The sequence below is a fragment of the Callospermophilus lateralis genome, chromosome 5 (genome assembly GCF_048772815.1).
Source record: "Callospermophilus lateralis isolate mCalLat2 chromosome 5, mCalLat2.hap1, whole genome shotgun sequence".
NCBI classification, from domain to species: domain Eukaryota; kingdom Metazoa; phylum Chordata; class Mammalia; order Rodentia; family Sciuridae; genus Callospermophilus; species Callospermophilus lateralis.
Window position 1 is genome coordinate 70,154,008 of NC_135309.1, and position 488,000 is coordinate 70,642,007.

Below are 488,000 nucleotides of genomic sequence, written 5' to 3' on the forward strand. Positions count from 1 at the left end.
GGACATTCTTTGAAACCTTGTAATAGCCATAGAGAGGAACTTAAATGGCCATCCCTAGGAGACTAGTTAATTAAACAATTTTATTCCCATGAGACACAGCTGCAATTCAATGTAGCCATTAAAAAGAATAAAGCAGGCAGGTTTCTATGTATGGATACAAGAAAATCCCTAAGAATGTTAATATGAAATAACTAAGATATGGAATCAGTCTGGTTGTTCACCAACAGATGAATGGATAAAGAAAATGTACACACACACACACACACACACACACACACACACACACGGGAATATTATTCAGCCATAAAGAAGAATAAAATCCTGTCTTCTGCAGCAAAGTGGATGGAACTGGAGGATACTATATTAAGTGAAATAAACCAGTCACAGGAAAACAAGTACTTCATTTTCTCACTTATATGTGGAAGCTGAAGAGTCAAATTGAAAGAAGACAAGATAACACAACAGACAGTAGTATGGCCATATGTAAAAAAGTGGATGTGTAACCGATGTGATTCTGCAATCTGTATACAGGGTAAAAATGGGAGTTCATAACCCACTTGAATCAAATGTATTAAATATGATATGTCAAGAACTATGTAATGTTTTGAACAACTAATAATAAAAATTTTTTTAAAAAAGAAAGAAGACAAGATATTACTAGGGATCATGAAAGGGCAGAGTATGGGCAGTAGGGAAAGCATGGTTAGTATACTCATCACACACTGTAGGCACTTATGGATATATCACACTGAACCCCACTAATATGTACAATTTATATGTACTAAATTTTTATTCTTTTTTAGAATACTAAAGTAAAAAAAAAAGAAGCAAGATGCAGAATAGCGTTTAGAGTGGGCTGAGCTTTATATAAAAATTAGCTTATACATACATGCCTGACTTTTGTGGGTGGATTTATCTCCTTCAAAATTTGAACACTGAAGTCTTTACTCCCATTCCCTCAGAATGTGAACTTATTTGAATATAGGGCCTGTGTAGAAATAATCATGTTAAAATGAACCTTCATCTAATAGAACTGGTGCCCTTCTGAAAGGGGGAATTTGAACACAGACACAGCACAAGGAAGAACTCCACATGGAAACGAAGGCAGAGGTCAAGGTGATGCTTCTACCAAGGAATGCCAATGATTGCTAACGACCAGGGGGAGAAGGCAAGGGACAGATTTACCCTCACAGCCCTCAGCCTGGATATCAGACTTCCAGCCTCCAGGTCTGTGAGACAATAAATTTCCATTGTTTAAGCCACCCAGTTTTTTGGCACTTATCATAGCAGCCTTAGCAAACTAATACAATCTCTTAGAAAGGGAAAGAAAGAAGAGAGAAAGAGAGAGAGAGAGAGAAAAGAAAAACATGGAATTTTCTTTATCCATTCATCTGTTGGTGAACAACCTGGCTGATTCCCCCCAACACACAAGTCTAGTGATATTGGTGACCTCTAGGGAGGGAAACTAGGAAACTGAGGTAGGAAAAAGAATTTTCACTCTATATTTTTGCTTACCTTTTAAATTTTATACTCTGTGTGCATTCTCTTCCTACTTCCCCTCATACTCCCAAATCAAATAATTAGAGAAGTGAATAAAAGTAGCTTTCTGGAAATTACTGCCCTTGCCCTGAAAACAGCCATGTCTTCCCAATCTGAACTTAGCTTATCAACATGCTTTAACGTCGGGTGCCACGTCTGAACTGTGAAGGCTTGTGGATGGGAGGGCCATGATGACCACGATTCTGAGGCCTCCACTGGATGGCAAAGCAAGCTCCTCAACCAGTTAGAATGTCTGCTAGGTGTGGGTCGGGCCAGGAGCTAGAGGTCTCTGTCAATCTTGACCTACCCCTTTATTGGCTCAGAGTGGAAGTTCCAGATTCATTTTGAGGTTTAGATGGCAGTATACAGGTAATATCCCCCTTCACTTAATAAGAACCCCGACTATTACAGTGCTCTGCTCCAGTCTGTGAGTCAGGCAGGTGGCTCCAAAACATGTGATACAATGACTCACTGCGTGTGAAGAAGTGCTTTTTCCTTTCTGGAGTAAATGGGCAGATGGATAGCCACTGTGTGAGTCATAGGCCTGAGGCCCAAATGGCTGTGCAGATGGAGAAAAATGAGATCCCGTGCAGGAGGCTCCTAGCTCATCAAACGGTGGGGGTCAGCCCCCTGCCTGGGCCGCACCTGCCAGGACATACATATTCCAAAGATGGTCTAAGTCCCTGTAGCAAAGGAGGCACAGAGAGTCGGCATGACTCTGGCTACCACCGGGACCTTGGCTACCTTTCAAAGAAGAAATGATCAGAAGCTTGGAACACAGTTCAATATGGAAGAAATTAGAACGAAGGCTGTTGAGCGCCAGGGTCAGTCTAACCGTGGCTTTAAATATCACAAAAACATGACCGGGTATGGCAATGACACCTCAGGTGTCAGTATTTTAAGTTATTGACAATAGTTTTTTCTTCAGCAAATCCTCTTTCTGAAGGATAATAGTGAAGACCAGCTCTCTCTATCTCTGAATTCATACGCAAGCAAATATCCCCAGCCAGAAAATCCAGAATAAGAATCTTTATGTCAGAGAAATCCCCTAGGAGATCTACTGAGGAGGCAGAAGAAGACAAAGAATATAAGAAAATAAGGGTGAGATAAAGGTGAATTCAAAGCCTTGAGTTCCATCTTTCATGGAATCAGCCTTCTAGTACTTAGGCAAGTGATGAAGCAGTAGCAAAGAACAGGACTTCCCTACAATGACACTCCAGGCCACTGCAGGTGAGCTGTACACACACCCTCCCAACTGCTCTCTCCTAAACACCCACCGTGTCCACTCCTGAGAGTACAGAAGTCAACGGGCAGAATCCCTCATCTTGAAAGTGTACAGTGTAAATATGAAAACAACCAACCACAGAAGGACTAACACGTGATCAAAACAAAGGCCTTGGAAACCTGCCTGGGAGGAGAGGGAGAACTCCTTTCCAGGGAAGGTGACTTCTGAGCTGAATTTGAAGGGTAGACAGGAATCTTCCAGATTAAACAAGGAGTCCAGACAGGAAAGACCTTGTTCAAAGGCCACTAGCAAATGAGTAAGGAGCGGCTGGGGAACCGGTGAGCAATCTGGTATGCTGGAGGGAGAGGTGCTCAGGGCATGATGAAACTGGAGAGGTGGTGGGGTAGTGCGTGGAACACAGGAGTCCACCCTCCACCCCTGAGTCATTTGGGAGCCAATGCTGCTTTGTCACGGTGGGAGAGTAATCATGCTTTAACGTAGAAAGTGAACCAGCAAGGGAGGGAGTTTGTGGCAGTAAGACTAGTTAGGAGGCTGCTGAGATTGTCCAGATGAGGGATCATAAAGCCCTGAACATCAAGGAGTAGGAAATCAGATCTGGTGGAGCACACCTGTACTACCAGCAATTCAGGAGGCTGAGGCAGGAGGATCTTAAATTCAAAGCCAGTCTTAGCAAATTAGTGAGGCCCTAAAGAACTTAGTAAAACCCTGTCTTAAAATTAAAAAAAAAAAAAAAAAAAAAAAGGTCTGGGGATGTGGCTCACTGGTTAAGCACCTCTGGGTTCAATCCCTGATACCAAAACCAAAAATCAGATCTGGGCGATTTAGAATTTGCCATGGCTAGGAATTCCTAACAGTAGAGGTGGGGGTGGGAGAGGCAGGTTTTGAGGTTTCTGTCTTGGCCTGTGATACTACCCAAGACAGGAGGAGGTGGACTTGTCATGAGATTTAGGACATGGCTGTGGGTCATCTAACTGGAGGTGTCCACTAGGCAGGCAGGAATGTGGGTGTGGAACTTGGGAGAGAGGACTCTGATGGCATGTTTTTCTTCTGACACATTCCTGTTACGCTTCCATTCCTGGGGTTTGGCTAAGGTCACCGTGGACAAATTGATGGGGGAAGTGCCTTCCTGAAATCCTAGGAGGAGGCTCACAGTCCCAACATTAAGGCTGTCTTCTTCCCTTGCTTCCATGTGGGGACCTGTGGTGCACAGCAAGAAGGCAAACTGAAAACACACGCCATGGCTCTGGGGCCTAGCATTCAAGTTCCATCTTCTGACACATATTTTCCAGGTGAACTTACCAGGCAGGATGAACTCCTGGAGAACCACAGAAGTCTCCCAGAGCCCCAGGGTGCAGCTGGCAAATGGGAAACTTGAGGAGGGAGAGGAAGGAAGAGGAGTCACTTCCCTTCCCCAGGAGTCAACTAGGAACTGGCATCAGGAGACAATTGACAATAAATGCAGTCAGTGATTTGCATCATCAAAATATAGGCTGGCCAGGGCAGGGAAAGGAAAGTGAAAGAGCTTACATGATAAGCTCTAGTAGGTTTGTTCTGATTCTACAAAATGTCACAGTATTATTACAATAACATAACCGTATACCTGAAGATTGTTTAGGATGCATGGACATCATTCCCATGAGTTTGATGCACTATTACAGTTGTTATCCCCATTTTATGGATGAGGAAAGCAGAGAACAGAGAGGTTAAAGAATCTGTCCCAAGTGGCCTACTGGCTGAATGGATATTCTGAGATTTGGAAGCAGTCTGGCAGACTCCAGAGATTGCCCATTTAACCACAAAGCCACAGGCTCATCAGCGCGTGTGTGTGGCTGATATATTTATTTGGCACTTTGTACTGCTAAAAGTACTTTCTTATATTTATGTTCTCCAAATTGACAGAAACAGGGCCAAGATTAAACCTTTATTCTGAAATGGCTGTTCATGGTATTCTCTGGACTGGAAGATAGACCTGATGTCTGGTACCCTGAAGCCCCTTCCAGGCATATGGGCCTAAGAAATAGCACAAAAGGGGACCCAGAAGGCACCTCCGACCAACATTTCCTACAGGATCCCTTGTTCCTGTAGGAAATTGCGAAGTATATTTCCTAAATACTTGCCCCCACATCCTTGGAGCCCAGGCCTGAGATCACAGCCATCTAGAGGAACTAAATCAAGATGAATGGTGGAGACTTACTTATATTTTGTTACTATAAAACCAAAAAATGCCTTCTGGTGAATCCTTATGGTGGTTTGGTACTTATTTTTTAGATGGCTTCTACACTTTTTAGAATAAACTCAGTTTTCTATTATAATCATTAATTAATATAACAACAGTAGCTCTCAGTCGTGCATTATGAAAGTCTCTAACTTAGTGAATTCCTGGACACCCCTTAACCAGACCCTCCAAAAGTTAGCAATGGATTACATTGGTTTCCTCTATTGTCTATCTCTAATTTTTCTTTCTTTTATAATGTAAGAGTAAGTTATAGACCTGATACCTCTTACCCTTAAATTGCAAAGTATATTTCCTAAATACTTGCCCCCAAATTCTGCTCCTCAAAATCACAATACAATTATCTAAAATTTGATATTAATGCTGATGTAATACAGTTATCTACTCTCTAAGCCTTACTCAGAAATCTTTTTGCCAATTGTCCTATAATAATTATCTTTTCTAGCTAAAGAAAATCCAAGATTATGCAATGCATTTTTTTGTCATGTGTCTGGATATACAGAACAGTTTCCAAATCTTTCTTGACATCTTTGATATGAACAGATGTTATTTTGTAGAATGCCTATTTGGTTTGTCTTTCTCATGGTAAGATTTAAGTTCTACATTTTTTTTTCAGGACTTTTTTCCATTTTTCTCAATGCCTCATAGGAGGGCATGCTATTAATTAGTCCCATTAAAAGTTAATGTTTAGCTGGGCATGTTGGTACACACCAATAATCCCAGCAACTCAGAGGGCAGAGGCAGGAGGATTGAAAGTTCAAGGCCAGTTCAGCAATAGTGAGACACTATCTCAAAGTAAAAATAAATAAATAAATAAAAAGGCTGGGGATGAAATGCACCCCTGGGTTCAATCCCCAGTACCCAAATAAATGAATGAATGAATAAATGAAATAAATTTATTCCTTTATTCAAAGGAATAAATAATTAAATAAATAAACACTGCCTAGCTGAGTGTGGTGATGTGTGCCCATAATCTCAGTAAACAGGGAGACGGAAGCAAGAGGAATGCTTGATCCCAGGAGTTCAAGGACAGACCGGGCAATATACAGAGACCTTGTCTCAAAAAACAAACAGCTGGGTGCAGTGGCACACGCCTGTAATCCCAGCAGCTCAGAAGGATGAGTCAGAGGATTCAAGTTCAAAGCCAGCCTCAGCAAAAGCGAGGTCCTAAGCAACTCCGTGAGACCCTGTTTCTAAATAGAATACAAAGTAGGGCTGGGAATATGGCTCAGTGATGGAGTGCCCCGGAGTTCAATCCCTGTACACAAAACAAACAACAAACAAACAAAAAAGTGTCCACTAGTTTTCATCACTGTAAAGTTACTGTTTTATCTTTTCTGATTAATAAGTAATAAGTATATTGTTAGGAGATTTTTTGAGACCATAAAATATCCCATGTGAATCATCCATTGATGATTCTTGACTGACTCAAACACCAGTATGATGTTTGCTGATGGTGATTTCTAATTGTCATTCCTTCTGCAGTTAGTAGTTGGCATTCAACTACTGTGTAAGGAAGAACTTTCTTATGAGACTTATTTACTTATGTATATCGGCATGGACTCATAAATTTTTTAATCAGTTTGCTAAATTCCTTACTATATTTATTTAAAATTATAATTAACATTATTCAGAATGTTTGCCAGGTGCTTTATGTAAATTATTTCATTTAATTCTCAAAACAATTCTGTGGTGGGGAAATCACAATTATTCCTCTTTTGCAGGCAAAGAATCTCTCTTAAGCTCAGAGAGATAAATTTTCATAGTATTTAATTTGGTCTCCAAACTTCTTGTGCCAAATGCTTGACATATATGTGTATGTATATATTTTTCCTCTTAATCCTTCTGATGTCCCTGTCAAATAGCAATTACCTCCTGTCCATCTCTGCCCCCATTATTTTAAGAGAAGAAAATAGGCTCAGGGAGGTTAAGTAGCCTGTCAACAAAGCTGTGATCAGAATTGGAAGACCTACTTGAAATCCTGGGATACTTTCCAGTCAAGCATGTTGCCCCTTTAAACATTTTTCATATTGCAAATGGGAAGAGGGGATACTTCGCATTTGTTTTTTTCACTTATTCAGTTCGATCCAGGACAGAGGAGGTGATAGGAGAAATAGTGGCTTTTTTACTGACAGCCTGTGTTTGTAATGGTTTCTGCTTTGGCCCAAAGCTGCCCCGACCCCAATCAACATGAAAGCTGGGAAGCTGTGGCAACTCAGTTCCTGCCAGAATCCCTTATGTTGTTGGAATAGTTTATGGCAAATGAGTTATTGAATATTTAATATCTTAAAGGGAGTGGGTTAATCTCAGTATTTAAAGGAAAAATTTTGTGTGGTCTTTCATCATATAGACACCCTCTCATTTATCACCTAGATCAACATGGACTTTTCTATTATTATGCATGTGTTAATCATGGTACAATGAAGAAACTTTTCATTCATAAATCTATGATCCAAGGAAAGTTGCTAATAACAGTGTAAAGAGAATCAGAATATTTTGATATTTATTCAAAAAGGAAATGAATGTGTGTTAAAGCATTAATTGTGTTGGGGCTTTAACTCCCCAGTGTCCTTAAAAGGAGTTTTGAGGATCACCAACCTAGCAGTCACTCCAGATATCCACTAAAAACACAGAATCAGGGGCATAATCTGACACCCACTGAATCCAAATCCTTTGGTTTTAACCAGCTTTCCCAGAGAACACTAAAGCTCAGGACAGCGATCCTGGGCATGCTGGGGCCTCTGACCCAGCTCAGTTCCTGTGGGCTCATGAGGATGTGGGCTTTACACCAGCAACGTCATCCTGCAGGCCTCTTGCCCTTTGCCTGGCCTCTTGCCCACAGCAGTCACCAGGGAAAGAGCAATTCCTAGGTCCCCAAGTGAAGCAGCCAGATCTGGAATGGTGAGCCATAGTTGCAATGGCCTTTGGGATGAGCCTCTGGTGGCTTCTGTCTCCCTCTACTCCAGCCTCCCTCCTGCAGGAAACAGCATCAGAGGGAACAAATGCATCATTACTCAAGTATTCTGATGTACAGGATCTGTACATATAGTTCTTGGAAGCTCTGAGCAAATTTCTGAGAAGTTTCTTTGAGGGAGGAGGGGAACCAAACTCCTTTCTGTAGGTCTAGCTAAGACCAGTGCAAATAAACACAAACCAGCTGTTGATTCAGAGGGAAAAGCAGCACCGGCTGCATGAGAAAGTTGACTTGTCTCCAAACCAGTTCTGTTGTGGAGTTAGTGACTTAGCTCCAAATTGGGTATTCAAGTCTCTTTCTAGTTCTGCCCTCCCACCTACACCCCTGCCCACCTTTTCTCACTTAGGTTGAAACCTTCTGGGCTGGAAATGGAACCAAGTTCAGATGCTACCTATCATTTTAGCTCCCAAGTTGACCAAGCAGTGGTGTGCTGGTAAGGGTTAACAATGGGCTCTCTTGGGGAATGGCTGATTTGCAGCATTTGGTGATTTCAGCTCTGTAAATAACTCCCACCCTAGATAAGTTCAAGCTATTGACAGTTGAACAAGCAGCTCACGAGATCCCTGTATATTTAAGAGTTGGCTCCAGGATGAGCTGACTCTGGCACACTGTGGATTGAAAAAATAAGTGTCATCAGTTTTAGCTTGTGCAGGGACAGGGCAGGCAGGTCCAGAATTATTCTGCAGTAAAGTGAGGAATGGGGCAGTGCTGGATGCTCAGGCAGGCCTCTGAGGAAATACCTGTCCCTGCTGCTCCAGATTTTCTGCCTTTGTCTCCTAGCATCTGAGAACAGCAACATGGTGAAGTGCTTGAGATTTTTCGTGGTGCTCAGGATCCCCAGGTTTGCCTTTCATGACACCATTCCAGGTATTACCAAAGGAAAGAATGTCAAGTGGGCAAAGAAAAGAAGAAGGTAGTCATTTTCACTTGGCTGTCTGCAACACCACTGCTGTTTGTGTGTGTTCAAACAGCAATGTGTAGCAGAGCAAGGTGACACACACCTGTAATCTCAGCTACTTGGGAGGCCAATGCAGGAAGATCATTAGTTCAAGGCCAGCCTGGGAAAGACCCTATCTTAAAACAAAATAAAAAGGTCTGGAGATGCAGCTCAGTGGTAGTGTACTTTGCCTAGCATGTGAGAAGCCCTCAACTCAGTCCTCAATATTGTGAGGGGGAAAAAGGAGCAAAGATAACGTGAATGACAAAAACAGACTAAGTTCTGTTAGTAGGAATTAGTGCTCCAACTCATGCAAGTTTCTAAACCCATCCTTCCCAACCCTGGCTGGAAAGGGAGGTAGGCACAAGATCCACTCACCACACTCTCTTCCCATATGATACCTCACAATGGGTGCCTAGTCTTGGAACTCCACAGGGTAAAACGCACAGAAGCTGGACATCCTGTATCCCAAAATGACCTTGAACCAATCATTTAGTTGCCAGAACCTCTTGTTTCCCCCACTGGGACCCATGATCCTTCAAAGAAGGGCTTTCCTGGTTGTAAGGAACAAAAGTCATTCAATTCACCCAGATACAAGGAAGTATTAAATTATAAGGACATAAAGATCATTTGGAGTTCTAAAGCAGGACACAAAGGATAACTGGCCTTGCCCACCAGTTGTTCTTTTTTTTTTTTTCTTTTCTGCAGTCCTGGAGACCTCATGCATGCTAGACAAATGGTCTACCATTGAGCTACATTCCGCAGACCTAAACAGGTCATTCTAGGAAAATTAGAATCTGTCCAAGATTGAGGCAGCTTTTCTCTCTTCAGTGATTCCATTTGGTCTTTTATTTCTGCACCAATCTCCTGTCTCTAAAGACAGGGCTCCTTAAACTCTGTCTTTAAACTTGTACCCAGCACAACATGGTCACCAGTCCTCGCTGCACATTAGGAAAGTTCCTGTCCCCATCTCTGTGGGTGGTTTCTCTGGGAGGTCAAATTTACAGGAGCAGAACATCTATCTGATTGATCTGTGACATGCGTTTCAAGCAGGCCACTTGAGTTTCAGGATATTCTGGCTGTCACCATGACACCTTTTGGCTTAGGTATCCGCCCATGTCTAGTCCTTTTGACCATGACCAGGGAAGCAAGTTGGGAGAAACAAATGACGTCTAGGTTGTCCTTTAATGGTTGATGGACAGAGCTCATACAGCCCCAAACACCTAACAGCCCTGGTTGGCTAAGAGCAGTGATGTCTATGAAACAATTTAACAAACATCTAGATACTGTCAACTCTTTGCAAGGTGGTGAAGAATTTCATATTGTAATACCATATTATTGATTTTGAGGATGGTGAACTTTGTAAAGCTCATTAATAAATGTCATTTAGTTTAACCCAAACAATCTTAGAAGGTAAGCACTTTTATGTCCCTCTCAAAAATTAGGAAAATAATACTCAGATAAGATAATGGATTGAGACCCAACGCCTGGGAGAGAGTAGAACCCTATTTAATGTCAGGTTTTCTGACTCTAAGACCAGTGTTCTGTCTTCCTCACAGAGGAACAGACAATCTAGTGGGAAGAAAACCATAGAAATCATGCCAATGCTTTATTTAGAATCCTCCCCTCCAAATGAGGATTTATTGGTCTGTGTATTGGGAAAGTTCAGGTGCATCTAGACCAACAACCAATGTAATTGTCTCTTTTAACATCCACTTGAGGCTGCCCCATTCTCAAGCAGGTGCCTCCATCAAGGGGACAAGATGACTGCCCACAGCCCTCATGGCTCCAAATCCAGCTGACAGAAAGTCTCTCTTTAATTATTTTAAAATAATTAAAAAGTGAATTCTCCTTGGACTTAATTAGGCCCTGTATCCATTTCTACATCAACCAGTCATTTCATCTGGGTGGAATCCATGATCTCTTAGGCCACCTCAGAGCCGCCTGGTCACCACTGGATCCAGGGTTGATGCCAGGCTGCACAAACCCATGGGACTGGAGGGCAGGCAAGGCATGTTTTCCCCTCAGGAAAACAAAGATGCTATTAAGAAGAAATGGGTGCTAAACAGGCCGAAACAACAAATTCCCTTGGAATGGAAGAAGTTAAGGGCCTTCCACCACAGGGACTTGAGTGGAAGATAGCATCTAGCACTTGGTTGAGGACACAATTGATGTCCAATAAATACTGAGCAAATGGAAAAGTGAACCTTTGTTCAGACCATGGTAGAATGGTAAGTAGTTGGTGCCTCCAAGACTAAGACCATATTGATAAAAAGCCTAAATCCCTGAATGCTATGATAAGGTGTTCACAATTCCTTCCTTCCATCCATCTTGTCTCTTTCCCTCTCTCTCACAGGAGGTTTCTAAACGTTTGTTATCAGGTGTCAACATTAAGACTTGGAGCAGGAAAAAAAAAAACAAACAAACCTTAGAAGTATTAAAGTGCTGTGCTTAAATGAAGTCCAATTGTGTGGGCCAGAAGCACCTTTCTTGCTTACAGGATTTCCTATAAGTTCTGGAACCCCATTCTTTATCTGGTAGTCCTTGAAATAAAACAGCTATTAGCACATCCTGGGGACAGAGCAGCAGGGGTATCTAGGCTGATTTGGTATACCCACTCCCTTTTGGGGCCTCCAACTATGCTGCCCCACCCAAGCTAAGATGAAGGTCTTAACGGGTGCCCCTGGAGTTTCTCAGATTCACATTCGTGGGATGGTTGAACAGGTTTGGGTGCGGTCCCTGGAGTGTGTGAACATCCTTCTGAGCTGAGGAGCACTTTATGCTACCCGATTCCATATCATGATTAGGCATGATTTATTGCCATTCTTTGTTACTACTGACTGGGAGGGGGGGTGCCCTTCATGAGCATTCCAGTCTCAACGCTAATGTACCTCTGGAGAGACCAAGTCATCAGGTGACGACTTGACTCAACTAGGGTTGGAAAAGCACAATTCCTTCCCATGCTTAGGAGATTCAGTCATGGTTTCTCCCCACTCAGAATGGAGAACAAATAGAATTTAAGAAATAAGCTTTGCCTGTGGAGTGAAGAAAGGCATGAGGACTTTTCTGTTGGTAAACTAATTCTAGTCTTGGTCAAACCAGGACAAGTTTTTTTCCCTTTTATATTGCAATAAAGTTTTAAAAATTTTTGATTGCTATCCGAAGTGACTTTTCTAACAGAGTCACTATTAAATTCTTAAAAAATAGTCCATATAAAGTAGGGGACCCTCACCCTGGACCTTCAAATAAAGACAAATGGCAGGCCTAGCTTAAGCTAAAAAGCCATTTGAGGGTGGGGACAATTGGCCATGCAATTCATTGCTGATATTAGGAATTCCCTTGCTGTGTCCTGTACACCTTGTCCCAGGACAAAGCCCCAGCTCTGTGAACTTAATTAGGCTCTGGATCCATTCTGAATCAACCAATCACTGTAGCTGAGTGAATCTGATCATCTCATAGGCCAGACCAGGGCCACATGGACACCATTGGATCTGGGTTTTATGCCAGGTCACACAAACCCTTGGGACCTGTGGCTTCCCAAAGGAACATGTTACCAGAAGAAGGGGTACCATATACCAAGCAGATAAAAACAACAGCTATCTTATTCCTTGGGGTGGGAGGAGTAAAGGAGGGCATCCAGCAGGTGTAACTTCTGAGCCCAGCCCTAGAGTACGAAGAGTGTGAGAGTTTAGAGCATAAGTTCTGGGTTCAGCTGGGGTTGAATCTCTGCTGTTGTTCATTAACTTGGTGACTTTGAACAAATTTCCCAATCTAATACTTGGCTTCCTCATCTGCAAAACAGAGTAACAACAGTACCTATTTCATAGGGTTGATTTAAGAATTATATGAGGTGATGGATATAAAGAAATTAATATGATTCCTATGGAATGGAAGTGCGTGCTGAGACCTAGCGCATTCTGTCATCTCAACATGCAGCAGTTTGACCCTTCAGGGGCTATGGCAGCCTGGTTGAAGATCTCTCTCTGGCGCCCATCTCTGCAGACATAAGATACTCCCTGCGTTCTACAGAATGCCTCCTATCATCTATTTTGAGTTCCCTGTTCTGTTCTCTAACTTCCATATTTCATTGTACTCAAGAAGGAGTTAAAATGCCACGAAAATTATCTATTTTTGAGCATGAGCAGATAGCGCAAGAAACTCTGCTTCTCCCACAAGAAGACACACGCTCATGGGATTTCCCTAGCAATGCCATAGAGCCTGAAGGTCTGTCCTGGGCAGATGGATCAGGGTGGGGAAAAGAACTGTATTCAAATTGTTAAGCTAAAAAAAAAAAAAATCACATTCCATGTTTCCAGCCAACAAAACATGGCTGGGTCCTCTGCAGGGGCTGTCTCTATGCCATGTGCTCAAGGATGCTGGGACTGGCCAACACTTGCTGCTGGAGTGTCCTTGGAGCTGCCCAGAGAACCAGGAGTCTACGCCAAGCTCAAGAATTGCGAACTACTCACCCAAGATGAGCAAGCAAAGGGATCCAAGGAGGAAAGAAGTTTTTAATATATATATATCCAGCTATTATTCCTACCTCAGCAAAACCAAATCTGAGAGTTTGCCAGAGGCTGTGCTTTCTGAAGGACTCTCTCCTAAGAAGGACAAAGTGTGACTGTTGGTATTGGTTACAGAGAGGGAGAAGCCAAATTAAAAATGAAAAAGAAAACTTCCACAATTATAAAAGAATCGTGTGATGCGATTGTGAGTATGCACTTACATAAAATCGTGTATATATCTATAAAGAAAAATGTAAATGAATTTTAAAGGGACATGTGGACTTTAGAAGCAGACAGATTCATGTGGGAATTTTGGATTTACCACCCCTTTGTAGCTAGTGTGATCTCCCTGACCCTCAGTTTTCTCGTCTATTCAAAGGCAGTAATTATAGCACTTCATTCATAATGTCCTGAGGAATCAGTGAGTGAATCCTAGGTACTGGGTACCCCATGAGAAAGCTAATATTGTCACAGAGAGAAAACAGAAGCTCAAAGGCCAAGGTGGGGGTGAATGAGGGTAAATAGTTTTCAATTTCCAGAAAGCCCTATCTTCTTATGTTCTGGTCATAGTGATATCACATTTCCCCTCCCTGCTTCATGCTTTGCTGTTCTTCTACTTGGGACACTTCTCCATTTGCCCAAGTGGCAAGCTTCTGTCTTTCAAGGTCCATCTTGAATGCACCTCTTCTGAGACGCTTTCTCTGGTTCTTTCTTCCCAGGTATATAGGATGTGGCTTCCATGGTGCCACCTGGCTGCCCCCACCACCACATCCTACTGGTGTGGCAATGCCACATGCATGACAAACACCTCTCCTTATATGCTGAGTTCCACAAGGACAGAGGTTGTGACCTACTCCTCTTGGTGTTAGCAGCTCCTGGTACACAATGGCTGGTCAGGGAGCAGTTGCTGAATGGAAGCATAAAAACAAAATGGAGGGCGTCTGCTCTAGAAGGATGATGACCACGTGTTCTCCAGTTGGAGGAATGAGAGCGGAAATGGACGCCGGCTGCAACATGGGAAACTTTAGCAGGACACAGAGAATTCTTAGTGAGAGTGCTAGATCCCAGACCATGTTCCCATGGGACAGCATGGAATTTCCTTGGTGGGTCCTTATAAAGGAGTGCTTTTAATGTTTGGGGTGATTCTGATGTGGTTTTTGCTTGAAGGCTGGCTTCCAGCTTGGTATGAGGTTCATAAAACAACCCATAAGTAACCCAGATGACAGTGAAGGGTCTTTTGGCTCTGGGTCAGCCTGTTCTCCCGATGATTTCCTGTGCTGAGCACTAGCCAAGGAAGCTGGGAAAGAATGTGGCTGTTTGTGTCTGAGTGGAGGGTGGGGAGTCCTGCTCCAACAGGCCTCAACCCCAGCCCTTGAGCACACAGTGTTTTGCCAAGGGTCACAGTTACATGGAGCTCAAGTACCCAAGTCTAATGATACTCCATTTCTTTCTTTCAACCATAACTGTAGAGTAATAGAGGAAGGAGGGCCGACAGTCTAGACCAGTGCTTTCCCACTTGACTTTATTACTTGTTTAGTGTACCCAGGTGCTATGTGGCACCTATGTGTCAGACCCTGCCTGGGTCTGGGTAGAGATGGATGAACAAGACCAGGTCTCTGTCCCTGCTAAGGGACAGATAGAATGTAAATTATATGTAGAAAATATTACAAAGGAAGCCAGGTGTGGTGGCACATGCCTGTAATCCCAGTGACTTGGGAGGCTGAGGCAGGAGGATTTCAAATTAGAGGCCAGTCTCAGCAATTTAACAAAACATTATTGCAATAAATAAATAAAGCAAAAAAGTCTGGGAATGTAGCTCAGTGACGCACCCCTAGGCTCAATCCCTAGTACCAAAAAGAGAAAAGAATAGAAAAAAAAAAGGATTATGAGGGAGAAAAATGGTAAACGAAAGATAGCCAGCCATTCCTTTATCTTACATCACAAAGGTGAGGCATTATGACCCCATTTTTTTTTCCAGAGAAAGATATTAAAAAAAAAAAAAGCAGAAAAACAGTTAATAAAGAAATGAAAATACTTCTAATAAACTACCTCCACAAAATGCAAAAAGGATGTGTGGCCACATATGTGTGTCAGAACATATCTGAGAACTTTAGGGTGGGCCCAAGACACGAGGATGTAGAGGGTGAAATGGGATTTGTTTCCTGAAGAGAGGACGTGAGAAAATTCAAGGCTACACTTGAATGTTTGCCAAAGCCTTGGAAGGTATAGTAGCTACCTGGGTTTGAGCTGACATGCTTCAGCCAGCCTCCAGGGTCAATCACACAAGAAACTGGATAGATACACAGACAGGCGTTGCCAAGTGCTGTGGAATATGGTGGGTCTTGGTTTTGATCTCTTTAAATGAAAGCCTTCCTGCTTTGGTCCACACCATCGGATGCTGGCTGGGTAGCATGGTTGGGTGGTCTGGGGATGCACCCTGGTGTGTGCTTGCCCCTCCTGAGGATAGCTATTGGAAGTCACCCATGCGAGGAGTCTCAGGGCCCTGAGCAATGAGCGCATGGTCAGAACCTCCCTTGGCTGCTGTGCAGGGGGAGGCAGCCAATACTGACTAGCTCAGCACAGTTAATTAGTTGCAGCTTAGCTTAGTGCTATTAAAAGGAGGGCAAGCCAATGACATTGACACATCGGGGTAGGAGAGATGTGTGGTATCTAAGTGGAGGTTGAGAAAGAACTGAGAAAAGAGGAAATTAGAGCCATGACATAATTCTCAAGAGCAAGCAGGTTTGGGGTCTGAGAAAAATCTATCTTCACACCCACTGTCTAACATTTACCTAATTTCAAGTGTCAATCAAGGCTCTTTCTAACCAGTGTGCTCTTATAAATAATCATGCAGCCAGAACTAACAAGTGAAAAATACCAAGTAAACCACAGGACGTGACAGTTTGATCTCTGCTCTGAGTGGCTGCTAAAAGCAAAACGAAAATGAAAATCTTTCGTGTTAGGAAGATGTGAGAATTGAAGTGACTGGGGAGTTCTGTTGGGAAGGCCAAGGCCAAGGTAAGATTCGCTTACCGTATTTCCTCCTCTCCACAACCATAGCAGATACATATGTGTGCTGTGCTCAGAGGGCCTCAGCTAGGTCCTGAAGGTCCCTACCCAGGCAGAAAGCTTCAGGTGCTGGGAGTTTTCCAGAGGAACCTGCAACCACGGAGGGCAGCACCGGAAGTAGTAGCCAAGGAGGACAACACACGCAGCTCAGGTGTAGCCACACCAACAGTCACCTCCTTAGACTCAGGCACAAGGGAGCCTCACATTTGTCCTCCTCCCCTAGGCAAGCAGCTACAGTCAGAAGCCTCACCTCAGTTCTCACAGCTCTGGCTTCCCCAGACTCCCTCCTTCAGAGATGTCAGTGAAGTGGCTCAGCTTGCAGCAGAAGCTGGGAGCTCATTATAAACCTGGTCCCAGGCTGCAGTGCAGGATGTTCCTGGAAGGCGTCTGAGGACTAAGACTCAGGAACATGGGCTAGCCTGCTTGTGTTGGGGCTTTTTGCCTATTCCATACGGTGTTCATGAAGTTCTGGAGAAGAGCAATTGATCAGAATAGTGAATTTAGAAAAAATAAAACAATGTGACCCTGGGAGACAAAGTCAGAAATGTAATGTGGGACATAAATTTTGGGGGCTTCATTGTGTAAAATGCCTGATTAGCCCATCTTCAAAGTGCACTAGCATCTGACCTCTTCCTAAATGGAAATAAAGCCTTCTCAGAGTCATTAAAAAAAATCAGTCCTCTGGTTGTCACCAATAACTGCAGGAGGCTTGGGGATGTGTGGCTCAGTGATAGAGCACTTGCTGGCCAGGTGTGAGGCCCTGGGTTGAATCCCCAGCACTGTAAAAACAAACACACACAAAAATAACTGCAGGAGCCTCGATTTAGGATCTTTGATTACGGTCTACATGTTCATTTGAAGAAATATTAAAATACTTTGAGCCAAAACTATCAGAAACTCAAGAAACAGACATATCACCAAATGGAAAAGTCATTTAATTCAAAAGTCATACTTCCACTCATTTCATAGGGATTGTCACATAACCAAGCAAATATAAGAAAGCCGAGTTTTAGAGGCTGCTTGACCGAAATTTTGTGTTTTTTATAGATACACGTATGACACCAAAGCACATTTTTAAAAAGCCTGAACCCAGTAAAATGTTTTTCTAATAATAGGGGAAAAGTTCTATCCTAGTCACAGATTACTTTTTAATTATGGAAAGTGATTCTATGCACCAGTCAATATTCAATACTGAAGTTTAAAACAGTGCATTCTTTTTTTTTAAAGAAAACATTAAAGTGCCATTTTATAAGTACTTTATTGATATTATATCACACAGAATTTTACAGTATACTCAGAGGTAATCTAAATTATGAATTAAACATGCAAATAGTTTCTTTCCCAAAATATGGACACACTGTCTTTTAGAGTGTTTTTGAACACTAGCCTAGCATTAGCTATTAAGCGTTTATGGAACTGATCTTTTTTCAACATGACTTTTAATAAGTTAAGAAGGAACATAGCTGCAGATAACACTACCTGATAAATATGAACACAGATTTTAAATGGCACTTAATTTACATCTTTGATCTTTTGCTAGGCAATCAACAGCCTCCTCATGTGGGTCTTTGTATGAGTCTGTATCTTTACACGTGTAGATATGTGCTACACACACACACACACACACACACACACACAAGCACATACATTTACACCTTAGAATCATCATATATATCTTTTCACAGATATAAGGTTGATCCTGGCATCTGAATAACCAAGAAAGCTGCTTATAAGTGTTCACTTGGACAACTTTGTACAAATGAATGGTATATAATGACAGAGACTGTCATAGCCTCAAGAGGGCTGTTCCAGGAACTCGGACATTTTGGTTATCAATACTCTGATTCTCACTAACTATGCTACTGTGAAGTTGGACACAATGGCTAACTGTTTTCCTTCCATGGGTCTAGGACTGAGCTGTCTTTGCTCTCTAAACCATTCCACATTGAAAGACATTTTCACATTATAATGTCCCACCAAGATTTTGTAAAAATATTAATTGTGAAATTTTTCTGTAGTTGTTTTTTCTCCCCATTAAAAACAATATTTTATCCCTCTAAAATAATCCAGAGTTTCTCACTACCCTACATCCAATTCTTTTTCTCTCAGGAACAGAGGTGCTTCCATGAGAGACTACATTTCAGCAAGGGCTGGCTCTGAATCACATCGGGATTCTCTATGTGGCCTCTCTGTCTGCTTTGGGAAGCTCTTCAGTTAGACAAGTACTGTAGGCGGCAAAAGGAAGAAAGCTAATTATTACTTGCTGGAGTATCTCAGGCATGCTGCAGGATTGTGCAAGGTTCCCTGCTCTGCACTGTTGTCATTTTGATGCTACAATTACGGAGAAGTGGTTCAGCACCCAGAAGATCAGTGTGACTGCCAAACACATTTGAGCACAAGAGACATTTTTTAAACACCAGCACAGGGTGTATGAGAGGGCACCTGGCTGACTTTAAAGAGATGTGGGGCAGGACTGTCACCATAATTGATTATTGTCAACTTTGTCAGAGGTGATAGATAACTCCCTAGACAGACACCTAGGACATTCCTTTGAAAGCCAGGCAGCTAAGAGGCTTTGGTTCCTTCAGTGCTGGCTACCTATTTGGGGAACATGGTTGCTCGTAAAACATTCAATAGCAAAGCAAACAATGGGTGTCATGGTGGACGTTGGTGCACCCAGGTGTCCCATTATATAAAACTCTGATCCAATCTTGCTTTTGGAAATAGTAGTCAGAGGACAAAATGCACCAATAAATGGTCATGAACTGACAACCTGGCTACCTGCAGCATACCTTCTGTTTGCCAGTCATCAATGAGGAATGTTTTTGGAGCCTCTGTAGTCAAGATAGAGCTTTTAGTGTGACAGGGATTACCATTTTGGGGGGCAAACTCAGTTGACAGACTTTCCTCTGAGGTATGGCGTGTTTATTTTGAAAAACTGCAGAGAATTTCATTAGTCTTGTGAAAGTCAGGATTTTGCCTGGGGGCAGGGATGTGATGCAAGTTATCCTCTCCTGGCATGGAATTGTTTCGCTGTGGGCTTCTGGGAGTGCCTGAAGGAGGAGTGAAAGGCTGAGCTTGATAACCCCCAAAGATTCAGGCTATGAATCATATAAAGGAAATTCAAGGCTCCTAGGAAAGCTTTGGGATCCTCAAGGATGATCTTCTACTCTGATACCAATTCATTTCTCTAATCTGCCTTAGAGTTCCCTGTTCAAGCAGAAAGAATTAGGGATGGGAGGCCTGGATAATGGAGAGAGTAAAATTCATTTTTTTTTTTGTTGTTGTTGTTCCAGGGGTTGAACCCAGGAGCATATAAGCACTGAGCCACTTCCCTAACCCTTTTTATGTTTTGTTTTGTTTTTAATTTTGAGTCAGGGTTTCATTAAGTTGCTTAGGGCCTCACTAAGTTGCTGAGTCTGGCCTTTAAACTTGAGATCCTTCTGCCTCAGCCTCCCAAGCCACTGGGATTACAGGAATATGCCACAGCACCCAGTTTAAAATTCATTTTTAATCTTCAAGTTCCTTCCTACTGGTTGGTTCATATTTTGGACAGTTTCTCCAGTTCTTCAGCTGATAGGGAAAGAAGCCTGGCTAAACAGAACAGCTGTCACAGGCCCAGAATGGCTTCATGGAAGCTGGGAAGTGTCTGCCTAAAAGATTCTGTTGGTAGAAGCTTCAAAACAGGGCTATCTCAGAGGGGAAGGACACACTTCCAAGTACTCAAGCTGGGGCCAAGTGGCTATATAGTGTGCTCCACTATATTACTTCTATTCCTTTACATGAAACTCCAGGTACTATGGGTCAGGTGACACATTAAAACATCAAATGCATCAAAAGCATTATCCTGGGCTCTTTAAATCTGGAAAGTACAATGATATGTAAATAAGCGTGCATGCCCCTCATCTCCCACCTTGTTCCCAAGCCCATAGGGAACAGGCTGGGCACACATTAGTATATTCCTTTTCTCTTTGGGTTTCAACAATAGCTTTCTTGAGTCCTGTCTGGGTCTTGTCCATGCTTAATTCTTCTTTGACTCAAGTGTTATGTCTCACTTGCTTCTGGGTGAGTTCCTAGATATCAGCTGTATAATCCTGGAGCTGATAAACTGAACAGTGAATCACAAACTCCGCTAGCTTCAAAGCCATCTTGAAAATTGTAATGACACAATCTACATACCTCTTGGGGTCTTTTTCTTATTTGGGGGTTGCAGGGAATCTAGAGGTAAAATAGAGCAGGAGAAAAGCGAAAGCAGTAGCACATCAGGAACTAAAGATCCCGAGAAGCTGGCTCTTTTGTTTTAACTTATAGACACAATTTACAAAGTGGAGTGTCCTCATGGATAAAGCCTTAGAAGATGCAGAGAGAAGTAAGGGGTAAACCAAGTGTCTCATCTCCTTCTCTCTTAACACCTTGGAGTACACCAAGAGATACACCTGAGAATGAAAAACCAGACAAATAAAAATGAAAACAAAACAAAACAACCCCCCCCCCAATAAAAAAACTTCATCCCTGGACCCACTTATTTGAATCCTGAGCTTTAGCTTACTGCTAAGTGGGCATTTTTGGAAAAATCTCATTGCCTGAAGATGCTCTTTCTATCTCCAAATCCCAGAATGCTCAAAAACACATGTAAAATAGAGAAGACCGAACCACTTCGATCTGCTGCACCCATCAACAGGAGCCGGCAGAAAGCAGGCACATGGGCATATCTTCTGCTGCCAGGCCAGAGGGGACAATGACCTTGACTCTTCTACCTTGCCTCCTTTCTCTCACTCTGAAACACACTTATTCAGCAATCACAGCCTAAATGTGAAGCAACTAGCTTAAAGAATATCAAATATAAAACTTTGCCATATAGTGTTTCAAATCACTCTATTTACAAGTTTATCTTAAAAAAAAAAAAGAAAGAAAAAGATACAGTAATTCAACACAATTCAAGTTTTCCTTTTCTTCATTAGAGGTCCCTAACAGAATTCCAGAAACAGGACACTCTGGAGCAATGCTGCCTTCCAAGGGACTCCTGGGGAGATTGACAGTTTATAGTTGTCCTTCTTGTAAGAAGATTCACACAGGGAAGATATGACAACTCTGTTCTTTGGAGGTCAAGTGAATTTGAAATGTCCAGGTGGAACTTTCCCATCCAAGACAAACTTCCACAAGACCCAGCCCTTTGAGTAGGAAATTCCCTTTCTTAGAAGGTATCCATTCCATCATCCATGCCCCCAACTCTGGTGTCTTCCTGAATTCCAGTGGCCTATGATATTTATCTCATTCCGTGAAAGCTTGAGAAATGATTCCCTTTTTCTGGGTGGCAGTGAATGTAGTAGATGTCCTTTTATCCTATAGACCATAGAGTCAGCCTGGGAAGCATCCCAGTGCTCAGCAGCCCAAAACACTGCAACAGAGTCAGAGGTGGGAATCCCCAAGGGCAGGGACTATTGACTAAGAGGGACCAAGTGAATGGGAGGACACAACTGAACCAGTCAGACGGTTACCCATTGGGAAGGAGGCATCTTACCCTCTAGAAAGCAAATACCAGTTCTATGAAGAACAGAAATATTAAGCCTATTTATAATCTCAAGATATTGCTAGAGGAGTTTTTTCCAAATATATCCTGATACCTCTGAAATTCATTAGAGAGGCAATAGTTCCTAGCTGCTATCCTGTCTGCCCCAAGTAGATGACCCTAATTCCTTGATCCTCTGCTCCAGGTGATTGGAAGACCATTCAAAAACCCAAAATGGGGAAGGGGGATTGTGTCATGCAAAGAGGTGTGTGTTATTTTTTTTTTTTGGTTTGGTTTTAGAGTAGGTTGGGTTTCCATGGTTACTAGGTGATGGCAGCCCTCAATGGCAGAGAAGTTTCCAGCTCAGGAGGGAGTGTGCATGCTCCTTTGCATAAGAGGAATGGACTGAATTTTGCTGATGATGGGCCAACGGTTGCTTTGGAGATGGTGAGAGATTGGATGTTATATAAACAGAGCTGTCACCCCTCTCCATCCTGCATGCAAACAGACAGACCCAGCTGTCTGCAGCACTGTGGGTTTTCAGAATTAGAGGCAGGACAGAAAGAGCAACTGTTGTAAACAAAAGCAAGGGACCCAGCCTGGACCTTGATGCCAGTATATTTTTTCTCTGTCAAACTTAGCTATGCTGTGTGCCCTTGGGGATTGTATATATCTTACTTCCTCCTTTAAAGGTTGGGGGTTTGAATGACTGTTGAAACAAAATCAGTGCTCCCTGTTTAGGGCACTCATGAAAAAATAGTTTGCAAGCCTTTCTCTTATCAAAATCAAATGGCCTCCTCTGTTGATTGCCTTCTGTTTCTTCCAGTATTGCCTCTCGTTAGCTGAGATGATTGTGGAAATGGGTGACGCGAGTTCCCAGAAACATTCATGTCGACAGGTAGCACTGGAGTTAGTCTTCCTGCTTTTCTCAGTGGCAAAATGAGAACTGGCCTATAACACTGGAATCAGCGGTTGTCATGGATACCATGTAAAGCTCAGCAGTTCTGCTGGGGCCCATGGTTAGAGAAACTCCACGTAGTTCTCAGGGATGAGGCCAGTCTTTCCATTCAGAGTCCCCTCCAACCAGCCAGGCTCCTGAGATGGATGGACTGTATGGGAAGGGGAGAGAGGGCGAGAAGAAATGACATTATACATAGCGCAAGTGCTGGATGTGTGTTGTGTGTGTGTCAAGAAGTTTGGGGACTAAGTGCAACCACTTGTTAGATTACATAATTCTGGGGCTCATTTAAACCAGAGGTTCTTAACCTTTCGTGGGATATCAGCCTTCTGCTGAAGGCTGTTCTGAACTTTTTTCCATAACAAAAAGTAAACGGACACAGGCATTAAAAATTTTTGCATGCAATTTTAGGGGTTTGAAGGGCTTTGTGAAGATCTTGTTCCAACTTAAGTGACAGATTTGTATTTTTTAGGTTAGAGGTTAACAGTTGGGTGCTCCATCCATGTATGTATCCATCCATCCATGTACCCACCTAGCTACTCAGTATCACCAAGTAGAGTGCTCATAAGGACTGCTAAGAACTAGTCTTTAATGACGTCTAGCTTTTAATCATGTATTTTATTTTCCTTCAAATCCTACCCTCTGCTTCTAATTTCCTTGCAAATTCTTTTTTTTTTTCTTTTCTTTTTTTCATTTTGCAGCCTTGGAGTGAGCTGTCCCTCCCACATCCTTACTTTTCTTTCCTCTGTAACTCTAGAAATTTCCCCCTTCCTATAAACAAGTCTGAAAGCTGTCCTCTTCTTCCTTCTACTGCCACTTCCCAAGTTTACTGATCCTTTGATTTTTTCAGTATCCAAAGAACACAGATCCATTTTTGTGACATCATAATTCATCTCCATGGAAACCACTGTGATATTACAAAGATGATAGAAAAATCCAGCTGAGTCTGCAAAGTAGTCAATAGCAGGAAGGAAGAAAGAAGGAGCTGTGGGACCAGGAGGTGGGAGGTGTCCTCATTTGTGAAGGGGGACATGCAGATCTCTGGGGCGTGGCAGGACATTTACTCTTAATGTATTAGGAAAACTCCAATTACATGAGATCGTTTGGAAAAAAATGAATTTCCCCCGTTCCCTTCCTGGGCTAATTAAGTAACTTCCTGAGCTTGTTTTAGAAAAGCATTTCCGCCCCAACACTACTATATAATTCTACTTTCAGTTTGTAGGGAAAGAAGCAAAAACAGAAACCAAAGGAAGCAAATGGGGAAGGAGCAAAAGGACAGGCCCTGAGGCTTAGAGAAGATCAATGTCAAATGCATACATGCTTCACATGCTTCCTTAGGAAAGCACAAGGTCACACGTCTATTCCTTGGCCTCCAAAATCCTGTACAGTTTCTTGCCCTAGGTTAATTTTTAAATTTTTTTTTTTTTAGTTGTAGATGAACACAATAACTTTATTTTGTTTGTTTATTTTTCCGTGGTACTACGGATCAAACCTAGTGCCTCACATTGCGAGGCAAGCGCTCTGCCCGTGAGCCACAACCCCAGCCCCTCACTAGGTTTTAAGAATAAAGCTGAAGTAAGCAAGGATACTTTACATCCATGGCAACCCACACAAGGAAGAGTCTGGAGAGAGTGCTACACGAGAACACACACAATTTAAAAGCCATCTGGCCTTTCTAGTCACCAAGGTCTCAGGCCACCCCTGAACAGCACCCAGATACCCCTGTCCTCAGCCCACCTGCCCAGCTGAAGCTGCCAATATCACTTCCAGTTCTGTACCTATGAAGTGGTGACAATGACATCTTTCCACTTCTTGTGTCAATTAGAGGAGATAATAAGGGTGAAGCACTGCCCAGGGCCAGGCACATCATAAATGCTTGGTAAGGTTAGTTGGGGAGGACCATGCATCACTTGTCTGGTCATGTGGACTAGCTGACTAGACACCCTAGTAAAACCTGGGTGAGGGCCTACTCTCCGTACCCACTAAGGCATCAGGAAACCTCAGAGGTTGAGAATCAAAATGAACAAGTCAAACCCATTCCCCAAAATGAAAGGCCTAGAAAGAAAAAAATAAACCAACTGAAAAAAATAAAAAACAACCAAAAGACCCCCCGCCCAGCTTCACGGCATAGCTCCTGGCTGAGCTGTTAATACACTGGGCACACCAAGTTCATCTCCTGTAGACATGTCGCCCTTCCTGGCCAGCTGTTCAAACAGCATAGGTACTGAGGTGGTAACATCTGCAAACACCAGAGACATATTTTGCAGATTAAGGGAAAAATCAGAGGAGACAAGGGAGGCCCTTCAAACTGGAGGCCAAGAGATATGTCATATGGCATGGCAGGGGATGCAGCAGGCCTTGGATCAGTCTGCTGATGCACAGGGTCTTCATGTAAGGGTTTATGAGACAGTAGTGGCCAATCATGTGAATCATCATCACATGCATGCTCACCAGATTCTTGGGCCCCACCAAATGAATTAAAGAAGAATCTCTAGATTCTTGGAGCCCAGGAATCTGTATTTTAATTGGTGCACAGAAGAGCTTTGACTTTTCTGTGCAAAAATGCCTATGTAATAAAGATGGAAATAAAAATTAAATTGCAAGTTTTTATTAACTGATGGAGGAGGGAGGCAGCCCCAGATGTCCTTTCTTCCAGACGTCTTCAGTTTTCTGTCATCACTCTAAGACTTAGCTGAAGCCCCAGCTTCATTAGAATCATGCAATCACTTCCACCTGCTCGCTCCCTCCTCCTGACTCCTAGAAGACTCATGGGACATCCCATGTAGTGTTTTGGGGATCCTATTAATAAACTGCTCCAATGTGAAGCTTTGATTCTCCACATAGTTTTTTAGTGCATTTTGGTTTGTGTTATAGCACTCCCTGACGTGACAACTTCAATAATTCCCCGTGCTTGGTGGAACACTTAGAAATGCTCACTATCAAGCAGTTGTGTGCTCAAAATTATAGATATATTGATTATCTTACCTTCACTGTCCTCACTTGTATTATTATCTTCATCCCTACTTTATAGATGAGAAAATAAGGCCCAGGCAGGTGAATTAATTTATACATGTTCTTAACGGTAGAAATAGAATTTGAACACAAACTGTCCGATTTCAGAGACCAAGCCCTTTATCCTATATCCCACCTCTATTCAACCAGGGAATGTGCTCCTTAAAGATCCGAATGACAACACATGTGTAGACATGTGTAGCTGTAGACCCTTTGCTGATAAGTGCTTCCACATCACCTGCTTTCATCTTCAGAGTGACTGTGGAGATGGTTCTGCTAGGATCCTCATTTTACCAATGAGAAACTGAGGCTCAGAAAGTTAAGTATCTTGTCCAAAATTACACAGCTGGTATCTGTGTAATTTTGGACAAGATACTTTGGACAATATATCTATATGATGGAAGTATATCAGAGCCCAGGACACCTGACCTGAGAGTCTATGGTCCTAACCTCTACTGCTTTGGCCTAGCTCAGTGCTCTGAATGTTGAAGATGTTCAGTGAGTGCTTGGTGGGCTGAACTGCACTGATTGATGCCCAGCACTCTGAATTGCACCAGTGTTCAATGTGCCATAGAAACACTAGAGGTGTTGATGCAGGCTGCCTGGGCGGCTCTCCAGCTCACCAAGCATATAATAAATATAAGGTGCTGCTGAAATGGGTGTGCTTCCTGCCTCCTACTCTCCCTCAGCCATGTCCTTGGCTATGCCCTATAACTCAAGTTGTATCCCCCTGCACCCACACTCAAGTTTCCTCCCTTCCTTAGCTCACTGTGGACTGGGGGCAAGTGTGTGACTAAGATCACTAATGTCCCTGGGGGAAGAAACCTTAACTGGAAGAGATATGGACTTCTGTGTGGTTGAAATACATTTATTCATTTAACAATTGCGCAACTAATGTGTGCCAGACACTATTCTTGTTGGTAGCATACAGAACAAGCAGACAAGAGTCTGCTCCCAGGGAGGGATAATCAATCAATAAACAAGCATATCATTTCAGATAGTGCTAAGAGGAGAGAGAGACTGGGATAGGGATCTGGGTAGGGAGAGAAGAGCTCAAAAGGCTAAAACCTGAATGATCCAAAAGAAATCAGCTAGGAGGTGGTAATGCAAGTACCAAGGTCCTCAGCTGTGCAAGAGTTTGGGGTCAGTTGAGAACAGTGGTCTGCATATTTTTCATAAAGAGCCTTATAATAAATACGTCTCTGGCAACTCTGCCACTGTAGTGTCACAGATAAATGTCAATTAAAAAAAAAACATGGATGGCTGTGTTTCACTAAAGTTTTATTTCTAAAAACAGGTGGAGGGCTGGATTTGACTGGCAGGGGAAATAGGGTTTGCCAACCCTATTTCAAAACATAAAGGTGACCCGTGAGGCTGTAGCATATCAAGTGAGGGAGAGAGGAGGTCAGAAGGGCAGGAGCTGGGCCACAGAGGGCCTCATAAATAATTCCCAGAGTAGGGGGAGGCTGCTGGGGTACTATATTCGGGGAATAACATGATGTAATTTCCATGTTTCAAAGACCATAGGCTGCTTCATAGAGAATGCTTTGCGGGGGAAAGAATGAAAGTGACCAGACCTGTTAGGTGGCTGGTGGACATGTCCAAGTGAGAAGTGGAGGTGACCCAGCCTTGGGTGTCGCAGTGAAGACAGTGAGGGATGCTGAAAGACCGCCTCCTCCACCTGCAGCCCTCCCAGAACCCCACTTCCTGGGCAGCTTAGAGGCTCCCTTGTGAGGATGCACTCCATCAGCATGCAGCACCTGGGACAACCCTGCCCAGTACCAGTCCTGTACCCAATGTACTGCCACCAAGGGCTCTAGCTCATCTCAGATCCTGATGAAAAGTATCCCAAGAAACCAATTTTAGTGACTGCCATGTGAATTTTCCAGGTATTGCTGATCACACTGCTTCCAGATGACTAATGTCATTGAGAACACGAGGTATTTCTCTTTCCAGTTACTGTGTGAGGTGCTCCTGATGAAATGCACAGTTTCCTAGTAGACTGGCAAAGGCTGACACTGGAGTTATTTCTGAGTACTGCATGTCCATCCCCCCACTGACCAAAGTCCAAGAGCTGACAAAGCAGCTGCTTGAGTCAGGGCAGGGGCCTGGAGTCCAAGGCTGAGATCAACCCTTATGAAACAATAGCCTTTTGCCTCCGTGTGCCCCTCCCTCTTCCTCCCCCTCCTCCTCCTCCTCTTTATTCCTGAAAATAAAAATATAAGAGGTACAACATACACACAGCACAGAGGAGCCCACGTGCCTTCTGAACCTGTCATTAGGAAACTCTCTCCTGATTGGTGTGATGATTTCATTTGACAGCTACAGAGCATCCAAGTTAAACAGCCCTTACCTAATACCTCCAGCAGTAAACCTATGAGAGGCAGAAAGGGAAAAAGACCCCTCTGTTGAACCCATCAATAGTTTTCTTTTCTCCTGTAATGCCTGATTTTTCATACAGAGGTGAAGGAATCTAATAAAAATAGGACCTAATAAAATATTATCAGCCAAACCAATCTAAAAAGTGGATTAACATTTCATCAGTTCCATCTTTGACTGCAGCTCAGTTAACACCAAGAGGTGTTTTCTTTCAGGTTTAATTTGGCACTGTTCTTCAGGGAATTAGAAAGGTCACTGGCATTGCTGGTTAAAAACAAACTAGGGTCAGTGAACTCTGCCATGACTCCTGGAGATCACAGAAAGGCTTGGGTAAGGCCCCGGACCCCTTCAACCCAACCTCTCTCCTGCTCTCATTTACCACCATGAGATTTATGATGATTACCAAGTTTGGGGTGGGTGTAGAGCACCCTGCTGGGAAGAAATGGAATTGGCAGTTAAAAATCACGTGAGTATCTTTTCTTGTCTTATTTTTTGGTTAACTATTTAAACTTCTTCAGAAGGAGACTTCACAGGAAAGGAGGCAGGAATATAAAATGACACAAGCTCCTTGTAAAACAATTTGGCACTTCCTTAGTTAAACAGAGTTAGTATGTGACCCAGGAATCCCACTGTTTGGTGTATCCCCAAGACCAGTGGAAACATACATCTTCAAAGAAACTTATAGCTGAATGTGGACATCAGTATTAGTAATAACAGCCCAAAGTGGGAACAAATGACATGTCCATCCACTGATAAATGTTTAAATAAAATGTGGTATAGATCCGAACAGGGGAACATTATTCAGCCACAAAAGGAATGAAGTTCTGACAGAGGCTTCATGGATCAACCTTGAAGTCATTATACAATGTGAAGAGAGCCAGTTACACTGTAAAATTCTATGTGTATGAAATATCCAGAGCAGCCAAATCTACTGGGACAGAAAGTAGATCAGTGGCTCCCTTGGGCTGGCTGGAGGAGGGCTGGCATGATTGTTAGGGGGTGTGGATATTTCCTGAGGGAGGGTGATGAAAATATCCTGGAATTAGATGATGGGTGTACAACTCTGAATACACTAAAAACCACTGAAAAGTAGATTTTAAATGGGTAAATCACAATGGTATATGGATATCTCAATAAAGGTATTTTAATAATGGAAAAAGAAGCCAGGCATGGTGGCATACGCCTGTAATCTCAGCAGCTCGGGAAGCTAAGGCCCTAAGCAACACAGTGAGATTCTGTCTCTAAATAAAATACAAAAAAGGCTGGGGATGTGACTCAGTGGTTAAGTGTCCCTGGGTTTAATCCCTGGTACCAAAAAAAAAAAAAAAAAGACCTCATTTGATCAAAGGAGTGACAACTTAACACATGCAAGCATATTTTGGTCCTCTGTGTGCCTGGGGTGAATAGCTGATAGGAATAAGATGGTCCCTTGCACACATGAGCAGGGAACTGGGACCTGGAGGATGGAAATTCAATTCCTGGTTCTCTTACAAATTTGGGGCTCTCTCACACCTTGCTTACCTTTGAGCAGAAGCCCCTCCCCTGCCAACAGTAGGGAACAGAAATCTGAGCAATGCAGCCCATTCTGGTTCATTGCAGAAATGGTCATGTTACAGCTGGGTCTATTAGGGGGATTCTCATGGATGATGTGCTCAGGGATTGCTTTCAGCAGACCCACTGTGATCTGCCAGTCTGCTGGGACCTGAACACATCAGCTGCTGACAGCAGAGGTGTCTGGGCTGGTTTTTGTACTCTGATTTGTAAAGTACCCAAGTGAAAGTTAACAATGGTTTAAGGATAGTGCTTTGAGGTCTGAGAAGCATAAAGGGAAACACAGGCTCAGCAGGCCAATCAGGCCACTCGCAGTTCTGGACTTAATCCTGCTTCTGCTGGCCCAGGTGGCCCAGGGTTGAGTGTGACCTGGGAATCACCCTCTCCCCCAAGTCTGTATTGCTTCCTATTCTGTCTATCCAAGACTGATTAACATCCCCACTAGGCAGATACATGGGTTGAGCACACAGGTGGTATCCCTTTGATGAAGTCAAGGGTTGGTCTCCAGGAACTCATCTTTGCTCCAGCTTGGAATGTAAGGCCCTTCCAGGTATAGCCAGGACCCATAGAGTTGAGGTGTAGCACCTACTGCCCAGTCAAAAGCCAGGCTTGGGCCATACTGGCTAAAAAGGAGACAGTCCTTGGAACTATGAAAAGATAGGGCCTTTTTGTGAAACAGAGAGAATGATGATGATAATGATGATGATCTCAATGATAAGATATTAAATGCTTAATATGTGTTAAGCTCTATTATGGTTTGAATCTTAAGTGTCTCCCAAAAGCCATATGTTAAAGTCTTGGTCCACAGTTGATGGTACTATTAGAAGGTGATGGAAACATTAGGTGGGACCTACTTGGAGGAAGTTGGTATGTGTGTGTGTGTGAGGTTTATTTTGTTTCTGCTCCTTCCCCCCCGCCTCTTTATCCCTCTCTCTTTCTGTTTCCTGGCTGCCATGAGGTGAGCAACTTTGCCCTACCATAACCCTTCCACCATGATATTCTGCTTCACCACAGGTTTACAACAATGGAACCTCAAACCATGAGCCAAAATTTATCTTTCCCCCTTTAAGTTGTTTTTCCTTAGGTATTTTGTCATAGCAATGGGCATCTGACTAATACAAGCACCATTTTAAACATATGATGTGCATTATCTCAATTTCCTCTCTCAGTACTCTATAAGGTAGGCAGTGCCATCTTTCTATTTTGCAGAAGGAAACTGGGGCATAGAGAGGTTAAGTCACTGCTTGAGGTCACAGAAGAGAAAGTGGTCAAGCTGGGACCTGTAGTACTGCTGGGCTTTAGAGTTCAGGTTCTCCAAGGCTACATGGTTACCTTGGCTGCCCTGTATTGCTGGCTCTCAGTCAGGTGGGAGGAGGTGGGATCTGGACCAATGCGGGCCACTTGCAAAGATGAATGGGTTGGGTAACAAAAATATCTATTCCTAAACCTTTACCCCTGCCCTACCTGAGGCCAGGGAGGCAGCCAAAGAAAAACATCCAATTTCTGAAACCAGGCAGCTGCCTTTGCTTCTTCCTTTGAGGGAAAAAGGACAGATGCCTTTGCCCAGAGATCCAGGAAGGCGAACCCTAAAGGAGAGCTTCACCTGGGGACAACTGAGCTGTCATAGGAACAAGGGCTTTTTCAATAGAATCCAGATTTTTCTCTTGGTAAATGATAAGTCTTTATGGCAAATTATGACATTAATTGTCACTTAAAATTATTTTTTAGGGAGAAAAACAAAATTAAAAGGCATAAGAAAATGGTGCCTGTTTTATGGGGGGCGGGGGGCTGTGCATCCATTTTCACAGCAGGATTCTGGAGTAGGACAGCTGGAAGCTTGCAGGGTGACAATTGTGAGATAGTTTATGTTCCTAAAAGTTAAAAAGAGGATAAACAGGAACCCAGTGAGCCTTACTGCCCCAGAGCTTACCACATGCCCTGCCATCTGGGGAGTATGTCTTGCCTGCTGGGGAGGGTAAACACAAGAGGAAGAAGGCACAGAGCAGTTGGTCTCAGCTTCCACCTGACCTTCGCACTAACTGACCTTCGCACTAATTGCAGCCCATTTCTGTTCTTCAGCATTTTTTTTTTTTTTTTTTTGGTGGAGGGGAGAGTACTGGGGATTGAACTCAGTACTCAGGGGCACTCAACCACTGAACTACATCCCCAATCCTATTTTGTATTTTATTTAGAGTCAGAGTCTCACTGAGTTGCTTAGCACCTCGCTGTTGCTGAGGCTGGCTTTGAATTCCCAATCTTCCTGCCTTGGCCTTCCTAGCTACTGGGATTACAGGTGTGTGCCACTGTGCCTGGCTTTCTTCAGCCTCTGTGTCTTACCCTTTGTCCAAACCTCAGACTTTTTTTTTCTTTTTGGTACTGGGAATTAAACTCAGGCATATTCTACCACTGAGTCCTTTTTATTATATTTTAAGACAAGGTCTGGCTAAGTTGCCCAGGCTGGCCTTGAACTTGCAGTCCTCCTGCCTCATCTGAGTAGCTGGGATTAAAGATGTGCACCACCACTTCCAGCTGCTCCTCCACCTAGACTCTAGAAGTTACTGCCAGGTACTGAGTTGAGTCCCTTGCAGGCAAAAATCTCATTTATGTTTATAACACCTCAAAGAATTGCTGATTACTTGCCTATTCTTGATCTTGTCTTCAGAGTCTTGTTTCTATTCTCTTATTTTGGTTTGGTCTTAACCACTCTATTGATATTTTCCCTAGGTAGGAATGCCAGTTATTCAGATGCTTCCCCCATATTTTTCCAAGGGGCTGAGAAACTCACCATTATCAAAGACCGTGCCTGCTATGAACGAGAGTTCCGAGTCGTGTTCAGCTTTGCAGGCATACAAGGCCTTTGCCTTCCGGAACGGTGTGCTGTGTGAAGACAAGAATTTATTTAACATTTTTTTTCCAAACCTCAGAAAGCCCCAGATATTTTCTCTCTTCTTCTTCCCTTTCCCTGAAGGCCACCTAGTCCTCACTTGTGGTAAGAGCCTGACAAGGCAGCCAGATGGCAAAACATGAGGTGGGACAGTTGCAAAGGTCACAGTAGAAAAATGAGAAATATTCAGAGTAAAGCCACAAGCTCTAAGAAACTACACTCCGTGAGGGGTCACCTTGTGCCACATTAAAACTTTACCTGGGCGTTATGGTTGCTGAACGTGGAAGGACAGACTGAGCCCCATTTCTGGAGCAGGAGTACCTTGTGGGGAGGGAGAGAGGGTCAGGAAGGAACTTTCAAGCTGCTCTGAAAACACTCCCGACACTCTTGAAATACTCAGCGAGTCAAGAAGGAGAAATTCCAGCAGAGCCAGGTCTCGGCTCCTGGCCATGGGCTGACATTACTTCTCCCAGATGTTCCTTATTTTCACTAGGCTAGGTCTTAGGCTAGGTCTTACAGGTGGGGCAGGATTCCAGAGCAGGAACCCTCAGGGTGGACAGGCAATGGAGAAGGTATATGTGAGCAGTCACACATATGTGTGCATGAACACACATGTGCACCAATGTGTGTGGGGGCGGGGCAGCAAGAAGGGCGAGGGGATGAGATTTTTTTTTTTTTGTCCTCATGTCCAGTAAGTGCTGGCAAACACTCTCACTGTGCATCAGAAACACCTGGGGAGCATTTAAAAATTGCAGATGTCTGGATTCTACTGACTTGCAGATTCAAACACCGCCATCAGAATTTTAAAAACAAAAAAACAAAAACAAAAAGTTGGTGGGTGTCACCCTCCCAGGGATTCTCATGCAATCAAGACCGAGAACCACAGTACCAGACCAGAGGTTGGCAGATTTTTTTCTTCAAAGAGCCATGCAGTAAATCTTTTAGGGTTTTTGGTCCTATGGTCTCTGTTGCAACTATTCAATGCTGCACTGCCACAAGAAAGCAGCCACAGATAACATTTAAATGAATCAGTGTGGATGTGTTCCAATAATACTTTATTGACAAAACACAGGCAGGGGGTCAATGTGACCTACCACAGGTCATAATGTACTAACCTGTGTTTTAGAGAATAGTTTGTAAATTCTATTCTCCTCTGTCAATTTTGCCTTTGCTGTCCAACTAGTTTCAAACAATCTATATAGACTTCTAAAGGATCAGAATGACAATCTGGCAAAAGTTGGCTCATTGGCCACCAATGATTCTCTTCCTCTATGTCATCTGAGGAGGTGCTCTTAAAGGCTCAGAGGCAGGAAAAAAGAGAAGAAGAAGAAGAAACAAAAGAGCAAGGAGGTTTTCTGAATTAGAAAATTATCTATAACTGACTAATAGAGAGCCTCCAGGAGCAGTGTGTACGATTTCTGGTGGCGGAGTGAGACTCAGCTGAGGAAGGGTCTGGCTTCGGGTAAGGTCAGGTAGAATCAGATGGGGCATGGTGTCTTGGTCATTCTGGAACTGTTATTTATTTATTTATTTATTTTTGGCATCACCAAGTTCAACTTTCCTCTATGAAACGAGAGTGACAGATGTATGGAAACCTAAACTAGGGCCAAACGTCTAGACCTTCCAGTCTTGGGTCCATGAAAACTGAAGACTTTTTAAGTGGTTTTAAGGAAAAACCACTTAAAAAGTCTGTGTACAATAGGGCGATCAGAATAAATGATATCCAGAATTTGTTGCCAGGGCAACAACAGTTTACTGCTGTTCCCTCTGGTGTTCTAATAGCTAAGAGATGATGGCCAGATGGGAAAAAACTGGGAAAGTGGGAGAAAATGAAGTGGGGCCATTGGGAATAGAGGAGAGAGCCTTTAGTATTCACCAATTCCCAGTGGAAAGTAGCTCTTCCTGTCTAATTATCATTGAAGAATAAAGTTCGGGACAAGGGCACATTCTTTGATTTAACTAAGCTAAGTCTGTGTGTTGGCTGGCTGGGGTTGAATATTCATGTGCAACTTTCCAGGGACAGAAAAATAAAGCCTATTTTTTTTAAGGGGGGGGTAACAGAGAGGAGGAGAAGTCAGCTGGCTGTGAAAACTGCTAAAACAGCCATAAACCATACTAACAGGTAAGTGGAGCTTGTCATGACATCAGAGGTGGAAGGAGAATCCAGGCCACAGGAGTCAAGGTCTTAGAGACCAGGTTTGGAAGCAGGATTACTGCCTCTTGTGGACAGAGCAGAGCAGGGCAAAGTTCAGGGGGATGGGGAAGGCAGGGTCCCTCTGACTGGATTTTTGTAGAAGTTATTTATTAACCTCATTAAGTAAAGGTAATAGGACAAAATAGGGGTAAGCCAGGGAAACCAGCTGGGGTATTTGGCAGATAGAAAGAACAGGGAATGGTCTCAGGTGCCTAAGGTTATGACTTAAAAAGACTAACTTTTCACTAATATTAGGTTTTAGGTATTGAATAATGAAAAGACAAGAAGATAGCACAATAAAAATAAAAACAAAGGACAGGAAAGGCCCTTTTTTTTTTCTCTCAAGAGAAGAGGTGACTAAACAGTCTTTGGGAGGGTCCTTTCCTCTGAGGCTTTTCCTCTATCACCTTAGGATGTGCAAAAGGAACAAAAAAGGGTGTGTGTGGGGGGGGGGGTAGGGATGCTAGAAGGGATGCCTTCATTTTTTATCTATCTATCTATCTATCTATCTATCTATCTATCTATTTATTTTTGCAGCGCTGGGGGTGGAACCCAGGGTTTTGTGTGCACTAGGCATGTGCTCTCCCACTGAGCTACTATCCTAGAAGGGGTGCTTTAGAAAGGAGTAATTCTTGTTCCCCAAGGGTAGGGTTGCCAGAAAAAATATAGGACACCTAGTTAAATCTGAATTTCAGGTAAACAATGAATTTTTTTGTATATGTGGGACATACATATGCTAAAAAATATTTGCTGTTTTTCTATGATTCAAATTTAACCAAGTATGCCATATTTTTATCTTATTTGCTAAATCTGGCAATCCTATCCAGGTGAAAGTCTTATCTTTTTAAAATTTTGTCAACCCAACAAGTTCCGGATCCCACAACTCCCTCTCAAAAGCCTTGAGGAGTTTGCTTTTCAAAGGGCACGTATTAAAACAGATCCTCTTGGCAGAAAGATTGTGTCTGTAGGCTTTGGCTCTGATTAAAAAAAAAATAAGTCCTTGCTACGCATCTTTGGTTCCTAATGTCGGCAGTGCACCCCAACGCTGGACACAAGACAGCCTGGGGTGGTTTCAGCTGCTCCCGTCACAGCACTGTTGAGCCCTCCACTGGGCCTTCAAGGGCATGAACAGGTTTAGATCCTTCTGCTAGTTTACTTTTAATTTTTGCCTTCTGAGCATGGCACGAGGCCAGGAAAGCACTCAGAGGAGTTTCCCTCAAATGCCCTTGCAAGCTTGCAGAAATGACAACCCACTCTATTGTACGCATTGCTGGGAGGTGGGGCCAGCTAGGCTGGCAGGTTGCAATGACTTGATCATTAAGGCACAATTTCCAGGGGCACATGTGCAAATGCAAGTTATGGGTATGGGACTGGGGGGGGGCGGGTCCTCAGGAGGCTGGTGGGTAAATGAAAGAAAAGGGGAATGTGAAGAGAATGTCCCTCCACACTCTTATGGCTTCATTCCCAGCTTGAACCAACAAGATCTAAAAAATGGTTTGAAGAGGAGTGAAGAAGCCATTTCTAGAGGAGACATTATGTAGAAGTTTATGGGGCTATTAATTCAGTATTTTGTTTGTTTGTTTGTTTTTTAAAGCTCTGCCCAGAGAAGGAAATCTGAAGCTTCATGTCTTGTAAGTAGATCTGGGGGAGGCCTCACTGAACCTGATTAATGGGTTTATGCCCCCACCTCTTGGCTACACACTGCAATAGCAATTAGGGGATTGTAGCCCTCTGCATTCCTCTGGTGGACTCTCTGTCCTCCAGTGTCCCCATCTGTGCTCACTTTGGCACACACATGTAGCTCAGTGAGGGCCAATTCCAAGCCCTTCTCAGCCTTGCCTATTTCAAAATGGCAGCTTCCTGAAGGGCTGTGGAAGAACATCATCCAAATGGTGCTATTCTAACAATGACCAAAGGGGACTCTACTGAATAACCATGACCCCAAACACACCAGATGAGCAGCCTATTGCCACTGTCCACAGCCAATCTGGAAATAGCTTGGGAGGTGGAAAGGAGTGAAAGGAAACACCCCCCCACCAAAAAAAAAAAAAAAAAAAAACTTGGAAAAGGAGTGGAGAGGTAGAGATATCTGACAAGCAACAGGGCCCCACAGCTCAGGGACACAAAAAAGTAAATACCAGTAAAGCAGACAGTACTATTTCTTTTCTTTTTTTTTTTTTTTTGGTAACTGATCCCATTATTTGAGGCCCTTCACTCATTCTGTCCAAGGGGGCAATATTTTATTTACTCTCTTTTGATGAAAATGAAAGAGCCACATTCTCCTAATGCTTGAGTCTCTCTGAAGAGTAAGTGAGCTGTCTCTGGTCACTTTAATGTAGTCCAGGTCCTCACGAGGCAATGAGTGATCTCACCTGCACAATCCATACCATCTCTGGTAGCCTGGGATGTAAATATCTCCCAAGCGTCCAGAAGTTATAGGATCTGAATTTTTACCTTATTTATTGGAGTGAGGAAAAAAGAATATGCTGAAATATCTACTTTTCCCATCATTCAAGACAAGTCTAAGTAGAAAGCTGTGCCATGCCTAGACAGGCCAGGCTCTAGGGTTGGCAGCTACACGGAAACTTGAAGTTGAGGCTACCCATGTGTTTGGAAAAAAGAGAGCTGGGCTGAAGGGCCAAACTCCTGAATTCTGCATTGGCTCCATTTAGTCAAGTGACTGTGTCCAAGGCACCTCTCTGTACCTAACTTTGCTTTTTTATAATAGGGTTCAGGCCATGTCTTGTCTCATTCTCACATGAGAATAGACTGAAATGATAGATTGAAAATGCCTGGAGAGGGATAGAGTAATGTATGTAGTTCTCTGTAAATAGCATGGGGTTTTCCTTTTTAAAAAGTTGAGAGTCAGCTTTATAAATTATTTAAGCCTCCCTGCTGGACCCAACCTTGGGAGAAAAAGATGGATGAGAAAATATGGCCAAAGCTAGAATGTTCATGATATTTATAATTCAGCCCTATATTTTGGTTATCTGAAAGCAGAGACTAAATTCAAAAAATACCCATCCTCGGGAACTACACAGCAGAGAGACCTGCATGATCTTTGTCAATTCTTTTCCTGTATTTGAAGAGCTTCTTTTCTACAAAGAGCTCAAATGCAAAGAATTGTGGCACGTAAGTGTGGAAGTCACCAAGGCAAGAGAAATTATAGCACAGCCCTTGGGGGGAGGAATTAGGTCAAGCCGCTCACCCTCAAAAAGAGGAGGTGCCTGTTCCCGCGAGTGCTCAGGATCATGACAGAGACAGAAGGCTGGGAGCCCAGATGGTTCCTGGAGTATATGAAGGGCAAGGAGGCATAAGCCCTGAGCAATTTAAAGAGAAACTGCTTCCTGTCTGTCTTTTATTCTGTTATATTATCTTTTGCCCCATGGATCTGGTCTCAGTGATGAGGTATCAGTGCTCATGGCCAGTGGCCCAACCCTACAAATAAATGTTGTCTGAGGCTACTGATAAAAATGAGAGAAGGCCAGCATGCACCTCAGCACTGTCCCCTTGTATGTTATCTTCTACCAAAGCAGAGAGCCAAAATGATTCATAGAGCCATCAAAAGAGGAGCTTATTCAGGAGGTGCCCTTTCCCCAAACTCTAGGCATCAGAGATTAATTCAACATGAGTTAAGGTTAGAAAGGGTGTGAAACATGTCATGCTGTTCATGCAAGTGGTCCCTTCTGGCTTTGGTCTCTTAGGATGGAACCACAGGAGAGTAGAGGAGGCCCCCATTGTCCCTGGCCAGCTTTGGATAAACGGGAACAGGTTGGTCATCATCCGTGGTTTTACCTGGAGTCTTCATGGACCGCTTCTTCTGGCCTGTCAAAAAGCAAGTGCAGGTTTGGATGGCAGGGAACAAAGTTGACGAGGAGGCTGAACACTGCATGAAGAGAGGACCAAGCCAATGAGAGAACAACGGCAGCAACAGAAAACCAAACAAACCCTGCAACAGACCTGACGGGGGATGAGTCGCTGGACGTGGATGAGGTGGGCATAGGGCTGGATGGCGCCGAGAACATGGGCCAAGATGGCGAGAGGGGTGAAGTTGGGCTTGGATTCGGGGGGCTGCAAGACAGAACAACCAGAAAACTCATCAGCACACACAGGGAAACCACAATGGGTGCATGGGAGGTTCATGGGAGGCCAAATGATGGGGCATTGGAGCAGAACACAGGAACACTAAAACCCAGGGACATGTGGTCAAGGTCAAGTCACATTTCTCCAGACCAGACCTTTGCATCTTCCAAGGAATTCCTGTTCTGTAATTCCTCGAAGCACAAACATGTCTCTTTGCCCAGCAGAACAAACTGCTTTCTAGGTGACAGGCACTTCTCCAATCATGTTCATGGTACCTCTGGCCATCAGTGGACAATGCCTGAAACCATATACCTGAGCTCCGCATCCTATCACCAGCCTTGTTCCCACACAGGGCTAGCTTAGCACCAGCCTCAGCTCCCACTCTTATGGGAATGTTTTAAACTTACGTCTCAACAGAAATGACCATTTTTTTTTTTTTTCTGGGCCACAAGGGCCAGAAAACAATTTCCTGTTTACATTTTTAACTGAATGGGCTATGTGTCATTAGAGATCCAAAGCACCGCATTAGAAACTCGATAGTGGATATGGACACACACCTCTTAGAAGGTGGTGTGCAAACACGTCTGCGTGCAGTTCCCTGGAGGTTTGCTCTCTAGACCAGCCGTTTCTCCTTTCGTGGATTCTGGGCATTTTGCTGCTTAAAGAAAAAGCCCCAGTGGTAAGGCAATTTGAAAAAGAAAAAAAGCCCTGAAACCTTAAATCTGTCCATTTTGTTCTTTGATGGGTGGTTGATCAAAGATTTGAAGAGGAAAGGTTGAAATTACTCATAAAATATGGTTTGTGGATTTTAATTGACCATACTAGCCCTTTGACTTATTTCCACAAATTATACAAACACTTGAAATCACCTTAAGTCCCAGATAGTGCAAACACCAAGGGCTGAGAAGACATGGAAACCAGCTGGCCGGAATGCCTGCAGCCCCTGAATCTCAGCTGACTGCTGGGCTGTTCAGACCAAGCACTTTATGGAGGTAAAAAAAAAAACCAAAAAACGACAGAAGTCTAATTCAAGGGGAGGAGACTTTCTAAGCAAGAACACATGTATGTTTTACTAAATGGGACTTCTCTAGGGTACACCAATTCAGAGGTGAGATTCGATAATGGCCCTAATTACCTATTGTTGTAACATAAACACCTTTGGAAACATACAGGAAAAATCTATTTCATAAGTTCATTAGATATCCTCAGATGAATCTGATGAAACATTCATTAACTGCCATTATGTGTATTATATTTCTAGAATACAAATTCCATAACAGCAGGGATTTTTCCCTTTTGCTTATCGTTGTATCTCAATGTCTAAAATAGTACATTACAGGTATTCAGTAACCATAATTCTTGGTACAGATGGGATAGGAAGCTGAATGTGTTTCCTACATATAAAAATCATTTTTTTAAAAAAAGATATAAAGACTTGTTAGTTGTCCTGTGGCAACCACTGACCAAAGGAACAGATTAGTCCAGGCCACTAATTATGAGTAAATTAGTGAATCTCATTTAACATGACCCCACAAGCCTGCAAACAGGCACTATTTAAATTACCATTTCACAAATGTGAAAACTTGGGCTAACATGAGGCTTGCCTCAGGACAGCCACCCTGTAAGTGACAAGGCTAAGGTTCAAATCCCAATCCCCAAGCTCAGGGCTCTTTTACCAGTGTACTGTCTCTGGGACAACTGGTCTTGCTGAGTGCCTCAAAGCTGTGCTGAGCTTCTTTACCGACCTAGTCATAGCATTAACAACTTTTTTTTTTTTTTAAACCACTGATTTCTGAATTTCCTGTACATGCTACCACATCTGCAAAGGAGCATGAGAATGCAGATTCAATAAGACTCCACACATTGTAAATTCCAACAAACTCCAGGATCCTGCCTCTAGTGTTCTGTCTGGTAGATTCATATAGCAAATGGAATTCATATAAGGGAAGAAATTCAATTCAGTGTATGATTCTTTAAATTTTTTTTTCTCAATCTAGCAAAGACTTGTCATTGAGTCCCTAGAATGATCATGACAATAAGTGGAATTTGCCAAGATCCTTGACTTCAAAGAGCTGAAAATATATCTGACAAGATGGGGCAAATTAAAAAAACAATCGTAATACAAGACAGCGAGATCCATGAGCTAAGGGATAAGTCGCTCTATTATTAGTGTAATACCTGTTCCCGCTCGACTCAGTCTAGTCCTGGAGCAGTGTTGCCTCACTTCCACTGTAGTCCTCAGCACAGTGTTGGCAAGAGAGGGCTCACTTTCTCAGTCCCCTCATTTGACCCTGCCCCACTAGATAATGTCCTAGGAGGCAAGGCCTGGCAATGACTACAGCCCAGGCACCCAAGTCTGACCAGGAATGATTTGGAGGTTTGAAAACAGCCCAGGCCTAGAGGCCTGGACTAATCTGTTCCTTTGGTCAGTGGTTGCCACAGGACAACTAACGAGTCTTTATATCTTTTTTTATAAAAATGATTTTTATATGTAGGAAACACATTCAGCTTCCTAACCCGTCTGTACCAAGAATTATGCCTTTGGCTAAAGGCAGAAGTGGGAACCTAGTCAAGAACACACGTGGGTTCTGAGTGTTTTCTCATATCATCATTATATATAAATGGTTCTTGGCCAGTAGGACAGGGCTGAAAGCATGGCGGGTGTGGCTGGAATGCAGGGTATGCGTAACTACTCTGAGTTAGTCGTCAATCCCCATGTCAATTGCCATAGTATCAACTGCTATTTTTAACAACTACCAGAACTTCATTTATTTGTGTTTTAGCCACAGCAATAACATTTATTTGCTATGAAATGACCACAATTTAAAAATTCATTACCGCTACATTTGAGTTAGTGTAAACAATAAAATGCACACTCCCTGGTACTTCTATTTTTAAAACACTAAAGGAATTATGACTTTTGTTTACTTGTACTTCACAGACATGTCATAAATGTCCCTATCAATAATACTAGTGCACATTTTATATACTACAATGATGCTCATACCAACAGGTGGCCTATCTACATAAAAATACTCCTCCAAGAGACACAGAGCATATAACATTTCAGTTTTGATGCAACTCAAACAACATATAAGTGGAATAAAAGAGGTACAGGGATGAGGATAATGGTCTAAGACTGTACATTGTTAAGTTTTCCCTTCACTACAGCAGTATCTGTCTATAATTTGCTTAAAAATGACAGACAGCAATTGACAAAAAACTCACTCCATAAAAATCCCAAACAAAACAGGCTAATAAAAAAATGTTCAATTTCATTCTTGGCTCTAAAACCTTCAGTATCGAATTCTCAACCTTTTTTCCCACTAATGAGGCCAAAGATATCAAGATTAAAGTTAATATAGGAGAAATAACTTTGTAACTACAGTTTTAGCAGATGACCTCTAAAACCCTCCCTAAAACCCTCAGTTCAGCCTGGTATTTTGGAGCTCAACACCCCAGCACCCTAAGTACTCCTGGGGTACTCCTGGGGTCATGCCAGGACCCGCATCAAAGCCAAACTATAGCAACAATGACAACAGCTTTAACTTTAGCATGGATGGAACATTTGCTGGTCTGGTTTGCATCCAACTGGAAGGCTTGCATCAGCTCCAGTTTGCTGGCCCACAGAGTCCCCAGAAGGAGTCAGACAGTCCCAGTCAGTTCCTCTGACATTCACTGGACAGTGAAAGAATAACGGTTAGGAAGATAAGGCTAAAAGCCTTGGCAGCATGCAGGGCTGTGGCCGATAGTTAAAGCACAGTGTGTAGCAATATCATCAGCTTGACACCCTTCTGTGGTGACTCATTTGAATGATGGAACGTCTGGTGTACCAGCCAGGGCATGCCTGCCATACTGTGGATGGGGCTGCCCAGGCAAGCTCCCAATTTGAAGATGAATATGGCAGACCCTCTCTGGTCTCCTCACCACAGTCATGGAGCTGATATAAGAAGAGTGCTCTTACTGGAGAGGTAAGCTGACCATTACAAAGAAAGATAATTTTTCTATATTCTGATAAATTGAAATTATAGTCAGCTTGGTAGGAATTGAAAAGTATGAAAAGGTAAGAAGAAAAATGATAAAGTTAATAGTGACAATAGTGTCCCCCTCACTTTTGGGGGGCATAATGCTACAGATGTAGTTAATAGCTGTTTTTTTTTAAATCATTTAATAAATAATAAAAATTTCCCATGTCATTAAATAGCATTTGATATTGCATTTTAAAATGGCTATAGACTATTGTACAGTACACTCTGATTTATGTAACCATTCACTCATTGTGTACATTCAGATCACTACCCCCCTTTAACTATTATAATCAGTGCTGCAATCATATCCTTGTAGAGGATCACTGTCTGTATCACCGATTGTTTCCTTAGCATAAATTCCTGGAAGTAAAATTAGTGGGTCAAAGGCTTGGAGCTGCTTTTAAGGGTCTTGATATATCCTGCAAATAGCTTTTCAAAAAAATCCTATCAAACTGCACTCCTACCAACACTGGGAATGCCTTCTCACTGTGACCCTACCAGCATTGAGCATTATCATTAAAACAAATAAATAAAAAATAAAAAAGAGAAAAGAAACCTAGACCAACTTTCTTTTCCCCTTAGTTTATGAAGGTTACATCGAATTCTTCTCTTTCCTGGCATTTTCAATGATGTACAATTGAATATAATTCCCTTCCTGTGTTCTGTTTCTACCTGGAAGCAATGTTTAATTTTCCAAAGGGCATTCTGCCAAGAAAGTAGTTTGGGAGGGAGACAAGTAGATGGACAGAGAAACAGACAAGCACAACCTGGAATGTCAGACACCTGGCCTGATGGTGTGTCTGCTCCCAGAGAAGCAGGGAGTGGTGGGTATGTAGCTCAATAGAGGAATCTCCAAGACAGGGCTAAGTAGGAGGAAGGAGGTACACAGGGAGGGGAAGAGTCTTGTGCCAGCATCACACTATGGAGAAGACATAAAATCAGCATTTACACCGCTTTGGGCAAGCAATGGCCCATCATCTGCTGTATGGGTTCCTGGTCACTTATTTCAGGCCTGGGCTGCAGATCCTGTCATTTCACTGGAACAGAGCTGACCTTAATGATCCACCTTCCTTCCTTCCTGATTAGACTGGGAATTGGGGATGATGCCATTATATCCAAGGGGAACTACTTTCAACTTCTCCCTCTGTTGCCATAATGAGAGAGAAGAAAACATTTCATGAAAAATCTTTGTATTTTTATCTGATCTATTCCTAGATCAGTGAATTCTTCCTTGAAAAACATCCCTTTATGTCTTGACTTCAGGTCTACATAAAAAGAAAAGGAAAGTCAAAACTTCAGCCATCAAAAAAGGGTCAAAAGGAATACTGATTAAATGAAGTAGTGGTAAGTCAGAGCAAATGATACAACAACGAATTTTTTACCTGTTGGGAATTTAAAAACATATCTTCCTTAATGTATGTCTACTCAAGCTTCTATAACAGAGAAGTCATATATACTTACCAACTTTCAGTTTGTGCTTTCCAATTTTATAAGTGGAAAAAAATCCACGTGCCTCAAGCTTCATTGTTCTGTGTTCTTTTCTGACAATTACTAAGTATGCACATGTGTTTACACAGATTCTTTCCCCTCATCTAATATAATTTAATATGCATTTTTATTCATACAAAGGCAGTTCTGTTTCTTATTTAATAATATTAACTGGTGAAATACCCTTAGGACTGTAACAATTGTAGGCAGTTGATTTTTAAAATACTTTAAAAATAATTTCGCTAAGGCAGGGGATGTAGCTCAGTAGTAAAGCACTTGCCTACCATGTGTGAGGCCCTGGGTTTGATCCCAAGCATGTCCTAAATAAATAAAATAAAGTTTGACTAATCTACAATGTAGTGGTTCTCTTTTCCAGCTTTTTAAAAACAATTCTGAAGTAAAAGTTTCAAATCAATTTTAAACTCAGATGATATGGGTGGGAATGGTGAGTAATTCCACAATTTAAACAAAATATGTAATCTTATAATAGGGCATCTGCTATCCTTAGGTTTCCCCCACTTGCTAATTTGATTCTTCTCACATAGCATAATACAGAAATACAAGGTAGAGAGAAAAGTTCTGGATTTGAAATAAAGATGTTTGGACAACAGTCCTGGTTCAATTGCTCTTTGTCTAGGGAAAAAAAACTCAAGGGAAAGGACCAGAAAGGTTAAATTGGCCCTAATGCCTCTACTGTGCGTGTGGCACACAAAACTTACTGAGCTTAGTATTATTTCCTATTGAACAAGGTTTGGCCTCTCAATGTTTTTCAATAACACACTCAGGTATATCAGAATTGGTTCCCAACAGAAAACATATTTATTCTCTTTCAACTACACAATTTCACAAGTTATGAAATTATTTGTAAAATAATGCTAAAGTACTTTGGGGGCACTACAAAATGTCTATATGATAGCATTTGCTATCTCCCAAGATTTGAATGGTTGATAATAAATCCTAATACCTCCCTACAAGGCACATTACTATCTTAAATTGAGCGCAGTTACAATTGTCATTCTGTATAAAATGAAGATACTGTGCTTGCAAAACCAAATTCACTCACTGTGACATAAAAATAAAAGGAAAGATACAGTGTTGGAGGATTGGATTGAATCTTTCACTGTTCTAAGATCTAACTGAACAGTCACCATTCTAATGCCAGAGGTGGGTAAATGTGATTCCTAAATAAAATCTGGAAGCATGAAGCTGTATCTTCTCTAGGGGGCTGAGAATGGAGAAATGGGGACACAGGCATTCACTTTTTATTTTATATTTGTTTACACTGTTTGGAAGTTTTTTCATAGACCTATTCATTTAATAAGGATAGTAGAAAGTGCTTTTCTAAAAACAGAGCTAGAATAATTAAATATGGAAAAAAAATGACCCAGGACTCCCTACCTCATACCACACAAATCAAATGACTTCCAAATGGATTACAGATCTAAATACCAAAGGCAAACAATAAAAATGGTAGAGGAAAACAATCAGGTACATGGGGGTAGGATTTATCCAGCAGAGCATAAAGAGGGCTAACTGTAAGGGAAAATACTGATATACTTGACTATATTAAAATATTAACATTTATTAAAAGACAATATTAAAAGAGTAAAAAAGTTAGTTTGTAACATGTAAATTAATAAAGGGCTCATAGCTAGACTATATAAAGAACTTCCACTGGTCAGTAAGAATATGACAAGCAAGTGGGATATGGGCAAGAAACTTGAACAGGGACATTAAAAGCGAAAACTCAAAAGAAATGGTACTCAATTCTTCTATAATGAAGGAAATGCAGATTAAAAGCACAATAAGATGATACTATATACCCACTAGAATGACTAAGTAACATCAAAATAGTGAAAATACCAGGTGATTATGGGGAGATAGAACACCTGAAACTCCTCTTTTGCGGGAGGAGGGGTATACGCTGCTACAACCATTTTGAAGAATAGAGTGGCATCATCTAGCAAAGGTGAGGATACCTTTTTCTATGACCCAGCGGCTCCATGCTCAGATCCACACCTAGAGGAATGTGCACACATGTCCCTGGAGGGGACAAGGTACAAGGATGTGTGGAGGAAAGGATTTGGAGAAGTAAAAACTGGAAACCCAAATGTCAGCAAAAAATAGAATGAAAAAAATAATTTTAGTATATTGCTACAATGGTGCCCTCTATTACAAAGAAAATGAAAGAACTCCAGGTATATGAATGACTCTTAAAATGGTTGAGCAAAAGAAGCCAGACTCAAAAAATAATAACATATTACTTTTAGGGGTACATACAGTCTATCCTCATGATTTTCAGATTCCTAACTTACAAATTCAATTATTCTTTAAAATGCCTCTGAACCCCCTACCCCCAAATAAACACTTGGGTGCTTTGAAGGTCATTTGAGGACATGAACGGAGCAGTGAAAAACTTGAGTCACCCAATATGCATGACTGAGGTCAAATGCAGCGAGGCTCTGCCTTCTGGTTCCAGTGTCCTTTTGAGGTCTATTTAGTGCCACATTTTTGTGCTCTTTTATTGGAGATTTTGTTTTGTTTGAAATGCCCGCCCCCTACCAGCCCACAGCTGAAGCCTATCTGGTCCTCTTTAGCCCAAGAAGGCTGTCATGTGCCTTGCAGAGAAAATACATGTTAGATAAGCTTCATTCAGGCAGGAGAGATAGCACTGCTGGTCTTGAGTACAACATTAATAAATCAACAATACCATTAAATAAGGTATCTTTAAACAGAAATATAGATACAATTGTATCATTTAAGTCGAGGATGATGATGTAGGGATAAGAGGCTTGTGGGAACCATCCCTTGTAGTTCCCCTAGGAGCCAAGATTGGGTATTGGCTAATTCCGTGTTTGCAGTGACTCTGCAGAACATAACTGTGGTGAATAGCAAGAATCAACTACATTTAGAGGTAAAAATATAAGTAAAAATAAGGAGTTGATGACTGTAAACATCAGATTAGTAATTACTGTGAGGAGGGAGAGGAGTGTGATAGGAGAGGAGAAAGCAAGAGATGGGCCACTGGTGAGATTGTACTTCTCCCCTGGGTGTTGGTCACTGGGGTGTTTGCTAAAGAATAATTAGTTAAGCATTATGTTTATAGCTCATGTACTTTTTTTACATGAAATATATTAAAAACTCATACTTTTGGACACTAAGGATATCAACATATTAACAGCATTCATTCTCTTAGTAATGAGAATAAAGATAACTTGTATTCTTTATACTTTTTTTTTCTTTTAAAAAGGTTTTATTATTTAGAGTAGTTTTTAGGTTTATAGCAAAATGGAGCAGAAACGATAGAGTGCCTACATACTTCCTGCCCCTACACATGCATACCCTTATACTTTAAAATGTTTTCCACAATTAATACATTTGTGACCCAAAATGAATAAGTGTTGTTACAAAAATAATCTCCCCAGCCCATTCAAAGTATTAACAGTACTCTCTAGAAGAAGGGTGTGTGTTAGGGGCAAAAGATACTTTAGACTTTGTTGCTCCAATCCATAGTTTAGGTTGCACAAGACAGTAGCTCCCAACTGATTCTGTTTCTCTGCTTTTTCAATCATATGAAATCAACAAATATTTACTGAGCACCTTTTATGTGCAATAACTAATTCTTATATTCCACCTTTCTCACTAAGGAATTATGTTGACTATTTTAACTTTTTTGAACTTTTTTTTTTAACTTCAGTAAAGTTATTATAGCAAATCAATGGTGCCCCACTCCCCCAATCCCTTCCACTGGGGTACAGGGAAGTCCAGGAGAACATCTTTGATGTCCTGCTTTGAGTAGGCTGGACAATATGTTAACTACACTGTCTGTGACCCCTTGGCCATCTGGCATACTTTTCTATACAGTCTACTTTCAGGGAATATTTCCTGTTTGGGCTAGGGGGAGGAAAAGGAGGGTAAAGGATTTCATAAGAATCTAAATGTCCAAGGCTGAAAACAAAAGAGAATCTAAAATTAGCATTGGTGGCCCAAGATACCTCAGCTTAGCAGTAACCCTGGGGAGAGGGGATTCCTCGAATAACAAGCCTAAAATATTTCATTACATTCAGAAGTCAGAGCAATATATAAAAAGCACTTCTGCCGAGGACAATGTCTAGGAGGGTTAAGTTAAATTCCTGCAAGCATACAAATCTAAGTCCGGATACCATGAAAGGCGTATGAGGCAGAGAGATAAGAAGAGACAAACTCTGGTGGAAAGGCCAACAGTCTCTGATTCCCTTTCTTTCTCCCAAGTGAATAGCTGACTTCCCTCTAATTCTGGTGTTTATCCAATAGTCTAAACATGTGGAAAATTGTTTCTGATCCTATTTCGACCTACTCAAGACTTCTTCTGCACTCTGTACATATCTTACGTGCCTGGCCCTGCTCCTCCAGTGTGACTGTACCCAAAACCCACTTTCTCCCCATCATCTTGCTTGGCCTCCACGGTGGCTGGCACAGGCTGCCAGGAAGGAACACAATCTCACCAGGCTTCAGGGCGATTCTTCACCCCTTGTTCCTTTGATTCTGAAGTGCTTACTGACTTGACTGGAAAACACTTTAAATGATTTTCCAGCAAGGTCACCCTTTCCACTGGAAAAAAGAGTTTTAACATCTGTGGATAAAAACAAACCCAAGGAAAATGATTTTTATATTCCCCTCTAGTTCATGTACTTCAAAACCAGTCCATCGAGAAGTCAATGAAAGCAAAGACAGCAAAAGACCATTAATTCTCATCTCACAAAATTAGGATTTCTGTTTGTTTCCAAACTTGAGGTAGATCCAAATTTACTCTAGAATCTTTTGAGATACTAAGCAAATTTACAGGGGAAACAAGAATTTTCATGTAAATGCTTAATGAAACCATTCCTGTTGATCATTTCAGATTGCAAATCTAATGATGTCACTGTCTACTTAAAACACTTGGGGGCTTCCCTGTTGATAGTAGAACACAGCCTCCTCACCTGGAATACTCCATGAATCTCAAGCCCACTTTATTTACCTTTTACCATTCTGACTATCCTATGGTACATTCTAAGAACATGAACCTCCTAAACACATAGCTCACTAAATATTTGAATGTTGTTGAATGGGTAGCATTTTGCTTTCTTAAACTTCCCATTACCTAATAAATGCAGCTGGGTAGAATGGAATATGCAGGTACAGTTTATTCTTTCTTCTCAGCTTTCCCACTCCTCTTCCTCTGGTTGGGTAAGTTCTTGTTCACCCCAGAATTGAATGATTCCATTTATGTGATGTTCTTAAAAAGACACTGGTGGGTCCAGTCTCCCATGGATTTTACAACAGGGATAGGCATGTGATCCAGTCTGGCCACAGTGACTGGTTCAAGGATGGACATGTAACTTAACATCATTCATTCATGGGGTCTAATACATAAATGATGTTCTTTCTTGATCTTATACCTAAATGTATTGGCTTAGGGGGACCAGAGATCTTTTTTCATATTACATAGCAAGCATATATATGCAAAATAAAGTTTTGAAAGAAGGGAAAATGACCCAAGCAAAAATAATAATTTGGGCTCCTGGATCCAATTGTGCTTAAGGATAGACCTATCCTGAGACCTTCTAAAACGTATGCTCAAAACTGCCATTTTTTCCCCAAGGAAAAAGCAAAGTAGGTTTCCCTCATTTGAAGGTCTCTCATGATAAGCCCCAATGCTCCTCTCGTAGTTGTCACATGTCTTCATTTCCCCAGGATTCTCTAGGTGGGCAAACTTTTTCTGAAGGGACCATGAAGTAACTAGTTAAAATTATAAACCAAGAGTCAAAATTGAGGTACTTTATATAACCATTTAAAATGTTAACTGCCTAACAGTGGAAAAACATTCTTATCTCACAAACCATAAATCCAATAAACAGACACCTGCCCAGATCAGGCACAAGGGCCTTAGTTCGCCACCTCCATTCTTGTCACACTGACACCAGTCGACCTGTGCTGTGGGCATACCTCAAGCTTTCCAATTTCCATGTTCCTGCAGTGCTGCTGTTCACACCTTTAGTATCTCCTCCCTGCCCCTCACCACAGCCCAGCCACCTATATTCCTATATTCCATCCAAAGGCTGTTTCAAATGCCACCTCCTTCCTGAGTCTTCTTTGATATCACAACGAGTTACATCTTTCTCCTTTGAAGCCTCAAGGACTATGATTTTCTTCCAGTCTTGACCCTACCTTGTACTGTCGTTATTTTACCCCTTTTCTATCTCTTATGCACTGTGAATATTTAATAAGCCTTTCTGGAAGGGACCATATTCAAAGGCTGTATTTAAAAAAAGAAAAAGACTCCACAGGATCAAAGTCAAAAGTTGAGGCAAAGGAAATATGAGTCCACCAGAAACCAAGGGCAAGACTGCTGGCAGCCAGGGAAGCCAGACTTCTGCATCAGAATCGCCTGACGTAAAACAGCACTGTTCTCACATGGCCTTGTCAGGACAGCTGCACAGACAGCCCCTGGTTTGTGCACCGAAGATGATTATGCTCAACAAATACGACCAGTGGGGAGTTCTGGACATTGTTTTGCTGTAGTAGGGAGGGAGACAGGTGTGCTGGATGAATTCCTATGTTCTAGCACTCAATTTCAGTCACTCATTGGCTTCCTTTTTCCTGATGAATGGGTAATATCGCCCACTCTCAGTCACACACACCTCAGTCTCAGGACTTCTGCCTTATCTGTGAGTCATCTATGTTGTTAAAATACAATGTTTTCTTAATATTTGTCTGTAAATTGATCACCTTAACAAAACGTAAACATCTACTTTAGTCCATTCTAAATAGTAAAAACTCATTGTTATTAAGATAAGGAAAAAAGTTCATCCATGCACCGTTTAAAATCATTATGGGTATCTCAGTGCCACAAGGCTCATATTTTGAAAATTTCTATTCTTGGCCATTAATACTTTTTTGTTGTTGTTTGTTTTGAAAAGTGTGGCATATATTTTCCCAAGGCCTGTTTAATTAGAGTTAAATTAACTATTAAAAAAGTTTCTCTTCACTCAGGCAAAGTATTTAGTCATTTCATATTTTTCCATTTTAATTTTGATATCATATGTCTCTATTATTCACTAATAAGGACAACAAAAATCAACATTGATGAAGGTGGGCACAGTGGACACACCTATAAATCCAGTGATTTGGGAGGTTGAGGGAGGAGAATCCCAAATTTGAGGTCTGACTTGGCAGATTTGGGAGTATAGCTCAGTGGCAAAGGGCCCCTGGGTTCAATTCCCAGTACCAAAAAGTAAAATAAAAAAAAATTAAAAATTATGGAAAACTTACTATTCCCAGAAGAGTTTAAAACAGGTTTGTTGAGGAACAATTTACATACCATGAAATTAACCCACATTAAGTGTACAAATTTTAGTACACTAATAAAATCCATCACCTGTATCTAGTTTTACAATGTTTTAAAAACTAGATATAGGTGATAACCTATAAAATTCCTTTTTTGAGGAGAAAAAAAAAGTCCCTTTGCCATTTACAGTTATCTCTTCCCTTGTTTCCCAGCCATGTGCAGCCACAGTCTAGCTCTGTTGATTTTTCTCTTTCTGGACATTTTACAAAAATGGAATCACATATTGTGTGTGTGTGTGTGTGTGTGTGTGTGTGTGTGTGTGTGTGTGTGTGTCTTGTTTCTTTCACTTAGGACAACAGTTTTGAGGTTTGCCCATGTTGTAGCATGTATAGTGGTTAATTCATGTTTATTACTAAATTCTATTCCATTCTATGGACGTCTGTTGTCTTTTGGGTAGTCAGAATTCTGCACAGATTGTGGATTCAAGTTCCTTATTAATGATAATATTTGTGAATGTATTTCTCTAGTCTGTAGCTTGTCTTTTCATTTTCTTAATGGTATCTTTTGAAGAGCTAAAGTTTTTAATTTTGGTCAAGTTCAATTCATTAATTTGTTTTTTTTTTCTTTTATGAAGTGTGTTATCATCATCATATGTAAGAAATCTTGACTTTACTTGAAGATTTACTTCTAGAAATTGTCTGGAAATGTCTTTATTTCAACTTCATTTTTGAAATATAGTTTTGTTGAATACAGAATCTCAATTCTCTATTTTTTTAAAAGGACTTTGAAAACCTGCCTCCCTCTGTTCCTGACATCAGGCACCTGCGGCTCAGGCAAACCTCAAGTGCCTTCCCCCTGCTGCATCCTTGATAATTCCTACTCTTACCCTCAATCTACTAGAGCCTCCTCATTTAATTGAGGAAGCACATGTTGGGAGACATAATACACACACACACACACACAAACACACACACACACACACACACACACACACATTAGAGGCTGTTTTTGAGTAAATATCCTCAAAAAGCCTCAGAAGTGGGTCCACTGGTGCCATCTGTTACAAGGGAAACGAGAAACCACCCGTCTGCCTGAACTCTGCTCTTGTCGAGTGTAATTACCTTCCTGGTGAAGGATTTGAATCATTACAGTAAATCCCTTATGCAGCACACATTGTATTAGGAAGGCATTCTGACCCGAAAAACCAGGGTTTTTGCTCTTTCTGTCCTCCAAAGATGTAGAAAACCTCAGCTATGAGAGCTAGAAGAGTGAACTGGGCCTCAGCCTTGTTTGCTGCTGAACAATAAATATTTGTTGGGCGCTCTTCACCCTGCTGCAGACTCTGGGAACTTAGCAAGAAACAAACCCCATGAGGCCTCTGTCCTCAGGCAGCTCACATTCAGCGACAGGGAGATGCAGCTTGGGAGAGCTCAGGCTGGTCCAGCAGAGCAAATATCAAAGCTTCTACATGCACTTTGGTTAGATTATCCTTGTAAGGTTTGTATTTTATGTACTTTCTGATGTGTGTAATATAACAATTATTAAGGTAGGTTTATATTTCACAAATAAGCAACTAGAAACAACAAACATATTGGAAGTATATATCCCCAACTATATTTTCTTTTAATATTTTTTCATCATGCATGTGATGAAAAAAGTTTAGGAAACATTTTGTGTGTGCCTGAGTATAAAACAGACAATAAACAAGTAAATAAGCAAATATGATCATTTTAGACAGAATTAAGAACTAAGAAAAAAATGAAAATCAGTTGGTGTAGAAGGAGATAGCTGGGTGGGAAGGGTGTATGGTGGGGAGATTTGGATTCCTTGAGAGGGTGACTTCTTTCTGGAATAACATCTGCACTGAGATCACAACAAAGTTTTCAATGAGGGTTCACTCTCTTAAAATGTCAGAATACCTTTTTATTTTAACTATTTAGTATTAAAAGAAAAGTAACCTCCATTTCCTCCTAAGCTCCCTCACAATCTCTTTTTGTTTAATCATAGAGCCTTTTCCCAGGACAGTGTACAAACTTAATGGAAAGGGTCCCATTTTGAAAGAAAGACCCATCAAAAGAAGATCAGTAATAAATGTTGGCCTGGTTGTAGCAGAATTCCCAGTAGTAGCTGGTAACAGCAAAACATATTTTTCTTACAAGAAATTGTTTCTTGGTAAAGCTGAAAAGTTTGGGGAAACAAATGCTTGCCTTTTCAATAATAGCTCTGTGTTCACTAAAAAAAAAAAAAAAAAAAAAAAATTAACATACACAAACACATATACATACACACTGCTTGTTTCTTCTTGAAAAAGATAAATTACACAAACAAACAAACAAACAGCCTAGAGACTTCTCTTCCTCTGGGTAAACTGCCACAGTTCTCTAGGGGACCCACCACAAGGTTGGATCTATAGTTATCACACTTCCTTATTTTAGGGCACCCTGACTTCACTACCTGAGGTACAACATTTCCCAAGTTCTACTCACTATTTTCAGTACATTTATGTCAATTCACTTACAAAGGTTTACCTGGCAAGAGAATTACAAGCCCTGAATTACAAACAGAATTCAGTCGATTCTGTTCTGAAATAATTAGCCTATATTTCCAAATATCTCCCCCTGAAACATGGGTGAGGACGAGCTTTCCATAGTGCCCCCCTCCACAACACGCCTCTATTAACCCCTCCTTCTTGCTGCTGCCCAGGGTTATTGTGACTAAATGGTAATCTGAATATACTTGACATCCTGTCATTCTCCCAGGAAACTACGGGAAGAAAAGGAGAATCCTTCCAAGTAAGAACATTACAAATCATAATTCAGCAAATTACAAAAGTGAAAGAAAATATTTTGTCCTTTTTTCAAAAGGCCTCACACTAGCAGGCAACTGAGTGAATCCAACAGGGTTGGGGCCTAAGGATCTATGATTTAAAAATGCGATTCCTTCCAGGCCTCGCATCTGAAGAGTAACTACAGATAAGAACCATTGGTCCTTGGTTTCTAGTGTTCCAAGTCAACTTGGAAATGAGTGGGAAATTCATTGCACAGGTACTTTATATGGTAGCAAAACACCTTTTTGGTTATTTTGTTCCTCTAAAAATTTTCATTTGTCTGCATGGATTTTATTATTGTTTTTGGCTCTTCAGAGATACAAAAGTTTCTTGTGTACTAAATTAATAAATATTCAATGTTAATCTGTGATTTGATCAAAAGAACTAAAGGAGTTAGTTCTGAGAAGAGAAGGACCTTGGCTGGGGTAGTTTGGCAAAACTTCCTGTAAAATGGGGTGCTCCTATTTTCCTTTTGGGGGTTTAAAATTAAGAGGACTTCAGCCTCCTTGTGGAATCAAGGTCAAGAGCAAAGTGGGTCCCTGCTGAGTCTGGGCTGGGTGCTTCTTCTTGTCACTGACTTGGTCCAACAATCTCGTGAGGGCTGTCCTGATTTTGCAGAGGGGAAAGCTGAAGGTTAGAAAAGTGAAGTAATCTCTAAGAGGCAAGAAGTGGCAGTGCTAGACTGAAGTCACACAGCTGGCCCCAGAGCCTGCTGCTCTCCTCCTGCCTCCCTGTTGCTGCTTCCACAGGGCTGACAGCTCCTGACAGTCTCTAGCACACTTACTGAACCAGCTTGGCGGACCCAAGGTACCTGCCTGCCCCATACACAGGGGACTTAGAGGGAATTTGCTTGAATTGCCCTAGAGCCTGTTGAAACAGGCAAAAATCCCAGTTCTATGAGCTCATAAATACACATTAAATAGAAAATAAAGAAAAATGGTTTGGAAGCTTCTCAATAGTTTGATGGGCTGTCTGTTTTCAGAGAACACCTGTCATATGTGATAAACAGACTTCTAACTGCAAACAATACCCTTAAGAGTAGTGAATTAACAGTAAAGAGCAGGAGTTGGGGTCAGATAGCCCTCAAATACTGGTTTGAATACTGGTTCTGCCACTTAGTCTCTGTGTCACCTGCGGCAATTTATTTAACTTCTATGTGCCTCGTTTTCCTCCCTTGCAAGATGGGCATTATTAATAATACCTACACCTCTAAGGACTGGTGAGAAATAAGAGATTTTATATACAATGTACTTAGTCCATTAAGGCTTGGCACACAGTATGTGTACTAGACGGCAGCTGTTAGGATTAGGATATGCTTGGCTGGTCCTGAAAAAATGGCTCTTCTGTTTTAGAATGAAAACTAGTTTTAAGGACATGGTACTTGGTGCTTGTACCATCCATAAATCCCGAGGCACTGATCCAAACAGAAGTGAAAATGAAGAGAGACTTGTACCATCTAAATCTAACAAAACAGAAAGAGAGGGCAAATGCCACATCTTGAATTCTGGATATTCACGGAACAATTATTAGCTCTCTTACTTAGCACAGTCCTGTCACCGAATCTGCACAGCAAAGCTCCCCCATGGAGAACGGACAGAGGCAAGTTCACAGGTGCTCAGGCTGTGTTACCAGTGGCAAATAGGCCCACGGGTATCCAATTACCTGTGCCCAAAGCTCAGAATTTCATGTCCAATTGGAGTTGTGGATACCAAGCTTTGGCTCACTTGTGAATCTTCCTTAAACCCCAGGGTCTTCTTTCAGGGCAGGCCAAGAAGAGCTGACTGTTTCTCTACTGGCTCCCTCAAAGAAGAGCTGATGGTGTCACTGAAGGGCCTGATGTGACAGCAAATGGGCTGGGAAGGCAGGGAGGGTGGCCATCACCCACCATCCACACTCAATTCTAGTGGAGACAGGGAAAAAAGCCTGGATTCCAGGGTGCTCCCGTGGACAGCTTCCTGAGAAGCCCCACATGGAAATGAAGTGGGGGACACAGTTGCAGGGTAATATAGCTGCCCCTGGGTATCTGATGGGGGATCAATTCCAGGACTCCCACCTAGACCAAATCTGCAAATAAATAGTCCCATGTATAAAATGTCACAGTATTTGCATATAACCTACCCGTACCCTCCTGTACGCTTTAAGTCACTTCTAGATTACATATAATACCTCGTGCAACATAAACACTAATTATACAGTTGTCATCATTCCTCAAACAATCAAAGTATAACAACCAAAGTCTGTATATGTTCAGTACAAACACAATTTTATTTTTAAAAATACTTTTTATTTTTAGTTTGCTATGGGTTAAGTGTCCCACAAGGGTTAATACGTTGAAATTTAATCCCCACTGTGAGGTATTAAGAGGGTGGAAACTTAATCTGACTATACTTTGGAAGGTGATTAGAATTAGCTAAGGTCATTAGGATGGAGATCTTATGATTAAAAACTCATACCTTTAAAAAAAAGAGGGAGCCAGGCGTGGTGGTACCCACCTGTGATCCCAGTGGCTCAGGAGTCTGAGACAGGAGAACTGCAAGTTCAAGGCCAGCCTCAGCAACTAAGCAAGGCCCTAAGCAACTTAAGGAGACCCTGTCTCAAAAAAAAAAAAAAAAAAAAAGTACAAAGAACTAAAGATGTGGCTCAGTGGTTAAACATCCCTGGGTTCAATCCCTAGTACTAAAATAAATAAATAAATAACATAAATAAGTGGGAGGGAGACAACCACACATGTGCTCCCTGTTTCTTGTGATATGATACCCTGAAACTCTCAGGGACTCACCTATTAGAAGGTTATCACCAGATATAGCCCCTTGACCTTGGATTTCTAGAAATATGAACCAAAATAAACCTATTTTTTTTTTTTAACAAAGTAACCTGCCCTGGGTATTTCATTATGGGAATTTATGCAAAATAAACTAGTACATTGTTGACAGAAACTGCACATGCAGAACCCACAGATATGCAGGGCCAACTGTACTTGCTTGAAGTGGGCTGCATCCAGAGATATTACCTGCTCTGAACAGCAGCAGCATACAGGTTTCATACAAATGCTGTGAGGAACAGTGTTTCTCACTCTTATAACATTCTGCATGGTGACTTTCATGGTTCCCATCACTAGGCTGGAAAAGGAAGGCTGTGCCGCATCCCAGGATATCAGGCCTCTGTAAACAGCTGAGTTTCTTGGCATGACAGTTGGGCCTCTGGAACAGCTTCCCTCCCTTCTTTCCCTTCTAAGCCACCAGTCTCTCAACATCTAACTTCCCCTCTCTCTGTCCTCACCTCTGCCAATAGGCTAACACTGGTTCCCTAAGCAGGGTGGTTCCTTCAGGACGACCAGCCTAGAGAAGGTCCAGTAAAGAACTTCCCATGGTACGTCCACAGTGTGGGATGGGCAAGCGCCACGGAGGCAGGTAGAGTGTGGCTGGGAACCTTCATTCTGCTCACTGGGCTGGTGACTTGTCTCATTTCCTTCCTTTGAGAGCCAGGAAAATGTTGCTCCAAGGTCATTTGTGAGGACTGGAGAAATCAATGTACACAAAGGGCTGGGCTCTGTCTGGAACATAGAAAGTGCCCCCAGACATAAAAGCAAGTATTGGCATTTAGTGAATTTGATAAAGTGGTAGAATTAGGGAAAGGAAGAAAAACTTTAGTATTTTGATAGCCATTCATATTTTTCTAAAGCAAAATTAACCAGGAAGGACTGTAGGGATCTGCTCAATTCAAATAGTCAAAGATAATTCATTTTCTTTCCTCTTCTTTTGTTTATGGCTTAAAATGGGGGAGAGGGTTGCTCCATAATATCTTTTTAATACAGAAATATATAAATAAATATTTACTTTTTAGTTGTAGTTGGATACAATATCTTTATTTTATTTTTATATAGTGCTGAGAATTGCCCAGGGCCTCGCACGTGCTAGGTGAGTATTCTACTGCTGAGCCACGATTCCAGTCTATATAAGAATTTTTGTAGTTGTAAATGGACAGAATGACTTTATTTTATTTGTTAATTTTTATGTAGTGCTGAAGATTGAACCCAGTGCCTCACTAGCTAGGCAATTGCTTTGCCACTGAGCTACAGCCCCAGCCCAGAAATATATTTTTTAATACAGAAAGAAAATTCATTATTTTTATTTCTATCTATAAGAGGAATTTAAGCTTAATGCAAAACAAACAAACAAACAAACAAACAAAAAAAAACCCTAAGAAACAATAATAGGCAGAAACCAAAACAACACCAGCCATCAATACACCTACTTTAGACACTACTGTGTACCCACTGGAGACTATTTTAGAACCTTCATGTTTGTGCACATATGCATCCATTATATTTCATTTTATACATTTAAATGCACCATAATTTGTTTGCTTTTTATTATGCTTTTTTTCCAGTAGTGATTTATTTTGAAACATCTCCATGTCAATAAACAGATATCAGCATCACAGTGTTCAATAATTGCACTGTCTAGTTCATAGCTGTGTGATAACTGCCAAAGCATCACCATTGTTGGACATTTATATTATTTTCTCTTGTTATTATAGATAATAAAAATTTTTTCACCTTTGTCTAGATCTCTGATCATCTCCTTACAATAAATAGCAGAAGGACAACGGTCAAGTCCAGGACAAGCCCATCATAAGGCTTTGACCTGTGATGCCACATTGCTCCTGAGAAGGGTCTTGATGATTTATACTCCTACCCATAGTGGGGCAGTTTGGTCTCAAACATGCTTCTTTACCCCTCCTTCCCCCCTTTTTCAGTTTCTTGGGTAAATTGGGTTTTATTGCTTCTGCCCCATGAACCAATCAAAACAGCTAAGGCAAAAATGGGAAAGATCCAGTCTAGGTTCAAGCCATCCCTCCAAAACAACTGGGCATTCTAAGAGGGGATTTTTTTGAACACTGTTTCAGAAACAAGGGGGTTGGTAAGAGATGGAGGGTAGGTTTGTTTTCCATTAGCCCCTTCTCCTGAATTGAGAATGACTGGCTTCCTCCAGTCCATCAATCAGCAAGTTGAGTCTGAACAATGAATTACAGCAAGGGAATGAAGGAGCTTATATAGAGAAGGGATCCACACGCTGAGCACACGCACACACACACAGGCACCCACTCTGCAACTCTAGCTGCAGGGTGCTGGACGTGTGCTGGCAGGTAAAACATCCTTTGACAACCTTCATGGAATCAAGGCGGAATGCTCCTTACTCATTTTGCTTTCTAAAGGGGAGAGAACAAGGAAAGCTATATTCAATTAGTCTGGGTTAGAGGCCTGAACATTTGTAATGAGTATTTTAGCAAGTTAAAAAGAGTCATTCTCTACCCTCAATGAGCAGGAAAGGCAGCTGGCATTTCAGAGTTGGCAAACCCCTCCTGAAAGATCAATGTTGTCTCTGTATTTGATAGACTGATCTGGTTCAAGGTTTATTTGTTGAAATAGATAATGTAATATTCAGTCTGTCAGCAGGCGCACACATACACTATTCTCTCTTAACCCCTTCCCCTCTGTGAAATTTCCAGAACATGAATCTCTTAACCCTCATTAGAGAGTTAGGGTTTCTAATCAAGAACAAAGAGACTTTTAAACCATGTGGACACCATGAGTATAGGAAGGGAGAAAGAAGAATTCATCCTCAAAAACTACAACTGTGCAAACTTTTACTGAAACTTAGGAAAATAAAGTCCTTCCCTAAGCTCTTCTATTCAACCCTCCACCCTGTAGGTCCTCTGCCTGCTTCAGAAGACAACAGGGAGAGGCTTGCTCTGAAGCCTGTGAGGATCAGGAGAATTGCTGTGGAGCCCCCAAGCTCACAATGGGATTTGGAGACCTACCCCGGACATTAAGGAGCTGGTGGAAGAAGCCATCCTCTGGTATGTCTTCGCCTAGATCAGGCCTAGATGGGAGGTAAGGAGTAGCCTCTGGGGGAACCCTGGGAGAACATCCACTGGTGAATGCAGCTGTTGCTTTCTGGACAACCCACAGTCTACGTGGGCAGGGAAGAGCTCGAGAAACAAGATGCATTGAGCCAATGCACGACAGCAAGCTGCTCCCGAGCAGATGATGGACTGAGGGAGAGTTTTGCAACTGCTCAGGATGGTGTAAACTCTTGCTTCGTTAGTGCCAAAGCCTAGGGCTTCGTGTCCTTCCCGAATAGGAGCTGAAAGGAGTTAACAACAAGTAGCAGTTGACATTTACTGAGGGCTGCTTTCAAGGCAGGTCACAGAAGCACACTGCTGTCTCTATCTCCTTCATTCCACAGCAAGCTCAGCAGGTAAGTCCTGTCATAATACAGATGAAGACACCATAATTCATGAATTTGGTGCGCTGGGAAAACACTAAAACCTTTCAGGACATCTTGCTCTGGGGCGATGCCAACCTAACTCCTTTTGCTCAGCTCCTCAAATACTTGGCAAAGCACTGTGTTTACACATCTTTTGAGAGGTTATATGCCACAAAGAACAGCCCAAATTTCCCTAAGGGCCTTATCTAGGAAAGGAAATTGTGTTTTTGTTGTTGTTGTTGTGTTACATGAGGCATAAGAAGAATAACTCTAAAACCAAATCAGTCAATTTGCTGTCAATGTGTTGGGTTCGGATGGAGTTGATCAAACCAAACATGGGGCTGTCACGGCTCTTACCAATTGATAGCACCAACTTTCCAAAGAACTATACTGTATAGGATCAGGAGGACTATGATTAACCAAAGATTATGCCCTCAAGAAATTGGTGTGCTGAGTGCAGTGGTGCATGCATGTAAGTTCTAGCAACTCGAAAGGCTGAGGCAGGAGGATTGCAAGTTCAAGGCCAGCCTCAGAAATGTAGTGAGACCCTACTTCAAAACAAAAAATAAAAAAAGGCTGGGGATGTAACTCAGTGGTAAGGCATCCCTGGGCTTAATCCCTAGTATGTAAGTATGTATGTGTAAATAAATAAATAAAAAAGAAAGGAAGGAAGGAAAGAAGAAAGAAAGACTGGGAATATAGCTCAGTGGTAAAGTGTTCCCAGGTTTAAATCTCAATAAAAATTTATTTAAAAAAATTGGTCTTTTTGACATAATTTATGGAGATGACTAATTATACAGGACCTAATTTTAAGAAAAGAGTGGTTAATTACATCATATGTAGGAAATTGCAGGCATTTGAACTATATAAAACTCAATTGCTATATGAATTATCTCCTAGGCCAATTACTTAAATACCTCAAATGTTTAGTAATAACCCAGATTCAAGAAATTGTTTAGAGCCCCCTGTGCCTTCCACTTGCATATAGAATAAAATGAGACATGATCTTGTAAATCTTCTGTATTAATGACAGGCTTTGGATAAATGAGTTCACAGCTTACTGACAAGCTGAGTTTTATTGTCTTTTAATAAAACAGATACACTTAACAGGTATTCATAAAGCATCAGAGCAAGGACCCTGATTCTGGCAATCCTGATACATGAGACAGGATGATCCTTACTCTCATGAGGCTCACAGTATCATGAGGAGAAACAGACAACAAGCAGGGAGGTGTATCACTAGGCAGGAACATCTCAGAGACAAAGCGCTATGACGAACATAAGGCAGGGTGATGTGGGAGACTGTGGTGGGTGGGGGTCAGAATGGGGAAGGCAGGACGGAGCATGTAAGAACCAGGAACAACCTCTGGAGACAGCTAAGACCCTGAAGTAAAAATGGATATGGTTTGTAAGGGGAGCAGAAAGAGCACAGGGACATAAGGAACAAGGGAGGCAGCCAGGCGAGGCTGAGTACGGGAGGCAGGGGCCAAGGGTCTAGGCCAGGAGGAGGACCTGAGATTTTATTCTACATGCAACTGGAAGCACAGGGGGCTCTAAACAATTTCCTGAACTTGGGGGTATTGCTAAACATTTGAGGTATTTACAGAATTAAAAAACAAAACAAAAACCCCAATTACAAAGATAATGCCATCTCTTAGGTTGGGGGTGGGGCAGAATTCCTTTTTTTTTGCAAAATGGACTGGCCAGAAATGCTTTCAGTGTATTTTATTTATTTATTCATTCATATACTTTTAAAAAATATTATCAATATGTTTCAGGAACTGTGTTTGACATTCAAAACAACTGAGAAGGGCATCTTTTGTCCACAGAGGATATGGGACAAATAACCAGGCAATGGCAATACACAATGTTTCCTAAATACACAGCTATTCTACCTAGTCTGGGGGTTGGGGATGCGGGGAACAAAGAGAGGGAATTGGGAAAGGCTTTCTGAAAGAAGTGATGTTTAATAACAGAGTTCCAGGAGATGAGAGGAAACAGGGCAATGTTGAGGAAGTGAAACAAGTTTAGTAGGGCCAAAGTAGAGCATTTAAACAAAGGCTACAGTGTCAAGCTGGGGTGGATCAACCAAGGCCTCAATTAATAAAAGGATTCTTGAGTTTACAGGATCAATGAGGGGCCATCAAAGACTTTTATGTTGAAGAGTGATGTGTTCAAGTTTGCACAGTAGAACAACCTTACAGGTTGCCCATAGAGAATGAGTGGGAGGGGCCAGTCAAGGATCAGGAAGAACAGACTGGCAAGACTTGGGTGAGGGGAGGGGCAGTCAGAATGGAGTCCAGTGGGCTGATGTGAGAGCAGCATAATCGATGGATCTTGAACACTGACACCAAGTTGGTGATGGAGAAAGGAAGTGGCCAGGTTTCCAAGCACCAGATAGAGCATGGCGGAATTAATGGAAACAGGAAGAACAGGGTGAAGAACAGGTGTGGGTGCAGAGGAGGAAGGGAAGTGTTCCTTTATGACGCTCAATTGGCATGGTGGCTTGGCAGACATTTGGATGTATGGGTCTAAAGAACAGGTAGAAGATCCAGGATAAAGATATCTTTGGCATATTGTTGGTAACTGGAACTATAGAAGGGATTGAGATCAACTGAAGAGTTAAGAAGAGGAATTAAAACTAGATTCCAAGAGAGAACAACTTTTAAAGGGAAGGGAGCCCTCAAAGGAGATAGAGAAACAGTAAACAACTCAGAAGAGTGTGGTGCTGCTAAAGATAAATCAAAGATAGTGTCAAATGTTGCCAGAAATCAAGAAAAGAACTGAGAGGGTCCATGGGGCTTGACTGGGAAGTCAGGGAGATCTTGGTGATGAGTGGTGTCAATGGACAGGGACAAATTCCAGATTGAGTGGAAAGAGAGGGAGATGGGATGGATTCCTATATTTAGTTTCCAGAGTAAGGATTAAAAAAAATAATCAGCATAGGACCTTCACTATAATAACAATAGAAAGGTGAATTTACTAACCATTTGAAATAACTCCAGATTTTTAAAAAATAGGAAACAAAAGGGCCATTTTGGAACAAATGATATTAGGCAAGAAAAGGCCCAAAAAAACCTTGGGATTTCTCCTCCTAAATACCTTCTGGAGTGGCCACCCAACAGCTTGGAGCCCCACACTCTGACTCCCTGGGAGTCAAGCCCCAGGTATAGGGAAGATGATTCAGTGGATTCTAGACTCCAACCACAGCTGCCGTGTCTGTTTTGATCTGCAAGAGCAGCATTCAGGAAAGGCAATCCCAGCCAGCAGTCCAGAATGACACAGTCAGCACATCCTGGGGGACCCAGGCTGATCTAAGGAGTTGATGTGGTTAACTGTCCACATCAGAGACCCCACATCTCTCTCTTTGTCATCTCTCATTCAGCCACCTAACTGTAGTCTGTGCCACCTTGATGACAGGAAAGGTATTAAGGTGAAGAAGAGTGGGACCCTGCCCCAGATTTAAAGCAGTTCAAAGTCCAGCACGGAAATCTGGCATCTGAATGGATGCCAATTGTATATTAAGTGTTGGGTTCAGTAGCCTGGAGTCATACAATGATTTTCAGGTCTGCTACTTATAAGCTGTATGTCCTTGGGCAAGTTAGATGAACTTTCTAAGCTTCAGTTTCCTTACCGGAAAAGCAGAGTCACTAACAGCCTCTCTTGGGGTAACTGAAACTGAATGTGCCCTCAGCTCAGTGTCTGGCACCAAAGGAGCCCCCAGTGAATGGCAGCAGCTGCTGTTATTAAGTACAGTGACAGAAATGAGTACTGGTATTGTGATAGTGCTGAAAAGAGCACCTAATGCAGTCAAGAGTGAGACGCTCAGGAAATGCACCCTGGAGGAGCTCTCAACAAATCCTAAAAGGAACAGGAGATATGAGCAAGGTAGGTAAGAGAGAAGACCCCAGGCAGAGAGAGCAGAAATGCCTCACTTTTCCATCTTCAGACAATGAACACGATGCTGCTTTTCTGGGTGTTGATACAAACAGAAAGAAAACTTGGAATCTGAAGATCCAGGTTCAAAGAGAAGCTTCCGGATTAAGACTGCCCCAAAGGCTTCAACAGGCTACTTCTACCGCCTCAGCCTCAGGGGCTCTCTTTCACAAAATATAGGAAATAGTTCCCTTGTACCCCTCATTTAATCCATATTTATCACATGCCTATGAATAACACCGTGAGGTTCTGGAGAAATAATAGTGAACAAGAAATGGACATGAGCTGGAGGCATTATTGCTTACTACAGGAATCAAGAGAAGAAAATGAGCAACTACGGTACAGAATGCCAAGCACTGCAGTTGAGGTTAATGTCAAAATTCAATGAAATACTCTGTATGGTGTGGTTCTGAAAACTGGAAAGCTGGAAAGCACTAAAATCCCCCGTACAGGTATTGAACCCAGGGGCACTTTACCAGTGAGCCACATCCACAACCCTTTTTACTTTTATTTAGAGACAGGGTCTCACTGAGTTGCTTAGTGCCTCACGGAGTTGTTGGGGTTAGCTTTGACTTGTGATCCTCCTTCCTTGGTCTCCTGAGTTGCTGGGTATAAGTACATTTTGTAGTATTATTATTATTCTTGACAACAGTACTAGCCAGATTCTAAATCTCCCAGGAACTTTTTTCCAACTTCTGGTCTGCTCATGGTACCTTATCTCCAAGGGAACTATGGGTCAATGCACATATCAAACACATGTACATACTTGCTATAGATATGACATCTGTGCCGGTTCCGTGTAGACTGGTGATCAACCACAAGAGTGTCTTGGCATTCAGTGAGGCCCCCTCTCATTGGGGAACATTTTGGTTGGTGATCTTTCACACATTTCATTAGTCCAAACTCTATAGGCTTATGATGTGGCCTGATTGCTGACTCTTCTATTCACCATGGACTACATAGCAAATGTAAGCCAAGTACTGTTCTGAGAAACCAGGGGTAAAGAGACACACAGATGACCCCAGGCTTGAAGATGTTCAGTTTAGTGAAAAAGATATCTGGGAATCAATATGATGAGATGATAAGATTCATGCTAACCTGTATAATAGTGAGTGATCGTATATAACCAAACTTGGATAGTCAAAGAGGGTACAAGTGAATTTACACCTGGCAACAGGCAAACCAAGATATATGTTCCCTAAATGCGACATAAAGGTCAAATGGGTTGCTTAAAGTATGACAGTTGAGTGCCAGAACCAAAGCATATTGATTCTGTAGCCTAGTCAGATGTCACTCACATCTTTGCTTTCTATGGATCTAGTTACAACCATTTTTATGGTTCCCTGCAATATGTAATTTTCTTTGCATATTGGATCCTAAAGGCATTTGTGGATTCTGGGATTATGAGCTGAAAACTGCATAAGGATGATAATCAGACACCTGAGCCCTTTATGGTAGAAATTTTCATTATAGTACTGAAAGTTAAGGTTTAGTGCCAAATGTAGATTTCTGCCTAATAGTCTACTACTAAGGTTAAACTCTCATCTACAGGAATGCCCTCCTCAGGCACCAAAATGAACTGTCTTTCCAAGTGCTTTTTAACATTAATGCTTAAAAGCTTTCACTAAGCCACCCTGGGGCTAAGCTAAATTAATTTCTCATTCTTAGACTGGCAGTATATATTCAGTGGTGAAAGGACTTCTACTTAATGCATCTGAACACAGAGGTGATGATGTTCCTGGTAGGATGCAAAAAACTCTTGGAAACATTCACATTACCATGCTTCGGAGTCACTGTCCTGCCTAGAGGGCTCACCTGCTAAACCCAGAGGTAATTTCCCACACAAAATGTACTTTCAAAGCAAAGTCCCATTGGATTAATTCCCACATCTAAGAAGTGTGCTTCTGGCCATAAACATGAAACTAGACTTGGCTGGTGAGTCTCTTTTCCATAGTCTACTACTGAGCATCAGATGTCTCACTACATAGGTGACGTGACTTTTAATTTTTTTTTTTTTTAAGGGACAAGAGCTTCCCTGACATACACCTCATAAAGACAATTCTGTTTTATTGTCACATGTCATATTACAGACAGGAACATAAGAGCTGAAGGCAAAAAGTCAAAGTTGGTTAAAAAAATTCCTCAGGCCAGTTGTCTCTCAAACCTAAAGCAAGAATCATAAAGAAACCCAAGCCTGTTTTGGAAAAAAACATAAAACAAGTATACCCTCTCCGATATAGCCAACAGTGTATGACAGTACAAAACCTCTGGGCCAGGGCTGAGGCTACTGATACCACTCTCTTACCTGCCAGGTGCTCAACCCCACCTGTAAAGGATGCTCACTGCAAATGCCTGCTGTTCTCTGCCTGTGAGCTTTAATTCTGGCTCATGCCCAAGGAAAACTAGCATTGCTGGAGATAAGAACCCAGATGCAAGTTTCAATCAATGTTGGAATAGACATTGGAAGATAAAGGCACCATCTTCCTTGCAGGTCTATTGGCAAAACTCATGTTTTGTATTGTCTTCCAAGAGTTTCTGTACTGCATTAAAACTGCAGATGCCTATAGAGGTAACTACTTCATAAAAAGGTTTATAGTCACACTTTTCTTTCTTATTTCCTTAAACCACTACCAGTGTTTGCTTGTAATCATCAGTGTCTCTGAAATCATCCAAATAAATTATTTGAATTCAAATTCATGTCTTGGGTTTGGCTGCAGAAAACTTCTTTGCTAGTTGCAAATTTAAATCTTTTTCTTTTATCCCATTAATTTCTAGGAGAATTTCTTGATTATTTATTTTCTTCTTCTTACTTTGGGATTAATCTAGTCTTCATTTCCTGGTTGCTTAAGAGGGAAGTTAACATAAGGGACTTGAAACCTTTTTTTTTTTTTAATGGGATTTGATGACTACTGACTACTGCATTGAGGGATTTCAAAATTTTTGAAATGTTTTGTTTTCGTTTTCATCCAATTTAAAAGATTTTTAATTCCTATTTTCATTTCTTCTAAAAATCATTTGTTATTAGAAAGTTATTTAATTATCAAATATTGGTGGATTTTTCAGAGATATTTTATGTTAATAATTTTTAATTTTCCTCCACCGTTGACTGAATATAGTTTAAATGATATGAATCCATTTGAATTCACTGAAACTTGTTTTATGGTCCACAAAATTGACTATCTGGGTAAATGTTTTACACACACTTGACAAAAATGTGTTTTCTTTTGTTGCTGGGTGGGAATGCTAAAAATGTCCATCAGATCAAGTTGGATGATTGTGTTATTCAAATCTCTTATATTTTTAGTAACTTACCTCTTTGTTATATCATTTTCTGAGAGAGATACATTGAAAACTCTGACTACAATTGGGTATTTGTTAAATTTTTCTGCAGTTCCATCAGCTTTCATTCATGACTGTCAAACTCCATTATTAAGTACATAAACAATTAAGATTGTTATGTCTTCTTGATGTATTTATCCCTTTCGTATTACCAGGTGATTTTCTTTATAACTGTAATATCAATATAGCCTTTCTCTGCTTAAGCTGAGGCATGGTAAACTATTTTTATCCTTTTACTTTTGTTTATTTTTCACATTAAACTTATATTTTGATTCTTTTACAAAAACAAACAACTACCAACCCTTCTAGGCCAGGTATTGAATTTTGAACCAAAAGAAATGGGCTGTTCATTGAGAATCAATTACATTTTCACATTTATTATTCTTCATAGAAGACATGTTTGTTTAACCTTTTCCAGTAAACACCCAAATTTGGGTAAAAAATTTAAACCCCCAACTTTTCTAAAAAATTTCTGAAGATATCTTACATACTTGCAAAAGAAAAAAACTGTGCTAAGTTGAGTTATGGTGGATAAACCTTTTGCCATGACAACAAACATATTTTTGTACTCTGGCATCAAAGAGTGCCACAGTCTGGTATCTGCAGGTACCCTAAGCATTTTATATATGCTTTCTATGAGCTACCTTTCAAGATGTTTACTAATCCTTAACTATATATAAAGTCTGCCAGCTGTAAGTCTGACTCTAGATACTTGGATTTTATGTTATAATAATTCCACATTTAATCACTTGTGAAACACCAAAAAGTTAACAGTTGGCCCTGTATCACCTAATCAGCCTTAAACAGGAGACAGAACTTTTGGGACTCCTTTTATGTAGGAAAAAATTCTTCTAAAGAGCAGGAGCAACAAGTATTCTGGGCACACAGGTTCTCTCTGGCATCCTTCTTGTAACTCCCTATCAAATTTGAAATGTAGTTAATTCACAGGTTTCCACTTAAGCTTGCTTATCTCTTATAATGGACTTGGACACATATCAAAGAACCTGCCCATGTGTACTTATCAGTCCCTGACAGGTATGAGGCTTAGGAATTCAATATAGGACTTTATTGCTCACTTGTTTAGAAAAAGATATAGTGCATCAGCCAGTATTTGGATGAAGGCTCCAATTACTTATGATTCCAGGTAATCCTATATTGCTGCAGGGTTGCCTGGTTTTAAACTACAGATTTAAAATACTCTTAGGATGGATAATTCACAACCATGGAATAGAGGTGCATATCTACAAATAAAATATATGAAGGAGAATGGAGAATGGAGACTTCTCTTTTGTTTGTTTTGGAGAATGGAGACTTCTCTTTAATTTTTTGTATGAATCTATTATTTTAAATGACTATTATATCAGCTTACAAAATTTCCAAATAGTAATGAAATGATATTAATATAATAGGGTAGATGGAGAAAATAAGTCTCCCTTCTCACTGACCCCATCTCTGGAAGTAACCATAATTAAAAGTTCCTTATATTTTCTTCTAGAAAGTGCATGAACATGTAAGCTTGTGGGTATGATTTCACATGTTCTCCTTTAAAGATAAAACAAATAGTTACAAGTTATTCTTGTTGTTCTGAACACTGTTTGTTTTTCCTTAACAATATTTCCTGGAGATTGCTCATATGAAAACTTGCTCCCCTGTTCATTTCAGTGGCTCTGTAACATTCCACTACTGAATAGGCCCCTACCAATGAACACACAGGTGGTTTCCTGTCTTGTTTATGAATAGCAAGAACTTGGAGATGATGAAATAGAAGAGGCACTCAACGAATACTGACATTTTGTCTTACCCACTGCCATCCTTCTTATAGAAATACTGGTGTCCAAGTAACACAGAGAGGCTCTTGGAAGAAATGGATGTTATCCTTCCTGCTACTTCCCACAGGAAGCTAAAGCCCCTCTCTAAAGCTGATGAGATTGGGTGCTGCCTTAAGCAGCAGCTGAATCTTGGGAAAAGGAGCTACTCAGCTTTGCCAGAACTAGACTCATCATGTTGGACAGACCAGACTCCATGGGTAGGCAGCCTCCACCAAAGCCAAGTTCTCTGCAAAGAGGTAAATTTCTTAGGTTTAAGGAAGCCAAGTGTGTGGTCCAGGTCCAGGCCATTCTCACACCACACAGCATGATTCAGCACTCTACTGCTATTGGGCTCTGACTTAGGACACACATACCCTTCAGACAAAAATATCCCCAAACAGTGAGATGGTGAAAATGTCTGGAAGTGGACTGCCTGGACTCTGGAAAGTTACTTAATCTTTCCAATGTTCAGCTTCCTATCTGTAAACTGAAGAGAATAACAGCAAACTCAGAGGGTAACTATGAGAACTAAGTAAAATAATGCATTTGTGAACTGCTAAGCAAATGTTTGAGTTTAGTAACGGCTAAGGAAATGTTAGCTATTATTAGTAATAAGCAACCCAAATCCACTCCCCCCATTTTTAAAGGGGAGCAATCTTGGCCCCATCTACAAATACCATCTGTATGAGTTCTGGTCTAGGGTCATCCTCCACTTTCCTGATTCTGCTCTCCATGCACCCCCCACTTCCTGCACATCCTGTAGAATGATTTAAATCTTCAGAGCACAGTGTTTTGGGCTTATTTTCCATTTTTCTGCAAAAGTCCCCCATCTTTAGATGCAAACTTTTTACTCACTTCCGAAGATGCAACTCAGAAGGCAAGGCTCAGTATCCTCCCTCTGGACCCCACTGCAATCTCAACCCATCTCCTTTTCAGCTGTCATGTTCCCCAAAGGGACCTGGGTGCAGGTCTTCACAAGCACCAAATATTAAATTAGCAGCACTGGAATGTGTTGGCATGCTGTAGGCGATGGTAACTGCTTGGTGAATTCAAATGAATCCCATGGAAACAAGGATTCCAGTCAGCATAATTTCCTCAATAAAGCATGATCTACGCCTCTGACATCTTCTTCCAATTAACAACACTGGTATCTGCATTTCTGTTTATACTCCTATAAACTTCAGTCCACAACCACCAGGTGTAGGTCCTGTGAACAGCAAGGCTGACAGACAGCATGAGACTTCCTCTAAGAGGGATCCTAGCTTCCAGCTATCATCCTGCAACCAGGCAGATCACCAGAAAACCACTTGCTTTCTCTGGGCACCACAGTAAAAGCACATTTAAATACTTCAGCGTAACAGAATACTGCATTAAATCAAAATCAGTAGGAGAAATAGCTATATATATGTAGAGCCTCATTTAGTTTTTGCATGAAACTGCCATCAAATACAATATTTATTGTGCTTTAAAATCATTAACATAGACTCTCATATGACAAATTAATATTACATCTTGCAACTCAGGATGAACTGGTATGATTGCTTTGACTAGTCAATGGAATTATACAGCCCCTCATGCTTTTCCCCCTTCTTTATTATGGCTGCTACACCTAGCAGTTGGACCGTTTTATGATGAATTAATTACTCTCTTCCTTTCTCGGCCTATATTAATCTGCTGTTGCTTTTCTTCTAAAGTTCTGCTCCACTGTTAGGTATTTTTTAAAAAGAGTTGACAACCCTCATGTTCCTGGATTTTGTTTGGTGATCAACAATGCTCAGAGGACAGGTGTCACCAGATACCTGGCACATGTCACCTAACTGTGCTCTCAACAGACAAATATACACATATAGAACTTGTCAGGACACAAAGACTTGAAATAACAAACAAATTCCTGTACTGAGTAAAGGCTTGCAAGTCTTGAAAAATGCTGCTCAACCGAGTCTTGGCTGGTATGAGGAGATGAGAGTCTTATGTGATGGTTGCTGGTACAGCTTTTGAGGTGGATAAGATACCCAGGCTGTAAAGCTATCATTTTAGTAAGTGTATTGAAACCAGCACCCAGGGGGACAATGATACCTGGGTTCCAAGAAAAAAAAAAGAAGGAAAGGCAAAAAAGTGAAGAGGAAGTCAATTCCCCAATCACCAGCCTAACATAAATGGGAAATGCAATGAGTAGACCCTGGGAGGGTGCCAAAGCCAAAGATAAATGCTGGGCTTGCAAACATCCTGCTGCCGCCTCTTCAATCTGGAGAGAAGTATTGTGACATCCAGATGGTCAGCTTTTGAGGGAAAGTTTTTACTTTTGTTTTCTAATGGCATAAATAGGCAAATGTAAGACAAATCTCATGAAGATGAAAACAGGCTGCTCACCCAAGACCACAGGGTTATGGAATGCTTCCGGAGGGCTGAGTACCTCCGGCAGCACACTAAGTGTCATGAGTGGGCTCTCTAAGGTTTGAGGCTTGGGAGAAATGAAGTATGCCACAAAACTGTGTCACTTCCACTCCTAGTGACAGAAGAAGATGCCAACTGATTCCTTGTACAGGATGGGCTGCGTCAGCATCATCTCTGTGTACCTGTCAATCTTCAGGATCTTCTGGGTGAGCCACACCTGGGACTACAAACCAAGCTATGAGGGACCAGTCCCCAGGACTGTGGGGATACTGGCTTGGGTTTATACAGGCCTCAGTTCAAATTCTGGTGATCTTGGGGAAGTCATTTTATCCCCCCAAAACTGGGTTTCCCTATCTGTAAAATGGGGCTGTTGATAGTGGTTGTTTACTACATTGGGTTTAGGGAGATTAGATAATGTATATGCAACCTCTAATCCAGTGCCTGGCAAGAGCAGATGATCAATAAACATCTAACCGACTATTCTTCCTCCCAGGAATGCACTTTCTTTTCTACTTTGTGCTTTCTGTCCTGTGTTATAGCTTATTCCAACTGTTTCTTGCTCTGCCCTCCCTCTCTTTTGCTCTTAAGCTCTGGCCAATGGACCTCTTTCCTTAGGTACTCATTCTCTGTTCCTGATTCTCCTTGTTCTTGTTAGCTCCCCAAACTCCCCCAGTGTTTGAACTTGAGTAATATCAGAGAGTTAGAAAAAGAGAGAACATGTCTAGGCTGCTTCAGTCTCTTTCTTTACACCCCCATATTCAGCAGCTTGCCATAACCCCACCACTGCCCATGGGAGCAACTGAGCTTAGTGGCTATGGGTTGAGGAATTCTGCACTCGGACCACCCAGACTGCCTGGGTTCAAATCCTAACCGGTTCTACCCTCCCATACCTTAAGTAACCTCTTGGTGCCTATTCTTTATGGAGAAATTGGGGATGACAACAGTATTGTTATAGTACCTCAGGGGCTGTGATGATGAAATAAATGCACATAAAGTACCTGGCACACTGGTCCTTACTAATGAATTTACCATCATCATCATCATCTGTCTATAGAGATGTGATTTCAATCTTTGAGAGCAAACTTTGTTCTTAGGGGTATTAACCAAGCACTGGAGGATCAAACTAAGATGGAATTTTCCACCTGGCAGAAGAATCAGTTCTTACTTATACTCAAAGGTTTTGGACAATGTGACCACAGGTTGGAGACTTTCCACACAGCTCATGAGCTGGCTTTTGGCTGGCCCACTGTCTCTGGCAGGTCACCAGAAGATGCCAACACCAGATGACTGCATCTCAGGAGTTCTCAGAGCTGCTGGGCCAGAAGATACACTGTTCTTTCACATGCATAGCTCTTACAGAAGAGACGGGGCCAATCCTTTTCAGATTCCTTTTCCTCTGGTTAATCAAATTCTAAGATGATCACGATGACTTCTTGCATTGCTGTCATTAAGACTAATGGGGCCAAATTCAGCTCACCGGTGGTTGCCATATGTTCTCTAATGATCCATAATGGGCACCAATAATGAAAGCCTTTTCTCAGAAATTTGTTTTTTAAATGAATTGACACTCTCTAGGGCTAAGTAAGAAGATGACATTGTCTTCATTAGAAAAAAAACTATAAAATATATTATTCTTGAAGGGGTCAGTAAAGTAGGAATAAAATAAATTAAGCAACAACCATTTGGACTCAAAAAAAAAAGATGGGGGTGACATTCTCAGAGAACATTTAAGGAACTACGGGTATGGGGGAGGCGGTATAGATCTGTGTCCTGGAGTATGAATTCATCAAATCCTTCGCTAGTTACTTTTAAGAAAGGCCAACTGTAGTGAACACCTGGGATATGGGCCCTCTCCTCTGAGGACTACCCCTTCTCCATTCTCAAAGTCCATAGGTCTGCATGTCAATCCTCTCAACTCCTCTCAGTCAAGATTGAACAAGAGTTGCAGGACTAGGCCAACAGAGTATATTCTCTCGAGGCCAGGGACCAGTTAAGGGATGGGGAAGTCTTCAAAGGAGTTGGGCCCAAATCATTGTTCAAACTGTTGGGAGGGACAGACTCTTTTTTTTTTTTCTGCTGGATTTGGACTTCTATGGAAGAAAAGACCATCTTACAATCAAAAGAAAAGGGCTTATCTAAGAGGAGAGTCAACATAAAGGAGGGCTGTGCTGAGAGATGGTGACAGCTGGGTCCCCATGGGAAGATCCAAGTCTCTGGATTCTTCCAGGTCTAAAATAGACATTCTTAAGTATATTTGTGAACCATTAAGTTCCATTTTACTCAAAGATATTTGAACTAGGTTCTCTGTTACTTGCAACCAAGAATTCTGATGGGTAAACTTGCAGGATAACACATAGGGTAGTGAATACTTTCCACACAGCTCATGAGCTGGCTTTTGGCTGGCCTACTGTTTCTGGCAGGCCACCAGAAGATGCCACCGCCAGATGACTGCATCTCAGGAGTTGTCAGAGCTGCTGGGCCAGAATATACATTGTCTGTACATTTCAAAGATGTCACATGGCGGGGAGTTTATAGTAATGCTCAGTTTTCAGAAGGACGGGAATAGCCAGACCTTGTCAGTAACAAGGAAGGCCTTGGAGAGTCCCCAGGCAAAGGCCCTGACAGTAACTTTAGTAGTGCATGGTGCTTCATGACTATATATCAGCCTACAGCTGAATGTCCAGAAGGCAGTTTCTATAGTTCATTTAAAGTGTGAGAAAAAGAATGGGTGTCACCAGTCCAAGTGAAAATAAACACCAATTTCCCTTCTGCAGGTTTAGCACAGTAAATGAAGGAGAAACATAGCAACTCTAAGGAGTAAAAATAAGTAGGATTTTTCTGTAAGGCTGTGTGTTCACTATTTATATGCTCTCCTTATTAATCCCACTACGAATCTGGCCTGTCTCAGTTGTCTTTGAGCCGTTCTCCCCTCTCAGAGTTCAGAGCGGGTCTCCTGGAGATACACTCCAACATAAACAGTCCTTGCTGAAAGCTGAAGGTATCAGAATGTGTCTGATGTGTTTGATTTGGGGTTGTAATATAAGAGAGAGAAATACAGCTTATTTTCAAATCTATCTGGTTGGCTTTTTAACAATATAAAACTCAAAGCAAAAAAGAATGTCACCGGACCTTGTATGACACTTAGAAATGGAAACAGGCCCTTTGTGGAAGAAAATGTGTGTATGTGTGGGGGGAGTTCCAGATGGTGAACCTATTTGACTGTGAAGCAAAACTGTGATGAAAATAGGGAACGTCTCAGGCAAGTCAATTACACAAGATAAATTGGTAGAAGATGTTCCATGGGGATCCAGCTAGCATGAAGTGCTGGAATGGGAAGAAAACATTACTAGGCTTCCCCAGCTTTAGCACCTAAAAGAAGTAAAAATCATTGACACAAGAAACCAAACAACTGTAATATTATAGATGAGAAGCATATGTTCTAACTTAACTATGAACAGCTCTCTGCATATGCCCTGTGTGTTCCTGCCTCTGAGCCTTTTGTCATTGTTCTCCACTGTCAAATTCCAATCTATCTTTCAAGATGAGATTACAACCAACCCAGCTCAAAGTCACCTCTCCTGTTTGGAAAAGTCTAGCAGCACGTAGCATTTAGATCTTTCAATCTTGTTTTTACAGTTATTTTATATTTCTGTTTTCTGTCATCATTAAGGGCACTCTCCTCAACTATTCATCTTTAATACACAGGCATAGTCTAGAGATACTGCAGGTTCAGCTCCAAACCATAGCAATAAAGCAAGTCCCATGAAATATTTGGTTTCCCAGTACATATAAAAATTATGTTTACACTACAGTCTATTAAGTATGCAATAGCATTATGTATAAAAAGAACAAATTTATATATTTTAATTAAAAATACTTTATTGCTAAAAAATGCTAATGATCAAAGCAGGGTTGTAACAAATTTCCAACTTGTAAAAAACACTGTATCTACAAAGTTCAATACAGTGAAGCTACAACAAAATGAACTATGCCTATGATGTGCTTGCATATTGAAGACATTCAGTGACAACTATTGAATGATTAAGAGAATAAAAAGTAAGAACTGGAATAAAGCACTTGCCTAGCGTAGGTAAGCTCCTGGGTTCAATCCCCAGCACCATGAAACAAACCTCATAGGGACACTCTGGTCACAGAAGACTCAAAACTCCCTGAACTAGAATAAGAAAAAGGGGTCACAGTTAAGCCTTCTACCTAGAGTTGCTCAGGCTATCTCTTGCCTGGATCTTTTTGCACTCTGGAAAGGCAGTAACTGAACTTGATCCATGTGGTAGGAACCATGGCTGTTGGCTGTGCTGGAGAGCAAGACAGATTCTTAAAACAGATTCTTTCTAATTCTTCAGTTAGAAATTATATATATACACACACACACACACACACATATATATATATATATGAAAACACTATGGTTGATATGTCTTGGTCCTCTGCTTATCCCATTTCCCATACTGTTACCATCTCTAGGTCATGAAGAATTGTGAATGCAAAATTAACATCAGTAAAGAACAAGGTTTTCTATCAAGTAATTCCACAAACAAAATTCAATTATTTAAGCACTCTGTTTTTATATCCAATGGAAATCAAAGATATTACACACATTTTTCTACATTCAAAACCTGAAAATATCAAATGTAATTTACTTTACTGAGGAATAAGGATTGTAAAAATCATGAACTGCCTTGTACTGTCATATAGTTGGAACCAAAGGAGCTGTTGGGTGTGAAGGGTAGCTTGTTCTTTATCTAGGCTTCTGCAATATCACAGTTTTTATTTCTTTTTAAAAAGTTACTCTGTACCTTGCCATTTCAGCAATTCACTTTCCACTCTGTGAATACAACTACCTCTTATAATATCAATGTTACTTTCAAAATACTGGATGTTGGAAACCCAGGAGCCAAGTTTGTTATAATTGTGTATGAAATAAGATAAACCCTGAACATGGCAACCTAAGAACCTGCTCCATCCTCACTTGCTGCTGAAGAACTAGGGACCACACACCATCTGCCCACAGTGATTAAACAATAGAATCTTCTGCCTCAAACTCTTTGGCAATGACCTAGTTCAGCAGACAATGGAGCTCAATCAGATTCATACTCAGGAATTGAGGCTGGGAAGCAATGAATTCAGAAGAAGCTGTCCTACGGAAAGTGAAGCTATGAGATAGCACAGAGGCCATAGGGGTCCTGACAATCCAAAGCTGGAAGAAAACAAGGCTATGAAGGAGAGAAGATGCATGGACACTATAGTGGGAAAGGTAGCCAGCGGGAACATCAAGAAGTAGTTGGTCTGCAAGATGGCTAACATACTAACTAGCTGAATGGTGGCAATATGGAGCCCAAAGTGCCACTCCACTTCCTTCTGGCTTGCCTTCCACCTGGGACTCTACCTCCCTGTACTTCCTGCTCTTCCTAGACCCTGACAGCCCTTAAAAGCCTTTTCCAGGTTCCTGGCCTGAGCTTCCTTCCCATACTCCCTCAGTCACCCTGAACTGAGTGTGTCCAACAGGACTAGAGACCTGGTAGAGTTGTGATTCTTTTGGCTACTCAGAGAGCTTTGGTACTCACTGCCAGGTATGTAACTTGGATCAGTCTAGATGCACTGGGGGAAGGGGGTTGTGTTATTCTCTATCTCAGATGGAACTGGATCCTGGAGGACAGCCTCCAATCTCACCCTGTGAAGTAGGACTCAGCACTTGACCCCATCCTTCAAATCTTCACTGTTAAAAGAGCAACTATGACTATAATTATGGTAGAAAACTTCTGCTAAGCATTTATTGCTAAAAGCTATACAAAGTGCTTTCCATGAACTATTTCATTTAGTCTTCACAATCACCTTATGAAGTAGATACTACTATTATTCCTAATGAACAGATGAGGTTTCTGGAGGTCATGTAACTTGTTCACTGTAAAACAGCTAATAAGCACTAGAGTTGGAATATGAACTCAAATAATTCCGTCTTCAGAGCCCAAGCTCACTGATTATTGAGGAAATGATTTTTCCTGAAAATATCATGAGATGCCATGGAGGGAGGTTTGCATTGCATACTGCAGGACAAATTCCATAAAATTTCCTTTAGATATTTCTGTTCCTCCAAAGTTTCTCTCCCACTGACAACATCTCCTCTCTTCTCCTTGTCTCCACCCAGCCACCAAAAATCTCAACCTGTATGCAAAACCAGAGCATGGCCCTTTGGAGTCCCAATTCCACCCCAGCTTTGTTTTCACAGACACACCATCCAATTTCACAACAGTGGCGTGGATCCAGGCCAACCCCAGGATGATGTGTAGGAAAGCAATCTGAAAAGGTTCAGGTCCTTTACATGGAAAGGGGGCCATCTACATAGGTGGCAAATGCAAAGTCAGCTCAGCAGAGCACAGATGGTGTTTTCTTACTTTGTTAATACTAATTCCTGTATTTCTATATGAATCAGGAGTGAAGCTAAGCATAAGGCCGTGGCAGCATACATAGGATTCTGCTTAAAATCTCACTGCTCGCCTGTGTTGGGGCCCAATGTGTTGATTACTATTCAGATTCTAGATGAGGGTCTTAGGTTTCTCTGAACATTTCTGCACAGAGATCTAATTCTTCACCAGGGGAGCCAAGTTCAGTGGGTTATATTATGAAGTTGCTTGTACAAGGCAAACCAAAAAACGAGGAAGGGAGTGGGAAGCTGGTTCTGATTTGAGTTCTAACAGGAGCCTTAGGTTGTGGCCAACAAAGAGAGCTCTCTACGTTCCAGTCAGAGCCAGCTGTGTTCAAAGTAGCAACTCGACTCTGATTTTATTAAGTCTCCATATTGCCACTTGAATTGGTATACAATTGAAAAGAATAAAATCCAGGAGCTGGCATTTCCAAACCTGGAAGAAGGGCCTGGAACAATCATCCAGGTATGCAAAGAAAAATACAGCAAGCAGAGACTCTTTCTTTGTAATGTTGAACCTGGGTGCTTGAATTTGGGGCAGAAGATTTAACTGATTCTGCTGGAATTTAAGACAGAACCTAATAACTGGCTGGTGAGAAAAGAAGGCATTTAATGTAGAATTTATTTATAGACAAAGAACTAGAAAAATGAGCTCTTAGCTCTATATTGAGATTTGACTATTTAACAAGGTACATGAAAAATATCTTGGCAAAACTCTCCCTGACCCATAGTGAGGTACAGCCTTTCTTCACTTATATTTTTCCTGGTTATACTGATTCAAGGTTTAAAGAATTACTAATTCTCAAACTTTCATTTTCCATATAAGATCAAAAAATAATCCTATAGGTATAAATTAAATTTCAATTTAACATTTTGGTATAGGGATTTATATAGAAAACTTACACTATCACTATTAGTATACTGCTAATTGGAAAAGAAAAAAGTACAAATAAGTCCTCAAAAAAAAATTCTGGAGGGGGTTAACTTTAAAATGTAATGTATTCAAATGATCAAGTTCTATCTTTTCATTCTTTTTTGGCATATTTTTTTTCTCTCTGCCTCATTTTTACAATCCAGATTTTTAGATTTTTGGCATCTGAGAGATTGGCACCATGGAGATCTCTCTGGGGGAAAAAATTCATTTGGTACATTATCTCATCTTTTCTAAGCCCAGTGCTTGACAAGTGGCAGAGCCTAAGTGGTAAAAAAGCCTCTTGGGAAACAGGAAAGAAAAAAGCTGGGTCCTAAAACTAGAACTCCTCCTCCCTAACTCACAGCAAACTGGATGAAGGAAGACAAAGAAAGTATAAGCTTCAAAGCAGATGCAGAAGAACGAGAGGAGTTATGGAAACCTTGTCCATACAAGGTACAATTGCAAAGATAATACATTCAACAGCAAATATTTGGGGTAAATGGTCAAGCCACTCACTCACTACTTAAAATCTATCTTGTATTGGCAGCAATGGTCTCCCATAAATGTAGATCTGATCTCTTCCATCTGAGCAGTAAGCAATTTGAGGATAGAATATAAGTTTGTTTCTTTCGTATTGGCTGGAATAGTGGCTTCAACAGTAAGTTTTCAATAAGTGCTTGCTAAATCCATTGGGAAAGGACTGTCAGATCTGGTGGATTCTAGATGCTGATTCTGGATGCCAATTCTGGATTCTACTGTGTGTGCATGGTGCAGTTAGGCTCAGCAGCAGATACTCAACTGTGGTGCCCTAATCCATGAGATGAAAATAAGCTTGCATCATATGGAGACTTAAGGGTAAAGAAGAGAGCAAGAGTGACTGCTAGGTGTTTGCTAATAATTAAATGCTTGCAGTGTTCTCTTGGGATAGTGTGGGCTCCAACTGCTGTCTGGGATGATTATGTTGGCCATATCAGTCACTAACATGTGGATCTTGTCTCTACTGGATTAGCATGTCCAGGATTCCCATGACTCCATTTCTTGATTCCTGATCTCCTGCCAGTTTATTTTCACTGTGACAATTGGACATTGTAAGTGCTGCCACAGGATGACTAAAGACATATTTCCTCTAATTCCACTTTCACACAAAGAGTCAAGAGAAGAATGGGAAAGAGGACATATGTATTTGGGGGTGGGGATGCTTTCTCCCCCAGAAGAAGCAGGGAGTCATATGGAGCTCCCACCATGAGCTGTACACCATAAAGCACAGTACACGGATGCTACAGGAGGAGGCAGGCGGCCCCTGAGACAGAGTGAAGCCAACACACTCACTCAAAGATAAGAAAGCTCTCCGTGCTTTGGATTTGCTAACTTTCACGCAGCACTCTTCAAGTCAAAGTGCAAGAGCTGGTGGGCTTTAACCATCTTTGTCAGAGATCTCCGACATCATAACAGATTCGTCGATTTCACCCTCCCACTCTAGTCTGGTGCAGCTAAAATTCTAGTCTGCAAGTTTCACCTACTTCAATCTTGCGAGTACAGTGCTGAACAAAATAGAAACTAGCTTTCTAATTTGCTCAAAAGTGAGGTGATTTCTATTCCATATCACCACCTTTGTCACTCAAAAACAAAATGGAAAACCTCTTTTTAGTAAGTAATCACAAACAGTATCACTTCTACCCTTATAATAGCAGCTGAAAGGATTATAAAGTTATTAAAATGTCCCTTTTTTCATTAGCACAAAGCAGGTGATCTTAGTCTCCTGAAGGTAGGGGATGGTGATGAATACAGGTGATTTAAGCAGTGTGTCTAAGGTTACCAGGGCAACTGCTGATTATTACTGAGGAACTCCAGTGCATCTCCATAAAGGTCAGGAGTGAAGGTTTTTCCATCATAAATTCTGCTTTAAAATGGAGCTTTTAAAGGAAATTGGGTAGACAGCAGATGGAGAATGACAGATGATCAGGGGAAATAACTATCTATAGCTCAAAGATAACTGAACTACTTAAATTTCACAATGTCTGTTGGGGGTTGTAGGAGGGGTTCAAGAGTAGCTGCTCAATGCTAAAATGTACTTTCTACTTCCCTAAGTCAGGACTTCCCAGTTTTAGTAAGAAATCTGAAATAGTCCAGAGGCTGACTGAAGTCACTCAGCTCTCTGAGAGCTCAACCAACTCCTTCAGATTTCCTCGGCTGTGCTATGAGTTACCACCTGGGGCCCCGGACAGGCCAGTATGGAGAGGAGTCATCTGGTCACTGAAGAAATGATTCAATGACCTTCAATTCATTTATGACACATCAAAAGCCAACACCTGCTTGGTAAAGAACTTGTTCTTTTGTCAAACAGTATCTCAGATTCCTAGCTATAGAGGATTTAAAACATTTATTCAATGTTAACAAAAAGAATCCTTTCTTATATCCATAGCTTTGCTTGTTGGTACCAGGGACTGAACCCAGGGGCACTTAACCACTGAGCCACATCCCTAACCCTTTTTTTGCATTTTACTGAGAGACAGGGTCTTACTGAGTTGCTAGGGCCTCACTAAATTGCTGAGGCTGGCTTTGAAATCATGATCCTTCTGCCTCAGCCTCCTGAACTGCTGGGACGATAGGCATTCGCCATAGCACCCATGTATAAGCCATAGTTTAAGAAAATGAATAAATGGTGATTTTGAAACCAAGCAAATCTATTTTTAATTACTCTTTTGAAAGAAAGCAGTCAATGTGTCACATGTAAACAATTCCCACATGAGAAAGAGGTAGTATGGAAATGAAAAGCCGGTATTCCTGCAGCAGACCCTTGCCCCATCTGCTTCCTCCAGAGGTTACCACACATTCACTCCCCTGGATCTTCTCAGATATTTTAGGCATGTTCACATACTTGTCTTTAGTCTATACCTCTGGATTCTTATATAAGTAGCATTACATAATATGAATGGTTTTCAAATCTAGCTGCATATCAAAATCACTTGGGAAGCTTAAAAAACATGCCAAAAAATTAGACCCTACCCCAGATCAATTAACTGAGGCTCTAGGGACAGAGTTTAGGTGGGATGGGATGGGCTGGGATGCTAATGGGAAGGCTGGCTTGAGTACTATAACTACACACTGCTTTGCACCTGTTTCCCACTTTATGTACCTTTGAAGGATACTGTATATTAGCACATAGAGAACTACCTCATTTCTCTGCTGTACTGGCCACTGTTCTAGCCTATAATTTCTTTAGGGAATCCTTTACTGATAATTACTGCTGCTGTTTCCACTGCAATTATGCTAGATATCATACTTGTTTCTCTAGATACATTCTCCCACCTACCTTCTTCTCTGGAAACAAAGTGTGGATGACATCAGTAGGGCTTCTGCACCCTCTGACTTTCAGTTAGCTAGTGGGGAGCTTTTGCAGATTAGCAGGAAAGGATGGAGAAGGCTTAGGATTTTACTCCCCTGCTTTGAGGACACCTCCACCTTGCTGTGATCCTTAACCAAAGGTCACTGCACCTTTCAAGTTGCTAACTTTATCCAACATTCTCCACCCTTAGATTCTGGTACCATTTTCTACTCGTGTTCCTTCAGTCTAAGGATGGCGAGACTGATTGGCAGCTACGAGACTTGGTGTAGTGTACTGTCTAATTGGACTCCCCTGCACCAATCCTCTTATAAATAAACCCTTCTTAATTATACTATTTTGATTATGCTGATGTTTCTTCCTAGGGTGCTAATCCATCATTCTTGGGTGGGCATTACTACCTTAATTTGTGAACAATATCATCACTTTTTTTCCCCCTGAAGACATGGCTTCTCCTGCATAGGGCAACTGGAGGTGACAGGGTAGTCCTGAAAGCAGCTATTATCCATTTTCTGAGCATTTTGTTATCAGCCAAGAAAGAGCCCCATCACCAACTATTTTTAATTTGTAAGAAATATTCAAAGGAGTATTGAAGTAATGTCTTGGTGAGAATCATACTGCCTCCTTGTGAAGGAAGTTGAGAGACCCTGGAAGAGAATTTGCTAGAGCAAATGCACTGAATGACTAGAAGCCCGAATTTCAGAATGACTTTTTTCAGAAACTGTTTTCCTTTTTGCCATAAAGGCACTCAAATTAACACAGAGTCATAGGCTGCAGAGGAATTCCAGAGGCTAAATTATTCCCTAGTGAAGACTCAGATTGCAATTAGTTTCCAGCATAATTAATGTAGTTCCAGTTGGCTCCACCCAAAGGAGAAACAATAGGGTAGGTGGCTTGACAAGGCTCCCCAGGGTAAACACTCAGTCTGTTGACTTCTTGCAAAGAGCTTGAAGTCTGTCTGGTAAGGGAGTGCTTCCACTGATTTCAGTGTATTTTACTCTTTGTAATTAATTCAGTTTTAGGTATTTCAATTCATTTTTAAGATCTCAATGTTTTGAATCTGGGTTGCTTTGAGTCACTTAGGGTCAAACAAGCAGAAATAAATATCGAGTGTCCATCTACTGCAACTGAAAGAAAGCAGCACTGGGGCCTTTGTCATTGCTGGGGACCTTAAAGTAAACAATTAGGTAACAAAAAAAAAAATAGTCATATGTTGTTTACTGACAGGGATACTGTACAAGTTTGGATGTGAGGTCTCCCCCAAAAGCTCATGTATGAGACAATGCAAAAAGGTTCAGAGGAGAAATGATTGATTGGGTTATGAGAGCTTTAACGCAATCAGTGAATTAATCGCCAGATGGGATTAATTGAGTGGTAACTGAAGGCAGGTGGGGTGTGGCTGGAGGAGGTGGGACATTGGGACATGCGTGGGTTAGGGGAGTGGAGTCAGTCTCTCTGCTTCCTGATCATCATATGAGCCACTTCCCTCTATCACACTCTTCTGCCATGATATCCTGCCTCACTTTTGAGTCCTAAGGAATGGAGCCTGCTGTTTGTGGATTGAGACCTCTGAAACTGACCCCCAAATAAACTTTTCCTCCTAAAATTGTTCTGATCAAATCTTTTAGTCACAACAGTGAAAAAATCTGACTAAAATAGATATTCTGAGAAATGCATTGTTAGATGATTCTGTCATTGCATGAATATCAGAGTGCAATTACACAAATTAAGACAGCTACAAGGTCACTAGGTGATATGATCTTATGGAACCACTGTCATATACACAGTCCATTGTTGTTGACTGAAATATTATTGTCTGGCACATGACTTACACTGGCAACCTATGTTCACTGACTGCTTACTCTGAACTAGGCCATGTATCAAGAAAGCATTATTTCATCCTTACCCTGAATACAACATTGAAGGTAGGTATTATTATTATCACTTCATAGAACTGATACTGTCATCAATTTCTCAGAAGACAAATGACTTGTCCAAGTTTATGCAGTTAGGAAATGGTATAGCCAACACTTGATCCCTCCAGGTAAGGGGTCCAACTCAGATCTTGCCTGATGATACCTCCTCCTATTTCCTGCATCAGTTTGGGAAACACTAACTTAAAAATGCCAAATTTTTAAATCAAGTGTCCATGTTGATCATATCCATCACTTTTAATATCATATACCCTTGAGAACTATTCTACTATCAATACCAGTGTCTTGATCTCATCCTGTTCACACCTAGTAGGTACTCAATACACGTAGTTGTTGGCTTGATCGATGCATCCACCCTCTTTAGATTTGTGACCAAGAGACATGCATTTGCAAAGCAGTTGGCTGGGCTTTTTGGGGGAGTCTGAAAGTGCAACACTGGTGAACTAATTGAGTTTCTCTGAAAAGCAAACCCCTGCTCAGCCATAGAAGTTATGATTGATCTCAAAGGCCAAGGGCAGGGCTCTGTGAAGGCCACTACAGTTACCACTACATGGACAGAGAGTGTCTGTGATGACCCAGGCTTGGCCCTAAGAGCTTTAGAATCAGGTCAATCCCAATTTAATTTTATTATTGCATTACTGGGATTTGAACCTGGGGGTACTTTACCACTAAGCTACATCCCCAGCCCTTTGTTTTAAGACTGGGTCTCACTAAGTTGCCGAGTCTGGCTTCAAACTTGAGATCCTGCTTGTCTCTACCTCCTGAGTAGCTGGGATTACAGGTGTCTGTCACTGTACCCAGCTTCAGTTTTATTCTTGTGGAAGTCTATCAGCCTAACGCTCTATGCCACTGTGCACTAGACTTCAGCACAGATCAGAATCACCTGCAGGGTTTGGTGAAACACAGCGTGCCAGGCCCCTGCTCAGGAGTTGCTGATGGAGTGGGCCAATGTAAAAATCTACATCTTACAAGTGTCAGGTGATTGCCCACGATGCTGATCCTGAACCACTACTTGAACTACTGCACTGAGCTCAGACAGTTCCTTGGAAGGACAGTGTAATAGACCAGAGAAAGGCTCTGAAGGATCTATGGCTTTCTAGATTCTTAATGCAGAGGGTTAAAAAACAAGATCCTGAGGCTGTATCCAACCTGGAATACTTCCCTAGCTAAGTAAGCATCTGCCTCTCGGATTCACTAAAAAGGTTTAAAAACCAGTACTTTAATGTAATTTTCATTTATTCAATTTAGAATGTGAATCCACCAGTAAGATCTTCCAGACTACATATACAGTGGGAGAAACAATTCCAAACTAATCCTACCTGAGAAAAATGGCACTTTAGAGCTCCTTGAAAGCCCCCTTACAGGCAAAGTACTGCTGACAGCCATGCCAAATCTTGAGCCCATTTCCTTCCCTAAAAAGTCTACCCAAAATTTTAGATTTAAAATGCTCAACACCTAGACACACATATACGGTGCCATAAGGCATTTGAGGGCAGATAAATTCAGAATGCTATTCATTCATTCATGCCTTTAATCAAACCTCAAGGCTTTGAATGTGTACTGTATGCCATGGCAAATTTGGGAATTGTTTCAGATTACTTAGTTACCTAATAAGTTTATAGAGAAAAAGGGAAAAAGTACAGGAAATGTGAAGGGAAATATTTTTCCATCTGTGATTTCCATGCTGTTGGAAAACAGGGATGTGTGTAGGCATTGTAACAGTACCTTCCCTGCCCTGTCCCAAGTTCCCCCTGAATGACAGGCTGTAGAGATTCAAGTACCACTGACAGCCCAGATGCTTGGGAAAGAAATCTTGCTGTGTCATGAAGCATGAAGGGTGCCTCAAGCAGTTTTTATATTAAAGAGAGAGGGATGGAGAGGGAGAGGGAAGCCGCTAATAACCAAACACATTTATCCAATAGAAGTCAGATGGATCACCCACCAGTAATCTCTATAACCACCCATGTGAATCCCAGCTAGGCTCCTGACTGGAGAGGGAGATATCATTTGGGGGAAAAAAAAACTGACATGAGGCCACTCAGAAAAGACGATGTGGCACACCAATAACGTTCTCCTAACACATCAAGGAAATGTTACTTGGGGAAGATATAACTGTGGCAGTCCCAGGAGCCTAAGGTGACAGAAGGATTATTTCAGGCATTTCCTAGAAACAACAGGGAAGAATTCGGCTAGAATCACCAGGGGGACTGTGAGCAGGAGCAAGAAAAGGCAAATGATTCCTGGAGAAAACCATTATGCTTTCAAGTTATTGCCCAAATTTGCAGGTGGAACTGTCTAAAGAGACCTTTTACATTTGCAGGTGGGTGAGAAGCAGACTCCTCAATCTAACAGGGAGATCCTCCCCCACAGAAAGCTAATCCAACCACACAGGAAAACTTCCTCTTTCAAATGCCTACATTTCAAAGAATGACAAATAAAGACAATTCTAGTAGAATAATAGTTGCCTGTCTAGGTTTAACTCCTTTGGCATATAATAGCAATGAGACAAAAAAAAAAAAAAAAAAAAAAATTACCTTTCTTTGTAAATAAATAAATAAATAAATAAAACCCATTAAGAATTGCTTGTTTAATGCACATTATTCATTTTGAGGTTCTTTTAGTCTCAACAAATAACAGCTATACACACAGCCCATCAGGTACCCCATGGAATTTGGAGGTTTCCATATTGTCCAGGAACAGGCATGTCTACCCCAGCTGGTCTTGGAACAAGGCAGGGCTCTCTCTACAATAGCAGATCCCCCGTGCATTGATAGCTCTAGCCCTGGACCAACAGAGAGCTCCAGTTTCAGATTAGATGTAGGGAGCTGTAGGGAAATGTGAAAGCAACAGTGGGGACATTTTTTCTGCAAAGGAAAAGTGTATACCAGGGCTGAGAGAAGAGAAAAAAAAGAAAAGAGTGTGTGTGGAGGGAGCTCTCTTGAGATAATATTTATAATAATTGCTGTAATTCAGAGTGCTAGACATGCAAATAAAATACAAAGGATGACCTCAATCTCCATGCCACCTTTCTGAGGGAACTGAAGTGGAGAGAGTTAAAGGAACTTTCTTCCTTCTCCTCCAAACCTCTATTTCCTTCACCCTGCATTAGTATTCTCCATAGAATTCCTCACCGACTAATACATTAGACACAGATTTTTCTCCTGTACCCACTAGAAAATAAAATCCATGGAAGCAGTGGGCATAGTAGCCCACATGTGTAATCCTGAGTAATTAGGAGGCTGAGGCAGAAGAACCACAAGTTCAAGGTCTGTCTCAGCTATCTAGGAGACCTGTCTCAAAATAAATAAATAGATAGATAGATGGGTAGGTGGGTATGTAGCTCAGTGGTAGAGTGTCTCTGGGTTTAATCCCCGGGACACACACACACACACACACACACACACACACTCCATAAAAACAGAACTCCCCCCCCCCCCACTTTTTTTTTTTTGCACTGAAGTTTGAACCTAGAAGTCTGGTGAATGCTAATACATGCACTCTATCACAGAACTACACTCTCAGTCCCTCTATGTTTCTTTTCAAATCACTGTACCTTCAGCACTCAAGTATAACACTGACTCATAGGTATTCAGTTTATAGTTGTTGAATGAATGTTGACTGAATAAGCGGAAGATAAGTAAAATTTTAGAGACATCTCTCTAGGCAAGTTTCCCCTACATTTCATCAGAGAGCAGCTGAATCAAACTGAGGAGTCAAGCAAACAACCCCGCCTGGAAGCAACCCTTGTTTATCCTTTGGATTCCACGGTCTGCTCTCTGTCCATTAAGATGGGAGAGGATGGTTGATTCTGGCGGAATATGCAAGCCTTTGGCATGTGCACATCTTTTAGGTCACCAGAAATAACTTGGAAGTGTGTGTGTGTGTGTGTGTGTGTGAGAGAGAGAGAGAGAGAGAAGAGGAAAGGATGAGGGAAAATCAGTTTTATTTATGAGACTACTGAGCAGTTAATTTTTAGAGGTGGGAACCACTTATGCAGGGAGATCTCAGAGGTGGGGCTCACCATTGGTGTAATCAGCCCTACCCTCCTAGACTTCTTCCAATCTTAACAAACCCCCTCATCCTCACCACAGTGGTATGAAGAAAGCATTTGCCTATGAGTTTCTAATCTAGGGAATTACTGCAATATATTATGTCCCTGGTGGGACGTCCCCTGACTTCTTTCTCAGTATTTATTTACTTCCTCTTTAAAAATCAAGATCTTCCAGGAAGGAGTTGGCACCATACCATTTCTACTGGTCCTTGTGGAAGGAGAGGGGGCTCTGTAAGCACTCACTGAACTGTCTCCTTTGTTGGAGGTGGGGCAGTCACATGTCTTCCACCCAGGGAGTAGGAGCTGGGTGTGTTCAGAGCCAAGGACTGATTCTACAGCCAGCCTGTGTTGGTGCCAGGATTCAAACCCAGGGTTTCCTGCTTTTCAGTCCAATGTTTGGACCATCTTTCTTGCTTGCCTCAGCCATTAGCTAGGAATTTTGTTTTGTTTCTTAATTTCTTAGAATCTCAGTTATGAGTCATTTTCTTTCAAAGAAGATTCCGAAAAGTGAAAGGCTAGTAGTGTCCACGTGGCACAGTGAGAGCTTTCCCCAGCTCTATCTCACCCAGACGGCCCAGCTCCATCCACAGGCAGTGGCCTGTGACTCCGAGGTCACAAAATCATAGGCCTGTGTTAGTTAACTATTGCTGCACATCAAACCGCCCCAAACTCAGTGGCCTAAAACAGCCACAATGTATTATCTAACATGAGTCTATGGGCGGCCTGGGCTGCTCTTCAGTGCGTCATGCCTGGAATAACTCATGTCACTTCGTTCAACTAACTGGTTGCCTGGGTATGGGGCTTGGCTGGGAGAGCTGGGCTTCTCTCTCCAGTGGTTGTACATTCTCACAGAGGCTAGGCTGGGCTTCTGTATGTGGTGGCTGGGCTCCAAGAGGATGAGAGAAGAAGGTGCAAGGCCTTGTGGCCAGGGCTGGGGAAGTCATATGGCATCACTTCTACCACATTCTATTGTTCAAAACAAGTCCCAGATTGAAGGCCAGCCTAGATACAAGGGCTTCAGTTCTTAATGAAAGGGGCAGAAAAGATTCTGGGCCATACTTAATCTATTGCATGTCAACAGGCAGAAGATCTCAAGGAGTAGAGCAGGCTAGTGTTGAGATTGGAGGAACCAAACAGCATCATCTCCAACCAAGTAACAACTGGGTTTGGTGTAGTACAATCTTCTACCTTTTCAAAAGAAGATGGAAATCTGAATTAAAAAAAAAAACATATTAGTGGACTTTATTTTTTTAAGGCAGTCTTAGGTTTACAGAAAAATTATTGCTAAATCTGTTTCTTCTCCCTCACTCCATATTTCCTCCCAATTATTAACATCTTGCATTAGCATGGAACATTTGTTACAACTGATGAACAAATATTAATATAATATTATTAACTAAAGTCCACAGTTCATATTAGGATTCACTCTTTGTATTCTATGAGTTTTATGGGTTTTGACAAATGAATGTCTGTATCTACTTTTATAGTACCATGTGGAATAGTTTCACAATGCTAAAAATGCCTTGTGCCCCAACATTCATGCCCTTTCCACTCTTTCTGAATCCCTGGCAACCACTGATCTTTTTACTGACTCCATAGTTTTTCATCATTCAGAAAGTCATATATTTGGCATCATACCTTTTTATAGTCTTTCCAGACAGGTTTCTTAGCAACATTCATTTAAGGTTCCTTCATGTTTTTTTTTTCATGCCTTGATAGTTCTTTTTAATATTGAATGTATTCCACTGTCTGAACATACCTCAGCTTATCCATTCATACTTACTAAAGAATATCTGGATTGCTACCAAATTTTGGGAGTTATAAATAAAGCTGTTGCTAAAAAAATCTACGTGGATGTTTGTGATATGGATATAAAAATTTTCAAATCATTTGATAAATACCAAGGAGCACAATTGCAAGATTGTATGGTACAAGTATGTTTAATTTTGTAAGAAACTGCCAAATTGTCTTTCAAAGTGACTCTACCAGTTTGCATTCCCACCAGTAATGAGCAAGAGTTCCTGTGGCTCCCTGTCCTCCCCAACACTGTGTGGTGTCAGTATTCTGGAAGTCTGACTATTCTAAAAGGTGTGTTGTAATGTTCACTTCTTGGTGATGTATGTTGTAGAGCATCTTTTCATATGCACATTTGTCACCTGAATGTCCTTGGTGAGGTGTCTGTTCAGATTTTCAACCATATTTTAATTATGTAGTTTGTTTACTTACTGTTGAGTTAATTAAAGAGTTCTTTGTATTTCTTGGATACTAGTCCTTTATCAGATATGAGTTTTGCAAATATTTTCTCCCCATCTGTGGTTTATCTTTTCATTATCTCACCAGTGTCTTTCACAGGGTAGAAGTTTTTGGTTTAAATGAAGGCCAACTTAACAATTTTTCTTTCACTAAAAAGTCATCATCACACCCAAGGCCATCTAGGTTTTCTCCTGTTATCTTCTAGAAGTTTAATAGCTTTGATCTTTCACATTTAAATCTATGATCCACTTGGAGTTGATTTTGGTGAAAGGTGTAAGGTCTTTATTCAGATTCATGTTTTTGCATGTGCGTGTCCAGTTGTTTCAGCAGGAAGTCTGGATTTTTTTATATTAAGTGTCCTAATTTTAAAGATCTGTTCAAGTGTTTGTTGTTGTTGTTTGCTGGTAGTGGCAGGGGTGCAACTACAATTCCCTTCCCCTAATACATGATTTTAGACTGTATTTATCCATCCTGGATCATCTCCACTCCCTCGTTCCCCTTTCCTGGAATGCTCCTTCACTTACCCATACATATCTTCCTTAATGTCCACCTCGCCTTCATCTTACTTTTCCCAATACTTTGACCTGATGCATATGCTCACAGATATTCAGTTAATATTAACCCTTTTTTTTTTTTTTGGTAGTGGGGATTGAGCCCCAGAGCATTCTACCTTTGAGCTACATTTTTTATTTTGAGACAGGATCTCACTAGTTTCTGAGGTTAGCCTCTAGTGATCTTCCTGCCTCAGCCTCCCAAAGAAGCTAGGATTACAGACATGCACCATTATGCCTGGTGACAGTGAACTCTACACATACTTAAAAGCTATAAAAGTCCCATCTCACGTTGTCATATGTCACTGCATTTTCTCCTTAGTCAAACTGTACACTCAGGAAGGAAAAGAATTGTTTTAGTCAGATTTTTAGCTGCTGAGACTGAAAGACCCATCCAGAGGAGGGTCTTTCAACTGTAGAGGACGAAAGTTTATTTGAAGGCTCATGGTTTCAAAGGTCTCAGTCCATTGACAACCAGGTCATTCCTCAGAGCTCAAGGTGAAGCTGAAGAGTGAAGGTGAAGCTCAAGGTGAAGGTGGAAGAGTATGGCAGAGGGAAGCAGCTCACATGGTGATCAGAAAGGAGTGAGAGACACTCTGCTCTCCAGATACAAAAAATATACCCCACAGCTAAGCTCCCAATGAACCACTTCCTCCAGCCACACCTCACCTGCCTCCAGCCACCACCCAGTTAATCCCATCAGGGCTCAATTCACTGATTAGGTTAATGCTATAACCCAGTCATTTCTCCTTCAAACCTTATTGCATTGTCTCACATGTGAGCTATTGGGGGACATCTCACATCCAAACCATAACAAGAAAAATTCTCCTTTTCTGGTTTCCCCTAGGAAGTTTAGTACAGATTTGGGCACAAAACAGATTTAGCAAGATTTGCTGATGATTTCAGACCAGCTGAACTTTGGTACTGGTTTATCAACTGTCCTTTGATTTTTAGGAATCTAGCTGAAAACCTGCCAAAGATTTGAACACAACAGCCTTGCCCTCCCTGGCCTGGGCAGAATGATGGCAACACTAATTCTGATGCCTGATTTAGCTTTAGGTTCACGCCAACAAGAGAACCTTAATCTCCATGGAGAGCTAGGAAAGGTTTACCAAAGAGAAAAAAATGTATTATTGGAGGCACCAAAGTACACTGAGTAACAAATGTTTCTTTCATGATGATTTTTACATGGCCATGATGATCGTCCAGTTCACTGTGAAAATGAATAAATGAAATAAAAAGAACAAACAGTTTCCTGGTGGCAGTTTCCTACCTTATACCTAAATAATCACCAAGCTAATAGCAGCCCTCTGTCTCTGCCTTTGTTTTATGGTTTCCATCTGCATCAAGTATTCTCATTCTGGGATCCCTGTAAACCTCTAACTGAACAACAGTGGAGGGAGTGAAGGGCTCCAGCTCTGGGTTCTTGGTTGGCTGTGACTGGGCCTGGTTACCCTGGCATAATGTGCTGACAGCCTCATCAGAATTAATTACTCAGGGGAAGTACCATGGCTTCCATTTGGCAGGAATGCCTAACTTCCATTCATGGTCCATCCAGGCAAATCCCAGGCAGATGGACCTTGGGTTTGAGGGATAGCTAGTGAACCTGTTTACTAAGCTCACAGGGGCTTTGGCATGGCACCCACTCAGGGACCAGGCAAATGCCAGCACCAGCACTGGCACTGCTACTACCTCAAGGAACAGCCTTCCCTGGCCTCAGGATGCACAGGGGGAGTCAGAAACTCATTCAGCTTGGGGACAGAAGTCTTGTTGGAAACACACCTACAGGTCTACCTCTAATCCTCTTTTAAATACAAACAAGTAGAACTATTTCTGAAATCACCCTCCCTTCCTGGGAAAGACTCCCAAATCTGCATTAGGCAGGGAATAGTCCACCTGGATGGTCTGAAGTTGGCTGAGTGATCTTCAGTATGTTATAAAACACAAACCACATGTAGATATCTTAAAATATTAAAAATCCCAAGGCTTCTCCTCTAGGACCTGTTTAAAAGATATATTCCCCCTTTCATTTAGCTGCCTAAACAACCTCTCAGTACACACTGTACTCAGTGGTGACTCAGGGGCCCTGAGTTACCAGCCGCTAAAAACAAAGATTAAAGACCATTAGTTGGTATTGGATGGCTAAAGTCAGAGGGTGTTAAGCAACCTGGGCAAGAAGTTCAACTTTGCTCATGCTGAGCAAGAAATAACTTTAGCCACTGCAAGGTACAGAAATGTAAACCAAATGGAGGAAAAGGAAGAAAAAAAAAAAAAAAAAGAAAGGGAAGAATATAGAATCTTCTTTAATTTTAGGAAATCAGGTATAGGAGAGCCTGAGAAAACATGCAGAAAGGCTGGGTGGGTTCCTCTGCAAGTTCATTCATAGAGAACCAGAAGAAACCCACTGCCCAGAAGATGGACAGATTCAATAATTTTAAGCTCTTGAGGCACTGGTCCACATCTTGGTGAACAGACACACTACCAAAAAAGGGCCAGGAATTAAACTTTCTGAATATCCATACAATGTAAAGCTGCCAACAACTAAAAGAAGACTGGATTTTTCTCAAAGATTTTACCTTACACGGTAGTTACCTATCTATTACATGTACTTTTTGAGGCCATTTTGGAGTCATTTTTCCTCCCAAACATTTATTTTCCCTTAGTCTGTTCTAAGGCAAAAAATCATTAGACCCATTTTGCAGATCTGTAAATATCTTAAAGAGATGGAACCTCTGGGTGCTGTCATGCAACCACAGCACTCCGAGGGTCAGGAGAAGATTGCTGACATAGTGGTGTCTCACCCGAGTGCTGATGTCTCTCCAAGTGAAACAACTGCCTGGAGACAATCCGTGGCTGAGCCTCAAGTTATTTTCACTAGAGAAAGGCAAAGTCAACTCTGTTTTTCTTGACTTTTATACAGCTGTAGCCTGAGAGTCCAGCTGTTCTGGTCATGGCCTCACATTCTTTCTGCAAAGGCTCTAGCTGACAAGATTTATAGGATGGTCTGAAGAAGCATGCTAAGCAATGCTGGATAAATTCACAGGGGAGAACTTTCTGGATCTAGTGGAATAGTTTCTGTGGGGGATTGGACAACCAGTCCCCACACTGCCTGTCTTGGCTGTAGTGCCTAAGACTCAAGATAAAGTCAAAAAAAAAAAAAAAAAAAAAAAAAAGGGCTCTTTCATAGTCTCTGGTGAAAGATCATAGTTATACTAAGGTTTGAGGATATGAAGACCCAAAGGCCAACTAGGGGCTCTTCCTTTTTGGAAGCGGGCACAGAGGTAGCACTGAACATTTCCAACATAGTCAGGGGAAGAAAAACTGAGACAACATGAATGAAACATACTTGGCTACTGATCTACAGAGCTACTACAGTCCCTGGATATTTATGATATAAGCAAATTTCATGCCCAGCAGCCAGCACAGGCAATAGCCATCACCAAAGCCATCTCAGCAGGACAGTAAGTCAAGTTCACCAAGGCCAAGAAGCAGTATGTTAAGAATAGTGACTCCCCTTTGAGATGATGATACTTTAAAAAAATCCAACAAACCAGCCAACCTCCAAGTTTAGGGAAAAGGTTTAAATCATGTTCATGGGACTATGGCCCAAAGTCAGGTGGGACCAGAGAGTAAATTCTGGCACAACGGCTGACTGGGGCCCTTGTGTAGCAAGTGGGTGGGCGTCATACTTACAGTGAGTTGGGCCGGGTGGGCTTGACCACATCCAGGTCTGGGTCACTGGAGTTCATGTTGGGCTGTAGGCTGCTGCTGGAATTAAGGACGCTGTTTGCATTTGATGAGACAGATTCCAAACTGGAGTTGATCATACTGTTCCTTTGTTCCTCTGCAGGGAAAAATGCCACAAGCCCCATGTTAATATTGTATAGGGACAGTCTATTTCTACATAAAACAAAAACTGAGATTCTTGAAGCTTAGAAAAAAGACATAGGAACAGGCTAAAATAAGAGTGAGAAGGAAAGAGTCAAAAGGAAATGGATGACATGAAAATTTGGAGCAAAATCCCTTCTTCATCTTAAAGGATATACCTTTAATATGAGCCAGGCTTTTTCCGTAAGAGTGGTCTTGCCATGGCACCTGAAACTGTGTCTTTTTTTGACTAGTGGGCCCCTTGCATCCAAATAGATGCCCTTGGCTTCTATGACACTTGCCTTTTATCTCACACTCTGGCCTTTACTATTAAACAGGCCATGTCCTACCTGCATTTTATAGCACCTCACTATAGAATATCTACTATTTGGCTACCAATTTCCTTATAACTCAGCCGGTCTAAATTCCTGACCCCACCCCAGACACATCCTTCTGGGTTGCCTCCAGTTTCACATATTTGATGTTTAACTGCAAGTTAATTCTTCTATATATAGGGCTGTAAGAGGCTGCGGCACTGCACTGTAGTCTGCCTACAACCAACAAAAACCCCAGTCCATGGTCCAAGCAGTCACAATCATGCTTGGAGAACAGGACCAACCCAGGAGAGAGGAAACCTGAACTCTCTTCAAGAACCCATCTCTGATGGTTATGTGGCCTCAGGCAATTTCCATTTGATTCAGATTCTTGATTAATGAATCTACAAAATGGGGAGAACAAGAATTGCCTTGCACAGCTCACGGAGCTATCACGAGGATCAAGTGGGATCATATGCAGGAATGTGTTCTGTAAACTTTAGAATACTGCTCAAAGAAAAGAACTTTCTGTTTCTTCTCATCTTTAAAAACTTGGAACCATGCATTGAAAAAAACATTTTGGAGCTGATGTAGCTAAATGACACAGGCACCATGGGTATAGCAAAATACAGATTTGGAATGTCATTCTCACCTGCAGACATTACAGATATACCATATGAAATCAACAGATGTTTCTGGCAATTATTTCACTTGTCAAGAAATAAATGTAGGGGACTGGGGTTGTGGCTCAATGGTAGAGCACTTGCTTAGCATGTGTGAGGCACAGGATTCAAGCCTCAGCACCACATAAAAAATAAATAAAATAAAGTTATTATTTAATCTACAATTAATTTTTTTAAAAAAGGAAGAAATGTGGACAAATTCTTAATTCTTACTGGGCCTTTCTGACATGAGTTAGATGTATACCATAACCCTAAAAGGACAGACTGGAATCACTCACATGGCAACTGACAGGTCAACATTGGAACTTGAATCTCTTTAAGCAATAAAGGGGGTAATGTCATAAGAAATGCTTTCCCCTTTGCAACAGTCATGTCATGTCTGTAAAAACAAATTATTCTTATATAATAATGTTAGAGTAGTCTTCACAAATCTCTCTCTCTCTTTGACCCCTCCCCCACCCCCACCAATATCCCTAGTATCTTGGCAAATTCTAAAAGCCCCAAAGAACAGACAAAAGATCCATGAGGTTACTGGGAGGTTCCTGAACTCTTAAGCAGATGTTGATGAAAGTATATTATTCAAGTGATTATTGCAATTTAGAATTATTCATAATTTAAGGGCTTAACTTTCAAACAGAAACAATCCAAAAGAAAGAGAATTTGTAAGTTAACATTGAGCAGGAAGGTTAATAGGGCCTGTAAACAGGAACTTGCTACTAGGAAGAGAAACAACTCTCAAATTACATAATTAGGGGATCATTGAGAAAATGGACACACCACCTACCAGCATGAATCAGTATAAATAAAGTAAAACTTTCCTTGCACAAAATACTTATTTTCAAGATTCCTGAAGAGTGAGAAGAGCTCAAGACCACCATGTAAAGAAGGGGAGTAAAGATGACATTCCTGTGACCTTCAACTGTAGACTTTTTCTGCTTCATACACCAGGAGAGGTGAATATTTTATTAATTTTAGTTTAAGAAGTGTGAGGGGCCAAGTTTGCATGACACAGTTGTTTGAATTCTTAGGAAGGAGAAGAGAATAAGTATAGCTCATGTTTCTCTTGTGATTATATTCACTTTGTTCATGAGAGAGTTATGATCCTACAAATCAAAAACAATATCATTCTAAAGTTATATTATTATTATTTTGGCAGTACTAGAGATGGAAACCAGAGGCACCTTACCATTGAGATACATTTCCAGATCCCCCAGCTTTTTTTCCCTAATTTTTATTTATTTTTTTTTAGTTGTAGATGGACATAATACCTTTATTTTATTTTTTATGTGGTGCTGAGGATTAAACCCAGTACCTCACATTTGCAAGGCCAGCACTCTACCACTGAGCCACAAGCCAAGCCCACCCAGCCTTTTTTTGAGACAGGATCTCACCAAGTTAAAAAGGCTGGCCTCAAACCTTTGATCCTTCTGCATCAGTCTCTCAATCAAGTTGCTGGGTTTAGAGTCCTGCACCACCATGCCTAGCCTTGATATTATGTAGTTGTTTTTTTTTTTTTTTTTTTAATGTTATCAGGTCATTTCCCCCCTCCCTATTATTCTACAAAAAAGGAATATCTGAGATGAAAACTTTCTCAAATTTCATTTATTCAATGAATATTTATTGAGAACCTATTGCATATCAAATAGGGTCCCCAGATAATAGATTTCTACCATAGTTTTAAATTTTTGTTTAGACTCATATTTATCAACTTGTACAAATCTGTCTATGTCTACCTTCCTCAGTAGACTATAAGAAACTTAACACAAAGCTTTAAAACCAAAATTGAAAACAACATTATATAAAGGTGTTTTGCTTTCTAGAATATCAGAATCCCAATTTTCATAAGGTATAATTCTAAAAACTGGATTTAGATAAGAGCTTTTAAGAACATGTCTATTGTGACAGTATTGCAGACTGGTGTCTCATGAGCTAATAGGGAAGTCTCCAGCAAACAGAGCACAGTATTTGTCTGAAATAAACCTGTTAAAGAAAGAAGATAGTATGGAGAATAAGAACTTGACCCACTATGGACTAGAAAAGTCAACAAAATAAAACAACTAATTCAACTTGAAGGTTTCTAGTATTTCATTTACTGGAGGATATAGGCATTCTTTTCTTAAAAAATGAATTCTTTTTGAGGTTCTAGTTTGATATGTATGTGTGTATGTATACAGATAGACAGAGACAGATAGGGCTCTTTCACAGATGTACAACCTATAACATAACAAAACAACAATAAAAGCAAAATATCATGAGAAGGAATTATTTGGTCAAGAAGAAAACACAAAAAATGCAACATAAAACTCCAGGGCTTTGCAGTCAAGACTGTCAAATATGCAGGCTAAGGGGAAGACCCTTTATTGGCATTCTTTGGACCACGTAACAAGGAAATCCAGAAATCCAGGACAACTACAGTGTTTTAGAGATAAGCCTCATTATCTGTGGTCTCATTGTAACTTTCAGATAGGAGATCTGAGCAGAAATATTGACGACCTTACTGAGGGTGAGTAGGAAGGTTCATTCCAGGGGAGTAGAGAGTAAAATCAAAAGCAAACAAAATGTTTCAGTGGTTATGGCAAATGATATCAAGACAAATTCTAATCTGGAATAAAATAAGGAATAAAGATAAAATGATTCAGTAATGTCCCTCAAAATAAGAGTTTTTTTTTTTTTTTTTTTTTTTCCTGTCTTGCAAGTAAATGAGTACCTGCTCCTAACAGAAATGCACAGGAAGAGGCAGCCTGGAAGACGTCTTTTTAAATAAAAATGAACTGAATCCTTCAAATAACGGAGCTGGACTTCCTTAAGTCACTGATGATTCAGTCCAACTCTAGTATCCTCAATCAGAAGGCATACAGAGGATTGATGGCAATTATGTTGTCGGAGGAAAAAAATTATAGGATGGTGGACTTCAAAGGAAAAACAACAACCAGTTATGAGTCAAATCAACAAGATCATAAGGAATCGTTTAAATGACAAAAGGAGAAAGAATGCCCACAATTTAGGAATGCTCCTGAAGTTTCCAGTCAGTAAGAATGTTTGCCTTTCTCAAAAGTGTTGGTCCACAAGAATTTTTTTTTTTTTTGTATTAGTTTCAGAAAAATAAGAGCCCAGAAACAAGGAAATAATGAAACAAAGCCCCAAACAATATATGTCAGTAATGTTCCTTTCATGCACATATATTATATGGACTGACAAACTGGATGTAAGCTTGGTCCATAAGGAGGCCTGCTACTCAAGGGCAGGCATGTGCTGTTTGGCCATACAGCATCCATTCAAATGACTGTGAGGTCATGGTTTACTATGTACTCCTGGTGCCTAGCCCATGTACCACATATACCAAAGCTCCATGAATGGTGTTGAGATACATAATGTGTGTAAAGGTATAATCTGCAATCACACTTTGTTCTATTGGAACAGAGGTTTGTGTGATTAAATTTTTCAGGTGCATCAGACAGGGACAACTGATGTCCTTAAAACCAATATACTGCTGACAGTGGGCAGCTTTTTCGATTTTTGTACAAATCAGGAGTGGAAAAACATGGGTATGTAACCAAATCACTGCAACTAAAAAAGGAAAGCTACAGAATAATTTTGGTGATATTGTACTTGCTCTGGGGGTTGCCATGGAAATCTGGAAGCTAAGCTACTTCACTTTCCATATTTACCAAGTGACTCCTGCTCACTCTAATGGCAACCCCATCACATACGGGAGGCAGGATCTGTGTTTATCACAGAACCCATAGACGACGCCAGGAAAGCACATACAGAGCCAAGCCAAACTCACGCATCTTGGCAGGCCTGAACACGTCTGGCCCACTGAATACGCAGAACTGGAGGGTAAATATGAAACACAGATCTTTGACGTCACTTTGGGGGAGGTTTCCCATTATGTGTGGAAGTCTGTAGGAATTCAGGCTAACATATCAGCTTTCCATGATGCCAGAGTCTTGAGGTCAAAAGGAGGGAAAAAGGACTATTCTTTCTAAGTAGCTCCTGATCTCACAAAACCAAAAGGAAGGAACTCTTCCTATATAATCAAATGAGGAGGGAGTTACCAGGCAGAAGGAAGTTTTGCAAAGAATCAGAGTTCTATACACACACACACACAAAAAAAAAAGAAAAAGAAAGAAAGAAAGAAAGGCACAGGCAAAATACCTAGAGGCTTTCTCGTGCTATGGCTGGGAGAGGTGTACTTTCTCTTGTTTGTTAAAGTTTTGCAATGAAGTCTGTAATGTATCATCTTGACAAGATAGGACGATAATAGCATGGCAGCTTAATGAATTTTGCAATAAAAAATGATGAGTGCACAGCAATTTCTCAGTTTACCATCTCTGGGAAACACCCAAGTACATGGGAAGCTTAGAAGCTGACTTTCTGAGGCAGTTTTTTTTTTTTCCCCTCCTATAGTTTTTGCTCCTGATAGTAGTGGGCATGCCAAGCCACAGTAAAATCTGAGGTGGTCTGATTTCATGCTGACTCAGTCTCAGTCTCTACGATAAAAAATAATCTTAAAAAGCAGTTTGGGTGATATGTTTGGTCATACAAAAACAGTTCAGGCAATGTTTTTTAAAAAAATATTAAAAAAAAAAGCTTGGGCAATGATGGATTCAACAATTTAATGGTAAGTGAAAAAATATGGCCAGTTACATTGTTTTGAGCATACACACAGTACCTGATATTAACCTTTTAACAGTTTGTCTTCAGTACAACATTTTGTCTCTGGTTTTGGTGCTGTGTGGACTGATGAATTCTTGCCCCATTGTACTCATAAGAACCTTTTTCTTTGCAAAGGGGAAACTGGATTTCATGAGAGAATGGGAAAAGCACTGTGGCTGGCCTGGGATTGAACTGGTTCACAGGAATGAGACGTGGAGGCACAATGGGAGGCCTGAACTACCCCCATTTCAGAAAAACCACAAGGTAGGAGTGAGCCTTAATGGCTGAGCAGGAAGTTGAATGATCAGTTGGACCGACACTCCACAACTCACAACTTGGCCCTCTTTTCCTACTCGACAACTTATTTTAAGTTGAGCTGCTTGCCCTTCAACTTAGGAGTGCCTGGTGTCTGAGGGAACCCATCTAGACTGCTTACTCTGCTCCTCTCTGGAAGAAACTATGTATTTATTTATTTTTATATCATGACTCATTGCAAAATGGCTTGAGATAGTAAATGGAAGGTACAATTAGGGAGTTTTGTTTTTAATAACTTAAAAAGAAGTTAATACATAATAAATGCACATTCTTCTTCAATTTAGAAAATACAGAAAAGCATACACATAAATAAATACCCTGTATGAGCTGCCCTCCAGCTATATTTATTTTGGCATATAAATGTCCAGCTGTTCTGCTCTATGTAGGAATACTGACATGCACACACATACACACACTTTTTTCTTTTAAGAAGGAAGGATCAGCCAGGCGTGGTGGCACACACCTGCAATCCCAGCGGCTTAGGAGGCTGAGGCAGGAGCATCGTGACTTCAAAGCCAGCCTCAGCAACAGCAATGTGCTAAGCAACTCAGTGAGAACCTGTCTCTAAGTAGAATACAAAATGGGGCTGTGGATGTGGCTCAGTGGTTGAGTGCCCTTGAGTCCAATTCCTCTCCCACCTCCCACCCTCCCCCAAAAAGAAGGATCATATCACACACAGGGAAAAAGGACATAATGCTGCCTTATGTGCTTCATTCATTTAGTGCTGATGCTCAAGATGTGAATCTTATTTAACTTATTTACTTTCTTACTGTGGTTCTGGAGGTTGAACCCAGGACTCCATGAATGTAACCACTGAGCTACGTGCCCAGGCCCTTCATGTGCTTTTTTCCACATAATGATCTACATTGAACTTTTTTCTTTCCATTAGTTTTCCACACATCATTTTTAATAGCTATATCAACTATGTGGTTTTCAATCACACACATAACCACACATAATTAAGCCAACAGCCACATTATACCTTCTGCAGCCCGTGTGACAATAGGAACCCATATGGACAAACATACTATCTGCCAAAGCAAACGGGTGTGTCCAGAACGCCCAGGATCTCCAGAGGCAACCTGAGAAATGGCACATGCTACAGCTTTGACTGCTCAGAGAAAGGCATAATGTAAGGCTTTGAGTAATATGAATTCCCATTTTCAACAAGGAAGACACACATGAGAAGTATGTAACCTGAATTCTCAATCTCTCACTAGGCCTGTCTGGGAGAGGGTCCAGGATGCATTAACTGAACTAAAAGAATTAATCAGAGCTATAATCCCAGCAGCTAGTTAACATGATCCATGTGAAACAATGGCCAGGAATCCGCTGCCACCTCCCCCACAACACTGTACAACATATCATAGGCTGCTGATGTAGTTGTACTCAAGCATCAAATGCACTCTCTCTGGAACCAGAGCAACTCAGCATCTCCCTCACTGTGGGCCTCTCCCTTGGAATCTGTAGGCTCCAGAAAGGGATTATTTCCTGAGTCAACTATAAGGTAAAACTATAGCCTGATGAAAATCATCGTAACTGTAGCTAGCTAACAGTTATTAGGTACGTATTATGCTTTAGGCTGAGTGTCAAATACTTTATATGCTCTGCCTCACTTAATAATAATTACCCTCTAGGGCAGCTATTATTAGTGATCTATTTAGAGATGAGAAAACGGAGGCTCAGAAAAGTAATGTCTTCCAGGTCTCAGAGCTGGTAGGTGATGGAGACAACAATTAAAAAAAAAAAAAAAACTCAGTATGACTATTGGGCCTCTGTTTTCAACTACCATTCCAGCAGCTTCAAAGCCCTGAGGGGAGTCAGAGATGATCTGGTAATGAATGACAGAATACAAGCAAACTTCACTGTCCCCACCTTGCTAAGCCAACAACAGTTAGCATTGGCACCACCAGGGTGCTTTTAAAAATACAGATGCCTGAGCTCTAGTCAAGATCTCCTAACTCAGAAGAGATGAAGCATCTATATTTTTAATAAGCTCCCTACAATCTAATGCACACTTAAGTCCAAGAATCACCATTCCAAGTAACTAATTTCAACCTCTTGTGTACATCCTAAAAATCTGGAACAAACTCAGACACAAATGTCACTCTGCAACCTTTTGGAAGAAATCAAAAGGTACAAGACCTTGTTGCTGGTTCATCCAATCTCTCTTGTCTACCTTCTACAGTTGTCCTTAAAAAGTGCAGCTTGGATGTCAGTACCTTTCACCTACATATACCAGCCCCATTTCTGCTAGATGATATATTTGTGTGGAAACTTGGAGATTAAATAGTAATCTCCTTTGCTACCATCCGTCTGGCAGCACAGTTGAAAAACCACGTTCCATCTGTTCAGAGGTGATCGCAAATGAGAGTGTCTTGGCCCAGGATATTAAAATCCACTACTGAACGCATAGTACTCTTTGCAGAGTCAGTGCTAGATTTGGAGGGGAGGCGGTCATGTGGCAGCAGTCTGCCAGTTTGCATATTAAGGAACCCATTTAATATGGTTTAACTGCCCCCATGGTAGCTCTGGAAGCAGGGACAGATGGTTTTTATTGCTTCTGTAACTCAGCCTAGCAAGGTTTTTTACTTCGGTGCCTCAAGAACTGACAGAGGCACCCTTCTGGAGATAAAAAGATCCAGTGATGGGATTGTTCCTGGGTAACAAATTCCTCCACTGCCATTGGCTGATTGTATGACCACTTACCTTCTCTAGCCTTAGTTTACTTGTCTATAAAGTATCAATGAGAACCTACCTAATGGGATTATCAATTGTGGGATAAGAAGAGATCATGATGGGCTTTAGGAGGCATTTGGCACATCAGATGAGCTATAATTATTTTTACTTTTATTGTTATTGAATGAGGCTCAAACCTAATTGGACCTCAGGGTCCTTTATCAAACGTGCCCATTCTATAGTAGCCCCCAGGTCCTAACAAGCTGACCCCCAACTTTATGAGAGTTTAACCTCCAGGTTCCTGAGTATAACTGGAACCATCTTCCTTTGGAAGTAGGTTGGGTTTGCACTTGGTCACAACAGCCCACTTTCACAGAGCCACATCACCTATGGAATTGTTCCATACATTCAAACTGGAAATCTGAATAATGGCTGGCTAACGGTGTACCTCTGAGGTAGGCTGAATAGAATTCTACTACTTCATTGCTAGTGATCTTGAGTACATTATTCATAAATATAAATAACTATAAATCCTACCGTAATAAATAAAATATAAATTGTATTTTCTTCCAACTAGAAAATATGGACATTTACCTGTGAAACAATTTTAAAGTTTAAATGATGGTGCTACATGCAGTGCCCAGAGTGAGAAACCACTTGACAAGTTATAGAGTCAGATATATTAAACATACAGAAACAGAAAACAATTACTAGGAGAAAATGTCTTCCAAGTTCATTTGGGGAAATTATTTTTCCACAGTTCTCTCCTCATTTTAGAGACAGCTACCCACTGCTATTTACAGAAAGGACTCTCCCCCATGCTCCTTCTGTTATATACTTCAGACTTCCTTTTAGTCCTTTGGGTCAGAATGGGACCCTCATTTTCTTTGGTATTTTTCTCAGAATCCTTTAAATAAAACATTCCTTGATCAGCTACAGACAACTCTGATATCTAGTCTCTCATCACTAAAACATTCAGTGGTTTCCTGATGATTTTCATGTTTTGCTATGATGTTTTCTAAACCATGCCATTTCCCACCATTCCTTTTCTCTTTTCCAAAGTTTCATCTCATGGGTACTCCCATTTCATTTCTAGCCCCATTTCTACCACACACCGCCTATGCCATGAGGAGTCACATGCTTTGTAACTGACCTAAATCTCTACCCAGCACAGAGCAGGAGAAACCATCTGGCTCCTCATTCTGGAAAGAGACCACTGTCATTTAAAGACAGCTTTACCTTTCGGGAAAAGGAAAAAGTCATCTGAGAAGACTCCACACTCATTCCCATAGGACAAAGAGGAAGAGTCATGGCAGGTGTCTGGGCACACAACTGGTCTACTGACGTGGAAGGATAAACTCCTCTGGGAAACAAGGACACCTCAGTGAGCATCAGCTATTATACCAAACGCTTCTGTGAGTCTGAAGTACAGGTACAAAGACAGAGGACTGCTTCTATCAAACTCCCAAGGTGATTTTCAGGAGTATCCTCTATGGGAAAGAGAAGGTAAATGACAATCTGAGGCAACAAGTGTTGGCACAGAATCAACTCAGAGAAAAGAATGGACTGCAACTTGTGCACAGAGTAGGCCACTGTGGAGAGGTGGGGAAGCTACAGTGAAGATGAACAGCTGGGACTTCTTCAAGAAAAGCACCGAAGTGGGCTACTCCAGAAGCCTCCACGCCGTTAAGCATCTCAATTGGAGACTGCAGAGGTGGCTGGCCAATGAACGCAGAGAGCATAATACTTTAGTGGTTCAGTGAGGAGAAAAAGGACCTGGACTCAAAAGATAAAGATAAAAGAAAAAGTAGCATGGACTCAATAACAGATATCAGGCAGACACATGTAAGAGGAAAGGAGATTTGGAACAGTATGGGATGGCGAGTCTGAAGGGAGAGAAGAGGTATGTGTGCATGTACTTATGCCTTTGTGTGAATGTGTGTCCACACAGTACAGTCGCTCCGACAGGGTATTTGCTCTGGGGCAAGAACATGAAGAAAGGTAAGGTCACATTAAACCTGCACAGGTGTCACAACAAACCCCACATGTACAACATAATACTGACACGAATGGTGAGTGTCCACAGCTACGTACAGAGCTTCTGACAATATCAGACCCGACTGTAGTCAAGTGCACAAAAGAAACTTGAGTTTGATTTAAATTAAGAGGATATATTGGAATCAGTCAAAATTAAGGTTTAGAAGTATGAATTTCAAACTAGGGGACCCATTCCACAGGTGGTACACTAGCAAATTCTAAGGTGGGATGTGGATGAACATTTTTTTTTCTTAATGGCTACATTTTATTTTAATGCAATAGAAAATAATACAGTGAGACCATTAAATTAATATTTTTAGAGATTTTACATATTGAGATTAGGCCACATAAAGAAATGCAATGCTTTAATCATTTTAATAAGTACCTGGAACAAACAGTAATCATGAGTTATGTGATTGTGGCCCTAATAGCGAACAGAGATTTATGTCAGTGATTGAAGTTTAGGAAGCACTGAGCTTGGTGTGTAAAGAAGCCTTAAAGTGAAGAACATCATTCTATAGGAACATGCATTTTTTTTCCTACAAATTACTTGCATAATCTTCACCTGTACTTTAACTCCAAAGAGTGCTTTCTTTAAAAAAATATTTATTTTTTTAGTTGTAGTTGGATACAATATCTTTATTTAACTTGTTTATTTTTATGTGGTGCTGAGGATTGAACCCAGGGCCTCACACATGCTAGGTGAGTGCTCTACCACTGAGCCACAACCTCAACCCTTCCAAAGAGTGCTTTTAATAAAGTTCTCTGCCTTTGTTGTCAACAAACTAGACAAAGGGAAGGTGAAGGGTGTGGAAACTTTGCAGTGCCCATCTCCTGTTGGTCTGACAGTGATGAGGACATTGCCACCCGGGAGGTGTGAGCCCTGAAGCTCAGGCCTCGTCTTCCCCATGCATGGACTCTCCCTCCTATGCTACAATGTTTGCCACATCAGCCCGGATATCACTCCAGTTTCCCAGAGAAAAAGGTGTGTTCAAAACAAACTATAAAACACACTCACATATTTATACTTATATATACTTTCTCATATGTATATACAGTCACAGACTTTTCAATTAAAATGTTTTTTTTTTTTCCTCTAAGAAAGACGGGAAGCAATGTTACCACCAACATCTGAGAACATGGAGAATGCAGCCCGTTTCTGGGGTTTGTTTCCTCGTGTTGAGAGGAAAGCTCTGTCATTTTCCTGTCTCCCATCAGCACTCGCGGACACAGCAGCTTGTTCTGGGGCTTAGGCAGGTCTGCTTTCACACATCCTCAACTTTCATCCTCTGCCTTATATGATAAAATTAATCTTGGACAAAGATCTAATTGATTTTCTCCTCATCTCTGTCCTTCCCGACATGCTCCAGAGTGTGCTTTAAGACCCATCCAAGGCTGCTTCTGTGCCAGTGTGACCACAAACCCAGCACTATCTTAAGCTTAGGGGAATTGACCAACACTGCCTGGCTTACGCCAATCTTTGCTGTATGTTGCTTTGTAGGAAACCTCAGGTGACCGTGGCTCTCCTGGAAACTTGAGAGGCACCGTACCCTGTAGCCTAATGCCTGGATTTTTCAGTTCACAGAGGTGAGATCAGTCCTGTTCCACAGTCTTCTTGTTATACACAGAGGGGCCAAGGCTATGTGCAAACCGTGGAAAGAATGAACCCAAACAGATGCTTAAGAGGAATGTGGGCTACTATTAGGAGGGAAGCTAGTGCCAGGATAGGGTCAAAGTCATCAGAGGGTACATATCCATGACCTAGAAATGCTTTTAGGAATTTATCTTAAGGGAATGATCATGAATATAAGTAGATTTACATAGAAGAATGATAATAGTAGCTTTACTTATTAAAACAAATATTTGCAAGAACCCAAATGGTGCTAAACATCAGGATGCAGCCTTCTTGTGGGATACTGTGACATCCTCAAATGCAGTGAGGGTAGGAGGCAGGGAAGATTTGCGTTCTGGACTTAAGATAAGGAAGGCTGTCACTTTTGAAATAAAGGGATTCAACAAAAAATCAACCCCCCCCCCAAAAAAAACCTAACCTTTTTTATGACAAAGAAAATGACAGATGTCAATCCAGATATGGAACCTTTCCTCTTCAAGGCAAAGCAGACACTGTCCTCTTTGTGCTTTTGCTGGACCTCACACAGATCAGCAGCAATAATTATAACAATAATACCACCAGGCCAGCTTTTACTGAGCACAGACCCTGCACCTGACACTGTTTGAAGCACTTTCATCTGCACAATGGCCCTATGATGCCCAGCAGAGCTTGAGGCCTCTACTCCTATTGTACCCCACGCGGCTCTCCTACTGCAACAGCTGAGACGAGACTGTCTCTGTTAGGGCCCGGTACCTGATCACCACCAAGAATGTAGAAACCCTGAGAAACCATTATTCCTCTTTTCCAGAAGTGAAGATAGAGACTCAGATGTTACCTGACCCGTCAGGTCACACAGAGCTGGTGGGGCAGCAGAGGTAGAACTCCCATGGGGGCCACCGGGGGTCACAGCAGGTCAAGCTTACCTCCTGGACATTCTACTGCCTCCCCTGATGCACATTTCTCTATGCTGACTTACCACTGTGTGCTCACTGGGCTATTTCCCTTACTCTGTTTTGAGCTGCTTAAAGACAAGGCCCCATTTTTTACATTCCCGCCTGTGGCAGGCATCATATAAATGACAGCTGCATGTACGAACCAGCCTTGGTATCTGCGTGTGATTAAACAATAACTAATAATGGTAGCAGCCATTCTCAGTTAATGATCCTTGCCCTGTTCCAGGCCTTGGGCCAGATGTTGAAATGCCTAATTCCACTTAATCCTACTTCTCTAAGGGGGCATTTCCATCCCTCTTATACAGGTGAGCAAACTGAGCCTGAGAGAGGTAAAAGGGTTGCCCTCGTGGAGATGCTGGCACAAGAACCAGTGCCTCCCTGCAGAGCTGGAGGCCTGCTCTCCCTCACTGCACAAACCTCTTATTACAGAAGCTGAAGGAAGATAGGGCAGTGTAAGGTCTAATACCTGATTCCTACAAAGAACTCAAAAATCCTGGAAGGAAAACACAATTTGATACATTTGTGGTAATAACACTGTGCTGTCTGGAACAAGGAGGACTTATTCTCCAATTAATTCATTAATAAGTTCCATGTATTTTAAAATGCCAACTCTACACCAGGCACAGAGTAGAGAAAGGGCAAGGAGAACCAGATCCCGCCCTCACAGAGGCACACTCTAGTATTCCACATGACTCCTTCTAATGAACATTCAATTACAAACTGAGAAAAGAAAAGAAAATCAATTCTATGGGAGCTGCTAAAATTAAAGGGGCCAAAGAGGCCACAGCTGACCTCCTACTGCAGGGAAAAGAAACTCAGGTGTTAGTCCACAGACCTGGAAAGAGAATCCTCAACAGCACCCCCTGCCTTTCATTCTTGGCAGTACTGCTTCCTGTCCTACCAGGATTACTCAGCAAATGGGACTTGATGGGCATTATGAAGCCCAGTCTTCAAGCACCCAAAAGGCCAGCAGCATACAGAGAGACCAGAGGTGTCCATCCCGAGCAGTGGGAGGCAGCATGGGATGTCCCTGAACACCACACTGTTCTAGAGCAGCAGGGACTCACGTTTCTCTGTCGATTGCATGGCATGGAAGAGTGTCAGGGGCCTCTCGCTGCAGGATGGGGGCTTGGAGTCACCACTCTTCTTCCTAGACAGGTGCAGCTGGGCATTGGTGAGTGGCACATCAGGTAGGGTGTTAAATATCTGCAAAGGAAGTTTCACAAAAAGGTTACACAATTCTGCAGATTAGGAAGAAAGCACAGGTCTGAATTGGTACAACTGAAAGTTTGATGGTGACTTAGACTCAGCAAGAAAAGATCAGAAAAGATCACAGGTGCATGCTCAGGACTCCACCGTGAACAGTTCTAAGAACATCAAACCCTTTCCTTCCAGAGCTGGCCCCAGAGTTTGGTAACCGTTCACTTCCACTTCTAACTCCTACCATACTTTTTATGAATCCTCTTATTGTTCTCTTCTCTGGGAGAAATAGGAAGCAGCTGAGATAAATATAAGCCACTGTCTGTTAACAGTACTTAAAGCTTTTTTAATCTTTGTCCAGAACCAACTAATCAAAATCCCTTTACCTTTTTCCATTGGTTTTATTCCCCAGTTCTTGATAACTGTTTTACAACTTTCTTAGACTATGAAAACTATATTTAAATAACATTCCAAGAACAACCCAAAGCAGGCTGGCCTCTCCCCTCCTCCTCAACTGCCCTCAATGGGAGCATCCTCTCAGCTCAGCAGCCCTGTTATCTGTGAGGCTGAGCGTCTTTTCCTTGCTTAAAAAATGTGTGTGTGTGTGTGTGTGTGTGTGTGTGTGTGTGTGTGTTTGCTTTTTTTACCCTGGAGGAAAGTGTGTGTATATGTGTATGTGTGTGTATATATACACACACATACACATATATATATATATATACTAAAGACAATTTGGAAAATGTAGAAAAGATTCAAGAAAAAAAAAAACTGAGCTTCTCCCAATTGTACTACTTGGAGGTAATCACAGTCAGCATTTGGGTTTTATTTCTTTATGAGCTTTTTTCTTTGGAGCTATTATCATCATCATCATCATCATCATCATCTATAGCTAAAAAAGTGAGAATAAAATGATAGACAATGAACTTAATTTCTTAAAAAAAGATAAAAGTAAATGAAGACAAAAATTATTGCAACTCTTACCTTTTTTTTTCTGCAGACAAAAGTATTCTAGAATTTACTAAATATAATAGCCATCACTTAGTCATGGTGCTACCATGACTACAGCAGCCGTCACTCACGGCAGGCTCCCTAGCTACCAGTCACTGCACTCTATGCATACACAGCTGGCTTAGTTCTCAGCAACATTCCATATGACAGCTAATGTCCCCAGCATTTCATAAGGAATTGAGGCACAGAGGGATTAAGTTGTTACAACTATAGATATAATTACAGATGATAACACAGGGCTTTTTTCCCCAGATTCCTTTTTAAATTCATATAATAATACTCATTCATCTAATCAGCAAAATTCTTTTGAGTATCTACTTTATACTAGGCACTCTGGGCATAACAGTGAATTAGACAAATATGTTCCCTGTGGTTAGAGACTTTGGTTTCTAGAACTATGATTTAGTAAGTATTTGCCACACCAGGCACTAGGTAAAGTGCTTTGCATGAATTCGCATTTAATACTACACACACTTTTCCATAATGGAGATTATATTCTTTACACAGCTTTGTATCCCACACATTTCAACTAACATTATATTGTAGCATTTCCTTTCATTAAAAAAGAATCTTCAGATTTGATTCTTGATGGTTACATAACCTCTTCACTAATTGAGATGTCCAAATTTATTGATCTATTCAATACCATCTCTTATTCTGAAATAAGTCTCCTTCTGGATTTTTTTTTCTTTATAATAGTCATGAGTCACAAGAGGTAAATGCTCCGTGCTTCACCTATGGGTGCCCTCAGACACCCCAGAAACTTTCTTTTGTGTGTGCATTTAAAAGCAAGATTCAAAAGCTGATATATAGAAAGCAAAGTCATAAGAATTATAACAATTTCGGCCCAAACAGCTGCTCTCCCTGAGTTGGCAGGTCCTTGGGCTCCAATGATACCAGCCAGCTGGTTAAGTCAGTCTTGCTCCCAAACACAGCTGTCTGAAGGCAGCATTATCCTATCTTCCCTAGGGGATTGAAAATTTGCAGCAAGACAAACTGAATCACTACACGGAGCTGAGATAAACTGGGGTGAGGGGTAAGAAGAGAAGAAGACTTAAAGCAAAAGCAGCAAGATACTCTTGCTTCCAGAGCAGTCGGAACCCCTAATAACAACTTGCCAACACTTCACATCTCCCATCTCTTTTTGAGTTTCTGCAATGGAAGACAAGGAAAAGACTATGGCTGTTGAGCTCTAGGACTACAATCTCTAAGAAGGTTTCTCCCCTCTTGACCTTGTTCACCAAACAATGGTGAGCCATGGCTGCTCTTAGGTGACATCCTAACTGTGCACCATTATCATCAGCATTTTAAAATGGCTCCTACACATGGCTGTGAGCACCTGCCAATCACTGTTCTAGGTGTTGCACACAACTCATCCCCAAGCTGAGGGTCAGCTCAATATAATAAGAAGAATGACTGTTTCAGTGAGGGATCTCCTGACCTTCCACCCAGTTAAGCAAGACAGGGACCAGAGCTGTAGTGGTCATCCATTCTGCAGGTTCTCTCCAGCTAATCTTCATACAGAAGCTGGTGCCCCCAAACCTACCAGAAAGGATTCAACAAATCATGGCATTTCTTGGTACCCTTCTGCCTCTGGCCTCAGGTACAGCACCTTCAGCAATCTCTAGCTAGGAGCATTTGAAAACTAATTCATGTAGGGCACAGTAGCATATGCCTGTAATCCCTGCAGCCTGGGAGGCTAAGGCAGGAGGATCAGAAGTTCAAAGCCAGTCTCAGCAATTCACTAAGGCCCTAAGTGAGATCCTGTCTCAAAATTAAAAATTTTTAAAAAGGATTCAATGCCTGGCACCCCCCCCCCCAAAAAAAAAAAAAAACTCTGAAAACTGATTCAGACTTAGTGATCTGCCTGGTTCTCATACCCACCCTCACCTTCTTTTCCTAATGAGTTACTGTAAATGAGATCTTCACCTAACTACAATGGAAACAAAGATAATGAATATTTTTAAAAATTTCATCTATCAATGAAGATGGGAGCATTTATACTCTTTCCTAAGAGTCATAGTAAATGTTGAAGAAACAAAGAAGAGTTAAGTTGTAAGAAATCACCATGGATTTAGACAGATGCATGAAAAATTGCTTTCAAAACAATTTTCCTACAGAGCACAGCAGGAAGAACATGGGGACACATGAGGGAGAATTTCACTCTGCTCAATGGCTGCTTTCTTTAAAAGAAAAGTTATTTGAGCATAACAGAATCAGCTCTAGGAGGGAATTTTCACCATGGGTGAGAGCTACAGTTCCAAAGGCTAGCTCTCTAGGTCTCACTGTGAGCCGGTGCACAGGCTTCTGAGAGTCCATGAGGCTCTTCTAAAGATCAGTTGCGGTGATGTGCAAGTGGGCACACTGCAACACATAAAGTGCCAGGCTGGGGCCTGTTATCCTCATCATATTACACACTGTCCAAGGTGCAAGGGCATCTTTGTAAATTAGATCAAGTTAAAACAAGTGACACAAATGTTCAATTAAAGAGTCTGGGAAATCGTTCCCCACATTGCTGCTTCTTGTTTAACTCTAAAACATGAACACAAGCAAGGTGATCTTCTGGCCACCAGCTAGCCAGGCCCAGGGTTTGCTCCTGTGTTAAAAAGTCCAAGTTGGAATTCTGAGGAGAACCTGAATTATTCATGTTTTGTTGGTTATTCCAATCCTATTTCATTTAGAAGAGTTAATTTCAAGATAATCAAATGAAGTTTTCTTCAGGCTGTCAAGAAGCATCTGTACAAGTGACCTGCTACAGTGGAAGAATGAGCTCATGTGATCTATGTGTGATGGATTTATGGAGCTTTACCATTTGGCTAGAACAATCTATTCATTTCACACAGACTTTCCAAATTAACACAAAATGGGGAGATTTATTCTGTGCCCCAAGTGTCTTGCTAATACTGACCAATTTACAAACTAATTCTGATTTAGTCGGGAATGCCTTGGAGATGAAAGTAAGAAGACTCTAAGCCTTCTGGAAGCTACTGGAGAATAAAATTATAAAATAAAAATATAACTCTAGGTAACTCTTCCATGTATCCCCAATTTCAAGCTTCCTATAAGTGGAATTAACATACCCCAAAACACCAAGCTACTGTTTTCCCTTCAACCACCTGGGCTGGGGTTAGGATTATTTTGGTCCCTGTGGTCACATAGCTGAGTCCTGGGTCTGCTAATTATTCCATAGGCAACCACAGAGCTACACTGTCCCTACTTACCATCACTGACATCAATGACATTGCCACAGCACCATTTAAAAGACAGGGAGAGAATTTAGAGAATTTATATAGGTGGAAGACAAACGTACTTTGGAACTAGGTGGACTGGTTCAAATCCAGGCTTTGCCACTTATTAGCTGTTTGATCTCAGTGAAGGTCTTTAATCTGTCTGAGCCTATTTTGCTGTGTAAATGGGGATCCAACATCTGCCTTGCAGAGCTCTTAAGAAGAAAATGCACATAAATACTACAACATCTGATAAAGAGGAGGCTGGAAGTAGTGTTAGTATAAACGACAGTAAAAATAACCAAAATTTGTTGAGTATAGCAGCTTACTATGCTAAATTGTTTACATGGATTATTTACTTGGATTATCTGACTTAATAACTCTAGAAGGGAGATATTATTTGTGCATTCTGTAGATGAGAAAAAAGATCCATGGAGATTAAACTCATTTGGCCAAGGTCACAGATAAGGAGTACAACTGGACAGGAAACTAGATATCTCTAGTATCTTAGTCACTTTTGGTCTTTATACCTATTATTAATTGGAGAGAGAACAAAATGGAAACAGCATAAGTTTGGGAATCTGACATATCTGATTGTAGTCATTTACCAGTCCTGTGACCTTGAGTAAATTATATAACTCTCAGACCTTCAGCCGCCCCATCTGTAAAATGCCTCAGGACTAAAGTGAGGACTGAACACCTAATAATTTGGCCCTCACTGTTCAAAAGGCATTATTTTATTCAATTAAAAAAAGGAGACATATAAAGAATAAGAAGGGAAATAATGAGATTCAAAATGAATTATTTGTAGTCGGGACACGAGGATTTAATTTATTAGCGTAAATTTAATTACTGCTCTTTGCAAAACATTGATCTTAACTGCCTACAGCAATGTCAGAATCTGCTGTTCTTTTTCCCTTGTGTGGTCTACAAAATTTGTTTCTCTGGTCCCCTCTGGCCTATCCTGATGTTACAGAGCATTGACACTTGTGGAATTTGTTCGACTGTGTCACATACACATTTTTACACCTTTTCCAATCCCATCTGTCAAGCGCTCCTGCAATTTAAAAGGATTAGGAGTCTCCCTGTAATGTATGCGCTGTACTCTTTGTCATGTGCTGTGATTTTTATGGGAGGAAAATTAGGTCATGATGAAGAGCTCCTGGTCTATAACTGCAAAGTAGCTTGGAGACAATAAATCATCAACAGAGGCCAGCAGATTACAATGCAAAACGGAAAAGGTGCATGTAAGAAAAGGGAAGGAGCATTTTCTTGTACATAAATACATCAGGGTCCCCTGTAATCTGGGGCTAGCTTGCTGGATATCAAGAGCATCTGCCCGAGGAATGGAGGGCTAGGGTTACTGAGCGCGGCTCGTGGCTCATGGTTCATGCCTCCTGACAGCACAGCATAGGCAGGAGAAGCCATAAACCCACATCTTTACATCGGAGAACCAGGCAAGCCTTGGCAGGGCTCATAGGCTGCAAGTGTGAAGGAGCCAAATTCAGAGGCTGTAACTGCAGAGAGGTTTTTTAAGGACAGCTGGAAGTCCTACGTCCTGTTGATATCAGCATTTTGGCAGAGGGATCAACAATTTGGAAAGCAGTTTGGGGAATTTTATTAAAAATCTCACAAAAGGAACCAAATACACTTGGTAACTGAGGGTATATATAGATGGCTGTGATTTTCCATATCTCTAGAAGATTCTACTTCCTGTTATCTTTGCTGAGAGAGAGGAAAAAACTTAAACACAACAACTAACTTCATCTCTATTCAAACAACATTCAAGTAGCTTCCCAGCCCGGCATGGTGGCTCATTCTTGTAATCCCAGTGACTAGGGAGGCTGAGGCAGGAGGATGGTGAGTTCAAAGCCAGCCTCAGCAACTTAGCAAGGCCCTAAACAACTTAGTGAGACCCTGACTCAAAGTCAAAATTAAAAGGGCCAGGGATGCGACTCAGTGGTTAAGCACCCCTGGGTTCAGTCCCTGGTACAAAAAACAAACAAACATACAAACCAAAAACCAAAACAAATAAAGTAGCTTCCCAATTCAATCACTCCTTTATCTGGGGCCTATTAAAAGGGAATATATGAGTTCAGATCCACAGACATTAACATTAACAAAGAGTATCTTATATAGCACTTGCCGCTAAAAGAAGAAAATGTTCTATGACAGAGCATTCCTGCCCAGCACACAAGTAAATCAAGCTTGCTTCTGAATCTAATAAGGACAGGATGAAAAAGAGTGCCAGGAACTATTTCAGTGCATCCAGGCACACCTTACTATTATTGTTTTATTAATTTTTCATATCAACAAGTATTAAATATTAAGGAAATGAAATCCAACTGCCAAATACCTAATGGTTGCCAAATCAATTACATATTGATGTACATTGTGTGTACAAAGTCCAACACTGGTCAATGGATGTCAATGCCACCAATATTTTCTTAAATGTAGATCAAGGCAGATTCATGAGCCCTTTTATGGGCCCTCCTTTTTGTTAAATACAGATCAAGGCAGTTTCTTGATATGGTTACTCTTCCTAGACACCCCAAAATTTCAGTCAATGGTAAGTAAACCTTCAAAAAACAATTAAAAGGAAAACCTTACAAGAAATTGCAGAATTTTTAGTTTGGGGATATCTTGGTCAATAACAATGTTTAATATTTTGTTTTGTTTTAAAATCTTAACTTAGAAGCATATAAATGTCCTCTACAACCCCAAGAATTTTCCTATTTTAACACTCATAGAAATGAGCTGTATGTTTGGGGAAAAGATTCTGCCCATACAGAAATGGCAACTTTAAATAACAGACTGTTGTCTTAAGGTAAGAATGGTAAGAGTCAAAATCTTTGCTCTTTGAGCTCTCAAGTCAAACTTGACTACAGGTAAAAACAGTCATACTCTCAAGTCTATTCTTCTTTAGAATGTCATATAATCCAAGCAGGGTCCAGGCTATAGTCTCATTGATGGGAAATGATGCTGAGTTAGTATGGTCAACTCCCTGGTTTCATTATTTAACAGGTGATTTTGATATCACAGTACAATTTGGGTCAGCTTCCAGGGATGTTTTTCTAAAGTACTGAAGTAACCATTTGTATGACTGGAAAACCTACTCTACTTGGAAACTCTGAGAGCTCCCAGTTTTCAGGAGTAAATTTAACCCTTTTTCGAAAGCTTTCCAAGACTCTTGATAAAGGGGCTGAATCCAGCCTCGTGACACCATCTGTCCCTACCTGCTAACATTCAGTCCACAGTCCTCTCATGAATACGTCATTTTAACATTTACAGTTTGATTAATGTTGTTCTCTTGGAAAGCTGATGCTCCTGTCTCCACTCTTCCGCTGCCTACAAAACTTCCATTTATCAGTCGGAGCCCAGTGCCAGCAGAATTAACTGATCTCTGCTCAGTGGTGCCATCATACTTTATTTATCTTACTTTAGCACACTGCATAATGGTTAGTTATGTCCTGATAAAATAGGAGTGCCTATCTTATTTATCTCTGGTCAACAGTCAATACCCAATACATGGTTACTGTAGTAAATAGAGATGAACAAGAGTGGATTTCTATAGCATGGATTCTAAAGTGGTCCTAAGTTCAATACTAGTTCTTCTCCTAAAAAGCTGCTGCTTAATTTCTCCATACTTCAGACTCAATGTCTAAGACAGAGCTGAAAATATTGACCTTATTTGAAAGTAAATGAGATGGTAAAGCGGCTTAGCACAATATCTTGTGTGCAATAAGTTGTAAGTGAAAGTTAGCTATTATTATCACAATTATTACTTCTAGATTACATTCATTAATAAGATCTACCAGCTTCAACTGAATAAATAAACTGGTATATATATATACCATGGGAAAAGAAAAATGACCATGAGCCCCCAAACAATACTATATCTTTTGGCTTTTTCCTTCCTACCTCTTTCCACATTGGGATATTTATTTCCTAAAACTGTGCAAACACTGCTCCTTCAGGGTCTGTTGGGGAAGGGGCAGAAAGAGCTCCTGGGCCACCTTGACAAGGTCAGTGTGTGTCCCCATGCTCTCTCTCCCAATAAGAGGAGTGCAGGAAACACCTCAGCAGGCCTCCCATCAAGGACACAGGTGGCTCTCTGGGGAAGAGGCTCAGCAAGGCTGTTTCCATGCACACAGGTACTATCTGCAGGGGATCTGGGTGTGCCAGGGACAACATAAAGGAGCTCATCTTCATTTTAAGCCTTGGGTTGAATGCCTTGCATTAACCCTTAGTAAATAAGACAGACAGGAGTAGGAAGAAAAAATCTTATGCCTTAGCCAGTTAGAACATAGAGGTCTTTTTCCTTCTGCTGAAAAAAATATGTCAGATTAAAGAAACTGAATTTTCTAGCCAGCAAGTATTCCATCTCTCTCTCCCTCTCCTTTTTAAATGTCAGTTTTAGAGACAAAAATGTCTTACACATTTTTGAGTTAGGGAAAGGTGAAGGGAGAGCTGGAGGCTGGGAGTGTTTGTCGTTATGAACTGAGATCCAGGTGGGCTTCACTCCAAATGTCTCAAGGGAGTGAGGAAACACCATGTGACTTCATGGAGGAAGAGTGTTCCAGATGATAGAACAGCAACCACAAAGGCCTTGAGGTAGGTGTGTGCCTGCCATGTGAAGAACAGCAAGGAGTCAAGGCAGCTTTGCTAATAGCGGGGGATAGCGGCCATGTAGCACTTACTGGCTGGTACACAAACTGACCTTCCTGAGTGAAACAGGAAACCACCGGATGGTTCTTAGCACAGAAAACTGAAAGGACTTAACATTTAAAAAATCTGGGATGGAAGTAAGGAAGAAAACTGGGAGGCTCTTTTAAGATTCAGACAAGAGATGGTGGTGGCCTTCATTAGTGTTACCACTGTAGGCAGTGAGGAGTGGTCTGACTCTAGTTTCATTGTGCATGATTAAGTCACCATTCTAGGCAAAGATTGTTTTAGAAAGAGGAACTTTTTCTTGGATTCCAGAGTTGTGGCTGCCAAATAGTGGCCAAGAAAACCCTGCACAAAATCTGGGATGCTTCATATAAAATTGCTATGTGTTAACATACTTCATAATATGGGGTGGAGGAAGGAGGAAATTTTTTTTTTTTTTTTTTTTTTTTGGTACGGAGGATTAAACCCAGGGGTACTCTACCACTGAGCTATATCCCAGCCCTTTTTATTTTTTTGAGGCAGGGTCTTGCTAAATTGCCAAGGCTGTCCTTGAACTTATGGTCCTTCTGCCTCAATCTCCTGAGTCACTGGGAGAAAATGTTCTTAAGGAAGACCAGAAATCTTAGTGCTCTAAAAGAAAAGACAGACTATACACATGTGCACGTGTGAGCATGCACACTATGAAAAAATGCACCATTTATAAAAAGAAAAGACAAACTATAGGTTTGTGTTTCATTTATAACACTAATAAAAAAGTTCAATATTTATAATATTAAAAAACTCATAAATTCCTAAGAAGACAACTAAGTAACAAATGGGCAAAGGATGTTTCCAAAGTGAGACTCATAATACTACCTCCTTCACTAGACTATTGTGAGGATAAAATGACTATACAAGTAAAGTGTTGGGCACAGTTCCTGGCACAGGATAAATGCTCAGTAAATGTGGTCCCCTGCCACCACCATGACCACCATGATTGTCACCTCAACTGGCATTGCCATCACCTCAATCAGTCCCCTCAGGATTAATATCACACCAAACTGCCACACTCAGCACCTTCACCACCATCAAGGCATAATAATCATCAGCAATGTAAACCTGAGTCGACTGTGAAGGTCAATATCCATGCAATTTCCTTCCAGAGTATGTTTCACTGCAAGTGACCAACTGTGTATTACCTTTTCATGGTTCTCTATCAGGATCTCGATGACAATGTTCTGAAACTTGATATCCATAATGGCTGCCACTGTTTCTTCCTGAGGCCGTAGCAAGGTGGGTCCAAACACCACCCCAAGGTTTGCCACTGTCATCAAATTCTGCTTGTGATTGTTAGCAACACTGGGAAGAAGAAGAAGAAAAGCAAAAATAAGAGAAATAATGAACTCAGAGATAGTAACCCCCCCCAACCCTTCCTGCCTGCCTCTGCATAGGCTCCTGGTCTGTAGGAGCCAGCACTTGGGACATGCTCAGATGCCATCAATCAAAAAAGAGACTTTTCTATTTGTATTTTCATCTATCAAAGTTCACAAATTTTCATTCAGCATCCAAACTATCTTGCTACTTCAAGATATGGCACTCCTTATGATTTCCATTTTGCCTAAAACAACCAACCAACAGAACAAAAAACCATCTACCAAATGTTGAACCTCTGCAAATCTGAATCTCTGTTCTGTGTGTTCAGGTAACTGCTAATCCCTTTTAGTGACAACTTATGTTCTTGGCTGCTGCTTAAACTACTGTGATCATTAGCATTTTCCCTAATGCAAATATAAAAATTCTTGACGGCTTTAATTCACTTGAAAACACAGACACAAAATAGGCCTAGTTTTTAAAATGGGCAGATCTGGCATTTAAAATCTCATCAGGAAATTCAGCATTGACTCAAAGTATTAAAGCCCTCATCAGATGAAACATGTGGCTCACATTAACAGAAACACGTGGCGTAAACAGAAATAAAAGTGCACTACAGTATATTCATGCACATGGCTATGTTTATTCTGTCCCTTCTACTCAAAATTTAATTCAGACTGCTGGCTGAAAAGGACACAGGGTTAGAAGTAGCAGGATCTGAGTAAATTGCTAAATACGCGTATGCATATGTTTGGATAAGCAACTACTCAAAACATATATCTGAACTCTGCATCTGGCTACCATGACCTAGCTTTAAAACATAATTGTTTGTTTGCTGGCCCTGGTATAAAGACACAAGTTTCCTACTGGCAACAAATAAGTTAAAAGTTCCCACCATTCAGTATGGTCAAGAAAATATGAGGAGCTCCCCTAAATCACCTGTTGGAAGAAGGAAGTTATTCATTACTAATTTGAATCCAGAGAGAAACTGGGCAGAGATGGGCAGTTTACACAGACCTACCTCCCTAGCATTTAGTGCTATTTATACTGAGCATTTCTTCACACAATTCTATAAATGCCTACCCTGTTTCTCTTGCATATTTCTATTTTGTAGGAGGAAAAGTGATTATACTACCTTCAATGTCAGTTTTAAAACTGAGCTTTTATTGAAATACATCAACCAATTTTATATGCAGATGTGAGTTTCTCCTGTAACTTTTTAAAGTGAAGAGTTAAATTTAACTTCCTCCTCTGAAAGGGGAGGGTGTGGTTAGGTCTATGGAACTTTAACTGTGGCACAGTCCAGTCAGAAAGAGAATGTGCTTTTTGAATGCTAAGCAACACCTGCAGCAGGGAGAGCTGCCCCAGGCATCGAGGTCTGCTTTGGTCCACACAAGGATGTTTTCTAAGCTTTTTCTTAGTTCCAGTGGAGTCTCCTGGGTTTACTTAGAGTTTTCCATTCTACCCAGAACTTTATCATGTTGCCAATCCGAAAAGAGTTAATCAGATGGTCAAGTTTGTACCTGGCAAGGAAGAGAGACTTTGGTCCTGTGCCTCTATCAATCATCAAGTATGTATATTTACAAGCTGCTTGTAACATCACTGCTTTCCACATTAGCTCCTAATGTGTGGGAAGGGAATTCTCTCTCCTTATACTTCCCCTCCCAAATGAGCTAAGTCATTAGGCTTATCCCTCTTTCCACAAAAGTCCCTTGTGCAAGTGAATCAACAAGCTATTTATGTATGAAGGCACTTTCAAATTGTAGACTATTCAATAGAAAAATACAGGGTTTGGATGATGAGTTTTTTACCCTAACTGGCCAGACTACAGCACCTCTTGGTCCAGCTTTACCTGCCAGACACCACCAGCTACTATCTGAAACCCAGCTCTGACTATTCCACTGCTGGCTGAAAAAGGACAGTGTCTTACACCTCTCCTGATTGGTGCAGATAACACAATGGCACAGCATGTGAAGTGTTTAGCAACACTTCTGTTGTCTGATAATAATTACAATAAACCTGTGGTGGGCCTCAGTTATTTATTTGTTTGTTTCTCAGAAGTGGGTTAAGCTAGGGCCTTGCCCAGTTAGGCAAGTGCTCTGCCACTGAGCTACGCCCAAGTCTGGAACTCTCAGCACACCTTCACCCAACTCGCTAAGCCTTCCTCTGCCACTTCCCAGCTCTAGGTCCCTGTGCAAATAACTCAGTTTACTAAAACCCTAAGCATTTGGTTCTTCCTCTTAGAAAAAAGAGGAGCTTGAGGTAAACAACACATCTACTTTGTGGAGTTGTGCAGATTAAAGTGATAGTACTTGGGAAATGCAGTAATGAGTGTAATAATTTATTTTCCATCTCTTTCCACTTTCATATCTCTCTGTCTTTGTCCATAACATTCTCTGCCTAGAATATTCTTACTCTTCTTTGCTTAGCAGACTGTTGATCTGCAACAGTTGAACTCTGCAGATCAAAGTTCAGCTCCAGTGCCCCCTTCCTTTCTGTTTTTCCCCCTGGTCCTGATATAGATAGACACGTCTGACTGTGCCTATGTTTATTAAATGGTGTTGGTATCTGTGCTACTGCCCAAGGACAGGAATTGTGGTAGTTCACTTGGTAGAACCAGCATTGAGCACCATGCTAGGCACAGGTGAGTCATAGTAAGCACTCACTGAGGTGCTAAAGGATGAGGGGAGGTTCTTTGTAGACATAAAACTATTATTCTCAGCCCAGCTACTTACTCATAAGCCTCAAATTATTATTGATGATTTTTGGGAAATGTATTTAAACTATGCCAACCTCCCTTTTCAAAGTCTCAAACTGTGTTCCACTTTTTAGATTTAATTAATGGGCAATAATTACTCTGATTTGTAGGCCCTGACGCCCAAAGGCATTTGGAAAAAAGTACAGTAATTCTGGATCAGCAACTCTGAATATAAATAGGCTTGGGGCTAACCAACAGAATTCATTTCCCTTTTAATGATCAATTTTCTTTTGTAACTTAAAAAAAAAAAAACATTGATTGAAGTGTTAGAAAACTTTTTTGGGGAAAATTTGCACTTTTCATTACTAACTACCATTATCTTTTGGCCCACTGAAGTAATAAATTGATCTGTCACTCGATTATTACAGATCACAACTTGGTACGGCTATGTTCATTACTCCAGAATAAATTATTAACAATTTGAGATCTCTATGTATCCTGGAGAGAAAGGCCTAGACCTCAGTCTCTGCTGGCACCAGTCATGCATTATAGCTTGACGGATTTACAGATGTGTGGGAAGCAGGCTGGCAGAGCGCTGGGAAGTCAGTCCAGCAGAGGCCACGGGACTCATTCATTAGCGAGGTCTATAAAACACCAAGTGCCTGCTTTCTGTGCTGGTAATTGAGCTGCCTGAGCTCTTCCTAGCATAGTTCAGAACATCATGTTGGATCTTGACTTGAAATCTGCACACAGATGTTTCTTGTGCATTATACATTGCACTGAATGAGCCTTTGACACATGCTCTCAGATTTCTGTGTCCACATGGATGGCTGTGCTATGGTGCCTTCTCCAAGCACTGTTAAGAGAAAACTGCCAATTTTGCAAGCTTTCTTGCAGGTTATAGGGAAAACGCTCCATGTGGGATTTTTCTTTTTTCTTTTTGGTACTTGGGATTGAACCCAAAGGTGCTTAATCACTGAGCCACATCCACAGCCCTTTAATTTTTTTTTTTTTTTTTTTTGAGACAGGGTCTCACCAAGTTGCTTAGAGCTTCACTTAGAGCTTCACTAAATTGCTGAAGCTGGCTTTGAACTTGTGATCCTCCTGCCTTGGCCTTTGGCCACATAAAGATGGTGGTTGGGGAAGGGAGAGTACTACAAGGGAAGTAGACAGTAGCCAACATTTTGGGGCCTGTAAAGAAAGATTTCCATGCTGTCATGGGATCTCGCCTGTCTTTCTCAAGTCTGAATGGGGCTCAGAACTCCATAAGCGCTAAGCAGTACTTTATAACCCAGACTGGTCCTGAGGGTCTCCAGTAATACATAAGCTTTTGAAATGTTCACAAATTGGTTTTAACTTGAGGCCTGTTGTGCCAAGATGAACAACATCAAAGCTGAGTCCCAGATCCTCTGGGCACAATGTGGTGACAGGTTAGCAGTGTCTTCATGGAGCAGATGGGTAGAATAATAGCCCATCACATTTCCCTGTCAACCCTTATATGTCTGCTTCAGCTTCCACTGTTAAATAATGATAACCTAGACTCATAGGATATTTTAGACTTCACAAAAAGCTCTTTTTAAATATATTTTTGATCTTTGTAACAATTCTAAAACAGCAGCTTTTGAACTTTCCAACAATGATTCAAAATAGGAAATAAGTTTCTCTCATGCAATATTTCATGAGTACATGATATATATATCTATATACACACACATACATATACATACATACACATATAAACAGACAGATACACAATGTATCAGAAACAAAAGTTTCAGAAACAGTAAGTGGAACATATTCTGTATTTGTATTCCTTTTTTACCCACTAAACAACCTATTTTCATACTATGAACTACAAATTGAAAAGTGATGTTGAAGGGGTAACAGTACGCAATATGGAAAATAAGAAAAAGAAGATAGTAGCACATGGTTGGAGCCTTGTGGAGAGCTGGATGGCAAGGCAAGTTTGGTGGCTGCTCTAAACCTGTTTCCTCACATGTAAAATTCAAGTGGTAATATCTACCACACAGAGCCGGAAGGCTGATAAAGCATGATGGTGTAAGGGAATCACCTCACATGAAATACTGGCTTAATAAGTGACAGATGTTATTGTTATGGTGGCAGTTAAGGTAGAGGTGATGGCAGCAGCAAATGCCAATTAAAGCTACACTGCTAGTTAGTGGTTTCATTTGATATCCTGTCCAGAAACCTCTAGTAGCTGCTTCTGCTCGGGGAGGTGGCCCCACCTCCTCCACCTATATTTCAAGGCCCTCTGGTACCCTACATATCTGTATTTTTTTTCTTTTTCATTATTTTTAAAATTACGAAATACTTCAAATCTATGGAACAGTTCAAAGCATCAGATACTTATTTTCTATCACTTCCCTCTAAGTTCCTCTGGTTGAGAGCTTCCTGTGAAACCACCTCATGTCTTGGCTTGCCTGGCACGTTCTCTCCTAACCAGCCAAAGCCTCCTGCTTGCAAAGCCAGCTCTGGGTACTACCCGGACCATTGGTGTACCACTGGCAGCCACATTGTACTCTCTCCTCTAAATGTGGTGGTCCGTCCCATCCCATGAGGCATATCTACACTGACTGCTCCCCTCTTCACCACTGCCTCAGGACTAGAGGCTAGGTCATGAAATTGGAGCACACCCTCTGCAGTACAAAGGTAGGTACCAGGGAGGCCCAAAGCTGACAATTCTGAAGGTGGGTGAGTGGGTGGGCACCCAAGCTACAGGAAACACCTCTTTCTCTACTACCAAGCTACTGAAACTCTACTTTTTTTGTGTGGTTAACCAGCTAAGCTTCCAGGGTTGTTAATCTGGTTCCTTTCATCAACTTCAAATCCACCCTTAGTATATAAAGAGGAATGGTAGGGAGAATCCCCACCCTCGCCGGCTGTGTTTTCTCCAAAGTCAGACCGCATGTGTACTGCCTGGATCCCACTGGCCTTGGTGAGGCAGGGCCAGTCTGGATGGTGTTGAGGAGGCCTCTGCCAAGAACGCCCACTCTGAGCCATAAACAGAGCTTTTCTGGACTGCCCCAGTGACTGGCACCAGAATGAGAGTATAAAATAAATTTCTCTGAGTACTGATGGTGTTCACACTCACCAACTATACTGAGCATCTTCCTGTGAATGGTTATCTAGTATCTCCTAACCTTCCTGACAAACCTTTCAGGCAGCTGCTATCAAGACCATTTTATAGGTGAGAGAACTGAAGCACTGGGAAGTTAAGTAATTTGCCTGAGATAGCACAGCTAAGGAAGGACAGAGCCAGGACGGGAACCACGCAGAGCCTATTCTCTTAACCATGGCTCTTAGCTGCTCCCACATGACCAAGGATTGGTGCAGCCTGGGTTAAAAGAGATCATCGCTTTCTTCAGAAAACTCCATCAAAAATGAATATGCAGAGCAGTTACATGCTACAGAACTGGGGGTGGGGCATGGTTATAATAGTGGGGAAAAAGGTTGCTGAGAGGAGAGGAGAGGAGAGGGATCATAGCATGCCTACGAGAGCAACACTGTACTAAACACCATTTCTTCTCTCTTCCTTTGGTGAAATATGGCTGCATGCTTAACAAAATTATGAAAATGATGAACTCTCCCTCAAATATGATGGCATACTATTTATAGCTGGCAGGCACCATCAGAAAGCTGCTTTCTAGGGGCTGGGGATGTGGCTCAAGCGGTAGTGCGCTCGCCTGGCATGCATGCGGCCCGGGTTCGAGCCTCAGCACCACATACAAACAAAGATGTTGTGTCCGTCAATAACTAAAAAATAAATATTAAAATTCTTTCTCTCTCTCTCTCCCTCTCTCCCTCTCTCTAAAAAAAAAAAAAAAAGAAAGCTGCTTTCTAATAATGAACAGTATCAGAGCAAGAGAGTAGAACAAATTAAAATAGAGCGGGAGGGAGAGCTGCCAAAATGGTTTCTATAACCCCAAAAAGACAAGGATGGTGGTACATGCCCTTACCCAGGCTGTCCTGCCTTCACCCAAGGGTGGCAGAACTCTGTGAGCAACGAGCAACATGTTTTGTGCTGCGGGTGAAATATATAAACTACATTCCAGATGGGTGAAACTAAGTGCAGAGATGCTGAGTATCGCCCAGAACTACTTACTCTCACTTTAACCCCTCTTAGAGAGGCCCTCTTGGTCCTTAAAATTCCTGAAGTCAGAGTGCACAGCCAATTCCACGGCCACTCTCTCTCCTCCAATTAAACAAAGAGTTTAAAATCCACCATAGGTTCTGGCTCTTTAGTTTTGAGTTGAAAACCTCATGTAGTATGATAGGTCTTCAAAAAATCAAACATTGAACTTATATAAGATCTGACAATTCCACTTCTGGGTATATACCAAAGAATTACATGTAGGGTCTTGAAATACCCATCTCCATGGCAGTGTATACCTAATAGATAAAATGGAGAAGCAATCTAATTATCTGAGGATGGATGAATGCTTAAGTAAAATGTTCTACCTAGGCAAAGGAAGATTAACCTTAAAGAAAAAAAAAAAGACATTCTGACATCTGCTACAACATAGATGAAACTTGAGGACATTATATTAAGTGAAATAAGCTAGTCAAAAAAAAAAAAAGACAAATACTACCTGTTTCCACTTAAAGGGGTAGAGAAGTCAAAAATCATAGAGTCAGCAGAGAGAATGGCAGTTGCCAGGGGCTGAGGGACAAGGGATATGGAAAGTGACTGTTTAATAGGTATGGACTCAGCTTTCAAAGATGTAAGTTTTGCATATGGAGAGGCTTGCACAATGACACAGGCATATTTAATAGCACTGAACTGTATGCTTAAAAATTATTAAGATGCTAAATTTTAAGTTATTTAATTTTATAACAAAAAATTGGTAAGAAAAGAAAATCCTTGGTATATTCTAAAAGGTTCTGCAATGATCCAGCTGATGTCTTAAGATCCTTTCCCAACATACTTCTCTTTGCTTTGCTCCTTGATCTAGGATCTAAAATTTTCTCTCATGCACTTTTTTTGTTTTTTGTGTGTGTATGTGGTGGTACTGGCAATTGAACCCAGGGTGCTCTTATCTTCAGGCTACATGCCCAGCCCTTTCTATCTTTAAATTTTGAGACAAGGTCTCAGTAAGTTGCTCAGACTGTCCTGGAACTTGTGGTCCTTCCTGCCTCAGCTGGGATTACAGGTGTGCATCACCGCTTTGGTGTCTTCCTTCCTAATGCTGATCCTCCCCACCTGGGAGGCCCCAGGCCTTCTTTTTTTCTACTTCACTTTCTCAGAGGGAATCTTTCTAGACACTAAACTCTGGGTCAGGTCTCTCACTGAAATTCGAATTCCTCAATTCTTCTTCCTAGCATTTACTGAAAGCTACATATGTGACTAGTCAAGGAATTGTCCTTTTCTGCCTCCCCCACTTACCAGAAGCTCCAGGTGGGCAGGGATGGCATAAATCTCCCTCCTGCTACATCCCAGTGCCTAGCACAGTTTGCCATCTCATTTGCTGAGGGAGGGGGTGTAGGAAAAAAAAAAAAACATGTAGATGCTCTAAGTGCGTCAAGGCTCAGCTGCACTAAATGCCTGGTTAAAACTTCCACATAACCTACTGGTATCTTAGAGCCTCTGCCAAGCTGGGGGACAAGGAGGGCAGGGTGTAACCAGAGCAGCCCACCCTGACAGCAAAGGCACATAACAATCCAGGTGTCTCTCCTTGGCCATACTAATCTGGAAGGTATGAAGGCCATAAAAGATTTACAGGGCATAATAATCATTATTATATGCATTACCTAATATGCATTATATAATGCAGCATAATGCTCACATTATTATGCTAGTCTTCTTCCAATTCATTTATTAAGCCTTCCAGGATACAGTCTCCTGTGTCTTCCTTTTTCTCTTCTCCATTTCTGAAATCCCTTTATTTTCTGCCTGCCTTTGATTATTACTGATTGTTATCATCAACTTTAGCTGAGTATTTACTGGGAGGCAGGCATACTCCTGGGAAATTTACTCCATCAATGAAGTCAGTTGATCTTTACAATATCCTTGTGAGGTAAGTTCCATTACTCCCCCACATAAAGAGGCTGAGGCCCAACAAATTCAGAAATTTGTCCAGGGTCATGTCCAGTAAGCAGTAGAGGTAGAACTGAAAGCCAAGCAGTCAAGAAGTCTGTCGTTTGATTTTAGTGCTACTGGCTCCCAAACACCCTGGTACAATGCAGAGTGAATGTGTGTGTGTGTGTATGTGTGTGTCTGTGTGTGTGTGTGTGTGTGTGTGTTAGAGAGAGAGAGAGAGACATACATTTAGTATGTATCTTGCCATTTAATCTCACTTGCTTCTTTTCTTCATGGCCCAACTTTAAAACAATCGTGGGATGAACGAAAACCTGATTATTTTTATTTTATTTGTTTATTTATTTTTTATGTGGTGCCTGGAATCGAACCCAGTGCCTCACACATTCTAGGCAAGCGCTCTACCACTAAGCCCCAGCCCCCTGATTATTCTTAAAAGAGTACTTTGAAAGCAAACAAGGATATTAGATTCATCTCTGTCTATCAACAGTATAAAATCCCTAAATTTTTCTATTGGTAATAATCTAATCTGGGTCATAGAAGTACTGGAATCCCTCTGGAATAAACCAGGTTTTATTAACAGTAAGAATTATACTTTTGTTGTAAGTAGCCTAGTAAGTTCGTCACAGAATTTGAGAGACCCAAAATAGGGCAACTTGAATTTTACTTGTTCTCCATGGCCTTGACTACCTGGTGTTTGGATTGTCTCACAGACAAGGAGGACACATTCCTTAGACCTAAGGTTAATTGATTTGCTTTCACCTTTCTGGATCTGGGTGGTTGTGTTTGTCAGCTTTTTGTTGTTGTGACAAGCACAACTTAGAGAAGGGAAAGTCTGTTTTAGCTCATGGTTCTGGAGGCTTAGTACATCCTCAGCTGAGTCCATTGCTCTGGGCCCAAGGTGAGGCAGAACACAATTATGGAAGGGCATACTGAAGGGAAGCTGCTCACTTTGTGGTGACTGGGAAGCAGAAAGACAGAAGGAGATGGGAAGGGCCCCTCAGGGAAGATGCACCCAACTCCTCTAGCCATGCCTCACCTGCCTACAATCACCACCCCAGTCAGTCCATTTAAACTAGGACGGACTGAGTAGGTTACAGCTCTCATAATCTAATAATTTCACCTCTGAACATTCCTGCATCAACACAGGAGCTTAGAGGGAACACCTCACATCTAAGCCATAAAAGAAGTCCAGTCTTCAGCCAGTAGCTGTGTTCTTGGGTCCAGTCCACAGGGCCCAAATGGGGAAGAGCAGAATTCATGTGGGAAGAGGCCTGCAGAGAAGCTGACTCAGGGAGCCCTTCTTCCTGGAAAATTACTTAACTATTTCAATTTATGTGACAATTGATTCTAAGACCCAATGTAATTAACATTTGCAAAGCATTTTATAACTTGTAAAAAGCTTTCACATTCATTATCATGGGTTTCCTGATTGGTTCTCACATCTAGAGAGAGATGGCAGAAGACACACAGAGGGGATACAATAGTTTACAGTGTATGACAACTGACCTATGACCTTTAAGCTAACACTGTTCAAAAAGGTGGTTCATGGAGGTGCTGCTTTAGGACCTTCCACCCAAAGAGGAAGGTACACGCTGACTCAGCACAGAGGTCCACAGAGTGTCAACTGTTCTTCAGTTATCAAATATTTCTGAGTTCTTGTTATGTGCTCGATTGCTTTCAGTGTTGGGGACACAGCAGTGAAGGAAAGAGCCTCCCCTAGGTTCCTTGCCCTATAGAAGGTTTCATTCTTTTGGGGTAGGACAAATAATAAGCAGATAAAATATATGATGCTCTGGTGAATCAGCAAGGAGGGAAAGGGGACAGGAAGTACCAGGGAAATGTTTGCAATAGGTGGTCAGGGAAGTCTCACGAAGAGGAGGCATGTAATGGAGGAGGTAAGAGGCAAGCCATGTGAACATCTGGGAAGAGAGCTTGGGGCGGGGGGTGTGCCTCATGGTGTGGCACTGGCAACACCAGAGGACATCAGTGTACCAGGAACAAAGTGAGCAAGGGGAAAGTGTCAGGAAAAGTCAGAGAGGTAATGAACTTGGGGGCAGCAAATCCTGGAGGGCTTTGCAGGCCACTGTAAGGGCTTTGTTTTTCACTGGGTGAGATGAAAAGCAATTAGAAAATTCTATCAGATGGGTAACATAATATTAGTCACCCCTCTCTGAAGACTCAGAAAGGCCTCAACTATTAAGACTTACATGCTCAAATTCCATGGATTGTTTATCTTTCAAAGAGAGAGAACTTCACAAACTACCATTAAACCCCGTGAGAGAATTTAAGACATTTACAGATCAGACGTGCACCATACATGTGCACGTTGTATCTGAGTAACTAAAATGTGTCAGGACTGTGCCTTTGTGCCTGTTTGTGCAGCTGCTCACTTTCCTCCTTGGTCATCCCACTGGGAATCCCAGAGAAGGAACAGAATGCTTGGCCAAACCTGAACTGGAGGCGTAGGGCAAATGACAGCCTCTAGGTGCTAGTTACCTGCTGCCAGCTAAGTCACCCAGGAAGAGCACCAGTAGTAAACATTTCAATGAAACCTTTATATATCCATTTGACTTGACCCCTGTACAATCTTTAATTAGTTAAAAGATACAGCAGTCTTCTGAAGCCAGATCTATCTAGTTCATTTTACAGATACAGGAACAGAAAAAGCAAAATCAAAGATGAAGGGATCTGCCTGGTCATGTGGTTTTGCTCCAACAAGAATGGAGGCCCTAGACTGAGCACTTGGAATATCTCACTTCCTGTGAAATGCAAACCTCATTTCTGCTTTATGGAAATGACCATAATCCTTTTTGGAGAGAAGATAGAGATTCAAATCTACAGATGGGATTATGGGCAATGTTACAGAGGGAGACTGACAGATTGATAGAAAGAGAAAGACACACTCACGCAGGCACCCACCCTAGGCAATCTAGCTCCTTTCATGGAGATCTTTCAAACGAGGGAAGTAATCCATCTGACTAGCATATTTTTGCAAAGGAGTGTGTTTTCACCCCAAAAAGGAAACAGAAAATTACATTCTTTGTCATGAGATTGCAACAAATTGAGAGGCTGAGATTGAAAAAGCTGAGTTTATTTCAAGGATCAATGTATCCAATGATTCAAATTTATCCTCATGTTTTATCACAATACTTCTGACTTACATGTGGATATTCAATTAATAGAGAAAAACAGTTATTTGCAGTGTCTGAAAAAGTTTTATGGGTCCTCATAGACATGAGCCAAGATATCACGGAAAAGTGCTGGAGTCATTTCATACCAAGAATTAAAGATGAAAAGCACCCCAGGTCTGTAACATGGATGAGGAATTACTAGAATGCTCTATCAATATTCTGGATGTTCATTTGTCTGATGCAAATGAATAGAATCCATTAAAAAGGACAACACAATCTTTATAGTTCATGAAAGTTAGAAAAAAAAGGCCGAGCACAGTGGCACGCACCTATAATCCCAGCAGCTTGGGAAGCTGAGGCAGGAAGATTGAGAGTTCAAAACCAGCCTCAGCAACGACAAGGTGCTAAGCAACTCAGGGAGACCCTGTCTCTAAATAAAATACAAAATCGGGCTGGGGATGTGGCTCAGTGGTAGAGTGCCCCTGAGTTCAATCCCGTATCCCCCTGCAGCTGCTCACTTGCAAAAAATTAAAAAGATAGGAAAAAAGTCTGAGCAAACTATACCTTAATACCTCCCCCTACTGCTGAAGCTCTGTGCCAACATCTCCTAGCCACTTGCTACACTCAATTGTTATCTCCTACAATTTCAACTTAAGTGCAAGCCTAAGGAAAACAACAGCTCCTCTTATTTGTTTATACATATAAAATTATTGTATTTATAGATAGTGGTGCATGTTAGAATAAGAGTGAACATTCAAACCCTTCTGTTATACTTATTGCCTTAATCACAAAAATAGATCCATCAGGGAAGGATGCCAAGAGAGTTCTTATATCAACAATGCAAAGCACAACTTAATTATCCTCGTTATAGGCAGCACAAAACTGGAAATTTAAGAATTGTTCCCTTGAAAGCAAATTTTAAGATAAAGTAGGAGCTAAAAGACTGAAGGTAAGACAACCAGAGGATCGCTAGGCAGAGAATACCACTTGGTGTCTGGGAACAGAAACACCAGCTGATTCAAAGAACAAAGCTGGATCTGGGTCCCTGATCCACCCAACATTCGAACTCTCAGCAAGTGTCATTCTCAAAGCTCAGATCAAACGGATACCTTTCAAAGGGGAAATCAAAGTGTTTAATGACAAAGTTCTAAAACGCTTCCAATTGTGCAGCATCAAAGCCCAACACCTCGCTGTTGTCATCTTGCTTTGCCTGGCTCACCAGGCAAGGTGGGTGAAGAAGGCCAAGCTGATGGCTGTGGAGGTGGGGAACAGAAGCACAATGCAAGTTGAAGCCATGCAATTGCACACAATTCCCAGGAGAAAAGCCACCAATAACCAACCTCAGCAGGCTAATCAGGGTATATACAAACCAGCTGAGATGAAAAAGCAATCAAGTCCTCAAGTAAACCCATTCCTTGTGGCCTAATGATCTGATCTCCACCTGCTGTTCCAACCTCAGGCCATGCCATCCCCCTTACTCACAATGCTTCCTGATCCTGGGTTTCTGTCAACACTTAAATGAATCAGGTGTGCTCATACCCCAAACTAACCAAACCTGTGAGGTGCCAAGAGGGCAGCAGTGAACCAGACGGACAAGATCCTTGCTTTCATTCCAACTGGGAACACAAACACATCAGTAAAAATATCGGACTGTGAATGTGGCACCAAGAAATAAAACAGCAGTGTGTGAAAACTATTGACAGGAGGACCAACATACATAGGCCAGGAAGGTGTCTCCAGGGAATAGACAGAGCTGAGCCCAGTTTTCTAGGGGTGCAGTCTACAAGTCTATAGCCTAGGACGGGACTGAAAATCACCCTCACAGTAATTTCTCTACAACCACAAACTTCAGTGATGTCTGCCTGAGACCTCTTTAAAATGAACTCCAACAAATTATATTTCAGGGGAGCTTACTTCCTTTTCCATAGGAATTCTGACGTCTGTGCCAACAGCTGCTGAGGACAACGGAAGCCCAGGAATCCTTGCCATCCCTGGGGTTTCCCATGCAATAAACACCCCGTAGTTTCTGGCTGATCCCTCTGCCCACCTCTGTAGTTTCCACCCTTTTGGGGAAGCAGCTCTTCCCCCCAAATGTGTCACTGATAGATCCCAATACTCAAGTCTTTCACACAAAAGGACACCTTTCAGACATTTACATTCAGGAAGGAAGCCACACCACAATCCTATTGATATGTACCAGCATTTGGTTGGGTTACATAAAAAGCTAAGTAGTCATTTAAAAAGGTGGGGGAAAAAAAAACCCAATAAAATAAAGAGTAAACCTTTAACAAGATTCCTTGGGTTTGGAAAACTTGAGGGGAAGAAACAAGGTCAGAATCCTCTGCTTTAGGAAAGGCTAAAACTCTGATAGAATATGTGATAGACTATCAGATAGAAATCCCTTATTATGCAAGGTGTGGAGGCACACCCCTGTAATTACAGTGACTTGGGAGGCTGAGGCAAGAGGATTCCACCAGGCCAGCTTCAGCTACTTAGTGAGGCCCTAAGCAACTTGGTGAGATTCTATCTCAAAATAAAAAAATAAAAAGGGTTGGGAATATGGCTCAGTGTAGAGTATCCCAGTACCAAAAAAGAAAGAGAAGAAATTCCCTATTGTATATGCAGATTGTTTCCAATGTTTTTATCATTTTCTGCAGTGAACATCTATATACAAAAACACTTGCACCTTTCTCTAGAATAAATTCACAGTTGTGGAATTTTTAGATGAAAGGATATAAATATCATTCCTACATATTACTAAATTGTCATCTAGGAGACCTGGATCAATTTACATTTTCACCTAGAATATTTTAATGTGCCTGTTCTCTGGACGTTTTCTTTTTTCTTTTTCACATTTTTTATTGGTGTTTTAGAGTTGTACATAATGATGGGATTTGTTGTTACATATTTGTACATGCACACAATATAACAACAGAACTCCCCAGCACTTCTCCCTTCCCTCCCTTTATCTTTTCTTGCACCAAAATAAGGAATTATTATTTTCAAAAGCAGTATACAACATTTTCAGTTGCATTTCTTTTATTAGTAATGATATTGAGCCTTTTCTAAATGTCTGTTGATCCAATGTCTTCTTTAAGAGTTCGGATTTAACAAGTAATCTGAGCAAAGTCAACCAAAAGAAGTAGGTAAATAAGAAGACTTATCAGGCAAGGATGCACCTTATCCCTACATTTTAAAAACCCCTCTACAACTACTGAAGTTTTCCTGTATTTTTAATCCATATATTGTTCATGAAAGTTAATGGGGAAAAAGAAGGGGAAAAAAAATTACTGCAATTTCAGATCCCTCTCTGTGAAGTTGGGCAATGGTGAACTTCCCTGCCTTAATAGCTGGCGTAGGGATACAATGGTGTCTACTGAGAACCACAGATTAAGCAGCCCAGAAGGGAAATGATAGCGATTTCTTCCTCAATTGATCTGTAAGCTTCATGTCAAGGACGTTTGCCTTGTTGATCACGGGTCTTGATAGATATTTGCTAGGTGTATTTCTAGCATGGTGGCCACGAGACTTGAAGGGATATGAGCTTCAGAAATTCAGCCCCACGGATTTCAATATATCCCACCAGGCCCCAACAGTGTTGTGGCTCTCGGGGGCATTACAGAAACATCTGTGGCTGCCACAGAGGGCAAAAGAGGCTCCTAGTACCGTCTCTCTGGTCTACTTCACAGGGATGTGGGGATGCTGTAAGGACAAGGCAAGGAAGGGAGGTGAAGAGAGTTCTGAAAATGATCAAGTGTTGCACAAAGTGGATAATGAGAGGAGAGGGGGAGAACCGATTTTAACAGAACAGTGAAGAGAAAGGACCGAGGAGCACAGCAAAGGTTATCAGTGAAGAAGGCCTGGGCAAGGAGGCAGGCTGTCTGCCCTGGTGTCCCATGAGCTGCACAGAGAGAGTCTCTGTCTCCCTGGAGCCCGGATGGCTGATATGACAGGCACAGGGGTGCGACCAGGCCACTTCTAATTGTGCAGCCGGCCTGGGTCCAGCAGGAAGCCAGTGATTAGCGGAAGGAAGCACTGTTGCTGAAGCTTTATTAGGATCAGCATTCTGAGCTGAGGGAGGAAAGAAAAAGAAATCCCTGTGGTGAGAACTTGTTCTGGGAAACAGTCAAAAAACAGCACTCGTTTTCTGCACACTTGGGGGCTGACATTGAGGCCTTTGGTACAGGTAAACCTCTGAAAGTGATTGAGGTGGCACTTCTAGAAGACCTGTCAGGAGAGATTTACACTTGAAATGCCCCATGGAGAAGATTGCAGCTATCAGGAGGGAGCCCCATGCCTGAGAGAGAGAAAGGGGAGAAGGGACGGTGGGATGGAGACTTACACCTGGGCTGAGCAGAGCAGCCTCACTGGATGGGCTCTCTATTAGGAATGGAAAGGGCCTCAGAGGACTGTTCCTGCACCTTATTTATGGTTCTGCTGTTCCGCAGTTCCCTGTGCCACTCAGAAACCAAGCCACTAGCATCCACCAGTCCATTATAACATCCAGTCTCCATCAGGAAAACGTAGCAATCACCATGAGAAATATGCCGGAGGGCACTGCCACTCCTGATTATTGTTCCACGCTCTCCAGACTCCAGTGCTCCCAGCACCACCAGAGCGCCCCAGGAAACTAGGACCTGTTGCCATGGCAGCTGCTTTCCCCCCTCTTAGGAAGGGCACACTCCAAGCCATTATGAAAATAAAAAGCTTTTATGTTGTGTGACCAACTCCCCTCCAGCTTCTCTGTCTTGTCCAGCTAAATTCTGGGTAGAACACACAGCAGAAATGGAAACGTGGGCATTTCCATGAAGCAATGACAAAAGTATTAATAAACCAGTTTCCAGACTGGGGGGGAGATAGGGTAGAAAATAACTGTTCAAAGTAACTGTGTGGGGAGTGGGAATCGGGGGAGGGGGAGAAGTAAAGTAATTAAAGAAAGACACTGTCTGAAGAACATTAGGTTCTGGCTGATGGCCACAGGACTTTAAGGGACATGAGCTCCTTCCACAAGTCCCAGGTCAAAATACTGTCTTGTCAGATGCTGAGGGAAGAAAAAAAGTCAGTAGTGGTGACAGCTGATAAGCAAGAGTACCCCCAAAGGACTGGGAAACCAACCCCTTTGATGAATAGAAATCAGAGGAAGGTCTGACTGAAGACCCAGGAAAGACACATTCTAAGGACCCCTTTCCTCAGGACAGACAGAAGAGTGATGTTCTGTCACAACTCTACCTCAAGAGATTTGCCAGTACCCAGCACTGCACGAACAAAAAATGAGAAAGAAATGTGAAATGATGCACCAGAATCAAAACAAATCTCTATATTTCCTTTATCTCTAAAAATGGGCAATCTTCCCGCCAGTACTCATTCTCATTCTCTCACCTCTCTTTTCTGATAATTCATGAGCAAGTTGTCCTGGCATATTGCTCATTCCCAAGGATTCTTCCAAAGTGAGGCCCAGCTTCAGACCTCTACTGAAGTCCAGAAAATGGAGATACATGTGTCTATTTTCACATGGAAAGGAGAGACAAAAGAGTGGCTTAGGAAAATCAAGTCCATGCCAAGGTTGAAGATGTTTCATTTCCTGCCCACAAAGCCAGCAGATTCCCTGAGGGGACCACCAAGCAGCAACTATTCTGGTTTTATGACCAAAACCTAAAACTGGAAGACAGAAGGCTAACTCCCCAAACTCAGACCACTGGAGATGATTAAGCCTAAAGTCAGAGGTGATAATAAGTGCAGGACATGATGTCCAGCTGCAAGTGCCACACCTAACGGCCATCAGTCTAAAGCGGCTTTCACAACAGAGGAGGTCAGAGAGGGAGACTCTGCACCATTCCATATGCTTGTGTTTCCAGGACTAGAGAGGCCAAGGGCCAGGCAGGCAAGAGAAGTTCACTCCCTACTGTGGGCCATGGCTGTTTGACTCTTACTATTTAAGCTGTTCTTTGGGATTTCCCTTTTGTCTACCATGTTCTGCACCTTCTCTAGGATGTATATTTGAGAAGGCTTAAGTTCAGTTCTCTTTTTGGAAGTGGCTGTGACTCTGAATTTGCTCTTTGACTCTCTCAATTTTAGAAAACTCTTAACTGTCACCTCTTGAAATGCTAATGCTACAGTTTGAGCATGGCTTGTGTCCCTCAAAGGTTCACTGGAATTAAAGCCTTGGCTTGACCCCCAGCATGGCACTATTGGAAAAGTGCTTTAAGAGGTCAGCTCCAGTGGAGACCCTTAGGTCATGGGGGGGCATGCCCTCAGAAGGGACAGTGGGACCCAGTCTCTCTTTCTCTCTCTCCTTCCTGTTTGAAATGTGACTGCTTGCTCCCCCCCGCCACTCCTGCCATGATATATCACTATCTGTGGCCCTCACCAGAGGCCAAACTAAGGGTCCAGATTGATCGTGGACTTTGGACCTCCCAAATCAAGTTAAATAAACTGACTTTAACTAGCCTGTGCCTGGTATTTCATTACAGTATAAAAAGAAAACTTAGACAATCATTTTTTCCCCCATTTTCTGGAGTCTCGCCTTCTAGAAGTCCCATGACCATATTTTGGACCTTCTCATTCTGTCTTCCCTGTCTCTTCAAATATTTCTATTTCATTATGTTTCTGGGCTACACTGTGACAATTTTACATCATCTGTCTTCCTGTCCACTAAGTCTTTCATCAGCTTTGTTTAGTCTGATATTTCATCAACCGAGTTTTAATTTCAATGATCATTTTTTCCTTTTTTTTTTTTTTTTGTGGTCCTGGGGACTGAATCCAGGCAAGCACTCTACCAACTGAGCTCTATCCCCAGCCCCTCAATAACTACTTTTTATTTCTATAAGTACCATGGGATTCTTTCACATCTACCTGTTCTTTGGGTTTTAATCCCTTCTTTGTATTTTTAATTATTTTAAATATAATTATCTGTGACCTGTGTGGAATTTTTCTAATATTACTCTATTATTTGAAGTACTTAGGTATGGATAATCCTGCACATTGCTTCCACTGACTCTAGCTGATAGCCGTATACTTCCTTGTATGTTCACAATTTTGAATTAATCTAAAGGGCAGCTTTACTTATAGAAGTCCCAGGCAACATAAGTTGAGTGTATATTCTTCAACTATCATTCAAGAAGTATCACTGAGTGATAACTGATACAATAAACTTGAATGTAGTTACTTTCTTTACAGATCCCAGCTGTGATAGAAACATAAATTCCCTACTGTGTCCCTGTGCTGAAAGTTAAGTTTTGTTTGTTATTTTTCCCTAGTCCTTCCTTTCAATGCTGGTGAAGCCTGTCAAGGATCCCTGAAGGAGCGGTTCTCAGTTCCAACTCCTGCTGCCCTCAAGCCATTCCTTCATCCCCACTTGGTTTTGGAACCCACAGTAACCAACACTGGCAACTACATGTTCCTCTACCCTGTCATCTGCCCAGGGTTGCTACATTCTCAGTTCAGGTCCTTATTTTACAGGGATATGATTTTCTTGGGCTGTATAACATTTGCTTGACTTATGCTAGTTACTATTAGGAGTCAGACTCTAAAAAGATGAACTTAATTTGAGTTACTATTGATATAGCTGCACATGATTTTTGTCTGGTAGACAGGCAAATAATTTCTGTCTAGGAGAAAACAATAAATTCAAAAGTTAAGGTTTTTAGTGTTCTATATGACATCAACCAGTTTTGCACAGAATGTAAGAGATCTTAGTTCAATGTTCTTTCTTTTATTGCTTACATAAACAAATCTGCTATCCTCTCTTGAACTAGCTTTATATTTATACTGATATATCCTAAATCTTTTTTTTGATATTTACTTTTTACTTGTAGTTGGACACAATACCTTTATTCCATTAATTCATTTTTATGAGGTGCTGAGGCTCGAACCCACGGCCCCACACGTGCTAGGTAAGCACTCTACCACTGAGCCACAACCCCAGCCCTTGATATATCCTAAATCTTTAAAATGAGTTTATCCTATACTTTTACAAAGAAACATTTTTAAAATGTTTTGACAATTATACTTTAACATTAACCCTATTTATTATGTGTCTGTCAAGTTTAAGGCAATGTTTTCTGTTCCTTATATATAATTCAAATCCAATCTTTATGCTCTTTTCTCTTCAAATATAATAGGCTGAACATTCTCTGACCATCATGTCCTCCCAGTGCTGCTCAAACAGCCAGGAGATGTTCTTTCCCTTTTCTGGATACAATGATCCAGAAATGTAGATTAAAATCACACTAGCTTTTGAGGGAAGATAACTTAAAATCAACTAAACCCCCAATTGATTATTCCCAAGAACTGGCTTTAAGTTAAATAAGAACACATAAAGAGAAAGATACCATCATTAAAAAAAATCCCCCAGTTTAATTAAAAATTTCCCTTATGCTATTGTAAAGTAACAGATCAGAAATCTTAGTTTGGAAGATACTGACTTAAAAAAATATCACATGAACCTAGGTGCAGACGTGCATGTCTATAACCACAGTGACTCAGGAGGCTGAGGCAGGAGGATTACAAGTTTGAGGCCAGCCTCAGCAACTTATCAAGGCCCCAAAGCAACTTAGTGAGATCCTGTCTCAAAATTAAAAAAGGGTTGGTTCACTGGTAAAGTACCTCTGGGTTCAGTGCCCAGTAGGAAAAACAAAATAAAAATACACACTAATTATGTCATCCAATGTAAAAATCAAGAAAAATATATATGTTCAGAATCTTGACATTTGAACTTATGGTCAACTATATCAAGTACACTTCTAGAACAAGAAGAATTTACAGAGAACCTAAAATAAGAATTCTAAGCTTTGAACTCCACATTATTTAATTAGACAAGTTCTCAAATAGACAGAAAATTAAGAAAGGGCTATTTTCAATAGTAAAAAAAAATGTATGGAACTCTGAGAACTTAGGAATCTGAATTTGAATTGCAATTTTTAAAAACCTGAAATTCTCTAGATTTTCACAATCTGTACAAAATATATTCCAATGAACGTCACAAGACAAAATATTTTAGAGATATTTGAATAAAAAATGTTAGGTCTTGGTAGTTGACCAAGGGGCAATTTTCAAGTTAGTTCTGCTTTGATAGAGTTTGTCAAGTTTCCAGGAACGTACAATAGAATCAGGCAAATGTGCTCTTATTTACTCCAGGGAAATGTCTTCTAATTCATACCCTGCAGCCAGGTATATGCCTCTTAGGAGGCAGCCAGAATGAGCATAAGGTTATTTGTTTTGTTTAACCAACAAGACTGTCGGTCCAGGCACTCCTGGGAGATCTCCAATACCCTTTCGGAGGCTCCAGGATAAGCAAAAATACTGCTGATGCAGGAATCTAGGCAGTGGCATCAAGTTGTACCCACAGCATTGTGTTCACTGTCACACAAGTAGAGGCTTAAAAAAAAAGTCTAGTTTTATTTTAAAATTCTCTTAATAAGCCAGCAAAATTATTCATTTTATTAAAACTTCATTTCATTGTGATACTCATAATGGCATGCAATTTAAAGCTTATGAATTGCTTAATTCTGGAATTTTCCATCTAATATTTTCAGACCATGTGAAGCAGCAGAACACATAACATGGAAAAGGGGAACTGCTTAGATTGAATGAGAAAGGAAATAGGATTTATTCAGTTATTTTCTATTGTTACATAGTAAATAGATTTACAGAAAGAGAGAATAATGCCATTTAATGAATTTACAAATAAATCCTTAGGCTTTTTTTTCAGTTTTAATTTCTAATACTGCAAAATAAATATTGATAGATGCAATCTCCGTACACAAAGGCTGTTAAAGGCTTCAATAATCTTTGAGTCTGAAGAGGTGCTGAGACCAAAAAGTTTTAAGAACACTGAACTAAGAATATAGTGCCTTGAACAGGGTTTATTTTGGGTGTAATGAAAATGTTTGGAATAGATAAAGGTGAAGGTTGCATAACACTACCAATGTGCTAAATGCCAGAGTACTGCATACTTTAAAATGATTAATTTATTGCACATGAATTTCACATCGATTAAAAAAAAGAATGTTCAAAGAAAAGGAAAATAACACAGTACCTTGAAAACCACAAGTCAAGTCCAACTGATCTGGCACAATCCTCTTTCCAGAACAAAGACTAAGAGATATGTGCTATCATGAGGTGTTTCATTCTCCTCCTAATTGAAGATTAGGTTCTTTGGGCTTCATATGAAATTTAAATATTCCAGGAGACCCTTTCCTTGAAAATAATGAAAACCATGACCAAATTTTTACAATTTGGGCTAAACCCAAGTTTTATGACCTCCATGGCATCTTGGACCAATATAATCAAACAATCTGTCACCAGCCAACATAAGGCATATTTACCTGCCCTTTCTATGTGTCATACTGTGAAAGGCCCTAAGAACCAAAGGGTGAATAAACATCACAGGTGGTCCCTGTACTCATCAGGCTTAAAACTTAGCAGAAAAGATAAATGTGAATCAGAAAAATGACAAATAAAAAAAAAATAAGCAGTTGTGAAAAGTGCATATGAAAGAAGGGTATTTAATATCAGAAGCATGGGAAACAGGAAACTGACTTAATTCAGGACCCAGGAAGGATTCCTTGAAGAAGGCTTGGACCAGCTTCACCTGAAAGCTTGTTAGATAAGCCAGACCTCAGGCTCCTTCCAGATTTACTAAAAAAATCTACATTTTCAGGAGCTTCCCAGGTGATCTGTGACTAGAAGCATTCACAGTTCTAAAGAATCCTATGGGTTCATTAAATAAGGGAGGAGTCTTCTGGCCCAGATAAGAGAGAAAAGCCTTGTAGTCCCGGACAAGTAGACATGTCCAAGAAAATCAAAGGAGGCCACTGTGGCTGGAATGGAGAGGGAACCAGGAGCACAGCGCCAAAGATTTTAGGGCCAGGGATGTACTAAATTTGGCCATGAGTAACCAGAGGGTGCGGAGGGACTCTAGTCCCCTGAACTTTACCAGGCGCGCCTTCCTGGCACTAAAATGCTTTCAAAACAAACACACAGTTAGATACTCATCCTTTTATAGTTGCTTCAGGGCAGATTCCTTTATTTCCAAGGAGAGAGTCAGCTCTTATAGCACAAGTGGTAACAACTCTGGTTCCTCACAATGTGAAACAAGGCAGGCTTGCAATATCTTAATGTGAGCATAAAAGAAATCATAATAGCTGGGTGTGGTGGTGCATGCCTGTTATCCCAGAGACTCAGGAGGCTGAGGCAGGAGGCTTGTAAGTTTAAGGCTAGCTTCAGCCACTCGTGAGACCCTCAGCAACTTAGCAAGACTCTGCCTCAAAATAAAAAATAAAAAATGGCTGAGGATGCAGCTCAGTGGTAAAGCACCCCTGCATTCAATCCCAAGTACCAAAAATATATGCAAATAAATAAAATAAAAAAGAAGGAAAAAAGAAATCATATTAATATCTTGATGTTTCACAGGGCCCTCACTGCCAGGGAGATCTGAACACTTATGGAGGGGCATGACTGCCCTCTGGATCCTGCATACATCTTAAAGCACAGTGTATCTGAGGACCCCGATAACACATATGGGTCACAATGCCAAGGATCCTGTTGAACACTCTATTTAGTGCTTGGGAAACTTATTGGAACATGACCCAGCAAGCTCGTAAAATTCAACAGACTGCATTGAGGCAGATGCACTAAATATATGATATCAATAAAGACACACACCCCCCACCAGTGAGAGAGCAGAATCATGATGTAGGCTCAGGGTGGACAACAGAGTGCATACTTGAAGCATCTCAGTGGCAGCCGAAAGTGGTAGGAAGGGCAGGAAACATCTTGAAAAATACAAGGAAGATTGGCTCAATCTCCAGCTAATAACCCTATTTCAGTAAGTGGTTCACTCTTAAGTCAACCTGATGCATAAGGAACCAGAGTTAAGATTTATAGCTCCTTGAGAGTGTAATCTCTTATTTTCTCATCACATTAGGGACCTAGGTGTGCTGGCCAAAGTTTCTTATACCACACATTAAAAGTTAAGATGGAGGCCCAAGTTTATTTCCCCCATAGTCAAAATTCTGGATAAGTGACCAACAGTGATTTGCGTCATTTGAGCAATGCCAGAAGGCACTGACTGCTTCCTAATTCTCAGAATTAGGCTCCATCCAGCTTTACAATTCTTTCTCCAGATACTCTGGAGAGATAAACGTTCTTCCAACAAAAATAAACTTCTTTGTCTATATAGGTTATAGAAGCTGTATACTGGCCAGCTCTTGCAACCCAAGATTAAAATGACATCAAGAATTCCATCTTTTGTTCTTTGTGATAATCACAGATGAGCCATCTATCAGCCTTAGGAGGTTAAGACTTTCCTTACACAACTGGGACAAGTACAGCCAAAGTTATTGACATTTTACAGGAAACCATTAAAAAAAAAAGTAAGATGATCTGAGCAACCAAGATGGATTCCAGTGAACTGAAATTCAGGGAATTCTTTTGGTTAGGGGGTCTGCTTCCACCCTTGTACCCACAAGCCATTTCAGGACTGGGAATTCTGAACTAACTTGTGGCATTCATTCAAATCCAGCCGAAGGGGCAAACACTTGGTTTAGTTGAACAAAAGCTTTGGAGCACTCTGTATATGCTGTCACCAAACTCCAAATCTGGGGCAAGGACAGCTTTATTCCTTTATAGTGTCCTTCAGGACACTATACTGCTCACCTCACACATTATCTTGAAGCCTCTGTCCCCTGTCCCCTCTTTACTCAACTAATTTCTACTAATCCTTTAGATAACCCACCTCTCTTGACCCCAAATTAGGGACCCAGTGCCCTGCCACCATTTGTAAAAACATCTGTTTACATGGGGCTTATCTCTCCTACTCTCTCCCACAAGATGGTCTGTGAAGCAGGCCAGGCTGAGTATCTTGGGACAAATGATATGACAAACATGGGCCTGCCATCAAGGAGCTTGCCCTATAACAGAGAGGAAGAAAACCAGTCAATCCAGTGTTTCAGAGACAAAGGCCACAGTATGCATAATGCAAGGCTTGGGGGAAACACACTGTACCATGTGGAAAGCCTTTGTGATAGAGATATTGGCTTGAGCAAAGGTAGGGATGGCTAAGTGGGCAACACAAGCAGCTGGTTATTTCTGAGGCAGCAGAATTTGGAGTAGAGTAGAGACAGGCAAGTCCTGAGAGGAAGCAGCATCTAGGTCTACTCAGTGCACCTATGTCTGTCACGTGGGAAAGGGCAGACTTCAGCTTTAAGTAGGGCAAGGGAGGGGCAGAGCTCCCTTTTGGTTAAAAACACACCTCCCTCCCCATCTGTAGAAAGTCAGGCCATAAACCTTTCCCTGCTCTCTTGCCAAATTTCCCATAAACACTCCATGTAGTCTGCTCAAGGCAACCAAAGGGAGTGCACAGCTTTTCCATGCATTCCTAATATATTTCTATGAGCCATCACAAATCAATCAGCCCAAGTTGATGAGAATCCAGAACTCATGGCAGGGCCCTGCCAGCCAAGTCTGTCTCATTCTCATTTCTTTTTCTCTTTTTCTACTTTAGTGGCATTTGATGGAAAATATTATTTTTTTTAATTTTTAAAAGGATTAAGTTTTAATGATGGGGATTATTGTGACCATGACTATGAACCTAAATTTCCCCCAAATTAATCTATTCCCCACAGCCAGGTCATTAACAGCAGCCTTTCTTACGCTGTCAAATTCCCATTCAATTAGAGTTTTCACTATAATTTGAATGTATCTGGATAGACTGGGCTGGTGGTAAACACAGAAAGGTCAATAAGATGGACAGCTAGACACTGCCAAGATAAATTTCAATCAAGTAGAGATGGAAAGAGCTAACACGTCTCATCTTACCTTGAAGAACAATATTTGCTGTAAAAATCATGCCTTGATCTTATCATATTCAATGACTTAAAACTGGTCCTCTGCCTATAAAGTATCTCAAGGCCTTCTTATCAGAGACATTAAATCCCAAGATATAAGATGGGATAAAGAGATACAGAATTGGAGATAAGAAGTAAGAGAGTAAGAAGTTTGAGAATTATAAAGGAGAGATTCTTCTCAACTCAAAAAATACTTACTGTGCACCTATGATGTGGCCAACAGACAAGCTGCTGGGGATATGCAGACAACTTGATCTCCTACCTCACAAGGGACATCAGAGTGGAGAGAAGGGGGAAAAGGGACACAGAGATAAATTTGACAAGAATAAAACTCACTGGACAAATTACTGGAATGTACACTTAAGGTAAAAGAAGCCAGAATTTTAGAACTATTTTAAATGGTAAACTAGCTTCCCAAGGAAGGTGGGTATTGGCCATAGTTTAGATCACTAATAATGTGCCCTAGGTCACATCTTGGTACAATGCAGTCCTAGGAGGGGGAAAAAAAATAGAAAAAAATTCTAGTTCTGGCTTCTCCCAGGACAATGAGGCTGCCTTCAACTGCTGTCTACGCTCTGCCCAGATTCTTAGGAACTGGAGCTTATAGGTACAGTCTAATAAAATGTACACTCCACAGTGATGACTGTTTATCTTAAGGAACATGATAAAATATTTAACTACCAAATAAGGAGAGAAAGATCAACCTTTCCCCTATATTTTTATACTCAAAAACTTGTAAAGCTCAGTTAAAAAAAAAGAAAAATAATTTTAATAACCACCGTGGGAAAAACATCACTTAGGCTTTTGTGATTTGAAATGGAATAATCTCGTTTTTGGAAATTCACCAGGAAATACAACATATTAGAAGAGGAGGTCTGTTTAAAGACCAGCTCCCATTGTCTTGGTTTCAGGGCTATAATTACATGCACATGTAGCTTCAGTACAGTGAGAAAAAAATAGGACTAGGAATTGGCTGAGAACAAGGGTTCAGGTAGTGAGGGTGTGGTTCAGTGGTAGTGCTCATGCTTAGCATCCACAAGGTCTTGGTTTCAATCCCTAGCACCTCCTTCCAAAAAAGAACACAGGTACAAATCCTGACTTTGAAATGGGGAACAGTATAACTTTGGGCAACTTATGTAATTCCTTGAATCTCAATGTTCTCCATAAATTAAAAACCCCAATATCTGCTTTTGGTGATTCTTGCAACAATAGAAGGCACTGGGTATCTAACGCACCTGCCACATACTAGGTCTTCAATAAATGCAAAATGATTTTATTATTGGATTCATTATGCTTCTCAGAAATTCTTGGGCATAAACAGTTATCCCTAATGATATTTTTTTTTGGGGGGGGGTATAGGGGATTGAACTCAGGGGCACTCAACCACTAAGCCACATCCCCAGCCCTTTTTTTGTATTTTATTTAGGGACAAGGTCTCTTTGAGTTGCTTAGTGCTTCGTTGTTGCTGAGGTTGACTTTGAACTCTTGTTCATCCTGCCTCAGCTTCCCAAGCTGATGGGATTATAGGCATGTGTCACAGTGCCTGGCATCCCTAATTATTTTTGAACAGGGAAAATACTAACAGGAACTTTTCTCTCTGGATGACAATAATAAAAATAGCTCCATATTCTTGAGACAGCAAAGAGAGAATGCTCAGTTCATTCACCCTGAAGGAACTCTCCTAACACTTTCAGGGTGGCAAGACTACTTTCTTGGGGATTGGAGTAAGTGTCAAGGCTGAAGCAATCAGGACATTAACAGCAAGCAGAGAGCCAGCAACAGATACCAACAGAAGTTATAAAAAGTAAAGAAGGACCCCAACATGTATAGCAGAGAGCACAGTATTTCACAATATCAAAAACTCCCAGAAAATACACAAGTTATTGGTGTAAAAGGTGCTGTTTTTGAACCCTTGCTCCATGCCAGACACTGGGCATGCACTTTGCACACATAAATTCAATCTTCACAGTGTGACCTTGACTTATTATGTTCTTATTATGAGGTCTTATTATGTTCTATTATGAGGTCTTATTATGCTCCCTACTTTATACACAAACAGCAGGTGGTTTACAGAAGGTCTCAAGTGATTTACAAAAGGTCTCCTCAGTTTCAAGGTTGATATATATATATATATATATATATATATATATATATATATATATATATATATATATATAAAAGCAATTATCTGTGTTGAGAGCTCATGACTGAACTCCTTCTGGTTTTCTTCACTCCTGAAACCCACCACCCCACTACCCCACCACCCCAATAAAACAGAACAACACCTCCCTTCTTCCCCATCGGCAAGCTGAGTCAAAAACCCAGGAGTAATCCTTGATTCCTCCAACATACCACATCTAGGCAATCAGTTAATCCCGTTGGCCCTGCCTTCAAAAATTAATCTCAACTTTGACTATTTCTCAGCATTTCCACCATTATCATCCTAGGCCAGGCCCCAATGTCCATCAACTGCCCTACTGGAATGGCTTCCCAGCTGATCTCCCCAACTCTGCTCTTGTCCCTAGTTGGCCCATTCAGCAGACAGCAACAGAGAATCCCCTTGAAAGACTCAACAATGACTAAGGTTAAAATAACACACATACACACACACACACACAAAAAAAAAAACAAGACAAACAAAAAACCCAGATCATATCACTCAACCCCTCAGCACCCTCCAATGGTTTTCCAACACAATTAGAATGAAATTCAAACTTCTTCCTTGGCTCCTAAAACCCTAACTGGTTTGGTTCCTGCTGAGCTCTCTCAACTCAACTTGTATCATATTGACCTTCCAATTATTCCATGAATAAGCCAAGCATGTTTCCATACCAGACAGATTCCTTGCTGTTGCTCTTCATGGGAGAACCTTCGGCTACCCTTCACATGGTTTGCTCTCTCACTTCATTCAGGTAGCATCTTTAAAGTTACCTCTGTGAAGAGGACTTCCCTGACCTCTTGCTCTAACACAATCCCTTGCCTACTCCCAACACTAACCACTTACTCTAACCCAGAACACTTAACATTCCCTGAAATGTTCTTTTTAAGACAGCCTATATTTTTATGCCATAGCTTTAAAAAAACACCATATTCATGAATCATAAATACAGAGTAAATGCATAATGAATACTTGTGAATTATCTTTCTCCTCAATTAAAATTTAAGCTTCAGAACTGTAAGGACTTTGTCTTGATCTTTGCGGTATCCCAGTTCCCAAAACGGCTTTTGCAAATGAGACATCCCATTCCTTGAAGAAGGAATAAGTGAAAGATCTAGCAACTCTACAAACACCAGGCTAACTCCCAACTTACAGGCAAAAAACAAACAAACAAACAATGAAAACAAAAAAACCCAATGAGCCATCTGAACTTGTTTCAGTATTTCAAGGTCTACCATTACCCAGAGATAGATCATGCTCCTGAGACTCTACTTTATATCATCTCCTTCCAGATGCCCTGGAGCTACATGATAGCAGGCTTGGTCTTTCAAAAGATGAGGTAATATGAGCCTGGGCTTTGGGTACCAGGAGAATTCTGCATCTTAGGTTCCCCTCAAGGCTTACAAAACTCTCACCAAACAAGATCACTTTCCTTGGGCACAGTGAGCCACTGGATCAATTTCTATAAATGCCTCCATGCTAAGGCTGTAGGGAAGAATCCAAAGACAAAATGAGTTTTCTGTGCACCCCAGTTGTATCCCAAGGAGCCACAGAGATGATGGAGACCCAAAAGGCACATATGTTTAAAAACACAATCATTTAATCCACTCTGACAGAGAGAAAGGTTTGTTTGGGGTTGACAATACAAGGCCGGCTGTAGTCAGTCTTGCAGACCCTGCAGGTGTTTTCAGTTAAATGTGATAATCAAATTAGTTACACAGCATGGCTCACTCCGAATGGCAAACCCTGCTTCCTGGGTGATCCCTATGACTTTCTCCCACACTAAGTGCAAAGAGCAAAGAGTCAGCCTGGTTGCAAAAGTTAAAGCAAAGGCTGCAAGCGAAGGTGTTTACAGATACTTCTGGAGGATAAAAACAGAGAAGTTGCAAGGTGGGAGGCCCCTGCTCTAGCAGTCTGCAAAACAGGACGTGCTTACCTCAAGGTACATGGGGATCAAGAAAATGGTTTCTTTCTGTAGGCCTACGCCATCTAACTTGTTCTGTTGTCCAACTAGATAGGTCCCTGATGCCCTCCCAGCCTTTGCTGTTTCCAAATTGACTTCCACTCAGATGTGTACATTTCTTAGTACAGGTTGAGTATCCTTCAGCTGAAATCTTTGGAATGTTAAGCTTCAAATTTCCAATTAGGGGAGATTTGTGGATATTTGTATGTACAAAATGAGACATCTTGGAGATGGGCCCCTAGGCTAAATATTAAATTATGTTTCACATACACCTTATACACAGAGCCTAAAGGTAATTTTATACCAATAAGATTGCATTTTGACTGTGACCTATCACATGAGGCCAGATGTGCAATTGCCATTTATGGTGTTATGCATGGCAGAAGGGTGGTGGCAGAGGACAACTTAGCTGCTCAGCTCATGGCAGCTGGAGAGCAGAGAATGAAAAAGGAAGGGGTGGACTGATATAGTATAGACCATGCTGCAATGACCTACCTACATCAGCCAGGCCCCACTAGCCTATAGTTACCACTCCATAGTCCATTCAAATTATTAATCCACCAAATGGATTAATCTACTGATGAGGTTACAGCTCTCATAATCTAATCATTCCACCCACCTCTGAACATTTCTGCACTGCCTAACACATGAGCTCTTTGGGGGACATTTTTAGATCCAAACCATAACAACTCCCAACAAAGGAGAGAAACTATTCTATGAATTGGTTATGCAAAAACCAACAAAAATATTAAACCTGTGATAAATTGATAACCTCTGAGTCTTTCCCAAAATTGTTCTTGCCCAATTCAGCTAGAAATTGCCTTTGAGTTTTGCATTCGCAGAGCCTGTACCGGAGATTATGTTCATGACTGCAAGACTGGTTCTTAGACACAAAAATGCCTTGCCTCCACAATCACCTGTTCCACCAGTCAGCCTTCAAAAAAGCACTTATGAACTCAAAGAGTGCAGATGCTAAGAAAGTCTCTAAAGTTGCTTTTCCAGTTCCTAAGCAAATCAAACCCACCTGTCCCTGTTTGTTTTTGCCCCAGTACTACATAGAGCCAGCTTTTACTTATTGATGTTAATGGTGTGTGTGGGGGGTGGGGGCGGGGGTTGTTCAATTATCCATGATAAGTAGCAACACAATCCTGCAAAGTTTTCTCTAAATCAAAATTCTGTATCTGATGCCCTTTCTTCCCAATGATTGCTAAAAAAATTAAAGATGTAGTCTGAAATAGCAAACTAAAGACAGACCGAAGAAAATAATATTCTAGCACTATCAACTGTCCATAGCTGAGGGAATGAGAGGAAGAAACCAAAGTCAAAATACTATCAAAAAGACCCAAATGGGAATTTAAACCCAGCCAAGGAGAGGATGTGGTGAGGCAAGAAAGATGCCTGTATGAAAATTCAGGGAGACTCTCACTCTCAAATTTGTTGCAGGTTACTCTCTCCTTGATTCTGCTCCTGTGTGTCTGTTTCTCTTGTTCACCTAGGTCCAGCCCTGCTAACCCATCACCTTGGAATCCAAACTGACTACATCTGTACTTCTTTCTTTCTTATTTTTTAGTGTTGAAGATGGAACCCAGGGCCTCATGCTTACTAGGTAAATGTTCTACCCTTGAGCTACACTCGCAGCCCTAAACTTCATTTTTATTGAGTTACTGTAACAGTGTTGGCTGAGTAACTCAGGAACCTAACCTCTGTTAAGATTTTTCTTTCTTCACTAGTTAGCCTGCTGGTTTTGTTTTCTTCCATCTTCCTGTCATTTGAAGATGGTACAATACAGTAGTTTTGGTTCACTTCAATGGTGGTAAAACATATGAGAAAGCAGGCAAAGACTGACTGCCTTGTGGACAACAGCAGAGGCCAGAGGCGATCAGGGGCTTAAGCACATTCCTGGAAAGCAGGGTTGGGAGACATGCTCAGCTTGCACCCAGGGAAACAGGAGCCCAGGCCCAACAATGGGAGTTCCCTCTCTCTTTATTGAGAGGCTACAGAGCAGCAAGTGGTTCTAATCTTCAAGCCCCCTAGGTGGTCCAGATGGCTACACACACTGAGTCAAGGAGACTCTTCTTTGACTGCACAGTTCACTTTTAGAAATTCCTCATCCTACCCAGAAATTTCAGACTAATCTACAGAGACTTCTACAAAGATACCAGCAGGGCCTCAGTATCTTTGCAAGCCAGAAAAGGTGGCACTGTATAGCCATGGTGACTGTTTAGACAGGAGCCCCATCATCTGCAATGGAGAGTTGTGTCTGCTGCTGCTGGACGCCCGGGGAACTAGGGCTTCTTTAGGGAGGCCTTTGGCAGAGGTTTAAGAGCCTCCACATTTTAGAATAAACAGGATCTGCTAAAGCTCCAGCAAGGACAACAAGAAGGTCAGGAGCCGAGGTGTTTCTATGTCAGATCTCTCTGGGTGGTTCAATACCAGCCCTGTGAATCAAATTCTATGAAGAGATTGGTCCCTTTGGTTCCTTGGTTCTTTTTCTTCCCTGATATTCTAGGCCTTCAGCCAAGCTGTTCTACTTCTTGGCTTGGAATGCATTCCACCCACCTCCACTCTAACCCCTGTAGCCTAGCTAACCTGCTTACATCTTTTACAATTCAAGTTAAATGGCAATTAACGACTCCTACATACTTCACGCATTCAAAGAGCTCAGAGCACTGCCTGGGAGAAAGGCAGTGCCCTCCCAAGTATTTTGTCTCTAAATCTAGCTGTCAGGCCAAAATGAAAAGTATGTTAGATATATAAACAGATTCAGTCATTGTGGAGAATAATTTGGCAATATCAAGAAAAACAGAAGCTGTGTACATCCTTGTAATTCCATTTCTAGGAATGTATCTTACCAAATCTCACACATGCACGGAGGGATGTTTACAAGGATGTTCACTATAGCATTGTCTGTAATGGCAGAAAAATGAAACAACTCTATGTGTTCGTCAGTGGGGAAAGGGATTAAATAATGTTGGCATACTTACACAGCATTTAAAGGAATGAGCTAGCAGTTATCTCAAAAAGATAAAATTGAGTGAAAAACACAAGCTGATAAAGCACACCCCTACACCATTAGTGGAAATTATGACATACATAAATATGAGATGTCCTCTGCTTGGACACACACACAAAATATCAATTTTAAAGTATCAAAACAGTTAAAAAGTCATGTTAATACTTTCCACTGGAAGGCAACAGGAATGACAGGAGGGTGAGGATACCAAAGAGGATTTCAATGTCAACATTAGGGGAGAGAGCAAATATGATAAATGTTAACTGTCATATAAATATTCAAATATGCACAAATGCATACATGAAAAATTAGAGAAAAACATACAAATATGTTTATACATGTGTATATAAATGTATCTCAAATTATTTTTTGTATATTTTGTCTTTTTTTTCCAAAATGAAAAGGAAAGGAATAGAAGAGGGAGGACAAGTTTTGAGACATCAGATGTATTCCTTCACACTGCATTGAGGAACTTTAAAAAGCTCTATGTCAGGGAGGATAGAGAAGGATGATAGGAAAAAGAAAACAGTTTGAAAAATACAGTCAGCAACTTAGTGAGGTTCTAAGTAACTGAGATGTTGTCTTAAAATTTAAAAAAAATAAATAAAAAGGGCTGGGGATGTGAACCCTGGGTTCAATCCCCGGTACCCCCCAAATAGATAAAAACAAAAATAAAGATAAAATTTAAAAATAAAATCAATAATAACTTTGAAGATGTATCTTTGGTCAACATTATCCATAGTAGTATGGCCCAGACTTCTGTATAAACAGAAATCATTTGGAAGCTTATAAATAACAGAGATCCTTGCTGTTCCTCTCACCCTCAACCCCCAATTACGATTCAGGAAATCTTGAATAGGCCCACTCTTCTTTCTATTTAAAAAGCAAACATCCCTAATATAGTAGTCTAGCTTTTGTTAAATGTATAGAGAAATATTTTTTAAAAACTCAAAGTAAGTTAAAATTGCAGTTTTAAACTAAAAATCTATTCTCTTGCTCATATATGGCTAGCCAATAGTGATTCTTCAAAGAAACATTTATATTTTGATGATAACAAATTAAAATCATCATATACAATGTTTACTTAAATAGCTCTGTAAAGTGTTGTCCTTGTTATAGAGCAATAATTTTTATGTACAATTGAAATCCTAAAGGCAGACGCATAAAAATTATGACAACTCTTATTCTAGGTAACAACTAAATAGAACAATTCTAGTGTTATAATTTAAATGATAACCTCTTAACTTCCTGCCTTCTCACACAGTCAGGCTCCTCTCCAGTTCCAACAACTGCACCCTACACTGGGCTGTGGTTTACCTTGGACATGCCCAGTCTCCTCTCTGGGCTGTGAGTTACTGCCTCCTAACAGGGAAGGTCTTGTGCTCATTGTGTCTGGCATCGTGCATCTGGCATGAGTAGGAAATCTAGTAGCTGTTGAATAAGTTAGCACATCTCAATGGGTCTTAGCTCTAAGACATCCAGTGAAAAAGAAGTCCCTAGCATAGGAGTTTGGGCAGACATATTCTCTCAAGGGTCAATGGTAAATATTTAGTCTTTTGCAACATTTTCACCTGCCATTGCAGCTGAGAGCAGTTTTGTTTCAATAAAGTTTTATGAACACCAAAATCTAATTTGAATTCTATGTAATTTTCATCTGCCATGAAATATTTCTCTTGTTTTTTTTTTCAATTACTTTGAAATGTAAAAAACAAAAACTTCATGGGTCATACAAAAACTAGTAGCAGGTCCCACTGCTCAGCAGATCTGGACCAAAAGGTAGATGAAAAAAGCACAGGATACCAGACAAACTAGGATATACTGAGAAGAAGAAAAAGAGAAAAGCAAGATCTAAGATGGATAAAAATCTTATAGACCCTCATAGTACCTGCAAATAAGATAAAAAGAAACAATGCAGAAACAAGCAGCAAGTCTCCTTATTCTTCTGTTTTTTTAAACCAGTTCTATATAAGGATGAAGCTCACATTTAATTATGGCTATGGAAGTCAGTAAAATAAATTGATTTAGTTACAAGAAATTAGTATTACTATTTAAAGTAAGAAACAATCAATCTAACAAAACCAAACACAAAAACTCTTTCAACTTATAAAGTTTTACCATTCCCAGTATTTTCATTCCTGGAGTCTGCTGCCCAGTCTCTGTGTGGGGATGCAAATGATCAGAGAAACAGACAAGACAGACCAAAGCAGACAAAAGGGATTTTGTCTCAGAATAACCAGGATTGACTGTCCTGTCCTGTCCCATCCAGACCTGCTGCATAACATCCTAAATGTCTCAGGGGTTCCAAGTTAGAGACTGCTCCTCTCATTAAAAATAATTATATCTTTTTAAATAGCACACATGGTTATTATATAAAAATTCAAAAATAAAGAAGCCAAGAGAAGAAAACCCAAAGTTTGGATATCAGTGGCTACCTTGTAGACTGTTTTCCTTGACTGCATTGTGTGTGTGTATACAGTTTTTTTAAAAAAATAAAAAAAGAATCCCTTTCATTTTGTAGATGAAGAGAGTGAAGGCCTTGTAAGCAAACTCAAGGCTGTGCATAAAATGAGTTTGTAAACATGCAGTATAAGAACTCTGCATGTTAGGCCAATGTTCTCCCCTGCAGCCCCCTGATAGAAATAAATAATTAGCAACTTGGCTAAGTCCATAGCAGGGCTAAAGAAATTAATACACGTTGAAATGAATGAGGATGCCAGACAGATGGTACCATGTCTTTATCTCACTTAACTCTGTCCAAGCCAGCTAAGTGAGAGGCTCCTGGTGATGGATGACACTGGAGAGCATAGTTTTCCATAGGCTGTCAAATCACAAAGAACATAGGGGTATGAGGAGGTCCCTTTAACAATCATTGGCATATAATGTAGACTTTTTGCTATGGAAAGTGCTTCACTTGGACTTTTATTTGTGTTATCTCTTAATATAAGGCACCATCCTGGGTCCTTTATGGACTAGTATCTTAGGAATTCAGTTTTGGATTGCCCCACCTGCTAAAGGGAGCATCTGAAGTGGCAGAAAGCATCAAGACATACAAGGGTGGCCTTAAGTTTCAGTTGAGTAAGATCAGACTTAACCATGAGTCAAATAATTTCTAATGTGCCTACTCATGTCAGGAATCACATTACATTAATGCCACGACAAGGAAAGGATAATCTATATTTTTTGCCACTGTTCTTTTCTTCATTAATCATCTGGCTAGGGCCAGGGAGAATGACACTGTAAGATAGGCTCTGACAGAGAAAGGGAGCCTCATAATTAGGTAGCATGTAAAGCAGTTTATGTGACAGTTCTAAGTAAGAAGGAAAGTATAGTTTTTAAAGTATCGAAATAACAATACAGAGGATGAGAAAATATGACTAGCCAGGTGGACTAAGAGGTATGGAAAATTCCCATTTTCCTGGTGACTTAAGGAAACATGTTTAATTATGCCCAGTTTTGTGGGACTGGTGAATCAAGCTAGCAACTTCACTCCAACAAACACCACTGCAAATGAATCTGGATCCAAGGCATATCCAAAGACATGCAGTGAGAGGAGTGAAGTACCAGCTCATGCAAAGACAGAATCGAGCATTCTGGGGAATGAAGCTGTGTAACCAGGTATTAGAGAAACATCTGAATGCTTATGTTTGCTGTGTTGTATTTGTTATTATTAAGGCCCTATCTTCTATAAGAAGCTTTCCTAAAATGAAGACTTCTGGGAGGAATTTTTTTTTTCTTTTTGGAAAAATAAACAAAAACAAGGAAGCTGTGGGTGTGGCTCAGGGGTAGATCCACTTGCATAGCCACATAATGGTGTATAATAAGTTTATCAGGAACATACAAGATCCCCCATAAAGTTAATATTTGTGCCAAAGCCTGAAGCTTCTAATGTGAAATAGGATTCTTTATGGCCAAAAACTGCCTTTAAGCAAACATGAATATTGTGAATACCTCTCTAGAATCCTTTGAATAATGGCATCCAATTTTTCCTTAGACAATTTCTAACTGGGTGCCTTTCTCCCATTACATAAGGTACTATCAAGAAAAGTTAAGTATTCCACCACTTCCTGGTATTACCCAAGAAAGGCCATGACAACTCTAAACTAGGAATGTTAACCTGCACTGGAGTCACATGAGGACCTAAGGGGTTGGAGCTGAGACACTGCAAAGGTAGAACATCATTAATTGCCTGGATAACTTCCGCTCTTTCATTCACTTATTGAACAAATAATTTCTGAGTGTTTCCTACTATGTAGTCTAGAAAGGGAAATGGGATTGGAAAAGTTCTTTTCTTTCTTTTTTTCTTTTCTTCTTTTTGTTTTCTTTTTCTTCAGTACTGGGGATTGAACTCCAGAGATGCTCAACAACTGAGCCACATCCCCAGTCCTTTTTTATATATTTTATTTAAAGACAGGGTCTCAGTTGAGTTGCTTAGTGCTTGCTAAATTGTTGAGGTTGGCTTTGAACTTGTAACCCTCCTGCCTTCGCCTCCTGAGCTGCTGGGATTACAGGCGTGGGCCACTGCCCCAGGCCTGGGAAAGGTTCTTTATAGTTCTTTTCTCTCTCTCTCTCTCTCTCTCTCTCTCTGGGAATGGGTACTGAGAATTGAACCCAGGAGCATTCTGTTACTGAGCTACATCCCTGGCCTTTTAATTTTTTTATTTTGAGACAAGGTCTCACTAAGTTGCGTAGGGCCTTGCTAAATTGCTGAGGCTGGCCTGGAATTTGAGATGCTCCTGCCTCATCCTCCTGAGTTACTGGGATTACAGGTGTGTATCACCACATCCAGCTGTTTTCTTGGTTTTTAAAGGATTGCAGAAATTACCTCATGTTTATCTGCTGGTGGAAAATAGTCAATAGAGATAGAAGAGTTAATTATATAGAGGGAAGACTCTATATAATAGGGGAAACTGCTGGAGCCAAATCCTATGGATGCAGATTTGGCTCTAGAGCCCCAGGAAGGTAGGCAGAGACCTTCCTACCTGCCTTCAGGTAGGAACACTACCTGTTCCTCTACCACAGAAGAAGGGTGGTAGAAACATAGGTATAAGTTTGTGGATATTGGTGGAAGTAGCTCATAGAAGTCCTCTTTCAATGGGAACAGAAGAGCAACAGAATGAGCAACAGAAGAGGCAATAGCTTAGGAAAATGCTGTAGGATGCCAGGCCCCAGGAGGATACTTGGGGTTACTTTGCAATATCTGAAGGTTCTACTTTCAATTATGTGATTGACCTAGAAACTTTCTGATAAATTTCCTTCTTTTAATTAGCCATGGTTAACATCTGTTGCTTACAACCAAAAACTAATATACCAACTCTTTTTTGAGGCCTACGGTAGGTATCTCATTTTCTCTCTGAAGGTCTGACTTTAATAAAATGATTTTATTCAACCCAATATTCTGCTCCATCAAGTGCAGAATATCTGGCAAAATACTATCACACCAATCATATTGGGCTCCTCTACAATTTAATGAATAGAATCCAGAAAAAAATGATTTACAGTTAATAATACCAAATTGGAAACACTAAATCAGGATGGTGAACTGCCTAAAGAAAAATATTCCTGTACATGTGAGAAAGCAGAAAGGACTGATAACCACAGTTCACACACCTAAACCTTTTTTTTTTTTTAAGAGAGAGAGAGAGAGAGAGAATTTTTTTAATATTCATTTTTTAGTTTTCGGTGGACACAACATCTTTGTTTGTTTGTGGTGCTGAGGATCGAACCCGGGCTGCACGCATGCTAGGTGAGCGCGCTACCGCTTGAGCCACATCCCCAACCCCTAAACCTTTCTTCAAGCCCTTTTATGAGTTAAACTGCAAAAGAGACAAAGTATCTAGCAAAACAGAATGATGTTGAATATATGCACAACCTTCCTTACAATGTAGATTGCTACTTCATTACAAATTTCAGTAACTCAGGAAGGAAATCCACATGAAGACCATATTCGTGGATAAACTGGGAGGCAGGGGCAGTTTTCACAGTGGATGGTAATGTTTAATCCAAGGATGCATCTGAGAGGACACAAAACTGAGACACACAGAAGGAAAGTCAGAGTCCCTCATGAAGAGAAGCATTTCAAAGATCACAAAGATGAGTGGAAATTTCCAGACCATGCAGACTAAGATAGGTCTTCATGATATAACGTGTTGTCCCCCTTCAGGAAATTAGGAGTTATTAAACTGCAGCAAAGACAGCTGCTTCTGAGATGAAATCAGCCTTGCAACACCAAGAAGCAGGAGGGTAAGGGGGAGGGGGAACACAAGGGGGTCAGGGAAGGGGAGGAAGAGCTGTATTCTGTGGAAGTCAGCCCCTCTCAGCTTACAGGTGCTCTGCTCCACCTGGCATTGAATCATGGTGAGCCCTGAATCCTCACAGAGAAGTGTGAGGCTTGGTATAAGGTGGGACCTGAAACCAGATATGAACAGCTGGCCCTGTGCTGGCTCATGTTTTGCTAGGAAGGGTGAGATGCTCAGCCCTTGAACCAAATGCACACAAACAGCCAAGAAAACAATAGCAAAACAAAAATAAATGGGGTGGGTGGAGAAAGGCAGAGAAAGGGGGGGGGGAGAGAGAGAGAAGGGGAGAGGGGGGAATCTTTCAAGCAGAAGGGAGCTCTGTGTGTGTGTGTGTGTGTGTGTGTGTGTGTGCGCGCGCGCGTGCGCACTGTTTTCAGCACACAGCCCTAAAGGTTTTTCTTAACTGTGAAGGAGCCCCATCCAGTCAGCCGGAATGGCTCCTTTTGGTTTAACTCTCAAACAAATTACTAAAGTTAACATTGACAGAGGAGTAGACTTCATGCTAGATACTATTCAAAGAAGAGTTTAATATGGATTTAATTTAATTGTCACAACTCTAAAAGGATAGGTCCTATTATTGCCTTACTTTAGGTTTCCCCTAAAGAAGAGACTGAAATATGTAAAGGCTTTCAGATACTACTTTATGAGGAGATTCTCAGGAGGAACGAGAGAAGATAGCTACCACCTTGTTCAAGAACTAACATTCAATCTCTTGGATCCATCTTCAAAGAGAGCCACTTCAGATCGCCAACTCCATCTCCCACTGGACAAAGGCTTTCCCCCTGGAACGCTTTAACATTCTTGGCTTCCAGGCTATAGGCGTATGGATGCCATCTATGTCATGCCTCTGAGGGTTGAGGGTAAGGGCTAAGAAGCATGGGGCACATGGTGTGGGCAGGATGCTACCAGCTATCAGGCTGCACAAACTGAGCTAGAGGACACAGAGAAATGGTCACTGCCGTGGTGACTACAATACAGATAGGAGAAGCAAGAGAAGCTGGTGAGTTAATTTAAAAGTTTCTAATACAATTGTTATCACCTCTGTGTTCAGATAAAGAAACTTGGGAATAGAGAAGTAATTCATGCAAATTTATAGGAGAAACAAGATGAAATCAGGCAGTCTGGCTGCAGAATGTTATCTCTTAACCACTGCTCTCAGCCTGGAAAGATGCATTTCAAGTACCTGGAAATCTGCCCTGCCACATTGGAGCCACAACTGTTGTGAAGAATTGGTGAAAAATCAGTCAGTGTAAGAAAATAAGTGTGGCTAATAATGCTCACTGCATAATGAAAAGGCAAGAAAGGACTCCAGTGTCTCAAAACAGAGACTGCTGACCCTGCTTCCCTGGCCAATGCGTGAGAGGAACATGGCCATGGTTTGCAAAGTGTTGGTAAAGTAGAAACTAAGGTATGGTCACATTTGTTGATACTCTTGCTCTTATAATACCCCTAAAATAAAAAGGGGTGGCAACTAAGAATGGAAAAGAGAGAATCCTCCTCTATGAATTTGAGAGGAAACTCCATGGGTGACTCTGGAGCTCAAAAAAGGAAGAAGCAAATCAGAAAACAGCAAAGTCATTGAAAAAATAAATCCAAACATTAAGTGGAACAACTCAAAACAAACTAGAGGCCCAAATCAAAGAAGCCCTAAGACTGTGGAGGATTAACAGCTTGAAGTCAGGCATTTCCCCTTGGAGAATGGGCGTTCCACAGGGTGGGAAAAATGTAGTTCCTTGAATTCAGAATTCTGTTGATTTTTTTTTAAGCAAAAAAATTTAAACTGAATTTGTATCTTTCTTTCTCCTAACCCTGAGGATGGAAAGCCACAGACCAGAGAAATTCTTATGCTGAAAGTAAGTGAAAGTCTGGCAGCTAGGCTAAATAAGGAGTGAGCTCTGATTTCTTCTTCTACATTTCCATTAATTTAAAGCGCTAAGTTGTCTGTTTGCTTTAAAATATGCGGTTGTCCTCTTTGCAGTGTCCCTTTAAATAGATTTTCCTTTGGCTCTGCCAAAAATAGCTGGAGAAGGTCCTTTGAGAATCCATTCTTAGTCTTTAAAAAAAAAAATACACTTTTTTTTCCCTGCCCTGTAAGCATAAATAGGCCTGGAAGCAGTATTTCCCGCTTCCTCCAGGGACCTCCAAGCTATCAAAAATAATAAGTCTTTCAGGAGAAAAAAAAAAAAAGAACCAAGTGAGGGAAGTAACTCTCCCAGCCCAATTCTGCTTGCTCATTTATGTGATCAGCAAATACTGGGCTCTTCTTTTGGGTGAAGCAGACAGGCTGGCTAGGGATTGAAAACCCTTTCATGATTACACATAGCCAAGCAGGAGGGATGCTAGAAGTGGGCCGGATGTAAGAAGTGGGCCAGGTGCAAGAGACAATCCCGACTGTGTGGAGCTAAGGCAAACTGGAGAAGGCACACCCCAGAAGACAGGCTCTGATTTCTACTCAGCTCCAGTCAACTGTCAGCATAGAGACTGGAATATTTCAAGTAAAAATTAACCCCTTTCAAAGTATTTGCTACTTGTTTAAAGTTTTAAAACAATAACGTGTGGGGCAATATCAGCAAAGATTATACACGTGAGCTGCTCCAGCTAGAGGTCTTCTAGGTAAAGAAAGAAAGATGGGAGAAAGACTGTCCATCCCTTGGGAGCTTCTAATGTAGTTCAAATAAGAGATGCACCTGGCAAAGTGTTCCACAGGTAGACAGTGGTACCTTTAAAAAGGGAGCAACAAGAGAGGCCATGGGAGCTAAGGTAAGCAAGAGGGCACTTGAACCAGGAATGGATCTCATAGGCAGAGGCATGTGAGCCAAAGCCTGAACAAGGTAGCCTTTGGCAGGCAGAAGCTGGGGAAGGGCCGTGGCAGAAAGAAGAAAATGAACTGCACAAAGGAAGAAGATGGAGCAGGAGAAGAGAATGTTGGAGAAATGGTCAAAAGAGTCTTCATGTTTCAACTCAACATATGTTCCTGAGCATCTACTGTGTGTCACACAGTAGGAACACAATGGTGATCCTGAGAGCCATAGGATAAGGCTGAAGATTTGGGAAAGTGCTGGGTTCAAACAATGTCGTAGGGCTATATCCAGGGCTTTATCTTAAAACCAGTAGGAAAAATGCCTTTGAAGTTTTAGTAAGCCAAGGAATCACATGTTGAGACCTGCCCATTTTCAAAGTTCCCTGGCAGCAGGGCTGACACTCTGTGGGCTGGAAGGGAGCCACAGCAACCAGGGAGGGGGCTTTGCAAGAAGTCTGGGAAAGACGTGGCAGCTCAGACTAGGTATTTAGTGAAGCACACAGAAAGAAGTGAAAGGATTCAAGAGAGAGATAAGGGTTCAAATCACTAGAACTATCCCTTCAGGGTGGAGTTGATGAGGGAGAAGACAAATGGGAATGGGAACAGAGAATGTGTCATGTGTCTCTATGAGGTCAGGCCACTCCCCAGTGGTCCAGCCATGCAATTCTGCACTAGCAACAGAAAGGTGTCCAGTGATTACTAGAGAACAAAGGTTTTCGAGCTAGCCTGTCTGGCTGAGGGATGGCGGCAAGAGGAGCTCACAGGAACTTTCCACCTTGGAAAGTCATCACCTCAAAAGTACTATTTGCTTTAAATGTGCTTTGTAAAGTCCTCAGCTATTTTGTTTGGCGTAGTGTTGATGGCTAAGAAATAACTAGCTCTTTTCATGTGTTCAACAGCTCATCACTATGTTAACTTTTATCTTTCTGACTTGCGATGGAAGAAGGAATACTGGAGTATCTATAAGATACGTGTTAATGCCAAGCTCTTTTTTTAAACAATCTCTCATTAAGTTGCCCAGTCTAGCCTGGAATTTGCAATCCTCTTGCCTCATCCTCCTGAGTCACTAGGACTAAAGGCATGCCCCACTGCACCCAACTACCCACCTCCTTTTATTCTGACCCTGAAATTAAAGGAATGCTTCTTAACTACCAGAGCCTGCCCATCCTCCTTGGTGTCAAAGAACTTCCATTGGCATTTGCACATGAACTCAATCCACTGTTTCTAGATCATTAAGGAAATATAAATACATTTTCTTAATTAGCAGGGATACCTGAAGAACTCAGACTTTAGTCATAGGAATGAAAAAAAAGGCCAACCCTCTAGATGCTCAATTTTGATAAGTTCTCACTTGTATACTGAGTGTTGGTCCCACAATGTTTTTTTTTTTTTTGTTTGTTTGTTTTGTTTTGTTTTTTCATGATTCTGGTGATCAATAAAATTCTGTTCTTTTTGGAAATTCACAGTATGTAACAGATGATCAAAATAAACATAGACAACTGGGTACTAAAAACACCAATAAGAAAAAGGAAAGACGCAGTGGAATTGAAGGCAGTTTTGCCTTCTTAATTCCTCTCTCTTACCTTCTACTATCAAACTCATAATTTAGTGCCTGTGTGTCCACACTGCAAATGTATTCATCTCTTCTCCCAAGTTGGCTGTGGGGTCCCACGAGTCTTGACTGAGTTAGCACACTATGCAAAGATCATTCACTAAACTTAATGCTCTTTCGTGGAGGTTATTTTATTAAGATTACTTGCAGCAGAGACTGTGGGCTTCCTAGTCGAAGCTCTGTTTTATTCCAGTATCCTTGCCTCCTATGAGTGGCTCAGGTAAACTTTCTTTGGTGTAAAATTATCAGGGAGGGCTGGGGATGTAGCTCAGTAGTAGAGCTTTTGTCTAAAATTATCATGGTGGGTCCTTTCTCCTTGCAGGTGATTGCTTTGGACCGATGAGATGTGATGGGAAGTCTACTGGAGAATATCTGGGAAAAGTATCCTCATAGCTTTTCAAGAGACTCAAAAGAAGAAATAATGCCTCCTCTGCTTCTCACCAGCCTTGGTATCAGAGGACACAATGATCCTAGGAGAAGCTGGCCATTACAATGAGACTGGCTGAGCAGGAACAAGGAAATACCCTGAGTCCAACTCTTGAACCAACTCTTGTGATTTTTTGTAGTGACACAGTAGATTCCTTTATTGTTGAAGGCATTTGGAATTGGATTTTCTGTTTCTTACACCCCAAGGCATCCCATATAATACAATGCCTCCTTGGAGAAGCAAGACAAGGCTCTGCTTCTCTCATAACACTTAGGCAACAAAGGAATAGTTGCTCCAAAAAAGGAAAGAAACTAAGATTTATTTCTCAGTAAGTGTTTTGGGAAAACTAGCTGTGAAAAGGTATTTTTAATAGTGATTCCTGATGAATGGGGAGTACTTTGAAATCATCCTGCAAGATGTAAACACTGTAATAAAGTTAGGATGAGCCACTATGAACAGTATGTGTGGGGATACACAACATACTTGGAGTCATCATAATATGTAAACATCAGGAAACTACCATGAAATTAGTCTTTATTACTCATCTATTCTTATTTCCTTCTACAATTATAAGATGGGGAATTTTTTCTCTCGTCACTGGTACCCACCTCCATGCCCACTTTATAAAAACACAGAATCTCACAATTGATTAGAAATTCAGAAAAACCAGGGTACAAATGATATAGAACAATTTTCACAAAGATACAAAGCTAGTTTGGGATGATTTTTTCACAATTAAAAATGCTTTATGCTATATGTATAATAAGAATTGTAATGCATTCCGCTGTCATATATAAATTAAAAAATGCTGTATGCATGATTTTCAAACAAAGACATTTCCTAAAAGCCCAATTTTATGCAAAGACAAATTGCAACATACTGGAAAATCAAAACAGGATTTTTTTTTTCTTTACTAATTCGATCATGACAAGAAAACCTTCTGAACTTGAAGGTTTAAGTTTCTTTTTTCTATCACTAATACCCTCCTTAATCCTAAGCCATATTCTATTTAGCACTATTTCTCTTATCTAGAATACCTTATATATGGCCCATTCTGTAGGCCAGTGGTTCTCAAAAATACTGTATAATAATTGCCTGGAAAATAAATCAGAAATAGATATTTATAGGTAGAGTCTGATTTAGTAGACTCAGAATGAGGCCCAGAAATGCCAACGTAAACAAGCACCCAAGGTGATTCTAACCATGCTCTGAGACACATGATTTCAGACTGTATACCAGATTCCAAGATCCAAATAGAAAAATAATCTAATTATCATAGTAGATTTAAACCGGAACGACAAAAATATGTTCAGGCCTGCCTATAATTTTTATGTTCTCTCTGAGGTCTGAAACAAGCCCAACACATCTGTGATTTAGATGCTCCTCGGTAATCATTTGCTTTAGAGATTTGGAGTTTTTATCCTTTCCCTCCAAGACTTTTTTCCCCTCTGAATGAATTTTTCCTCAGGATTAAAATGTAAATGTCTTAACTTTCCCTCAGAGCTAAAGGAAATCAATTTTGGAGAATGTTTCAAACAAGTACTTTTAAAAATACATAATACAGAATGTCTTGCCTTTGAACCAGAGGCCTGAGATGCATGAGGCAAACAGTAGGTAATGAGAGAAGTAAACACTGGGTTTTCCAGAAGTACTGGCCCTGAAACCAAAACTTAGGAAGGAAGCTGACCATTAAGTAAGTGACCCAGAGGAACAATAGCCCAGGCGGATCCTAGGGTAAATCTGAACCTGAGAAAACTGGAATTATATAAAAGCTTGTATCCCAAGTTAACTTTCCCTTCCTGCTGGATTTTAAAATAAGGACAGTACTGTAAATGAGAATTTAGTTTAAGTGGAACCTTAGAACTCCTGTGGGTGCCAAAGAATTTTCTGAGAACTAGATAAAACTCCTGAATTTACAGTGCTCACTTATGCCTATGGCCCTCCCCAAGGGCATTTTAAATCGGAGGTTCTACAGACCAAGAAACAGCATGGGGAGAAGTGGAGTCCAGTGAATTCCAACACCAGCTTGGACCAACTCACATTATGGCATGAGAGCTGTACTATACATAGATGTCTTCATGACTCAGTGAATAGAGAAATGTGATACAACCAAAGAAAATTCTCAAGTGTCAACAGTAAGGCACAAAGCTCTTATGGAGTAAGAAACTCCAGCAACCAAATTTATTTAAATTGGTTAGAAGGCAAAATGTCAGTTACATAGCTACAACTTGCATATTCCACTTGGCTTATGCTTTAGGTTGTGAACAAGAATAGACTGAATTTAAAGTGATTAGGGGAAGAAGGGATGGATAAAAAGGGAGAAATGAGCCACCCACCAGGAGATGAATAGGCTCAACTCTTCAAGATCTACCTTATGAGTTCTGTTTTGTTAATCTTTTTTTTCCTCCTTCTTTAAAGAGCCCTAACAATCCTCAGAGCAATTTACAAATGGGAAAAATTCAATACTGGCCCTGCAGGATCACCATTCACTCTTGGTTTCTTTCAGTCCAATTAGGCTCTTATTCTAATTGCACAGCTTGGAAAGACCCACTGTGATCAGCTGGCTGCTAACCAGTCTCCTCCAGCTCCTCCCAGCAGGCCTCAGGGCCTCCTTAAGCCTCAGTGGCCGTAAAGTGGTCATGAGCATCCCTGCATATAGTTAGCTGGAGTGTGTACCTGGAATCTCCTCTGCACGGCTTTCAGGTGTGCAAGGTTTTGTAACTAACATTGAAACCAGCTTTACATTTCAACAAATACCTGACTGAGTTATGTGGAATAGGCATCAAATAGTCATTTTAGAGCATCTGGAGCTGCTTTCTAAAGCCTAAGATTCTCATTATTTTAAACATATTTCATCGGGATTCTTTGACATTTGGGGAAGATTCTCTCTGGAAATTCCGATGTTCTTTGTTATGCTTCCTGTTTTTGAGCATACAATTCTGATATGGCATGGCAAGAAAAAAACTGATCTAGAAAATTCTTGACTCTACCCAGTTGCTTCTCACCAACTCACAGAACAATCATATTTTTCATAATACCTATGCAAATCTTTATGCTACATACACACTTTCTCTCCAAAGGGTAATCTAAAGTGTTTGATAGATACATGAAAACTAATCATCACAATCTCCTTCAGATGACTTACCCTTATCCCAAAGGATTGACTTAATGGTATGAACAAAGTGCTGTTAAGGGCCAAATTTATAACACATCAGTTCAGTAGAATTTAGGGGTTAATGATTCAGGTTAACTGTCACACACACATTTTTTTCTTTTGCTCCAGTTTGCAATCAAGAACATTCCATCAAAGTTGATGCAAGTTTAGAACATAACACACACATAGTGACTGACACAGCAAAGGAAGTCAGCAAGGCTATTCTGAAAAGGGCTAAGCAACAGTAAACACACAAAATTCAAACCATTTCAACAGTGTAAATATTCAGAGCAGGAAAATCAGGCCCTTGCTGAATGCTTTGATTATCTCAGAAGGCAAGTGAGCATTTGCCAGAAATAATTCCTTTATTCTCTATCCTTCTTCAAAGGCTTTAATACATATAACTTTAAAAATCAATAATCTTATAGATAAGCAGAGTCTTTTAGCTACACTCAACAAAGGAAGACACTAAGGGATAGGAGTTCAGGTTTGCCCAGGGGTGGTTAAGTGGCTTGATAATAACAGAGTCAGTTCTAGAATCCAGGCCTCTTGACTACAAATCCAAGTTCTATAAATCTACAACATATTTCTATTTGTCCTTGATCATCAAAAGAACATATAAGCCCTAAAAACTCTGTTTGGTGACCTGGTATCATAAGATGACACAATCTGGTTTGCCCTTGATCATCATGAGAGCAAACTCCCCCTGCAACTCTGCTTGGTGGCCTGTTAGCATTTGGTACTTCCCCAGGCTCCTTTGCAAAGGCCATCTGGCATTTGCTGCTGTTATCCACTGCAGTTAACATTTCACACATTTCTTTCCTAAGCCTCCAGCATACCTGATGCAATAGTGGGAGAGGGAAATATAAGCAGAACTGAGACCAGCTTTACTGCAAAGATAAGATCTTTCTGGGGTGAGAAAAGGGCCAGCAATCCGTCATAAACCTACTTTGCCAAGTGGTTCATGAGCAGCTGTAACATCTGCCGATTTTTCTCTGGGAGCCGATGAACAAGGCTGTGGATTTCAGAGACCCGAGTCTCCTGGTTCTCCAGTTCTGGGAATGAAAGAGGGAGGTAATATTTTATCAGTGTCACCACTAACTCACTTTACAAGACAAAACGAAGGAAAACCAAAGTTTGGGCATGAACAGGCTGAGGATTTCTCAACGATTTATGATCCTATCTTGCGTGCGTACTATATGATCAGCACAACTAGACCTAGAAGTCCTTTGAATGGTGCTTTCTGTAACAGGGTTCATCAAAATAATGACTGTCAAAGGATCCAAGCCAAAATGATGACGTGATGAAACAGAGCCAGTCAACTGCACACCCAGAGCAGGAATGAACTCAGGAGCAGCTGGCTCCCTAGAGGGCCGACTAAATTTCAAGGAAGGAAGGAACTTTATGCACTCGTAAAGTGACAAACAAATCTTACGTGAACAACATTGCAAGGTTCTCAAATATCAAAATAATGCGTTGAGACAGCATCACGGAAATCAAAGGAAAGGCCCATTTTCTCATGTTATGTACCACCTGGCAGAAGGAAAGCAATGGCAGAGAAATATTTAAATCCTTCTGTCACCCTATAACCTATATCATGGCTTGTCACATTCTCTTGGTTGAACTTGGTAAGTGGCTTCGTTTCTCGGGGAAATAGATTGCTAGTACTCATCACATCTATTTATAGGACTGATGTGAGGTTTAATTAGAGAAAGGTTGCTATGGTTTGGAATTTCTCTGAGAAAGAAATCACATAAACACCATTTTCACTCCCAGCTTTCTCCCTGCTTGAAGGGTACAACTATGAGTAGATAGGGCCACCAGAACATGAGGTTCTACTAAATTAGGCTCATAGTAGCTACCAGGGTAAACAAACCCCAGAGGCTGAAGGAAACAGGGGAGGTACAGACTATGGACACAATAATACTGGGAGGATTCATGCCAGATCTAAATCTGACAGAGAATCTGACTGCCCCTTACAGGAGGCCTATCCCACGTAGACAGATTCCAGTATACTCAGGGTAGCTTGCACTTAATCCCTATGTATTTTAATACCAATAATATGACGCTAGGGACCTGGATGATATAATTGAAGAATGAGCAGAAGCTGTACATAGAAGACATGATGGAAAGAGGGCTGTGAAGTTATATAAATGGTGCTGTATTCAGGGAAACACTTCCAGTGCTTAATTTAGGTAATGTGCAACATCTGATTCATTCTGTAAAATGCTACTCAAAGGATGGAAAAAACCCAAGAAGTTAGAACGCCAATAATCAAAACTAGAATGGCAAACTTGTTTTTCTCCTCTCTCTCTCCCCTTCCCACCACCTCCTTCCTCCCCAAGAAACCACCTCTGAAGCCTCGCTCCTCCACTGTAATTCAACAGTGCAGGCAGGTCCTTGGCAGTCTCAAGTTGGCTTCATTCTTATTCTTCAAGTCTCATGAGCGTGGATATGGCCACTTTACATGCAGAATACGATGGGTTAGATGATATTTATTTTGGGATATGACTATTCTTTAAAATAGAAATATCTATTCTCTTCCTCTTAAAACTGTGACAAAAAAGATGACTTACTTGCTGCTTTGATGAAACTTCTTTGAAACTGGTACATCATGAGTGGTCCTGGAAGCATTCTGGAATTAAAAATAATAAAAAAAAAAGGACAGACTATCAGCTTAATAATAAAAACCATATTCTCTCTCAACAACAACCCCAAAACTGCCAAACAATATTACATTTCTCAAAGACAACCATCACAGGGAAACAACAGCAACTCAATTTAGTTTTCTGATTGGAAGCGTCCTGAGATTTCACCTGAAATTCTCAGTCCCTTTCTTTTTTAAAGGAATGGCCGCAACTATGCTTCAGAGTCACAACTAGAAAAGTGCTAATGCAAAAGTCTAGCACAAACCAAGAGATTTCCTTTTCAATCAGTGACTCACCCATCAACAAGAGCACTTGAGGCTGTATCTCAGAAAAAAGCAACTAACTACATTTTCAATTACCTGTGCTTAAACTCTCAGCTTTCCAGCAGCTTGTTGTGACACTCAGTTCATCTGGTATCACCATGAAAGGTTTTCGCAGGTGTTTTGCTCCAGAGACCAGAGGGCTAGAACCCCTAACATTAGGCATAACACGAGTATATTTTACCTAGTGGGTATGAATTTGCTTAACTACAAACTTGAGTTTTTTCTGATAATACAGATGATAAATGCAACAGATGATATACATTGTTCTTGGCCCAGATTTTGTTTGTATTGGATTCTTTAATTCAACTCTCAGGCATCTCTTGCATTTCTTCTTATTCCTGATGTCAGTGCCCCAATAGCCAATAAAACCTACATTATCAATTCCTTTTCCATGGCCTTTGCTTTCCAGCCAAATGAATCTTCACAAAACTTGTACAAAGGCTTATATGAGTCATAATTACATTCTCTTCTCTGTTTAAGACTATATCCCACCTTCCTACAGTACAGAACTATAATATTCCTGTTCTTCAAGGGCAGCTTAAATTTTAGTTTGTTCATGAAACTGAAATGCAGGGAGTTAGTCAATAACCCAAGAAAGGTTAGCAAGTAGCAATACAATCATATATATTGATACAAGGAGAATAGTCCTTCCAGTAAGGCAATATGTCTAATCTAAGCAGATGCAGTCAAAAGGAGTTCCACTATGTTCTCATTTTTAAGGACCAATGTAAGCAATGTACATTGAACATTTGGTGGTGCACCAAAGTATCAATATTCACAGGGTACAGAATCACACATTCTCAACAGAATGTGATATATGATTTCTTTTCTTTTTTAAAAAATTAATTTGTAGTTGTATATGAACACAACATCTTTATTTTATTCATTTTTATGTGATGCTTAGGGCCTCATACCTACCTGCGAGGTAAGCACTCTACCACTGAGCCACAACCCCAGCCCATGATTTCTTTTTTGCTTAACAGATTATTTAGGGAAGACTGCATTGTAGGTTCTGTTCAAGTCTAATTATCTCAGTATATCTCAGTCAGAGCAAAGCTTCCTAAATCACTCATGGAACCATTGCACAATGACAACCCATCAACTATGGACGATTTACAATGGGTTTGACCAGCTGAACTAAATGCACCCACACAGAAGCTGTTTCCACATCTCAAACTCCCACCCAACAGCTCTCTGGAGACTGAAAATAAAACTGCTTTCTTCCTCACTGCACGATAACTAGCTGGCACTCTGCCCTGCTAATGGAAAGTCCCTACCTTAGGTAGGTCTTCAGAGCACTAGTGATTGTCTTGATCTCCCACTCAGCACAGATATCTGTTTCTGTCTCGGAAGCTGTTTTGGGGTCTACAAAATGAAGAAAAGACAAGGTGTAAAGCAGACCTCAAAATACAGATAATAAAAAAGCACACATATAAGCATTCAACCTTGTTAGTAAATGCAGAAATATATTAAAAAACAACAACACATACTTTTCGCCTATTTATATCAAGGAAATGTTTAAAAATCCAAGTATCTCTTGCTGGAAGAATGCAGTGAAACTGATCCTCTCATAAACTGCCAGAAGCCATAGAGATAAATGCAGCAGTTCTGAAAAAGGAATCTGGTAATAGGTCTCATCAAGAGTCTTAGAAATGTTTATACCCCTGAACCAGTAATCCCATTTCTCACAATATCTCCTCAGGAAATAAGATAAGGCATGAGAAAAGTCACATACCGCAGAAATGTTCCACATGCACTCTCTTCTTTGTAACAGTGGAAAAAGCAAGAGGAGGAAACAACCTAAATGTCTGATCATAGAGGGATGGTGTATGTCTCCCTAAAGGAGAGATGGTGTCATTTACATGATACTGAAGACCACGCAGCAACAGGGAAAATGCCTGAATTATGTAATGGCGAGTAAAAATAATTAAGATGTAAAAGTCTGTGAGAAAATCATAAGGATAAAGGCTGAAAGGAAATACTCAAATACTAAAATAGTGGTTGGGTTAAAGTGGTAGAGTTGTGGTTTTTATATTTTCTAAACTGTACATGATTTGATTCCATTTCTCTTCTATGTATTTTAAATTTCCATGAGCCCAGATGTGCAATGAGCACCTCCATAATTATATTGACTCCTGATAATTTGTTAGTCTCCTCTTATGTGGGTTTTAAACAAATGGATGCCTTTAAGTAAGTGGACTATAAAGGAAGGAGAGAGAGAATTCTTGTAGCCTTCCTAGGCAGCAGACAGGCAGATGAGATTAAGAGGCTGAGGTTGGGAGTATGAATTGTTTCACAAGTCAGCTGAGGCCCATCCTGTTGCTGGTGAGGGGGATCAGGCCACACCCAGACTTCAGGAGGGCAGAGGAGTCTTCCAGGGCATTGAAGGGGGACTCTGGCTTCCTCAGACCGACTTAAGGCCAGGATCTGTCCCCCAGCTCCCACATTCCCCTTCTTTCTGCAATGCCTCATTCTCAGTTGGGGAGCCACCCTTTCTTACTCCTTCCATCGGTGGGGAATAAGACCTTAGGACAGACTGATCAAAAGCATGTCACCTCCCTAGTGACTGGCTCAGGGATAACCAAGACCTAAGCCAGTTCGGTCACTGTAAACTTCAAGGACTTTTCTAGAAGATAGGCTGCTGTTTGCTGGGTTTGCACCTGAAAGCTTATATAACTGCCGGGTGCCACCATGTACAGCTTGAGAGTGACTCTAGGACACAAAGCCAGAGACAGAGAAACAAAGACAGTGGAGCTTGATGAAGCAGATTAGCGGTGCCTTTTTAATCTGGGAGCCAATAATTTTCCTTTTCCCTCCTAAGCTTGTCGCCTAGAAAAATCCTGAAGTTCATTGTGACTGGACTGGCCAATCTTGGAGCATCCTTGAACCAGTCACCAGCTCACCAGAGGTGACATGCCTTTAACTCCTCTGGCCCAAATATCATTCCCCACACCTGGAAGGAGTAAAGAAAGGAGGAATCCAGGTCTGGCTCCAGTTTGTTATAATCAAAAGATATTTGAATGATACACCACGTAGAGAGGGACAGCCACGGGATTGCCTCTTTCTCAACAGTCCCCAAGATGAACTCTGAGACTCCAACTTAGAAAGAGGTTTCTTCGGCAGGGCCAACTGCCTTTCAGTAGGGAAAGGAGAGTGAGTTATGGGTGGGCAGAACACACTTTCTATTTCCTGGGAAAGAACCCACTTTCATCCCAGAAGGAAGAAGCCAAATGCTCATGAATGGCCTCTAACTCCCAGGCAAGGCACAAACCCAACTGGAACCTACTGCTTAGCTTTGTTCCCTGAACACTTCCTTGAAGATGAAATAGAAAAGGGCCCCAGCTCATAAAATGTGTGTAGCTCCTATAGGCAGACCACCTCGCTGATGTTCACAGGTGACCCTGGGCAATAATGAAGTCTCTCTTTTCACATGAAACCAATAAGAACTTAAAAAGCATGATTTTACTTCTACAGCCACAGAGTGGTTAAGTTTCTTAAAAGGTTCCAATATATGATTTTCTTAATATCCAAACGCTGTACAGCTTTAATTCTTTGTCATCTCTCACTCCCCGAATAGTTTCTCCCTGCAGAAAAAACTTTGTTTAGAATGACCTTTTTCCCTTTCCATTCCCAAGACCCATGGAGAGCTGCCACCCGGCATGGTTTCTGGATGCAAGACAAAAGTTACTGTACATTTTTCTAAGGAACAATCCAACTTCGACCCAAGATGAGTGAACGTGAAACTAAACCAGCCACGGTTTGGCAGCTCTGGGAGTTAACTACTCCATGAACCACATTTAGAAAACTAATGATTAGCTTCCACTTACTGGGGCTCTGTAACCATAGGAATATTGTGTAACATTACAGGGAGGAGAGTCAAATTACAGTCCAGCTAAAGGGCTTTTTATAGCACCAATGAGGCAAGGCTTATAACTTGAGCACATCCATATTAATTCATTTAATATCCCAACTAAATTGCACACAGCCTCCCCAAGCTACTCCATTTCCAGAAAGTGCTGCCAATTTCCATACCTCGCTTCTGAGGCACTCATGACAGAACTCAGAATTTTCTGTAGAACTCAGAATCTTCTATTTCTCCCCACCATGTCACTTGACCATGGTAGAGCTTAGTAAAATAAACCTAAACTAGAGGAGAAGTCCAATATACAAAAAAGGATCGTGTGGGTCAAGTGGAATGTCTCACTCCTCTTTCTCCTATGACCATGTAAACTCTGAAAACTAGGAGACGGACTGAAAGCAGTGCTAATAAAGAGAGGTGGTCTTAGAAAGGTTACCCCAGACCAGTCCCAAGAACCATGCGGTCCTCTACTGTGCTGCTGACAAAGATACTGAACTTTGAACTCCTAAAATTTCATAATAACACATTATGATGTAAGGAAATTAAATGTCTTTTTTCTTTCAGGTTAACATATATATTTGGTAAAAAAAAGTTTCAATGAAAACAAATATATATTAAAAAGTAAGCCTTTTCTCTAGTACAGGCAACTGAAACTATCAGTTTTTCACGTACATATCCTAACAATCAATGCAAATGCCAGGTGCATATTGGAATACATCTACCTTTTTTAAAAAAAATATTTTTTTAGTTGCAGATAGACACATATCTTTATTTTATTTATTTATTTTTATGTGGTGCTAAGGATTGAACCCAGGGCCTCACGAGTGCATGGCAAGCACTCAACCACTGAGCTATAATCCCAACCCATACATCTACCTTTTTAAAAACACAAATGGCCTAGCAAGTAAAAGATCTTGGGTTCCATTCCCAGTATGGCAAAAAATAAATCAAAACTCAAATGGCAGCACACTATGCATGGAATTCTGGGTATTGCTATTTTCATTTGACAATCTCTTAGGAAACTATTCCATATTGGCACATAAATATATCTACTCTGCAGAACTTTACTGTGTAGATGTGACATCATTAATTTAATGTCTCCTTTTAATGGAAATTAAAATTGCTCTGTGGTTTTTACTATGATTAACAATAATATAAACTTCCATTTCCTTGTACCTCTTATTTGTAGAAATAATTCTTAAAGTATAATTTCTGAGTAAAAAATGTGCATTTTTTTTTTTTATTTTGAAAGATAACTGCTCCAGCTCCCCTTCGAAGTTAAAGTCTGAATGATTCCTTCCCTCAACTGGCTGAGATGAAAGTCTGTCACTGCACATTGCTATCAGGGTGAGGGAAGGAGTCATTCAAACTTAAACAGGACATTAATTAAAAAAAAAAAAAAGTAAACTAAATGGATTGAAGAGGGATTGTTGGGTGGAGGGAGCTGGGGTAGTGCTGGGGTCTAAATGAAATGGGTTGAGTTCCATGCTTTGGTCGTTATGCCAACATATATCATGGTGTTGTATCATAACTAAAAAGAATTTTTTAAAAATAAGTTATCTCATTGTTTAAATTCTCTCTCTCTCTCTCTCTTTTTTTTTTCCAGTGAGGAGAAAGTTTGCAAATCTTCTATGTATGGATGTGTTTTTAAAGTGTGGCTTATTGAGGTAAACTCATCCTTTTGTAAGTGTGCAGTTCCATGCTTTTTGATAAATGTGCATAGTCATGTAACTGCTATCATAATCAAGATATTTCCATCACCCCCAAAAAACTCCCAGTGCTCCATTATGCTTAATCCTCTCCCTCCCCCACCAACCTCTGGCAGCCACACATAGCATAATACTTTTGAAATCCATCCATGTTGTTACATGTACCAGTAGTTTAATCCTTTTATTACTGAGTATATTCAATGTTATGGATATGCCATAATTTGTTTATCCATTTGCTGATTGATGGACATTTGGGTTGTTTCCAATTATAGATGTTATGAGTAAAGTCACTGTAAATATTTGCACACAGGTTTTTGTATACTACATTTTCATCTTTTGGGTAAATACCATATCTAGGAGTGGGGCTAGGTAAAGTACTTAGGAGTAGGTCAGATGGTATGTTTAACTTTAGAAGAAATTAACAAATGGTCTTCCTAAAATGTTTGGATCATTTTGCATTTTTACCAGTAATAGAGAGCTTTGGTTGTTTCACGTTCTGTCAACACATGATATGGTCATTTTTTAATTTTAGCTATTCTAATAGGCATGCAGGGATATATAGCTTTTTTTTCAAATTTGTATTCCTTAATGACTAATGACATTGGTCATATTTTCATCCTTTTTCTTCCCTTTGTGAATTTTTTTTTAACATTTTATTGGTTGTAAATTTTTTTACTGAACAATTTATTCTCAAATCTTGTCTGGCATATGCCTGTAATCCCAGTGGCTCAGGAGGCTGAGGCAGGAGGATCCAGAGTTCCTCAGCAATTTAGCCAGAGCCTAACTAACTCAACAAGATCCTGTCTCTAAAAAAGGGCTGGGGATGTGGCCCAGTGGTTAAGTGCCCCTGGGTTCAATCTCTAGTACAAAAAAAAAAAAAAAAAAAAGAAAGAAAGAAAAAAGGCAGAGGGCTTGTTGTGTTATTGAGTTGCAAGAGGTTTTTTTAAATGTGTTCTGGATATAAATCACTTATCCTATATGTGTTTTGCAAATATTTTCTTCTGATCTGTAGCCTATCTTTTCTTTTTGTTTAACAATACCTTTTTAGGAGCAAAGTTTTTAATTTGTTATCTGTGTTGTTTTTAAGAAATCTTTTCTAAACTAAGTCACAAAGATTTTCTCCTATGTTTACTTCTAAATATTTTTAGCGTTAGTTCTTACAATTAGGAGGCAGGAAGATCCTTATATTTAGGAGGCATGAATGATCCATTTCAAGTTAATTCTTCGGTATAGTACCAGATAAGAGTTAAATTTCATTTTTTTTTTCAATTGTATTAGTACCATTTGGCAAAAAGATTTTCCTTTCCCTCATGAATTACCTTGACACCTTTACCAAAGATCCATTGGCCATATATGTATGGTTCTTATTTCTGGACTCTCATGTTTGCCTCATTGATTTAGAAGTCTATCCTTAGAAAATAGCATACTTTCCTACATTTAAAAGTGAGTTGTATTTTGTTTTCTGTGAATTGTCTTTTGCTAAAATCTTCTCCAGACTTCCACATTCTCTATTCCCATTACATCTTTGAGGAAAACACTTACATAAGTACACTATTCTCTGTACAAATGAGACTTCATTTATCCCGCATGTAAACCCTTCAAGCTTAGATGTAATATTTAGCAATTTGAGAAGCAAATGTGTTTACTCTATTTTCTGGCTATACATCTTGAAAGCCTTAGTCACTTCCCTAATCTAGTGCTTAAAGAATCCAAATCATCATTTATCTGTTCCCTTTGCTGGGGAGTAAAACTGGAAGTTTCTTCTTTTTTTCTCCTGCTTCCTTTCAACCAGTACTCAAAATATGGGGTTGTTTCCACTCATTACTGGCCAAGCCTTTAGGTCTCAGCTGGATCCCTTCAGAAAGAAATTCTTAATTAGTGGGAAATGAGGGGTACAGAAAAAAAGAAAGTAGACATTTGAGGTCCCAGAGGAGAAAGGAAGGATATAGTTCATGTTTATAGATAAGTGGATGAGGTGTGCTAACATAATCTGGCGATTTAAAGCACTACTACTTAATACCTTCCTTGTGTCCTCTAAAGCCCTAACCTTGTTTTACATATTGTCAAAACAGCTGGTTGCAGTGGCATGTACATGTAATCCCAGCAACTTGGGAGGCTAAGTAGGATGATCATGAGTTTGAGGCCAGCCTTAGCAACTCGGCAAAACCCTATTCCAAAAATTAAAACAAAACAAACAAAAACTCTGCCAATATGATAAAAATAAAGGGAAAAGGGACAATGTAAGATAAGAAAAAACGGCAACACTGATTTTGCATTCCTTCACTATAACAGTGAAATACTAACAAAGACACACACACAAAAAGGACAAGGAGTTTCAATAACACAGAAAATCAGACTTTTAGTCAACATTGTCCTGTCACCAGAAAAATACCTACCAGGTAAAGCTCAGATAAAGACCTGGGGAAAACCCACTTGGAAAACAGTGTGGTAGGCAAGAATCCTCCACCCACCCTCAAGCGTAGACCAAGCCACTTCTGGAGAAGATGTCACACTGCATTCACTGTCCCCTATCTCAGCAAACACACAGAAGGGGAACCTTCTTTCTGAAGTGGCCAAGATTATCATCTGAGCAGCAAAATTAGACTGGGGAACAGCAGAGGAAGAGTATCCATTTATATCAACGTAAGTGAATTCAGAATGGGGGGATGTGAGAGTGACAGGAAAAAACACAGGCTTTGGGTTCAACTGCTTTCCTCTAGGACCATAGCCAAATCGCACAACCAAGAGAACCCAGGTCCACACTATATGGAAGATAAAAACACCAGAAAGTTGGCCGGAACCATGTATATCAGCCCTCCAATTTCATATAAGAGAATGATTCTATATAGGTTGAGAAAATAGCCACAGAACAAGAATTTATCTAGAGTGATTTTAAAACAAAGATTTAGAAATTTTGCTGTGTTCAGGTTTGAGTACACAGAGATAAAAAAAAATCCAACACAATATTTTTAGCATAACATATGAGACCAATACACTCTGAAAAATAATTCAGAAAGCACCTGCTCTGAAATAGAAATGAAATTCAGAAAAATATGGATGCTGTGAAATAAGTCAAAGGAAAATAAGAAACATATCAAAATAATAAAGGTGATAGCTAAAAGGGTAAAAATCAAGGGAGCTAGATAAGTTAGTAAAGACAATGAAAACTGAATACAAAATTATGAACAGCAATAATAGTAATAAAAGGTAATAGGAGGAAAAAGACTGAGAGACTGAATTCCATAAAATTTAAAACATATATAACACAAAATAAAAACAAAGGCACTGTAAATAAAATTCAAGATTGTTATGGTTTCAATAGGAGGTGTCTACTCAAAAGCTCCTGTGTTAATGCAGGAATGTTTAGAGGTAAGGTGACTGATCAGGAGAGCTGAAAGCTCATCAATCATCCATCCCAGTTTGAATGACTGGTGGTCACTGCAAGTGGGTGGGCATGGCTTGTAAGGGTGCACCTTCCTATGCCCTCCATCCCTTCCTGGCTGTCATGAACTGAGCAGCTTTCCTCCACTATGTCCTTCTGCCATGACGGTCTGTCTCACCTTGGGCCCAGAGCAGTGAAGTCAGCCAACCATGGACTGAACCTCTGAAACCATGAGTCAAATAAACTTTTCCTTCTCTAAATTGTTCTTTTTGGATATTTTTGTCACAGCAATGAAAAGCTAACCAAAACAAATATAAATGAAAATATGAATAAAAATATTAACATAGTTTTCAGATCTAAAAAGATGTTTTAAACAAAAGATGCAGACAGAAAATAGAAAAATAAGCTAAGAATATAGGAAAATCACAAAAGAAGAAGTCAGCAATAAGCATGTGACAAATGTTCAGTTTCATCCAAAATTCCATAAATGCAAAGTTAAACAAAAAGGAAAGACATTTTTAAATGTCAATGATTTGTGTGCAAAAATGTAATACAAAGTATGTTGTAGGACATTCTCCTCACACTTTGCTGATAGTAAACATAGGATATCAATTAAGAGCCTTGAAACCATATACATACTCATTTCAAGATCTTAATATAAATCCTAAGGAAATAAATAGAGATGTGCATACAAATAAAAAATGATTAATAGTGAGCATTTATTATTTAACATGTCGAAGGCTTTGGACTCAAAACCCACAATGCATCTTTTCATTTCACCTTCACACTATATGAAGGAGGGGCTACCTTTAAAGGTGAGGAGAGAGAAGACTAGATTGATTTATATAATTTGTCTAAGGTCAAATGGATAAGTAGTGGAACTGCAACTTGTCTAACTCAAAAGTGCATGCTCTTAACCTCGGCTGTTCTGCCCCATGGGGATGTTCATCTGAGTGCTTTTCTAAAATGATGAAGAATTACAATCAGCTTATGTATAGAAGAATAGGGGACTGATTAACAAGTTATACCTACACAATATGTGCCTAAGAAAATCACACTCTAGAAGAACTTATATAACATGGGAATATGAAGAAAATCCATTAAAATGTTTGTAACAAAAAAAATGTTTGTAACATACACAGTGTGACCCATTTTGTCAAAACAGTAATATAGTATATTGATTATATTACTATATTGTCCCATAAAATACAATATTAAAAGTGGATGATATAAAATGATCTGATTTCACAGAATAAAATAGCTAGCAAAGATTGTGACTGGTTTGGTTTGCAGGACTCTTATTTTCTTTAAGCTTTTTATTTTCTTCAAACTTTCTACAATGAACCCTCTAAGTTTTAATTAAAAAAAACACAATTATTTAAAATAGAGAAAGGGAGAGTCACAGACATGCACAGAACAGGCACTTTCCAATGACTGAAGACCTTTGTTGTTAGGAAAAAGAGTAAGGGTTCTCCTGGAACCACACTGTATTTGCCATGAGAAATCCAACAAGCTTCCCTAAGGAGCCCTAACCAGTAAAACAGACATTCTCAAAGCACTGGCTCTTATATTCCTTTTCCAACCTACAGTCCCCTGGTGCTTTAAAAAATAAAATGTGATTAAAGTTAGGCTCTGGTTTTAATTCTAAGTCATTCTTTCAACAATCAAAACACGCTATTCAACTTTCGAGAGCCTCAGACAACAAATAAACCAAATCCTATACGGTGCCTCGCATGTAACAGGGCATCCAAAGAATATATAATAAAGGATGAGTGAACGAGAGGTTCCTAATACCAGCCAACTCAGGGAAAGGGTTTGGAGCCCAGGAGCCAATTTATTTTATACTCTTGCTTAGCCCAGACTTGTATCAGTACCAAGAACTGATGAAGACCTCATATGCACGAAAGAGAAGGGAGTCAGAGCTGTGTCTGGGGCGCTGCCTAACAGGTGCTTCTTTAATCACAAGATTCAGAATCAACTGGTAGGGAGAATCACAGATCCCTGTCTCAACACTAGGTTAGATCTTACTCTCTGGTCATCTCTCAGCTCTGGTTGGATCTCAGTCTGGATTCCAGTCTATTTGTAATGCCCTCCTGGCAGAGGCATCTAGCCCTGTGACTTTCAGCCTCTGGTTGTTACTTTGTCATGACATTTCTCAGATGTTCATGATTATTTTCTCTATCCCTAGGAAAACTGAAGAAGAAGAGAACAATACAAATATCTTGTCTGAGGGCCACCAAGCGAAGTTATAAAAACAAGCTCCTTTCAAAACCACTCTTGCACAGCATAACTGAGCTAAGGTGGTTCTTTTTTAGATTAGCAAAGTATTCTAAAATGTCATAGTTCTTTTCACTCGTGTCACCTTACATAATCATCTGTTGTCTCTGAAATCTTTCAGCCTTTTCTGCTCCCCTACATCCACTTGGTTACAAAATTGTTGATTCTCTCTCTCCAATCATTTTGAGCCTATCCTTTCATTCTTGACCTCAGACCAGCTATTTGGTTCAGCCCTCTCTGGGGTCAGCTCTGCCCAATCTATTGCAACTGTCTTTTTCCTCCACGTCTTTCCATGATCAAAGATATGTTCCACATTGGTGCTGGGTCATTCCCAAGATCTAGATTCTGGTCTTGTCATACCTGTGGGGGGCACACTTCTTTTATCTACCAGCACCCATTATTTTGGAATTATTTCCTACATCATTCTATCAGTAATCCTGCTCAGTCCACAGTGTTCCAAGCACTAACCCCTCCCTATCCCATCCCTTTACCCCCATTCTTCTAAATCCCCAGAGACAGGCACAAAATTCAGTCCATCTGCTGAGGACCACATGATTGGCCCCAAATTAAGAAATGAGTCATGTGAATGGCCTCATGCTGGCCAATCACTGTCCTCCCTGGGGCCTTCTGCCAAAACTGTCAAGAAATATACTTTCTTCTCAGCGCTGCAACTCTAAGAACAGTTGAGGCTGGACCTATCTGGATCACTCCCACAGAGAATAAAGTCAGTACCAAGACCAGCAGAGGTCACAGAAAATGAGAAGCTAAAAGAAAGAAAAGGGAAAGGCTCCTACCAAAGATGTCACTGGAGTCCTTAAACCCTGCCATGCTTTCGTCATCTTGGATTTACCAGCAATTTGGCAAATAAATGCCATTTTTCTTCTTAGAATCTATTTTAATTGCCTTCTTGACACTTTCATGTGCAAAAGATTCAAAATATATTTTTAGAACTTTCAATAGCTTATTTTATAAAACAAAAAAATCCCAAACTACTCAGCCCAATATTCAAGTTCTTCAATACAAAAACTACCTTAGCTTTTCGCATTAGCTGTCCTGTCCCAGCCTCAAGTAGTTCTTGCAGATGTTAAAATAATAACAATCATAGAATCCATACCCTCTGCTATTGTCACCAGGCACCCTGATTTCATTCCCCCATGCCACTGCTCAGAATAGTATTAGAATTATTTAGTATTGGAATTGATAGAATTGGAATTATTCTATTCTCTCCTTTACCATTCAGCCTTCTAGATCCTGCTCCTATTAAGTGCTAACATCCTAGTTTTGCATTATAACTTTCCCATGCATGCATATCTTGTCCCATAAGGACGCTGCATGAAACCAGTTCTTTCTAAAGCTTAATCTCTAGCACCTAAAAATCTGCTCCAGAAAGCAGACACTCTGCACAGAGGTTTGCAGCTCTGGGTCAGAAATGAAAGACTGAGGGTTGATACCTGTTAGACTCTTAATTCCTCCTTATATTAGATTTCTCAAAATCAGCCACATCACCATAGAACTCAACAATCACACTCCTATGCATTTATCCCAGAAGAACAAATTTGTGTTCGCATGGAGGCCTGTACACAAACATTAACAGCACCTTCATTCATAATACCTCAAACTGGGAACAACCCTGATGTCTTCCAACAGGTGACTGGCTAACCTGTGGTATATCCTCACAATGGAACACTATCAGTATAAAATAACAAACTATTGTTACATGCAACAATTTGAATAATCTTGAGGGAATTATAATGACTGAAAAAGAAAGCCAACCTCCCAAATAACCTATTACATAATCCCATTTATGTAACAATCTTGAAATGGCAAAATTAAAGAAATTAAGAAAAAAAACCCAACAGATTACTGGTTGCCAGAAGCTAGGGATGAGGAACAAAGTGGAAGTGAGGCAGACTGGCGTGGCCTGGAGTAGTGGGTACACCTGTAATCCAAGTTACTCAGGAGGCTGAAGCAGGAGGATCACAAGTTCCAGATCAACCTCAGCCATTTAGAAAAACTTTGTCTCAAAATAAACACAAAATTGTCCAGAGATGTAGGTTAGTGGTAAAGGGCCCTAGGTTCCATCCCCTATACCACACACACATAAAAAAGGCACCACAAAGGACCCTCATGGTGATGGAAATGCTCTGCATCTTGACTGTGTTAACATCAATATCCTAACTGGGATACTGAAAAAAAATTATAGGCTGTTATCATTGGAGAAAACTGAATAAAGGATATATAGAATCCCTCTGTGCCATTTCTTACAACTACCTATGGATCTACAATTATCTCAAAATAAAAACCCAATTAAAAAAAAATCTGGGCTGGGGCTGTAGCTCAGTGGCAGAGCACTTGCCTAGCACATGAGAGGCCCTGGGTTTGACCCTTAGCACCACATAAAAATAAATAAAATAAAGGAATTCTGTTCATCGACAACTACAAGAAAGAATTAAAAAAATAACAACTAACCATAACCATATCTCCAATCTGAATTGAAAAACAAGACACTCAGTGCTGGAAAAACTCACAGAAAATAACAATTCCAAACAGCAGATCTTATAGCAATACCATAGTGTTTTGACTTTAAGGGGTGAGTAGCTAGAGGTTTTTTTGGCCCGTACTAGAAAGGAGACTTCTTCACATTTGAAAGCCATTTTCAGGATTGAGGACGGCAAAAGAAATGACAAATACTAACATGAGACTTTCTTTGCCCAGAACACTGAGCTGGAACCCCGAGCGATAGTCCATCTTCACAAGTGCATGGCTGGGCTTCCGTGGAAAAGAATAACACCCACTGATCTGTGAAATTTGATCTGTTTGCCATTTAGATCCATGTGACTCACTGAGGCTGGCTGCACTCATGTCTAAAAATACAGGAAATCTGCAGCCTAAGCAAATTTGACTCAGGGGTTCATGGGTTTTGATTCAAATACTGCCCATTTGGAGACATGGTTTTATATTTATATCAGCCGTGGCAAAGAAGGTCCTGCTACTCAACTGACTGGGACTAAGTTGAAATCTAGAAGTGAAGAGGATCAGAAGATTTATCTGTGTATATACATTTTATCTGAGAGTTACATGACACCCTCAGTAATAGGAACATGAGCTCTTAGGTCCTCTGTGGGCTAGAAGGATGCCCTTCCTTGGGCATCGGGTATGTCCCACTAAATACCTGCCTCCAAAGAGAACAGAGGGAGTCATGAGCTATTAAAGATAGAGTTGGGTGTGGTGGTCACATGAGTGATCAAGCGCCACTTGGACTAGCAGCGGCTGAGTCTGAAGGGAGGGTGTGGTGCTTTAGATCGGGCACTTTTTATTTTGTCCACTCAGAACCTTTCCCGGTTGTGCCCACTGCCATGACAACTGGTGAATGGAGCAGCAGATTTCTGGGCATTGACTCTTGGGATATCCTGATTCCTTCCCCACCGTACTCAGGGACCTGATGACGTTTCAGAGTGCTGGACTTACCCATAAGAACGCTCAGCAACTTCTGCACTCTGGAGTTGACCCCCACAATTCGGTAGAGCCCTTGCTCATTGATCCCTGAGAAGAGAAAGAGTGACGATTTAATTAGAGGCATGTCAGAACACAAGTTAGGCCAACCTGGCCAAATGCTCTTCTTTCTCATTTTCTCAGTCCTTCTAAAAGCTGCTCTAATTAAAGTCCCCTGTCACTCAGCTCAGCTCTTAGCAAAGGAGTGGGATTTGGTACAGCTGTCTAGGATTTCACGGGTGTGCTGCACACTTCAGCCCTCGTGTTAGCTCAGTCATCGGAGGGGAAAGAAACTTTCCTCTTCTCTTGCCAAAGGCAACATCTGAGGAGTTTTTAAAAAGATGCAAAATGTGTTCTTTTAAAGATGTTATACTTAACTAATTTTTGAATTTAAAAAGTCAAAAGTGCCATGATAAAAAAAAAAATTCATACAATAGGAATGAGCAGGGGAAGGCAAGGAAGGAATGGGGCATAGGAGTAGGAAAGATGGTGGAATGCCATGGTAATCATTATCCTAAGTACATATAAGAATATATGAAGGATGTGACTACTTTGTGTACAAAAAATTGTGTTCTGTATGTGTAATATAAATTGTAGTGCATTCTGTTGTCATATATAGCAAATCAAAATTTAAAAAAATAAAAATAAAAAAATCAGCTCACAAAAAAATAGAAAATATTGGGGTATAAGGACATTTTTAATTTTATAGAATGTTATCCAAGATGGAGAAATTAGAAAATCCATTCATTTGTAATATAAATATTCTTCTATTTTCTTTTTTTTTAAATTGGTTGTTCAAAACATTACAAAGCTCATGACATATCATCTTTCATACATTTGACTCAAGTGGGTTGTAATATAAATATTCTTAATAAAGAAAAAGGAAGGTGACTTTCATCAAATCCAAGGAACTGTGCAGTTAGACTAGAAGGAGTTTACTTTCCAACACCTGAATGAAGAATCACAAACTACCCCACTGCAATACTTCTGTTCATTTCAATGTACGGATTAAATCGCCCACTGCACCATTTCCAAAATGAGGCCACTCAGACCAAGTGATTTGAAAAGATTTTTCTCCTTTTATCCGAGGCCCATCATACCAGACACTTTTCAAGTAACCAGTATCCTCCTTTGTATCTCATCCCACTGATGTCCATTCTCCAAACAAAATGAACTTCAAGTATATATCAGCTCATGTCACTTATTCTCTTAAAACTTTCCAGTGGGTTTCCATTGCGCACAGACCATAATCAAAACTCCTTTGGTGGCCTACAATGCCTTCACAACTGAACCCGCCCACCTCCCCCTGTACCCAAATTAACACATCAGCTACACTAATCTCAAAGCTTCACACAACTCATTTCCTCTATCTAGCTCACTCTTCTTCCAGATCTCTCCATCATTCAGTTCTCAGCTTAAATGCAAATTCTTCAATCTAATGCACCAATAGCCAACACTCCTGGTCATTTCCTTACTTTGTTTTCTTTATAGTAATTAACAATATTTGAAATTCTCTTTTTCCTGAAAAATAATGCCTATTTGGAGACAGCAGTTTTATGTGTATATAAATTCAGGAAAGGGCTGATTCTATAGCATCTTCAACAGACCTACCTAAAAGTGGAACTAATGAATAGAAGGAAATGATTGGGACTGATAGGATATCACAGCTGAAAAGAACCTGTAAAATCCATTTCAAAATCCTGCATTATTCATGAGCTAAAAGCTCTTGCTCAAAAACAAATGATGGGGCTGGGGTTGTAGCTCTGAGGTAGACCACTTGCCTAGCATGTATAGGGCACTGGGTTCAATCCTCAGTCCCACATATAAATAAATAAAGGCATTGTGTCCATCTACAACTAAAAATATTATAAAATAAAAATATTATAAAAATAACAGCAAAACAAAAATGATGGGTCTATGTTGCTCGATGGCAGAAAATGTATTCAGTAATGTGCCAGGCTTGCAGGCTTGAAAGGCCTCAAGTGACTATTTCTTTTATCCTTGTGTGTTCCTAGGACTTCACACAGTCCTGGCTCAAGTGGGTTGTAATTACTGATGAATCCCTGAGAGTAGGGGATGGCTTTTCATCTCTGGATCCCAGATATGTGTGTTTATAAATGCACCAAACTAGGGAAACACCCACTTTCTTCAGTTAGTTATACTAAAATGGCATTTAACTCACAGCATCCTTATTTCTACTTTGTGCTAAATGAAAACTTGTTTGGAACTTAAAAACATAATTCTCATTCTCATTTTAGAGACAGCAGGGGACAAGGAAGCAAAGGCTAAGAAGCCAAACCAACTTGTGACCCTTCTCTTCTACTACTTACTGTATATATTTTCTAGTTGTATATCAGATTAAAAAAAAAATTGTCCTCCTGAGATACAGTAGTTTTGCATTTATCACAGACTTAGTGAACAGTTTTATACGATTAGGTTTCCCTGTTGCTTCTGGATACTGAAAATAGACAAACAGGTGGCCCATCTTAGGTGAGTATATGAATCCACTCAGGGGAGGGTTACTTTGGATTCAAATTTGATTCCATTTACATGCTTCTACTTCTGTTAACCCTACTCCTCATTTAAATTTTTTTGTCCAAATGAAAAACAAGTTTGCACTTGTTTGGAAAACTACCCTAACAATATCAATTTGTTGGAAAATTATATTAACAATATAAATCTCAAAAATATTTATAGACTACAATTAAGGCCAAGAGACAAATCAAAGAAGAGAGTAAAAAACAGCAGAGAAAGTCACTGATAACACAATGACCCTGGGCAATAGGATATACCCTTGCCCTGCTAGACCCAGAATGGGCTCAGACTAGACAGCTGTTTTGTAACTTCCATTTTCACTTACTGTATATTAATTAAGAAATACTGGATTTCAGAAAATGTATTTTCACTACATTTTTAGTGATTCATATTTATGGCCCTGCTGTAAAAGACAGAATGTCTTTCAAACAAATACAAAGGACTAGTAGGTAGAGAGGCTGTACAATAAATAAAAGTCGCATCTCTAACAATAAGTCAAATCAAATCCTATAGAAAGATGGCTAATATCTTTTCTCAGAGCACAACAGATGGGTGTACTCAAAGCTCCACACTGCCAGAATGGAGGACTCTCATCTGTGGCAGTCTCTCAGGAGAGGATGGAGACTACAGGGGTGATCTAGCCTCCCTGATCTCAAGTGTCCTACTCTGGTGGACCCAGGAAAGGTGTGCGGCAGGGGCCTGATCCCTTCTCTGTACCTGATGGTCCTGGGAACTCACTCCCAAGATCAGAGGTCCTTAGCGTAGGGCCTACAGACATTCACTGGAAATAATTCAGAGACCTATGAATTAGGAAAATCGTTACATTTGTATTTTCACTAAGCTATAACTGACATTACACATTTCCTTCCATTATGAATGTGAAGTCACAGTAGCACTCAATACCTGCAACTTGGTCAGAAATCAGGTATTTTCATAACATATAACAATTGTTACAGACATCCTGAACTATCACTACTTTCAGATTATGGCAGTCATCAGAACTACTACTATAACTTGTGAAAAGAATGTCATTAACAAAGAAATGTATTTATAACCAAGTCACAACTATGTTTTTAAGTATTTTAGTAACTGAATTTCAGTAACTGATTTCTATAAGCCTATGTGTTTTATATACATTTAAAACATTCATCTGATCTGTCAAAATCGATGTCACAAAATGGGTTGAGAACCTCTGCCTCAGACCCAAGTAGCTTGTGGAAACACTGACACTGGCACTAGGAGAGTTAATGAGTCACTCAGGAAACAGCAGGTAGCAACCAGATGCGTGACCTTCCATGAGAACAATGCCATCTGTTAGACTACTTTACCTCTGGTTTCCACAGCATGGATGCATTTCCTGATTATGCTGAAGCCAATGCTGTCCAACTGTGCAGCTGAAAGAGCAAGAGAAGGGCAGTCAAGTTGTGGCCTTGCAAATCACCCTCAGGGTATGACCTGATCAAGCCACCATGAGTCAATCAAACACAGGGTGTGGCCAGGTGTGCTTTTAATTTTTCCCATAGAAATTATAAATACAAAATAAGCTGGTTGCCCTGGCAAACACCTGTAATCCAGGTGGCTAGGGAGGCTGAGGCAGGAGGATCACGAGTTCAAAGCCAGCCTCAGCAACAATAAGGCACTAAAGCAACTCAGTGAGATCCTGTCTGTAAATAAATACAAAATAGGGCTGGGGATGTGACTCAGTGGTTGAGAACCCCTGAGTTCAATCCTCAGTACTCCTCCAAAAAAATTAATAAATAAATATAAAATAATAGTAAAAATAACTGGTATCAATGGAGAATTTACCGTAGACCAGGTAAGTGTTAAATGCTTCGTATGCATTTTCTTATTTAGTTCTTAAGTAAGAGTAATCTACAACATTATCCTCAATTTATAGCTGAAAGAACTATAGCACAGAGTGATAGGCACCTTGAAACATGACTAACTTGCTTGCAGTCTCAAAAAGCAAAAATGAAGTGATCTTTAAATGGTGGGTAAGTACTTTACACCGCCTCTCTCATTTAACAAGACCTCCAGGATGATACTATCATTAGCCCCATATCACAGATGAAGAAACTGAGGCTTGGTAAAGACAAATATCTTGCCCGGTTAATATGTGGAGAATTGCTTCAGTGTCCATATCACCAAGTTGCCTTAAATGTGACACCAAGAAAGTATAATCCTGTTCAGGTGAGTAGGAAAAAGGGAAAAATGAAAAAAAATAATAATAATAGAGAAAATTAACACAGCCAGGAACAAAGAAGTTCACGAGGAAGAAGCCCTTGGGCAGCAGAGCCATCCCTCCACATGGCAAATCAGCAGGTGGTAGCAGGGTTCTCCACCTGCTTCAGCGCCACCAATGCCACTCAGAAAATAAATGATCCACATCAGCAAATTTTTCCAGAACAACAAACTGGTTTCTAACCTGGCACTGAAGAAGCTGGTAATCTACCAAAACTCATCCCCAGGCTTTGGTTACCCAGTGATAAAATGTACAAACTTTAAGAACGGGTTCATCTTTGACCTTACTGGGATATTAGCACAAGATATTCTATAGTTCGCTGCTCAAAGTGAAGAAAGAAGGGGTAGAGAATAGGAATAGGAATAGGATGGTGAGTATTAATAAAAGATTTGTGATCATCTATGGCAAGAAATAAACTAGTCATCCATGAGAACTAAGCAGAACCTGAACTCATCTTGGATCTTCTCCAAATGAAATCCTGCTCCAATTCTTAGTATATATGGATAAACTTAGATCTAACTAAGATTTTTAAAAATCTTTTTTTCCGGGCATGATGGTGCACACGTGAAATCCAAGCAATTCAGGAGGCTGAGGCAGGAGGATCTCACATTCAAGGTCAGCCTGGGCAACTTAGTAAAACCCTGGATTAAAATAAAAAATAAATATTAAGGAGTAAGGGGATGTAGCTCACTGGTAAAGGACCCCTGGGTTTAATCCCCAGTGTGGAAAAAAAAATTAATCACTGAGAATATCCAAATATCAAATGAAAAAGAAATGTTAATTTCCCTAAACTTCTCTTCCCAAAGTGAAACAGCTCCTGTAATTTCAGTCACATTTACTGCTAAGTGGTACTTATAAATACACTCAGCCTCTAGGATGAGTAAAGAACCAGAAGAAAGCAGGAAAATCATGTTCTTTTCCCCCTGAAAATTGCCTGCTATAAAAATTATTCTTCTTATTCCCTTAAGTAAGGAGCCTACTAACTCAATCCCTTGCTTTTTTTGTATGAACCAAGTATTTGCTCTGCAAATAGCGATATCTCAAGCTTTCTGACTGAAGGCTGCAAGCCAGACTGATACAATTCATCCAAGTGAAACTATTCACTCATACAACAGACATTTTTCAAACTTAGGGAAAACCTTTAATGCACAGATTAAACACCTGTTGGAATCTGGGGGTGAATTTTTTTTTTGTTTTGTTTTAAAATAGTGTTTATTAAGAATGACACTTAAGAACATCATGCTAAGTAAAATAAGCCAAACTCAGAAAGTCTAGGGTCATATTTTTTTCTCTCATATGTTTCATTTTGGGAAGAGAAGTTTGGAGAACTTTACATTTTTCCTTTTAGAGAAAGAATGTGTGTGCATGGTGGGGGGAGGGTGTCTCATGAAAACAGAAGGGAGGTGAGTAGAGGAGACCAAAGGGTGCACAAAGGAAGAGGAGCAAGGGGAGGTAGGGGGAGTGAAACTGACAGAATTCTGCTATGTGCACGCATGAGTACATAACAACAGACCCCACTAGTATGTACAATTAGAATTCACCAACGAAAAGTAAAATAAGTTTTCAGATATAATTCACATATCATAAAGTCCACCCATTTTAAGAGTATAGTTCAGCTATTTCTCATACTTACAAAGCTATGCATTCCTCACTACATTTTTGTCCCCCATAAGAATAAATAAATGTGAGCACAGACATCAACAGCCACCATTGCTGGCAATGACTAATCTACCTGGTTTCTCTACCTGGCTTTTCTACCTGCCTACTCTGTACACTCCACATAGATGGAATCATCAAATATGTGGTCTTTTTATACCTGGTTTCTTTCATTGAATGTTTTCAAGCTTATCCATGCTGCAGCAGCAGTGCTTCATTCCTTTAGAATTAATTCCATTGTAGCAGATACCACATTTTGTTCATCCATTCATCAAATGATAGACATTTGGGTTGTTTCCACTTTGGGGCTATTATAAATAATGGTGTTATGAATAACTGTATACAAGTCTGGGTGGACATGTATTTTCATTTCTCTTGTGTATACACTTATGAGTGGAATTGCTGGATCATAGGACTATGCTTTTCTCCTCCTTTTTGAAATGTCTTGATTTTTTATTGGTGCATTACAATTATACATAGTAGTGGGATTTATTACTACATATTTGTATATGCACAAGATATAAAAATATACTTTGGTCAATTCCATTCTCAGCACCTCCCCTTATCCCTCTTCTCCTCCCTCCCCATAGTCCCCTTTTGCTATTCTACTGGCCTATGTTTTTTATTGAAACTGTCAAATTGTCTTCTAAAGCAGTGCACCATTTTACATTCCTACCAGCATTGCAAGAGGGTTCCAATTTCTCCACATCCTTGCCAACATTTGTTATTGTCTTTTTTATTATAGCCATCCTAGTGGGTGTCAGAGTTATCTCCTTGTGGTTTTGATTTGCATTTCGCTGATGACTCATGTTGCTGGGCATCTTTTCATATGCAGGGGAGGATTTTCATTCCTTTATACAGTAGTCAGAATACAACTTACTGGAAAGTATTTGTCAGACAGGGAATTACTTTTTGTGCTTAAAGAGATTTCCAAAATGTTTATAACTGAGATTCAATAGTCCTTCAGTTCTTCTTTTGCAGAGTGGCTCAGAGAATCTTTTCACAGAGATGACAGTCAAAGAATTATGGAGAAATAACCGCCATCTTGCACTGTGCTCTAGGGAACGGCCAAAACTAGATTAGGTTTGTGAACTTGTTCTTATTCTAGGCTTTGGTGAGTTTTGTCCTAGACAAAGTCTACTTCCCTCCCCCATAAACTCTGATAAAAGGTTTGGACAATTAAAAAGAACTTGGCAACTGACAGAGAGGCTTCAGTGGTCAGAAGATGAGGCATCTTCCTAACTAGAGGAAAACCTAGACAGAATTGGACATAACCCTCTCGAGGCAAATCAGTCCTTGGGCTCTTTCTGTGGCACTGTGGGAAGTGAGATCCCTTTCTAATAGGTGATACTAGTGGACAAGAATAAAATGGTACCTTCCAAATATATCCAGGAAAAAAAATTAAAATTCCACCCACCTCCATTAATTATAATGACTTATTTTGGAAAATGGCAAAGCAAAAGCCCTGCACTCGATATCAGATAAATGTTCCTTCTTTGGCTTTTCTAATGTGAGAGTCTCTCCAATTTGCTATCATCAGCAAACTCCCTTTCCACAGACATTATACATAAAGACCTTACACTTTACACATGTAGAGCAATATTTATTAGAATATCCTAGTTTTCTAAGTTTAAATGTAGAGCATTTACAAATTACACATCCAAATGCTGTGGGCTCAAAGTAACTCTCTGTTAGACTTTAGTGTATTAGAGTTGTATATTGATGATAATTATTTATAGTTTTGTAAACAGATAAAAGTGTGTTAAAATGGAATTGACTTCAACAACAGTTGCCCTAACAAGGAACTCATGAAATACAGTTTAGCACTCATTGCTCTCAATCTCTAAACTGAATGTGGTACAAATTATGACATTGCCCATACTGTCCCAGCACCTTTCCATCTCTCTTTTTCTCTTTCTACCCCACCCCCACAGTGACTTTCCTGCTGACATCATGATAACTAATAGTTAACATCAGGTAACTAATAATTAACAACGGCTTTATTATTTAACATAGACCAAGTACCACTAATGTGACAGGGACAACAGTGCACACGAAACCAGATCATTAGTCCCGATCACTGATCTGTGGGTGCATAATCTGTTAATTGAGATCTCCTAGTCTGAAAAGTGAATTCCCACTAAAAGGTTTAGAACACTGTCACCACCAAGCAGTTTGCAAATGACAGAGAAAGTGGCCTGCCAGATGGAAGCGGCTGTCCTTAATCCCCTCAAGCAGGTGATTCAGCTTTTTCACTGAGCCAAGGCTCAGAAAAGGTCAGAGATTTATTTGCAATTTCTGTATCCTTATAATCTCCAGAAATAATCTCTCATTAAATATCTACTAGGCTTGCATTATTCCCTTAATTTGACTTGCGATGAGTTGCCTCAGGATCTGTGGATCCCAGACCTGACAGCCCCCACCTTGCAGTTAATTCTTGGACTGGCTTCTCTTTCCCCTTGGGCTCCAGTTCAGGTCTGCCCAGTTTTACACTCAGGCAGCCCAAACTGTTGTTTTATAATGAATGTTGGCAGAGTGCACACCAATAATAATAATAATAATAATAATAATAATAAAATAAAAAGACCCAGGGCTGACCAATGTACCTTCCTCTAATTTTCAATGGTTGACATTTTGACGTTTTGTTTCTCTCTCTCCTGTTAGAGGAAGGAAAGACATACTCATTTTTTCAAAACTCTGTGGAAAATGTGAGATTGACAGAGCGACAAGGGCATATTCAGTCCTTTGGAGAGTCTCAGGGCAGACCCCAGAAGTGGGAAGAGGATTCCTGCTAGTCGGTTTGGGTCTGGGTTAGCACACTAGGATATGAACTCCAAGAGGATGGAGCCCAGTGAAATCCAGAAATTTACTGTTTTCCTGCAAAGGACTAAAAAAACAACACATGGTAACATATAAATTCTTTTCTTGTTTAAGAGGAGGAGGATGGTGGGCCAGATGGAATGTCATGGGTTTTAGCATAACTGCCACTACTTTTCTATGACATCCAAAAAGGCACTGTCATGTTCTGTAGCTTTTGGTCCCTCATCTGAGATATGCTCCCTTGACTCTTTTTACCTTTAAAAAACATGAGGTATGGTGGTGATGGGGTGAGCAACACCCTTGGCACTGCCTTGGTGTGGCCCTCTTTCTTACCCTCCCCCTAACATATTATCATCAAAAAGTTTCTCACTTTTTCTCCTACTATCTCTCAATGTTGTCTAGCTCTCTCCATCACCATCACCACCTTCCTGAACCTGTCTCCATCATCTATTGCCAGGACAACTGCAGTGACTCCAAGCTAGTGTCTCCACACCTCTTCTGCTCCCCACTCTTTGTCCTCTACACTGGAGGCCCCACAATATTGGGGGGGCGGAAATCAGGATTTGGGCTATCTTCCTGAGAGCAGTAGGGTATGCCACTGAGACACCACAGGCAGGGAGGTAATGTGGTCCTGTCTCCTCAGCTTCCTGGGGGTCACACCCTCAGCTCTCAGCACCCTACCACACAGGTATTTTTTTCTGAGCATCCAATCGATAACACTTATCCTCCCACCTTTGCCCAGGCTGGGGATCTCCCCTGTCTCTTAGCCCACGCGACACAGATCTGTCCTCGAGTGTCTCTACCCCCAATTACCTACTCCAGCCTCTCCACCTAGGTTAATGCCTCTGTGAAGCCCTGTAGAGACAGCACCATGCAACTGTTTCAAAGTATACAGCACAATGACCAGTTTACTGTTATGTCTGTGTTTTGGTGAAAAAAAAAAATGTCTATTTATTAAACTAGAATATGTAATCATGAAGGCAAAGGCCCATGTCTCTCTCTCCTTATTTATTTCATTTCCTCCCATATCTCTTTCCCTGTGTATACATACTATAGTGCTAGGCATGAAGTGACAGTGCTAGGCATGAAGTGACAGTGTGTGTATGCATGACATTTTTCACTTTGAATCCACAGATAGGTAAATAATTGACGGAATGGTAGCGGGAGCTGCTGAGGGGCAGTGTGGCATGTCAACATGACCTTACAAATTTCAACTGACAGAACCCCTATGATAGTAGAAATATTATTTAAACTTCTGGTCCTTGGCTTTTTCATCTTTTGTGAGGATATAAAGGTTAAATAAAGAAATGAATGGCCCTGATCTAACCACTTCCTTCCTTCCTGTATCAATACAAAGAGATATACCTCCTCACAGGACAGCCCCAAGAATGAGTCGAGAAAGAAAAAATAAAACTTGGGCAGACCAAACCATGAAACAGAAGAGACAAAACCAACTTCAGGTTCTCTAGGACTCTTTTAGAAATTCTTTGCTTGTCCATCAAAACATCATCACTGGGCAGTCCGTGGCTTGAGCCTGGGGCTGACAGAGGAGTTCTTTATGCCATAATAACCAGGCCATGGAAATAGTCAAGCAGGCCTGAGAGTCCAGAAAGCACCCAGAAGACAAAGGCACTCTCCCCTAGAGCTCTGGGCTGCCCAACAGACCTCACTTCTCAGGTCCAAGGGCCTCTTTTCTGAAAATCATTGACCTGCTATGGCTCAACTCTAATCCTCAGTATTCAGAATACCAAGCTATTAGGCACAAAGTGGCCAAATCACTGATTTTGAATAGCATGGAACTTTCATAGTCTGTGAAAATAGCACTTAAAGGATGCACCCCAAAGTTGGCCTATATATGCACCCTGGGAATGCTAACCAAACTTTCAGAAATAAATCATTTTCCAAAGGAGAAGAGCTGATCTACTAAATTAATCTCAACATGCATTAGAAGGGACCACCACTTTCCTAAAGGTTATTTTTTCCCAGTCTGAAATTTTCTCCTCAGGAAATGTACTTGATGATTCCTTTAATTAAAAACAAATGATGAGGAGCTAGGGTTGTGGCTCAGTGGTAGAGTGTTCACCGAGCACCTGCAAAGGCCCTGGGTTCGATCCTCAGCACCACATAAAAATAACTAAATAAAATAAAAGGTACTGTGTTCAACTATAACCAAAAATAAAATGTAAAACAAACAAACAAACAAACAAAAAACAAATGGCAACAATAAATGTTCTGGAAGTCTGCAGATAAGTAAGAGGCCTGGGAGGTGAAGAAACTGCTGTCCCCCTTTTAATATGGATGGATACAGGATTGTTGGGAAGTGCTGTGAGCAGGCCACCATTTCATGGGCAGCTCCAGGCACAAGGTCTTACCACAGAAATTTACTCAGTTTCCCACTAGGATTTGCTCTTACGGTCTGGCCTGCTTCATTCATCTTGAATTTAATCAATTTTCACACCACTAAAAGCCATGAAGGAAAACACCCATACTGTATTGAATACGAAGACACCTGGATAATAGATTTCTAGTTGGCTCACACCTTCAGATAGAGAGCCAGAGGAGTTCATGCTCTTTCTCCTGATCGTGTGAAGTCCCAGGGTGGCCAGGGCTTCATGAGCTGTGGCCCCTGGAAAATATCTCCATGGTGGCTATTGTCAGAATCTTCCAGTGGGACCCAGGAAAGCTGGCAAATTGGTTCTCAATGATTCAAATGTAAATTCTCTGCTTTGTGAATTACTCATAATCAAGTTATTAATCCCAGAACAGTGCCCCAGGGATGCTCTTCCCCATCCTCCTCCACTGCCCACTATGTCTAGACTGTACACTGCTCCCTGGCTGGTCTATACTTAGAGGATACAAACTAATTTTAATATTTACTAAATCACATAGACAGAAATGGTGTGTAGCAGAAACAGAATGACAAAAGTTAGAAACACACAGACCTGGATTGAAATCCTATCTCTGCCACCTCTGGCTGGAAACAATCTCAGATAAGGTGCTTCATCTCTCTGAGACTCGCCTACCTCACCTGTGCAGTGGAGACAACTCACCGAGGTCTCATGAGGGTCCAATGAAAAGTGCAGCAACTGGGAGTTATTTGGTATTCAACAAATGTTTGTTTCTAGTATGATCAATATTAGGATGTTACTGCATCCTCATATTTGAGTCAAACTTTCTGGTGGATGAAATGGTTTTCATACCCAAGTACCTCTTATCCTAATGATAATCCCATGGTGTAATACTGCTACTGTTCTCACTAATAACTTCTTGCTGTGTTTTCACACTAATGAGTATAATGAGGGATAATACGTTACAGTTCACAAAATAAATTAATAAACTACAGCTTATTTGATTTTCCCAACATCTCTGCTAAGTTTTTATGAGGAAAGCCAGGCTCATGATATTAAGTGGTAACAACAGCAATGATAACAGTAGCTAACACTTACTGAGACAGACTACATGGCTCTGGGCTATGCACTTAAAACCTATCATCTTCTTCCCATCATCGTCATCATCTTCATTTTGTGGGCAGGAAACCTAGGCTCAGTCAGATTAAAGAACTTGATTATGGCATTAGTGAGCAGGGAAACCAGGATCGTACTCAGCTGAGCTGTGGAGTTTGTTCTCTTCTACTCTACTTTCTGCTGAAGTTCACATGATAGTCAGAAAGCGATTAGGGGCTGGGGATCAGGTTTTCCTGCCCCTTCTGTTCTAGTAGTTGTTCTCAACTCCAGGGGACAAGAGAAACAAGGGTGCACTTGTTGCCAAGTGGATTCTGGACCTTCTCCCAGAGATTATGCTTCAGTAGGTGTGAGAACCCACTTGGGAAAACACTGCAGAGACCACCAACCAACTCAAACTATTGTCACCAAAGACAAATACAAGTGACTGCTCATTGGCCAACTGTCAGTATCTGTACTCCCAGTGCCTCACTGGACACTAAGGATTCACTGGTGCATCTTTGTATGTGATGTTGGCTTGTGTCACTGGTATATGAGATGATTCCAAGTGGCTGACAAACATTTTTTAGTGGGTAGACACTTATTTTAGTGAACACTATAATAGCATGTTCTATTTCCTTTTTGAATAAAATAAGGTAAAAAGGATAAATTGATTTTAAAAAATAGTAAGTAAACAATAGTAAAGCTGATACATATATATTTAAAAACTCATCACGAAGGTGGTATATAAATAACACATTTGAGAGTGTACATCCTAATGTGTGTTGGGCCAGGCACTATATTCAACCTTGCTGAAAGGACAAGATGAGAAAAGACCATATTCTAGCAGCAAGATGTCCTTTTCCAATAAAACCATCCTTCTCTCATAGCCACAGCCACTGGCACTCCACATCCAGTTCATCAGCCAGTCCTGTCTCTGATATCTTCAAACCATCCAGAATCCAACCACTTCTCACCATATCCACAGCTGATGCCTTGACCCACGCCACCATCACCCTTTCCTGGACTCCTACAGTAGCCTCCCCTCTGGTTTCTTCTTCACTAGCTGCCAGAGGCATCTTTTAAAAACATCCATCAGCTTGGGCAAATCACCTGATCACAGTTCTCCAGTGCCTTCTTATGATGCTAAGAATACAATCTTATCTCCTATTTTCACCTAGTCAAATCCTAGCCTACTGTCCACTCTCCCAGGCCTCCTAGCATTCCCAGACTGGGCCTTCTAGTATTCCCAGAACACAAGTAGCTCATTTCCTCAGGGCCTTTGAACATGCTGGTCCTTCTGTCAGCAAAACTATTTGCCAACTTCTGATGTGCCTCCTGTTCTCCCTCTGTTCAAGTGCCTCCTCAAAGGTCACCCTTTAGAGAGGGCTTCCCTGCTCTAGCTGTGGAACCCAGCTACCTTTCCCCTGTGCCCTGTCTCTGCCCTCTTATTTCTTCAGTGCTTACTCTCACCTTTGTCTACTTACTATTGCTATCCATTTCTCTCAGTAGTACAAGCTCCATATTATACAATGTAGATGTATTGAAACATCATGGCACCCCATTAACATATATAATTTTTTTGTTTTTATGCATCAGTTAAAATAAATTTTAACTAAAAATTTAAAAATAGTCTAAGCTCCAAGAGAAGAGACATAATTTGTTCATTACTATATTTCAACAAATACTTCCTAAATAAAGGAACAAGTGCAATCTTTATTTTTATCATCCATATTTTTACCAGCTCATATGCTAGTAACCAATAGGTAAAAAGTCCAGATGCTCCAGAGCCTTAAGTGGTGAGCAGCTGGCTGAACATATTGGTGCCTTCTAGAGTTCAGGGCCCCTGCAGTGGAAAGCATGAGACAAATAGGATTGGCAGGGATCACATTCATCCTCTGACCTCCAAGCAAGAGTGCTGTTAATCAGAATGTTCTTTCCTAGCCTACTAGATACACAGGCATATATTTTCTTTTTCATGGTTTTTGGGGACAAACACACAGAAAAATAAACTGAAAGAAGCAAACAGTAAAGAAAATAAAACAGGCAGCAGGAATACAGAAGAAATCCCTGCCTGGCCTGGAATAAACCTACCAAATCCTTCCCTGGGTCAAGGGAGGCTCTGAGACAGCTGTAAGTGTCCCAATTCCCAGCAAGAGCCAGGCAGCCAAGGGGCAGTGCGTAGGTTCTTGCATAGCACAGGCTGAGGTCTGCATGTCTGCCTAGGATGGAGTGGGTGTTTCCCTCTTGGTTTCTGCATCTGCAGTCTCTCGGTCCACCTTAAAATTCCAAATCAAAATAGTAGTGAAAGAAAAGGGCTTAATGCACACTGCAGGAAGGCCAACCAGCTTAATCAGGACCATTCGTCTCCTGCACAGGGATCTGGACATCCTGAGAATGAATCATAGTCCAGTGGCCTCAATTCCTTTCTGCCTTGAGGCCTGGGTGGTTTTGTACTGATTTTTCAAACAAGAGATCACAGCTTTCTCTGTGAAGGTGGAAATGCTTCAAACAGAGAGCCAACTGTCTCTGCCTACCAACACCCCTTTACCTACCTCTTCTCCTACCTTCAAATGCCCTAGGAATGATTCAGACTATGTTTTTGGTCACAGTCAACTCTGAGGAATTAAATGGTAAGGGAAAGAGATGGTAGTTAGAATCTAAAGCCTAAGATTTAAACTCTTGCATCACCAGATACTGGCTGTCTGTGCTAGACATTCTCTGCCTCTCTGATCCTCCCTCCTGAACTTTCATGCAAGTATTGTGAAAACCGAGTAAGGACACACCTATTAAGGCACTCTGAGGAACTCTAAGGAGACTGTACAGTGCCATGCTTTTATAATAATAGCTTCCGGTTTGGATAATGGCGACGTTATTGACAATGATAACAGCATAGGACATTTAACGACTGTATGTATATAATACCAGGCACCACTGAGCAAAGGATATCCATTCTAATCTAATTTAATCTTTTCTTCAAACCAAGGATGTAGGTACCAAAGCTATCCCATCTTACAGATAAAGAAACTGAGGCCTGGAGAAATTATTTTCCCGAAGTTATACACTCCGTAAGTTGTGAAGCTGGGATTCCAATTCATGTCATATTCCAGAGTCAATTCTCTTATCCACTACACATCATCAACCCATCTGTAGGGAGTAATACTTTATAGCCAGCCACTATTAAACCTCACATGCATAAAATGTGTTGCACACTTTGAAAACTCTGATCAGGGTAGGATCACTCACTTGAGTGACCAAAAGTCTCCACTGAGAAGAAGCCTCAGGTTTCACATCTGTGAGTAGGACCAATAATACTACATAACTTATATATGGTTCTTAGGAGAATCAAATGACATACTGTAGGTTAAACACTGAGCATGCTGCTTAACACATAGCATGTGTTCAATAAATAAATGGACTATAACAACTGAAAACCTGCACTTGGTGGCCATGAAGGAAATCTTTCAGTCTCTGTTTCAATAACCTTTCACACTGGGGTTTAGGAGTTAAAGATGCAGCCAGGGACCTGCTCACTATAGCCAGGAGGTGGCTCACACCTGTCCAGGCTGCAGCCTGCTATCACAACACAGCCTGCATCATGAGGGAAAGAGGGATACTGGGACATGGCAAAGTCACACACTGGCCTGCATATGTCAGTCCAAAGCTGACTGAAAGAAAGACCAGATATGTTACATGTCTTTTAGGAGAAACAGAAACACTCTGCTTGTCCAGGAAATTCCAAGGAGCACCATAACCAGTCATATCTTTGGGGGATGAGGTCTCGCCACACAAAAAATAGCTAGGAACCCACGACCTAAAACCTCTGGGAAAAAAAGCTGTTCCTTCTCCTTCTTCTCTCTCTAGCCCCTGCGCCCATGTCAGGACCATTCTAAAGTGGGGGTATTACTGCTTAATTAAATATAATTCAAGCTCTCGTGGCCACAGCAATGTGTTGCACGTGAGCTCACTGAAAAGACAGGTACAGAGAGTCAGCTCCTGGGGGAGCTGGAATGACACCTCCTCACCTGACTGTGGCTCAGAAGACGACAATGACGGCCACGGAAACCTGCATGGCACAGGAGGGAGGGGAAAGAGGAAGAAAAGGGGCCAAGAAGGGCGCAGAGAGAGCTGGAAGTACAGCCGGCGAGCATGTGCTCCTATCAGCCCAGACCTGGCAGGCGGGGATGGAAAGCTGGAGGGGAAGGTGCGCTCAGCTGACGGCCTCGTGGGCCAGGGCACAGGAGGCCAGGTCGCCCTGCCCATCAAAGCCTTCCATCCGTCTCAGGTTTAAAAGGGGAAATGTTCTATTTATAAGCCACCCACCAGGGGAGACCTGGCAGCCTCAGGATGGCTCTGATCCCAAAGGGATCCTGGTTACCAGTATCTGCCTCCTCCTGCCTCTCAACTGTGGGTGTTCTGACAGCAAAAGGCCGAAGGTGACTGAATGCAAAAGGGAAAGAAATCCTCTATTCTGCCCTCTGCTGCTTTCATGAAACAGTGGACCTTTGGTAAAGAAGACGGAAGGCTTCAGAAACTTTTTAAAAACAGTGGCCCCTGGCATCCCGTAAAGGCCTTCCCTGTGATCTTCAAGAACAAATCTCCTTTTCTATTTGACACATCAAGGGAAGCTGAGGCACAGAGATGAAGGGAATCTACAATCAGAGGCATGACAATGGGCAAACAGAGCCAGGGTGGTGACACCCTGCCCCTCCCCTCTCCTGGTCCTCAGTCTTATCCTCATAAAACAAGATAAACCTTAACAAAACACCATCAGGGAGTTGGATCTGAGTGAGGTCCTGAAGAACAACAGTGTATGTGACAGTGGTAAACAACACAGAAGGTGGCTCTGTTCTATTACTGCATCCTGGGGATGGCAGGGAGTGGGCCATGTTATGGTTCTGACCCTGGGAAATTACAGCCATTGAAACCTGTGGCCCTGGCTCACCTGGCTGAGCACGAATGTCTGAGGAACCACCGATAGTTCTAATGAGGAGGCTCACTAAGAAGGAATATGGAATGCCCCTCAGCAGCAAAGAACCAGGGAGGCTGGCCCATGGGGCTGGCCGCGTATGACAGGACAGCAGAACAGAGCAGAGACTTCACGCATACCAAGACCAGCAGGGGAAAAAAGGATCTTGGCAAATGGACAGGCTCAGGTTTGGCCATCAGATCCCCACTTCTTGACTATGCTGCCTTGATCTCTTTAAGTCTGTTTGCTCATTTGTAAACTTGACCGTTCTTAGCAGCATTTTTGTAAATGGCAACCATTTATATACTAGTTCAAGGCTCAGAAGACCAAAGTGACAGTCACAGAAACCTATATGGCACGGGAGGGAGGGGAAAGAGGAAGAAAAGAGGCCAAGAAGGATGCAGGGAGAGCTGGAAGTACAGCTCTCAGTTTTTTAAAGCAGTAACCTTGTATTAAGCAAAGGGTTAACAAACTACAGGCCATGTGGCCAAATTCACCATGACCTTTTTTCCAAATAAAGTTCAACTGAACTGGGGCTGGGGTTGTAGAGCACTTGCCTAGCACTGAGAGGGTCTCAGTACCACGTAAAAATATGTAAAATAAAGGTATTGTGTCCATGTAAAACTAAATAAATAAATAAGTTCTACTGAATTTTCTACTAAAGTTCTATGCACACTCATCTCCAGAATCTGTGGCTGCTTTCACACTACAGTAGTGAAGCTGAATAGTCCCACAAAATGAAAATGTTTACCCTCTGGCCTATTATTGAAAAATCTGACCCCAATGCTAAGGTTTAGAAAGTCAAGAAGTTTGCAAATACTCATGCCCCCCAAATGCATATTTTTAAAAAATATAAATATAAATGGTAATTTTAAATGTTTGCATGGTACTAACACTGAGAGATGCAGTCACCAAGATTAAATGAGCTAACTCTCATACGTCACCAAAACCGAAAAATGGAGGAGTATCGACTGCCTCCCTCAGTCCCCTCCATGCTGCCTTCCAGGGCAACTCTGCCAATCCTGCAGCCTCCTTTCCAGGGGATGGTACTTTGTTGAGGGAGTAATTGGCAGAGCCAGATGATGAGAAGGATAAAAACCAGAGTAATGCTTGCATTAACTAACCAACATGCCAGACACTTTGCTGAGCTTTAATACTCACAATGAGTTTAAGACACAGGGGTATTAATATTCCTATTTTACAGAAAGGAAATGGACACTGAAAGAGGCCCAGCACTGCCCTGTGCTTCCACAGCCAGGATGTTAATCTCCAATGTGTGCATTGTACCCTCCATGGAAATACCTCTCTCCAGTCCACTCAGCTGAGCCCACCAAGAAGGGATCTGAAGTATGTTCAAAGCCTGATGTACAAGGATGCAAAGGCCAATCAATGTTAGTCAAAACAGCAAAAATCTGGAGAGGACACTGAAGTCCAATGACAGGAATAGTTCAATAAATCAGGGTATAATCCTATGACAAGAGTATTAAATGACCATTACAAATGATACTAATAAATATTACATGGGAAAATGCTTGTAAATTTTAAAAAACAGAATGGAAACAAGTATTTCTGGCATAATGCCAATTAAGTCAAAATAGATACCATCACTGGCAAAATACATATAAGACATCATTTTTAAAAAAAGGAAGAAGGCAGTTCAGTGTAGTAATGCATATCTGTAATCCCCGCTACTCAGAAGACTGAGGTAGGGGAATTGCAAGTTGGAGGCCAGCCGAGGTAACTGACAAGACCCTATCTCCAAATAAATTCTTTAAAAAAAAATTTAAAAGGCTGGGAATGTAGCTCAGTGCCAGAGTACTTGCTTGCCTAACTTGTGTGAGTCCCTGGGTGCAATATAAATGGCTACAGGGGGAAAAATGCAAGAAGGACTTATCTGTGACAGTGGTATTATAAATTATTTTTATTGAGTTTTTGAAAATTATTTTGCTGTAATTTCTTAATATTCTATGAGTTTATATTAATTTTATAGAAAGGGAAATACAACGTTTTTAAACCTGCTTAAGAGAAAGGTTCAGATTCAATGTCCACACCCCACAGAAAATCAGATCCTAATTCTGACTCTGTACAGAGCATTTTCTGTCTAATCATTGATTTTCCCCACCTCCAAGCGTGAATGATTAATTAGCAAACTCCAATGGGTTCTTCAGCATTATTCAGATACAAATTATTCTTATAAAGGCCCTCAATTGAATGTCACCTGGAGGCAATGATGGAATTAAGACTTAGGAGCAAAAAGTAAGTGTTATATTTCCTCCTTCTGGGGTGGGTAGGAAGTTCCCATATTTTAAGTCTTTCTGGCCTAGAGATGGAATCCCATTCTGTGCCCACTCTCCAATCCTCCACTCTGGGCATTCTGTCTGCAGCCTGCCGGAGGTGCTTCTGCAGATACAGGAATATGGTACACACCCATGCAAAATAACTGGTCCTCTGCCTATTGCCTTCCAGTGGCTTCAACCTCCACAGCACCTCATACACTCCTTAAAGGCAGAGACAGCTCTACAAGTTGTGAGTACCACTTGCCCTAAGAACTCCCAGAGGCATTCACTGAATTAAAAGCTATAGGAAGCCTGCACTCCCATAGTTGCATCTAGTAAAAGGTTCAGGTGGAAGCAAACAGGAAAATGTTAAACAAGAGTTGGAAGCAGAGTGAATTACTGCAATGCCATCTTGAAAGGTCAGAGAGTCAGTGCTGAGTGTCCTGGTGTGTGAGAGGCATGCCCGTAGCAAGAGGCCAGTGTGCCTTTGAATACAATCTGATTAACCTATGAATTTAAGTTAATTCCCGCATTAAGGAAAGCGGCACTATGAAGAACATATTAGAAGGCTGTGCCAAACTTCAGCCACCCAGAGAAGCAATGGGAAAAGTATTTCTGTAAACAAAACTAATCTTTTTAGAGGAAGTAGGCAGTGACATTTATTACTTAAAACTTTGAACTTGGAAAAAACCAACTCACTCTAAGAGCCTACCATTCCCTTAGTCTCCTGCACTAGACTGCTCTGTCCTCTCTGACAAGTCCTCAGATGGGGCTATGGGACACTGCAGCCTGGGCTAAGAACAGGCCACTTCCTACTTGTCCTGCTTCTGACCTGGGCTCATTTCTAAGGAGAATGGCAAATTCTTTGGGAAATAAGTCTCATAAATGCAGACAAAAGTAGGGCATGCAAGAAGACAGGCAGACTGCAGGAAACTAGCATTAACATAGCAAAGGGAGCCAGGAGTGTGGGGCAGGAGGGGGATTCTTGCCCAGTGCAGAGTCCTGCTCTTTGTAATAGTAAAGGAGACAAATCTAGATGACTGGATCAGTAACACTGGCGGCGATCACTTCCTCCTTAAGGAAACCTAAGGAGTAACAGCCATACTTCCTTCCTCTTTACTATGTGTATTCCCACTTTCCCCTTCCCTTTTCTACTAGGTAAGAGTTTGACCAAACAGAAAACTCAGTGTCATTGGTGCATATTCCTGACATTTTAAGATTAAACCCAGGGAAGGTTCTCTGTTGGCAGACGAACCTGCAATGAGCAGTCCATAAGACTGGCAAACACAGATTGGTTTTTGAATTTAATATTTAAGGATTAACTTAACCAAGAACATGTGACCTCTAGGCCAGAAACTAAAAGCCAAATAAAGGACACAGTGATCCAAACAAATGGAAACATATTCAATGTTCTTGTAGGAGATGACTTAGTATTATAAAGGTGTCAACTTCTCCACAAATTAATCTACATAACTCAATGCAATTCCATATGACCATTTCAATTTTTTTTTTTTGAGGAACTTACTAAACCTATTCTAGAAGGATAAAGGTCTACAAATAGTATCAACTCTAAAAAGGAGAGTAAAGGAAAGATACTTAAGCTACCAGATAGTAAGATTGGACTCAACATCATCATATTAAAACAGAGAAGTAGTACTGATCCAAACAAACAAATAAATAAATAATAAAATGAAATAAAATAAAATAAAGAGCCTAAAGGTAGAACTCAGCTATGCAAACTTCACATACAAGAAATCTGGTACCACCAATCAGTATATGTGTGTGGGGGGGTGGTATGAAAAGTTTAGTAGGTGATGGGAAAACGGACTCTTCAAATGGATAATAATAAAACTAAATCTACATGAAACATCACAAATGTTGGTGGATCCACATATCAGCTGGATTTGAAGCCGAGACGTGAAGACACCTTTAAAAAATGTAGGTGCATATTTTTGTAACATGAGTCAAAAAGGTCTTCTTCAAAATACAATTTAAAAATCATAAACCAGAAGGCAAATTTTTTCAAACATAGTTTGTAAATATAAAACCTATAGCCTTATAGTCAAGGAAGGACAGCACATGTAATAATATTAGACAGTTGATAAAATGGGAACAAAAATTAACAAGGAATTAATATCTACATATAAGGGACTTTGGGGCTGAGGTTGTAGCTCAGTGTTGTAGCTCAGGTTGTAGCTCACTTGCCTAGCATGTATGAGGCACTGAGTTTGATCCTTAGCACCACATAAAAATAAACAAATAAAGGCATTCTGTCCATCTACAACTATCAAAGGAATATTATTATTATTATTTTAAAAATTAAAAAATACAAGAGACTTTAAAATCAACAAGAGAAAAACAGCAACTGCTTTTATTGCTGTTGTTAGTTTTTTATTGTAGTTGCTGTGACCAAAATACGGGGCAAAAACAATATAGAGAAGGAAGAGTTTATTCTGGCTCATAGATTCAGAGGTCTCAATTCATAGATGGCTGACTCCATAGCTCTGGGCCCTAGGTGAAGCATGACAGAAGGGCAGAGTGGAGGAAAGCAGCTCAGGATATGGCAACTAGGAAAGTGAGAGAGCTCTGCTCACCTAGAACAAAATATGAACACCAAAGGTACACCTCCAGGAACCTACCTCCTCCAGACCCTATCTGCCTACATTAACCACCTAGTCACTTCATACCAGTGAATTAATCTAGTAGGTTAGGTTCTAACTCTCATAATCTAATCATTTCACCTCTGACAATCCTTGCGTTGTCTCACACATGAGCTTTTGGGGGACCCCTCATATCTAAACCATAAGAGAAACTTATATCAGAAAATGAGCAGGGGACATGTTTAGGCAATTAATAGAAGAGAAAACCCAGAGAACTAACGGGAATATGAATCAATTATCATCAATTATCAGAGAAATGCAAACTGAAACAACAATGAACTATGATTGTATATCTTGCAGACTAGCAAAAAAATTAGAAGGCTGACTAACAGTGAGAGCTGGCGGGAATGGAGACACTAGAGTACAGGGTGGAGGGACATGGGCAGTAGCTCTAGGAGCAACGAGAGCACTGAGACTAAGTCTCTGCACAGACCCACAACTTCACCAGCAATTCCCCTGGTGAGGACAACCCAAAGAAATCCTTATACAGGACACGTACAGCGGTGTTCCTTGTGGTGATGAGGAATTCGAGGTGTAAAGAGATGGAGTACATCTCTGCAAAAAGACATACACCCTGGAGTAGGCAGTCACCAGAAGCCACAGTCTAAAGGAGGTCAGTGAATACCTTCCCAACACAATGCTGACGGACAAAGATCAGACTGAGACACCACCATTTACAAAACTTAACACAGAGAAAGGCACACATTTTCCAAGAATGCATCTGAAGATGGTGGCTTATAGAAGAGAAAAGGAATATGAATAAGGAAAACAATTAAAAAGGAACAAATAAATAAGTAAAATAAAGTGACATGAAACAAAGAATGAATGAATCCAGGGCCCCGTGTCAATGATGTACCATGAATATATGACTATGGTTAACCCTCTACACCCGAGACCCGAAAGAACAGAGGGAAAGAGCACAGGAAAAAGGCTCTGTAGAGAAATTAGCATGTGTTTATCTGCAAACACCCTCCTCCTGGCAACCGGACCACTTCAAAAATACCAGCAGCTGACAAACATTACTTAAGGCCCTGTCTTATACCCACAGGCAAAGTATGCCCTGGGAGAAACTTCAAGATGAAAGCAACAGATTCCGAAGTGTCCCCAAGGGAGTTTTCCTTTGCTATTTGCTCCTTCAAAACATTCTGGCTCTGTGATAAAATGTTTGTATTCAAACTCCCTCCAAAACATTTTCTAGAAAACAGAATGCTAGACATCTGGGATTTAGATGCCAGACATTAGGAATTTGGTGGAATAGCCATGCCCTACTCTTCAATTCATAGCAAATTGACTTCTTACTTTTAAAAAAGTTTAGATTGTGGCACAAACAGAAAGAGGGTTGCAGAACAACCCTGGGCAATAGTGCTATTAAAACACTAAACACAATCAGGGAACACAATTTTATCAAAATTGTGACGAATGAGCTGTGGGTGAGCATGGGGTGAAATTGCAAATTACCACAATGAAGAGAGAGTGCAAGTACAAGGTCGGGGGAGAGGGAGGGAAAGTTGTTGCATGATGGGGAAGATGGGCCCTAATGCTGAAAAAGGTGAGGCAGCACCAACCCACAAGATCCTATTCTGGTTTTGTCATCCTGGAAATTGGTAAATAATAAAACCCTAGAAACATAAGTCCTACACCTAAACTACTCCTGAAAAAGCAGCCAGAATTTTTTACCCTGTCCTTATCTCTTCTGCTTGCAAGATGAAAGGGTAAACAAGCAACTAAACACCTGTGAGGGTCAATGGACACCCTGTCATCAGTCTGTGAATAACAGGGCAACAGAAGCAAAGTGTCACACAAGTGTCTATGTTTCCCAAAATGGAACTTTTGGTATTATTTTTTAGGAAGAATACCCTTGTTTCTAATAATAGAACCTTTGGAGTCAGGCAAAATTTTGATAAAATTGTGTTCCCTGAGCTTTCCAATCTCAATTTCCTCATCCTCAAAGAAGGTATCTTTCTCTCAGGGTATTACAGGAAGTTAATGTATGTAACACATCTCCAGGGCTTGACACACAGTAAATGCTCATTTAATGCTATGTTTTAATAGCTATTACTAAAAGTACAGGTTAACTAAAAATAATACATACTATAGAGAAATAGTTAACATAGAAAGTTTATGTCTCCCGATAGTCCAACCTCTACCCTGATTTAGTTTGAAAATGCATGTACTTCCAAACTTATTTCTATCGACTACCTATGTCAAATAATTTCTTTTACTATGTGCATTATTCCATTGCCTAATTTTTAAAAGTTCAATTAAAAATATAATGTGCGTACCACTTCTGCCAATATATCAAGACCTCCTTTGTTCTTTATAAAGGCTGCATACTACTCTATGGTTTATTTAACCCTCTGTAGGACATTTAGATTCTAATTCTTCCCTATTATTACTAGTGCTCCTGTGAACTTCTCTGCTGCACAAACATCTCTGCTTTTTTAGAACAAATTGTTGAGTCAAAAGAATAATCACTTTTAAAAGCTTTCCCAAACATATTACCAAAATGTATTATAGAAATGACAGTATGCATATAGGCCTGGCATACCCTTCAAGAGATTCTTTGCAATCTTTGGCACTTAAGCAGAGAGAAGCAAGTTCACAAAGTTAAAAGTTACAAGTAAGTGAATATCTGGCCAGAGGTCTCCATTCACATGCACCTCAACCGGCAGGCATCTGTGAGCTCTGCCCAGCACCATTCCATCCTGGTGGCTTCCTTAATTTCCCTCTGGGATACTATCCCACTCCCACTTCACGTACACTTGAAACTATCCATCAGGGTGTGCCCTTTTCTCTGGGTGGGCCCAAGCATGACCAACTTGCCTCTTTCCTGGGATTCTAAATTTTCACAAGAATGAGGCTGAAGTACAGTTCAGAGCTTTATCTTTCTGCAAATATGATGCAGAAGACCCTTTCCCATTGGTTTCCGGCTCCCAGGTCCCTAGAGCTGGTCTTTTTTCAAGGCTGTGTCTTCAGCTCTTTACCTCGCAGTGAGTGATGCTGCAGCCTTCTGTATTTCTTTACTGTTGAACTGCTATTTTTGCCTAAGTTAGCCAGAGTTGACCTCAGATGCTCCAAAACAAACCTACCCAATCCAGAAACGGGGATTCTTTGTTTCCTTGACTGTTTACTTAAAATTTTACCTTTGTTCAATTTTTGACGCAAAGGGAAAAAAAAAACACACATTTTTTTTTCCTGTCATAAAGACCTCTAATATATCAATATCAGTCATTCCCCATTACTTAGTATTTTATACTGTATAAAACTCCTGGTTTTATTTCAGAGAGAATGGAAGGAAGAAAACCTTCTTTCTATCCCATAATGACTTTTACTACCCACTCCCCTCTAAAGAAAGAAAAAAAGGGGGTGGGGGGGAAGACCATCTTTTCTCCATCTGGAAAGGCGCTGTTCTATTAATTTTCCTTACACTATTGAAATCCATGGTAGAGCCACCTTTGAATTTTTTTCCCCCCAAGCAGATTTTACAAAGCAAATCTGAAGCCGGGGGACAGGATTTCCTTTGAACTCTTGCAGCAACCTGGAAGGAATTTGTTTTTTCTCCTGTGCACCAAGGAGATAATCAGTCCAAACACTTTACCAGTAGGAGTTTCATTCTAATCCTAGCGCCTTTACAAGGTTACAGGTGCCCTTGGAAATCATAATTAGCCAGATTGCTCAGAGCCTGCAACAGGGAAAATGTGCGGTGCATTCTATAAATATGCCCAAGGGCACTCCATCAAAGAGGAACATATTATATTCACCATCTCAACTCTTTTCTCTCCAGGCCTTTGGGCAGATTAAGCAGAAGTCAAGGGCGACTTCGGCTTCCTCCAGCATATGGTTTTTGGGGTATGTGATATTAGCAGTGGAGCAGTGTTAAGAAGACGTAGGATTGAGTGACATAACATTCATGAGAACACTATGTCAAGTGTGAAGGGTTACTTAAATGCAAGGTGTCATTACAGTCTTACCAGTCAGGCTCAGTAAAGGGCCCTATGAAGTCAGTGATGTGGAAAGATCTCACAGGACACTCAGGAAATGAAGCTGACCCATCATGCCCACAGCACCTCCTGGTGGTTCATTCCTCACACAGCAGCAACTTTTCAAAGCCCACTCCCAGCCCAGGGGGCAGAAAATAACCCAAGCATCATACTTACTCCCTTCGCTCTGACTGTCTTTGTTGGAGTTGTAGACCTGGAAAAGAGGGGGAAAAAAAACTCACTTGTGTGCATTTTATACCCCTAAATGTTCACTTAGAAATCCATTACCTCCCCCCTTCTCCTACTATATACCATAAGATAGAAGGCAATTTCTGGCCCAAATACAAATCCTTTCAATAACCATCTACTTCCCAGTATGCACTTTAGCTTAAATGTGCATGAACTGGAGTCACCTGTAGAACTTTATTGTAAAAAAACAAAACAAAAAACCCTCATAACCCATCTTTTTAAAAAAATCGAGTAAACTTATTTGTACATATAATAATTTTAAGATTAGTTACAAGTCATTAAGCATTAACAATGCACCAGCCACATGCCAAGTAATTCACACAAATTATTACCTATAACCTACACAGTTCTTCTTTGTAGAGGGGTTATTATCACTGTTTTACAGTTGGAGAATCTGAGGCATATAAAGGTTAGTTAAGGTCCCACAGCTAATTAGTGGCAAAGGTACATTACAAACTGTTGAGTGTTAACACTGGGGAATGGAACCAGCCACTTTTTACTCTATATTCTTTTGTAAATTTCAATATTATAAGGAGAACATATGATAGCTATAATAAAAACCCTTAAATGATTTGTAGAAATCATAAAGTGGACCAATAGAGTAAGCAGAAAAGTGCTTCAATATAAAACAGACAATGACATGCTACAAGGGTCAGCAACCTTTTCTGTACAAGGCCAGATTATAAATATTTCCGGCTGAGAGGCAAGACACAAAATCAATATTATGTACATACTTATATAACAAGAAGGAAATTTTTACAAAATTTTTGACAAAATTCAAAATATAAGAATTGATATAACTTTTAAAATGCAAGTCTACTAATGAAAAGAATATAATTTTGGTTCATTTAGAGGAAGGGTAGTAGTTCACTTACTTGAGGTTCAAAGTTAGTATTCCCTATCATTAATAAATTGCAAAATGTCCATCTGTGAATACCATGCATGGCTCATGGGCTATATAAAAGCAAGGGATAGGTGGCTTGGTCTGTGGGTAAGAGGTGGCTTATCCCTGATATGCTCTCATTATTAAATAAGATGAATCTTCTGATTAAGAAAAATATAGGGCTGGGTTGTGGCTCAGTGGTAGAGTGCTTGCTCTGGGTTTGATCCTCAGCACTATATTAAACATAAAGAAATAAAGAAATAAAAGTAATAAGAAAAAAGAAATCCTAGTGCCAAATCCTTGTTTAATTAAGGTTTTATAGTATGGAAAGGCATAGGGTGAAACTTTTTGCCATAACTTAAAAGCATCTATCTATCCACCCCCATGTGTTTCTGATGGCCACTCTCAGCTGAAAACCACTTTAATCCCCAAAGAAACTGAACCATGCAACTCTGAAAAGAGAACCATTAAGCCCTCCCAAACTTTCAACAACTATGTAATTATTATGTTCAATTTCTTCAGAAGACTAAAGCTGCACTGCCACTTATGAAGGTCAGAAGGAGGAGGATAGAAAGAAGGGGTTTCTGGGCTGAAGGAGGATGGCCTGGTGGATAAACAGGAAGCAAGGCATGCACTGAAAAGTTTTAAAGACGAGGAGTCAAAAGACTTCGATTTGGCCTGCATCTTACCACTAGTTACTTCATTTGGCTGAACTTCAATTTCTCCACCTACAGAGTGAGGATGATGCTAGATATTCTGCCTATCTATCCCAGAGATGCCATAAACATCAAATAAGACTGTGGAATAGAAATATACCAAAACAGCACAAAACACATTCAAGTGCTTCAGGCTATGCAGTGGAATAAGACCTGCTTAGCCATCACAGAATTTGGGGGAAGAACAAAAATCACTACAAAATTCAGGTTGAAGCTGACAGGAAGGTTACGTTAATAACACTCTGTAACAGAGGGCACACAGTTGCCCATTCCCCTCAGCAGCATCTCCTTCATCTGCAATTCTTTTTAATATTTATTTTTTAGGTGTAGATGAACACAACACAATGCCTTTATTTTTATGTGGTGCTGAGATTGAACCCAGGTCCTGCCCGTGCTAGGCGAGCGCTCTACCGCTGAGCCACAATCCCAGCCCCATCATCTGCAAATCTGAAGAACTTGGACTAGACTATGGTTTTCAAGTGGTGTCCCAGAGCACCTGCACAGGGACTGCCACAGGGGCTGGGAGAGAAGCTAAGACGCCAGCAACCAAATGTCCCCTCCCTTTGCTGCTCTGGGTTTTACTCAAGGGGGTATCAAACAAGGGGATAGTGACTTTGAAAAGCTTGGATACCTCTTGAATGGTAACTCCTAAAGTTACTTGCAATTCATTTGTTTATGTGCATACATTGAAAACAAATTATTTATCGAGTGCCTATAATGGACAGGCAATGTTTTATATGCTGAGAATACAGAAGAACAAGACAGCTATGGTCTCTGCTCTTCAGGGAACATTTCCATTAGTGAAGAAAAAAAAATAAACAAATGCACAAAAATGATTTTTTCAAATAACTGTAAGTACAATAAAGATAAAGAAGGTGCTATGGGCCTGATATAGGGAAAAGCTTCTCTAAAGGAGTAATATTTGCATGAGACCTAAATGATAAGAAGAGATCTCTCTGGGAACATTTAGGGACCAGAGCCCAGAAGGTCCCTGAAATGGGAAAGGCATGGTCTTCTAGAGGGAGAAAGGCCAATATTATTGGGGATCAGTGCAAGGCAGAGAAGGACAAGTCAAAGGGGCAGCAAGCAGATCCTTACAGGGCCTTTTGACTGTGAGTGAAATAGGTAGCTAGGTCATAGCTAAGAGCAGTGACCTATGATGATTGCCATTAAATACCTAGGAAAGTTGGATAAGGGAAATGTAGGGGAAAAGACCATAATTTGGCAAGGATGTTTTTCGAGTCATCCTTGATCACTGTATTTCTTCCATTGAATTCAAACATTTTATGCCAGAGAAATTTGCTTCTATTTATAAACAGCAAAATCCACAAGGAATAGTAAAATGCAGGGCTTTTAGCCCTCCTTAATTAGGAGGTGAGTTCATGCCAAATTACTTTCCTTCAATGTTTCCTGGGTCTCAGGAGACCCTGCCTGGAACACCCAAGCATTCCCTGAATTGGGGAGGCATGATCAATGAGCCGAAGGCGCCAGAAACATGCGCTGCCCAATTCTCTGAGGCCATGTTATTAATCTCTGTCTGGTTTGGATAAATGAGCCAAAGAGAATGAGTTTTCAAACGAGGCTAACAAACCATACTTGCCAGGACTATGTGACTTCATAGTCCAAACAGGAAGGCCCAGGGTGGGGAGCAGCCTCTATCTCGGAGGCCAAGTGGTGGAAAGGTAAGAGCACCAAGCAGGAATGAACTTGTTTACTGAGCACTTACTAAGAGCCACACATGACAACATCTAATCCTTACAACACCATATGGATTAGGTCTAGTGTTGATCCTATTTTACAGATATGGAACCTGAGGCCAGAAAGCTTCCATAGTTTGTCCAACGACACAGAGCTGATGAGTGATATACTATTCTAGCTTGTCTCTACAGTGATGTCCCGGTCCACTTTGCTATTGTTATGGTTTGGATGTAACGTGTCCCCCAAAATCTCCTGTGTGAGATGATGCAAGAAGGATTAGAGAGGAAAAAGGATCAAATTATGCGAACCTTAACCCAATCAGTGGATTAATCTCCTGATGGGGATTAACTAAGAGGTAGGGTGTGGCTGGAGGAGGTGGATCATTGGAGGCATGCCTTTGGAGTATATGTTTTGTATCTGGCAAGTGGAGTCTCTCTTTCTTTCTGCTTTCTGATCATCATGTGAGCTGCTTCTCCCTGCCACAAATCTTCCACCATGATGTTCTTCCTTACCTCAAGCCCCAAGGAATGGAGCTGGCTGTCTGTGGACTAAGACCTCTGAAACCATGCGCCCTCAAATGAACTTTTTCTCTTCTAATTGTTCTTGTCAGGTCTTTTAGTCACAGCAGCAAAAAAAAAAAAAAAAAAAAAAGCTGAATAAAACACCTACCCAGGTAGTAGCAAATGAACATAACTACTAAGCCACTTCAGTGGGTGGTATTATGATTCTATGCTGGTAGAGACAAAGGTCATCCAATTCACCTGTTAGAAATGGTTTGCCTGCCCTGGGCAATCTTTCTTCTATAGATCTCACAGTTGCCTGCTAGCATGGGATTGAAGCTGGAAGTACAAAGCAATGTCCCTTAACAGAAGGTCTCTGTAGTTCTGTCTTATTAACAGTTATCTCAGATGAATATGTTTTCAGATATATGTTTCTTTTCTCTCAAGAGCTCTAGTGCCAGGATAGAACCTGAATCTCCAGGATCAACTCAACAGAATAAGGGTCACTTTAACAATGCTCTTAAGGAAGAACAAAGCAGAGAATGCATCCTCTCGACAACCCAGCCTAAGCTAAGTCTGTCTCTCCTGCTTAGCTTAAGTACCCCAGAATCTGGCCACACTGGAGCATCTTAGCTCTTTGGCTTTGTGTTCTCAGCGTAAGTAGACTAGTTGCTGCTGAATGCTGAACATGAAGATTAGTTAGGTACCATGTCAATGATTATGTTTCTCCTAGTATATGCTTCTAGAGAACAGAAATTTGATGTGTTTGCTCCCTTATCAGGGTCCATCTGTGAGTCATTAAGGAATAACTTCCATGCAGATAATTATTTAATACAAATGATGATGGCAAAAGTGCCGCTATGTGTCAGACACCATGCCAATCATTCTATGGCCCTCTTCATCAGTCCTAACACAACCTAATTTAATTATTCCAGTCACAGAGATGAGAAAACTGAGGCTTTTAGAGAAGTGAGGTCACTTGCCCAGGGTGAGGCTGCTGGAAAAGGGAAGAAACCAGACAGGAACTCCCAGAGTCTGTCTTCAGAGCCGAAGCACTTAACCACTAACCACATGATAAATAAGACATCGCGATGAAGAGGATGATAAAGGTGACGAGCTATCCTGGGCAGCTAGAGCAAGTGAGTCACTGGAAGAAATAACTTGCCCTGAGTCAGAAAGAAAATGAAACTGGGAATGGCCTTCAGATTCCAACTGAAGCATCCACAGCTAATCCAGGCAACCATCTGGCAGCTAACGCAACTCTCCATATTCTCTCTGAGCCAGAGTTCCATCCTGAAGATAAACACCAGGGCAAGAAAGCGGGTCTTTGATACAAATCACAGGGTACTGCAATTCTATGAGTCCTTACCCAGAAGCTACAATGGGAGTATAATTTAATAAATCAAAGGAGGGTGCAGAAAGCCTTCATATGCTTCCTCTGCACTCAGAGGTGATTTTGCAATAAATTCTGTTCACTGCTGAGCCAATTCAATTTACATGTCCCTAGAGAATTAAGAGAGAATACACAGAGTCATTTGGATTCCCAGAACTTTTCTACTGGTAACCTTTATTACCATTATCCAAGTCATACTGAGAAATCACAGAGAGGCACACTTTTTTTTTCAAGTGTAAATTAAAGGCATAAGTAAAACAATAATTAGACAAAACAATCTAACTTTACCCTTTGACACACAGCTGCATTAGCACATGGACGCATCACCCTCTGGATCAAAGTCTGCACAAATGAAGGTAGAGAAATGGGGTTACAGGTAAACTTATCTAAAACTGCTGTTCCAATCTAAACTAAACTGTTACCTGAAATCACCCCAAACTCTAGCATTACCTGAGGTCTCTTCCAAGAAGCCTAGGAGATAGAAGCCCCTCCTGCCTGATGGTTTCCCAGACATAAAAACATAGAGATGGAGAAACGTCAAACAGAGCTGCAGACCAACATCTTCAAATGCTGGACTGGACATTATCTTTTCCCCTCTCTGTGGCACAAAGGGTCCACATCACCAAAGCTTGCACTTCTGAACTGCCTATCAGTGATGACAGATTTGCAGTGACCTACTGCTTGGGCTCCAAGTCCACCTCTATCATTTATTGGCCATGTGTCTACATCACTTACCAACTCTAGACCTTGGTCTGGCTAACTATAAAAGGAGGATACTAATATACCCAACCTCTCAAGAGTTATGAGGATCAAATTGAGTAATAGATATAAAATATTTTACACCAGCACAGAGTGCAAATTCCGCAGCCCATGGACTCATCATCTATGAAGATGAACTTTTATCATGTCATCCTCCTTCCTTCTCGTCACATTTTTTGTTTAAAATAAACAAAACAAAAACCTCTCCTGGTGAGGGAAGGTTATCTCCTATGGGATCAATAGCTGAGAATGGGAATGTGATTCGAGGGGCCCAGTGGCACTGGTCTCATATGCATCCTAATAGATAGAGGAAGGAAAGGAAACAGTCTAAGGCCAATTAATTAGAACAAAGCAGCAATCAAAAATAAAAATAATCATCACCAACAACTACTTCTTCCCTACGTACTAAACATTTATATATACATTGTTGTCTCATCCTGAAGCCTGCTGGGATTAGCTTGGCCTCTATCTCACAGTATTATACAGATTCATTAACCTTCCAAAGGTCAAGGAGCCAGGGTTTGAATTGAGCAGAGAGCCCTCTAGACTAGAGCCTGCCCTCGACCACAACTTCATACAACTTCTCCACCCAACTCTGCTTTCCAGCGGAAAAATAGCTTGGTGGTTAACAAAGAACTCAAAAGAAGCTAAGCAGTAATTAGAATGGCAATAACGCAACCATTATGTAAGAACAAAATTTCCACCCAAATTAAACATAACCGTAATTCTGCAAACTTCCAATTAATACAAGTATGGCGGTAATCGAAAAACCACAACCAGCCTGAGACTTTTTAGGACACCCAGAAAGCACCCTTCTTAAAAACAATGAACACAGAGAGACCTGGAGGGTGCTGCTGAGGCCTGCGCAGCTGGCGGAACTCTCAGCACAGCAGCCCATCTGAACACCTGGCAAACAGGCTGAATTTAAAAAAAAAAAAAAAACAATAACAACAACAACAACAACAAAAAACCCTTTTAATAACACCCTTGAGAAGTTACTAGGAGGACACCCTGGGTCTGTGAGGTGCCACCCATAAAATCCAATAACAGACACGAAATTGAGAGAGTGGCTCTTTTCATGGGTGTGTTCACAGGCCACACTTGGAAAAGCTTTCCAGAAGGAACTGTTTGAATCTGAAGCACACAGGGATAAAATGAGTTTGAATGGCTTGAAATAAATAAGGATGTATTTCAACTTGGGGGGACAGAGCCTGGGAGTTAGGTGTTGGCTCCCCCTCCTCCCCACAGAGATGTGCTCCTCATTACCCAGGTCTGAGTGAGGAAATGTTCTCAGTGAGCAGAGCAGAGGTAAACAGCTGTTGCTGCCTGCCCACTTCCCAGCTGGCAGCACCCCTGGGGCTCTCCCCCCCACTGCGCACAGCGCTGCACTGCTTTCTTAGGGAGGCTCTCCCCAAAGCAAAGCCAATAAAAATGTATTTGATGGCACTTCCCAATACTCCATTCCTGAATAAGCATCAAGATCTTGCTCCGGCCCTGCAGGATTACATGTTAAGAGTGTTCAGTAACTGGCACACAGCAGGCCACTGGGAAAGTACTGACCCGAAGAGTAGGTTTGAGTAGAAGGAATAACACAGAAACCAAGATGAAAGAGAAAGGGGGAAGGGAGAGGGGTAGAAAGGCAGGCAGGAAGAAAGAACCTCCATGTTGGCGTTGATAAAGACAGCACACTGGACAGACAGAAAGCACAAGCCAGGTCCACCATTAGGTAACTATGTCCAACATCTGGCAAAATCTCTAGGAATCATCACCTTTTAGGAAAATCGAAATAAAGAATTCAGGTCTCATTGTGAGAAAATATAGAAAGGCTTTATCTTTTTTGGCTTATTTCCAGGATATCAAATCCCTCATGTAGCCATTGTTTTTCTAGGGCCTGCTGCACGTCGGCTCTACATCAGCACGTGACAACAACTGCTGTTGATAGTTTCAGCACCTATGGTGCCACTGGGGAGTTCTGCAAGGAGGGCTAAGAAAGGGGTTCCTGCACTTGATGGTTCCGAGTCTCCTCCCTTATGTAATCAGAGGCACCTGAGGACTCAGGCTGTCTCTGGCAAAAGGGCCCAGCAAAAGGTGGGAGTGCCTGGCTGTGCTCCTGAAGCCATTTACAAAGTCTTCAGACAGCCCCTGAAGCCTTCCTGAACCCCAAGACAACAGCATGCTGGTGAGTGAAAATGGCTGCTTGCTGTTGGACACAGTTAGGGCAGTGATGATGCACAGGAAGATAAACTTTGTCTTCCCTTAGTTCAAACACTGCCTGCTGCTTTGTACTATGGATATCAAAGACTTATCTCTTTATATCATTCCTCAGTAATTCGGGAGGAAGACAAAGTGCTCTGGATACCTGTGACGATTCTTACTGCTTGTTGGCTACGTCCCTCCTTATCTAGGGACATCACCCTCATTTTCCTAGGGGAATCATTCCCTCAAGTCCAGGTGGTTGGGGTGGGGCTGATCCCCATTCCTTCTTCAGGTGTGACTATGTGATCCAGGCTACACATTACTGTGCATGTGACTTGCTCCAGGCTAAACGGAGCTAACAATACTCACTTTTAACATTTTTTATCACAATTGCTGAAACCAAGGCCTTGCTGTGTTGCTAGGAGAACAGGACAAATGTCTGGAGCTTTAGTGACCAACTCTGTCACCACATAAGCAAAGCTTGAATAAAAAAGATCAAACAAAAGAAAGCAAAGCCATGATATGAGGGGAGACTGGGTTCCAATAGTACCATTTAAGTTGTTTTATCTAAATGTATCCGAACTTCATCCTGCTCTTTCCATAGTGAACCAAACATCCTTTTCATTTCTATTTTATAATTGTGCTTATGTGGCTTACAGCCGAGAGTTGTAACAAATTTAAAAAGTACATAAAGAAACACCTACTTGAGCTTTATAGGGAACCCTATACTAAAGGAGGAAAGGGCGCAACGAAGTAGAATGGGGGGAAATCTATACTCAGGCTGTTCTTGAGTTTTCCCTTCCTTCTACCTCACATACCCAGTCAGTTTCGAGTTTTATCAATTCCATGACTACTGTATATCTGGAACCTATTCCTCATCCCTGTTTCTTTCTCTATTGCCCTAGGTCAGATTTTCTTTGCCTTCTTACCTGGACCTTGATATTGACCTTCTCCTGGGTCTTGCTGTCCCCCAAACCCCCACCCCAATGCTCTCTCTCTCTTGTGCAAACACACTCTTGCTCTCTCTTTCTCTCCCTCCCCCTCCCAATCTGTCATAGGCCTTGTTCCTTCCTGCAAGATGCTTCCCTAAAGCCCAGCTTTGACTAGAGAAGAGAAGCCTTCCTGACATCACAAGAGGAGGGCCAGAGGGGGCAGAAGGGAAGGTGGGCAGGAACAAGGCACAATATAAACATGTAGAAAAATGTCACAGTGAAACCCATTAATTTGTGTAATTAAATGTGTTAATAATAATGACAGTCACAAAAGACATCATGATATAACTTTCAAATTATCAAAGGGCAACTCATTATTTAATCTCAATAGAGATGAAGGTCAGAATGGAGTCCCAGAAGGAAGACTCAAATGGCTATCAACGCTGACAGCTAAGAGCTCTTCACAGCCACAGCAGTAAGGCTGGCCCAGTGTCACCCTTACACACAGGACTAAGCTCCCTTTCATATGAAAAGCATTTCAGGATGATAAATTGGTTGCTTGGGGTTCATCATTGTTAGCCTGTCCTTTTCCCTGTACAGGCCGTGGATGGATTCTAGGATAGGGGAAGTGGATGAAGTGGCTTTGGAGACTGTATATTATGGCCTAGTTCAACCACTTCTGAGTTCTGTGCCCTTAGATAATCATTTCACATTCCTGAGCTGGTTAACTAGTGCTAAGTAACAATACCTAACTTATGAGGATATTGGGAGAATAGAATAGTTCTCACAGTGTCTGAAGGTACTAAAAAAATGTAATTTCCCTTTCCCCATTCCACAAAGATTTTCTAACTTCCTTGATGGCTATGGACCATAGTTTCTCCCTACTTTGACCTCTCATTTCTCTTAGAGTCTGAAGTTCTTAAAGAACTTAACACTTCTGAATACAATTTTTCATTCTTCACTATTTCTAGTCTCCAACCAAATCAATCCCTTGATGACAAAGTTGTCCTTACACTTCTTTGGGGAGATTTACATGGCAACTAACAGTTCTAAGCACATACTCAGTGTCCAAGAGGTCACTCCAAGAGGACAAGGGGCTCAGGACACAGGTGCCTATTCCTTCATCTGGGTCCTTCTCTGTGGGTCAGAATGACCTTGACGAGCAAATTATCCTTATGGCAATGCTTTTAGATTTTGAGTGCTGCTGGCACTTACTGCACTTCTCTGTGAGAAATCTCAAATTAGGCTGCTATAATTTCCAGAGGGGAGATGACACAGCTCCTCCTGGAGCATGCAGGTGGGAGGTTACACCCCGATGCTCAGGGAAGGGGAAGGCCATTTATTTTCACTTGTTTTCAGTCCTGCTGAATTAAGCATGAACAAAATGTTTCTGGGGTTACTAACACTGATTGTTGCGGGTGCTCCTCCTCCCCCCAGAGTTTGATTTTTGTGTTACATAAACACTGTTGTCATAGTTATAATTCAGGAAGCTTTGTTTTTTGACCTCGAGAAAAATTCAACCCCAAATCGGGGTAATGTTGACTCTCTCAACCACAACAGACCATCAGAGGGTAGGATCTGCCAAATTCCTTTAAGCTTCTAGAAGGAACTACTGTATTTTGGGTAACAAGCAAGCAACAAGAAGAGGAAATGCTGCAATGTTATGCAATTTCCTTGCATTTCATATTCAGAAATCCTGAAAACCCCTATAAGCAAGGTCTCTATCTTTCAACTGAAGATTAGAATCTCAGCCAATATAAACAAAAACTGCATGCAAAAAAGGAATTCTAAGTAATGTACAAAAAAAACCAACAATACTCCAGGAAAAATTTCAAGGCAGCAGATAGGACACAAGCTCACTCACTATCAAAAGCACACCAGTTAAGCAGATGGCATGTGAGCTGACGTGCATGTAGGATGTGGCCGGGTCACAATGTGAGGAGTCTTCTGGCTCTAACATTTCCTGGCTTCATGCTGATACAACATTAAAAAGTGGGTGTGTGAACCCACTAGTCCATCAGCGTGCTGTTTCCCTGAGGGTGATGGGGGACCACCTTCTGTCCCTCAGACAAAAAATCTTAAACAAAGAATGTCTTTATGTGTTCCCCTCTCTCTCCCCACATGTCCTTGGAATTCATTACATAGCTCCATGAGCAGAAGAGAGAAACTTGTTCTTTTGTACTTTGCAAACTGCAAATGAGAAACTCCTCAGGGCAGTACGCAGGGTCCTGAAGTACGAGCTTGTGAGGCTCATCAGCTGTCGGAGTATGGCCCTGCCTAGGAGAACCACAGCCAGAGCGTGAGTCATACCTGACACTGCTCCACTCCACTTCCAGTTCCTCCTTTTTCAGAGACTTAAGGCAAGTGGCGTTTATACCCTCTCCACTATGGAGGCCGAATGAAGTCAAAGGAACTCAAAGCACCTTCATGATCTCATTACCTCGGGATGCCCATCAAGAGTCACACACATTGGGAAAGGAAACTTCTTGTGATGGACACATAGGAGTGTAGGGGCTGCCACTTTGATATGTGACTCGAAGCTGAGTTTCCTACCTCAAATCTAGAAATAATCCTGATGCCAACCCCTGTACATGCAGCACAGGTTCTGAGAAGATTCACTCTTTCATTCTATTCTCTGAGCTGGTGACCTGCTCTGACCACACAGGGAATTGTAATGTTTTCCTACAACGCCCAAAGGGCACAATGGGTTTCCAAAATGGAACTGTAGAGTCTAAAACTCTTTGATTCTGTAGAAAAGTTTTTAGACTGAACTATTCCTCATCTCCACTCAGTTTAAAAGGAATGGACAGATACAGAATCCCCAGGACTTTGATTTCCCCACAATGATTGGGGTAGAAGGTGAGGTGGGATCACCAAGCCCTTGGAAATGAAAAGCTGTTCTTTGGCTACCCAGCATTCATTGATTCACTCTTCCTCTGCTCTCCTTCCATGGACACACCCTTCTCCATCACAGGCAGAAGTCACTCTACCTCTGAGTATAGACAGAACTATTTAGGATAGAACATCATATTCCTCAAACACACAGAAAAGACAAAGGCACTTACAGTGAATACTCTTATACTCAATACTTCCAATCTATAATCAACCATATTTTGCTATATTTGTCTTATATCATCATGTGTCACATACCTGTCCTTCCATCATCATCAATCCATCTTATTTTTCATTAAATTTAAAGTAAGTTGCAGACATCAGTACTGATCTAAACACTTAGTGTGTGCAGACCATCTACTAAAGCTCAATATTTGCCAATCTTTTTTTTTCATTGTAGATGGACACAATACTTTTCTTTCTTTATTTTTATGTGGTGCTGAGGATCAAACCCAATGCCTCACATGTTTTAGGTAAGCGCTCTACCACTGAGCCACAACCCCAGCCCTTTTGCCAATCTTTAAAGGTAAAATTTACATACAACGAAATTCACAATTCGCAAGTGTGCCAACAATGAACCATGAGAATTTCATCTACCCATGTAAGCGAAACCCCCATTTCAAGACAGAAATGTCTCCGTCACTCAGCTAGTTCTCCCAGGCCTCTTCCCATTTTGCCCCAACTGTCCCCACCAGCCCCTGCCCAGACAACCATTCTTCTGTTTTGTTTTGGTCCCATCATTAATATAAAAATGCATTCATACCTCAATACTCTTTTATGGCTACCTTGTGTCACTCAGCATAAAATTCTTGAGACTTATCCATGTTGTGGTGTGAATCAATGCTCTTGGTCCTTTTCTACTTGTGAGTAGTACTTTATTATTTGAATATATCATAGTTCTATCAATTCTCTTGTTCATGGACACGTATGCTGGTCCTGTCTTTGGCTATCATAAATAAAGCTGCTCCAAATGTTTTTGTACAAGTCTTTCTGAGGACATATGCTTTCATTTCTCTTGGTGAAGTAAAAATGATGAATCATAGGGCAAGGCTGTTTATTTGTTTGTCATTAAATAAGAAACTACCTAGCCTTTTCCCAAGGTGGCTGCACCATTTTATCCTCCCACCAACAACGAGTGGGAAATTCAGGTCCATGTACTCTCGGCATTTATTGTTCTCAATCTTAACTACAGCCTTGCTGGTGGTAGGTAGCAATGTCTCATGATTTTAGTCTGCATTTCTCTGAGGACTTTTTCATGCAATTTTTTTTTTTGGTACCGAGGATTGGAGTCAGGGGCACTCAACCACTGAGCCACATCCCCAGCCCTATTTTGTATTTTATTTAGAAACAGGGTCTTGCTGACTTGCTTAGTACCTCACTGTTGCTGAGCCTGGCTTTGAACTTGCAATCTTCCTGCCTCCGCCTCCTGAGCAGCTGGGAATTCAGGCATAAGCCACTGCACAGGGCTTTTCATGCACTTTTAAGGAATTCTTAATCTTCCTTCATGAGGTGCCTCTTCAAGTCTTTCACCCATCTTTTAATTAGGTTGTTCTATTTATTACTAAGTTTTATGAGCTCTCTGTACAAATCCAAATTATCTGCTTTGTCAAATATATGTTTTGCAATATTTTCTGCCATTCTGCGGCTTGCCAAATAACTTTCTTAATGGTGTTTGTTGGTTTGCTTTTGTTTTGGTTTTGATGCTGGAGATTGAACTCAAGGGCACTTTTCCACTGAGTTATAGCCCTGGTCCTTTTTATTTTTTATTTTTAAACAGGGTCTCACTAAGTTGCTGAGGTGAACCTCAAATTTGCAATTCTCCTGCCTTGGCCTGCCAAATTGCTGGGATTACAGGTGTGAGACACTGTGCCCAGATTAATGGTGGGTTAATTTTATATATATATATATTAGTTGTAGATGGATACAATACCTTTATTTATTTATTTATTTATTTATTTATTTTTAATGTGGTGCTGAGGATCAAACCCAGGGCCTCACACATGCTAGGCAAGTGCTGTACCACTGAACCACATAAAACTCTAGCCCCAATGGTATTTTTTGATAGGCACAAGTTTTTAATTTTAATAAAGCCAAATTATTTTTTGTAGACTGTTTTTGTACACACTGTTTTCAGTGTCCTGTGAATAAGCCTCAGATTGCAAAGATTTTGTCTTACTTTTTTTTTTTCTAGAGACTGTATAGTTTTGGCTTTCATTCTTATTTTATTTTTATTTTTATAATTCTCTTTGTTCCCCTAGTTTGTAAACATAATTTACAGGTACATTTGAGTTGCAGCCCAGATCTGAAACTCACAGGTTTAAAATACAAATTTAGGAATAAGTAGCATTAACTCATCTGATTCCCCTTCTCCTTCCTCTCTCACTTCCAGAAAGTTGTCTTATTATGGAATTGATTCACATAACCTTCAGAAGCCCTCATAATATTAACAAAATTGACATTTGCTTCCTAACCCTCAGCTCACAGGACAAGTGTGTAGGTGTGCTGACCATCACAAAGGCCTATATGAAACACTCAGGGCTAATCTTTCGGATCCTCAGCTGACTACATGGCCACCTACAAGCTATATCTGAGTGGGCAGGGAGTCCAAGAAGCTCACAAGCACAGGGCCCTTGACCAGTGAGTGAGTCACTGACTTCTTGTATGACCCTGATCAAGCCCTTCCCTCTCTCTGGGTCTTACGCATTGAAAGAGGGAACTAAGGGAAAATGCTGGGAATAATATTGGCCAAATTATATTATTATAGTGTGTGCGTGTACAGATATATAACAAACCTCGCAAATATAATGTACCAATAAAAAATGCAGAGAAGAAAAATAAAAGAGGGACCAGTTTTGAAATTCCAACTCCATCAGAGCCTATCATTTTTAATATTCCACCATCAAAAATGGACTCCTTCAGGTCCTGAAGGGCTTTCCATGCACTCGAGGAGTTTTACATAACACCGAGATTGTACGACTTCAATCTCCTCAGCAACAGCCACATTGGGATTTGCTGACAATTGGTTAGGAAAGAAGTCCCAAAATATATTTCAGAGGATCAGGGAAGAGGGCCTGGCCCGCAAAAGCAAGCAGGGCTGGGCTGGAAGGCTGCTGACACAAGATCAGTCAGCTTCCTGAGCACCAGCCGACCTGATGTTCCCATCAAACGCAACAAGTGCCTCCTCAAGCCTCTGTCACTTCTCGTCTAGAAAGAGCCACAGCACACTGTACACAGGGCCACCAAGTTCCAGTTACAAGCACAGCCAACAGCCAAAGCCCACTGGGAACAAGAAGCCCAGAGGGAGGACGGGAGAGATGGCACATCTTTCTCCTGATCTGAATTTGAAAAACATAGAAATCCAAAGGCTGCTTCTGGGTCCTTTCCTGTCATGTTCAATGTAGTTGGTTGGTTACCTGTGTCCTTTAAGTGTCCACTCTTCTGAATCTACTACTCAGCCCTGTCCCATGGGCTTCTCTGCCCCATGAAATCTTTTTTAAAGGAACACACACACACACACACACACACACACACACACGTAATGGAAATATAGTATGCAAATATAAAATATGTATTTGTTCCATAAAGCACTACAAACACTGAATTAGCAAATGCTAAATAACTGCTCTTAGGGGAAACAGGTTCCTATAAACCTCTGGCTATAATATTTTCATCGACTGACCAACACATAACCTTGTTTTATGTGTGGCACTGTTTAAAGACACCTGTTAAACACATGCTGTTGATTCATTAATGTTGCACTCACAGCCAACAGCATCTTCAAGTCTGAACGAAGCTCAAAGCTCATCTAACGTGTCTTCATATAATGTCATGGGCACTTCAAAGCTTCTTCTAATTAAGATCTCTAGAAAGCACTTTAGCTGTTAGGGAATCACTTAAAAATAAACAAACAAAAAAACACCAACAGAACATGCAAAATGCAAGAAATGTGGCACTCAGTAGATGGAGAAAAAGACATTTAATTACATCAGGAGAGCTGAAACAAGAAAGCAAAGCACAAGCTCCCTCCTTGGGAACATGCCCGTTGAAAGGATGACATTTTCACCACTCTACACATGTCCAATTGACTGTGAAAGTGCTTTGAGAGCTGACTTCAGTGTTACAAAGACATTTTAGTGAGTAGGGAAGTTCACAAGTGTGGAATCATGAATAATGAGGGTCAACTGTTGACACATATATATGTGACATGCATAATTTTTATATATTTTTTAATTTTTTAAAAAACTTAAATTTGTTTTACTTAGTTATACATGACAGTAGAATGCATTTTGACACACTGTACACAAATGGAGCACAATTTCTCATTTCTCTGGCTGAAACATCATGCAGAGTCACACCAGTAATGTAATCATACATGTATATAGGGTAATAATGTCTGTGTCATTCTACCATCCTTCCCATCCCCACAGCCCCACCCTTCCCCTCATTTCCCTCTGAGCAATCAATTCTTCCATGCCCACCCCCACTATGGATCAGCATCCATTTATCAGAGAAAACATTTAGCCTTTGGTTTTGGGGGATTGGCTTATTTCACTTAGCATGATATTCTCTAGTTCCATCCATTTACCTGCAAATGCCCTAATTTCATTCTTCTTTAAGGATGTGTAATATTCTATTGTGTATGTGAACCACATTTTCTTTATCCATTCATCTGTTAAAGGGCATCTAAGTTGGTCCCATAGTTTAGCTATTGTGAATTGAGCTGTTATAAACACTGATGTGGCTGCGTCATCATAGCATGATGATTTTAAGTCCTTTGGGTATAAACTGAGGAATGGGATAGCTAGGTCAAATGGTGGTTCCATTCCAAGTATTCTGAGGAATCTCTATGATTAATTCCCATAAATCAAATGTACTTTTATACATAAGCAATGAATCCATTGCAAGAGAAATTAGAAAAATCACCCCATTCATAATAGCCTCAAAAAATAAAATACTTGAGAATCAATCTGTTTTACAGAACACTAAAAAAAGAAATTGAAAAAGACCTTAGAAGATGGAAAGATCTCCCATGTTCTTGGATAGGCAGAATTAATAATGTCAAAATGCCATACTACCAAAACTGTTATACAGATTTAATGCAATTCCTATTAAAATCCCAATGACATTCTTCATAGAACTAGAAAAAGCAATCATGAAATTTAATTGAAAAATAAGAGACCCAAAATAGCTAAAGCAATCCTTAGCAAGAGTGAAGCAGGAGGCATCACAATACCAGAACTTAAACTATACTACAGAGCAATAGTTACAAAAATGACATGGTATTGGTACCAAAATAGACATGTAGACCAATGGTACAGAATAGAAGATACAGAGACTAACCCACATAAATATGGTTATCTCATACTAGACAAAGGCACCAAAAACATACATTGGAGAAAAGATAGCCTCTTCAACAAATGGTGTCGGCAAAACTGGAAATCCATATTCAGCAAAGTGAAATTAAACCTCTATCTCTCATCCTGCACAAAAATCAACTCAAAGAGGATCAAAGACTTAGGAACTAGAAAAGAGATCCTATGCCCAATAGAAGAAAAAGTAGGCCCAAATCTTCATCATGTCAGCTTAGGACCCGACTTTCTATAACATACATATATTTTATACATGCATAAATATATATAAACATAAACATGTATTTATGAAGCTCTTTGGAAAACAGCTGTGTGTGTGCACTTACACATTGCCCACAGCGGATTCTGTGCCACAACAGCAGAGACAAGAGGTTCCAGCAGAGCCTGTGTTAGGATGGTGTGTAGGAGCAACCTCGCGAGGCTCTGGGTGATTGTACCAGTGTACGCTCCCACCAGCACCTCAGGAGAGCCCCAGAGCCCACTCTCTAAATGCTCCCAGAGCTCCTTCCTTGGACCTCTCATTCCTCCCTCTCTCTTCTACACATAGACTTGGAAGTCTCACCCATCACCCCGACTTCAACAGGGGTCTCTATGCACATGATGCTCCACCTCTAACCCAGAACCCCAACCTCCCTCCAGGTGCCTCAGGAGCAGACCCCCATTTCCAACTGGTCACAGTCATCTTCAGCTGGGAATTTCCCTGCAGCTCAAACCCCACACCTGTTTCTCAGAGCACCACCAAGAAGAGCTTCTCGAGACAAGAGGAGGGGTGACCCCACCCAGCTACTGAACATGCGGCCAAATTCGCCCTTGTTTTCTTTGCCTCACAGCAAGGCTATTGAAAAGAAAGGAGGGAGTGGGGTGGGGGGGGTACTTAAAGCCACAGGACAACTGCTACTTTCTCCTTGTGACACTTCTGTTTACCTCAATGCCCCATCTATAAAAGGCAGAATGTGCCAATCAAGATAGTAGAACAACGGCAGAGAACTGCACCATGAGCAGTCCATAGTAAATACTCAGTTAATAATTGTCATCTCAACTCACAGCATCGCCTTTATCTCAGAAAAATGGACCTAAAATTTGAAGAACCCCATGTTTTCAATCTCACATCCAGTCAGGTGACAGCCACTGGATTCTGCTTTCAATATACTGATCATTTAGATCCCTTCCTCTGTGGTCCTAACACCCCATGTGGAATGTAGCCCCTCTTGTTTGTAATACTTTCACACTACTGTTTAAAACTTAAAAAAAAAAAAAAAAACTCCTTAAAGCATAATGTTCAAATTTCCCCCAACATGTCCGATCTTACTTCCCACCTTCCCCCCATAAGGCAACTACTGGCCATACCACGATTTCCTGTCTAAGAATCCTTGCTCCTATTTTCTTAACAAGAAAGCCCTTATCCCCTTCTGCCTAGGCAGATACCCTCTCACGTCCTACTTTCATGGGCCTCCTCTAGAAAGCTGCCTTCCACTCCCTCAGTCTAAAATCATCTCTTCTATTTCAAGAGCACTGTGTTCACACCTCACATTGATCCCTTCTACTCTAAAATCATAGCAAAGCAACAGATTTATCACGATAGGTCCCAGAGTGCCTGGAACATAGTAGGCATTTAATAAACATTAGCTGAACAACAGGAGAAACCCAAGACATTGACAATACTATAAATGCACATCCCAGAATCAGTTGACATTAACTTTACAAGGTGCCAAGCCAATCACCCAAAATGGTTATGTAATTAAAAATGAACTTAGGACTGAAAGAGCTCTTCAAATCTGGGAAGAGCAAATTGCCATCTGCCTACCAGCATTTTAAGTATTAAATTGCTCACTTATAGTTGTGCTCACACCAAGAAAGTTAAGCAGTCAGCATCAGGGCCAGACGCAGAATGCAATTTCCCCTCTCCCAGCAGTGTGTCAGCCCTGGAAAAAAACTGGGCATCTTACAGCAGGGCAGCTCATTTGGCTTCTGCAAAGGCAACTGACCTTCACCTCCTCCATGTGCTTAAAGAAAAGTAATTACTGCCTTCTTAAATCATCTGGAAGACTTATGATTATTCAATAATAGTGTTGAGATAACAATAATCATTTGAAGGAAAAAATCAGGGTAGATCTCTATATTATGTTTTGTTTTGTTTTTGTGGGGGTGAGGGGTACTGGGGATTGAAATCAGGGGCACTTGACCACTGAGACACATCCCTAGCCCTATTTTGTATTTTATTTGGAGACAGATTCTCATTTAGTTGCTTACTGCCTCACCATTGCCGAGGCTGGCTTTGAACTCACCATCCTCCTGCCTCAGCTTCCTGAGCTGCTGGGATTACAAGTGTGTGGCCACCGCACCTGGCTATATTATGTTTTAATGCTGAAATAAATCTCAGGTAAATATCTTAGAACGGGGATGCAGTCAAGCAAGGATAGAATGAAGAAAGTAGGGAACAGACTTCATAGGAAGTGCTCTTACAATCAGTAAGTGAAAGGCAAATACAATAAGAGAAAAAATATGGATAAAGGAAAACAGTTACTTGCAAAAGGACAAGTATTCAATAAACATGAAGAACACTCAAAGTCCATAGAAAATAAATAAATTTAAATTATCACAATGAAGATGCCTTTTTTTAAAAAAAAGATAAGGTTTGAGGTTTTTGTTTTGTTGGTTTTGTTTTGTTTTTGTACCAGGGATTGAACCCAAGGGCACTTAACCACTGAACTAGCCCTTTTTAATATTTTTATGTTGAGACAGGGTCTTACTAAGTTCCTGGGGCTGGCTTTGAACTTGTGATCCTCCTGCCTCAGCCTCTCGAGCTGCTGGGAAAGGATTGTTTAAAAACTGGTAATACCAAGTTTACATGTGGGCTAGGGAAAATGGACATTCCCATATGAGGGTCATCTAAGTGTAAACTGGCACAACCTTTATGGAGGAAAAGCTTCAAAAATGGATAGATTGTTCACCAAGCAAATCCACTTCCATGAACTCATGCTAAGGGAAAAATCATGGGTGGCAGAGGTTTCAGTGCCTGCAGAAGCTTCCTGTTCATTAAATGTAAAATGTTATGTATTAATATATTTTTCTGAGGAGAATGCCCACAATTAATATTATCAAAGGAGCTTCTAAGTCACTCAAGAACTTCTGATTAGCTGAGCACCTGTAATCTCAGTGACTCAAGAGGCTGAGGCAGGAGGACTGCAAGTTCAAGGCCAGCCTTGGCAACTTAGGGAGCCCCTCACTCAATATAAAAGGGACTAGGGATGTGCTCGGTGCTCAAGTACTCCCGGGTTCAAACACCAGGAAAAGCAAAATGAAAAAAAGAATTTCTGATTGTAGAATAAAACTTAGACATAAGGAGTGGCCAGTTTTGCCATTTTCTATACAATGTCCACTTCCCCCTTCTTCCTTAATAAGAGTCCCCCGATATGGTGGAGCAAAATGTCCTCAGCCGAAAACACTACACTTCTCATTGGTAGGAATATGATCTGGGGCTGGCAAGGAGGCATAGAGGATGTATATTGGGGTTTCTGTGAAACCTTGGCTTCCTTGACACACACAGCACTCCTTTCTCTTCTTCCTGCCTGAACCACAGATACAAGGCCAGGAGGAGCAGCAGCCATCTTGCAAACACAAGGTGATGAGGAAGACCAAAGTCTATGTACCAGGGATTCAGAGCAGAAAGGTGTCAAGACCCTGGGTCCCTGGTGGCTTCACACAGGCACCCTCTCTGTCCACAGAGCCTCACCTACATCTTAAAACATAAACACTATAATTTCTTTTTAAGTCATTGTTGGATTTCCTGTTGTTTACAGTAAAACTCACGGCTAAACTGACAGATATGAGAAAATGTAATAAAGTCAGTGAAAATCCCATCTATTCAACAATATGTAGAAAGTGATCTATTTTTGTCTGTATAGTGTGTTTCTAGATACATAACACACACAGTGAAAGCTGAAAATACAAACATCAAAAATTAACCACTATTCTCCATGAGATGAATGATACTCATTTTTCTCTCTGTGCTTTTAATTATTTTCCACATTTTCTACAACATGTCACTCTTTCAATCAGAAGAAAGCATTCTTCTCCACATAAAAATGTACAAAAGTCTGCATTCCCTCTTCCCTGAACCTCTCCTACAGACTTCGGATGTTCTCCTTTCTATTTTACATGATAATTTCTACAACCCTAGAAACAAAGGATTCATATATTGGAGTCTAATTCATCATGGGGTGGACACGCGATAACCAGTCTCTGATCTTGAACATACACAGTGATCTTCACTTCAGATGCCATACAGTGGCAGACAGTCCAGGTTGCCTGTCCTCACTGTACCCCACCAGCCATGAAGATGTAACCTCCTAGGGCAGGCTGGGAAAGCTCTTGGGGCTGCTCTGGAGGCCCAGCAGCAAAGACTGGCAGATGACCTGGTCTAATCATCACCAATCCTTGATGCAAGGCTGTCTGTGTGTATACCACAGGTGGGTGGCACAAGAGCTTCCTGGTCATATCCAGGCAACACACAAGCGAGAGAGGGATCACAGATGACCATCTTGTGAGCCATGTCCCTGGCCTCCCACACAAGTTCCCAGAGCCTCCCCAAAGTCTCAGGTCCATTTTCCTCCTACACCAGAAATGGCAGGTTCATAAACCAAGCTTGTGATTTGGAGCTAGTTTGGTTAACTGTAGCCAAAGCTGAGAAAAGATTTCAAAATCTCTCAAGAATGGTCGACAGCAGAAGGGTAAGACTGAGTGGCGGGCAGGCCAGATAGCAAGGAACACACCCTGCCATGCTGGGCTCAGATTCCCTCCGTGCTCTTCAGAGGCCTGCCCTTCTCTCTCGCAGGACTTCACACGAATGCCAGGCTGCACAGTGGTGCCATTCCTGTTCTGCGGCTCTGCCCATGCCTCCCTGTGCAGTAAAGTTCAAGACGCCCCCTTGTCCTGCCCAGAGTGAAGCCAGCAGCCATGTTTAGGGATGGCAGCCCTGATCTCACTTCACTATTCTGATCCATACAGACTCAATCATCCTGAACAAAACGCTTATTCTCATTAAAAATGAGTCCGTGCTTTATTGCCAGTGCAGGCATTCCCAAGTGCTCCAAAGCTGAATTTGCTTGGGCCAGCAGCCAGCCATCTGGACTGCTCCAGCAACTTATGTAACTTGCTGGGTTTTCCACCTTCACCTTGGGGGATGGGGAGGTGTGGTGAAGCAGGAAATAGATCAAGCCATCAATCCACCATGTCTGAACAGCCTGCTAAACATTTGGTCACAGTTTTTTTTTTCCCCCTCCAGCTTATAAAAGTAGCATAAGGTGAAGGGGATCAGGCTGGCTTACATGCCACAGCAGGAAAAAAAAAAAAAAAGCAGCCTAAGGTCAAAGGGATTACAGAAAAGACTTGTGAGTGGGCTAATGCAACGAAAGCCTGCAAAAGCCCCTTCTCTATGTCAACAAGCTACAGATAAAATGCAGGGAGTTGCAAACCTGCAACACTGATGGGAATGGGAAACTTTTGCTGGGTCAGGAACTTCTGAGGTTAAAAAGGGATGGAGGGGTGTTGGTTTGGGGTGGGTGCTGAATTTGTTCTGAGCCACCCAGAGGAGAACTTCAGTTTAGTTTTGGCTTTTAATAGTAAAGGAGGGCAAAAAGGAAAAAGAAATTAGTCCTTTAAAGTAGAAAGTATACAGAAAGATTATGTTATTGAAGATAATTCTGTCCTTTAGGAAATCAGCTTACCTGATGCTTGTAATAATAACAAGGATCAGGCACATACTCAGGTCTTCAAAGAACATTCCAAACACTAACTTATAACCTGGCTAATACAGCACACTTTATAAGCTTAAGAGCCCTAATCTCAATGACAGCTCATGTCTCCATCACTTTAGAAAGGAGGGAGGCAGAGGAAAGTGAGTGCATGAGTAGACAAAGACCTTGAGGACCCTGACCAATCACTTACGGTTTGTTAGACTTCATTAACATGGATGTAATTGCTTTAGGAGAGATGTTTTAGAAGAGGCAGAATAGCAACAAGAGAATGGGTTTGGATCTACGTTTGAACGATAACTCTGGCACTTACTGCTGTGCAACCTTGGAGCAATACTTTCCAATATTGATAGCAGATAATAATAGTACACAGCCTAAAGAACAGTGTTACAATTAAATACGTTAATACAAGAACACACTTAGAACAGTGTCTGGCGTGTAGTAAACACTCAAAGGATGGATATGCTACTGATTAGTACTTGACTGGAAGTTAAACTTCCTAAGAGCTGGAATCAGAATTCTTAGGTCCTAGAAATATTCCCTAGAAATATCCTAACGCAGAACACTATACGAAGTAGATGCCTAATAAATACACATTAAGTGGGAAAGAAAAGCTTAAGTCAGAACTGAACTGAGAACTTCAGAAGTAAAGCCACCCAATGAGTCAGGATGATACCCAGGATGGTTGCTACTGTTGGGCCAGGACAGGATGATCTGGTCTTGGCTGGACAGATGAGGTGGGACAAAAAGGTTGCCCTACCACCTGGTGCTAAAAATGACTGAATGCACATACATTCCTAATACTCCACTCTCTAGGGAGTCTCCTTCCTCCTCAGCATCACCACCAACAACATGGTCAATAGCTACTGATCGCTTACTATATGTCACTGAGTTATCAGTGACACATCTCTCTTTTAATCCTCTACCATTTTATAGTGGAAGAAACAGGATGAGAATGTGAATCAATACCAAACTAGTGGGTAACAAGGCTGCAACTTGGGTCCATGCAGTCGAACACCAAGGCCTGTGCTTCTATCACTAACCAGGTGGTGATGGTACCACATGCAGCCTCTCTAGCTACACTTTCATCTTCACAATGACTTCTGATGCTCAGATTCACCTTTTAAAGGAGTAACTTTGCAATGAAATGATAACCAGAAGACAGTACAGGCATTTCACAAAAGAAAATAACTAAAGGGTCTCCCCATCATTACAAAGGAAATTCAAATGCATACTCAGTGAGATACTTCTCCTCACAACAGAATGGCTATGACTGAAGACAGACAAATCTAAGCACAGGTGAGGATGTGGAACATCTGAAACCCTCACACACTGCTGGTGGGAATAGAAATAAGCACAATCACTTCACAAAATTATCAGGAAAAATCTACCAAGGTTCACATATTTGCCCTGTAATCTAACAATTCCCCTCCTAAGAATATAGGCCAAAGAGATGAGAACTTATAGCTATCAAAACACACAGAGAATAATGGTCCTAGAGTTATTGTGTTCATAATAGCTCCAATTTAGAAACAACCCAATGTTCACTAATAAAAGAATGAGTAAGTAAGTAATATGTTCCCAACAATGAAATGCTTTGAATCGGGAGCGTATCAGAAGGAAGGAAGGAAGGAAGGAAGGAAGGAAGGAAGGAACGAACGAACGAACGAACGAACGAACGAACAAACAAATTACTGCTACATGTAAGCATGAATGAACCTCAAGGACCTTATATTGAGTGAAAGAAGCCCTGTGAAAAGATCCCATTTACATGAAACTCAAGAACAGGGAAGCAGTGACCAAAGTCAGAATAGCAGTTACCAGGAGTGGGCAGGGGGGAGAGGGACGGAGGGAGAACTCGGTGTGCTAGGGAGCTTTCTGGGATGTTCGGCATGTTCTGCACATCTTGATCTGGGCGGAGGTTAAAGTTTATAAATTTGGCTTAAAAGTGGGAACAGAGCAGCATCTACCCCAGGTGACAGTCCTCTCCAGGGCTCTCATTCTGGAGCCTCTTGCTGAGCTGCCAGCCAGGGATTCATAACAGGCAAGCAATGCTGTCCACTATGTCCATCAGCCCTCCCCTCCTAGCCATAGCAGTGACCACAGAGTTGACTTCATTTGCAATTTCTCCTGAGATTGTGGCAGGTTCCCTTTATTCTCACAAATACTCTCCTCGCTCTGGGGGAGAAACAAAGCAGTCAAAATCTGAAGTTGGGAACTCTGACTTTGGATTTTCCTTTTGTCTTGACTGTATACAGAAGAAATTTTAAAATATTTCAAAAGCTGTCAATCTTTCCTAACAGATTTCTTCTTTAGAGATTGATAATGTGGTCTCATCAATGACATTCCCAACCCTCAAGCAATACATCTATATTTGCCAAATCCTAAATGAAAACACTAAGTTAAAAGGAACAAGCCCAGTACCCTCTAGGTCCACCAGGGCTCACAGTCACGAAGGGTCCACTTCTGAGCAAACTCACTCCAGCCGGACACATAGGCCAGGCCTTGGTAGAGTCAAACTGGTCCTAGCTGAGACTAAAGAATTCAGGGGACTGGGGTGGTCAGGTGGAAAGAAGAGAGAAACAACACCTAGTTGCAAGTACCAAGGTAGAAAAAAGAGAAAATATGAAAAAGAAAAACTTCTTTCTTACAAATCCCCATCTTCTTTAAACTAATAATGTTTGAGTATTCTTTTTTTCCATAAATAACTACCATACTTCATTTCACCCAGCAAAATTAATGATGATTACTAAATATCATCCGATAGAGTTTTCACATGGAGATCTCCACAACTGCCTAGAAGGATCTGTCTGTAAATGCTTTGTTCAAGTCCCAATGCAGGCCCATGCACTGAATTTGCTTAGGTGTCTCAAGTCACTTTTATTTTGAACAGTCTCCTCTCCACTCTCTGTTACACAGCTCTGCTTTTTTAGAAGAGATGAATCTACAAAGTTTCATCTCTTTCATCTCAAATAAGTGCTGGAGACGTAGGAGAACACTTGGGCATGCATGAGGCCCTGGGCCTCCATCCTCAGCACCACAAAACACAACAGAAGAATCCAAATAAATGTGGTAAAGGATTGAGATCTGATAAAGCTGACTGGTGAGACATGATCAGTCATTTTATCATTCATTAGGTTTCTCTGTATTTTTTAAATATATATTTTTAGTTGTTGACGGACCTTTATTTTATTGCGGTGCTGAGAATCAAACCCGGTGCCTCACAGATGTGAAAAAAGCACTCTACCACTGAGCCACAACCCCAGGCCGGTTTCTTTGTATTTTCACCCCAATTTTTACTTCACAAATTCTTAACCTTTACAAAAAAGGCAAACCCTCTTCCTGACATAAGGCTCCAGAATAAAATGATCATGGTAACATCTATTTGGCTGTTCAACATGTGGCAAGTATTATGTCAAGTGATTTTGAGAGATGATCTCATTTAACAGTACTGAGAACTCTATGAGGCCAGGATCAAAATCATTCCCACTTAACAGACATGAATCTGGGACATAAGATGATTTCAGTAGTCAGGGATGAGGCCTGAATTCAAACCAGGTTGTCTGAAACCAGATTACACTCTTGGCCATCAGTGAATGGCTTAGTTCATTGTTGGGAGAGGCCACTGGATAACCCTGACTATGTATTTTCTAGATGGGGATGCAGTAGAAAAATGGACAGTCTAAGTTTCTCAAAGGGAACTAAGGACTTCTCAGACATTAGCTCATACCTCCTCATCAGTGGAGAATAAGAAGGTACAACAGAGGAAAAACAAATATGGGGAGGCATTGCTACTGAAGAAAGAGGATATCTTTTGACCAGGATCTACTACTGATGGCCTCTGGTGGGCCCTGAAGTCCCCCTCTGAATACAGTTAAGACCTAAAGAGACAAAAGCCGACCTACCCCAATTAATGCAGAGAGAAAAAAATTCTAAGACTGAATGTGCTCATTTATAGGAAAGTTTGCAAGAATCCAGGAATGGAATGGAAAATATTTTCAAGATGTCAGGATCATGAAAATAGGTCAGAGTGGTCAAAAGGAACGAGGCCACCTTCCTGTGGCTCCATGGGTGATCTGTCAACCACCCTAGCCACAGACTGACAAAACTTTCAAGGGACTGCCCCTGTTTCTTCATGCTGGTGAACGCAGCCTGGAAAGAAAGCTGCTGCAGTCAGAACAGAAAAACACGAGAAACTGGAGGCTGAACTGTGCTGACGGCTGACTCTCTGTGCATCTCTGACTCACCAACTTCCTCAGTGAATTTTTGTGGTCAAGGGAGGATAACAGATCTGTCTTTGGGGAGGCAAAGTGTGAAATGCTTTTGCTTCCTCTCCCTACCATCTTCCCTTTTCTGTTCAAACCAGGAGATGGCTGGGGACCTCTGAGTATAGCTGCTTTGGAGTGAGCTAAGCACTCAAAAGGGTGAAGCCTCACCCAGGAAACTGCTGGGGTCAGCACAAAAGCTGAGGCAAAGCTTGAAGATCCCCAGTCCTCCAGGGAAACACCACCTGGTGGGCTGTCACAGCCCCAGGACCTCCTGTCAGTTCAATCCAACAAAAATTTGCAGACCTTTTACCTGCTTTTACAGAAATCAAGAAATCAAAGGAGAATACTTCCTCTGCCTTCCTCTGCCTTCTTTGAACCCATAAAACAAAATGCTGACTATCTGACATTCTCTTGATTGGCCCAGTGATGCCATACAACAAAAGACACTAAAATGAGAAACCAAAATCTCAAGGAAGAACCAGGGTTGAGCTATTTTACACAATTTTCCTTACCCAGGGCCATCAAGAGCCCTCTCTGGAACTTTTCTATATGACTCGTTGGGATTGCTCATTATGAACCATGTCTGTTGTTTCTGCTTGACCAGAAGCTAGTTCCCTTTCTGCTGGTAACAATTCCTCAATTTTCACTGGGGACTACTCTCTGTCCCCCATCTCTGCCTGTGTGGTTGGGTCGCAGCTAACCCCAGGGCTAGCATAACTCAGGTTTAGCTTCAGTCACAATGATCGCTGCAGGGATGAACACAGGACCTGGCTGGGGCCAATGAAAAAGGCAGCCCCAGGACTTTTGCTGGAACTGTTATCAAAGAACAGTACCCCTCCACACTAAATGGGTGGAGGACCAATCCAGGCTAAGCAGCTGCTGGTTTCCAAGGGCCTGTCTTTGACACAATGAGAAAAACCCACCTGAGAACAAGGCCAAGAGAAGAAAAGCTTGAAACATCACATTCAGAATCTGAATTCTCTCTAGTTCACATACTATTTCAGCTGATAGGCTTGCTCTTAAAAGAGCTGAAATTCCACCTACAGGGAACCAGATGTCTCTATAGAACTATCTTTCCAATCTAGTAAGATCTCAATTTATATTTTTGGCAGGTAAAAAAATACCTTTTCCCTGAAGGATATTTTATGAAACCTGAATTTTTCGATACACAGTTTTATTGAGGCATGCTTTTATTCCCTGAATTTCTATTGAACAGATATATTTATTATGTCTGGGTATTAAAAGACTTCATGGAGACCACATAAAATATTGTAATAATGACTGAGTCAAGTGCCCTGGTGTTACAGAACCCTTGCTCTTGGATTTATTTTCAGGGTCAGCAAAAGGACAAATGGAGACCAAGGGGACACCCTTCCTCTGTGGACAATCCCTGTCCCGCAGAGGCACAGCTGCTGTACACACACTGCTCACGTGACATCAGTGCACTCATTCCCTTTACAAACTCACCGTTTCCTTAAAGGAGGTGGTTTCATATTCCTATTTCAAAAGGACTTTTTACGTGCTTTTGAAGGAAGAAAGCAGCATCACAGAATTATCATTATGTAATAAAATTCTGCAGAATCCTTCCCTGGAAAGGACTTCCAAGGAAGTAAAATGGAATACAGCAATATCCACATTTTACTTGGATTTTAGCTTCTAAAACTCATGTTTAAGGGAAAATCCAGATAGAGTGAGATTGTCTCTGGGGAAGTCCTCGTGCCATGCATACAGCATTATTTCCTTTGCCCTGGTGAAATTGTCCTGCCCACTTTCCGTACCATCCCACAGTGAAGTCCATGGTCAGTTTTCCCTCCTTGTGTGGTTTCCTCAGCTGAATACCAGTTTACAGCCCACGTTACAAGCAGATTTTGTTATTTCCATAATGCTTATGGTTGAATTCATTTAAATGAAGTGCATGTATGATGCCAATTTTACTATGTTCTCCTAATACTATCCAGGTGACTCTGAAATGAAGATTGCAGTTACTTTTATCCTATATAATCCTTTATGGAGCAATCTTGGACATGTAGGACTATAAAGTTCATATATCATAGTTTGGAGACTATGCACATAAAAAACATCTAAAGAACAAAGCCAAGTTAAATTTAAACTATTTATTGTTACTAACTGTGTGTGAGAGACGGTGACCATATTGAGGTCCCCTAATCTGATGGATTTAAAATAATTAGAGAAGATACTGGGCATTGTGGCACACACTGTAATCCCAGCAGCTCAGGAGGCTGAGGCAGGAGGATCGTGAGTTCAAAGCCAGCCTCAGCAACTTAGAGAGGACCTAAGCAACTCAGAGAGACCCTGTCTCTATACAAAATACAAAAAGGCTGGGGATGTGGCTCAGTGGTTAAGTGCTCATGAGTTCAATCCCCGGTACCAAAATAATAACAATAATAATCATCATCATTATCATCATCATCATCATCATCAGGAGAGAACCCCTTTTATCAAAAATATATAGACTGATAAGGAGCGAAGAAAGAAGGATGAAATGTGAGACCACAGTACATCAAAAACACAAAAGGCAACTCTGGAAAAAGCTAGGGAAAAGCCTTCCTTTCACCTCAACAACCAGAAAATCCCAGAGATTCCTGAAACAATCTGAAAACTACCAACCTAGAGGCTCATCCCTAGTCCCACCCCATTGTTCTGCAGCTGCAGAATCACAGGCCTGGAGAGGGTAAGCAACTTTTCCAAGGCCACACAGCTTAGCTGCATCATTGCATTGCTGCAAACTAAATCGAATTTCTTGATTTAGGTTGGCACCGTTTCCGTTACAAAACTACCTCCCCTGTACCCAGCAGCAAGATGTGATCATTCAAAACTGTGGGCAAAGAGCTAACGGAAGATTTGAAATTACTGAAGTCGGTTGTACCATCCGGGTCAGGTACAATTTCTGGGAGGAAGGGAGGGTGCTGCTACATCTTACAAGGAAAGCCAGTCAGGAATGGATTAGTGGATTATTTTCCATGCTTCAGATGAACTGGAGAGCATGGGAATGGAGACTGTAGGGGAGAAGGTAGCAAGCACAACACAGTGGAAGGCTGTGGAAGTAGACAGGATGGGAGAGATGGAGAAAGGAAGGAAAGGGGAAATGTTAGATGCTAAAGAGGTGAGGGAACACTGTTTCCAACAAGATGTCTCACATTTCAGAATATAAGCTCACCAGCCCTCTCAGCAGCATGACGAGACAGAGTGTAGGCGGGTGGAAGGCACAGGGCTGGAGCCCCGCCGTCGCAGTCAGAAGGCCTGAATCTGCAGGAGGTTCAGCTTCCTTACCCACAAATAAGGAGAGCAGTCATCACTAACACACTATGAGTTGATGTTTAGGGGGAAAAATTTTTTTTTTGTAAATATTTAGTCAGTACAGAAAGTTACTGCCTTTCAAAAATAAAACATGAAGTAATAGCTGTATACAGATTCATCTATTCCCATGAAAAGCCCATGTAAAAAGGACTCTTGCCTGTAAGTTTCAAATACTAACAAGAAAACTGTAGGCACCATCCTGCCAAGAATTAGATGTCAAGAGAATAGACACCACTGAGAACCAGAGCCCTTTGTGCTCGATGATTCCGGATTGTATAATTTCAGATACTGTAACTAGGAAAGGTCAAGAAAAGTTCTACTTGCTTTGTGGGTCACAGACACGAAATTATCCAGATATTCAAAAAAAGTGATTCAAGTACAAAGATAAGAGGGTTGAAAGGAACTGGATAGGAAAGGAATGATCACAATCAGACACCCACACTGAATTACACCAGAAGCAATCGTGATAAGATGCAATAAAATACCAGATAGGAAATTTAAAAGAACAGATCAAATAAAAAAATAAGAAAATAAATGGACTCTAAAACCATGCTGTAAAAATCAGAAGGTAAAGTTTAAAAAGTTAGGGCATTGCCTGGTCTAAAATAATCTCTTCAAAATGGATGCGGGAAAGGCAAGGAAATGATTAGAAACCAGTCAGGGATACAAAAAGGCAGAGGAAGATCAAGGAAGCAAATTGACATCCTCTGCTAGCACCTTCCCTCCCGCTGCTCCCCCAAAACCAACAGAGAGTCTTTTTTGGGTAGTGTTGTTGACCTACTTTTGAACATCCATGGAATAAATAACTACAGTTTCATAAAGCCTGGGGAAGAGGGAGAGCAAAGTCCTGGGTCTTAGGGTTCATCATAGACTTGGCTTCTTGGAACTTGAGTCATATTTTTTCTTATTTAAGGACTTTAAAGGGGTTTCTTTTATTATTTAAATTTCACTTTTATTGATGGGTTTACCCATCAGCACTATTTTCAGTACCATTATTTTTTTAAACACAAAGAATCCATGTGCATGGAGTGAAAACCAACTATACAAAAATGAAAACCTCAAGTCCTCTCTTCTCTCTCTCCCTAAAGGTTTCAACTGTTAAATTTCTGAATATCATCCCTAGAAATTATTTATATGCTAGGAAGAGCATGTACACAGACCTCATAAACATCCTTTTACTTACTCAAATGAGATCATATTACTCAAAAAGTTTTGGATGTCACTACTGTCCCTGTGCTTTTCCTATCAGTACACAAAGTCCTACATCACGTCAAAAAGAGCTGCACAGTACGCCACCGTGTGAATGCACGGTAACGGAGGGAAGCAGTTCCATGCTAGGAGAGCATGTTGCGCAAGGCCTTTTCATCCACCCATCTACAAAGCTTTTCCACCAAGGCTGCTACTAATTCCATCCATATCTGTGTGCCTGGAATCTTTCTAGACCATTCCGAGCTCTTGGGGTCTGTTTTCACTTAGACATTCACTCTCACTTAATTGAGCAAAAGGGGTTAGGAAATACTATTCTAAAACAACCTCAAATCAATCCTTAGTAACAGTTAAAACTTACTAAAATATGAAGTTAAATGAAATGAAAATTCACTTGGATAACCTTATATCCAATAAATAGAAATATTTACCACTCTAATCATATCAGAAAAAAATAAGTTTACTAAACATTAAAAAGGTTGATTTAACAACGACAAAAATTTAGGCCCAAAGTAGTGACAGTCTTTCAGGTAATCTCTCGTTGCTGCCTCTAAGTCCTCCACGCAGATGAACTTTCTTTCCTCAAATTCAGAAGAGACGAGCCACAGGACAGCAGCTGGTGTGGAGCAAGCTGCTGTGTCAGTTGCTGACAACTTTTGAGTATTTACTGTGTACCACTCTTTCTGCCAAGAATGTCACATGTATTATCTCATGGCTCAGTGAGGTAGGTACAATTATCATCTCTGTTCTGCATTTGAGGAAACTGGTAACTTAGGCCATATCCTGAATCCAGGTATCACTTAGTCAGGAAAAATAATTAACCTCCTCCTTAGCCTCAGCTAAGCTTTTCTCTCTCCCAGGCCATGGAAGAGGCCCGCAAGCTCCCAGGTTCCTGCGGTGCTGAACTGAGAACAACTTACAACATCATCAGCACCAGCCTTAAAAAATGAGCAGGCATAGTGAAGACTGCACTACCCCTGACCACCAGAAAAAAAAAAACAGGTTTTTGCTTAGAGATATGATTAAGCCTGCTCCAGCTTCCTGCAGTACAACTAATTAGTTACACCCTGGGGCCTCCCCCAGCCCAGGAGATAGCAGCTAATCCAGGGCTGCAAAGAGGTAAGAACACACCTGACTAGAAAGGGGTTTGGGGGTTCTCCTACTGGCTAGTGTCAAGTTCTAGAAAACTGAAACCTTCTAAAACACAGATGCTTTCCTTCCTCTGCAATTTCACTTTCTTCAGAAGCATGCTATTTTTATTTATTTATTTTTAACCATGGTGATTCTGTCTCATCCAACAAATCCTGAGTTTATAGTACTGCACCCAGCACAGTCTCTTGCAAATGGTAAGTGCCTAAGGAGAAACTGTTTGGGCTATTGTCCTCCTAGTTAGAATATGAACCAAATACAGACTTATCACTCCAAGTATCATTATAATGGACACTGTCCGGGTGGGGAGGGGATATTTTTAATCTATATGCAGTCCTCAAACGAAAACTCAAACATCCAAGGCTGCCTAAGGAATTTATAGAATCTTGAATTTCAACAAAATGGGATTGAAACCAGAATTTAAACTAACAGAATCATACTTCAAAAGTTTTACATGAAAGAATTCTAGAAAGATGGCTAATTGCGACTTCGGTTTATCCATTCAGATTTGGTTTAAGCACCACCTTCCCTAGAACACCCTCTTTGAGTGAAGTGCACATCCTCTCCCTGCCTTCCCAATTGGTAGGTTATCACTGTGGTTCTTGTTTTGACTTGCCCCCAATCCACTCTCACTTCTCCTAGTAACACACCTGAATTCTCCTCTGAGGAACCTCAGTGCCAGTGTCACTCCAGCAGGTTCCTCCTTCTTTCTACCCCTGTGACCCAGATCTGACCAATCAGCATGTCTGAGCCTCTTCCTTCCGGCATGTGATTGGCTCCGGGATGGATGCTGGCCCAACTCCAGGATTTTATCCAAACAATAGGGGACAAGTAAGCCTCCTCACTGGCTACAAGGGTGATATTAGCTTGGAGCCACCAGAGGTGGATGTCACAACCAGAGGATGAAGTCAACACGTGAGGAAAATACAAAGCAATCTAGTCTATGTATGGGATATTCAGATACTTGAGCCAAAAAAATACTCTTTTTTCCTTGAGACAGTTTCTGGCATTTGAAACCAAATCATGCTCACTAATAAAATTTTGCTTCATTCATTCCTTCACATGTCTTGCCTCCTTCTACTAGATCATATGTCCTTCAAGAGCAGAACCTAGGTTTTATTTATCTTTCTATCCCCACAATCTAGCAGACGGCCTGGCTCAAGAGGGTTCAGTACATACACAGCACTGGGCTAAGAGGAGATGCCCCTACAGCCACTTCTCCTATTCAACAACTGCTTTATCTGTACCCTCTCCATCAACTTGATGTTACTAACCATAACTTCAAAAAGAACCTGACTGTGGACTGTGAATACAAACCTGTAGAAAAGAAAATGCCGCCTTCTTCCTTTCTGCCTTCCAAAAAGCACTCACTTATTCATTCCTTCTATACACCATGACCTCACACCCTTCAAGAGCAAGAAACAGCCATGAAAGCTTCCAAAGCTGTGTCCATAAAAGAGCACCACAAGACAAGAGTAAAGTGACCATGATAATGGCTGCCCGAGGTGCAGAGGTTCTCAGCCTGTGTCCCACCTTCTCTGAAGGCTCAAGTACATTTCTCTAAATGGGGGAATCCAGGGCTTCATCACATTCTCAAAGGGATCTGAGGTTCCAGCAAGGTTGAGAAGCACTACTCCATTGGGTACCATAAGCATTTCTGGCATCTAATTTCCTCTTCCCCTGCTAATTCAGTTAAAGGAACAGTATTCAGGGGGGGGGGGGGAAAAAGACAAGAAATAATCCACCTGGAGCTCTTTTACCATTGAAAGATAAAGAATCTCAAAGGAATAAGCCAACATAAAATCAAACTTTGTTTGCTCATTTGTTTAAATCTGGCCTTTGATGGAGGGAATAATTTCTCAAGAGTCATTGTAGCTACTGGGGATAAACAGTGGCAGTCGGCAAATACCCAGGGCTCCATCTTCACCCTGCCAAGAGCCCACCAATACGGTTTCATCACAAAATGGGCAGCCTAACTGGAATGGGGGATAGTGTTTTTTTATAACTGGAAAACAGGAAACAAACTAAATGGCTATTAAAAAGAAGATTACTTAAAGATTATGGCATCAGATGATAGGATCAACGTGACCCATTAAATATTTATTGAGCATCCATTATGTGCCAGCAGTCTGATAGAAAATGGAGACACAATGGCAAATCAAAGAGTTCTAGCGATAAACATATAAACTCATTAACCTGGTAAAATATCTGTGACAGTGACACAGAATACAAAAAGAAGAGTACGTGAGGTACAATTTCATTAGTATATATTATATGCGTGTAGGTATTGTAAAAACAATGCACAAGATAAATGTGCAAAACAATAAATAAGGAAGTGCAATCCTATTAATAAATATGCATTCAGAGAATACGGAAAGTATCATCACTACAACATTACCTGTGGTCATCTCTAGAAGGTGAAAAATTGGATAAATATTTGTTTCTTCTTCATACTACTTCCATACCATTGGGTTTTGGGGAGTGGACACATATATTTGTATGCTAAACACTTTTTAGGATACTTTATACAAAAAATAATCTGGGGATCCTAATGTGATTTTTTGAAAGAAGAGATGCTAAGGAGAAGTTTCAGGTCTTTATTTTTAATAATGTAATTATAATTGCTCATCCAGGGACTACTGCAGCATAATGATGCAATATAACAATGGTAAGAGCAGTGGCTCTCATACTAGATAGTGTGGGTTCAAATTTTACCTCTGCTTATTAGCTGTGTGACTTTAAGTAAATTACTTAGTCTCTCTGGGCCTCAGTTCCCAAAACTATAGACTAAGGAAAATAAGAAGAACTAACTTCTAGAATTGTTATGAGATTACATGATCTAATACTAAAGGAGATGATGACTGATGATGATGATAATGAAGCAAAAAGAAAAGGAGGAGGAGGAAGAACACAGCAGAAAGAGGAGGTAAAGCTACTGCAGATCTACTATCCACAAAAAGGAGCCTCATCTGAAAACACTTCTGAATACGTGCTTGATCCAAACCCCATTTTGCCAAGGTCTGCTGCTCCATGGGGATTAGGAGATATTAGCCAACTCTTGCTCATCACTGATCCCAGCAGCATACCCACCTCTGGGTACAGTCCATATCCATGCCCCACCTTCTACCCTCATGCCTGCAAGAGTGCGCCTTCCCCAGCCCCACAGGCCCTCTGTTCTCCAGCACACTGTGTTCTTCCCTTCCCCCTGCTCTTCTCCAAGCAGATCCTTCTGGATCCACTCAGTCTGTTTTGTTAGGCACCCCAGTACCTAGGTGGGAGTTGGGGAATTGATAATTTGTGAGCTGCTTCTTCCACCCTGAAAGCTCTACCTTAGATTCTGGTCTGGACTGTGTTCTCAGGAAGCCACCCATCCCTCCATTCACCTGTCTACTCATCAACCACCAAACCAAGCACTGTGCCCGGAGCCAGGCCAGGGTGGGAGTCTGAGTCCGAGAGGACCCCCACACTGTGGGAAGCTAAAAGGATACCACACGCATCTTCAGCTGCCTTGACTTTAATGGCTCTATTAAGATTCGTATTTATTTGACTACTCTGTCTTATTAGCACTTGTTTTTACAAGTGTGTGGTCAATTTCAATCTTTCTTTCCTTCTGAATTTTATTTCTGATAAAAACATTTTCTAAACATTTATTAACTAAAAGAATATTAAGATTTTTTTTAATTCACCACACTAATAGCAGCTGGTTTATTTTTGGTGACTTCTCTAGCTTCTGTACATATATGTGTGCAATATACAATACATACAATATACTGTGTGGATAATATATATTTCTATTTATCTAGTAAGCCTTTTCTGGATTCATTATTAATGCTATATAATAGCAGTATAAGCATTCGGAGGGTTTCATTCCATAGATTGTTATTATCCTATTGGTGAAACACAGATCATTTCCACTTTAAAGTATAACACATACTTCCTACATAAATTCTTTTTCTTCTTTTTGAATAGAGACTTAGAATACATTTTTTTTAAGCAATGAGATTATCAGACCAAAAACTAGAAAGAAAACTTAAGGCTTTTAATGGCCAGACTGCTATCATAAAGGGTTTTAACAAATGCAACTATAATCAACATTTTCTTACCCACATTAATAAAAGCAGCAATATTAAGGATAACCCAAGTTATTTCTGTTTGCAATTGGGAGGACAAGTATCTACATATACTTAAAAAAATATTTACCTTCTTAATTTTCATCACACACCAAGAGAAGGCAAGTAGATGAAATGAGACTAGATACATGAAAGTATTCTGAAAAAGTAAAAGACTCATGCAAATCTGAATCCTTCAGTGGAAAAGGGGGAAGTCAGCCATGAAATTACAAGTAGGTTCAATCACCCACACACAGACCCCTGAGAGCTGTCTAGGTAGGTCTGTATGCCGTCTCCTATACTACCCTACAAATGCAATTAGAATCATTTTCCTATTTGTGACTCCACTTGGAGCTGAGTCTCTGCAGAGAGAAACAGAAATGTGTGTCCGTATTTGACCCTCTCCTGTACTCTTTTTTCCACCTCCCCAACCTTATAAAATAATCACTATTCTGCATGCTGCAAATCAAATCACTAAAAGCTGATATCAAACTGTCCAAAGTACAAAGGGAGAAAGGAATAGCCCTACTTCCCTCTCCCCTATGACAACAGTGTGTCAGCCATAACCATCTGGCCCTTGAGTGTCAGCTTGTGTGGCTCCCATGCTCACGTGCATGGTAATAAATTTGCATGCCTATTCTCCTGTCAATCAAATAACAATTTACTTCAACAAACTTAATTAGTGGGCCATTAGAGGGAAAGTTTGAACTTCTCTACACTAACATTCTATTTTTTTTTTTTAACAGAGAAAATTAGGACACAAGCTTAGAGACCTTATCAAGCAAAAGTATCAAGTCTGGCCAGGCAGTAGGGCACACCTGTAATCCCAGTGGCTCAGGAGGCTGAGGCAGGAGAATCCCAAATTCAAGACCAGCCTCAGCAACTTAGGGGGGCCCTAAGCAACTCAGTGAGATACTGTCTCTAAATAAAAGATAAAAAGGGGTGGGGAAGTGATTCAGTGGTTAAGTGCCCCTGGGTTCAATCCCTGGCACCAAAAAAAGAAAAAGTATCAAGTTTGAACTTTTATTTCCATTTTGCTTATTTTTAAGGTTCCCTTATAGACCAAGTGATTCTGATTTATGTAGTAAGATATTACTTGTTTTTAAGGAAATTCTATAAGTAAATAAAGAAAATTAAATCAGAGACAAATATTTAGCAAACAAAAAGTGCCATGGGGATATGACCAAAATCAAGAAGACTGTGGGGGAAAGCTGGAGTCTGGGAAATTACATTAAGCCTACCTAGTTATATTTCACACTTATCGTCTTTTATATGTCCTGATCTCCTGGACTTAACTGCACATATCCTTCAGGGTACAAGGCTATATTTTAATACCATGCTTTATCCAGGTATCCTATGGAGAAGCAAGCAATCTAACCTTTAACATTTTTATCCATTAAAACAAACATTCAGATATATTAAAGCCATCAAACTATAATAATTTCAATTTGGCTTTATCTTGATTTCTCACTGGTTCCTATGTCCATTTAAAAAATCATTATAATTTAACTTTGCTTTATCTTGACTTCTGATTGCTTTAAATCATTAATGACTTGGAACACTCTAGCTTTCAGTTTTCCCCTCTGTTAAGTATTTGATGAACCGTAAAGAATATGGCAGCTATTTTAATAAAACAGAGATCCCTTTGTAATATGGGAACGTGGGCAATAATTCTGACATATGGATCATGTCCCCTCTTGCCATCTTCTGTAGGTATGTAGAGTAAACTTCCCTGCAGTAACATAAAGGGTTACTGCCCTGCGTTCCACCCTGTGCACTTGGCTTGCCCGTTTCAGGGCTCACATCACTTCTCTCACCACTAAAGTAGAAGCAATGCTTTGCACATAAATAGCTTTATCAACCAGAGATTGAAAACCAAACAAATAAAAACTGTCACCATTCAGGCTTGTTAGTCAAACAAGGAAAACTTGTAGCAACTCATAAACTGGAAAGGATTAAGAGGCCCAATATCAGTCATATTACAACACCACGCCGCGGATGACGGAAAAACTTGGCAAAAGGTGGTCTTGGCTTTTGTTGTTGTTTCTCCTTATTCTTTTTACGGGACTGTGGATTGAATCCCAAGCCTCCGCACACACCAAGCCAGTGCTCTGCCACTGACTGCATATCCCACCCTATTCTTTCACATTAGTGAAAAGCCAAAAGCAACCCCACCTGCAGGACACCTCATGCATTCCTATGCACTCAAGACATGCTGAAGGGAGGCCAAAGCATGCAAATGGAGCAGAACCAACAAAACCCAAAAGTGTGGGTTCAAATCAGACATGGAAAAATTCATGTGGAGTTGCTCAAATGAAGCAAACCTCACTTAAATTTCAGTAGAGAATTAAATATCTGATGTAATCTGTAGAAGACAGACCCAGAGAAAGTTTTATTTTTGAAATAATATTCATATATTTTCTTCCATTCACATTTCTTTTTATTATTCACTTATTTATTTATTTATTTACTTGGTAGTAGACATTGAACCCAGGGTGGCTTAACCACTGAGCCATATCCCCAGTCCTTTCTGTGTTTTATTTTGAGATAGGGTCTCACTAAGTTGCTGAGGCTGGCTTTGAGGTTGCAATCCTCCTGTCTCAGCCTCTGGAGCTGCCAGGATTAGAGGTGCGCATCTCCATGCTCAGCTCCCCCTCACATTTCTCCTGCTTTGTTAGAATCTTTGGATTTTCTCATTAATTCAGTCTTAGTACAACTATGCTGGGATCTCAGAGGGTCAATTTTCTTTTTTGTTAATTTTAACAAATCTAGAAATGCAGAGGGTGAGGAACACTGGTCAGAGTTCAAAAGATGTGTATCTTCTACCAGGAGATAAATCTATCGTCATTTCTATTTAATAGGTGTTGAAAATGAAAACAATGAATTTGCAAGATAATTTACAAACAGAAAAAAATATGGAGAGAGGGAAGAGAATGAACGGAAAACACTTCACATGAAACATCAGAAAACTGATAGTCATTTAGTTTTAAAAGGCAAGAACTCTAAAAGTTGAATATTTTCAACACAGACCAATTTCCTTAGGGGAGAAAGACTGAAAATATCAAGTGCCTGGGAAGCTAAATCCTATCTCTTAATATGATTAGCTGTGTGACCTTGGGCTAGTCATTAAGCCACTCTTAACCCAATTGCCAAACTGTTCATCAGGAGTACCAAAGGTTCAAGAGAGGAGTTGAAGGTTCCTAAAACTGACAATGCTCCCTCCTGTTACAGCATGTCTGCCCTCTGTGGCAACAGAACATTTAACTTCTCTGGATCTCCACTTATAACAGCCAACACATAGTGACCAAGCATCGGGTATGTGCCAGACCCTGATCTAGACAGACAAAGTGAGTTAAAGAAGCTCTAATCCAAGCAGTGCCATTCTTAAGGAGGGAGACAAATCACGAGCAAGCAAAGTAGGCTGCACAGAAGATCAATAGAGGACCTGAAAGAAGGTACCAGAAGTTGGGAAAAGGCAAGGTGGTAACACTATAAATAGAAGGACCAGGAAAGGTCTGAGAATGTGACATTTACACCAAGGTCTAATGCAAGAGTGAACCATGTGAAAAACTGAAGTAGGGACAAGTATGCAAAATGGCATACGCAAAGGTCCTGAGGTGGGAAAGAGGTTAGCATGCTGGGAAGTAAAAAGATGGCCACTAAGGCAGGCCTTTCTAACCACACCCAGGGTTTAGGCTTCATTCTGAGTAATAGGAAATAATGGGGGTTCACTAAAGTGGACTGCTTTAAAGTTCAGTCTTTCAAAAGGTGTCAAAACTCTAATCCAGTTTTTTATTGGAATTTCCTTCACATTATATGATAGATTTCCACTTCTTACACTAAATATTTAGAACTTCACTTTTTTACCAATGTGGGATCACTAGTACTACACTGGTGCTCTACCATGAGGGGAGCAGAGGTGTTTAAACCAACATCACTGTGCTTGTATACTTTCTTTCTTCTGTTACCAACAATCACTTCTTGCTGTACCACTTGTTCCAGCTGCCTTATTTGGAAATAACTTCAGCTGTGGTCAACAGACCATGACCCTGCCTTTTCTGTGTAACCAAGTGCATGGGTTTTATGATGGATACTGCTGCTGAGAGGCCATTTCCATCGCTGGGCCCTTGAACACCTATATACTTGCCTTTACCTCCCCCGACCCCTTATTTCCAGGTTCACAATAGTGTCACACATGGTGGGGTCTGTTCAAATTTTGGCCACCAGATAAGGTGGGTATGACAGTGGAATTCTAAAGATGGCTCCCCAAAGATTTCCATCCCGTGATTATTCAAACACGAGTCTAGGGCTAGGGTTATGGCTCAGTGGTAGAGCACCTGCCTAGCACATGTGAGGCACAGGGTTCGAGCCACAGCACCACATAAAAATAAATAAATAAAATAAAGGTATTGTGTCCATCTGCAATTAATTTTTTTAAATAAAAAATAAAAAAATTTAAAAAACACCAATCTATGTGCAGCTATGAAGAGTTCTGTAGATATAATTAAAGTCCCAAGTTAGCTGATCATAAAACACCGAGATGATCTGATCACATGACTTCTTTAAAAGCAGAATGTGTTCTCTGGGTCATAGCAAAAGAAACCAGAGAGATAGGGATTGAACATGAGGTCACAAGATAAGGAACTCAGGGCTGCCTCTAGGAACTGAGAACAGGTCCTGGCGGGTAGCCAGCAAGAACTTGAGGACTCAAATTCCACTACCATAATAAATAGAATTCTGAAAAATCAAAGAAAGGAGCTTGGAAAAGGACCTGGAGTTCTGAGGAGGGCAGCCAGCCAAGAAACACCTTGACTTCTAGCCGGAGCAGAGAGCCTGGGCTTCAGAACTAGGACCTCATCAACGGAGGCTGCTGGAAGCGACTCGGCTTGGGATTTGCTACACAGATAGAAAACTAAGTGGGCATCTAGTAAGTTTGCCAAAGAGTGAACGCAGAAATGAGTTTTGCTGCATCATTCTTACAGAGTCCACACAATCGCAAGGCATAACAAAAAGAGCTCAAAATTAGAAACCAACACTGTATTCTGGTCCTGACTCTGCCACTTGCTTCCTGTGAGTCAGGAAAATCATTTTCCTTCTCTGGCACTTTTTCTATAAATCAAAGAAATGGAGTCATGTTCATGATTGCTAACGGCTTTTTCAGCTCTCACAGTCTGTAAATTTAATCATTCCTTATGACATGACAAAAATGAACTAAAAACAAATGTCATTTCCAATGACTCTCATTTTTTCCCCTTTACATATTAGTATACTGCAGCTAAAGGTCACAATGTTTAGGGAAGGTTACTGTAAAAAGAATTTGCTGATATTACTTATTTTAAATATATCCACTGGTGAATTTACTTTTAGCTCTGGTTAATACAGTACCTTAAGTGTTTTCAATCTCACAATTAACTATTTAGGCATTTTACAGAGTTTGTTTTTGCATAAAATCTGAGTCAACACAATCCTAAAACTTGTCTAAAACAAAATCTGGGTGCCAAATTGGGGAGGGGGGAAAAATCTACATTTGACTTGAAGCCCCCATATATATTTGGGGTCCTCCATTCACATTTCATATCTGTCTTTTGAACTTTTCACAATTGATTTTTATTTTAAAATAAATAGAGAGAAGGGCCCTCACACCTACTCGCATCTGTTATTTCAAACATGTTCAAGTCTTGTTAGAGTTGAAAGTCTTCTTAACTGAAGCACCGAGGACTAAAAGTCCCTCTAGAAAAGCATATTTCAAAGGCTCATGCCACAGTTCAAGTACCTTTGCAGATTGAGACGTGAGCCTGCGCACAAGGTCAAGTGTGAAGGTGGGGACCCAGGCTGGGGGTAGACCTGTGGTGTTTTGATAAGCACAGTCCCCTTTGCACAGTCCCTGAACTGAAGCTGAACTTGACCCTGGCACAGGCTGCCAGAGTATCTCTATAAAGAGCAGTGTGCGCTCTTTATAGCATGGGTTTAAGCCTCCAGGGGAGCTTTACTACTGAGCTACATCTCTACTCTTTTTAAATTTTATTTTGAGGACTTGGGTTGTGGCTCAACAGCAGAGTGCTCACCTAGCATGTGTGAGGCCCTGGGTTTGATCCTCAGCACCATATTAAAAATAATAAATAAATATATAAAAATCAAGGTATTGTGTCCAACTACTACAAAAAAAATGAATATTTTTTAAAATTTTTATTTTGAGTCAAGGTCTTACTAAGTTGCTTAGCATCTCACTAAGTTGCTGAGGCTGGCTTTGAACTTGAGATCCTCCTGCCTCAGCCTCTGGAGCCTCTGGGATTACAGGCTTGTGCCCCTGCACCCAGCCCCTGCATCTTTGTAAGATTTAAAATTGCTCACTGCCTGCTTTTGATTGTTCACTGACCATTCAGTGACAGACCAGGACACAGGTAAGAAATCCTAAAATAAAGCAAAGTACTAACCAGGGAGAAATGTTTGAGCTGTGATTAATCTTCTCTGTGGTCCGTCATCAGTTAGTTTTCAATTTATCATAATTTCTGCTTCCCTAGGTAAACTCATAACTTCAGGGACTCAGATAATGAAATCACAGATAAACAAAGATTCCTACCCCATAATTATGCTTAATTCCATGAATGGCTTCATTGTATAGCATGGGTTTAAGCTTTCTCAACTAATCCTTCGTTTCCTTCAAAAGTCCTGGGTAAAAGGATCCTTCCAGAGACTGTTCTAAAGAGGGACCCAGGTTGGCCGACTCCACTCACTCTGCAGCCAAGATTCTAGCTCCCAGCAAGTGGAGCTGAACAAGAAACAAGCTTTGAAAAGATTCATTGAGCTTGTGCTAGAGGTGCAGAGAATGGCCTGAGATGTGTTCTGGCCAGAGACAGGTTACAAGAAAACTAGCGTCTGGAACTGGTCATTGTCTGCTTCCATTTTTCCCTCTTAAAAGCATAAAGAGTCTTTTGGTGTTGATAATCTAAACACAAGGTCCCTGACATAAAACATTACAAAATTTCTTCCTCAGTCATTCCTTGGAGAGTTTCCCCAGCAGGGTCAAACAAGGATATGCTATTCTACAATGCTGATGTCAGAGATTTAAAACCTGGGTAGATTTAGAAGATCCATAAATCCATGCAAGAGTTACTCAAAATTTATTTTGTGGGTGCATTCATTTCTTAAAGAGTCCACAGAACTCACTGAATTCTTAAAGGAGCCTCTGATCCTACTCCATGGGGTTTACCTAACTTTCCTATTCAGTCCTCCAGACCAATCACAGCACATTACTAGGAATTTACTGGTACCGCGTTTTCTTGATTCTAAAACACTTTTTTTTCCCTTCTGAAATTGGAATGCATCTTATAATGCTTATTTATATTTAATAAAATGTGTCCTCCTTGCTTCCCAAATGTAATTATTAAATTGGCAATGTACCTTTGAACTGATGACATTTAAGCAACACAGGAGTTGGCCCTCTACCAGATAACTCAGCATAAAGGTATACTGTATGCTCCTGAACAAAAACCTAAGACAGAAACTTCAATATCTCCATGAGGATATGGGGCTAGGTATAATCAGGTGGGCATAAATATACCTAAAAGACATCTGAATTGATTCATATCACCACTGGACATTAATCAAGTTCCATATACTTTTGAATATGTACAAGTGCTACTTACAGTATACCAGATAATGTACTATCCAAAAAAGTTACTGAGCTAGGCAGGGGACCTGGCAAGTTGCCAGGAGGGAAAGGCACAGCAGACCCAGATGGGAAGCTGGAGAGTCAGGACTATCAGGAAGCTGAGCATTTTTAGAAAAAAAGAAAAAATGAGAGCTGAAGAGAAAACAGGGCCAGTTAAATGACTCCAGAAGGCTTGGGGTTGGATGGGCAGGGTAATTCATTACAAACCATACTTATAACACAGAGAAGAGGTAACCTTGGGAATTTCCAATTACAAGAACAAAGGGACTCTACCAGCAGCAGCACGTAGACAGATCCAGGTAAAACTCTGACCACAGGGGCAGACAAGGGGCAGCACAGGCTGTTGTGGGTTCTACAGTGGGTGGACACTGTAAAAAAAAAATCTGCAGAAAAACTCATATATGGGACTTATCTTTCTTCTACTTCATAAAAAAGAATGGGATAAGCAGCTCTGGATGACTGTCCAGATCTTTAACAACAGATCTCAAAGTCTCGATGCCATTCCCAGAGATGGGCTGCAGAATCAGAACAGGTAGTATTTTTAAAGCCCTTGCTTTAAAAATTCTTTTTGCTTAGATGGCATACTTACTTGCCACATACAACTATAATAGAATGGGGAAATCTGTCTCTAGTGGTCCAAAGCCACCAAGACAGTTATGATGAAGTACCAATTCGAGACCCAGGTCTGAAGAATGAGATTTTAGCATTGGTATATAACCCACCCTAAATGGAGAAGCCAGCTGTTCTGAGGAAGGCATCTCTGGAGCCAAACTGAGTCAGTTCTCCATCCCAGATAGGTAGGTGAAGAAACCTACCTTCAAGCAGAAGTAATACCTAGTCACTGTATCTTAAAGGAAAAAAGTGATGTAAAACTTTTTTGGTTAGTCTCTCTCTCAAGTCCATTGGTACCCTGAAAGTTCTGCCTCACTAAAATAAGAAGAATAAAAGCACAATCTTGTCCATATAGAACAGGCTGCTTTAATCTTGGCTCAAGTGCCCAAACAGTGAGATGGCATGACACTGACAGAGTTCTCAGGGTCGGGACATGAAGAGCATGACTGAGAAAGGACAGAAATGGTCAAACAAGCAGGTGCTTTTGAAGCAAACTGTTGAAAGTTCCAAAGCTAGGAGAAATGAGTGCACAAGTTATGATGCAGCACATCTGTGTACATCTGAATACATTTAGTGCACAACCTTTTTCTGCATGGAAGCTTTGAAAATGACAAAAGTATTCAGTTTGAGATAACTAACCAATGCAGTGCACAGAGCCAAAGGTTCAAAGAGAGAAGGAAAAGCAAACTATTTATGGCACAATGCAGGTGCCCAATCTGTTTGCTCATAAACTCTCTTAGCACCTACATGGTAGCTGGTACGTAGTTGACACTCAAAATTATTCACTGAATTGAATCCCAGAAGCTCCAAATTTTGAAAACCAGCTCACATTCTCTTGTAAGTCAATGAATAAAAGTGGCGGTGGAAATCACTGGGGAAATCCTGATTGGCGCTGGGTGCCCCTTTTGTCAAGTGAGACCAGCTTAAATGCACTAGCTCGAGCAAAATGTATCAGGTTGTATCCTTTCCATGACACTGTGACTACCAAAATCTTAATAAAGATAAAAACAAGCTGTGAATTGGTTATTCTGAGGTTTTCCAGACCTTATCTGATCATTCTGACAATGAACATGGAGCAATTTAAGATGGAACACACCTTCTGAATCATTAAAAAATCTTAAAAATAAGTAAATAAATAAATGATTCTGCAATCTGTATGCGGGGTAAAAATGGGAGTTCATATCCCACTTGAATCAAAGTGTGAAATATGATATATCAAGAACTATGTAATGTTTTGAACAACCAACAATAAAAATTTTTAAAAAATAAATAAATAAATGAACGAACGAACGAATAAATAAATAAATAAATACATACATACATACATTTAAGATGTTTTTGAACTATGGTATAGCCAATTGCCAAGGGTAATGGTAAGCCTGGGAGCAAATAGCTGTTTCTGCTTTTGAATAACAGAAGAATGGTCCACAGAATGGTCAGGATTCATTTTTAAAATAATAATTTTCTGCTTTTCTACCCTGAGGAAGGACCCTCAACTGCCTGGCCAGATTTTGACTGGTTGCTTTATCAGGAGACTTGGCTGCACGCCTCAGAGCAGGACGCTTTTAAAGACAGATAAGATGCTAAAGACTGACACACTTAGCCCTGGCAGTCCTTAGGCCCTGAAAAGTAGCTAATTTGGGCACAATCCACAGTTGGCTGATGAGATTAGATCCCAAGCTAAATCCTAGGTTGGTACTCCTGCTACCCTAAGTCATGCCAAGAAGTGCTAGGACCGAACAAGCAGCAGAGACTGGCGCTTCCCCTCTCCTCGTTCTACATTTCCCAACTCCCTTGGCAGGCTCTCAAAGACAATGGAACTTTTAGGGAAAATGTCTCATTTCCACTTCCCAAACATCTATACCCCAGAAACCACTCCACCAAAAAAATGTGCCAAAAGAGCAGCCCAGTCTGGGTATGAGAGACGGGTTCTCCCAACAGACACAGCCATTCACAGGACCCAGCCCACGTTCCTGAGCTGTCTCCTTTACTTCCTGTAACTCAACTAGCCATCTCTGTGGTCCACATTTATTTGAGAGGGGACCCTCTCGAATCTAAATAGGTGTTGGTCATGATTCAGCCTGAAATAAGTTTAACTAAAACAAGGGCAGATTCACAGACCTTCTTAGAACCATGAGGTTGATTTTTTTGGTCCATGCCTGAGGGTGGAGGGGAGGAGGGAGGATGGTTCAAAGACATCACCATTATCTGCTTCCCTGTATCTGCCCATAGATACAGAGTGAGAAGCCCTGGGTCTCCAAATCGTGAAATTCCTTCAAGTTCCAGCAATCCCCAACTTCATCTTCACCTCTCAAACTTTCTCTTTGTGCCTATTTCCTCTGCTTATGCCAACTCTACTTTAATTCTGATGACATCAGACAAAACCAACTCCATGGCAATTAGAGTTTAAGAAAACTGTCATGAACAGACTTTCACCCAAATACGAATACTGACGGATACACCTATGCAAAGAAATAGCTCACATTCTGGGTATGATTGATCTTAACCTCTTAACACCAATTCTGATGGGGTAATACTACCCCAAACCACAGAAGAGCAGAAGGGTGTAATATACACACATACACAGACACACATACACACTTTTTTAAAAAGACTATCTATTTTTAACATTTTTAAATAAAGAACTAAAGTAAAGAAATCACCTCAGGAAATGCAAGGCTAAAATTAATCTTTTTGTTTGTTTGTTTGTTTTAGTACCAGGAATTGAATCCAGTAGTGCTAACCCACTGAGCCACATTCCTAGCTTTTTAACTTTCTTATTTTGAGATAAGATCTCCCTAAATTGCTTAGGGTCTCGCTAAGTTGCTGAGGATGGCCTCAAACTTATGATCTTCCTCTCTCAGTCTCTCAAGTCACTGGGATTACAGACATACACTACCTTGCCTAGCTAAGATCAATCTTTATTTATCAACTATTAGGCTCTACAGCATGGCCTCATGGATATTGATGGTCATACTTTCTTTTATAACATGCCAATCTGACTCCTAGGAACAGATCTCTGAGAAACAATTATCCATTTTTCACAAATGGATAATTTATGACCAAAAAGGCAAGAAATATAATATATAATATAAATACACACACACACACACACACACACACACACACACACACACACGACCTAATAACATATACATATTATACACATACACACTTTCACGCCCTAATTGCACTGTAGGCACTGCAGATAGTAATACAAATTCCCGGACCAATCCTTGACCTCTGGATCTGAGACTTTCTCTGGTGCAGCACCCTGGTGCCTTCCATATATCAGCAATCACTATGAAATGAAGAGGGATTCCTGGGCAGGATGGAAGTATATGCCATGAGTTCCAAGCCTGTGGCTAAATGGAGAAACATGTCTTTGCCTTTTCATCCCTGCCCACATCTGTTTACTCATTCTTTAAAAAAAATATATACTCAATGATCTTGCACAGAGGTCATTCCAGGTGCTGGAGATATAGAAAGATTAAGAACATCAAGATCCCTCCTTCATGGATTTTTGTTTACAGTGACTCAATAATGATCAGAACCCAAGACATTCAACAAATGAACTCAATTAGAGACCCAGTAACAGAACCCTACTTATTGCCTCCAAGTTAATTCAATGATCAATGAGTGCTTATTATATTTCACAGCACTCCACTAAGCTCCATATGTAAATAATATCAAGGACATAGCCAATCCTCACTTCTAGCAAGCCATCATCCATTCTAAGGTATGGACTAGGGGGAGAAACAGCCCAAGTAGAGTGTTATCATCCATCCAAATGTCTGTCAGAGCTAATGACTGACGAGAAGGCTGACATGAATCTCAGCACAGTGTTTCCAAGACAGGACGTTAAAAGCCCTCCAATACATTTTAGTACTCGTAACTACTACACCACCACCACCCCGAAAAGTTCACATCGGTTAATCCCAAGAATGCTGGGGATTTTCCTCATCTGGTTGAGGTAAAGCTCATTTTAGATTTATGGTATAGCAATAATTGCAAAAGGGCGTATTTCTAACCTGAGGAGTTTCTAGTTGTCCTCTGGTTCCCCCCACCCCATCTTCTTCTTTCTTTTAAAAATAAAGTGGTAAGAATGCCTGAACCTCGTTTTTCCAGGCACTGGGTCAAGACCACACAGTGTGTGGGAGCACTGTCAGCTGTGTGCTCACTAGGGCCACGCAGCTCCTGTTCCACCCCCTTTGGCTATAACCACTAGACCGCAAGTCTGCACTGTTTTCTGCATAACCAAAAGGGAAGACTCTTCAAACCATACCAGAAAATGGCTTTGCTTTTAGGATGTGTTTACTTGTTCTGGTGTTTTCTTCCAGGGTCGTAGGGCAGGATATTTTGGAACACAACTAAAAAGAATGTGGTAACACTGGCATCACGAAACCTTCTGGCTTGACCATACTTGAGCCCGATTCAGCAAACCCAAACACAATTTTTCAAAAATGCTTATCTTTCTCCACACCTCACCACAAAGCAAACAACCTAATTCACAGACTTCCTAATACTCAAAATGCCTCCAGGTTGTTCTGTCAACAGATTTTTTTTAAAATACCTTTTTTTATTTGATCACTAATAAATATTACCACTTTTTGTCTTTTAGCATACAAGAGTACACTGCAGAAATGGACCTAAGATGCAGCTCAATCATTCTTCAAATGAACAAAGTCACTTTAAAAGGATCTTTCCTTTATCAACTGCCTTTCCCATACAGAGAAAAAAAAATTGAAACTAATCCAATCATAATCTCCACTCCCATGAATCAGTGCCATAACATTTGAGAGAGTGCCAGCAGTAATTGTTGCTTCTGCTAGAGGTGAAAGGGTGCGCTAAGGAATGCCCATTAAGATCATATTATGGCCTTGAATGTCTTTAAGTCAACAAATACAACATAGATAATAAGCACAGTGAATTACCCAAGAAAGAAGATTACCACGCAAGTAGACAGGGTAGAAGACAATATATCCAAAAGAAATAGATGTATACAGGGGTGCAATTGCATAGGAGGAATAACTTCTGATGCTCTACATCACAGAAGGATGGCTACAATAGACAATAATTAATTGAATATTTCAAAATAGCTGGTAGAGAGGACTTTGAATGTTCCCAACACAAAGAAATTATAATTGAGGTGACATATTTGCTAATTCTTCTGCTCTCATCATCAAGCATTATATATATGTAATGTAATGTCATACTGTACCCTATAAGTATGCATAATTGCTACATGTGTGTTAACAATAAAAATGTTTAAAAATAAAGAAACAGATGCATTATAAGGAAATCCACCAACCTGAGATTTAATACATATCAGAGAACCACTGGAAGAAGATAAAGGGAGAAAGACATGTAAGTAGTTTGTAAAAAGGCATGAATTATTACCTAGAAGGAGGGAGCAAAATAGCAACAGTCCCTGAATACACTCTAAAATTGGAACAGATAGGATGCTGTCCTGATGTCAACTACATGAACATCAGCTAATGGTGATGTTCCTTTAAAAAGCTAAGGTTCTAACTGCTACAGGTGAAATGAAACTGAGGTAATTTGACAAGTGAAAGAATCTGTGTTCCTAGATTGGACCCTGGACCAGGAAAAATATATATTAATGGGATAAGTGATAAAATACAAAATATGTAAAAAAAATAATAATATTGTATCAATATTAATTTTCTGATTTCATAATTATACCATGATTATATAAGACTTTAATATTTGGGGTATTTTGGTGAAGGGTGTTCTAGAACTCTTTGCAGCATGTTTGAAACATTTTTATAAATCTGAAACAATTTCAAAATGAAAAGTTAAAGTTATTTTCACTGAACTATTACAAACACACACAACCAGGGCGTCTGATGAGCTCTTGACTTGCCAAAATGTCCTCTTCCAAGTGGAGGTACTACCAATTTGACCCTAATCCTGACTCACATGAGCAACTAACTGGCAGTAGAAATCTTCAGAGTTACAGCCTTACTCATGCCAACCTCCTGGGAGGAGGCTGGACAGTAGTTAAGACAGGAACTTCCAGAAAATACAAGGTTGGATGCAGTGTTAACAAATCAGGGAAGAAGTAAAACAATGTCTTCTAGAGCAGTTACAGAGAGTGACAGTCTCCTTTGACCTCTTCTCTGAGATGGAATCACAGAGAAGGGCTGAAGGAGCACACACCTCAACCATCTGGAAGGCTGTGTCCTTATCAGGGGGTGATTGGGGTTGAGAGCTCTTTCAGTGGTGGGCACTGTGGTTCCTGTGGTTCCCAGAGAGGGACGGGGTATTTTCTATGGGAGAATTTAGAAGATGAGAGGCCCTGGGTTCGATCCTCAGCACCACATTAAAAATAAATAAATAAAATAAAGATATTGTGTCCAGTTACAACTGAAAAATAAATATTAATTTTTTAAAAAAAGAATTTAGAAGGAACTTGGTACACCTGGGGAAGCACAACAGGTTGCTGACTGCTGTCAGGACGGAGAGATGCAGATGGTCCATCCACATGCTCACTTTTGGAACCTGCAGCCTGGGGACTGAGAGAGCAGCTTAGGGGAGACACAAAGGCTGCATTTGACTGGAACACCCTTCATGATTCGCCACTCCAAACCTGAGTGGTGGGGGTGTGCTGCTAGAAAGTAAGTTAAGAAAAGACCACTAAGGAAAGGATTGAACCATGGATTTTTGAAAGCAGAGGGAAGAAAAATGAGGAGTATAATTTCAAGAAATGTGAAAAAATTTTAAAAAGAAATAATAGCACCAATCACATGCCACTGTTCCAAGTACTTCAACATACATTTTTTAATAAAAAAGAAGAAACACAAATGGACAATACACATGAGAACAATTTTCAATCTCATTAGTAATTTGAGAAATACAAACGAAAATAAAACACAATTTCCCAATATCAAACTGATAAGCACACATTCATACAGAGAGACTTGCAGCATTGTCAAGGTGTAGAGCAAATGACATCCTCATAAGTGACTGGACTTTTTGGTGGGGAGAATAATTTGGCAATATCTTTTAAAATATTAAAAGTATAAATCACCCAACCTAGCAATTCCACTTGAAATGTGTCCTAGAAAAAAATGTTCAAACAGGTAACCAATGAAGTAGAGAGAAGGATTTCCATTACATCATTGTTTGTAATGATGTAATAAAAAGCTAAAAACCAACTGACTAAAGAATGACTAAAGGTTTAATGATAAAACTAAGTCAAAAATTCTATAAAACATAGGAATTCATTTCTGGATGTATATGTACAGGAATAATGTACAGAAAAGTCTCTGGAGGAGTAATACCACATTTTTAACTCTAGGGAAAGACTTCTCCCTTACATTATAGCTAGGGATGAGATGCTCCCCAAATCTAAGTATGACAATGTAATTGCAACCAATGCCAATCACAAAGTAAAAGCCAGAGTGTTTGTTACTAAATAACAAGATTAACACATGCTGTGAAAAACTCAACTCAGAAATTAAAGCTCAAAGTCCCTCTAACAATCAATCCTACTCCCCAAAGTTAAGTAATAATGCCAAAAGATTGAAAGAGGTTATGTAATCCTATATTTGGATCCCCCGAATGAATGAAGTGGTAAAAATATGAACCAATGGATTTATCAAAAGTTAACACCTTCAGCCTGAAGAAACATTTATTAAGCACCTACTGTTGTCAGGTACTATATAGATACTGAGGATATGAAGGTAAGATTTGACATGGTTCCTGCCCTCATGGACCTTATAGTTTTATGTGGTCTTAGACAAGGTCTCAATTTGATTTTCTACTAAGAATAATAAAACTGCCTTGTTTTCTTTGATCATTTAAGGCATTTTTGTGATTTTTCTCTTAGTTCTGACTTTTTGCAAGTGCAAACCACTGGAGTAATCTGCAGTCTCCTCCATTTCTTGGCTGAAGAGGTGTTTTGTTTCTGTTAGGCATTTTCTAATTTTGGTGAGACTTGCCTTTTCTCCTTCTTTGCTTATACATTTTCTTGTTGCAAAGAGGTCAAGTTACTGATATGAAATAAGTTTTATAGCGGAAGATGCCTTTCAAACATAGTCGTGTTCCTATAGAAAAGAATTTTAAATCTTAACCTTTCAGCATTTGTATTTTATCCACCTACAGGATAATTAAGAAAGAAAAAGGACTCTTTTCCGGTTTGTTTTTTAAAAATTACTGTGTCTCAGTTATTTATTTATTATTTACTTTTAAAGAAAACTCCAAACTGAAATGGTTGTGAGGTAAATCAGATATGGTTTTAATTTGTTTTCGTTTCTTTATTAGATCTATGATGGAAGATGACCAGTGTCACCACTTCTAAAATCTTGTCCTAAACAAACCACCCAGAACATTTTATTTCAGCTCATAAATAGCTGTTCTAAATCTGTTGTATGTTAGACATACTGTGATACCTCTTCACTTCTTATTGGGAAGTTTCCTTAATAAATGTGTGACAAATAAAAAAATATATCCAAAAGTTATTATGGTCCCAGTGTGTGTGTCCCACCCCCCGCCCCAAATTCCTATGTGGAAAATGTAACCACCAGTGTGATGGGATTAAGAGGTAAAGCCATTGGGGGAGGCGGGTGATTAGTCACCAGATTTTATACACACTCACCTGTATGTATGTAGAACTGTGCAGAAATAAAAAATAAATTGTGATGTAGTTTCATAGAACATTCTATTCTATTTGTAACATTTTAAGAATGTTACAAAATGGAAGCATACAGTATATATCCTTTTCCGACTGCCTTTTTTCACTTAGTATAATACCCTTAGGATGCATCCTGTCAGTCTATCAATAGCCCATTTCTTTCTATTAGTATTCCATTGAGTGGATGGATATACCATTTGGCTTAACTGTTTATCCACAGGAGGACATTTGAGTTGTTTCCAGTTTGGGACTATAATGAATAAAGCTGTTACGAAAATATGCATATGGGTTTCTGTATGAACAAATGCTTTCATTTCTCTAGGTTAAATGCCACATAACAATTGCTGAGTTGTATGAAAAGTGCACATTTAGTTTTACTAGAATCTGCCAAGTGACTTTCCAGAATGAATGTGTCATTTTGCATTCCCATCAGCCATGTATAAGTGGGTCCAGTTTCTCTGCATACTCACCATCACTTTATATTTTCACTATCTTTAATTTCAGTCATTCTGATAGGTATCTAGTAATAGCTCATTGTGGTTTTAGTTTGCCATTTCCCAAATGGCTAATGATACTGAATATCTTTTTCACATACTTTTTGTTTTGTCATTTGTATATCCTCACTGTAAAATGTCTACTCATACTCTTTGTCCATTTCTTAACTGGATATTTATCTTTAACTCTTTTGAAAGTTCTTTCTAGATTTTTAGACATTAAGCCTCTTATCAGATATACACTTTGCAAACACTTCTTTCCACTCTGTAGATTATTTTTTCATGCTCTTAACAGGGTCTTTCATATGCAGAGCAAAAGGTTTTAATTTTGATATTTTTAATATTATGGGTCATGCTTTTGGTGTCATGCCTAAAATTTCTGCATATTAAAAGCCTTATAATTTTATATTTTATATTTAAATCTATGATTCATTTTGAATTCTCTTTTGTGTAGATACTAGATTTAAGTCAAGGCTCATGGGTTTTGTTTTGTTGTTGTTGTTGTTGTTGTTTTGGGAGGGGGGGGGATTGCCTATGGGATGTCTATTATTTTAAAAACACCATTTGTTTAAAAACAAAATCTCCTCCATTGAAATGCTTTTGCACCTCTGTCTAAAATCAATTTGGCATATTCATGTGAGTCTATTTCTGGCTTCTTTATTCTATTCTATTGATCTATGGGTCTATCCCTCTGTCAAAACCATAGTCTTGATTTCAGTAACGATAAAGGAAGCCTTATAATATGATAGAATGATTACTCCCACTTTCTTCACAATTGTTTTAGCTAATCCAGTTTCTGGACATTTATATATAAACTTTAGAATAAACTTGTCCATGTCTATAAAAAAAATCTTGACAGAAATTCCATTAAACCTAAGATCCATTTGGAGAGAACTGGCATCTTCACAATGTTGAGTCCTCCAATCCATGAACACAGTATGTCTCTCCATTTATTTAGATCTTTATTCATTAACACTTTGTAATATATATATACATCCTCTGCATGTTTAATTAGATTTATACTTCAGCATTTCATTCTTGAAGTTAGTGACTATAAAGAGTACAGTTTCCAACTTTGGTTTCCATGTGTTTATGGCTAGGTTATAGAAATACAACTGATTGCTAGAGATGGGTTTATCTTATATTTTTTCTTTACTGAACTCACTACTAATTCTAGGAGGATTTTTGTGGATTTCTTGGGATTTTCTTCACAATCATGTTATCTGTAAACCAGGGCAGTTCCAATCTGTATGCCTTTTATTTTCTCTTGTCCTACTCTAGCAGCTAGGATTTCCAGGACTGATGAATAAGAGTGGTGAAACAAACATCCTTGTCTTATCTCCAGTTTTAGGGGGAAGTATTTAGTCTTTCACCTTAAGTATGAATCTAGGAGTAAACATGGCTTCTACCCTTGGCCAGGTGACAAAGAGTAACCTCTCTGAATATTAAATTTAATGAACATAGGTCTCAGAGTAAGGAGAAACTGTATTATTTCTGCCTACTTAGTGTCCACCCACCTCCCTCATAGAGCACTGCTTTTCTCTCAGGGGAAGCCAACAGTGGACAAGTGTGTAAGGACTGGCCACTTATCTACCCCATCCTCTGGACCATGTATGTCATTCAATAAAATTCAAACACAGGACTTCTTTAGAATTCTTTTATAAAATCTCACTTTACACTATACTTAAAGATCAGGAATCCATGAACAAGGGCCTGTGATACAAAAATCCAGCCTGCTATCTGTTTTTGTAAATAAAGTTTTATTGAAACACCGTCATACAATTCATTTATATATTATGGTTGCTTCTGAACTACTACAGCAAAGTTAAGCAGCTGCAACATGGCCCACCAGGCTGAAAATACTCCCTATTCGGCCTGTTGCAGAAAAATTTTATTTGACCCCAGTTCTTAAAATAGCATGTAAGCCTGCAATAGTGAGGAAACATCTCACCACTACATGGAAAAAAACATTTTGGAATGTGAAGCCGCACAGAAGAAGAAACAACTCCAAATATTATGTAAATCAGACTCAGATGGGCCGGAAACTATTATACCCCAGATTTTTCATTTACGTAATCCAATAAACCCAGATTTTTCTCAGGCCAGTTTGAATTGGGTCTCCTTCATTTGAATCAAAAGGATTCCAATTTGCTACATAGGTAAAATCCGTAATACTCAATGTAGGGTCACAACCCTAGTTCCTTCCTCTGGCATATGTCCATTAATAATATATAAGATATTCAACATTTCTTTAGACTAGAATGTGACTGACTGGGTGCTAAAAACTGTGATTTATGTAACAATTAACAAAAATGTTGTGAAATCAACTGATTCAGGGTTCATTTCGGGTTTTCTTTTCCAACCAGCCATTCTAAGGCTTTGCTGAACAATGAGAGAACAAAAAAAGAACAAAAACCAAAATTACTCCCACCTCCAAAGAAAAAGAAAAAGCCTCTCAACACTGAATAATCTGTCACAGGACAAATGAGATAGAAGCATAAAAACAGAAGACAGGTGTCCCTATTAACATCTCCCTGAAATAAGGGAACTGCTCTAAGACCAACAAGAGAAAGAGCAAGTTAGAGAAAGCCAAAACTCCCAGGGGACAGATTTAACTAATTTGAGAAATAGTGATTAAAACTGGAGCTGCTAATTGTCTACTGGGCAAACATCTCCAGTAATGTTCACTGGAGGCACTAGCACTGGGAGGCAAAATCACGCCTAGTGTTTATCACACAGTCAATCATTCGTGTGTATGCCTCTCTCTCCTCAGGAAATTAAAACACATAGAGGTATGGTTTTCAATGCAAGCTCTATATTCCTGGGAGGACATAATTTTATATCATCTTTAGACACAGAATTATTCTGTGTTTAAACTTGTTTTTAATGTGTAAGATCTGGAGCAAGGAGATGTTTCTTTCTATACTACACTTTCCATCTACAGAGGCCAGATGCCAATCTATAGGAAAACTGAAGTGGTTAATAAGAGACCAATTACACACAGACAAAGAAGAAATGTCAAGGGCAGGGAGGGCTGGAAGAGGCTGAAAATGGAGTTGGTGAAGCAGTTTCAGAACTTCAGCCTGCTGAGGGTGGGGAATGATAGTGGGATTTTTTTTTCTAATGGCCACCAAAAATAGCATGCTATGGCAGAACTGTTCATCCTGGGTATTTCCTTTATTATGAGTTTTAAGAATCATTAAAGAGAGTCAGAGCTGGACATGATGGTACATGCCTGTAATCCCAGTGGCTCAGGAGGCAGTGGCAGGAATCACAAGTTCAAAGCTAGCCTCAGCAACTTAGTGAGGCCCTAAGCAAACTCAGCGAGACACTATCTCTAAATAAAATACAAAATAGGGCAGGGGATATGGCTCAGTGGTGGAGAGCCCTGAATTCAATCCCCAGTAATGGGGAGAGAGAGAGAGAGAGAGAGAGAGAGAGAGAGAGAGAGAGAGAGAGAGAGAGAGAGAGAGAAGTATTATAAAAATTAGTTGAGTAAGAATCCTTGGAAGACAACTGGACAGTTTATTACAGATGAAAACCAAACATATCTAGAGACAGACATGGATTTGAATTCCAGCTGTGCCAGTATGGTGGAGACTGCCAATACCCACAGCATCTTTCCCTCCTTCTTCCTTGAAGTTGTGTTGGGTATGTCAGGGCTGGTAGATGCCTATGTGCAGTCTGGATTTCTCATTCTCCTCTGCAGACAGCTGTGGTCAAATCATTATGTTTTAAATAACGGAAGTGAGATTTCTGGTTCTGGGTCCTTCAAAATACTTGCCCTGGAGATGTGTTTGGTTTGGGGTTTGTTTTATGTGTCTGTGTTTGGGTTTTGGTTGGTTGTTTTGAATCCAGGTCTCAGTATGTTGAGCAGGCTGGTCTTGAACTCACGGGCTCAAGCAGTTCTCCTGCTCAGCCTCCCAAGCAGCCAGAACTAGAGGCATGAGACCACGACGTCCAGCTGCCCTGAGTCTTTCATCTACATTTTCTGGCTGGAAAATGGCACTAACTAGAGCAAGCTGGGAAGCCATAGGTTGACAGAAGGATAGAACAAGGGATGAGCAACCCACCTCTGCTCTCAGAAACAAATACACTTCTTTCTTCCTTAAGCTACGACACTTTGGAGTTTCTTTACCATACAGCAGACCAGCCTGTAGCTGACTAACATAGCCAATTACTATCTTTGCAACTTGGTGCAAGTTATTTAACTCTCTAAACCTCAGTTTCTTCATCTATAAAATGAAATCGTAGCACTTCTTTCTTAAGGCACTGAAGAGAAATAAATGGATTAAGAGATATAATATACCCAATCTTGTGCCTAACACATTTTAAAAAGTGCTCAAAAGATGCTAGCAGGGGCTGGATTGTAGCTCAGCAGTAGAGCACTTGCCTAGCATGTGCGAGGCCCTAGGTTTGATTCTCAGCTCCACATAAAAAAATAAATAAATGTATTGTGTCCAACTACAACTAAAAAATAAATATTAAAAAAAGGATGCTAGCAAACATGAGGGCTTTCAAGAACCTACTTTCAAAGGCCTCTAACATCAAGCAATGATTGTGCCTACAAAGCCCTAATGGAAGAAATGTGTATTTGCTTTTGAGAGCATTTTTATGGGAAAAACATAATTACAGAAAAACATAATTATCTTATATTTTAGTCCAGGAAAGAATTAAGATTAAACAATGTTTCATTATGGTTTAGACAACTGTGCCTAGATCTTTAAATAGTTCTTTAAACCTTGGTCTATATTATTATAATAAATGATATGCAAACTCTATTTATTCATGTTTAGTTGATCAAAATGAGACCAAGGTTTATAAAGAACATAGTTAAGTAGGAAGGTACCTGCAGCTATGTTGCCAAAGCCCCTCACCAGGGCAGGCCGAGACACACACACACAAAGGAACAAAGATGGTCTGTACTGGTCACCCAGTGTGGCACACCAAGCCCACGACCTGCTTTTTCCTTGCATACATTTCTCCGCTTGAACAGTGCTTCTGTGAGTGTTAATTACTGGCCCCTCTGGCCCTGTAGGGTCTTTCTGTCTTTTATTGGTGAGACATGGCTAGACTGTACTCTTAGGATTTTTGTAAACTTGAACTTAGCTGGACACTGAAGTTGAGAACCTTAGCATCAAGATAAGAGGACTGTTCTGGGACTTGCCTGGAGCTCTTATGTGGGTTTTTGTCACAAGATGCATAACAACCACAAGATGAAATCACCCAGCTGAGGCCAGCATCTGTGAAATGGCAGCACAGACCAAAACACCAGTCTTAACTCCCTCCACCTACCCAGAAAACATCCCAATGTTTATGATGGAATATGAGTTTCTATGGCAAAGGGACAAGGCAATGGAAGATGCTGTGTAACCTGTTCACACTTTTATGATCATTTATCCCATTGAAATGGGTTTGAATAAGGTTTTGCATCCTACTTCAATAAGGCAATAAACATTTAGTGAGCCAGACTGGGCTGTGCCTCCTTTAAGAGACCTGGGTTCATTATACCTGCCTCTGCAAAGGGGGAGCCTTGGGGTAACACCATGCAGAACTTCTACCTTGGGACGGAAAGCCAAAATTCAAGAACTACATACACATAGAAGCAATAGCAAAATCCACAAAAATTACCCCAGGAATAAAAAACTACCTCTGGTACCTTGGCTTCAAACACTCAGAGCTTTAGAGCAACAGCAAAAAATCACTGAACTAAGGAAGCAACAAACAACTCAGGATCTTTATTCTTGCTCTGCTTCCCTGAATTGTTACTTACAGGTTCCCGGCCATCCATGGCTTCCATCCAGAGCCTCCGGTCCTCTTCTGACAAAGCCTGCATGGTGATAACCCCTGGCCTGTGGAGAAAGGAGGGACACGGACATGAACCAGTGCCACATGGAGATTGGCAAAGGTAAACCTTAAAAAAATACCCACTCGCCAGAGTGAGAGGCTACTGAGGCCAACAAAACAAAGAGAGGCGCAGCACTCAAATTTTCTAAGACACCTTCCAGTGCATAAAGCAAAGCCGCCTTCCCAAATCCCTCTCAGTAAGCCCTCCTCCCTAAGAAAGGCAGAAGAAACAAGAGATATCGGTAAGGGACACGGGAGTAACAAGATTCCTTTAGAGCTCCTTCCTTGCTTGGAACCCTGCTCATTTCTCTTCTTCAGAATGTTCAACAGAGTACTTTACTCACAGGATAAATGCAATAAGTATTTATTGAAGTGAATGGAGTCACTGGACTCAGGGAAAAAGGGAAAAATGTCCAAGCTGGAGGTCTCTTGATCTCCTAATTTCTAGTCCATTGCTTCTAAGTTGCTTTGACATGGAGAAGTTTAATGTAGCAATCAGCTTGTAATTAAGATTATATTAAGTGTACGTAGATTATAATGAATACTTACCAAATCTGGGGTTAAGTGCTTTATGGACATTAGCTCTTTCCACTCTCTCACTGAAAACTGCTTGCTGTTTACAACTGAGCACAAGCCTCCAGAAAGGACACACACAAAATCAAATGGCATTTGTTGTGTTCCCATTACGAATGGTACTCCACGAGAAAGAGGACTGTGTCATAAATATGACCTCAGAAGGAGCTCAATTGCTGAGTGAGGTAGGAACCCTTTATTTAGGGTCACAGAGAGATCCCGGACTGTCTATAACCACTTTCCTTCCAAATGCTTATGTATTTTTCTGTAGGAGCAATTCAAAGTATCCATCAGGTTCTCAAAGAGGAATCAGGTACAGTAGCACATGCCTGTAATCCCAGAGACTTAGAAGGCTGAAACAGGAGGATTACAAACTCAAGGCCAGCCTCAGCAACTTAGCAAGACCCTGTCTCAAAATTAAAAATTAAAAAAAAAAAAAGGGTAGGGGTGTGGCTCAGTGGTAAAGCATCTCTGAGTTTGATCCCCAGTTTAAAAAAAAAAAAAAAATTTCAAAGAGAACTGCAAACCTTAAAAAAGTTAAGAGTTGCTGATTTTAACCCTCTCAGACTCAAGTCTGAGAAAGCCTGAAAGGCAGGAAGAGATCTACTGAATGAGAACTAAGTCCAACTGCCATCTGAGTCCACAAATTCTATTGAGAACCCCAAGCAATTCAGTACTAAAAACCCATGAGGCTGGGCCCCCGAACACACAAGTCTGTTCATTCCAACCTTCCTAGAATCTCTGCTCCTGGTTGATGTCCACAGTTGCAATAAATAGGACAGACCTGTTTTTGTTTAGCATATTTTAAATATTATATCTCCATCTTTTCATTAATCACCCCTCCACTTCCACAGAGAAAAAAGTTTTCAAAGATGTGAGCATGTAAGGTTTTGGGCTGTGAGGAGCATGGGAAGGGTGGGTGAGCACATGTGCCTGGGTACACGAGCATATGGGGGTGGGGGGTGAGGTTGTGGGAGAGGGTGTGGGGGTGAGAGAGGGTGAGTGGATAGGTGGAGGGTGGGTGTATTGAGGATGGGAGGACAGTGATTCCTGAGAGATGGTCATTCCTCTGAAGGCCATACTGGGTACTGGCACCATCTAACACAAAGATGACTGCAGAGATGGAACAACCCCTCTCACCACAAGTACCTACAAGGGCTCTTCCTTAACTTCTCAGAAATTCTCATTCTCAGATCCAAATGCCCATGTCCCACTATCAACCAATTAGTGTACCAGATTCCCTGAGTGTATACAGACTGTGCTGGCATCCAGGGCTCCACAAAACAGACCATCTGTCATGGGGACACAGTGGATTGATTCTCCCCTTTCACCTTTCAAAAAGTCAAGCGCACTGAATTCATTTACTAGTTCTAGAAGTTTTCTGGTGGAACTTTTAGGATCTTCTAGGTATAGAATCATATTAACAGCAAATAGTGCCAATTTGAGTTCTTCTTTTCCTATGTGTATCCCTTTAATTTTTTTCATCTAATTGCTCTGGCCAGTGTTTCAAGAACTATGTTAAACAGAAGTGGTGAAAGTGGGCATCCCTGTTTATTCCAGTTTTTAGACATGAATTGGGGTGAATATACTGTATTACAACCAGAAATACGAAAAATTGTGCTCTATATATGTAATAAGAATTGTAATGCAATATATATATATATATGAATGCATTACAATTAAAAAATTAAGAATGAATATATATATCAAGCGCAAATACTTGGAAGCTGATGGCTTTGAAGCTATGGTCTACTGCAGAACTCTCAAGTCCCTGAACCTGGATCTTTGAATGTTACTCAAGGTCTTATCCCTGTACTGCCTGCTTCTGAACTGGGTAATCCATTAAAATGGAGATTCCCAGCCTAACCCCAGCCTAACCCCACCCTATTGAATGTGGACTTCTGGGCTGGGCCTGGGAACTTGGATTTTAACCCCAGGTGATCCTGGTTAAATTTGAGGTCCAAACTTGGGCTGCCCATTCCACTCGACTCATTTCCTTCCTGGTCACCCCACACTGGAGAGCAAAGACACCCTCCCCTCTACACTGAGGTCACGGAGTCAACACATCTCCAGTTCATTTCCTGTTAGGAAACAGTTTGAGCACAAGAGATGCCTAAATACCAAGATCTCAGGGGCCTCACAGATGTCATATCAACTTCATGGCACACAGTGAGAAATTTCCACCCAGAGCCACAAAGAGGAAGTTCAAACAAACTCTGAGGCTGTAAAAGGGTGGGTCATTTGGCCTAGGTGACCAGGAAAGTCAACAGGATTTGTTTTCATCTCAAGAAGATATATCAAAATATAAGTTCTTTTCCACATGTGATCTTGTTCTCTTCTGGAGGGTGAAGGGAGAATATGGCGTGGAGTAGATGATAGATGGTGATTAAAGTGCATTCAACACACTCCGTTTTAATCCTATCACCCCAAGTTCAGATACTTTTTTTCTCAGTCTCCAGAATGTACATCTGGAAATAGTACTAACGTTTCTAGTACTTACTATGATTGAAACCCCTATTACACAAATCTCCTAATTAATGTGAATTTCCTAGAAACAAGGTTAAAAAATAAACACTCTATTTGGGAACCAAACAATGATTTCTTTCCATTTTTATGTTCCCTATGCCCCTATGAACCACCACCCCCCAAAACAAAACAAAACCCTCAATGGCCCCATACTTCTATGTCAGTCCCTTCGGAGCAGCACATTTTCACACCTTTTCTTACAGGTTTTCAATTTAGTTCATGTTTAAAATCCATGTGGGCCAGGTGCAGTGACACCTGCCTGTCATCCCAGGAGGCTGAGGCAGAAAGATCACAAGTTCAAGGTCAGCCTCAACAATTTAGTGAGACCCTGTCTCAAAATTTGAAAAAAATAAAGAGGACTAGGGATGTGTTTCCGTGGTAAAACAACCCTGGTTTAAATTTTAAATTCCAATAAATAAATAAATAAGAATGTGAGTTTTCATAGCAAAAATGAGATGGAGGAGATGGGGGAGATGGGGGAGGGGAAAGATGTGCAATGAGAAAGGGAAATATAAAACAATGAAAGAGAAATGGATAAATGATCAAGTTCTTTCTAAGCTCCATGAAGAAATGTGATCCTATTAGATGCCTTAAAAAAAGAACAGTAACAGTCCAGTACTATGTGCCAGCTGCTGTGTGGGCACTCCACATAAATTCATTTATTTAGACTTCAAAGCTATGTCATACAGTAAATATATTTTCATTACCCCACTTATCAGATGAGAAAGCCAAGGCTCAGAAAGGTTCAATACCTTTTCCATAATTACAGAGCTATCAAGTTACAAAGCCTTGTGCATGACGCCTGTAGCAAATGCAAAGGTATCAGAGCCACAGAGCACTTAAGCTGACCACCCAAGTCTGCAGGGTCAAAACAAAAAAGCACTCTTGCAAACACCTCAGTGTGCTCCTGCCCAGGAATCCATGGGATTGAATGATAAAGGGCTATGTAAACCTAAAGTGCTTTTTAAATATGAGACCTTGCATTATCACCTAAGGCAAACAGTCAACAAGAATCCAATAGTACCAGTGTGGCTGGGGCTTACTTTCTCTAGCAGCAGTTCTCCACCTTCTTTTCTACCTTAAAACATTCAAGAGAATGAAAAGGCAACTAAGTTGGTTTTTAAGACCACGAAAAGCACTAATCATAAAGGAAAAAAACAGGTAAGTTCACCAAAATGAAGAACCTGTATTCATCAAAAGCTAGTAGAATGAAAAGGTAAACCAGAGAGAGAAAAAATATTTGTGATATATACATATCTCCAACAAGACTCTCATCCAAAATAAATACCTACAAATAAATAAGGGGATGGGGTGCAACTGAACAACCCAATCCAATAAAAGACTTAAAAGGCACTCTATAAAAAAGAACATCCAAATTGCAAATAAGAATACGAAATAGGACCCAAAATGATTACTCATTAGAGGAATGTAATTAAAACCACAGTGAGATATAACAAACACCCTCCTGAATTGATAGCACTAACAAGGCCACTGATACCAAATAGTAGCAAGGATGACGAACAACTGAGACTCTCATATACACTGCTCATACAGCAGATAAGTTGATAAAACCACTTGGGCACTATCTTCTAGAACTAAACAGACACCCTTGGGCACTATCTTCTAGAACTAAACAGACACCTGCCATATGACATAGCAATTCTATCTCTACACAGATCATCAAAAGAAACAAGTGCCCACATCCACCAAAGGCACATTCAAGAATGCTTGTAATTTCTTTCCTAGTAGCCCCAAACTAGCAACAATAAAAGTATCAATTGATAAGAAAACATATAAAAGGTTGTAAATTAAAGCAATAAAACACTATAGGACAACTATAAAGGACCTACTACTGCTAAATGTGAGATGAATAAATCTCAGACATAATTAGGGAAAATAAATACAAAATACAACAAACTATATGATTCCCCGTTATGTGATGTTCAAACTCTTGCAATATACCTCCACACAACAGAAGTCAGAAGAGTGATTCTTTTTAAGAAAGGGGTATGGGAAATGTCTGGGAAAGGACACACAGGAAGCTTTCGAGGTGATGGAAATGTTCTGTATCTTGATCAGGAGTTTACATCAATGTGTATGCACATGCACGCAGATGTGTGCCCATAATTATTAAAATACAGACTTAAGAGGGGCTGGGGATATAGCTCAGTTGGTAGAGTGCTTGCCTCACACGCACAAGGCCCTGGGTTCAACCCCAGCAGCACAAAAGAAAAATAATAATACAGACTTAAGATCTGTTTACTTTACTGTGACTACACCTCAATTAAAAAACTGCTTTTTAAATACCCGAGAGCTATAACTTCTCACCAATAAAAACCTCACTAGTAAGTTGAGTGGCCCTGGTAGACAAGCAACAGCTCTGCTCTCTGCCACTCAAACGAACTACATTTTTAAGAAAAGCAGCATACAGAAGTTCAACTACTTGTCTGCCAGGGTTACCAGGGTTACACTTCAGGGCATGCTGTGAAAGTTAAATGAGAAGTGTATCAGGCATTTCAAAGTGTCAGGCCCAAAGAAAATACTCCCAAAATTACTGGTTCTCACAGGGGAAAATAGGAGAGGATGGCAGGTATGGAGTAGCGTCAAAATTAAGGCTGGAGAAGGGTAAGTGTGTATTATCTCTAAGAAGGGAATAAGATATCCCGCAGGTGCTGACACACAGGACGCCACCATCAGCACACTCACACACAGCCCCCAAAATCACGCCTCTACCACAAAGCACCCGGCTAGGGCTGAAGGAACACAGCAGCTGACATCATGGCCATTTCCTCTTTCCTCCTGAGTGAAGCATCAAAGTGGTCCTTTAAAAACTAATGCCTGGTATCTGATGAAGACAGAAGGGATCTCTAGCAAATTCTAGAAAATCTGCCAAGAAGCTCCCTCCCTTCTTTTCACTCTGAATCTGCCCTTGTTTAGTGCTGTAGCTGGATCAGCATGAGAAGCAGGAACGAGGATCTGCAGTTTTCTCTAGGCTGACACGCTCATACTCCGAGAACAAGGCAGAAAATGGTTCTCCATCTATCACAGAGCACCTTGTTGCCCACCAGCCTATTTCCTCCAAGGCTGCCCCCCAAAAAGAGTTTGTGGAAAGCAATACATCATTTAACAACTTGTCCAGGATCCTGGGACCACTGATGTCAGTTCATGGCCTTCTCAACAGCGCTGATTCCAGGGTTCCTCGACAGCTTTCCTAATCTTATTCCTGAATCTGAGTCAACAATGGTGATCTCAGTGGTTTGGCAATTTACCCACTTCCTATTGGACAAGGAAATGCTAGAACTAACTCCACCCCACTGAAACAAACATGATCAGAATCTAACAGTACTTTCTAAATCAATCTCCAAAGATCTGGGGTTTTCTCATTTGTAAAACTAAATCTTTAGTTGACCAGAGTTCATTCCCTAATTTCCATCCACACTACTATACACTATAAGGGCCAAGTTCAGAGGATAAGAAGGACCACAGCACTCACAGAAATACACATTTTCACAGCCTGTGTGCACAACCTGTCCCACTGTGCTCATGTAGGATGACAGGGAGATGAGGGCATGGGGAATGGACCTGCCATCCACTGATAAAAAGTGCTTTACAACTTCCAGAGCAGGAAAATCAATGCCTAGCAGTTTCTGGCCAAGGGCAAGAGTTCAAGGTTCAGCATATCTTCAGTTATACAGATATGACCAAAGCTGTTGTGAATAATCTTGGAGAATGACAACCTTTGCATTCTGTTTATGAGATTACAGACTCAAATGTCTACAAAGAGCAGAAAAGTAGCAAAATAAGAGAACATGTGTAGGAAATTTTATATCTTCCCAAGGAAAATAGGCTCAGTCTCATTTTCCTTAAAATCTGTAGTATTCTGCTTTTGGATAGAGACACAGGAACAATGCCTCTATGGGGAAAACAAGAATACAAGGGCAAGTCCCAGGGGGAGCTGTCACCTATCACCATATGCCAGGTAAAGTGGGTGGGGAACAGGTCAGAGAGATAGAGAAGAGAAAAACCAGGAGTTACAAATTGTGCCCCCCACACCATACCTAAGATTTATCTACTACTTTTCATGTACCAAGCACCATGCTAGGGACTTCACTTAAATTATCCCTTATTTATCACAATAATTATAGGAAGTACTATCATTGTGCCTTTTTTTGAAAGTGAAAAATAAATGGCTCTCCGAGAAATCACTTGCTATTTAGTGTTATACTGCTATTAAACACCAGCATCTGAACTTGAACCCAGGTATGTCTGACTCTGAAGCAAAATCCATTCCTTTTATACTATACTGCCGCCATGTTGTGTGCTACTTATACACCCCAGGAGCCTGGAGGACCAGCTATTCAAGGAGAGGAACCCCCTCCCACACACCCTAAGAAATAGTTAGAAACAGCTTCTAATCCACTACTTAGAAATGATTTCATCCTGATGAATGAGTAAATCATAACCTATTAAAGTTAACAGTACTGACCTCTTAGAAGAAAGGTCCTATACTAATTAGGATCATTTCAATAACAACAGTGTAAAAAGTAAACATTCCCAATCACATCAGATAAGTTCTTATATCTTTTAGAGACTGAAGTTACAAAACACCAGAAAATGTAGACAAAGAAATCTTTAGCACAATTGCATGGCCCTTAAATATAATAGATGTTGATTGAATACTTGTTATGTGCAAGCTACAATACAGGCACCAGGGACATAGAAGTAAACAAAGGTTAACACACATCACCAGGAGAAAGCATTATTAATTGATGGAATGAAGTGAGACTCAGAGAGAATGCAAATATCCCTTACCATTTATTAATAACAAACTAAGAAAATATATCTTCTGGTTTATCCCTACCCCATTTTTTACCATTCTATTTCACAATGAGCAGAAATGAACATAAGTGGAATTTACTGGTTGAGTACTTCCTTCTTTGAATTTATATAATAGCAAAATTTTAATGTAGATTCCCCCCCCCCACCTCATTTTTGCTATGTGTAAAAACAAACAGTCTATATTTAGAAACTGGTAAATAAATGGGTATAGTCAATCATTAAAGCTCCAAATTTCACTCTGCAGATTAAAAAGGAGAAACATGATTGCCCCAGTCACCTTCCTATCAAATCCATTAACACCATATCCCCTTCGTTCTTAAATCAGAATCGAAGAGCAAACACTCTCATTTAATTAGAAACAAAAAAACATTGACAAGTTCTAACTTAAATACATGAATTCTAAAGATTTCAAAAGCTGCTCCGCTAGCTTATTTTACAAAAGAGCCAAGAGGCAATTCAGAAAGTACAATATCTCCCCAACTCATGTCATGGAAGTCAGAGCAGTATAACACCCTCGGAGGAAGGAAAAAGCTATTTCCTGACTGAAATGTCAATGGCATTGAGACCAGCACTCCAATCCAACCAGCAGGAAGGCAAAATCAAATATTATTTCAAACAAGGGGTGAGAAGGGGAGGGAGGGGAAGTTTGAAACCAGGAAAAATGGATTCATCTGTTGCACAAGATAAAGGTACGCTGCACCAAGAGAGAGAAGTCCAACGGCCCAGCACACAGGACAGTGGAATCACACATGGACTGTTTTCACCATCTTCAGATAAGCTGTCCCTGAAGCCAAGAGCCTGGTACTTTAGTTCAGAAAACAGCTAAAAGGCAATGTTTAAACAGAAGCCTAACTAAGAATATGGGCTTTTTGCAGGAAAGTGGGTATGAATGATCCAGGAGAATGGGTGGGAGGAAGGAATTTCTAGACAAAGAATGAGTCACTTAGAATACCTTTCCCTTAAGGAGTAACAGTCACATGATGATCACTTCTACAGATCACACACACACACATACTCCACTGACTCCTAATTGTCAATGTATAAAGGACAGCTAATTTTCAACCAAACTATCCTTACCAATATATATACAAAACTGCCATCTAGAGGCTGAATACAGTCATGCAGCTATTACATAAGATGATTCTTTCTGGAAAACATACAAAAACACAGCACAAACTAGTGTGTGCACACATATCGAATACCCCAGAAGTCAGAATTACTTTAATTAAAATGAGAATGGCTTCTTTTTGATATCATAAATTGGAGGGGGCATAAAACTTCATCTTTTTATAAGAAATGTGTATAAATATAAAATCGTTGTTTAAATAGTTTGAAAATAGAATCTTTCTCTAGCAATCTCTTTCCATGTATACCTTTGATGCACCTGTATTTACTCTCAGCTTACAGATGAACTGAGGATTCATGACACTATAGGAAAAAAAGCAGGCTTACTTTGGATTAGGCAGAGGGGAGTGAAGAGAAGGGAAGGAACGTGGGGGTAGGAAGGAAAGTAGAATGAATGAGACATTATTGCCTACATACATATATGATTACACAACCGGTGTGATTCTACACCATGTACAACCAGAAGAATGAGAAGTTATACTCCATTCATGAATGATGTGTCAAAAAGCATTCTACTGTCATGCAGAACTGATGAGAATAAATTTTAAAAGAAAGAAAAGAAAAGCAGGCTCATAGAAACACCTCCCAGAACTAAGGTTCACCAAAATAACAATAAAGTACCAGAATTTATAGAATTAAAAAAAAAAAGGCACAACCTTTTCAGACACTGGACATCTACTGAACAGCCCTGCAAGACAGGTGCCATTAACCCCATCTTATAGACGCAGTTCAACCACTCACCAGGGGTCATGCAGCTAATAAGGGGCAGATGCTGAATTCAAACTTGGGGCTGCTTGGATCTTTCATCTGCAATATGCAGCCTGCTCTGAAACTTACTTGACATGAGGGTGCTGACTGGAGAGATCCAGTCAGCTTTTCAGCTTTTCCATAAAACTCTAGTCTCCACTATTCTGACTTTAACCAATCCTCCACTTTCCTGTTTTCCCTCCTACATATACACAAATGAAAATTATGTGTATACATATTAAAGTTTTAGTTTGAGGAGCAATTAATTCGATTAAGTTCCTCTATTGTTTCACCAAAGTTTCAAGGGAAAAAAATAGTACATCTCAATATTGCAACCACCACAGGCACGCAGTACTGTATTAAAAGCTTCCCCTAAGACAATATTTAGAACTGAGCACAGGTATATGAAATACACACCTAACTTACAACCCAGTCAACCAGTACAAAGAAAAGGCCATTGCCATGCAAATATAGGGGTGGACAGAAGGAGACAGAGGCGACAATGGCTATGCTAGACTGGGACTGGCACAGTGGAACACTGACTCCCCTTTCCTACACATAGAAATTGCAAAAGAAGGAGGACTTCAAATTAGTATGGAAAAAAAAACAGATAAGGCTTTTAAGAGAGACAGACCAATAGATTTATTACGCTTCAGAAAATGTAATACCTCGACTGTCAGTAGAGTCTCTGGTATGCAGTTATACTTAATAATATGAGACAGGGAGGGAGGAAATGGATTTGGGATACCCAATCAGGCTATTATTCTCAGCAAGAGTGCAATCATTAAGGCCCCTGATTTGTTGCATTTTCCAACAGCATTCCAGCCCTCCGGGTTCATGCCGGTATTTATCCTGAGTTGCTTGAATACGTACATGTGTAGGTGTGTGTGAATGTGCATTCTATACTCAAAGATAAGCTCCATGAAGACAATTATTCTTGTCTTGCCCTCGATTCCATCCCTCACCCCTGGCCATCTCTAACAAGCTATCGTTGCTGTCCACCTCTGGAGAATGTCGACGATGGGGGAAAGAGCATTTTAACACACATAAGATTTTCAAATGGATGGACTTCTGTTGGAGCCAGCTAGTCCTGGAAAAAAAAAAAAATAAAGCATCCTAATTGTTTCCTTTCCCCAAGTATAAACACAGCCCCCCAAGAGACTGCACTGATCCAGTGAATCACAAGATGCCTTTTGTTTCTATAATTTTCCATATGGTTTAGTGGCCCCTCCTGGAAAATATTTGGAAGAAAATATCCATGTGTTACTTACATCTGTGAGAAATTTCTTTAAAATAAACAAATCCAGGGATGCTGGCAAATGACTACCACCATGATCCTTTAGCTTAAACAAATATTTTCTCTATATTTGCTCATTAATTTCCATGAGATACTGCATGGTGGAGTTAATTATTCCATAGACACTGGCAACTATTAGTAACTCACATATCACCACTAAAGGCTGCTTCTGCATGCCCGTTCTTCACCTAGGAACTGTACACTAAACTCATTCAAGCAGAGTTGACCTACCTCAAGGAAAAAAAGATAAATCTAGTCAACTAACCAATATAAAACATAAACCTTCAAAGTCTGGGTCTTTTGACACCTTATTCAGGTATAAAAGGGCAATTATTTAAAAGCTTAGACTACTATTTAAAAAAGAGAGTATCCAGAATGAGGAAGATAATTTATGTAAATGGGCAATTTTATGAAGTGGTACTGCTGAAGGAGAGCTGAACCACCCATTGAAAAGGTTGTCATGGACATGGGTGCTGCTTCACAGAGTCTAGACGCCCTCCCTAGTCAGTACTGTGTACATTTTTGGTGCTGTCATAACAAAGTGCCACAAACTGGATGCCTTAAACACCAGAAATGCACCATCTCCTAGGCCCAGAGGCTGAAAGTTCAAGATCAAGGTCCTGGCAAGACCGGTTCCTTTTTAGATCTGTGAAGGAGAATCTGCTCCATGGCTTCCTCCTAGCTTTCATAGACTGTTGGCAACCTGGAATTTCCTGGTTCAGAGACCACCGTCCTGATCTCTGCCTTTATGTTCACAAGGCATCTGTCTGTGTGATATCTATCTCTGTATCTACATTTTCCCTTCTGACACAGACACCAGATGTGGTAAGTAGGGCCCACCCTAATTACCTCATTGTAACTGGATTACCTCTATGAAGAGGCTATCTCCAAATAAAGTCACATTTGTAGAAACAGGATTAGGACTTCAACATATGAATTTGGTTGTGACATGATTTAACCCATGACAGATACCTTCTAAGAAAATAAGAAGAGATTCTCCTTTGGAGCATGTTTTAACAATACCCCATAACCACTACAAGTCATAGACATCTACTGAAAGCTGTTTCATACCATACTTTAAATGCCAGAGTCCTGAAACTGAATTTCAAAAGAAATCTGAAGGGAAATTCAAAGAACCATCATGTTCATTTGATGGACATGGCACCTGGATTTAAACAAGTTTTACTTTAGGATTAAATAAAAAGATTTTCTACTAACTTTAACTTTTCAGTGTTGGAATAATAAAATCCTTTCGAAGGAAAGACATGAAAAGCTAATATTAGCCTGTGAAACATTAGCTCAGAATAATCCAGGAGACTTCAGCAGCTCAGGTCTGAACCTTTCCTGGAACTACCTCTGAAAGGGCAAACGTAACAGAGAAAAGGGACTGAGCAAGATGTGGCCTCAGAAGGAATGTGGAAGCCAATACGGAAGAGTATAGTATCCAGGGGAAAGAGGACAGGCCTAGTTTTGAGAAACCATGTTAAAAGAACTCAGAAGAATTAAAGGTAGATAGCTGAGAATGTATTTAGTGAATTTTTTTGGTGGAGAGGGTATCAGGGATTGAACCTAGGGGGCACTTAACCACTGAGCCACATGCCGATATCCCAGCTCTTTTTTTATTTTTTATTTTGAGACAGGGCCTCACTAAATTTGTTAAAGCTGTCTTTGAAATCGCCATCCTCCTCTTGAGTTGCTGGGATTACAAGTGTGCACCACCACACCCAGATGTATTCAGTATTTTAAAAGGATCCTTGATACACAAAGTTCAAGAACCACAGATCTAAATCCAAAGCCCTGGATTAAGACTTCATTTGATTTTCAGCTAATTCATGGATCAAAGAGTCATAACAGTTCTTTATGTAGGGCCTATGGCTCAGTAATTAACCCTTTCTCACCATGATTTGAGGATTAGCACATTGACAGCAATGCATTGGAATTTAATGAAAATAATCAGCTGATAAAACAACACTAATACTTTGATTTCTCTGACTCATGCTAGTCTCCACTGATAAAAGGTGCCACCTTAAAAATAAAAGGTAGGAGAAGATGTGGGGGGATACATACATGTCAGAGAGAGAAAATTCATGGAACACCAACTAAGTGCCACATGCCTAGCAGTATGCTCTACCTATATCACCTCTTTTAATTTAGTTATGTGTGGTCTTTCCAAAGGTCACAGAGTAGTAGGTGTGAAAAGTTTGCAGCTTTAGTTTTATTGCACCATTAGTTTATGATGTCAAATGCAAATAATTAGAATGGGAACAGCACTTCGTAGATTCCACAGCCTGTAAGTTGAACGCTCCATGGTGTCTCTGAAATACACCCACTGTGGTGGCACCAGGCTCATCACCTGGAATATTTCTAGAATATTCTAAGTTTTGAGGCAGCAACATGTGGTGGAATGAGCTTCTATGAACTTCCAACCTTAGCCTGGGCAGATGACCTCACCCCTTTAAACAGCAGATTCCTTAGCAGCAGCATGGGGATGGGGAAGGGGTAGCCACCTCATCAAGTTAGAATGAGGACTACATGAGACAATGTATGAAGGTGTCCTTCTTACAGAAAGCACTCAGATACTACAGCTTCCTTGCCCTCCTCCCCTTTAACATTCTTTAACTTCAAAGGTGGTCTAGAAATGACCCCCTCTATTTATTAGGTACTCTCTCCTCCACAAGAGTATTACTAAGCACCTGTATAAAAAGGCCTGAGTTTAGGGGTTTTGTTTGGTTTGGATTTGCTATGGTTGCTTGTTTCTAATAAGAAAAATGTTTTCATGTGCTTTGATGAAACTGTATTGTGAAACACATGGCGTACAATGTACCAATCATTGGTAAGAACAAAGAATAACTAAAAATCTAGAAAGTGTGTCAGTCCCTGAAAGTTGGTCCTGGGCAGGGAGTGGAATCTGTGGTTCTAGCAAGCACCCAGTGGATATAATTGTAAGTGATTCCCACCAACATTAAGAAATACTGATATCATGGACTTGCAATTGACCCCTGGAATAGCCCTTTGTAAAGGCTACAGCTTCGGTTACAAAATAACATATCAGCAATGAGTCTAAAGGTTCAAAGGATTTAACCTTCAAAATCCATGCTATTTCATACTCTTAAGTGACACTTTATTTAACATGTTTATCTTGATCAAACACCACATTAATAGCCAGTATGTCAGTGTCTACATATTCTATGTTTATGATAGAGTTAATATATTCTGGGAATACTGCAAACCTCTAAATATAACCATCCCCTCTTTTGTGTCCACTTCCTGGGTGCTAAACTTGCATTTTGAGCCCCTGCCAGTGGTACAGCATATGGAAGTGAGGAACCTACAGGAGGCCCAGGCTGAAAGATGGCAGGCATCGAGCAGCAGTCCCCTCCTTGCTGAAGAAGAGGGCAAGAGTCACCCAGAGAACAGGACTCCAGGCAGAGTCCCCAGGCTACTGCCACCTGACACAGGGAAATGCCTTTTCCTTGTCACCCTAATTCCCTTCTAGATATGTAAAGAAATATAGAAAGATCTGATTTTCAGAAGCTAGTCCAAAATAAGGGAGAAAAAAGAAGGAAAGGAGTGGAGGGATTCCATCAAAACAGAAAAAGGATCAGTAGTCTAGATGAAGGGGACTAAGGGGGAAGGAGAAGGGACAGGAAGAGGGAAGAACAGGGGAATGACTCTTACCTAACTTTCCTTCCTATGTACACATATAAATGTTTCACAGAGAATCTCACTATCATGTACATCCACAAGAGATAACTATAAAAAAAATTTAAAACTAAATAGCGGAAAGATCAGTAGAGTAGGGGAAAGGGAACTGGGGAAGGCAGGAGGGGAGACTGAAAGGGGAAATACTGGGGACTAAATTAGAGCAAATTATAGTCCATGCTTTTATAATCACGTTAAAATGAATCCTAACATTATATAAAAAGAACCAACAAAAGAGAGAGAGAGAGAGAGAGAGAGAGAGAGAGAGGGAGGAAGAAGAAGAAGGAGGAGGAGGAGGAGGAGGAGGAGAAGGAAAAGGAGGAGGAGAAGAAGGAGGAGGAAGAGGAGGAGGAGGAAGAAACAGAAGAAAAATACTGCCAACATATAACCTAACCCATGAGACCTATTAGAGAAAACTGAGAGAAGGGTTTTCATGGAACTGTCCACTCACCTCCTGCTTCACAGGAGATTCAGCAGCCTGGTTCTGAACCTGCCCAAGATGCTTCCACTTCACACCAAGGGACCCAGAGACACTGGGGAAAAACTGACTTCCCAAGTACTCTCTGTGTGTAAAGCCTGAACATGTGCTCCTGGCTTGTGACAGGGTCCTGAAAAGGTTTTGTAGGCATGATAAGAGAGGGAAGGTGCTTGGAAGTGTTGGCGAGGTAGAAACAAGAGGGAGATGCCACAGGGAGTTCTAACTGCCCCAAAAGCAACTCTCCACAACTTCTCAGGAATCCTTGGAAGAAGGCATGGAAAACAATGCAGCTTCAGAAGCATCTCTGAGCTTGTTTTCAACCTGCCATAGAGCTGCCAATCAAGGTGTGCCCTCTTCCAAACAACCATGCACATGATCAGCTCTAGGAAATAAATGTTTCACATGCATAAGAATATCCGCCCAAACACATCTTCTGAACCTCCTCAAGGATGCCAATAACATGGATTCCCTTAATTCTATATCTGAATAGAGATACATCTATGAGTGCTTGAAACATCCAGATTGCAGATTTGCCTACAACCAAGAACCAGCTTGGGTTGGAGGATGACTTTTTGCAACTGTCCTTTGCTATCCAAATTTAATTTATGCCCTGCGCTGCCCTTCTCCTTTACCTTCCTCTCTCACAGGACCACACATAGTGAAGGAGTGGGGCATTTTCTTTTCTTTACAAATCTGTGTTTAAAAGAGAAAGGATATATTGAGTCTGATGCAGGACAAGTTAATCAGTGATTAAAAAATGAAAACTTTTACTTGTTGAGCACTTTATTATCTGCCACCTTGCCACATTTTACATGTATTATCTCTCAGAATCCTCACAACAATCCTATGAACTAGGTATTATTACTATCTTCATTTTCCAGATGAGGAAATCAAGGATCTGTAAGATTAAGTAACTTGTTCAAGGTCACATGGCGACTAGGCAACAGAGTCAAAATTTGGACCTAAGTTGTCTAGCTTGAGAGCCAAAGACAGAATGATTAAATTACTCAAGAGATGTAATTAGTTTCCATGAACTTCTAATTTAGGCTAAAAGGGTATTCAGCCTTCAGCAGCCACAGTACAGAGCAGACACTTGCCACAGAAGTCATTCTAGTGCAAGAGGCACTATCTCAGAACCTTCCAGACCTCAGAGTAATGGTTATAGGTAAATCTCCCAGGGAAGGCAGCTTTTTTTTTTCCCTTTAACTAAAGGAAAGAGATTAAATGGTATTACATGAGTATCATGCTGAGATTTAAGGATCTCAGTGCTAGCATTGCTGATCTTGAACAGGCAGCTTAAATAAGCTTACCACGTGGGTTTCATTGAAAGAATTAACCTGTTGCCAAGTAAAGTGTCTCAAAGAATTGGAATCTTGTCAAACCAGATTAACACCATGAAATGGTACAATTTAATGAGACACACTATAAATCTTGAGGAATACAACACACAGCTCTCTCTCCAAAGACTGATTTTGCAAGTGATTGGTATCTTTCCTGGATGAGCACAGTGGTAGGTGAAATGCTGCCACTGAAAGCTTTTTCATTAAAAGCTTTTTATTAAATTGGAATAAAATTTCTTCCATCTCGGGTCCATTTTATTTGTTTGCTTTGTTTTATTTTTTGGAACTGAGGATTGAACCCAGGCATGCTTTACTACTGAGTTATAGCCTCAGTCCTCTTTAATTTTAAGATATTTGCTGAGACTACCCTCAAATTTGGGATCCTTCTGCCTCAGCCTCCCAAGTTACTAGGCTCAATTCCTTTAGAATCATTGTATTATTTAAGTGGGGGGGACCTTATAAAGTTACAATCAGGCTAAACAGTTTTGTTTAAGCATCTACCCAATCTCTTGGAGACATAACATATACCCTAAGTATATAAGACGCTAAAATCAAATTCATTGCTACAATTCATTGCTGAACCTAAAAGATGGGGAGGCAGCACTGATCCTCACAATCAGTGATGGCCCAAGGTCTAATCCAAACTGGATATAGGTGGAGGATAAAGAAGGGAGGGTAGGAAAAAAAAGCAGAAAATTTTGACTTAAAGGAAAAGGAAAGAAATTCAAATTTAGCAATATTTGTTCCTAAGAAAATGACTCACCTGTCTACTGCTTCTACGTCAAAACAAAATCTCTTCTCAATAGAGTCTGTTTTCCTCCGTGTACAGGATTTGAGGGTGACCGATTCATCTTCTCCCTAGTAGGAATAGACAGACCATCCAGGTGAAGCAGAATGTGGGCTGTTCCTCTCCAGGACAAATGCGGTACCTAAACAGATAACTTTACCCTTTCCAACCTAAGAGTATGTAACCATGTAAGATCAGCCATTGATCATAAAACCTTCTCAGGCCAAAGCCTCCTGCAGCTAAATTTAGGAAACTATTGTACCCAGAGCTAAACATCTTCAATACTAGTATATAGGGATGGTATAGTATCAATCCATGGTAGATGAGCACCTGCTGATGTTGTCTTAAACATGTGTGATTTGTGGATTCGATAAGAATTGAAGATGGCCTCCTAACTATGAGCTTCTGAGTCTTTTCATTAGTCACCACTTCTTCAAGAACACCTTCCTGGACCAGGTCAAATCTCCTCCAAAACAAGCTCACATAGCACCATGTACCTTTCCCTTCCTCACTGTGCTGATCACAGCTGAAGCTGTCCAAAGATGAAGATGTTCAATGATGATTAATGTCTCTCTCCCATTAGACTGTAAGCTCCCTGAGGGCAGAGACTATTTATGCCTACTCTTGTGTCTCCTGACACAAGAGATGAACTGGTCCTAGACAGAGTAGGTGTTTGAAAACATTTTAACAGCTTTACTGACCCATAGTATATTATTAAACTACATGTTTAATGTGTAGAATTTATAAATTTTTATATACTTATACACCCATGAAGTGATCATTACATTTGAGCTAACATTTCCATTACCCCCAAAACTTTTCCCATGTCTTTTAGTCCCCCTTCCCACTTCATCCCTAAGCAACAACTGAATCTGATTTCTGTCACTTCAGGTTAATTTGCATTGTCTATAATTCTGAATAAATGAAACCACATAGTACGTGCCCCTTTTTTATCTGACTTTTTATACTCAGCCTAATTGCTTGGTGATTTGCCCATGTTGTGCACATGAAGGGTTTGTTTCTTTTTACTGCTGAGTAGTAGAAGTGGAATACAACCATTTTATCTCATATCACTAATTTATTGCCTAGGAACACCAAAGTTGTATCCCCAGGTTCTTCTTTTTCTCTTTAACTTGGGAATTTGTTAGGGTTTCTGTTTCTCCTGCCAATCAATTACTTTTCTTCCCCTAAACTAAGAAAGAAACCAGCAAGCCTGCCTGGTTTGTTGAAATAATAGGAAATGTGACTACATAAGGTAAATTTAGCTACCCACTAATATCAGAGTAGCACACTAAACACTGAAGACCTGGGAAGAGACAGTTTACATTCACGAGTCTTACATCTATTGTCTTTTACTGAATAGCAAAGATTAATTTCTCAGATTGAAAATTGTTCTTTCTCTCATTTGTAAGACGTATGAGTGTTTTAAATAAAAATTAAAGAGACCACTGTTTTGGACTAGGCTCCTTTCCTACCCTGGGCCCCAAAGCCTAGACTTAAAGTCAGCATGGAGTCACCCAAGCTAATGTTCTACATCAAAACTAAATCAAAATTTGTCACTAAATCAAAACCAAGCTGTTTATCTGACCTTCTAAGAAACCAGGAAAAATAAGAGATCAAAGCCAAAATTCCCAAACAAGTTTGTTTCAATTGGCATGATAATAAAGTTCCCTCTGCCCGAGAGGTAACCTGAAGTAGCCTAATGCTGACAGATCTGTTATTTTCTGATTATCTGTCTCCCTGTCCCATCTTTATAAGTAACTGAAATGACCAGTTCGCTCTGAGTCCTCTGTTAATGCTTTCTTCAGCCTTTTTCTGTCTTAAAAAGTGCTTTGCTCATCAGAACACTTTTTTCTATTTTATGGAAGGAAGTATTGTTTAATTCTAGAATTGAAAATAAAGCCAAGTAAATCTTTAAACTAACTTAAAATTTTGTTCTTTGAAAATAGAAACACCCAACAGGATCAACCAATTTGTTAATGTCTGTATTTCAGATTTACTAGCTCTAGACCAGCTTCTACTTTGAAAGCTCAGATGAAGTATCCTAGAAAAATGGGAGAATACAGGAATCTATAAAGGATCATCAAATATAAGCAGAAAAAGTAGAAAGATGAGATTCTTGCCCAAGGATGACTATGCCGTATTGGAAAAAAAAATCTATAAAAATGTTCGGTTTAACTACTGAGGGTTTAGAAAGTGGCAGATACAGATAATCACTTAAACAAAAAGTTAACAACTTTTTATGACAAATACTGAGAGAGAGTTGGTGGGCTGGGGGTGGGGGGAGGAGGGAGAGGCTGACTGTGTTTAAGCTGAAATGAAAAGGATATGATGGGGTCAGGAAGGTTAGGGAAGCTGCCCTGAGCTGGGGTCGGGAAGATTCACTGGACACAGAATAAGGAGAACAGGAGCAAGTAGGTGCAGAGGACCTGTGGCCTCAGCAGAGGGTCTTGAAGGAACAGAGGGACACTGGTGTACTGCAAGGCCAGAGTGAGAGGCAGAGTGGAATGGGTATGAGGGAGGCCAGGGTCAGACCATGCAGGAGTCTGGTCTTTATCCTGGGAGCAGCAGGAAAGGGCAGAATCAGCATTGGGCTGCTTCAGACCTGTACAGAGGGAGCTCCCTCTCAGAAGGTAGGATGCCGGGACATTCCTTCACCACATGTGGGCTCCTCTCTCCAAGAGGATGTAGCAAATCTGCTCATAATTCCAGGCCTGAGGCTGAGAGCAAAGTCAGCACTTTTAATGGAAAATAATTCAAATGAAAGGGACAGTGGGGAGGAGGGAAGAAAAATCATGTTAGGAAAAAAAAAAAAAAAAAAAAAAACCACCCTGTGATCTATGTCAAGTCTGCTGCCAGTGCCTAGGACAGGTTTGTACAACATGAATGCAGTATCACATGATTCCTCTGAACCAACTGAGAGGACATTACCTCTAGATGGCTAGTCCCCCTACTTCTCTTCACCTGAAAGCTGACAAAGAGTGACATTATAGCTACAGAAACAGGAGACTCAGATTCTGGAATGAGGGGTTCAGTCCTAGCTCTGGAACTCCTGAGCGGTATGACCTTAGAAATCTGTTGCTCTTTCTGACCCTCAATTTTTCCCTTTGTTAAAGAAGGAAAATTGGATCAAATAGGACAATATTGGATAATAAAAGGAAGTAGAAAACTATAAAATGTAATATAAATGTGAGGAATTATCATTAGGAAGATGAATTACTATAATACCAAGGTCCTAAGATCACACTCATCAGTGTCAAGCTCTGTCCCAAGAAATTGATCTGCACTGTCTCGTATAAACCCCTTGACAACCAAAGAGGTGTTTCAGGATCTCACTGACATCTTTGGAGTCCCAAACACCCATTGCAGTGGTCTCCATTCTTTACTTTCAAGAAAGATAGGTGTAGAGAAAATGCAAGAGCATTTCATTTCATTAAATATTTGATAAAGTACAAGATAAAAAGACCCAAAATAAAGACTGTGGGAGAGAATAATTCAGCGAAGGTGATTTCTAGGACTAAGAGTTACAAAAGTTCTCTGACCCCAAGTTAAGCAGGCCTCCTCCAGGTTCATTTCACAGAAACTAGGGAACTTTTCCTAACATAGGTTTATGATATTCCTTCAAAAATACTGTAATTTCTCTATGTATGATATTTTAACATGTCTGCTTTATTGAGATTATTTACAAGTCAGCCCCTCCTCTGCCAAGAAACATTAAAAGGGCTTTGTTACTGCTTGGATACAAGGAAGGAACAGAGATGCTGATAAACTTCTCTATTGTGGCTAAAGTAAAAGAAAGCCCGGAAGATAAATTGGACGTGAAGAGCAAACGGCACAGCATAGCTGAGCAGCTACAGTGATAATGACTGTACCTAATGCCACCAACTAAGATCTGGTGCAGCCAGTGTTATACACGTGTACACCGTGGTCCCATGCACACCTCCCAACACACTGCACAAAGAGGCACCAGAGAGAGGGCCAAGGTGCCAGGATTGCATAGGACTCATTTATCAATGATTAGATACAACTCAAAAATACTTAAAACTACAAATAGAACCAGGGTTGGGCTGTAGCTCAGCCGTAGAGTGCTTGCCTAGTATGCATGAAGCACTGGGCTCAGTTCCCAGAGAGAGGAAAAACATACTTATTAAAAACATTTAAACATCTCCAGAAGGAAATAACAGTAAGAATGAGAAGCAAAATTCAAAGTGATAATCAGCAAGAATTTTCTAGCTATTGAAAAATAGTTCAAAACTAGGATAATCATAATGTAACGTAAAATACTAGAGGAAGAAAAGAAGGTAGTAAGAATAGCAGGAGACAGAAGACAGATCACTCCACAGGACATTGGCACCATTGAGAGTTCCCACCAAAGGCTGATTGGCAGGAGGCAAGGAGATATCTGTGTATAAGGGGAGAATATTAGAGATTCCAGCAGCTGTGGGACAGGGCCCCAGGGAGCCTGATGTGGCATTATAGTCTCTTCCAAAGATGACCATCAAATATCTTCATTCCCAAATGCTCTTGACACAATAAGCATTGGAAGTCCTGCCACAAAGAGATAGGGTCTGCACCCTCTCCTATGGGAACTTTGTGGGCTCTTGTGACCGTTCCAACCAACAGAAAGGTGCAAGTAAGGGTAATGACTTCAGGGGTTAGGTTGTGAAAAAGCAGTACAGTGCCTGTATAAACTGCTAGAATATCCACTGCTGAAGCCTGCAGTCACTCTGAGCCCATCTGCATAGTGATGCTGTGAGGAAGCCAAAAGTTGCCTATATGGGGAGACAGATAGGCAGGTCCTAAGACCATAGAGACAGGGGGAGAGTGGGGGCAAGAGGAGGGGACAGAAGGAAACCAGGAAAGAGGAAGAGGGCTCTGTGTGGCCAGCCTTGAGCTGCTTCAGACCCACAGACTTTCCACTCTACTACCATCTGGTTGGAACTACATGAGAACTGAGCCTGAATCACTTACTCAAATGCTCCCCAAATTCCTGACCCACAGAAACAATGAGACATACTAAAATAGCTGGTGTGGCTGTCAAAGTTGCTTAGTTTTGGGGTGACTTGTTATACAGCAATAGATAACCGGAACATCTAAACTGCCAAATGGCAGCTCTCCAGGGATCAAGTGAGACTAACGTGAATCAGCTTCCTAGGAGGAGGTCATCCAAGACTTTTCAGCTTCTAAAAACATCTGACACATTTAATATCATGTACATGTGAAATATAAGCATCTTTCTTAATTGCAGTTCCCAACATAACTTAGAGCTAAGAATATTCATCTTATTTTAGTTATCTTCAGGATACCAGGCCTTCTGGAACTACTGTATAAAAACTAAGAGAATTACAGTGGAACACTGGAAATGTTACTTAATGTTCACATTATAATCATTATCTGTTAGCCAAGCAAATCAAGCATGAAATTTAAAAAAGGAACTCACCCCCTTTCCTCCTGACTTTTGGTCAAATGGTACCATAGTGATTTGTTTGGAATCTCGTTGATATGTACAGTAGTGCTTCACCCAAGAAGTTCCAAAGTGACCTGCAAGGTAACATTGCCCGTTAAACATCTGTACTTGCCCACTGTGTGCTGCCCAGCATTAACTGCAGAAACATATAGCCCACCCACCGCCCATAACCCTCACCTACCCTGCGTGAGGGCAATGGATTCTCCACACAGCTAGACTGAAACAGACAGAAATCTGATCCCACAGGCTGGAAATGGAACCAGCCCAAGGCTTTCCCCCAGAGGCTCAAGAGCTCTATTTCCCACTAAAACTCTCTCCATTGGGTCTTTAAATGTAAGGGAAGTAGAGGTTCCCTGGGGAAATTAATTCACATTCCCATCATCAATCTCCATTTGGAGTTTCCGCTCTCTTTCCTGACTGGAGTAAGATGCTAAGGAAAGAACCCAGAAAGTCTCCTCCAAGTGCCTGTCACCATTCCCAGGGACGATGACATCAGGCTTCCCACACAGCTGCTCGGTGACTCTGTGCACAGACACTGGGGGTTCTGACCTACTTCCAAACCCCTCATATTTACTTTGGCAGAAGGAAAAATGATTAGGAAAGCAGACAGTGATACCTCAGAAACACCAGAGGTACAGAGTGGAAGTGACTGAAAGGCTCAAATGTAATCTAAGGAGCCGTTTCTCAAAATTGTCCCTCAGGGAAAGGGAGACGCCATAGAGTGGAGGTCTAATGAGACCTCTGACTTCACTCACTACTCAGCCTATATTTTGAACAACAGAACAGTATGAGATGAAGAAGGCATTACCAGCCTGCAATAGCCTCAATCAAGAGCTCTCGTTCTAGATGTTTACAGAGATCAAATAGCAGAAATGGTTAAAAATTTTAAAAGCATAAAAAGGGAATCAGTAGACATTTAATAATTATTAATGGTGTGTCATGACTGCCAGCTGCAACTGCTAGAAGCCACTTGGTAAACATAAAAGGCAAGACGTGAGTGTTCACAATAGGGCGTCAAGCACAAATGAAACGCCAACCACCCAAATGCATTCTGTGGCTTAGGGGGAAGTTCCAGTGACTACACGACATGAGGTTCCAGGAGAACCTCATTGTATTAGCCAATTTAAGCATCAAGATAAATAAAGACAGTAATGGATTATAGCCTACTGAATGAAAGTTCATATTGCCAATGGAAAGACAGAAGGATAGACAGAAGGGTGAACTGGAAGAGTGGGAGGGAGAGAGAAAGGAAGGGAAGGGAGGACACTGAATGGCAACTACTAAATGTGGAGGGAGAGGCAGAGCTGGGAAAGCACCATCTGTCAAGCATCACAAAGTTGGGTCCGGCATGAGTCATTGGACACGAAGTCTACAGAGTGCAAAGTGTGGAAAGGAGTGACTAGGGAAAAAGCAGTGACTAGACAGTGCAGAGACCAGATCACGCCTTGTGTGGATGATCAAATTAACAGCATCATCAAGGAGATGGAGGGATGTGGCCCTGAGGGGAAGAACATAGCACTACTCATGCAGGCCTGAGCTGGAGATGATTAGATGACCCAAATCTAATCACGAGGAAACATCAGTCAAACCCACACAGAATCAAGTTCTATAAAGGAATTGGATCATGTTCTTTAAAAACTTCAGGGTCATGAAAGACAAAGAAAGGCTGAAGAATGGTTCTGGATTGGCAGGAACTAGAGGCATGACAACTACATCCAGCACACAAGTAAGTAATGGAGGAAACAATGCTTTGTAAGGGCTTTATGGGGACAAGTGACCTACTGAAATATGAGCTGTAATTTAAATGCTGTATCAATATTCCATTCCTTGGATGTGGTGACATAAATGAATATCCCTATCCTTAAAAATTCTGAAGTAAAGGAGCATGAATTAGGCAACCTGCTCTTGAATGGTGCAGAAAAAGAGTGTATGTGTATCTACGTGTATGTGCACACACACATGTGAGCATAGAAAGCAAAAAAAAAAAAATATATATGTATATATATGATTGTGGTATACAAAGAGAAAAAATGATATAACTATAGCAAAATGCTAAAAATTGGTCCATCTGAGTAAATTCCCATATTTCCCCTTAAATCATTCTTATGACTTTTTTGTATGTTTACAATGTTTCAAAACAATAAGTTACCAAAAGTTTAACATAAAAAATGATGCACCTCAATGAAATACTCTAGACTACTGTGTTAGAGAACCATAAAAAGTGGTTCTAAGGATAATCAACACGTTGATGTCAAACAAGCATGTGAAGGGTGTGGAACAAAACTATAATGTCATGTGAGAATGCAAGAAAGCAATACCGATTTTATGTAACATGTAAATTAATCATTGTAATGGACACTGAACGACATTTTTAAAGCCCTAAAAATTTGTATTTTCAAGTTGACCCTAAAACTTCTTGGCAGGGTAGGGGGTGTGATATATCTTCTCTTTTGGGGAAAACAACAACAACAACAACAATTGGAAACTTTGATTTAGGAAGTGAAACACACAACTGAAGTGGCTTCGACTTCTTATAAACCTCCACCAGCTCCTCCCTGTAAGAATAAGGAACGTGACCCCCACATCACAACCAGTTCATCCAGTCCCACTGCTGCCCCACTGTTTCCAGGGGAAACTCTTACGTCCAAGCAAATTTTTAGTAATTGCTGAAAAGAATAATCACTACAGCCAAATGTTTCTAATCCATTCCATCAGGAAGCTGTATGAGTGAAGACATTTGCCTAACAAGAGGACCCAGAAGAATGCAGAACCAGCACAAATCTGAGAGACTTGCTCCTGGGAAAGCAAGGAGGGAGAGCCGGAGAAGTACCATGAAAGAAAACAATTCAACCTTTCTCACTCCTGGAATTGCATGTATGCAGTAAGCCTCCAAGTGCCACCTCAGTAGCACAGTCACACCACAGAGCCCTTCCCTAGACCTCTGGCATGAATCTGTGTCATTGCTAAACACTTCCTGCTAGCAGCACCTGGCATCTCTCCTTGACATCGTTATCATAACAGTGGGTCTCCTTCTTGGCTCTCAAAGGGAGCTTTTGTTTCTACTTTTCATAAAACTCAAGTATTAGGATGAAAGAAGAAAAGAAAAAGGGCCTAAGTCATGACTAGTCCCACTTGGAAAGAGAATCACCAAGTATTAGGTCTCCCAAAGGATCTGACCACTGAGAGACAAGAAGGTCTAGCATGTGAGACCTTTCCAAGGACCCTGCACTGAGGGTACAGGATGCTGCACAAGGACACTAGAGAAGAGAATCCCTCAGGGAATCCCAGGTTCCCAGGGAAATACCCACTCACAACAAATCCAGAATACACCACTAGGAGGTGGACAAGATTTTGTAGATTTCACCTCTCCCCTTGGAAGCTGCACCACACCATTACTGGCCCCTCCCCCAGCATGTACTCAGTAGGCCAGGCACTACTGGACACACTCTCCACCTTCTGGACAGAGGGCCTCCATGCCCTGCTGCTGGCAGGCAGCACACTCACGTTTCTCCTGAACATAGAGGTACCCCTCCATGGTGTAGGGGCTGATGGTCTTGTGCTCCAGGGGGTTCTCCTTCATCTTCTTCATCAGGGATTCCACCTCTGACCTGGTGCCTTCAAAGCGGTTTCTTGTCTTGGATAAAAGGAATTTGACTCAAATGAAAGAAATGAAATCTCTAACAATTCACAAGGTCAACCAATAGAATTCATAGATCTAAAACCAGAGAAGGGTCACTCAACCCTCCAAGAACTGAGTGAATATTCATTTACAAGAAGTGTCGTATTCATATACACATTGGCCTTCTAGTCCCACACCTAAATGACTCATAAACTAGATCAAAATCACCCAGGACACTTGAGAAAATGCAAATGCCCAGGCCTAACTGAGCCTAATTGCTCTCTCTCACCTAGAGATCAACTTGGAGCCGCTGAGCCTAAAACATGCATTTTAGACAGCAGCCCAGGCGATTCCGACTTAGGGGCCTGCACACCTTCAGGACTTGAGGGCCTCTGTTCTCCAGTGCAGAGAGGGCTTCCTGCTGATGGCTCACAAATGGGCCCCTCCTCAAAGAGGAGCTGCTGCACTCAAGGCCACCCCCTACCCAGAGTAGCCTGACTCCTGACTTCTACTCAGGCCACTCTTAGGTCCACTCAGCCCCAGAGCACATGGCACAGCTCAGCCTGCCCTGCCATCCTCCTTGCTCCTCTCTCACAGGGGCTTTGGCTGCCATGGCACTCCAGGGAATCTGCTGCATATCAACTTCCATTCCAGAGGCAACCTTCAGAAGAACCCAATCTAAGGTAAAGCTACCCTCTGTGAAATCTTTTCTGAGACTCTGCACTTCCTGTTCTCTTAGATGATGCAGAGAACCACGTAGGCTCCAGACTGCTAAAGGCTGTGTGACACAGCCCACTCAGAAACACTTGGGTCTATTTCCTACACAAGAGCAACGAGAGGCAATATAAAAGTCAACAAGTCCTATCACATAGTGAAGAAGGCAGCTAGAGCTCTGTGCACCAAAACGTACTGTGTGTAAAACCTGGAAGGTGATTAGGAGTGATCATACTGACCTGGACTTCCGGCCAGCCCTCCTAAGAGTTGGAAAAGAGCACATCCTTTGAGCTTGTGTCCCTAGTCCCATTCCCTGAACACACACACTAAGGTTTCATGTGGCCAGGCAGCTAGATGCATAGAAGGGAGGCTGGGTGGGCTTTCTAAGGCTAAAGGAAATCCTGATTTTGGTGCTGCTGATTTAAGACATAATCAGAAGCAGCACTTCCCTAAACATAAATAGTGCTTTGACATAATAGAGAAGAGCATGATGCTCGGACTCAAGGCCACCCAGCACTCTGGAAGTGCCTGCCCCCAGCTGCCCTCTGAACCAGGCAGAACCCACCCTCCTCACCTATGTCCCAGCCCAGCTCCCTAGCAACCAGACCCATACTTGGTGTTTTTCTTTCTTTAACCAGAGAAAGGAAGTCTGTCCCTGTGGCCACTCACATTCTGTATGCTAATGGTCAACTGTGTCTTGAAGTCACCAAAATCCTTGGCCAGTTCATAACCATGGTGATAGAAAGTGAAGAGTCCTTGCAGGAAGGCCAGCAGCTGTAAAGAAAGAAGAAAGGCAGAGGTCACATGAACACTGAAAAGAAGGAGGCCGTAGCTCTGAGTTCTCAACACTGGTTTCAAAAGGTAGAACAATGATAATGGCTCACATATACTGAATACCACTTCTGTGCTAGGCACTGTGCCCTTCCATACCTTGCCTCACTGAATACTCACAATAATCTATGGCCTAAGCACTCCTGTTACTCCATTTTAATAAGAAGGAAGCATATTCATAGGGATTAAATAACTTGCCCAAAACACACATAAGTGGGAGCCAGGAATGAAGCCAGGTCTCCTTTGCATCAACACTCATGGGCTGAGCCTGTAAGCCTCATCATTGCCGAAGAACATTAGTTTTTCAAAGAAGAAAGACCAGGGCTACAGCTCAGTTTCCTTTGAGTACATTTGTAATATCAGGTTATGATGTAGAAGAGGAAGGGAATGAAGGAAGCTGGTATGGTCTGAGTCTGCAGTCTAACAGGCAAAGTCAACGTGTGTTTCTGTGCTTTCCCTAAAAAATCCCAAAGTAAACACTACAAACACCTTTATTAAAATAGTGCCACATTTTCAGGTATAATGGCTTCCCTCCATTTCAATCCCCTCAGGCTAAAAGGCTAGTTCATTCATTGTTTAGTCTTGTGTGTAGTGAATGGTGAAAACAGCTGACCACCATGATCTCACAGCACACCTCCATGTACTCAAAACCCATCCCTTCCCAGAGCCCCAGCCAGCCTCCGCTGCTCCAAAATAAACAAACATTGTTCCTTTGGTCTTTCCTTAAGAGCCTAAATCCAAAACTCACTGTTTTGCTTTCTTGGCCCCTTCCCAAGTCCTCCACATCTTGCCTCGGTTCCAAATTTTGACCCAAAGAAACAATCTTAATAAAAGGCTGGACAAATCTGAGAAGCACCATGCCTCCCCTGTCATGAGCTCAGCTCTCCACATGCAGAAACCATCCCTGTCCTGCAAAGACTGAACCCAGAGCCTGGTGCACACCAGGTGAGCGCTCCACCACTGAGCCACATACCCAGTCCTCTGACACATTTTCTTAGTGGCCCACTCCGACCTTCCTGACCTGCTCCTACCACGTACTACACCAAGACACACTGGCTTTAGTTTATATTGTTGTATTTGGCTTTTCCATCCCTAAATGAACACACTTTATGTATTAAACATAATCCCAAGCCCATTTATCTGTACCAGACTCTGCTTTCTGAGAGGCAGCTCAGAAAATGATGATAATGATGGTGAAGGGCTCTCTCACACCCAGCAGTGGTGAGCACCAAGGAAGGTAACTACTCCACCTAAACCCAGAGGGGCCTGCTTTCATGGCAAGCCACATGCCCCATGATTTATCAGAGCTCTGTAGTGGAACATCAAACATCACCCAGGTTATAAGAATATGGTACACTGAGTTCCTACTGCCAGTGTCCCCAGGACATCTGTGCCCTTGGATTCTCAAGGGAGCACATACGGCTGGATCCTCTGGATATGAAAACATCTAGGGTACCGTGTACATCCCTGACATAAATCCACGAATGAGTGGACAGTCAGAGAGAGTCACCAAGTACTAAAAATGAACTCTTTTCTTCAAAGATGACCAAAGGTTTTGGACTGACTCCATATAAAGTGTTTTTCTGAGAGGAGGGCCTATGTCTTTCCTTCCAGATGGATCCAGTAACAGAGGAGAAAGGGCTCTTCTGCCAAAACTAGTTCCGTCATTCACAAAAAGGTAAACTGTTCCTCACCTCTTCTTACATTTGTCCTCTCCATAGATTACCAATACTGGACCCTATCACTTTTCCAAAGCAAGATCTGAAACAAGATCCGGCCCTAAATTCTAAGGCCATTCTTCCTATTAGCTCTGATTTTCCTTCACTGAAAGTAAACACGACCTCTCTTGCTCAGGGCAATTACACATTCTCAAACAAATCACTAAAATGTCACCTGGGCATATACACAAACGCTCCAGAGGCAGAGTTAGTAATATTTATTTTGGTTTCACTTCCTTTGGTCTCATGCCTGCCTGTCCATTTTTCTACGGGAAATGATTCCTTAGATACTATTATTTTTGGCCTGCTTTCTCTTCCTTCTCCCTGCACAGCACCTTCTCTCTCCTCCCTCACCTCCTATGTCCCCTCCCACACACTACATGAACCTTTGAACCTGTTACCAGTGGGAAATGGAAGTCCACTCCTCAGGGGGTAGGGTGAGGCCCACAGAAGGACTCCAGAGATGGGGAAGATCTGCCTGCTTCAAAGAAATGCTTCTATCAAACACAAGGAGGAAGAGATTGCTGGAGCCCCACCTGTTTACCAGATAAGAGTGGTCAGCTCATCCACTGAGCAGCCACCGAATCACAGTCCAACAGAGCAAACACTTCTGCTGCCTCCCTTTGCCTTCTTCCCCTTCCATACTCAGACAACGACTGTAAGCAAAACCTACTCCTACTTCCTGACTAACAGGGACCATATCTTTTAGAGCAAAACTGGAACTGCTTGAGATATATCATTTTGAACTCTGATAAACTCAGGTTGCCACCATTCACAGAACAGAATGATTATTATGTGCTGAATTGTAACCCCCCTAAAGCATGAGGACCCAAAGGACCTCAGAACATGGCCTTACTTGGAAACAGGTCTTTACAGAGGTGATCAAGTGACTGTATGGTCATCAGGGTGGGCACTAATAGTTTTATAAGAATAACATGACTGATGTCCTATAAAAGAGGAAATTGGGACACAGAGGCAGACATGCACAGCAGGAAGAGGTCCCTGTGAAGGGAGAGGACTGCCAAAGATCGTGGGCAAATCACCAAAAGCCAGAAGAAGAAAGATCCTTTCCCTGTAGGTTTCAGAAGAAGCATGGCCCTGCTACACCTCAGCTTCAAACATCCAGCCTCTCGAACTATGAGACAATAGGTTTCAGCTGTGTTAAGCCAGCCTGTTTGTGGTCATTTGTTACAGCAGCCCCAGCAAACTCATACAGCTACCAAGAATCATTACTCATGCAACAAAGACCACAGCCAGTAGCCAAGCCACAGGACTCTCTTTAACTCATCTTTAACAGGAGGAGTTTAGTGATAGTATATATTAGTGCACAGGTGAGGTGAAGGTTAATTCGGATCACCTATGGAGTGGGCTTAGCATAGGAGTGCTGCCAGGGGCTGTTCTGCAAGAAAGACATAGAATCAGATTGTGTTAGAAGATGCAGTGTGGTCCAGACCAGATGGGAAAGGAGGAAGCCCAGGACAGAATACAACAGACAACAGGAAAGAATGAAGAGCTGAAAGGAACAGAAGAGAGGGAAGGAGAGGAAGAAAGAGCACCAAGAAATACTGAGGAGGAGAAACCCAAGACACAGTGCTCAATGACTGTGAAGAACAAGTTCTCCGTAGCACTAACCAACCTACAATTATGAAAACTCAGGGAATGGATGATCATGGCTCAGCTTCAGGCAGTCTGTGCATCATATCTGCAATCCACATCTCCAGAACATCTGGTGCCTCAACAAGAATTTAAAGGCTTCCTGCATGTACATATACGAATGTGTCCGTGTGTATGTGTGCATATGTGCGCACGTGCATGTGCGTGCATAGACAAGTACACAAGTATGCATGCATTTTTAGAGCCTGAAAGTCTGATTTTTCTTACTTGGAATACTAAAAACATTTTTAAAATATATTTATGAAGGTTAGTAATGTCCTAGTACTTGAATGCACTTTCTAAGAAACAAATGAAGGAGCTAGGGTTATGGCTCAGTGGTCAAGTGCTTGCCTAACATGTGTGAGGCACTGGGTTCGATTCTAAATATAAATTTTTTAAAAAAAGAAAAAGGTCCATGGGGGGTGGGGAGGAAGGAAGGAGGGAGAGAGGGAAGGAGGGAGGGAGGGAAGGAAGGAAGGAAGGAAGGAAGGAAGGAAGGAAGGAAGGAAGGAAGGAAGGAAGATGGTCCAGGCACACAGTGTTTCTTTGAAAAGCTGGAAGATTCCTTTGATTACAACCAACACCTGAGCACCTCAACAATTTGGTTCAATAGATTTTTTGCAGGGGTCACGTCTATATGTGTTTCCATTTTTTTCATCCAAAAATAGAAATAAAAACAGTATCTACCTTCAGAGATGCTATAAGATTGAATGATGTAATGTAGGTAAAGGGCTTAGCTCAGTACATGGCAAGGTTTCAACCAAGATCATCAATGGCTACTTCATGTTCTCCCTTGTACAATTCTAAGCCAGTGGCTCACACTGCTAGGTGCAGCAGAATCACCTGGAAGGCTTATTAAAACAAAGACTGCTGGGCCTGGCCCTTAAATTTCAGGGCTGGCACAGAGTCTGAGAGTTCCCTATTTCTAACACTGAGAACTGCTCATCTCATCATTAGCCCTGTATGAATACAGTAGTCCACGCTTATCCATAGGAATACCTTCTAAGACCCCCAGTGGTTACCAGAAATTACAGAGTACTAAACCCTACATATTCTACCTTTTTTCCCTATACATACGTATCTATGATAAAGTTTGACTTATAAACTGCAATAAGATTAACTAAAAGAGAAGAATGAAAACAACATACTGTAATGTATATTGCTATGTACTGCATAAGTTATGTGGATGTGGTCTCTCTTTTTCCCTCTCAGAATGTCTTACTGTACCACATCCCCCTTCTTCTTGTAATGATATGAGGATGATACGATGCTCACAGGAGGGGATGAAGCAAGATAGATGATGCAGCATTGTGAGGTAGTGGTTAGGCTGCTGGTAAGGGTTACTCGAACTCAAGCCCTGTGATGCCACTGAACTGTGACCATCAATCTGATGCCTGAGAGGCCTAAGTGACTAACAGGCAGGCAGCAGATACAGCATGATTCGCATCCTCAAGGGCCAGGCAGGAGGGAGAGGGACTGTGTGAGCGGTCGTAACACTACTCAGAAAGATGCTCAATTTAAAACTTATGAGTTGTTTATTTCAGAAATTTTCACTTGATATATCTGGACCACAAATGACAGGGGGTAATGAAACCACCAATAAAACGGCTGCTCCTTAAGCCACTGACCTGCTGGACACTGGGATGATCAGAGACAAGAACGTCCACAGAAAGGGAAGGCTAAGCATCCGAATCCTACATCCAGCCTCTCAACCAACTCATTTCATTTAACTTTAGGTAAATCCTCATTACTTTTTCTTTGCCCTAATGTGAGACTGAAAAATTCTTTCCATTAACTCTCCAGTACCTCACTGTGTGCCCTGAAAAGCATCCGCAAACTGCAATAACTCTACTCTTTAAATCCCTCTGACATTTCTACATCATCCAGGCCGTCCACCCTGTTGCTGACCTGCTTGCTGCCACAGCTGGCATTCCACTCTCCAATGCTTATTTTCCCAGGAGGGCTGTGAGCTCTTCAGACATAGCCGCTGGGATATCAGTACTTTCCATGGAAGTCAGTAAATATATGCTTTTAGATATATCAAGACCATTTATATTAAAACATGTAAGCCCAAAAATTTAAATTAAAATTTTTTCTAATTTTCAATTGGGCTAATCAGATTCTGTTCTAAGCACCTTACTTGAATCAACTCAGTCAATATCCTCGCGCAGCACCTTTATAAGGTGAGTGGTACTGTTAGCCCAGGAAAGTGAGGCTCAGAGAAATAGCTTGCCCAAGAACTCAAAGCTAGTACATGAGGGGGCACCAATTTAAATTCAGACCATCCTTAACATGATGTTATTGCTTCTTCAAATGAGAACTCCCTGAGACACTGACACAATACAAGAGCATTCCAGAAAATGGAATGGTAAATCTTTGTCATTTTTTTTTTTTTTTTTTTTTAAGGAAGAGGCGGGATAAGAGAAGGAGAAGGAAGGGAGCAAAGAAGGAGGTGGAAAACCAGGTCAGATGAACAAAGCCATCCAGCTAAGCCCAGCCTAGATGAACTGAACGGACGTGTGACGAATAACGTCTACTATATATGAGGCTTCATAGTTGTCACTTAGCAAAAGTTAACAGATACAATCCCTGATACGCTAGGTACACCTACTGACAGATCAAAGCGGGTAACAAAAAACCTCACCTCAAAAAAGCCAGTTGGACCAATTTGAATAAAAGTTATCAAATGCAATTACAGAATAATATTGGTCAATACAAACATAAAGATTATTAGAACTGCACAGTTCTTCTTGTCTGGAAATTCTAGTAAAAGCAAATAAAAACAACACTAAAGGCAAATTCTATTTGACAGCCTTGGAATTCCTTCCCTGATCACAGGAAATGAGCCTAGCAAGTCTACATGACTAAAAAGCATCCCGTGTCTATAAAGTAGAAATGGCAACAGAAAACAGTTTACTGGAAAAGGCAGGGGTGGGGGACATTTTCTTTCAGTCCCTTATACTTTTATTCTTTTTTTGCTTAAGAAAATTACCCTTTCTTAAATCTAAGTAGACCAGAATCTTATTTGTACAGAGCTCCCAGGCTCGTGTCTAAATCAGAGGCTACCTTTTGGCTGAAAAATCCAAGGTCTGCAGGAGTTCTAAACTGACGCCCATGTATTATTTTGATGTCTCCATGAAGTCTTCCTGCTGTGGACTCTGCACAGCACGAACAGCCAACAGAGAGGCACCACATCTGAACACAGCCACAACCACAGCCTCTAGTCAGACTTTTTCCCCACACTGCAATATTTCATGCCCACTAGAACATTCTGCCCAAGTCCAGATTTCATCATGGTCCACTGTAGAATCTCTTCGCTGCTCTGGTCATGAAAAAATTGAGTTTGAGAAATGTCTGAATGGGGTAAGGAAGGGCTCTGAACCCCAGGATTTTTTTTAAAAGATACATGTTTAAAAGATATAATAAATTCTGATATTTCTGGGGTTATGTTATGGTTTCGATATTAGGTGTCTCCCAAAAGAGCATGTTTGAGACAATGCAGAAAGGTTTAGAGGTGAAATGATTGGGTTATAAGAGCCTTAACTCAAACAGTAAGTTAATCCACTAATAGGGATTAAGGGTGGTAACAGTAGGCAGGTAGGGTGGGTCATTGGAGGCATGCCTTAGGGTATATATTTTGTCCTTGTTGAGGGAAGCCAGAGCCTGTGACTGGTACTCCTCTCTCTCCCTCCCTCCCTCCCTCTACCTCCTCCCTAGTGCAATGTCTTGAACCACTTTCCTCCACCACACTCTTCCACCCCATGTCCTGCCTTACCTCAGGCTCTGAGGAATGGAGCCAGCCATCTATAGACCGAGACCTTTGAAACCATGAGTGCCAGATAAACTTTTCCTCCTCTGATAAAACTGTTTGTGTCAGGTCTTTTGATCACAGCAGTGAAAAAGCTGACTAAAGTTACTTCTGCATTTGGATTATTTTATGGAGAGAGGATGGGTGGGAGAAAAGAGGAAAGCTAAGTCATAATCACTATTTCACAGCAAGATGAGAACGCCTCCCCTCTGGACCACCACCTGGGGCTTCTTTCACCAGAAGACCAAACAGCACAGGCCCAGATGGCTACAGGAAGGAACTCCGCCAAGTGCTCTATCACCATCACTGAGGCGCACAGGGACAGCTGCAGGAAACTCCAGGGTAGCTGAACTGAGAAAGCAGTGTCTTAGCTAAAGGCACAGCCCAGAACTGGTCAGCAACACAGAGCATTCTGCAACCCACCAGGCAGCTGGAAAGAAAGGTGGGAATGAGAGTCTGGGTACACCCCCAAGCCCTGAATGTCTACTTACAGGCTCCACAAACTCAAACATCTTTCTCTCTTGGACTTCCTGCACCTTGAAGACATACTCCAGGGATACTTCGTAGAAATGCTGCCGGACCAGGTCCACTTGGCTGTCGGCCTACAAAGAAGATGGAATGTAAGACAGAAATCGAGTCACTAACCAAGGACAGCTGTGAGCAAGCAGAACAAAATCTCTAGATTTTTAAAACAAATCAAATAACATGACAATGAAATAAGAATAACAACAACAACGATTAACAGAACACTAACTTTGTGCCGGGCGCCAGATCCATGCTTGTACATACACTAGTTGATCATCACTAATTTTAATTATATAACCCTTATTAAATTTCTGTAAAAGATATATTATCTTTATCTCTAATTTTCAGGAGGAAAATCAAGTCCAGTGAAGGTCGCAGAGCTGGGACTCCTGTCCTGGTACATCTGCCCCCCAAGAACCTCAATCACTGTCCGGCCACAATGCTCTACCACCTCCTTGGACCGGAGGGGAACCTGGGCTCCAGAGAAAGCAGGTTTTTAGAGTGAAAAAGAAAAACTGTAGGGCCATCCTCACCCTGTCCCTCCTCATGAACAAAACAAGCTGTTAGAGGGAAGGGGACCCCAGACAGGACATTCATTTTTACATGTGTCCCAAATACTGTGACAAAGAAACTGTCACTTTACCTCAAGGAGAGTAATGGCATTGCTCCCCCTGGCTATCACTTCTCCCTCTGTGCAGGAGATGCCCAGGACAGGCCCATGGGTGCGTGTAATTAAATCACAGATCTGGGCTCCAGAACCCAAGGGAGAAAACAAGTCTGGACGGAGTGGCAGGACACTATGCCAAAGGATACCCAACCTTCAGCCTCAACCACAACACTTTACGGGAAGCAGATTTCAATGATGAGACACTATACAAATGAACATACATACTAGTAGGAGACAAAACACTATTTTCCTTAGAAACAAGTCAGGAACAATTCTATAATGTACTGTACTAAGATAAACAAAGCTCCCCAAAGAACATTTCTACTTGTTCCTTTGTCAAGATTCCTGCAGAAGAAATTTGGGACAAACCCTTACTTCTATTCCAAATTTGGTGCTACCCGAACACCTTAAGAACTTAGCAATTCATTTCTTTACTCAACTATCTCAAGCAAAAAGAAACTTTCTTCGTGGAGCTTACAATATAGTGAAGAAAAAAGCAGAACACAAACTCAGTCAAATGACCATGTAAATAAAGAAAAAATCAAAAGCTCTAGTAAAATACAAGACACTTGATTTTTTATTATTTATTTGTTTGTTTGTTTGTTTTGGTACTGGAGATTGAACTCAGGAACACTCAACCACTGAGCCACATCCCCAGCCCTTTTTTGTATTTTTTTATTTAGAGACAGGGTCTCATTGAGTAGCTTAGCGCCTCACAGTTGCTGAGGTTAGTTTTGAACTTGCAATCCTCCTGCGTCAGCCTCCAAGCCACTGGGATTACAGGCATGTACCACCATGCCCGGCTATGACACCATGATTCAAGTCTTGTACTACCAAGCTCCTCCCACAGGGTAACCCACATGCTAATACACAGAGGCTGGTCTGCTGAACAACTGCTGAATAAAACTGAAGGGCCAAAATAGGGGGCGCTGTGCAAGCCTCCAGTGAGGGGAAGGAGGAAGGAGGTCTTTATCTGGAAGCAAGATTTCAGAAGGCCCCATACCCTGCCTCCCCTAGGTGTGGCTGCTTAAGTGACTGGGCTGACACCATCTACCTGGGCTCCTCCAGCCACGCCCAATATGTTCCCTCTAAGTTTAATGTTCTTGGAGATTTAAATAAATAATATTAAGTAAATCCAACACATGTACACTGAGGGATGCATCTTCTTCCTCAACCTTCCCATACAGGCCTCACATTCTCCCTGGGCTTGCCAACTCAGACTGTAGGCTAGGGTAGAGGATGAGGGGCTTATTCTGAATATCTGCAAAGGGCCTATTGCAATTTAGGCGGGGACACAGAATCAACTCCAGTATCCCTCAGAGAGCTGACCTAGGTCAACATTCCAGTTCTAGAATTTTCCTGCTTACAGTCACTGATCCTGCCTGGAAGATGGAGACAATAATGTCAGTCCTTGCCTCAGAGTGAAGCTGATTCGTAAGAGTAAATGGACCAAAGGATGTGAGCAATGTGGAAAAACAGGAAAGTGTCCTGTGCACGTTGGCTGTTACAACCACCAGGAACCTCTGCGCACTGGGCTGCAATCCCTGCTCCCACCACGAACCAGCCACGCTGTCCCCAGGTCACTGCACTTTTCTCCTAACTGCTCTCCCCACCTGTGTTCTCTCACCTGCCTGGCCTCTGCCCAGCAGCCAGCACACATTTCTTGGAATCCCAGTCAGAGGTCTCTCAGCCCCTTGAGACCTTCCCCATGCTGCCCCATGGTGTGAAGACCCTGGGAGCTCTGCCCACTCCTCTGGCCTCTCCTCCACCCATCCTAACCCACCCTGACTGTGCCCCAGCCTTTGGATTCCTCCTGCCCTCTAATACCCCAAGCCCCCTTCCTGCCCACAACCTCATTTGGTGTTTCTTCTGCCTGAAAACCTCTTCCCACTCCTTCTTCACAGTAAGAAATACTTTTTACATTATGACCCAATAAACACACATTTTAATTTAAAAATAATGCATATTTTTTCATTCTATCTGACTCAACTCTATTTTATGACCCTGTGATTCCGATTCCTATTGCACACCCACAGCTTGAAGATGACTGCCCCAGCTTTCACACAGCCCGCTCCCTCTCAGCCCTCTGGGCTCAGTTCTGGGCTCTTCAGAGAAGTACTCATTAAGCACAGTGTCCTGAAGAAGTCCCTAGTTTACCTCCAATTTATTTTCTTTTCACTGTGTGAAATTCTTATTTAATCCTTCTTTTCTTGTGTGTTGCTTACTCTACAACAAAGTCCCTGAGAACAAACACCTTATCTAATTTTTCCCCTTTTCTATCCCAGAGCCCAGAACAGTGCCTGGCCCAGGGTAAGTGTTCAAAAGATGCCCACAGAATGGTGGACTCAATCTCCATGTGGCGGTCAGTAGCACTGAAGCACATGGCTGCAGTGACTTAGCACTAAGCAGAAATGCATACCTCAATGTATTTCCAAAGGAAAAGAAAGGAGGAATCCCAGGTGGGATGGCACAATTCTCTAGCCGTGCCCCTGCTTACTCTAGGGCACAGATTCCACAGCCTTAGACTCTATAGTGGATTCAGAAGCCAGGATTCCAACTCACTCAGCAGAGCACAACTATATAGTTTGAGTGTGTCCCCCAGAGTTGGTGTGCTTGGAGCTTGGTCCTCAGTGTGACAGTGTTGGGAGGTGTTGTGGCACATTTAGGATTCTCTGGGCCACTGCTTTTGGGAGGTATTAAGTCATTTTCATGGAACCCTACTAGTTCTCAAAAAAGATGTCATGAGAGAATAACACCGGCCCCTCCCTGCTCTCTCTGGCCTGCACATGCCATCCCCACTCACACATGGTCTGCCATTATGATACCATTACCCTAATGTGATGAAAAAGGCTGGTGGTAAGGGAGAGAGGTGTCATCAGAACTGGTGCTGTGCTGTTTGAACTTCCAAAAGTGTAACTAAATGAATCTCTTTTCTTTATAAAGTACTCACACTCAGGTATTTTGTTACAGAAAGCTGACCATCACCCAAGACGGTCTCACTGTTACTTAAACTATAAATCTTCCAGCTTGACTAGACCCATCAACAATTCTGTGCTTTATGAAAAAGAGACATTCTCCAAGACTATAAGTTCCATGAAAGCAAATACTTCATTTCACTTCCCACAAAACACCCACAGCCTGCACAGACTTTCACAGAAGTGTCCAATGAATACTAGTAGAATGAACACATACTGGTTTTGATGTAAACTTCTTAGCTGTTAAAGAATATATTGATGTTTTTAAAATCATCCACTAGATGGCAGTGTTGTTCCACATAGGTGCCCTGTGATTTCTACTTTTCATGGATTTAGGAATGAGCTCAAACTAAAGAGCATTCAATTCAGAGCCCTGCAATCAAGGATAATCAAAAGTATCAGATTTCATCAAAGATGTACCAGGTATTTAATGATGTCCCTAAAAGTTGATTTTTAATAAATGTAAAGGAAATCATCCCTAAATAGCTGGAACACCTTAAGCAAATCACTTGACCTCTACAAGGAGCTCAGATCCTTCAAGTGTAATTCAAGGAGGTTGTACTGGATGATCACCAGGTGCCTCCCTCTCTCTGGTTCTGTTTTCATGACAATGGTTCTGAATAAGAATGACTGGCAAGGTTCAGAGCCTCAAGACCCTTCCTGAGAGAAGAGCAAACTGGGTCAGTAGAGCTCCCACCCAGGTGTCAGCATGAACTAGCTATTTGGCAGGCAATTTACCAGTGCCAAGCCTCCGTTTTCACATCTGTCAAGTAAGTTGATACATCTATTCCTCATAGGGTGGTTGTTAGGATTCAAGAAGATTCCATATGAAGTTCCTAGGGCATAAACATGCATTCAATAATGTCTGCTGCTACTGTGGGTGGTGGTGATAGTAGTTTGTTGCTGTGGCTGTTAGGACTTTTATTGCATATATATTCAGTCCAGGTATAACAAAAAAGCAATGCTTCAGAGCTGACCTGAGCAGACAAGGACTTGCAAGAAAGACCTGGAGCCCAATCCTTTCCTTCAAAATACTTAGAAAGCATGAATGGGCAAAAGGCAGAAACACAAAGGACGATAACAAAAGGGCATAAGGAAAAATGTGCACTGAAGTATACAAGTGGCACAGTTAGGAACCGTGTCATCCACTGTGGGTACAGGGGGTAGAGAGAAGCAGGCCAGTCAGAGCGATAATATGTTACCTTTGTGCAGCACCTACAGTTTGACTTCTCATTCATTAAGTAGTCAGAATGGGTATTGTGTGAGTGTTTTACAAATAAAGGAACTAAAGCTTAGAGTGTCTAAGTAATTGTCCCAGGTCACACAGTGAATGCATGTCCAGTGTTCTGGTCCCTACACTGTGACAACTCAGAGAAATATTGCATTGAAATGGACCTTAAAAAAATATGTTGGATTCATCCCAGGCCAAGACAACAATATCACACCAACAGGACAACAGGAACACCACCAAAAGGCAGCTGCGCCCAACACTGCAGGTGCCAGAGTGTCCAGACATCTGCTCAGCTCTCAGTGCTTGCATGAACAGTTCATGGTCATCCTAAACATGATATGAAACCATGTAGATATGGCAGAGCTGGACAGAGCTGGTCATTGTCAACTACAGCCACAAAGCCTTTCCTGAACGTAAATCAGTTTCCAAACCCTAAATGTCAACTAATGCTAGAAGAATGAAAACTTAAAAGTGAGGGTAGCAGGACTAAACGGCATTTATTAGTAACAATCCACATGTTCTTGGCCATCTTCTAGTGACTCCATTTTGAACTGGAGTTCTTATTATCAAAGAAATGGTTGGTCGAGTAGTATTAATGCTTTTGCAGAAATGGGGATTGAACCCCAGGGCCTTGACCACGGTAGGCAAGCACTCTACCACTGAGCTACACCCCCAGCCCTACAAAATTGGTTTAAAACCCATTTCAAAGCAAAGATTCCTGAGAACACCACACTGCTATCTAAAGATGTGTAAGAAACCCTGATTAGGAGGAGACTGGACTCAACCACCTCCTAAGTTACCTTCAGCTCTCAACATCTGACCCTACCATCTTCATATGTTTTAACCTGGCACAAATACTGGCTCGGTCTCTACTCTAAATGAGGGTCTGAAAGTCAAAGCTTTACTTTTCAGTCACATGAGGAAAAAGGTCAGGCAAACTATTAGGATTTAAGTGACATTTGTGAAGCCAAAGTTTGAGTTCCACTAGGAAACTGCCCTGTCTTCCAGAAACATAAATTCACTCACCCTGCACATCTTCACAAACTAAGTGGTGACAGCACGGTGACAGCAAAGCTGCCTTTTCTTTTCAGGTAACCTACTTTTAAAAAGACCCCATGCAAATCTAGAAGAACCAGGAGCAGATCAAAGACTATTTTCTCAAAACAAGTTTACCACAGCTCAAAATCTATGTATGACAACATGATAACTGTTAAAACAAAAAAGAAAGGAAAAGACTAAAGTCAAGTACTAGATTGAAAAAATTTTAAAAATCAGTATTAAAGGGCTGGGGATATGGTGCAGTGGTAGAGTGTTTGCCTGGCATGCATGAGACCTTGGGTCCAATATCGAGTGTGTGTGTGTGTGTGTGTGTGTGTGTGTGTGTATTAAGGAAGAATGTCCCAAGTGTTTCAAATGCCAACATTGTGAATCAGTGATACGAGGCAGGGGGTCAAGAAGTAAGGCTACATTAAGGCTAATGGTGAGAGGAACAGGAAGGTCTCAGCTTGAAATGAAAAGGTGCAGTCTAGTTTTGAGGGTGCCCACACAGGAGGTGGTAGCCTTGGGTGATAGTATGTTCCTCAGCCACAGCTGGATGCTGAGCCACAAGTGTGGGTGGGATAGGGAGTTACAAAGGTAAAGCAGTAGATGAGGACTTGGGTTTAAACTTCTGGTTTCCAAGGTTTCTGCCAACCCTAAGATTTTCTGGCAAAGAGCAAACAGTACATATCCACAGTACCATGTAAAAATTTAACACTCTGTTCTGGTATTCATCACACTTCTTACCTCTTGTAGCTGAGATTCTTTCTTTTTAGATGACAAATTCAAGTGTTTTTCTAAAATGCCACAATACTTCTCTGTCTCTTTGTCATACTTCTTTTTGGCTTCCTGGCAAGAATGAGAGAGAAAAAGAAAAAGTTACCATTGCAGGAGTAAAGCAGCTCAGTCTCTCCAGGCTGCCTGCTGCTCTCACAGCCTCGTCATCCCAGCACAGATCAGGAGACAACTCCACATGGCCCCTACCCTTAAAAACACCCATTAGGCCACTTCGCTGCAGCCCTACAGGCTTGAGCATCTATGACAGAGTCACCAGCACAGTCCCAGAAACATGGTCAATGCCAGCATTCAGTAATGGCAGAGCCAGAACTCCACTTTTAATTGAGGGGGCTTGGCAGGAGTAGGTAGGAAGTTCAGTGTCTGCTTAGCATGCACAAGGCCCTGAGCTCCTGTCCCAGTACCAGGGGTGGGGACGAGGGGAACATCTTCTATTGAAGACCAAATTTCTATTTTCTAATTCACACATTCAAAGTCAGAGACAATGGGAGATCATCCATGAAGATAACGTAGGGAAGGGAGACCTGCCTCCATCCTAAGTACGACTAGTATAGACTGAGGCTAAATGGAACCTTAATACTTTTTACTACAGGGATTGAGCTACCCTGTGATCCCAGAGCACCACAAACAGGTCTCTATGCCAAGAAAGAACCCAAAACAAAGATGGATTCTTCACAATTGTGTCACTGAGGACAGCAAAACAAAAACAAGAGGCAGAGGCACAGTCACTGCCCAAGGATAAGGTTGGTGATAATTAAGTGCTTGGTGTATCATGTTATCAGGAAAAGTTCAGAAGCATGATACAAACTGGGGGCAGCCCATGCAGGTACCTATCTACCTGTGGACGAGAATAAAAGGCTATACACTTAATGAAACCACAAGTTAAGGAAATGGAATAATAGGATTTTTTTCCTTCCCTTTGGGAAATTTTGATGAGACTAAGTTACTGCCTTCAAAACGAAAAATAATTATAGTGATCTACATATTAATCCCTGTTCCCACAGCAAGGCCTTGAGTCACTGAGGTTCTATTCTTATCCCCCATTTTTACAGATAAGAAAAGTTAAGACCCAGGGAAGTAACTAGTAAAACTCACAGAGAGTGACAGAGCTGGGATTTGAACCCAGGAGAACACGCCTTCAAAAGTCCACACTTTCTTCCACCTTTGAGACGTGCTCAAGGGTGGTCTCCTCTCAGTCCACAACCAGTGAGGTGGCAGGCAAGGGGGCTGGAGGGAAGCTGGTGCTGGTCCAGTACAGAGGCTCCAGTTCACCAAGTTCATCACCCCTGTCTACAGGAACCGAGGGGAGCCCGTGAAGATACTGCTATATAACTCTAAGAGCCCGGTATTTTCCAGTCAGATAAGGAGGCTCAGAGACTCTTCATTCATCTAACAAATTTATGATGAGCAACCACTCCGTGTTAGGCTCTCCTTCAGGTACTGGAAATACAAGACAGAAGCGGCCCCTACCCTCATGGTTCTAGTAGAAAAAGAAACACAATTAACCAATAAACAAATGAGCAGCATAATTGCAAGTGCCACAAAAAAATAAAATAAAATAAACAGAGTGTGGTCAGAGTGATCCTTTAGATAGGGTGCTCAGGAAAGCCTCACTGGGTAGGGAAGATGTGAGCTAAGTCCTGCTGAACACAGGAAGGGGCAGAGTAGAGGTTTTAGAGCAAGAGTACGTGCAAAGGCCCCAGAAGACTGAGCAAAGAAGTGATCATCCAAAGCCCTGACAAGCTCCTGCATTTGTCTGGTTGATGCAAGATATTAAGCCGCACAGAGTGACATGCACCCATTTCTACAAATCTGACTTTTGCTTTAACAACCACTCACATATAAGAACTATGAAGCATACAGAAGCAAATGAAGACAAAGCCTGAGGACACAGGGCTCCTTCATATTTGAGGAGGGTATACGCAAGCAACTCTTCTCCTTTAGAGAAATCAGGATCTTCAAGCTGGGCTCCAACTCCAATTGCTGCTCACGTATATCCACCCCCACTAGCCTTGTCAGCAACCCTAAAAAGAACCCAAGGGCCAGAACAGTTCAGCTGGCCAGAGGTGAGAAAAGGCCAGGGAACATGAGTCACTGGCATTCTGTGACTTTCTGGCCACTCAAGCTTCCACATTCCATGTTCAAGAGGACAGCCAAAGTTAGAGCAAAGGATAACAAGAAAGGAAAGAAAAAGAGAGATGGAAGCAGTTTCTGTTCTGAGAACACAGCAAGAGACCTCTACAGGAATAACTCTGAGACCTAGGTAATGGTCTTAGAGGGGAGGGTGTTATTACTCAGGAACTCAGGACACAAAATGGTTTTCACCCTCCAGAGAGGATAGAGCCAGGGTCCTGGCATTTACTTCCAACTCTGTAGGGACTGACTCTAAACAAACCACTCTAAATCACTCTAAACAAATCACTCAATTATCTCATTCATTGATACTTAATAATTGTTCAGGTTTTGTCTTGTTCAAACACTATATAACAAAATAAGGAGAAGAACACACCCTCCTCATAGGATTGTTAGGTAATCTCATTTAATGAGACAAACCACATACAGGAAAGGGCCTGGTGTATGAGAAGCATGCAATGAATTTCAATGACAGAGATGAGCTTGTTGTCTGTACCTATCTCCTTCCCATCGAGAACACCACTTGCCTTGCATGTCCAATGTTCCACAAAGACAATCCTTCTGAGCACCTATCACAACCTGAAATGATACGGTGTTTTGTTGTTGGTGGTGGTAGTGGGGGTTTTTTTTGTTTTGTTTTGTTTTGTTTTTGTCTAACTCCTTTTTCTCCAGCCACACCACAAGCCCACAACGACATCTGCCTGTTATCCACCAAACATCAACGCATAGCAGCACAGGACCAGGCACAAAGCAGGGTCTCACAAATATCCTTAAGGAATGAACCCTGCCTGTCTAATTTAATGGCCAATGTCACATGACTAATTGACAGGCACTGTTCTCTTGTTCAATTATTACATGACAGATACCATTTTAAGCACTTTATATGAGTTCATTCATTTCTTCTTCATAATAACTATGAGGTAAGTTCTATTATTATCCCCATTTTACTAATTGGGAAGTACACATGAGGAGGTCCAGGAAGTCTCCCCCAAGTTCACATGCAAGTGGTAGAGATGAGATTTGGAATCATGCAGCCTAGTGCTAGCCCCACTCATTCCTCCCCACACACTGGGGATTGAACTCGGGGGTGCTCCACCACTAAGTCACATCCCTAGCCCTTTTTATTTTTTGAGACAGAGTCTTGCTAAGTTGCTAGGGCCTCACTAAGTTGCTGAAGCTGGCCTAGAACTTGCAATCCTCCTGCCTCAGCCTCCTAAATCACCCAAATGCCACTGGGATTACAGGTGTGTGCCACCACACCTGGCACTAGACACCCTCTTAACCACTACTCTCTACCATTTATTCTACTCACCTTATAGATTCCACACTCCAAATCTACCTCTGGAACAGGGAAATTTAACTTCTTAAACTTAGAAATAGCAACTTAGGACCATTGTTAAGAGAAGCTTCAGGGTCATGCCCTACTCCTGAGCAGTCACACTAGCACAAGAATACCCAGAATCCCCCACTTCCTGGCAGCCTTCACAATGAGTACTCTGCAACAGGTTGTTATAGCAACCAAAGCAGCACCCAAGAAGAGAGAAGGAGGGAAAAGTAATTTTAGCATCACTTGCAGGGTTCAGGAATCTCTCTTCTTGGCCACTGAAAAAATAGCTAAAGAATACTTGCTGGCTCTTAGGTATTATTGACAAGGCACCCGCCCCCAAGTGGATTTGTTGTTTATTTTTTCTAATTTACATAGCACTATGATATAAATGCATGGGTGTGTGCAGTGATGGAGAAGATATGGGGCAGGGGGAGACAATGGAGAATGGATGAGAAATCACCCAAATGCCACTCAAATAACTTGGATGACTGATGATTATTAATAATTTAATGAAGGAGAGAACACAGTATGATGCTGGGTTGAGTGACTATTTCATTTAAATTCTTTTATTCTTACAACAGGTCCCCACCCCTCTCATGAGGATCACTGATCTTAAATCCCAAGGGAGCCCACTCAGGCTTCTACTTCTCCCTGGTGACAGTGGTAAACCCCCAAACAATGTGAGGCAAGAGGCCAGAGTGAGAGGCATCTGTGCCTAGAAGAAGTAACTCCTAGAAAGATGACTCAATATGCAGGTCCTCCTGCCTCTGCCTCAAAGCTCTCCCCGGAGACCTTGAGAAGCCAGCACTGTACATGCCACAGGAAAGCACAGGCCCCAAGGCCCCAAGAGTTCACTCACCAGCATATTCTCAGCCCTCACATGACAGTCCAAAGTCCTGGACAAAATCTTAGTACAACCAGATTTCCTTCAAATTACCCATTCCTTAATCTTTCATACAAAACTAATGAATTTCCATTGCTTTTAATATAAAACGAATCTGGTATACACATGCCCTAAAACTAGGAGAAAATCTTTGCCATGGTCTCTCCTTCAATCCATGGCCACCCATGGCTCTGACAGACCCTGACTAAACATCTTTTTCATAGAGATAGATCATATCTATTTCTACAAGGCAGGTGAGAGGGCTCTCACTCTACAACATTTCACTACTGTTTTCTCACCTACAATCACTTCTCAAGGACATTTCACAACTGAGTAAAATCTATGCCAAGGAAGAGGGTGGTGCAGCCCCAAACCTCCTGCAGGTGGCGTGAGGGACTGTGGCTGAACTGACCCAGTTCCAGAAAAAAAAAGTGAAAAAGCCTTTTGCTTCCATTGATTCCAATCAAAACATCTTCCCTGCAGGTGGTCTCTAACACTCTACTGAAGGTCAAAGCAGCTAGGATTTCCAGTGATTTATCACTGGCAGGAAGCCCCAGAGAATCCCCTCTTAAAAAACGAACTGGTTTCCCTTTGCAGTCTTTCAGTAATATATGAAACTAGCTGAGTTTGGGCTACAATCCCTCCAGGTCAGTGATAACCCACGAACACCTCTAGGCTGAAGCAGGCCTGCAGATGCACTTTTTGACCTATACAATGAGTAATACATATTTTCTTAAATTATTTCACAGAACTCTCTGGCTTTTCAGTTTCTCTTGAAATGTTTTAAGATTTGGCAAAAAAAAAAAAAAAAAAAGAAAAGAAAAGAAAAAAAGGACCCATGTCTACACACCACAAAAACTGGGCAAAAACTAAATACCAGCCTCCTCCCCTGAAACAGATCCCTGAGCGCAGGGTCTATAGTGTAACTCTGCTTAGGCCATGAGTCCTGGACTCCCTGATTAACACCATTCCACAAAAACAAAGGTACTGTCTGGTACAGTCAACTGTCCAAGCACAGAGCCATCTGAGAACACAGAGAAGGTGCAGTTTCTTCCTGTGGGTGGTTTATGAACTAGCACAAAACAATCAGGTAACGAGATACTGGAAGGGCTGCTGGGGTGGATGCTTATTCAGAGACCTGCAAAGGAGCAGATCAGCTGGGGTCTCAGCTTATCTGCCAAAGAAGATTTTCTGAAGGTGAGCTTATGTTTTCCCGGAGGCATTCTTAGATTTTCTAAAGAAGCTTCTGTGCTTTCCAGACTTTTACCCTAAAATCCAAGAACAACGTTTGTAACATGCTCACCTTGGCAGCCCCAATTTGCTCCTTTCGAAACTTCTCCAAGGGAGTGATGAGCACCTCACTGGCATTCTCAATCTGGTGAAGAAAATCAGAGGGAGATGGGGGAGACAAAAGCAGTATCAGTAAATGACGTGATGGCAGCTGTGTCACAAAAGGTATTCCTGTGTCTCGTGCAGAGTTAGAGTAAGCAATACCATCTTCATGTCTCCATTTACAAAGCTTGAACTGATGGCACAACAATACAAAAGCTAGTCACTGTTCGAAATGTGAGAGTCTTCCTGTGCATGATTAAAATTTGTCCTTTAAAAGGGGAAATGGAAATGCCTAAAAGTGTCAGCAACCTTCTGAAGGCAGAGGGGAATGGTGACAGTACAGTCTTAAGTGTCAAGCTTAGGTGACATCTTCTTATAGATGCCCGTGCATCAAAGTTACAAGTAAAGCAGATCAACAGTGAATCCAGATAAAAAAAAAAACCCTTTGGACATCTGCTGTCACAAGAACCTTTCAGTCCTGATGCTATGTCACCCCAGTACTGGAACCAGGACGTCTGCACCTCCTGACCACTGTCTACTTCACAACACCATCTCCCAGGGCTCAGCCTCAGTCCTGCACTCTGGCCCATCCCCACCCCAGCATACCTCCAATGTGCCAATCTTAACCCACCTCTGGCCCTCTGCCCCTGGATATTCCCTCAGATGTTCTGTCCCCAAACCCTTGCACAGATGACTCCTTACTGTAATATTAAGGTTTTAGCTTAAAGGTCACCTTTTTAAAAGGGAGTCCTTCCGTGACACCATTGTCACCCAAAGAAGCTCTCTGCCATCTCACCACATGTTTTCTTCAGAACACATATGCCAGGTGATGTTTTCTGGCTCAGCACTGTACATGCGCTCGCTCTCTCTCTCTCTCTCTCTCTCACACACACACACACACACACACACACACACACACACACACACACTCATACACATACACACACACATACCATCTTATAAACACTCACTTGCCTACCACTCTCCTCAAAGCCCAGAGGAGTGCTGAAACAAAGGAGCACTCAAACACTTTTGAATGACTAAATGAATGATATCTTGACTAGCTGCCAACTGTGTGACCATGGGCAAAACATTTAACCTCTCTGGGCTCTTAATTTCCTCATTTGCAAAATGAGTAGGTTGAACTGTTCCAGCTCTGAGACTCCATGGTCTTTTCTAAGGCAGTGCAATATTTTACAGTCTTTCCTTTTAAGTCACTCATTGCTCACTCTGTGTTCAACTAGTTATTTCAGGAATCTCATTACAACAAAGTATTATTTTTTCTAAATCATATGCAAGTCCTTCACATTGAAAGCAACTCAAATGCGTGCCAGAAGCCTTAGATGGACACTGTAGAGAACTTCCCGGACACTATGAGGGAAGAGAAAAAGGCAGGTCTCCAAAATTTATTCCTATTTGCCTTTTTCTTGATTTTGAAAGCACTTATTTCAGCAGAGTACATTTTAACAATGGAGTGTTGCAACAGTATTGAACTTGTTTGATTTTTATTGTTATCTGGTGTTGCTTAATTGGTTTGCTTGATCAAAGCTTTTCCACAAGTCAACTGTGAGTCCCTGAAGATTCTAATGGTATGCCAAGCCCCTGGGTCAGTGATTCTCAACCTTAGCTGCATGTTAGAGCTACCAACTAAGAATCTCTGGATCAAATCCCAGACATCAGTATTCCGTAAGCTCCAAGTTATTCCAATGGGCATGGTCACTGAGGATCTGGTCCTACGCAGCTTATTCTATGAAGGCACTCAACTGCTCACGTAGAAAGCAAGACACCCAAGTCTTGGTCCCCATCCTACTCCTACCTGCGATCAGCCTTGATATGACCTGTTTCCTCATCTGTTAAATGACAGATTGCAGATGGTGAGGAATACAGTCTCTCTGGGTCTGAGAGTCTATGACTGTAACTTCCATCAGTTCCAAGCACTGAGCTTGATGCTGGGGACCCAGAAGCCCATTCTCTGCCCTTGAGGAAAAAACTCCTATTGACTATGGGCACAGACATGTACAGTGATTATCAGGACCCAATGTGGTAAGTGCAGAAATCAGAGGCATAAAATGGGTGTGCAGAAAACAAAGGACAGCCAAATATCGCATGGAGTTAGGGAAGGCTTCCCAGAAGGGGCGCAGCTTTGCTGAGCCGAGCTGAACTGATGATGAAGCTGTCCCATGGCGAGGAGGGGTGAGAAGCGGCTGGTGATAGCCAGATACTCAGATGCAGACAGCAGAAACTCGATTCACTGACATTAATAATAAAATTGCAGAGGCAAGCTGAAAAGTATAATCCAGGCATTGTTCCCTTACCACAGGCCATCGCAATCTGCAGGGTATTCATGTTGATTTGCTCACCACGCCCCCCACCCCCAAATACTGACTTGGCCAAGAATCAGGCTCAAAAGAATCACTGCCCTTTCTCAGGCACTAGCACGTGCAGAAGCACACAGCTTCCCCTCCCCCACCACCAAACCTACAGCCACCACCACTACTGCCACTACCATCCTGATTCTGATTTGGGTACCCACTGGTGGGCAATCAGGAGAAACCGGGTCACTTCGCACTGCAGAAAGGGGAAAGCTTCTACTCTGTTTGGAATTTTAAAGAAATTCCCCCCATATTTTTTTTGGTGGGGGGGGTATAATGCCGACTTGGGTTTGAATTGAGACCGTATCACTTACTAACCACATGATCCTGTCTAGTCACTTAATCACTGTAAATCTCAGTATCTTCATCTGAAAAATGGGGATAAAACAGACACCATGTCACAGAGTCCCCACGGGAGGTAAACAGAACAGACAATGTGAAGTGCTTGGCTGAACAATGCCTTGGTAAACTTAATACTCACATTAACAGCTGTTGCTATGGGAAGAGAAGAGAAATGATCAAATTTTGGTATCTTCATTAGTCCTCAGGAGCACAGCTGCCTGGAGACAGTCTCCCTAGGGACAAACCAGCGGGCAGCCTGCAGGGGATTTCTAACCAGGTTTCATTCCCAACATCTGAGGTATGTGGGAGAAGATGCATAGGCACTTCCTGTGGGTGTGGAATCTCTTCTCAATTACTACTGAACCCCAATAGAATAAGTGTCCTGTAAGAGAACTTAGGAACCTAGAGATCAGCATTTGATTCTGGAATTTGCACAGCATTTCTCTTTGAAAAGCTCATTGTAATTACCATCATTTACTAAGTGTCATTTACTGGGGCCAGCTACATGGTAGGTTCTATGTTAAGTGCTTTGGAATTAAGTGAAGCACTGACTCATGTCCTTGAAGGACACTTGGTCAGGCTCAATAAAATGTGGGGAGAAGGAGCAGAGTAAGAGATCATCTTTCTTATTCTGTTGGTGATAAATCTGATGCCCTCAAAAGTTAAATCATTCAATAGTTCCACCCTTAAGACTTGTACTTTATGTGTGGACCTCACAGTAAATCTTTGGGGGGACATGATGCTGTTCAGAAGTTGTGCACAAGTGATCCTTTAACACTTATAAAAACTTCATCCTCCCAAGATGAGGCCTGCTCCAGAGCGCAAAGCACCCCAGGAGCAGACACTGGACTCAAACCCAAGTCTTCTAATAGCAAATCCTTCACTCCCTCAACGTGCACACACTGGGACCAAGAGCAGCCCGGCTATACTCACCATCCGTATCCGTTCATCTTCAAGATTCCTGAGGACAGTGGCAAACTCCTGCAAAGACCTTGCTGGAAGACAGAAAGGGGCCATGAACCAGAAGAAGAGTAATGGGTCTTCAGGAGCCTTTCCAGCTCCACTATGAAGCTATGGATTTCAATTTAGTGTACACACAGATGTCTGGAGTCAATTGCTTCCTCAGACTCCTCTTATCTTTTAATCATTAACCATTCAGGATAAGATGACCCAGAAGTGCAGGTTAATTGCATCTGGCACTCTAGCTAGGGAAGGATTTCTACAAGGAAAAGACCCGCCTGTTCCTGAGAGTCCCAGGACTGGTGAGATGCTGGCAGGCTCCCAGTCCCCAGGCTGGACGGGGCAGAGTTCCGCTCAGATTTCCTGTCCAGAATTCAACCTCCTCAACCTTTGTCATGGGGTTGCGTCAGAGCCCAACCTTTTCTTTGGCACCAGAACTGAATAAATAGTGCTGCTGGCATCAGAAGCCACATCACTGGCATCTCCTTGGGTTCTTGCTCTCTGAGTCCTCAAGCCACTCATTAATAGAATGCAGCATGCAGCGTGACAATAAGTAAGCAGTGAGTACAGTAGCCCTGAGGGTCCTCAGGTCACTTGTGCAACTTTGGGAAAAGCAGCCATCCATTCATGATTTACAATCATGCATTTTAATTGGTCTCCCAATTATCTATGCTTGTTCCCAGGTCCTGGTGCTCCACACAGCAACAGAACTCAAAAAACAGTTGATGAATTAAGTGACTCACTATAACTTTTCTCAATTCTTTTTTTTTTTGTGTGTGTGTGTATGTGTGTGCTAGGGATGGAACCCACAGCCTCAAGCATATTAATGCACATGCTCTACCCATGAAACTACAGCCCCAGCCCCAACTTTCTTTTTTTTTTTAAATATTTTTATTGGTTGTTGATGTATTTATGTATTTATTTACATGCGGTGCTGAGAATCCAACCCAGTGCCTCACACATGCTAGGCAAGCACTCTACCACTGAGCTAGAACCCCAGCCACCCAACTTTCTTAATTCTCTTTTCCTTAATAGAGTCAACCAATATACCCAACGTGAAAAGAATGAAGTCTAATAATGAGACATCCACAAAGAAAGGTGTCTTGACCTTGTCTACCCTCCAAGCTCAGAACTGCATACAAGAGAAGGCAAGTGACAGCAGGGGTGGAGCAGCACAGCACCCTGAGAAACAGGAATGCACCACACCCTGCAGCCTTTTGGTAAGGAACAAAAGAAATGGGGATCCTGGTGAGCTGGACCCTGAGCTCCTCTCCCCAACTGAAGGTAGTGACAGCCACACAGAGCTCCAGCCAGCGGCTACCAGGCCAGAACACAGGGCCAGGAGATGGATTCTCAAGCTTTTCAAAGAAGCTGGGAAACTGGGATTTTAGATAAATTCTACTTATATGATGACTCAATTAAAACAAACAAACAAAAAAAACTCAGAGCCAAAATAAAGGCTATATTCTGATCTCACCCTATGAACTATCATTTTGCAACCTCTGGTATAAGTCTCCCTTCATCTACCTGCATGTACTTTTGCACTACAGTTCTTAGCACTATTGTTTGGGGACAGAGGGGAAGGACACAAAACCAGCAGGAAGGAAAACATTAAAGGACAGTGGAAAGGACAGTCCCACTGCATGATCTTAAGCTTCCTCAGCACACTGGAAATGAGTGGGGCAATTCCAGAACTCGTGGCAGCCTAGCATAGCCCAGGCCCAACCCTCACACATCTCTGCCCCACCATTCCCTCCGGGGTCTTGTGTCTTTACTAACCTTTAGGCCTCCTCTCCTCTTTTCATTCTTTCTTTTCTTTTTTTTTTTTTAAGATTTTTATTGGTTCTTGATGGGCCTTTATTTTATGTATTTATTTACAGGCAGTGGGACACCAAAAGCTATGACCAACAGCACACGTTTTTATCTTCCACAAGGTTATGACTTACCTATACACATCTCATCATCTGTTTCTGCATCTCCTATGCATTGAAATTTAAATTCATTTAAGGAATCAGCAAACTTGCGCTTCGCTGAAGACAAATCTAGCAAGAAAAAAAGGAAAAAACTGAATTACTGAAATTAAACTGGCCTTCTCAGTCGCTGGTCTTTTTAGTCCTTCTATGAAAATAGCAGCAAGCAGATTTGTTCCAAAGACCATTTGGGGCACAAATGAATGCAATCTCAAAGTAGTAAATATTTGTTTATAACATGAAACTGGTTTGCTCTAAAAGTTCGTATTTTTGTTACATGTGATTCTAATGATTCTAATCTGACCTCTACTTCCTCCTGCCACAGAGCGAGTTCTGTCATCTTCATTTGACACATGTGGGAATCTGTTTGGCCCAGGTCAGAGAAGAAGCCTGCATCACAGTCCAAAGCAGGCTCTGCAGCCTGAAGTTCCACCCTGCCAAACCCACCACGTGGCCAGCACAGCTGCCCCCATGCCTGTCTTAAGGATACCTTCCCCTAAGCCCAACCTCAAGCCACACTGGGGAGGGAGCCCTAGGAAAGCTAAAAGCAAGGGCCTGGAGCTGTGGGGCCCCGTGGCAGAAGCAGCACTTGACCTTCCTCTTCCAACCTAGGCACACACAGAGCTCAGGTTCTCAGACCCTCCCCATTCTCCTCATGAGCCCAGTGCTGGGTCAGCCTGACAAATTCCCATCTGAGCCATTTCCCTGGGTGGCCATATCCACTGCCACCAGAACAAAGTCCTGGCAACATTTTATAATGGGGTAAAAACACACCCCACACATGGTATCTATAATGAAAACTCTCAGAGGCCCTTGTCAAATTTTAAAAAATAAGCTTTCATTTAAGACAGTAATAAAAGCCAATGATCCTTCCTGAGCCCTCAGCTTCTGTTAAGGGTATAAAACCACGAAGGTACCTTTAAGTGGCCTAACAGACAAGGCTGCTCAGTGCAAATGTGCTTAACTTAATTCCACACACAGCCTTCCTGCAGATTAGGCTAATCATTCAAATTACCCTTCTCCAAGCTTCCCTCACTGAAGGGGAAATGGCATTATGTTCAAATTCCCAGAGGAGGGAAACATGAGGCAAAACTGGTAACAAGGCCTGGCTTTAATAAGACATGGGCTGGGAGGACGGCGGTCTTCTGGCTTCACAGATCAACACAGCCTACTAAATAAAAGCATCATGGTCCTCAACGCTTCTCTTTCTTTGCTCCCATTTTGTCTCTTAAGAGTCAAGGGGTCATGTTTTTCATCTTCTGATTTTGTTTGGTTTGTTCCTTGTCTTTGCACCTGGCAGGGCATCCTGCTCAGCCTGTGCTGAATAAATGCGGAGGGAGTCATGGCACCCAAAACCCATCCCCAGCATTCCTCCCAAGCAATGGCTGCTCCGGAAAAGCCAGGCTCAGGCCCTTCTGCAATCCAGGGCTCAAGCTACTGCATGGAGCATGGACCACCCTCCCACAAAGTCAAATGACCCAGGTTCTGAGCTAACTAGGGCTTGTGCAAAGCACTTTGTTCTACAGTGCAAGACACGACACTTGGGGTGAAAAAGGGGAACACAGGAGCCAACTTCCAGTCCCTCTCTGGTTCAGTCACTTGGTCCTACACAAAAAGTCAAAAGATGCTGGAGGGGAAGCAGGCTTCTCTCACAACTGGCCATCCCAGGCAGAGGACAGTCCTCAGAACACAAGCCACCCTCCAGCAAGTCAAGAAGAACAGAAGCATCTGGAAGTCAGAACACTGTAGGGAGGAAGGAAAGGGGCAGCCCCAGGCAGGCAAGAGCAAACAGGGGACAGTGCTATTTTAGAGTGAAACAGGAGCCCTCCAAGAGGGCATCCAATGTGCACTGAATTCTTTAATCTGAATGTTCCTCAACCAGAACCCACAAAGAAAGGCTGAGTGAGGAGTAAGAACAGCTCTGCCCCTGTATCCACCATCCTCCTGGGCCTCCCCAAGAGGGCGAGACAGACTCAAGTTGGACCATCATCTTGACAACATGAAAAAAATGTGAAACATAAGCCAGGCTTGGGAAAGATTCCAGCAGGCACCTGAAAGACTGTGCTGCCAGGGCCAGCCGCCAATGCAGACCGAGGAGCAGCTAATAATAATGCACAATGGGGCTTTGTGGGGTCTTTTCACAGGAAGACCCATTTCACCTGGGAGCTTATGACCAGAAGGTAACTTGAATTCACTGTCCAGTGGCCCAGAACACACTCTGCCACGGCAGAAGCCTGAGTAGCACTGCAGATTGGAGGGACCAAAGGACCTCGTCCCTTAATGGAAGACTGGGGATGAGTGCTGCTATGGAGTCAATACTGGGCTCTGAGTCAATGAGGACAGCTGGGGTGAGTAAGAGCCCCAACCACTGGAACCTGAAATGTTCTCACCTCAGACTTAGAGAAAACTTCCAGGAAAGCTACAGTAGACACTTGTTGTTTTCTTGTTCAGAATCCATAACCCAGACGTTGGGACCACATCTCAAGCCTATTTGGGAGAACCTCCCTTCTCTATTTGCATTCTATGGGGTACTGGTTATAGGTTGATCAACCCCAACCTCTTGCTCCAGCCCCAGCCCCCACTGGCTCCTGGGTTCAAGTTCCAGCTCCACCACTTATCAGATATAAAACCCTGGGTCAAGTCTCAGTTACATCATCTGAGAGAAGCCTCAGGTGGGCTGGACACTCTGGATGGGCACTCTACATACCACAAGACACCTCTTTAGGCTAAGGCTGTGCTACTCTCTCCAGATATATGAATCCTTCAAAAATAGGCCCCACTGGGGAGAAGCTGATTATCCACGTGTAGAGCTCAGAGAAGCTAAAGGACTGACATAAGAACACACAATCAGACAGAAGACACCTATGACTCCAGTGTTCTCATTACTAAGACCCTTGTAGTTTGGTAACAACAAGTTAGCTCACCCCATTAATCCATTTTGTTCCCGTCCCAGATGTAATATATAATTATATTATAATGTAATTATACGAATATAATTATAGCAATATTAATTAATTATATAAACTCTACATTATGATTTCCAATGTACTTTTATCTACCTATGTCAACTTTGTTGAAATATTCACAGAACTGAAAGCTTGGGACTTAATGGGCTAAGATAACCCCTCTGTTACTTGGGACAATGGAGAAGACATCAAAATGAGAATACTCAAAAACCATTGCTTCTGACCTACTTCAACCCAAAAGCACTGGTGATGTCTTAGGTAAATTATCACCCTGAATGTGCAACTCATCCAATGATTCATTTCTGCGGCTTTTGCTCTGGTGGGCACAGGATTCTATAACATGATATTCCAATGAGGAGAAGGGCGGGAGGGGCTGGCACTGAGGCTAGAGCATGCCAAACATCATGGCCCCACTCACATAACCTCACTGTTTCATGTTCGAGTGGTGCAAGAACAGCAAGAGCCCTGCAGAGCCAATAATGTTTACTTTGCAGAACAACTGTTGCTAGAAAAGCAGAGTGTTGTCCAGAGCAGAGCAAAGTGGTCAATGCCCACATCCGGGGAAGACAAGGCTCTTCTTCTCTGAGCAAGGAGACCAGAAAGGCAAGGACATGGAAGCAGCTAGAAATCTGGCCTTGTAAGACTGTTCCTAAAGCCATCTGGTCACCCAGGGTCCAGAGGAAAGTACCCTTTCCTTCCTGAAGATTCCATGTTTTGCCTCAGCAAATACTAATTTGCACAGAATTTAAGAGAATTTAACCCAAATGTGATCCCTCTTTCACTAAGGAGAAGATTTATCACAATTTTAAAAAACTGAAAATCTGCCTTAATCTTATGCAAATTTACAGGAAATATTGCAAATCAAGACATTTCCTTTGACTCCATAGGGGAAACTGAACAGAATTGTGCACACACAAACAGGCACGCATGTGTATACCCACATAATAAAGAACTAAAGATAACATTACAATTGTATTTCTTTTCAGTGGATCTACTGCCTTTTTGGGCCATAGTTACCCAAATTGCATATAAATATCCTTAATATTTTCTGCTACTCAGTCACATTCTTGTCTCTAGATTTAGAAAGTGATTGCAGTTAATAAAGACCAACGGCAGAGGTAAGAACTTGCAAAAGGACTGGCCTCTTGGCTGCTTTAAGAACAAGAACACCACAGTCCCCAGCCCTTGCTAATCTGTCCCTTCTTTCAATGCCAATCACACTCACTCTCTGGGCCTCATTCTGAAACTCCATGTCATAGAATACAAAATGTGCCTAGCACAGGGCTGGACAGTGACTCTCAAAATCTGCTGTATGGGCCAGGCACAGCAACACATGTTGGCTTACAGGTGGAGTGCCAGAGGTCACCACAGAGGGCCCGTGACTCAGAACTGAGAGACAAACACAAGTTCTCCAAAGACTCCAGTCTACTACACATCCCCATTCCCAGGAAAGCCCTGCATACTCAAAACCAAAGTTTCTCCTCACCTCTTCTCCTCCCCCAAAGAGCCAGTTAACAGTGAGGAAGGGCATCACCTGACCATCTGTCTTGCCACACATTTTGACACCTGCCTATCATCTTTGATGGGTGGTCTACTTCATGCACAATGTCCATTCCCAAGCCTGTCCATTTAGCCTCCAAGCATCTCTCAGTTCTGCCCACTTCTCCCATCGCAAATCCTTACCCAACTAGTCCCATTTGCCTGAGTAACTGTAACTGATTCCTTTCACATGTTCCCACATCCACTTTTGTTCCTCTGGTCAGTTCTTTGCACAGTAGTTTCAGCCCTAGGATGGTTTCCCAGAGCTCTAAAAATAAAGACCAAAGCCCTTCTCCCTAAGGGGCCCTGAAGGGTGTGACCCCACCACCTCCTTCTCTGGGCTCTGGGTGCTCTGGCTTCTGAGGCTCCTGGAGGGTGTGCCACTCTGCCTGTAGCTCTCAGCTCAAAAGTCCCTTTCCCCAGGAAACCTTCTCTAAGCAAGCCACAACTGACTCTGTTTCTCACTCCCTGTGTGCTATACACCTCTTCTTTAGAGTAATTTTATATTCAGTCAGGTAATTTTTTTTCATTAATATCTTCCCCCACTAACATTCCATACAGGCAGACTCTTGTCCCTTCATGCATGCCACTATATCCCCAAACCCAGCACAGTGCAGGGCCCAGAACAGGTGTTGCTGAAAGAAAAATGAGGGGAAGTTGGGCATTCCACAGGTCCATCAGCCTTCAACAAGGGCAAATGAAAAAAAAAAAAAAAAAGATTAGATAAGCTATGGAAAGTTCTCCTTAAGTCTGGTTGAAGCTTGCCATAAGTGGAAGGAGCTGATGGTGAACAGGGAGCCACCATTTACTTAATGCCCCTGCTGATGGTGGCTGGAAGGAGAGTCACCATCATCAGAGGCAGTAAGCAAAACCTCTATTCCAAGGACCTGGAGAAATGAACTACAAATCAGTCAAATGCCAGCCCAAACTATGTCACCATTCCCAAGCCTGGAGTCAAACCAGAATAAGGAAGTGTCTCCAGAGGACCCCCTCTTCTTTCTCCTTATCTAAGTAAACAGAACACATCCTATCAGAAACTGTGCTTAGAGGGAGGCATTTCCCCCTACTCTCCATTTCCCCAATTCAGCATGTGACATTTTAAACCTAGTTCATTGTGCTTGGCTCTAGGAAAAGCAAGAGGCGGGCTCTTTTAAATGCTATTCTACAGCCAGAATTCTTGCACTATACCAACTAAAAGAAGCAGACCATGTTCAAATCTCAAAACCAAACAGAAAGTCACCATAGCATTTGATAGTTTCTGTGACATATGTTGTGAACTGCCACTAGATGGCAATCAACCATATCAAAGAAGGTATGTTTCTCAAGAAGAAATGACAAGATCTGGATAGATCCTGCCCCATAGGTGAAGACCACTCACCTGAGAAGGAAAGCAGCTCACTCAGGGTGCTCAGTTGGCAGGGGAGGGAGGGTTTAGGCCTGCCCGTGGAAAGAACTACTCTAACACCCTCAGAAAGCCTGTGTTCATCTAAGCAGTCAAGCCAGAGCCAGGGCGGGGAGGGGTGGTAGGGATGAAGTCACTGCCAGCATGGCTCAGATTCTTTCAAATCTAGCTGGGGCAGACTTTGGAAAACCTCTTATCTCCCTGAGGCGGATGATACGCCCACCAACCCTATCGGTCACACACATTATATGATGTGTATTCTGATTATACATCTGCATGCTTTTCCTGGAGCCATTTCCCTAAAACTATTTCCTAAATGAGGCCATACCAGCACTGACTCTGGAGAATTTGTTTTTCCAGGCAGAGCATAAAGGATAATGAAATTTTCAGAGTTGATTCTAAAAATGAAATCAAGTAGAACATGGAAGGGTGGTGCCCTTTCCAAGATGAGGTTTTGAATTCTACTTACATGGAAATACCCTTCAGGAAAAATATGGGAATCCCAAATCCATCTAAATACACATCAAGATCCCTATAATTATGGGTTAACTTATCCACTACTTTACCATGAAACATGCACCTATTAAAAATATTCAATTATTCCATCCTCACAACCATCCTGTAGAATAGGTATTATCATCTCCACTTTGCAGATGGGGAAACAGAAGCTCAGAAAGGTTAAATAACCTGCCCAAAGTTTCACAGTAATGAGCGGTAGGACAAGAAACCTGGTCCTTCTGACTTCAAATCTCTTTATATGCTATCACCTCATTTTCTCAAAAATTTTAGAATTTGGTATCAGGGCACTCAAAAAATTAAACAAAGGTATGTCTATATCCCATATCCTTAAAAGGAATTTAATTTAAAAGGGTCTAATATGTATATAGAAAACTATAAATGAAGGTTGAATCAGAGAGTAAAAAAAAACTACCAAAGTGTAAATGGGATATTATTCCAGCTGGGGCCACTGGAGACTACACAGAGAGAGAAAAAGAATAGGGAGTGGCACTTGCCCTGAGCCTTATTTGGATATGCACAAATGCGGGGAGGCACAGGGCTGGGAGGCAGGCCTGGGAAGGTATTCAAGAAGAAGAAATGGAGCAAAGAGATGCAGTAGCAGAGGACCACCCAGAAACAACAGGAAGTTCATCTAGCTGGACAGGAGGGGAAGTGTGTAGGGAGGTTAGAATCAAACCCTGGAAGGTCTTGATTGCCACACAAAGGAATGTAGACTTTCTCCCTTAACAAAATGGAAACCAGATTTTTACAGAGGAGTGACAAGGTCAACCTATACATGGATTAAGCCTTTTACTAAGAAGCTGGCCCAGAACTTTGTTTTAGGACACCTACTTTAGTTTTTCCATCAAGCTTCACTGTTAGATAGTACAACTACAGTCAAGGGGCTTCCTCCCTGTGGGACAACTAGACGGCAGGGAACATAGAATCAGGAGTCAAACTGGACTATGCAGACCACTGCAAAGCCAAGAGATAAGGAAAGAATATGCACAATTCAAAGAAGCTCTGCTCCCTACTGAAAGCTCCAAGTACTACTTACCAATAATCAGCAGCACTGTCATGAGATGTACTGAATTATATACAGTTCACCTGTGTTTGCCAAGTATAATTTTACCTTTTATATTTAGATATTATATATTACTACATTTATATAAATAGGCATATATCTATATATTGTATATTATTTATGTGTTTTTCATGTATCATAAATATTAACTTACTCTCATAAGAAACTGAGAATTCTAGGGAGGAAATGCCGTGTGTGTGTGTTTGCTGGGGATCAGTTCCCAAGCTTTATGCATTCTAGGCTAGCACTCTACCACTGAGCCACATTTCCAGAACAGAACATGTTCAATGTCAGTGCAAGGCATATACAGTAGGCACTTCCTAAACATTTGCTGAATCCATTACTACTGCATCAAGTGATTTAATCGGTATCAGATGTATGATGAAAACTCAAGCCCTAAGGAGCCCTCGCATAGTCAGGTACAATGGCACACACCTATAATTCTAGAAACTCCAGAGGCTGAGGTAGGAGGATTTCAAGTTCAAGGCCAGTCTCAGCAACTTAGTGAGGCCCTAGGCAATTTAAGGAGACTCTGCCTGAAAATTTTTTAAAATAAAAAGGGGTGGAGATTTAGCTCAGTGGTCCAGCACCCCCAGGGTTCAATCTCTAGTACTCCCCCCCAATAAAAGCCCACACCATGACTGAATTGCTCATACCAGACATAAAGAAGCTGGACACAGGGAATTGAGGTACCATGTTTAGCCCAGTTATATTCATATGCTGCCCCAAGATATGATAAGGCAGCAGAAGGTCAGTGCAGGAAAAAGTCCCTCAAGGAAAGTGCAGTATTTACTCAGTTGCAACAAAGAAACCCATTTTGTAAAAAAACTGAACAATGGAGGGTGCAAAAAGAGAGGGTATTTCCAGGCTGCTGAAGTACAAATCAATCAGTCAATCTCTCACACAGAGACAGCATGTATGACATGCTTGGTCTCCCCAGACCCCTGGTCCCACACTTCCTAGTTGTGCGACTTCAGCCACATTACTCAACCTTTACAAGTGTCCATGTTACTATGAAGATACTAGGAATTTCACAGGGTTGTCATGGGAATTAAAAAGGCAAAGAAAGGGAAAAAAGAATGGCGGAGCAGAGCACAGGACAGCCCTCAGAGGCTGGCCTGCCTTCCTTCCCTTAAGCAGAGGCTGAGTGGAAGTTTCCAGCAGGTTAGAGAATGGACAAAGGGAGAGTTTTAATTAGCATAAGAATTAAGCCATTTTTGCCTCAGTGAGTCACCAAACTAACCAAATAACCCTATATACTTGGAGCACTTAAAGGTTTTCCTCAAATGCTTAGAAAACCCTAAAGCATTTACAAATCTACAATTTCCTCTCACCCCTGACAAAGAAAAGCAAGGCAAAAACCTTGGATTAAACAATGCTATTTTGGAATAGCATATGCAGCTTAGTGGTAGATAAATTTGCCTAACATGCCCAAGGCCAGTGGATGGGTCCCCAGCACCACAAAGACACACTCATTTTAAGGAACTAACTCAAAGCAGTAAGGTTTTCTTCTTCAGAATTTGATTGAACTCAAGTAGGGGCTTTTAAATGCACTAGGGAAAGTGTGGTACCAGCAGATCCCTTTAGTCAATTGCCTAAGAGGATGAAAGAATTTGTGTGCCAAAGTGACATCCAAGAGGCTTGGAATTTACATGAGGTGTGCATGCCCCAGGTGCTGGGCTTCCTGAGAAAGAAGTACCCTAAGCAGGGGAGGGAGGGGGACTTGGAAAGGAGAGGGGAACATGAAGAGGAGACCATGCAGGTCAGACCAAGGGGTCTGCCCAGTGAGCAGGTGAGAGGGGCTGGGAAGACCAAGAAGCCCTAGCCAGAGGGGAGCGTGGGAGAGTCACAGCAGTCTGTGATGCTCAACACCAAAGACAGGAGCAAGGAGCCAGGTGGCAGGGTCTCAAGGCTTGACTCTTGCTTTTCCTTCCCTCTAAAGCAAGGCTTCTCAAGCTTTAACAAGCCCCCAGCCACCAGGGTATCTGTCAAAATGCATATTCTGATTCAGTAGGCCTGGGAGCCCCAGAGTCTGCATGTCTAAATGAAGTCCCAGGTGATGACATCATGCTGGCCCTATACCACCCTCTGTGGCACAAGAGTTTGGACCCTGAAAGAAAAACTCAGTTGCTTTGTGCTTCCAGCATGGTGCTGGGAATATACAAGACCTCAGTAGATACTAGAGAATCAGTGAATGAATACCCTGAGAACCAGTTGCAGTCAGAATAAAACCAAAAATGAGCCATACCTTGCACAGCCACCACAAAGGGGACCTAGAGAAAGCTCTTTACACACCTCAGCGGTAGGGTACCAAGCCCACTGGAAACTCAGGAGTAAAATTCCACCGGAAGTATCCTTCAGTGTTTTGTTTTGTTTTGTTTTGTTTTGCTAATGGTGAAAGCATTTACTAGATATTCTTACAGCAGGGCGCACCTTTATGTCATTCTCGGAGAGCAATTTCCAAAAGCCCAACTGAGGAAACACAGACTCTGTTAATTCTCAGCAAATAACCATAGCAACTAATACCCCCCAAATAAAATGATGTCTTCACAAGGATGTGCCGGCTCAATTAGATTAAGAGGGTGACGTGTACCATCTGAAAATTTATGGTCGTAAACTTACAGCAAAAGCCAGACCTTCTTGGAAGAGGTTTATAAGAAAGGCCTTGCCAATAAATCGAAGATTTGGGGAAAGAGCCAGAAAAAATGAGGAGATGAGGAACTGGAGCAGCAGAGTTCTGCTCTGTCAAGTTCTGAGACAGGGCCAAAGTATCCACATACAAATCCGGAACTTGATTAAACAGTTACACATCTGAGTGCCACCACTTCAAGCCACTGAACTTTTGTCCTTTTTCTGTGCCTTCCTTTATTCATAGTACAAAGGGAAAACCAGTACTGCTACCTCAGAAAAGCATTTGGAGATACTGACCAAAATAATTATAGAACTTTTAAATGCCAAAATGGAAAATTGCAAAACAGTAAATTAGGATTGATGATGGATTTCAGCCACATTCATTTCTCAATGGGTCATCACAGGATGCAGCCATTTCTGTTCCAAGGTCTTTACATTGCAGTTGGACTTGTGAATGAAGGAGCAATACATCCATAGATCTATAGCCTGCTGTCCACACCCTCAGAACTGCCTCCTTCTTGCAAAACAGATCTCTGCAATCACATTTGCACTGAACAAATCCAGGCAAGCAAGAACCTCATCTGAAAAGCAGGAATAGAATACCAAAGCCTGTCACCTCCCTGTCATCTCTGAAACTTTTCCAGCAAAGGACAAAAAGAAAAGAAACCACCAACCAATAAACCCAGCCCAAAGAATCAGGGCTTAATTGGCATTCAGTAGTTGTTAACTCAGAAAGTCACAGACAGCATAATCAGACACACTTCTGGAGGTTCTTATCAACAGCAGAGACCAGCTTGAAGGTAGTCAAGTAAACTGAGGTCGTCAATAGCCAAATATGCCTAGAACACTGGTGCTGGGGCTTTGGAACTGGTGCAAAATCCCATCTCGGCCACTTGCATGGCCTCTGTTCTCAGTTTCCACCTGTGTGAAATGGAACTATTGAGAAACCTGTCTTCTGAGGTTCCTGTGAGAAATCAAGACAATATGTGGAAGTATTTAGCGCAGAGCCTGGCCAGCAGTAAGCACTCAATAAACCACAGGTGTTAGTGTTAGACACTTTTATGTAATAATGTAGTACACAAAACGCCAGGCTGATTTATGTGTGCAGACAGGAGAGGATGATTCAGCCACCCAGCCACCTCCTGCCCTTCCTTATGCCCGCCCCCACCACGTGGACCTCCCCTGGTCCGCCCTCCACACCTCTTCATGCAGCATTATTAGGATCTACACTGAATCAGCCTAATCCTGGAGCACAGATCAGACACTCCTCAACACTAACACCACAGGAAGAAAGGCAGCAGCTCCTCAGTACCAGAACAAAGTCAATTAAAAAAAGATTCGTTTGTCTCCCCAGGGATGAAATGAATGCTTCCCAAAGAAAATAAAAAAGTACCAGTATCTGAACAGAGCCACACCAAATAACATTCTCAGAAATTAGTTTCACTTTCTTTTATCCCCTGTTTAATAAGCCACTTCCCTGCTGTACCTCAGCGAGGCCCCACGCAGGAAGGTCCCAGAAGGCAAATACTCACCCTTCTCAGATGTTTCTGAGAAATCAAGGTTCCTGCCTCCATTCCTCCTTACCCAACACTAATAGCAACACAGTCTCCTCCCAGCCCCAGTAAGAAGTGGTGCTCCAGCTAGTTCTCATGTACTCCTTGTTCCAGACCACCATGAAATTTGAGAGGCCAAATCAGTAGTTCTTAAAATATGGTACCACTTGAGACAGACTCTCCTAGGGTGCCTGCTGCAGCAGGGTCAATCAAAGTGTCTGAAGCTGTGGCACAGGATTTGGCTTCCCTAGCAATTTTTATGTATGTTGAAGTCTAAGAATGGATACTACCTAAACCTTCAGGACATCTAGTGCCAAGTACCAACAATGGAATCACTGCAGACTGCATAGTGGGAGCTCCACAGAGCAAGCTGGACTTCTAACTCCTGATAGTGAGTTGACAGACACTGGCAAAGTGGGCAATCAATGCTCAAGCTGGAAGAAATCCAGGTGGCCACAGGGGTAGAAGGGGGAACATCACAATTCAATTTTTTTTTTTTTGAGAGAGAGAGAGAGAGAGAATTTTTAATATTTATATTTAGTTTTCAGCAGACACAACATCTTTATTTGTATGTGGTACTGAGGATCGAACCCAGCGCCGTGCACATGCCAGGCAAGCGCACTACCGCTTGAGCTACATCCCCAGCCCACACAATTCAATTTTTTAAAAATCACAAATTCCAAAGCTGGAATTATTTTTCAAAACAATGTTCTCCATCTTTTCTCTAATTCTGAAAACCACAAAATGGAGAAGAAATGCAACTCTGTTTGGAGGCTGATTTGTAGAAACCCAGTTCATGGCACCTGGAGGTGATGAATGGTCCTGATGCTGACTGCCAGAAACCTATCCAGAACAAGGCTCGCCAAGGGAGGGACAGCTGCCTTCAGTGCCTGGGAAGCCAAGCACTCCTGGACCACAGGCCTAGGCTAGGGCTGCCAACACAAGCTCTGCCCCAGTTAATGTTCTGTCTCACACAGACTCAAGTGGAATCCAGGATACAGGCTCCCAGGGCAGCTGGAAAATGGAAATGCCTGAGGTAGAGGCAGGACAGCTTCATGGGCATGCAACCTGTACAGCTGTGCTGTACAATCCACATTCCAGAGGACCTGCTTGGTTTTATGCCCTGCTGTAACTCTCTCAAATTTTTCAATAATGTTATCTTTGAACTTGGGGGTTGTAAGTGAAATCCAGTGGGAGAATGGAGTATATACATGAACAGAGATGCATACAGCCAGGGTGTCATGGTATCCATTGGGGTTCCTTGTGGCCCCAGATGTACATAGTCCCTTGATGCCAAGAAGTACAGAATTTTGAAGGATCCATGACATGTGGGAGCTCAGAGAGTCTTAAAGTGGGTACAAGGTAAGCATGCTCTGTCTACAACTGCTTCTACCTGAGAGACCACATCTTCCTTTCAATTAGAACTTGCCAAGTGCAAGAAGGCAGGTGGATTCCGAGAAACTTGTGATCCACAGATCCTATCAAAGCTTTTCTTACTTGAGTTATTCCCCTGGATAAGCCAACCACTGTGTGGATGATACAGAATAGGAAAGATGGGGCATCACGAGTTCCTTTCCCTTGCAGGCCCTCTTTACTCAGTAAGCAGAAGGTACAGTGTGCTGGGGACATGGGCACATCAGGAAGAGAAAGAACAGCCCTGAGTTATTTTGTGCAGAGTTTCCACTGTTCTTGGAAGAACAAAATAAATGCATATAAGGTATGAAGTATGAATGGCACAACTTTGGTCATTCTGCATACTAAACATTTAAAACTGGCATTGTATAGCACAAAGATGAACAGATAATTGCATACTAATAGTTTAAATTTAATTTTTTTTCCTTTTTAGAACAACACTAAATAGAAAATTTAAAACACCATGAGTCAACAGAGACCAGGAAAGAAAGAAGCTATTTTAGATCTTTAACAGCATTTATGGCTGCTTTTTACAGAGTCCTACAGATTACATACCACTCAGGTGCAGGAACACCCAGGGACTGCTTTCCTATCTCCATTAACTCTTTTCCCCTCCAACTGGTACCTGAAGGAAGACCCCTGTCCTGGTGGCACCACCACTGTCTCTGGCCTGGACTCTAACTGGCCTCCTCACTTTCTCCAGTTGCCCAGAATGACCTATTCAAAAGGCAGATCTGGTCTTGTCACTGCCCCGTCCATCTCCTCCCCAATTGTGACTCTTCTCATTTCATGGAAGATAAATCTGACCGAAACCTACAAAACTGCCTCATCCACACCACCCATCAGCCCTGCCCTCTTCTGTGGCCTACCCCACTGGCCAACTTTCAGGCCTTCAAAGGTGCCAGGATTACTCCAGGAACAAAGCGTGGCCCATTTGCTTGGAGGTGCCCTCGGGTACTGTCCCTCTGCCCCTCAGACTCAGCTTGAAGGGTCAGTTCCTCAGGGAAGCCACCTCCTCTCATTCCCCACCCATCCCAGGGGTAGACTCTCCTGGCTCTCTATGAAGGGATGGGAAGGGATAGGATTTCTTTGATTTAGGTGAGTGTTTAATATGTACTTTCCTGGTGACTTATAAACTTCATGCAGGCAGTAGACATGACTTTTGCTCATAAAAGGATAGTTGTCACAACCCTAGCCCTAATCATGTTTTTGATACATAAACAAATATCCAAATAAGAACGTGACTCTTTGACTCTTTCTTTTTTTTTTTTTAAGAGTTCAGTCAGAAAAATGACAAACCCTGCAATTCCCTTTTGAAAAAAGGAGAAATGGGGTCACAGGAATAAAGACAAAAAAAATCACCATCCCATTATCTGCACCTTCATGATACACACAAAGCAAACCAGAACCCATTTCCTAGGCTTGATTTTGAAGCAACAAAATACACATTCCCCACTTACATTCTTCCTCATCCAACAAGATGCTGCTTCTGTTTTTCAATGTACCACTCATGAATTTTCAAACCACTTTGCCTACAGGCAAAAATTAGAAGAAGATTTTGCATTTGTGTATCCAGATAGATTGTATATCTAGGCCAAAAGTTTAAATATATACTCTGGTGACAAGTTATGCCAATGATCATCAGGTAATTGCAGAAGCTGTCCTTTCTAATATATCAGGTATTACTTGAGGAAACACACACCCACACTCTCAAACATGCCCTTTGGGGAAGTGTTTCTTGATTTGGCTTTTGGAGTTCACCTGCATCAGAATATCTCAGAATCACTAAGAAATTCTGGGAATTAAATCTGGGAATCTGCTTTTTTAATAAGTTCTCCAGGTGATTGTGATGCACCATAGGTTTAAGAAGCATTGTTAGAGGAAGACATTGCAGTTAAGGTTTAAATATGAGGAACTGGAAGGAGCTAGTAACACTGAACCTGAGAAAGCAGGGAAACAAGAAAGAAAAAAGGAAAGCAATGTCCTGCAGACCCGGAAAGTCCCTGGCAACAGGCCTCCAAGAAAGTAGCAGGAAACTGTTCCCAGAGAGAAGGACCATGGAAAAACCCTAGGCCATTGTTCTCAGGGTCATTAATTAATTTGGCCATTTTACTCTCATGGACACTTCCTCCTATCTCAAGGTACTCCTGGGTTAGTAAGAAATTCTGATATGTTCCCCTGCTGCAGGAAGGACAGTTGAATGTGACCCAGGGACCTGCTGGAGCAAGGAAGGTTACTCCTCACAGTCTCACAGCTTCTTCAGGGTATCTGAGAGGAACTCTGCTCCCTGAAGCCTGCTACTGAGACTGGAGTTGCAGCTGCTGCTAGCTGCCCCTGCTCCCAGCACAGCCTCACTGCCCCTACCAACCAGAAACCTTGAGGAATGAGAGGACGCACAGTAAGTCTCCAGCCTGCCTCCACCAACTTCAGTACCCTCTCCTGCACTGGGAGGAGTAGTGTCCCCAAAGTGCTGGTCTACCCAAAACCTGCCAGGTGACCTTATTTGGAAACAGAATCTTTGCAATCATAATCAATTAAAATGAGGTCACACTGAATAAGGATGGGCCCTAGATCCAGTGACCAGCTTTCTTATAACAGGATCAGTCACTTAGGGAAGGTGGCCATGTGAAGACAGAGACCCAGAGCGGCCAGGGCTGTGTGTCACAGCACCCAGACATCTCTTTCCCAGCACTTTCGACCTCCTCAATGTGGATTGTGCTCCAAGAGGGCCAAGTGAGGGCAGAACTCTGCACTGCTGTAGTCAGGGCTCACCACTCGCCCAGCTAGGCCCAGGAGTAAAGGAACCACTAACTGCACAGCATATATGTGTATGGATACCCCTTGTTTTCACTACTTGACTAAGAAGTGGTCTGCCTTCCTTGTGACTTCTCCTAGCTATGACTAAACTTCTGTTAAAGGAATAAACTGAACTATGCAGATCACTCATTTATTCTGTTATTCATTCAAAAAACTATGAATTGTGTACCTTTTTAAAAATATATAATTTAATGTAAAAATATCACTGCAGAGACCAACACAGGCAAGAAGCAGATATGACCCATGTCTTCATGGCTTTATAAGTGGAGGTGTAGGGAAGTGTAAGTCACTCATCAATTAACCTCACATCCAAGCCTGAAAAAATTATAAAAACTATCTCATTCATGAGCATGTCTCCCCTGCTAAGACATGTCCTCCTTAGGGTTCCCAGGGTCGACACAGTACCTGGCACACAATGGACAATCAATAATGTGGATGAATGAAGGGTGAATTGACTAAGGACAGGTGGGTGGAAGAACAGATAGAGGAAAGGAAGGAATAATGCCTGGGACATGACAGGCAGTTGACAATGACAGGCAGAGGGAAGATGCACGGATATGAAGTATCCACACACCTGACATGAAATGTGCACAAAGCATAACTTCAAAGTGCAAAAGATGCCAAAGCCCTCTTAAGTGGCACCTCCAGAACCGCCTCCCCCCCCATTTCATTCCAGAATGACCGAGTGCCACATAGCACCTGCTGGAAAATGGTAACTTCAACTGAATGTGTAATCATTAGGTAGAAAAACAGCTTCACAACATGAAGATGCCCTGTCTTGCTTCCCACCACTCCCCTTTCTTTCTGAAATGGGGCTTTTAAAAGCCTGTTTTGCCTGTCCTCGCCACCAAGAGTGCTTACTGTTTTACAATATTGACTTCACTCTTGCCAAAGTGCACACTGCACACCACTGAGGGGTTGTGTCATTTTTAATTATTATTTTTGTGACTCTTCCTTTATCTACTGCCTTAAAAGAGACTCTTCTCTGAGGGAACTAGAGCTGACTCTGGAAATTTTGTTGTCATACGTGATGGGGTTTAAGGGGAAAAAACTTGAGCTGGAGATAGAAGGAACTGGAAAGTCCTTCTAATAGCACCCAGTAAAAGTCCCTTTCCATAGCAGTGGGTTAGAAAAATAGTCTGCAATAAAACAAAACAAAACAAAAAGCAAAGCTCCAACATAAACTTTTAACCCTTCCACAAAACAGCTGGGTCTCAGAAAGACAGAGGAGGTCATCATATGCCTCAACTTTGGGTCTAGCTTGAGTCATGTTAGACTCCTTTTATTTACAGGGTCTACTTGATTTCATATTAGTAACAAACTTAAAGTAACTCAGATCCTAGGAGGTCTTTAGTCTTACCTGTTTAGGTTGCTATATCTGAATACCACAGAATGGATAACTTATGAGGAATAAATTCACACAGTCACAGTTCCAGAGACTAGGAAGTTCAAGAGTGTGAGGCCAGCAACTGGTAGAGGCCGTCCTGCTGTGTCCTAACATGGCCTAGGGCATCACACGGAAAGACAAACAAATGTGCAAGCTCAGTCTCTCTCTTCTCCTCTCTTCTCTTCTCTTCTTAATAACACCAACACCATCATCATGGCGGTCTTACCCCTGTGTCCACATCAAATCCTAGTTACCTTCCAAAGGCCCCATCTCCAAACACCATTAACACAGGAATTCAGGGATTAAGTTTCCAACACATGAACTTTTCAGGAACATATTCCAATCATAACACCTTTCTTCCCATTGATTTCCCTCTGCTGGAAGAAAAGAATCATGTATAACCCCTTACAAACAATTCAGTTTCCTTTGCTTCCAGTTCAGTCCCAGCGTTCCATATATGTGTTCGGGCCATAGTTTATTCACTCACCTTTAGCTCTTCCCTAAGCACCTCCCTGTATAGCAGGTGGTAAGAAGAAACCACTAATTAAAACTGATATACCTTGGGCTCCCCAAACCTGAAACCTACTAGGGGCAGATACTCAACAAATTCATACTGTAAATACAGGGACAAGAATGTAAAGATAACTTGAAAAAGAAGGCTAGAAGGGAGTGGTGTGAAGAGGAACCATCAGATTCCCACTACTTCCCACATCCAAGGCCAAGGTGCAAGTGACTGAAGAGCTATAGAGAAGTCCGACATTAAGAATTCCCCCACTATTGGGATGGTAGCTTCTCAACTTCACAGCTTCTTATAGACACCAAACTTTATCAAAATATGCATTTAAATAAAGTTTTTGTCAGATGAGTAAGTTAAAAAATAATAATTTGCTCAATAGCCTACTACCTGCTGTCATGATCTCTTGGGTAATGAAGATTCACAAGGTCATAAACTAAGAAAAATAAGCTAGCTATATCAAAAACACTACCCTGCTGTGCTGTTGTTCTAAGTCAGCTCACGGCTCATTCATTCATTCATTCATTCATTCCATAAGAATTTATGAAACATCTTCAATGGTCCAGGTACTGACTATTTGGGTTCTGCATTATGCTGCAAACAAAAACATGCATAACTCTGCTCTTTGGGGGCTTATAGCCTCTTGCAAATGTGGACCAAATAGAAAACATAAGCTGTGTCTACATACCAAGAACCACTTGTAGCAGTCTCAGAATATAGAGCTAAAGTTACTCTAAAGGACTTTCAACATCATGATGGAAAACATTTACTGAAAACTTACCATGGGCCCAGCCCCTAACTGCTTTGAAGATATTATGTACTTAATTTACCCAAAACCCCTAGAGGTAGGTGCTATTGTTTAAATCCATTTTACAAATGGCAAAATTGCCAATGATGGCACCAAGGCACATCCAGGAGCCTGACCTTAGAAGATATAATTTTAAAACCTCAGCTACACCACCGTAAGGGTAAGTTATGCATAAGCTGCTCCAGAAAACCACTTCATAGTCTCAGAGATTCTTCTGGACAAACTGTGAGACTCAGCAATGCTGCTCTTTGCTAAGCAGATTGTTTAACCCTCCCCCATCAGTACTTCCACCATCTCTGAGGCTTGACAAAGCAAGTTTAAGAAGAGAGAGGTCAAAGGTTTCAAAACAGCAGTCTTCTGCAAGAGACTGACTCTGAAACAATCTATGGCAAAGGAAGGGCTCAATGTCACAGTGCCCAAAGGAACAAGGAGAGACAACAGTTGGAATCCCTGACATTCCTGGCTGCAGGCAAAGAGGCCCAGGGCTCTGACTGGTAAACTTTTGTGTTGTTGGTCTTTTGAAACACAAGTGAGACATAAACTTACTACATAACATCATGGTTGTAATGAAGACCGAGGTCCAGGGAACCACAGACCTCCTCTGGATCAAAAAAGGTACTCATTACCCCATCCAGTATAGCCAACCAACTCATGTAAAGTCAGTCTACCTGCTAGCCATCCACAAGCAGCAAGCAGCCAGAGGACATCAACAGGTGAGAAGGGACTGCATATGAGATGTGGACAAAAATCCCCAAGGCTACAAGCCATAGGTGTCTGTATTAATTGCACCACTGCTAGAATCAATCATTCAGGAAAAAATTAAGTAAATCTATCTCATGATAGCCTCCCAGAAGAAACCAAACTCTCTGAATTTTGTAAGAGCTACAAAGAACGGTTTAAATCCGGATCATGTGGTATTGACTTACTTTCCCAAGAATGCCTTTGAATAAAAGTCTTGGCCAGCACTTGCACTTAGTAAAGAGAAGTTTGGCAATGCCTGTGAGGCCAGTTTAGGTCCCCAGAGGACAACAGGGTCCCCTCCACAATACCCTCTCACATGTGTGAATGTTCTACAACACATGAAAGGTTGAATGATTCCCTCCTGACACCTGTCACTTCCTTCCTCACTCAACAGACCCTTTCGTTTTTCATCAACATTTCTCTGCACAGCATCACCTGGCTCTTTACGGAAAAACCATGGAACCCTCCAGCACAAATGTTAATCATTATTTTATCAAGCTCTGGCAGGAAGGAGCAACTAGCAAATCCAAATGACTGCTAGAGTATATTTTAATTTCTATCTTCTGGCCAAAATGGGAAAGGGAGACATGTGCCTGTGGAGAATGGACCCTGGGAATGCACAGATACTCTGAACCAACTGTTAAGACCTCAGGCAGGTCTCCTGGACCTCAGCATGGTGAACTGTGGGATTAATAAGCAGAATCAAAGCAAACCTGGCAAAGAGGACATGGAAGAGTGTTTCATGCTGAAGAAGAAGCAAGAGGTCCAGGCCACATGGTCAGGGAAGCATGGTAACTAAGAAGGCCAGCACACCAGAGGACAGGCTTGAGTTAGGAGCCAGGAGAAGACAGGAGGGAGGGGCCTCCATTCAGGGCCTATAGGGTTAGAGCCAATTCCACACAGCTGCCATGAAGCACCAGTTCCATCAATGATAGAGTCACCTGATCAGGGAGGTTGGAAGTCAGTTCTTTGTATGAGCCTATGAAGGCCAAGATGCCAAACTGCTCACCATAAAACAACTCAACTGAACTATTAAAGATACAATCTCAAACCTGGATGTGGTCGAATGATGTTTAGTTACAATCTAGTGACTGATATTATCTTCACTAACATCAAAAAATGCATTTTCGGGCTGAGGTTGTGGCTCAGTGGTAGACAGCTCACCTAGCGTGTGCGAGGCCCTGGGTTCCATCCTCAGCACCACATAAAAATAAATAAATAAAACAAAGGTATTGTGTCCAACTACAACTAAAAATAAATATATTTTTTTAAAAAGATATTGAAAAAATGCATTTCTGTGTGAACAAAAATTCAAAATCCACCACCTGTAAAATGATTATTTCATCATCAAATCTACCCTGATTAATCTGTGGTTCAAACTGTTCACGTCTCAGTGGCAATGCAGGTATCTTGTTGGGGCCTGGTTTATGCTGTGCACTGAGCTTATCCACTGCTCTAATACTAGATAATTTGCACAGTAGGAACATTAGCTATAATATGTGCTCTTTAAAGTTCTTTCAAATCCATTCAACAGTTAATAGCTATTCCTTATTTTCTCCATGTGAGGCACAGAGCTCTGCATAATAGGAAAAAAAATTGCATACAGTCCCCAGAAATTAGCTGCCTAATGAGAGAGGAAGATAGAAAGGGAAAAACAGAGGGCCTACTAGGTGTCTGACATCGACTTATACCATCTCTAAACCTCCCAACAGCCCAAACAGGAAGGCATAATATCCCTATTCGATGGAAAAATGAAGACTCAGAGATACTAAAGAAATTGTTCCACAGTTACACACCTAACAACTACAAAAGTCTGTATTCAAATGTGTACTCTTAACTATTATAACATGTCTCAAAAATACCGTCTTTTAAAAGGTTGGTTGCAGGCAGAAAGGAGCATTAAATGGGGGTGCAGCAGGGTTGGGGGGAGATGGATCTATAATTAGACTTCAACAAGAGGAGAAAACACCACCACCTGGGAAGACATATTCCTCCACGGAAGGGGCATTTGAGCTATTCGGGGAGGGCATGGGGGAGGGGAGATGGTGAGAATAAGCCTAGAGGAAGAGAGGACAACCTAAACCAAAGCACAGAAGTAGAGGACATTGGGCTGCACACTCAGGGAACAGCAGGGCCAAAAGAAAGGGAGATGTCAAAGGCAAGCTGCCCACGCAGAGCAGAAGGGAATGGGGCTGAGGAGACTGCAGGGCAGAGCAGGGTCTCCATGGTGAAGGGAAGTAAGATTCAAGCCAGGGAGCACTGAATCTAAGCCAGTGCAGCAGCCTGATGAGAAGGGATTGGGTAGAAGAATACCAAGGGGGTCTGAAGAGAATTGAACAGGGGAAACACATCACCACAGGTAGTTTTTGAGACTGAGCCTGGGTAAAGGAGATGGAGATACCATCTTAACAGAAATAGGGACCACAGAGGGGAAGCGGCTGGAGGAAAGAAACATGTCAGGATTGAGACACCAACAAGACACACAGAGATGCCCGTGGACATCAGGAAGCAGAAGAACTGAAGGGTAAAGGCAACTGCAGGACAGAAATATGGGAATCACCTTGACATGATGGCAGAATCCAGGAATTGGACAGATCAGTGACACAGAGACACAAGGGATAGAACCTTAGAAAGACTCACAAGACAAAGAAGATGAGTAAGAATGGGATGTTCAGAAAGGAAGAAAGGAAGAAAGGAAGCCTGGAGGGCATGATGTCAATGAGGAAGAGAGTTTTTAAAAAGACAAGGGATGCCGAGGAAAAGTCCTAGCTTCATTTAACCAAGCGGTCCCTTGGACCTCGGAGACAGCAAGTTCAGAAGAGCACTCAGGAGCAGCAGCCAGATGCCAGGACTTTCCGTAGTGAAGCAGGAGACAGTATAAAATCTTCTTTCAAGCAGTCGAGATGTCAAAGAAGAAGGAGGTGGTGTGATGCACCACTGGGAGAAGTACAGAGGGAAGTTTTGTTGAATTTGGCTTTTTTTTTTTCCTGCTCTAAAGATAATTTATATTTTAGGATGTTGGTAGACAGAGGAGTTGAAAAGGGAGGGAGGGTGATGCTCAGAGCCATTAAGTTAATGGAGGAAGTGTCCAGAGAGGTGGAAAGGTGCAACAAGAACTAGCATGGAGAGTGCCAGATAGAGTCACTGGTCAGTCTACTGACCCGTGTGCCAGAGGAGAGCTCCTTTTTCTCTCCAATCATATAGCACATGATATTCAAAACTGACATGGGCAGTTGATATGGAGGGCAGGGATACCTCTCATCTGAATCCATAGGGGAGAGTAGGGACAAAAGGCCACAGTTACTTCACTTCCTCTGAAATCATGGTTGCTTTTTTGTTTGGTTTTGCTTTGTTTAATGAGAACCTGTCTCACCCAAGGGTGAGGAAACCAGACAGTCCACACCTACCTCACAATGACATCCTTCTTGAATTGCTTTATCTAAGATGAAAAATTATCCCGCCTAAATGGTTTCAACCTTTCAAATCATTTTTCAAAACCACAGGCCTTCATACTCATCCCTAGGTTGGGGGAAGGGTGCTGAGGATGAAAATCCAGAGTCTCCCTATGCTAAGCTAAGAACAGGCCCCACCATTGAGTTATATCCCCAGACTCCCTTTTTGCCTTTGGGGGCTCAGAGAAGATGTTGATAAAAAATACCCTCATAAAAATTAAATTGGGAATGGAATGGCCATGGAACCAAAAACATGACAGAAACTTGATGTAAATTTTGGATCGTGACCTCCAGTTCAAAATCAATCTAGTCCAAAGATACCTAGTTGCTTCTGGGGTCCCTAACACACCGGCACTTGGCCTCTGATAGTCTTTACTTAGTAAGGGCCAAGAAGCCAAGTAGAAGGGAAGGAAGCTGCTTCCTGGCCACTAATCAAGAGCCCACTGGTTAATTTCCATGAGCTGTGGCTGGGCTTCGTACAGCAAGGAAACAGGTTCCTGTCTCAAGGTGCTTCCATCTTGTTGCCTGCTCTAGGAAAACCCATGTATAGAAACCACATGAAGAATCATGTATTAGGGAATGGGTGTCCTAAACAAAACAGTTCTTGGCTTCGCTCATGACTCATGGCGGGCAGGACTCTTTCTCACGGTGCTTACCATGGCAGCATCCATGCCACTGACACGGCAGAGATGTGCACACCACTCTTCTCCAACATGTGTTGGATGAAGCAAGGAGCATCTCTCCCCTTGGCTGATGAGCAAAGACTTGAAAACCACCATGGTGAGAATCTGACCACGGAAAATAAGGATAAACCAGAAGAGAGTCAAAAAGGGGAAAGGGACCAGGAAACCACAGGGCCACACACAATACTTACTTCAAACAAGCGTTTGCTTGGTTCAAGGTTCTAAGGCCTCGAGTTTAACTGACCCTAGGGAGAGGAGGCCACCCATTTCTACAATCTCCTATCCCCATCAGTAGTGCTGACCAAACAGCTCAGGGAGTATCTGACTCACATCCAGGGAAAACCCAAACTGGAGTCAAGAGTAACTTACAGCTCAATACCAGGGGGCTGTGAGTGCTGGCACTTTATAGTAGAAATACACGATCAAGGTCTCCCTGTGAGCAGAAAAGAACTTCTACAACTGAAGTTTGAAATTCCTTTTCCCCAGGACATTCATTCCCCTTCACCAACTAAAGCTTTAGCACCTCCAGCCTCGGCCATTCAACTGGATTCAACAGCTCTCTGGCAGCCTCCTCTTCCAATAGGTACAGGCTCTATCCTAGGTCAGAAGCAGACCACCCCTGCCCTCGGGGTGGACAGGCCCTGCTTTTGTTCTGAATCAGAGGGTTCCTGAGTTCACACAGGACCCAGTGCTCATCCCCAAGTGTTGCCCTTGCTCTTCCTCCACCAACAGTGTTGAGCTTCCCCATCTCCAGCTGTCCAGGTAGGACCAATCCTTCAATGCATCTCCTCCAGGGAGTCTACCTCACCTGGCCCCAGGCCAGCCTGCCTGCTGCATCTCCTCCCTGCACATAGCACATGTGTCACCTGATGGAAGCTAATATGTCATCATTCTTTGCCATATTAGCTGTGTGGCCTAGGCTAGGACAGTGTCTCCAAGGCTTGCTTTGTATATCTTTAAAGCAAAGAGATGATATACCTAGTAAAAATGAAAGGAAAAAAAGCTACCTTTTAATAAGATCTCAGTATTTACCAGAGAAATGCTATGAAGTTTATAATCATTCTCTCATTTGACCTTCGAAACCCTAGGAGGTAGGCACTGTTTCATAGATGAGGAAACAGAGGTTTAGAAAGGCTGAATAATTTGCCCAAGATCCACAGACAGCAAGCACCAGGACTGAGATTCTCACTCGGGCAGCCCTAGCCCACCCCCTAGCCCACCCCCCATCTCTTAATCAGGAGTCTCTGCTGGCCCTGTCTCTTCCTTCAGTTTCCTCCCTATCTCAGGGTTGCTCTGATGTAATATATGAAAAGTCCTTAGCACACTGCTGTTCTTTGTCTTACTGACCCCTGGTAACCTCCTTTAAGGAGATAATCACATACACAGGTGCTCTAAAATAGTACTCAACAGATAATGAATGAATGAAGATAAAACAAGGAATGAAGGACATCTGCTAAACTAACAAAGTAATATAAGGAAGCATCTTCAACATGCTACATAATAGAACCTCACAGGACAGCATAAAATTAAGGTCTTTTTGTCTTCCAAACGTCTTGGAGATGCAGTATTTATTCTGGGGTTCAAAGAACTCAAGGAGGTGGGGACAGTCACTGCCGAAGAGTGAGTAGGAATGACACAGCACAATCAGAAGCAGTAGGCCCAGTTCTGCAGCCTTTGCTAAGACAAAATCCCCATCGAAAGGAAATCCATCCAAATCCTCTTTACCAAAGAGGAGAAGGAGGTCAAAGGAACTAATCCTCAAGAGGACCCGAAATTCAGGCTCATCCATGCTGCACCAAAGGATGTTCTACTGGGAGCAAAGTCAGGCCCCAAAAACGGCACGCCCCACCCTCCCTCCTAGGATGTCACTCTCTCACTGAACATGGGTGCCTCAGCTCAGCCCAGAGCAAGAGCATTCCACCTGCCATGTGACCTGGGGCAGGTCACAGGTCCAACAGATAACACCAGAATCATGCTCACAGTGCTGCTGAAAGGGTTCCATGTGCATAGCCAGTGGCTGGCACACAAGTACTTGACGTGAGTCAGCTATGAACGTGGGCAGGCAATGGTTATACAGAGACGCTGTGCAGGCACACAGAGACCTCAACACTGCAGTACCTGGTCCTTCCACATGCAGCAGCTTGACCCTATGAATTCCAAAGCAACCAGCACATGGATACTTCAGGTGGCCAGTTTCGGCATGCACAAAATATTCCTTTTTGATCATAACAACAAGAACTCAAAATGTCATTGGTCTTAGATTCAGGCAAAGGTCATGTGAGTGAGGTGGGAATGGGGAAACATAAGAGAGGAAAATGCAAGCAGGGAAATGTTATAAAAAAAAAAAAAAAAAGTTAAAGGATGTAATCTGACCAGCTGCAACTAGCCAGGGGCTGTGCTGGTGGCAGGTCCAGACTTGGGGAAAAGGAGAAGCAGATTCCACTGCTGTCTCAGAGCTTAGTGTGTCATATAAAGAGACCTAAGCGTTAGCTCTGCCACTGAAGCCATCATGGTAAAGATCAGCCAGTGGAACAAAGGCCACCAACTTAAGGGTATTAACAAGGGCTGCTGGATTTGGCTGATTTTAGTATTCAGAAACTGGTAAGTTTCTACTCACATATATTACGCACAGAAGTTTCTTCCTTTTCTAAAAATACACAAGTCTGCAGTTTGGCACTGAAAAGGCCCTCCAGAGCACATAACAAAGACAGTAACGGCGGATGTCTGGCCACCAGGAGGAAAAGCACTTCCTTTATCAACAGCAAAGGGTGTGAAGCTGTCCTTTACCAGAGATCTGACTCCACCTTGGCAAATTGCAGGGCACAGAAGGGTTTGGCCCAAATCCCACCTCTGACACCTGCCATCCTCACCTAATTTCTGTGAGTCTCAGTTTCCTCATCTGTAAATCAAGGATCACAGTACCCATATGTTGAGATGAGAAAGAATGAATGCAAAGCACCTTAGGGCAGTTCTTGCTTGTTCCTGAAATCCCAGAGTTTCCGCTGCTCCCCTGGGGATCCCTATCTCATCCCTGAAACAGCCCAGTGAGGAAGAGAAAGGCTGATTTTCCCTGCTCTCCTGGCAGCCTCCCTGGAGAGCTGCAGCTCCCACAGCTCCTTGGTGCTAAGCCTGGGCAGCAACCCATGGCCAGGAAACACCAGGAGGCTCTCCTTAGTGAAGGCAGCAGAGGAGGGAAAGGAAGCATGTCCCTCCAGTCTTCACGGAGGGCTCCTCTGCTGCCCTGGCCTCAGTTAAGGGTCAGCATGCATCAGAGAGAAGATAAGAACAGTCCCTGGGGAAAAGGAGCTACAATCTACTGAATCAATGTGTACCTTCTTGGGAAATAGTCCAGAACATTCATCAGATTTTCAGCAAAGTCTTTGACAATCCTCTGAAGGAGCAGGTGGAGGATGGGGGTGCACTTTAAAAGTACTGAGTCATTCAGGGGAAAACAAGCATGTCCAAGAAAAAAAGAATAATATAAAACAACTTCTAATTTTCTGTTCAAATGTAATGACACTTGCTAAGTGTTTTATCACATATTATCTCACTTAGTCCTTACAACAGTGGGAGGAAATAGCATCCCCAGGAAAGAGGAATCCCAAGAACTAAGGCTCAAAGGCCTATACTAACAAATGGCAGAACCAAGTCCCAAACCTGAGAATGTCCGAGAACAAAGCTTTTTCACTGTGTCTATCCTGCTGTGTATCTTTACGCACACACACAGAAATGTTTAAGTCTTCAGAAGAAAACAGTCAGCCATAAGAAGGTACATCAGTACCATAAGCTTCAATTTCCTCAGTACTCCACGGGTGTGTTACTGAGAGTAAATGAGGCAAAATGGTAAGGCGCTTAGTTTTGCCGGGCTCATCTGCATGTATAAGCACTCTGAATGGTAGGCATTATTGTTATTATTACAATTTAGTGAAACAGCGGGACCCAGCAATCAAAAGCATCATCCTTACATCCATGAACTCCATGCTAATTGTTTCAATGACCCCATCTCCCTGCATCCCTGTTGGCACACAAATGCTGGGGAGAGAGAGGCCTCACTTTGGCTCCCAGGAGTGATCACACGATTGCCCCTGCTGCATGCTTGGGAAGCCGCAGCAGCAGCAGCAGCAGCCAGCAAGACTTGGGTGCATGCCCAGGTTCCAGATCCAACTCTCTAACATCACCCGAAGTACCGAGAGGTCTTGGAAACCTCCAGGATGATTACAGGGGTAGGGAATATTCACAACCAGCTTCTCCGAGCATGGAGACAAACCCAGAAAATAAGTATTACAAGTTGTAAAGGGGAGACATGTTTACCTGTAAGCCAAATAAGCCAAGAGGTGAAAAGGGGGTTTGGTGGACTAGGGTTTAGAGGAACAAGAATTTGAGGGGACTTTGATTCATAGTCCCTCATCCTCACAAGAAAGGAGGGGGCATGGGGTAATTAATGATGGTGGAATGTGATGATCATTACTATCCAAAGCACATGTATGAAGACGCAAATTGGTGTGAATATAATGTATACAACCAGAGATATGAAAAATTGTGCTCTATATATGTAATAAGAATTGTAATGCATTCTGCTGTCATATATAGATAAAAAATTACATTAAATTTTTTTAAATCCATCTAATTGCACAGTAATTTTTGTGAGATTGACCCACTCTTCCCAGCTAGAATTTCACAGCTCTATTATAATTTATGAAGTCTCCACACAGAAAACAATCAACAACTGCCATGTGTGTATATGTGTGTGTGTGTGTGTGTGTGTGTGTGTGTGTGAGAGAGAGAGAGAGAGAGAGAGAGAGAGATACAGTCCTCAAAATACAACTTTAAGGGAATTCCCATGCCCATTTTACAAATGAGAAATTGGCCTGGGAATGCTAGGCAGTCCACCCAAGGCCATAGGGCTAGGGGAAAATAAAGATAGATTTCTAAATCTCATGCTCTATTACTATGCATTTTCAGATCAATTGAGTTCCATCCCTATGCAACTTCTTGTTTTTCTTCTAGTCTTCCAGAAATATAAGACTAACTTATTCCCAGTCTATCTCAATCCAAAAGATTTTTTGTTCTGGGTATGGAATCCAAGACAAACTGTACCAACCCAGGGGCCAGTTATGCTTAGAAGCACTCAAAACAGAGGCATAAATGACACAGAATACGTGCAAGGTGAATATTAACAGGTAAAGGAAACAAGGGATATGATCTTCTGTCTCACACACCAACAGACCTGGAACACTCCACCTCCCGCTTTTTGTAAGAACGATTTCAAAAGAGGATGCCTCTAAGAAGACAATAAAATTCTTAAAATGTTAGTGGAATATCTATACAATAAGGAAAGGTGACCACAGAAGAATGTAGGGAAATATCACTTGGAATAAAACAAACACACAACATCCTGCAAATGTTCTCCATTAGATTTCCCAAAGCAACTCATGACTTTGGAACCAACCCATTAACACAAATCAAAATAATCTGAACCAAATGTTCCCATTTAAAGGCCCTTTCCCCTCTGAAGAGCTGTACAAGGGAAAATGCACTCTCATACACCAGGCCACCTTGCTCCAGTAATTACCACCAGACCTTGAGTACGCATGGCTCTTACCAAACTAGGAAAAGCCTACAAATCCCCAAACCAAGGGCAGAAATCGCAAGAGGGGTAGAGAGGGAGCTGAATGTGGGAGATTTTGCAATCAGATCTCCTGAAAATGAAACTCTCTCTATGGATTTTTGTTCCTAGAAGTCATCCCTCAACAAAACTCAAGCACTACTCTAATTGCCTCCACCTTTTTTGCTGGGCCATCTCCTCTGCTCCAGCTGAAGGATCTGTTGCTTAGCAACCACCATCCAACAAAAATAGGAGCCGCAATGAAGTCAGGCTTCTGATAGCTCTTGCTTCCTAGCACTCACAGGACAAGCTTTAAGCTGAGCCAAAAGAAAAAAAAAAAAAAGTCTATAGTTTCCATCAGACCCAGGGCTCAGAGGCTGAGGAGAGCCTTGCACAGATGCCTTCACTCAATGTCACTAAATAGTCCACCTGGACCACACGAACCAGTGTAAAGTGGTCCTGTTGAACCTTAAGGCTACAAGGCCTCAATACACTGCAGGAACCATCATATCACCCAGCTCCCATTCAATGGTTCCTCAATCACAGTAAGCATCATGGCAATGATGTCGTCTTCATTTGTCCTAATCCATCTTCCAGCCTAAGTGTCTGGCTTAGCACCATGATCTCTGGCACTTGTGGTCACCTCCCCAGAGGCCATCCTGGACACCTCATCTGAAGTCAGTCCCACCCTATCACCCAGGATTTGTTTCCTTCCTGGCCTTTTTTTTTTTTTTTTTTTTTTTTTGGCTCGAGGTTACCAAGTTACATTCCTTTCTTTTTTGTCTGCCTACGTGAAAGTAGGGACCCTAATTACTATTTTATCTTCACTCCCCAGAGGCTGATACAAAGAAGGCACACAATATTTATGGTATGGATGGGATCAGATGATGAAAGGAAAATCATGTGGTATTGCCTTACATGAGAGAACTATCTTAACACTACTAACTCCCTAAATAACCTGTTACAAATTCAGTTTTCACTTATGAAAAGTCTTATATCAGCTGGGTATGGTGACACACACCTATAATCCCAGCACTTGGGAGACTGAGGCAGGAGAATCAAAAGTTCAAAGTCAGCCTCAGCAATTTAGCAAGGCCCTATGCAACTTAGCAAGACCCTGTCTCAAAATAAAAAATAAAATTTAACAAAGGGGGTGGGGTGGGGTGGGGATGTGGCTCAGTGATTAAGTGCCCTTGGGTTCAATCTCTGGTATCCAAAAAAAATTGTTATATCTTTCACACTTTTAGTAAAGAAAAATAAATGCTATGTATTTACCATCCACTATGTAAACACAGTAATTATAATTTTCCTGAATTACCTCTGTGGAAGCTTTCTTTAGAGGCAAAAGGGAGAAAAAAAACTGGTAGTAGATATTGAAGTGGTGGTTAATCCAACTCTAGGATTTTGTGTACAAGTCCATGTTCATTCCCTGGTAACTTCATCTCAGTTTATGAATGGAATACATCAGCTCATGAATGAAGTATATAAAAGGGCTAAATAAAACTCCTCTCATGTCTTTTTTTATGAATAGTGTAGGTCCAAGTAGGTTTGTTCACATGACATCATGGTAACCACCACCTGCCATGGGCTCTCTCTGTCCATCTATCTAATAACCTTCTGACTATCTGAAATTCTTATCCATTTCTTGTCTACTGTCTAAGTTTCATAAGAATAGGATCTTGTTAGTCTTATGCATAAAACTAGCACATGTTGGGCCCTATTAAACAATTGTCAAAAAAGAAAAAAGAGACTTGCAACACTGCCTAAATCTAGAGACTAGGGACATATTCCCTACTAAAGAAAAAAATCATCTATGCATTATTCCTCCATGATGAGGTAAGGCCTTGCCAGCCACTCCCCATCACATATTTACATGGCTCTGAGTAAACACAGTTCAAGTTCCACCCAAAAATTGTATAAGTTTAGCCTTTTTAACATCTGCAAATTCATAAATCACACCATGATGATAAAGGGACTCAATACACTACACAGACCCTGAATGAGCCTATTTAGCAAGAGAGTCAACACATGCAGCAGATTATATTTTCCAAAGAGCCACAGCAATATATCCCATCCCACATGTTCTTCTTACAGTGTATGAGAAATCGACACTCCTCCATCAAGCAGAGCAGTCTGTTCCCTATCCTTGAACCTGGGCAGACCACTGCAATTGCCTCAATCAAGAGAACATGGCAGAAGTGATATTGCATGACTTCAGAAGCTAGGTCATAAGAGGGAACATCTCCCCCCGACCACCACTTTACTCTATGACTTTAGATCTGGAGTCACCTCATGGGGTGAAACCACCATGCCAGACAGACTACGTAGAAAGACCAGATAAAGAAGCAGTTGTTCAGTCCTCCCAGACCAGATGCCCACCAGAGTAAGCAAAGGCTTCATGATTCCAGCCCTCCAGCTAGCCAAGCTAAGGCTGCAGACATGCAACAGAAATGAGCTCTCCCTACAAATGCTGCTCAGACTATAAATTAATAAGCAAAACAAACGTTGTTGTTTTAAAACCAACAGGTGATTTTTTTTTAGACTTGAAGAAACTGAATCTGGCTCTTCAGCCAGCTGCCACTGAGTCCTTTCACTATCCATTTTATTTGCACAAACACAGACTAAAGATGAGAACATTTCCCTTTTGATCGAATTCTTTTTACCAACTTCTTCACCCTCAAGAAGGTCTTCTGGGTTATGAAGAGCTTTCTCTTAGGTCTGTCTCAATAGGCTTATCAACCAAACCTGAATAAGTATTCTTTTAATGAGAAAAACCCCCTAACTTTCAAATTTGTTAAAAAAAAATTTTTTTGCATGCAATATCTACTATTCCGTGTGAGTTTCAGCATCAGACTACATGAGTTCAACTACCACCTCTGTCTGCCAGTTGCTAGCTTGGTGATCTTGGCAAGTTATTAGATTTCTCTGTATATTACTTTACTGTCTCTATAAAAGAGACATAACAACCTTCAAAGAATTGTTGTGACAACTGAATGGGGTTATTACAGCTAGCACTTATAAAGTGCTATTATATGCCAGGTACTCTTCAAGTGCCTGTAGATACTCAGACCATACCTAGTGCACAGTGAGCATTCAATAGGCCACAACTGCCATTGACAACATTATTACTAACATCGTTATATTAGGATTTGTTTCTAAGACTAAGGCCATGATGCTGGGATAACTCTGTGAAGATCAACTCTTAATTATAGCAAAACGGCAAAGAGGCTCAGATTCATAGTCAACTCAAATTACTCCTCTCAAACTCATACAAATGTACTCATGAGATGTATAACAATCATCTCATGTATTTGTTAAAATGCAAATCCCCAGATATACCTCCAGAGATTTGATTCATTAGTCTAGGATGGAATCCAGGAATGTACTTTTCTAACCACACCTCCACTATCCCTTCTCTCTAGGTGATTCCAAGAAACCCTACCTTAAAGTTCTGGTCTACATATCTGGACTGAATCAGTCATGGTGCCATAGAAAGAGCATAAGCAAAGAGTCAGAAATACTGGGTCCTAGTTTCGGCTTCACCCTAACTTATTCTACAGTTTTGACATAGTTAATTCTCTAGGTCCCTGTATAGTTAATAGATTATATAATTCCAAAGATACCTTTTTTCCAAAGTTGATCCCCCAGCATGACTACTAGACAGGTCCTTCAGATCAGCTTGTTTTGTACATTTGTAGCAAATAAAATGGAATTATTATTTACTAAGCCCCCACTATTTGCAGGAAACTGCCCTTAGATGCTTAATTCATTCAATTACTTCTAATATTCACAACAGTCTTGAAGTGTGCTAAAATATGAGATAGTCAAACCAATTCAGAGAGGCAACAACCTGCCTAAGTGACAGCTCGAGGTGGCAGAGCTTGGATTCTGCCCCAGGTCCATCTGGCCCAGCACGTGTGTTCTTAACATCACTTTGCCTTTGGCCATCTCACTATAAAATCCATTTCCTTTGTATTTGTTTTTGCTCAGTTTAAAGTTAGAGACAATAAAAACTTGACTGTGAGTAATTTCCATTTAATAAGAGGCAAACAGGAAGAAAATGTGAAACTTATTTCCTTGTTAAGGCACCACACAAACACTGCTTCAGAAATGACGAATATTTTACCCTCTGCATTTCAAACCTACAGAAACTCAGATTGCTGATATTTTCTTGGGAAAAAAATGAGAGCTATGAATATCTTTCATAAAGAATTATTCTTTAATTCTGACTCCATCTAAAACAATTTAAGACACCAAACTCTTTTTTATTGCTTGAGTTAATTAAAAGAAAATAGAATGAATTGAAATATAAATAAAGACCTTACCAAGGTTTCCAATCCAGAACTTCTCATAAACCGTGGTACCCAGAAAGAAATGACAGGAAGCAGGAATCTGATAAAATACTCAACACTGATTTCACATTCAAAATTATCTTGTACTGCAGAGAAAAGAGAACATCAGCTCACCTCTAAGTTATTCAGTTCCACCAAGTACCCAAGGTCAAGATCAAGGCATAGGAGAAAGAAATGGGCCCTGTCAGGCCCTACTAACCTAAAAAAGTAGGCCTTCTTATCACCTCAAAGGTAAGCTCAATTGAGAACTAAGAATAAGATACCATGTCAGAAGGATGTATTTAGTACAAGGAACTGAAAGGTAGGTGATAGAAAAGGAGAGTAAAAAAAAATAAAAATAAACACAGGACTGTGGGTCAGTGGGAGAAGGTAAAAAATAGAATTTTTTCAAAGATCTTTCTTCCCTTTCTTAATTCCTCTCAGGGGAAGGAGAGAATTTTCCAATAGCTTGTCCTGCACTGAGCTCAGAGACACCCAGGGAGAGTTTCTCACGACGTCTACACTTTTGTTTTCTCTTGCCAAGGAACTTAGAGAGAACCTAATCCCAGGCCTTCTCGCCTCCAAACTTCATTACTTCATCTTGGGAACTCAGAGGAAAAGGAAAAAGAGGATGAGGAGGAGAAAGAACATTCACTCCAGCTAAGTCCAGATAATGGATTTTAGACAAAACTGTTTTGGTCTCCAAATTTGTTCTAGAAGAGATCTGGGTGTTTGAAGGTCATGTTCAATGGGTAAGCCACACCAGAAAAAGTCACATAAGACTTGACACCAGAAACATCTGATCGCTGATCACAGTACCACCTAAACTGTTTCCTAAATACTGAACCTGAGGCGAGTGACAGTTCCCTCATCTATAAAGTAGGGATGATAATACCAACCCCACACAACACAAGATAAATGAAATGTGTGTAAAATGCCTACTGTGGTATTTGACCCCGGGTTTTTCTAAGCTAGGAAAGAAGATAAGCAAAAGAGAGCCCTAAAGACTCATTTGGATTGGTACAGTTTTCAACTCCTTTGAACTACTCTGTGGGAAGGCTGAAACTGGGGTATCCTGCAGTTCTATTCCAATTTTCATTCTTCCCAGTAACCTAGAGCCAACTCCTGTGAAAACGAAGGCCTTCAAGATGTGTCAAAATACCCACTGATGCCAAGAAAAACGATGGTGACTGCTTCAGACAGGCTGCAAAGGAAACTCAGGATCCTCCCAACAGAGAAAGGAGAACAGGTGGTCTATTAACCCCCCAAGCAAGGGCAATGCGCTCCTGTCTTCCAGAGTACACTGAATTCCAACACGAGAAGAAAGGAGCATTTCTTTAAAGAGTAAGTCATGAATGATTTATACAACCTGTTCATCACAGGGGGAAAAAAAGCTGTCAGGCTTTAAGGTCCAGTTCCTCTCTTCAGAGTGGAAGAAAGAACTGTAGGCTGAGGGAGAAGCCAAAACCCCAGAGAGCTCATTAACCAAGTGAAGCAGCAACTTGGCATAGTCAGTGCAGAAGCCCTGCCTGGGGTGCCTGGCTCTGGAATTAAACAACAAAGGAGGCTGGGGGACCATGGTTCAGGGTCTGACTTTGGTCTCCAACGATCCAGACATCACATCAACATCCACAAAGATGTCATTCCCAAGAAACGAGAAAGGGTACCAAGGCCCTGGATTCAGACAGCCCCACTTGGGTTTAAATCTTGGCTCCTCCATTTATAAGCTCTGAATTTTTTCAACTCTCTGTGCCTGGATTTCCTGATCTATAAGAAGGGTACGATACCAGAACTGAGTTTATAGGGTTTTGTGAGGACTGTATGAGTTAATACAAATAAAGAGGTTTAATCCCAGGAAGTGATCAGTTCAATGAAAGTCATTATTATCTACCTCTTAGTGTTTATAGTTAACTATTATTGAGCTTTATTATGCAGCATGTGCTAATAAGCATGGGTAACCTTAGTTCCCAAACCGAAGTCAATGAAAGCACTAGGCCTATTACCCTCCCTATCACAGAAAATGCCCAACACAAGGGACTTACTCCTTCATCATCGTTATCAAATCCAAAGCACCACTCTGCTCAGTCCTGAAGAGTCACAAGAGTACAAGAAAAGTGAAAGAAAATGTTAAACTTAACCACCCTTTAGGCACTTATTTGGGTAATGAATGCATCAGTCAGGTATTTCTGATGACTAAAGACTCTTCTTTGGATCAGCCTTGATATTACCTTGAATACTCTGATGAAGATTCCAGGACCTAGAAGTCAAATGAATAAGGCCTCCCTCTTAGACTGGGAGCCCATAGTCAAAGAAACAAGATGAGGCCTGTGTATCATAAACCCAACTTCTTCTGATCCAAAGCACACTGTGCTTTGAGGAGCCCATTTCATCTCCAAAAAAGTTCTCATGTTGGCAAAGCATGAACTTTATATCACTTCATGAGATAAGCAGAGACTATTTCAAACAATGAAAGAAATATCAAGAAAAATAAAATCATTTTGTGAAGATCCAAGTTGATAGAAATAAATAATTAAAGTGATTCCTAAAAGCACTTCTATTTCTGATACAATCCTCTTATATCAGATAAAGACAGATACACCCCCTACCTATCCCAGGCTACTTGGCTCTATCAACTGACACTGTTCAACAGGAACTAGGTGAAACAGAGTCTCAATATTATCAAGTTCTGTGCTAACGACAATCTTGATCTTGATCCACTCAGCAGTGTCAATATAGCACTGGTTGGGTGATGACCAGGATCTTTAATTCACACTCCTTAGACTTGGGCTGTCCTTGTGACTTGTTTGGCTCACAAGGTGTGAAGAAGTGACCCTGTGAAAATTCCAAAGCCCTCAGCATCAGGTGATTTTCACCACTGCCTTTTAAAATGCTGCTCTGAAACCACTGTATTATGGAGACAGCCAAAAAGAAAGGTCACATGGGGAGAGCCCACTATCTCAGCTCCTAATATAGCTGCATGGGTGAGCCCAGAAGAGGCCAACCAAAGCACCCAGTCAACCCAAGAAATAAATAAACAAACAAAATAAATAAACTCTGTCAAGTCTCCAAGGTTTGGGGTGATTGTTTATTCCACAATAGATAGAATACATAGGGTGTAGTTTTAAAACTGAGTTTCCCAAAGATGAAAAACCTCTCAAACTCAACAACAGCAAAGTCTAGGTTGCTGGAACTCAGGGGTAGTAATTTATCTCAGGAAAAGAGGGATGAGGTAAAGAGCTTACTATGACACTAATATTTTGATTTCATGGCCCGGGAAGCAATTACATGGGTGTGTTCATTTTGAGATAATTTATCAGGCTATACACTTCTAAACTGCACACTTTTCTCGATATACGCTAAACTCACATTATAAAGAGTTTTAAATAAGCCTCTCTTGGCAAAAATCTCTTTAAGAAACAAGGAAATAAATTATTATGCTCATAATTTTTTGTCCACTAACCATAATTTGCTCAGAAGCATACTCATATAACACACAAATCTAGTTTGTAAAACTGAGTATGACTCATTAAATATGAGTGTCTAACTCCCCTACCAAAAGCAGGACGGTTTCACTTATGAGTTTAAAGATGGTCCCAGAGGGCTGGGGTTGTGGCTCAGTGTTAAAGCGTTTAACACTGAATGTGTGGGGCACTGGGTTCGATTCTCAGCACTGCACATAAATAAATGAATAAAATAAAGCCCATTGTGCTGGGTTGTGGCTCAGTGGTAAAGCGCTCGCCTCGAACCCTGGGTTCAATCCTCAGCATCACCTAGAAATAAATGAATAAAGGTATTGTGTCCAACAACAACTAAAAATAAATTAAAAAAAAAATTAAAGCCCATCAACAACTAAAAATACATATAAATTTTTTTTTTTTTAAAAAAATGGCCCCTGAACCCCAGAAAACTTTCTAACCCCTGGGTTAATTTGAAATTTTCATGTTGTTTCAGAAAAACTACATAAATCAGTAACAATGCAAAAAGGCCTTCAAAGCTTCCATGCTCAGGGGTATGTACCATTAATAGACTACACAAACTTTGTAAGGATAGCTGCCATATCTCACACTGAAGTCAATGTCCTCCTGCCTCTGCCCCAGTACCAAATCCAAGAATAAATTTTGTTCGCATAAAAAGAGCTCAATAAATGTCTGTAATCGGTAGGATATCCATATATAAAATTATCCATCAAGTTCTATAGAATAGCAAAAAAAAAAAAAGGAAACATCTAAATATTTAAAGTTAAAAGGAAATTTTTATACCCCATAAAGTGGACATAATACATAGACATTTAAAATGACATCAATATATTTTGTTGCTTGTTTGTTTTTGCAATACTGGGGATTGAACTCAGGGCTCTGCACATGCTAAGCAAGCGCTCTAACACTGAGCTACATCCCCAACTCAATGTTTTTTGGGTTTTGTTTTTGTTTTTTGTTTTGTTTTTAAGAGAACAGAAGTTCTCTCTTTGTGGTGGGGTTTCAAGTGTCTTTCATTCTGCTTTTCTCCTCCCACCCTTCCCTTTTTTCTTTTGGTTCTGAGAATTGAACCAGGGCCTCATACGTGCCAGGCAAGTGCTCTTGAGCCACAACCCCAGTCCCCAACCATTTTCTATATACTTCTCAAATTTTCTACAAAGTGCAAGGATTTTTCACTTTTTATTTTTGTAATCAGAAAGGAAAAAAAAAAAACTGTGAAAAATGTGTTGAACTGTGGGTCATCAACATACTCTATTTTTCTTGTAGTATCCTTTTATCATTTTACTCATTACTTATACTCCCTGCCAAAAATCATTTCACTATGTACAGGTTGAATAACATTCCTAATCTGAAAATCCAAAATCTGAGATACTCCAAAATCTAAAACTTTTTGAGTGCTGACATGATTGATGACACTAGGAGAAAATTCTATGCCACTGAACTTTGTTTCATGCAAACAGTTATTAAAAATATTGTATTAAATTATGTTCAGATGTACATAAGGTATAGATGGATTACAGATGAAGTCCATATTTAGAGCTGGTTCCCATTCCCAAGATATCTCATTATATGTCTATGCAAATATCCCAAAATCTGAAACATTTATTCCAGGCATTTCAGGAAAGAGATACTCAACCTATACCTCTCCCTCCCCCGACCCTTTCTCCTCCTCTTTTTCTTTTGAGGTGCTGGGGATCCAACCTAGGGCTTCATGCATATCAGGCAAGCGCTGAGCCACATACCACTGAGCCACATCCCCAGCCTTCTCTTCCTGTATATATCTTAAATATTAGATCAGATTCAACTCCCACTGACTCCCAATGATATATTTCTTTTTCTTTCCTTTTATGCCATAAGTTCTTCATTACCTTTGTAAACACAGTGCCCAACACAGTGTGTGTTGATCATATATTTTGACTGAAGTTGCTAGTGTCAGGAGAAGAACAAGTATACTTAACCTGCAGGGCTGCAGGGACCATATCACCCTAGATGCCCCATGCCTGGTGTACAAAAGGCCCAGAATGAGTATTTGTCATTTGTGTCAGTCATTTGGGGCTGCCAGAGCAAAATATCATAGGCTGGTGGATTAAATAACAGAACTTTATTCCTCACAGTTTGGAAGTCTGAGATCAGGATGACAGCAGGGTCAGGCTTTGGTGAGGGCTCTCTTCCTGGCTTGCAGGGGGCCACCTCTCATGTGTTCACATGACCTCTTGGTGCACAATTGGGAGAAAGAAGTGGCTCATCTTATATCATTCAGAGCCTCATCCTTAAAACCTCACTAATCTTTATTACCTCTCTATAGGCTCTATTTCCAAAGACAGTCATACTGAGGTTTAGGGTTTGAACACGTGAATGGAAGAGGAACACAATTCAGTACATAGCATTTACTAAATGAAAACTCACAACACTTTACCTCACCAGTGGACTTCTGAGTTAATACCACAAACAGATTATGATCTATGACCATGTGTACAGTGGCTTGAAAAACTTCACCAACTGTGTCAACCAAAAAGGGAAACCAGAGGAAAGGTGTAAAGTTCTGGTATGTCTTCATAATTTAATGAACAGCAGGGAGTTGAGGAAGAATTTGGATATGGAAGGGATTCATCAAAACCTGTGCTTTAAAAGTATTAATGAACATGCAGTAAGTCTGGATCAGAATTACCATCAGAAGCCACTGCAAAAGTTAGTTGCATGAGCTCAATTCACATTAGCTAAACTATGGAACTAATCTGAATGCCCTTCAACAGATGCCTGGCTAAAGAAACTATGGTATATATACACAATGGAGTATTAATCAGCCTTAAAAAAGAATGAAATCATGGTATTTGCCATTAAATGAATGAAACTGGAATATATTCTGCTTAGCAAAATAAGCCAATCCCAAAGAATCGAAGGTCAAATGTTTTCTATGATATGAGGATGCTAATTCATAATAAGGGAGATGAGGAAAAACAGAGTTATTTTGGACTAGACAGAGAGGAGTGAAGGGAGAGGAGGGGGTACAGGTGTTGGAATGATAGTAGAATGAATCATACATTATTATCCTATGTGCATGTATGATTACATGACCTGTGTAACTCTACATCATGTACAACCAGACGAATGAGAAGTTATACTCCATTTATGTATAATATTTCAAAATGCATTCTACTAATAACTAATGAGAACAAATTTAAAAGTATATTTTAAAAAAAGAGTGAGTTTCATGGCTATATGGGTGCTGGGAGTAGGAACAACCACTGTTTAACAAATAGGGAAAGAGGAAAGAATAGGTCCAAGGGGCATCATCAAAGTCTGATCCAAAGATAGTGTTAAGGTAAAGTAAGGAGGTGGTAAGAGAAGGACTGCCCCAAAAACCCAGGGATGTGACAAGGAGGAGGATATGAGGATGATATAAGGATGATATGGTATGTGGCTTCTGATGGTAATTCTGATCCAGACTTACTGCATGTTCATTAATCCTTTGCAGGAGGAAGGAGAAAGTGATCCACCTTTAAGACATGGTCAGTTTCTGCTGCCAAGAGACATCCAGGCTGAGATGCTAGGCAAGCAGTTGGAAATGGATGTACTGAATCCCAGAAAGGAAGTCAGGCCAGTGTGGATATGTGTCTATCTTCCACAGAAATAAATACGATAGCTGAGAAAACTTACATGAACTCAGCACAGAAACTCAGAGACTATCTTCTTTGGACAACAGTGAAAGAAAAGAGAAGTTAATGTGCAAAGGGAAAAAATGCAGAAAGATCAGAAAAAAAATAGGAGGGAAACCAAAATAATGCAGTGCCATGAAAGCCAGATAAGGAATCCTTCCAGGGTAGAAGTTTTAGTACCAGCCTGAGGTACACAGACATCAGACACCTCAGCACAGAGCATTTGGATCTGGCTCCTACATGATCACTGGGACCCTCAAGAGAACTATTTCAACATGGTAAAGACAGCAAAACAGGAATCACAGAAAGCACAATGAGGCACACTGACAGGCTGATCACCTATGTGTGCCAGGCATTGTGACAGGAATTTTATATGGACATCATAGCCTCACAATCTTCCCTACAAAGTATGTGCAATTATAATTTGTATTCAGAGCATTTTGTTTAAAACTTAGTAATGAAAGGAAGAAGCACATCTACAAGGTCATGTTTGCTTGTCTGAAAAAACAAACCTCTCATGCATATTTTGATGTAGCTATGGAGATTTGAGAGCAGGCATGTAGGTGGAATCAGATATCAAGGAAAATGATACAAACCGAGAGGGGTGGAGTATAGAACCGTCTGGCTGGGTGACTAATCACAATGGCCAAAGAATTTATGGCAAATAGACAGATTTGACTCCCAGAGGCTACACATTCATACTTTCTCTCCCTTTCCACCCTCTCTCTCTCTCTCTCTGCCACAGGAACTGACGGGCAGAGTGGGGGAGGGGCATAAAACCATGCTCCTCTGGTCAGTGAGCCCCAGTACAAACTGGTTCTATCAATGTCCTTTTTTTTTGAAGGTTGATATTTTTTAGCCACCTGCATACCTATAGTAATTAAAGAGTGTGAATTCACCAGATCATTCATTTTTAAAAGCCAATTCTTCACTCAGAGATCATCACAATTATGGAAAAACAGAATGACTGCTATAACATTCTCAGAAACACTCCAAATCTGTGGACATCTAACGTCAACTGGGAATACTGGGGTTTTAGAAATCCTTCACTTCCTCTTCCTAACCTTTATTGCAACCTATTACTACTACAAAATAATTGTTAATCATTGCTATAGTCACTCACAATTTCACAAATTCAACAATACAGAAGTCACCTTACTTTACAGCCAGATATTTAACCGTATTTGATAGTAATGAGTTATTTTATTAGAACTGTTCAGGAAAAAAAAATGTTAGCAATTCTGGGCTTGCAAAAAAACTTTAATAATAGCAGTTTATTTGGATTTACAAAACCATAAATCTGTGGATGCTATTTGACATTTATTGAACATGAAAACATCCCCACGTGCTGCGTTCCTGAGGCTTGGCCAACATTCTAGGGAAATGACTCAACTCACAGAGGCTTGGAAAGGTTCACACTGGACCAATAATTCTTCATGCCAACTTAACCTTCCTACTATTCTCATCAGGTCAAAAACATCCACCTTTCATCCCTCCCCAAGGTAACAATGAGTTTAAACCCCAATTGGAATCTTGCCACTGCTACTTCCTAGCTCCATATAGTGGAAATACCAGATCTCATGCTCTGATTCAGTCCATCCCCCATGGGGTGGGAATAAACTATATCAGAGGCACAAACTGAAAATATTAGGCCAATACGGCTGATAGCAAGGAAAAGTGCAGAGAGACAGACACACGTGGGAACCCACTCAGGATTCACCATTACCCTCTTGGCAAGGTGACACTAGGAAGGGAAGTCCATTATTGATTTGCTTCAGGTTTTATACTTGTTATTATCACATCTGATATTTGCCAATTAACCTTGAAGGGATGTGTGTGGGTCAGTATGCATGTGTGCACGTGTGCGTGTTTTAATCCAATATGGCAAGCAGCCAAAGATAGATATCACGTAGGCTGCCTGGCACCTCTCTCTCCACATGATGAACAATCTGAAGTGCCCTCTGCTCTGCAGATCTGTAGCTCTTTGAAGTTAACAAGGGTGGGAATTGTAATAACTACATGCAGAACCATTCTTTCCTACTGATCTCGGTAAAGGAGGAGGTGGACTCATTCTTATCATGATCTACAGGGGGAGCGGGGGAAACACCACTGGAAGTTGATGTTCATTTCCATTGACAAAGATTTCAAAGAAACCTGTGTAGTCCATACAAAGGGTGACCAAAACAGATAGCTTTGAAAAAGGAGCACTACCAATCATGTTGAAACAGTGGGTATGACCTTGGACCTACAGGCATCCCGGCTAAGTCCTCTGTGGGGAGGACTATGGAATACGACCTTCTCTCTCTCTCTTTGACCAAGTTCCAACCTGAGAAATCTAGGGGACAGAAAGGTTATAGGAACTCAAAGCCTCCTCCCCCTTCTTATTTATCATCACCAGCCCTTCCAACTCAACACAAGTACATGCCTAACCAGCACTTACTAATCTGTATGATCAAACTGGGCCTTGCTTCTGAAACACAGCAGCCAAAGTCCATTAACACACCAACATCGGGGATCAGGAGCATGCAGAAACACTTGAGTTAGGTCAAACTCATTGCTCCAGTTGCTCTGGACTGAGGACAAGGTCAGGCTGGTGGAGAGATGAGAGGAGTCTTCTTTATCTCAGGGTCACCTAGCATGCTGCTCTCCATGTCTTACTGGAGGAGGCACAGACCCGATCTGGGCAATTCCACATACGCCCAGGTGGAACCACTCCCATAAAGGACCCGGGAGGTTGCCCACCCCACAAAATACAGAGACAATTCCCCACATGACAAGTCCTTGCAAAACCAGACTATCCCCAGTCTCACAGCAACTGTCAATTACCAGTCCCCTACACATGGCTGTTATCTCATAAAGGCAACACCTTTCTTCTTACCTTCTCCCAAAGACAAATAGCCTTTTAGTTACAACAAATTATCAGGAAAAAGAAGGCAAATTTATGTGAAGACAAAAGCCTTTGGAAAAAGGAATTATTAATTTCCTTCTCAATGCTTTTCATTTTTATTTCATTTTTCCCAAGCATTTGAGAATTGATGGGAAAGAATTCTAGTTCATCATCCCTCTATAGGCTTAAAAGAAATAAAAGAGTAAAATAATCTTAATTCATAATGACTCATTTTATGATGCATATGCTATAAACACATCAAAGATTGTGATAAGAAAAATTAAATGTGTAAAAGTAGAATAGTATAGAGGACAGGAATAATCTTCAATTTTTTTTTCTTTTGAGACAAGGTCTTAACTCGAATTCACAATCCTCCTGCTTCAGCCTCCAGAATAGCGGAGAACTCTCGTTTTTTTCTATAAGAAAGGACAGACATGTGAAAGAGGACAGCGCATTCAATTTTTAAAAGATACTTTTAAAAGATACTTCATCTCCTGAGTATTTCTGGCAATCTGCAAGGGAGGTCCAGTCTGAGGACCAGATGAAGAGACAATTCTGAGCCATAGAAGAAACTGAATATAGGGAATCTCAAAAAGCAAAGGATCTAGTCCCTCGGAATAGTATGCATAACCACTCTCATAACCATATACTGATCATACTTCAGTCTTTGGTAGACTAAGAAAAGCCAAAGAACAAAGACCAGGAAGAGTGATCAGGAAACCAATAGGGTGCTTAGGAGAAGGGTCACAGCATAAACTATAACATTTAAAGAATATCAGTACATTAGCAATACAATACTTCCTGATGTCAAGGGAATCATTAGCTAGTGACAGCTGATGTTTACTGAGCACTTTCATGTGAGAGGTATTGTCTGAAGCACTATGTATTTGCAATAAGCCAATCCCCTCACCAATCCTGAGAGAATGTTCTTATTACCATCCTCATTTTGGATAATAAACTTGAAGAAACTTCTAAATTGGGTCACCCAGAGAATATGCAGGAATGCTGAGAATGGACCCCCATGTTCACTTAAGTGTCTGTGCTGTTCACCTCCTCACTATAGCTACCAAATTAGTCACTCAGCTGGTGAATGAGGTGGTAAGTACAGAACCCAGTCTTCCTGGCCCTAAAGTCCATGCTCTTAACCCATACTTTACACAGTTACCCAAACACTCTCATGGGTCTGCATCTGAACCTCTAGCACCAACACCACAAAAAGCTACCCACAACATTAATAATAAAGGACATCATTTACAGAAGGCTTTCTTTGCCAGGATAAGAAAACTTTGACTTAGAGGCATGAAGTTGACTCAGATCCCAAACTAATATGAGGCAGAGCCAGGATTTGAGCCCATGGGCACTGAACTCCAGCACCTGAGCCTTCAATCCCTCCAGTAGAGGTCAGAGCTGCAGCAAGACCATGACACAGGATGAAGGCCCATACCACAACCCACCATGGAGGCCAACTGCACAGGGGGCTGGCCCAAAGCCAACCAACTCTCATTCCTCAGGACTCACCCAGCAACTCCCTGCTTTTCATATGACAGAAAATAGAACATAAAAAAAAAAAAAGAAGTTCCATCCTCCTTCACAACAAGTTAGAAACAGCCTACCCAAAGACAGTGAAAGGCACTTAGTCACCACCTCAGTGACCACAGGTGAGGTGACAACTGACACACAGAAGACAATGAAAATCTGAAACAAGCAGACTCAAAATTATATGGTACATCAATGAAGCATATAATGACAGGCCTGAGTCATGGAAGGATGCGTTGGCTGGCTTACGCATCCTCTGTTTTCAAAAGCAGGGACAGGCCTAACATTTACACCAGGTTTTTATCAAGTATTTAACATTTTTCAAGTCTTGGCATTTGAAATAACAAGAGGCAGAGGGCTTGGTGAAAACAGGAAGCAAAGACTAAGACTGTCCAGGCTTTGATGCTCAGAACTTCACCACACCCAGTGTGGAAACCAGAGACCTGGGAGTACTGCCACACCTCGGGGGTCTTGAGAGAGCCCTGTCCCTTCCACCACTAAAATTCTGTGACAAACAACATAGTATGTGACAAGACATGGTGTGGAGCCAGACAATCCTAGAGAAATCCAGACTACCTACTGTGTCTGGTTTGCTCACCACAAAGCTAGTGCCGGGCACACAGGGGAAACTCCTTAAATGGTTATGCAACAAATAAACAGCAACACTTTAATTTCCTGCTGTGCAAAATGGGCATGACAGTTCTTACAATGTGGAACTGTGGTGAGGATTAAATGAGTGAACCACCCAAAGTGCCTCATCCAGGGCCTGAATGCTAACCTTACTGGACCATGATGACTGCACGGCCAACATTACCTGGAAATCTGATCTAGAAAACAGCACCCATTCCCCTCCAATAATAAAGGAAATATCAGTTCACAGACTATTCAATATATGAAATGTAATTTGAGCAAATATCACACCCCCTTCCTCTAAAAATAATCCCCAAATTCAACACTGTTTCTCTGGCCACTTATACCCTTATGAGCTAGAATGGAGTTGGAATGTTTATAGATGAAGCCCAGAGGTAACTTTCCTTGGGTCAAGTAGCAAATCCAAACAAAATCTAGGTTTTTTCTGATGCTTCTTCATCATCTCTCTTTGGCCAATGGAAACCCACACAGGCAGCATCCGCAGAAGCAGGACAAAAAGCAACATTGTTACCAGCAGATTTTAAGACTGTTCTGAGCACTGATTTCCTCAAGGACCCCTATAAATGATACTTTCTGTTTCAAGTTTCCTCTCCTTTCATCTGGACTCTTTACTGGACAGAAAGGCCTTTTTTAGAATATCTCATAGAATATGGCTCCTTACTACTTCTTGCCTTATCTTTTGGTCAGTGTTGCCAACTTAGCTTTAAAAAATAAATAAATAAATAAGTCTTGAATGTCCTGGGAGGACTTAATCATCCTGCTAAGAAAATACAACAGAAAAATAATAACCCTTTGAACTTTAGGTGTCCTGTGGGCAGGGAAAAAAATTAAATCACAGGAGCTGATTCTTCTGCTTTTGTGATGTTCCAGGAGTCTCCAGGGAGAGGTCTTCCTAGATGGGGCCATAGGGAGGTGACTAACTTTTAAGCACCTCCCTCTCATTTTCCACACATCCAGTCCCTTCAGCTGTGGACAGAAGTAGGTCTCTCTTTCCCATATGACCTCTACCAAAGGGGGCTCCCTATTGCTCTCTTCCTCTTCAATGACCCCTCCTTGCTTAACAATAATGATGGTAGGCAGCAGTAGCAATAGTATCAGTTCTGTAATTACTAATACAGAGCATGTAGATCCTATATGACAGATCTGATTAGAAGCACTTTAAATACATTAACTGATTTAAATCCTCATAAGTATCGCATGAAGAAGGCATGGTCATAGTCTCCAATATTACTCAGCCAGATAACACTATTGTTCAGCACTCCCTTTACTACTCAGCCAGACCTACTTCCCACTTGCACCAACTTCCCAAGACTGAAGGAGAGGGGAAGGGGCTTCTTGTTCTTGTTGCAGGGAAGTTAGGACACAGACCTCACAAACAAGAAACACTGAACAATTATAAATGATTGAAAAGAGTTGTTGGCCCCTTTTCACTAGTTACCAGTAAGGGGCATCAGCCCACTCCTTTGCTACAGTAGTAGAGGGCAGACAACCCTCAATAAATATTTAATATATGGCAGGTCCTCCTGCATAGTGTGCTGAAAGCCTAGCCCTCCTGTGACCCTCTTGGAGCTCTATCCCATTAATAGAACCAAGGAAATCCTGTTATGGTCAATGCATTGTGCTTGGATCTTTCAGTCCTTATCTGCTCTGAAGTCCCACAGAGATGAAGCTGCAAGGACCACTTTCGTGGGTGTTTCGACAGTGAGGCCCGGTGGCAGCTTGCAGCCTCACCTCCCACCTTTGCTGACTTTTTAATAAGCCGCCTCCTAATCGTGCCCAGCACCATGCTGCCTGGCACCAGAGGCCAGGAACTGCACATGGGTAATAATTTAACAAATCACCTGTCTGGCTCTCCTGCCAGGACAGCCGCTCTGAAGCTTTTACAGCTGCTGCTGCTAGGGCTGCAGCTCTGTGGGATGTCAGTTAGAATGGCAGGTACCAGGGCCATGGGGCCCACACTCTTCTGGCTCTGCCCTGCCACAGAGAATTGGGTGAGATGGAGTGACCCACAGAGATGATGCCTCTTAATCCAGGCTGAACCCACTGGGGGATTCCAGATACTCCCATTTTGCCAGTTGCAAGGATTAATTAACAGAGTTCTGCTCAACAAGCAGCAGCACTAACTCTCAGGAACTAAACGGCAAGAACATCCCAGGATACAGCTGTTAAAATGAGAGAACAGGAAGGCAAACTGCTGTAAATGTATACCCAAACATACTTGGAAACTTACAGTGTTCTGCAAACAAACAAAAAATTGTGATGTGAAACTAGCAGAGTTTGTGCCAAAATGTGCATGAGTCACACCCAGGCCAGGACCACCAAAAATAAGTGAAATGGTCCCCAAACTACTTAACAATACCCATCCATTGCTTTGTTCTTTATCTGTAAACCGTGAAAAGATCTTTTCAGGGTTACAAACAAGATACCCACTTCTAAACAGTGAAAACTTTGCAAAGACAGGCCTTATGAAAGAACAAATCATTTTGCCCAAAGCAGTGGCAGAGAGAAGAAACCTAAGACTGCCTTTAAATAACCACCAGCAAGCTACAAGCTGTCACAAGCAATTACCGCTGTCAAGTACATGTTAGCATGTACACCGTGACATTCCTATTACAGTAAGACAGCAGAGCACTGATTTTTAGGATAATCTAAAAAAAAAGTCCCAAATGAGCCTCTTAGTTCTTTGTGTTGGGAAGGGGAACGGGATTTTTTTTTTAATGATACTTGAGATTAGTTTGCTATTAACATTAGATTATGGCAGGGTGACTCAGTTTGTTCTAAAATCAAAGAAAGTGGTGTCTAAGGTCACAGAGTCCCTGCAGGCAGGCTTTAGGGTGGACTAATATACTCAGCCATCTATGCCTTTACTTCTGCTGGGAGGAATAAAAGAAACACCCAGAAGGGAGTGGCACAGTACCTAACGCTGACTCTTATCGGGCACTAGGGCAAGCAATGTTTTGTATCTGCCAATGTTGTTCATTTTAACAGAGCCCCACAAAAGCCCTGGATCCATGTATTGCATAGTTTTCTGCAGGTCAGGACCCTTATCTAAGGAGAATAGGAAAGGTAGCAGAATACAACAGTTACTAATATGGCATTATGTAAAAATGTGGATGTGTAACCAATGTGATTCTGCAATCTGTATTTGGGGTAAAAATGGGAGTTCATAACCCACTTGAATCTAATGTATGAAATATGATATGTCAAGAGCTTTGTAATGTTTTGAACAACCAATAAAAAAAAAAATGCTCATCAGTTTAGAACAAGCTTCGAAGTCAGCTGGTCAGGGATCCAATCCCTAGTTTCACCCTCCCTGGCTGATTGACGGTAGCCAAGTGACTTTATAAGTTTGCTCAGCTGTAAAATGAGAAGATGCTTCATAAAGTTTTTCAGAGAACTAAACAATAGCATGTATTTAAAGCGCCTGTCTCATGGAGAGCATGGATGAAATGATAGCTGCTTGATTGGGGGGCGGGGGGGGTGGCTCAGTGGCATATCCTTGCCTGGCATGAAGAACTATGAGGAGAAGAGGGAGAAGGAGGAGGAGGAGAAGGAAGAGGAAGTCACAGCAGTGGCAGCATAGCTACCACTATCAACATCACCATTTCAATGAATGAAGGCACACTGATGAGCCAGTACATCTATTGATTCCTAGATTATTCACCCACTCAGTCATTTGGCAAATATTCACTAACTGCTCCCCAACATGAAGGGCACCATGCTAGAGATTAGGAATGCAGCAGGGACTAATGTAGGGCTCAGCCTTCAACAACTCTAGTCTGGTGGGGACATGCCCACATGACCAATTTGGCATCCAAGACTCCAAATGAAGATCACAAATCAGTACATGCAGTAAGACACTCAAAATACCTTATGATAATTTAGAATGAAATTTAATTGCAATGGAAGCCCAAAACATACAGATCAGGTTCCATATTATATTTGTTCCTACATAGGTCTCATACTGAGATTCAATGCTACAGTTTCCACCCACACACCCACAGAGAGTTAATGTTCAAAGGTGGATTAAAGTTGAGCACTAACCAGAGGAACTGTCAGCTCAGTATACACCATGAAATTAGTATTCCCCTTCAGAGATGAACAAAGTCCAGCATATATGTAGTCAGAACACATACGATCACAAAACTAAAGACATGGACATCCAGCTGGCTGCATTTATTAACTGCATGAGTCATCAGAACTCATGCAACTCTCTAGGCCAATATAAGACTAAACTTCACTATTGTTAACAATTCATTAGAAAGTTAGTGCAATAGAACAATGAAAAATAAGCCACCTCTCGGCAAAAGGCAAGAAGAGGAAGAAAAAAGAACCTGGAAAAGCCCTCTCCAAGATAACCATGACCAGCCGAGAAGCTAAAGCTATTCTTTCCATAAAACCCACAATGATTCTCTAAAAGAAATGCTTTATGGTTGCTGGGGTTTAACACAGCAATATTTCATCACCTCCAGCTTTTTATTTCCTTCAAAGGGCTGGTCAGATGCCACTTTATGGCCAACCTAACAGCTAATGTCAATTAACCAATGTAAGTCAAAACTTCTTTATCTAGATCTGATTCAATTTTAATAAGCTGAGTCAATAACAAAAGGACAAAATGAGAAATATTACACTTAGAAGCATCTTATTTTCTAAATGAGACTCTAAGGAAATATGACTTTTCTTTAAAATCCTGCTAGCATAGAAATGCATTGGAAAGTGACTCTCCAGATGTGGAGAGTTAATCAGACCAAGGGTTTCTCAAATTTTAATATCAGACAGACACCTCAGAATCATGATAAAGCACCAGTTCTGCAGGGACCAGGTGGGTATCTATGACTCTGCATTTATAACAAATCCCCAGATGAAACTGATGCTGCTGATCCATGAACCGCAGTTTGAGAAGCAAGGGCCTAGAACACCCAGCCAAATTGCAACGGATTGTTTTCCTTTCAGCGAGACATCTCTTCATGGTTACAGAGGATTCTGAAAGTATAGTGGAATTCAAGGACTCTACTCCCCAGGCAAACACACATGTGCACTTGAAAGCATGAGCACATGCACATGAAAATTTCACAGGTCCACTATGGGCCACTGAAGGAACCTTCAAAAAAATATGGATCCCATGATAAGAAACTCTACCTTATGAAGGATACCAATCACTGCTGCTTACAACAAGACTAGCTTTATGTGGGGTGGGCTGGAGGGTTGCATACCCTAGTCCACTCTGGTCCATCTGTGGAATTCACCCTCTCTTTCTATGGTCTACAATAACAGTTAAGAGGCCCTTAAAGATGGGGAGGGAGTAGATAAGTAAGTGGTAAATCAACACAGAATCTCAGGAAGTTCTGGCTCCAAGGTTCAGTTTACTCATCTTTGGCTTAAGCTTCACCTTAAGAAGCCCTCCTTCCGGTCATCATGTCTGCCCTCAGTCCTAAGTAAAGCAGAAGCTGCTTGATCTTACCACTAGGCTAGACCTTAGGTTGCCTTCCCAGGTAACCTAAGGTCTAGCCTAGACCCAGGGGCAGAAGGCTAGCCATGTAGGTTCTCCTCCCTAGTTATGCTTGAAGTCTCAGTTTTCTCATCTGGTAAAATACAATTAATAGCAAACTCCACTTCATAGCATTCTGGAGAAGAATAAGAAAATGTACATGTGATGTGCCTGGTGTACTGTGACTACCTTAAAAATGTTTCATTATCATTATGTTTTTATTATTATAGCCTTATGAACATACAGAGGTCAAGCTCCATTCAAAAGAAAAGATTTCTTTCTTATCTAACTGGAAAGCCAAAGTCCAGCTCGGCCTGCCCCACTGTTGCACAGATCTACATCTGAGGTTTGACAACCATGCTGGTGGATACCTCTGCTGCTCACAAAAGCTTGTAATTGTCTTTTAACAACCCCTGTGGCCAGGCATGTCTCTAACTCCAGATCTAAAATTGTTCAAAGCCTTAAGCTCCGGAGCTTTAGTATGTTCCTTTTTAACATCTTGCACCAAGAAAGCCAAGTCCAAACACAATATGGCTATTCTGAGAAAAGAGAGCCACCTTACTAAGAAACCCTTAATAATGTGTGATATAAATCTAGCAACATTTTGTCCAGAGATTTCAGGAATCCTTGATTTAAAAAAAAAAAAAAAAAGTGTTACTAGTTTGCACAGCAATCCTAAGGACACTGGAACTGATCCAAATTGGATTCTCCACTTTGAGGTCTCTGGAACCTCTTTAAGCAGTGTTCCTCAACACAGGTCCAAGGATGAAATGAACATCTGTAGACATCACTCCAAATACTATATCAAAATTATTGGGGAAGGAAACCACAATTTTTAATAAATAACCCCCAGAAAGTTCCAATGCACACAAAATTTCTAAACCAAAGCAAAGACCCACCCACCCCCATGGAAAAAGGCAGACAAGTAAATACACACAAGATGTTGCCTACAATGTCAAGGGCTTTGCAGACCTCATAAAGTCTTCCCACAGGCTCACAGCTAAGTTCATGGGTCTATGCCAATGTTTCCCAACCTCAATCTCTCTTATGCCTCCACTGCATTTTTTAAAAAATCGAATCTATACTATTTAACATTTTTTATCTCAGGACATTATAATTATATTTTAAAAATATAAAATCATCTTGGTATTTTAAATAAGGAGAAAAACAAGGAAAGAAAACACCTAAGGAAAAATAATAATATAACAGTTCTGGATCTCTGAAAAGTATAATTCACAAAAAGTAAACATTTAAACAAAAAATACCCATATACTTAAAGAAAAAAGAATTTTGTTTCTCCTTTTGACATTTTCAGCAGACAGAATACTGAAATAAAGATTATAAACCTGGATACCAATTCAGATATTCAGATCAAATGAGTTACTCTCTTGAGGTTATACTATTTAAATTTTTAAAACTTGATTTTACTTACATGTATTATGAAAGGAAATTATATAGGTAATATCTGGGAAATTCTGGGTTTGAGTCTTAGTTCATGTCTTCCAAATAAAACATATGATTATCAATATAAAATATTTTGTCACCACACCACCGAAAATCATCTCCCATGCCACTTGTATGTGAGTACTACCCCCTCTTCAGGAAATGCTATTTGGGTAATCCAGCAATCTAGACTCACTTAGGGATTTTATGAGGTACTCAGGACCTGTGATGCAGGGGACTGTCTATTTTGGAAAAATTCCAGAAGACCTTTCTTAAAGCCTCAGTCTGAAAATGCCTTGTTATGAAAAAAGAGCAAGATTTACCTCCAGCCAGAAGGTCAAGAGCTATGCCAGGAGAGTGACTGGCCTGTTCAGATGCCTGAACCTGTCTGCCCCTATCAATGAGGTGAGACATGGTCACCCACTCCCAGCCCAGTCTCCTCACTGATGGACCACACTGGACAGCTGACCTAGCTGAGCCAGTGTGCTTCTCTTCAGAAATTCTGCAGTTAGAGGTACAGAAGCCTCACATCTGTCTACCTTGTGTGCATGCTGGGGCAGAAAGCTAATCCTCTGGAGGCAAGTGAGAGGAGATACCAGGTAGAAAGTACTTACAAACTGGGTTCCTGACTTCCCAATCCCTGGTTCCAGGTCAGTCAACTTCCTGCCCTTGAGGTACAGTATTCTAGCAGTAAATGTCTCCTCTTGGCTTCAGCTGGCTTGAGCAGGCAGCTGTTCCTAGCAACCAAATCACCTTTGACTATGACTCATTGTGCTGCTCTTCAGGAAATGCTGGCTGCCATATCCTAGGTGACATGAAGGACACTTAGGAGCCAAAGCAGGGGCCCTTTCCACCTATTACCCAAGAGAGTATGGGGCGGGAATCCTATCAAGGGGTATGAAGAGGGATTCCACTAAGTCCTATCCACATGACTCCAAGGAAAAGTGCCACAGGAGGTACCAGGTGACAAAAGGGTACCTGGAGCGCTTCCCTCCTGATGATGGTAGAGAGAGAATAACAGTGACAACAAACACAGCTAACACTGAATATGTTAGCCCATGCCAAACTCTACAATTTTTACCTCATTTATTCTTCATGAGGACCCAATGAAGGTAGTCACATCATTTTCTTCATTTTATACATGAGAAAACTGGGACTCAGAAAAATCAAGTGATTGCTAATAAACAGAGGATCCAAGCTGCAGAGCCTGGGCTCTTAACTATCACTTCCCCTTGCTTTATTAGATGACACTAAAGGAAAGCAGAGACCAGGGCTGTAGCTCAGCAGCAGAGCACTTGTCTAGCCTGCATGAGGCACTGGGTTCGATCCTTAGCACAATATAAAAAAATAAGCAAATAAAGGCATGCTGTCCATCTACAACTACAGAAAAAAATTTTAAAATAAAAAATTAAAAAGTAAAGGAAAGCACAGAGACCCAAAGTAAACCTGGTGTCTGAGTGGAGGCAGAAAGTGCAGCCCCTAAAGGATCCTCCCTCCAAAAGCAAGAAGCAGCCCATCCCCTGTGCCAGTCCCTGACCCCAGCCAGCAATGCCACACCTATGGGCACAGCACCAACAAACAAGGGTGTGTAGAAGTAAAAAGCCGAGAGACGCTTTGCCACCTTGCCAAGGCTGGCCAGGACAAGAATCAATGGGACCCAGTTTAGGCCCAGCTCACAGAAGGCTGAGCTAGAGTGGCTTTTTAAATTTTTTTAAAATAGTAATTGATCTATGGCATTCTCCTCTGTGGCCCCACACAGGATGGAAGGGAAGACAGACTCCCAGGCCAGACAGAACTAAGGAAGCCTGCCAAGAGCCAGGCTGTCAGAACTCCTCACAAATGCTGGAACAGAAACCACATTCTTGGGGTTGGGACTGGATGACATGCTAAGGGAGAGAAAACAGAGCCTTAATTACAACTCCAGAGCCCATCCTGATACCCCTGTTATTCATATCTCATTTCTAAAACCTGAAGCCCAGAGAAGGCATTTAATCTGTCAAAGTTCACAAATCAATGACAACTAAAACTCTGAATGCCTGAACTCTAAATAGACATCGAGTCTTGTTAGGGAATTTTAAACAAGGCACCTGAACCTTTCAATGTTAGCACGGCTGATCTTCCTCTAAAAACAAGGCTGACGCAACCACCCCTGTGATGGGGGTGAACAGCGGGGTAAGTCACAGAGGTAAGCACTGGGGTGGGGGGGGGCAATACGTCCACATGCCTTCATGAGATGGGGTACTTACTTGACTTCTCAGGGCTGGGGACATGGTTTGTGTTTAGAGAACGAGAGTCGCTGGCTGAAATGGTGGCATCACTGAAGACCAGGTCCCAACCACCGGCTTTCGTCACCTCTACAGCAGGCACCACTAAGAACCTCAAGGCACTGTGCTCTCAGCATCCCTCCCCCTACTGCTGACTGTTCTTCCCTTGATCCCCCCTTTCTCCTCTTACCCTGGAAGAGAGATGGTCCCCAAGTTCTACCCACATCAGGTTCCCTCTTGTTTTCAACACTGTAAAGGTGGCATCTGCTGCTTTCCCTTGGCAACTCCACTCCTTCCTGCTGAGCCTCCTCACCTGAGTGTAGGGCCAGCACCTCCATCTTGCCCCTCCCCTGCCACCTGAGTGCCTTAATTCTGACACAGGGAAGAGAACGTTGACTGAACTTCCCACACTTGCAACGCACCACGCCAGTGACTTCACATGCCTTCATTTAAAAGAATCCTTAAAGTTGCTGGTGCCTAAGATGCAAAATCCCATCGTCCTCTCCATCTCCTGCCTCTGCAGCAACTCCTGCAGCTAATCAGTGGCCAAGCCCATCAGTGTTCTCCCCCTTCTCACTCTACAGCCCCTTTGGGTTTTGCTTAACCCCTCTTTTTTCCACCCTCTGAGGGTCTCCTGCTTGAGTCCTGCTCCGTGCAGACTACACTGAACACCAACCTCTTGAGGCTCAGTGTGATCATGTCACTCAGCTACTCAAGACTTTCTACAGCACCGAGTTCCTTTAAGCCAACCCAAGTGCCTGGCCTGGCACTGGAGGCCTGCTATAACCTGGCTCTGAAGAACATCCCAACTGACTACCATGGCTTCTCAGCAAACCAGCTGGGCCCCGGCCAAACCATGTGACTCCCTGAAATTCCCAGGCCACACTGAACTTCCCAAGCTTTGTTCACACAGTTCCTTCCATCTCACATGCCTTTCCCTCCCATTTCTTCAGACCTTCTCTTCCTTCTCCAAAGTGCAGCACAGACATGGCATCTCCTAGAATATGCCTTTGCTTCTCCCCCAGCAGAGAGTGACCTCATTCATCCTGTGAACTCCAGCTTCATTCATCTACCCTCCTATGGCACTATTTAAAGGTGTTCTCTAAGAGACAGGATGCTCCTCAGGGTGGAGACTGAACAGGCTTTCTACCTCTGTAGCCTTCACTGCATCCTATGCACTCTCTCACCAAAACAATATCCCTTTACTCATCCAACACATACCCAGGATCCATGCACAAAATGTTACCAGGCACTTAGAATATGAGTGAGCAAAAAAAGATAAAGTTCCTTGTTGAGAGCCACAGCCAAAGGGGCCCCAGCAAACTTCCAGCTGATTGGCTCACAGCGGCCCCAGCAAACTTCCAGCTGCCAGTTGATTGGCTCCTCTGCGGTGATGCTCATTGGGCTGTTTCCCCGCCCTTTCAGACCACGGAGCTGCTCATTGGGGGACTCTTTTGGCTCCGCCCATGCAGCCCAGCCAATTGGCCTCAAGAGCGGGAGGAGTGGGGGGTTGAGAGGTTCCCCAGAAGCCGGTGGTGGCAGTTGGGCTCTGAGGGAATTCCTGAAGAGCTCCTGTGGTGGGGCGTGTGTTCTAAAAATAAAGTTCGTTTCTGCTTGACAAGTGGCTTGTGAATTGTGTCCAGCCAGACTGCGGCAGTTTCTACCTTCATAAGCTTTTCATCTTGTGATAAAATGAACTTTAATCAAAATATACCCAAATGAGTATACATTTAGCAACAGCTCTGTGCTGTAAAATAAAAGGTGTGGATCCTATAGAAGCACAGAGGGACCAGGAAGACTAGCTAGAGGAAGTGAGAGTACAATGAACCCGAAAGATAAGTGGTGAGAAGAAGGCAAAAGTGTTCCAAGTTAAGGGGAGAGCCAGTGCAAAGACTCTGTGGTGGGTAAAAGTAAAGGGCCAGGTGTAGCTGGGATCTGTGAAGGAAGTGGGGGTGGGGGAAAGGTGCAAAATGTTGACAGGAACATGACTCAATAAGTACGTGGAATGAGTATGAATTATGAACCTCACCAATTAGTATACTTTTATTTGCCTGTAAAACTAATGAGGCTTAAATCTACTAATAAACCACAAAATATAATTTTTAAAAAGTACTTCTTTTCCATTTGAAAGATGTGATTGCTATTCTCTTTAAAAAAAAAAAAAAAAGACTAACGTGAGTTCTTCTAGCTAGAAACAGAAAAGCAAACAAGGTTGGAATCTGATAAAAACCATGCAATTACATAAGTAATATAATATTTATTACCCTCAAGTTAGAAGCTGGCCAACTGACTGGGGGAAGAGCCTGTCAATCATCCTGCATAGGAAGCAAGAGCAGAGTCTAAGGCTAACAATTACTGGTGAAGGGTATTCCATCCATTATTATCCATTACCTTGATCTTCACAACATCCCAGGGGATGGGTACCAATACCATTGCCATTTTACAAGTAAGGAAAATGAACCTCTGAGAGGTTAAATAACTGATCCAACATCACCCAGGTGGGGAGCAACAGTCGAATTCTAAACCCAGGTCAGTGGGACCTCAGAGCCTGTGCCTCTCATCACCATCCTATAGTGCCTCACAAGCTAGTTGTTACGTCAGTACTTCTGGAAACTTATTTGTTAATTTACCTCACCTTGTTGCATTGAGGATCTAAATCACTGAATACTGACAATGCAAAAGGGAGAAATTATCTCTGAAGGAATGCAATGGAACTTCTAGTGTCAATCCCTTCCTGTTCCAGGTCTCCCTTAAAACACTCCAACTCTTCCTCCAATTTTAATAAAGAAAAAAGATTTCCAGCTCATTGCAATACTTAATATCCTGAGAGAACAGGAATTGGAAACCGATGAAACTCCTTAGGCTACATCCCAGCCAAAGTCAACAGACTCCAAACCCCTCTTGCAGGCAGTCACTATTTACAGTACATGGAACCGGAAACAGAGGAGAGATGCAGATTACTGGAAAGCTCTAGCCATGGTTTCCCCAACTCTTAAAAAATCTCTGAGTCTTCTCTGAGAGTTAATGCCACACTTCCACCATCAACAACTCCTTCCCCGAACTATTCCTACTCCTCTCTCTCAAATCCTGTTTGGAAGGAACCAGGACATAAGGGTAAATGAGCAAAGTCTACCTACTGGTCATGGATAAAACTGTCCACCTACTTGAGGTGGTGCTCACCTTCCTGAAGATCAGCCACTGGCCTAAGTTGCCAGCAAGATCTCATTAAGCCAATAATGACAGCCACATGTCCACACCCAGCTTAAAGTTGGCTAGCCTTCCAGTCCTCCCTTTTGCCCTCAAAGATCAACCTGAGCAACTCAAAGCCTCCATAATATGAGTGCATTTTAAAACTGCATTTCTGAAAGACATTGTTATGAGCTGAATTGTGCCCACTTCGATTTATATGTCTACGTCCTAATTCCCAGTATCGCAGAATGGAACTTTAGAGACTAGAACTTTCAACAAATGAATAAGGTCGAATGATGTCATATCTGTAGACATTCATCCACACCACTGGTGACCTTACAAGAAGAGGGAGATCAGCACAGAGATATGTACAGAGGGAGAAGACAACCATCTACAAGTCAAAGAAAAAGGCCTGGGAAGATTTGACACCTCCCCCCCACACACACAACACCTTGTTTTAATTCCAGTCTCCAGAATTGTTAGAAAACAAATTTTTGCTGTCTAAACTACTCAGTCTTCAGTATTTGTAACAGCACCCCTAGCAGACTAATAACACAGTGTCCGAGCTGCTCCTGTCACTCTTGCAGGGTGCAAGTAGGCTTGTCCCTTCTGAAGCAGTTAGCCCATGCAGTATGGCCACAGACACAGCCTTACATCTGTGTTGTCTATTACACAGAGGCAGTAAATGGGAACTCTTTCTAGAAATGAAATGTAGTCAAACCCCTGCACAGGCTAGTATGTAAGTCTTGCATGAATACATCTGTTTTAGACCAACTACACAACAGTGGGTTTTTACTGTAAAGAAGTGTTAAACAAATCTCACAGCAACTGCAATGACACGGTCCCTCATGCCATGGGAGGGAAGGAGGGAAACGGGCAGGAAATGGGGCAGGAGACAGGGGACCCTGCCACAACAGATTCTTTGCAAAACTGTCACTTAGAGAACGAGAATGCCAACTGAACACAGCAGATAAGTGATGAGTAAGCTTACTTCAGGGGGTGACCATGATTTTTTAGAATCCCATGACTGGATGAGGAGGCAGCAATCCATGCCCAGTTCCTGGAGGCTGAGGGATTTCAAGAATGACTTAAAGGCTAAGAAATAAGGAGAGAACATTTCAGTTGAGCACTTCTGAAGCTAAAGCAGGAGTGCAATGATCCAAACAGGTTCCAAGACTGGAGCGATATCGGGCCCACAAGTACTCAGCTAGCAGTCATTAAGCAATGGCAATGAGCCAGGCACTATGCGAAGCACGTTTCCTATGCACAAGCTCACTTACACCTCACAGAACCTCAGGAGGTACGTCTATTATAACCTCCATTTAAAAGATGAAGGAAGACCACAATATTGCTCTACAAAGACATGATTCCACACCATTCCACTTTTGTTCGCTACTAGCCTAGAACAGCGGCTGGCTCACAGCAGGTGGACAATGTTGATTTGTTGAATAGATGAAAAAAGGGTTACCTGTCACTGTCTTACAAGGAACAGGCCCACGTTTGGAACCTACACTTTCCGCCTCCAGAACCCAGGCTCTCAGCTTCTACTTCCTGACACATGGGGTGGAGAAAATTGCTAACGAGATGGGGAAGGGACCGCCTGACACAAGGACAGCTGTATCCACAGCACCTGCACAGTATGTGCAGCTTCTGCTCTTTAGCACTGGCAACATCACTCTGCACCCAGAGGACTAAGCAGTTACTCAAGGGCCCAGTGGCTACTGAGAAAGCCAGCAGCCCAGGAAAGGGCAGAGCCCAAAGCAGCCCCAAATACTCCTTTCCCCACTCCTGCGACACTCCCTGGAGCCTCAAGCACACCAACCAACTCATGTTATAGCCAGTTAATTCACCTCACTGCAGGAAGGGAGACAGGCAAAGCCCTTAAGGGGGCAGACAATGTGTCTTGACTCTCTAGAAACATCCTGAATAGAGCTGGTACAGTCTGCAGCAGAACCTGGGCGTGTGGTTTCTGGAATCCTCTAAGGTGGCACACAAACACTAGAGTTTACACATTGAATTTTATGGTTCCTCTCTATTTGGAGCAAATCTTTTGGTATTTTATTAAACAACGTGTGTCCTTTCAAAAAGGTACTTCCAAAAAGTACTCCCATTTACAGAAAAATAGTAAACAACAGAATTGGTGTTGCATCAATGTGGTAGAAGATTAGGATGGAAGTGACTCAAATATTGGTTTCCTGGAACTTTCTCAGTTTTCAGTGTCAAATATCCTCATCCTCGCAACTGACTCATCCACCCAGGTATGTCATAGTTTACAAGAGTAAGTTTTAAATTTCCCATCAAAATTCCTTAATAAGTGACTATACATGAGGAGGGGTGTTGGGAGGGAAGCAGGGACAGACCCACAGACACAAAAGGAATGTTCATTAAGACATTATGAAGTTAACACAGGGCTTGACCCGGGGCTCAAGTCCTGCCTCAGTCTGGAGAGGTCTGTAATACAGAGCTCCCTTTGATAAGATCCTAAATTCCACTCTATTCTTTCAGCTATTATTTTATGGCATGGTAGCTTAGCTCAGTCCTGTCCAAAGAACTGCACTGAAGTCTCTGGGACCTGTTCCAACAACAACACACAATGAAGCCTCTCTCTGATAAAGCCAGGAACCCCTCCCTCGTGATCTGCTCCCCTGCCCCTCCCAGATAAAAGTGAAGTTCCATTATGAAAAAGAATCCAGTGGGCCCCATACTGCCTTCTCCTCACCTTCCCTATTGGAAATGATCAGGGTGGAGGATGACTGTGGGCATGAGCTGAGCTCCAGGACAGAACACAGGGGTCTGGTCTGCTCCAGGGGAGAAATAAGCACTTTTACTCACAAATTCATGGCCTCTTATCCATAGATATATAGAGAAAGACCAAAAGAGAGGCAATGATACCACAATCTACGCTGATCCAGTGTAAGCTCCAGGAGAGCAGAGACTCGTCTTGTTCATGCTGCATTTCAAAAGCAATCAATGTCTAGACCTCAGCAGGTACACAGTAAACTGGTCACGAATGAATGAGTGAATAAGTGAAGTGAGTTGGTGAATCGATGGATGGACAGATGGATGGATGGATGGATGGATGGATGGCTACAGAAGAGCTAGAGAGAGTAAATGAAAAAAAAAATGAGTGAAAGATAAATGTTTCCCTTTCTACTTGAAAACTAGCAACTATATAAATAGTCCCCAAAGGACATTTTCTCCCTTTCATAGCCACTGCCTACAGGCGGTAGAGTCACCTCAGGGCTTTTGTACTCTGAGCTACAGAAGCTCAAAGCATGGGGCAGCACACTGAACGTCACCTTGACTTTCTCCAGGACATGCTCAAACACCCCAACTTCTATCCTGATTTCTAGTGTCTGGAGCAAGGAAGAGCAGAGTGATTATGGGAATGATAATGACTTGTATCAACTGACCAGACACAACCTCCTGGGAAGTTCAAAGTCCTTCATATCCTGGCTTCTCTCTCAGGAAACTTTCATTTAGAGAATTTTTTTCTTTTTTTTCTTTTTTCCTCTTTTTCTCTTTGCTTATCTGCATTTTCTAATCATTCTACAATGGACACAGATAACTTGAGTAATAAAAATGTCTAACATAGACTGATAAAACACACAAAAAAGACCATTCAACAGACACTGAAAACATACATTTTATAGAGTTCCATTTTAACATTTCTGCATTACAACATTTAACACTGCCATTTCATGCAATTATCCTCAACTAAGTCCTTTGAAAAGCAAGCTGAAAATTTCTTCTAAAATTCAAAGCTCAGGACTTAAAATCAGAACACCCGGCCATCCAGGCACTTATCTTATAAAAGGGGCAGCTATCTGATGGGGGACATGCCAGAGTATTAGAAAAGTACAAGCAAACAAGCTTAATAAGTCATGCACCATATATGGATGAAACATATGTTCTGAGTTCATCTGTGGTAAGAAAAGCTGCTCTATCTCTCTTCTCCACTGGCAGAAACTTCCAGATGGGGCTACAGTGGTACCCTCCACCAAGACAGAAGAGGTTTATTTCTTCATGGGGCCGGTTGGTCCATCTCTGAAATCAACCCTGGTCCCAACAGATGGACCAAGCTCTAACCAGCTTACCTACCAGCTGAACGGGTCCTCAGAGGCTGTCCAGCCTTGGATTTCATTGTCACTGTCTAGTCTGCTTCACACAGTAATAACAAGAAAAGCAACTGGACTAACAATGGAAAGACCTCGTTTCTAGATCCTGCACACCTCACATAGCCACTCACGGCTTTGTGACTTCAGTTTACCAAAAGTGAGTAACACCAGCCATGTCTCACAGGTGGCTAAAGATACACTAAGGCAAATGTTAAATTACAGAGGAAATTAAAAAGAGAGAGGAGGAAAGGAAAGAAGAAATTATAGTCATGTACCACAGTACAACGTTCTGGTTGATGGTGGACCATGTGTACAACAGTAGGAGCCATATGGCCTAGGTGTGTAGCAGGCTGTGCCACTGAGGCTTGTGTAAGGGCACGCCATGTTCACTCAGTGACAAAATATCCTCAAAACACATTTCTCAGAATGCATCCCCACCCATTCTTAAATGACTTTATCTTAAACACCACTAAGCAAACTTTAACATCAGTTAGATGAGTGGGATTTCACCACCTCAAACACGGTCAAGTGTAACAAGCAGAAAATAGATTCAAATCATTGCTCAGCCCAACATTCTCCTACAACAAAACACTCTTCAACTTAGAAGAGAAATGAAGAGAATCTTTCAGATTCTCCTTTTCTACGCATCTTCCTCATTAGGAAATGACACAGCATTTCAAACACGCCCTGTGAGAACTGTATGAAGATAGCTGAGGAGAAGGTCCTCTGTTCCCAAGGAGAGACAAGGGGGACGCCACCAGCTGACAGACCAACAAAATCCTCTGTCCCGTAGGCACCTGTGAACACCAGGGCAGGCGGTCACAACAGGCTAGGGAAGTCAGGGTTGCATGCGGGTGTGAACTTGAACATTGTGAGGATGTATCAACAAAAGGGGTGTGGAGGGCAGCCAGGGCAAAGACTTCCCAGGGCTGAATCAATAGAGCTATCTGTAGACACAGGGGCAGCAAATAAAGTGTGTTACACACAGCAGAGCCTTGCAGGCTGCCTCTGGGTAGTTTTGTTCAGCGTGACCCATAAAAGGGTCCCCAGCTCCCTTCACACACACAAGACCTCTGCTGCTAAAGCACTGAACCAAAGCACTGGACCTCTGGGAATGAGATTTGGGGCAAAAATTTCTGCTCTGAGTGGCTCAGGTTTTCCAGAGAATGGACTGGGTCTGAATCCTGGCTTAGCCCCTTACTTGGCAGCAGGCTCTGCGTCTCTCACCCAGTGACAAATTCAGTAAGCAAGTTACTACGCATTTCTGACCCTAAGCTGCTTAACACAAGAATGGAATAACCAAAGTCATCTAACACAACTGCTGCTCGAGTTAAATTACATCATGCCTGAAAGTTCTCAGCTCAGTGCTGGTTCAATGAATTTCTCTCTTAGTAATTTAGTGCATACCACCACCACTAGTATAATTATTAACTTGAAAACAAGAGCTATGCATGCTTCTAGATCATGTTACAGAACAATCCCACTCCTAGGGGAGAGGCCCTCTATGGAAGACCAGGGGCTCCATTCCACTTAGGATCCAGTGTTGCTGTTCCAGCCTAAGACCCTCATCACATTGCTGTTTCTGTAGCACTTCCAGCTTCCAGAGACCTAGTAAAAGAAAACCACTCACCTGGACAGAACCTACTGTTGGGGAATCCCAAACATGCATAAGAAATCCAATCTGAGCTTGGTCTGGCTTCCTGACACTATCAAAGGGACCAAAGATGACATGTGCCCATCAACGGCATATATTTACACAGAGTCGGGTGTCTAAGTGAAGGTGGTACATTCTTGGGACTGTGCTTCCTTGGTTCCACTACTCTTTTATTTGGTTGTCATCCAAGCATCACCCTAAATGCTTACAGACACAATAAAAGAAAATTAGAAAGGATGCCAACTGAGGTCTCCCCTCCTGTCCCCAAAGGTTTTCCTTTACCCAAACCTTCCCTACAGTAGTGGTCTCCAGCATTGGGAATTTCAATAAGCAACTTTAAATACAAACACAAACACATTTAGTTGTCAATAATTTAACATTATGTATAACCACAGAAATGTATATCACCATCAATGAATTTACAAAAAGAAGTCTTAACTATTTCAAAATAATAAGATACATTCTCAGAATAAGACAGACCTATGCATCATGTAAATTTAGCCTTATGAAAAACTCTTTACATTACATTGTCCATATTTTTCTTAAAGAAAAGTGGGGGACTGGTCCCCATTTGCTAATTCTGCTAGTCTCCTGTTAAAGACTATCACCAATGGGCAGTTATAAAATGACATTTCAATACCTGTGCGCAGAGTCAGGAATGAGGAAACTTTTGGAAAGAGGAACCTTTTGCCCACTCTGCAAAATATTCAAAAACAAACATTATTATCTTCCTAGAGAGTAGAGACATTAGGATCTCACTGGCCAAGTCCAGCAGTCCTTTGAGAAGGCTTGGGCTTTCCAGTTTAAAATTGTTCTGGCTCATCGTTCTGGATGTAGCACTTCAATCCAGGTCAGAATTGCCTTGGGACTGGTGCAAATCTCAGTCCCACTTTTTATTTTTATTTTTTGTTCTCGTGGGTTGCTGGGGATAAAACCCAGGAACTCAAATGTGCTAGGTAAGCAGTCTATCACTAAGCTATGTTCTAGCCCCAAAACAGAAGTTCTTGATTTGCTTGCTTGCGTGATTGGTTTGTGCTGAGGATTGAACCCAGGGCTTCTTGCATACTAGGTAAAAATGTTCCACCACTGAGCTACCTCCCCCACCCTAAGGCTCACTTTTGAGCCTTCAAATAAATATATTTTTCACTCTCCCTCCTCAAAAACCAGCTCAAGTTAAACATAAACTTACCACACAATTCAGCAATTCCATTTCTAGTTATCTACCCAAAAGAAATGAAAACATACATCCACATAAAAATTTGAACAAAATGATAATAGTAGCAATGTACATAATCCTAAAAAGTAGAAATGATCCAAATGTCTATGAACAGAAAATAGAAAAATCAAATGTGGTTCAACCACACAATGGAATACTACTCAGCAATAAAAAGGAATCAACCAGTAGTCTGTACTACAACCTGAATTAACCTAGTAAATATTGTTAAGTGAAAGAAACTAAACACAAAAGACCACATCATATGATCCCATTTATATGAAATTTTCAGAAAATGGTCAGCATAGAAAACACAGATTACTGGTTGCCTGGGGATAAGAACAGGGTTGACTATAAATGGGCAGGAGGAAAATTTTTCATATTAAAAAATTTTTTCCAATGGTTGTCATGGCGCACACCTGAAATCCTAGCTACAAGGGAGGGTAAGCAGGAGGATTGCAAGTTTGAGGATAGCTTGGGCAACTTGACCAGACCCTGTCTCAAAATAAAAAAACAAAAAGGGTTAGAAATGTAGCTCAGTGGTAGAGCACTCTGCCTAGCATGCATGAGGCCCTGGGTTCAATCCCCAATACTAAACAAACAATTAAATCTATTTAAAACATGCTTAATAAGATACTTAGCACAATACAGTAAGTTCTGTTCAGTGAGCAAGCCAATGAGTGAGTGGGTGAGTGAATGAATGAAAACTGATTTCCCAGAAGCCTCTCTAGTAAATCTTAAGTGGGTCCACATGTTCCATTCACTCCAGTGAACCTCAGCAAGTTATGCAAAATAGTTACATAATAGCCACTTATGTGTAGTATATACACTGGGCTTACCTCTTTTGATTAGGTTGAACTACATGAAATTGTTCTTTTTATAGGGCAAAATGGTTAAATAATAGAAATTCCATACACTTCAGCCTATCGTGCAATATTTGATAAGGAGACAAAACAGAACAGATGCTTTCAAATTGGACTGACATTATGTACCACCAGGGCAAGCTTCAGGTTCCTCATGAAAAATGGGGATAATTTTAGGTTGCACCACAGGACTGTATGGGATTACTGTGACATTGCTTGATGGAAAGCACCTACTATAGTGCTGATGCTAAGTCACAAAGGAAGCATTCTATGAATTACAGTAATTACTGACACATGCTGGTCCTATATTTCTATAAAACTATATGAAATTCCTCAGTTTTCCAGGACTTATTTCTTTTGTATCTGTGAGTTCCCAAATCATATGTCTCCTGGCATGTGAACAGGGAAGTGTTCATTGCTGGACTCCTCCACAGGTAAAGCTTTTTACTGGCTACCAAGGCCTAGCAATGCTTCCCTGGCTGCCACCAGAGTCCCTGCTTGTAGACCACACACTCCTCCAGGGTGTACTGCTGACAGTGCTATAAGAGGCTTCTTACAACTCTATTCTCAACATCCTCCTCACCACAAGTTCAGCAATACCAAGAAGTGAAAGGAAGTGCCATCAGCGAGATTTCCTTCTTGCTTATTTCTCAGCAAAAATGCTTGGCTGCTATGCAACCAGTGTTTGGAAGCTATTTGTGAAAGGCCAGACTTCTACTAGAAACAACAAAGGACAGGAGCCACGGGGCAGATGCAAATAAAAGCATATCTATTCCTTCCATCTGAAAAGACTGCAAACGGGAAAGAATGGGTTTAAGTTATGGTTATCAGATCTCATACCAATAAAGACACCAAACAACCATCTAAATTAAAGGTAAACAACAAATGTTTTGGGACATAGTATACTAAAAAAATTCATTGTTTACCTGAAAGTTAAATTTAACCAGGTGTCCTCAGCTTTATGTGGCAACCCTAGATTTAATCTGCACCACAGATCACTATTTTATTTCCTCAACATAAGACAATATATTTGCATTTCCATTAATTATTCTTTTTTTTAGAGAGAATTTTTTTAATACTTATTTTATTTTATTTTTAGTTTTCGGTGGACACAACATCTTTGTTTGTATATGGTGCTGAGGATCAAACCCGGGCCGCATGCATGCCAAGTGAGCACGCTACCACTTGAGCCACATCCCCAGCCTCCTCCATTCATTATTATTTAAGCATAAAAATATGTTGACCAATGAGAGATGGTTTCTAAATTTCATGGAAGTCTTTGTGAAGCTAGATTAAAGAGTCTCCATCAGTCACTGTATCCTGAGGCTCATGTGGGGCCAGCACTGCACAAAAGCACTTTATACACAAAAGCAACTGGCTACATCCTCAAATTAGCCCTATGCATGGGCCTTTTATTCCTATTTGACAGGTGAGGAAACTGAGGCTTACAGAGAGTGGACCTAAGGTCTTCCAATTCAAATTTAAAAATAAGGTCTAGAGGCCTCTCACCAGACTTCAGTCTACTGTCTATTCAATGTCCCTGGCTTAATCCCACTGCCTTGGTATGTGCACCATATCTCAATAGAGTTGTTAAGATTTTTCTCTGCAATGCCTACTTCTCCATCAATAAAATGGAGAAACTTCAATCCACAAAACACTCCAGAATCACTTCAGCTGATGATTATAATTACTTTCTCCCTTCCATTTCTGCCTGATTTTGTCAAACCCACATCTCATAGACCTTTCCACTAGAATTAAGGACAGGAAGAACAAAAGATCAAATCTTAAACAATTTAAATCTGCTGCCTAGGTACAGCCTTTTTAAAAGATGCCCAGAAAATAAGACTAGAACCAAAATGAAATCTGAAAAATGTCAACTTCAGCACATCTGTTCATAAGTCTTCATGGCCAATAGTTACAGGGCTGGGCTGCAATTGACAAAATTGTAGCCATTACTGTAAAAACAAAAATTCTCTGTATATTTGTTATAAACAAATAGCTCCTTCCAATAGAAGTCATGTGAAACAGATTGTCTCCTCTCAACTTGCAGAGCCTTTGGAGTAGTCAGGGATTTAAAAGGCAATAGATCCTCTTTGATGCTCTTGTTGGTATAAGTTTTACTCTCTCCACGAGGTTACTAAATCTGACCCATATCCACTCCACTCTCATCAAATGGGGGGGGGAGGGGGAGGGGAGGGGTATTGCCTATACGAATCCATAAACCAATGACTGGCACTGGAGATGAGCATGAATGCCTGGATTTAAATTCATGCTTTGAATACACAGTGTCTCCCTAAGGGGAGTGGGCTTCTCTAGCCACCAGAGCTCAGAACCAAGGATTTTCATCCTTATGTTCTGCAGGAAAAACAGCTGGGTACAGCAACATTCTTCAAACACAAGAGTGGCCAAAGGCAGGGGAATTCTTCCTGTTTGCCTTTGGAAGACAATCCATCTCCTTGGTAACATTTCTAAAAAAAGAAACACACATATACACACACACAAGTGCACTCACACACAAGTACACACACACACACACACACACACACACACACACACACACTTTTACTAAATCTTATACCTCAGCAGGCAACCTAGAAAATTATGCCTGTGATTCAGGCAAAGACCCACTCCTTGCTCTCGTTTGATGCTTTGGAGGTTTTTGTTTTGTTTTTACGCCCCCCCCCCCAAAAAAAGGAGCATATAGTATCTCTCCAGAGGATCTCATGACTTTCCTCAACTAAAAAATAAAAATGGGCCAGGTACAGCCCTCACCTGTAATCCAGAGGCTCCAGAGGCTGAGGCAGGAGGATCACAAGCAACTTAGCAAGACCCTGTCTAAAAGTAAAACTAAAAGGTTGGATGAGAGAGGGAGGGAGAAAGGGGCTAGCTCAGAGGTATGGTGCTCCTGGATTTAATTCCTAGTACTGTTAAAAAAAAGAGAGGGGGCTAGAGAGAGAGACAGACAGATAGATAGATGGTGGCAATAGTGATAGTATCACTCTCTTAGAAGGGTGTTTTGAGGACTGAATGAGAACGCCTGTGGGATTTACAGAAGGTCTGGCACACGGGGTGTCATCAGCAGCTATTAACTATGACGACAACTCTTATTATTCCCCAGTGCACAGCTGTCAACTGGAGATGACAGAAGGTAGAACTGGATGATGTATAAACCAAAATGTGAAAGGCTCCTACCGAAATTCCACAGCTCAAACCCAAAGAAAGGAATCAAAGCTAAGCCCAGAACAATAAATAAATAAACGTATAGTAAAGCAAAAAGCAATCGGCCCAGTGCACCAGTTGACTAAACCACACATCCACCATCGGGCAATTAAAGATGCCTCAAGAACAGGAAATGGCACCTGCATTGGGCTGATGACTGATTATACAGACACACAGACACACACACACACTGTTTGTCCAGAGGCCTCTGTGACTCCATGTTCCTCACCAGGAAAGAGCAAGAGCCATACCATGTGGAGGTTTGGATACTTTCTTAGACTGAAACAAGAAATGAAGCTGGCAACATTTCCATCTCTCTATGCCACGGCCCCCGCTTTCCTCCCACCCCGATGCTCAGACCTTCCAGCTTGCAGACAGATGCGCACAGCTAGAGAGTTCAAGTCACACATGGGCACATGAGAACATGCTGCCAGGTTCACAGGAAGTCGCAGAGTGTTAGGAGATTACTGAACTGACCCCACAAGCAGGTCTATTAACAAAGCACAAATAATGGAATTAGACAAGAAAAAGAACTTGGCCTTCTTTCTGATGATAGTTTAATGTAATGGAAGCAAAAAGAGAGAGAGGGAGGGAGAGAGGGGACCTCTGATTCCAATGAGTCTCTAAAGAAGGGAAGGATAATAAGCTGCACGTCTCTATAGTCCTTCCCAGCTCCCCACCCCAACCTTTATGCTAAGACAAATGTGTTCATCATTCAGTCACTTAGTCTGGATAGTTTATAGTTACTTATTTTGCAATCGGTGCTTTCTGGATCATCATGCCAAACAATGGAAAGATAAGTAAGGCCTCTCAGAGCCTGCATTCAAGAATAACAGGATAAAAGGTATCACCTTTAGATTCGCCCCAACAGATCAAGTCTTCTCAATAACATTGTGCATTCCACTGATCAAGCCTGTGAATCAAGCAAATGAATATGTAGCCGTGAAGCTAATTACATGTCATTCCCTGTGGCCTGCAGAATAAATCCTGCTTAGGAATTCTTTATAGGTTCAAACCCCCTTGGCTTCAAAGCATCCACTAGCATCTATTATATTACAAATTAAGACATTTTTCCTAACAAGCAATTGTGGAATATGTGCTAGTCACCATGCAGACCTCTGAGGATTGATACACCCATGAATCCTGCTCTCATGGACCTTAGCATTAGCACTGAAGGAGACTTTATCATTAAAGCTGTACTAAGTTATAAGGACCAAAGTACAAAGAACAAGTTTCTCTAGAAAAAAAAAGTAAAGACATTAAGATACACAGATACCCATAGTTGTTCTAACAGTATTCACTGCTGTAAATGCAAATACGGCACTGCTTCACTCTTACAGTAGAAATGAAGAACAGGAAAAGTGACCAAGTTCATGGAGTTTGTGAGGTTTGATGCAGGATGTAGTCAAGGTATCCCTTCCAGGCTGGAAAGGAACAGTGTTACCTAACAGGACTGTCCACATGCCCAGGAAACTGATACACAGCTGGCAGACCTTAAGGATACCACTCAAATGCCAGACTAGCAAAACCTGGTGTGGGAAGAGGCTCCAGGTTATAATCAGATCTGGCTTATTTTTGGCTCAGCCATATATCCCATAGCCCCAAACAAAGCAATAAGAATTGCCTTTGGGGCATAGTTTTAACATTTATAAAATTACAACAACAGAAAAAGGAGAAGCATGCAGGTTACAGGAGGGACACATAGACTGTTCACCAAGTCCAAACAGCAGCTTCATAACCCCATTTATATGACATAATATGGTCCCTGGTGGAAACTATGCTCTTCCTCTTACACACTTTCACCATCGCCACTCTTCCAGGCAGAGTGGCTTGTGAAAGGCAATCAACAACTTGGGCAATCTACAACTTCCTAAAATTCTACATCATATACGCTGGAGAGCAGAGTCAAAGCAACAGCCACCAATGCCCCACCAAGGCCATTTCCCTGATGCTGAGTCCAGATACCCAACTGAGAGGCCTAGCCTACACAGAAGGTACCAGACTGGGAAGCCAAGTGGTCTCCGGAGGCAGTGGCACTTAAGCTGAGATTGAAAGGAATTAGGTGAAGAGAGGTGGAAGGATCTGTTTCTGAGGGAACTGCAGGTGCCAGGGCCCTGTAATGGAGATGCATGGGCATCAAAGGGAGCAGAAAATGGTCCAGGTGGTTGGAAAATGCAGAGATGATGCAAGATAAAACTGGAGAAGCAAAGGGACCCAGACCATGACTGAGGTTAGTTCTAAGAGCAATGTAGGGGAGGAGGCACCAAAGAGTTTCAAGTAATAAGGTGACATGATCAAACTTTCAAAAACCCATTCTGGCTCTAATGGTAGCCACATGCTAATCAATGAGTTCTAGCAGTGAATACCAGTAGCCATAAGTAGGGACAACTGTCTGAGACATCAAGAACAAGAAAGGCTGGGGCACAGAGAAAAGGAAGAAAGATCAGAAAGGAAAGGAAGGAAACCCCTGTCTAGTACAAGCAACTCAACAGCCTCTGCATGACCCAGGACTTAGAGGAAACACAGAGTCTCAAGCCCAACTCAGAATATACATGTTGTTTTCAGTTCTGGTTCTGAGAATGGAATCCAGGGCCTTGCTCATGCTAGGCTAGTACTCTACCACTAATACTCCAAACCCCAGAGCCTGCATTGTAACAAGGGCCTCCAGGTTATTTAGAAGCACACTCACACTTGGGAAGTGCTGCTCCTCCAATGGAGAGGGAATAACTCTTGGGAGATCATCAATTACACCCTAAGTTTTGCATTTTCAAATCCAGTTTTTAAAAATGGAGTCTATAATACAGCTACAAAACCAAAGCCCCTTCTTTAAAGTTTAAGTACACTGGAGTCACAGATGGGGCTTGCTACCACCCTCTTCCTACACCAGCCAGGAAGGGAAATCGCATCAACCTGCTCCTTGATCCTGGATGTTAAACCTCATGATATAAGCAATCACAGAGAGTGAGCAGAGACAGCCACAACATAAAAAAAGCATCCTTTATCCATCTCCCAGAGCATCCTCTTGTCTCCTCAGCAGAATCCAAGTACGCTAAATCTTCCAGAAGCATCCATGAGTCAGTCAACTTTAAAGGGCAGCCTGTCAACACGATTATTCACCTTGCTACCCACTTGAGAAGTGAACGAAGACATTTGCAACATTCATCAATCTTACAGATCACAATTCTATCTAATTATAAAAAGTGTTGACTCAAAACACTGCTTCTCTGTGACGCCTAAAATAAGTCCTTTAATCATTAGGTGTCCCAGCTTTTCTCCATTTACAAACAGGAACGCTAGCATTTATTCCCCTCAAGGATATTTTAGGGATTAGGGAAATGATGCTTTCAATGCTGAGGTAGCTGGGCTCTCTAGTTCATAAAGCTTTGATTATGTCACTATACTACTCAGAAAACTACCACTGGCTTCCCAGTATCCTCTGAATGAAGACAGCTTCTTCACCATGGTCTCCAAACCTTTCACAATCTAATCCCAACAACTTTACACTCTTACTGCTTAGATGCTCCAGCCAACCTAAAATAATCACTTTGGCTTGTGAGCTTCCCAATGAAGTGGAACCTATTGCCAATCCCCCCCCGACTTACTATGTGTCAAAACCTAATCAACCAGTAGGCACTAGTCGAACAAAGGAGCGTGGAGAAAGTACCAGGTCCTCCTGGGAGAAGGAACAGAAATATCTGGGGAGTGAGGGGCAGGGAGAATGGGAGAGTTGCTCGATGGGAGACACTTGCCCAGCATGTACAAGGCCCTGAGTTCAGTCAGCACTGAAATAAGAAAAGAAAAGGACAGAAATGTTCAGTGGACTGAAGCTGGGAAATCCATCATCCATTGGAAAAAATAAAACATATTCCAAAGGACTGGAACACACAGTGTAGACACATAGGCAAAGAGAGGCTGCAGGAGCCTGCAGGGTTCAATGTCCACAGGGCTCAGGAAGCCTGATCAAGATGTCTGGACTTCATCCTAAAATGGAAATGTTTCCTAATGGAAATGTTCTTGAAAACAACCATACTAAGAACTGTTTTAGTAAATGCCTCCAAAGACTTTTAGTAAGAGGCCTCCAAAAACTTTTTCTGCAAGTCTCTTTCAATTCACTTTGCCCACCAATGAAATTCAAACTGTTTTTAGGAAATATCTGTGGGAATTGTAATAGCAGTACATCGTCTCTTTTAACCAGAGATTATAATCACAGAACTACAGACCTAGGAGAAACTTCAGCAATCATGTACTCTAACCCCTTATTTTATAGATAAGAGAACTACGGTCCTGAGAGATTAAATGATTTGCTCAAAGACAGAGGCAATTTGTGGCAGAGTCCATATTCAAACCCAAGCCTTAGGAACTCCTAGGCCAGAGAGAATAGGATGTAGTAAGCACTCTGATATAAGAATTAAAGCATTCATTCATTCATTCAACAAATATTTATCTGTGTTCCAGATGCCATTCTAAGTACTAGTGATACAGAAATGAACAACAATGATAAATACCTTTGCCCTTGTGTTTTCATTCTAATAGGGAGAGACAGACCAAAAAAAATCATAATAAATTATACAGTATGTTAGAACAAGGTAAGCACCACAGCAAAGAGTAAAGCAGAGAAATGGGCCAGGAAAGGCTGGCAGGGTAGATCTTATTGAGAAAGACCATACTGGGAAAGCGAATGAGAAAAGGTTAAAGAAGGCAAGTATGTGTAGCCTCCTGAGCATTGGAGGGACACACAATGTCTATCCACCCCATGATAATTTACCTATACAAAGTGGTGATGACAGGGCTGAGATTCAGGGGAGAAATTTAGTCCTTTTCAAAACCTACTTACATCCATCCACCAAGTTCAACCAGCAAATTCATAACTCTAACGTTGTCTCTGATAAAAGAGGAAAAAATAATTCTGGTTTCAATAAGAGTCCCTGATAGGCTGATAAATTGGAATGCAATTAGATAAAAGGGGATAAGGAGGGAATTTCAGGCTTGAAGCAAAACAAGTACATATTCTGCATTTTTATAATGAATCTAGCCAATTTATTTCAGTTACTGCCAAATATGGATTAAAATGTGGGTCACTTCCTGAACACACCAGAAATGAAACTGAGATTAGCACCAAGTTCCCAAAACCTGGTGAAGTGCTGTCCAGAAGAGAGAAAAAGAGGGCACCAAAAGAGGAACAATGATAAAAATTACAAAGGCCATTAGCGTTTGGCTCATCTTCCCCTCCAGAGCATGTTGCACAGGCGTAAAGGGTCACGCCAAAAGGATCCAAGTAAAGGCGTAAAGGGTAACTAACTCCAAAGAGCTGATACTTTCTAAGCCATTCTCACAATCACCTTCTGAGATGGGCACTCTCATCAGACTCCGTTTACAAATAAGAAAACTAAGGGAGCTGAGTCTTTGAAAGGTTAAAATGCCCAGGCATTACCACACCACACAGATAGGACTGGAACCTGGGCCTACTTGACTCCAAAACCCATGCTAAGGCTCAGCAAACTTCAGCTCTACTCCAGCTTTTGAATGAGCTGCGAGTTAAATATGGTTTTTACATTATTAAAGGACTGTGAATACAAACAAGAAGAGAAATATCTAGAGCATGTGATTACAGTGTAGAAGGCCCTGGTGCAATCCCCCACACCAAAAAAAGATTAAAAATACAGAGATACAACAGAGACCCTCTGTGGCCCACAAAGCCTAAAATACTTGTTATCTGATCCTTTACAGGAAAAATTTGCTGACTCTTCTAGTCTAATCTACACTATCCATCAGCAAATCCAAAACAAGTTCTCATGAGGGGCAGGGATGTAGTTGCCTAGCATGTGCTAGGCCCTGGGTTCAACTCCCAGTTTCACAAAAAAAGAGAAAGTATAACAAAACAAGTTTTCCTGAGTGCATTCTGTTTCCCAAACTCTAAACTGATAAAGAACCAACTCTCATTCTGTCCAGGTTATAAGAAATCACTGAGGGCCATGAAACTCTGCTGCATTACTGAATAGTTCCCCTGTGGCATTTTGCTTTCACTTTTTATAATTTGTCCCAGCAAGGGTAGTCCCCTTTCTCCTTCTTATCGGCTTGACAGTCCTATCCTTGATTCTCTAGGCATTTACAGTTCCTAGGCTGCTCAGTCTGCCCAGACCTGATAGTAAGTACGCAATACTTCAAAACTATCTCTTATTTCTCTCTCTCCAAATCTGAATTATCAGGATTACTTTATTAAACTAACAGGTGATAGCCCAAATTGATTTATCCAAATGCAAAAGAGAACCAAGATCTATCTGGGAGGCAGAACCCTTTCTCTTCCCTAGATTATCCTGCTCAATTTCCTTAGGCCAGTATGAGAGGAATGTGGGTGCCTAGGCTGCTAACCCCCTTCACCTGTATTGACAGAACCCTAATATTCCTCCAGAAAACATCCCTCCCTAACTTTCAGAATGTATTTCATTTAATGTTAACGCCACTCTGGCCTTAGGCCAGGCCAGCTTCAGGGATTATCTCAAGGACAAGTACACAATTCAACAAAGAGCCAATGAGATCCAAGCTCAGGGCTTTGGGTTTGGTCAAAAGTCATCTTGCCAATGTGAGGGAATAAGCTGCCTGTGAACGGCACTAGCCTAGAATACAGCAGAGGGGAGTAATGCAGAGACTGGAGCTGCAAACATCCTTTGGAGATGGGACCCAGGTAAGTCCAAAATCAGAACAACCCTGGGCTTTGCAGCTGTACACCATAGCAAATTCTCTTCTTGCTTAAGCTTCTTGGCTTGGTTCCTCTCTCACAATAGAAAGTACCCTGGCTGAAAGTACCCTGGAAGCACCTCATCTACAAGTGTGCCTTATTAAAACTGACAGTGGAGAATACGAAGGGAAATGAAGGAAAGGGAGGAGGAGCAGGATAAGGAAATGCAGTGGAATGAATCTGACCTAACTTTCCTCTGTACGTATATGAACATATCACAGTGAATCTCACCATTATGTACCTCCACAATATACTAATAAAAAAAATTATAATAGCTGGAAGATCAGTAGAGGGAAGGGAACAAGGGGAGAGAGGGTAGGGAAAAGAAAATTACTGAGTACTGAATTAGAACAAATTATATTCTATGCTTTTATACTGATCAAAATGAATCCTAATGCTATGTATAACTAAAAAAAAACAATAAAAGAATTTTTTAAAAAAAAGAATGTATAGTCAAAAATTTCAAACAATTTTTCTGGCATCAACCAAGATGGGTTTTTTTGTTTTGTTTTGTTTGGTACCAGTGATTGAACCCAGGGGTGCTTTACCACTGAGCCACAGCTCCAGCCCTTTTTATTTTTTATTTTTGAGATGGGGTCTTGCTAAGTTGCTAAGGCTGACTTTGAACCTGCAATCCTCCTGCCTCAACCATCTGAGTCACTGAGATTACAGATGTGCACCAACACACCCAGCCAACCAAGCTGTTTTTATTCTCTGATCTGCTGAAAGCAAATATGGGGGGGGGGGGTGATAAAATCTCAAAAAAAAAAAAGATAAAAAAGATTAATGGAGAGTGATATTGATCAAATTATACTGTTATATTGTGTGCATGTACGAATATGTAACAACAAATCCCATCATTGTATAGAACTATAATACACCAATACAAAATGTGGAAAGAGGGAAAAAAACTCATCAAGAAGCTGCCTTCACTGTTCCCAATACTCCACATCCTACTGAAGCCCAAAAGAATTCTCCTCTCTTCTCCCCATCTATCCTAGGAACTCAGGATCTCAGAAAGATGTCAGGGCCTTCTGATTTAATACCAGTTACTGATTAGAGCTGGAACCAGCAAGACAATCAATATTTCAAATCAGTGTACTTTATGTCCTCCTATCCCAAACTGTTACCCCTCAAGCCTCTAAGGGAAGGGAAAATGAAGACAAAAGGCAAAGGGGTCAGAGCACTCAGTGGGGAGTTCTCCTGCTTCTGTTATGTCCAGGGTTGCATGACAATCAGCCTTGGCCTGGTCAACCCAGTGGACAAGCAGAGGGACAAATCTCAGACCTTCAGGTCATGCAGTATGTCCTGTTTGTGCCTTATTCAAGTGCAGGGGTGGGTCCATACTGTTCCACAAAGCTGGCAGAATGCAGCAGAAATAGCGCCTGATTCTCGAGAGCTCTCCCACAGATTTGGCTCTCCTTCACCGGCCAGAGTTCCTCTGCCCTTTATGCCTCCCATGAGCATCAGCTATGGATATTCCCCAAAAGAGATGATAAAGATTTTCAAAGCGAGCTCAAGGGCTGGGGATATGGCTCAGTAGTCGAGCACTTGCCTAACCTGAACAAGGTCCTGCTGGCTTCCATCCCCAGTACGAGTAAAACGAAACCAACTTGATAGGAAAACAGGGGAAAGGAGCTCAACTTTGTTATTTACCAAGATACCAGAAATGAGCAGAGGAAAAGATATAATGCATGTCCGAAAAACAGGCCAGCTTGTGTTTCAGGCCCAGGATTTTCTCACATCCTCCAACATTGTCCATTCCTTGGCTACCTCCATGGATTCTGGCTCTAGAAGTACAGACACAGTGCTCTCTGTAGGTCATGAGCTAATTTCTAACAACTGAAAAGTCAGCAGGGACAGACATGAGTGGCAACACATTTTAACTGAGGTACTAGATCCCTGCACGGTCAATCCCAGAGGAGGAGGAGAAAAAGAATGTGGGTCAGTAAGTCTCCAGTGCTTAGATTTCACAAAATAGGCACCTTGTGTGCAAAGACGGAGGTGATGCTGTCGCTTCTTCATCCCCACCCACCCTAGATTAAATGTCTAAGAATAGTGGTGTTCCACAAAGAGAGAGAGAGAGAGAGAGAGAGAGAGAGAGAGAGACAGAGAGAGAGAGAGACTGACTCTTAGCTTACATTCTACTTAGCAAGGCTGGAGTCCTAAAACTTAAAGAGGCAGTTGTGAAACACTGTCTTCTGTTAGCTAAGTTCCTGTTAAGACCCTTTCAGGCACAGGAAACTCTCTGAATGAACTGTTATAAAATCTTATAAAAAGTCCCCAGAGGGTTTCAAAACATTTTGTGCAGAAATTATGCCTTGGGGGTATCCATTGGAAGAACAAGAGATGTGGCTCCAGCTCGGACACAGTGTCAGCAAAAGGCATGTGGGGACCTGAAATATAACCAAAGTGGAAGAAATATTTATTTCAGTCTTTTTAATAGACAATGAAAATGCATTCATCTTACACAAATGATTATGAGGCTTATAAAGCACAAATTCCCATTTGTGCTATTACAGATAATATGATTTGTTAAAACACAGCACCTTTAAATGGGAGTGGGAAGGAGAATATATACCCTAACATTCAAAATCTCTCTTTTTAAAGCAGCTTCATACACATGAGTGAACATATACATGACCTCATCAATTTAAAAGTCAGCTGTGAGTATATTTCTTCTAGGTGTGATTTTTACAAAAGGAATTTATTCACAGAAAGTTAACTGGCTCAGCTCAACAGAACTGGGCCTCCTACATGGTGCTACTTATGACACGCATTCGAAAATATGAGATTTCCCTTTCCTATCCCCTGCATATAAAAGTAAAGAAATAGAGAAAGAGACTTAAAAGGAAAAAAGGAGTGAGTACCCCATCATTTTTGGGTTACCTCAAAAATAGAATGCATTACCATTACCACCCAAACAGACCAGTCACACCTGATCTACCCAAGGTAGAATCCTTAATGCAAAATTAGATATAAAGAGAATCAAGGAATGTTTTGAGGGATGCTTCTAGAACACAGGCAAGTAAAGTGTTTGAGAAAAGCTCTCTGAAGGCACATCTGACATTCATTCAACCTGCACTCAGAAGGACCACAAAGACTATAAGTCAGGGCACGGGAAAGTGGAAGGAAGGGATGGTAGTAAGACTTAGGTCAAGCAGTCAGGAGAGGCAACTTCAAAAGGATCTCTGGCCTGGACCTGAAGGATGAGAGCATGCCCACAGGAGATCTTCAGCAAAGGTATCCAAAACAGCAACAGAAAGGCCCTATGGCTGGGAAGCTCTCAGTACGTTAGAGGAATCTGCTACCAGCAAAACTCAAGCTGAGGGAGAACACTCAGAGAGGTGATTAGCAAGGTAGGCAGCAGCCTGATCATATGAGGCACATAAGCCATAGGAAGGGCTGGAGTTGTAGCTCAGTGGCAGAGTGCTTGCCTAGCACATGCAAGGCACTGGGTTCGATCTTCAGCATCACGTAAAAATAGATAAATAAAATAAAGATATTGTGTCCATCTACAACTAAAAAAAAAAAAAATCTTTTAAAAATAAGCCATAGTAAGAAGAATGACACAGAAAGTCACTGAGAAATTCTGTGAATGACACAGAAAGTCACTGAGAAATTCTGGATAAGAAAGACTTGATAAGGTTTATGTTTTTTAAAATGATCAGTCTGCCTGCCATGTGGGAAATAGATTCCAATTTACCAAGATCACTAAGGTTCTAGGTGGTCAAGATTCCAAGAGTAAGAATGGCCCTGCCCATGAGAACAGAAGGAAAAATGACATTGGGAAAAAATATGATCAACCAGAGCCCTTCCTTCAGGTGACAGCTCACAGTAACTGTGGTGACCCAGAGCAGATTCAGAATATAATAAGGTCACAGGTCTTCACAGAAGTGTTCTCTGACTACATAATCTAACGTGGCCTCCCCACTCTACCACTCATCACCCTCCATCTGATTTTATTTCCGGCACAATACTTCACACTATCTGAAAGTATCCTGTTTATTTGTTTACTGCCTTAATTTGTCTGCCCACCAAAACGTAAGCTCCACCAGGCTGGACTTGCTCTTGTTCGGAGCTTTCCTCCCCAAATCTACAACAATGCCTAGTACATAGCTGGAATCCAATAAATATCTGTTAACTAGGTTCATGAAGACACCATCTTCACGTTTACTAAAAATGAAGTAATCTATCAGTCCCAATTGTGGATTCCTTTCTAAGACAAATAGCTTCTCATAGGAGGTATTCAAACTAAAATGACCTCAGAACTTCAACAGAGGGGGAGAAAGGAGTTCCGGGCCCTGGATCCCATAACGACCCAGATGGGTATGTATCAGAGCGTGTGTGCTTCTGTAATCCTCAGAATTGCTCAAGTGTGCAAGTCTGCTGAGAGGCAGGAATGAATATGGGGGTGGGGGTTAAAAACCACGAGAGGTGGGAATGGGTATCATTCATAACCAGAGAACTGGGACCGCTGTGCTCCACTAACCCCAACCATCACATGAAAGACACCTTTGCACGAAGCACCACAATAGATACCCATGCTGACCTCAAGGAGGAAGGCCTAGCTGGGGCCAGGTGCCTACTCTAGAAGCCACATCTGAGCTGTAAGACAGGGAGGGGTAGGACAGGAAGGCACTCATGTGACATGCAGATTTTGTAACAATTTTTGAGAAGTCAGCATTCCAGACCATCTTAAAGATGGGACAGGACATGTTTAAAACCAATAGATATGCATTAAGTTCAATATGATATTGGCCAAAGTACAAGGTCCAATCCAATTCCTAATACAAGCACTCATCACCAACAATGAGGCCAGAGCCTTGGATGTAGAGACAGCATAAAGACAACACATAATGTCTATCTTATTATCCTCTTATCAAAGGTGAAAGTAATCAATCATCACAGTAGCAACAGCTTCTGTGATCTTGTGCCTGGTGGTCTGTGCACACCCTTAACCCATAAGCACTATTGCCTCCACTGTATAAGGAAGAAATAGAAGATTTTAAGAGGCTGGGTAACTCTGATTAAGAGCAAACAGGCTGTCATCAGACCACAGTTCTAATCCTGCCCCCAACACCTTTTAGTGTAGGATTTCCTGAATCTCCCTCTGCTTCAGTCTTCTAATCTCTTAACTAGGGAGGTTAGGCACAACTCCAGAGATGGTTGTGAAGGTTCAGTGAAAAAAAGTTTGAGCTGCGGATGTGGCTCAGTGGTAGAGCGCTTGCCTAGCACACATAAAATCCCTGCATTTGATTCTCAGCACCACACAAAAAAGAAAGTTTGTAAAACACTTAACAAGCATCTGTTCAAATGGTGGATAGTCCAATACTATCCTGCTATCGTTATTAAGTTTCAATAAACTTTCAATAAACTTAACAGCACACTTCCAACATGTGGGACTCTTCACTATGCACTCTGCAAAGGTATTTTTCTTCTCTGTCCCCAAACTTCTGTTCAGTCAATAGCAAAAAGAAAAAAAAGGTGGGGAGGAACACAGGAAGAGGGGAGCTGACAGATGAGAGCTGGATTTTAAAATTATAAAAAGAAACTTAAGAGTAGGGAATTAATCTTAAAGAAATATAATAGCATGTTTTTAAGGACATACAGATTGGTTAATAATCATGAAAAAGAGAGAGATGCCCTAACTGCCCCAAAATAGGTCATTAATTCAAAAAGTTTTGACATAACATACCTGGAATATTACATCGCCACTAAAAACCATCTGAGAGCGCAGTTAATGACATGGGAAGATGATCAGGAGCTATTAAGTAGAGAAGGTTATAAAACCAAAATGACCATCTGTAATCAGTCCTATTGGCATAATTGGCATTTTTTCTTTTATTCATCTGTAATTTCTAAATTTTCTCTAATGAACATGTATTACCTGTATAATCAGAAAGAAATGCAAGTTTTTGAATTGTTTGGTTGTTTTTTTTTTTTTAATGACTAACCTATATGAAGAGAAAGACAGGGCAACATGTGCCCTGAGGAAGGCAGAAGGGGTAGCCTGCTATTTTGGTGTTGATGGTTATCTGAACTGTGGGGTCACACTAAAGGGGAAGAGTTGTAATCCACAGATCTTACCCAGGATTCACATGCACATGTCCACAGTGTATTATTGCTCCTGGAGATTCCAGGTGGAGTGCCTGCAAAGACTCAGACCTCACACCTAGTTACCTGACCTATTCCAAATAGGTCTCTAGGTCCCTAGGTGGGATTATAAATACACAATTTTATCTGGACCTGTTCAACTAACCCAAATAACATGCTCTCATTCCATGTCCCCAAATTTTCTTCTTGAAATATAAATCATTAACCTACTTTATTAAAGATGATTTTAATAGCACTGCCCAAGCCCAGTGATTAAAAAAAGGAAACTTGAAGTTTATATCAAGTCCCATTAGAGAAGCAAAAATAAGCACCTAAACACTTCCGTCAGCACTGCTAGCCAGGGAGCTGTATGTTCTGTACCCGCCCTGGGCTGAGCAGGTCCTTTCACCTCTGGAACATAACACAGGAACTCCAACAGGAAAGGGGCCCTAGGCAGTGTTGTTTACCATGACATGAATGACCACTTGCTGCCCAGACTTCTTGGTTCTACAGTCCGGGTGATGAATTCAGGAATCCTTCAAGCTGAAACTATGTTACTCCCAAGAAATTTGGTTCAGGTCATTCTCGTTGACAAAAAACTTTGTTTTCCTCATAATCAAGATATCAGGGGATCCGCCCTTTGGCAAGACAAGCAGAGGGGAGGAAGGGCAGTCAGTGAAAGAATGAGGGGTGGAGGAGAAAATAAAAGAAGGCCGAGAAGCAAATTGGGGAAAGAGCAAATATATAGATGGTAGAGAACCTTTGGACTGGAATTTCCTAGAACTGTTAAAAATCCTTGGAGGAATAGGGCCTTCATGTAAATACCTTAGACAGCCTCCAAGCCATTGCCATCTCAGCACATAAGAAATCTACTTCTTTATCAGCAGTTTCTAAAATGGTTAAAGCTGAAACCCTCCAAATGCAACTATTCAAAAATCAGAATATTTCCAGCAATTTTTTCCTCTGTAAAGACAAAAGTTCCTCCGGCTGGGGGTGTAGCTCATTTGCTTAGCATTCATGAGGCCTCGGGTTCAATTCCCAGCAACACACACACACACACACACACACACACACACACACACACATATACACAAATGTTCCTCTCTTGTTCAAAACAATGCATCTACCTATTGAGTCTTAGGTTCTTCCTTCTCAATCTCAGCCAGGAAATTACCCTCCAAAACAAGCTCAGCACCAGGGAAGAGGCAGGACAAGAGAAGGGCTAACCCAGAGGCCTACAGGCACCCTTTCAAATGAGTGTGAATTAGGCCCGCGACACTATTAGCAACCCTGTCAGAGGGTGAAAAGCAAGAATGGCATCAGGGGTCCAAGCATCCTAGCACTGCAATTGCTGCATTCTGATGACCTGCAAATTGTTTAGATGCTCCAAAGGAAAAAAATACGTGGCTTAAACAAGATCAAGCAACAAAGCAGACCACAGGATACCACCCTTGGAGCCATGGGTTAAAAATCCTAAGAAAGTGTTGCCTGGGACTGGAGGAATGGGGAGGATGGAAAATAATAGCTGAGAAGTACAGGATTGCTTTGGGGGATGATGAAAATGTTCTAAAATTAATCAGAGAGATGAATGCAAAATTCTGTGACTATACTAAAAAGTCATTGAATCATACGCTGTAAACAGTGAATCTTGTGATATGTGAATTATAGCTCAATAAATCTATTTTCTTAATCCTAAGGAAGAACCTACAAGGTCTCTGCCCATCATTGCCTGCCCTCTCACACCAGTGCCCCATGTAGGGGGAGCTCAGTTATAGGTCTGATTGAGATGGTACATAAAGAGATATGAGTCATTCTTCTCCAGCCTGACATTTGATAAGTTTCTCATATAAGATAAGCACCAAAAAATTCTTCAACCTTCTTTCTTAGGGAGACTCAGTTTTTAGGGGCAAGAAATAGACCCTGACATTCAGAACCCAGACTTGTTGGGGGAAAAAGCGAAATTTTAGTTATCCTCAGCTGGTAATCTTCTTTATTCATGAATTCAGTGCTGCTTCAAACACAAAACCCCAAGCCCTGTGGTGCTATGATGGTATGAAGTTATGCTAGCCAAAAGAGGTGGGGGAGTTAAGAAGCAAGCCAAAGTCATATCCCAAAAGACACCAAGGCCAAAAGCTATCAGTTCCACTCTAATTTCCTATGCAATGGAGCAGAGCTACCCTACTGGGGAACTTATTACAGGCATGCTGGCTACATAAAAAGGAAACAGGATTTCTTTCCAGGGAGAGACCATCTTGCTGCTCTAAACGGAGCTTGGCAACATGGGAGCTTGCTGACCTCGCACACAGAGCTCAGAGAGATCTTGGTCAGAGGCTGGGAGGCAGCAACAAGACCTGGCCAGCAGACACACATACAGTAGGAGCATCTGGGAGCCCAAGCCCACAGATGTTGAGGTACTGGTCCCTAGTGCCTTCCCTGAACTCCAGTTCCCACAAAGCCATATTGTCCCTTGCCAGAGTTGTGCAGCTGATGAGCTGCTAGATAAGCCAGTCAGGGCAGGGTTTGTGTCAAACATCGCTGCATTACCCACATACAAAAGCAAGAAGCTCCTGTCTTTGGAGAAGCAGCCCACAGAAATTCTTAAGAAGCAAGAGGCACTCAGCAACTTAGCACGGCCCTAAGCAACACAGTGAGATCTTGTCTCTAGACAAAATATAAAAAAGGGCCAGGATTGTGGCTTAGTGGTAGAGCGCTTGCCTAGCATGGGTGAAGCACTAGGTTTGACTCTCAGCACCGCATAAAAAAAATAAGTAAAATAAAGACAATGTGTCCATCTATAGCTAAAAATATTTTTTAAAGGGGAGGGGTGGGGCTAGGGATATGGCTCACTGGTTAAGTACCACTGGGTTCAATTCCTGGTACCAAAAAAAATTAAAAAAGAAAAAGGCAGGGCAAAAGCAACACTGGTCTCCTGGTAACACCTGGGGTCTCACTAGTAGTTGCTGTGGTCTGCTCAGTCACCCAGCCCTCCCCAAAGGGCTGAGAACCTACAGAGATCAGAATAGAGATAGGCACCCAGGGAGGAAGAAGCAGAAGCTGTTGCCAGAAATGAGTGGCCCAAGGGCACCCCGAAGGCAGGAAGAGAAGAGAAGCACTCTCAGTTTGGGGTACTTCATGCTCCAGAGACATCAGCCAGGCTGTCCCCAGACTGTGTGACTAGCTGTGCAACTGCTCAGCCAGCTCATTATGCTTCCTGAATGTTTTTAAAGAAAAAATGTGCAAGATAATGACAGACTCTGACCCCAAATGACTTTAACCCTGACAAGAGCACCAAGACTCATTGTGGGAAAACTTTTTGCCCTGATTGTCCAGGAGCATAAAGTTCTCTTTAGGAGCTCATCCACCCAACCCCAGTATTACTGAGAGCCCCAGCTCACAGATAGAGCTCATGAAAACAACTGGATCCCAGGTAGGAAGCCACACTGGCTGAAATGTTCCAAAGTCACTGGAACTTCCACACTTCAGAACCACTCACCCATCATTCCTCCATCTGCAGTAATGCAGTCACCTTTCAATACCTCATGGCCTAACAGAAAAGTGAACAACTCCATTGTGCACATTAAGGGGAACAAAGGATTTGAGGACCAGGTATATATAAAAATGTTCTGGCTTATTCAGACAACATGTGGTTGGTCCAAGGACCTCCTCCATATAACTCACCCTAGGTGGGGCTGCAGGAAATGCAGATTTCTAGGCCTTCCCAGATCTCATGCATCAGAATCTCCTTGTAGATCCAGAATCTGCAATTCATGGAATTTTTACACACACTCACTTTTAAGAACCTCTGCAGGAAAAAGTGATGGGGGTTATTCTGGGGCAAGCATGGCAGTTAAAACTCAAGATGTCTATAGTCGTGCCAAACTAAATCCATACAACCACCAGCTTACAACAAGGACAATCTGGTAGTGAAAATAATGGCAGTTCCAATTATAGGACACGTACCATGTGTCTCCTTACACAGCTCATCATAACATCTACTGTTCTCATCTATTCCTCACAATAATATTATTAAGTAGTTATCAATTTCTCCTCTTGCACTTAAGCGCTTTCTTCAGTTTTGCCTCCAAAGTGAAGGTCAAATCCATAGGCCTCTGAGCAGGTCCTCACCCAAAATGGCCAAGAAAAAAGCCCTGGTTCAAACTGTCTCCCATCTTCTTCTGGTGACCTTCTACACTTTGATGCTCCATGGTTTCAGCCTTCTTCTCTTCTCTCATTCCACACTGGTGGTTTACTATCTTTGCTGTCCACTAGAATCACCTGGGGAGCTTTTTTAAACTTCCCATGTCCAGAATATACCCCAGACAAACTATATCAGAATGTCCAAGAGTGAATCTATGGAAGCGGTGTGCTAGGCTCCTCAGGAATTCCAAACAGCAGCTAAGGCTGAGAACCTCAGCCTATGCCTCACCTTTATAAATCCATTTACTTCCAGGGCCTCAAATACCATCTAACAGAACCAGACTTATACCCATACCCTCCACAACTCTGCAAAGCTCCCAACCTGTGCTTCCTACCACCTAGTAGTTGTCCCCACATGCACGCCCCATCAGAACTCAGCAGGAACAAACTCAACTGTGCATCCCCTATCACACACCATGAGTCTTCTGTGGTATGCAGTTCAGCCAGCCCCCCAAGATCTAGCAGAGAAACTCCAGAGATACCCCTAGCTCTACCCTCCTCTCTGTCCTCATCCTCTCCTCAGTCACCAAATGCTGTTGATTTCTCTTTCTCCTCTTCATTCACACAGCTCACGTCCTCTGAAAAAATGCCATGGAACTCTTCATTCTACTCTGTAATTTATCAGTGTCTGTGTGACTATTCAAACAGTGACCGCACTGAGTAAAGCAGATTTTCAGGAAAATCTCCGCCCCCACCCCACCCCCCGCAACCCCCACATGCTCTCTGTACTCTCCGGCACAGAGCTGCCTATCTAGGACACTTGTAACCTAGTCTGTAGTCAGTGAAGCACATCCCTCTCCTCCTCTTCCCCCAGGTACCAGGCCAGACATATGTCCATCCTCTTGAATACTTCTGCCTTGGGACAATGTTAAGCAGAGAGTGACTCTCACATCACTGATGAAATATAGGATTATTTGAGGTAATATAATAAATAGCAAGTAGTTTTCAATTTGATTATGATTCAATGACTATTTGAAGACATTTTTTAGAAAATTGCTAAACATATCAAACTGTGATTTCTCAAAGATATAAACTTCTCTTTTGAAACCAATGCATTTTTTACTAGATAGATTTTTACAAGGTAAATAAACAGTAATAAAAATGAGGCAAAAAATAACAGAGGTAACCTTTAAATGACTGACTACTGTCTCCTTCGGCTTGATAAGCCTTCATGGGCTTTACCTAGAGGTTTCTGCTCCTTCTCCCAACACCTTTCCAAACCAGCAGCAACTATCACATGGGCCACATACAACCTGTTTTCCCTGCCTTCTCTCAAGATGCTGAGCACCCAGGAGAGAAACCTGGGTGACCTGACCTGCAAGTGTAATAATAAGACTCTGCCTGCTCCATCCCAGAAACCACCCCACCCACCCCACCCCACTCCCAGAAAAGTTGGCTTCTACACCAAGAGGAGCTGTCACAGGCATAGACCAGAAAGGACATGAGGCAGGATTCTGTTTTGCATTAGGGAGAAGTGCTAAGTGCTAAGTTCTGCAGCAGCTAAGAGAGATATCAGAAAAAACACCCTCTCTCTTACCAGTCCCCAGGAATTCCAGGGCCCACAGGGAAGCTTCAACCATAGACAAGGTCAGGATCTCCAACTACCAAAGGCAGGAGATTGCTCTCCTTTTACACCTGTCAAGCCTCCTGAATAATGCACAGGATAAAAATTCAACAGCACCATCATCAGGAACACAAACAAGTTCTTTGGGTCCTACACTTGGATGATTCCTAGGTACAGAAGGGTCACATTTTAGTGATTTTTGCTGTGGTTTTTAGTCCCAGAATTAACAATACATACAAACCAAGAAGGAAATGGAGAAAATTCTAAGTACTGTTTTTATTACAGAGGATACTCTGTAATAAATTCTAAACAGTGAGTTTCCTTCTCACTCTAAAATCATAATTTGTAAGATTTGGTTCACTTAGTATTTTTTTATTTATTTTTTAGTTTTCGGTGGACACAACATCTTTATTTTATTTTTATGTGGTGCTGAGGATCAAACCCAGCACCCCATGCATGTCAGGCAAGCGCCTTATCACTTGAGCCACATCCCCAGCCTCCACTTAGAATGTTTTAAGAACACTTCTATGAAATATTTATTAAACTGAAAAATACAAATATGGCATCTTTTAGCTGAGTAATTTCATCTCTAGGAATTTTCCTACAGATCTACTTACTTATCTGTCCTATGCAAGAGATGCCAAGGTGTTCTTAGCAGCACTGCTTATAGGGTCAAAGACTGGAAATAGTCTAAATGTCTACCATTATAGGACTGGTTTCATAAATTATGTTATATTCACACAAAACAATGCTAACAGTGAGTTAGGTCTGTACGTACCAATGTACAATATCCAAAATATATTATGACAGGGTATAAAACAGTATACATGGCATACTTCCAAATACATATATTTGTTAAAAAATGTGTATATATATATATACATATATATGCACATTTATATATACATTTACTGACACATGCATAGTTATACTTGAAAAATTCTCAAGAAACTGGTAAAATGTTGCTTCTAGTAGAACTAGAAATCCAGAGGCAGAAGCTGCAGCTGTCCCTTTGTCTCTTTTGAATTCTGTACCATTTATAGGTATTACCTACTTAGATTGGCTTTTTAAAAGAAACATATGAATTCAACTAACTATATCTTTTTAATTTTATTTGCTCAACAGATATTCTTTGTCCGCACCTGACCTGCAAGTGTAATAATGAGACACACAGTCAGAAATGTGTTATAGTTTTGGTCCTGTGGCTTGACAGTTCCCTTGGCATAGAAACAACCAAAGTTCAACTCAGCACCTGAAAAATCTATCTAGTCTCACAGGAGGAGCCAGTTCATGTTTTCAGAATGCTCCAATCAGCCTGGAGTAAACTTACAAGATCTGACGGCAAGATCAGATGAGCTTTGAAAACTACCTGGGATGTCTTTACAAACCATACAAAATGGGGTTTATTTTGGCTTTTCCTGTGTGGCAGCAGCAGGCGTCAAAGTATAGCTACTGGCTTGGCCCAGAGAAGCCAGCCAGTTAACGAGGTCTGTTCCAGAATCCCCAAACCCCAAACCTTTGTCCATCTAGCAAAGGAAACACACACACACACACACACACCACCCAACCCCAGGAATCTCCTCTTTCTAAATATAGTAGGAAACTGCCCAGTCTCCAGCTCACCCTCTGCAGCACTCTGTGCCTTCCAACCAAGGTGAAATGAGCCAGACATAAACATGCCGTGACAGCTCCTGGCCCACACTGCCAAGCTGTTTTCCTTACTATTTCCTCTCTTCTTCCACCCTGGGTTCCTCCAAAAAAAACCCAGTGACTCTCATTTGTAAAAATTCCTTCAGCCACTAATGCTATTGTTCTCACTCTAAGAGACATGATTCCCTGCTTGGTCCCTGAAAATTGAGCAGACTGTTAAATATGGACAGAGTCCTGTCCATCTCCTATTTTACCTGTAAGAACCTGCAGCTCACCAAGGATATTAGACAGGTCCAAGGCTAACAAGGACACATTTAATTAATTGTAATATCTCTCTCACACACACACATATCAGGTTTTGTTCTACACCCTGGTTATCTTAGAATCAGAATCAATGCCTAAAAGAAGGGCCTATTCAAAATGTTGGCAATTTGAGCAAAAGGTTAAGCTCTGAAACATAATCTAACGTATTCAAAGGGGCACCAAGTATCAACTAGCTATAGGAATGCAAAGGACCTAAACAACTGATGTCAACAGGCTTGTAAAAACTGAAGGTCAGCAACAATTCCACTTAGAGGAATCTACCCCATGGAAAAGCAGCCACCCACACACAAAGGCAGGTTGTTCAAACCATCAATGTGGCACTTTCCCTAAGAGTGAAAAACTGGGACAATCCGAAAAACCTCCAAAAGGAGCCTGGGTAAATAAACTATGGTAAATACACTATATCCACACCATAGAACCCTCTGAGGTGATCAAAAAGAATACAGAACTGTATTTCACCACATAATTGTCGCAGATTTCATGCCAATTTTTTTTTTTTTTTTTTTTGCAAAAAATGGAGTGAAACTATTATGTGAGGCTTTTTTTTTTAAATTGTACTGGTATTACTTAAAAATCATTTATTACTAAACTGTCTTTGATGCAAGATTAGGATGCATGGGTTACTCATGAATATATGTTAAAACTGAAGAGTCCAAATCCATGCACATCATTTCTTCTTGACATATTAGCAAACACTTTTCTGGTCTGACAAAAAAGTTAATAAATCAGCATTATTGATTTGTGCATTATAGTTGAAATATTATACTTGGGGAAACATACCACAGCACTGGGAAGTATGGACTTCGAAATTCAAACTTCTCTGTCCAAAGATCCTGCACTGCTATCATTGGTTTCATTACCTGCCTCACCATCCTCAGTACCACTCATCTAAGATGCTAAGATGTGTGCTACTAGTACAGCAGCATTCTGAACAAACCACACAAGTGGGCTTTCAGAAACAGACTGACAATGGGCGAATGTTGGGAATTCTAGGCTCCTGGCTGGATTAGCAGTGTGTGAGAAGATAAATAAGCATCCATTTGCCCCTGGTGAGTACACTGCTGCTGTTTACCTTTTAAGCAGCATGAGGTACAGAATTATACCAGGTGACAATTATGCAATGCAAGGTTATAAGCCAATTTTTTTTTTTGAGAGAGAGAGAGAGAGAGAATTTTTTAATATTTATTTTTCAGTTTTTGGTGGACACATCTTTATTTTATTACTATTTTTTTTATGTGGTACTGAGGATCAAACCCAGTGCCCCGCACATGCCAGGGGAGTGAGTTACCGCTTGATCCAAATCCCCAGTCCTATAAGCCAATTCTTAAAGTGAAAAAAAAAAATTTGGTGTAATAATTAGGTGGTGGTGAGAATTATGCAGTGAAATAGAAAATGGGCATGTATTGACATATAAGAACTCCAAGACACAGTATTAGCTGGAAAAATAAAACAGGATAATCTGCATAGTATAATCCCAATTATGAAAAAATTTTCACAGAAAAATGATACGGAAAAAAAATTCAGAAGTGCCGGAATTGAGTGTGCAGCTCAGCAGTAGAGTGCCTTCCTAGCATTGAGAGGCCCTAGGTACTATCCCAACCCTGCCCCCAAAGAAAAGGGACAGAGAGAACTGAATACTCCTGTATACTTTTTTTTTTTTTTTTTAACTTTTTGAGTCTTGTATGAGAATATATTCATGATCTGTGTCATTTAACAATAATGTTAAATTTCTCCCTAAACTTAATCCTCCCCTAATTTCTATTTCAGAAAAGAGTAACATCATTCACACAATTGCTCAAGTCAGAGACACTGAGTCATCCTTGATATCCCTCTTTTCTGTCATAGTCCACATACAATTAAGCAGCAAATCCTGTGGGCTCTACTTCCAAAAGCACCAGCATGTGACCACCACATCTGATATGGCCAACCTGGACCAAGCTGCCATTGTCTCTGACCTCACCTATTAAAAGCAGCCTCCTAACTGGTCTCCTTGACCCCATTCTGGCTTCACAACATTTTCCACCCAGCTGCCTGTGTAATCTTTCTAAAACACAAGCACGTCACAACCTCCTATGGCTGTCCATCATACCTAGAATGAAACCTAAAGTCCTTTCCAGAACTCAAGATCACTGATTTGGCCCCTGGGCTCTCTCTCCATTCATTCGCTCTGTTCCAGCCACAATGGCCTCACTGCTGGCCCATAAACAGCCCATGCACTCTTCCCTCTGTGACTTCTGCACCTGTTACCTCCACCCAAAAGCCCTTACTCTAATCTAGGGTTTTGGAAGGCCCAGTAAGAACAGAGCAGGGCTCCTGATTTATTGAATGAAATACATAAAATTTTTAAAACATACTGGCTTATAATTTTAAAAAATTAAAACTAAGGTCAATCAAAAATTTAAATCTAGAAAAACCACCTTAGTTGTTAGCTTCATATTGGCATCCCTCTCTTGGCTAATTTTTAGAAATGCAATGGCCTTGACAGGACAACAAAATCTCTTCCCAAGGTACCTTCTACAATATCTCCATGGTAATTACAGTTCTCCCCTGGGGGCGGTTCTTATTTTGTCAACTCAGGGTGTTTGAGATCAGTAGCTTACATTGGCCAGAATTAGAAAGCCTTGTCTATGGAACTGCCCAAAGAGATGCTGAATGGCCTAACAAGAGTAGAAACCTGAACCACACAGCCTTCGAAGAACCACTGTCCTAAGTCCTGAGATCCCAAAATCAATCAGTCAAATACATGTGAGACCACAACACTGGAAACAAAAAGTCCCCAGAAGAGGACAAATGGAGAAAATATACTTGGTGCTGCTGACTTAATCATCAAAACCTTTATAGGACAAACCAAAGGATAATAAATATTTGAATACATATTTCATCAAATAAGTTGTACCAATGGCCAATAAACGCATGTTAAGATGCTCAATGTTATTCATCATCAAGGAAATGCAAATTAAAATCACACCAAGATATCAGCACTTTACTCTCACTGGGGGTGGCTTCAATCAAAAAGAGAGATAATAACAAGTGTTGGTGTGCATGTGAAGAAATTAGAACCCTCATACTTTGTCAGTGGGTATATAAAATGGTGCTTCTCTGTGGAAAACAGTTTGGCAGCTTTTAAAGTTAAATATAAGTTTGATTTAAACTTAAGTTTTAAGTCAAAATTAAACATATGTTTGCCATATAATTCAGCAATTCTATTCCTAGGTAAGAAACAAAATTAGAAATGAAAACATACCCACTCAAAGATATGTATGCAAATGTTCATAGCAGCATTATTCTTAACAGTCAAAAACTTTAAAAAAATCCAAGGGTCCATCATTTGGTGAATGAATAAACAACTTGTGCTTGCAAAATTGAATAATCTTCAGCAACACAAAGGAACCAACTTCTGATATATGCTACAACATAGACAAACCTCAAAACCATCACAGTAAGTGAAAAGAGCCAGATGCAACAGATTACTTCTTTCATGATTCCATTTAGCTTAAAATTTCAGAAAAGACAAATTTATAAAGACAGAAAAGAGTGGATTAGTGGTTGTCTGAGGCATAACATGAGAATACAAAGAGCCTGCAGAGAGATATGTGGAAGCTTTTGGGATGATAAAAATGCTCATAACTGGATTGGGGTGATGGTTACATAACTCTATAACTACAAAGCACAGAACTGTAACTTAAAACAGGTGAATTCATGACATGTAAATTATAATCAATAAAGCTCTATTTAAAAACTATTTGCCCAAAACATATCTGCCTAAAACAAATGGGTACTTAGAAAGGAATAAATGTTTAGATAGCATTCTTGTAAGAGACACTCATGATAAACTGATGTCAATTCCCAGTGCTACTTACCATTCTGAGGTGGAGAGAAAGAGATGGAGAGTGAAAAACAACTCCTTTACATGATTTTAAAGGAGAAAGAACTATTCTTTCCTAATAATAATTGTTGATAATTAAAAATTAACAGATATTCAGCCACAAAAAGATACTAAATTCTACTACAAGAATGCTGAAAACATTATACTAAGTAAATTAAGCCAGATACAAAATGAAAAATATTGTATGATTCCACTAATATGTCTTGAACAGGCAAATTCATAAAGACAGAGCAGAATAGGGGTTACAGGGGCAAAGGCAATGGGAAGAGGGTACATATAACACAGCTTCAGTTTGGGATGATGAAAAAGTTCTGGAATAAGCCAGGCACAGTGCCACACACCTGTAATCCCAGCAGCTCAGGAGGCTGAGGCAGAACGATTGAGAGTTCAAAGCCAGCCTCAGCAAAAAGTGGGGTGCTGGGAGCCATCAGCCAAGTAGGTATGACAATTTCCTTGCCAGCGTACCCCCATGTTTTTTTAGTGGAAGGACTCATGGAAATAGGACATTTTGCAGGACATTGCATGTAAGGTGACCTTGCTCAAGGACCAGGGCGGATCCGTGTTTAGGGTGTTCCTGGTTTAGGAGATTAGGGTGTTCCCCCTTTAGAATAGGGCGTATCCTGCTGCTGAGTTCCTCTTGAGTTCTTAGGGTCAGACAGTATATTTGGGAGACAGAAGCCCAGGAGTAGTGGATTTGGGCAGAGTGTGGATTTGGGCAGAGAACGTGGATTTCCCCAGAATGTGTTTGTAGACGGCCGGTGTGAGTTCGGGAATAAAGAATTGCTGTTTGAATCTACAAGCTGTGTGGAGACTCGTGATTTGTGCCCAGCCAGACACTGCGGCAGTGGGGCACTAAGCAACTCAGTGAGACCCTGTCTCTAAATAAAATACAAAATAGGGCTGGGGATGTGGCTCAGTGGTCGAGTGCCCCTAAGTTCAATCCCCAGTACTGGGAAATAGACACAGTTCTGGAAATAGACACAGAATTGTGAAAGGCCACTGCAGTGTATATTTAAAGGTGGTTAAAATGGTAAATTTTGTATTATGTATATTTTACCATAATAATTTTTTAAAAACTCAATAATAAGAAAACAAACCAAACTAAAAAAATGGGCAAAAGATCTGGACGTCTCACCAGTAAAGATATATTTTCATGACATATAAGCACATGAAAAGATGCTCAATAGCGAATGCCATGAAGGAACTGCAAATTTTAAAAAACCATGAGATACCACTACACACCTAGAAGAAGGGTGAAAAGCCAAAACACTGATATGAGCAAATATGGGCAACAGGAGCTGTCACTCTGCTGGAAGGACTACAAAAAGGTAGAGCCACTTTGGAAGACGTTCAGCAGTTTCTTACAGAAGTAGCACACTCTTTCCATATGACCCAACGATCAAACTCCTTGTTTACCCAAATGAATTGAAAACTTTCATCCACACATAAATCTTCACACAAATATTTATATCTGCTTTATTCGTAAGTTCCCAAACATTGAAAGCAAGCAAGATGTACAATCATAGGTGAAAGGATAAACAAACTGTGGTTCATCCAGACAATGGAATACTGTTCAGCAATAACAAGAAATGAATTACCAAGCCATGAAAAGCCCATGGAGGAAACTTAAGTGCACATGGCTAAGTGAAAAAAGTCTATCTGAAAAGGCTACAAACTGATCCCAACTAAGAATTTTGAAAAGACAGGCAGCAAGCAGTAAAAAGTCCAGAAAGACCAGGGAGAAAGTAAAAAGATCAGAGGTTGAAGGAAGAGGATACAGACAGATACAGGATGTTTGGACAGTGAAACTATTCTGTCTGATACTATAACCATGCGTCCATGTCATTCTACATTTGTCAAAATTATTACTGAGAGGTTCAGACGGGAGGATTGCAAGTTCAAAGCCATCCATGGGCAACATGGAAAGACCCCCTCTCAAAAAACCAAACAATCAAAATACCATTTGTCATAGCATGTGTGACACTAAGAGTGAATCCAAATGTAAACTATAGACTTCTGTTTCTAATATTTTTCAGGGGGCTAGGAGGGTAACTCAAAGGCAGAGTACATGCTTCAAATTAGAAGGAAAAGATATGAGAGACTACAGGGAACTTTTCTGTAAGCCTAAAACTGCTCTAAAAAAAACTAAGTCTATGAATTATTTAAAAGGGGGAGGGGCTCTAAGCTGTAGGCAGTCAGCAGGTTGAAAAATACAGACTGGATGCAATTTATTCAATGCAACTGAGAACGAAAAAAAGTAAAGGGATTCTTTTTAAGCCAATGTTATATAAAAACTACAAAATCTTGTTTGGATTTAAATGCTGTTTATATTTGTATGAGTAATGCTCCAAATGTCAGTATTGCAAATTACCACCATTTACAAATAATTAGGAAAAGGCTTTTTTTTCCCCCTTTTATTCACAAGGTGCTAAAGCAAACCAAAAGAACTAGGAGGAATTTGTTGCTACCTAACTCCAGTGCATTTGTTCCATTAGGATTCTGTGAGTAATATAATTACTCCTAAACAAAGCAAGCTGGCAGAGAACATCCTTTGACAGTTTATACCATTGAAGAAGGGCTCATCTTACTGTTGAAAAAAAAAAAAAAGGCTATAACTAAATCTTAAAGAAGCACAAAAAGGTGACAAGCTTTAAAGCACACAACACTTGATGCTGGGTGTTTGTTTGTTTGTTTGTTTGTTTTTCTTAGTTTTAATAGGCACAGAGAATGAACCATTTACCTTACTGAATTAGGCCAGAAACAGATTTTAGCCTCCCTGATTAATGCCCTATTTTCCACTTAAAGGGAAATCATTGATAATCATTCGTTATTACCCCAAAAAGAAAGCATTGCTTTACAATGCCAAGACACAGTCTGCCCCTCCAGCCTACAAGTTTCTATAAGCATGTGAGGGAGAGAAAACTACAAAACTTAACAGCACAATACAAAATATTTACTAGTCTTTTCATAGGGTGAAAATCACCAGGACTATATTCTCACCTAATCTAACATCTGCTGCACACACTTTTCTACAATCTAGATCTATGAAAATTTGCATCTTCGCCACCAGCATTTTGCTAAGGCACTGAAGGGTAATTTTCAAGAGGCCCCCCCAGAGGCGATTGTGAGGTTCAAAACTTGGTTGCACACGTTTCTATCTGTGTGATTTTAATCAAGTAACCCCAACTATCAAATGCAGAAAAGGAAGAGGACAGTTGACCCTTCAAATCTATAGATCTGCATCCTGCAATTCAACCAACCAGGATTAAAAATACTGAGGGAAAAATTGCCTCTGTACTAAACATGTGCAGACTTTTTTCCTTGTTATTATTCCCTAAACAATATGGTAGATAATAACTATTTATATAGCATTCACATTGTATTAGGTATTATAAGTGCTCTACAGATCATTTAAAGTATTCAGGGGGATGAACACAGGTTATATGTAAAGATTGTGCTGTTATCTGTAAGGAACTTAAGAATCTTGGTATCTGAGGGGGTCCTACAACAATCCCCCATGGATACTGAGGAACATCCATATTCATCTCACAAGATTGTGGCACAGAATAAGAAGACAATGTGTGGCATTTAGAATAGGACCAGCCACTTGGTAAATATTCAATAAAATGAAAGATGCTGATATTCCTATAAGCTATTGTTTCTATTAAAATTACCTTAGGAATGTGTACAAGAGAAAGGACAGAGATCTCAGAATTACTAATCTCTGAAAATATAATGAAAAATGCACATCATCCCCAAAGCCTCCCAAAAAGTACAGGCTCAACTAGAAACATAAATACATTCATTTCCTTTAGTTAAAAAAGTATCACCCAGCAGGATAGCAACCACGAAGTATGGCTTTATTCAGTGTCACATAATCTGTCCCAACATGGCTGAAAACTCAGAGGGAAGAGGCTAGATTCTTGGTCTTGTTTTGGTTATTCCCTCTGCATGAATTAGAATGAATCCATTCCCCTCTCATGAGCTGAAAACATGAAAGTGCATCCAGGTTTCTTCAGGCCCTAAGACACTATCTTTGGTTCCTCAACTTAACTCCCTCCCATCATGTGAAGAACAGCTTTTTTTTTCTTTTCTTTTCTTTTTTTTTTTTTTTTTTTTTTTTGGTACCTGGGATTTAACTTGGCCACTGAGCCACATCCCCAGCCCTATTTTGTATTTTATTTAGAGAGAGGATCTCACTGAGTTGCTTAGTGCCTTGCTTTTGCTGAGGGTGACTTTGAACTCATAATCCTCCTGCCTCAGCCTCCTGAGCTGCTCGGATTACAGGTGTGCCCCACTGTGCCCAGCTGAGAATAGCTTCTTGATTCAAAGTTTTCCAATGTGAAATTCAAATCAAGAACTCTGTGCCTAAATTGGTCACCATCACCTAGGGGGAAAAATGATTAACACTGTACTTCGAATGTCTAGAAGGCAAATCTATAGAGACAGAAAATACATTAGTGACTGATGAGAGCTGCAAGGTTAGGAGGAATTAGGGAATGAATGCTAATAGGAAAGAGCTGCTTTCTTTTGGGGGTGATGCTCTAAAATTGTTCTAAAATTGATTATGATGCTTATACATCTCCATGAATGTACTAAAAACTATTGAATTGGATGGTTTAAATGGGTGAGCTGCATGGTAATGAAATAAAGTTGATATTTTAACAACTGCATTTGTCACCCCTCCCACCCACTTGGACTATCAGAATAAGTACACGCAATCTCAATAAATTTAAAGGAGTTATATCCCCAGCATAGATATATGGGGTATAACACCAAATTTAGAAATTAACTGTCTAGAAGGGAAGGAACAGTTCCTGAAAACTCATACCACCCCTCAAAACCAAAAGCCTAGTTCACTTTCATTCCTATGAAACCACATTTGGTTTGTCACTGAGTCCATGAAATAGCCAGGCATGAGGGTCCATGCAGTCTGCAAGCTTTTCCTGCAAAGCAGAGAGCAGTAGCCAGCCCAACCACTGAGGGGAGAAAGTGAGTCTAGCAAAAAGGTTGAAAATTTAAGAATGTTATTAGGAACCAAAGAGATGTTGCGAGACTTACTTACTTTGTTTTCAACTTATGAAGCTGTTCTGGCATACTGTAACTTGCTACAAACACCATTACTAGGATCCTGCCCACCACTGGCTAACAAATACATAATCACATGAATTACCAACAACTGGCATGAGGGATGTGTGGGTCTAACTCCTCATACTGAAGGTAAAAACTGTACCTCTGCTCCTAATGACTTCTGCTCTGAAAAACAAGTCTTGACAATCCCAAGTGCTGGAGGAGGAGGATCCTAACAACCAACAATTGACCAGTGCCAGGTGCCAGCCTCCAAGCTAAGAGCTTTCTATAAATGCTCTGTTTCATGCAGCCCTCACAACCACCCCAGGAGTCAGTGTGGCTGTTCAAATTTTATACTGGAGGAACTCCGGCTTAGTAACAGACCCAGAGCCAAGCAACTAGTAAGTAATGGGGTCAACTTGATCCAGGAAATCCTACAACTCATTCATCTCTACAGAATGAAAAAAAAAAAAAAAAGACTTAAACACATAGAATCTTCCTGAATGAGATAATGATTAAACAGGTTGGAGGAAAGGGTCCTGGGTGAATGAGTCCCCACAGAAAAGGCAAAAACAAATCATCATCAGAAGCAACTGACTGGGAGGTGCCAAGACTCAACTCCATGTCAAACAAGTACTTTCTCCAAAGCATAATTTTTTAAAATGCAGGTCTCAAATTATTTTATAGCTTATACTCTCTGTGTACTACCAAAAATCAGCAATCCAGAGAAAGAACCAAGGGATTCATTTTTATGAAATCCAGAGCTTATATCAGATTTTTCTTTTTTTTTAATTTTTATTATTAGTTGTTCAAAACATTACAAAGCTCTTGACATATCATATTTCATACATTTGATTCAAGTGGGTTATGAACTCCCATTTTTACCCCATATACAGATTGCAGAATCACATTTTTACCCCATATACAGATTGCAGAATCACATCGGTTACACATCCACGTTTTTACATACTGCCATACTAGTGTCTGTTGTGTTCTGTTGCCTTTCCTATCCTCTACTATCCCCCCTCCCCTCCCCTACCCTCCCATCTTCTCTCTACCCCATCTACTATAATTCATTTCTCCCCCTTGTTTTTTTTCCCTTTCCCCTCACTTCCTCTTATATGTAATTTTGTATAACAATGAGGGTCTCCTTCCTTTTCCATGCAATTTCCTTTCTCTCTCCCTTTCCCTCCCACCTCTCGTCCCTGTTTAATGTTAATCTTCTTCTCATGCTCTTCCTCCCTGCTCTGTTCTCAGTTGTTCTCCTTATATCAAAGAAGACATTTGGCATTTGTTGTTTAGGGATTGGCTAGCTTCACTTAGCATAATCTGCTCTAATGCCATCCATTTCCCTGCAAATTCCATGATTTTGTCATTTTTTAGTGCAGAGTAATACTCCATTGTGTATAGATGCCATATTTTTTTATCCATTCATCTATTGAAGGGCATCTAGGTTGGTTCCACAGTCTAGCTATTGTGAATTGTGCTGCTATGAACATCAATGTAGCAGTATCCCTACAGTACGCTCTTTTAAGGTCTTTAGGGAATAGTCCAAGAAGGGGAATAGCTGGGTCACATGGTAGTTCCATTCCCAGCTTTCAAAGGAATCTCCATACTGCTTTCCAAATTGGCCGCACCAATTTGCAATCCCACCAGCAATGTATAAGTGTACCCTTTTCCCCACACCCTCGCCAGCACTTGTTGTTTGATATCAGATTTTTCAAGGGGACTCAACAGACAAATGTGCAAGAAGCACTGACCTAGGCTGATCTAGAGGACAGTGTTGCATCATGGTTAAGTGCAATGCTTTTGGAATCCCATAACTTGTTTTTAAATATTGTTAATTGCTGTGTCCCCTTGGCCAGGTCACTGATTTCTCTGCCCCTTAGTTTCCTCATTCATAAAGTAGAAGCAACATAACAGAGGTCTAGCTGAACTCTGGAAATCCCTAGAGGCCAGTTTTATTGCTTATGATTCACATAAAAAGGGAATCTAAACCCAAAGATCTGCAAACACTAGTTATAAAATAACTATAAAATAAAATAAGTATCGTTATAAGATAAAACCATAAGACAAGGGTTACTCATATAATTAAGTATAATTACATACGTAGTTTTTAGTTGTCCTGGAAAATCACCGGTTTTTCCATTTACAGCAGTAATAAAGACAATCTGAAGGAAAAATAATACACAAATACTAATCTGGTCACATACAATGTAGCAAGTACCTCAAGATAACAGAAATCTGGGAAACAGTCATTGAGTCCACCTTCTTTGAGAAGTCGCTGCCCTATTCAATTAGTAGTTAGTAGTATTAGAGGAGCTTAGTAGCAGAGATGGATGTAAAGAGACCAAAACACCCATCAGCCTTTCCCCAAAGTTACAAGAGTGGTTCATCCCATTGCGTAATTTAACCCTTGAACTCCATCACTGCAATGTTTCTTTCTATCTGAAGAATTCTTGTTCCTGACCTCCCCAAAAATAGTAGCAGGCAAACTGCCAGTCAACCAAATGCACCCTTCTCAGAGTCAATGCAGAAATACAAATACAAGTCCAAAGTCTAGCAAGCTTGGTCCAAGGTGTTCCCTTCAGGGCAGGAAGAATGGGGCGGAATCAAGAGCTCTGCTTGCTTTGCAGGAACTTTGCTTAGGGTTCAGACCAAGTAGATTTCTTTCTTTTTTTCTTTTCTTTTCTTCTTCTCTTCTTCTTTTTTCTTCCCCCTGTAGGGCCTTGCTCAATTGCTAAGGCTGGCTTTGAGATCCTCCTGCCTCAGCCTCGCAAGCCACTAGGATTACAGGTGTGAGCCACTGCATTCAGCAGATCAGGTAGATTCAAAAGCTCTAGCCCAGCTAACACAGAGTGACTCTGGGCCAGTGCTTCCCCAAGCTCCAGTTTTCTCGTTTGCAAAATGAATAAAGGAACATAAGATAATTCATGTTCCTTTGGGTGAAGCAGTGCTTGGCATGGAGTAGCCTCTGTAGCCACGGGACAGCTGAATATTGCTGTTATATCCTTAGCATCCAGTATAGTACCTAGCACACAGCAGGTACTCCACGTTCACTGAGTGAAGCAGAGGACCAATTAAAGCTAGCCAGAGGATCAATCAAAATTGCTAAGCCCAACTTATAACTGGTCCCCTAACTTAGTTCAAACCACAGGTCATGTGTTCCGCAAACCAAAGAATGGCCCTGGTTTTTGTCAGAGGATGTCTGTTCATATGTTTCAGGTAAGGCACAGCTTCCTGTGAGGACTCCTACCCCTGGGAAGCCTCCCCACATCACAGTCCTACAGTTCATTTCACCCCAAAAGATTTGCACTTGCTGCTCTAGCATTTCATAGTCTCCTTCTTCATTTTTAGAAGGAACAGGCTCACAAAATGACATCTCAGGCACTTAGTTTCCAACGTCTCCTTTAAAGAGGCCTGGGGACAATTCTCACAGATAGGAACCTACCCTGCTAAGGCAACCTTTCTTAGCTGAAAGATATCACCTTTTAGTAAATCCATCACAGAAAAGACAGGAAAAGTAAAGAGTCAAAGATAATTCCACTATCTACCTTCTTGTTGTTTCTGATTCTGAAAATGAAAAGATGGAATGAACTATTTTTAATGGGTAGACTGGAAAGGCACCAAAAACCATTCTCACAGTGCAAGGTGCTCATCCCTGAAGCACTCTAATTTGTCCAGAAGGATAAACTTTGTGGTTCTGCAGAAATCAAGTAGAATGCAAATTTCATTCCTTCCCTTGCACTGGGAAGAAAAAAAAAGCAAAAACGGTTTTACAAAAGGTACCAGAACCATTGAGATCACTTTAAACTTCCCCTTTCTGAAGGAGGACTAGGATATTCCTTCTCCGGCCTTTCAGTTTTCAAGGATAATAGAAGAAGTAAAAAGTAGAGCAAGGGAGAGAGGGGGGAGCGGGGGGGGGGGGGGGAGGGAGGAGATGTATTCATTCTATTTTTAAACCCACGCCCACAGTTTGGAGTAAAGGAACACTCTGATTCTGTACTCCCACCCCTATCACCTTCTGCTAAACACAAGAATCAGAACCTGCACACGTATACGTCACTGATTCTAGATCTGGGGGTTACTGCCAATACTCCACGGAATCAGGGCTAACCAACCACTCCACCCAAAGAACCCGGCGGCCCTGACTGGGCTGAAGCCGCAAATAGGGAGCGAAGCAATCACAGCCCGCCTTTTCCCTGGGGGAGGCAGCGCCCCCTTGGTACGCTCCATTCCCACGGCAGGGCGCCCAGAGTCAAACAACTGTTCCGCTAAGGAAGCCGCAGTAGTGGACGTAATTCGTTTCCCATTGGGCTGCGGCAGGCTGGACACTCAGGTACCACTCTGGGACACCTGTATGCCGTGCACACCCACCCTGTCCCAAAGTACCAACCGCGCTTCTTCACCACCGGGCCATCCCCTAACACAAACGGCAGGGCGATGCGTCTCCTTCCTCATTTGATGGTGGCTGCTAACCCATTTTAGGTATCCTTCCTGCATCGGAAGCATCGACACCCGCCACCCAGTGCCCCGGGAGCGAAACCCGGCAGCGCGCGGGCGACTAGGGCTGAGCGCCGCCCCTCGGACCCTCCCGCGCCGGACCGGTCCCCGCTGAGCTCGGGGTACTCACTCTTGAGCGCGATGATGAGTGACTTCCCGTCTTTGATGAGCTCCTTGATGAATTTGTTGGTCTTATCCAGCTCTGCTTCGTGAGACTTCAGTGTCTCTCGGAAGTGCGGGCTGTCGAGGCAGCAGTCACTGAACTCGAGCGCGGGGAGCCCCATGCTGCCCACGGCGCCCAGCCAGGGGTCGCGCCTCCCCCGGGGCTCGGGCGGCCGGCTCCCTGAGCACGCTCGCCTCGGGACCTCGGCCGGCACCCTCGACGGCCGCCGGCTCCACAGGTGTGGCGCCGGCTCAACCCGCGCGCGGTGTCCACCGGTGCGCACGACTCCAAAACCCAGCTGGGACCTGGACGATGGGCTGTTGCTCCTGCGGCGTGCAGTGGAGCAATAGGGGAGCAGGAAGCGCAGCGATGGACCCGCAGCGACACCGAGAAACAAGCTAGCGAGCGGACGAGTGAGCGCGGCCACCGCCTCCCCGCCTCCTTCGCAGGCTAGCTCTCCGGCAGCCTCGAGCGCCCTCTCACAGCAGCCTGGGCCGCCCCACCGGCGTCCGGGCCGTTCGAACCTGCTAGCGATGACCTAATCCGGTCCAGACCAATCAATGCGCCCTCCTCAGCCCGTCCCCCAGGGCCGCCCGGTGCCGCCCGGCCCTTCCGCGGGTTTTACCCAATCAGAGCGCCAAGGGGGCGGGGCCTTGGGTGGGGGTGGAGCCCACGCCACCGCCCAGGTCCGCAGAGCAAGCTCCGCCCACTCCCGCCTGCCGGTGTTGCAGACTCTGAGCTCTAGGGGTGAGTGCTGTGGTTCTTGGGCCCCCGCCACCCCGGACCTTTGTGGCTTGTTGCGGTCCTAATCCCAGCCGGGGTTGATGCGTCTGTTGGTCTGGGGAACCGAGGACCCTAGATATGCCAAGCATGAAAAATCTGGGAATTCGTGCTGCTATTCACCGCAGCTCGCCCTCTTCTGCTGGGCAACTGAGCTTGTACTTACATACAGCCCTTGCTTCGGGAGAACCCGGAGTTTACAGAGAATCACACGTTCCTCATCCAGTCAAGCAGAAAATGTTTGCATCTTTAAATTACCAACACTTCTTGCCCGCAGTCTTCCCGCCCCCTACAGTCCGTCCCCCTCACGGCCATTACCGCTCAAAACCAGCCCCTGGCTGCACTCCCCCCGCACTCCCTCCCTGACTTGCCCCTAGCCGAAGGATCATACTTTCTTCAGCCTGTTATTTTCCTGCTGGGCAATAGCACCATTTTACACAATTATGTCCAATGTCTGTTGTCCTTCGCTGCTACACGGTTAGCTTCACAAGGGCACGTGCCACCGCAGTTTTCTTATCAGTTACTGCTCCCAACACCTAGAACAGCAGCTGTCATTTAATGACAGATTTTTGAGGGCTTACTATGTGCTCAGTGGGTTTCGGTGCTTGATAAGCATTTGCGGTATGAATGAATGAATGTTTCCCTGTCACTCTTCACCTTCCACCCCCAGTGCGTTGAACGGTTGCCCCCACTATTCTATCATAGCACTCAATTCTGGCAGCTCACTCACTGTACACTTGCCAGGCTGGGTCCCACAGGGTGTCTAGTGCTGAACTGTGAATTCCTGGAGGATAGGGACTGTCTTCGAATAAAGTATTTCTACGTCCAGTAACTAGCAGCCTTCCTGCAGTTAATTGAGTACATGTCTGTTTGGGTTTCTTTGTTTTTAGGGGTTTTTGTTAGTTTTGTTTTAAATGTCTGCTATGTGCAGGCATTAACCTGGACTCTAGGGGATACGAAGATGGAGACAGGTAAACTTGATTGCTTCTGTTCTTGGGGAGATGGAGGAAAACAAGCAGTAACCATGCTGCCTGACAAGTTAGGATAGAAGACTTGTTGGGGGGGGAGGGGGTCTATGTTGATAAATTAATTGATCTATCTATTGAATGCATAAATGAATGAATCTAATCTATTTGCTAATTGTATCTACAAATTTAGACTTTGATAGCAGGTCCAAACAGCTATCTGATAATCACAATCCTGAAAATAGTCATTCTTCACTTGCTATGGATGAGAAATGTCTGGAATGGGAACTCAATGAAAGTAAATCTGTTTAACACTTATTTTGAGCACCTAAAGGTAGGTGTTCTCGTTATCTATTGATACATAACAAGTCATGTGAAAACTTAATGGTTTAAGACAACAATAATCTAGCTAACTCAAAAACAAAAACAAACTTCTGCTATGATTTTTCTTCACAAGAACAATAAATCAAACATAATGCCTTCTGTAAAAAAAAGACAACAATAATCAAATTATTTTCTCTTATGATCTCCATGTATCAGGTATTTGGGGAGGGCTTGACTGTGTCGGGGCTTGGGGTCTCTCCTGTTATTGCAGTCAGATGGTGAGAGGACTTGGAGCAGTCAGTGATGAGCTGGGCCTCTCTCTCTCTTCAGGAAGACTCAAGGCTTCTCCATGTGATCTTTGTATGTAGTCTAGTTTAGGCTTCATCAAAATGTGGCAGCCTCAGGGCTCCAGTGTGAACATTACAGCTCACTAGGGGAAACTGCCTCTCCTTTGATGATCTATCCTTGCAAGTCACAATCATTGGCTATAAGCAAGTCAGACTCATGCAGACCAAAGCAGGGGGTTAGGGTGTACTTCTAGATGAGGGAATGACAAGATCCGGAGATACTGTCATAGCCATTTCTGAAAAATACAATCTGTCACAGTGGTCCTGGCACATGGTATAGGACTCAATAAATGTTAAATGAATGAAACAAAATTAGATCCACAATTATTTGTTTTATCTCATTAAGGAATATTGGGAAATATAGTGATAATACATATTAGCTATCATTTGTTAAGCTTAGTTTATGCCAGGTATAATTTTAAAGTGTTTAAATGCACTTAATCCCTACAAGGTGAGACTGGTATGATGATAATCACCATTTTTCAAATGAGAAATTGAGGCCCAGAATTATAACTTGAACCACATTACTTAGTAAGATTGTATGATATCAACACATAACTTAATATGCCCATTCACAGACATTCTTAAATGTGTAGATAATGTATAAATGTCTTATGCATTTAATCCAGAATTTCCACAAAAGAGATCCCATGCTTTCAGCAGTACTATCAGAAATTTGTGAAATATTCCACATTTAAAAGAAAAAAAAAAGAATCAGAATGCAACAGTGTTGAATATAGACATTAGCACACAGAGGGTACTGTTATCTCTCTCATGGGGAAAACCTTCCATGAGGGTAGGGATTTTCAGTACTAAAGCCCCAGTTCAGAACAGCAATTGGTTTCTCCAAGGTATTCAACATCAACTGGAGGGACATATGTTTAATAAGGAAGAAATAGTGACTCCTGTGACAACAGGTTATGGCTCTGCCATGCAAGTAGAAGAGAAGTTAAGTACAGGAATCACTTTAATTTTAAATAAGGAAAAAAGTTAGGCAACATTATTTGGCCTGAATTCTTTGCCTAAATGTCTGAATTCCTTCAAATTAGATACATAATTAGTCCAAATAGTTCTGCTTTAAGTATCAATGTATTTTAAATCCATATCATTTCCAACTTAAATTGTCCCATTAACTTTACATCTACCATACAATTACCTCTCTTTTTTAGAAATGTCACCATGGGCAAAGCTCTCCCACAGATGTTGTGTCTCACCCCATGTAATCAGGGATGAACCTGGGCCACCTACTCATTGGTACCTGCACTCAAGCCTGCACTCAAGATCACACTGATCTGTGATGAAGTGTCCCTAGATCTTCTTGTCACTAAGTCCAAGTTCAGTTCTAGCTTCAGGACAGCCTCTGGAGGATTGGGTGATGAAACCACCACAAAGCATCTCCATCCCTCCAGCTGAACTTCATTTGTTTGGTTTTTTGGGGGGGTGGGGGTCCTTGGAGGGTGGAGGTATTTTTTTTTAGTGCTTGGGATTGAACCCAAGGCCTCATGCATGCTGGGCAAGCACCCTGCCCCACCCCTGATGACCCTCTTTGATGGCTGTATTCTTAGGTGCCCTCTCATCTTCTCCAAATTTACATCCAGCAATATTAACAGTAAGAGAGTTTTCTTTCTAAGAATTCCAGAAGAAATGACAAGACCAGAGTCAAGGATAAAACAGCCTCACTCTAAACACATAAAGCAGTGGGGAGTTGGGATTCCCTCAAAGGATAAGCAAAGTGCTGTTCACAGTGCTACTGAAGAGCACAAGCAATAATGTGCAATACACAGGCCCTGTCCCCCAGCCCCCTCCAAAAGAATGTTCCTTCTGTTGCATCCCCATGGTTTTATAATTCTAGCTAGCACTTATTCATTCTTTTTTATGGTCGGTACCATATGTTGGTTTACACAGTGACTTCTCCTTTGTATTATTACTAGATACCAGTATTCCTATCTTAAAATAATGATTTGGGGTTGATGCAAATGTTCTGTATCTTGATTATGGTGATAGTTACACAGGCATCACATTTGTCAGAACTCACAGGGGCATTTTATTGGGAGCAAATTAGACCTCCATAAAGTTTGATTTTTAAAAATGGATGGTAATGGTAATGCTGATGAGATTTATTAAACATTTTTTTTGTGTGTGTAGTAGGATTGTGCTAAACACTTTATTGTATTTCTTCATTTCACATATACTACAGTTCTGAGAAGTGGGTACTGCTGCTATTCCCATTTTACAGATAAGGAAGTGAAGGGCTAGAGAAGTAAGAGGCCTAAAGTCACAGAGTTTACTGGCGAATCTAGGCTCATAATTCAAATCTGTCTTAAATAACTGTCTCTCCATATGACATATCTATAAGAAATGGATTTTATATATCTCAAAACATTAATAATACCTAAATATGGAATGAAACCACACATGGTGGGAAAATAGTTATCTCGCTGGGAAGTGTGTTAGTTTCCAGGAATGTCTTGGCTGCTGTGTGCCAAATATATCTATGATTATGCAGGTATCTAATTTCTTTTGGCTTTAAATCCCAGGCCCTACAATTTGCATAGAAGCAATTGATTAAAGCAATCATTAAATCTTCATTTTCCTGGAAAGAAAAATAATAATCTATCCTTATAAATCCATAGGCTCATGAGAGAAATGAGAGCATTTATGTAACATTATTTGGCTCAAAAAATTAATGAAGTTCATATTTCTTGAACTATACAAGTCTGTTTTGTATGTTAGCAATAGTTTTACTTTCAATATTTATAATTCATTATATGCCTACTACTTTTCTACCCAATACCCATTCTTTCTTCCTTACACACTTGAGAAAGAACTTATATAACATTTACTATGTACCAGACATAATCCTAAATACTTTATAAATATTAACCCTCTTGATCTCTTAACAATTCTATTGGTATCTTATTTCCATTTTATAGGAAAGGAAACACATAACCACTGAGTGGCAGAGCTGAGATTCTCATTGACTGTCTAGTTCCAGACTAGGGCTATTACCAGCAGAACCCCAATGTGCTTGGCTGAAGAACCCATTTCTTGAGCTTTCATTCAGCTAGTGGTGCCATGTGCCACTTTTATGGCCACTGGGATATAATTGGCAACCCACTGGGTGGGGTTTGAAGGTTTGTGGTTTTTTGATAAGAGGGCAGCTGACATACACCTTTTGTTTATTTCCCTTCCCCATTCTTTTTGCCTTGAATGTGGTTAAAACACTTGGAGTGGCAGCAGCCATTTTGCAATCGTGAGAATGAATGCCAGATGCTAAGGATGGTTAAACAGAAAAACAGAGGGAATCAGTTTCCTTCTTGATATCCATAAACCACAACACTCAGCCCCAGAGTACCCCACCTCCCAACTGCTCAAAGCATGAAGGGGCAACACGACTTATTTGTTTAAGCCACATTAGTGAAATTTTTCATTATTCAAAGCCAAACCTAGCTTTAAGTGATATAATGCACTGACTACAAAATCTATTACTTCACCTCCTCCTGAAATTTTTATCGTCCTCCTTAGTATACGGTTCTTAGGTAGTTTTCAAATTAGAAAACCATTAGTTTTTAGGATAATTATGTAAACATTTAGAATAAAAATATATCTGCATTTATAAGGCAAAAATGTGTATTAAATGAGGAAAGCTGTTTAGGAAAAAGGTAATCAATAAAAATAAAATTGTTCAAAGACTGAGTTGAAACCAGAAAACTATCAAAGACAATTTCAGTAGAGACACAGGATTATCCAAGCCAATGAAAATAATATTCTTTTTAATTTTTGCTGCTGAAATGACCAAATTAGCTTACTTTGGTAATGTAACCAAAACTAAACAATCCTCCTTCCTGGTTTCCCGATCTTCTTATATGTGTATATGTTTTAAATCACATTAGTATATTCTATGCCTTGAGAAACCTACAGGAAATAATCCTGTGAGATTTCATTTAATCCAGGATTTCTCATATTTCTTTCAACACAGAGTCCTATTCTGCTCTCTCCCCCTCCACACACAAACATTGAGTACAGGACACTAGATTCTACACTTAATATTCTACAAAACACATAGAAAATGAACAAAATTGTAAAACAGGGACATATGAGAGAAAGGGGCAATTTCTAGCCTTTCAGTTGCCATTTCAATTGTTGCAAAGAAGAAAGTTTGTCATGAGAACTAAGCGAGTTTTCTAAAGCAGCTGGAAAATAACCACTATCCAATCTCAAAGGCTTCCCAGCAGCCAACCTGGGAATTCATGTTCTTTCAGGTGGTTCTGGTTTTGAGGCAGCTGGATCTTTAGAGGGTGTCATGATTGAAGGCATGCTGGGAACAGAAGAGGACAGTATTTCATAGGCAAAGGGTTCCATTATGTTCTTCTTCTATGGAGAAGCCAGTATGAAAAAAAAAAAAAAATCAGTACTAAAATGATTATCCTGCATCTAAACAGGGTGAACCGGATATAATGTCTGCTGGGGGAGTGGATGTTTGTGGATTTCTTTTATTTATGTCCCCACTTCCTTTTGTATTTCTTTTCTGGAATTTCCTATCACTACATTTCTATTACCTAACATTCATTTTTAGAAAAACTCAACAAAACTCATAGCTGTTGTAGTCTCACACTGAAGCATTCCTCACCAAAATACTAATATTTTCCAATTTAAAAACCAAGCATTTTAAAAGGTATTTTGTTTGTTTATTTTGCCTGAAAAGTAACCATGTGAACTTCCCTTATGCTTCCCAAAACTGGTCTGAGGACCTGGGCCTGTCCAGAGAGAAGTTTTCTCTCTTCTTTCTTTCTTTCTTTTCTTTTTCTTTTTTTTTATAGTGATGGAATGAGAAAAACAATGACAATATAATGATTTTTTCATGAAGTTGAATATATTTCATTTGAAAGAGTGCTTTTTAATTTGAGATTATTTCCTGCCTACATATTTGGCATTAATAACTTTCTTTCTTTCTCTTTCTTTCCCTTTCTTTTTCTTCCTTTTTTTCAGGATAAACATACTTCGTTTTTATAAGATGATGAATGAAGTGAGCGCTATAATTTTTTGAAATATTCTTCGACAAAATTAACATTTGGAAGTCCCACCCTGAACTTACGTGCTTTGCTTTTATTTAAAAGTTTAGCAACAGCTCCTGGAGCCAGAGCCCCAGTGTGTCTTGCTTGTTGCTGTCCACAGGGTGCATTGCAGTAATAAGCAAGCAAGGCAGTCTGACAGACAAGGCTAGTGCCAGCCAACCTTTGCCATCAAGAACTTGTTGGGTGTTATAGGCCCAAATTGTCTGTTGTGCCTTCTCAACTCTGCTACAGAGGCTGGAAACCAACACCTACAGTATACAAATTAACCCCTATGGTGGCTATGTGCCAGTGCAACTTTTGGACACTGAAAGTTGAATTCCATATGATTTTTATATATCACTAAATAGTCTTGTTTTTATTATTGTTTTAACAGCCATTTTAAAATGTAATAAACATTCTCAGTGAACAATACAAAAACAAGTAGCAGAGCTGGGAGCAGTAGCCCATGCTTATAATCCCAGGCTTAGGTAGGAGGATCACAAGTTCAAGGCCAGCCTGGCAGCTTAGCAAGGCCCTAAGCAACTTAATGAGACCCTGTTACAAAATTTAAAACTAAATAAATAAACCAAAAGGGCTGGGGATGTAGCTCAGTGGTAAAGCACCCTTGGGTTTAATCCCTAGGACCAAAAAGCAAACAAAAACAACCAAACAAACAAGCAAAAAAATAGGTAGCAGGCTGGAATGAGCTCACAGACTTCTGGATTAGCCAAACAAAAGAAGAGAAAGACTAGAAATTTCAAGGGTGTTAAATTCCAGTCCTTTCTTTCATTGAGTGCCTGGGACCTTAGAAAAGCCTATTTAGGACATCAGCATAGCCCAGTTTCCTCACTATGAATTAGGGAAAGCCATTTAAATTTATTTCTTGAAGTTATTTTTGAGCAGCATTTTAAATAACAGTGAGGAAACATTTTGGAACTAAAAAGGACTAAATAATATATAAATGAGTATAAAAGAAAAATAGTAGATGTATCTACTACATCAATTTAAAAGATCCCATTTCCTACTGCTTCCCAAAAAAGCCACAGATGAGAAAAGCAAGAGTTCCATTCAACACCAACAAATTCTCTTTGAACTGGGCTATTCATAGACTCGACTCCCAGAGCCATGGAGCTGTCAAGCTAAGAGACCAGGAGAGTACCCAGCTCAGTCACGTTGTTTTAAAGGCAAGAGAATCAAATACCAGGGAAGAAAGACAATCCCTAGAATCACTGGTTTAGAGAATGCAAATGGTCTAATAAGAAAAGATACCTTCTGACCCCCAAAAAGGAAATAAGGTGATACCATAAGAAGAGCCTAGGATTTCTGAATACTAAGTTCAGATGTCGCCCCTGACACTTAATTGGTTTGGGAACTCAGGCAAGATACTGAACTCTCTAAGTCCCAGTGTCCTGATCTTTAAATCCAGGGCAATAACTGACATTTCATGGAGGTACAATTAAGAACAAATGAAATAATGTATAGTGCACATTGTCAGGCACATAATGGATGCTTAATGAATGAGAACCTTTGTTACTATTATATGAACTTTTTTAAAATTTCAAAATTTACCACAGCTGCTAAAAAACAATCTTGATATTACATTTTTAAAACTGAGGAAATAGAACTCAAGTATTTACTTACAAAATACTTTTATTTTTATTAGTAGAAGTATGTCCTTGAATTTCTATCTATAGTATGCTTGGAAGTTGATGTGGCACTGTTTTTAAACCTGAAGCCACAAACTAAGACATTTTCGCTTTAGGATGGGAATTTGATGCCATGAAAACAGGCTTGTCATTGAAATACTCTGAAGATTATCGATCCATATAGACATCCTAGTACCTGTGAATTTTTATTTCAATTTCTTTTCTGACAATAATTTGGTGATAATATGGAATGCAGTCCTTTAAAGACATAGTTAGAATGTCCTCATATTGTATTTTTTTTTTTCAAGTAAAGCTTAGAGCAAAGTCCTAAACAGAGACTTATGCTTGAACCACAGCTCTGCCACTTCATGATTATGTGACCTTGGATGACTTACTTAACCTCACTAAGCCTTTGGTTTTATAAGTGCAAAATGTGGATAAATTTTAGTAACTATCTCACAGGTCTAGGTGAAGTTTAAATGATAGGATAGTGCCTACTTAGACCAGTGTAGTAAGTTTGAACAAAATGATAGCAAAATTAAATGGTAACAAACCCAGTGTTGGAAGATAAACTTTGATAAATCCCATTGCATCCTCTAGTGGATGATGTTAAATAAGATTTTGAAAAAACTGAATTTCAGAGTAGGACTGTCAGCTATAAAGATTGATACCCAGGTGAAGACAGAACTGGAAGTAGATTTCTTCCATTGTTCTGGTAAAGCTGAGAGGAAATCAAGAACTGGGGAGTTTCTAGGAACTGGGAACACAGGTTCAATTCAGGACTCTCAAAGGATTTGCTGGTTACCTTGGAAACATCAGAATCTGACTCTTCAGAGACACTTCTCTGCCTTCCCAATTGAAAGCAGCCCCTCCCTCCTAGTCCACTAAAGAGCAAATTCCCAGTTGGCAAGAACACGCTGGACCTGTGTGCTTCATGGCTGTACCACTGTCCCCCAGAACAGTACCTGCCACTGGAAATTCCCTGTAATTCCCTGGTGAATGAATGAATGATTTTATGGATGGGCAGCCCTCACTTACACTCAGTGCTAACTGTAGACAGAAGGTGAACTGAACTTCCAGCTGCTATAAGAGGAAAGAGAGAAAGGATGAGATTCATGACCATGTAGACCTAGTGAAAAGTCACACAGACTCAGAGTTTCTAGGAGATAACAAAGGAAATATGTAGAAGCTGGGTAACCCTGGGCCAATAAGAGTAAAGAGGAAAATTGTTATTCCACACATGTGTGTACCCATGCACACAAACATACACACACACACACACACACACACATTCCACAGGCCCCATACATATATGTAGAAAATACACTATCCACTGATTAGAATTTGGTAAGTTGTTTCTTACTAGAATGAGGCCTACCATGAGGCAAGTATGTAAGAAAATTTGTCAAATGAATGAATGAATAGTATCATTTTGGTGAAATCTTCTGTATATTCAGTAAGAAAATATAAAGTAAATAACCATTTGCTGAATCCCATCTACAAGCAAACACTGTGCTTGTTAATATCACATTCAGAATGCAGACCAAGACTAGTTGACATTCTGTATGGATTTAAAATTAATTTAGAAAATGTTAGTCTGAAAATTCAAGATAAGGCTTAGTAACTGACAGTAAGTAAATAAGCTATGGTTAAGCTAGAGAAACATTACCTCACTTTTTTCTTAGTCCCTCTTCTGATCCATGGTATCAGATTAGTATGTATTTTAGAGTCTGTAGCATTTGCCTTTGGTCTCTAGAGCTCATCCTTTCAGCCAGAAATGCAAATTAGATTACCTCCAAGTTTCTGCTGATAACCCTCAATCTCAATCTTGGATAATAATTCCCCTTAGCTCCTAATTTTTTTGAGGGGGGGGGGGGCACAGGATTTTCACACTGAAAGTCTCTACAGCCAAGAAGAAACATAGACCTACAATCATAAGAAGAAGTCTAAGCACTTAGGAGGAAATGCAGACCTACAATTAGAACTGTTCATTCATTCACCAGATATTTACTAAAATGTTACTATGTTTCAGGTGCTGAACAAGGCACTGGGAAATCAAGATGAACAAGACATGACCACATCTTTTAGGAACTCACAAGGGAATCTTGGTGACAACTGGAGAACCTAGTCTTTATAGTGTGATGTTAGAGGGGAGTTTAGTGGGATACAAGAGTCAACTAGAGGGCATCAGCTCATCCTGAAGAGTCCACCAGGCTTCCTGGAGGACCTGGTACCTCAGCTGAAGCTCATATCATGTATAAAAAAGGGTGGGCCACATTCCAGACAGGGCAAAACATGAGCAAAGCCATGGTAGTATAAGTCATGTAGAGTGTGCTGGAAACCAGAAAGAGCAAGACATGTTACTCTAGAGGTGAGGCTGGAAGAAGGCAGAGGGAAGGATGAAGAAAACTTTATGTAGCATATCGAGGAGTGTGACCTTGTTCAACAGGCAGTGGAGAGCCAGCGAAGCAGGCAGGTGAATGTGACTGCTACATAGACATGCTTGGAGGCAGGGACACCAGTAGGGAAGCCATGGCAGTGACCAAATTAAGGGTTATGTAGTTCTGAATTAGCAAGAGGAGCAGAGATGGGGGATAAGGAAACAGATATAAGAAATGCTGAGTCAAAATCAATGAGACTTGATGAAAGCATTCATTCATCCATTGCCCATTTATTCAAATACCATCTGTCAAATATCTCATTGTAACTTTTGAGTATGAATTTGAAGGGGGAGGTCTAGGCTTCAGAGTGTTGGGAGTCACTGGCACATGGATAATCAGGAGTTAACCCTGAGGATGGTTGTCACAGTAGGTAGCACAAATGAGGCTCTCAGCAAGTACCTGTTGAAAAGAAATGAATGGGGGTTGGGGTTGTGGCTCAGTGATAGAGCGTTCACCTAGCACATGTGAGGCACTGGGTTTAAACCTCAGCACCACATAAAAATCAAATAAAGATAGCTAAAAAATAAATATTAAAAGAATAAGAAATGAAATGAATGAAGAGTTACTCTATCAGAGTAAATAAAGAGAAAAGTGTTGTGGACCATAGATGAAACTTGGGAAAGCACAAATTCTTCAGGACTGGGAGGAGGAAGCAGGAATGGAATCAGAAAGGCAGAATCATAAAAATAAAGTGAGATAGGCCCAGGAGCCAACCACACCACACATTATCAGCAATCCTAAAAACTTTTAAATTCAGAGTCTTCTCCTATGTTAACATTTCTTCATGAATTATTCCTAAATTGAAAATTAAGTAGGTCTATAGACAAATCTAGACACACATACAAAGGGCATTTCCTTTTTCTAGAGCTTTGTTACCTTACAATCCAACGGCTTTAGGAGCAATAGTTACATTTCTAGTTATCAAATTTAATTACCAAGTGCATGCTTTCATTTGCTTTTGCATGAAATAATTCTGGATACTTGTTTCTCATTTAGGATGATTAGTTTCTATTTTTGTTATTAACTCCCTGTTATGGTTTGGATATAAAATGTCCCCCAGAGTCTCCTGTGTTCAGAGGTGGGGCTTCTGGGAGGTGACTGGATCAAGAGGGCTCTCAACTCATGGGTAGATTAATCCACTGATGGATGGATGGACTATTGGGAGATTGGGCCTAGTTGGAGGAAGAAGGCCACTGGGGGCATGCTCTAGAAGAGCTTCTTCTCTCTGACCCCCTCCTTTCTCTCTGCTTCCTGACTGCCATGAGCCAAGGAGCTTTTGTCTGCATACCCTTCCACCATGGTATTCTGTCTCATCTCAAGCACAGAGCAACGCTGTTGGTCAACCCTGGACCAAACCTCCAAATCCATGAGCCAAAATAAACCTGTCAGCGTCTACATTGCCTGTGTTAGGTATTTCAGTCATAGCAACAAAAAACTGACTAATATACTCCCTAAAGATAATTTAAATTAGAGGATGCAACTGAACATCTGAGAGACCTAATTGTAATATTTAGTTAATACTATATATTCATGTACCAATGAAAGAGATTGTGGCTTCTGATCTATGTGAGAATAATGACTATTGGTTGCAAACATTTTTGGTTTGGTTTTGATTTGCTTTTTGCCTACCCAGCATCCATACACCTTTCTTATGGTAGCAGTATCTAAGATTTTCTTAGGAAAACAACTTATTTCCCATTCTTAGTCCAGGTGATTTGGGTGGGGCTGACTCCAATGAACTTCAAAAAAAAAAGGGGGGGGCATGTAATAAATGCTGGCCAATATTATCAGGTGTGGCTGAACAATGAAGCACTGCAATGTCCTGAGCCCAGTGACTGGCTCCAGAATGGGTACATGATCCAATCAGAGAAAAAAAGAACTCTTGGACTTTATAGCAACTAAGCCATAGGCATTCTGCTGAACTGGAAGCTGGATGATGTACATCTGAAGCTGATGCCAGCCACTACATAGTGAGAAAAGCCTAAGAATGAAATGAATGCAGAGAACAGACAGATGAGAGAATAGAGCGAGACCAAGTACTGAAGACATTGCTTGAGACGTGGTTTGCATCTGACCCGCCTGAAGCTAGCATACTGCTGCACTTTTCAATTATGGAAGCCAATAAATTTCCCTTTGAAACTTTGGTCAAGTTTTGTTAGCTTTTCTACTCCTTCCAACCCAAAAGTCCAGATGTTTCCAAAAACAGAATTTCAAATCCGTTTTTTTTTTTTTTTTTTCTGCTTTATCCACCAGCAGGGAACCAACTGTCCAAAGCCATAGCTATTCCCAGCTAGCCTAGCATGCATTCCACACCACACTCATCATTTTTAGGGTCAGTCTCACTCCCTGTTTCTACTTTGTGCTCTCTCGGTTCCAGGGCCTGGTTCCTAACCTGAGCTCACTAAACTCCCAGCCTGAGCATGGATTTACTGCTTCCCATGGACACTCCCTGCTTATTCTAATCACTGACAGCAGGCTCTGCCCTGCCAATTTGTTTGTTGGAATAAGTAGAGGCAGGACTGGATGGAAGCCACTTCTTTCCCCAGGATTGGAAAGCCCAATGCCAAATCATTGGGCTCTGGCCCCTGCCCAGCACCGCGGATAGGTACACACTCTGCTTTAAGCTCCAGCCTTCTGCTCCCCATTGTCCCACCTGCTGCTGCTTTTTTCCTCCCTGTTTGCTGATGACAGGTTTAGGCTGATGTTATTTCCAGATCTGTTGTCTCTACTGTTGCCATGCCACCCAGGACCTCTGCTGTTTCCCCTCCAGAGATCTTGGAAAATTCTGTCAAGTTGTAACTTAGAGACTTAGAACAATCCAGCTTCCAAAAATTTTTTCACAATCCCACAGTGACATTCTCCCTTTCAGATAAGGTTGTTTTCCCTTCTTCTGCCTCCAGACGGGCAAGGTAAGCCATTCATATCTGCCAAGGGAGAAAAACAACCATCTTCAGAATTATGTAAGAGGAGAAATATTCCTTTAGCTTTTCCTAAAGTATAGGGAAATATCAAAGGGACAAAAGCAGGTAATGACTTGGTCTCCTTCCTCTGCTTTTATTATCTTTCAGTATCTTTAAGTATAAATTGAACACCTTTTCTATTCTTGTCAAGAACTGAAGAACTGAGTTGTGACCAATAAGATTCAGTAAATACTTGTCTCTTACATGCCAGGCACTGTGCTAGGTCATGGGCTTACTGAGGTGAATAAGAAAGGAAAACTCCCTTTCACTTTCAGATTGGAGTCAAAGGTGGGATAGAAAAGAGGCATCAACAAATGGGCAAACAAATAAGTGAGCAAATTTCAGATGGTAAGAAAAGCCATCAAGGAAATACAAGGTGGTAATATACTCAGAAGTAAGGGGACTGTTTTAAGATAGAGTCATCTGAGAAGTTGTTCCCAGGAGATGAAATGTGATCTGAGATCGAATGAAGAGAAAGTTCAAAGCTTGTGAAACTTTGGAGAGGATTCCAGAAGGCCAGCATGTACAAAGGTCCTGAGCCTATAGCAAGCCTTCTCTATCACAGCGGAAGTTAGTAAGATACAGCCCAGGGAACAAATCCAGCCTGCCTTCTTTTTATGAACAGCCCACAAGCAAAGAATTTACTTTTTTAAATGGTTGAACAACAAAACAAAGCAATAATGATATTTCATGATGCATGAAAATTATGTGAAGTTCAAATTTCAGTGACCATAAATACAATTTTTACTGAAACACAGCCATGTTCTTTCATTTGTGTATTTCCATGACTGATTATATGTCTCATTGGCAGCTAAACAGTTGCAACAGAGACCTTGTGGCCTGTAGAGCCTCAAATATTTACTATCTAGCCCTTTGTGGAAAAAGTTTACAGATCCCTATGTTCAAGGAACAGGAAGAAATATCTTTCCAGGCTTAGAGAACATTGACTTTAATTGTTTCGTATCCTTTTGACTGTAAATAACAGAAAACCTGTGTCTAATTGACTTAAGTAATGTGAGGGACAAAGATAGCCATAAACTCTTCAATACTTTCGCCATCAAAACAACATTCCATGTCCTCTCCCCTTGAATCTAAATGGGCTTTGTGACTTCTTTGGCCTTGAGATACAGCTGGCCTTGAGAGACTGGCAATTTCTACTTCCTGCCTCTTGAAATATTCTCTCTGGGAACCCTGTAATGGCATAAGAAGTGTGGCTATCTTGAGATGGGCATGGTGAAGAGGCCACATACATGCGCTCCAGTTGAGGGTCCCTGCTAGCCTAAACTTCTAGCCATCACTGTCAAGGAGTCAAATAGGTGAGGGAAGTCATCTTGGACTCTGAGCCAGTCCATCTGCTAGTGGAAGATGACCGCAGACCACAAAGTGACCTGTCAATGCTGCACGGAACAGAAGGATCACCTAGCTGAGTTCTGCTTGGCTTCCTGGCCCATGAAAATGTGAAATACAATACAACAGATGCTGTTTTAAGCTACTCCCCGCTTTGTGACTGTTTCATAGCAATATCCAATGAAAACAAACAACATGGGAATTTTTGTTATCTCACGTAAGAAACTCAGACGTAGAGAAGGGTCCATCCACAGATAATTTTCTGCAATTTCCTTGGCTGTGTTCTCTGTTTGGGGTTGATTGAATTGTCAGGATATTAGCTTGATGACTTGTCGTAGCTCCAGGAATCATATTCAAACCTGACAATGTCCAGAGAAAGAAGACTGTACTTAGGAGAGAGAAAATGTAGGCTGATTGTGATCTAGCCTGGAATTGGAAATGGGATCACCTCCCCTGAGTCACTGGGGATGAAGCAGACACCTGATCATAATTGGGATTTTATTAGGGAGAAAGGTGAATAGTTATATCTATAGCTATGCTATATCTAAAGCATCTTTCTTTCTACCCTTATTCATTAATTCATTCATCTGGAAAATTTTAGGTTGAATCATACCAATTTGGTTTTTTTGTATATATGAGTCAAAAATACTCAAGTAATTTTAATATCAAACGGATAGACAATGTGCCTTTAGTCTAATGGCAGACATAGGGCTAGGTGTCAGGACTGTTGCAATTAACAGTACTAAGTTCCAGAAAGGGAGAGAATAGGGGCAACTATAAGATCTACAAAACCCAGTGCAAAATGAAGATGGAGCCTCTGGTTCAAAAACTTAAATTTTCAAAATGGTGAGAGCAGAGCCATAAACCAAGCATGGTGTCCTCCTACGTGTCCTGTGTAACTACACAGGTGACATGCCTGTGAAGCTGTCCCTGGGAAAGAACAGGCGTTCACAAGAGAGAATAGCTGAGCCCTAGTTTAGAGGGTGGGGTCAGGAAGACTTCTCTGAGGAGAAATTAATCAAGGACCTGAAATATAGACAGAAATGGACAGTTGAAGGTGGAGGCTTTTACCTCCTTGAAGAAGAATAGCATTCTTCCTTTTCCTCCATCCTCCAAGTTGGGTTCGTCTCTCTTATCAGTTGTGATGAGACAAAAAGATAACAGGTAACAGATCCCTGTCCTGTTTGTGCCAGCTCAGGCCTGTTTCCCAGTTTTTTTGTGTGTTGCAGAGTCTTACGCTTAAGAAATCGACTCATAAAATCTGAACTTTCCCCTTTAATATGAAAGATGGTTAGAACCACCTGAGGGAGGCCCCAGCCCCACTCCTTATCGGGTCCAGTGTCAGATGCATCCTAGGAAAACAGCCTAACCCTCCTGATCCACTTGGCCCAGACTTGCCATAAACAGGAAAAGGGTTTTTCCTACCCTCTCATTTTCTCAAGTCCCAAACCATGAAGACAACTAACATAAATTGGACCTCAAAACATTTATCACCAAACTCAAATTCCCTAAAATAATTTTGTCCCGTTTTTAGTCCATAGTGTTTCTTTTCCTAAGCCAGATCCTACAGAATCACAGTGTAGTGTGTTTCTGGTTTGGTTGCAGAGAGAATCCTATGAGAAGCTTATTAAAAATACAGATGCCCTAGCTCCATGCCAAACCTAGCTCCTCTATTTTTAACAAACTCTACAGGTGATTCTGATGTACTGCCAGGTCTCTGAATCATTACCTTTAGCAAGCTGGACCTAAGAAGGAAACGTTTCCATTTGGCTGGTAGGACTCAGAATATTTATTTCTTGGGCTGGTGGTATAGCTCAGTGGTAGAGCTTTTAGTCCAGCATGGCCAAGGCCAGAGGTGCAATCCCCAGCCCTGGAAGGAAGGAAAAAAAAAAAAAGAGTTTCATTCCTGTCACTAATTGTGGCTCCTAGGGCAAACCACTTTCATTCAGTTCCCTGGTGATTACTCCATTAACTCTCTGTAGTAGAAAACTATTGGTACCTTCCCATTACTTAATTCCCTTTCTGGTGGGAGCACCTCAGTTCCCTGGTGAACTGACTTTAGGTAGGCACAGGTAGGCTTGGTAGAATTGTCAGTCAAAGTGCTCCGTGGCTTCCTGGCTGATAGGTGGACCCAGGCCCAAGTGTGGCCAATCAGATTCTGTCTCCCAGGAAGTTAAATCTGAGAGAAGTGAGGCAGACACTGAAAATAAATGAAGTTGATTAAACTGGTTTGGATGACCCAAAAAGTCTTAATTTCTACTCTGAGCTGTCCTGGACCCTGTGCTTTCTGAAACCGGCTTTTTCCAGATTTCCCTGAAGATCTATAAACAACTCCATAGCCTTCTAATAAATTCTTTCTATTGCTAAAATGAGGCAGAGTTTGTTCAATTGCTTGCCACCAAAGAATCCTGATTCTTGTAATCAAGATCTTTGATAGAGTGTTCTATATGCTAATGATGTCATAGCTTCCATTCTTGAAAAGCCATTGTGAATGATGCTTTTCTAACTATAGACCATTCTATGGGAGGTCAAGAGCTTATTTTAATAATGACATCTTTGTTCCAGTAATTCTACAAAGTGAAAAATCCTCAATAGGATAAAAGATTATTCACTGTCCTCCTGAAATATCTTAAATGGAAACAGGCTTTGGGCAAATACTCTTTTTCTAAGCAAGGCTTATTGTTCTAGACCTCAGGAAAGGAAAGGACAAAAGGAAAAAGAAAAAAAAGAAAAATTGGGCTCAGTTGAAACCAACTTCCCTCTGGCTACACCCACACTTCACACACAAATTTTAGGAAAGCTCAACTCTTAAGTATTTTTAAGAGGGCTAGAAATTGCATTTGAATGTGTCTTTTACAGGGTGACTATCACAGAGGAATTAGCTTTATTAATTGAAGGCTTTTCTCTTAGCAGCCTATATTTTATTCCCACCCCATCTCATTGTGACAGTTTTATTATCATTATTGACATCCCCATTATTATGGTTCTAGTTAACAGTTACTGACCAATTCCTGTGAATCAGGCATGATGCTATATTTTTTTTACATGCATTACTTCAATTAATCTTTACAAAGGCCCTTTAATACCCATTTTATAGAGGGGAAAATTGAAGTTCATGAAGTTCAGTAATAGGGCTAATGAGCCATAGGATTATTAATCACTTATTATCTGTATATCTCCCTCTGTCCCCAAGCCCTCCTTACATAATGCCCCATTGCCTTAAATTGAAAGTGTCTGCTAGTCCAAGGCATTACTGAAAAGATATTAAAAGTAGTAATACAACTGAACTCACTGCCCATGTCATGTTCTGTATTATTGACTAGACTATAAGCTCCTTAAAGGAATGAGCTATATTTTGCCCACTACAGGATTGCCAGCACATGTTCCGCACAGAGAAGGCACTCAAAAAATGTTTGTAGAAGCAATGACTATCCCATAACAGCTTCAGACTGAGGGATCATCACAGAGTTAGGAGAAAGTGTTAAACACTAGCCTAGCATGCACAAAGCTCTGAGTTCCATCCCAGCACCTAGAAAGAGAGAGAGAGGAAAGAAAGGAAAGAAAAAAAGAAGAGAGAAAGAAATTCTTTCCTAGGAATGGAAATTCCAGGTTGCCCCAAGTGAATCCAGCCAACTCCGAAGTTTGGCTGAGCCTCTAAACAGCATCAGATGATCCCGCACTCAGGATCCTGGGCTACTGCTTCCCTTCCTGGAGAGCTGTTCCATCTTTGAGGCACTGTCATGCTTTGGCTTGAGTTTAGAAAGAGCAGAAGTTTCCAAAAACCTGACAGGAGAAATCTAAGCTGAAAGTCTGAAGTGCCAACCACACCTTTCCCAGGGTAAGTTAACTAAGTTAAGTTAATTAACTTAACTTCCCTGAGGGCTCAAGTCCACATAGCATGCTCTCCACTGAGGAGTGGAAGCATAACTTTATTGTCTCACTTTCAGAACTAATCTTTGGATGCTATAAGACCCACTATATACCCTTGGATGAATTCTCTTTGTGTCTCAACTCTTCATATGGAAAACAGTCAAACAAGCACAAATCAACCTATGGGAATTTTCTGCAAATCTGTGGTGTCCCTTGTGGAGTCATTTATTGCTGTTTAGTTGGACACTGGCCTTTGGATTCAAGTAAATCTGAGATTAGACTTTGGCTGTGTTGTATACCAGCTATGCGACCTTGGGCAGAACACGGCTGCTGTTGCTCTCAAAGCCTTTGAGGCCTTGCCTGTTGTTCTAGGGAGGGTGAAATGAGGTGATGGGTATGATGGACTTAGTACGGTGTCAGTCACACAGTGGGCAGGCAGAGCTTGGTGCTTAGTTATAAAGACATCCCTGCTGGTTTCATTTACAAGTTTCATTCAAAACAATTGAGAAGTCCTATGTGTTCTTGGCATTTTAGCTAGCAGGTGTGATCTGAAGTCATCCTTCAACTAAAATAGATTACTTTCTCCCCTTCTAAATTGTAAGCAGAATTAATCTGGAATAAGACAATGAAGTCATATACTAATAACACTTTTGTTCTGATATTTCATTTGGAAAAAGTTCAGTCCACACTGAGTCTTACAAAGATTATTCCAACCATCTACTTATCAAGGAAAGCCAACATTCCTATTGCACTTTATCTTGACTGTTTTACTGCGCAAACTTCATATATCTATTCTAAGATTCAATATAAGACCTAGAGTAGGTTTGATTCTGAATACAGTGAACAGATAAGATACTTCTCCTTTCTTTTTTCCTTTTTATTATTTTTAAAATTTTTGTGATCAAACCAGGGCCTCACCCATGCTAGGCAAGTGCTCTGCCACTGGGCTACACCTCTAGCCTTACTCCTTTATTAAAAGTTACTCTTAGCAGGTATTTTATAATTCTTCTCCTCTTTCTTTCTACTAGATCAGTGGCCGGTTCTCTATAATTTCTTTCTTTCTTTTTTTTTTTTTTTGAGAATTTTTTAACATTTTTTTTTTTTTTTTAGTACTTGGCGGATACAACATCTTTGTTTGTACGTGGTGCTGAGGATCGAACCCGGGCCGTATGCATGCCAGGCAAGCACGCTATCGCTTGAGCCAATCCCCAGCCCCGGTTCTCTATAATTTCAAGTCAGATTTTAAAGACTCAAGATACCCTTTAGTTCACATTGATTACAAGTAGATCCATTTGAATTGGAAATTTTTTCTTTCTTTTCTTTCTTATCTTTTTGTTTTTTTGTTTTTGTTTTTGTTTTTGTTTTGGTGTTATTGTTGCTTGTTTTTAGACAAGGTATTGTTCAGCTTCCCAGGCTGACCTTAAACTCATGATCTTCCTATTTCAAACTCCCCCAATAGTTGGGTTTATAGGCATGCATCACTGTGCCTGGCTGAACTGGAAAAATTCTAACCTGAATATTCTAACAGCTTTTTGTCACTATGCCAAAATACCTGAGATTAGACTTTTAATCACTGACAACATGTATTATATATTATGTGGCTTTTAATTACTTATAAAATAAAATGTTTATTTTGGCTCACAGTTTTGGATGTGATCTCTGGTGGGGATGTGGATGGCAACGTCAGAGAGCGTGTCGCAGAGCAAAGTGCTCCTCCTTTCATGGCTAGGAAGCAAATGAAGAAAAGGAAGGATCTGGGGTCCCATAATGCCCTTGGAGGCACACCCCAGTGACCTAAGGACTTCCCAATAGGCCCCACCTCCTCACAATTCCACCACCTCCCAATAGCTCCACCTTAGGGACCAAACCTTGAATACCTGGGCCTTCGGGGGACATTCAACAGCTTAACCATAGCAAGTAATAAGAGAACTTTCTAAAATTAGTTGGCTACAGGACCTGCTTGAGCTACTGGAAGGTGGGTAGTAGACCATAAGAATCAGAATATGATTTTTCTCTCTCTCCTTTCTCTCTATCAATGACAGTTGACATTGATCTAAATATGCAGTGTGAAAAAAATAGCTTTTTGTTGTTTTAAGCCACTAATACTCTAGGGATATTGGTTTCTGCAGCACATTCTATATTATCTTGACTGATAAAGCAAAGATATAAATGTATTTTTCAGGTATAATAGGCATACCTACATCCTCTCATCTTGGTGGACAATTAACTTCCAGAAGGTAGTTAGTGAACTACCACCAACATCAGAATAGTTTAAACTCATTAGCAGAATCAAAGAACTATTGCCTCTATGCCATCATGATAGTGGGAAACATGGTTCCTAAATTTGTATTCCCAGCTAAACTCTCCTTATCTGTCAATACACTAATTATTTGATAACCTAGGGAGAATCCAGAGTGGGCTGTCTCTCCCTCATCCTCAGGTACTTCCCAGGTGAGTTAGAGAGCTAGGGCTGACCTTAAACTGAGAATACCTTAAGAAATACCACCTTGTGTTAGTCAGGTTTTCATTGCTGTGGCAAAATACCTGAGAAAATCAACTTAAAGGAAGAAAGATTTATTTTGGCTCATGGTTTCAAAGGTTTTGATCTATGGTCAGCTGGCTCCATTGCCATGGGTCTGAGGCAAGGCAGAACATCATGGTAGGGAGTGCAGTTTCACCTCAAGATGACCAGAAAGCAGAGAGAGAAAGGGGAAGGGGCAAGAGTTCCAATATACCTTTCAAGAGTGTACCTACAGTGTCCTAGTTCTTTCAATTAGGCCTCCCCTCTTCCCAGTAATAAAATAAATAAATAATTTAAAATAAATGTGTAAAAAGTTCCTACCCTTTCCAGTAGTGCCACCAGCTGGGGACCAAGTATTTAACACATGAATCATTGAGACTCCATTCCAGATCTGAACTACAGCATTATTCATCCCAAGTAGCCCTCACTCCGGGGAATTTATTATCTGTACCTTAAGTCTCCATAGAAGGGCTCAAGGTTGGTACCAATCTTTTTCACTTCAGCCTCTTCATAAAGAAATCAGTGGTTTTCCAAATAATTTCTTCCTATAGAGAAATGGAAAGTATTAATCATTCTTTTAATAAAAATCACAATCTAAACCCCATTAGTAACAATGTTGAAAGCTTATTATTTGGCACTATGACCAGCACTTTGTACACATCATTTCATTTAATCCTCACAACTCAATCAGGTAACAGAGTTTTCCAGAGAAACGGAACCAATAGATACAAATGAAGAGATTTATTTAGAATTGGCACACGTGGTTATGGGAGACAAGAAGTCCCATGATGTGCAACATATGGGCTGCAGAACCAGGAAAGCCAGTGGTATAATTAGGTCTGAGTTCAAGGGTCTGAGGAACAGGGGAGCTGGTGTAACTGCCAGCCTGAGGCCAAAGGTCTTGGAATCAGGAGGGCCAATCTCCGAAGCAGGAGATGGAGGCTCTACTCCAGCAGAGAGAGAATTCACCTTCCTTCTACCTTTTTGTCCTATTCAGACCCTCAGTGGATTGGATGATGGCTGCCTACACGGGTGGAGGCAGATCTTCTACTGATTTAAAATGCTTCTACTGATATAAATGCTAACCTCTTCTGCAAATATCTTCAGAGACACACCCAGAAATAATGTTCTATAGCTATCTGGGTATCCCTTAGCCCTGTCAAGATGACATATAAAATTAACCATCATGGATAGAAACTACTATCTCCCTTTTACAAAGTTAATAAGTGGTCAAGAAACTTGCCTGAGGTCAGCCAGCCCAGAAGCAGGAGAAATTATACTAACTCAGAATCCATTCCCTTAGAGGAGACACACTTTACTCCCCCTCCTGGCCACAGAATCATGTCTTTATTCACACATCCAAGATTTAAACTCTGGTGTTTTCTTCGTCTTCATCTTGTTGCCAGGGACTTGATGACATCATTTCTGGTCTGACACCAAGGCTGCTCTAGTATGTTCCCTCAGAGGACCATGCCCCCAACACCTGCTAATTTCTTCCTGTCTTTGCAGAATAAAGCCTGGGAAATGAACCTCAGGGAAAAAAAAAAAAAAAGCAAAGATAGAAAGTGATCCAAGGAGAAAAACCAACTCCTGGGAGGGAGAGAAGTTATTTTCCTCTTTGATAATCCTGTGTGACTGTGGAGGAGAAAAGTGATCTATGGGTTTGTTAAAAAGACTCTGGGGCCTGAGGCGGAAATAGACCCTGTGAGACCAAGAAAGGGGTGGAACCAAAGGCTACAGCCAGGAAACAAAGGACAGGAAACAGGATTTCTTTTTTCCAATGTCCAGAACAAAGCTGACGAGAAGTTTGGCAGGAAGAAGGACCACCATTTCATACTTCCAGTGGAAAAAGCACTAAGTGCTCAAAATTGAAGATACGTGGGAAGGGATGAGTCACGGAGGAAGGGTGATGTATGACATTCTCTTTCTGAGAACAGTCATTTAATATTTCTGCTCAGCATTCTTTATTATTTGACTCTAGTCCTCATGTCACTCAAAGGAAGCCAGAAAGGGGCCAGAATCATCTCATGTTAATGCCAGGAAGCCACCCTTCTTCTCTCCCTTCTTTTCCCTCCTTCACACAACACTTTTCCTCTCCTAGAATGCCTCTCTCACTGCTCTTGGCATCGATAATTCTTTACTTTTTGGTTTTAGCTTAGATAGCACTTCTTCAAAGGTACTTTCCTTGACCCTTATCCTGTGGCAGAGTTTCTTGCCCAGTATCTATTTCCCCCTCTTTCTTATTGACATTATTTTGATTTTGTTGGAGGTAGAAACATTTCTAGAAAATACTACATTTTCCAGCCTCTCTTGAAGCTGGAGGTAGCCACATAACATAGCTCCAGATAATAAACAGAAATTGTTAGAGTGTACTTCTGGAAATTTTCCCTAAGAGGGAGATCTGTTCAATAGGCAAGCTAGCTTTGTGTGCACTTGGCTCTTTCTCCTTGCCTCTGCCTGGATGGATGGAACACTAGCAGTCTTCCTGTAGGCATGAGATCAAGGGTCATCTTCTATCAATGATAGATTAGAAAGTTAGAAGAAAATAGGGCCCTGATGACATTGAAGAGCTTTCATAACAACTCTGTTCTACTTACCTCCAGACTTCTCATCCCACAAAGAAACAAACTCTAATTATTTAAGCTATAATTTATCAGGTTTCTGTACTTCCAGCTGAACACAATCTTCAACTGATAATTCCACCCAAATAAATAAGTACCTTGATTTCTCTGTCAAAACACAATGTCCTTTTCTTTCATAGCACAGGTACTTTATAATTATTTATCTGGTAAATGGCCTAAACTTCTCACTAGTCTATAAGCTGCATGAAGTTTGGGACTTGGTCTCCTTTACTCACTGCTCTATTCCCTATTCTACACCTAGAAAGCTGAATGATTAGATTTGTGTGGTGACTAGTGAATTCCATCAACAAGCAGCCCACCCACCAATGGCTGGAAAACACATACAGAGAGAGAGAGTATATATGTCTTTGGATCAAATAGGCAGGTAGGATTCCTTCAAAGGAACCATGTTAACATTGGAACCTCTTAAGAGACTATGTAGAGCATCTAGCTCAGCAAAACAGACCTTGAACCTGGCCTTCCCACTCAAGTTGCTTTTCCGTTGCTTCTCTCGTAGCAGAGGGAGCTCCACCAGCCTTCACAGAACACAGGAGCCAGTGGGAGGGTTGTCCATGCATAGAATGAGGGTCAGACTTCTCTACAGGACAGTTCCATGAAGGTTTCAAAGAAGGAACGAGGTCTCCATGGCATATGAGCAAACACAGAGAAGTGATGTGAGAGGTGTGAAGCCTGTCCCCAGCCACGGTCAGGGGACAAGGAAGGCAAGGCCACAGGTTCTCCATCCACTCACTCATCTGCTGCACCTAAGCATCAGAGCTGGACTCAGCATCTGCAACCTGAAGGCTGGAGAGGAAGCAAGCTGCTGATGGACACTGCCAAGCTGCCCCCACAATGGACTGTCTTGAGCGGTTGTCTCATTGTATAAGAAGACATGAAATTCAGATGGCAATTTTTTAGATTTTTCAACTTCCTATTTAGAAATCACATTTTCCAGTACATCCTAATCCTATTTAGTGTGTGTGTGTATGTGTGTGTGTGTGTGTGTGTGAGATGGCCAAATGTCATTAACAAAGGCCAGGCATGAAAATAAAGAAAGTCATTAGGCTCAGACTGGCTTAGCAGCTGCATCAGCTCTGTGGGCAGGAGCCATGGCTGGGCTGCTGTCACAAGTGGTGCAGCCTCCAGGGACCATCCGAGTATGTAAGCACAAATCTGGACTGACAGCAACATCACATTCAATCAAGGTCCAGTCTTACCGGAGGAGCCACATGTTACAGAAAATGCCCTAATGGTTGACTCAGAAAACAAATAGATGCTAGTGCATTTGACTTCAGTTTGCATGTTATTTACTTCTCTTAGGTACAGAGAATACAACTATAGTCTATGCTCACATAGCTCCACATCTTTCTGTTATCAAACTGGCTTAGTCAAGCCTAATATAGAAATAAATAACCACTGGGCCATAAGGGGTGATGTGATTCATCAGGGGCATACCTTGGAGTCAGACAGCCTGGGCTCAGTGCTGGATCTACCACTCACTCAAGCATGAGACCTTGAGAAATTTGCTTAGTTTCCCAGACCTCTTCTGTAAAAAGGCTTAAGAAAAGTACTCATTTCATAGCATTGCCATGGGGATTGAATAAGACAAGCTTTTAACATGGCGCTTACATAGAGAAAGTGCTTCAGTGATGCACTGTTATGATTAAATATGCCTAATTTTATGGAAACAATCCTTATTAGCCTTTGATGCCCTTCCTCACTGTAGAACAGCAGAGGGTATGAAGAAGAATTGGCCAAAAAATGGAGTCAGGGACAGGATTTGACCAATTCAAACTTTACAAGAAGAAAAGGAAAGAGATGAGGGGTGTGTTAGGATTCTCCAGAGAAACTCACCCAGTAGGAAGTAGATATATAAAGGATGTTTATTATTAGACGTGGCTCATGTGATTGTGGAGGGCATGAAGTCACATGATGTGCAGTCTGCAAACTGGAGGACCTAGGAAGCTGATAGCGTAATTCTGTTTCAATCCAAAGGTCCAAGAACCAGAGGAGTCAACGGTCCATGTTCAAGGCTAATGATCTGAGTTGGAGGTTGAGCAGAGAAGGGAAGGAGGTGCTGCTAGTATAAGTCCTGAATTTTGAAGTCCCAAGAACCAGAAGCTCTGATGTGTATGGCAGAAGATGACAGATGTCCCATCCCAATAGAGAAAATCCACCTTCTTCTGCCTTCAGGTTCTATCTGTACCCTTGACAGACTGGATGATGCCTACCCACAGTGTAGAGGCAACCTGCTTTACTCAGTCTGCTGAGTCAAATGCTCATCGCCTCTGTAAACCCCCTCACAGACATGCCCAGAAAAAAATGTTTTGATGGCTATCTATGCATTCCTTAGCCCAGTGAGGTTGATACACAAAATTAACCATCAAAAGGGAAGAATAGCCAGCTAACGATATGGTTCTAAAACATCAAATAGGAATGGAGGTAGAAAAGACAAGGAACCCATCATAAGAACGTACTTCAACTCATAAGCACTAATTTGACAATGACAGAGCATCACATTTGGAATAACTTAGTAGGAGACTGCCTATATTTATTCCTAAATAAAACAGGAAATAAGAAGGAGTATAATTAAAATGCCTACCGAAGGGAAAATGAGGCTGCACTGCTTTTGCTGGAATCTAGCAGCAACGAGTATTGAAACAGTAACACCGAGGACAGTGGACTGTGGCAGGACAGTGGCAACATTCCTACAGCAGGCTGGTGACGTGCCTCTTCTGTATGATGGTGACAGTGTCTCTGTGGTCTTCTGCTTCCACTTTTTTTCTTCAACCAGGGATTGAACCCAGAAGTGCTTAACCACTGAGCCACCACTGAGCCACATCCCCAGCCCTTTTCATGTTTTTTATTTTGAGACACAGTCTCACTAAGTTGCTTAGGGCCTTGCTAACTTGCTGAGACCGGCTTTGAAATTGTGATCCTCCCGCCTCAGCCTCCTGAGCCACTGGGATCACAGGTGTGCAACCACCATGTCTGGTTCCTGCTTCCACTTTTGCCCCTAGAGAAACCATTGCTCTACCTAGCAGTCCCCAAAATTTTTTTTGAAAATATAAATCAGATTAGATTACTGCTCTGTTTCCAAATCTTCCCCAAGGGCTTCCCAGTGGATTTAAAACAAAATCAAACTCTTTGCCATGACCTAAAAGGTCATGATCTGGCCTCTGATGGCTCCTCTGGCCTCATCTTGCACATCGCCTGGCTCCCAGTTCTGGAGCAGGCCAGCTCAATCCTGTGCACGGCAGGACAACTCCCTGCAGCTGCCTTCCCAGCATCCTAGTGTCAGCTCAGATAGCAAAGCCTAGAAGAGGCCTTCCTCAGCTGCCCACCCATGCCAACTCTCCACCCCATGCTCTATCCAGTCCTTTCTTTATCCCTTTTAAAGCACTTTAACACTGGACAGAAACACCTTACAAGTTTGTGTACGTACTTCTCATCTGGCTCCCCCACCAGCAAGTGGGCCTTCGGAGGGAAGGAACTTGTTCTCTAATGAAGCTCAGGGACAAGGGTGGAGCTGACATGGAGAAGAGTCTTTTGAATAAATAAGTAAATAAATATTTCACTCTCTTACTACCCGCACTGCCACCCTGCCTTGGAGGAGTTTTGAGATTCAGAGCTCAAAGCAGAAGTTGTCTGAAGCCAACCTGATCTTCTGTCTTTCCTGAAGACCTTACCAAGTCAAGGGACAGATGCTGTGGACCCAGAGGACCCACAGGGTGAGGGCCTGGCTTTGGGGAGGAATGGGGCAGGATTTCTTCCAGCAGAGGGAGATCTGTAGGTTGGTGAGTGACAGGCACTTGGAGATCTCTGAGGACATGAAGGGGAGAGAGTCTCATGGTGGGTTCAGGGAGGCAGAGAGTGCCTGAGAGTCCTGTGGAGGCACAGAAGTGCAGAGTTCAGGCTGCCAGCACTCACCTGGACAAGGCCCACGCACCAGTCCCTCAGGTCAGATGTACGCAATGGGAAACCCAGAGGTAGGGGAGCTGGAATAATAACGGAGATGGAGTTTCCCGGAAGCCTGAGAGAATAGAGGTTACGGTTGGACTTCATTTGATTTTCTTTTTTAAGTAATGAAATGATGGGACATTTCAGATACATCTGAGTTTAGAAAGCAGCATGAAATCAGCTGCTCCAATACCCACCATAGAAGCCACCTCACAATGAGTCGCTTTCTTTTAGGTCTTAGGATGCCAGACTTGGCATGAGTGCTTTTTATACTTTATGTCCCTGGAATCTGGAGGAGGCAAGTGCTACTTACTTCCTCCCTCCCTCCCTCCTTCCCTCCCTCCCTCCCTTCCTTCCTTCCTATCAGGTTTAGAAGGTGAGGCCCAAAGATACTTGGCAACTAGCTCCAGGTCCATCCAGGGTGGGTGGCAAAGCATGGGCTTTGCCAGCTCTGCACCACCCAAAAGAGGCTCCACTTTGTAAGTCTCCCTTGAGACCTGCCTATCTACCCTTACCTGCTCTGCATGTGAGGTTTATGATGAGCCCCTGATGAAAGGTCATTCCCCAGACCAGTTCTTTTGGCACCAATCTTGTCCTGCAACTGGACACATGCCAGGGCTGCTTGCCGATGGATGAGAACAACCAGAGAGTTCTGCTGTCTGGGAGGAGCCAGGTGGGTATGCTCTCCTCCACAGTTGTGGGCTGGGGTAGCTTTCACCTGAAGAGGTTACAGCTCATTCTCCCCTCTCAACTCAGCCTCCAACACCCACTGAAGGCTGCTAAAGGGACAGAGACACTTTTTTCTTGATCCCCTACCGCATGACGGTAAGGGTCGTTCTCTTGCCTCAAACACCAAAATATGTTCCTAGAATACCTACGAACAGGTAAAGTGACCAAATACCACACAGAAAAAGAAACCCTAATCAATTGCTCCCTCCTCAGGGGAACAGTAGCCTATTTGCAGTAGCTCATTTGCCTTCGGGGGTCTTTCCATCTGCCCACCTTCTTCTATGTGGCCTTCCTGCATTCCTATTACCAGAGTTATTCCCCTGGCCGAGCAAGGGATGGGAAAATGAGTTCATCTGGGAGTATTTGTGATTTGATCTTTTTATCCTTGGCAAAGAGAGTGAAGGACAGTTTACAAAGAAGAGTCTGGAGAAGACTGTGTTCTAGGCAAAGCAATGACTCCAGAGTGAAGGTTGAGGCCACCAAGGCAGGGCAGGAACACAGCTGAGAGCCCCTCAATTCACCACGCACTCTCTGGCTGGGGACTTAACCCTGAGGAAGCCCTGGCTGTTGATAGACTTTCCGTGTTCCAGGTTTCCTGAACCTGACCAGCAGATCCTAGATGAGACTCCAAGGATGCTGTCTACACCCCACCCTCTCTCTGCCCACAAATCCGTGGTTCCTGCCCTCCCTGTTTTCACTCCTGAGACCAGGCCTGCACCCAGGGCTGGTGTGGGGAGTGGGAGGTATGGCCTAGGACAGAGGAGGTAAACTCAGACCCTTGGGATTTGCATGTTCTCCCCAGGTTGCTCAGATCTCCTTTGAGGGATTGAGGAGGGGTGGGGGTATAATTGACTGAAAGCCCCTCTAGATCCTCCGAGGTGTTTGTGCCCAGGTCTTGCTTTCCAGAGCTAATAACTGAGCATGTGGTGCCCTCGTGCAAGACCTCTCTAGCTATGGCTTGAGGACTCTCCCTTGGCCTGGTGAAAACCTTCTCAGAACTGCACTGCAGGCTGGGTCATTTCTCAACCAATCCTCTTCTCAATGTCCTTAAACAGGTGTTGGTTCTGCAGAACAGTCTGAAGACTCCCTGAGCAATGCTGCTCCCTCCCTTATCTGCAGGAGAATCTCTGGCCACCATCACACCTGCTTCTCAGAGCACCCAAACCGGCAGGTCATGGGGATGACTGAAGAAAACAGAAGGATGGAGTTGGGGGACTACCTCACTCTCCACCAGGGAAGCAAAGGGGACACCTTGGTAGACTGTGGGTCACAGAGTCCCTGGGCAGAAGGTGCCAGCCTAATTGCTGAAGCATCACTGGCGCTGGCCCACAGAGACATTCTGGTAGAGGGGAACAACAGACTTGCAGGTGGGACAGTTCAAGTATTTGAAAGATACTGCAGGGAGGCTGTGTCTACAAGGACAGCAGAGTCTGCTGGTTGTTGCTATATTGTCTTGAAGCCTTCTAGAGGGAGGAGAAACTGAGGGTCTTTCACGAACAGCTTAAAAAACAACAACAACAACAAAAACAACAAAACCAGGCTAAGGCTAAGTGTAAGAGCCAGAGGGCTTATTTGGTAGTTTACCAAGAGGCCCTACCTCCTGTGGTGAAGAGCTTGCTTGGTGAGGAACAAACGAGAATTTGACTGCTAGTGCCACAGAGTCTCAGAGACTCAACTGCTCAGCCAAGACCAGTCTGATACATTTAGACCAAGAACTGGTTGGAAAACCCAGGCTCTGAAGTTTGGGTTGGGGACTTCTGGGTGGATGATCAGGACTCCTTAATATCTAAGAGGATGCTACCTCCCCCCTCCCCACCCCATGAAGTGGCTCTGCACATCAGAGGCAGCCTCCCTCTTTCTACATAAGAGCACTTCCCTATGCTGAATGACGCTGCAGGGGCCTTTCCCCACCACAGTGACATTTCGCTGACCTCTCAGGAGCTACCATCATCTTTTAATATCTAGGTCTAAAGTCCTAGATATCCTAGACCTGATAAGGAGGAAAAGAGATGTGTAAGAACTAGCTGGCAGGTATTAATAGGGGCCAGAGAAGGCCCTCGGGGATTAGATTTGCATATAACCTGAAGGAATGTTCTAGTATACACTTGCCACTATGTGGCTAGGTGCTCTCTATCAAGGACCCATCCACCTCTTTAGTCAACAAGTTCAGGATATGAAATTGATTCTGGTCCAGAATCTGAGTGAAGAACTATGACTTCTTTCTGGGGTGATTGCCTTCAGTATCCTGCTTGTTCAAGGGACAAGCATGGACGACTGTATAAGCAAGAATTCATTGCCTCAGAGAACTTTCTTGGACATGGGATTTAACACTCTGGCAAAGGACCCAGGAGTTGAGGCAGACCTGCTTCTTGGGTAGCTGTGGTAGGCAGCTTCCAAGATGGCCCCAGTGACCCATGCAGTCTGATAACAGGGCCCCAGGGTAACCCCTTCCCAGTGAGTGTGGGCCCAATTTCTGTACTCATTTCTAATAACTAGGATACTGCAGAGGTGATGTGATGCCATTTCTATGATTAGATTGGTTTAAAGTTTAGTGTTGCCACCAGCCACCAAGAAGTCCAGGCTGTCTTGCTAAAGAAACCAAGTGGACAAGGAAATCCTGGAGGCTGGGAGGCCACCTAAAGAAGAGCTGAGACATCCCAGCCAACATAGCTGCCAGGCATGGAAGTGACCCTTCTTGCAAGTGGGCCTCTTCCAGCCCCAGTCCCTAAGCCAGAAATATCCAGATGAACAGCTCCTGACCCGACCCACAGAAAATGTGGGATAAACTCTTGGTCATTTTAAGCCACCAGGTTTTAGGGAATTTGTTCCATAACAATTGACAGCAAACTCAGTAGCTTCTCATAGCCCAAAGAAATTGATGGTCCATGCTGAAAAAAGGAAAAATGCCTGATTTTCCCTGAAAGATAGTAGAGGAAGGAATAAAGAAGCTGGAGGAAGTGAGGATGCTGGGATGGATATATTATGTGAGGCCAGAGGGTCATGGTCCGTGAGTGAGCCCAGACACAGCACTGACCAAGCCATCAGGTACTAGGAGTACAAGAGGTTCAGCAGTGGCTCTCCTCTGTAGGTCAGAGAGAGTCCCAGAGCTAGTCTCATTAATTTCCATGGGGATGACCCTCCATTCTGAAGTAACAAAGACAGGTGCATTAATCATCAGAAGCCAGCTCTGATGACTTTGACTTATTGACTAAGGAGGCGGATGGGTCCTAGCAACATAGTGGCAAGTGTAAACTAGAACATTCTCTCAGGTTTATCGTACTATAAGAAAGGGGGAATACCCAGATATGTAAAACACACCCGGATAGATTGATAATAACATTGATGCAAGTTTGGAGGGACAGCTAAGAAAGCTTCACCTTTAGGGCATTGTGATGATTTTTTTTTTTTTCTTACTGGGGATTGAACCAGGGGTGCTTTACCACTGAGCTATATCCTAAGTCCTTTTTATTTATTTTTATTTTGACATAGGGTCTTGCTAAGTTGTTTAGGGCCTTATTAAGTTGATGAGGCTTGCAATCCTCCTGCCTGAGTCAGGAGGCATGTACCACTGTACCTGGCTAGGATGATTATTGTAGCAAAGTCTTTTAGGATCAAGCAGATAGGCAGCCCAAAGGAGATGCTTAATATTCAAAACTTCCCTCTTTCCCTGCCCAAAAAGCAAGAGTGAACAAGCAGGATACTGAAGGCAATCACCCCCCAAAGAAGTCATAGTTCTTCACTCAGATTCTGGACCAGAGTTAATTTCATATCCTGAACTTGTTAACTAAAGAGGTGGATGGGTCCTTGATAGAGAGGACCTAGCAACATAGTGGCAAGTATATACTAGAACATTCTTTCAGGTTATACTCTAAGAAAGGGGAATGCTCAGACATGTAAAACACACCTGGGTAGCTCGGTAGTAACATTGATGCTCAGACACCCAAAGCATTATCACATCCTCCTATTAAAGTGGGGACTTATAGAGGTCAGGTTTTGAATGGAATCATGGTTAACGTCTTGTCCATGGTAAATTTACTGGATCTGGACAACCATCCAGTAACCATTTCCCCAGTCCAAGAGTGGACTATTTGGATTGACAAATTGAGCAGCTGGTGTAGTTCCCACATTGGATCCTTGGCCTGTGGGTAGGAGCTTTGGTCAGGTAGAAACCTTTACAGCTACCCTCTCCTCCTGGCCAGATGTAAATAAAAATATTACATCCTGGAGGGACAAAGACAATATTACCATTAAAAGCCTGAGGGACACAAGTCTGATGGTCTCTCTCATATCTCCTTTGGACTTGCCAGACAGGTCCCTACAGAGACCAGATAGATTCTGAAGAGTGACTGGATAGATTCTGGAGAGGACCCTCATGAGGTTGCTTTCTGTCTACCTGAAAGCATCCACCACGAAAGAGCTCTGAATAACCAAGAAGACAAAGTGACTCAGCTGTCTGATGTAATGTACATGATGGGCACATGCAACAAGTCACCTTGGTAGCAGAAAAAAAAGTCCCTAGATCTGTGGGCCAAACAACACAGATCACCACTGAGCATGGCTGGTCTAGCTACTGCTACCTTTGAATGTTCAATTGGGAAGCAACAAAGATCAACCCTGAGCCCATATAATGGGCTGTCTTGTGTTCCCATCACCACCTCAACCTTCCCCTCCACAAGCTCAATCCAGGAGGAGCCCTGATGGCAGCCCTGGTGCTGGATGTGGATGGAGTAGATTGACAATGCCTCATGTATAACGAAAGTGTGTGGCCACTGGTTTGGTGAATGTGCTCTTTTATTTTAATTAGAAAAGAGGATCTGAAAGTTCCCTTTATTATAATACTGAATATTTATTTTCAGATTTGCCTCTATACTATTTTAACTCTCTTCTGTGTCATAACATAATTCAAAGAGCTCTGCACTCCCTGGAAGTCCCAGAGGACATCACACTGATGCATTCTATTGATGGCATCACGCTGGGCAGACAGAAAGAGCAAGAGGTGGCTAAACAGGGAAATCGGTGGTGAGACAAGTGCGCCCTGCAGGGAGGGAGAAGAAGGTTACAATGTTTCAGGGATTGCCACTGGTCAAGGGCAGGGGTGACAAAATATCCTTCTATGGAAAAAGACACTTTGCTGAAAGCTCCAATGGAAATGCCTTATGATTTTTAAGGCAGCCCAGATTCTAAAGCAAGATCATACCACCCACGGCAGATGAGTATCTGCTATAGAAAAACAAGTCCTGATGGGTAACTGGGCCTTGAAAGAGAGACAGTTCTTTTGATTATGGGTTGCAAACTGGTCAAATGTCTGAAACTGCCTTGCATGAGCTGGGTTCTATTGAATCCAAGTTACAAAATTGGATGTACCCAGTTGCACTACATCCTAAATTGGAAATGATACATTTGGGATTATGCTGCATGAACAGGTAGCCTAGACCTCCACAACACCTGTCACAGTGGTACTAGTGGCCCTCCCTAAATTTGTACCTGTGCCATGGTGGAGCTCCTTAAGACCAGCTAAAGGAGGAGGAAGGAGCCCCAGCTTGGTTTATGGCTGGGGCTAACTTGGTAGCAGGTACAAGACAATGGAGCATAGTAGCTGCTTTGCAGCTGCATTCAGGAGAGCTTTAAATAGTGGATGGAGATGGAAAAATCTACCTAATGAATGGAGCTGAAAGTGATGCATGGTGGTCATCTATTTTGTGTGAAAGGAAAAGTTGTTTAAAGTAAGAACATATATACATTTATGGGCAGATCCAAGGACTATTCATCTGATTAGGGGCCTGGGAGATCAGAGACAAGGAGGTCTGAGGCAGAGAGGTGTGGATGGACAGATGGGAGTAGAAACAAAGTGAAAATATTTGTATCACATTTTAATTCCCACCAGAAAGCATCCACCATGGAAGAGGCACTGAATAACTAAGAAGACAAAGTAACTCAGCTGGCTCATATCATGTGGGTGATGGGCACATGCAACAAGTCACCTTGGTAGCAAAGAAAGACGCCCCTAGATCTGTGGGCCAAACAACATAGATCACCATTTACATGGCTGCTACTGCTACCTTTGAATGTTCAACTGGAAGCAACAAAGATCAGCTCGGAGCCCATATAATGGGCTGTCCTATGTCCCCATCACCACCAAATTTATATGTTGAAATCCATTACCACAGAGCCTTATACTGTACCACGTTTGTAGATAGGGTCTTTAAAGAGGCAATTAAGTTTAAAAGACTCTATGAGGATGACCTGTAATCCATTGTGAATGGCACCCTTATGAGGACATTTGGACACAGACATGTACAGAGGAAAGACAATGTGAAGACACAGAAAATGGCCAACTAAAGCCAAGGAGAGAGGCCTTCCACAGATTCCTTCACGGCTCTCAGCAGGAACCAACCCTGTTGACATCTTTGCTCTTGGACTTTTAACTATAAAACCATGAGACAATAAATTTCTGTTGTTAAAGTCAGCCAGTCTGTGGTATTTTCCAAATACTGCAGCCCTAAGAAGCTAATTTAACCCCTGACATGGCATTGTTCCTTAAGGAGACTAACTTACTACTTGGTGGCAAGTTAACTACATTGCGCTCTTTCTTTCTGGGAAGAGCCATTGGTTCATCCTTATATAGAGAGATTGTTTAATTTAGAGTATGGATTTGTCTTTGCTGCTGACAGAGTCTTAGCCAACACCACTATCCAGGGTCTTTTAGAACAACTAGTCCATTGTTGTTATTTTATTCAACATTTCTGACCTGGGAAACCTTCATAGCATTGGAAGTGCAGGTGTAGATTTTTTAACATGGGATCAGCTGTTCACATTCATACAAAAGTATCCCCTCCCAATGCAGTGAGACTTACAGAGTGTTGGAACGGTCTTCTGTAAACATAGCTGAAGTATGGGCGCCATGCATTAGAATCCATTATAGGAGTTAAATCCAAGATCTCAATGTGAAACTGTCTTCAGTCAAATAAATACATTGGTCAGAAAACCAAGGGGTGGAAGTAAGAGTGACCCCATTTACCATTACCCATGACCCACTGGGGAATTCTGTATTTCTTGTCCCCACAATTCTGGGCTCTGTGGGGTTGGAGGTCAATGGTTCTCACAATGGGATACTTTTGCCAAATCCAAATGGCATTGCAAAGTTTCCACTGAAATACAGCTGTGGATGCTGCAGGGAACTTTGGATTTTTTATGTTTAAGAGCCAGTAAGCAAGAAGTGACCATCTTTGCAGAGTTAGTGAATTCCAATTAGCAAGAGAAGGTAGGTCTGTGTTTTGGTTTGTATATGAAGTGTCCCCCAGAGCTCCTGTGTTGATGTAGAAATGTTCAGAGGTGAAATTACTGGGTCATGAGAGCTATAACCTCATTGGTCCAACCTGTTTGAATGGACTGACTGGTAACTGTAGGCAGGTAGAATGTGGCCAGAGGAGGTGGACACTGGGGGTGTGCATATGCCCTGAAGCCCCTTCTTTCTCTCTCTGCTTCCTGTCTGCCATAAAAGGAGCAATGGTCTTTTACCATGTCCTTCTGCCCTGATGTTTTGCCTCACCTTGGGCCCAGAGCGATGGATTCCAATGACCATGGACTAAACCTTTGGAACAGTGAGCCAAAATAACTTTCCCTCTTCTAAGTTGTTCTTGTCAGGCATTTTGATCACAGTGATAAAAAGCGACTAACATTGGCTGCTGGTACATAATAAAGATGTGAAGTCATGCGAGTGGAACCCAGGTGACGTGTATATAGATACAGTAACCTCCGCTGAGACGGCTGAGGCTCAGCCCTCTCAAGAATGAGGGTTTGAGTCACATCACCAGGTAAGCCACTGAGATCTGCAGAGGTGAGAAGGGAAGGTGAGGAGAATTTCAAATGCATAGTGAGGAGGGAAAGGAAGAGAAACTCATGGAAACCATGGAGGAGCTGCTGTCTGAGCATTATGGAGAAGGAGAAGTAGACCTGTGGGCGTGAGGGATGGATTGTTTAAGCCATGTGGATACACCACTCAGGTGTCTCTTCAAGAAAGAACCTGCCGAGAAATGTGCTGTTAGCTCAGTCTCCAGCTGCTCCAGCTGCAGCATTTTTAATTTTATTTATTTATTTTTTCAGCACTGGGAATTGAAACCATGGTCTTGCATGTGCTAGGTAAGTGTTCTACCATTGGGCTACATCTCTGATACATACACACACTCACACACACACACACACACACACACACACACACACAGTTTCACTAAGTTGGCCTCACACTTGCAATCCTCCTGCCTTGGTCTCCTGATTAGCTGGAATTACAGTTGTGTGCCACCACACCTGGCTAGTTGCTGCATCCTCACAATCCACTCAGTGTTCATGCTAAGGCCACACTTTCCCCAAACTGCTCCCATCAAAGACTGGGCATGGGGCTGAGGATGTGGCTCAAGTGGTAGCATGCTTGCCTGGCATGCATGCGGCCCGGGTTCCATCCTCAGCACCACATACAAACAAAGATGTTGTGTCCGCTGAAAACTAAAAAATAAATATTAAAATTCTCTCTCTCTCTCTCTCTCTAAAAAAAAAAAAAAAAAAAAAAAAAAAAAAAAAAAAAAAGACTGGGCATGGCAGATGTAACAGAAACAGGCTATTCCAGATCAGCATGGACCTCCTTATGGGCAAGCTTAATGCTAGAGCTCGCTGTCGTTCTAGCCAATAGGTTCCTGGAACTGTGCTGCAGTCTGGAGCTCTTGCTACCCAACGCTCTCATTCTTTCTCTCTCTCCCTTCACAGATGTCATAACTTCCCTGCATTCTGAAGGCCCTCCCTGCCTTCTCCTGCTTCCTTTCTCCTCTATTTTTTATGGAGGTTATATCCAATAAGTCCCTGGAAGTAATGCCATCCTGACATTACTTCCTGGAGGATATGAATTGACACGGAGCTGTCCTCATTAAAATGGACAAGGCCCCTGAACTTTGCATGACCTTGAAGGAAAGTATTGAGACATTGGGTCAGAGATTTCACTGCCTGAAAACCAAATGAGAACAATGAATTTTCTGCTGCTACTCTGGAAGGGACTGAGCACTCCAAAACCAAAGAGAAGAGGTGTATACAGACCTTCTCAACTTCCGTTTTATTGTCATCCCACATTCTGGACCTCTAAATGAGGAGCATCCATGGGTTCAGTGCTTGGACACTTCCATTCCTTCTTTAACTTCTTAGTGGCTCACATGGAGTCTTGTAACTTCAAATAGCATCAATATGCTGATGACTCTCAAATTTATATTCTAGATCATCAAGATGAAAAACTCTCCTGCTTCAAAGAACTCAATCAAAAGAGGGAAAAGAATCCATGGAATAGGAGAAAAATCTTTGTGACTCATGTATCAGATATGAACTCTACAATTCAACAATATGAACACAAATAATCCAAATAAAAGGTGGCCAGAAAAATCAAAAAGCTATTTTTCCAGAGACACAAATGGTCAATAAACACATGAAAAATGTTCAACATCATTAGTCATCAGAGAAATGCAAATCAAAACCACAGTGAGACACCACCACACACTCACCAGGAAGGCTGGAATAAAAAAGACAACAGCAAGGTTTGTTGACTATCTGGAGAAATTGGAACTCTCATGAATTGCTGGTGAGAATATAAAAGGAGGCAGCTATTTTAGAAAACAGTTTGGCAGTTCCTGAAAATGTTAAACATAGAGTTACCCTTATGACCCAGCATTCCACTCCTAAGTGGACCCAAGAGAACGGAAAACACACGTTCATATAAAAACTTATGCATGAATATTCATAGCAGCATTATTCCTAACAGCCCAGAGTGAAAATGACCCAAAAGTCCATTGACTAATGAGTAGAACAAAATAGGACACAACCATACTTAGGAACATTATTCAGCCATAGGAAAAGAAGGAAGCACTGATATGGGTGGGTGAACCTTGAGAATATCATACTCGGTGAAAGAAGTCAGAAACAAAAGGCCACATATAACAGATTCCATTTTTATAAAATGTCCATAAAAGGCCAAACAACAGAGAGAAAATAGGTTATTGGTTTCCAGGGGCTTAAGAATGAGAGGACTTTGCAAGGACTGCTAATGGGTATGGGATTCCTTTTTAGGGTGATGAAAGTGTCCTTAAATTAGACAGTGGTGACATTGTACAATCCTATGAACATACAAAAATCTCCCGAGTTGTATATTTTAAAAGGGTAAAAATCTATGGTATGTGAATTTTGTCTCAATAAAACTTTTATTAAAAAGAAAGAAATCATAGGAATGAGAAAAAACATTTCTATGTCAGTAAACCCTGCCCTCTCTCCCAAACTCCAGATGGGCATATCCAACTGGCTACTTGAAATTTTCACTCGGATGCTTAATAGGCATTTAAAACTAAACATGTCCCAAACTGAACTCCTTGATCTCAGCATCCCCCACCCAAATTTGTTCCTCCTGTAGTTTTCCCATTTCAATAAATGTCAACTTTATGCTTCCAGTTGTTCAGGCCAAAAAAAAAAAAGAAAAATTGGAATCATCCTTGACTCTTCTCTCTTTACACCCTACATCCAAACCCAGTGAGACCTGCTTTTCCTATGAGATATTTGCAGAATCTTTCTACTTCTCAGCCTTTCACTCTAACACTCTAGTCTAATCCACCATCATCTCCTGCCTGGATCCTGGAATTAGCCTCCTAACTGTTCTCCCTGTGTCTACCATTGTCTTGCTATGGATTGAATTGTGTTCCCTAATGCATGTGTTGGAGCTCTAGTCCACAGTCCCTCACAGTATGACTATATTTGGAGAGAGGATCTTTAAAGAGGTGATTAAGCTAAAATGAGCCCATTAGGGTAGACCCTGAAGCCATCTGATTGGTTTCCGTACAAGAAGAGGAACTTTGTACACAAAAAGAGACACAGAGGAAAGACCATGCCAGGACACAGTGAGAAGGTGATCACCAAAAAATAAGGAGAGGTGTGGGAGCTAGGTAAGAGGAGCCATCACAGAACCCAAAGAAAAAGGTATTTTCTCTGTCCATGTGTGATTATTTCATGCCAACCCAGTTCACCTGGAGTGACCCTGACAGATTAGTCATGTGTCACAACAGAGAGGGGCTGAGGTGTTGCTCAGGGCTGGAGCTCTTGCCTAGCATGCCCAAGGCCCCAGGTTTGATCCCCAGCACTGCAGAAACAAAACCCCCAAACAAACAACAGAAATCAAGGAGAGAGGCTTTAGAAGAAACCAAACCAGTCAACACCTTGATCTTGGAATTCCAGCCTCCAGAACTGTGAAAATATAAATTTCTATTTAAGCCACCCAGTCTGTGGTATTTGATTGTGGAAGCCTGGTAAACTTGTGGAAGCCCCCTGGCCTGTTTTAAACAAAGCAGCCTGAGTGGTCTTTTGAAATCATGTGTCTGTGCTTAGCCACCCTGGCTCCCGTTCTCCTGGCCCGACCTCTTCCCATGTTGCATCTGCACAACTCTGAGGACATCAGGAGCTGCTCACCCCCTCCTCTACCTCCTTCCCTGTGCTCAATCCACCCTGACCTTTTGGAAGCTCTAGAGATGCCAGTTTCCCCATGCTTCCTGGCTTTGGCACGCACTGTCCTCCATACTGAAAGGACGAGTCTCCCAAATACTTTCGAGTGTCACTCCTTAAGGGGACTTCCCTAATGGCCCTACCTCTCCCCTGGTCACTTTCCATGCCAGGGGATACTGTTCCATTTTTCTTTTGACATTAATCCTCACTTGACATATCATCATATATTTCATTATTTCTTGCATGTTGTTTATCTTTTCCAACTGGAAAGTCAGCTCCAGAAGGACAGAGACTGTATTTTGTTCACAGCTGGATCCTTTTGCCTAGGGCAATGCTTGGCCTATGACAGAAGCTCAATACATGGCAATTTTAAAAAATAAAGTAAAAGATAAAGCAATTGCAGGTATTTGGGGCCACCTTTAAGACTGAGTACTTATTTTCTTGCTAAAAAGGCTCAGGACCAAATTTATGTATTGTCTTGGTACACCAGGGAATTAATGTATCACCCTCTACCTGGTTCCATTGTTTTCTCTTTATTTTTCCTTTGTTTCTATACCTTTTATTCAGGTATAGCATATGCATTTTTGTTAGCTACCTTAATGTTTGAAATGTTATCAAAACAAATATTAAAGCCAGGTGTGATGGTGCATACCTGTAATCCCGGTGACTTGGGAGGCCGAGGCGGGAGGATCGCAAGTTCAAGGCCAGCCTGGAAAACTTAGCAAGACTGTCTCCAAATAAAAAGGGTTAGAGATGTAGCTCAGTGGTAGTGCATCCCTGGGTTTAATCCCCAGTCCTGCAAAATAAATAAATAAATAATGATTAATTAATTTAAAATAAATAAACAAATACAATTTTTTAAAGTGTGTCCAGTTTCTGGCCTTTTGGATGGCGGTTGGATCCCTTGCCATGGAGGTGGGAGAAAGAAACTGTGCATGTTCCCAGCCCATCTTACTGAGTGGACATAGGTTTTTCTTGTCTCAGGAGTTCCTGGGAGAATTCTTCTGAAGGTCTACAAATTCTCCCAGGCATCATCAGCTATAGGGAAGAAAAGATTCCCTCTAGAAGACTTCATTGTCCAAGGGTATGGAAAAACAGAGCTCTGGGGGCGGCCAATGCATATTCTCAGCCTATAATATATTGGGCCAAAGTTGAAGGGAGTGCTTTAAAATTTGCCTGCCCTGAAGGGCACAAGGGCAGTTTCTGGGTTAACTGCCTGGATGCCAGCAACAACTGGAACAGAGTGGCCATTGTGTGGCTGGCTGGGTCCCTAGAGAATGTCTCTGCCCCTGCTCTCCACGGGGGAGGAAGGCTCTGTGGGGCTGGCAGCAAAGCCTGCCTTGAACCACTTCACAGACAAGCAGGCGGTGCCTCTCTGCTCCCTTAGAGGTCAGACCCTGCAGGCTGAGGCTGGGGTCCAGCACCTGACCTTTGGGATCCAAGTTTCTGGTCTCTTTGCTCACACGTTTACTGCCCCAGGACTTCTTGGGAGAATGCAAAAGCCACACAAGTCCAGAAGCAGCTGCAGAAGCATCTTCTCCAGGAGGAGGTTGCTAACTATAACCAGTCCCTTTGCCAAAGAATTGTGTCATGTTTGCTCACACACTCCACTTCAACCCCAAGGCTGGGTCAGAGTCAAGGTGAGGAGCCCTGTGTTTTTCCATCACAATTTCTTGGCCTCAGACTCCACGTGGATTCAGATTACATCACTCTTCTACTTTCTTTGTTACTTTGTTTTTTGTTGAGTGACACTTCTCTCCTTTGCTGAGAGAAGTCTAGTTAAATCAGGAATAAAAGATCAAGGGTCCACAAGTCCGAAATCCAGGCTCGACTGTTCCCATTTCATGGCTTTCCAAGGCTCATGATGCATCGGAGACATAAATGCAGCAGTTCTGAAGCTGGACCTGTGGTGAAGGTCACCTGTTGAAAGGAAGTCATCCACACTCTAGATCTGTCAGTTTTGTGGGCCTGGAGTGGGGCCAAAGAACCTACATCTTAAGAACTGCCGAAGGTGATTCGATGCAGCCTGTCTGCAGATCACAATGTGCACAGTAAGTCCTTTGGTGCTGGTTAACAATATAGACAGTCCCCAACTTACGATGGTTTTACATTTTTTTTGACTTTTTAGGATTGCACAAAAGCAAGGTGCATTCAGTAGAAACTACTTCAAATTCTGATCTCTTTCAAGGCCATTGATACTCTCTTGGCCCTGAGCAGCAGCAGTGAGCCACAGTTCTTAATCAGCCATGCAGTCGCAAAGGTAAACAACTGGCTCTACAGTGGCCCGTTTCTCAGCGCATTCAATATATATATTTTTTTAAGTTGTATTCAGTGCATTTGACGTAGGATATTTTCTACTTGTGCTGGGTTTATCAGGACGTAGCCCCCTCATAGGTGAAGGAAACATCTGGACAGGTGTTTAGGTCTGGCCATACACTCAGTAATTCAGAATTTGCAGCCCCATGTGAGCTACAGTCCACAGAGGAATCTGGCACACAGCTAAATTTGGGAATCAACTGCTGCAGAAATTATTTCATCCAGAAAAAATAAACCAAAATGTCTGCCTCTGAGTTCTCCTGCTTGGGCTCTCATCACTGCCTGAAAATCAAAGACACACGGGGCTGGCATCAAGAGACCTTGGGAAAAACTTGCATGTGCCCTAGCAGCCAAGATCCTTAAACAGGACTACAGAGATGGAGAGCATGATCATAGTGATTTTACACAGCTTTCTTCTTGTTGCCTGGGTCTGATAGGAATCCCCAAGGTGAAAGTGGCTGTCTGGAGCTTCCCACGTGGTTGGATGACAGTCCTGCTCTGAGTTATTTGGATGTCAGTGAGGCAGTGGCAACAGCTGTATTTGCCACTCACCCAGGAGCCAGTGTGGCTGGCGTGCATCCTGAATGACTGCACACTGCCACCAGATGGACTGGTCTGTGCCAGGTACTGGGTTGCTGCAGCTGCCCGGGAGAGAGTGCTCTGTTGGCGGAGCTGCCTGCACCTGGACGCAATGGTGTAACCCACAGGAATCCTCGACTCACTGGAGTGCTGTCAAGTCCTCTGTGGAAATCAGCAGCTTTGGTACTGAGAGATGGCTGATTCCACTGTGGGATCTGTGGTCAGACTTGCTTGTTGGAACCGGCTGCTTCTCAGGGGGGCCAGATGGCTTCGTTCTGAGTTTATGTTACAACTGAAGTTTCATTCAAACTAATGTAACCCATATTTCCCAGTCCTCAAAAAAACAAGTGGAAATCATGGGCCAGGCTCCAGCTGAAACTACTGATCTGATCTTCCAACTCTGCTGGACACACTGGGTGCATACACCCTGGCTCCCTTTGACTCTTTCGACAAACATTAACCAAATGCCAGACATGACCATAATAACTACAGTCATTAGTTCATAATATTGATCATAATAACTAATGTTATTGATTGGTTGTGGTGGGTCAGGCGCCATACTAGACTTGGCACTGGCAACTTTTTCTTTGATAGTCACCAAACAGTACAGGTTAGAAAGTCCACTTTACAGACACAGAAAAGGATCCCTGAGGCAAAATAGCCTGTCTGAGGTCCCACAGCCAGGAGGTAGAGCAGCCTGCTGGCTGACCACCCATTTTAGGGCTGGGCTGAGCTGAAATGCCCTTTCCTGCCACTCAGTGCATCCACCTCTTGCACCATTCTGTGAACACCGAACTTTATTCTGGCTACGAGGTCTTCCCCTGAGGGTGTCAACAGGTTTGAATGACTCCCACCCTTGGCACTGTGCCTCCTTCCTCCTCTCTGTAAGCCATCTCAGACGGTTCAACCCTGCTGTCTCCCAGCTCCTACGCTACCCGACCTTCTCTCTGTCATCATGGATGCCTTGGAAGCCCATGAACATGACACCTCACTTGGTGCTCCTTTACCTCACTCAGGGGGCTGGCCCAGGGCTGAGCCCAGAGACTGCACAGGTTCCTGCAGAATGCCTTACCTCAGTGTTCTTGGGTCTTCTCAGGTAAAGGACCCGAAGAAGACAATGGGCATCCAAATGAGAGCTCTTCCAATTCACCTCCTGGCATAAGTGTGAGGAGATCAGATACCAACGTGGGTTTGCAGCCATCCAATCTTCAGGAAGGCGCTCTAGGCTAGAGAGCAGTGGTTCTGGAGCGTAAGCCTGTATGCCAGTCAGCTTGGGTAGGGGTGGGAGGTCATTAAAGCGAGATTACAGGGCCCACCTGGAGCTCCAGCCCAGTGCATAGTGTGGTATGTGAGAATTCACTTTTCTAACAACTTCCCCAGGTGATGCTGATGCTACTGATGGGGGTCCTCATTTTAATAAAACTGGTCCTCATTTTAATAAAACTAGTTCTAACCCTAAAGTCATATCACTTTCCTACTCTGCAGAAGAAAAGCGGCAGCCCACTCCCACCCACTTCACTCCCGCAAGTCTCTCAACTGTACCCCTCAGAGCTTTTGCAAGGGCCCATGGCTGAGTGTAGAGTGCCCCCTCGTGGCCTAAATGAAAAATTACCAGAATTGTAATGCATTGGCCTTGACCCTTAACAGGCTTTGCCAAATATTCAATTTTACCTACCTGACAAAACATCCAGGAAAACTTGAGACCTTCACCACTCGTCATATCTGGTACATGTGTAGAGGAGGAACCAAAAGACCATTCAATATATGATGTGTCAAATTCCTGGCCCACAGTTGTTCAAATACAGCAAAAATGATTTATTCTCATTCATGGCTTGGGATTTTACCAGGTAAGAAGGTGTCTAGGAGAATAGTCCAAGCCAGATGCTCACTGAATTCTGCTAGAGAATATGCACTTGTAATATAAGTTAGTAGTAAATAATTTCAAAGCCCTTGAAGCACTATATGACTAGGCAGGGACTTCAGAATGACTGAACTATGTTTGCTCCTCTGCTGCCCCCCACTACTCCCACACCGCCCCAACTGTCCTGTAATTAGAAAGCTGCATTATTAAGTGGATATTGTGCAAAATCACTCTAGAGCAAGTGTCACTGATTGATATGGTGCAAACAACCAGGCTCTCAGCTTTCAGCAGTTTTTATAATATTGTAGGATTTGCTGCCACCCACCACTCAGGCCAGGAGTTGGTAACTAGGAAACAGGATCAGCTAAGCAGCTTTCTCAGATTGCAGAGAGCACTAGAATCACCTGGAAGCTTTGTTAAAACAGATTTCTGAGCTCTACCCGCAGAGATTCTGACTCAAAAGGACTGGGTGGGGTTGGAGGATTTGCTCTTCTATTAACTTCCTGGCTGCTGCTGGGTAGGGATGTCTCTCGTACCATCCATGTACAGGGCTTGATTACTCATCAGCCAAAATCTGTAAGCTATGCCTTTAATTCAGGCTGTCTCAACTTTTTCACTATTGATATTTAGACCTGGTAATCTTTTTGTGCGTGGGGGCGGGTGGTTGGGCTTGTTCAGCAGCATTCCTGGCCTGGACCTACTAGAAGCCAGTAGCAGCCTCCTCTCCCCAGGTTTTGATAATCAAACATGTCTCAGCATAAGATGTCCTGGGAGGCAAACTGCCCCCAGTTGACAAGCACTGCTCTAAAAGGTAGGAATGTTTCCCTTTCCCATTTGGTAGACTGTGAATGCATCTACAAGTCTTGTCTTACCTAATCATACAGACTATCTTAGTCTATGTTGTGTTGCTATAACAAGATACCCAAGGTTGGGTATGTTACAAAGAAAAGAGATTTCTTTAGCTCACAGTTTCAGAGGTTGAAAGTCCAACATTAGGTGGTCTCATCTGGTCTGCTGCCGGTGAGGGCTTTCTGACTGCCTCACTACATGGGGATGGTCTCACAGTGAGAGTACATGCAAAAGAGATCATCCAGCAAAAGAGGGAGCCAAGAGTGAGCCGCGAAAGCTGAACTTACCTTGTAACAACACAGTCTTGTGGTAACCAACCCAGTCCTGCAATACAAGCATGAAAATCTTCTGAGAGTGGCACTCCTATGATCTAATCACCTTTGAATAGACCCCACTTCTTAAAAGCCTACCTCCCAACCCCCCACCACTTTGGAGATCAAGCCTTACATGAGTTTTGATAGACACAGACCATATTCAAGTCATAGCACCGACATATAATAAATTGTCAGCTCTTTTGAGTTTTAATAGCAACAGAAAAAGTAGTTTATGTTTCTTGAATACCTACCATGTGCAAATTACTCTGATTTTTTTTTTTTTTTTTTTTGTGACAGGGACTTATTATGTTGTCCTAGTTGTCCTTGAACCTCTGGGTTTAAGTGAACCTCCTGCCTCAGCCTTCTGAATAGCTAGAACTACAGACATGCACCACCAAACCTGGCTTTTGCTAACATTTTAAAATATGTAATTGATTTTTAAAATTTTTTGTATTGGTGATTGGATCTACTGAGCTACATCCCAGCCCTTTTTATTTTTATTTTGAAGTAGAATCTTGCTAAATGCTGAGGCTGGCCTCAACTTTGCAATCCTCTTGCATTAGCCTCCTGAATTGCTGAGATAACAGGTATGCACTGCCACGCCCCACTACATAATTGATATTTTAAAAATTATTGATTTTTCATTCTTGTTTTTGTGCTTGATGTGGGTTTTACCTTTGCAGCAGTACTCGATTCTCAGTAGACACATTTCAAGTGCTGTAGAGTCACGCGCGCTCCTGGCTTCCACGTTGAGTAGCACAGGTCTAGACCCTAACTGGAGGCTCCGCTGTGCCCAGATGCCTTCTGGCCTTCACGTGTCAAACAACATGGGGCAATTTTACTACAGCCTCCTTCAGTTTCTGGCTCCACTTCAGCTACTGTATCGGACATACACACCTATTCCTGTACCCTGCAGTCTGTCCTTGGAACAGTTCAACTTATTTTAAAATGAGGTCTACAGTTTTATAGAATTTGTCAAACAGCAGAACACCTCATCTGGTGGCCAGACTGTGTTGACTATTATCATCGTTTAGTTCTGATAGCTTTTCCAGAGGCTGTTTTCCAACACAGCCTGTGTTTGTACACGCACAACAGAGATCTCTCATCCTATCAGATGCTAATTGCTGATGCGTGCATCAGTCCCACTCTCAGGCTCTGTGATCTGCCTCACAACATCCAGCAGTGTCACTCCTGCTCGGGATTCTGCCTTTGCATCAACCCCTGTTGACATTTCTCTGTGTAGTTCCTCATGCTGTCCCTTATGAATGTCTCTGGTCACATAGGAACCACGTTTCTTCATTCAAATTTTACAAGCATAAAAATCAAGATACACTTAAATACTAAGGTCAACTTATACTAGGAAAAAGTCATAATGAGAACTAATGCTTATGAAAGGGATCCTATGAGCCATATACCATGCTGGACATGAATTATCTTGGTGATTTCTTCTAATTAGGTAGGTGTTGTGACAACTGCCATGTTAGAGTGGGGCTAAGGAGGCACAGAGTTTGTGTAACTTGTCCAAGGCCACTCCACCAACCAGCAACTGGTAGAGCTGGAGCCCTGTGGAGATCTGTTTGGTGACTGAGTTGGTTCCCTAACTTCTACACTTGATTTTTAGGAAGCATGATTTGGAAGGGTTGTTCTTGTTTCTGGGCTTGTAAGGACATGTTTCCATAGCCAGGACACCACAGACCTGATCTTGATAGGAAAGAAAAAAAAAAAAAAAATAGGCCTTTGTACCTTCGTATCCTAGGAACTGCCTCTGACGCAAGGTGCTGGGGCTCTTGCCTTGAACAGGAGGCTGAACTCCCATCAGAGGCTCAGACCAAGGGGTCACCTCAGAACCCAGCAGAGCCCAGTGCTGAGAGCAAGGAGCACAAGTGGATGGAGGAGTAGAAGGGGACATGCAAGCTGAGTGTGAAGGTGATTCCTTCAGGAAGACAGGCCTCAGAGCAGGAGAGAGGGTGGGAGGCAGGGCTCCAAGGAGGGTTGTTCTTTTTATTATTATTTTTTTAATTTTAGCTGTAGATGGACATAATCCTTTTATTTTATTTACTTATTTATTTTTATGAGGTGCTGAGGATCAAACGCAGTGCCTCACACATGCGAGGCATTGCCGCAGTCTCTGGCTGGGCACAAATCACGAGTCTCCACACAGCTTGTAGATTCAAACAGCAATTCTTTATTCCCGAACTCACACCGGCCGTCTACAAACACGCTCTGGGGGAATCCACGGTCTCTTCCCAAATCTCCACTCTGCCCTAATCCACTCTCTCCCAAATCCACTCCGCATGGGCTTCTGTCTCCCAAAATATACTGTTTGACCCTAAGCACTCAAGAGGAACTCAGCAGCAGGATACGCCCTATTCCAAAAGAGGAACACCCTAATCTCCTATTATACTAAACTGCCCTATTCTAAAGGGGAAACACCCTACTCTCCTATTATGCTAAACTGCCCTATTCTAAAGGGGAAACACCCTACTCTCCTATTATGCTAAACTGCCCTATTCTAAAGGGGGAACACCCTAAACACGGATCCTGCCCTGGTCCTTGAGCAAGGTCACCTTTCAGAAGTCCTTCCACTAGACAGCATGGGAGTAAGCTGGCAAGGAATTTGTCATACCTACTTGGCTGATGGCTCCCAGCATCTCCCCCCTTCTGATTAATTAAACAACAAGTAATGTGGCTTAAGGACCGTGCCTGGTAGGTTGTCCAGTTCAACATATGGCTCTTACCCGTCATTGGAAAACTGACCTTTAGGTAACTGACCTTTAGGCGTCAGCCTCCTGTCTTAGGTTGATACCATTGCAACTGGATCATACCCGTCACTGACTACCGGTCCAGCATACAGCCATACTTGTGGATAGGTCTATGCACCAGTGGGGGGGTGAGGTTCTTTGCCTCACCTCTGTTGGCCCCCAAATTTGGCCTTGGTGCCAGTGGGGGAGTGAGGTTAATGTGGCTTAAGGACCGCGCCTGGTAGGTTGTCCAATTCAACATATGGTTCTTACCCGTCATGGGAAAACTGACCTTTAGGCAACTGACCTTTAGGCGTCAGCCTCCTGTCTTAGGTTGATACCATTGCAATTGGATCATACCCGTCACTGACTGCCGGTCCAGCATATAGCCATTGGCCCCCAAATTTAGACCATCACTAGCAGAAGGGAGGAGGATACAGAAATGCCACGACACCAAGCCAATTGACAGTTCCTTTGGAAAAATTGCATCATTGGTGACACCATCAGCAAAGATCACTGGTGACACCATCAGCAAAGATATGCCAGCATTACCACAATTTGCTGCACTAAACGTAGTTACATAGTCCAGGCAAGTTCTGTAAGCAGTTCAAAGGGGAGGAATCTATCAATCTGTCCGTCTCCTCTCAAAGTCCGTTTCCTCCCAAAGTAAGTTGACTCCTTGATTGAGCATACTTGTTGAGTTATATTCATTGGGATGAAGATAGGAATTCTGGCAATGATGCTAAAAAGACATTATCCTGAAAAGAATTATTAAATATAATGAAAAGGAAAGGTGAAAGTAAACAAACAGATCTGTTAACCTACTTAAAAAACAATCCTTAACAGCTGTTTACCTGATTTAAATTAGTAAACAAGCAGATCTGTTAACCACCTTAAAAAGAATCCTTAACAGCTGTTTACCTAATTTAAATTAAGCCATTTAAATCACGTGAATAAAAAAAAATAATAATTTGGATCCATTTTCTCATGAGCGCTCCTCATATATGAAATATGGACATACGCACACACAGACATATAACACAAAACACAAATGTGCAAACAAACGTACAACACATAAGATAATAATAAAGGCCTTGTAGCTTTACCTAGGTGAAATCTCCATTGCAATGTTTAAAAACTCCACAGTCAAAAAATAAAACTGATCAGAAAAACATTAACCTAGGTTTGTATGAGCTCAAAAAATAAAAATAGAACCTTATGATGTGGGAAAAATGCAATAATAAAATAGATATTGAAAAAAGCATCCTGGTTAATCACAGTCGCAGATGTAAGAATGGCCAAGCTGGAGTTCTGGATATCAGCTGTTATGGATTTGAGTCAAATTATCTTCTTTTTGATCTGTAGAAATCGTTTTGGTTAGTCTTTCTGGAATCCAAATCGGCTGCTGTTCTCCCTGTGGAAACACACAAACAGAGCCCCGACTCCAGACAATCACTGGGTCTGGACCTTTCCATTGTCCTGTTAGAATATCTTTCCAAAGAACTTTAGGCTTATGCACATTTTTTGGATACATATGCCTTTCCGCAGCACTAAGTCCTGATGAATCCAAATTTAAAAAGTTTAGAGTAAAAAGGGTTATTTTAAGTTTATCTTTGGGGGATATATACCCCTTTCCAATTCCCTCTTTTTGTTTTAGTAAGTACGTTTTAATAGTTTGATGAGCTCTTTCAACTATGCCTTGTCCCTGTGGATTGTATGGAATTCCTGTTATATGAGTAATACCAAATGATGAGCAAAATTGTTTAAAAGAGGTAGAGGTATAGCCAGGACCGTTATCAGTTTTTAACTGTTTAGGAACACCCACAGTGGCAAAATTTTGTAAGCAATGAGCTATAACATCTTTAGTTTTTTCTCCGGCATGAAGGGAGCCCATCAAAAATCCGGAAGAAGTATCAACTGTAACATGTAAATATTTTAATTTTCCAAATTCTGGCAAGTGTGTGACGTCCATCTGCCAAATATGGTTAGGTATCAGTCCTCTAGGATTGACTCCAAGATTAACTTGTGGTAAAAAGGTCACACAATTTTGACATTGTTTTATTATATGTCTGGCTTGTTCCTTAGTTATTTTAAAACGCTTTTGTAAAGTATTAGCATTAACATGGAATTTTTTATGAAAATTCATAGCTTCTTCTAGTGTAGAGAAAATATGTATGTCATGTGTAGTTTTATCTGCTAAATCGTTGCCCAAACTAAGGGCTCCAGGCAATCCTGTATGTGCTCTAATATGTCCTATAAAGAATGGATCTTTTCTGTCCCAGATTAGACTTTGTATAGTGGAAAACAAAGAGAAAACAGTAGAAGAAGGGGAAATCCTACCAGCATCTTCAAGAGATACTATAGCATTAACTACATACTGACTATCAGAAAATAAATTAAATACAGAATCTTTAAACATTAAAAAAGCTTGTAATACTGCATTAAGCTCTACCTTTTGAGCTGATTGTTTGGGTACTAAAAATGTAAAAGTTTGATCAGGGGTAACTACTGCTGCTGTACCATTATTTGACCCATCAGTGAATATATTTGGAGCATTCATGATAGGGGTTTTTCTTGTCACTTTTGGAAAAACTACAGGATGCTTAGACCAAAAAGACAACAAAGGATTAGATGGTAAGTGATTATCAAATGAAACATTAGATTTACACATGATTATTGCCCAAGTATTTAACTCATTAGCTAACTCATCAATTTGATCCATAGTATATGGAGTAATAATTTTATTGGGAGAAATTCCAAACACTCCCTTCGCTGCTTTTATTCCTTTGAGTATTAATTGTCCTACAGCCTCAGGATACCTAGTAAGAATAGTGTTAGGAGAATAAGATAAATGTATCCACAATAATGGACCTTCTTGCCAAAATACTCCTGTAGGAATATTTTTTGTTTTTAGTACAATAAATAATAAAGGCAAACTTATATCAATTCTATCCAAATGTATATTTTCCATATATGTTTCAATAATTTTCAATGCCTTTCTTGCTTCAGGAGTTAACATGCGAGGTGAGTTTGGATCTGATGGACCTTTTAGAATATCAAATAAAGGTCCCAACTCTCCTGTTGGTATGCCTAGATAAGGCCTTATCCAATTTATGTCTCCCAATAACTTTTGAAAGTCGTTAAGTGACTTGAGTTGATCTACTCGTATTTGAATTTTTGGTGGACGGACCATGGTTGAGGATAATAGAACTCCTAAATAATTAATTGGAAAATTTAATTGTACTTTATCTATTGCTATCTCTAGATTATAATTTTTTAATAAGTTTGTAAGTGTGGCATAACATTCCAGCAATATGTTTTTATCTTTATGTGCCAATAATACATCATCCATATAGTGAAATATTTGTAGTTCAGGATTTTGATTTCTAAGTGGCTGGATTGCTTTATTAACATATATTTGACACATAGTTGGACTGTTAGCCATCCCTTGAGGGAGTACTTTCCATTCATATCTCTGATCAGGACCTTCATGATTTAATGCAGGGATAGTAAATGCAAAACGTGGACTATCCTCGGGATGAATTGGAATTGAAAAAAAACAATCTTTAATATCTATGGCTAAAACATGCCAGGTTTTTGGCAAAGCAGACAATTGAGGAATCCCTGATTGAGCAGGTCCCATAATAACCATTTCATTATTAATGGCTCTTAAATCTTGCAATAATCTCCATTTACCAGATTTCTTTTTAATGACAAAAATGGGAGTATTATGGGGAGATATGGAAGGTTGTATATGTCCTTCCGCTAATTGTTGTTTGACCAGATCATGGGCTACTTGTATCTTTTCTTTAGTCAGGGGCCACTGAGGAACCCACACTGGTCTTTCTGATTTCCAAGTAATTTTGATTGTCTCAGTGGCCCTTTCTGAAAATCCAACCCATGTCTGTCTGTTCCTTGATCTATTTGAATTGGTGCTGCTATACCTTGTCCTTGTTTTCCTAATCTTTTTTCTTTCCTAAAACCTTGTCTAGCCCTAGTAGTGGGGGCATTAGGATTGATGTTATTTGTTAACGTCAAACCTAATTGATCTAGGACATCTCGTCCCCATAAATTTATAGGAAGATGATCCAATACATAGGGCTGTATAGTTCCCTCACAACCTTCAGGATCCTTCCAATCTAATATCATTGCACTTCTATGGGGATTAGTAGCCACTCCTAGGCCTCGAAGCGTTTGAGTGGCTTGTTGTAATGGCCAATGTTTTGGCCATTCCTTACTAGATATGATGCTAAGGTCTGCACCTGTGTCCAGTAGCCCATTAAAGTCGTGTCCTTGAATATTTAGTTTTAACATTGGGCGAGAATCTAAATTTAAAGACAACATAGCCCAATCTACACCTGTGGAGCCTAATCCCCTGGAACCTCTTTCTACACTATGACTAGGAAATTTATTATGTAGGCTGGGTATTATTAACAACTGTGCTATTCTGTCTCCAGGTGAAATTACTGATATACCTCTTGGAGAACTAGCTATAATTTTTATTTCACCTACATAATCGGGATCAATTACCCCGGGACTTATCATAAGTCCTTTTAATGTAGATGAACTACGTCCCAATAATAAGCCTACTGTCCCTTGGGGAAGAGGTCCTTTTATTCCTGTGGGAATGATTTGAATTCCCATCTCTGGAGTTAGTACTGCTCTGGCAGAGGCGCAGATGTCCAACCCTGCGCTCCCTCGGGTTTGTCTGATGAGGGATTTAATGGACAATGTGTCCTGGGCACTACTCTGATGGTGTTGCTGGGTTCCTCCACTGCCCCGTATATTTGTGGTTGTGGGCCCCGGAGCATTGGGCCCGGCTGTCCGTTTTTTGGCAACGGAGCCTGATGCCTTTCTCCACGGTATCGTGGGTAAATACCTGGTCCTTTTCCGTTTTTTGGTAAGGGAGTACCCTCTATGGTAGTTTGAGAACGGCATTCATTAGCCCAATGTCTCCCTCTACGGCATCGTGGGCAAATACCCGGTATTCTATTTCTTTGATACCTAGTTTTGTTAAATCCTCCTCCTATGGGGCAACTCCTTTTAAAATGTCCTGTTTGTTCACAATCATAGCATGTTTTTGGCCTGGTATCTAAAGCCTGTTGTACTGCAGCTGCCAAGACTTGCCCTTGTTCATTAATATCTCTACATAATTTAATATATGTGTTTAAATCTTCATGTCTCCATGGTCTAATAACCTCTCTGCAGCAACGATTTGCTTGGTCATAAGCCAGTTGTTTTATTAATGGCATTGCTTGTTCCGTATCCCCAAAAATTTTGGCAGCCGTTTGAATTAGCCTATCTACAAAGTCAGCGTAAGGTTCATTAGCTCTCTGTATTACCTTAGATAGCTGACCTTGTAAATCTCCATGTCCTTGTAAAGTCTTCCATGCCCTAACTGCGTCTGCAGCAATTTGTGCATATATAGCAGGATCATATTCAATTTGTTGCCGCTGACCCTCATAAGGTCCTTTTCCTAGCAACATTTCTAAATTTCTTTGAGGGTAACCGGCTGCTGCATTTCTCCTAGCTGTCTCTGCACAAAATTCCTCATTGGCAACCTTCCATAACAAATATTGTCCTCCATTTAGCACAGATTTACACATGCTAGCCCAATCTGCTGGCGTCATGTCCAAGTTAGTAATAGACTCGACCATGCTCACCGTGAAGGGAGCTTGGGGACCATAGGTTGTTACAGCCTCTTTTAACTGCTTCACTGTTTTAAAATCTAAAGCACGGTGAATTCGCTGCCCTCCTGCCTGTTCAAGTACAGGACATGCTAATCTTTGAGGTCCTGTCTCAGGATCCCATTTATCAACTACGGGGTTTGAGGGCCACTCAGCTGTCTCTATCGGTGGGGCTGTTGGTTGAATTAAACCCTCTTGTGATAAAACGGAGTTAGTAACAGCCTCCTGTTGTGGCCTTTTTCCTAACAACCCCTTTTCCTTTAAATTTTCTTCCTCTGTCTGACTAGCTGGAGAGACCTTCTCTTTTGCTTGATCTAAAATGTCTTTCACCATATTCTGAACCTCTAACAATTTACTTAACATCTTTTCAGTTTGTTTTAATCTACTATAAAGATAACGCAACCCAATAAGATAACACAAAACAAAACCGAAACTGAATGAAGCAAAAACAGAATAAAAAATCGTTGTATCAATTTTCTCTTCCTCAGGGCCGACAAACTTCAAACCTTTAGTCAACCATTTTTTCCAGTTTGCCTGAGAAATTTCTAGGGATAGGCAGCTTGAAAGAAAAACAAAATAAATCAAAAGAAGAACACATTGTTTTCTGAAATGGTCACCCATTCTCTCGCCTTCCCTCAGGGGCGAGCAATTTCACTTACCTCCAAGTTTCAGACGTTCCCCGTACGGGCCACCAGATGCCGCAGTCTCTGGCTGGGCACAAATCACGAGTCTCCACACAGCTTGTAGATTCAAACAGCAATTCTTTATTCCCGAACTCACACCGGCCGTCTACAAACACGCTCTGGGGGAATCCACGGTCTCTTCCCAAATCTCCACTCTGCCCTAATCCACTCTCTCCCAAATCCACTCCGCATGGGCTTCTGTCTCCCAAAATATACTGTTTGACCCTAAGCACTCAAGAGGAACTCAGCAGCAGGATACGCCCTATTCCAAAAGAGGAACACCCTAATCTCCTATTATACTAAACTGCCCTATTCTAAAGGGGAAACACCCTACTCTCCTATTATGCTAAACTGCCCTATTCTAAAGGGGAAACACCCTACTCTCCTATTATGCTAAACTGCCCTATTCTAAAGGGGGAACACCCTAAACACGGATCCTGCCCTGGTCCTTGAGCAAGGTCACCTTTCAGAAGTCCTTCCACTAGACAGCATGGGAGTAAGCTGGCAAGGAATTTGTCATACCTACTTGGCTGATGGCTCCCAGCAAGGCATGCGCTCTACCACTGCGCCCACGGGGGGGTGGTTCTTTACCTGGTAATAAAGACTTGAGCATGTGGTAATGCGGATGTGCAGAAAATTAGGAGCTGAAGATAGAGTACATGTATGTAACCAGGTATGGCGTACAACCATAGAAATGTAAAGTTGTGCTGCAATTGTGTACAATGAATCAAAATACATTCTGCTGTCACATATACAAAGTCAACATTAATTTTAAAAACTGTAGCTTTTGTTATGGATATGTCCCCCTAACCAACCACCAAAAAAATCGAGTCATTTAGAGGGGCCCCTTGATCACTCCTTCTCCCCCTTTTCTAGTCTGCCAAGTTTTGCTTTTCAGTCAAGGGTGCTCCACCCGGAGCAGGACTTTAAAGAGCTGGGACCTATGGGGCTGGAGACCAGAGGGTCCTCAGGCTAGCACCTACCTCATAGAGCTCTGGGTGTGCCTTGGGAAAGGCAGGTGCCCGGCTACAGAGGAGACACCTGGGCGAGCAGGCCCCTTTCAGTCAGCCCCTGGGCCTGCTGGGACGCCTCCTCCAGGACCTCCCCGCTCACCTGCTGGTGAGGGAGGTCCGGACACTGTGCTTCTGTCGTGGAGGGCAGGTGTGAGGGCCGCACTGGGCTGGCCAAGGTGCTTTCCTTAATTCTGTGGGCACCTCCCCTTCCTCCAGCCCTTAGGAAAGGAAGCCATTTTGGTGGCAGCAAACAGCGTTTTAAACATGTCTCATTAATGGAAAAGACAGAATTGTTATACTAGTATGGGAAAACTCAGGAAGGCATAAATTACATTTTCATGCTCTCCAGCTTGAGTCCCAAGCTGAACAGATGCTATTTTTATCAAATACTTTCTATTCTGTGACATGCTTTGCCAACTTTCTATTATTAGACAAATCAGGGAAAGCCTGAGTTTGATTGCTCTCCTTCCCAATTTGGCAGGAAGGGTGGTGGTTTGGGAGGAGACATGGTCCTATCAATAGAAGGAGAGAATGATAGGGAAATGACAGCCACCTGACAACTCACCTTGTTGCCAAAACCTCCCGGAAAGGAGCTCTGTCTCCTTTGAAATGACATCCAGTCTGGCTTCACCCACCCAGATGGCATAGCTGTGGGACAGGAAAGAATATGTATTTTGGAGTGTTTACAGCATTGTCTCCCCACCCCCATTTCCTGTGAAGGAGGATTTAGTCTTGGCCAGCTACATTTTGGAGTATTTCTTGTGCGGAATATGGGAACACGTGGGAAGGGATTCTGAATCCTGCAGTTTGTGGGTGGGAGGGCTTGAGGGCCCACCTAAGAAAAGGCAGGGGGTTACCTCCTAAAGCCAGCAGAATAGATCAGAAGGTGAGAGGGTGGGTGAGAGAGGCCAGAGCCAGGATGTACTGACTTGGGGGGAATTCAAGAACTAAATTAAGGGAAGTTGGAGTAGCTACTGGGCTGTCAAGGGAAGGAGCTGGGAAAGAGACAAAAGAGGACTTTTCAGAAATGTGTCGGTATTGTGAATGGAATCCATCCCCTTCCCTTTGGCATTTTTAAGAGATTTCAGTAAAGACATGAATTGGCTTTAAAACTATATTTTATGTGCAGAGCTGCTGTTTATTCAAGGCAGTGCAGGCTGCCAGGAGGCTAGAGTTTAATAAAAGGGAGTTCTGCCTTCACC

The 488,000-nt window shown here is 41.5% G+C and overlaps 1 protein-coding gene across 6 annotated transcripts; it reads right to left on the bottom strand.

The window, feature by feature from the left end:
• Positions 1 to 21,015: 21,015 nt before the first annotated feature.
• On the bottom strand, positions 21,016 to 430,126 carry Arhgap26 (Rho GTPase activating protein 26). Of its 6 annotated transcripts, XM_076856779.2 has the most exons (25): positions 429,644 to 430,126; positions 326,383 to 326,478; positions 324,410 to 324,471; positions 320,734 to 320,805; positions 315,040 to 315,141; positions 308,348 to 308,458; positions 300,516 to 300,620; positions 299,018 to 299,147; positions 295,487 to 295,587; positions 290,023 to 290,117; positions 272,559 to 272,637; positions 212,136 to 212,172; positions 189,244 to 189,309; positions 185,357 to 185,431; positions 171,939 to 172,026; positions 170,267 to 170,325; positions 168,640 to 168,745; positions 120,362 to 120,521; positions 110,145 to 110,283; positions 95,652 to 95,802; positions 38,951 to 39,061; positions 38,786 to 38,815; positions 38,199 to 38,277; positions 32,698 to 32,789; positions 23,033 to 23,121 (listed from the first exon to the last, which is right to left on the bottom strand). In XM_076856779.2, the coding sequence occupies exons 1-24, from the start codon at positions 429,795 to 429,797 to the stop codon at positions 32,745 to 32,747; spliced, it is 2,253 nt and encodes a 750-aa protein (XP_076712894.2). In that variant the 5' UTR covers positions 429,798 to 430,126; the 3' UTR covers positions 23,033 to 23,121; positions 32,698 to 32,744. The 6 variants fall into 6 exon arrangements, with proteins under 6 accessions (XP_076712892.1, XP_076712893.1, XP_076712890.1 ...); XM_076856777.2 differs by lacking the exon at positions 38,199 to 38,277 and having other exon boundaries at positions 21,016 to 23,121; XM_076856776.2 differs by having other exon boundaries at positions 38,786 to 39,061.
• Between the last annotated feature and the right edge of the window lie 57,874 nt (positions 430,127 to 488,000).

Bases quoted from the DNA above. Each gene is read 5' to 3' on its own strand.
- Arhgap26 (XM_076856775.2), bottom strand. From the start codon at position 429,797: ATGGGGCTCCCCGCGCTCGAGTTCAGTGACTGCTGCCTCGACAGCCCG. The intron at 300,621-308,347 runs GTAAGTAGACAT...CTTTCTTTACAG, and splicing joins TGTTTGAGTTTGTGGAGCCT to CTGCTGGCCTTCCTGCAAGG. The intron at 39,062-95,651 runs GTAAGTATGACG...TCTGTCTTGCAG, and splicing joins CCCACCCGGCCCAACTCACT to CCCCCCGAATCCAAGCCCAA.